Source organism: Hemiscyllium ocellatum, chromosome 18, assembly GCF_020745735.1.
Source record: "Hemiscyllium ocellatum isolate sHemOce1 chromosome 18, sHemOce1.pat.X.cur, whole genome shotgun sequence".
Taxonomy (NCBI): Eukaryota; Metazoa; Chordata; class Chondrichthyes; order Orectolobiformes; family Hemiscylliidae; genus Hemiscyllium; species Hemiscyllium ocellatum.
This window is the reverse complement of record NC_083418.1, coordinates 25,731,619-26,308,334: the sequence shown is the minus strand read 5'-3', so window position 1 is coordinate 26,308,334 and position 576,716 is coordinate 25,731,619. Positions and strand designations below refer to the sequence as shown.

At 41.4% G+C, this 576,716-nt stretch overlaps 5 protein-coding genes and 2 long non-coding RNA genes across 14 annotated transcripts; 3 read left to right on the top strand and 4 right to left on the bottom strand.

Annotated features, from left to right (window-relative positions):
- Positions 1 to 60,666: 60,666 nt before the first annotated feature.
- Positions 60,667 to 72,402, bottom strand: LOC132824161 (uncharacterized). The gene is made up of 3 exons (XR_009645643.1): positions 72,153 to 72,402; positions 68,243 to 68,362; positions 60,667 to 60,918 (listed from the first exon to the last, which is right to left on the bottom strand). It is a non-coding gene; the product is annotated as an uncharacterized LOC132824161 (long non-coding RNA).
- Positions 72,403 to 111,129: 38,727 nt separating this feature from the next.
- mrpl23 (mitochondrial ribosomal protein L23) lies at positions 111,130 to 148,554 on the bottom strand. Its single transcript, XM_060838435.1, has 5 exons — positions 148,458 to 148,554; positions 140,175 to 140,297; positions 139,433 to 139,515; positions 136,229 to 136,302; positions 111,130 to 111,922 (listed from the first exon to the last, which is right to left on the bottom strand). Exons 1-5 carry the CDS (start codon positions 148,472 to 148,474, stop codon positions 111,758 to 111,760), a joined length of 462 nt encoding a protein of 153 aa, XP_060694418.1. The 5' UTR covers positions 148,475 to 148,554; the 3' UTR covers positions 111,130 to 111,757.
- A 12,476-nt stretch (positions 148,555 to 161,030) lies between these two features.
- On the bottom strand, positions 161,031 to 354,234 carry slc25a22a (solute carrier family 25 member 22a). 5 transcript variants are annotated; one of them, XM_060838773.1, is made up of 11 exons: positions 354,170 to 354,234; positions 301,995 to 302,112; positions 280,120 to 280,245; positions 277,616 to 277,671; positions 257,939 to 258,029; positions 247,104 to 247,222; positions 244,812 to 244,998; positions 241,147 to 241,301; positions 237,967 to 238,042; positions 185,009 to 185,106; positions 161,031 to 162,677 (listed from the first exon to the last, which is right to left on the bottom strand). In XM_060838773.1, the coding sequence occupies exons 2-11, from the start codon at positions 302,012 to 302,014 to the stop codon at positions 162,643 to 162,645; spliced, it is 963 nt and encodes a 320-aa protein (XP_060694756.1). In that variant the 5' UTR covers positions 302,015 to 302,112; positions 354,170 to 354,234; the 3' UTR covers positions 161,031 to 162,642. The 5 variants fall into 5 exon arrangements, with proteins under 5 accessions (XP_060694756.1, XP_060694755.1, XP_060694752.1 ...); XM_060838772.1 differs by lacking the exon at positions 161,031 to 162,677 and adding an exon at positions 226,564 to 226,765 and having other exon boundaries at positions 185,063 to 185,106; XM_060838769.1 differs by lacking the exons at positions 161,031 to 162,677; positions 185,009 to 185,106 and adding an exon at positions 224,649 to 226,765.
- LOC132824376 (uncharacterized) lies at positions 353,687 to 358,300 on the top strand. Of its 3 annotated transcripts, none has more exons than XR_009645660.1 (3): positions 353,687 to 353,895; positions 354,500 to 354,619; positions 358,157 to 358,300. It is a non-coding gene; the product is annotated as an uncharacterized LOC132824376 (long non-coding RNA). The 3 variants fall into 3 exon arrangements; XR_009645659.1 differs by having other exon boundaries at positions 353,693 to 353,855; XR_009645658.1 differs by lacking the exon at positions 353,687 to 353,895 and having other exon boundaries at positions 354,339 to 354,619.
- Positions 358,301 to 377,754: 19,454 nt separating this feature from the next.
- On the bottom strand, positions 377,755 to 451,708 carry pidd1 (p53-induced death domain protein 1). 2 transcript variants are annotated; one of them, XM_060838432.1, is made up of 18 exons: positions 451,185 to 451,708; positions 443,384 to 443,444; positions 439,493 to 439,835; positions 432,855 to 433,268; positions 431,616 to 431,819; positions 422,404 to 422,458; positions 422,116 to 422,314; positions 420,300 to 420,410; positions 414,171 to 414,353; positions 413,898 to 414,045; positions 409,248 to 409,383; positions 394,939 to 395,089; positions 391,977 to 392,100; positions 389,703 to 389,821; positions 385,125 to 385,232; positions 384,474 to 384,546; positions 382,488 to 382,614; positions 377,755 to 379,132 (listed from the first exon to the last, which is right to left on the bottom strand). In XM_060838432.1, the coding sequence occupies exons 3-18, from the start codon at positions 439,734 to 439,736 to the stop codon at positions 378,895 to 378,897; spliced, it is 2,634 nt and encodes an 877-aa protein (XP_060694415.1). In that variant the 5' UTR covers positions 439,737 to 439,835; positions 443,384 to 443,444; positions 451,185 to 451,708; the 3' UTR covers positions 377,755 to 378,894. The 2 variants fall into 2 exon arrangements, with proteins under 2 accessions (XP_060694415.1, XP_060694416.1); XM_060838433.1 differs by lacking the exon at positions 432,855 to 433,268.
- Positions 451,709 to 457,300: 5,592 nt separating this feature from the next.
- On the top strand, positions 457,301 to 465,763 carry LOC132824373 (large ribosomal subunit protein P2-like). Its single transcript, XM_060838768.1, has 5 exons — positions 457,301 to 457,410; positions 458,979 to 459,102; positions 459,188 to 459,236; positions 464,211 to 464,297; positions 465,651 to 465,763. Exons 2-5 carry the CDS (start codon positions 458,980 to 458,982, stop codon positions 465,725 to 465,727), a joined length of 336 nt encoding a protein of 111 aa, XP_060694751.1. The 5' UTR covers positions 457,301 to 457,410; position 458,979; the 3' UTR covers positions 465,728 to 465,763.
- A 7,942-nt stretch (positions 465,764 to 473,705) lies between these two features.
- pnpla2 (patatin-like phospholipase domain containing 2) lies at positions 473,706 to 532,860 on the top strand. Its single transcript, XM_060838767.1, has 9 exons — positions 473,706 to 474,003; positions 498,782 to 499,014; positions 499,342 to 499,407; positions 510,671 to 510,880; positions 514,676 to 514,736; positions 519,991 to 520,158; positions 522,987 to 523,119; positions 524,577 to 524,699; positions 525,590 to 532,860. The coding sequence occupies exons 1-9, from the start codon at positions 473,811 to 473,813 to the stop codon at positions 525,846 to 525,848; spliced, it is 1,446 nt and encodes a 481-aa protein (XP_060694750.1). The 5' UTR covers positions 473,706 to 473,810; the 3' UTR covers positions 525,849 to 532,860.
- Positions 532,861 to 576,716: the final 43,856 nt, after the last annotated feature.

Genomic DNA, 576,716 nt, shown 5'->3' with positions numbered 1-576,716 from the left:
TGGAACAATCAGTTGAATAGGAAACCAGTGACAATGCATCATTGCATTCTTCCTATTTCTAATCATTTGATTCTTACTGTTTTAAAGACATTCTGCAACCTAACAGCAATATACAAGCAGTGCCAAAATCCCCTTCCTCTACAGGTACTCCATAACTCACACAACAACGGGAAAAACATTCGGAGCAGTTTCCTATTTTCCTGTGCACTGAATAGAAACTAGACAATAATGATTCATGAGATGAAAGGCAGATTGGGTACCTGGTGGCTCCACTTGCTCCACTGTAGAGATTCTGTGATCCAATTGGTCAGGATCAGGGGTTCTGTATCATTACATTGGAAGCCTGGGTCACGGTCAGTCCTGAGGATCTAGTAAAACCATTCCCAAGGATTTGCGCTGTCAGTTAGGGAGCTGCACGCAGTGGTCCAGTTACCCATCAGTCAGGGTTGTGTCTCCAAGACAGTCAAGGAAGTGGGCCACAATCAGCCCTGGAGATCTGCTCAAGTGGGGAGAGCAGGGGCCTGTGCATGCTGTGGTAGGATAGTTAGGGAAGTCAATTGTAGAGACTGGATGCAGCATGTTGGGGTGCAGAGACAGGCAATAATTGTGAAAAGTAAAACTCATCATATAATGATGGGAGACATTGCTATAGAACAGCACAATGGTTGGCATAGCTAAGTTGTAGATTTAGGTTAGGGCTTGTGGGGTAAATTTGTGCGATAAAGATGAAAATGAAAGACTTCGATGGGAACATATGGAAGTTCAGGAATATTGGAATTTAAAGAGAGGGCATGGGAGACAGGAAAATGGAGGATGGGCTTTTAGTGGGGGTGGGGTGGGCCTAGGTTACTAGATGAGCCTGTGACTCAGTGTGCCAAAGTCAACCTGGCTTTCATTCCAACCTCATGTGAAATATTAATATGCAATGGAAATGGAAAATGAATGTGATGACATCCAGAGTGGGCAGAGTAAATGTTTTTTTTCTTTCAGAACACATTGGCTCTTACTTATGAGTGACATGAGGCCCTTCCAGGGGCAATTACATTAATCAGGCAATTTTGCAAACAGACTGAAGACATGTAATCATAGCCTCCTGCATGAGAAATGCATGCAGTATCCAACTGTGTGGGATGCAAATCCTAGTCACAAAAATCTTGACCATGATAATTAATCATTACAGGTTGATCATCATCAATTTTGTGAAGTCATCACATGTGACGTTAAAAGTCTCCACTGCAGACCAAAATTCATAAAGACTATCCTAAATCCTGCAGGAACATAGGAACAAGGGTAGGCCACTCACCAAATGAGCCTGCATGCCACTCAATACAATCAAGACTGGCTCCCCATGGTAGGCTCGTTCAGAAGGTCAGGAGGAATGGGATATAGGGGAACTTAGCTGTCTGGATACAGAATTGGCTGGTCAACAGAAGACAGCGAGTGGTAGTGTAAGGAAAATATTCTGCCTGGAAGTCAGTGGTGAGTGGTGTTCCACAGGGCTCTGTTCTTGGGCCTCTACTCTTTGTAATTTTTATTAATGATTTGGATGAGGAGATTGAAGGATGGGTTAGCAAGTTTGCAGATGACACAAAGATTGGAGGTGTCGTTGACAGTACAGAGGACTGTTGTAGGCTGCAGAGTGACGTTGACAGGATGCAGAGATGGGCTAAGAGGTGGCAGATGGAGTTCAACCTGGATAAATGCAAGGTGATGCATTTTGGAAGGTCGAACTTGAAAGTTGAGTATAGGATTAAAGACAGGATTCTTGACAGTGTGGAGGAACAGCGTGATCTTGGTGTGCAGGTACATAGATCTCTTAAAATTGCCACCCAGGCGGACAGGGTTGTTAAGAAAGCGTATGGTGTTTTGGCTTTCATTAACAGGGGGATTGAGTTTAAGAGCCGTGAGATCTTGTTGCAGCTCTATAAAACTTTGGTTAGACTGCACTTGGAATACTGCGTCCAGTTCTGGTCGCCCTGTTATAGGAAAGATGTGGATGCTTTTGAGAGGTTTCAGAGGAGGTTTACCAGGATGCTGCCTGGAATGGAGGGCTGATCTTACGAAGAGAGGTTAACTGAGCTTGGACTTTTTGCATTGGAAAAAAGAAGGTAGAGAGGGGACCTAATTGAGGTGTACAAGATAATGAGAAGCATAGATGGAGTTGATAGCCAAAAACTTTTTCCCAGGGCAGAAATTGTGGGGTCATAATTTTAAGCTGGTTGGCGGAAAGTATAGAGGGGATGTCAGAGGCGGGTTCTTTATGCAGAGAGTGTGAGAGCATGGAATGTGTTGCCAGCAGCAGTTGTGGAAGGCAGGTCACTGGGGATATTTAAGAGACTGCTGGACATGCATATGGTCACAGAAATTTGAGAGTTCGTACATTAGGTTTACCTCACATGAGGATCAATGGTCAGTACAACATCGTGGGCTGAAGGGCCTGTTCTGTGCTGTACTGTTCTATGTTCTAAGACTGATCGAACACTTCAATGGCTTTTATGCATCCCATCCAAATCCTATATGCCAGGTTTGTTCTTGTCTGTATACCAGATTTGACTGATGGCAAATTAACACTCATCTCCCTCCTGCTTTCTTTTCTTTCCAAATCAGATTTGACAATGAGGACATATCTTCCACTCTGTCAAAAAATCTAACCTTGTTGGGTTGACTGATTGTCCAAATATTAAACTGTATATATAAGGTCTACCAAGAGATAAACTTGACAGTTTTGTTTGATTAGATTAGATTCCCTACAGTGTGGAAATAGGCCCTTTGGCCCAACCAGTCCATAACGACTCTCTGAAGAGTAACCCACCCAGACCCATTTCCCTCTGACTAATGCCCCTAACACTATGGGCAATTTAGCATGGCCAATTCACCAGACCTGCATATCTTTGGACTGTGGGAGGAAACCCACACAGACGCGAGGAGAATGTGCAAACTCCACACAGATTCTAGCCCAAGGCGAGAATGGGTGTAGATAGCCTTATTAGTAGATAGATTTTCTATTTTGTGGACAAGTCCGCCATTCTGAATAAGTAGAATCATATGTCGAGCAAGACAAGCTGATGGTTGAGGAGAGAAAATGTGAAGAAAATATGTATTTTTTTTTAGTTGCAATAATATTTTTGCACACAGTCTTAAAACAAATAAAGTAATTAGCCTCAGGGCTGTTATAAAGCCTTTACAACTAATGAATACCTTTGAAATATAGTCACTGCTTGAATGCAGGAAATGCAGTCGTCAAAGGTTCCCTCAACAGCAATGCGATAATGACCAGGTAATCTGATTCTTGATAATGTTGATGGAGAAACAGTAGTGGCAGGACTTCTTAAAAATGATTCATTTGAGGGATGAGGATGTTGCTGGCTGGCCAGCATTTATTGTCTATCCCTTTTTGCCCTTGAGAACATGGTGGTGAGCTGCCTTCTTGAACTGCTGAAGTCCACCTGCTGCCGATTGATTCACAATGTACTGACAGAGGGAGTTCCAGGGTCTGGACCCAGTGATAGTGAAGGAAAACTGATATCTTTCCAAGTCAGGGTGGCGAGTGGCTTGGAGGGGAACTTGAAGGTGGTGGTGTTCCCATATATCTCCTGCCCTTCTCCTTCCAGGTGGAAGTACTTGTGGGTTTGAAAGATGCTGTCTGAGGATCTTTGGTGAATTTCTGCAGTGCATCTTGTAGATAGTACACACTGCTATTACTGGTGGAGGGAGCGGATGCTTGTGAATGTGATGCCAATCAAGTAGGCAGTTTTGTCCTGCATGGTGTCAAGCTTTTTGAATGGTGTTGGAGCTGCACCCATCCAGGCAAGTGGAGAGTATTCCATCACACTCCTGACTTGTGCCTTGTAGATGGTGGTCAGGATTTGAGGAGTCATGAGGTACATACCCAGCCTCTGACCTGCTCTTGTAGCCACTGTATTTATACAGTGAGTCCAGTTGAGTTTCTGGTCAATGATAGCCCCCAGCATGTTGATGGTAGGAGATTTAGTGATGGTAACACCATTAAATGCCAAGGGGTGGTGGTTAGATTGTTTCTAATTTGCGATGGTCATAGCCTAATATGTGAGAAAAGTTCCCTGTTAGAAACATAGAACTATACAAACATTACAGAACAGAAAAAGGCCATTCAGTCCATGCCTGTGTCCATTGAATAAACTTGCTGCCAATTCTAACCAGCACCTGATCTGTCACCTTCAGGTGTTAATCTAGCTTCAGTTGAGGGTCTTGCCCTCAACCACTGAAGTGGGCCATGAACCTCACACCCACTTCCCCCAGGATGGTAAGACTTTTTGTCATATCCCTTCCAATCCTTCTATCGATCATCTTCAAACTATTCTTCTTTAAAATTGTGTCGGGGGATCTTTTATTTCCACCTGATAGAGTAAATAGGGCCTCAGCTCAATGTCCTATCCAGAAGGCAGGTCTCTCCCATTTGTAGAATCTTGTGTTTGCAGTCTAATGGCTGTGCACACTTCATTCACGTGAGCAAGCTGCTATATTGTTCAGGTACAGCTATAATCCCGATAGCTATCCAATGGCAGAAAAATTACCCACCTATGTCCTGTCCACAAAAAAGCCAATATGGCCAATTATCTAATTTCATCAGATAATTCAAAAACAGCAGAAAAAAGAATGTAAGGTGGCACTGGCTCAACAATAACCAGCTCACTATTGCTCAGTTTAGGTTCCATGACCTCATTATACCCTTGATCCAAACATGAATGAAAGGATTTAACTCCAGACACGAAATGTGTGATAGTCCTTGACATTAAGACAACATTCGACTAAATTTCGTATCAAGGAGCCTGAGCAAAGTTGAAATCAATGGAAATCATGGGAAAAATTCAATTCATTGGAATTATACCAAGCATGAAGGAAAGTGATTTTGTTTGCTTGATTTTGGAGGCCAATTTTCTCTGATCCAGGGCATCACTATAAGTGTGCCTCAGAATCCTGCCATTAACTAAAACATTGCTTCAGGAATGACTTGTCCTCCATCAAAAGGTCAAAAGTGGGAATTCTCACTGTCAATTGCAGCATCATTTTCATTTCCTCGGAAACTGATTTTGAGCTGATTATTGGTATGTAACAGCAAGCTCACAAGTTGCACAGATCATTTCCAAGAAGAGAGAATCAACCTATCTCCCACTGATGGTCAGTGGTGTTACCATTCCCCACCATCCATATCCTAGAAGTTACATATGCCCATTCTAACCAGCACCTGATCTGTCACCTTCAGGTGTTAATCTAGCTTCAGTTGAGGGTTTTGCCCTCAACCACTGAAGTGGGCAATGAACCTCACACCCACTTCCCAGGGAACTTACTTGAAAGAAATACATAAATCAAGAGCAGGTCAGAAGCTAGGGATTCTGCAGGAAGTGATCATCTCCTGATTCTCCAATACAGTCCACAATGTACAAATTGTGATGGAATTCTCTTCACTTACACATAGCTCCAGCAATATTCAAGCAGTGCAATGCCATCCTAATCAAAGCAATCCATTTGTTTGGCACTCCTTTCATTCCTTTAAACATTTATTCTTTCCACTGCTAACACTGGTAATGGCAGCAGTGCATGCCATTCTGACATTTCTCTGTAGCATCTCGCAAAGACACATTCAATATCACCTTCCAAAGTCACATCCTCTACCATGAAGAAAGATAAGGAACTCAAATATATGGGGCCAACAGGACTTCTAAGTTGTCCTCTAAGTCACAGTGAAATAACTTCAGATAGGGTCACCAAGTCACCCTTCATTTACACTTCTAAAGTCCTTTACACTTATCCAGATGCCTCAGAGCCAGCTCTGCATTAGCCAAAGTCCGGCATGCATATGCTATTAGGCATTCCTGTCCATTGGGCCACCTATGAGCTAATCCCATCCAATGCCGTATGGAGAGGCATCGCATGCCAATACTAAATCTCACTTGGGATCATAATGTGCCAACACCTTAGAGGATGATAGCTGTTTCTTCCATTCCCTGAAAACTATGTCTTGGCTGTGCAACCATTTCCAAGGCTGACTCTTCGATAAGAGTTGATCTTGCCAGGATGGAGGCCACGTTATGTATGGACTGTCCATAATAAGTCACCAGCCCAAGGAATGATCTAAGCTCCAGGATAGATGTGGGATCTAGATATTTTTGATCACCCTCACTTTATTTTCCAATGGGTGCAACCTGGTCTCGTCAACTCTGTAGTCCAAGTAGGTCACTTGGGGTGCCTAGAACACACATTTTTCTCTTCTAAGGTGTACATCCACCTGGGAGAAATGTTTAAGCACGATGCCCAAGTTCTCTAAGTGCTCTTTATTCATCTTCCCTGTTATTAGAATGTCATCTAGATACATGGTGATCTGACATAGACCTTGTAAAATGTTCTCCATTGTTAATTGAGAAATTGCTTGGACTAATGATGCACCAAATGGCAGCCTCGTATATATGTACAAACCCTTATGGGTATTCAATGTAGCCTACTTCTGGGAATCCTCATCTAACCGCAATTGCAAGTACACATGGCTCAAGTCCAGCTTGATGAAGGTCAGCTGCCCTACCAGCTCTGTATATAACCCCTTCTTGCGAGGGATCGAATATTTATTCTGCTGTGAAAAGCAGTTCACATTTTGTTTAAAATCCCACAAAGATGAACAGATCCTTTGGGTTTCACAATTGGTACGTCTGGTGCTGGCCATACTGCAAACTGGACTGGTTTGATGATCTTTTCACTTTCCAGCCTCTTGTTTTCTGCCTCTACTTTTGCCCATTAGGCAAATAGTGCTGGGCATGTCCTGCAGAATCGTGGAATTGCTTCCTGATCAACAGTGACTTTGGATCCTTTGACAGTCCTTAGACTTTCCTGAAAAACTTTGGGTTATTTAATTAGGAATTCATTCAGGCAGCCAATTTCTACTCGAAAATTGTTGAGCCAATCAAGGTGAATTTTTCTGAACCAATTTCATCCCAAAGCCCAACCCTTTTAACTGAACTAAACCAGCTGCTTCTCATACGAGACTGAAACCAAAGCTGTACTTGTAATCTGTAAAGGTTCCCCAGTACAGGGTCTCAGTCTAACCGAGGTTACACACAAACTCAAGGGTTGGCATCCAGAACAAATTTTAGTAAAGACTGACTGTGCAATCACTGAAATGGCCACGCCAGTATCGACCTCCATTAGAATTGGTTGGCCATTTAACCAGGCGTTTGTTTGGATTGGTTCTTATTTGGATGTTGCTAAGCAATTTAACTGTTCCAAACCAGATGTGGGTGGACTTTCCAGGGTGTGCATTCTCTGGAGAGTGGCCTGAGAGTTCTCTTTTTCAATTTCAGTCTGGTGGGCACTGTTGCTGTCTTGAGTCTGCGTAATGGCCGGAACTACAATGGCTTGCTGACTCAGATCCTGAAGAAAATTTTAACTGTTAGGCCGAGGCTTGGCTTTGATTTGGGATTTTGCTGTGGGCTGACCTAGAGTCTTTCTGTTCAGGATATGTCTAGAATGCGCAGAGTCTCTGGCACTCCTGTATATATATCTGTCTGGCTGACCTCATTAGAATCACTACACACACCAACTTGGTTTGAAATTATATAGGTAAAAACAATGACTGCAGATGCTGGAAACCAGGTTCTGGATTAGTGGTGCTGGAAGAGCACAGCAGTTCAGGCAGCATCCAAGGAGCAGTAAAATCAACGTTTCGGGCAAAAGCCCTTCATCAGGAATACAGAGACCCTGAAGGGTGGAGAGATAAGTGAGAGGAGGGTGGGGGTGGGGAGAAAGTAGCATAGAGTACAATAGGTGAATGGGGGAGGGGTGAAGGTGATAGGTCGGGGGGGGGAAGGTGGAGTGGATAGTTGGAAAAGAGGATAGGCTGATATGACAAGTCATGGGGACAGGGCTGAGCAGGGGTGAGGTGGGGAAAGGGGAAATGAGGAAACTGTTGAAGTCCACATTGATGCCCTGGGGTTGAAGTGTTCCGAAGGAGAAGATGAGGCATTCTTCCTCCAGGCATCAGATGGTGAGGCTTATATAGCCATTTCTTAACTGTTGCTGGGTCAAAATTCAAGAATTCCCATCCTAACAGCTCTTTGGGAGTACTTTCACCACAAAGACTACAGCTGTTCAAGAAAACAGCTCACTACCACCTTCTCTGTGGCAATTAGAGATAAAGACACTCACAACCAACTAATGAAAAAACACTTGAGATGGAACCAGAGTGTGGTGCATGCAATGCTTTGCAGAAACATAAACTCTCTTCTATGGATATTTGACCTGCATGTCTGGTGTATGGACCTAGGGACATAGAATAGGACTTTTTCAGATCCCTGCTAATGCAAGCAGAATGGTGGGCAAGTGAACCTGACTGGGTGAGATTGTCAGCATCGAGAAACACTTCAGCAATTATGTACTTCCTCATTAAGGTGTATCGTGTATGTTGCTAACTGCTGGCAATAAGCCCATCTGCAGTGTATTTACATCTCATTACTGTGACAACTGGCTGGAATTAACTGTACATTGCCAATTAACATCTATCTAATCATAACATTCAATGCAAAACACAGACACATACCTGATGAGTTGCACCTCTTTGTTCAACTTGAAATAAAGTTCCAGGAACTCCCTACTTTCTCCTTGGCCAGATATAGCTTTAAATATTACTTACAATTACCTGTACTGTCACTCCTCCAAGTACGATTGGACATAAACCCATTGTCTCCCTACCTGGGCCATTTGAAGCCCAGGTAATACAGGGCAAAAAGATGATGGATCATGAGGATGCTTGAGTATCCATTGCAAACAGAGGGCTGTTTGTGGTGGAGTTGCATTGAATAACGAAAACATAAAATAGGGAATGGCATGGTGAGAGTGGCATGGATCAGCAGAAGTAATGGCAGCGAGAAAGAATAAGCCAACTGAGTGTGTGGTCCAGACAATCCGGGAATTAAGCTCCAGTCAGTCCCAAGAGTTAAGCTTCAAAGCATCCGTGGAGATGTGATGCAGTCAGTTGAGAGTTCCAGTGTGTCCGGGGATTTTTCAGTGGTCAGTTCAAGGTGGTGAAGATAGTATCTTGTTCGCCAACCATTCTGACTTCAACACATGTCTGAGATTTTATCAAGCGGCTGGTGAAGCAGAGGAGATGAACACAGGGATAGAAGGCAGTTATATGTTGCGGTTGGGTATTTAGTGGGTTAGGGAATGGGATGTTTACATTGTTGTGAGGTGCTTGGTGAGAGGTCAAGGATGTCAGGGGGCTGATGACTTTGACCAGGGAAAGATAAGATCAGCAGGAAGAATGGGACCTCAATGTTGAGGGTCTCCAGGGGAAGGTTGGGATCCAAATGGCCACAATGATTACTGGCAGAGTAAGGAGGCAAGAGTTGAGTGTCTCAAGACCAATAAAAATAACAACAATGGGGGTGTGGGGGGGAGGGGCGGGGGTGGCAATGGTGGAGCATGGGGCTTGGTATTTGAACTGCCTCAAAGCAAGCTCAATGCCACCATTTGATGAGGATGCAAGGACCAGGAGGGTTTCCATTAGTCAGGACGCTCTCCTTCCAGCTGTACACTAATTTGTCCTTCAATGAGAGAAAGGGAAGGTATGATGGGAATATTTGCATGACTACTTGATGAGCATGCAGGGCATGATGGACAGTGCGCCCTGCCCAGAAAGTGAGTAGAAAGCACAGTGCCTGGGAAGTCATAGACTGAGTGATCATCCTATGAATGTGAGGTTGCAGTAAAAGGCATCACTCTTGCAGAGTAGAGGCAATCATTCATCCACAACTTGAACTCAATCCTACTGTGTTGATGCCAATTGGAGGCCCTGACCTCCAACATGAACTGACCCAAGGCTACATAGATCTGATGAATGGCTTCTTTCACCCATTAGAGGGGAAAAGAACTTCCTTTTTGGCCCAGATGTGTGGAGAGGAGCATTCAGTAAGACATCATTAAAGATGAAGTGTTACAACATGGGACAAACACTCAAGCTTAATTTAAAACAACAACACAAAAGATTTATCCTCTGCAGTAATCTGTGAATATTTGAGAGGCCAAGAACTATTTAAAGTAAAAATAAATGACTTTATTTCTTAAAGTAGAACAGAGAATAATTAATGAATAACTCTTTACATCTCCTTCCTCTGAATTTTATTTTACCTTCCACTTCTATAATACTAGTCTGATAAAACCCCTGATTAAGATTTACAAAATAAAACTTCTTATCTTAAAACAAGGTAGCTTTCAGTTTTCTCTGTATTCCTGTCTTATTTTCTTCATCTTGGGGATTCTGCTTTACAGATTATTGATTGATAAAGGTACCTTTAAGAGACCTATTTATCTGGGCAGTGTGCAAATATCATTGGCCTGGCAGTTTTCCTCCCAAGTGTTCACTTTTCCCCAGTTCTATACCCCCAAAGCATCAGATTGTGTCAATAGCTTTAAGATTGTCAACATACTAAATCTAAATTGGGTTGGAGTTTGGTGTTTGTTTTGGGATAGATTTAAACAGATTGGCCTCATTCAAATCTGTCTTTTTTGTCTCTAGGCAACTAGCTACCCTAGATAGCCCAGTAGCTGAACCACATGTTTACATTGTATTTTATTGAGAATAGTTGGTGCTGTCACTGCTAACTTTTAACTCTCTTAAAGGTACAGTACACCCACATCTTCATAACAGGAGCTACCGTAATACATTTGGCAGACACCTTCAGGGTGGATGCAGCATCTATTCCTGATTTCCTGACTTGCAATGAGTGAAGGGGTGCCATGGTGACCTTCACATATGATGCCAGGATATTCAGATCCAGAGGATGCCAGAGGGAGCAGAAACATCTGTTTACCATTTCATGGGATTCTGCTGGTTAGGTTGTTATGGAAGCTGCGTTCATACAAAATAGTTGAAAGGTACATGACAACTCCAGTGCACCTACTATGGGCTGAATATTCTCAGAATGGCTTCTAATGCAATTATATAATTTTTCAAATAAGATCAAATAGTACTCAGTTCTCCAGATGTGGTCTAACCAAGGCCCTATAGAGCGGTGCTAAAACTTCACTATCTTTATCTTCCATTTCCACTAGAAATTTAGTTAAATGTGAAGTGCTGCATTTTGGGAAAGCAAACCTTATCAGACTTATACACTTAATGGCAAGGTCCTGGGGAGGGTTGCTGAACAAAGGGACCTGGAGTGCTGGTTCATAGCTCCTTGAAAGTGGAGTCGCAGTTAGATAGGATAGTGAAGAAGGCGTTTGGTATGCTTTCCTTTATTGGTCAGAGTATTGAGTACAGGAGTTGGGAGGTCATGTTGCGGCTGTACAGGACATTGGTTAGCCACTGTTGGAATATTGTGTGCAATTCTGGTCTCCTTCCTATCAGAAAGATGTTGTGAAACTTGAAAGGGTTCAGAAAAGATTTACAAGGATGTTACCAGGGTTGGAGGATTTGAGCTCTCAGGAGAAGTTGAATAGGCTAGGGCTATTTTCACTGGAGAGTCGGAGGCTGAGGGGTGACCGTATAGAGGTTTATAAAATTATGAGGGGCATGGATAGGATAAATAGACAAAGCCTTTTCCCTGGGATTGGAGAGTCCAGAACCAGAGGGCATTGATTTAGGGTGAGAGGGGACATATATAAAAGAGATCTAAGGGGCAACTTTTTCATGCAGAGGGTGATACATGCATGGAATGAGCTGCCAGAGGACGTGGTGGAGGCTGGTACATTTGCAACATTTAAAAGACATTTGGATGGGTATATGAATAGGAAGGGTTTGGAGGGATACGGGCTGGGTGCTGACAGGTAGGTCTAGATTGGGTTGTGATATCTGGGCGGCATAGACAAGTTGGACCAAAGGGACTGTTTCCATGCTGTAAATCACTATGACTCTGAATAAATGCCAATATTCCATTGGATTTTATCTACATATAAATTATTCTGTTTGGCATTATATCACAAAATAACTAGACATTGACTAAAATCCCTTTTTTAAGGGTTGAAAATGATGGCTGAAGGAAAGTGAACTGGATGATTTGTCAGAATGTAAAGTGAAGCAAATGCACCTTTGTGTCATAGCAGAGTCTCTTGGGTTAGGGAGAGATTTTGGCGCATGCTTAGGTATGTGTATGTGGAGAATGAGTTCAATGCAGCAACAACAACGATAAAATGAACTTGCTTTCAAACAATCCCCAAATGGAAACACCAACATCATGCAGCAATACAAATGGCAAACTTGTTATCTAGAGTCCTGAACTGGGGAACCTCAGAAAATGTAAATAATCACCAGAAAATGTATTAACAAATAAAAAAAGAGCTCTCAGAGTAGCATCTTTCATCACTTTATTGTAGTGAACATAATGAAATAGAGAAGATTTGTAGCTCTGGTTGATGATAAATCTATAAATTAGCTCGCTGAGCTTGAAGGTTTGTTTTCAGGTGTTTCGTCACCATATTAGGTAACATCATCAGTGAGAGTCTCTGATGAGGCGCTGGTGGTATGTACCACCTCTCTATTTATAGGCCTTGGTTTCTTAAGGTGGGTGATGTCATTTTGGTTCTTTTCATCAAGGGGAGGTAGATAGGTTCTAAATCGTTGTGTTGATTGATGTAGTTCTGGTTAGAATGCCATTCCTCTAATAATTCTCCTGCATGTCTTCATTTTACCTGTCCTAGGCTGTCTGTGTTGTCCCAGTCAAAATGGAGTCCTTCTTTGTCTGTATGTAAAGAAACTAGCGCTAGGGTCGTGTCTTTTGGTGGCCAGTTGGTGTTCATGTATCCTGGTGGCAAGTTTCCTACTAGTTTTTCCGAAATGGTATTTTTTACAGTTTTTGCATGGTATCTTGTAAATGATGTTAGTCTTGCTTGTAGTATCTAATGGATCCTTTTGGTTCATGAGGGCTACAATGATGCCAAGGGGTCAGAGTAGTCTGGAAATTATTGCTGATATATCTTTGATGTAAGGTAGCGTGGCTATAGTTTTTGCTTGCGTTGTGTCTGCTTGTTTGGGTTTGTTTCTAAGGAATCAGCAGATGTGTATATTGGATCTCTCTACCTGGTATACCAACATACAGACGAGCCAAAGAACTCCACCAAAACTAAAACACTTAATTGAAGCTTCACATCACTCAATTCACTCCAGCCAAGAATTCTTCAACATCATTAAAGACACCAAGATAGAAGAGGACAAAATAATGGCTTCCTTTGACGTTACAGCTCTTTTCACATCAATTAACATTGATCTGGCCAAAGAAACTCTGGCATCACTACTAGGAAAACCAAGATCACAAACACCAGACAACACCAACTTCATCAGCAAAGACAACATCCTCAAACTAGTAGACCTGTGCCTCACCATGCACTTGACATTCAATAACAAAACATACTAACAAGTCAACGGAACACCTATGGGATCACCAATATCAGAGCTCATAGTGGAAGGAGTGATGCATGTACTTGAACAAGCTGCCCTCCCATGTATCCAACCCAAACTTTGGGTCCGTTACGTAGATGACACCTTTGTCATCACAAGAAAACTTGCCACAAGGTTTTATGAACACCAACTGACCACCAAAAGACATGACCCACTATCACTAGCTTCTAAACATACAGATAAAGAAGGTCACCACTTTGACTGGGACAACACACATCCTAAGACAGGCAAAACAAAGACACACACGAGAATTCTTAGAGACATGGCATTCTAACCAGAACTCAATCAGTAAACACATCGATTTAGACCCTACGCACTTCCCCTTGAAATAAACGGAAATGACATCACCCAACTTAAGAAACCAAGACCTGTAAATAGAGAGGCTGTACTGACCACCAGCGCTTCACCAGAGACTCTCACTGGTGATGTTACAGAGGATAGTGATGAAACATCTGTAAACAAACCTTCAAGCTCAGTGAGCAAACTTACAGACTTATAATGAAATAGGAGACAGTGAGGACTGCAGATGCTGGAGATCAGAGTTGAGAGTGCATTGCTGGAAAAGCACAGCAGGTCAAACAGCATCCGAGGAGCAGGAATATTGACATTTCAGGCCGGAGCCCTTTATCAGGAATAATGAAATAGACTCACTTGATCAATCAGATGGATCAGATGAACATCTATGACTCAACCACAATGATGAGATGAGGCCCCGTTTGATCCCTGATCCAGGTACAGCCAGCTAATCTCTGCTGGGACAATATTAGCATTGCTTTCAGCTGCCCTGGGATACAGAGGGGAAATTCAGCTAGTGCTCCAATCACAGTCAAAGTTATTTTTGTTTCAAAAAAAAGTAATTTCCCCAATTTTTCTTTTTTTCATCTCCGAAGGTGCTGGCACATGTTCCATAAACTTTGGCAGTTGTTCTTCAGATGTACAGCTTATACACATACACATCAGTACATCCATCACACACGACCAGATTTCAAGCTACTGTTCTTATATCTGATATCCACACAATGCATATTGCAGCACAGGACTACTAATAGCTTTGAGAAACAAGGACCTTGCCTGATATTTTTCCATCCCTAACCCAGAGATGTTAAAACCCATTTTGGCACTCCTCCTGCTGCCCTCTTAAACCAGCAAAGCATCACTTCCTCTCTGCGGCTTAATAACTTTCCCAGGCTGTATGTAAAAATGCTCAAAAGATAATGCTAAACAGTTAAAAAATATTGAAAGGCGGTACCAGTTTTTTGAAGGAAGAAAATTGCTGTTCTGAAAGTGAGTTAAAAGAACCTTGTCCCAAAAAATAAAGAAAGTTAGTTTATGGTGCATTCAATTATTGATGCACAAAGTGAAATTTTGTGTAATACTTGCTTGAATTCTTCTATCACTTCATCCCAGACATTCATTTTGTTTTGACTCCAGAATCTCAGGACCTTAAAAAAGAGGGTGGGGCAGTGACAAGAGAGGGAACACATGAATTATTCATACATTTAACAATTAAATTATTCATAGTCTTAAGGCAAAGTACACACGCATTTGCCTGACACGAGGTTCAGTCATGTCAGATTATTTTTTTACTTCCTCCATGAAGTAGACTGGAGTTGTCAGGAATTGGTGGCCTGTCACACACTGTCTAGGCCTGATAAAGGCTTGTGTTTCTACAGAATTGAGCAGGAATGAATCCCACATTTTCTCTCATTAAGTCAAACCAGCTATTTCAGACATAATGGCAACAAGTACCAAGGTGGGGGGGGGGGGGGGGGGGGGTTATTTTAAGGTGCTTCCTCCCCCTGAAACAGGAAGATGAGGGTTTGCTAAGCAGATAAACTGATAAATATGTGAAGCTGAAGTCCAATCTGCAGAGGCTGATTTCAAGTTTGGAAAATTCTAAATAACCTGAAGAGCTGGGTAAATAAATCACATAATTATGGAATCATTGCAGTGCAAAGGGAAGCTAGTCAGCCATTATCTCAGCATCAGCTCTCCAAAAATGTATAATGTACCAATCTACTCCACTGCCATCACTACATAAACCTGCATATTCTTCCTTTTCAGCCAGTAGTGTTATTCACTTCTGAACGCCCTTGAATGGACTTAATTCCACCACACTCTCAAACAATGCATTCCAGACCATAAGCATTATCACCAATAAGAGACATTCTAACCACCACTCCTTGACATTCAACAGTATAACCATCGCTGAATCCCCCACTGTCAACATCCTTGGGGTTACCATTGACCAGAAACTCAATTGGACTCACTACATAAACATAGTGGCTACAAGGGCAAGTCAGAGACTCGGGATACTGCGGCGAGTAACTCACCTCCTGACACCACAACATTTATCCACCATCTACAAGCAGAAGTCAGGAGTGTGATGGAATACTCTCCCCTTGCCTGGATGGGTGCAGCTCCAACAACACTCAAAAAGTTTGACACCATCTAGGACAAAGCAACCCGCTTGATTGGCAACACATTTACAAACATTTGATGCCTTCACCACCGGGGCTCAGTAGCAGGAATGTGTACTATCTACAAGATGCACTACAGAGGTTCACCAAAAATCCTTAGACAGCACCTTCCAAACTCATGACCACTTCCATCTAGATGGATAAGACCAGCAGGTACTCGGGAACACCACCACCTGCAAATTCCCCTCGAAGCCACTCACCATCCTGACTTGGAAATATACCCCTGTTCCTTCACAGTCGTTGGGTCAAAATCCTGAAATTCCCTCCCTACTGGCATTTGTGGGTCAACCCACAGTGATTCATGAAGGCAGCTCACCACCACCTTCTCAAGGGCAAATAGGGAATGGGCTATCAATGCTGGCCAGTCAGCAACGCCCAAGTACCACAAATGCATGTAGAAACTTTTCTGCTCATGACACTTCTGATCCTTTCGGCAGTGACTTTAAAACCGTGCCCTGTCATTTTCAACCCTTTCAAGTGTGAACAGTTTCTCCCTAAACACTCTGTCCAGACATCACATGATTTTGAATCCCTCTATCAAATCTCTTCTGCACCAAGGGAAACAGTGCCAACATCTCCAATTCTTCACCGAGTTCATCATCTCTCAAACCATTTTTGTGAATCTTTTCTGCACTCGCTCTCCAAGGCCTTCTCATTTTTCCTATATTACATTGCCTTACCACCCTTCTTAAAGAATAGCACCACGTTAGCCAACCTCCAGTCTTCTGGCACCTCACCTGTGACTATTGATGATACAAATATTTCAGCAAGGGGCCCAGCAATCATTTCCCTAGCTTCCCACAGAGTTCTAGGGTGCAGCTGATCAGGTCCTGGGGATTTATCCACCTTTATGCGTTTCAAGACATCCAGCACTTCCTCCTCCGTAATCTGGACATTTTGCAAGATGTCACCATCTATTTCGCTATTTTCTATATCTTCTAGATCTTGTTCCACAGTAAATACTGATGCAAAATACTAGTTTAGTATGTCCCCCATTTTCTACACCTCCACACAAATGCCACCTTGCTGATCTTTGAGGGGCCCTATTCTCTCCCTAGTTACCCTTTTGTCCTTAATGTTTTTGTAAAACCCCTTTGGATTCTCCTTAATTCAATTTGCCAAAGCTATTTCATGTCCCCGTTTTGCCCTCCTGATTTCCCTCTTAAGTATACTCCTACTGCCTTTATACTCTTCTAAGGATTCACTCGATCTATCCTGTCTGTACCTGACATATCTTCCTTCTTTTTCTTAACCAAACCCTCAATTTCTTTAGACATCCAGCATTCCCTATACCTACCAGCCTTCCCTTTCATCCTGACAGGAATATACTTTCTCTGGATTCTTGTTATCTCATTTCTGAAGGCTTCACATTTTCTAGTCGTCCCTTTACCTGTGAACATCTGCCTCCAATCAGTTTTTGAAAGTTCTTGCCGAATACTGTCAAAATTGGCCTTTCTCCAATTTAGAACTTCAACGTTTAGATCTGGTCTATCCTTTTCCATCACTATTTTAAATCTAATGGAATTATGGTTGCTGGCCCCAAACCTGCCCTGCCAGTTGTGAATGCATGGAATGCATTGCCAGCTGTGGTGGTGGAAGCAGAGTCATTAGGGACATTTAAGCAACTGTTGGACATGCACATGGATAGCAGTGAGTTGAGGGGTGCTTTGGTTAAGTTATTTTATTTTACATGTGAAGTCTGTCTGTGTCCTAATGCAATGTCAGACTGACAAATCTTCTGTATAGATTTACAGAGTTTAACATGGATTCATGCAGTTTTTGAGCAAAATAAAATAAAATTTATGATCTTAACCTCCGCAACCACCTGATGAAGGAGCAGTGCTCTGAAAGCTAGTGCTTCCAAATAAATCTGTTGAACTATCACCTGGTGGTGCGTGATTTTTAACTTTGTCCACCCCAGTCCAACACCAGTACCTTCACGAACAATGGAATCAATTGAAGTTGAAATGCTATATGGCCATTTTGTTCCTAAACTTTCCTGATGAAGGGCATTTGGCCAAAACATCTATTCTCCTGCTCCTCAGATGCTGCCTGACCTGCAGTGCTTTTCCAGCACTACACTCTCGACTCTGACCTCACTTTCTCCACATATCCTGCTAGTCAAAGTAGCAGATAGGATCCTTTTTTATCTAACTGAAAGCTGTTGAAATATTATTTTCATTTAAAATGGAATCTTGGCATTTAAATCACTTCAGATTATTATACTAGAGATCTCAATCAGTGTTTTCTTCAGTTTTGAATGCATAAGAGCATATTGTCCAGTGGAAAAATGACTTACAGACGTCAAAACTGATGCAGAGCTAATCAATGTAATGATGACCTTACTTTTGCAGGACTGAGCTGTCTACTCAATCAATTCAGTAAAAAGGAGACACCAGACTTACTGTAGAAAATCTGACCATTGAATCTGAAAGAACAGCCATGTTTTTTTTGAATTTCAAAGTCTGTCATTGAAAAAAATTCCAGGAGCAGATATCCATTTTTTTGTTCCTCATTTGAAACTAAGGTACACATCCTCTGAAAAACCATGAACCATAGCTCCAAACTAAACAGACCCAACTCCATAGCAATTGTGGAGAGATTAAACTGTCCACAACTGCAATGGAGCCTCAGAACAGGATTGTTAAGTGTGAGCCACTACCTGAATTCTTATCATGGGCTATAAAAATCTCATTGGACATGAATATGTGCAAGAATCCTGGAATCAAGTTCTCCTGATTATTTTTTGATCCACTCTGCCTCCGAGCAGATATGGATGAAGGCAGCATGAAAATCTAGACTTATGATTATGACTCGTTACTTACTAAGTCAGTGATACTTGTACATACTTTCTTGTGTTTGGATTATGGTTCTAAAAAACATTTATATGAGTTAGTCAATCAAACTGAATGCTCTCTGGTTTGCTTCAAGCAAGACCATTACAAAACATGCAATCTTTCACTTTTTAATTTTTTTAAAATGAATGTGGGCCATATTACCCATCTCTTGAACTGGTGGTGGTAAGCATCTTTGAGAACCATCTGCTGTGTAAGTCCATGATAATGTTGTTAAAGAGGGGATTCCAAGATTTTGACAAAGCAACAGTGAATGAATGGCAATTAAGTTCTAAATCAGAATGCTATCTGACCTAAATTTAAACCTGGAGGTGAATTATTTCCCATGTGACTCCTGACTGTGATATTCTGGGTGGTATAGGTCAAGGATAGAAGGATCCTTGGTGAGTTGTTCCAATGCATCTTGCAGCTGGGACAGAGGGGGTGAATCTATAAGCTGTTGGACGACATGTCAAGCATGTGGGCTATTTGATTTTGGGTGGTGGCGAGCTTCTTGAGTCTCATTACAGTTGCATTTACCCAGGAGAGTGAAGCGTGTTGCATTACACTGCTGTTATGTATTTTTGCTGAAATGACTGAAGCATTTTCAACACCACTCAAGAAATTCAACGCCAAGCAACATAAAACAGTCCGATTGATCAGTATGAGGACAGTATGAAGGTGGTCGTTTTCTTGAAGTAATGTTTGTAAATGGAATAGCACAGGACCTTCAAACTATGATCAGAAATACTGCCTGTCTCTCTGGTTGGATACATAAAGTTGTCTTGAAAGGTCTTGAAGCAAAACAATTTGTTGCCCTGGTGTTCTGTGCAGTGCTCCCTCTACTTCCAAAAACAGATGAACTTCTAAGATATTGCTTTCTGATATCTAAATATGGAGAAAGCAATTGTGTACTTTCTCACATCCTAACAGTTGAGTACTTTCTTATGCACTATAAGGATGTGATTGCATTAGAGATGGTGCAAGTTAGATTAGCCAGGATATTACCTGAGATAGAGAATAAAGTCAGGCTGGATAAGCTTGGATTGCTTTCTTTGGAGCAGAAAATGATCTGATAGAGGTTTAAGAGATTATGAGGGGCATGGACAGAGTGGATAGAGAGCAGCTGTTCCCCTTAGTCGAAGGGTCAATAACAAGGGAGCATAATTTTAATATGAAAGGCGGGAGATACAAAAGGAATTTGAGGAAAATGGTTTCACCCAGAGAGTGCTAGAGATCTACAATGCACTGACTGGGAGGATAGTTGAGGCAGAAGACCTCACAACCTTTAAAAGGTACTTGGATGAGCACTTGAAGTGTCTTAAAATTCAAGGCTATAGGCCTAATTTAGGAAGGTGGGACTTGTGTAGGTAGCAGCATATTTTTGATAGTGCAGACTTGATGGGCTGAAGGGCCTCTTTTGTATTATTCTACCAACACTCAATTAACCAACATTATGTTGACATGACATGTTTGAGCTGTGAAATGTGCTGTGTAAATGCAAGACTTATCAATCCAAAACACAGGGGAACCGAAAAAAGTAATGGGAAAATTGTGATGTAACACTCAGAGGTACAATTTTGTTAACAAGCTTTAGTCTGTCAACAATTCAAACATCTGAAATCATCTCAAGCCAACTGTAATTTTTAATGCAAACCTGCGTTGTTACAGTGTTGAGATTCAACCCCTTACACCATCTATATGCTTGGAAAGGTCTATAAGATGTGCTGTGCACTAAATTCATCTCAGATGTGGGAACTCAATTAATAATGGGACCAAAAACCAAAAGTTTCTTTTTTTTTAAGTATAACACATTATTAAGTAAAATTGTAACTCCCTGTGCAATTAAATCAGCCAGCTTAAACTGTGTGTCATGTTCAGCATGAAGATGAACTCACTGAACTTGTCAAATTCCCACATATTTACACAGAAACTCAGAGTTCTTTCTTGCAGAGGGCTCTTGAATTTCTCACAATTTACCCAAGAACAGAACTTTCAAAGCCACATTAGTACATTAAAAAGAAACCAAATACTACAGACACCAGTCTGATGTTTCCTGCATTAAACCTGAACCATGAATACTGTTCGCTTCAATCTTGGATGGGACTTTTGCTTTTTCCACTCTTTAGACCACACCTGGAAGGTAGAAAGTTCAAATACCCCACAAATGAAGTAACTTTTTACAATTGGGTTGAGAAGGTCTTTATTTTGAAGATAATATACAATACCATGGGTTTAAAATCCCCCTACATTCGAGGTATTAGGAAACTTGTAGCTTCTGAATACGTGTCAATTTTTAAAAGTACGCCACATCTCAGGTCTGTAGATGGGCTAATTGTATTACCATTGTATAAGAGAAAGTGTGCAATACTGAAAAGTCGCTCCCAAAGGAAACATACATAAATGCTTAAGACAGTTTTCTATAGACAGCTACTCCATCAAGACAAGGGAGCTTAACTACTTGAAAGTTATGTTCAATCTTTATAAATCACTGGCTAGGCCTCATTTGAAATATTGTCATTTATACTGGGCACCACACTTTGTCATTCAAAACTTTGAAGTCAATACTGAGGCGATTTATCAGAATGATACCAAGGGGGATAGGGTTCAATTGTTTTGGAAAAATAGAGAAATTGATCAAAATTATGAAAGTTTTAAGTGAGCAAATAAGGATAAATGTTTGCACTGGCCCAGATTTCAGATAATTGGCAAAACATCCAGATGGGAGATGAGGGAAAACTTTATTGCACAACTACAGTCTGGAATCCACTTCCTGAAAAGGTGTTGGAAGCACATTCGACAATATCTTCAAAAAGGAAATTTGGATGTATACCCAGGGCCATAGGAAAAGTGCAGTGAAGTGGGAATGATCGGATAATGTTTTCAAACAGCCAGCAGTCTCACAATAGACTGATTGGCTTCTTTCTATGCTTCAAAATTCTCTGATTCTATGAATGGTCACAAATAGTATTTAGAGGTAAGCTAATGCTACTTCTGCAAGAGAATTGTAAATGCCAAGTTCTCTAAATAATTAGAACTATTAATCTTGATTAGCTGTCTACTTGCATATGGGTTTGAAGCTGCAAAGAACTCTAAATTGAACAAGTGGATTGCATGGAGAGTTGTAACCACAATTTTGAACAAATCATTAAATTACCAGTCTTAAAACTGAGGTGAGAATCTATAAGTCCTTTACCTGCGCCTCGAATCTTTCAGATACTTTTGTGATCTTGTTTATAGGCTTCCCCCGTGAAGTCTCCCTACATTCAACTCTCACTAATACAGACTTTTAAAAATTCATCTGCAGAGTGTGGGCATCAGGAGCTGGGCCAGCATTTATCACTTGTCCCTAGTTGCCCTTGAGAAGGTGGTGCTGAGCTGCCTTCTTGAACTGCTGCAGTCCACTATAAGCCTCCTGAAGAGAAAGCTCATCTACCCCAGAGCTGATCAGTCAGAATCCTACCGTCATTGTTCCAAAATGAAAAAAAGAACACTTATTTTTAACATAGTTAGTGCTGTGAAAGCAAGCCTTCTTTTCCTATTGGAGCATTCCTCAGATTTATCAGGAAGCTGCCAGCACTGCCTATGTCAGTTAACTAAGTGATACCATGTCCAGCATTTGGAATAGTGTCATTCTTTGTCAGTCAATGGAGGTCCTGTTCCATCATCTGATAGTAAAACAAGGTTCTTGTGATTCCAGAGTCTGGGTTGTGCTCTGTCAGTAAGTTCCTCAGGAAAACACTGTGTAATATAGCTTTACTTGGCCATGAAAATAGATTCTGAGAAATCCCCCCACACTGCGTGATTTTCGGAATTCCACTTGAGATTTGCCAGATTTGATTAAGTGTGAAAGCCCCCTTTTTGTTTATTTTTTAATCAGGCTTTTCTTTTAGCTTGGAATCAAAAGGACAGGGAGGCTTATAAATTAACTGCGTGTCCCACGTGCCTGCAAAGCTACAAAGGCCAGAGGCAAATGGGGAAATCTGTGGGTCATCTTTCTCACGCAAGAGCTTTTGTGCGCAGATGTATGGTACGAATATTACAAGAATTACCACAGCTCTGGAAAGGTTTTAAAAGTGCTGGTGAAGCACCAAATCTTCCACAGCACATACATTCTGTGAATTAGTCCATGTGGCTTCTCTATTATTTCTATCTTTTCAGAAATATAATGACTCTTTTTGATCGTGAATGGTTTGTGTTATTTTCTGCTATTCTTGCAGAGTTCCAGTCTTGCAGTCCCTGTGGAATTTCCTGCCCAGTGAAACAGTTAAGGCTACCCCGTGGAATGATTCTAAGGCAAAGATAAATAGATCTTTGAACACTAAAGGAATTAAGGGTGATGAGGAGCAGGCGGGTAGGCGGAACTGAATCCACAAAAAGATCAGCCATGATCTTATTGTGGAGGAGCCAGTATTAGACTGGGGTGGACAAAGTTAAAAACCGCACAGCACAAGGTTATAGTCCAACAGGTTTATTTGGAAGCGCTAGCGTTCGGAACACTACTCCTTCATCAGGTAATTGTGGAGCAGGATCATAAGACACAGAATTTACAACCACCTGATGAAGGAGCAGTGCCCCGAAAGCTAGTGCTTCCAAATAAACCTGTTGGACTATAATCTGGTGTTGAGTGATTTTTAACCATGGTCTTATTGAATGGCTCAAGAGGTCACATGGCCTATTGCTGCCCCTAGTTCTAATGTTCATACTCAACTTTCAGCACATATCGCCCTAGCAACAATTTCACTTTGAGGTCTGACTCCCCGCATTGCTTTTTGCAAGCCCTCATGTTTCTGAGCATGTGGAGTCAACAGTTAGCTGCAGTGTTCCCTGTAAGCTGCGTGGATGTGTATCTGCACCACAGGCAATAAATTATGAATAGACAAAAAGGCCCTGGACAGGAAACTATGCCTATAAGATCTGTCCATGTATAACCACGTAGTAATCTTCAAGGGATCGTGCAGTGCAAACAAAAGGGCCACACACATCAAAGAGGAACTACAGAGAACATTGCTGACCTGTGTGAGAGGATTTTTGTAATGGCGATGAGAAAACATGGAAGTGGAATCATAGTAGGCACAATAGGACACAGGGAGGTTGAAATGTGACTTTGACAGAGACCCAAAAACATGGTGACAACACCCAAATATTAATGGGTAAAGAAAACGAGCTTCAGGCAACATATTCACTGTTGACCAGGTCACACCTAAATCCACTTTCACTCCACAGCATCTTTCAATGAACCTTCAACAGAACCTTCCCAAGACACTGAAAGAGCAGTGGCAAGAAAGTTAGGACGTTCATGTGAAATCGACAGTGATGGGCTTCACAACATTGAGGACAAGGAAGTGCCATTTTCCAACCAAGTGTTGAGCAGCAGACATTATTCTCTCTAAGGAGTGGCTAGAGGCTTTTCTCATGCAATCACATGCAGTTGACATCTTCATAATTGCACTGTTTCACCCCATTGATACACAGTTTCCCATTTTCCCACCTGCTGGATAGAAACTAGATAACTTGGATGTCAGATAAGGAACCTAGCAACTCTAGCTCACCGTTTGCTCCTTGGTCTCTCTATCTTGGTTATCAACATCGCGGAGTATACTTTACAGGCAGAAACTGCAAACATCCCCATCCACCAGGACTTTCAATTCCCTTAGCAAAGCAGGCTGCCAATTTCCCTTTGCTCCACCTGCCTAGCAAAAGAAAACAAACCATGTCGGGCAGCTATGGACCACCAACGCCTGATCAGGTGCACAGCTGTCATTTAAAAATGCACTGGCGTCATCAGTATATCCAACAGTGGCAAATGGGAAGATACTTCAAGTGGAGTGCTACGAGGAAATGGTACATAGGTAATGATGCAAGTTTGGGAAGTTAGCGGGAAAAAATTCACTCAGCCTTGAAGACAGAAACTCTTCATGTAACCCATCATATATGACTCTTAGTCAGTTTCTGGTAAGATTCAGCTCTTTATGTGATGGTATCAATCTGGTGAATTGAGTTGGAAAGTGTGCCACTGGAAAAGCACAGCGGGTCAGGCAGCATCCGAGAAGCAGAAGAGTCGACGTTTCGGGCATAAGCCCTTCATATTGAGTTGCCACCTAATAAATGCCCAGACAAATTGCTGTTCCATTGACTTCAATGACAAAGGAAACTGGGCAAACTGTATAATGCATGGTTACTTCTTTACCCCCATTTTAGCCCATTAACTAAAGTTAAGCTAACCTTGTCTTGACTTGCAAACATATATCAAGTGAAGTGGTCTAGGTCAGCAGCGAAAAACAGATTTTTCAACTGATCAGCGTGAATTTTTCACTGCACCTATTCTACCATCCACTGAAATTCATAGACAAAAACAGAAATTGCTGGAGAAACTCAGCAGCTTTGGCTGTGTCCCTGGAGAAACAGAGTCAACATTTTGGGTCCAGTGACTGACCCTTCATCAGAACTAGATTCTATTTTTCTTTTTCTTTCAGATTTTCAGCATTGACAGTTCTTGGTTTTATTTTATCTTTAGGATTTTGTTTTCTAGTCACTTTTACTCGGTTTGAAATTAAAAATCTTGGCAATATCTTTCAACTCAATAAGCAAATACAAACTGGCAGAGCATATAGCAGCTGCTGTTAGGCACACAACAAACTTATTATATACCACTCATGGAGATTAGTTTCTCTCCCTATTTTCACCAACACCAGACTGAATTCTGCCTTGATCAGTCTTCTTTAGAATAAGTTGTGCATTCTCTTATTCTCTCAAAGTCATGCATTTTTCAAATGTCAATTTGCCTCAACTGAGAGCAACATTAAGTCAAAAGGTTGCAGACCCTCAAGACTCGAACATGTAGCCCAAACAAACACTTCAGTGGATTACTGAAGGAGTGCTGCAAGATGGTTCGGGATGTTGTCCTTCCAATGAACAAATGAGTTGAAAAAAAAGAGGGGCAATTGTTTTTACAGAGTGTGGTTCTTGTGTGGACTTCCAGAGGAAGTGGTGGATGCGGGTACAGCTACAAAGATATTTGGGTAAATTGATGAATAAGAAATGCTTGGAGGGATATAGTCCAAGCACAGTTGGACTCATGGCACTAGTTTAGTTTGGGATTATAGTCCACAGGGACTGGTTGAATTGTTTCCATACTGTATGACGCTATGACTCTATAATTGACCTCAATGATATTTATGGGATAACACTGGGTATAAAATGTTTGAACACATTAAAACCAATATTTAATGCTTTCTGACATTGTGCTAGACCTCATGAGATTTTCCAAAATCTTTTTCACTGTGTAAGCACGATACTGCAGCCAATTTGATCCCTGTCAAGGAGTAGAATGGTGAAGTCAATTTGAGAAAGCGGTCTGGAATTATATAGAGGAAGGTTAATATTAATCTATGGTGAGAATGGGAAATGAGCAATATCAAATAATTGACACTCTGATTCTGCACCACTCAAAGCTTTTCTGTTCCTTTCCACTATATTCAATAAACTTACAATAGGTATATACCAGGCAGCCAAACAGATACCGCCCATTTTAAACTATCGAGAGATGTTCAAACTCACGAGTGCATTAGAGCAGTTGGTGTTGGAAAAGCAGAAAAAATAAAACTGAAGGTCAAACATGGAGATTTGGGCTTCAGAAGACATAAATTTAAATAGGGCTAGCCCCAAAAATGGATGCAGGTATCACCATGTACGATATACCCCCCCAAGCTACAGAAAAAGGTAGATGTGTGCCCCTAAATGCTTGGTAAACTGTGTTGCCTGGCTGTAATACTAAGAAGTATGAGGGAATCCAGCAGCAGTTCAGCAGAGAGCTTGGAGCCAACACTCCCAAAATGAAACAGGGTATCATATCCAGCACAATCCTGTACAGAGCAACTGGGCTGCAACATCTAAGGCCTGATACCGACGCTTGAACACTACCAGAAGCCATCACCACTCCAAGTGCAGCAATGGAAAATCCTGCTGCTGCCCCTCAGCGCTGGATTATCAAGCCAGAGAGCTTGCCAAGGTGTCATTGCAGCACTCCAGAAGTTTGATCTTCAACAGAGTTCTGGAATTGTTGAGACACCACTGCAGGGAGAGGCTTCTTGGGACACAAACTGACGAATATCTCTCCAGATGACAGCATTCACAGCCTCATCTCCACTTTGCAGCTAGGGCTGTTGCCTGCCAGCTGGGCCCAGGCTGTTGCCATCTATGCTGAGACGATGCTGTCTGAAGCCAAGCTTTCTAAGTCCAGAGCTGCTGGAGGTCCCTCTTCGAGACTATTTGCACTTTCCATGATTGAAGGTCAAAAGCCAAACCAGCTGCATTAGGATAGTGGCTCTCAACACTTCTGTCTGCAGACCACTTAGATGGGGCAAAATCACCCAACCAATCTTATCCCACCCAATTCCACTTTCCACCATAAAACAAAACCATCAGTTTAGTGCTATTTTAACACTGGAGCAGTCAGCTGTTACTGCCATCCTACTTCACAACACAAAATAAAAATACTTTCTCCCAGATACCAAACTGGTCAAATTGTGAGTTTGCTCACTGAGCTGATAGGTTTCATCTCAGATGTTTAGTCACCATGCTCGGTGACATCACCAGTGAGCCTCCAGTGAAGTGCTGGTGTTCTGTCCCATTTGCTATTTCTGTGTCTTGGTCTGTTACGGTGGGTGATATCATTTCTGGTTCTTTTTCTCAGGGGTTGGTAAATGGAGTCCAAATCGATGTGTTTATTAATGAAGTTCTGGTTTGAATACCAGGCCTCTAGGAATTCCCATGCATGTCTCTGTTCAGACTGCCGTATGTGCTGTCTCAGTTGAAGTGATGTCCTTTGTCTGTGTATAAGGATACTGGTGATAGTGGGTCATGTCTTTTGATGGCTAGTTGGTGCTCATGTATCCTGGTGGCTAGTTTCTTGCAAGTTTGTCCGATGTAGTGTTTGCTGCAGTCCTTGCAGAATATTTTGTAAATGAGATTCATTTTGCTGGTTGTTGGTATAGGGTCCTTTAGGTTAAACAGTAACTGTTTCATTGTGTTGGTAGGTGAGTGGGCTACCATGAGACTTCAACAGAAGCTCACTGATGATGTTGCCTAGCATGATGATGAAACATCTGAGAACAAACCTATCAGCTCAGCAAACAAACTCACAACCTGAACTTAAACCTGAGCTACAAATCTCAAAAACCCCAAACCAAACTAATCAATTAAATCTCTATCAGGTTTTAAATTCAATAAAAGGTCTATCAATCAGATTTCTTAATATGCACAACTATTGGTTTATCATCAAAACAAAATATATTCTGTGAAGATGTAACAATTGTTTAATAATACATAATTCATATATATGTATTTATATATGTACATATACAAGGGGAAAGGACGATCCAGTGGTATTATCACTGGACTGTTAACCAGATAATGTTTTGGGGACCCAGGTTCAAATCCTGCCACTATTGAATTGAATTTAATAAATATCTGGAATTAAGAGTCGAATGATGACCATGAATCCATTGTTGGCTATTGGAAAACCCATCTGGTTCATTAATATCTTCTTTAGGGAAGGAAGCAGCTGTCCTTACCTGATTTAGCTTCCATGTGACTCCAGACCCACAGTAAGCTGGTTGACTCTTAACTGCCCTCAGGGCAATTAGGGATGGGTAATAAATGCTGCTGGTCCAGCGATGCTCTCTTCTTGTGAATGAATAAAGAAGAAAAATATAATATAACAATACAGAAGAACCTCGGTAAACCGAAGGACACAGGCGGGGAGTATTTCATTCAGTTAATCAAATTCTGGATAATTGAACGCTGGATAACATTGTTTAGCCAAGTATCAGGACCTTGCGATCTTGCTGGATAATCAGATATTTGGAAAATCGAATGCCAGATAATCAAGGTTCCCCTGAAGTCAGTAGTATAAGATCAAAGATATAGAGGTTAGATGGATTGGCTTTTCTGAAGTTATCCATAGTGTTCAGGGATGTGTAGGCATAGGCTAGTTGGATTTGCCATGTTAAACGTGGGCTTACACGGTATGGTAGGGGTCTGGATGGGATGCTGTTTCGAGGGTCAGTGCAGACTCAGTGGGCCACATGGCCTCCTTCTGTACTGTAGGGGTTCTATGATTCTATGATATGTATAAAAGCTTACCCTCTAAATACCTCTAAAAACACAGGCAAACACACAATAATTCAGGAAAAGAGAAAAAAATGGATTCCTCTGCAGAGGTACAATGGATGCTGGATCTCTGCAAGACTGGCTTCACAAAAAAGAACAGTTTGCTCAATGAAGGCAAAAGAATGGAGCTCTGAATGTCCCAAGGTCTGCTGTTGTAATGTTCGGGCTCAAGTCACAAATCAACACATTGTTGTCCCTGGATTCTTTCAGATGCCATTAGGTCAGGAAATGCAACATTGAGAAGTCTTTGCAAACATTCTTTCAGAGGAAGGTAGAGTTTTCACCCTGAACTCAAAAACAGGGTTTTCTTCTTCGAAATGGCAACCCATCCACTCAGAGTTCTTGATCCCAACTGAAGACTAACATAGAAAAATGCAGGAACATGGAAAATAGGAGCAGGGTGAGCTACTCGGTCCTTTGAGCCTGCCCTACCATTCAATATGATTGTGACTAATGATCCAACTCAGTCTCCTATTCTTGCTTTCCCTCCATTCCCTTCAATTTGTTGTATGTAATCACCACAAGTACCTTTAATTCAGTTATTTATTAAGAAATCTCACTGACAATGAGTTAAATGTTATTGCATGGAGCAACCAAAAAAGACCTCTCAAGTTAGCCAGTTAATCCTCACAACCCAACTTGGTTATTACCTGATTAATGATGGAATCTAGCTGGGATTCCACCAACACCAGCTGTCTCTGGAAGTGTCTAGGGTTCGATCCTTATGTAAAGTTGTCCTCTAGAGTTCTGTTAAAGGTGGAGCTCTGGTCTTTGATTCTTATACAATTTTCTCTCCTTCAAGTTTGTGGTGTGACATAATTGATGATTCAATCAATTCTTTTATCGCCAACCCAAATTACCTTCCTGGAGACCTCAAGACTTATCAGAAGTAGCTCATCTGTTCCTTGTTATATTTGGGGTTAGCTGTCTGCTTAACATACAGATTTTCCTGCAATTAACTCCTTTCCTTCAGAACATTCCTTCTGCAGACAAAGTCAATTGCCCACTTGTCATGAGACCATAACTTATAAAGCAGTTGTTATCTCCTCTCTGCCTCTGCCTCTCTTTCTGTCTCTCTCTCTCACCCCACCCTCCATCCCCCCACCCCCACCAAGGAAACAGCTTGTTTATGTTCCTTCAGTTTCTTTTCAGGGATGGCTCATTCACATGTTGTTTTTAATCCCTTTTATAAGAGTGTCACCTTTTTATCTCCAGAACCAGTTTATCCCAGAAAGCTTTCGCTGCTGCTTTTCACGTGTAACAGTTTATCTTTCGATGATTCCCTCAATCCCTGAACAATTATTAAAGTTCTGAAGTGTTTCATATCACAGATTCCTTTAACCCCAAGAAATACTCCTTGAAAACATTCAATGTTTTGATCTCAACCACTTTCTGTGGCAGATAATTACAAACAGTCACACTCTTTGCGTGAAGAAATTTCTCACCATCTCAATCCAAAATGGCTTACCCATATCTTTAGATTGTGACTATTGGTTCTGGACATACCAGAACATCCTTCCTGCAATCATCCTGTCCAATCCTGTTAGACCATTGTAAGTTACACGAAGATCCCCCTTCAACCTTCTAAATTCCAATGCATATAATTCTATCTGATCCAATCTCTCTTCATATGTCAGTCTTGTCATCACAGGAAGCAGTCTGGCAAACCTTCATTGAACTCTCTGCTTAGACAGAATTATCTTTCCTCAGATAAGGAAACTAAACTGCACAGAGTACTGCAGGTGTGATGAAATGACAGCACAGAGGCTGGTATCCTGTCACCAAGTCACCCTTTACTTACACACGGATAGTCCTTGACACTGATCCAGTTCTCCCAGACCCAACTCTCAGAGTGAACAGGACGTGTGACAGTCCTGCTTATCTTTTTTTTCTAGAAAGGAAACACTAAAGTGGCCAGTGACAAGCAGTGCCCTTCACAAAGGGCAACGCTGTGTGATCAAAACAATCCTGTTTATATCTGTCAGCCAGGGCTCTCTGATTGGACCAGATGAACAGCCCCAATTAGGGAACAGCCCCAACTCAGATTCTATGACATCCACCCGGCTGACCTCGGCACGATACTCTTGCTCCCCATAATAAAAAGCCGTTCTCTATTGTGATCTGGTCTCTCTGGGTACAAACAGGTTTCAATTCAGGGTGTGATGGTCCTTTGGTTTCCCCATCACCACCAGTTGCTTCAGTTTTGCCAGGACCGCAGCTTTCTGCATCCAAAGTCTGTCAGCTGTGACTGGAAAATTTAAAACCGTTACCAACTCTTCCAGTGGCAGGACCACCAGTGGTGCATCTGCCAGTGGGAGGCAGCTCAATGCATCTGCATTTGCTACTTGGCCTCCTAGACGGTGTTCCAACACTTACGCACTTAATATTAGAGCCCAGCACTGAATTCAGCCTGAAGCTATGGGCAACACTGCCCTGTCCTCTTTAAGTCGATCTAGCAGTTTTGTGGTCCATTATATTACAAATTTACATCTATAAAGGTATCGGTGGAACTTTATGAGTCCAGATATATCCTTCTTTCTCTGACTGGATGTATTTATGCTCTGCATTAGCCAAAGTCCTACATGCATACGTTATTGGACATTCCATTGGGTCACCTATCAGCTAATACGATCCTGATGCACCTGAGCAGCATTGCATGTCAGCACCAGATCTCGCTTGGGATCAGAGTGTGCTAACATCTCAGAGGATGATAACTGCTTCTTCACTTTTCTGAAAGCTATGACTCGGCTATGCAACTGTTTCCGAGGCTGGCCCTTTGTTAAGAATTCATGTAAAGGTGTCAGGATGGAGGCCAGATTATGAACGAACTTTCTGTAATAATTCATCAGCCCAAGAAAAGACCTGAGCTCCAGTGCAGACATGGGAGCTGCAGCAGCTTTGATCGATTCCACTGAATTATACGTCTTTGCTGGTGATCAACAGTGTCAAACGGTGTGAGTAAAGTGTCAACAGCCTAATAGCAAGTGAAGAGATGACCTTTGATCTGATTAATTAAGGCTGAGATAATTATACAAAATAAAAAATAAATAATAAACCATTGACCACCTGAAGCTAACCATTCATTCAATCAATATATCAAAACTCTGGCTTAAATGTAATGAACAATGAAACGTCAATGAAAAATGAAGAAAGATGTGTTCGATGGTGTAATATCATTTTTAAAATGCAGGCTTCCTTTATTCGTATTTCTTGCTCCTTGGAGATCATTTTAACCATGTTGTAAATCAAGAGATCTTGAATGAGATGAATGTTATACACTCCAAGCAATTCTCCTTTTGATGCAAGGGAATATCAGGCATGGTGTACAATGGACAGTCAGTTTCAAATAATGCATTTTATGCCATCACTTATTGTTAAAATTACCGACTTTGGTTGGGATTTCTAACTAAATGGAAAACAGGAAATGTCGGCATTCTTTTAGCAGACACTCTGCTCTTCCCTGACAAATGAGTTAATAACAAGCTGCCTGATAGCTTAAATAACCTCCATGACTATCTCACAGGTCCCATTAAGAATCAATCTTGTGATTTAGGAGCCAAGTCTCATGTATGTTAGTCATGGGAAGAATAACCGTCTCTTTTTCCCAAAAGCATTGGTGAGCCAGCCCAGTTTCTGGAAACCACTCTACCTTTGCAATTCTTATTTCCCCTTCATGCTAGAGGAATTTCACAACTTTGTACAATAGGCTTTTAGTTCACAAACTTTCAGGTAAAGAAAAAACCTACAAGGGTTGGCATTTCAACAGGACCATTGACAACCTCAAGACAGTGCAAAACATAGCCAAGGAGATAGTTTGTAGTGTAACAACTAGGGTAATGTACTCAACAGCCAATTTACACACAGTAAGGTCCCACAAATATCAATGAGCTAATGACCAAATAATCTGGTGGTTGAGAGGTGATCTTGATGAGGACAACAGCAAGAACGTTTTGCACTTCATAAAGTAGTGCCATGGCATCTCTTCCATTCATTTCAAAGAATAGACAGTCTCATTAGAGAGAAGAAATAATAAGAACAAAACTAGATGGGGCCATTGCAACCAATTAAAAATGCTTCAATTTTTATGTCAAATTTTCACTTCTTATGTGTTAGTAGTTAAACTTCTCAGTGATAAAGCTAATGCTTAAGCTAGAGGAGCAGGAGAGGTCAGCAAGAATGAAAGCCCAAGGGAGGGAGTGGCAGTGGATCTTGTGTTCAAGGGATACAGATAGAGAAGCAATAGATGTCAAAGAATGGTTTAAAATGGGAAGATAAGTGGGCTCAATGGGTTGAATGATCTGTTTTCACATTGTAGGGATTATATGATTCCATTACAAAGTAGAAATCACACAACACCAGGTTATAGTCCAACAGGTTTAATTGGAAGCACACTAGCTTTCGGAGCGACGCTCCTTCATCAGGTGATAGTGATAGTGAAGGAGCGTCGCTCCGAAAGCTAGTGAGCTTCCAATTAAACCTGTTGGACTATAATCTGGTGTTGTGTGATTTTTAACTTTGTACACCCCAGTCCAACACTGGCATCTTAGATTAGATTACTTACAGTGTGGAAACAGGCCCTTCGGCCCAACAAGTCCACACCGACCCGCCGAAGCGCAACCCACCCATACCCCTACATATACCCCTTACCTAACATTACGGGCAATTTAGCATGGCCAATTCACCTGACCCGCACATCTTTGGACTGTGGGAGGAAACCGGAGCACCCGGAGGAAACCCACGCAGACACGGGGAGAACGTGCAAACTCCACACAGTCAGTCGCCTGAGGCAGGAATCAAACCCAGGTCCCTGGCGCTGTGAGGCAGCAGTGCTAACCACTGTGCCACCGTGCACCCGTGCCAAATAGAGATGCATAACAGGGAAAAAAAAAGTCATACTGATAAAATATGGAAAAACATCTACCGTTATTTCCAATCTTGTAATGATTAAGCACAATTGTATCCAAGGCACAGCAATGTGTGGCTGCAGACACCGGTCTCTGACCGATATTCGATCTCCCCATCCCATGAATCTCTACAGAACCATCAGATCCATACACTCCCTAATGTCTACCTGTCTCCCAAATGATTTGTCTGCTCCTCTACTGCCCCAGTGGATTTCCCCCACTGTAAATCCTCGGTTTCAGATTGATTTATCAATATTTGATGAATTGCTTGATGGGGACCAGCACAGGAGAGAAGCAGCTAAGTTGTAATCACTTGCAGGAAGAGGTTGAGCACTTGTTGCAGCCACAGAACATGGATAATTTGTTTGTGGGGATAGAATCTTATTAGAAACCACAGATTTTCTCAGAGAAAACTTTTATATTTCAATTCTTAAAATAACTCTACTTTAAGCATCTATTTATACTTGGTCACTATCTCATTGCTACTTTTGTATTATGTATTTGCAAATTTTGTCAGATATATTTCTTCCATTGCAACTGAGACTGTACTTCAGTTTGCATGCAATTCATTAGCTACGAAATGTTTGGGTCATCCTGAGGTTATGAAAGATGCTATATAAATACATCTTTTCCTTTCTACAAAGTTTTGAAACATTCACTTATTACTAAAAAGGCACTGAAAAACCATGGTTGCCTGTATCCATTTGATGAATGGAGGGCCAATTACGATGACCAAGAATTTGATAGGATTCCTAAAGACGATAGAAAACGTATATCTTGAGGCTTTATAGAAAATCAAAATGAGCAAGATGCCACATCTTGTTGAAAATAAGGTGCCATAGAAGAATTTACAGAGTGGGAGGAAGCCATTTGATTCATTAAATTCATGTTGTCTTCCCAGGGAGAATTCTAGTCAGTCTAGACCATTGGCTGGTTTTAACCCTTAATTCTGAAAGGTTATTTGTATCCATCCAGTTTCCTTTTAAAATCATTAATTGTGCAACAACATTTTTAATAGAATCTCTACAGTGTGGAAGCAGGCCATTCAGCCAGTCAAGTCCACACAAGCCCTCTGTAGAGCATCCCAGAAACTCTGCATTTCTCATACCTAATCCACCTAGCCTGCACATCCCTGAATAATGTGGGCAATTTAGCAAAGCCAATCCACCTAACCTGCACATCTTTGGGCTATGGGAGGAAACCAGAGCACACACATGCAGACACAGACACACAAGTGCTAACTCCACACAGACAGTCTCTTGAGGGTGATTTCCTGATCAAGGGCTTTTGCCCGAAACATTGATTTTCCTGCTCCTCGGATGCTGACTGACCTGTTGAGCTTTTCCAGCACCACTCTAATCTAGACTCCTGAGGGTGAATCCAACCAGGGTCCCTGGCGCTGTGAGGCAGCAGTGCCAACCACTGAGCCACCGTGCCACTTTAAGATTTCTTTTTGCTCAAATCTGCAACACAGCATTGTTTCTGAAGGTTTGGAGAAGCAAGCCCAACAGAGGAAATATTTTTGGAATGGAAATGGAAATGGAAATTTTCAGACATGCTGGCGGACATCGCAAATTTGAAAGTGGCAGCAGATTTTAAATTTTAAAAGGGAGATTGTACACATTTAGCTTATGCAACGTACAGAGAGATGCTTCTCAAAGCTCCAGCCTTATTTATCCTCTGATGTTAAAAGGCTCATCATGCATGCTGTGCGTGAAGTAACTGTTCTGTCTCCTGTAAGAGTGATTAAGGCATATTTTTGATAGCCTGAGGTGGTACACAACAAGTTGTAATATAAGATAGAAAGTGCAGAGCCAGCATGCAAAAGATGGTGGTGAGGGTTGAGGTGGAAAACTTTCTATCTGGTTCATCATCTTTAGCTGCATATGGATGTCTTGGTCTCGGCATAATCATCAGCTTGTATTTATACAGTAACAAACAGTAACAGTAAAGGCACAACTCAAGAGCAGTGTGGCAGAAAATTTAATAGACGATTTGTACAACACACAAAGAGGTGTAGGGCAAATGAATAAAAGTTAGGATGAAAAGTCATTGGACTCAAAATGTTGACTTTGCTTTCTTCCCACAGATGCTACCAGATGCGCTGAATTTTGCCAGTAATTTCTGTTTTTGAAAAAATTCCATCAAAGAGGTAGGTTTTTTTAAAGGAGTACCTTAAAGGAAAAAATGGATATAGAAAGGCAATGACATTTCCAGGGTAAGTTCCAGAGTTAGTCCTAGGCACAGCCACGCGTGGTCACTGATTAAAATCAGGAATGCTCAACAGGAGAGAATTGGTGGTGAACACATATCTCAGAGGGCTGGGGCTGGAGAAGACTATACAGATTGGAAGCAGTGAGACAATAGAAGAATTCAAAAATGAGGATGAGAATTTTAAAATTGAGTTATTGCTTAACTGAGAGCAAACATTGGTCAGTGAGAATAGGTGTGAAAAGGATGTGTTACAAAGTAGGACACAGCAGCAGTGATTTCAATTATCTCAAGTGTATACAGGGCAGAATATAGGGCTGGCCAGGAGTGTGTCAAAACAGGCAATCCAGTGGTATCAAAGATATAGATAGTTTCAGGACCAGTTAATTTAAAGAGAGAGTAAAGTGGGTGGGAGAATGCCGCAGGAGTAGAAACAAACATCTTAGTGATGACATGATTATGCAATTGGAAGAAAATCTTTAGGTTAAACATCACAACAAGGTTTGTGGATAATCTGTCACCGCCTCTGAGGGACAGAGTCAATCCGAACAAACAGGCTTTGAGACAGGGACAGTATTTCATTGCCGGTCACATTAATGTTCTAGTTTTATAGATTATATGTTATGCCATAAAGAGATACAGAGAGGCATGGGCACGTTTACAATGGAAATTTATATGGATGTTGATTTTGTTTTCAAGCTCATACTACAGCACCACCTGCCCAAAATGCCAATTTTCATGCCTGTCTTCAAATCTTTAGACTCCATTGTGTCATCCGGCCTCATTAACCAATGCTAGCCTACATACCCACTTGCACACTGCACTGTTCCAATCAGTCCTCCCATACATTGCCCTTCCCTCTGCTCCATGAGCGGTATCAGAATGGCTCCGCCATCTGTACATCTGAAATTACCTTGCTGTACTCCTCTCCTTCACCACACTAAAAACCTATCTTCATCTAGTATCCCTTCACTTACTTGAAGACACGTCAACTCGGATGCAGGAACTACCCTGAACCAGCCAGCAACCTGAGTGTTAAAGGGAGAGACCAGATATATATAAAGGTATTCATATAAATGAATATTTTTTTCCACTCGAGCCAATTAAATGATGTAATGGAAGACTGCATTACTTTGCTGGATTTCAAACAGCAATTATTCTAAAAGATGTCAAAGATTTCTGGGAAAATCTAAATGCATTTGTTTGTGATATAACTCGTTGAAGGGGAAAATTTCTGCTTCAATTTCCCTTGATTTACCTGTAGATGTTTTGCCACAGTCAAGGATTACATTCATTGAAATGTCTACACGTTAAACCTTTTTTATTTTCCTAGGGCCATGAAAGACCCTCCTCTTGCCAAAGTACGCATGTGGAAACGTTTATGCTTTCCCAGCTCTACGTTTAGGAAATTCATATTTTGACATTAATGTTTGGGGTTTCAGAACACATTTCACTGAGATAGCACAGTTGAAGCTTAGTTCTTTAGCATGACTGATTGCAGACAATGCATTTGGTATTGCTCAGTTTATTTGCCTGCCTAAATGATTCAATGAGTCCACTCTGAATACCTTTGTTATAGGGTTTGCTTGCCTCCATGTGCACTGATTTCCATTGTGGCTTTGGGCATTTTCCAGAAAGTTTCTAAATTGTTCCTGTGTTGCTGTTTTACCTTCTTAAGCTAGATTTTACCGTAAGGAAACTCCCCTGTGCCCCATAGGAATAATGAAGGGCGCAGTTGTGTCAGTATATGGGCATGTCAGGATCATAATAACCTTTAGGCCAAAGCAATTTGCTGAAGAGAGAAAATAGAGTTTTCTATTAACTCAGTGTTTGTAGATGTTTCCACACAATTTCCATCTGATTTCTATGACTTTTTTTTCAATTCTGGAAATGTTACAACTGGGTTCTTGCCTAGAGACTGAGACTGCCTTATGTGTTAGCAAAAGAAAATGAAGCAAGCTTTTCTGAGGATATTCTGCATATTCTTGACAGTGGTGGCTATATTGTTGTACTCTTTAGATGCGGCCTGAAAGCTCTCATATGGCCATCTGTTTATGATTGTCTCTATATTGGCTACCTAATAACTTAAACATGCAAATATAAATTGGTGCTCAAATTTATTTTGAAGTTCATTCAAATATAAACATTTCACATTTCACATTAACAAAGGAGAATTCTTTAAATTGTTGTCCAAATATTTAGCTATAGTAGTTTCCCAAAGCAGAATCCATTTTCAGCCATCTGACAAGCTAATTAAAATGCTGACTATTAGCACATTAGTTTGGTTTCAAGATGGAATAGACTAAGGCCCTGATTTACAAATATCAGTCCCAACAAAGATAGTGACAGACTATATCAGCAAAACAAATGTTAAATTAGACTGCAAACACGTGCATTGTCTAGCATTTTCTAATGTTCTCAGGATATTCCAAAGTACTTCTGATACACTTTAACCTCACTTCAAAGGTATTTCGAAAAGTGGCACGGGACCATTCCCTGAACAGGCAACGTGAAACAAAGCATCACTCCCGTAATACTACACTATTATGAGGGAGAGATTGTTTCCCTATTATGGGTCAGAGAGCATAATCTCAGAGTAAGGGGTTACCCAGTTAGGACAGAAATGAGGAAGACTTTCTTCTTTCAGAGAGTTGTGAATCTGTGGAATTATTTATTGCAGATGGCTGTCGAGGCTGGGTAATTAAGTACATTCAATGCTCGGGTAGACAGATTTTTACACAGCAAGGCAATCAAAGGTGGTGGGAGGGAAGTAGAATTAAAGCCAAAATATCACAGAATGGTCGAGCAGACTCAATGGGATGAATGGCCTACTACCTACGACCTTATGGTATCAGTCCGTGTAAAAACCCTAAGGCCTGGGGTGAAACTTGAAGCCTATTCCTATACCAAATAACTACCATAAATAAAAAGGAAACTACTTGTTAAGGAAGGTTGAAGCTTTGGATAATGAATAAATTAGAGAATTTAATCAAATAAACAAAATACGGCAAAGCAGTAAAACAAACAAAAATGGTGAGATAGAAAAAAAGCCTCATATGCCTTCATGACTGTTTTACCACCCTTCCTTCTCTTACTATCTTCCATGTGGTAAAAGACTTATTACCATTGGTTGTGTTAAGAGACTGACACTTGAAAAACTTTAAAATCAGGTTTGCTTCCAGATAAGACAGCAGGGTAAGTAGTTTTTCAGTCTCACAGCTGCAACGTCTTGAAGTCACCTTGCATTTTATCATAGGAGTAAGTCACAATATAAGACTACCATTTAAATAAAAGAGAGATAAAACCATAAGAATCATTGATCTGTGATACAATATCTTTAGTTTCAATACTGTGGGCTGCGAGATTGTATTAGAGCTGAGGGTCTAAGGCTAGCACTGGACGATGTAAATGGAAATAAATTCTACAAGTAAGCACTAACAACTCCTGTATAATAATCATCTAAGGATATAAATCTACCAAATATCAATATGAGGGATCAGCATTGAAAAACGAGGGTTGCAAATTTCACCAGACATGTTCCTAGGGTGGCCGGACTGTCCTATGAAACGAGACTGGGCAAACTCGAACCAAATTCTCGAGTTTCAAAGAATGAGAGGTGATCTTATTGAAATTCACACATTACTTAAATGGATAGACAGATGGAATGCTTGCAAGTTAATTGCCTTGGTGGGTGAGTCTTGAATCAGGAGGCACGATTTAAAAGTTAAGGGGAATGGCACTTCAGACTGAGAGGAGGAGAAATTATTTTATTTAGAAGATTGTGAAACTTTGAAATTTTCTTCCAAATGGGGCTGTGAAAGCTCAGTCTTTGAGTATATTTAAGGTAAAGATAGGTTTCTGATTACCAGTAGTATACAGGGTAAAGGGTATGAGGTGGGCAAAAGGCATTGAAATAATATAATCCCTATTAAAGATATAAAAGACAGATAGAGGCAGATAGATTCTTCAGATAAGTGGAAATGTGGAGAAATCCATAATCTTGTTGAGTGGTGGAACAGTTTTGAGTGGTTTAAAGACCTCCTCCTGCTCCTAATTCAAACGCTCAAAATATCCTATTAAAACTATTGACTCCCCTCTGAAACAGCAGTCAGTCTGCTAACTTTTACATGTTCTGGTCCACCTCCCCGTCATCACCATTTTATTGTGTTCCACAAAGGAAATCACTTTTCCTCCAGTGCTCAGTTCTGTTAAAATACTACATGTGAAATTTGAAACAACATTTTCTATTTTCAGATGCTCACTGTGAGCCTGCTGTGCATTATCGGTATTCTCAGTACTGAGCTAATTTTACTATTAGCATCTGCAACGTAAATCCACAATAATCCTCTCATCCCGCTCATTCTAAACCAGTAAGTTTTCAATTACCAGCCTGCCTTAAGTATGAAATCACGCAACAAAAATATATTTACTTCCATTCAGAAGTATCCTGTAGGCCCAGTATTCATTCTCCTCGGTGCCAGTTAATAACTTAAATAAACAATTCATGACAAGGAGTTCCTTGCAAACTCTCATTTAGTTGGCTGCATGATTTTTCTTGTGTGTGTAGAACTGCTCCTTTCTGGTATGAAATTATGACCAGTAATACCCTGTTGTTTGAGCACTTCCTGTGCATTTTGATGTCTAAAACAGGAGGGATTTTGAAAGGGTGAATGAGTGTAACACTTCACAGAACATCAGAGAAGGCTGGACCATCCACAATCAACGAAGGGGATGTGCACACTTCAAGCTAAGTGTGCCAGACATATTGTTGAGAGCATTAGCTTGTGGGCAGAGAATGGCCACAAGGCTAATTTAGTTCCATCAGTGAATATTCGCATTTTAGTGATGAGTCGACTAATGGGCCCTTGTCTTGGTATTAAACATGACCGGGAAAATGAAACAAGGTTGTTCAGGACAGGATACCAGAGGAAGGAAGGAATAGGGAATGACGAATGAGCAGCAGAGAAAAAGCTTGTGATTTCAAATAAGTCTGTTGGACTATATCCTGGTGCTGTGTGACTGCTGATCTAGCCCACCCTACTCTGACACTGGCACTTCCACATCATGGCCATCCAAGATGGTCAGAGAAAAGTTTCCCTCACCTGAAACACAGCAAGCAATGGTCTGCATTTCAGTAAGGACAGCCTCACTGGAATTTGCCATTTGCTGGAGCCCAAACCCAACCTCAAAGCAAGGAAAGGATAGCACAACCAATGGCTGTAAACAGTATTGCCCCTAGTAGGCTGGGGCTGAAAATACTGCAAGTATTTCCCAGTTTACAGTTCACTGTGGGTGGTTACTCTAATGAATAAGGAATACTTGCATTCCACTCTTATTTGCAAGACAATAGCAGGTGGAATGAAACACTCTTCATCAATGAAGCCTACATTTATATAAGATATCTGGTCAGCATGGATGAGTTGGACTGAAGGATCTGTTTCTGTGCTGTACATCACTTTGATTCTCTAGCTGCTCTCTCCTGTATTTCGAAAGTCTGACATTCTCAAGAATTCCAACAAAAAATGTGAACATGAAATATGAATGTGGGACTTGAGCCAGAATACTTGTGAATGTGGCCTTAAAAATGTGTTGCTGGAAAAGCGCAGCAGGTTAGGCAGCATCAAAGGAACAGGAGAATCGACGTTTCGGGCATGAGTCCTTCTTCAGGCTTATGCCCGAAACGTCAATTCTCCTGTTCCTTTGATGCTGCCTAACCTGCTGCGCTTTTCCAGCAACACATTTTTAAGCTCTGATCTCCAGCACCTGCAGTCCTCACTTTCTCCTACTTGTGAATGTGGGGCAAGAGAGCTAACTCTGAGCCACATTTGTTATGATCAGGCCCAGAGTAGCTCTTATTGGCTTGGTAAAATAGGCAAGTGTAAAATCAAGCTGGGAAGGAAAGTTATAAAATACATGCCTTAAGTAAAAAGTGGCAATACTGGAGGAAGCAAAAGAATTGGCAAGATGGTAAGTCATAGAAGAGGTAGTGTGGAAGATAGCCTGTGGATGATGTGTCTTTGTCTTGATCACCAGTAACCAGCACAGATCCTCAGATTTGTCTTTCTTCCTCATGAGAAGTATAGGGGAGCAGGTGTATTCAAACACAATGATTCTTGGATGACACTTTGCTCCAAAGATTCTGCATGTAGTCCTAAGCTTCCTCCTAGAGGTGGAGCTGGATCTGGCTGAAAGAAATCTCTACCAGAATATCATCCTTAGCCACAATCTTGTGGCTAACCAGGTCACAGTACCCAAAGTAGAACAATCTGCTTCCTCTGGGTATCTTCCAAATCACCAATGTCCATCTTTGAAGTGAGGTAAGCAACATCGCCTCCAGTCAGCCCACTGTTCGTGGCAGTGGCAGGTTTAAGGAGACTTATCGGCATTCTTGGTTGGAAGTAAACATTTTTGACACTGTAAGTGGCAATATGCGCGGGCAGTCTGCCCTTTCTCCGACAGTGACGAAGCAGCTCCCAGAGTTACACTAACTGGGAACTCTGCTCCATGTAAAATGCGAAGTTTGACCAGGGTGTGAAGTCTGCTTAGTTGGAGAGCGCTGTCATTAAATTTTGAGAGCAGTGATGGTGTGGGCATGTGAATGGACAGATAAACTGCTGTTCAAAAATTTCTACAGTCTGTACAGCTCGATACACTGTCAGCGCACAGAGCAAGATCAAAGACTCCTTTACCTTATGCTGACCTCATAATGTGCTGCTAATAACAGTCAACAGACATGTTTTCCAAAGGGGCCCCAATAGCTGTTAATACATTTGACCCCAGCACCACAGATATTCTCAACTTTCTTCCTTCTACTGCGGTTTTGATTGGGTTACAAACCACTAGTTACCCAAAGCGATGATTGAGGACAGATAGAGAGAGGTTGATGTAGTCATGACAGGGAAGAAGAGACCTGAGTGAGGGCAGAGACATCAATCAGCTCACACCCCCTCAGCAGGACGATGAAGAAAACTGATGTGTAATAGTTAGCACTCTCCACTCTTATGTCCATTCAGCACTACCGCCTCACCGAATTTCATGCCCACTGTTGAGCAACTTCCAGAACTGATAGCAGAAGCAGTAATGCAACGCTTAGAATGGACAGCCCTTGTCACCATCCAAGGGCGAGACAGTGGCTCAGTGGTTAGCACTGCTGCCTCACATCACCCGGATCCCAGGCTCGAATCCAGCCTCAGGTGACTGTCTGTGTGGAGTTTGCACATTCTCCCCATGTCTGCGTGGTTTTCCTCCGGGTGCTCCGGTTTCCTCCCAGAATCCAAAAAAATGCAGTTCAGGTGAATTGTCCATGATAAATTGCCCATAGTGTTAGGTGCATTAGTCAGAGGGAAATGGGTCTTGGTCTGGGTGGGTTACTCTTCGGAGGGTCAGTGTAGACTGGTTGGACCGAAGGGCCTGTTTCCACACTGTAGGGAATCTAAAACCCAAACTCAGGATCCGGTATGTAGATGACCTGAGTCATCATTAAACATACACAACTTCACCACCACCACATCAATGTCATCCTCACCAGAATAAAGTTCACTAAAGAGGAGGAAACCAGCAGCAAACTCCCATTCCTGGACGTATTAGTGGAATGCATCACCTACCAGGGAACTCCAGACCAGTGTCTATACAGGAATTACGCACATACTGACCAGATACTGGACCATAACAGCAACCACTCCAGCACCCACAAACAAAGCAGCATTAGGACATTATTTAAATGGGCAAGGATACATTGCAGCAACCCAGAACTCCAGAAGGCAGAACAGGCACACCCAATCAAAGGATGTAAACGAAACGGGTACCCCAAAAGCACTATCCTCTGGTACTTACGGGACAAACCCAAAGAAGAAAACACTACATGACCAGACATGATAGCAACCATACCATACGTCAAACACATGTCAGAGACAACCAACCAACTACTCAGACCCACAAACCAGTAAACACCCTCCACCAGCTCCTCATAAAGGTTAAAGACCCGGCACGCACATCCAATAGGATGAATGTTATCTCCAAGATACCCTGCAAAAACTATGACAAACATAACATTGGGCAGACAGGAACAAAACTGACCATCTGTTTGCACGAACATCAGCTCGCCACTGCCAAACATGACCAAAACACTTTCATTTCCAACCACACAGACAACGAAGGACACAAATTCAATTGGAATGATGTATCCAACCTAGCACAGGCAACACAGAGACATGCCAGAGAATTCCTTGAAGCCTGGCACTCCAAACGGAACCCGATCAATAGACACATTGAACTGAACCACATATACCAACCACTCAGATACAAAACCGAAAGTACCAACAAACAGAGACATAAATACCAGGCGGGACTGACCACCAACACCTTATCAAAGACACACTGATGATGTCACCTAGCAAGGCGACGAAATGTTTGCAGAAAAACACACTGGCTCGGTGAACAAATCCACAGCTTCAACACTTTATAAGGCCAGACCTTATCCTGAAAGAACCTTGCAACCCTCTCTCTCCCTCGCCTGGCTATCAGTGGGAGTTTATCTGGCTTAATGCCTGGTGAAAAGGAAAGGCCACGGCACAGGATGGGTTTCTGCGCATTATTGAGGTGGTGGTTGCCGTCATTGAGGGCAATCTTGTTTGATGTTTCTGTCCCAACTCCCCACCTCTTCTCAGCATCCCTTAACCAGGTTCCATTGCGAGGCTCATTGTGAATATAGAACAGCAAAGACTGGATCTGAAATTGTTGTGCAGCAACTATTGCACTTGCCTCTTCAGCCTGAGATCTATATTCCCGCCTATTCTGACTGCCCACTCTCTAATAGCGGCCTCTTTCCTGGTCATGGGAATCCTATCTTTCCCCCTCAACTGGAATGATGAGATTTCTCGTTTCAAAGAAAGATAATTGAGGTTGTCACTATTAAGCCTCTTCAATTCTGTCTGGACACTTCCATTCGGTACTGCATCTGCTCAGTGGTCCATCAGTATCTGTCATTGGTTAATTAGAAAGATTCAGGAGGGTGATGCCACCAAGCTCCAGGGATACTGGAACCAGAAATATAATATGAAACTTGAAAACATGGGCAGTCAAAAGATCATGAAGTAGGGATTCCTTATTCCACTGGCATCAGATCATTGCAAACATGAAGGGAAACTAAGGAGACATGAGGAATTGTTTAAGATATTTAGATGGAATGAGCCAGTCTATTACATTGACCTAAGGAATTCCTTGGTTTGTCTGCTCTCCCTTCCTATTAGCTGACCTTCCATCAAAGATACTCAGTATTTCCCAGGGAGGGACCAGTCAACTACATAGTTGGTTCCACCCACACCATCATTACCTGCTAGTGGGGTTCCAGGACTACTTGGCTAATTTGCTCAGTGACCTCCATCGTCATTGCCACATGCTGCTGGAGATCCTGTTATACCTGGATAATGCTTTGGGAACACAAAGAGACAAACACCACGGTTGGGCATTTTCAAGTACTGCACAGAATCTGCCACTGTAGCTGTCTAACACAATAATACCTTTACACTTCTTTTTCTCTGGTTGTAAGTTTGCTTGCTGAGCTAGTAGGCTTGTCCCCAGACGTTTTGTCACCATGCTAGGTAACATAATCAGTGAGCCTCTGATGAAGCGCTGGTGTTCTGTCCCCTTGCTATTTATCTATCTTTGTCTGTTGTGGTAGGTGATATCACTTCAGGAGTTCTTTTTCTGAGAGGTTGGTAAATGGAGTCCACATCGAAATGTTTGTTAATGGAGTTCCAATTTGAATGTTAGGCCTCTAGGAATTCCTGTGCATGTCTGTGTTTAGTCTGACCCAGGATGGATGTATTGTCCCAGTCAAACTGGCTTCCCTCTTCATCTGTGTATATGGATACTAACGATAGTTGATTATATCTCTTGGTAGCTAGTTGGTGCTGTTTTTCTCTAGCTAACTCTAAGTCATGACGCCATAGAAGTGGAATGGGAAAGCAGCAAGTAAGCTTACATGCCTGCCTAAACCTGGCTGTTAATTGCCCTTTCTCCCTCACTTGTTAGCTCAGAGATACCCACTCCGAAGATGTAGATCATTCTGATAAGGGTTCTTCACTGGTTGAGACACAGAACATGAGGAGATGAGAGGAGTTTGGAGATCTAACCATGGAAAGTGTGAATTTCAGAGAGGCAAGCCTCTGGGCCCTACAGTCTGCAGACTCTGATTTTTGAGGTCCTGAAGTAAATAGAAGGATGCCAATTGAATATCATGTTTACTGGGAGTCACTGAGAAACATCCCAAGGAATCATGTTAGCAGAGTCCTGTTACCCTCAGTATCATTATCTCCAAATGATTTGACACAATTCAGCACCATTTGGTGGAAGTAGTGGCATAATGAAGAACTGACTGCAAGGCATCCAGAACTGTGTGGATGTTTCAACTCTGATCCACAGGCCCTGTGGGACAATGATACCAAAATTCCATGAGATTAACGACACAATGGCTCCGCAGAATCTAACAGATACCAATGTGTCTGTCCTCCCACTGATCAGTGAATATTCAGATCCAAAACCTGAACAAAACTGAAATCAATATTCACAAAGCAACTTTCTCTCCTGATGACAGTTCAAGTTCTTTTACCATCAGAGCCTTCAGCTATGTGTCCATGTTAGTGTAAAGGAATAGGGTGCCTATCAACCTGAAATAGCACAGGAACTGGCTGATGTATCGTCCCAAAACGCAGAAGGCATGAGAAGAAAAACAATTCCCAAGAAATTCAAACTACCACAATGCATGTCTGACCTTCAGCTATCCCCTCAGTACAGCCCCAGGGTCGTTGTCAGAGCAATCCAAGAGAAACCAGAGGAGAGAAAACAAATACATACTGTGAATACATCCATATTAGTCTAATTTGATTAGACTCCGGTGCTTAACACGATGTTTTATAGTCTTTTCAATGCTAGTTCTGAACATATTCTCCTTAAGCAAGTCTCTTTAAGACATGAACGTGCCAGCAGCATGATTGATTCTGCTGAAAGAGTGGTTCCTAGTTACTTAACAATTACAAAACACCAGGTTAAGGTTCAACAGGTTTATTTGGAAGCACTAGTTTTCAGAAGGAGCTCCGAAAGCTAGTGCTTCCAAATAAACCTGTTGGACTATAACTTGGCTTTGTGTGATTTTTAACTTTGTCAACCCCTGTTCAACATTGGCTCCTCCAAATCATTTCTAGTTAGTAGTCACCTCTTTCCAGTTTATCTTGTATGCACTTGCCTTCTGCTCCTGTTACTCCTACACCTTCATTCTAACATGGGAACGGTTGCACTGAATCACTTGACTGAAAGATTGCAAGCAAAGCATTTTGCTTTTGTCTGCAACTGAACTTGTATTTGGTAACGCAGCTCAGAAAAGAATTTTCAATTGGCGTCATCACGAACAGTTCATCTGCTTACTTCCTCAGTGCAGTGGATAGGATCTTTACAAATGCAAATTGGCAAATGTGCTATCCTATATTACAAGAGTAACTCCAATTCATCAATATTTAATTGATTATGATTATAAGAAACAGTAAACAGACGCAAAGCAAGTCGAAAGAGCTGCAACAGGGAAGTACAAGAAAAAGATGTGAGGAATACCAATTGTTATGTACATTTCAATTCATTTGTTTGCAGAAGATTCTCACTTTCTTTTATTTGTTCAAGGGATTGTGAGTGTCGCTGGCTAGACCAGCGTTTATTGTCCAGTCCTTATTGCCCTTAAGATGGTGGTGAGGGAGCTATCTTCTTGAAACATTGCATTTCAGGTGGGTAAGTACCCATCAGTGCTGTTAGGGTGGGACTTGCGGAATATTGACCCAGAGAAAAAGAATGGCCAAGAGCAATGTCACTGACAGACACAGGAGTTATCAACATTGAAAATGAATAAATGGCAAAGTTGCTAAGTATTTGTTTAGTCTTTTTCAAAATAAAGAAAGAAAATAAAATAGTAGAGATATGAGGAATACTAAAATAAATCAAGGGCAAGACCTGACTAGACTTAACATTGACTAGCTTCTATTTTTGGTTTACCAGAGTGGATGAGAATTTTATAGATGCTTTAGCCGTGATCTCGATTCAGAAATTGTCGAGTTGAATTGGAAAACTGCCAATGCCAATCAACTATTTCAGTACAAGGAAATTATAGGCTAATTGGTCTCACATCTGTCATGGAGTATTTATACAGTTTGTTATTGGGAATGGAGTGAATGCTGGAAAAGTGCAGCAGGTCAGGCAGCATCCAAGGAACAGGAGATTCGACGTTTCGGGCATAAGCCCTTATTCCTGAAGAATGGCTTATGCCCGAAAGGTCGAATCTCCTGTTCCTTGGATGCTGCCTGACCTGCTGCGCTTTTCCAGCAACACATTTTCAGCTCTCATCTCCAGCATCTGCAGACCTCACTTTCTCCTCGAATGGAGTGAATGCCCTGTTACAGTCCACGTTGCAGGTTCCATTTCAGACATGCATACAATTTTGAAGCAATGAATTACTTTTTGAAGCATTGCTATTTGGCATATATTGTATCCCCAATATGTATTGATTCCAGAAGGAAAAGATTACTTGAAAGGCTTGACAATATACTGGTGGTATTGTTCGAAGAATGAACGCTGGCCAAGGCATCAGGAGAACTTCTGATTCACTTTCAAACAATATTATAGACCATTTTGTTCATTTTTTACTCATCAAAAGTCAGGTTAAAGATTTCACTTGAAAGATAGTGCCTCCAAAGAAATGCAGTATTCCCTTAGCGCTGCTCTGAAATGTCAATCCGCAATGCTCCATAGGATGTTTTGTCTCATATACCTTTCTCCTCAGACATGACTGTTTATCTTTGACCCTGCTACAGCTTCCCAAGCTGTCCAAAGCACAATGGAATTATTGCCAAACATTTTCAGCAACTGTGGATGCACAGATCCTAAAATGAGTCACCTTCACCTGCCTACATTATTCAAAATCCCATACCACTTTGCAACTGGCCATAAGAGGCTAAAACAATTATTAATTCTTTTAAAGTCTGCAAAACGTTCCACCAAGACAGAAGGTGTGAGAATGCAGCTTGACGTGATGATTGGCCATCACCTAAAAATTTTCCCTCATGCTTTTGGGAATACCCCAAAGCTTCACTTGTTTCCACATGATGCAAACACAGAAAACAGAAAGTCACAGCGTAGTGAATCACTGGTACATTTGTGCAGTGCTTGAAAGTGAAGCTGAGACCAAGCCGTGTCTGCCTGTTTAGTTGCATCTACAAGGCCTCATGGTGTTATTCACAGTAATTTTATTAAAGTATATCACTTAAAGAAAGTTGCTCAGGTTAGTGAAAGTATTATCTCATGGGGAATCAGTATTAGTACTACTGTCCTAACACCATAAGATACAGGAACAAGAATAGGCTTGCTCTGTTATTCAACCATGCTTAGTTCACCAGTTCTCTCGTCTACGTTCCTCCCCTTTTCCCTGCAACTCTTGATTCCCTGAGTGGCACAGTGGCTAGTGGTTAGCACAGCTACCTCAGAGCACCAGGGGCCCGGGTCTGATTCCACGCTCGGGGGACTGTATGGAGTTCACACATTCACAGGATGAGGGCATCGCTGTCTAGGCGATTGAACGCGGCACGGTAGCTCAGTGGTTAGCACTGCTGCCTCACAGTGCCAGAGACTCGGGTTCGATTCTAGACTTGGGCAACTGTCTTTGTGGAGTTTGCACATTCTCCGGGTGCTCTAGTTTCCTCCAACAATCCAAAGATGTGCAGGCCAGGTGAATTGGCCATGATAAATTGCCCATAGTGTTAGGTGCATTAGTCAGGGCTAAATATAGGGTTGGGGAATGGGTCTGGGTGGGTTACTCTTCAGAGGGTGGTTGTGGACTTGTTAGGCTGAAGGGCCTGTTTCCATACTGTAGGGAATCTAATCTAAGTGTGAGCTAACCTACATCCTTACGATCAACTTGAGCTGCAAATCTTCTCAAAAATTGCCCAGCGGGCAGTTGAGAGTCAACCACATGGCTCTGGATCTGGAGTCACATGTAGGCCAGACCACACAAGGATGGCAGTTTCCTTGCTTAAAGGATGTTAGTGAACCAGGTGGGTTTTTACAACAATCAACAATGGATTTGTGGTCATCATTAGACTCTTAATTCCAGATTTTTAAAATTGAATTCAAATCCCATCATCTGCCATGGTGGGATTTGAACCTGTGTCCCCAGAACATGATCTGGGTCTCTGAATTAACAGTCCAGCAATAATACCACTACGCCATTGCCTCCCCAGAATACTCTGCCCTGTGTGGTGGTGAGCTTCTTGTTGGCGCTGACCTCAGCCAGGAAAATGGAGAGTATTCCATCAACCTCCTGGCTTGTGCCTGACAGATGGTGAACCGGTATCAGGAACTGAGTTAGTCACTGCAAATCGCCAAGTCTCTGACTTACTCTTGTAGCTACAGTATTTGCGTGATTGGTCCAATTCAGTCTAATGGTCAATAGTATGCTCTTTCTCAAAAGGCAGTTGAAGTAGAGTCTTTGATTTCTTGTCAGGCAGAAATAGTTAGATTCTTTATAAGCAAAGAAGGTGAATGGTTATTGCGGGTAAATGAGGATATGGAGTAATTAGATCCGACAGAGCAAATAGTCTCCTCCCTATCTTAATTCCTAATGTTTGCATGATTCGCTTGATGCTGCTAACTACTCTGAATTGAGGGACAGATAAAAAAAAGAACATAATTACAATAACTGTGAAAACTAATCCACCCGGGTGTTTGCTAGAAGCAACTGAATTGAGCCTTCTTGGTCCACAGTGACAAGAGATTGACCAGGCAAGCCTGAAGAGTTATTTAGGAAGCCCTGTGAATTTCTGCTGACATTTGAACAGATCCTGAATTAGCACTGGGTCAGCAATTGTTTACAATGGAACACAGCTATTTAATTTGTGTATATTTATTTCTGAACTGGCATTCAATCTTTCCTTGGAATAACAACACAGAACTGTAAAAGTCTCTTTACTCCCATCTGACACATAGATGTACATTTTGCCAAACATTATAAATCCTTAAAAAGAACACTGAGCACTTTCAAACTGCTGACTAAAAACTAGCCCATAGGAAAAAAAAAGCAAGTGGGGCAGTAATGTGATACAGCAATAGTGCCACTGAGAGGGAGTTTTATATTTAACAGCAATACAATGGCTAGGTGCTGTTAGCTCAGTTAATTGTGGAAACCATGGCTTACCATTCACTTCCTCGTCAAGTGCCGATTATGTCTGCCATAAATTTTTAAATACATTGAACATGCTTCTGATGTCAGCTCATTTTATTGCACGCCTTCAGCTTCCTAGCTGTCAGCCAAATGTCTTGCAATTAGGCTTTCCACACTAATACTATACAGCAGGGCTCTGTATTAGATTTATTTGTCAGACGTGTTGAATGTTTGAAACACTTTAAATGAATGCATCATTGCCTCCATTCAATAATGCACAGTTCTACGGGAAAAAAAAATCATGTATTTGACCTTTGAAGAGCCTAATTAAAAGACAAAATATCAACCAACTGAAAGTACCAACCAACAGTTGAAAAATTTGTAACAGGGCAGGGTTATGTAGTTATTTTGCAAGATAACTACAGTTCAGGCCCACAAATTCCCCAAGTTCTCACTTCATGTAACCACTGCGATGTTGATGTGTCATAAATAGATCACTGGATTTAAGGGTTAAATAGATCAAACCATGAATAGAACTTAATTGTGCAGCTCTAGCCAGCTGACCTGGAAGAGGGTGACCTTTGACCTTTGATGCACAGGACAATTGCTCAGTAACCAGCAGAGGTTCATGGAATCTGTTCAATCATGTGGGGAGGATAGGAGCTGGGCGATGGGTGAATGGTAGCCAGCTATGTCTGTGATACTCAAATATCTATTGTCATGCTGTGTGATTATACTATATGTTTTGTGAAGAAGGCTAATCTGTCTTTTCAAAATGGACACCAAATCTTACAAGATGAACTCCAGAAGTCACATGACTTCTTTTATCAATTCACTGCAGCCAAAAGCAGACTGATTTGAGTCAATCACAACAGGTCGTTAAATATTTCAAGGGATTCCAGAACTATCTAGTGAATCATGAAAATGTAGGAAGACTCAGAAGATTCTCTAATGTCAAACAGGAGACTGGAAGGAAACCACAGGATATTCAAGCATAACTGACTTTGCTTGATAGCACAACAAATCATCAGAATTAACATCAGCAAGCTTATTGTTTGATTGTGATTAATACCTGGCTAAAGAGCCATCATGCTTGCAGAGATCTCAGAAGTCTGTGTGAACACAGTTCTTGCCACATAGCCCTAGCTGTGAACAGTACGGGAGATATGGGGGTGTTCCCTCTGATGCTGGGAGTTGCAGAATAAATGAGGCACTCTGACAGAATCTCTGTCCTGCAGAAAAGGATGCAAGGCAGCTTTTAAATTTCAGCTAGCAGAACAAGTAAAGAGAAGAGACCTTTACTCACTCCTTGAAGCTGCTCTAACATACTGAGTCCACCTCCAAAGCAACTGAATTCTGACTTCAAAGTTTCAATGGCTTTACTCCAGAAAGAGAATTTTCAAATAAGTAACAAACCTGCAGTGAAGTTAATGATTAACATTACATACATCTTCATAAGTAACTTTTATCCTTTTTTTCATTTGAATCTGTTATCTGTGTTTTCGTTAATAATTATAACTTTTTGCTTGGATAACTTACTGCAACAATGGCATCAAAAACTAATCTTTTATTTTGATTAAAGCACTAAGCTGTGCCGCGTGGTACTTTCCAATTAAAACGTTTGGAAACTAAAGTAGGGCTCGAAGTAAGCTATATAGATTCATGGTCCACCCCACAGGCATGCCTCGTGGAGTTGTGACACCCTTCCACCGCTTCTCTGACAATGGTATAGTGAGAAAAAGTCCACCCCAGGTCGAGAAGGGCACCTCTGAGATTATATCTGAACACTTCAAATTCAAAACTAATCTCCTGCACCCTCAGAACCATTGTGAGCATTTTCTGAAACAAAACCCAGTGTATTAAAGATGAGAAATATCGTAGACAAGACACAGCTATGGTACTGCTCTGTAAATCCATACAGTCAAAAAGGTTGACAGCGCTGAAAAGGATCCTTTGGCCCATTGAGTCTGTGTCAGTCAAAAACAGCCATTAACTATTTTAATCCCATTGGTCCAGAGTCTTATATGCCTTGAGGAGAAAGTGAGGTCTGCAGATGCTGGAGATCAGAGCTGAAAATGTGTTGCTGGAAAAGCGCAGCAGGTCAGGCAGCATCCAAGGAACAGGAGAATCGAAGAAGAAGGGCTTATGCCTGAAACGTTGATTCTCCTGTTCCTTGGATGCTGCCAGACCTGCTGCGCTTTTCCAGCAACACATTTTCAGCTCTTATATGCCTTGGCATAGCGAATGCACATCTAAGTACTTCTTAAATGTTCTGGGTCCCTACCACCCTAATAGACAGTGATGTCCAGATTCCCACACCCTTCTGGGTGAAAACATTTTTCCACACATTCCCTCCAAACTTCTGCCCCTCACTTTAAATCTATGCCCTTTGGCCATTGATCCTTCCATCAAAAGAAAACGTTTCTTCCTATCTAACCTATCTATCCCTGCCGCCATTCTATGCACCTGAATCATGTTTGCCTGCACTCTGCTTTGCTCCAAGGAAAACATCTTCAGTCTACCCAAATTTCTTCATAACCAAAACTCTCCAGTCCAGGCAACCTCTTGGTAAATCCCCTCTCCAGTGCTATCACATCCCTCCTATAATGTGGAGTTCAGAACTGCACCACTACTCTAGTTGTGGCCTATCCAACTTTATATACAGTTCCAGTACAACCTCCGTGTTCTTAAACTTCTGCCTCAGCTAATAAAGGCAAGCATCCCTCATTCCTTCTCACCACTTTATCCCCCTGTCCCATTACCTTAAGGGAACAGTATACATGCATATCAAGCTCCCTCTGATCCAACATGCTTCCCAGAGTCCCACCATTTATCATCTATTTCCTTGCCTTTTTTATCAAGCTCAACTGCATCACCATACACCATACACTTATCCAAATTGAATTCTATTTGCTGTAGTGCTAGAAAAGCATAGCCAGTGAGGCAGCATCCAAGGACCAGGAGAATCAACATTTCAAGCAAAAGTCTTCATTCTGATGAAGAGCTTATGCTCAAAACATGGACTCTCCTGATACTCAGATGCTGCTTGACCAGCTGTGCTTTTTAAGCACCACACTTTTTAACTCTGATCTCCAGAATCTGCAGTCCTCATTTTCTCCTACCTGAATTCTATTTGCTGCTGATCAGAGCATCTGACCGGCCCTGAAATGAATAACATTTTAATTAATCCATCCACACATTGTTGATTGGAATCATTCACCAACCTGGTGCAATTAAGTGAATCCATGTTTACTGTACTCATTATCAAATTAAAATTTCTCATGAGCAACTCCATACCCTTAGGTTTGTCAATTTTCCCATCAGAACTTTTCATGTCAGTGTCCCTTCAAAAGCTTCTTACTTCCATTTTGAAGAATTTACCACATAATGATATTTTGAATAACATTCTGAATCCCCTGTGAACAATTCCTTTGGCATTCCTGTTGCCTAACAGATCTGTCGACAAGGTCTCCAGCTTCATTTCTTTTATAGTTTCAAGGACATGATCCAAAAGCATGTCCCCTTCTGAGAATCCAACAGCAGTTTAGACCAGGAACCTGTCTTTATGCAGCATTTTAGCCCGGCCCAACAATTTGAAAGTAAACGCTGATCCAGGAACTTGCAAGTAACATTTCTGTCATGTTGTACAGAATCATTTGCTCTAAATTGACTATAGTCTAATTATATGCAGGTCATAAATTATGTTTCTTATCAATTTTGTCCACAAATATCAGTCAGCTATGAAAACCTTTATCAGTATCCAACCAACGGGCCTCTAGCTCTGAAAATACATTGCATCCAAGCTTACTTGTGTTAAGAAGTGGCAGTACCAAGATAAAGTTGGAGTGAGGCTTTTTGGGAGAAGTCACAAGACCTCCTACTGTCAACACCCCCTCCCCAGCTTTCAACCACTGATCTTGTTACAAAACATACTCTTATTTTTATTCTTTTAGATAATTCTCACTCTTTTAATATATTTGTGAGACACCGCTGCCAGTGCACAAGGGGAGATGGCTCAACCTTAAGATAATTGACAGCGTTTTAAATAGTCACTTGATAGTACAGAATTTTGCTGAAAAGAGACATGTTGCTGAAGTTTTCCACCTCGTTTTCATTAGGACAAATGTAAGAATGCCAAGTTTCAAGTGATTACAATTTATACTACAGGAGAAAAGGTTGCTGAATGGTTGACAAGTCAACTCTGATCGGCCAGTGTATTGCCATAGAGAATCAATGGGGACCTATAGGCTCCGTAATGCTGCTGGGTAATTCAAAAGATGCATAAAGCTTGAGCATGCTCCTTTTATTTGCAGTCAATGGATTCTTTGTTGACGATATCCTGTACTTTTCATTGTGATGATTTGAAATTTGGCATTCTTGCAACTTGTCCTGATAAGTGTAAGGCAAAAGTATCAGCAACTTGCCCCATTTATTAGCAACCTTCAGCATTCAAAACAAAGCCGCATACAACATTCCAAAAATACATGTCACCTCAGTAGTGACAGATTCTTAAAAAAAAATCCAGGATCCAAACCTGGATCTGCACCTTCATCAAAAACTAATCAGTTCCTCCATGAGTCATTTCCTATCTTTGTACCAAGTTTTGTTGAAATCCATCTATTAGTTCTTGAGATAAATTGTTAGCAAGAAGGCCGATCTTTTCAACTTCACCACCCACTTGAATGTTGGTGATTACTGGGTTAAGTTCACCACCAGTTGTCTCTTCCTAATCAGATTGGATTGGATCAGGTTGCATTTGGATTTCCGGAACATACTAAAGACATGCTATATCAAAGTTTATAGTTCTCCGAGACTATGGTGGCTTTCAAATTATTTAGTCAAGTAATCTTCAAGTAGAGACCTTCTGTGGTAAATATTCAAATAAATTTGTCAAATATGACTTCCCTTTTCTTAAACCCTTGCAGACTTCATCTGATATCTTTCTTCCTGTTTCCCAGGTGACTTTCTTGTAACTTAATTGGAATGTCAAGACACGAAAGAAACAAAAATATCTTAAATTGCCCGAATTGAGGAGGGTATTGTCAGACGGGGCTGAGCATTCACAAGCCTGAATATCTCATCTGTCTTTTTTATATGAACATACATGTTGATACTCCGCTAGACAGCAATGACGCTCCTCACTAATTCACAAACACCACTTCCACAATTTGTTTAGAATAATCTGCTTTGGACCTTGATGCGTTCACATCAAAAAATATGGCATCACTGCACACTATTTCACCAACAAGAGATTATTCAGAGGTCAGAGGGATGTCCTATTGGGGATCATTTGGAAATGCCCATCCCCATTGGAAATGGAGTGAAATGGGAGGGGCCTCAGCAGGTTGGAGTCATCCTCCTGCTATTTTATCAACTCCCAGTTGCATCCTGTGAAGCTGATCCCTCACAGGAGACCGTACCTTTAACAGTGGACAGCAAAAGATAGTGGGAAAGATTATTTACAAAATCTGTTCCATTCTCAAACAACATGACAAAGTGAAATTAGTCTTTAAGCAGCAGCAGAAAATTGGCAATTGTAATTTGGCAGACCGTCTGGCCACCTGCCTGATTTCCTCTTCACAATTTCACCCCAAGGCATTTTAAATACAATGGCATCCTCTTGCACCAACTGGCCTCAGGCTATTTTGGAAGGTGTTCAAATTGCTGGTTTACACTACCCTCAGAATCAGGAGGTTACTGATCCAGCTAATGATGCCCTTCATCAATGAGAATATGAGTGTCTGGGGTTCTGGGTGTTTGATCTTTATTGGTGGTACACTGACAGAAGCTGCTGTGGAATTTCTTTATCTGTGTAGCCATCACAGTTGGCTACAATGTCACATGGAAAACTGCAATTAGCTGTCATGGAATGATTTTTTAAAATTTAAGTCTCACTGGGTTCCTTGGTCTCTCAGAACACTGTAATTAACCACTCAGTAACATCATGCAATTGCAATGTGTGTCAGAGTGAACTTCTATTACAGAAAGAATGATTTGGAAAATGGTTTCCAAGGACAACCTTTACTGCTTTAAAAGAACAACAGAATTGCCTGCTCAGGCTCCATCACTTTACTGAATATTTCAAGCTTCTGGGCTGACTTACACTTGGTTTTATGTGACGTTTAAGAATCTAGGTTGCCAATTCTCCAGGATGGCTTAGAGTTGCCAGGAATCAAAGAATAATCTCCTGGACTCCACCATGAGCAACTACAATAATATTGACATACAGTATTGTGTACTCTTTATTTCCTTCTGGTTATAATAATCCTGGAGATAGGTGAAAAGGTGTTTGGCAATTTGAAGGCATAGGTCATGTGGTGAAACCACAACTTTGGAGCTTTTAAGAGGTGACTTAATTTAGCAAAATATCCTTGATTGGACAAAGATTCCACAAGACTGGAAGGTAGCAAATATAACCAAACCATTCAAGAAGAGATACAGACAAAAAAAAACAGGAAGCTATGGATCATTTTCAATGAAGCCTACCAGAGGGAAGGTGCTAGAATTGATCATTGAAAAGTTTATAGCTGCAATGTAGAAAAACTCAAAAAAATCAGGAAGAGGCCGCAGAGTTTTGTGAAAGGAAAGTCATTTTTAACTAATTTATTAGACTTTGTTGAAGGAGTGGCATGCTGCTGATAAAAGGGAGCCTGTAGATGAACTGTATTTGGATTTCCACATGACACTAAAGATGTGCTATATCAAAGATATAGATGTGCTGTATCAAAGTTTAAAGCAGAAAATAAAAGCTCAGAGTAGGGCATAAAACGTTTGCATGGATAGAAGATTGGTGGGGTGGCAGAAAGTGTGCGTAAATGAAGCTTTAGCTACTTAGGATATGACAAGTGGCGTCCTGCAGGGGTCAGTGCTAGGGCTTCAACTTTTTACATCAAATGACTTAAATGAAGGGAATCAAGGCATGATAATTAAGCTTGCATGGCACAAAATTCATTGGTAGGTATGTTATGAAAATGACATAAGAAGTTCACAGAAGGAGATACGGAGGTGGAGTGGGTGAGCAAAGGTCTAGCAGATTTTGTGTGGGAAAATATGAAGTTGTTTATTTTGGCAGGAAAAGTAAAAACAACCACATTACTTAAAAATGGAGAACGACTACAGAATTCCAAAGTGCAAAAGATCTAGTATGTAAGTATAGCATTAGAAGGCTAATGAATGCTCTCCTTTATTACGAGAAGAATTGAACATAAAAGTAAGGATGTTATACTTCAGTTGAATATTATGTGCAATTTTGGTTTCCTTATTTAAGGAAGAATATTAATGTATTCAAAGGCAGTCTACAGAAGGTTTACTAAATTTATCTGTAAGTAATAATAATCATAATCCTATGAGTAGATTGCATTCTGGGGATACCTTTGATGGGGGTGGACGGTGGATTTTAGAAGAGTGAGGTCTGACTTGATTGAAGTCTATAAGGACCCAAAAATGTCTTGGCAAGGTGGATGTGGGAAAGATGTGCCTCTAATGGGCGAGTCCAGCATCAGAGGATACTACTTTGAACTATCTTTTAGGATATAGATGACAAGAAATTCTCTCTTGGAGAAGGTGGTGCAACTTTGGAATCTCTGCCTCAGAAGTGGGGTCATTGAGTTTTTTAAAGGCAGAGGTAGATAGATTTTTGTTAGACAAGGGAATCAAAGGTTATCAGAACAGATGGGAATGTGGAATTCGGAACACAAACATATAAGCCGTGATCTTATTAAATAGCAGAGCAGACACAACCCTCTGAGAGAAGAATTGTTTCTTCATTTCAGCCCTAAATGGTTGACCCTTTATCCTGTGATGGACGGTCTGTTCTGAATTCCCCAGCCAGAAGATGCAACCGCTGTGTCTACCACTTCAGAATTTTAAACACATTTGTTCTGTATTTCTGCAGGTCCATTGGATCAGAATCACAAAGCAGTGAGCCCAGGATGAAGCAAATCATCTTCACAATGGAAGCCAACTCTTCCCTGATCTCCATCTCTTCCTTTTCTATACCCACATGGTACAGCTGTCATGGTCTCCTGCCTTCTCACCCAGTGTGTTTAATTCATGTTTGCCACAAAAGAAACTCAGTAAATACTATGCTGAGAATTGCTACACCTTGGGTTTTTGAATGTAATGAGGATACTGAAACTAGTACCATGTTAGCCATGTTGCTACTGTGTAGATGGCACAGGGTATATTTCATGCCACTGCTTTGCAATCACTTTGGCATAGATCAGTTGTCATGATTATAATCCAACACCATGTTGCCTCTCATCCAGTTTTCACTTCACGCTTTGTCATCCACCAATGATCTCCATTGTTAACTTATTGAGGACAATCGAGAGTTTTGATTTATTGAATCTCATGGTTAGTCTTAAACTTATACATTTCCGAGAGAAAAAAGATACATGGTTTGTAGAACAATTCTCTGCTGTGCAGTTTATCCACAAGCTGCATCAAGGATACACTGCAAACTAACTGACCGTAATTGCTCAATCAATGGTGAATAATGTTTTAGAAACCATAATCATAGAAACAACTAACAGTTGATGAGGTTTGTGTTGGTTATGGGAAATAGATCTATAAAAGGGAGATCATATTCGATTAATCTAATTGATTTGTTTGAAGAAGTAATGGAGAGTGTTTACAAAAGGAATGTAGCAGATATTACTTACTGACTCATTCTTGCAATTCTATGTCCTTTTCACTTCATCCAGGCCCGCCGCATTTTTATCTCATGGACACTCAGTCTGAGCAAACTGTGCTGATGGATGTATATTTTTCTTAGCTCCTTATGGCCCTTCCTTTAGTTGGCCTCATCCCTTCCAGTTTGAACTGCACATATTTTGTCTCCCACAAATGTGCAATGGCGAGAAGAAACAAGGGTTTTCACCTGAAATTGTAAGGCACTGTGGAACTGAGATAGCCCATAAAACTTGTCCACAAATGGGACCTGATTGGTCTTAAGTATTGCAAAACAAGAACAGAACTGGTTTACATCTGAATATGAACATCACCCTGATGAAGCCATCTGTAACTATTGCAGATGATCATGGATCTGCTTAGTGTTTCCAGCTTTTCTATTTCTTACTTTGATACTGCCGTTTCAACATGTTATATAATTGATTCTCGTCAAATATATTCAAGTCATTGTTTAGTTACATCAATCCCTTTAACCACCAAGTCTAATGTTAACATTTTTCTAATTTCTCTTTGAAAGCCAGTTCATTTTTTCCTTTCCCTTCCTCTTATTCAGACAGGACTCATTATGAGACACTGTGAATTAGATACCTTCAATCTGTTACTGTGTTGGATTATTTACATTTGACAAACCAAATGTTCTGGTAAATTGCTTGGTGTTTGTTAGTGCCTGTCTTTGGAATGTTCACTGTGCAGTGTGATGTGCGTGAAAACTGCGGATGTGGCTACAGGAAAACATAATCCAAACAATAAACACGCGGAAGCAGAGATTTTAAAAGAATTGTAATAAAACTCCTGTTCACATACAGAACCTGGTGACAGTCAGGTCTGGACCTTCTGCGAGGTACAAAACACACAATATATGGCAATAAGGTTGGAGAATAATTTAAAGCTGCCTTTTTTCAGCATCTTTTTTTTCTTCACTGTGCGATCCACCAATGCCAGGGAATCAATGCATTTCCGGGATTGAGACCAGTTGGTTACGATGGTTACAGATTTGTCCGCAGGCAGACTTGACCTGCAGGAAAGAATAATCATTTATTGCCTCTGGACAGAAAGCCAACAGATATCCCACCAGGTCACAGAAATCATGTCTATGTTTGATATGGCGGAGAGTACTCATAGGAAGTGGTGAGCCATGCAAAATGAAAATGAAACAAAGCATGACAGTATTTGGGCGGCACGGCGGCACAGTGGTTAGCACTGCTGCCTCACAGCACCAGAGACCTGGGTTCAATTCCCACCTCAGGCAACTGTCTGTGTGGAGTTTGCACATTCTCCCTGTGTCTGCGTGGGCTTCCTCCATGTGCTCTGGTTTCCTCTGACAGTCCAAAGATGTGCAGGTTAGGTGAATTGGCCACGCTAAATTGCCCGTAGTGTTAAGTGAAGGGGTAAATGTAGGAGCATGGGTCTAGGTGGATTGCTCTTCGGAGGGTCAGTGTGGACTTGTTGGGCCGAAGGGCCTGTTTCCATGCTGTAAGTAATCTAATCTATTACAGCAGTTTGTTTCCACATGCAAATTCGGCACACAAATGAACAAACATATTTGTTACCATCTGAGGGAAAAGACTTTAATTCTGTGGAACATGTAAAAGGGAAAATTCACAATCTTGTATTCCAAATCATACCTACTGTGTATGACTCGAAGAGGTTATACCGCACCCTCATACTCCAGGGTGCAGGCTCAGTTTGTCAATCAGCTCATGGACAAATGTTACAGATAACAAGGCCTCAGCAAGGTCATTGAAACTTATGCCATCATCATCAGATATCCTCCAAAAATATGCCCAAATCGCAGATACCCACTGATTTGCAACATTACATTTAGCTCAAGAAAGCGTAACTCTAGCTCAAACATGAATAACTTCACAAAGTTATTAAGGTCGAAGAAGACTTCATCAATTTGACTTCGAGAGGAATGTGTGGAAGGTGAAGGAATAAGGTAGTTGTCATGAAAGGGCCAACTCTGAACTCCCATGTGGTTGTCACTAGGGGGAGGTGGTCAGTTTAGTTGCAGTTGTTCCACTCTATTAGTTTTACCTCCACTGTTAACAACCATGTGATTTAGATTTTTAGCATCTCTTAGAAGATACATTGGTGGGCGGCACGGTGGCACAGCGGTTAGCACTGCTGCCTCACAGCGCCTGAGACCCGGGTTCAATTCCCGACTCAGGCGACTGACTGTGTGGAGTTTGCACGTTCTCCCCGTGTCTGCGTGGGTTTCCTCCGTGTGCTCCGGTTTCCTCCCACAGTCACAAAGATGTGCGGGTCAGGTGAATTGGCCATACTAAATTGCCGTAGTGTTAGGTAAGGCGTAAATGTAGGGGTATGGGTGGGGTGCGCTTCGGCGGGTCGGTGTGGACTTGTTGGGCCAAAGGGCCTGTTTCCACACTGTAAGTAATCTAATCTAACGTGCCATCTTACTACTATGGAACATACTTGCCTGTTGCTCAAGACATGACTCTTCTGCCAAGAGTTCCATATGGTCATCCATTTGTAAATCCCTAAACCAATAAAAACAAGAGAGATTGGTGGCAATATGCAGCCGAAGAAAAGACCCTAGCAAAACCATCTCTTGTAACAGGGAAGTACCTCTCGACACCAACCAACTGATGATGTTCAATGTCCTCTACCCACTTCCATAACCCAGACCTGATCATGACATAGTCTGCACAGCCAACCCACTTTCATCTACCTATGGGCCCCATTATCAGGTATGCTTTCTCCTGAGCGTACTATCACCCATCCCTTTGTCTTCTCAACCGTGTGAACTCTACTTCCAGCTATCCACTCACTCCTTCCCCTGCACCCCGCACCCACCTTTAGCATAAATAAACTTTTCCCTGCTCCTGTCAGTTCTGAAGAGGAGTTACTGGGCTCAAAATGTTAACTCTGCTTTTTCTCTCCACAGATGCTGAAATGTAATATATTCGAGAGGAGAATGTTTGAACGATTCATTCATATACGATTCTGCACATATTGCACAACTCCCTCCCTCTGACATTCACGTCCTGCTGAACATCCCTAAGCCACCATCACCTTTTCAGCGAGACCATCAGAGTGAAAGCAGACAAAATGGTAAAGTGATAAACACTTCGATAAGGGAATACAGATGAGGAAACCACAATTTAAAGATTGAGATTGTGCTCCGATCAAATGAATCGATTGAGATTACAAGCTCATGACATCTCTATCAAGACCAAAGTCAATGAGCAATTGCTCAGTACTGATGGTTAATTGTTGCATGACAACTTAGAACATAGAAAAGTACAGCACAGAACAGGCCCTTTGGCCCACGATGTTGTGCCAAGACTTAATCCTAATGAAAAATATAGTAACTTAACCTATGCACCCCTCAACTCATTGCTATCCATGTGCATGTCCAGCAGTTGCTTAAATGTCCCTAATGACTCTGCTTCCATCACCACAGCTGGCAACGCATTCCATGCATTCACAACTCTCTGTGTAAATAGCTTACCTCTGACGTCTCCTTTATACCTTCCTCCTGATATCTTCAAAGTGGAACATAAGATGCTTGATCACAAGTAGAACAGAATATTTTGAGGTTAGCAATTTTGAACATTCATTTCTTCTTACAATGTATGACCGCAATGTTGGTCATCCCCCTCATTGAGGTGATCAAGAAGAACTACAATTTCAATTTTGCAGATCTCAGTGCCATCATCAACAATTTCAAGCCTCAACAGATTATTGCTGTACTTAAGAGCAAACAGACTTTGCACCTTAAGAAATGACTGGGTATATGTATGTTTGTTGCTTATGATGAATTAACTTCAAATGAAGTTCTTTAGTTTTAGAGAGAATAATGTTGTGTTCGATGATTGAAATACTGGGTGTGTGTCGCCCTGTGCTGTCTCTCCAAACTGGAAACAAACATCAAGCATGAGAAAGCAGGCATTTTAAAAGCCGTATATAAAGTTCCTGTTCACACACAAAATCTGGTGAGAGCCATTTCTGCATATCTCCAAGGTACAAAACACATACCAATATTCTGTCTTCATGCATGATTAAAGGACCCTGTTGACATAAAATCTTAAAGCCCAGAGAGATCATTTGGCCTACTGTACCATTGAGCTATCCAATTGGTTATACAACCGTTCTCTTTCCCCATTGTCTGAATTTTTTTTCCCCTTTTTCAAGCATGTATCGTATTTCTTTTCCAAAGTTTCTTTTATGTTTGGGTTGTACTATGCTAGCCAGGTCAGTGTCTACTGCTTATCTCCATACAGTCTCCAATGCAAGAACTGGGTATTTAACATTTTTAGAGGACATATGCATTAAGTGTAAACACATTTAACTGCACATAAATTATATTTCCTCCACAGACCTCACCAGCGGCTTTCAAACAAAATAGCAAAGAATCAACAATATAAAATGTTAAGATCCAAGATTTTTTTTCACAATTCCCATTGTAACTTAAGTGTGCTCCTGAAATAATTTATCTCTATCAATCTGTTCCTTTCTAGTAAGAATAATCCAACTTTTCTAATCCTGCCTTCATAACATATGCGGAATAATGTCTAGTCTGTAATTAATCATGAGCTTTGTTGATAAATATCATTCATAAACCATGACAGCCAATTCAGGCAGCTTATGAATTGTCAGCATGAATGCAAGATCAAATCAAAGCCTCATTATTCCCTTCACCATTTATTTCTGTTGACTACTTTAACAGTACTCCTGCTTCCCAGACAGGCTTAAGGGCCATGGTCTACTTACTTTAGAAGCAGTATAGAATTAGAGACCACTGGATAAAAGTCTACAAAGTAATTAAAGAGCTGGATAGTATGCCCATTAATAAAATATTCTATTTAACTGATTAGGGAGGAGCAGTGACAGGTATTAGATTTATAATAGTAGAAATAGGCAATACTCAAAGCCTCTGGAGTGCACTGCCAACTGGTGCAAGAGATGTTGATTCTCTGCTTTTGTTTAAGAGGGAGCTTGATTGGGCAAAGATCGTATCATATAGAAGATGTGTATCTACAGATATTACATGGTCTACGGAATTTCCTAGCCTGATTTGATCACCTCAGAGAGTTGCAGAAGAATTAACCAGGATATTTTAACTTCTGTTGACCATGAGGTTGCATGCAGGTTTTGCCTTGCCTTGGTGATTACACTGGCTCCAGGAATGGGAGTGAGGAGGTAGATTGTTCCACAACATGGTTCTGCTCACTAGATTTAGAAGATGTGTACCATAATCCTAACAGCATGTAGTGTGTCAATTGCTTGCTGGTGTATTCTGGGCGATTTGTCTCACATTAAGGTGCTAATAGTCTTTTGTCAAAAACTGAAAAGCAGCACTTTTAGACAGAGCCATAATCTAATGAGAGTGGAAAATACACTCCCCTTAAAGGCAGCATAATTATACAGTCTCTACCTTGTAAAGATTTCTTAGGAATAGTTAAAATCTACAATCTAATAATCACAAAAAGCCAGATAAATGTGCTTAAGTTGCATAAAATTAGTCAACCTCTAGAATAATACCTGAACAAAGGAATCATAGAAACCCTTTAGAATCATAGAATCACTGTGGAAACAGGCCATTTGTCCCAACATGTCCACACCAACCCTCTAAAGAGTAACCCATCCAGACCCATTCCCCCACCCAATACTCTACATTTAGAAATCATAGAATTCCTTCAGTGTAGAAACAGGTCTTTTGGCCCAACAGCTCCATATCACAGTCACAAAGATGTGCGGGTCAGGTGAATTGGCCATGCTAAATTGCCCGTAGTGTTAGGTAAGGGGTAAATGTAGGGGTATGGGTGGGTTGCGCTTCGGCGGGTCGGTGTGGACTTGTTGGGCCGAAGGGCCTGTTTCCACACTGTAAGTCTAAAATATCAACCCTCTGAAAAGTAACCTACTCAGACCCATTGCCCTACCCTATTACTCTAGATTTACCCCTTACTAACGCATCTACCCTACTAATCCCTGAACACTATGGGCAATTTAGCATCACCAATTCACCTGACCCGCACATCTTTGGATTGTGGGAGGAAACCGGAGCACCTGGAAGAAACCCACACAGACACGAGGAGAATGTGCAAACTCCACACAGACAGTCGCCTGAGGCCGGAATCAAACCCAGATCCCTGGCGCTGGGAGACAGCAGTGCTAACCATTAAGCCACCAAGCCGCCCTAAAAGAACCAGCTCTTTCCCCTAAGATAAAACCAGTTGCCACAATATGTAAAGTAAAATAGCATGGATGCTGAAAAACTGAAGGAAAATGCTGGAGAAACTCATCACATATGGAAGAGAGAAACAGAGTTAACACATCAAGTTCAAGATGACCATTCTTCAGAACTAGTTACATACAAACATACAAAATAGGAAAGCGCAAAAGTAGGCCATTTGGCCCCTCGAGCTTGTTCCAATATTCAACAAGGTCATGGCTGATTCGTTTGTGTTTCAAAGTCCACATTCCCACCTATCCCCAATAATCTTGAATACCTTGTCTAACTAGAATCTATCTCCCTATGCCATAAAAGTAGTCAGTTATGTGAGGATGGAAAAACACAGCAAATCAGACAGCATCCAAGAAGCATGCAACTCTACGTTTCGGGCTGAAACCCTTTGCAACAACTGTCCTATCGAAAGGTTTTGGCCAGAAACGTTGACTTTCCTGCTCCACAGATGCTGTTTGGCTTGCAATGTTTTTATAGCTTCACATCTAGTGACTCTGGCTTCCAGCATCGCAGTCCTTACTGACTTGATTGCACATTCTTTGTTGCCCTGTGAGGGTAGCATTGGGCCTTCTGCTCGAGCAGCTGAATCAGATTGTTGAAGCAGAAACATGTGTTGCTGGGAAAGCGCAGCAGGTCAGGCAGCATCCAAGGAGCAGGAAAACCAATGTTTTGGACATAAGCCCTTCTTCAGGAATGAAGAAGGTGTGCCAAGCAGGCTAAGATAAAAGGTAGGGAGAGACTTGGGGAAGGGGCATTGGGAATGCGATAGTTGGAAGGAGGTTAAGGTGAGGGTGATAGGCCGGAGAGGGGGTCGGGTAGAAGATTGCAGGTCAAGAAGGCAGTGCTGAGTCCAAGGGTTGGGACTGAGATAAGGTGGGGGGAGGGGAAATGAGGAAGCTGGAGAAATCTGCATTCATCCCTTGTGGTTGGAGGGTTCCTAAGCAGAAGATGAGGTACTCTTCCTCCAGGTGTCATATTTCCATGGTCTGGCAATGGAGGAGGCCAAGGACCTGCATGTCCTTGGCAGAGTGGGAGGGGCGGTTGGGTTGGTTGGTGCGGGTGTCCCAGAGGTGTTCTCTGAAACGTTCCGCAAGTGGGTGGCCTGTCTCCCCAATGTAGAGGAGGCCACATCGGGTGCAGCAGATGCAATAAATGATGTGTGTGAATTTGTGATGGATATGGAAGGATCCCTTGGGGCCGTGGAGGGAAGTGAGGGGGAATGTGTGGGCACAAGTTTTGCATTTCTTGAGGTTGCAGGGGGAGGTGCCGGGAGTGGAGGTTGGGTTGGTGGGGGTGTGTGGACCTGACGAGGGAGTCGCGGAGGGAATGGTCTTTCCGGAATGCTGATAGGGGAGGGGAGGAAAATATATCCTTGGTGATGGGATCTGTTTGGAGGTGGCAGAAATGATGAAAGATGATACGATGTATCTGGAGGTTGGTGGAGTGATAGGTGAGGACCAGTGGGGTTCTGTCCTGGTGGTGATTGGAGGGGCGGGGTTCAAGGGCGGAGGAGAAGGAAGTGGAGGAGATGCGGTGGAGAGCATCGTCAACCATGTCTGAGGGGAAATTGCGGTCTTTGAAGAAGGAGACCATCTGGGTTGTTCGGTATTGGAAATGGTCCTCCTGGGAGCAGATGCGGCGGAGGCGAAGGAATTGGGAATATGGAATGGCGTTTTTACAGGGGGAAGGGTGGGAGGAGGTGTAATCTAGACAGCTGTGGGAGTCGGTCGGTTTATAGTGAATGTCCGTGTTGAGTCAGTCGCCCGAGATAGAAATGGAGAGGTCTAGGAAGGGGAGGGAGGAGTCTGAGATGGTCCAGGTAAATATGAGGTCGGGGTGGAAGGTGTTAGTAAAATGGATGAACTGTTCAACTTCCTCATGGGAGCACAAGGTAGCACTGACACAGTCATCGATGTAGCGGAGGAAAAGGTGGGGAGTGGTACCAGTGTGGCTGCTGAAGATGGACTGTTCCACATATCCGATGAAGAGGCAGGCATAGCTGGGGCCCATGCGGGTGCCCATGGCTACTCCTTTGGTTTGGACTGAAGCAGCCTGCTTGGTCACTTAACAGGCAGTTAAAAGTCAGACATGTCACCACATAGAGACCAGACTGAGTAACCATGCTCACCATCACTTTCCTGAGGGCAGTTAGGATGGGATATAAATGCTGATCTTGCCACCCATGCTCTACATCATGCTTTGTCCTTGGAATGTCAGGTGGAATACCATTAGTGTTCTTTTGTTTAAACTGAAATAAAAGTTTAGAGCAAAATTTGAATTCTGTTTCTCAAAATTATTACTATTTCAATTTTCTTAAAGCAGAGCTATTCATTGTGGGCAGAAGGAAGTAAACCTTCACCTACTTTCTTGGAATTGTAGTACATTGATGGCACTGTTTTCTGCTTCGGCGAGTCTGTCTAATTGAGGACTCTGACCCATTTTGTTTTGGAACGGGGTGCACAATGCACAATATCCTATCATAAAGTTCTTTGATACCAAGTCCATCTAAGATCAACTGACAGAGCACTGACCATGATGTAACCAAGCTCTTGGGAAATGGATGAATTATCACTTTCAATGCCAGTCAATCTTTGTTCAATTCCTTCTCAAACTGGGTTCCATTTACACAATTAAATGAAAAATTGTGTGGATTTGTAAATTGAACGGTTGATTACTGTTTGGGGTAAAAATGAAAATGAACTCCAGAGCCTTCACCTTTTCACTATTACCGCTACTATAAACTGGTCTAATCCCATCCTTGTCCATCTGTGTTGAGGACAAAAACAAACACAGGACAGATGCCTGCCAATCAAAATGGAAATTTTAATCAAAGCCAATGCACAAGTTTTCAAATGAGCTGTATTGGACTTCTTTGAAAAAATTATTATTCCATAAATATTTGTGGTACCTTTAAAAATGTAACCGCATGTAAAAAAAATCTTAAACACTAACAGATACATTCTTTATACTGCTCTGGGACAGAAGTCAACATCATGTGTTTGCAGAAACACAATTATGTGTTGGACTTGTTTCTAAGTAAAGCCTTGGAAAACTACAGTACAAGGCATTCATGAAGAATGTTTAGTAGTTTTAATGTGGGAAAGCCCTCTTGCGTTAATTTCAAGGATCACGGTTCATTTTACTAACTGGAAAATCCGTGACATCACGTATAGTAACATTTTCAGTTGAAAAGTAATAGTATTTCTTCTGTAGCCTGCAAATTAACTCAGTGTTTCCTGGCACAATCGGTGTAGTGTTTCTTAAGAATCAATGAGTTACTCGAGCTGACTGCTATTTGCGCCCCAGAAAGCCAATAGGTCTTTCACCAGCTGGATGAATTAAAGAAAACAATTATGTAACTGCATTCGGCAAAGGAAATAAAACAAAGCATAGTGGCCTGCTTTCAGCTCCTTATGGTGTGATGAGAAAAGTAGGTTACCAAGAGTGCTCTCCAGTAAGACTCACTCTTCCAGAAACCAGCATTCCAAAACAGCAAAACATAATCCTCACAGCTGCGTGCATGGGTATGAAGTGAAAAACATGTTAGCAGGGAACAGGGAATTCCATTTGGATATTCATACAGTGTGGAAGCAGGCCATTCAGCCCATCAAGTCCACACGACACTCCAAACAGCATCCCACCAGACTCACCCCACCCCTGGAACCCTGCATTTCCCATGGCTAATCCACCTAACCTACACATCCCTGAGCACAATGGGCAATTTAGCATGGCCAATCCACCTAACCTGCACATCTGACCTCCCCCAGTCTGTGTAGGTTTCCTTCGGGTGCTCCGGTTTCCTCCCAGAGTCAACCCATCGGTGCAATTGAAGCTGGGTCCCTGGTACTGCGAGGCGGCATTGCTAACCACTGAACCACTGTGCTGACCAGGATCTACTTTACATAGGGAAAGTGATGGAGGAAAGTAAAGCACTACAGCCTTGAGGCTGAAACTTTGAACATTTAGTAGACATTTATGAAATGGAGTAAGTTCGCTGCTCAAAACTGGCTGCCAAAACTTAAACTGTGTAGCATCCACTAAATGATTTCCTGGTTCCCATATAACATATCCACAGACAGATTTTCCTTAAGAAACTGAAAATATAGTCTTTTGGTCGTACTAAACTTGAGTATGGCTGGAAAATAAGAGAGATTTTATCAAAGCTTTTCACTTTGTACGCATTAGGACAATTCATAAGAATTCAAGTCAACAAAAATCCAATTGCTGGGTCATTTTGAGGGCAATTCTCTGACCAGAGTCAAATTGCTTGGTTTAAAATTTAAACAAAACCTGGAGCAAATTGTCAATCTTCATTAACTATTACAGTGTCCATGGCAACAGCTTTTACCAGAATCCATTTGCCAACCAATCAGCATTCTCCTCTTAGGCGGTTTAAATGTTGGTTTTCTCCTTGATTTGGTTTCCGTGCAAATTGTCCGAATGATTCCAACTTGACATGCTTCAACAAAATTTGTGTTTTCACAGAAATATGTTGAATGTATGTATAAACAGAAACTCTTACTGAATTGGATAATGTTTAGGATTAAATAGAAAGGATTATTAGGTTAAAAGTTCCAAACTTTTATGTCTATAAGAATACAGAGCAGTTCTCGAGTATCAAGGGAATGAAGTGCATAGTATCACGTGATGTGGTATGGTACATTGTGTGCCTGGATGTTTGGTATTACAACTTACTGTGGTCTACCGTGTTGTGTGTTACAGCATTATAGTGTTTGCTGTGGCATAGTGTGATGTATTGTGACATTGTCATGTTTGTTGAAATAAGTCTTGCACAGTAAATTGTGTTGCATTGCATCGTATTTTTCTGCCAAACATTCAGAGGTGCACTGATGAAAGTATTGTGCTTTATGTGATGGTACTGAAATTACTTAGGGGCAGCACCATGCTCTAAGCATAACTCTAGATGGAGCCCAAAGGAGCAATGGAAATGGCTATTTCTGCAGTTTCTTGGGGCAGTGTTGTCTTCTTGCTGGCATTTCACTGGGACATGAATGGCTCAGAAAACCTGACCTTGTTCTTAAATTTGCTAAGGTCCCTTCATAAGACAAATATGGCACACCAAGCCCCAAAAGTCAGGTGCATGTTATTTGACTTTGGAAAAATATTTACCAATTGCTCCAATAGGCCTCTCCAACCTGCTCGCAACTTGGTGCAACTAATTGGCCACTGAACTCCTTTCTGGCTCAACTCCAGTATTAATACTTGACAATTGCATCATATAAGCGGTGGAGACATGGGACAAGGTCACGGCCTGGAAATCATCCATTCAGTGGGTTCCTGGCCTGATTGAAAATAAAGCCTCTCGATCTAGTGGAAACATTTCACTTCTCCCAATTAATGAACCTGCTGGTCCTCCTCACATGAATAAATGAACTAAATGAGAATACATGTTAAGAATTGACCATAAGAAGAATTAAAGTGACTGAAGGTCATGCACTGACCACAGCCCTCGCATGCAGGCAGACAGTAAAAGAAAATAAACATACCAACTTCGCTGCACGCATTCCTTGGTAAAACAGCTCCAAAGATTTCAGTTGCAAAAGCACAGAGGGCTCTCTAAGCAAACCTGAGACATATTCTGTCCAAGTTCTCCTCCACGATACCACTATCACTCTCCTTCAACTCTCTAATCACTCAATTGACATTACTAGAAGCTGCTGTTGCAGATTCACAAACTTCTTCGCCAGCCTACTAACACGAACATTTCTCACCAGGTTCAAGCAAGAGACTGATGTGGTCTAAGCAGATAAGTCCCAAGAGTAATATACAGAAATCACTGAAACCTGTTCACGAACATGATGGTGAATCATCTACAGATCCAATATATCCAAATTAGAGACCTTAATCACAAATAGCGGTTGTTTAAAATTGTTCTTCCAATTTCTAACCAATGCATATTTGGCTGGGATTGGTTCAGTTGTCTATACACTTTAAGCATCTCAAGGTGGTGAGGAATACTTAATATTCTTTTCTATCAAGACCACCAAGAAAAATACATAAAAAGCGTTGGATCTTACCATGAACAAATTAGATGCCAGGTTTGCTAGCAGTTTGGAACACCCTTAGGTGCAACGTAAATGCAAGTCTTTTTCTTTCATTCAGAGTCAAGATTTGGTCTCAGTAGGAAAAAGCATGATCAATTGTTAAAATGCACGCACGTCTTCCTTTGCAGAAACCAACAGGCAGCATTGAGAAGTTTCCCATTGCATCATAGTAGAGAATTGAGGACTGGCCTTAATCACCAATGTGAAGTCTTATCAAGTAACTGTTTACTGGAAATGTTGCACAATACTAGACGGAGGTGATCTCAGCCATATTACTTCATAGCCCCTGCACAATAACCAATAGTACAACAGATTACTTCACGGTTTGGAATTGAATGTAGCGTTACATTTAAAACCATTTGGCTCATATGCATTAGACATCAGGACATTAGAATGTAGTCTCAAGGCCAACAAACACAGATCATGAACTTTGTCCACAGGAATAGCACATCTTAAAAAGGAACAAGTTGGCCAGTTCAGCAGATTTACACATTATTCTTTTCTAAACTCAGTTTACCACCAGTTCTTGGAATTACTTCTACCACAGAACCTGAATTAAAGTCACTGTTTTCAACAGTGAGCACAGTTCATCTTAATGACATACCTAAGTCATGATCTTCAAAATGTTTGCATAAAAAGTGAAGACAACACCTTTCCATATAAAGCGTATTTCTTGTAAAATATCAGGGCAGAAATATCAAAGGTAATTATTTGTTTCATGAATAAACCTATCCATTTATTGTTTTGGCATTACAAACATTTGTACTCAAAGCATATTCCTCACTCATCCAAATCAATGTGAAGAAAGGAAAATAGTTACATGGTGTTTGGCAAACTCAACATTTTCATTATAAAGCTCTCCTAAATGAACTTTTCACTTACAAAATCCATTAACATAACACAGAAGGTGGGGGGTGGGGGTGAGTTTCTTAAAGATGTGAAAACAAATGAATTTGCTGTGCCAAGGAAGGGTAGCTATGGTACAAAGCAAATGGGTTGCAGGACAGGGATTCTGAAAGTTGCATTTCTTTTTGGCCTTTGTGAAGTTCCATGGCCATGGGTTAACAGGTTGATCCACTGTGATCTGTTTAGCAATTGAAAGACAGAGGGTCATTTTAAACAAACATCAGTTGAGAAAGCCATGCTGATTGTGTGAAATGCCAGCTTTACCCAATCCAATTTCACTTTATTAATTTTAATAGAGTAAATTTGTTTGAGTTGTACAAACAGTGTCAAATTTAATTTCCCCAGTTTCTTCATAAACATGTTAGATTGTCATTGTTCCCGTAGTCCCATGCTTACTTCAAATTTCTATGTACTCACCACAAACTTTCACACCTCATTATTTATGATTAAATGAAGAACATGATTCAAAATGTTTGGCAAATTAATGAAAAATTCCATAAACATAAATACAGTTGGAAACGTGCCTAGTAATGCAATTGCTTTAGTAAATACTCATTTGTGAAGTGAAAGCCAGTGAATTACTCATTTTATAAAGCTAAAGTCCTACAACAAGCTCACTTGTTTCAGTTTTTTGCAGTTTTTGATACATCAGTGTCTGTATTGTTCCTTCTCCCACAAGAATTCATCTCAAATCTCCAACTGAATCAGTATCTTGACTTGTGTTTCTTTTGAAGTCCAACGCTTACACTCCTCAACTAAAGAAAAAGTCTTTCCTAACCACAGAATTTATCAAAAGGCATTATAATCAATAAAGTCCTTTTGAAGTATAGTGCTGATGATGCAAAAATGAACAGCAGTCAATTTGCACAAAGCATGGTCCCATCAGCATTAATGTGGTAACTGGCTAAAACATCCCTAACTGTTCTACAGACTAGTGTCATAGAATCTTTCATATCAGTCTAGTCCTAACTCATTGGCTGTAGAAGTATAGGTTCAGACAGAGATACAAGTGGCAACTCTGGTTTGTTTTTCTTTGTTCTTAACCCATGGCCACTGAGATCAAACATTATGTTCTTGAAGTCAACTCATGAAAGTCAGCTAGTTCAACTGAAAGCAGGGTTTTATCTGGGGCTTTTCTTGATAATGCCCAACTCAGCACCATGATATACACATGTTGAATATTTGGGAAGACCATTTGCTTGAATCCATTTTCTATATAGAGAATAACATCTCATTGTAACAAACCTCTCAATTGTCCAACCAGGGAACTAAACACACTGAGTTAGTATCCCTCAGTCCTAAAGCATCTTTGTTACGTTGTATTGAAAGGGAAATGGAGTGATCCCGACACCAACGGATGCTTTAATTCATGAAAAGCTTAGACTGAAGATTATAGTTTATCAGACAGCACAGACACTGTGCTTTAAGCAATCCAAACAATGTAGTTCCGTTATAACGTAAATAACAAAACACACACAGTTTAATTGCTTGATATACCTCTTGCCCTGTTATAACAGTTTGGCAACACTTCCAGTTTTCCAATCAGTTCAACTAGTGAGAGTAACCACATCCAATGTGCCAATGAAGAGTGAACCAGGAAATAAAAAGGAAGAAAACCACAACCAACCTGTTGCAAATGTAGTGAACAATGATGAGAAGGGTCACTGGACCTGAAACATTAACTCTGCTTTCTCTTAGCTGCCAGAGCTGCTAAGTTTTTCCAGCAACTTCTGTTTGTTTTACTGATTTCGAACATCCACAGTTTTTTAGGTGTTTTTCTGCAAACTGAAATGTTGGGATTTATACCAAAATGATATTATTTTGATCTTTATTTAAATACATCAGACTTTTGGGGCATCTGACTAATTTTGCCCTTATGATTTAAGTAGACATTCTCTCATCAGTAACAGAAAGTTTGGTCATTGTGATTAAAGATCACTGGCCTGAAAAGTTAACTTTGTTCCTCTCTACACAGATGCTGCCTGACCTGCTGAGTATTTTCAGTTTATATTATGGTCCCAGCAGTATTATGAATCACTTCCTTTCCTTTTTCTATTAGACAGCACATCAGGTTAGCTCAATGTTATGTATCAGCGGGGAAGCAGTACAGTTAAGATAACTAAGGAGCAAGTAATTCTGAATCAGTGTTTAGTTTGTTCAGGCACAATGAACTCTTCAGCACAACAATCTCCACAGTTTTCTTTCATACTGCTAGCAAAGAGTAATTAAAACAGAAACAACTTGCATTTAAATAATGCCTTGCATGATTCAGGATGTTCCTAAACATTTCACAGTCAACAAGCTGTGGTCAGTGTTGCAATGTATGGTTAAGATAATGGCCAAATAATTATCTTCTGTGCTGTTACTTGAGGGATATTGGCCAAGACACTAAAATAACTTTCCTGCACATCTTTAATTAGAGCTGTGTGATCTTTTATATTCACCTGGGAGACAGAGAGAGGACAGAAACATGGTTTTACATCTTATCTGAAAGATGGTACATCCAGCAGTGTAACACTTCCTTAGTGCTCAGGCCTCTGGAATGTGACTTAGGTTCACAATCTTTTAACTCAAACAGGACACCTACAGTCAATTAAAAAACAGATCCAGCCGTAGAAAGAACTTTGAAGTTTCTCTCCAATTAGACCATCTGTAGAATATGTCAATTTTCATCCAAAGCATATACAGAACCTTTGTCTAAGTTCAGAATCAAGGTACATTCTGGGAGACAGTTTGAAACAGATATAGCTGTCATATGCAGCTGTATAGTGCTAGTCTATAGAATGCCTGTTCACATGGAAATTAAAGATGGCTAACGTTTAATTCATTAAAACAGAGTTTCAGCTGAAACATCATAGATATGTGTTAGACAGAGTTAAAAGAGAAGCAAAACAAGGTTACAGAAGAGAATTCAATAAGTGAACATGTATTTGTCAATCTATAGCTCCGGGTAAGAATAAACCAGTGAATGCCATTCATTCTCTTTTTTAAAAAATAGCATATAAATTGTACACATTGGAAGGTAGTGAATACTTACAAGAGGAAGGGAATGTGGAAGGATGGTTGGATAGATTGAGTAAAGCACTTAAAAAGAATCAAATAGTTAAGGACTTCAGCTTCATTAATCATATTCAATTCTTTCTCTGATCGCAGCGGTTAACCAAAGCAAGCTTATAACATAACTATGTGCAGTACATAACCACCTCATTTACAATGCTGTAAGTCAGTTTAAAATACAGGACATTGCCTGTTCATATGGAGGCTCCTTCACCTTATTAACGGCCACTATAATTTAATGCCATATCCTCTGATCCCCTACAGTCATTTCAATTCTATGTCAGATCCGTGGAGATATTCATCTAATGTCAACACAAATAGTCAGACATTTCTCGGTTTCAGACAGTGAAGTAAAACTTCTATTAATTTCAACTAATCTTTAAACTGGTACTCCTTTCCTAACAGCTCAATGGGTGCCCAAAACCACATGGGCTCCAATAGCTCAATATCACTGTCTACAGGGCAATCCTTGATGGGCAATAAATATCCAAATCATCTGATGAAAGGACCTTTTTTTTCAAAATCCAGTCCAAGGCACATTTTACTAGCTCAGCAATCTCCCAAAATTCTAAATTTCTTTCCCCAGAAAGAACTTCAATTTTGAAATCACAGGAAACAAGAATTAAAATCGGTCAGTGGTTCAAGGCACGTTTTAGAGTTAAATACTCCAAAACTGGAAACAATGTTTCAAACAATTGAGTTAATTGGCTTATAGGTGTTACATAAATGCAACATTTTCTTTGCAAATTACTTCTGACTTCTTTGAAGCCTGTAACTGTTTTAATAGATTGTAACACACATCAGTTCATGTCAAGTAAGGAATTAGTCAATTACCTCAAAGAAGGAATATAAAAAGAACTAAGGCAAAGCTAGTTGCAATGATATTGAATTATTAAACAATTTGGATTAACAGACTTTGACTTTAAAGGAACGGATTTTATCCGATAAGGTGTTACAGATGGAGTGGTTGGAGGAAGATGACAGGACGAAAAAGAGAAATGGTTCTGTATCCGACTGGAACCCAGTACAGCCTCAGGTAAAACAGACCACTATTATATAAAATATTTTAAAGTGCAGAAATTTCTAACCAATGGTATAAGGAAAGATGTTGACAGTGGAGCACTGCTGGACAGGAGGTTTATGATTGGAAAATGTGAGACTAACTGCAGACAGGATGAAGATTTATTGTTCAGATGGATCTGGAAATGTCACCAGCATAAGTGGCATTCTAAATCAAATGGATTTATTGCTTGTCACCACCTTCTTATGGATTATTAGTGATACTGGCCTGGGCAGTGACGGCCTTTCCCTTGAACAGAAAGAAACCTTCCAGGCGGTGCTTGTGAAAGATGGTTACTCAAGGGAATTCCTCAATTACATAGCCTGTCATACAATATTCACTTCAGTCATACGCAAAGCTGCTTGCGTTGAAAGTTATTTTCCAAGGATGCATTAACTTTGGATTCATCAAAAGTAGAAGCATCATCAAATGCTAAGTTTTAGAAACTTGTATGACATATTTTGCTGAGCAAGGGTTAAAAGGGGAGACAAACAAAGACAACAAAAAGCATTGTACCTCACATTAGACTAAATGATATCATTATAGAGGTAGAAGCCACATTGTTCCGTGAGGAAGGCACAGGTATGAAGAATTAGGTTTAAAACAGCAAATATTGCTTTTATTAGAGGTTGAATTGAACATAAAATCAGTTTGCATGATGTTTTGTATGATGTAGCCTGTTCTACCAGTTTTAATCAGTTTACCTGAAGCATGTTAAATTTTGATTTGAGAGAGTTATTGCACCAGGAACAAGAAGCTCCTTTGGATTTAATATAACCAGCAGCAATCTGACGTTAAATATGCACTGTACACCTCTTCACACCATTTACTTATGTTATAATTTTTCCTTACCAATTAAAAGCATGGATTCTTTTTAAGAAATCTCTAATATTTGGTTCCAGATATTTTAATCAACTCATTCAAATATGTTGTGACGTATCTCTATAGCAGATGGGACTTGAAACCAGGCCTCCTGGCCCAAAGACAGGGATACTATCACTGTACCATAAAAGCCCTCATACTCTGTTCCACCACTTTCATTATTACATTCAGGGTTGGAGGGCTTGAGCTATAGGGAGAGGCTGAATATGCTGGAGCTGTTTTCCCTGGAGCATCAGAGACTAAGCAGTGACCTTATAGAGATTCATAAAATCATGAGGGGCATTGATAGGGTAAATAGCCAAGGTCTTTTCCCCAGAGTAGGGGAGTCAAAAAGTAGTGGGCATAAGTTTAAGGTGAGGGGGAAAGTGCATGTATGAAACAAGCTACCAGAAGTGGGGAGGCTGGTACAATAACAACATTTAAAAGACATCTGGATGGGTATATGAATAGGAAGATTTTAGAGGGATATGGGCCAAATGCTGGTAAATGGGACTAGATTAATTTAGAATATCTGGTCAGCATGGATGAGTTGGACCAAAGGGTCTATTTCTATACTGTACATCTCTATGACTCAATGAGAGGAGGCCTACTGAGGAGGGCTCATGCCTGAAACATCGACTCTCCTGCTTCTTGGATGCTGCCTGACCTGCTGCGCTTTTCCAGCAAGACATTTTTAAGCTCTGATCTCCAGCATCTGCAGTCCTCACTTTCTCCTACTGGGGACTCAGTTTGACATTTTATTGAAAGATGGCACCTCTGACAACGCAGCACTTGCTCATCACTACACCGTGTTTGGAGGAATGCATCTGTACATGTTACAGATCTGACTTTCCATCAAGTTAAGCATCATTAAGTTGCTTTCTCTTTAAATTGGACAGCCATTAAAAATGACACCATATTTCATGTAGCGTAAGCGTGGAGCTGAAATTATGGTTTTTCACAGCTTCACAAGACCGAGTTACTGTAAGAAACACAAGGAAGAATTAGAATTGCAATCTGAAACTTTGAAGTACTGAGTGAGTCAGAACGGCTGTGACTTTTGCAGTCCCTGATGCTGTGGAAATGAAAAGCAATATGAGACAGAATTGGAATTGCTTCCAGTCTCAAGGGTAAAATTATATTTCAGCTACAGAATTAAACAAACAAAAATATGAAGTTTGTTCATAGTGCTGGAAGCTACATTGCAATTGGATTGTGCTAAGGATAAAAAAAGAACAGACTGGATAAATTTCCAAGGCCTTAAAGATACATTTTTAACACTCCATTAACATTACATATTAATGATATATGTTCTACATCAGAGCTCAAGGGGAGGAGACTACTGATCAGTTTCTGGCAACGCATGTCTGCTAGGAGAGAAGAAACCTACTCTCAGGAAATCTGTCAGATGTGTAGAACCTCAGAAGTTATCAATCTTCAGCTAGAGTATATTTATGAGAGATTAGACAAGGATTTGTATTATGCTGAGATGCAGTCCAGACCAAAAAAAAATAACCAGGAAAGGGAAGAAATGTTTGCAGAGGACCAACAGAAAGATCAAGGCCAGAGTACAAGATGTAAATATCGTTGACAACACCACATAAAAGAGAACAATGCATGTTTAGCATAGGGAAAGCAGTGCTCAAATTGTCAAAAGCTGAATCATTTTACACACCAGTGCTTAGCTAGGGAGGAGAAGCAAAACAAGCCCATATGGATGCTTTAAAACAGTAGGGAGAGAAGCTGAAGAGATGTCAGACAACATGCTGGCATTGTCAGATGAGAAATGATTTGTGACTGTGAGAATGGCAACTGCAGGAAGGCAGTGAATCTGAAGTGTCAGAGCATCATGCAACAACACGAGCTTCACAGATCTGTGCAAAGCAGCTCAAATTGATAACCCAAAAATTAAGCACTTGATGGTTGAGAATATATGATGGAATGAAGCCTATCCCAAGAGGACAAATGAAACTGGGAGTCCAGTGCAATGGGAAGAATGAAAATGTGCAGTTCCAGACAGAGCAGACATTAAGCAAAACCAAGTCATCACAAAGCTTGGATTGGTTACTCCACAAAGGCCAGAAGAGACGTTCATAGACCATGACCCATTGAAGACTAAGCAGATCCTCAAACATTATCAAAGATGTTTTTACATGTCTTGAAGGCCTTCCTAGTAAGTGATATCTCAAAATGGATGAGTGTGAGAGACCAACTCAGCATTTGCTGAAGAGAGTTCCAGCAGTCCTTAAGGCCACTCTAAGAGGGAAAAAAGGGAGCTATAAGAGAGCAACAACAAAACGATAACTCCCGTAGACTAGATTAGCAGCATGGTAGCAGGAAGAAATTCTGAAAAGCTCAGGGTATGCATACATTAAAAAGGATTACAAAAAAAGCTTTGAAGAAATCTTCCTATCCTATAGAACATAACAGTGCAGTACGTGCCCTTCAGCCCTCGATGTTGCACCGACCTGTGAAACCAATCTGAAGCCCATCTAACCTACACTATTCCATTTTCATCCATATGTTTATCCAATGACCATTTAAATGCCCTTAATTTGACGAGTCAACTACGCAGGCAAAAATTAGGACTGCAGATGCTAGGGATTAGAGTCACAAAGCACAGCAAGTCAGGCACCATCTGAGAAGCAGTATTGATGCTTTGGGCAAAAGCCCATCAGGCAGGGTGTTCCATGCCCCTACTAATCTGAGTCAAGAAATTACCTTTGACATCTCTCCAATATCTATCACCTCTCAATTTAAAGCTATATCCCCTCATACTAGCCATCACCATCCGAGGAAAAAGGCTCTTACTGTCCACCCTATCTAAAACATCTTACATGTCTCAATTAAGTCACCTCTCAACCTTCTTCTCTCTAACAAAATGGCCTCAAGTCCTTCAGCTTTTCCTCATAAAACCCTCCCTCCATGCCTTATCCTCGTAAATCTCCTCTGCACTCTTTGCAAAGTGACCAGAACTGTATGCATTACTCCAAATGCAGCCGCAGAGTTTTGTACAGTTGCAACTTGATCTCGTGGCTCTGAAACTCAATCCCTCTACCAATAAAAGCTAACACACCATACGCCTTCTTCACAATCCTATCAACCTGGGTGGCAAACTTTCAGGGATCTATGTACATGGACACAGAAATCTCTCTGCTAATTTACACTACCAAGAATCTTACCATTAGCCTAGTACTCTGCATTCCTGTTACTCGTTCCAAAGTGAATCACCTCACACTTTTCCACATTATACTCCATTTGCCACCTCTTAGCCCAGCTCTGTGGCTTTTCTATGTCCCTCTGTAACTTGCAATATCCTTTGACACAATCCACAACTCCAGCAAATTTACTCATCCACCCTTCTACGCCCTAATCTAGGTCGTTTATAAAAATGACAAATGACAGTGGACCCAAAACAAATCCTTGCAGTACACCACTAGTAACTGAACTCCAAGATGAACATTTCCCATCAGCCACCCTCTGTCTTCTTTCAGCTAGCTAATTTCTGATCCAAACTGCTAAATCACCCTCAATCCCATGCCTCCATATTTTCTGCAATAGCCTACCGTAGGAAACTTATCAAACACCTTACTGAAATCCATGTACACCACAACAACCGCTTTACCCTCATCCACCTGTTTGGTCACCTTCTCAAAGAACTCAATAAAGTTTCTGAGACACGACCTATCCTTACTATCCCCCTAATCACATTATTACCTTTTAGATGATTATAAATCCTATCTCTTTTAACCTTTTCCAACACTTTACCCGCAACCGAAGTAAGGCTCACTGGTATATAATTACCAGAGTTGTCTCTACTCCCCTTCTTGAACAAAGGGACAACATTTGCTATCCTCCTGTCCTTTGGCACTATTCCTGTAGACAATGATGACATAAAGATCAAAAAGGCTTTGATGGTAACTATTGAAGAAATTTTACCACAACTTGTCGAGGAAAAAGGTCTTTACTACCCTCAATGGAACGGGTTGTTATTGGGGAGTGATGAAAGCAGCAGTTTTTTTTTAAAAAAACTCTATTCTGATTGCTATTCAGGAGATCCAAGTGCTTGTGCATGCTATTTGACATTTCCATTGCTCTGGAACAATATCAGCAATGCATGCGAAAGTCAATGACTATTGGAGTGGAAACTATTTGTGGATGATCCACTCACTTATGGATGAGAAATACAGCAAGATAGAAAAGGGAGCGCGAGGCAAGCAGGGAAAGTACAGGACAACCCCAATAAATTCAGGACAACTGGTCATCATTCTATGTTTTTATTTACATTATTTCTTCGGCAAAGCTCCACTGTCTTGCAAAACCGGTGAACATTGTTTAGTTCAGCCTCAGAAAATTTCCAGAGGGACAAAGTAATTTGTTAATGACCCACTGTTTATGGTAGGAACAGAAGACGCAGCCTGATCCACAATAGGCACCATTTGGGAAGACAATGAATGCTTATGTGGGAGTGCAACAGGATTTGTTGAAGCAAGAAAGAAACAGTTTTATAAAGGTGGATCTTGCTGTCTGCTGCAGACAGCACACAATGAGTTAATTTCCAACTGAAAATGCGCTTGTTCTCTGTAAATGAGATTTAGTTTGGTCGACACTCTTCCATCCCTCCTTCTTAATACCCGAGCAATATAAATGCGAATTGTGGCTATGATTTAAATCATGCCTTCTCACAAAACAACAACTGCACATAATATTAATGGGGTGTGATTGAACAGGTTTGTGTCCTGATTACAGAACCCTTACACAGCTCTTTAGTGTTGTATCACAAACTGATCTAGATACAATCACTGTGAAAGCATCACATTGTTCTCCACATTTCAAAATTAATGGCTGAGAAAACCACAGCAGAGTCATTTGAGGACATGAATTGCATCTGGTGTGATCAGTTGGGTCAAGTCAATGAGACATGTTTGTGTTGCAGTCTGGAAACAGTCCTAAATATTAACACAACAGCACATCAAAGGTATGGATAGGACATTAATGACAATTTGTCAACGGAGGATGCACAGTCTCAGATGAGTGCCTTGTGAGAAACAGCTTGATGTAAGATTCCTGATTTTATTTCCCGGTATGGGAAAAAATGACGAAAGTGTTGTTGTAAATAATCAGTTGTACAGTTAATCATTTCTGGATGGGACTGGGGTGGGTGTGAGAACTGCAGATGTATGATTAATTAAGGCTATACAGTGACTACCCGGCTTTACCAATGGTGATACCATATTTACACAAATTAACTGACTCGGACGCACCAACAACAAAGCCATTGAATGTTATTTGTCCGGTGAGTCGTGCATCCTTACAGCAATGGGCTATTTTAGTTTTATCGCATCAGAGGATAGCAGAGAAATCTACCACATTTAATTAATGTCCAATAGGTAGAAGTTACTCATAGAAGAGCTTTTTAAAAAGAAACACAGTCTATGCTTGTTCTGAAGGCATAAAGCACAACACTTGAGACTCAAGATGATTCAGCCCTTTTGGAATCTTGGTGAAGGATAGTCATTAGTTGGCATTAAGTCACATAACTCCTAAACCTGCTGGGAGTTTTAAATACAGGATGGACCTGTCGGTCTAACCTTGCACATTCAGACTTGATATGTCTCCTGAGGAAAGACTCACAGGATCTTTCATTGGAGTAATTTACCATCACTCTATTTTTCTTCTTTACATTATTTTCCTGGCAAAGGGTAAAGCTCTACTGTCTTGCAAAATTGGTGAAAACTGACCTTTTAAGAAAAAAAAACTCTGCAAACGCTGGAAATTTAGAACAAAAACAGAAAATTCTGGAATTGCGGAGCCAGGCTTTCAACATGTGAAAGGGAAAGACAAGTTATTATACTGGGACCCTCAAGCCCATCTAAAAAGGTTCACCTATTCCCGCTTTTCAAGTGCTGAAAAATAAATTGGCTTTTGTGAGGAAGAATAATTTTCAATTGAGCACTGGGATGTAAAACTAATGCAGTTATGTTGAGAGCCCAGAATAGAAAGCATCTGATTTCAAATCGGTTGAAATGACAATCAGACAGTTCCTGTAAGTAAGGTGCAGCCAGCATTACATTGCAGAAGCTAGTTGAACATTGCCTCCTTTTCAGTGTTAGCTTAGCGTTTCGAGTTTCGTTGATTTAGAAGTCAGAAATGTGGGGTAGAATTTAATGCTACTTAGGAGCAAGCTAGGATTGAGTTTCAATTGGGCAAGATTGCGTGGAATACAGATCCAGTAGTCTACCTGACTAAGACCCAATTAAGACAAAAGCTAGAGACGATCAGGACCAGCTTTCCTGTCTCTAGGCTTACGAAGATTCTTAAGTAGCCAACTAATGGCCACCCCTCATCCCATCACTGCTAACCTTCATCTGCAGTCATTCAATTCACCTGTACAGTCTGTTCTGGACAGCAAGGGCATGGAATTTATTCACCACAATTTCGAGGCACATGACCCACAATTTGCACTGCGTCCCTGCCCATTCAGACCTCGATGGGTAAGGCACAAACTTAGTCTACTCAACGTGATTGCATGATTTCAGCATCATTGTCTGCAGGCCAAGCATTTCTCTCCTCCTCTCAACAATGCCAGTGAGCTCTGCAAACAACAGGAGACCCAAGCAGCCTTGCAACAAACGAGGTACGTCGTCTGCTTTCTCATAGAATCATATTGCCTTTTGACGGCAAGGTGGAGAAAAAATGATTGCTGCAATGGAAACTGCAGCAGCCTAAGGACCAGGGAACATGGAAGAATGCAAACTTACAGACGGGGTGCTGGAATAATTCACAGCGGAGGCGAGATGGAACCAGAGACATCATGGTTCTGCATGGGGCTAGGAGACTTTGATAGACAGCCCTGAATGGAAAGTGGGGAGTGTGGCCAGCAACATGGACTCCCTGAGCTTGGTACCAGTGTCGTAAGTGGTCTCACGATCACTCAGAGGTCGTCAAGTTCAGAAAATGCAACTTCACTTGTCCACTGTGGTGCTGGCCGCTACAATACTCAATGCATAACATCCCCATCCCCAATGCCCACCCGCCATCACCACTCACCCAGCAGCTCTTGACACTCAGGCCCACAAGCTAAATAATCCACCTCATCGTCATGTCAATGAGAGCTGCCAGCCTAACAACCACCCCTTACAACTTCCACATCCAGCCAGCAATTTGGCTATAGAGTAAAAAATGAGGTCTGCAGATGCTGGAGATCACAGCTGCAAATGTATTGCTGGTCAAAGCACAGCAGGCCAGGCAGCATCCCAGGAATAGAGAATTCTTGGCTAGTACATCAACTAAACATAATCGTCCATAATTACGTGCATTGTGCCCTCCCTCTTGCAGGACTAAGTGACGCAATGGAAGGGAGCGTAGCAGGACTATGGTGAAACAGAATGCCTGTATCTCATGACCCTACTGGAGGTGGATTACTACATAGCAGCACTGGAAATGAGAAGAATCCGTGAGATGTTGTGCTACTGAAAACACTGAAGTTGATCATACATTCTTGTTAATAAGCCCTCCTCATTGTTCAGCTCCTGGCAATGATAGGGGGTGATGAAGGGTATTTTCCTGAAATACCAATTTTCCTGCTCCTCGGATGCTGCCTGACCTGCTGAACTTTTCCAGCACCACATTTTTGACCCGACGCTGCAGATGGTGTTCTGCTTCCGTGTGTACATCATCCTTCTTTCCGGAGCACAGCCTACCCTTCTGATGTTTTTCCAACACAAAACTTCACTCTGCATATCTGCAGCAGCACAAAAGATGAAGCAAGCTTCCAAAAAAGAACTACCAGCAGACACCTTGGAGATTAACATAAAATTAGGATCAGCACCCAATGAGCCAGCCATTACAAACAGGCTGCAAGCAAGCCAGGGTTAGCTTAGCAGATGGTTTGAGGCCTCAGACAAGAATTGCTGTACGAGGCACTGAGAAGCACCAAGATGATGGCATACAAGATAAAGCTAATGAGCATGTGCTTTGGGACAATTTGTGCAACAACTGGCCCACCTGACAGTCTTCTGTCATTGCCCTGGAGCAGGAAGAAATCCACTCCAACTTGCCAGAGGGTGCTATGCAGAGCTGACCCACTCCATAGTCTCTGCTCCACCTGCCTGCCATACTGCAGAACCAATGGTACTCACATTGATGTCCCACAACTGCCTTTCTGAGGATAGGTTATCCACTCCCTGTGTAGGAGTGGCAATACTCCAAAAAAAAATGCAAACAACTCCAGCACTTTTAGAAATGAAAAATTCCAAAAAGGTTACTTGCCTGCAACCAGAATATCTGGCCCTAACACTACTGTAAGGGCTTTTTTGGTGCTTCATGCTTCCTTTCAAACCGAATAATCCAGCATAGGCACTGAAAGCTCCTATATTGTTCTATGTTGGTATCCTGATGTCCCATCAGCTGGTCAGGCTGAGACACACCAGACTAGCGCCATTTCCACATGCTCAGACATATTCAGGGTTAGCCTGCAGTGGGTGAGATCCCTTTCAGTCATGGCTGACCATGGATTACATCCTCTTCGTTCCAGCTTTCTGCTTCCCTGAAACAACGTCGCTTGTGACTAAAGAGACCAATGCTGGAGTGACAGTCTCAGTTGCAGAGGTCACATCTGTATGTGGTTGTTGATCTGCTAGAACTGCTGCACTCCTTCCTTTGTGCCCGTTTGTCTGTTGCAGCACTCATCAGCTTCTTTTCCCCGATTTGAGGCGTAGGTTCAGGGTGACTCTCCAGCTCGTGTGGTCAGCTACAAGCCTTTCCCAGGACTCTGTAACGATATGTCCCTTCATGTCCCTCATGCAGACGTCCTTGTAGCACAGCTGGGGATGCCCAGTAGGTCTCCATGGAGGATACCCTTTGGGATGTGGCCGTCCTCCTTCGGTGATTGTGGCCCAGTCAGTGCAGTCTCTGCTGCCTGAGCAGAGTGTACATGCTGGGAAGGCCAGTGCAAGATTGTCCAATGCAGCGGTCCTCAGTCCAGCCTGCACAGTATCACTAAAAGGCAGTGCTAGCTGAAAGAATTTGGGGGTGAGAGTTGGCAGGGTCTCCATTTGGCCTCATGAGTAAATTTAGTAAATCGAACAAAAATGGACGGCTGTCAAGAGTAAATTATGTTATCCATAAATTGAGTTTCTTGATATGTTTTCTAAAACAAAATCACAGCGGAAACCAGACTGCCACACCCTCAGATCTAATCAACTATCACGGTCAGTTTCCATAAATGGTGCCAATTTACAGGCCTTTGAGCAGCTTTATAAAATTAAGAGATTTTTAAAAAAAATAGATTCCAAAACACATATTGGCATGCTTTCAAAGTGATTAGTTTTATTTTCAATTTACCAAATTAGCAACTTATACACCAATATAACTTGCATATGGTTCTGCATAGCTTTTAAAGTAACTTTGCGTTCGAAATTGAGTTATTCACAGATAATTCCCTCAAATTTCCCTTCACTGTGCATGGTCCCTTTAAGGTTGCCATACATTGGACATCTTAAAAGGACTATCTCTTGTTCAATGTGGCTAATTCTGGACTATTGCACAGCTGTGTACCCATTCAACTTAAAAGGAAAGGTCTTTGACGCTCTACTTAAAAGTTCTAATTATTTCTGATACTTGCTTTCAGTCATATTAATAAAACTGCACGAGGCGACTGCTGTTCCATATACATGAAGGAATATTACTTAAAGCATAATGTATTTTGGCAAATAATGCATTTTAAAATGCTGCCAAGTTGTACTGGTTCATCGGCGATTACACATTGAATGCCATTGGAAACATGAGCAACAAAGCCATTCCTTGAAATAGGCATAACTCATACCCCGATCGCTCATTGTGCCCAAAGTGGAAACACTTGACCAGTGCGTTTCCCTAGTAATAAATACAATCTAAAAAAATAAACTGATCATTGTGGGTTGACTATTCCAGTGTTTATTCCAAATGACTCAAAAGGGCAGGGCAGCATATAACAGGCTGTCCCACAGATCATACCCTTCACTCCACCCATAATGGAATGCCTGCTCTCAAGCAACAAAACCATAGGATGACACTGGGCAGAGGCTATCTGCTCACCCACAGGAAGGAGGGAGGGTTGCAGTGGGTAAAGGGGGAAATTAAAAAGCAATGACACTTTTGGTTTCTTTTGTATTTTTTTAGTGCAGCTGATTTCAAAAGGGACACACAAATTTGGGAGCACATTACTGACTCACAGTTACAACAATGATTGTGTGATAGACATGTGGAAATAGCAGAAAAGATGGAGAGAATATAAATTACAATTAAGAGGCATCTCCCCCATCAAAATAAAGGATTCTTTTTCAAGCTAAACATGCTGCAAATTACTACAGGCCATCCCCAGGTTGCGAACAGGTTCCATTCCTGAATTGATTTTAACACAAGTTGGAACACAATGCAGGCCAATATTAAGCAGCCGTACATAAATTGGAGATGTTCGTGTCTCGGATATTTAAAATTACAACCCTGTATGCGATCGCACTTTTAAGTATGAGCGTTCCCAGGGGACCCCCTGTTCTTGCATATCAAGCAGCCTCAGCAACAAGGTATAGATAGAGCTAAGTGATTCCATAACCAACGGATGAGATCTAAGCCCTGCAGTCCTGCCACATCAAGTCATAAATAGTGGTGGACAATTAATCAACTCACCGGAGGAGTAGGTTCCTGAGCTCAGTACGTCAGTGCAAAAAGCAAAGCTGAAGTATTTATATCCATCTTCAGAATTGCTGAGTGGATGATCCATCTCTGCCTCCTCTGGAGGTCCCCAGCATCACAGATACCAGTCTTCAGTCAGTTTAATTCACTCCACATGATGTCAAGAAACAATTGGAGGCATTGGATACAGCAAGGGTCACTTAGTCACTTAAAATAAATCCAGCAATAGTACAGAAGACTTGTTCCAAAACTAGCCACACTTTCCTGTACTTTGCAATAGTAGCATCTACCAGGCAGTGTGTAAAATTGCCCAAGTATGCCTTGTCCACAAGGAGCAAGACAATTCCAACCAGGTCAGTTACTGCCCAATCATTCTACTCTCAATCATCAGTGTTGTAAGGGAAGGTACTGTCAACAGTACTATCAAATGGCACTTCCTCAACAATGACCTACTCAATGAGGTTCAGTTTAGGCCATGCCTAGCTCATTCACAGCTCCTAAACTTATTACAGCTTTGGTCAAAAAAAAAAGACAAGAGTTGAACACAAGAGCAAAAGTGAGAATGACTGCCCTTGACATCAAGACAGCATTTGACCCAGTTTGGCATCAAGACTGAGGTCATCAGGAATCTGGGGATTAGTCTTCAGTAGTTAAAGTTATACCGAGATCAAAGTTTTTAAAGAGGTCAGTGACCTCAGCTCCAGGTCATCTCCGCAGGAGTATCTCAGGGGAGCTTGAGTGACCAGCACCAACTCCTGCAGAGATGTCCTGGAGCTGAGGTCATTGACCTCCAAAAACTACCACCATCTTCCTTTGATCTCGTGTTCATATAAATTATGCCCCCCAAATTTGGTTTCTACTATTTTCTGTTCCTCCAGACATACCTACATCATACCCACTTATGACATTCTAACGTAACCAGTACATTTCACAATGGCCATAAGTCAAAGGATGTCAAGTTCGTTGTCTCAGTGTCTGCCTCTGCTTTTGCTGTGTCAGCATCACAGACTAATATCTGTATTCCACCAACATGTATATAGGTAGTCCTAGCTATCCATCAGGATGTTAGTTGGAGCATAAAAATGTTTAAGTGGAAATAATCTAAAGATGGACCTTGAAGATTTGAAGTGCTGGAGGTCTCTGTCTTTTGGCGCTTCTTTAATTGTGGGATTGTCATTGGGAAGAAAGATTGTTAATACACTGCAAGAAATTAATTGCCTTTGTGGTTTTTGTGGATGGCTCTCTCCCATTTTGTATAGTCAGAGACACCAGGTTTTGTTGCCAGACTATGTGTCTAATATCCACACCTGATGAGCCATCCTTTCCTCAAGATAAACATTGTCAAAGGTCAAAAGCATTGTTTCAGTTCAACAAACCTCATCTTTGCCAAATATTTTACCCCAATCCAGATCTCAGGATCAACTTGGCTGTTGGCAACATTGGTGGAACCCCTTGTCTGAGAATTGAATTTCCCACCCTATTCTCCTTTCACCACAAAAATAATCTATCCCCACCCCTATAAAAAGGTTCATTCCTGTCCCTGCCTCACTTATTTGATCTGTAACTGTCAGCCATGTTTTTATTAACTCCACGTGAGGTGAGAGTGGCTGCCCTTGATACTAATACCATATTTGACTGAGTCGAACATCTAGGAGCTCCAACAAAGCTAAGTCAATGGGAATCAGGGGAAAAAAACTCTTGGCTGATTGGAATCAAACCTGGATTAAAGGAAGATAATCATAGTTTTGTGAGGTTAATCATCTCAGCTCTAGAACATTTCTGCAGGAATAAGTCAGGGTAGCACCCTAGGCCTAACCATCTTCAAGTGCTTCATCAATGGCTTTCGCTCCATTATAAGGTCAGATGTGAGGATCTTTGCCGATGATTGTATAACTATCAGCACTGTGAATGACTCCTCAGATACTGAATCAATCTATGTTCAAATGCAGCAAGACCTGGATAATATCAAAGTTTGGGCTGACAAGTGGCAAGTAAAATTTCTGCAACACAAATGCCAGGCGATAACCATCTCCCACTAGAGAGAATCTAACCATCATCTCTTGATATTCAATTATGTCAATCCCCTGCTATCAATGCCCTGGGGGTTACCATTGGGATGCAAAGAAGACAAATCACAAGAAATAGGGGCAGGAATAGGCCATTTGGACCCTCAAGCCTATCCTGCCATTCAACATGATGATGTAGACAGACAGGAGGCTGGAAGAACACAGCAAGCCAGGCAGCATCAGGAGGTGGAGAAGTCAATGTTTTGGCTCCTGATGCTACCTGGCTTGCTGTGTTCTTCAAGCCACCTGCCTGTCTATTTTGGATTCCAGCTGCAGGTGTTTTGTCTCTATTAAACAAGATGATGGCTGATTTGCCCCAGCTCTCAAGTCCCCTTTCTTGGCAGTTCCTCTAAACCCTTAATTTATCAATATTTCAAAATTTATCAACCTCCACTTTTAAGTAGTGCAATCTAACATCTATGACTCCCTAGAGCATAAGGTTTCACTACTCTTAGAGAAGAAATCTCTTTATACCTCGGTTTTACTCTGTATCCTTTATTCTGTAACACATCCCTAGTTTGATGGTTGGGTCCAATGCTGAGATAGGGTGGTTGGGACACAGAGAGTTTCAGTCAGGTTGAGTCTGGCAGTGTGTGAAGGGGGTCGAATCCCAAGGGTCAAGACCTGTTGGGTAGAAGGAGTCTGGGGGAAGCATAGTGGTATAATAAAATATATTTACGTACTCTGGCTACATTAGCAGGTCAGAGGCAAGGAATACTGCAGGGAGTAACTCACCACCTGGCGCCCCAAAGCCTATCCACCATCCACAAGGCACAAGTTAGGAGTGTGAAGGAATTCTCCTCACTTGCCTGGATGAATGCAGCTCCAATAACACTCAAAAAGCTCAACAACATCCAAGACAAAACAGCCCACTGAATTGGCATCACATCCACCAGCTTCCAGGCCCTTTGCTGTTGATTCACAGTAGCAGCAGTGTGTACTATCTACAAGATGCACAGAAGAAACTCAACCAAGGCTCTTTAGACAGGATCTTTGAAACTCACAATCATTTCTATCCAAAAGGACAAGGGGAACAGATATTTGGGAACACCGCTATCTACAACTTCTCCTCCAAATTACTCACCAACCCGACTTGGAAATGTATCATTGTTCCTTCACTGTCGCTGTGGCAAAATCCTGTCACTCCCTCTCTAACGGCATTATGGACATATCTTCAAAACATGGACTGCAGCAGTTCAAGGCAGCAGCTCACCATCAGCTTTTCACGGGTGGTGGTCTGAAGACATCACCTGCCCACGGCAACTGGGGATGAACAATAAAAGCTGGCCCAGCCAACAATGCCCATATCTCATAAGTGAACTCAAAAAAAGGACAACTCCAAAGCTCTCCAAGTCCTACTCACCAAATACCCTGATCACTAACACTTCAAAATCCAAATGCATATCTACAGGTTTATAGCCAGCTATTGCCTCTCTCTCTAACCTGCTTCAGTCCTCCAAGAATTGTACATCCCTCCTACTCTGGTCTTTTGCACATACCTTCAGCCAACTAAATTGTAAACAGTGGAATATAAACATAGGTCGTCAGTGCTGTGAAGAGCCAGAACAGGAGATATGCAGATTTCTTGGAGGGTTGCAGGGCTGTTGTCCGTTGCTGCTCAGATGTATTGCTTTAGTGCAGAGCTTTCTATCTCTGACGCGAACAAGGAAAATAAATTAGACTTTCACGAGATTGCCAAGATGTCTGAAGAAGCACACAGCAGGTGAACCCAACTAGCTGCCGAGCTGCATAGCTTAGCTGGGAACACACGCAAAAAAAATCAAAGAATGCACTGTCTGAAAGATACATATGTTTAACAAATCCTGTGGCGTAAGGTTTATAGTGCGTGGAGATGCTGTACGGTTCGTTTCATATGCTCCTCTGGTCTTTTGGGCCTCAGTGACGTCTGCTCTTCTTTTAGCTGCTTCCAAAATGTTATAGTAATTAAAAAATGGCCCCAGGAGTGTGGTGTCACACTGATCCAATGCCTGCAAATTGAAGTTTTTCCCTTCAACTGTAAAGCACCTATTGATTTTGAAAGAGGATAAACACTAGTGGACAAATTCTTCAGAATAGCCAAACACTAATAAACTTCCAAACAATATTATTAATAAAAACACAAGCAATGCATCTGTTCTTTCCAACCAGTATCAATTAGCTTTTGCCATATTGCATTAAAAACTCATGTTTTCTAAGTATTTAAAAGCGGCATTGTGATTACCTTTAACTTATTGGCAAAGCTAATAAACTAGCTTACAAACATATAGCATCATTTGTTTCTGAACTTGATCACACAAGCACAATGAAAATTAGACTGTTATGCTGAAATTAGAATGATTTTTTTTTAAAGAGAAAGATAAACACCAAAAGAAATGTTTTCTTGTTCCATGGTTTTCAGAATTTTCTGGCTGCACTTATACCGTGAATGAATTCTTTTGCTTTTCGCGTGGTTTTCCAGTTTGTTGAGGTAAATAACCTTGCGGTATGAGAATAGGACAGAAGCCATTTCCACTTGATTTCTGCTACAATATGGTTCCCTCCTTCCCCTGAAAAAGTTCTATTGAACCTTACATTACTTCATGTGCATATTTTGGAGACGTGGATCTGACACATTGATGACAGAGCAATAATAAGTCTTTGATGGAGTGTTTACTTTTGAAATGTAACTTTCCCCAAACTCTTTAAGAAGAAAGAACATCAGGGCAGTGAATGGCTTCTGGAAGACAAAGCTTATCCACATGAGAGGTAATAACCTCCATTAAACAAACAGCAGCAGACAAATTAAACACAAGATTGATCGGTAGAGTCTTAGTGCATTCTTTACATTGTCACATGGACAATAAAAAGTATTGTGTTTGAGCATTTAGCCTGCCCAACGGCCAATGTCATATCTAACTAACTACGAGTACAGTAAGGTTATATCATTGATATTAGGTGAAATTTAAATAAAATTTAAATAAAGCTTGGGACAATTGGCATTAATGAAGGATATAGGTATCATTCATCTAAAAAAGGGGAAATAAATGAAACTGAACCCAGGACTGTCTAGGTATGGCATAGCTTTGCATTTCATCAGATGATGCCTTTACCGATTGACCATCTGATTTCCTCTGCAAAACATCAAATATTCGCAGCTAATGCATTTGTCAATTTCAAGATTGGATGTGATAGCATAACCTAGGAAGAAGAGAAGGTAATTCAGTCCCTTCAGCCTGTTCAGTCACTCAATAGAACCAGCACTGATTTTCATCTTAACGAAATTCACTGTTTTGTTTCCATAACTAGTCCTACCCTTGTTTAGCAAATGTCTATGGATCCTGGCTTTGACATGACCAACTAACCTGGAGTCAACACCGTTTTGAGAGCAAGAGTTCCAACTTTCTATTTGCCCTTGGGTGAAGACGTCTTCCTGACATCATCCCCAAATAGCCAATTTTAAAGTGATGCCTTCTTGTTCTCAAATTACATACCACAAAAAAAATTATCAACTTTAATCATCTTAAAAAAATCAATTAGATCATCCTGTAAGCTCATACATTTTTGGGTTACAAGCCTAGTCTATGTAATGCATCCATAGTAGCCCATGACACATGCCCATTCAAGCTTACAGCTGGCTACAGTCTCCATCCCAATAGTTGCTAGTTATGTTTAGCACTAAAATAAATAATGGAGTGGAGCATGGAAAATAATCTAAGTGATGTCAAATAACAAGCATTGAAGGATGAATGAGTTGTCTACTGTAGCACACAAGTAGGTCCATAGTGTATGATATAATGTTTTCCTATTAGATAGATATTCAAAGGAAAATGCAATTAAGCAATGGTTTCAAGCAGATATTTTGGTACATATCACATAGCACCCAATTTTACTGAATCACCTCACTTGATCTTTCATCATGCACAAGTTAGAAAATACACTTCCTCAAAGTATCAAATTGTTTTCCTGTCAAGCCTTCCTTTCATGCTTAAACACTTTTACATTATAGTTTTCATAGCTGTAAATCAATCCCAAAGTACAGCTGCCTCAAGCTCATTTCTCCTACTGCCAAATGGCTCCCCCTGCTGCCCCATTCCTTCCCACCTTTGCTTTCCAAACTGGTCTGTCTTATTCAATGCAGTGATGGGGTCTTATCCTCTCAATTTTTACATAGTTTTGACTTGCTTTCTGTGCTTTCACAGTTATGGCGAATGTGCAGGGAACAAACACAAGCTTGCTGCAAATGGCACTACACTAAATGTAATACAGCTGTAGCTAAATACTCTTTTTTGTATTAGATTAGACTAGATTCCCTACAATGTGGAACCAGGCCCTTCGGCCCAACAAGTCCACACCAATCCTCCGCAGAGTAACCCACCTAGACCCATTCTCCCTACCCTATTATTCTATGTTTACCACTGACTAATGCACCTAACCTATGCATCCCTGAATACGATGGGCAATTTAGCATGGTCAATTCACCTGACTTACACATCTTTGGACTGTGGGAGGAAACCAGAGCACCCGGAGGAAATCCACGCAGACACGGGGAGAATGTGCAAACTCCACAAAGACAATCACCCAAGGCTGGAATCAAACCCAGGTCCCTGGCCTGTGAAGCAGCAGTGCTAACCACTGAGTCACCGTGCTGCCCCATTGTTGATAAAAATAGTATGGAATATAATAGATATCCTGGGTCAAGTATTAACGTCGGCATTTTCCATTGCAGCAATGCCATATGTTAATCATAAACGTGAAGTAATTTTGTGTGTATTTGCTTGCTCATAGCATCATGGATAACTATATCACAGAAAAAGGCTCTTCACTCCATTGAATTTACATTGGTCAAAAACAGCCACTTAAATATTCTAACCCCATTTTCTAGCACTTGGTCCACAGCCGAACACATCTTCTAATATTAATACAAAGAATCCAAACACATGGGCTATCCTGTTGGCCCCGTTATGGTTAATGCCAAACAGAAGTTGTGTTGCACCTTTAACATAATAAAACTTCCCAAGGCATCTTATAAACAACATCAAACAAAATTTGACATGAGTCCCGCGTGAGGAGACTCTAGGCCAGATCAGCAGAAGATTTACGAAATAGGTAAATTCTAAAAAAGTGCAAAGAGAAGTAGCCATTAAACTCAAGGATTTTTCTCTCTGAGCAACCCTGCCAGTACAATGCTATTCATTCTCAAATTCATCCAATCTAAACTTTTGCCAAATCTCAAGGCCTTCAACCCAGTTTTACAGCCAGTGTAACAATGGCAAATCCAATGATGGAGTGACCAGGAAGGTTGATCAGGGCAGGGTGATACATGCAGTCTATATGAATTTCAGGTAAGCCTTTGATAACGTTCCACCTACTTTGGAAGGTTAGACCGCAAGGAATGCAGGGGGAGCTGGCAAATTGGATACACAACTGGCTTAATGGTAGGAAGCAGAGGGTTATAGTGAAAGGACATGGATGGAGGCCTATGGCTTGTGGAGTGCCTCAGGTGTCGGTACTGTTTGTTATCTATATCAATGATTTGGATGAGAATAAGGCATGATTAGCAAGTTTGCAGATGACACTAAAATAGGCACTATCATGGACAGCAAGGAAGTTATCAAACATTGCAGCAGGACCTTGATCAGCTGAGGAAGTGGGCCAAGAAATGGCAAATGGAGTTTAGTGGAGTGTGAGGTCTTGCATTTTAGAAAGTCAAATCAAGATAGGAGTTTCATGGTGAATGGTCAGGCCTTAAGGAGTGTAGTGGAACAGAGACACCTTGGAGTTCAAGTGCACGGTTCTCTGAAAGTGGAGCGACAGTCAGGCAGGGCAATAAAGAAGGCTTTTGGCACACTGGCCTACATCAGTCAGGGCATTGAGTATAGAAGTTGGAAAGTAATGTTGCAGTTGTTCAGGACATTGGTGAGACCGCACTTGGAGTATTGTGTTCAGTTTTAGTCACCATGGTTATAGGAAGGATGTTATTAAACTGGAAAGGATGTTGGCAGGACTCAACAGTCTGAGTTATAGGTTGAGTTTGGACCAGCTAGGAACTTTTACTTTCGACTGTAGGAGACTGGGGGAGAGTGGGGAATCTGATAGAAGTGTATAAGATCATGAGAGGCATGGATAGGATGAATGCACTCAGTCTTTTTTCTAGGGTTGGGGAATCACAGACTAGAGAGCATCAATTTAAGGTTAGAGGGGAAAGAGAAAAAGGGAACTTGAGGGGCAACTTTTCTTTTTACACAGAGGATGATATGCATATGGAGTGAGCTGCCAGCAGAAACTGTTGAAGCAGGTACATTAACAACGTTTAAAAAGCATTGGACAAATAAGTGGATAGGAAAGGTGTAGAAGGATATCGGCCAAGCGCAGGAAAATGGGGTGAGAGTAGGTGGATATTTTTGTCAGCATGGACTAGTTTGGGTCAAAGGGCCTGTCTCCATGCTGTATGACTCTAATTTAGAATGTTTCCAAACATAAGGAATCGCACCCAAGCTCAAAGCCTCTGGGTTCCCACTGCAATAATGCTGTATTGAGCACTCCCGTTCTAATTTTATGAAATCAAAGGTTGTCACTTTCACCCAGAGTTGTTAAACGCTGTGACTTTGAAAACCATTCTCATCCTGTAATATGTCCTTAAAAAGTGTAAAAAAAATGAGAACATATAATAATGTATACTGCATATTTACAATTTTTATGAAAAAAAATCAGCATTTTGAAATTCAATTCATTAGTTAAAACAGACAAAAAGTAATAATGCAGATTGTATCGGTGTACTTATTTACCATGGCACATCATCTGTTACTATAAAACAATAGCTCCTCACACACTTTAAACAGCATGTACAGAAACTGCACTGTAAAATCCAGTGCTGTACTCCTCAACTGTAGTCTGAAACTATCAAAAGCATCGCAATCTGGAACATTCTGTTCAAAACTCAGCAACAAGAGAGCATTTATTTTGAATAACGATTTCCTAGCTTTAAATGGATAGACACAGGTTAGCACCCATCAATTAGTACCCATTATCCTTCACCCGTCAGTGAAGGTGTGATTCATAGGGAAAATATACAAAAGCTAATCGCAAGGCCTCCCTTGGTTGTGAACAGTTTAGATACAGGAACTCCTTAATCTCCGTGGGATGGTGCACGATATGGAGCACGGTCAACCCTTCATCTGAAGTGGCAGCTTCGCAATAAACTGCAGAAAAAAACATTACCAATAAAAGTGTTTTCCCTGATGTCAAGTTTCCCCCACTAAACAGTTATAACTTTGACTGTGTTAACCAATCAAAAAAAGGTCAGCATTCATTTAATTATCTAATGACATCATTTACAGATCATTAGTCAATTTGCTTTTCGCAGTGATCACAAACACATGCCAGGTTCTCTGATCATTACTTGTAAAGTCAAGCTGTTCCCAAAGCTCCAGGGGTTATCATCGGAGACTGTCTGGTGTCAAACTACATGTCAAAATCCACAGTCTGCTCAGCCCTATAACATAATCCATATGGTCAACTTTGGTAACTGCTGAGGTGGTCGGAACATAGAGCACTGATAAGAGGGAATCCTTTGTAATGAGAGAAGACGGTCACCATGATCTATGAGAGCTTGTGTTTGTGTATTCCTATGGCAACGCATCATACAAATCACTTCACAATTAGCCCTCAATCCTTCATCCCTAATTTTGGGCGTATGGGAATTCTAACAGTCATAGATGATACAGCCAACAATCATGTCAACCATGTTAAAAAAAATTTGGAATCTTTGATAAGCCATTGGAAGATTGCATGAGTCATTAACTATACTCAGAGTACTATGTAGTCAAAATATTTCTTTCTCCAAAAAAAAAATGAGGCTGGCTCTGGCATGTCATGTTTAAATGCTTTTCAAATTTTTCAGATGTGGTTCTTTAAATTTCATGTTGAAAAAAGTAATTTCAGAAGTCAGTTTAAAAAGGCACTAGAAATTAATCTTTGCTGTAAAAACTCTCACGGTGCAATCTTGAATAAATCTTCTACATATGATATCTAATTACACATTGCATGCCACAGACAAATTCAGCCCTTGACTTAATAGTGATTTCTAAGACTTAGATGAATATTTGCACTGTGCCATCAACAACACAACAACTTTTATTTATTGAACGTCTGGAAGGATTTCAAGTCAAGGAGAAGAACTTTAAAATTGAGGCAATGCTGAACTGGGAACTGAACAATCACAGGGGTAATACATGAACAGTTCTTGACCCAGTGTTAAGTATAGGGCAGCAAAGATTTGGATGGCCTAAACTTACAAAGACTAGAATGTAGACCAGACGTACATTGGAATAGTAAAAGTTAGAGGGAAGCAAAGACATTGATGAGGGTTTTAGCAACAGATAAGGTGAGGCAAATGTGGAGAGACAGAATATAACCTGGAAAACTGATTTTGGTGGAGTCTGGTCTGCCATACTCATGGTATCAGTTGAAGAATAATTGCAAATCTTTGAAACTACATTTAAATGTTATACATAGGCAAGAGCAATACACCGTGTCACCTGTATTGTCCACAGATATTTTACAGGAAAAAAACAGCAAGCAGAAATGGATGCAGCATAAGAAACCATGTTGGAGGAAAAGAGAGACAAAGAGAGATGGGTGGAGGGGGGAGAGAAAGAGACAGAGAGAGAGGGAGAGACTGAGAACACGTACTTACTCAGCACCTGTGCAACTGCATGTTTAAGTGTTTTTGACTTCAACACTTCAAATGCTTTTCAGCCCATGAAGCCCTTTTCAGAAGTGTCGGCACTATTGTAATGTAGGAAATGCAGCAGTCCATCACAGCAAACCCCTGAATCAGCAACACTATAATGACCAGATAATCAGTTTTATTGATGACAGTTGCGGAATAAGTATTGTAAAGAATTTTGCTTTCCTTGAAAACAGTCCCATGAGATCTTATACCTGAAGAAGTGAATGGTATCTTGTTTCAACATAAGCACTTTCACCTCTGAATTAGAATTCTGGAGACATAGGCCCACAAAAATCTAGAAACTAAAGAAACACTGCATGAGAAGAGGTGCAGACGTCACATAAGATGTTAAACTAATATCCAGTTTGACTTCTTAGGACATAAAATGTCATGTGTCACTATTTTGAAAATAATCAGAGGAGTTCTGCCTGGTATCTCGGTCAATGATTATCCTACAATTATCAACAAAAATAGATAATCTGGTCAGTATCACATTGCGGTTTCTGAGATCTTGCTGTACACAAATTGCCGGCCACATTTCCTAGAGAAGTACATTGGCCACACTTCAAAAATACTGCATTAGAATTAAAGTACGTTCAAACACCTTTTTGTTATTGTTCTGCCACACCTGACAGTGCAGCAGTCAATCCAGTCAGAAAATGAGAGTCCAGATTGCAATTAAATAATCCCACAGAATCACGAGACAACAATCTGAACAGACAATATCAAGCCACTTTGTTGGACCAAAGCAACTTTATGAAGAAACAAAGTCAGCGCTTGTTTTAATTATAGCGAAATGGGATAAATGAGCCCTAATATTTCTCATTTCTTATTGAGGTGGGGAAAGAGAAATCAATTTAACCACCTATGAAATAAATCAATGACAAATTTTATGGAGAGGTAACGACTGCCAAACAAAAGCAGCAAAAGATTCACTAGTATCATAAAAAACCTTGACAGAATTTCACAAAGGAGTTACAATGGAGCAATTTGGATCGACGGAGGGAGAAAGAGAGGAAGGAGGGGATGGGGAAGCCCTCAATCTATAAAAATTATACTTCATTTTGTACTGAAATTCAAGTACAGATTTTAAATGCCTTGATGTATAACAAACATTCACAAATGAAGCACTATCCCAGACTGATTTTGGGAGTGTGTGCATTTGTTGAGGTTGTATGCTTTACATTGCAACTTGGCAAAATTCACCTTTCTCCATGTGAAATATGTATCCTCAGACACTGAAGGGTCCAATTCTTTTTCCACCATTCTGCGCTAAGAACTAGGTTGCAGTAGCAGATACCGCCACCCACGTAATACTGATCTTTAATTCTTGGCATTGACTATATTGCTCGTGTTTTGGCCTGGATACCTGTTCAACAGGTTCCCTTGTGTCCAAAAAGCCATCCATGTTACTTTTGGATGTTGAAGTGAAGATCTGAGGAAGTCCTAGGGTAGCACAGTCACAGCTGCTGCCAAGAAAGTGAGTATCACATCGACAAAACTCCTGTTGTTGTCGCAAACCAGTTAATTTTTCAAGCAAGTCCGTGGTGATTTTCAATTTCACTAACTGGTGGCTGGATTGCTTGATGGCCATTTGGATGCAACTTACACTTGATGAATGCAGTGATGGTAGTGGAACCAAATATCCTCTGACCCTGAAAGATCATGTCTGCCGTAAATGAATGCGCTCTCTAGCTTTACCAAAGTGGGTATCAATGACCTGTGTGATTCAGTGGTGTGCAGTGTTTTTGAGATGCCAAGTTCCAGTGCAAGCCTTTGAAAACAGCAAGGGACAAAGAGATTCAAGGTCAAAGGAGTGATTGTCACTTATGGGGTATGGTGACTAATACGATGAGGTGAGGGGTTTTTGGCAGAGAGGATATGACACCTTGTGACCATTTACCCAAAAAAATGTCTCAATCTGCTAAGGCTCTTGTTCTTGGTCATCTCCGGATGACACTATCTTCAGTAATCAATGTGGTATTCAGGGTTTAGCCTCTGTTGTCTCTTGCACTTCTTTTCTTTCCTCTCCTCTGCCCTCCTGATATCCAGGTTCTGCCTTACCTGCTAATGGCATTGTCCCTCACCATCATGATTCTCATGTGGTGTTGTGACCTGACTGACAGGCTGAGGCCTTCCATCTTACAGATGGTCACCCAAATAGCTTTGGAAGTCTTTATCCTGCCCAATTGGTCTCATGACGCCAAGGGGTGCCAACCCCATTCTAGGTCTGTTCACTGAATGCCCACTCTTCCTGCCAGCTGGGCATTACTAAAGATATACCTTATCAATAGTTGAGCCACTTCTGGTCTTGTCACCCTCTTATAGGACTTGTTGATAGCCATGACTGGTTCCCCACAACATATCCCAAGTCCCTCAGCTGTTGTCACACCACCAGCTTCAAAACCTATCCAAACACACTCCCAAATTTGACATCCCATCTCCCCCATTCCACTTTTTCGATACACTCAATGAACTTTTTGAAAGTCATCATTGACCTGACTTGAGAGTGCAAAATTCCTACTCCAAAATCCTCCCACACAGCTCTTCATTGCCAGCATGTTTACTGATACATTCAATTGTTCCCAGCTCCAGCAGTTTCAAGGTCACCAGTCACCACTCCCATCTTTGGGAATGATGGTGGTGGTGGCGGCAAATGGGCAAAAGTTAAGTTGTCGAGTCAGACTTTCATCGATAGAGGTCCTGACATTCCACAAAAGTCTCTCTTTGTGAAATTAGGTATAAATGAAAATATGACTCATTTCTGTTCCCTAGAACAAAGTATAGGTAAAACTGGAAACCTGCCTTAGCAATGAAATACTCATCTTCAGCCTCTCAAGTCATCCCTAATTTGCAACAGCACAGCAAACTTGCAGCCCAATTTCCAACTTTGCACTGTCTGACACCAGTCAGACAGCAGTCATCCCTATATTAGGGTAAGCAGTTGCTCACAACCAAGCAAAGAACAAATTTCTCAATAGTATCTATTATGCATTGAAACGGTTTATACCAACACCAATAACTTTTAGTATCATACCGTACCACGATTTATCATAACTGACCCACTTCTTTTAATAATATATTTTTAAAGAAAAAATAGATTTTTAAATATTACAAATACAAAACAATGCAATCCAAAACAGTACAAAAATAGTACAAAACTAAACCCAAATAATAAAAAAATTCTCCAAACCACCCTCCTATACAAACGTATAAACATATATAAAGTATAAATTTTTTTAAAAACCCTAAACTAGCTATTTAACTAAATAAATACTAACAACAAACAAATAAATAGTAATAACTCAGCCCAGCCAAACAAAACATTCATACATTCACAGTTCCTCCTCCCTGGAATTGGACTTATGAAACACAATTGTTACAGCTATATAAAAGCCCTTGTTAGTGTTGCACATAAATCTTTCAAAACAGGTTGTCATGCCTTGTAAAAATTCTCAGTTTTGTGGTGTACCATATTTGTGAGAAAATCCAGGGGAATATGCTCCATAACAATCTTCCGCCAACCCGACAGGCCTGAGTGTTTTTCGATATCCAACCTAGCAAGATATTCTTCCTTGCACAGAATGTAAGAATATTGAAAAGATTTTTCTTTTGCGCATCTGCAGGAAATACAATGGGTCGGCCCAAAAGGAGAGAAATAGGGTCCTTCCCCACCCCTACACCTAAAATCCTCTCCATTGCACCCACCACAGCGCTCCGATATGTTTGAAGCCTGTCACAAGACCAAAGACAATGGGTAAGAGTGCCCCTGCAGACCTTGCACTTGGGACATGCTGAAGATACCCCTGGTTTAAATTTTGACAAATGGTCAGGGGCTAAGTGGACCCTGTGGAGAATCTTCAACTGTAAAGCATGGGCCCTTTTGCAAATGGATATTTTCCTTGCGTTCTCCCAAATATCCTCCCATGCCTCTGAAGAAACTTCAACACCCAGCTCTCTTTCCCACATTCCGTGGAGTTGATCAGACTCATCTGAGGTGGCATCCCCCAATTGGTGATATAAAGTACTGATAGAGAGTGTACTCTTAGCCCTTAGTACCCCTCTATCTATGTCAGATTTGTATGGATCAGTCAAAAGTGTGGTCTTTTTTTTAATAAAATCCCTAAGTTGAAAAAAACGAAAGAGGTCTCTATTAGGTAACTCGTACTTCTGAACTAACTGATCGAAGGACATCATTACGTCTCCCTCAAATAAATCACCCATGCAAGATATACCCTTAGCTGCCCAACGTTTAAATCCTGAATCTATCATAGCTGGTTGAAAACCTGGCATATCCACTAAAGGTGTAAACAAAGATGTTTTGCCAATATTGCCTTCCCTCTACTGAACTGCCCTCCATGCTTTAACAGTATTGATGACTATTGGGTTATGGCAATATTCCCTAACTGTCCTCACCTTGTCCAAAAACAGCAAACTGGTAAGGGGGCACCTTGCCTGGGAGACTTCAATATCTAGCCATACTGAAAGACGGTCCCCACAAACCCAATCACTCACGTAGCTCAAAAGCGAGCTTAATTGGTCATTTTCAATGTCCGGAAGGTCTACTCCCCCCAATCTGAGAGGGGGGGGATATTTGGCTAATTTAATTCGGGGCCGTGTATGGTACCACAGATAAAGCAGCTGAACCAACCGTTCAGTCTCCTGAGTGTTTGTTTATTGAAAATCAGGGGAGCATCCGTATAGGGTAAAGCAAACAAGGGATAACATTCATCTTAATTAGTTCTATCCGACCCAATCACGAGACTGGAAGTGCCTCCCACCTTTGGAGATCTTGTTTAATTTTTTTCATATAATTGAGTAAAATTGGCTTTGGAGTAATGAATATGCCCAAATACACAAAACCCCCAAGTGACCACCTAAATGGGAATCTATAGTCACTCAAGAGCCAACTCTTTCATAAGACCACCCCTAGGCATAGCCTCTGATTTAACAAAATTAATCTTATACCCTGAAAAAGCGCCAAACGCGTGAATGCATTGCAAGGCACTGAGATTGCTGGATTTGTCAAGAGAATTAGAACATCGTCTGCATACAGCGAGATCTTCTGTAATTTTGACCCCACTTCTGGAACTGGTATTAGATTAGATTAGACTTACAGTTTGGAAACAGGCCCTTCGACCCAACAAGTCCACACCGACCCACCGAAGTGAAACCCACCCATACCCCTACATTTACCCCTTACCTAACACTATGGGCAATTTAGCATGGCCAATTCACCTGACCCGCACATCTTTGGACTGTGGGAGGAAACCGGAGCACCCGGAGGAAACCCACGCAGACACGGGGAGAACGTGCAAACTCCACACAGTCAGTTGCCTGAGTCGGGAATTGAACCTGGGTCTCAGGCGCTGTGAGGCAGCAGTGCTAACCACCGTGCCGCCCATATATATTGAGATACCCACGAATGGCCTCTGCCAACGTTTCAATCACCAACGTAAAAAGTAATGGTGAAAGGGGACAGCCCTGCCGGCTGCCCCTAGAAATATTAAAATTGCTAGACCGTACCCCGCGAGAGGTACACTATAAAGAACCTTTACCCATCTTATGAAAACTTTGCCCAGACCAAACCGGTTGAGAGTATAGAAAAGGTACGGCCACACAACTCAGTCAAATGCTTTCTCTGCATCTAAAGAAATCACCAATCCCTGTATTGACTGTTGTTGGTATGCTTGAATTACGTTAAGCAGCCTCTTAATGTTATTGGAGGACCTGTGACCCTTTATGAAGCCTGTCTGATCCTCTTTAATAATAGAGGGTAACACAGTCTCCAGCCTTAACGCAAGAGCCTTAGAAAGAATCTTAAAGTCCACATTTAAGAGCGAGATGGGCCTGTATGAAGCAGTCTTCCGGATCCTTCCCTTTTTTAAGGATAAGTGAAAGATTGGCCTCTCTCAGAGATGGTGGGAGACAATCATGACTGTATCAATCATTAAACATATTCAGCATCAGGCCTGACAGTATACTTATAAATTCCTTATAGAATTCACTGGGAAGTCCGTCAAGACCGGGTGCCTTTCCATTCTGAAACTGCCTCACAGCTTCCTGCACTTCTGGCTCTAATGATGGGGCATTGAGAAAGAACGAAAGGACTGTTGTTCGGGAGTCACACCCAGGAGCTTCAGATCTCTAAAAAAGGATTCCATTTTTAGCCTGCCCCTCCTCACAATTCTCAGACTGATATAACTTAGAGTAGAATCTCTGGAACGCCACATTAATCTTTTTAGAATCATACGGTAGGTTCCCTGACCCTTCCCTAATCGCTGTAATGGTTTGTGGGCCACTTCTCTTTCTGGCAAGGTAAGCTAAGCATTTGCCTGGCTTGTCACCATGCTCATATAACCTTTGATTTGCAAAAGCCAGCTCCTTCTTTGCTATCTGCGTGAGCACAGAATTTAGTGTAGACCGCAGTGCCGTAATCCTCTGTAGTTTGACCGAGGGTCTGTCAAAATATGCCTTCTCGGCTGCCTTCAACCGTGCTTCAAAGAGACGTTGCTGCTCACCCTTCTGCCGCTTCCTACTGGTGGAATATGAAATAACTAACCCCCTGGCATAAGCTTTGGCAGTTTCTCAGAGAACAGAATACAAGGTTAATGGTAGAGTTCTTAGTCAGGTGGAGGAACAGAGGGATCTTGGGGTCTATGTACATAGATCTTTGAAAGTTGCCACTCAGGTGGATAGAGCTTGTAAGAAGGCCTATTAGCGTTCATTAGCAGAGGGATTGAATTCAAGAGTCGTGAAGTGATGTTGCAGCTGTACAGGACTTTGGTTAGGCCACATTTGGAGTACTGTGTGCAGTTCTGGTCGCCTCACTTTAGGAAAGATGTGGAAGCTTTGGAGAGGGTGCAGAGAAGATTTACCAGGATGTTGCCTGGAATGGAGAATAGGTCGTACGAGGACAGGTTTAGAGTTCTCGGCCTTTTCTCGTTGGAACGGCGAAGGATGAGGGGTGACTTGATAGAGGTTTATAAGATGATCAGAGGAATAGATAGAGTAGACAGTCAGAAACTTTTTCCCCGGGTACAACAGAGTATTACAAGGGGACATAAATTTAAGGTGAAGGGTGGAAGGTATAGGGGAGATGTCAGGGGTGGGTTCTTTACCCAGAGAGTGGTGGGGGCATGGAATGCGCTGCCCGTGGCAGTGGTAGAGTCAGAATCATTGACGACCTTTAAGCGGCAATTGGATAGGTACATGGATGGGTGCTTAATCTAGGATAGATGTTCGGCACAACATAGTGGGCCGAAGGGCCTGTTCTGTGCTGTATTGTTCTATGTTCTATGTCTATGTTCTAGATGAGCTATCAACCGAACCTATGTTGATGTGTAGGAATGCCCGAAATTCCCTAGAGAAATACTCCACAAACTTACTGTCCATGAAAGTAAAGGGGTCCATTCGCCAGTACTTTGAATCCACTGTAACATCCTTAATCTTAACCATAAGGTACACTGGAGCATGATCAGAGATGGCAATATTACCAATCGTACAGGATGCCACCAGATCCAGGGTTACCACAGGGGTCAGAAAAAAAATCAATCCTTGTGTGACATCTATGCGGATTGGAGATAGAATTGAAATTCCTACCTGTAGGGTGCAGACACCGCCAGACGTCCACCAACTCTAATTCCCCGCATAAACCCAATAACTATTTAGTTTGTGCAGAGGGTATCGAGGGACCTTTAGGCAACCTGTCTACTGTGGGTTCCATGAGGCAGTTAAAATCTCCCCCTATAATGATGTGCCGAGACTTGAGACTTATCAGTTTAGAAAAAGCATCTACCAAGAATTTAAGAGGATGAGCTGGGGAACAATAAACATTTAAAATACCATATTCTTCCCCATTTATCAAGGCTTTAAGAATAACAAACCTCCCGTATGTGTCTTTAACACATTCCAACAATTTAATGAGAGATTTTTCCTAACCAATATAGCCACTCCCCTACTTCTGATATTAAATGATAAAAAATAAACTCAGTCAAAGCCATTCTGCTGTAATTTCAGATGCTCCTTGTTATCCAAATGTGTCTCCTGTAACAAAGCAATATCCACCTTCTCCTTTCTAAGACTCAAGAGTACCTTCTTCCTCTAAATTGGTGAGTGACTTCCCTTGATATTCCAGGTACACCATTTAATCAAATCATTAGCCATAACCTTCTGCAATTACATTTAAATTCCAGTGAGAAGGAACCCGAACCACAAATTGCTGAGCCTTAGTGTTGCATGGTCCACCAAATATAAAAACTACATAAACTAAAACCACTACATTCAACAAACATACAAAATTATTAAAAATAAAAAAGCAACAAAAAACAGGAAACAAACCAACATATAAACCGCCAATAACACTGAGTAGGGGAACTCACCCCCTCCCCGGAGGGGGCAACTACCTGTCCCGAACTGCCCATAAATAGGCATCTAACCATCTCAACCACCTTCCCTTCTCCCAGCTAGAGCCACATCGCAAGCACAAACTAAACACCCCCATAGAATTTCTTTTATAAAAAGGGGAATACCCCACACATCCTTTAGTATATCCTAACTTAGAAATTTATAATGCACATCTTGACCACCTCCAGACATAGATTGAACCAAATTATTATCAATAGAGGAAAAAAAAGGGGAAAAACAAAGATCCAAACGGATTTCCTCCATTTCTTTTACAGAATGATAAAAGCATACCCAAGCAACAATATTTATACGTACTACAATTGTTTAAATTAGGTTAGTTTGTCCACAAAGTCTCTTGCCTTCTCCGATGTGTCAAAGAGATGCATGGATCCATCTAAGGTGATCTGAAGCACTGCCGGATATCTCCGGGAGTACTGAATCCCAAGCTCCTTCAACCTTCTCTTGACACCATCATACGATTTTCGTTTCTGGATCACCATCACTGAAAAGTCCTGAAAAACCATAATCTTAGACCTCTCGTAAATTAGGGCCTTTGGATCCTTCCCCTGGAGTCTGGAAGCCTCCATGACTCTCTCCTTATCCCGGTAATGATGGAACCACACCAGGAAAGGACGAGGGTGTTGACCCAGACCCAACCTCCCTACTGCAACCCGGTGAGCCCTCTCTATCTTCAATCCTCTCAGGCCAGTCTCCAAGTCAAGGAATTTCAGAAGCCAATCTTCAACAAATTCTGCAGGCCGCTCACCTTCCTTACCCTCAGGCAGACCAATGATCCAAATGTTTTTTCTCCTGCCCGTTTTCAAGATCATTCATTTGGTCACGCAAATTAAGAATCTGCGTCTTCAGGGCTTGGATCTCATCCTTGAATGAACTGGCATCAGCTTCCACCACTGTGACCCTGTGCTCCACCTCATCCGTCCTCTTCTCCAGGTCTCCCAGCTGCTGCTCATGCTTCTGCAGCATGAGAGAGATTGCAGCCAGCTTCTCTTCAATCCGTTTCCCAAGCATCTCGCGAGATTTCGAGAGCTGGTTCACCAGGTACTGGAGAGTAATCAGCTCAGAGGCTGCTGCAGGCTGAGCTGCAGGCTCGGCCTCGGATGCTCCTCCTCCCTTTTTAGGCATTTCTGGACAGCTGAAAATACAGGGAAGTCAATTTTTAAATGTTTCTTGGGGCTCCACCACAATCTTTCCAATGCCCCAAGAAATCCTGATGACCTGGGTTGGGTGGGTTAAAGGACCGTCCTGCTCCTGCTGCGATGCGAAGCTCTGCAGTGTGATCTTCTCAGATCGCCACCATCTTAGATCCCCCCATCAACTGACCCACTTTGATAGCTACCTAATACCATCACTGATACGTACTCAGTTTGGATGAAACTGACCATGGCCAACAGGTCCCAGAGTAACAGGGGCCAACGAATTGTACACCTTCTAGGCACACAGTCATCCTCTTTGGCAAGTGTTTAGATTAGATTAGATTACTTACAGTTTGGAAACAGGCCCTTCGGCCCAAAATGTCCACACCAACCCGCCAAAGCGCAACCCACCCTTACCCCTTACCTAATACTACGGGCAATTTAGCATAACCAATTCACCTGACCCGCACATCTTTGGACTATGGGAGGAAATCAGAGCACAGACACAGGGAGAATGTGCAAACTCCACATAGTCAGTCGCCTGAGGTGGGAACTGAACCCGGGTTTCTGCGCTGTGAGGCAGCAGTGTTAACCACTGTGCCAGCATGCCACCCACCGTGTTGTAATAAGGCTGATGCATTCATAACAATCTCCAGCCAGAAATATGAAGTGGATACTAACTTTCAGCTGGCTTGATTAATTCCAAGTCATATCAAGACATGGTTTGGAGGCAATGGGCCCTGACAACATTCCAGCAATAGGTACTGAAGCCTTGTGCTCCAGAACTTGCCACTCCCCTAGTCAAGCAGTTTCAGTACAGCTACAACACTGACATCAACCCGACAATGTAGAAAATTGCCCAGATTTGTCCTTGGACACAAAAAGTAAGACAAATCCAACTTTGCCAATTACCGCCCCATCAGTCTATTCTCAAACATCAATAACATGTTGGAAGGGGGTCATTAACAGCGCTACCAAGCAGCATGTGCTTAGCAACAACACACTCACTGAAGCTCAGTTTGGGTTTCGCCAGGGCCACTCAACTCTTGCCCTCATTACAACCTCGGTTCATAGCATAGAAAAAAAAGAGCCAAACTCTGGAGATGAGATGAGATGATGGTCAAATGCAGCCTTGGTGTCAAGGACTAAGTGTGGATTCTAACAGTCAACTGATGAATTGTTTGCAACTCCTATCTCCTATTCCCCAGTTCACAGAATTCATAGAATCCATACAGTGAAGAAGCAGGACATTCCACCCATTGAGTCCACACAAACCCTCCGAAGAACTCCCCACCACACCCCCCACCCCACCTCTGCATCTGTCTCCCTGTAACCCTGCATTTCCCATGGCTAATCCACCTAGGCTGCACATAGCTGGACACTACGGGCTATTTAGCATGGTCAATCCACCTAACCTGTACATCTTTGGACTGTGGAAATAAACCGGAACACCCAAAAGAAACCCATGTAGGGACACTGTGCAAACTCCATGCAGATACTCGTTCACGGATGGAATCAAACCTGGATATCTGGCGCTGTGAGGCAGCAGTGCTAACCATTAAGCCACCATGCCAACCCTCAGTTTTGTTTCTCAAGCTCATGATGGAGTGCATAACGAGCTGTGAATGTAATAGATAGGAGAAGTAGGATCAAAAATAAAATAAAATTCTGTGGATATTGAAATTCTGACAAACAGAAAATAGAACATCTTGCAATATTTATCTACTGATATATGTTTTCAAAAATCAAGAGACAGCTTTAGGACATCAGATTTTCTTTAAATACCAAGATTTGCCTGCAATTTCACAAGGCTGTATTCTTCACCAAACCATGATAAGATTCTAAATACTTGGTACTCAGGTCAGCCCAAGATTTTGGATAACCTGCCCTTATCCACCTTGAATAACAAAATGCCTGAAAACACATAGTACCATTGAGCAACTGGAATACATCAAATGTGTCTTAACACCATTTGTGCTGGGATGCCATGAAATATTACAGTATTTTATAGTTTCTGGATGTGCTATAAAATGATTGCAAAATTTATTCAAGATCATTTCACAATATATTAGACTGTTGCTTTATTAAGAATGCACCATTACAATTTACAAATTTGATTGTGTGTCAAAAATAGTATACACAGTAATCCAATAAATTCTTCAGAAGGCATGATATGTTAACAATGACATCTGGCCTTCGCATAAATTCATTTTGTTCCACCAGCGTCGAATTTAACCTTTTGTCAAATTAGTTGACGTTACTGGGAGTGCCCTCACGTGTTTACATATACATTCTCATTTGCGCAGCTCCCAAAGGATTCACAGTTCTGGATCCTGACAAACAACGCTCAGGAGTTTGCGCCAAATACTGGCAACCAGATTTCCAATCATCAAACATCAAAGCTCAATCAAAGTCAAACTTACAACAGAGCACCTCATGATGGATTACAAGAATCTAGTCAAATCACTTGTTCAGAGCAGCTGTTGCTCAGCAAACATTACACAAGATGAGTGTATGTCCACAGGATGCACCCCTCACAATGAACAATATGAGGCATCTGAAACCTGCCGAGTTGACACTTTCAAAACAAAACACTCAGTTCATGCTTGGTCAGCAAGCTATCTGGAAAATAATATTTTCTTTTATAAAAAAAAGCTTGAACAACTTTTGAAAAGTTGTTTCTCTTAAAGTCCAAACCATTCAGTGACGCCTCCTCGCCGCGGGTCTGCTTTCTGCTTCTGCTTCTCATCTTCCAGAAACTTATTTTGGATATCTTCCATAGAGCCTGGTTCAGGAGTTTGATCTTTTTGAGGAAAAATGTCTGGAAATTTGAAAGTCTGACCTTGGGCCTAAATGAAATAAGAAGGAACATTTTTATACATTAAAAATGTTTGAAGGTTGACTGAAGGTAATCATCCAATATATGTAATTTTTAGACTGCTTACACTTTATCGAAGCACAGCAAATTTGATAATACCATATCATTAACAGAGGGTTTATATTAGGTGCTGCAATGCTGCTGAGTTTCGTAAGTCACAACTGCAGCTGCAATTTCTAACAGGGCAAGTTCTCTGTCTCAACGATGCAATCGCCAAGAAGTATTAAGGACCAATATATTCAATCTATTCTTTCAAAAGGGCTACATGAGGGCAAACAGAAGTAGTTTAAATTTCTGCTTGCTTTTTATCAACCAGTTACAGTGCAGAGATTCAGAGAAGAGGGCAACAAGGTACAACAGAACAACAAAACAAACCATGACAGGTAATAGCTAAGGAACAAATCTCTATCTATCAAATTCAACTACACAATAACATGGAAATGTACCAAACTATGACACATGTCAATTGGTATCCAAGCTCATCTCTATCAAGTGACTGGAATATTCTTCATTTCCAAAAGTCTGGCTTTGTACCAAAGCGACTTGATTTTTTTTGTTTGAATGGTATTTGTCAAGTTTACAGTAGTCACTTACAGCTTTAGAAAAAAAGTTAACTAATGCTATTGTGAACCCAAAAGTTGCAAAACTGGCAAACCACCTATAGATAACTCACAATGTAAACTAGCATCTGTTGGATGCATAGCCAAGTACTACAACATTTCGATACATTCTTTACAATTGCATTTCTATTCATTAGTAACTGATGGCATATTTCTAACCAAATTGGTTTGAGGATATTTGCATCAATTGATAAATTATAAAGAAAAAAATACTTCAGTAAAGCAAATAAAGAAATTTCCCATCAACTTTCATGGTCAGAGTTTCACTCTTCCGAAATATTTATAGTAAAAAATGAGGTCTGCAGATGCTGGAGATCACAGCTGCAAATGTGTTGCTGGTCAAAGCACAGCAGGCCAGGCAGCATCTCAGGAATAGAGAATTCGACGTTTCGAGCATAAGCCCTTCATCAGGAATAAGAGCGAGAGAGCCAAGCAGGCTAAGATAAAAGGTAGGGAGGAGGGACTAGGGGGAGGGGCGATGGAGGTGGGATAGGTGGAAGGAGGTCAAGGTGAGGGTGATAGGCCGGAGTGGGGTGGGGGCGGAGAGGTCAGGAGGAGGATTGCAGGTTAGGAGGGCGGTGCTGAGTTGAGGGAACCGACTGAGACAAGGTGGGGGGAGGGGAAATGAGGAAACTGGAGAAATCTGAATTCATACCTTGTGGTTGGAGGGTTCCCAGGCGGAAGATGAGGCGCTCCTCCTCCAGCCGTCGTGTAGTTGTGTTCTGCCGGTGGAGGAGTCCAAGGACCTGCATGTCCTCGGTGGAGTGGGAGGGGGAGTTAAAGTGTTGAGCCACGGGGTGATTGGGTTGGTTGGTTCGGGCGGCCCGGAGGTGTTCTCTGAAGCGTTCCGCAAGTAAGCGGCCTGTCTCACCAATATAGAGGAGGCCACATCGGGTGCAGCGGATGCAATAGATGATGTGTGGAGGTACAGGTGAACTTGTGGCGGATATGGAAGGATCCCTTGGGGCCTTGGAGGGAAGTGAGTGTGGAGGTGTGGGCGCAAGTTTTACACTTCCTGCGGTTGCAGGGGAAGGTGCCGGGGGTGGAGGTTGGGTTGGTGGGGGGTGTGGATCTGACGAGGGAGTCACGAAGGGAGTGGTCCTTGCGGAACGCTGATAGGGGAGGGGAGGGAAATATATCCTTGGTGGTGGGGTCCGTTTGGAGGTGGCGGAAATGGCGGCGGATGATACGTTGTATGCGGAGGTTGGTGGGGTGGTAGGTGAGAACCAGTGGGGTTCTGTCTTGGTGGCAGTTGGAGGAGCGGGGCTCAAGGGCGGAGGAGCGGGAAGTGGAGGAGATGCGGTGGAGGGCATCGTCGATCACGTCTGGGGGGAATCTGCGGTCCTTGAAGAAGGAGGCCATCTGGGCTGTGCGGTGTTGGAATTGATCCTCCTGGGAGCAGATGCGGCGGAGACGAAGGAATTGGGAATATGGGATGGCGTTTTTACAGGGGGCAGGGTGGGAGGAGGTGTAGTCCAGGTAGCTGTGGGAGTCAGTCGGTTTATAATAGATGTCTGTGTTGAGTCGGTCGCCCGAGATAGAAATGGAAAGGTCTAGGAAGGGGAGGGAGGAGTCTGAGACAGTCCAGGTGAATTTCAGGTCGGGATGGAAGGTGTTAGTAAAGTTGATGAACTGTTCAACCTCCTCGTGGGAGCACGAGGCAGCGCCGATACAGTCATCGATGTAGCGGAGGAAAAGGTGGGGGGTGGTGCCAGTGTAGTTGCGGATAATTGCGAAATATTTATATACCAACAATAGTTTAAACTGAAACAGTGTATATATTGAAACAGGATTAACTGCATCATAAAATGCATTTGTTCTATTTATGCACTAATCTGCTCATTACATTGCTATTTTATTATTGCTATTTCATTATTATTGCTGTATTGTACAACAATCTGACATGCTACTCTTCTGAAATGGTTTTCATTGCCCCAAGTTCACTGTGTTTTCAGTCTAGCAACTAATTGGGAATTCTTATGGATGTATTATGTACACTTTGTTTTTTCAAGGCCTGTGTGTTACAACATTGTGTTTCAGTAAGGCAACTCTTGATGACATCGGATTCTGCAGGTATAACACTCTTGTGGCTGAGTGGTAGTGTCTCCCACCTCTGAGCCACAAGGTCCAGTTTCAAGTCCCACCAGGTCAGCAAAGCTGTGGCTAAATTTACCAACTGCAGACAGCTTCTTATTAACAGAAATCAATTATATTACTTGTACAATAAATTACAAATCAACAGCTAAAAAACAGGATGAGTCTAATTAGATTTTTTTTTAAAGTGGCATGGATATTATACAATGAGTCCAGCTACAACACTGGCTCTGCCCAAGTGTGTCCTATTCTGCACAAAAAGCAAGACCCATCCAACCCAGTCAATTATTCCCCTATCAATGTACTCTCAACATCAGTAAACTAATGGAAGGTGTTCTCAACAATGATATCAAGCAACACTTGCAAAGAGATAGCCTGCTCAATGTTGTTCAGTTTGGATTATGCCAACGCCACTCACTTCCAGCCCTCATTACAGTTTTGATCAAAACATGGACAAAAGAACTGAACTCCAGAGGTACAGTGACAATGACCATCTTTGACATCATTGCAGCGTTTAACTGAGTAAGCTATCAAGGAGACCTAGTAATTGTTTAAGCAAACTGTTTGAATATATTACTTCACGAGTCTTGATTAGGTGCGCCTTGAATCTGCACCTTGTGGCTCAGAGGTGCAGGGCACTACCACTGTGCCACAGGACCATTTTTTTCATGGAGTCCAAGCAAATATCAATGTGAATCAAGGGAAAATTCTTCAATGTTTTGGAGTCACAACTAGCACAAAGGGAGGTCTTGTGATTATTGGAGATCAATCATCTCAACTCCAGGATATTACTGCAAAAGTTCCTCAGGATAATGTTTTAGATCCAACCACCTTTAGCTGCTTCATTGACCTTGCCTCCATCATAAGGTCAGAAGTAATAATTTTTTTTTAGATTATATTCACTACAGTGTGGAAACAGGCCCTTCGGCCCAACAAGTCCACATCGACCCTCCGAAGAGCAACCCACCCAAACCCATTCCCCTACATCTACCCCTTCATCTAACACTACGGGCAATTTAACATGGCCAATTCACCTAAACTGCACATGTTTGGACTGTGGGAGGAAACCGGAGAAAACCCACGCAGACACGGGGAAAATGTGCAAACTCCACAAACTGAGGTAGGAATTGAACCCAGGTCTCTGGCGCTGTGAGGCAGCAGTGCTAACCACTGTGCCACCATGTCACCCACCATGTTTGCTGATGATTGCACAATGTTCAGTGTCATTTGTGAAACAGTCCATGTCCAAAAGCAGCAAGACCTGAATACATTCAGATTTGAGCTGATAAGTGATAGGCAGTGACCATCTCCAATAAGAGAGAATTCAACCATACCTTTTCACATTCAATGATACCCTGATACTCCTATTATCAATAGTTTTAAGGTTTCCACTAACCAGAAATTTCTCTTCCATCACTTTACTAACCACAGAGAGTAAGTTGACGGGATAGCATTTAGGCCAGGATGGATTTGTCCTGCATGTGTGTGCAGGACATACCTGGTCAATTTTCCCACACTGCCAAGCAGATGCCCATGTTGGAGCTACAACGGAAAGCTTGGTCAGGGGAATTGGCAAGTTCTGGAGCACAAGTCTTCAATTTTATTGCCAGCATGTTGTCAGGGCCCATATTCTTTGCAATATCCAGTGCCTTTCTTGATATCACATGGAGTAAATTAAATTAGCTGAAGACTGGCTTCTGAGATGCTGGAGGTGTCTGGAGAACCAGGTTAGAAGCTCAAACTTCTGTGGTGAGTAACTCATATCCTGCTTCTCAATGCCTGTACAGTAAGACAGAAGTCACAAGTGTAATGGAATACTCTCCACTGGCCTGGAGGGATGTAGCTTGACTGGCATTCTATCCATTACTTACTCCTTCATCACCAATATTCAGTGGCAGAGTGTGGACCATCTACAAGAAGCATGACAACAACTCACCAAGGCTGCTTTGACAGTACCTTCAAACCTTGCAAACTTGAAGGACAAGAGCAGAAGATACATGGAACACATTCACCTGCAAGATCCCACCCACCCCTCAAACACATTACCATTCCTTCACGATCATCAGTTCAAAAACATTAAAACTGCCTTCCTAATGGCATGGTGGATGCTGCTATATTCCAGGGACTGAAGTGAATTTAAAAAAAACAGCTCACTACCTGCTCTGCAGCGAAATTGGGGATGGGCAATAAATGCTGCCCAGTCAGTGATGCCCACATCCTATGAACAAATGCAACAAATTAATGATGGTATTAACAGCCTCCTTCTGTGCTATACAAGTCCAAAGTTTCTATGTTAAAGTTTTGGGAGATTAAAATTGCTAACTGAAATGTTAAGAATCTGACAACAGATGTATTATACTGGCAAACAAAACTAATTTATTTGGCATTATTGAGAAGTGAAAACTGGCCAGAACTTTGCTGATTCACTGTCACATGTTAATAGGGGGTGAGGGCAGAATCAGGTTTGACACACTATGGCCAAAGAACCTGATAATGCTCACCAACAAAGTGACTCAGACACAAATACAAAGTAGTAGCTAAGAATGTTTAAAACGAAACACATTCATGGTAAAATTTACTGTAAAAAACAAGGACTCAAAGTTACCCGTAATTCTATTCCTTTCACAGGTGACTGACTAAAAGCTGGAAATGGACTTTATTCATTTTCTGTCACAACACTGCACAATAAGTTTAACAATGTGTTTATTCCCTGAAAGTCTGAGTAAAATACCAAAACCGAGGTTTACTTAAGTTTTGAGGATGCCACTACCCATTTCAAAAAGAATTCTATTTAAAGTTTCAGAAACTCCAAAAGTTAAATTAATTATTCAACAGATGTAATTGACCTTTAAGGCAGTTGGAAAGAAAAATAAAATAATTGTCTGGCAAAAAAATAAAAAAGCGTTGAATGTGAATATAGGAGTATGGTTAGTTTGTTTGCAAATGACACCAAAATTGGTGGTGTAGTGGACAGCAAAGAAGGTTAGCTCAGAGTACAACAGGACCTTGATCAAATGGGCTATTGGGCCAATATCGGCAGATGGAGGTGCTGTATTTTGGAAAGACAGATCAGGGCAGGAGGTTTACACTTAATGGTAGGGTTCTGAAGAGTGCTGCCGGTTCGTAGTTCCTTGAAAGTGATAGACAGGATAGTGAAGACGTTGTTTGATTTGCTTGCATTTATTGGTCAGTGCATTGAGAATAAGAGTTGGGAGGTCATGTTGCTGACATTGGTTAGGCCATTTTTGGAATAATGCTTGCAATTCTGGGCTCCCTGATATAGGAAAGATGTTGTGAAACCTGAAAGGGTTTAGAAAAGATTTAAAAGGCTGTTGCCAGAGTTGGAGGGTTTGAGCTATAGGGTGAGGCTGAATAAGTTGGGGCTATAATCCTTAGAGCATCGGAGACTGAAGGGTAATCTTATAGAAGTTTATAAAATCATAAGGGACATGGATAGGATAAACAGGTTCTTTACCTGGAGTGGGGGAGTCCAGAACTAGAGGGCATAAGTTTAAGGTGAGAGGAGAAATATTTGAGGAGGACCTAAGGGACAACTTTTTCACGCAGAGGGTAGTGAGAGTATGGAATGATCTGCCAGAGGAAGTGGCAGAGGTGGGTACAATTACAACATTTAAAAGGCATCAAGATGGGTAAATGAATTGGAAGGGTTTAGAGGGATATGGGCCAAATGCTGGGAAATGTCACTAGATTAATTTAGGATATCTGGTCAGCATGGACAAGTTGGACCCAAGTTTCCATGCCGTTCAGCTTTATGACTCTATGAAGGCTTTCAAAAGCCAATACCAGACCATGCATTTCAGATTCTAATAATACAAATTTCAAATGCACTCTCTTGCTCGGAGACTGGCTAAATAATTTACTGCAATTTGTGGACAGAGAGATGTGGAGAGCAAATTGCATTTCTATCCTTTCTTTTAATTCAATCTCTAGTTGCCTTCTTGTGATTGAAGAGAAGAAGTTAAGCCTGAACTATCGCAATAATGCGCACAAGAGAGGAATCAACTGTAGTATTAAGGTTCAAAGATATGGATGGTCATGTTACTGGATGAGTAATCAGTGAATAAGAGTTCAGTTCTCCCCATGGATGTTTGAGAATTGGAATTCTAGAAATTTACAAAAAAAAATTGGTCTCGGTAGAAGCGATCATTAAAATGTTGCTGTAACAAGCCAGGGGAATGGAAAACTGTCATTGTCACTGTTATATGAAGCCAGCCTCAAACCAATTTGGTCAACTTATAGCTACCCTTCAGTTGCTAGCCTTAAACAAATGCAACCCTCGCCTGTAATGCCTTCATACAAAGATGTGCTGTGGAGGTGCTGATGTTGGGCTAGGTCAAAAGTTAAACGACACCAGGCTATAGTCCAACAGGTTTATCTGAAATCACAAGCTTTCAGGGCACTCCTTTGTCAGGCGAAGTCATCTGACGACTTCATGTGATGTAGGAGCAGCACTCTGAAAGCTTGTGATTTCAAATAAACCTGTTGGACTATAAGGTGGTGTCGTGTGACTTCTGACCTACATACGAAGTGCTTAAAAAGCTGCTTTGACAGCTTGACTTAATAGCAGTCTCAAAGACTTTTAAATCAACACAATGAATCAGAAGGCAGAATTCTTCAGGTCAGAAGGGTCACAACTTGAAGTCTAATCACTGATATTTTCCCAATTAATAATATTGCAGATTTAGCACTGATAGTTATGTGATTCGATGTCATACTGTTATTATTCTGGTGACTGCTGTGCCATGTTAATTCTTGTTTGGTTTAATTATTATTTTATTAATCACATCTACGGTAATATTGTAAAATCCTTTCCTATCATCAGTTCCCACTTTCAAATTTTCTCTCATTTTCCTTCATCAACTGACTGAACGTTTCACTCCTAATTTCACTGCCCACAGTCCAGTATCATGTCTGATGTCTGTTTACCAGAATGCAGCATTTGGTATCAGATCACTGGAATCTCTTCAGCGAAAGGAGTGAAAATAAAGTGAAAATTCTCATTTATCCACAGAGCGTTTTAACTACAATTGGCTGTGATCTTCTCTTACATTTGAATTCTAGGGATAAATCAGAACCAAAATTTGACAACAAAATATTGTGAATGTAAATTTGAAACCAATCTTTCCCACACATACTAATGCTTTAGCATAGCCAGCTGTAAGGGGCTCCACTCAGCCTGCATCACATCAGTACCTGTTCGACCTTGTCTGAAAACAGTTTTAAGATTTCACAGAGAAGCATAATAAATGAAGATATTTTAAAACTATCTAAGGCCATAAGATTGGCATCTTTATCATTGCACAAAAAATAGGTGATGGAAATCTGGAACGGACTTTATCACAAAATTCTGCTGAGGCTCGGTCAATCGATAATTCTATTAATCTCCACTCTGAAATTATGTTAGACAATGATATTAAGGAGTTAAGTTACAGACTAAGCACAATCTAATTAAATGGTGAAAGAGCCACAAAAAGCTGAATGGCTTCTCCCTTTTCCTATGCTCCTTAATGTACAATTGACAGCAACAGTACTGTTTCAATTCAAACTCCGGTAAACGTTTACAAGCCAAGTACAAAGGTTAGCTCCCACAGGACAAGCCTACACCACTTAGAGACTGAAGTGAGACTTTCTGTGCAGAAGTTGCCAACAGTGCACTATGAATGAACGTTTTTTTTTGTCTCTGTATTGCATGCTGAATATCCACTATATGCCATCACTACAGAAAAAAGCATGTTCCAGACACGTTAATGGATTAAGTGACCACAGCCTTTATGCAAAAACAAGTAATGAGCACAAACTCCTGAAGTCAGTTCAAATAACTCAGCAGCTTGAATAATTTCTTGAAATGATTAAACAGGCAAATCCAATGGTTGAGTTCTCCACAAATCATTCAAACTAACAAAATGAGAAGCAGCCACCTAATCAATACTGCTTTGTCTTTCATGCAGCTATCAAGAATTACTGACAGAAATACTCAACTCCACAATTGTTCAAGTTAGGTCTGGACAGTAAATAAATGGTGTATAAAATTGATTCTTAAATTCAAAAATATTATGTAACTATAACTTCTTAAATAATTCAGACCACCAAACAGGGGAACTTTACTCAAAGAATGGACAGTAAATTCCAAAATAGACACACAAAGCATGCTGCTGTTTATATGTCATGTTAGACAACTACTGCCTTGTTTATGTCTTGATGAGATGACCAACAAAGCTCAATGATGCATATTAATAATTTCGACCACAACACTTATTCTCCAAGATATAAACATGGTTAAACAATTAACTGTACTTAATTGACCGACATTTTCATTACATAAGCAAAAGATGGGAGGTCACAATGGGTGCTCCCGACATCAAGGCTGCATGTGACGGAGTGTGGCATCAAGAAGCCCTAGCTAAACAAGAGTTAATGGGAATCTGGGAGAAAATGCTCCACTGGTTGGGAGTCATACCTGAGACTTCGAAGATAATTGCAATCTATGGAAGGTTTCAGAACAGTCTGAAAGGTCACTGGACAGTAAATGCTAACTCCGTTTTCTCTCCACAGAAGCAGCCAGACTTGCCGAGTTTCTCCAGCAATTTTTGTTTTTGATTATTGAGTAGAGTTTGTCTTTGTTCCATTACATGAGCTACAAGGACAAGTGACCAAACACTAGGAAAAAATTGAAATATTAAGTAGAGTTTTCAAGAAGGTTAAGATTTATGGAAGCAATTCTACACTTTTGGGCCTAGACAGCTGAAGGTTCAATCACCAAAGGGAGAGTGATGGACATCAGAATGTACAAAAGACCAGAATTGGAGGTACAACAATATCTTGAAGAGTTTCATGACTGTAGATAAGTACAGACATGTAACATCAAGACATTGTCAGATTATAAGCCAAAGTCAATGAGCAGAAGGGTGGTGAGTACCAGGATGTGCTGAGGGTTAAAATGCAGGCAGATAAATTTTGGATTAGTAGAATCTTTTGTGGCTTAAAACATCTCCTAGCACATATACCACAAGTCCAATTTCTAAGATTAAAGGTGGATGGTACTAGTGGGGGAGAGGTGGGTGTAGTTGTAGATGTTCACAGGGAGCAAGAAAACCTTATCTTCAATACAAAATATTTTTAATTCAAAAATCCTTTCATTTCATTACAGCATCCTTCCAAAACCAAACTTTCTCTTTCATACAATGACAAACTGACATCCTCTGAACAATATATCCAATCTGGAGATAGTTAGGCTTGACCAAAATGATTTTAAGCCTGAAGACTCACTGTGGAAATTTGGCTCTGCAGACAGAGTTCCTATCTTGCACCTAGAAGGTATTTTAATTGTCAATGGAATATAATAGATGCTGTTCGACAGCCTTAGGCACAAGACTAATGCCTACAGATCGATCGTGCAACAAGATCAATGGCTGTCTGCTACATTTCCGAAAGCACTTAAGACAGATATACAATCAAACTAAAATTACATTTTTGCCAGCAGCATCCTTGAAACAAGATCTATAATTACAAATAGGAAAGTTTACAGGTTTACAAGAGAAAGTGATGTCATCTCAAGGAAACCTCAAGTCCAGAATGACTGTTATCCTGCCCAGGCCTGTCATAACAAAAGGATCAATGATAATAAAATTAGGAACACGAGGGGCTGCTCAAGGAGGTAGAAGAGGAGAAATATGTTGATTTTAAGCTTATTACAGTCGACAATGTGCAACACCCTAAGCCTATGATTAGCAAACCAGTTTAGCTGCCTAATTCCCACAGTGCAGATTCTTCAGTATTTCTGGATAATACATTGGCTTAATAGGTAAATTTTAAAAGGCCAAACCTCAAAATCAACTCCCAGTCTGTACTAGGTTAGTTCACAGAGGGCAGTACAACAACCCTCAGAGTTTGGAAGAGGTGGAAAGAAACTCACAATTTTTGTTTTTGAGAACTATCTTGAAATGAATTCTAAAAAGTGGACTTCTGTGGATGCTGTGCAAAGACAGGATTGCACTCAACTGTGATACCATTAATAATCAAATCAATTATCAACTTCCAAGTTACAAATTAATAATAGCCACTTAAAGTGTACATTTTGGAGGGCTGCAAGGGTTTGTGAAAATAGACATGGTAAGATTCAGCACAAAATAGGGGGATACAAAAAACAAATGTGTGTGTGTCAGGGCAGAAAATCTGCAGGGATCATCTACATTTCATTTTAACTTGGCACTTATTTTCATCAATTAATAATATCAATTATCCTACATCCTACCCATTTAGGAGTCTGCACAGGAAACAATACATAATTCCAAACATCGCTCTTTTTTAGTCACACATTACTGGTGTCAATAGTGCACAGCAGTGTTTAACATTACTAATGTCTGCTAATGTATTTTAAAAAAACATGTTTTCCATCACATGGCAATCTGGGCATTGGATAAAATTACCTTGTTTGTGCACTGCTTTGAATGCATAATGGCTCAGTTCAAGAGGACCAAGAGGAAAAAAGACTCATACAGCAAGATGTTCTAAGCTTTACCAATAAAGCAGCCATTCAGATGGAAATTAATACAAGAATGGGACTCAGCAAAATAAACCACAAAGACACAGTCCACAAATAATAGTCACGAAAGGTCAGCTGTGGCTCAACGGATAACACTTTTGCCTAAATCAGTGCCTGCGGATTTAATTGCTACTCCAGAAAATAGAGTACAAAATCTGAGCTGACAGGGTTCTGGGTCAGAGATGCCACATTTCAGGTAAGATATTAAGCTGAGGCTTGATTACCTTGTCTGATGGATGTGGATACCTCAGCACTGTATCAAAGAGAAGCAAGACAGTCTCCTCAAGGTGTTCTGGCCAATATTTATCCCCTCAGCAAACATCAATAAAATAGATGAACTGGTCATTACCAATTGTAACCAACCAGCCTGCTCCTGTGTAACTGAGAAGTACTCAACATTAGATGCAGCTCTGTAATTGGCCAATATTTGTTAGATCATTCTAAATTTGCAAGGAATTACACTGTCACCTAACTTAGGATGGTCAGTCAGGCTCACAGTATCTACTGGAAGCAAGATATGTTAATACACAGGTCCCAGTTCTTTACAGGCAATGCACATGTCTTGACTCAACAAAATAGATGACAGCCATTTACTGGTTCATTTCTCAGGGTAATGTTTTACCAAAGTCAGCCTGCCTGGGTTAAAATGTAGAGCTGAAAATGTGTTGCTGGAAAAGCACAGCAGGTCAGGCAGCATCCAAGGAGCAGGAGAATTGACGTTTCGGGCATGAGCCCTTCTTCAGGAATCATGAAGAAGGGCTCATGCCCAAAACGTCGATTCTCCTGCTCCTTGGATGCTGCCTGACCTGGTGCGCTTTTCCAGCAACACATTTTCAGCTCTGATCTTCAGCATCTGCAGTCCTCACTTTCTCCTGGCTTAAAATTTAAGCAAAGTCCAAGACTGACCTGTTAAACATCACTAAATGTTACATGCTCCACAGCAATGCCTCTAATATCGATAAAACAATCAGCACTCTTTTCTCATTCAGGATAAAGGTTGGCTTTCCCTATGAAGTTGTACTATTGTGGAAATGTCCAGATGTGCACAAAACAGAGAGTTTTGACAAAATGCTTTGACAAACAGGCAGAAAACTAGCCACCAGGCGATATGAACATCAACTAGCCACAAATTGACATGACCCTCTCTCACTAGTATCCTTACATACAGATGAGGAAGGACATCATTTTGACTGGGATAACACATCACTTTGACTGGGATAACACAAGCCATACAGAGAGACACATGAGAATTCTTAGAAGCATGGCATTCCAACTGGAACTCTATCAACAAACACATCGAGTTAGACTCCATCTACCATCCCCTGAGAAAAAAAACAGGAAATGACATCACAGGAAATGACATCACCAACCCAAAGAAAGCAGGAATCATCAGGACTTCGCCCGGAGGCCCAGTGAAGATGCTACCTAGTAGGGTGACGAAAGGTCTGGAAATGAACCTTCCAGCTCAGTGAGCAAACCTACATCAAGAATTTCAACCTGAGCTACAAATCTTCTCAAAACTCACTCCTTGCCTCAGCAATACTTATGTCATTGCAGATTTCGGTCTTACATGCAAATGGACTAATGTATTTCCTCCTACAAATGGCTACATAACTTAACTATATCATTATGATATTTTGTGACTACTCTTTAAAAGCATTTAATTGGTTACTCAAGACAGGATGTGAAAGCACCAAATAAAAGCAGGCTTTAGTGAAAGGATCAGAAATAAATATGGACTTAGATTTTTTTAAGATGACAGTTAATACCACAGAAGCAATCAAAAAGAAGGGAAAAGGATACAAGCGCACAATTGGAAGAAGGGGAAACTACAGAAGAACAGGGTGGTTGAGTGAAAGGCTAATGTCGAGAGAAAAAATTGAAGTAAGATGCTAGACTGTGGAATGAATGTCAGAAATATGAAAGCAAGAAAAACTTACTCAAAAACAGGAAAACGGCTTACACAATGAGGGGAATAAATAGAAAATAGGAATAGGAATTTTCTTTTACTAAGATTCAAGACTAGTTTTAGTTTAATGTTTTGACACTGTATACTATCAGGATTTTAGTGTTTGCTGCTCCTTTCCTCACTAATATCAACACTTCAATAAACAGGAGCCAAAAGTGGGTTTGACCATTGTAACTGGCAGGGTTTAAAGGCTAATAAAATAACCCCAGAAGTATAATAAATCATTGCATAAACACTTTTGCTTTCCAGTCACACATGTAGCTGAGCATGGCAAAGCGTGCTATGGGCTGCAATGCAGTTTTCCAAACATCATATACTCCCACAGGAACAAGTGTCACTATAAACATGCCACACACTCTTGCACACATTTATGTATTCTATACACTTATGCAGCTGAAAATGATTTTCCAATTACATTTCAAGGACATAAAGCAAAAATAAAAACCAGGAAATAAGACACTAGCATTTACTGAAAACATCCTGTTACTGTAAACAACTGCTTTCATGAAAGCACCTGCTGGTGAGATTTGTCAGTTGACAGCTTCTACTATAATTTTAAACCTATTCATGTTTCAGACAGATTTAAAAAGTTGCTCTCTTTGCCAAAGACATTTTATCAAAACAAAAAGATTTCTTTTAAAAAGACAGATCAATACTCTTGCAAAGACATTACTAAATAAGTGAATCGTCACAAGCGCTGAAGTCTCTTACATTTTGGCTGTTTAGTTTCTACCTTAATATTTACAGAAAGACTCAAACTTGAATATTAAGATCTTTCACCATCCAAACATTTAACAGACTTAGTATGCAACATCTGTGGTGGTGGTCCTTAATCTAGCCATCAGAAAATTACTTTTCTTTCCATTTTTACAGCTAAGCAGGAATGCAGAAGACAAAACACCCTTATTTAATTTTATGTGATTTAAAATTCATAAAGCATAATCAAATACGCATGCTGATTAAGAATGTATAAGACGACTTTAGTTTGAGGAAGGGAGTACTCCAGACACAGAACTGCTTTAAAAATTGTAAAATGCAGAGAAATCTGCATTTCAACACAAAATGACATCGCTCTTAAGGGAAATAAAGAACTACAGAAAAGTAACAGCTGTGATATCCATAAGTCAGTTCACTGGTCATTTATGAGTAAAGTTATACTTCAGATCAAAACTTACATCTCTGCTTCACAGCACATGGTCTTTACCCGCTACGTCAACACAAAGCCAGTGAAAAATTTGATAAAAATGTATCTTAAAAGGGTAAGTCTGATGGTGTACAATGCCCCTTGGTGCTTTGGTTCCATCTCAACTGAAGACAATGCAATTGCTAACTGCATTACTCCAGTGGAATTTTAGAATGATTATACAATGATTATGCTTTTTAAAAGAACTTTCAAAAGGAAAATAATTCAAGTGATTAGACTGTAATGAGTCAGTCAACCCAGTGGGGCAACGGCTTGGAGAATGCAACAGAAAAAATTTGTGGAGATGGCACATGCTTTGTGTCCATTCACATAACTTTGTTTTCATTATTTGCTTCCTTATAACAGAATAGAACTGAGATTTACATCGTATTTGTCACGCATTTGAAGGCGAACCTTTGTTTCATATTGTTCAGTAGAGTTCAGAGAAAGTTTTAAGCATTTAATGAATCAGTCACCTTTTTCACATGGGAACAGACAGACAATCACCTTCCAGACAAAGTATAAAAACAACTGAAAGTGGATGGAATGTGTATTTTTTTTACCCTAAACAAATCAACTAAAGGATGGCCCATTAATAAAGCATTACATCTTTAGATTTCAAAGGAGAGTAGTCTTGAAGGAACACAAAAACAAGTTACTGAAATGGTATCTTGAGAAAGGAGAGATGGGCAAGACAGTTCTCTACTGTTTTCTACCAATATGGATAGACAGACCCTGCTCTTTAACACATCAACCAATGAAACTCGACTGTATCCTAATGCTCTCATTCAGTTAAGACCTACCACAAAGCCTCTTCAGTCATACTTACATTCCTTACAGAGGTCAAAGTAACCGTTCTGTACTTACGAAGACAACCACACAAAATCAGTGAGGAAAAAGCTCCTGAGCACATCCCCCAACAGCACTCATCAAAAATGAATGTTACATTCCATAACCACAGGATTGATCATCATTTACACTCAGCAACTGACAATTCATACAGTGCCACTCTAAATGGAGCACCCACATTTTCTGAGGCTGAGCTCTGTATATATCTGATTCGCAGTCTCAGCGCTGAAGGTGGATATCTATTATTTCACCAGAAATGGATTTTGAAAGTATAAGACAATTTAAAGGTAGGATTACACATTACAGAATAAACATCCAAGATAGTGTACTTCCATCCAGTCTATCGAGAGAAACAACCTGCTTTATGAAAAGCAGGAAGTGCAATTTGTTCAAGACAACACTGCCATCTAGAGGCTAAAAGCTTTTGGTTACAGTTACCAATGCATTTGATTGTAAAACAGTCATACAGCACAGAAACAAACCCTTCGGTTCAACTCACCTGCAACGGTCAGACATCCCAATCTGATCTAGACCCATTTGCCAGCATTTGGCTCATACGTCTCAAAACCCCTCCTATTCAAGTACCCATTCAGATGCCTTTTAAATGCAATATTTGTAACCACCTCCACCACTTCGTCTGGCAGTTCATTCCATACACGCATCACCCTCTATGTGAAAAAGTTACCCCTCAGGTCCATTTTAAATCTTTCCCCCCTCACCTTAACCTATGCCCTCTAGTTTTGGACTTGCCCCATCTAGGAAAAAGACCTTGGCTATTCACCTATCCATACCCCTCATGATTTCAAACACCTCCATAAGGTCACCCCCCAGCCTCTGACACTCCAGGGTAAGAGCGCTTCAGTCTATTCAGCCTCTCCTTATAACTCAAACCTTCCAGTCCTGGAAACATCTTTGTAAATCTTTTCTGCACTCTCTCAAGTTTAGCAACTTCCTTCACCTAGATCTCCAATGTACACTGAAAGTAGGCATTGTCTCGTCTTTTTGATAAATAAATCGAAATTGTATTTCATTTTCAGATCAATCTATAAAAAGAAACCTTCCACATGAAAAGCTTAAGATGACATGCATGCTAGTGTGTAAAACATCAACACCTCAAACAATACACTCACAATCCAGACAACCTTAATCTAAATATCTTAATCTTAATCCTGAGATCCTGGCATTTTGCGATGTGAATGTAGTTGAAGTGTACCATCAGATTTGCAAAGAGATGACAGCAAGATTACAGTATGGAGGTAGAATGCTGGAAAGCTAACCTCCTGTACAGCTGTCTTAGACTCAGCCTATATCTGGGATCAGGAAACATGAGGATATGAGAGATGCAGAACGCATCCTGAAATGATTCAAGACATCTACTGCATTACAAGATCCATCAATTGCTGGTATTTACCCTTGGTGTTCCAATTACATTCATAAGAAAACTAGCCCACATGTCATGGGAAGAATTAAGCAACCAATTGTTGTACAAAGTTTGGGAATTCAAATCCCATTCAGATTAGTCTTCTCTGCTCTAAAGAAAACAAAGGGCTATTGGATCGAGGTACGTACGATTATGAGGGGCATGAACATGGTGGATAGGAAGCAGTTGTCCCACTTAGTTGAAGGGTCAATAATGAGGCAGAGTAATGTTTTGGTGAAAGACAGGAAGGTTGGGGATTTGTGTGATTTTCTTTTCCTTCAGGTAGTGGTGGGAGTCTGGAATGCACTGCATGGGAGGGTAGTAGAGACAAGAAGCCTCACAAACTTTAAAAGTCATGTGAATGAGCACTCCAAATGTCACAACATTCAAGACCAAGTGCTGGAAAGTGAAATTAGTATAAATAGGTGATAGGGTTTCTTTGTTGGTACAGGTATGATAGGCTGAAGGATCTCTTCTGTACTATAAGATTCTATAACTCATGAGAAACAGACCAATGTATAACATGTTAGCACTTCTAATGAAGCAGGGCTTCATGTCGCTACCATGGAGAAGCAACAGCAGTGAATAACATACACCACAATTCCAAATGGAACCCATACAACTATGAAGAGCACAGTTTCTTAATCCTAAGAAATTTAAAGATCATTTTCACTTGGAGAATAATGCAATTCAAAAAGATTTTTAAAGGTTTCTCTGTAATCATTACACACACAGGAAAATAAGTAATATATTTTTAAATGACCTTCAAATACCTCAAACAGAGTGCAACATGAATGCCTTTAAATGAATGCTCCAAATGAATGACCACTAAGAATGTTATATCTTTACACCATTCTTCAGCTGAAGCTCAGTGGCAGAATTCATGACCCTGAGTTAATAGGTTACAGAGTTAAGCCCCAAGTCTTGAGCATACTACATGTCATTCTGCTACAGTACAACAGCTGTGTTCCTCTGCAACCTTGAGCGATAGAAAACCACACTATGGAAAACTGCTATAGAAAAATCACACTGTAGACGATCGCTAATAGAATAGTCACTAAACCTGTTTAGTGGAAAGTTTGCATTATCCAAACATACACAATTCGTCAATCACATTATAGCTAATTCGCTCTGAAGAACCAGGACTTTTTTTAATGCAGTAATTTATGGTTATCTGGAATTTACTGTCTAAAATGACAGTGGAGGCAAATTTAATTTTCAGAGTGATTTGGATAAGTACTTGGAAAAGGACAAAATACAAATTATGGGGGGGTAAAAAAAGACTGCCTAATTGGGCTGTTCCTTCAAAGAGCCAGTATAGACACAATGGTTGAATGGCCTCTGTACAATTCCATTCTATTATTCAATTTATTGCTATTAGTGGGGCTTCGCTGTTAGCTAAAAAGCACTTTTACAACATCCTGAGGTTATAATAATATGAATTTTCATTTACAAACAACCAAGGTTCTCATATGATTCTTTATTGTTTCACGTAAAGACGACATACTATAAACATCAATGGAAGAGTAAAATCTCACTCATTTTAATATAGCTCAACAGAGACTTGGGCAATATTTTGTTCAAACAATTGCACAGCACACAGCAATTGCAATTGCACACAAAAATTATAATATTCAGCTGCCACACAAAATGCTGAAATGCTCTGCTTTAACTGCAATGTTTTTCATAAGACAGTACTTTTTGAACCTAATGGATTTGAATATGCCTTCCAAATCAGAATGACCTAACTTATGAGGAACAAGGTGACATCTCGAAAAAAAAGGTCAACATTTGTGGCTATGACCACATTCTTCTCCACTGGGATACAAGATGCAGTTAACTGCAACATAACACATACATTAAACCAAAATGATATTTAATCGTGAAATTCAATAAACTACAGAGGTCTGGTGACATCCTGAATAGAAATTGCTGGGTTTTTTTCAAAATCTCAAGAAGAAAATTATATTGCTATAGGAAGCCTTTACACACATTCCTGTTTTGAATGCTCAATAGATAACCAGCATAGCATGTCCCACATACTAATTTTCTGGTATATCTATCCATATATTAAAGGGCAGTGAATGCATTAAGAACAGAGCCACTTTAGATCACACAGAGTTAGACACTGGTTGAGAAAAAGCAAGGCTCAGGGTGCTGCCTCTTAAGAGATACCAAGCTCGGAGTCAGGGATTTTTATTGATCCGACAATGATCTGCCACCTTCGTTTGGTATCTTCAGTGTGTTCAAACAATGTGCTGTGTGTTGCCTTAAAATACACAATTGAAAAGGTAAGCAGAATAGTATGAAAGACTTCAAATGTCAGCTTTCGTCATTTAGAAAGATTCTTGACTGTGTGTCAGCTTATGGGTTCAAACCACACTGCAGAGGCTACTCTTGAGGGAATGTGTCACATCGTCAGACCATTCAGTATTCCAATAAGATTTGAACAAAGGCCCCAAACACACCCATTCAGGTAGATAGAAAAGACTCGTGAAACCTCCAAGCAAAGGTCACTGGATAAGTAACGCCAACTCTGATTTCCCTCCACAGATGCTGCTAGACCTGCTCAACTTTTCCAGCAACTTCATGGAGCCTCCCATGGTCTGACCAACATATACAGAGGAATCTCAATTATCCAAACGAAACGGTCGAGAGTATTTCATTCAGTTAATAAAATGCCGATAAATGGTGCGTGGCTAATTATGTTATCCAGCAATGGGACGTTGCGATCTTGTTCAGATAATCCAAAATTCAGTTGATCGAATGCCAGATAATCGAGGTTTCACTGTATACTCAATCAACACCAAAACAAATTAAATGGTCATTTTGCTCACTTCTGTCTGTGGGACCTCACAAAGCACAAAACTGACAATCATATTTTCTTGCATAACAACAGTAACTACTCTATAAGATAATTCAACAGCTGTGATACACTTTGGGATATTCTGAGGGATGAAAGGCACCACATAAAATGTCGTTCACTTTCAAACGCAAATCCTCAGGTAAACTAGGTGTTTGATAACATAACAATGTTACTTAACTTCAAAGCAGCTTGTTGCATACTCAGTAGTTTGCAACATTAGGATAGGCATTATTAGGGATCTTATTGAAATCTAAAATGCAGATTCTTTCGTTTTCACCCCCCCAGTTGTATAATGTCTGACCATGTAATTTTCACAAGCTCTCCCTACCTCAATGTGCCATTCCACAGGCAAAGTTGAAGGCAAATGAGTCTTTGGGTTCAACTAAGACTGAATTCTCTTCCTCAGAAACTATTTAGATATCTATATCAGGAAGTTAGAGGTTGGGAGATATAAGAAACCTTGGGCTTAACACACAATCAGTGAGAAATTACGCTTCACAAGGCTTACTGGCTTCTTAGAAAAAGTCTTTTACCTCTCTTTCTGGTTTTATTGCCTATTAGCGGCCTCTAAATCTGTCCCAATCCCATTATTTAGCAGCTTGTAAACAAGTGAGCAAGCACAACAGTTACTGACCTGACACACTGCTCCGACTAAGCTTATAAGGATTAAAAAAAATTGCTAAAATAAAAATTAATGTTTCCTGTTTACCAAGAACAAGCTGCTCCAGGGAAGCCTTAACCTTCCTCTTCCCCAGCCAGTCATTTAATTCTGAATCATCTGCCAGACATTTTTTACCATTGCCCTGTGTCCAGTAAAACAACTTTCAGCAGTATTCACCACATTCTTTGGACATTTGCTCTCTTATTCAACTGTTGCTCAGATGAAATACAGAATTTGCAAACCACCACCCACGCTCAGCTTTCTTTAGCACTGTTTGTATAGAGAGGACAATGATCTTCAAGGACATGGGAGAAGCATAACCTTTTACCTTCAAATCTTTAATAATACATTTTAAAGACGGTTAGATCTGATGATACAGTAAGCAAAAGTATCAATGTCAAATCCAGCTAAACAGACTCATAGAGAGACAGGAGTGGTTGCAGGTTTTGTTGCAGGAAGTCAGCCACACAAAATAACAGCACAATAGGAGGCCAGTCGTTCATCATGTCTGTTGCAGCTCTTCAACTAAGGTAACAAATTAGTCCCACTTCCCTGTTCCTTTTCCATGGCCCTGCAATTTTTCTTTTCAAGTAGCTATTCACTTCTCTTTAAAATTCAATTGGCTTTCCAGGTTGTGCAGCCCAGATCACAACAATAAGCTGCATTAAAATATTTCCTACACCTCTCAGCTTCACCTGATAAATAGAGTCAAAGTTATACAGCAGTCAGTCTGACACATCCGCACTAACTAGATATCCAAAACTGAACTAGTCCCAGTTGCCAGCATTTGGCCCATTTTCCCCTAACCCATCCTATTCATATACCACCCGCCCTCTCCCACCTCTTTCACCTCTCACCCTAAACCTATGCTATCTAGTTCTGGACTCCCCTACCCTGGGGAAAAGACTTTTGGTACTCACCCTACCAATGCCCCTCATGATTTTAAAAAGCTTCCAGAAGGTAATCCCTCAGTCTCAGGCACTCCAGGGAAAAAAAAACATCAGTCTCTCCCTACATCACAAACCCTCCAACGCCAACAACGTCTTTGTCAATCTTTTCTGAACCCTTTCAAGTTTCACATCTTTCCCATAGCAGGGTGGCCAGAATTGAACGTAGTATTCCAAAAGTGGCCTAACCAGTGTCCTGTACAGCCACAACATGGATCCCAACTCCTATACTCATTAGTCAGTGCAATGAAGGGAAGCATGCCAAACACTTTATCACCCTGTCTACCTGTGTTTTTAAGGGACAATGCATCTGCACTCCGAGATTTTGATGGGCAACAACCCATTAACTATACCTGACTTGCCTTATCAAATTGTAACACCTCACATTTATCGAAAATAAATTCCATCTGCCAGTCCTCGGCACACTGGCCCATGTGAAGGGCTTTTGCCCGTAACGTTGATTTCGCTGCTCGTTGGATGCTGCCTGAACTGCTGTGCTCTTCCAGCACCACTGATCCAGAACCATTTGCTCAAGGTCCTACTATACTCCAAAATAACCTTCTTCACTGTTGACTACACCAGCAACTTTGGTGTCATCTGCAAACTTACAAATCATACCTCCTATCTTCACATCCAAAATCATTTATATAGATGATGAAAAGCAGTTGACTAAGCACCAAGCCTTGCAGCACACTGTCGGTCATAGGCTACCAGTCTGAAAAGTAACCCTCCACCACCACCCCGTCTCCTACCTGAAGCTAGCTCCCTCTGGATTCCATGCGATCGAACCTTGCTAATCAGACTACCACTCAGAAATCTGTCAAACACCTTACTGAAATCCATATGGAGAACATCCAATACTCTGCCTTCAATCTTCCTTGTCACCTCTTCAAACAAGTTAGTGAGAGACTCAATTTTCCACACACAAAGCCATATTGACTATCCCTAACTATTTCCAAATACATGCAAATCCTGCCTCTGACAATCCCTTCCAACAACTTACCCACCACTGATGGCAAGTTCGCTCTAGTTCCCTGGCTTTTTCTTACCACCTTTCTTAATCAGTGGCACATGAGCCAACCTCCAGGCTTTCAGCACCTCACCTGTGGCTATTGATGATACAAATTTCTCGGGAAGGGGCCCGGTAATCACTTTCCTATCTTCTTATAAAGTTCTGGGATAGACCTAATCAGGTCCCAGGGATTTATCCAACTTTATGTGTTTTAAGACTTCCAGAACCTCATCTGTAGTATGAACACTTTCAACATATCACTACTTATTTCTCCAAGTTCTCTATCTTCCGTGTCCTTCTCCACAGTAAATACTGATGTGAAATATTCATTTAGTATCTTACCCATCTCCTCTGGTTCCACAAATAGATCGTCATGTTGATCTTTAAAGGGCCCTATTCTCTTTTTCTCCCTGGTTACTCTTTTTCTCTTAATACATTCCTTTGGATTCTCCTTAACCATATTTGTCAAAGATATTTCCTGTCCTCTTTTTGTCCTCCTTGTTTCCCTCAAATATACTCTGACTGCCCTTCTACTCCTCTGGGGATTCACTCGATCCTGATTTATGCCTTTTTTTAAACCCTTGACCAGAGTCTTAATTTCTTTAGGCATACCAGCCTTGCCCTTGACACTAACAGGAACATACTGTCTCTGAACTCTCATTTTTAAAGGCCTCCCATTTTCTAACCATCCCTTTACCTGTGATTAGCCTTTCCCAAACAACTTTTGAAAGTTCTTGCCTGATCTTACTCTTGACCTTACTCAATTTGGACCTTAAACTTTTAGATCCGGTCTATCCTTTTCCCTCACTATTTTAAAACTAATGAAATTACAATCACTGACCCCAAGGTCCTGAGGTGACACCTCAGTCATCTACCCTGCCTTATTTCCCAAAAGAGGTTCAAGTTTTGCACCTTCTCTGGTAGGTACGTTCACATACTGAATCAGAAAATGTTTTTGTACACACTTAATAACTTCCTCTCCATCCAAGCCATGAACACTACAGCAGTCCAAGTCTATGTTTGGAAAGTTAAAATCCCCTACCATTACAACCCTGACTATGATGCATAGTACAATCCCAACAAAGGCGATTATCCCTTTTATATTTCTCAATTCTACCCATATAACTTCACTGGATATTCTCCTGGGAATATCCTCCCTGAGTACTTCTCTGGATTAAATTTCATCTGCCAAGTGTCCACTCATTAACCAGATCTACTTTGTCAATTACTATCAAACAGTGATGAGTGATGAACAATTAACCAAAATCTTATGAAATTGTTCTTTGGAACATACTGCAAAGGTCAGCGTTTCTGAGATATTACCTGGCACAGCTGCACACCACAATGGCATTCTCTTCCTCAACTGTAGACATCTGAGTCACACTCAATTATCAATGCTAGACTCAAGTCTGCTGATATTATTCCTTGACATTAGTTGTAAATGAATGCTTATACTTTATGCTTGCACTTCCACTCAAAAAAAGCACACTGACGCCTCATCTCCAGCAAGTGTTAGCAAAATCTAAATTCATTAAAAAAGGCAAATATGGAGTTGTACCAGATTCAGTTAAACATTTTAAAATAAAAGTATCCTAAAATGTATTGAATTCCAAGCACTTCCCAGAATTCCTACTGCAAATAATGCTTGCACAGTAGAAGGTATAGCCTCAGATAATAAAACTACAAATGTAGCTGCTTGGATGATGAATAAGATTTCTGAAGAGGACTCAAAACATTAACTGCTTCTCCCTTCACAGATGCAGCCAGACCTGCTGAGCTTCTCCACCATTTTCTGCATTTGCTAAATGGTCAAGAAAATGTTTTACTAAAGTGAAGAACGTTACATATGGCAACAGAATTTTATTTAACAATTTATGCGCATTTTGTAAAGGATTGAATTCCAGGTAATTATTTATTTGCTTCTAAGGAATAATACTTTTTTGGGGGCACCAAGTAACAAAACATTTAATCTCTACATAGCTAACTAAACCATTGGACATTGTAGTTTAGGATAAGAGTTGAAGAAATTCTAATCATGGACAACCTTTGAGAACTGTGGCAAGTCAGAGAGAAAAGAATTGGCCTTTACTTACCAACTGAACATACGCAACTTTATAATCAGGACGCTTCACCCTTTGATTCTTATGGTTTCTCTTCTTGTTAGTACCTAAACAGCAGTTTTGAGCGATCATGAGAATATATTCAGTGGTTGCGGTCCAGTACAGTATATTTGAAGAGAAGTCAATAGTGCTATTCGGATTGCTTCCCAACAGGACATTGACCGAGCACACTGCCTTTGTCCTTGGCTCACAAAATATGTAGGTTTGTGTTCACTATTTCGCCACTTAGCCATCTGTTCTTCCAGACAGGCTTCCCAGGTTTCAATATAAACCTGTCTGGCGTCACCAGATAGTTGAATGCTCATCAAAAGCTATTTGTCCTGTTTCCCTTTTAAACTCAAAGTATCTCTCTCCAATCAACAGACTGCTCGGGCATTCTGACATTCTACCTCAATATGACCAACCTCTAGAATATACCTATCCACTCTTCCTGCCACCCTCCATTCCTCTGCAATACAAAGTAGGAAGGAATCCGATTCAACCCCAAACTCTGATTAGCAAGGTTAGATCTCACGGAATACAGGGAGAACCAGCCATTTGGACACAGAACTGGCTCAAAAGGTAGAAGACAGAGGGTGGTGTTGGAGGGTTGCTTTTCAGACTAGAGGCCTGTGACGAGTGGAGTGCCATAAGGATCGCTGCTGGGTCTACTACTTTTTGTCATTTACATAATTGATTTGGATGTGAGCATAAGAGGCACAGTTAGTAAGTTTGCAGATGACACCAAAATTGGAGGGGTAGGAGACAGTGAAGAAGGTTACCTCAGATTATAACAGGATCTTGACCAGATGGGCCAATGGGCTGAGAAATGGCAAATGGAGTTTAACTCAGATAAATGCGAGGTGCTGCATTTTGGGAAAGCAAATCTTAGCAAGACTTATACACTTAATGGTAAGGTCCTAAGGAGTGTTGCTGAACAAAGAGACCTTGGAATGCAGGTTCATTATTCCTTGAAAGTGGAGTCGCAGGTAGATAGGATAGTGAAGAAGGCGTTTGGTATGCTTTCTTTTATGGGTCATAGTATTGAGTACAGGAGTTGGGAGGTCATGTTGCAGCTGAACAGGACATTGGTTAGGCCACTGTTGGAATAATGCGTGCAATTCTGGTCTCCTTCCTATTGGAAAGATGGTGTGAAACTTGAAAGGGTTCAGAAAAGATTTACAAGGATGTTGCCAGGGTTGGAGGATTTGAGCTATAGGGAGGGGCTGCACAGGCTGGGGCTGTTTTGCCTGGAGCATCGGAGGCTGAGGTGTGACCTTGTAGAGGTTTACAAAATCATGAGGTGCATTGGATAGGATAAATAGACAAAGTTTTTTTTCCCTGGGGTCGGGGAGTCCAGAACTAGAGTGAGAGGGGAAAGATATAAGAGAGACCTATGGGGCAACTTTTTCATGCAGAGGGTGGTACGTGTATGGAATGAGCTGCCAGAGGAAGTGAAGGAGGCTGGTACAACTGCAACATTTAAAAGGCATTTGGATCGGGATATGAATAGGAAGGGTTTGGAGGGATATGGACCGGGTGCTGGCAGGTGGGACTAGATTGGGTTGGGATATCTGGTCGACATGGACAGGTTGGACCGAAGGGTCTGTTTCCATGCTGTACATCAACTGACCATATCAGTAGACAAGCTAAAATTGATTTGTACAGCCCACTTCAGTTAGCAGATTGTTTAAAAAAAAGGATTAGTTCTCAATTCTGATGCCCAAAGTGCTGACACAACATACCTTGAGAAAATGGGAAAGCAGCAACATAAATACAAAATTTGTTGATTGACAAATAGGAAACAAAGAGTAAATTAAATCGAGGTCACAAGTCAGACGACACCAGGTTACAGTTCAACAGATGTGTTTAAAATCACAAGCTTTCAGAATGTTGCCCCTCCAGAGGGACAACACTCCAAAAGCTTGCAATTTCAAATAAACCTGTTGGACTATAACCAGGTGTTATTTGACTTCTGACCTTGCCCTTCCCAATCCAACATCGGCACCTCCACATCACAAATTAAATCAGTACATGTGGGCTGGAGGAGGATTGGCAGTGAAGTTCCCCAGGTCAGCTTTGCACACTTACTTTTTCTGAGATGTATGAATAACCTAGATCTTGGTGTGCTAAGGAATTTAAGACAATTAAAAAGGATTTTAATAAGTTGAAGGACTGGGCAGATAGGGGACAGATGAAATTCAATCAAAGACATTTGAAGTGACACATTTTGGTACAAAGAAACAGCATAAAATAAAGAGTGCTACCCTAAAGGATGCGCAGGACCTGAAAGACCTGGATGCAGCTGTGCACAAGTCTGCACAGGTACAGCAGTTACTGAAGCATAGAGTATTATTGGCTTCATTAATAGGGACATAGAGTACAGAAGCAAGGAGGGTATGCTGAACTTGTCAAATACACTAGTTAGATCTCAAGTGGCATACTATGCACAATTCTGGGTATAACACTTTAGGAAGGACGTGAATATATTTGACAGACTTCAGAAGAGACTTGCCAGAATGATTCCAAGGATGACAAATGAGTTACGAAGACAGATTGGAGAAGCTGAAATTGTTTTCAATGGAGAGGAAAAGGCCGAGAGAAGGTTCCAAAATCATGAAGGGGATTGGATAGAGTTGATAGGGAGAAACCTTCTCTCTTATAAAGAGATTGAGAATGAGAATGCAACATAAATAAGGCAGTTTGCAAAAGAAGCAAATGTGATGTGAGAAAAAAACCTTTTCATGGAGTATTTAGGGTCTGCAAAGGTCTAGCTGGCAGTGTGGTTGGGACAGTTTCAACTGAGGCATTCAAGAAGGAATCAGATAATGATTGAAATAGAAATGACATTCAGGGAGGTGGGAAAATGACAGAAATGGAACTATGTCTGAATGCTCATTCAGAAAGCCAGTGCAGACACGACATGCTGACCGACCTCCTTCTGCATCATAACAGCTTTGCGATTCTGTGCCTCCAACTGAAAAAGCATTTAGTGAGTGAGGATATAGAGTAGATTGGAAAAAGTTGTAATGTTCCAGCTCTACAAAGCACTTTGCTTCAAACATTAGCTCACTCATCTAGAGAGACAAAGCACACGACAATATTAATCACTCATCATGACTTGTGGTCAATGCTAAAGCAAGGTTCACTGTAACAGTCTAGGGACCATACTTTTCACGAGCATTGCCAGTTACTTACAGTATTGAATTCTGGTCCTCACTGCGGCCACTGGGACACTATAGATGCTCTGCAGGTAATTCTTCACATCAAACTTTGTCATCCTGTAAAACACAAGTCAGAGATCGAAGACGTTAAAAAAAGTCAATGTGTGAAAAAAGAAATGAGCAAATGCTATTCCACACCTCAGAATCAGAGGCTAACAATTATTCAACGTCAAAACAGAAGTGCATACCTTTGACTAGCAATAGCAAATTAGTCACAGCAAAGGAGCAGCTCAATAGATTTCTGCGTTATTGCAAATGCTTATACTCTCGATCTTCACACTCCCAATAACTGAAGCTGGTACTTTCCACATTCAGAAATATCTTTACTACCTTAATGGTTCACACAGGACCTCTAGTGACCGAAATCAGAACTGTTTGGCAATAATCTGAGTACATTTTAAACAAAATGTCCGCAAGTGCACACATTTTAATCAAGACAGAGATGCTCTTACACAGTTTGCACGGGATTTTACCAAAGGTCCAGGTGAAATAAATTTTGCAATGCCTCTCAGTAAATCAGAGCAACTGCAATGAACCAGTGTCACATTTTGTAGGCACCACAGCAGAGCTGGTTGAGGTTCAGGAGCAGTTCACCCACTCAATGCAGGAGCTGAGTGTCCTAGAAAACAATACTGAATATTGATGCCTTTAAAACAGGACTGTGCGCACTGACCCACTCCATTTTGCTGAGCACATTTCCAACTGCATCCACTTACTCCATAGGAATCCTGAACTGGACCGTATTCTCTGGCTGCTCGCGCCCAGGCCTTACAAGGGTCATAAAAAAGTTGGTTCGAAATATCCGAAGCTGAGGGTTTCCAAGTTGATATAATGGATAGCTGTGGGAAAATAAATAATGAAATATAATTATACATATAATATTGCAGAAAATCAGAAATTGCAGGAAAACCTCAGCAGGTCTGGCAACATCTGTGGAGAGAGTTAACGTTTCAGGTTTAGTGATCCTTTTTCAGAACAGATGGGAGCTAAGAAAAGGAAATATTTTCATACAGAAGATGGGGTGGGGGGGGGGGGGCGGTGTAAAAGATACATGGAGATAGAGTCTAATAGAGAGAAACCCAGTTGGACAGACAAAAGAATGGTTAAATATCAGTTTGGGGGAATGAATAGCTGTTAATGGGGACAATTAGTGGCTGACAATGGGTTGTGTGTGTTAGCAGCCCACCTGAAGATATGATTTGGTGTGCGAGGATTGTGGAAAAAGCATTTGGAAAGCCCTAAAATTGTTCAACTTGATATTAAGTCCAGAAGGCTGCAGGATTCCCAGGCGGAAAACAAGGTGCTGTACTCTCAGCTTGTGCTAAGCTTCACTGGAGCATGGCAGCAAGCCTGAAACAGAGATGTGGGCCAGGGAACAGGCGTTGAAGTGGCAGGCAACTGGAAGCTCGGGGTCTTTTTAGTTGACAAAACAAAGATATTCTGCAAAGTGGTCACCCAGTCTACACACTTCATTTCCCCAATGTAGAGGAGACCACATTGTTAACAGTGAATACAATATAGGGAGGAATACAATAAAGGGAATACAATGATGAGGAACATGACAGGCATTTGAGAGTAATCAAGGATTCCCTCATAAGAACTAGGTATGATGCTCAACTCATCAACCGCTAGTTCTGACATGCCACAGCAAGAAACCATAATGAGCTCCTCAGGAGACAGATACAGGACAGGGTGCCCTCCGCTGTCCAGTATTTCCCAAGAGGCGATAAACTACGCCATGTTCTTCGCAGCCTGCAATACATTATCAATGAGGATGAGCACCTCACCAAGACCTTCCCCACACCTCCACTTCTCACCTTTAAACAACCACCAAACCTCAAACAGATCATTGTTCACACCTGGCTTTCAGGACAACTCCATACAACCTTGTCACGTTAGACACTGCAAGATGTGTCAGAGTGTCGACACAGATACCACCATTACATGTGGGGACACCTCCCACCATGTATGTGGCAGGTACTCATGTGACTCAGCTAACGTTGTCTATCTTATACGCTGCAGGCAAGGATGCCCTGAGGCATGGTACACTGGCGAGATCAAGCAGAGGCTATGGCAACGGATGAATGGACACCACACAAAAATCGATGTTTTGGACTGGAGCCCTTCATCAGGATTGTATAGTGAGGATGTATAGTCCATATAATTGTGGGAGAGTCAGTTGGTTTGTAGTGAATATTGGTGGCCAGCCTATCCCCAGAAATGAAAACAGAAGTGGAGGAAGGGTAGGAGGGAGTCAGAATGGATGAGGTGAAGGTGAGAATGGAGTGAAAAGTGGAAGCAAAATTGATAAACATTTTCAATTTCAGATGAGGAAGGGAGGTAGCACCAATGATGTGACTGATACACCTTAGAAGGAGGTAGTGTTGGGGGCCGGAATAGGACTGGAACAAGGAATGTTCCATGTAGTGTACAAAGAGACAGACATAACTGGGGGTTTTGGGGGGGCGGGGGGGGGGGTCATCCATTGAAATAAGGTTAGTGACCGTTGTGGACACAATGACCTGACATTTCATGGGAGGGTCATTGCCCAAAGGTGATAGGAGGAGATGTCTTGAGAGCTGGTCCTCAGCCACTGTATGTCAATACGCCAGACAACATCATCACCCTTATTGGCAGGCAGGCATACTTACAAAGTCAGGGTTGGATATGACAGCACAGAGTGGAGTCAATTCAGAAGGAGATAAGTTGGAATGGGTAAGGATGAGGCACAGAAATTGAGGTGACTAATGTCAACCTGTTCATTGAGAACTGTCAGTGTAAGTGCAGTTAAAAGGCAAGAGGCAGGGGTCAAGATGGAGAGAGCATGTTGGATACGGGTGAAGGAGTCTGTGGTAAAAGGAGACGACTCTTGTCTAGAGTAGTGGGTTCAGAGGCAAAGGTGACAGAAGAGGAGTTCAATGTCATGTTGTGCCCAAAATTCATTAGGGATAAAACTGAGACTTTTGCTGAGTACAGAACGTTCAGCATCACAGATCACAAGGTCCAAAGGGATAGTTAATACAAATTGTTGGCACTGAGTAAGTTTTGAAAAACTTGAGTGTATGCATAATCCTTGGTTTTAAAAAAAAACCTCTTCCTGCTGCCACAGTTTCATGGTATTCCTACATTAATATTTAACACGGATATTTCCTATCTAAACTCTGATGGGATGTCAAACTAAGACCCATCAACCCTCTTACCAAGGGAGTTCTGCAGCTGTCCTAGCCAACATTTATTCCACAAATGGCATCATGGAGATAATTGATAATAAATCATTTACAACACAAAGAGGCCAGTTAACCCACCATGCCCATATAGATTAACTGGCCACTTAGCTCATTACTATTATGGGATACACCAAGGAAGCAAAAGAGAGTCTCTATTTACAGGCTTGCTCCTTAAAGTCTGCTGGAATGGTTATTAAACTGAGACAGCAACCCTGTTTCTCTCCACATATGCGGTGACATTTTTCCAGCAATTTTGTTGTGTTTCATATTTCCCACGTCCACAATATTTTGCTTCTGTATTTGTGCTTGCTCATTTTCTTTTTAAATCCAATAGAGTTGTCCTCTACAATGAATCAGTCAAATCACGCTGCCCTTCTCCCTTAGCTAACTTATGACCTCACCCCCAGTTAGGATTCCAGTCCTCCCAAGAGCTGTTCGTTCTAACTCAACCCACCTAATGTTTCCCGTTAAGAGTTACACTTATTCTCCTACTCTTTTTTCCACTCTAACCCCATCACAAACATAACAAGTACTCAACTTCCTTCCCCTGCACGCTGGTTAAGATTTCTCCTCACATGATGCGCTAACCATTCTACATCTCAGCTTTTACCGGTCCCCCTCCTAACTAATTCACCTTTTCTATGCACATCAGTGACTGTTCCACTCTTCCTCAATTTCCCAACCGATTTCATTCCTTTTGGACTTCCTTCCTCCTCCCAGTCCCTTAAATATCCACACCCAGTCAACCACTTTATAAACCAGACTGACCTGTAAACCCAAATGTCCAAAAGTCAATTAAATAAATTGGCACTTCAGGAAAATCCTAAGTATAGATCAGTCTGTTGTCACTACAATAATAAATGATCTAATGGATAAAGATTTGTTTGACTGCCATGCATACTACCAGAAGACTTCTCAAATTCAAGTTACTTATCACTTTTCTTTTTATATTTAATGCAAATCTAAAGATAATCTTGGTAGAACTAAGGAACATTAACTTTACTTGATCCTATTCACAGGTAACCTGCAGGATTTGTTCAGGCAATTTCACAAAGAAATAAGGTGGACGGTTTAAATTAGGATACCGATCTTAAGTTAGAATAGAGATGATAGTCATAACCTACAACAGCACCCATACAGATCTTATAATTACACTTCTAGGGAAAACACAGTATTTTGGATTAACGAAGAGCTATACAAAAACTTCAAGCTGCGTTTTCTTAACTCTAGAAAGTTACTACACTATAGAATTTCTTCATCAGGCGTAAAGTGCTTTCAAATATACCAAGATTGTAAAATTTACTAGATAAATACAATTTTTTTTAACAAGTTAAGTGCAATTCAATCCAACTCATGCTTAATACACTACTGGGGCCTTTCTCAATAGTAAGGAGCTTAACGTCAAATTGTACCTACTACAAAACCATATCGGAATCCAATATTGTTGCACTTCAGTTCAAATCAAGTAGTGCAATGGTGTCTTTTATTAGTGATTCATGTGATGTTGGCATGGTTGGTTTGATAAATATTTACTGTTAATCCCTAATTTCCTAAACTGAGTGACCTAAGGACACTTCAGAGGACAGTTAAGAAACAGCAAAGTTGCTATGGATCTACATATTGGCCACACCAGATAAGAATGACAGATTTCCTTCACTAAAGAACATTAGCGAACAAAATGGATTTTTACAACAATCAACAAATGTTATGTGGTCACGAGTGGATGAACTTTTCATTCCAGATTTTATTGAATTCAAATTTCATCATTGGGCGGCACGGTGGCACAGTGGTTAGCACTGCTGCCTCACAGCGCCTGTAGACCCGGGTTCGATTCCCGGTTCAGGCGACTGACTGTGTGGAGTTTGCACGTTCTCCCCGTGTCTGCGTGGGTTTCCTCCGGGTGCTCCGGTTTCCACCCACAGTCACAAAGATGTGCGGGTCAGGTGAATTGGCCATGCTAAATTGCCCGTAGTGTTAGGTAAGGGGTAAATGTAGCGGTATGGGTGGGTTGCGCTTCGGTGGGTCGGTGTGGATTTGTTGGGCCGAAGGGCCTGTTTCCACACTGTAAGTCTAATCTAATCTAATCATCTAGCAATAGTGAGCTTCAAATGGAAATTCCTAGAACATTAGTTTGGGTTTCTGGATTGCTCATCCAGTGTCATTACCCCTACACCACTGCCTTCGGTCATTCAGCTGCAGGAACCAAAAGCTGCCCCATCCTCCTTTGCAGTTTTACAACATTGAATGGATTTAAGGACTCAAATGAAATTGCTATAATTTATGAACTTCACATCATATTCCTGCTTCACAAAGGTTAGCTTGTGTGTCATACTAACATCCGAAACTTACAGATTTACATCAAGTTCAATTTTTTGATGACCTTGACCAGGAGTTAGAAAACACTTAGGGTAGGCAAAAAGTACATGTGTGACCAAGGTGCAGATCTGTCCAATTCAATGGGAAATTCATGAAGGAATCAACTGCTTCACACAGGCTTTGCAACAAGCCTTTAAACTGGAGATGTTCTGATTTTGCTTAAAGGATGGACTTGTTGCAAGACCACGTCAAACTTCAGTTAGCAAACACTTTCAGAGAAATGGTGGACTCATCATACAGAAAGACAGCTTTCATAAAGAAACTAGGTAACCTTTCAATCGAAACAAAGGACCTAACCATATCTCTTACCAAATCCTGGCGAACGCACACCACACTTCCAACTGCTGTGTTTGCTTGTGAATTTGCTCCCTTGACACTCAAAGCATTGGAGTTCCAACAAGTTAGCACTGCTACCTCACAGCATCAGGGACCCAGGTTCAATTCCAGTCTAAAGTGACTGTCTGTGTGAAATTTGCACATTCTCCCCATATCTGCATGGGTTTTCTCCGGGTGTTCCGGTTTCCTCCCACAATCCGGAGATGTGCAGGTTAGGTAAATTGGCCATGCTAAACTGTCCATAATGGGACCCATGGAGATAGTGAGGAAAAAAATCGATCTGAGATGGATATAGCTGAGAACAGACATGAGTCAAACAGTCAAGGCAGGCAGGGACAAGGTAGGACTAATAAATTAAACTGCATTTATTTCAATGCAAGGGGCCTAACAGGGAAGACAGATGAACTCAGGGCATGGTTAGGAATATGGGACTGGGATATCATAGCAATTACGGACACATGGCTCAGGGACAGGCAGGACTGGCAGCTGAATGTTCCAGGATACAAATGCTACAGGAAGGATAGGAAGGGAAGCAAAAGAGGAGGGGGAGTGGCATTGTTGATAAGGGATAGCATTACAGCTGTGCTAAGGGAGGATATTCCTGGAAATACACCGAGGGAAGTTATTTGGGTGGAACTGAGAAATAAGAAAGGCATGACTACATTATTGGAATTGTATTATAGAACCCCCAATAGTCAGAGGGAAATTGAGAAACAAACTTGTAAGGAGATCTCACCAACGGATTGGGACTGCCATAGTGTTAAAGGTTTAGACGGAGAGAAATTTCTCAAGTATGAACAAGACAATTTTCTGATTCAGTATGTGGATGTACCTACTAGAGAAGGTGCAAAACCTGACCTAGTCTTGGGAAATAAGGCAGGGCAGGTGGCTGAGGTGTCTGGGGGAGCACTATGGGGCCAGCGGACATAATTCTATTTGTTTTAAAATAGTGATGGAAAAGGATAGACCAGATTGAAAAGTTGAAGTTTTAAATTGGAGAAAGGTCAATTTTGACAGAATTAGGCAAGAACTTTCAAAAGCTGATTGGAGGCAGATGTCGCAGATAAAGGGACGGCTGGAAAATGGGAAGCCTTCAGAAATGAGATAGCAAGAATCCAGAGAAAGTATATTCTTGTCAGGGTGAAAGGGAAAGCTGGTAGGTATAGGGAATGCTGGATGACTAAAGAAATTGAGGGTTTGGTTAAGAAAAAGAAGGAAGAGTGTCAGAGGCTGAGGGGTGATCTTATAGAAGTTTACAAAATTATGAGGGGCATGGATAGGATAAATAGGCAAAGTCTTTTCCCTAGTGTTGGGGAGTCCAGAACTAGAGGGCATAGGTTTAGGGTGAGAGGGGAAAGATATAAGAGACCTAAGCGGCAACTTTTTCACGCAGAGGGTGGTACATGTATGGAATGAGCTACCAGAGGATGTGGTGGAGGCTGGTACAATTGCAACATTTAAGGGGCATTTGGATGGGTCTATGAATAGGAAGGGTTTGGAGGGATATGGGCTGGGTGCTGGCAAGTGGGACTAGATTGGGTTGGGATATCTGGTCGGCATGGACTTGTTGGACCGAAGGGTCTGTTTCCATGCTGTACATCTCTATGACTATGTTAGGTGCATTAGTTAGAGGGAAACGGATCTGGATGTGTTACTCTCCGGAGGGTCTGTGTGGACTTGTTGGGCCGAAGAACCTGTTTCCACACTGTAGGTAATCTAATCTACTGTCTCTCTGTAACAACTATTGAGAGAGATGCATTCCTCTTTTCCCATAATCCTGCAGGTTTTTCCTTTTCAAATATGTATCAGATTCTTTTCAAAAAGGTCTATCAAACATGCTTTCAATATCACTTCAATATTTAGAGCATTTTCAAATGCCACCTTAAGAGAGAATTGTGCAGATGGTGTCCAAATATAATGACTGAAGAAGAGCACCGAGTAGGTATACTGGGAAGAAAGTGAAATGCTTGTTTAGACTAGATGGGGTAAGTTCAGTTCACATCTAGTTTAATTCACGGCCGTTGGCAGATATGGAGCTTTTGTTGGCAATATTCCACAATCAGCAATGGCCTCTCGCTACCTGGAAGTCTTTCCTTAAAAAAACACAAAAAAGGCAATTGTTTGCCTGAAGTGGGGGGTGGGATGTGGAACGGGGGATAGAGCGAGCAATTGCCGGGGGGGGGGTGTGTGTGAGATTGGGGGCAGACACAGGTGGTGGTGGAGGCAGATAGGGGTAAGGGTGAAGGAAATAGGGAGGGGAGGAAGAATTGGGAGACAGAGAACGGCGCAGGAGGGGGGGTGGAGATAGAGGAGGGGGTCAGACAGAGGAGGCGAGAGGAGGGGTGCCGGAGTAGAGGAGGTGAAGGGGGAGCGGGAAAGGGGGTCGGGGTGGAGAGGTGGGGCTGGTGGACAGAGAGGATGGGGGTGGGAGAGAGGGAAGGTGTGCAGGACAGAGAGGGTGGGGGGACAGACAGTGGGATGGGAACAGGGTGGGGTTGGGGAAGGACGGAGAGGAGCGGGAGGGGGGACCGAGGGGAGCGCGTGGGAGGGGGCAGCGAGGGGGGCGCGCAGGGGGAGCGAGGCATTTGGGGGTGAGGGGCACGGGGGGGTGAGGGGCACGGGGGGGTGAGGGGCACGGGGGGGTGAGGGGCACGGGGGGGGGGGGAGGGTGGTACACGGGGGAGGGGAGGGTGGTACACGGGGGAGGGGAGGTTGTCAGGCGGGGGGTGGGTGTTACGCGGGGGGGTGGGGGTTACACGGGGAGGTGGAGGGAGGGTGGTTCGGTGGGCGTGGTGGGGGAGGGTGGTACGCGGGGGGGGTGGGGGGAGGGTGGTACGTGGGGGAATGTTGTCTGTGTAACGCGGGCGGGCGGGAAGCTGACAGCTGCTGGCTGTTTACAATTTTCCGATTGAGGAGCTTGGCGCTGGGCCTGAGCTTTCACGCCGAGCCCCGGAGCCGGGTCATCGAGTGGGCCGCGCACCCCTTCACCGACTCCGGCGGCACCGCTGAGTCACGACTGGAGTTGTACAGCCCCATCCCCCTTCTCCCGCTCCCACTCACATCACTTTCCTCGCCATCTCGGTCTCGGTCCGATGCGGCTCCAGGCTGCGCTCACTCTCCTCCTCCTCCTGCTGCTGCTGCTGTTCCCGCCGCTGTCCTCCCGCTACAGCGAAACCTGGCGGCACCAGGCACTACTACACCTCACCTCCCACACACTCTGCTGCTGTCTATTACACAGCCCCTAATGAAAACTTAAACATAACTTATAATAATTGAGATGCATCTGCCAGCAGTGATGATACCGCTCCACCCAATGATCCTTGATGCTGTTTATGGTGCCATGCTCCCTCTGCATGGGCACCCAAAAGTGATTGAAACAATGGCGAAGATTCAACGACTTGGGTACAAAGGGTCACCTATTTGCAATTCTGTATAGTGGCAAAATTTTGGAGATCCACTATGGAAAAGTTTCCTGTACTTTCAAATAGCTATTTTATACTCTCCTGCATTGCGTACTAATTTGTGTATAAATTGACTTGTGAACAGAACTCTAAAATGGAACCTACTGGCAACACAGGGACTGTCTGGATCTGCTGATTGCCACCTTGGGCTAGATCAGAGTGGTGCTGGAGAAGCACAGCAGGTCAGGCAGCATCCGAGGAGCAGGAAAATCGATGCACTTCATCAGGAATAGAGGCAGGGTACCTGCAGAGTGGAGAGATAAATGAGAGGGGGTGGGGATAGGGTGAAAGTAGCATAGAGTAGAATGGGTGAATGGGGGTGGGGATGGAGGTGATAGGTCAGAGAGGAGGGTGGAGTGGATAGCTGGAAAGGAAGATTGGCAGGTAGGATAGGTATTGAGGGCGGTGCTGAGCTGGAAGGCTAGAGCTCAGGTGAGGTGGGGGAAGGGGAAATGAGGAAACTGGTGAAATCCACATTGATGCCATGTGTTCCGAGGCGGAAGATGAGGTGTTCTTCCTCCAGGCATTGGGTGGTGAGGGTGCGGCGGTGAAAAAGACCAAAGACCTGCATATCCTCGGCAGAGTCGGGGGGGGGGGGAGTTGAGATGTTGGGCCACAGGGCGGTGGGGTTTGGTGTGGGTGTCCCAGAGATGTTCCCTAAAGCACTCTGCTAGTAGGCGTCCAGTCTCCCCAGTGCACAGGAGACTGCATCGGGAGCAACGGATACAATAAATGATATTGGTGGATGTGCAGGTGAAACTTTTATGAATGTGGAAGGCTCCTTTGGGGCCTTGGATGGAGGTGAGTGAGGAGATGTGGGTGCAGGTTTTGCAATTTCTTTGGTGGCAGGGGAGAGTGCAAGGAAGGGAGGGTGGGTTTTTGGGGGGGGGGCATGTACCTGACCAGGTAGTCACGGACGGAACAGTCTTTGTGGAAAGTTAAAATGGGTGGGGAGGGAAATATATCCATGGTGGTGGAGTCAGTTTGGAGGTGGCAGAAATGTCGATGGATGATGTGGTTTATGCGAAGGTTGGTAGGTGGAAGGTGAACCCTGCAGGGGGTTCTGACCTTGTTACGGTTGCAGGGGTGGGGTTTGAGGGTGGAGGGGCGGGATGTGGATGAGATGCGTTGCAGGGCATCTTTAACCACGTAGGAAGGGAAATTGTGGTCTCTCAAAAAGGAGGCTATCTGGTGTGTTCTGTGATGGAACTGGTCCTCCTGGAAGCAGATACAGTGGAGGCGGAGGAATTAGAAATACGGAATGGCATTTTTGCAGGAGGTAGGGTGGGAAGAGGTATAATCCAGGTAGCTGTGGGAGTCGGTGGGTTTGTAAAAAATGTCAGTGTCAAGTCGGTCGTCATTAATGGAGATGGAGAGGTCAGGAAGGGGAGGGAGGTGTCAGAGATGGTCCAGGTGAATTTAAGGTCGAGGTGGAATGTGTTGGTGAAGTTGATGAATTGCTCAACCTCCTCACGGGAGCACAAGGTGGCGCCGATGCAGTAATCAATGTAGCAGAGGAAGAGGTGGGGAGTGGTGCCGGTGTAATTACGGAAGATGGATTGTTCTACGTAGCCAACAAAGAGACAGGCATAGCTGGGGCCATACGTGTGCCCATGGCTACCCCTTTGGTCTGGAGGAAGTGGGAGGATTCAAAGGAGAAATTGTTAAGATTGAGGACCAGTTCAGGAAAATGAATGAGAATGTCGGTGGAAGGGTACAGTTGGGGACGTCGGGAGAGGAAGAAATGGAGGGCTTGGAGGCCCTGGTCATGGTGGATGAAGGTGTAGAGGGATTGGATATCCATGGTGAAGATGAGGCATCGGGGGCCGGGGAAACAGAAGTCTTGGAGGAGGTGGAGGGCGTGGGTGGTGTCTCAAATGTATGTGGGGAGTTCCTGGACTAGGGGGGATAGGACAGTGCCAAGGTAGGTGGAGATGCGTTCGGTAGGGCAGGAGCAGGCTGAGACAATGGGTCGGCCAGAGTGGTCAGGCTAGTAGATCTTGGGAAGGAGGTAGAATCGGGTGGTATGGGGTTCCCAGACTATGAAGTTGGAAGCTGTGGGTGGGAGATCTCCTGAGGCAATGAGGTTCTGTATGGTCTGGGAGATGATGGTTTGGTGATGGGGGGGTGGGGTGTCATGGTTGAGGAGGTGGTAGGAGGAGGTGTCTTCGAGTTGGTGTCTGGCTTCAGTGGTGTAGAGGTCAGTGCGCCAAACTACCACTGCACCCCCTTTATCTGCTGATTTGATGGTGAGGTTGGGATTGGAGCAGAGGGAGTGGAGGAGTGCGCATTGTGAGGGTGAGAGGTTGGAGTCGGGGAGGGGGATAGACAGGTTGAGGCAGTTGGAATTGAAGAGATCGAGGGCAGGTAACAGGCCAGTGCGGGGTGTCCAGGTGGATGGAGTGTGTTGGAGACGCGCAAAAGGGTCCTCAGAAGGTGGGCGGGAGTCCTGATTCTAAAAGCATGGAGGCGAAGGCAGTGGAAGAAGTGTTTAATGTCACGGCGTGTATTAAATTCATTGATGTGTGGACGGAGGGGAATAAAGGTGAGGCCTTTGCTGAGGACTGATCATTCATCCTCAGTGAGGGGGAGGACAGGGGGAATAGTGAAAACTCGGCAGGGCGAACACCTCATCTTCCGCCTTGGAACACTTCAACCACATGGCATCAATGTGGATTTCACCATTTTCTTCATTTCCCCTTCCACCACTTCACCCCAGCTCCAGCCTTCCAGCTCAGCACCGCCCTCATGACCTGTCCTACCTGCCAATTTTCCTTTCCACCTATCCATTCCACTCTCCTCTCTGACCTATCACCTCTATCCCCACCCCCATTCACCTATTGTACTTTATGCTACTTTCTCCCCACTCCCAACCCACTCTCATTTATCTCTCCACTCTGCACGCAGCCTGCCTCTATTCCTGATGAAGGACTTTTGCCTGAAACATCGATTTTCCTGCTCCTCGGATGCTGCCTGACCTGCTGTGCTTTTCCAGCACCACTCTTATCTAGACTCTGGTTTTCAGCATCTGCAGTCCTTGTTTTTACCTACCTGATTGCCACCTTGGACAAACCCAGGAACTGGTCCACCAGAAACAAAAACAGAAATTGATGGAGAAGCTCAACAGGTCTGGCAGCATCTGTGGATAGAAATCAGAGTTAACATTTCGGGTCCAATGTCCTTTCCTCTGAACTGGAAGCTCCACCACAACATCCCCCAATCTGTCCATCCACCTCCATACAATGCACGTGCAAACAAAAATTCAGAAACTTCATGTGGCCTGATACCCAGTGGAATTGCTGAAATGTTTGTTACATGGCAATATTTGTGTGCAGCACTCTCCACCCCAGAAGTTGTTATTAAACACATTATAGGAGGGCACCTAGAAATCTTGAAGGAAATCAGGCAGCGTCAACATTGGTTTATGAAAGGGAAATCATACATAATCAATTTACTGGAGTAATATGTGCTGTGAATAAAGCAGCAATGAAAGATGTACTTTACTGAAATTTCCAGAAGGCATTTGATCAGTGGCTAGATAAAAGTTTTGTGGAAAATAAAACATTCATGGTGTAGATGGTAACATAGTGGCACGGATAGAAAATTAGCTAGGAGACAGAGAATTGCAGGAATGGGCCGCCCTAATGCAGTACTATTTAATGCATTACTATTGCTGAATCCACCCTAAACTACATTCTGTGGGTTACCATGAATCTGAAACTGAGTTGGAGAAGCAACATATATATTATAACTACAAAAGCAGATCAGAGACTGGAAAATTGAGGCCATTAATTTACCTTTTGACTCCCGGAGCCTGTTGGTTATTTAAAAGTCAATGGTGTAAGGAAATACTCTCCACTTGCCAGGATGTGTGTAAAATTACACTCAATAATCCCAATACCATTCAGCACAAATTAGCCCACTTGAATGACATCCCATCCACCACCAAAAATAATCACTGACATACAGTTGCAGCAGTGTGTACCAAGATGCGAGATATACTACAGCACCCCATCATAGCCTCCTGCAACAGCACCTTCAAACCCACCTCTATCAAGAAGGACAAAGACTTCAAGCTCCCCTCCAAACCACACATCCTGAGTTGAAACTGTATTGCCACTCCTTTGCTATGTCAAAACCACAGAATTCCCTTCCTACCAGCTTTGTGGATGTACTTACCTGATATACACTGGAATGTTTCAATCACCTTCTCAAGCATCTTTAGGGATGGACAATCACTACTGGCCTAACCAGCAATGTCCACATTCTGTGAAAGCATTTTAAAAAGGTGAAAATAAAGCTAGAAATTGCCAGAGAAACTCAGCAGGTCTGGCAGCATCTGTGGAGAGAAAGCGGTGTTAGTAGTTTTGAGTCCAGTGTCCCTTCTTCAGTTGAAACCAATCACCTGCTCCTGCAGAAACCGGTGCCTCACTTCATGGTCCAAACCCAGAGATGTGCTGCTGCTTGAAATTCTTGTCAGGTGTCCACTTATAGCTGCTACGGTGTTCCTGAGCATTGTGTATCTGCTGTTGGCTGCTTTGCTTATTGCTGAAATCAGAGGCCAAATTGCCTGGTTCATTAGAGCTGCATACTGTCCTGCAAATCTCATTCTGTAGAAGCATGCATCTCCTTAAATCTAACTTCTGTGCACTATAAGGTGAAAATAAAATGTTTTATTCATTCATGGAATGTGGGCATCGCTGTCCTTCCCTCCCATCCCTAAATGACCATTGGACAGTTAAGTATCAACCTCATTGCTGTATATCTGGAGTCACATGTACTTCAGACCAGAGGACAGCAGATTTCCTTCCTAAAAGACATTACTTAACCAAATGGGTTTTTTTTCGACAATCAACAGTGGTCACCATTGGTCTAGCTTTTATATTCCAAATTTTTTTTAAAAATTCAAATTTCACTATCTGTCCTGGTGGGATTCAAAATTACATGGATAAAAAGACTTTCAGTTTCAGTGTAGAATTTCCCCAGAATGAAATTCACATGAGAATTAGGAGCTAATTTCTCTGTTAGTCTGTGAACATGATCATAGCTGGTCTTGAGCTCAATCAACATATACGAAGCTAAAAGCATTCTACAATGCTAACCAAATTAATAATTCTGTCCTCTTGTGCTTTTTCTGGAACATAGGAACAGGAGTATGCCATTCAATAGTGGACCCTGTTCTGCCATTCAATAGTGGACCCTGTTCTGCCATTCAATAGTGGACCCTGTTCTGCCATTCAATAGTGGACCCTGTTCTGCCATTCAATGAGATCATGGCTGACTGTGAAGCACAATTCTATATACCTGCCTTTGGCCCATATCCCTTAATATCTTTGCTTAACAACAATTTAACTATCTCAGCAACTATCATGGTTGCCACAGGTAAATACTCTTCTGGTTGCAAACTGATACCAAACAGAGATCCAGTTGTCAATCACAGAACATGTAATATGTAGTACCTATCTTTAAACTCTATTTTTACACAGTTATCCACAGGTACGTCAAGAAGTGTTGCTTGGATAGTCAGAGCAAAGCCTGTGAAAACCTTTAGGTATGAGGCACAGCCAGTTTTGAAATTTCAAAATTCTTTGCAGCTCACCAATTTGTTGATTTGTAAGACAATTACTTCATCACAAGATTTCAGACCTATTATGTGAAGAACATTCCATCTTTGTCCCTCCTTTAGTGCACATGCCATATTTTCCATGTTAACATCATAACCTGTTCCATCCAAAGCTGCAGCTTCTTGGAAAGTGAACATTCCCAACTGGCCTTTACATGAAATTTTAATCTCACTAAAGTTTGCATGGCAATATTATTTCCCTCTCCTTGGAGGATGCAACATTGCAAGCTCTGCAAATGGGAGTGACTGTACAATTTCAACTACCAGCAATGGCAATTTGTACAAAAGAAGAATTAAGAGATAATTCCCTTCACAGTAAGTAGTAATTGTTTCAATCACCAATTAGGTGCCTGAAACAGGAAACACCAACATGTCTATAAAGGAGAAAATTGTAAATAGTGAACGTCTGGATCTTGATCCATACAGCACTTATATCGCCAACTTGAGTGAATGATCCTTGCAATAGGTAAAGGAAAAATTGCCCAAGGACAACAGTGACTGAAATAGGTCATTTCTGGTGTCCTGGCCAATATAGGGAACAAATCATCATTAATACACTATTTATTACTCCTTATTACATTGTTGATTGAGAAAGTTTACTCTGTACAAATTGGTGTTGCATTTGTTATATTACAACAATGACTACACTCAAAAAAGTACTCATTTACATGTAGACTACTTTGAGATATCTGGTGACTGAAAAAATACTAAATGCAAATCTTTCTTTTTAAGTGTTATTAAGCAGGCTTATGTGAGAGCACAATTTACAGATGTTCTTCCCTACAATGTAACGTGCACAATAATGATCAAACAGGAGATATCCAGCAGAAGAACTTTTGATTTTAGTTGAGGATTAAATACTAGCAAGGACATGAGAGAGAACGACCCTGGCTTTCTTCAACTTGGTTGCTAAGGGATCTTTTATAACTACCTGACAGAGCAGATAGAATGATGGTTTAACATGCCACATTCCCTCAGTACTCTATTGGAGTGTCAACCTATATTACATGCTATACATCACTGCAGTTGGACTGGAACCATATACCCTTTTGGCTCAGGAGCATAAGTACTATCAACTAAACTTAGCTGTAGTCTAGTAGTAGTACGCGTGCTTTTGTGAAGAGACTCAAGAAAGATGTTGATACAGTTCTTAGGACTAAGGGGATCAAAGGATATTGGGGGGAAAATAGGAATAGAATATTGAGTTTGATTATCAACCATGATCATATTGAAGGGGGCGAGGAGGCTTGAGGGGCTAAAAAGCCTATTGCCACTCCTATTTCCTAGTTTCTATGCAACAGCTCCGTTAATTAATGGATCACACATCTTGTAAAAGCACTTAGCTCTCCCAGCAACCAAGTCCATATGTTTGTTCAGTAATTTCCAAATATATTGAAGGAGCCCTACAAAAACATAATTGCTGTTCTGCTGACAAGATTTGCTTGGTGCAAGGAGAGAACAAAAGGAGACAACCTGCAAGGCAGGTGGCCACTCTCTAGTCATCCTTCACCACCACTCCCTGAGTAAGCCTAGTTCTGCGCACATGGGCTTGTCAATGTTTCTTCAGATTCATGGGACCTCACAGGAAGTGAGGAAGAGGATGGTGAATCTGGAATAAATGAGCTGAAATATATTGAGGCAATTGAGGTGTATACACTTGCCATAAATGTACATGCTCTTCCAGCACCACTAATCCAAAATCTGGTTTCCAGCATCTGCAGTCATTGTTTTTACCTACTCTAATGGGAATTCAGCTTTGGTGAACCTCAAATCGCTTGCCCAATGAAAGTGAATATAATGATGTTATTATCTGTATTACCATCAAAGGACTGGAACAATGAATGTTTAAACAGAGCAGGGATTTTGACATGAAGGGAATGGCAAACTATGAGGAACTTATTCAAAATATGTGCACAGTAGTAATGACTGGAAGTGAATCTAGAAGAATTATGTCTTCTTAATTAAAGTTTGCATTATGCCATAGAATCTGCCTGACAATTTCTTGGTTTTACCAGTGCTCTATGTATTTTCATTGTAATACATTTCTGCTTGCAGTAGCAATGCTTAAAGCTGGTATATCTAATACAAACCACTGGCCCCAGCTGACAAGAACACCTTACAGAAGGAAAAACATAATTAAAAAGAAACCCTATTTAGATAGTGTGTTTCACAATTTAATTTGCATCATTTTGAATTACATTCATTGTAGTATAACAGGAAAATAAGCAAATGAGTTGTCCACAACAAAGTCTGACAAACAACAACAAGGTTCTGTGATAGCAGGTTTTAGTGATAACATTTCAATGATAAATACTGGCCAACACAGCTTTCCTGTTCTTCTTCAAAATAAGATAGCAGACTATTTTACATCCGCCTAGGAAGCCATCAATGATTCAGATTTAATGTGAAACCATTGTCAAGTTACAGCACAGAAAGATGTCATTCAACCCATCAAATCTTCACATGTTGAACAATTCGACCATTCATTCTAATCCCACTTTCCAGACTTGATCTACAACCTTGCAGGTTACATTGCTTAAGATGCGGATCAAGGTTTCTTTTCAGATACACCACTGGTGGCATTGCTCCGGAAGAGTCCATAATGGTTTTACATTTTCTGGATACACTTCCAGTCACAGCTGACAGTATCAGACTTTGGACACTGGATGATCAGATCCTGGCAAAACTGAAATAGCTGTTGGTGATGGGGAAACCAACAAGGGTCTTCACAACCAGAATTGAAAGCCTTTTGGACCCAGGGTACGATATTATGTCTGGTGGCCAGGTTTGGATGCAGACATAGCTCTGTTGGTGGAGCAGTGCCCAGAGCGCCAACGAGGACAAATATTACCGCCAGCAGCTACCCCACATTGGTGGGAATGGCTGGGTAAATCCTGGACTCGATCACACATCAGGTATGCAAGTCCTTTCATGGGCTCAACGTTCTTAGTTATCGTGGACACACACTCAAAGTGGCTGGATGTGCATGGAGTTCATTCACCAAACACTGGGCCGACGATAGAAAAACTGCACGCATCGTTTGCAATACATGGACTCCCAGAAGTGTTGGTTACAGATAATGAGCCATCATTTACCAACAGGGAATGGTCTGGCTTAAGGAGGGGTCCAAACTTTGAAAGCAGGCTCAAAGAAACAGTCTACAGCTTCACTAGATACTAAACTGTCCCAGTTCCTGTTTGATTGTGGGATCCTCCCTCCAGCTCCAGAAGACTCTGCACCAGGTTAAGGCTGATCTTCCTGGACCTGGTGGGGGTTGAAGTGACATCACTGAATTGGTCAAAGCATTAAAGGAGAAATGAGGGAAGATTTTTCTCTTGGAGGGTGCTGAGTGTCTATAATTTGATGCCCAGTTTGGTGTTTGAGGGGGAAACAGACAACTCATTTGTGGTGCTCTGGTGTTCCTCAGTGCCTTCACCTAACAAAGGAAAGCATCCCATATGTATTCACTAATCACTTTACCTACCCATGCTGCCACCTGTGGAAATGCACTCCAAGGTCTCTCACTTCCTCTATGTTCCTCAATACCCTCCCATTTATTGTGTATTTCATCACATCTTTTGCCCTCCCACATATAGCTGCCTCTATTTTTGTCTCTGAGCTCAACCCATATTTGATTCATTTGGTGATTTCTTCAGTATATAATCCCTTCTCTGAGCTGAAATTGATTCTTTAACTAATAATGCTCATCTCTTTTTTAATCTCCTCTATATCCTGTTGAAAGACTTTATATTTAGGAATATTTAGCTGCTATTCATGTAATCTTTAAAAGAAATTCCCATTATAGCAATGATATCATGTTGTCATCTGTGTCCTCAGCATCTTGGCTTTACTCAACATACTCCTTGCAATTATATTGAAAATTACCACTTTTTAATAGTGGTAATTTTCTGTACATTTTTAAGCCCTGCTTCCTCTGTCTTTTGTTAAGTTTCTGCTTTCCATTCTCTGTTCTAAAATTACCCTCAGGTTCCCACCCCTAGCCAATCCAGTTTAATCTCTCCCAAACAGCACAAACAATTCACCCTTCTTTATCCCAGTCCTGTTCGGTTGGAGAATGTCCAACTTGGCAGGTCTCAACTTTCGAAGAAGCAGTGCCAGTGCTCCTGAAAACTGATGCCCAACATCCTGCATCAGCTTTTCAGCCACGTGTTCAATCACTCAATTCTCTAATTTCTACGTTCACTTGCACGGGAGTGGGAGTAATTCTGAAATTACTGCTTTTGAGGTCTTGCCTTTCAATCTTTTACCTAGCTCCTGCAATTCTACTATCAAGGACCTCATCTCCATTCTTACTCAAGATACTGGTGCTAGTGCGGATCATGACCCCAGGTTGCCCACCCAGAAGAATGTCCTGCAGCACCTCTGTAACATTCTTTTACCCTGGCACCAATGAGGCAACATATTATTCTAGATTCATGTTGGCAGCCACAGATATGCCTATCTGATCCTTTGATGAGACTGCCCTGTCACAAATGTTGTTCCATGCTTCTCCCTCCCCTGACCAACATCCCCGCTTCCCAGACAAAATCCCTGTGGAATCATCTCCCTCTAAAACTGGAGTATCAGTTGGCATACACAATGGAATGAGAGGAATCTTGCACTGGTTCCCTTAGACTCTCTGGCGATCACCCATCCCTTCATTGCTTCTACCTTGCGGGGTGATCACCAGCTTAAAACTGCTAAAGATCAAACCTACAGCTATATTGCATGCCCTCAGTATTACATTGGAATGGAGAGCAGAGAGGTCCTCATCTTTTCATTAAGTTCGATACAGCAGCTGTGTGTAGTGATTTTACAATTTCCCAGTTACACCTCATGTAGATCCATCTTTCATTTCTTCACTTGACCCATTATCAGCTCCACTTGCCTTGCACCATCACCCCTTTTGTCCTTTGAATTATCCTGCTTTTCACCTGATCACAGACACCCTATTATATTCTTTCCCTCGTCCCACTTCCTTTCCTTGCATCTGGGCTTATGCAGAACAAATTACATTTCTGACTTTTACCAGTGCTGGTGAAAGGTTCTTGACATGAAACAATAACTCTGGAAATGTTGACTCCCCAGATGCTACCTGGCCTGCCGGGTATCTCTTCTGTGTTTGCAGAAGCTGGGTTGTTAGTGGAAGGATGTAGGCCCAACCTTTTACTTGGCTCAGTGTTGAATGTCAGTTGCAGTGCACAATGAAGTATCTTTCCACATTGTCAGGATGAGCACTGCTGTAGTGTCTCTCCCAGTGACTGGCTAAACACAGCACACAAAAGATTGTAACTGGCTATAAAAGGGCACTGGTGATCCCCACAGAAAAAGAATGTCTTCTTCGTCATCTGTGTTGCAGGAAAATAGCATGCCAATTCCTTACCATTTCCAGATGAAATTTGACCATTTTGGATGAGGTAATGGAGACCATGCTCCCTGACAGAGGTTAAGCACCAAGCAGACAGTTGGAATCATAGAATTCCCACAGTGTGGAAACAGGCCATTTAGCCCATCAATTCCACACTGACCCTCTGAACAGCATCCCACCCAGACCCCCACCCCATCTCTGTAACCCTGCATTTCCCTTGGCTAACCCACCTAACCTACACATCCCTGGACTTTATGGGCAATTTAGCATGGCCAATCCACCTAACCTGCACTTCTTTGGACTATGAGAGAAAATCTGCACAGGCATGGGAAGAATGTGAAATCTTCACACAGACAGTGGCCCAAGGCTGGAATCAAACCCAAGTCCCTGGCGCTGTGAGGCAGCAGTGCTAACCACTGAGCCACCGTGCCACCCAATCAATCAATAATACTCATTTAATGTGCATTTTGTATTACTGGATACACGATCCTGTTAGAGGGCAGCAGACTGTAACTTGTTATTCCCATAGTCCAGTTGATATTAGTTAATTTAGAACAGGTCTGGAATCAAGCCTAAAGTGTTCCTGCTCTGCATAGAACTCAATGGGAATAATTTTAATGTAAGCCACTGGGTTCATTGTAGACAAGTGCTCATTTCGTTGGAGATTGAATGGGGCAGAGTGTAAATTGTGCAGCCTATCAGGGTTAGTGAGGTGAACGTTGTCTGCAGTAGCTCAGTCCTAAAGCAGCATATTATCACCAACACAAGTACAGTAGGGTCAAAGATCCCAAAGAAGCAACATATTCTCCAGCAGCAAAAACAGAAATTGCTGGAAAAGCTCAGCTCAAGCTATATTCTGAGGAAGATCACTGGACCTGAAACGTTAACTGTGATTTCTTCACAGATGCTGCCCAACCTGCTGAGCTTCTCCAGCAATTTCTGTTTTTGCTGCTGAAGAGTTACATTGCTACTTTGGGATCACTGACCCCGCTATGCTTCTGATTTACAGCATCGGGCAGTTCTTTCGGTTTTTATTTATTACTCTCCAGTATGTTGTGCATCATCAAACAACACAGTAACTTCTCATAACACGTGTAATGTAACCACTGAAGCGAAGGAACTGAATCTGTAAAAATCTGATAAACTGAGAGATCTTGTAAACCAATACAAAACATCTGACCTTCGGAAATGTTAATTTATTGTCTTACATTCCTTAGAGCAACAGGGTAGCCAGACATCGAATTCTGACTAATAGCAACACGTTTATTATGTACAGCAGAAAGAATATGTAGTCCACATCGAGCACATCTGTTAGCCAACCTTACTGTTCATTCAAAAGCTGATACAACACTTAAAATAACAGGCAGTGTCCAGAGTATGTTGGTATAGGAGAGATGGATACATTAATAGCAGCCTGGGTCACACTGTGCACAGCTACTCTACCTATCAACTTTCAACTATTAATTTGTGTTTTTTTAAAACTTAGCTTTTTTTTATTGCATGTATACGCTTGTTTTAAGTCAAAATAAATGTGACATCATTAGTTGAATTAACTACTCTCATGGGCCCAAGAACAAGTCACACAGAGAATCTACTAGTAAGTTCTAGAAGGAATGGGAGTTCGGAGTGGAACTCAGATTTATTGCTTTCGTCCTATCAGTATTTTTTTTGCCTTCCTCTTTTTTTTTTCTCATAACCTTAGTGCCTCTGATCATTGCTATGATCCAATTAAAGGTGTTTTTATTTTGGTGCAATTGCTGTCAATGATTGTAGCAAGAGAGAGACATGTGGATGTGAGATGGGCCCTGGGGAAAGAAAAATAATTGGTTTACATGCGGCTGAAATACATCTCATTTTATTTGCTACAAGGGAGTGGGCTACTTTTACAAGGCTTCCTACTGAGAATATAAGATATACACTGAATGCTTATAGGGGGAACCTACAGTGTGTGAAAAGTTTTACTGGGGTTAAGCTAGCATGGGAACAAGTGTGGCCCATTTTACATTGCTGTAAGCTCTGTACAAGGTGAGGATGGAAGAATGACTGGGGGAACATCCACCTTACAATATACAGGTTAATTCAAAAGTTTTGCAACATGTATGGACACTGAGTTAAATACCATCACTTCAAACCAAGACTTATAGTAGTAAGCACAGTTGTACAATTACTGATTAAAGGGGCTGGAAGGTATTTCCTTCAATGTACAGGCATGCAGAAAAGAACCAGCATTGATATACAATTTTATACATTTTCTTATTTCTTGTGTAGTATGAAGGCAACGCCTATGAGTACTGCAAGGGCTGTGATGGCAGCCCCTCCCAATATATATGGCTTCATGTTTTCAAAAAAATTGCTGGGGTGCCCTTCAGAAGTATCTTCCTTGTTATCCTGGCCTTCTGGCTGGGTGTCCGCTGTCTTCTTCTGTTCTGAGGTACCAGCGGGTGGTGTTACTGAGCTGTCCCCTGTGGACTTCGGTTCATTGGCTGCAGTCGCCTCAGTGGCTTGTTTCTTTGGAGCGTTGGTAGGCTCAGGCTGTTTGCCAGAAAATTCTTTCTTATCCCCTGTTGCGGTGCTTGTTTTCAATGTGGCAGACTTGGGAGACTCTTTAGCTTCTGCTTTGGATCTGTTTCTCGTTTCCATGACTACCTTCAAGCTTCCTTCCAAACTCTCCCGCTCTGATACTGCTTCTCAGTATTTTCCTGTAAATTTCCTATCGACAAAGGCACACTTTTCAGATGGGATTTCTAAAATGCATTCATTGTAACTGAACAGGTCTCCTTTCCACTTATCTCTTCAATTCTCATATTCCACAGTCCCGACAGAACAGCCTTGAAAGAATAATAGAACCAACAATCAGAACAACAGTGCTTCGGGCAGAGAAGGTCACACAGAAATTTTACAGAGGTGATCAAAATTAGAATAAAGCTTGACTGAATAGCTGGATGTGACAAAAGACCTGTTAACCAAGCCAGGGGAGCTGAGAAGTAATTCTATTGCACTTAAGAGTCACACTGGTCTGAAACGCACTTTCCAAAAGAGAGGTAAAACTAAATTCAGTAGCAGATTTGATAAGGACACTGAACAGATAGCTGAATAGTTAAAAAAAAATTGCAAAGCATTTGGAATTAAACAGGGAAATTGAGCTAATTAAATAGCATTTTGAAAGAACCAGCATTGATATAATGGATTGAAAGTTCTCATTTGTGTGTATATATATTTCCAAAATGTAAAGATTAGTTCTAGATATTTATAAATACTTGCAAAGAGGTTTGACAATAAAATGTATTCCTTTTTATGTCAATGTTTTCATTAAGTTAATTGTGATAGATTTTAAATCCTCCCCAATTCAGTTCAAATTGTGCCAACACTAAAGTGCAGCTCTGCAGGCATCAGTAATCCACTAAAATTTCAGGAAACATCCTTTACATGTGAGCCTAGGCATTAAACAGCAGCTGACAGTTTGACCAAAAGCCACTGACCGATCAATGTGTGACATTGAAGTTATAAGTGTACACTGTCCAATTGGGATTATTGTGTAGAAACCAGCAGCAAAAACTAAAAATAATTTTACTTACAGGAATTTTGGAGGTAGACGTAGTGAGGTTATTCGGGAATTAAACTTGCGGCTCTTCAAATCTGTGGATCACACCACGTGCTACCTCATCTGATAAGCCTCTGGGTGAGTCAACAAAGAGCTCTTTGAAAAGTGAATCATTCCAACCCACGTTTTGTACAAAACTGCTGCTGTACAACATTTAGATGTGACTATTTTGTTTACAAATCAAAACCGTTTAAAAAAATGTGAGATCCTAATTTTCTCTATAAAACTGGATGTCCACTGTGCCATTCAATCATGGCTGATGGGCATTTCAATGCCACTTACTTGCACTCTCCCTGTATCCCTTAATTCCTTGCGAGATTAAGAATTTATCAATCTCTGCCTTGAAGACATTTAACGTCCCGGCCTCCACTGCTCTCCATGGCAATGAATTCCACAGGCCCACCACTCTCTGGCTGGAGAAATGTCTCCTCATTTCTGTTCTAAGTTGACCTCCTCTAATTCTAAGGCTGTGTCCATGGGTCCTAGTCTCCCCACCTGATGGAAACATTTCCCAGCGTCCACCCTTTCTCAGCCATACATTATCTTGTAAGCTTCTATGAGATCTCCCATCAATCTACTAAACTCAAATGAATACAATCCCAGGATCCTCAGCTATTATACATAATTATTAATAACTTGGTCAGAGTTAGGAAATTGTGCCTAGTTTAGGGTTACCTACTTTACATAGGATGTCAGAGCATCCTTCAAGGGTTCTGAAGAGATTCAGTACATTGGTGGCAGGAATGAGAGATTTCAATAATGAAAAAGACAACAGAAAGTTGGATCCTTTTCATTAAAGTGTAGGAAGTTAGAAGGAGATGTTTAAAATTATATTGAGTGATGAGGCTGAGGGGTGACCTTACAGAGGTTTGTAAACTCATGAGGGGCATGGGCAGGGTGAATAACCAAGATCTTTTCCACAGGTCAGGGGAGTCCAAAATTAGAGGGCAGCAGCTTAAGGTGAGAGGACAAGTTTTAAAAGGAACCTAAGGGGAACCTTTCATACAGAGGGTGCTGGGTGTATGGAATGAACTGTCAGAGGAAATGGTGGACACTGGTACAATTATAACATCTGAATGGGCACATGGATAGATAGGCTTTAGAGGGATATGGGCCAAATGCTGGCAACTTGGACTAGATTAATTTAGGATACCTGGTTGGCATGGATGAGTTGAACCAAAGAGTCTGTTTCCATGTTGTACATCTCTATGACTCTATAAGGTTACTCGGACAGTTATATCTGGTAGGCTGTGAGTTGGTAACCAATTAAAGGCCATAACTCTGCAATCAACAGAAGCACAAAGATAGCAGTCCAATGAAATTGTTTTACAAAAATGATATTAGGTTCTGGAAAGTCTATCAAAATCCAGTGATGGAAGCCAAATTCCTAATGGGAAAGAATAGAAATGAAAAATAAAGCATTTGCTTTTATGAGTGTGGGGAAAAAGAGTACTATATTTTCACTAAATGGATGTTTGCATTTGTGGTCAACACCATGGCTAGGTAGAGCAACATGTATAAAACTGAAACGTGATTTAGATTTGATGTAGAAACAAGTAGAATTATTTACACGATAAAAATGAATTCAGTCAACAGGAATGATTGCAAATTTCTAATAGGAATGGTAAAGAAAGAAGTCTACTCAATATTAGTCATGATGGCTGTGTACTAATAACAAGAGCTTGTACCAAGTATTAAAAATGCTAGCATCTTAAATGTAGCCCACCAAATTTCACAAACAATAGCTATACATGCTTGACCTTGAATTCATCTCTTTACAGAATTCATTACCAGGTACAACTACAGTTCTGCATCCAAAATGTCGGTCAAGGTGCTTTTCCAGTTCACATCACTTGCTGTTGGGTACATCTGCAACCGTGCAGATGGACCATGACGCTCATTTTTAATGATGCTGCCCTGTGTCAAAGCTGACAACACACTCTCCGAAAATGTTCCCTTTAGAAAACTAATGCAGGCATAGTTTGTCAAATGACTTCCCTCTGTGATGCAAAATTCTTTGATTCATAAGATAAAATAATTAGAACTTGTGCCAAAATAAATGCATCATCCTCATTAACTAATATTGCAAGTATTAGTGTATTTCATACTGTTTATGTTTAGTAATTGATACAAGAATATGATAAGCTATTTTGCTTTTCTGCATATTTAACAACAATGTTAACAATGCAACTTATTTTTGGATTTAAATTTTATGTTAATGTGGCACACATGGGATAGCAGTTTAAGATCAAATGGGATCTGGGCATTTCCTACAGAGAAGATGGGGAGAAAGGCCACTAGGAGAGTCAGTCTCCTCTGAAAACTGAAGTGGCTTTAATACTGATCTTCAGACTTTGGAGCTTGGCTCTGATCAGTAGTTTAAATATTGTCTTCCTGGTACCTGTGATAATCATAGCATTGTGAAATTACTTTAGCCAATCTCAACACGGTCATTTCCACGTTAACTGGGTGAAAATTGTACCAAGTCAACTAGAGGGTACCCTGCACCTAAACTGCACAGTCATTGGTTCCACAGGTGGATTCATGGGGCTATCTGTTTAGTCCTCCCATAAGATGTATGTCAGGAGTTTACTGAAAATCAGGGCAAGTGTCAGACTTGCACTGCTTAGGATTTTTCAGCAGTCATCCGGAACCAGCAAATCAAAGTAAGTTTATTATTTTTTAAGTTCTTCCAAGACCCACAGGAAGCATATGAGTTCTTCCTTCATCCCCTACCAAGTCCATGGGCATCAGGATTCCCTGTATCATCCACACTCCCACCTTAAATCCATCAACTTTGTGGTTTACTCCAAACTCAATGCCTAGGACTTAACAGAGAGCAATTCTTAGTGAAGCAAACAACTAGAAATTAAATATTCCCATTGGGAGAGTTGCTTTTGTGGATGTGACTAGCACTGGTACCACACCTGAAAATACATATAAGGCTCTAAGCCAAGTCCTATCAATCCTCAGGCCTAGATATTATCAAGACAGAGTTCAGGAAAATGGTATTGGGGTGGAAGTTCAGCCATGGTCCAGTTGGATGGCATAATGATCCACACCTATTTCGTTTGTTCGGGTCTCATTCTACAAGCACCCATTGATTGCTTGAATGAGATTTAACCCCGATAAATCTAAACACTTTTTACACGCCCATTCATCTTTTATCAAAGGCAACTCATCTTTGTCAAAGCCTCTTTTTTTTGCTGTAATAGGTGAGCTTTCCCAATATAAATATTGCGGATGTGCATTCCTAGTTTACCATAGAGCATTGTTGATGCTGATATCAGTTTAGTTGTTCATGTTGTGTTGCATCATCTAGGGTGGAAATGTGATGGCCTTGTGGCATTATTGCTGGACTGTTAATCCAGATGCATAGATAATATTCTCAGGACCTGGGCTCATAATCCTGCCACGGCAGATGGTGGAATTTGAATTCAACGTTTTTAAAAAAAAAATCTGGAATTAAGAATCTCAAGGTTACCATGAATCCATTGCTGATTATTGGGAAAACCTATCTGGTTCACTAATGCCTTTCAGGGAAGGAAACTGTTGTCATTACTGGGTAGACACAGCAATGTGGCTAACTCATAACCATCCTCTGGGCAATTGGGTAATAAATGCTAGCCTGGCCAGTGACACCCACATCCTGTGAATGAACCTAAAAAAAAGCTCTGTCAGAACAGAAAAAGATATATTCTGTGCAAAGCAGATGGGGGGAGGGTGGAATATCTGTTTTCAAGAGTGAATGTTTGACATGTGGCTTTAACTGGTCCTTTTGCTGAATATCCATTATTATCAGGCTTGGGATGTGCCACTTTGCCTTGGAAATGTACCTCCCACTGACTGCAGCAGCAGCTATCGACTCATCAAGTGAAATAAAAGGCTGTTAGCTTTGCTGGTGGGTGTAATTTGAATGATCTACCCAGGTTCCTGCATCCTAACAAGGATTCTAATGAGGCTGAGTCATACCGGACAATTTCTAGCCACACTTCCATCAATTCTGTCCCACAATACAATGCAATCTTCTTTTCCTAGCTGCGTGTGCTTGCTCTTGGTAAAATGGAGCTTTTACGACACAACCCAGTGAAGATGCAAGTGAACCAGGCTTACTGCCAATCATCAGCAATGCCTGCAAATTCTGCAGACCCACTTGGCTCAGGGACCTCATCTGACACATTGGATTGACTCATTTCCAATGTCCCTTCTCATCCTGAAGGTAAATTGGTCATAAACAACACAAACCAACACACATCCCCACAGTCACAGCAATAAATGTGCTTTTGAAATCTTACTAGCTAGGTACTTACAATAGCAATTCCATTTGCATTTCACCCACTATGACTGTTAGAGCTGAGCCTTATTTTGTGTGCTGGTCCCAACTCATGGAGGTGTCTCTGGTAATTTGGCCTTGAATCAATATTCCCCAATTCTTCTTGGAATGGTTCTTTCTACCCACCTTCACCAACAATGGCCTTCAGTACAACACAGACAGGTGGCTTTAGTAGTTGACTCCTTGGAATTGGGACTCTAAAAGTTACTTTGGATATACATGCCACACACGTACCATCACAGTGCTGAAGGGAGAACAATTTGTAGAAACAGAAGTATTCTTATTGAAGTAATAAATTGGTCAAGGATATCAGTCTGCTACAAGTGTTTAATGAGTCAATGCTCATAACACAGGGGACTCAGAGCTAATTAGAAATTGTGGGCTAAAAATGGCTCAGTTCTCATCAACCAGCCTTATTTTGGGAGTTTACTGGTTAGCGGCTGTCCCAGCTCCTCATACAGGCCCACTCTGCTTTAATAAAATAATGGTCAAACTGACAAGGTTAACATCACTCTGCCAGTGAATGCATCAGTTGGAAGGTACAACATAGCACTTTTTGAAACCCTGCTTCCCCTGCAAAATGGATAGGGCCCCAGAAAAAGCACAGTCTTAAAATCTCATTGTCGGTCAATAATCTGCTAATGCATTATGTTTACCTAACTGTCCAAAGGAAAGTGAATTTGACAAACTGTGAATGCTCCAATATGGTCCATTAAGCAATTCTCCCCAGGAGCCACAACCTTCAAATACTGTGAACACATATAAAGTCAGCATCCCTCCTGTGCTCATTGACATTCATTATTCACTGAGTGAAAGGCAAGGATCTCTTGCACTGCCTTTTCTTCCTGTCTCTCATTTCCAGCCCTCCACAAATCTCCATTAAGAGCAAAAGGTTCTGGAGCTGTGCTATTGATCTAGAATCGACTTTCGGAATATGGGCCAGCCATTGAAGGTCAAGTCTACAACAGGAGAACCTGTATCTGCAGCTGATGTTTTCAATAGATAGGCAATTCATTTTTGAAACATATGGGTTTGCCTCTCCATGTGCTAAAAGATGGATAAAAATCATCTTCCTTTACTTCAAATGCAATTATTAGTATTCTCCTACAAATCATTACAATTGTAAAAAATAAATAATTCAAGTCTGCACAGTGGGGGAGAAAATTCACAAGCATACTGTGAAATGAGGCAATTATTTTTAAACATAATTTGCATTAATCGCATTTAAATGTGCATTTTTGTAATGTTTGTAACAAAGGGATATAGCGTTTGGCTGCTTTACTGTTTCAGTAATCTTTCTCTTATTCAAAGCTCAATTCATTAAATAACTTAACCATATTTAGGCTGCTTTGCTGCAGCCTGACCTCTGTTAGCTAAATTATATCCATCCAAATCTGAAGGCAAGACAATGCAGTTTTCCATTATTACCAGGTACTAGCAGATCAAAGTCTTTGGCCGATTCATTATAATTAAGCCATCCTACCTGCTAATTTCTGCTTAGCTTTTCCTTCAGGCTGTCTGAAATCACTACCATTTAGCCTCTTCTGCCGCTGCAACCCTGTGACGTCCACAGTCCTTCCACCTCACTGCAAAAAGCTGGGCCTAATGTCTGAAGATGCTGGATCAATATAACCAGGATAGAAAGGAGGCAGTATATTGGAGAACCAGCTATGAGCTGGAGAATTGGAATCTACCACTTGCATCAGCCTGCGGGTGATATCACAACCAACAAATTTTATAAATAAAACATGCAATTCTGTCATTGTGAATGTGAGGATACACTGAAAAAAGATTGTCAAGAAAATTACTCAATTTGACGACAGTATTTGAATATGGTAATGATCCTTATTCTGACCCACTATTTGCTTATCTTCAAGGTCATTGTATACAGTACCAAGACTGCAGAATTGCAGCTATATCCCAGTTGATTTCTGGGATTGTGGATGAGTCATCCTTCAAGCAGTGAATTGCAGACAGCAGTGCAGCATATTTTAAACAGTAAATTAAACCAGGCACATATAGTTTATCGCACTCATCAGCATTGCGTAAGGCAACAAAAATATTCTACAATGTGCAGTGTTAACAGGATCCTTTTTTAATGAGACTGAAAGGTGTCATTCCAGTGAGGAATGGCTGCACGCTTAAAATTTGCTGCTGACAGTGCATTTTGCTCTATATGGGGGAGACCAAATGTAGATTGGGTGATCACTTTGCAGAGTACTCCATTCAGTTTTCACAGGCATGAGCTTCCAGTCACCCATCACTTCAAATTCTCCATCTCGCCATCAGACTCACCTCGCTGTCCTCAAACTCCTGCAGAATTCCAGCAGAAAGCAAGACAAACTCAAGGAAACAAACCTTCATCTTTATAGTCTTCTGGACCCAACAATGAAAATTGAACAATTTCGGACCATTTTAGTTCTTTAACTTCCACAGGTTTGGTTAAGCCTCAGTGGGGTAGTATGTTGGAAATCATGTCTGCTGTTCTTAGAGTCAACACAGAAATTCGTAGAAGTACTCAAAATCCCCCAATTTCCTGACTTTCAGACTCATGTTAAGGGATGGACCAGATTACTGTACTTAACAAGAATTGCTATTTTTTATAATTATATAGATCCGAGGTACAGGTAAACAATTATGAACCATCATAGACTAGCAGGACGCTTGAAGAACACAGCAGGCCAGGCAGCATCAAGAGGTGGAAAAGTCCGACATTTCAAGTGTACCCCTTCTTCAGGACTAGGGGTGGGTATTGGGGGAGCAGCAGATAAAGGGAGAGGCGGGGCAGGGTGGTGAGGTGGGTATAGGTGAACACAGGTGGAGGGTACGGCCTGGTTGGTTGATGAGAGGAATGAATCCAATTGGTGGCTGTGAGGAAGGGTCAATGAGAGGAATGGAAGGGAGAGGAAGGGACTGGGAAAGGAGTCAGGGGATGGGAAGGGAGATTATTTGAAATTGGAGAACTCAATGTTGAGTCATTCGGCCAACACTCATCTTCCACCTGGGCACCTTACAGCCCGGAGGATTTATTGTAAATTTATTGGTTGGTAATAACGACTAACTTGCCCTTCTATTATAGATTACTTTCAGGTTGAAAGCAAATAGGGGAAAAATTTACAGAAGGAATTTTTTTAAAAATCAAATTAAAAACTAAGTAGCTCAACTAGAGATGCAGGGCCAAGCAAGGTGTTGTATCTGCATGATGTGGGACCTGGTGGTCATCATTGTGGTCAGTAATTGTGGTTCAAGTCTATGGCAAATGCTGGTTGCTTAAGGAATTCCAGCTCAGAGGCGATGAGCTGGATTCTGAAATTCAAACACTGCAATACTTCAGAAAGGGGGAGAGTTACCTGGATGGTGTATTTCAGGAGGCAGTCACACCCTATAGAGTAACTACCATGAATTGGGTCAGTGGTCAGGGCCCAGAGACTGTGACTGTGACGAGGTAATGCTGAAGGTGTCTGAGTCCTTGCGTTTGTCTAAGAGATTTAATGTTCTTGCTCCCAGTGTGAATGGGAGCAGGTGCTATATGGAGTTTGAACAAGCTGACCACAGCACTGTAGTACAGGGAGTTATTCAAGAGGTTGGAGGGGAGAAAAGAGAAACGTAGCTGTATTCCGGAAAATATAATCATGAGAATAGACTCAGTGGCCGGGATCAAGAATCCCAAAGGCTGTATTGCCTGCCTGGTGCCTGGGTTTAGGATATCGCATCTGAGCTGCAGAGGAATTTGGAGTAGGAGGGGACAGATCCAATTGTTATTGTCCACGTAGGTACCAACGATCCAGGTAGAAAGAGGAAAGAGGTTCTGCTGACGGAACGTGAGCAGCTAAATTAAAAAGTGGGACCTAAAAGGTAATAATCTCTGGATTACTACCCAAACTATGCACTAATTGGTACAGGGTCAAAAGATTAAATTGTTAAATGCGTAGCTTAAAGATTGGTGTGGGAGAAATTGGTTCGAATTCATCGGACTTTGGCATCAGAACTGGGGAAGATGGGAGCTGGTCCAGTGGGACAGGCTCCACCTGAGTCATACTGGGACTAGAGTCCTGGTGAAATGCATAACTAGCGCTGTGGATAGGGGCTTTAAACTAAAGTTGGGGGGTGCAGGGTGGGGTGGGCGATGAAGTTCAGTTGCATGGAAAATGATGGAAAAAGGAGAAGAGGGCTCAGTAAAGGTTATTAAAGTTTCCAGAACAATAATAGAACAGAGATTACGGAAAGACTCAGGGATCTAACTTCATGCACAGCACGTAAAGGGACAATTATGAGAACTATGTCTGTCCCACCAGAACAGACCCTTCTCCCCCAGTACTGGTGCCAGTGCCCCATGAACTGAAACCCATTCCACTCACACCAAACTCTGAGTGACACACTTAGCTCCTTGACTTTATTTACCCTATGTCTGTTTACCTGTGGTTCAGGTAGTAATGCAGAGATTATTATTTTTTAGTCTTTTTAATTTAGCTCCTAACTCAATTCAAATTCTTTCAGGAGAACCTTCTTTATCATCCTATCAATATCACTGGTGCAAACTGGTGAATCTCTCCTCCCCCCACCCCCCTTCCAATTTGCTCTCTGGTCCTGAGGAGCTGTTTTTAAATGAGCACTGTGCTGACAACACAGCCTTCAGGACTCCAAACAGAGGACAGCAGCTATCCCATGATTCTACTGTCCCCTACACAATGACAGTCCTACCTCTTTCCCCCATTTCAATGGCTCTCTGACCATAGTGCCATAGTCAATTCATTCTTCATCCCCGCAGTTCCCCACTCTCATCCACACAGCATGCAAGAACCTTGTTCACTGTTGGGCAATTGCAGGGCACAAGACTCCTCAACTGCAACCAAACCTGCCTGTCTGCAGCTTGGATTCCAGCTGCTCAACTCAGATCTGAGCTTCCTTTAGCTGTAAACACATGATGCATTCGCTCTGGATCACGCTCGTGTCCAGCAGCTACCACATGCTGCAGCAGCACCTCATCCTGTTATCAATATCAAATCGGTGTAAGTAATAAATTAATTACCCTCGCTTCCCTGCTTTTTAACCTTTGATGAATTCTTTAAAAATCTTTTTTTTTTAAAATCTCCCTTGTTAGGGAGATTTAAACAATCCTTGGATAAGCACATGGATGATGATGGGATAGTGTAGGGGGGATGGGCTTAGATAGCTCACAGGTCAGCACAACATCAAGGGCCGAAGGGCCTGTTCTGTGCTGTATTGGTGTATGTTCTATGTTCTAAAATCACAGTATCAATCTTATACTTAATCAGCTACATTTTAAGAAGAGAGGTAAGAAAAGAACTGGAAACCTAATGACTTTACTTTTACTTTAAAGACTAGAAATATTTACCATTTCTATTCATCAGTCAGTTTTCTTTCCCCGCACTCACACCGGATTGTCGTTCATGATGTCACTCAACCTCTGGGCTCAGTGGATCTCTGGACTCTTCACTTGCTGTCATAACACTCACTCAGTCTGCATCTATCTGGATTCTCATTTCAAAACTGCCTCCCATTGCCTTTCCTTGTCTTTTTGCATTATGCACCCTCAGCAATAGATGCTAAATACTCATATTACTGCTGTCTTCTTGCACAGACACAAAAGTCAGGCAGCATGGTATGGTTGTCAGTAGTCAAGGAGGATAGCCTTTGCTCAGCACACTAACACAAGGGGTGGTCTTCAATAGCAGACCAGGTTCTGCTCAGGGCAGACAGTCAGCACCATAAGGAGTGAGGAGCTAAATGACAAGCTGTATTTGACATGCCTCGAGAGCTTCACGGGGCTGGTAATTCTCTTGGAATGAGAGCGAGGCTGGTTTAACAGGAGATGATAGTGGATGGCACTGCCCTTGGTGCAGGTTGGGAGGTGCCTCAAGCAGGTCAGTAGGAAGTGCAGAGGCAATACAAAGGTAACGGTGTCAAGGTTTGGGGTGGGTGACAGCAAGTGAGGAAATCAAAAGGACTGCAAGAAAATAATTTCCCACCTTGTGGTCTGGACCTTTGACCTTCAGAATTTTGTTTCCCCTATTTATATTCTTTTCATGCCCACCGTTTATGTGTTACACAATTTGTCTATGTCAATTGTGATTGAGTGCAAGGGGTATAGGGAGGGAATTTGAAGGCATTCAGTTTAAGTTGCATTTGAGTAGATTAGAATTCCCTTCTTCTGTCTGATCTTGTTAAAGTTTAGTGTGTTGCAATAAATAGGTGTTTTCTGCTTATGACAAAACTTGGTGCAAATTGCTTTTGTCCTGAATGACGGTCAGTCAGGCACATTGGTCATCTGAGTGACCTCAACACCAGGATCTCAGCACAACACCCCTGAAAATACTCCATAGTGATTTGAAAGCCTTACCTGAAAATTGGATGCCTGCTCCAAATGGATATGCAGGGTCGAAATGAGGAAGTCTGGCGTCACCTCAATAGGTGTGTGATCACTTTGTGATATCAGGCTAAAGCTTCTACTAAATACAAGAATCAAAAGTGGTGTTCCACAAATTAACTGCGTACCTCAAGTCTCATCAATTTGTTTGATGCCAATAGGTGGTGCTCTATTAGTGGCTGTAATATCAGTTTTAAAATTACTCAGAACTGTGCAGCACTTGGTAAAAGTCTTCATTGCTGTGTGTCTAACAATGGAACATCACCTTCATAAACTTAAGCAATGCTTCCACTGCCTGCACCATTCTGCAAAAACTCTGAACTGGAGATCAGTCTTATGAGGGAATATCTCCTACAGCAGCCATCAGGTTCAAAGCAGAAATACCTGGAACAGGAAGAGAAGGAGGAAGAGGAAGAAGTGGAGCAGGAGGCACTAGAGAGTCAGGAACAGGAAAAGGAATGGAGAGATATAAATGGACACATTTACCTGGACTCTACAGAACCAAAGTCGAAAAGTGGCGCTGGAAAAGCACAGCAGGTCGGGCAGCATCCGAAGAACAGGAGAATCGACGATTCAAGCAAAGCCCTTTATCAGGAATGTGTCTATACAGAATCAAATCAATCATAAGCTGTGACTGTAATCTGAACCACATCCTCCCGTTCACCAACAACCCTTACCTACGTCCCCTCTCAATAACATCTCCTCTTTTGAACAACACACAAATACAAATTATTGGAAAAGCCACAATCTGATCCAATTTTTGCTCACTTTTGAAGAAGGTAGTGGTATGTTTTCCCAAACCTTTGTGAAGTCAAATTTAAAAACAACTCCTAGCAAATTCTTTATGGTTAAAACAAAATAGGGCCTATTTACTGCATTCAAAATCCAGAGGCATGGTTTACATGGTACAAACTCACACACATAAACATACAAAAAAAAGGAAAGAATTTACAGTTACAGAATCAAAGATATATTTGCATTAATGCATGTGATTTAGAGTTCAGTGAACTTTTGCAGTTATTTAGACCCCCCTGTGCAATTTCTATCCTCCTGCTCATGTGTCTATCAACATACACTTTAAATGTTGCTAATGTGCCTGCTTCCACCAGCTCCACTGGCAGTGCATTCCAGGCATCCACCACCCTCTGTGTGAAAATCTTATCCCGCACTTCTCCCCTAAACCTTCTCCCTCTCACCTTGAACCTGTGCCCTGCTATAGTTAACCTGGGAAAACGTCGCTGACTATCCACCCCATCTATGCCTCTCAGAATTTTGTAGACCTCTGTCAGGTCACTCCCTCAGTCTCTGTTTTTTCAGTGAAAATGATCCATGTTTATCCAAACTCTCCTCATAATAAAACCTTCCAGACCAGGCAACATCTTGTTAAACCTTCTCTGCACCATCTCAAAAGCATCCATGTTCTTCTGGAAGTATGGCAAACAAATAGCTCACAATACTCCAAGTGTGGCCTAACTAAACTTTTGCACAGCTGTAACATAACTTGCCAACTTTTATATTCAATGCCCCAGCTAATGAAGGTATGCATGCTGTATGCCTTCTTGACCATCTTGTCCACCTGTGTTGCCACTACCAGGGATCCTTCTTCAAAGACCGCAACTTCCCCTCAGATGTGGTTGATGATGCTCTCCACCGCATTCCCTCCACTTCCCGCTCCTCCGGCCTTGAGCCCCACCCCTCCTCTCCAATCGCCACAAGGACAGAACCCCACTGGTCCTCACCTACCACTCCACCAACCTCCAGATATATCGTATCACCTTTCATCATTTCTGCCACCTCCAAACCAGACCCCACCACCAAGGATATATTTCCCTCCCCTCCCCTATCAGCATTCCGGAAAAACCACTCCCTCCTCAACTCCCTCGTGAGGTCCACACCCCCCACCAACCCAACCTCCACTCCCGGCATCTTCCTGTGTGCCTCATCTTCCGCCTAGGAACCCTCCAACCACAAGGGATGAATGCAGATTTCTCCAGCTTTCTCATTTCCCCTCCCTCCAACTTATCTCAGTCCCAATCCTCGGACTCAGCACCACCTTCTTGACCTGCAATCTTCTTCCTGACCTCTCCGCCCCCACCCCCTGTCCAGCCTATCACCCTCACCTTAATTTTCTTCCACCTATCGCATTCCCAACACCCCTCCCCAAGTCCCTCCTCCCTACCTTTTATCTTAGCCTGCTTGGCACACACCCCTCATTCCAGAAAAAGGGTTTATGCCCAAAACATCGATTCTCCTGCTCCTTGGATGCTGCGCTTTTCCAGCAACACACTTTTCAGCTCTGATTTCCAGCATCTGCAGTCCTCTTTCTCCTACTACCAGGGATCTGTGGACTTGTACTCTCAGATGTCTCTGTACGTCAATGCTGCTAAGGATTCTGCCAATTATTTTATAATTTGCAAATCAATTTGATCTTCCAAAATGCATCACCATGTATTTGTCCAAATGAAAATCCACCTGCCATTTCTCTGCCCAAATCTGCAATCTATGACTATAAGACATAGGAGCAGCAATTAGGCCATTCAGCCCGTATGCTCCACACTTCAACCATGGCTGTTAGATTTTGCAATTTGTTTCTCCCACTTTCTTCATGTAACCCTTGAACCCCTTGACAGTAAAGAACCGATCTATCTAGGTCTTAAATACACCTGGCTTCCACAGCCTGTGGCAATGAATTCCAACGATTCCCCACTCTCTGGCTGAAGAAATTACTCATCTCCGTTCTAAAAGGTCTTCCCTTTACTCTAAGGCTGTGCTTTCGGGTCCTAGTCTCTCCTATCAATGGAAACAACTTCCCAACATCTAGATCATTCAGTATTCTGTAAGTCTCAATTCGATCCCACCTCATCCTTCTAAATTCCATTGAGTATACAGCCAGAGCCCTCAAACATTCCTCATACGTTAAACTTTTCATTCCTCGGATCATCCTCAAGAACCTCCTCCGAGCCTTAGAAATACATCCTTGCTTTTATATTCAAGTCCTCTCAAAGTAAATGACAACATTGCATTTGCCTTCATGACAAATGACTCAACCTGCAGTTTTACTTTGAGGGAATCCTGGGCTAGACCTCCCAAGTCTCTCTGCACTTCAAACTTCTGAATTTTCTTCACACTGAGGAAATAGTCCATGCCTCTATTCAGCCATATTATGATCACTGTCTTCTAAGTGTTCTTTCATCTTAAGCTCTCTTATCATGTCTGTCTCACTGCACAATGCTAACTCAGTATTGCCTGTTCCCTAGTGTCTCCACCACAAGCTGCTCCAAAAAGCCATCTCATAGATATTCCACAAATTCCTTTTCTTGAAATCCACTACCAACCTGATCTTCCCAGTCCAGCTACGCATTGAAATCCCCCACGATCACTGTAACTCTGCCTTTCCTACACATTTTGTTTATCTCCTGGTGTATCTTGCGCCCCAGTTCCTTACTACTGTTTGGAAGCCTGTATTTAACTCCAACTATGGTTTCTTTTTTCACCTTTTGTGGTTCCTCAATTCTACCCACACAGATTCTACACCATCTGACCCTACTTTGTTTTTCACAACTGATTTAATTTCATTTCTTACAAATAAGGCAACCCCACCCACTCTGACCATCTGTCTATCTTTTCTGCAGGATGTAAAATCCTTGAATATTCAGCTCCTAATCCTGATCCCCTTGCAGCCACGTGTCTGTGCTGCCCACCACCTCATACCTGGTAATTTCGATCTGCGCCATAAGTTCATTTACACATTATTCCTTATATTGTGTGCATTCAGATATAACACCTTCAATCCTGTATTAACCATCCCTCTTCACATTGTCATTCGTTTGTCCAGTGTGCTTGAAGTTTGATGGCTAACTCTTTCCATACACTCTGTCCTATTTGTGTTTGCACTGGAGATTTTAATAATCTCTCCTAAGTGGGACACCACTTAGACGAATCACTGAGGCTAGTAAGGGCACAGAATATACTCTGGGTCATAGAGTAATAGAGATGTACAGCATGGAAACAGACACTTTGGTTGAACTCATCCATGCTGACCAGGTCTCCTAACGTAATCTAGTCCCATTTGCCAGCACTCGGTCCATATCCCTTTAAACTCTTCATACTCATGCACCCATCCAGATGCCTTTTAAATGTTGTAATTGTACCAGCCTCCACCACTTCCTCTGGCAGCTCATTCCATACATGTACCACCCTCTGCGTGAAAAAGTTGCCCCTTAGCTCCCTTTTAAATCTTTCCCGTCTCACCCTCAACCTATGCCCTCTAGTTATGGACTCACCCCACTCCAGGGAAAAGATCTTGTCTATTTATTCTATCCATGATCTTCATGATTCTGTAAACCTCTATAAGGTCACCCCTCAGCCTCCGAAACTTCAGGGTAAACAGCCCCAGCCAATTCAGCCTCTCCCTGTAGCTCAAATCCTCCATCCCTGGCAACATCCTTGTAAATCTTTTCTGAACCATTTCAAGTTTCACAAAATCCTTCTGATAGGAGGGAGACCAGAATTGCACACAATATTCCAAATGTGGCCTAACCAATATCCTGTACAGTCTCAAATGATCTCCTGGGTGGTCGCCTTTAATGTCCATCATAACGAGTCACTCGATATCATCACTACTGACCAAGCTGGTCAAGTCCAGAGGACCTCTTTGCCAGCTTGGACCTGGTGAAATAACTGACACAAACAAAAACAAAACCTATTAGACCCTGTTCTCACAGATCTATCTGTTGTAGGTGTATCAGTCCATGACAGCATTGGGAGGAGAAACTACAGCACCGTCCTTGTGGACACAAATTGGTCTTCACATACTAACAACATCCCTCATTGTGTTGTGTGGCACTAACTTTCTGCAGAATTGGACAGATAAAGAAGAGATCTAGCAGCTTAAAACTGGCTATCTTCAAGGCACCACAGTAGAATTGTATTCAACTACAACGTGCAAACTCACGGAGTGGCATTCCCCACCCTAATATTTCCATTATGCAAGGGGATCCCAGCTTTGTCAGAAGATAATACAAGGTTCTTAACGGAGCCTATCCAGAAATGAAACACCAACCTGGTGGGCTACCACAGGACTGCATGCATGCTAAACAGCAGACACAGTATTCAATAATTGAGTAAACAAGCCCATGACTAATGGATAAGATCAAATTTCAGCAGTCCCATTACATCCAGTTATAATGGACATTTGAGAGACTAATGGGAGGATGTAATGCCACAAATGTACCCCGACCATGTTTTTGCATCAACAATCTTTCCTACAGACTTCCACTACATTATTTTAGACAGCCTGGAGTATCTCCTTCCACACCGTCCCTTCAAACCCCTCCCGTGTGGTTACAGAATGTTTCTCATCTTATGGTTCAAGAGGGAGCAGTTTTTCTGGCAGGATGCAAATGTCTATCACTTACCTGGCCCTAACATCCACTGCCACAAGAGAAATTCTAGCAGTGCTGCATCATGGTCCTTAGGTGGCCATTAATTTGCTACTTAAAGTTCTCAATTGGCCTACAATTGAGCAAGATTGTCAACACTTCCCATCACCATGGCAATATCCAATCTGCAACAGGAAAGAGATTTACATGCAGAATCACCAGCCTGTCAGGTTTTACATCCAAATGGCCTCCCAGAGGAAGAAACTCTGGCCTCAGTCTCTGTATCGATCAAGTTTTGTGGTATGCCTCCTATGAGGGTGGCACAGTGGCTCAGTTGTTGGCATTGCTGCCACACAGGAGAAGGGACTCTGGTTCGATTCCTGCCTCAGGTGACTGCCTGTGTGGAGTTTGCACATTCTCCCCATGTCTGTGTGGGTTTCCTCCCACAGTCCAAACACGTGTAGGTTAGGTGAATTGGCCATGCTAAATTGCCCATAGTATTCAGGGATGTGCAGGTTGGCCATGAGAAATACAGGGTTACAAAGATGGGATGCTCTCTGGAGAGTCGGCGTGGACGTTTTGGGCTGAATGGCCTGTTTCCACACCAAAGTTATTCCATAGATTCGGTGTTCAGTTAAGCCTCATTAAACAGATCAAAAATTAAAGAGAGCAAATTCCGAGGTTCAGTTGACTGAGAGTTAGGTTTAATCACCTGCTACATTGGAAAAATCAAAACTCATGTCATCAAACACTCTCACATATACAACAGATAAGAAGTCTACAATAATGGGAATAGGGATATCTGGGACAGGGATATCTGAGCCTTTTCCTGAAGAAGAGCTCGTGCCCGAAATGTCGATTCTCCTGCTCCTTGGATGCTGCCTGACCTGCTGCGCTTTTCCAGCAACACATTTTCAGCAATAGGGATATCTGGGACAGACAGAAGGTAAAGTCATGCACAGTTTACAATTTTTTAGAGGCTTTGATTTGCGAGAGTGAAACAACCCCAACCCAATTAATTAACCGCTGATCTGTTTCCTCGGATTTGGAAAAAGCTGCTGTCATTCTGCGGTTCTCAGTGAAATCTTATTTTTGTTTAAAGTTTTTCATTGAGATTGAGGAGGATTGAGAGAGAAAGAGAGGTCCCAGTATCCTCGTTGTCAATTGTCCATTTCTCGTTTTCTGCTTCGCTGCTCAAAAGTAGCTATTGACAAATGGGACATTTATATATTCCACCTTGTCTTTTGCAAACCAAACACTTTGCAGGAACCTTTTATCTCAGATATATGAAGGTACCATGCACATAAACAAGAGATGCACATTTCTCCATGCCTCATTGAATTTCAGTGCCTCTCACTTAAAAGCAACAATTCCAAGGCAGTCAGTTTCCTATATGTCATATGGGTTGTCAAGTAACGATAGGATCCATTTTAGGTCAGCAGTGTTCATTTTTAATAACCGTGTTTAGCCCATAAAAACCAATGGTATTAAAGTCAAATGATGAATGTTGAATATTAATAGTCTATTTTCATTACGATCTTAACAGTACTTTTTCCCAAGGTTGATTCAACCCCTTCAGTTGCTGCCTTGAAACCTGAGTGCCTGACGTTAACTCCAAATGTGAATTAGTAACACAGTAATTGCATAATTAATGTACAGTAATCGACATCCTGTCTCTCCTGAAAGGGTTGTGTGCAGTGATGTCAAGTTATATATGAAAGCTGAAGGATGGGAGCTAGCTTCCTGAACTGCTGACCTATTTCTTATTTTAAGCCACCCACTCAGACTCAAACGGATGTGCTGTTCCAGGTTAAAATTCAGCCTGGTTTAGTGGCATTTCAACTTCCATTCTGGGCATGGCAAATTGGAAAATCCACCTCAATTGCACACAGGATGAGTGAACCATTTACTCTTGTCCAGTATTACTGTCTAGTAACCTCAATGCTCTGTTAACAAAGGTGTGGTATACAACAGATTAAAGAGTCATAGAATCATAGAGATGTACAGCATGGAAATAGACTCTTCGGTCCAATTCGTCCATGCCGACCAGATATCCCAAACCAATCTAGTCCCCCCTGCCATACCTGGCCCATATCCCCCCAAACTCTTCCTATTCATATACCCATCCAGATGCATTTTAAATGTTGCAATTGTACCAGCCTCCATCACTTCCTCTGGCATTTCATTCCATACACATACCACCCTCTGCGTGAAAAGGTTGCCCCTTAGGTCTCTTTTATATCTCTCCCCTCTCACTCTAAATCTTTGCCCCTATAGTTATGGACTCCCCCTTCTCAGGGAAAAGACTTTGTCTATTTATCCTATCCATGCCCCTCATGATTTTATAAACCTCATGCCTATTCAACCTCTCCCTATAGCTCAAATCCTCCAACACTGGCAACATCCTTGTAAATCCTTTCTGAATTGTTTCTGGTTTCATAACATCTTTCTGATAGGAAGGAGACCAGAACTGCACACAATATTCCAACAGTTGCCTAACCAATGTCCTGTACAGCCGCAATATGACCTCCCAACTCCTGTACTCAACACTCTGACTAATAAATGAAAGCATACCAAACACCTTCTTCACTATCCTACCTACCTGCAATTCCACTTTCAAGGAGCTATGAACCTGCACTCCAAGGTCTCTTTGTTAAGCAACACTCCTCAGGATGATACCATTAAGTGTATAAGTCCTGTTAAGATTTGCTTTCCCAAAATGCAGCACCTCGCATTTATCTAAATTAAACTTGTTGAGAGTCTTTAAAGGAAGGTGTTTATATTCTGATGGATAACATCATGCCTTTTGTTTTCAGAAGAAAATGAGTATGCAATTCTTTATAGTCAAAATTACAATGACAGCAGTGCATTGGATTTTATTTTCATGCCTCAAACCATTAACAATGCAATTTCACTTATTTTTCCTCTTTTTCATGCTCCAATGTTTAAGTGCCAAACCGACAACTTCTGGAACCCTCATATGGGAGAAAGCTTTTACTGCATAAAACAAAAGGAAATATTAAAATATTTGACTCCTAGATGGCATTACATACTTCATCTGTGTAGCACTGTCTGTACCCATTTTCAGAACTGAGGCTCAATGCTGCCACACACTGGACATAACTCTTCCTAATCATCGCTAACTTTAGTTAAATTACTCAGTCGCACACCTGCTGAAAATTGCACTCACCGTCTGCAGCAAGAACCAATTTCTCCTCATAAGACTATCCTGCCATCCCAAGTTTCAGCCAAGTGTATGCACGCAGCTTTCTCTCTATGGCAAGTATCGGACAGCAAAACTTTGCATGCAGTATTTCAGGTGCGATCTCACAAAGGCCCTTAAAACGTTAGTAAAACATTCCCACTTCTGAACTTAAATTCTCTTGTAATGAAGCCAACGTACCATTACCTTTCTAACATACCATTTGCTTTTCTGAAGATAATCGGGTTGGGTGGGTTGTATGGTGGAATGGAGAAATAATGTAAAAGTGGGCAGTAGTAGTGGAGACTCCAGAATCTTTAGAAGAAGGCTACACGAAGAATGATGGAGGTAGGAATATCAAACTTACAAATTCCAGAAACAAGGTGCAATGGATTGTTTTAGACACGAGGGTAGTTAAGGAGGATAACAAATATAGAACTTACAATGAAGACAGGAATGTTCAAAAGAGCATTTCTCATTGTGATTCAGTGACATAGTAAAAATACTGCAAATGAGGGAAAAATTGTATAAAACAATAATTTCTTTGGAGTGTTTTTAAGGAGTGTGAATTATAATGCATTATATGTACTCATAATTGAAATCTAAGGCAGTCTTGAACTTTACAATGAACTAGAGATTGTTGAAATAATAAGTATTTGGCATGAATCAGAAAATCAAGCTGCCTGGAGAGAGTTTTAGCAATAAGTTGGATCATGGAATTAGACATTCCATTTGATATCAGAGAAGGTACTGAGATGCCAAAAGATGATATTTGAAGATGAGCAATCATGAAGCTATCGAAGATAATGATGATGGCTGTTTATGATTAGGTAAGATTACTTAGTGTGGAAACAGGCCCTTCAGCCCAACAAGTCCACACCAACCCTCCGAAGAGCAACTCACCCAGACCCATTCCCCTACTTTTACCCCTTCACCTAACACTATGGGCAATTTAGCATGGCCAATTCACCTAACCTGCACTTTTTTGGACTGTGGGAGGAAACTGGAGCATCCGGAGAAAACCCAGGCAGACACGGGGGAGAATGTGCAAACTCCACACAGACAGTTGCCTGAGGTGGGAATTGAACCTGGGTCTCTGGCGCTGTGAGGCAGCAGTGCTAAAACCACTGTGCCGCCCATATTATAGTTTTACATTATATACAATAAACTGTCATTGAATTTTAAGAAAAGAATATTTTTATTGCTTCAGTGACTTTCATGGGCACTGAACAATTGAGTGATTAGGTTGTGGGAGGAAGGGAGATTCCCTTTGTGGAAGGCAAATATTCTGAAGAAAATATTCTAATCTTAGATTGGAATCTTCAGTAAAGTTGGTGATTTCCATATCTAAAACATAGGAGCACTAAAAAAAACTGCAGCATTTCATTAAGACTTTCCCCATCAACTAGTTAGATGTCGTGCTGTCAATAAATTCAGCCTTGTCAGAACTGTCCACATTTCAAGTACAAATTTATATTGGATAGGTTGGAAGAATGAATGGATAGGATGAGGAAGACAGAGAGAGAACAGAGCACTGTTCAAAATATTATCATATGGTGAGCCATCAACATATAGCATAATATAAAAGGAAGTTAAATTGCCATAAAATTAATTCTGATGCAAGACTGAAGGCTAGAAATCCATTTGAAATTTCCAAGATGCCAAATGTTTTTGAAATATTCAAGGTGATGATAACTGATTATAGAATCCAAAAATATTCAAAAGCAGAGATCCAAACATGAAGGTCATAAGCAAGAATGGAAGAGTTAAACATTGTATTTATGATCATGGATTACGATCGTGGATTTTAGCAGAACCTCAAAGATAATAGACAATTTGACAGTTAATGGTAGCTTCAATAAGTTTAGAAGTGCCAAAGCAAAGGCAATACAGCAACACTTGGCAGAATGCAAGAGACAGGGTGAATATTAGCTAATTTCCAAGGAAAAAAGAAATAGCCTGAAACTTTGAAAAACTGAAGTGATATAATAGGTCCAAAAGCAAAATATTTTATGTGCCACCAGAGTTATATTAATCTTTGAGTTTAGATATGCAATGATGAGGAGCTCATGAGTTCCAGGATTGAAGCACACAAGGAGGTCTATGAGATTCACAGTGTTGAGATGAATTGAACAGTAGTTCTTATAGGGTCAGGATTCGTTGTACAGAAGAGCTCCATGTCATAAAAGAAAGTTTGAAAGAACTTTAATCCTGGGGAATCCGGTCATTCTTTTTCCTGTTCCGCGACATTTACCTGCCAAATAGGGGTCCTCCCAGGAGCTGGATAACAGCAAACGTTGTCTGAAGGTTACCAAACATGATTGCATCCATCCCCAGCCTCTTCGACAAATACTGCGGACAAAACATTTGTGTTAGACTCTTGGACAGTATTGTAAAGTGCTCTAAAGTCTAGAACCACAGAATGTAGTTCTGGAAAACACTTCCATCCTCATATTAGTTAAATGGAAGAATCATTTAGGAAACACTGATTCAGGTGTGCTAATGATTATTGAGCACTGGTCAACTAAAATATTATCAAAGTATCAATAACAAATTAAACATGAACTTACTCTAAACTGGCAGGCAAACTTAGGCTCAGTTCCAAGGAAAATACTAAGCAATTTTGTTATATTGTATAGCAGGAGTCACAGTAACTGGTCAAAAGCAGCAACCAGTTCCAATCAAGTACAACAGAAAACAAATTGGCTACAAAACTGAAAACGGAGTGTAGTGGTTAAAGCTTATTATGAACATTGGCACAAGATAGGAAGCAATGTCTCACAGGGATTGGTGTTGGGTCTGCAGATGTTTACTATTGTGATTTGGACTTGGAATTAGGAGTACAACTTCCAAATTTGCAGATGACATGAAATGTTGAGGGAGACTGTGACAGACTAAAGATGCCATTAACAAAGCTGAAAAATGGATATGTAAATAAAATTCAAATTTCAATACAGACAACCAGAGTGATGTATTTTGTGGAAGTAGAGATTCCGCTTTACTCATGGAAGACAAAGAGTCGAAGAAAGGGCAAAGATCTAAAAAATATCAAAGCTACATTGGTTAGTAAAGCCATTAAAAAATATAAACAAAGCCCTGGGCTTCGTTTCTAAAGAAACTGATTTCAAAAGCACAGACAATTGGTACCAAAAATGATAAAATGTTGGTGAGATAACAGTTGTGTACAATCCCAGTTGCCATACAAAGAACGTAGAAGTATTACAAATGCACAAGACTAGTATAGAAAATCGAGACTAGAAATGAAAGGATGCAATTATGCCAGGAAAAACTGATTGGGCTGGAGCTCATATTTCTTGAAAAAAAAATTCAGAAATGACCTGAGACAGTCATAAAAATGTGAACAATTTAAATAAGTAAATGCAGATAAATATTTATCCTGAAGTGGAATTCCAAAACTAAGGGTTAAAAACGTGAGATATTTGTATATATAATACAGAATTCAGGAGAAACCAGTTCAAGTATTGCAAGTATGGAAGTTATGACCAACTAGAATCATTCAGACGAATTGTTATAAGATTAATTTAAAGAGAATGTAGATGAAAACATGAGGGAGAAAGGAATGGAGAATATATTGATAAATTGATCAAAGTAAGGTGGGCAAAGTAAGTGAGATGCTGCCTAACCTGCTGTGCTTTGACCAGCAACACATTTGCAGCTGTGATCTCCAGCATCTGCAGACCTCATTTTTTACTCAAAGTAAGGTGGGAGCAAACCACCATAGAGCATAAATACAGGCACTGGCCTGTTGGACAGATTGGACTGTTTCTATGATGCAAAATTCAATGGAATCCTGCCCTGATCTCTGTCTCCTCCTCTTTCAATATGTCATGAAACCAACCAGGGAGCAGGCTGTCTTGGATCTGGTAAAGGGTAATAAAGCTGTTTTAACAAATAACTTCAAGTAAAAATCCCCTAGGGTGGAGTGATCAAAACACAATAGAAATCTAACATTCAGTTCGACAGTGAGAAATGTGGTTTTTAAACAATTGCGTTTAATTAATACGAAGGCAATTACAATAAAATCAGGATAGAGTTAGCTAAAGGGAACTGGGTGGATAGATTAGCAGGAATCACAGTAAAAACGTAGTGGCAGACCGTAAACTGACAATTCCACGCAGAACAATTCAGCGCTTTACTTTAAAACTTCTCCAGTCTTAGAAATAAAAAAAAGGGTTTATAGTAAAAATTAGTGGTGATAATGTTTCCATAAGTTGATAAGTTGGAGTACTTGTGAACTATAAGTTACCAAATTGAACTACAGAAGTAAATTAGTATTCACATTTGTATAAAGATATTTTTATTTTTAGTATGCTATTTCAATAAATCTTTATTTTAATTTTTGTATATCGATAAAATGTATCAACTCAAAAACTGGTTTCGTTATTCCTTTTCTGAATTGTCCTTGTGTTTGCTTCCTTGTCATGCGCTGAATTATCCTCGCGCTAAAATGTCATACGATGAATTGTCGGGATGCCGTGGCAGACATATAAGGAAGTAATTCATGACTGAAATAACTCAACAGAACTGAAGTTGTATCCTTAATTTGTAGAGGTTCCCTTGTAAAGCTTTGCAGTCTAGCTGAGGTCTTACATAAACTTAAGGATTGGACATCAGAGCGAATTTTGCTCTAGACTGGTTCCACAATCACTGATATAGCTGAGCTAGTATCAATCTCCAGGTGGCAATTTAACCAGATGTTTATTTTGATTGTTATGAATAAATCTAACTATTCCAAGCCAGATACATGTGTTCTTTCCAGAACGTGCATCTCCTGAATACTAGCCTAAAAATGACCTTATGCAATTCAAGGGACTCTTGCTGTCTTGAGTCTGCATACTGGCAGCAAGTACAACGGCCTGCTAGCTCAGATCTTCCAGAAATTTTTAACCGTTTGTCCATGGCTTGGCTCGTTTTGGGGTTTTCTTGCAGGCTGACCTAGAGTCCATCTGTTCAGGATGTTCCTGATGAGGCTATGCAATTGCCTTCACTCAAGTGGTGTTCCACAAGTTCAGTGAGCCTGGTGAGGATGTCCATTTCTGTTGGGATACCCTATAACTCAGAAGCTCAACTTGCCACATTTTCTAATGACAAAGCCAATTGTAGTGTCTGTTTGAAGTCCAGTTGTCTTCAGCTAGTAGGCACTTTCATATGGTTGCATCATTAATCCCACATACCAAACAGTTTCTCAGCATCTCACTTAGATTTAAACCAAAATCATACACCTCTGCCAGTCATCTGAATCTTGTCAAAAATCATGATACGGATCCCCCGGTTCTTGAACTGCTGAGTAAAATTGTTAGCTTCTCAGAATTTGAGGAGGGTTGGGGTTTTAATACTCCTTAGTGAAATCTGTCAACTCTTGAAAGTTTTTAGTATCAGGTGCCTCAGGGAAAGTTAGGGTCCTAAAGGTTGAAAAAGCTGTGGTTCCACATGCTGTCAAGAGAATTACTCATTTCTTTACGTCGGCCCAAATGTCACTTTCCCAGAAAGAACAACACATTCTTTCCACATAATGGGCAAGTCTTTGATGGCAGGATCAAATGAGTCAAGCTTCCCAAATAGTAGCATTATGCCAGAAATGCTTACCCCAAATCAAAGATGACTGATGCAAGTGAATCTATACAGGAGCGTGTTTTTCTTGTTGCTACTGAAATAACTCCATGATAGCCAGTATCCCATCACCAAGTCACCTTTTTACTTATGTGTATACTCTATTATACTGATCCAGCCAACTCAGAACCAGCTTCTAGAGTGAACAGAACCTCTGATGTTCCTGTTCTATCTGTCAACCACAACTCTCTGACTGGACCAACCCGTCAGCCCCATTTAAAGAACTCATTTTATGAGGTCCACCTTGCTGACCTCATTCCAATCGCTACGATGACTTATCAAAAATATATCCCAGAGTGGAGGAAAGAATCTAAGATAAGGATAGACAATCACATGCCACTCTATCTGTCCAGTGCTATTTTACTAATTCTGTCCTCACCTCATTGTAATTTTCTTAATGTAAGTTAAACACAGTGGCACAACAGGATCTTGATCAGATGGGCTAATGGGCCAAGGACTGGCAGATGGAATTTAATTTAGATAAATGTGAAGTGCTGTATTTTGGAAAGGCAAATCAGGACAGAACTTATACACTTAGTGTTAAGGTCCTGAGGAATGTTGCTGAACAAAGAGACCTTGGAGTGCAGGTTCATAGCTCCTTGAAAGTGGAGTTGCAGGTAAATAGGATAGTGAAGAAGGTGATTGGCATGCTTTCCTTTATTGGTCACAGCACTGAGTATAGGAGTTGGGAGGTCATGTTACAGCTATACAAGACATTGGTTCAGCCACTTTTGGAATACTGCACGCAATTCTGGTCTCCCCTATTTAAGAAGGATGTTGTGAAACTTGTAAGGGTTCAGAAAAGATTTGCAAGGACTTTGTCAGGGTTGGAGGGTTTGAGCTATTGGGAGAGACTAAATAGGCTGAGACTATTTCCCCTGGAGCGTCAGAGGCTGATGGGTGATCTGAGAGAGGTTTATGAAATCATGGATAGGGTGAATACACAAGGTCTTTACCCTAGGGTGGGGGAGTCCAAATCTAGAGGGCATAGGTTTACGGTGAGGGGGGAAAGATATAAAAGGAATCTCAGGAGCAACTTTTTCATGCAGAGGGTGGTGCGTGTATGGAATGAGCTGCCAGAGGAAGTAGTGGAGGCTGGTACAATTACAACATTTAAAAGGCACTTGAATGGATATATGAATAGGAAGGGTTTAGAGGAATATGGGCCAAATGCTAGCATATCAGACCAAATTTATTTACAAGATCTGGTTGACCTGGACGAGTTGGTCCAAAGGGTCTGTTTCTGTACTGTACATCTCTATGACTCCAAGCTTACGATCCAAGGCTAACCAAGAAAATTAAGGAGAGTACTCAGTTGAAAAGCATAAAAGGAGGCAAAGGTCCCAATTTATAACCCAGCAATGAAGGACTAAAAACATAATAAGGACAGAGAAAATGAACAACAAGGACAAACTAATGAGGAATATAAAAACTAAAAAACTGTCAAGCTCTTCTTCAAATACAGGGATATAAAAAGGATGGGAGAAGTCAAATTGAACATAAGCTACTCAGAAATAAATCTTGGAGTTAGTTATGGGTAACAAGGAAATAACAGAGGAGTTTAACAGATATTGTGCATCAGTCTTGATGTTGGAAGATGCTTCGAACATCCTATTAATCCTAAAGAATACGGGGGACAAATTAAGTGCTATCACCATCACTAGAGAAGTAATATTAGGTAAACTAATGGAGCTACAGGCAGACAAGTCCCCTGGCCCTAATGGCCTGCATCCTAAGAGAGGTAACTACAGAGATAGTGGATACATTGGTTGCAATTTTCCAGATATCCTTGGATTCTGGAAAAGTACTGGAGAATTGGAAATTACCAATATCATACCCCTAATCAATGAGAGAGGGAGGCAAAAAAACAATTAATTATATGCCAACGATCCTGACATCCATTGTTGGAATTAATTATTAAGGAGTAATCGCAGAATATTTAGAAAATAAAATCTAATCAAGCAGAGTCAGAATGACTTCATGAAAGTGAAATCATGTTTGACCAATTTACTAAAGTTTTTTGAGGAAGACTCAACCAAAGGGTACAGAGGGGAACCTGTAGATATGTTGTATTTAGATTTCCAGAAGGCTTTCAACAAGAGGTCTCATGAAACGTTATGCCATAAAAGTCCACAGTGTTGTGTCTAAAGAATAGGCTGATGGGTAGGAGACAGACAAGGGGGAAAAGGAGGTTTTTTTTCAGGTTGGAAACCTGTAACCGGTGAGGTTCCATTGCTGGGACTGCGACTGTTTTCAACATATATTATTGGCTTGGAGGGGGGGACGTGAATGAACTGCAGCAAAATCTGCAGATGGCACAAAATGGAAAGGAGGTTGAGAGGGGAACACAAATAGTTTACACAGAGATAACGATGTGTTAAGTAAATGCGCATAAAGTTGGAAAATGGAGTATAATATTGGAAAATGCAAGATTGTTCATTTTGGAAGGGAGAACAAAAGAACAGAGTATTAATTAAATGAAGAAAAGCTGCAGGAAGCTGCAACAGGAAGAGATTTGGAGGTACTGGTGTATGAAACACAAGAAGCTAGCACACAGTTGCAGCAGGCAATCAGGGAGGCTAATGGAATGCTGGCCCTTACTACAAAGGAGTTGGACTATAAGATATCACAAGTGTACAACGTGCTGCTGAGACCACATCTGGAATACCGTGAACAGTTTTGTCCCCTTACGACAAAATATTAGTTTACTGGAGGCAGTTTGGAGAAGGAGGGATTGTCTTATGCGTGAACAATAAACAGGTTATGACTCAACTCATTGTAATTTAGAAAAATGAAAGGTAATCTCAATGACACATACTGGACTATTAAAGAGCTTGACAGGGTAAATGTTGCCCCTTCATGAGAGAGTCTAGAGGCTATGAGGATAAATGTCTTCTTTCAGAGGGTTGAGAATCTTTGGCACTCCATGCCACATAGAGCTGGAGGGCAAAGTCCTTGTGTATATTTAATGCTGTGACAGGTAGATTCTTGATCAATAGGGGAATCTAGGGTTACAGGGAAAGGGCAGGAATGTGGATGTGAGGAATGTTAATTCTGTCATGATCAAATTGAATTGTGGACCAGGCTTGAGAAGCCAAATAACCTTCTCCTGTTCCTCTTTCTTATCTGTTGTATCTGATGCTTGACAGCTAAGATTTTCAAACAACCTTGTGAATGAAAAGGCTTTATGTCCTTGATCCCTATTCTAACATGACAAAGTTGAGGTTATATATCAAAAGAATTATTTTCCTAAAGACGTTGACTTTTTGTTGTGAAAGGCTTTCCTAAGTGCGCATGATGTGGAGGAGCTGGTGTTGGATTGGGGTGAACAAAGTTAAAAATCACAACACCAGGTTATGATCCAACAGGCCCATTTGGAAGCACTAGCTTTTGGAGCACTGCTCCATCAGGAGCTAGTGGAGCAGGACCAGAAGACACAGAATTTATAGCAAACGATTAGTGTCATGCAACTGAAATGAAATATTGAACAAACTGAGACTGTTGTTCTCATCTTTTAGAACGCGGAGCAGGTTTTGGTTCATTAATATCCTAGAACTTCTTTTACCTGATGAGGGAGCAGCGCTGTAAAAGCATGTACCCCCAAACAAACACGTTAGACCACAACCTGGTGCTGTGTGACTCTCAACTTCACAGGTGCGGTGGGTCCTCTTGTACATGTTCTAACTAGCTATTCTGCAGATGCAAGGCAATGCTGACTATATTCCACATTGGGGTAATTACTTACAAGCAGGGGAATATTTGTCAATTTTCACTCCATTCAAGCTTGGAGTTAATGAAGCCAACTTTAGTTTTTCAATTCCGATTTGGCTCACATCATCCAACTGAGCAGGCAAGCATACAAATGTTTTGGATTCTATGGTTCTATATGGTTCCTTTTCCATTGAGTAGCTCAATGCACTTCTGTGAGGACATGACCATTACTTAACCTTTGGGCCTCCAGAGGCTAAAGTGCACCTGCCTTACATTCACACTCCTGTTCTCTTCTGCCGATTTTCACACTGCAAGCTGAAGCTGAAGTCCATGTCACAGAAGAACCCTCCATCAGGAAAATTCTTTTGAGGGAATCACAGCATCCTTTGGATTTCTTATAATTGCTGCTAAGTTGTAAATATTCCTGAAAACATCAAGTTGGCAGCTTAATAATCTTTATCAAATTATGACAGTAATTAGATCAGTATAACACTCGGTCTTGTCAATTTATAGAGGCATAGAGTCATAGAGATGTACAGCACGGAAACAGACGCTTCGGCCCAACCTGTCCATGCCGACTAGATACCCCAACCCAATCTAGTCCCACCTACCAGCACCCGGTCCATATCCCTCCAAACGCTTTCTATTCATATACCCATCCAAATCCCTTTTAAATATTGCAATTATACCAGCCTCCACCACTTCCTCTGGCAGCTCATTCCATACACGTATCACCTTCTGTGTGATAACGCTGCCCCTTAGGTCTCTCACCCTAAATCTATCTGCTCTAGTTCTGGACTCACCAACCCAAGGGAAAAGACTTTGTCTATTTATGCTATCCATGCCCCTCATGATTTTGTAAACCTCTATGAGGTCCCCCCTCAACCTCCTATGCTCCAGGGAAAACAGCCCCAGCCTGTTCAGCCTCTCCCCATAGCTCAAATCCTCCAACCCTGGCAACATCCTTGTAAATCTTTCCTGAATCATTTCAAGTTTCACAACATGTTTCCAATAGGAAGGAGACCGGAATTGCACGCAGTATTCCAAAAGTGGCCTAACCAATGTCCTGTACAGCCGTAACATGACCTCCCAACTCCTTTACCCAATACTCTGACCAATAAAAGAAAGCATATCAAATGCCTTCTTCACTATCCTTTCTACCTGCAACTCAATTTTCAAGGAGCTATGAACCTGCACTCCAAGGTCTCTTTGTTCAGTAACACTCCCTAGGAACTTACCATCAAGTGTATAAGTCCTGCTAAGGTTTGCTCTCCCAAAGTGCAGTACCTCGCATTTATTTGAATTAAACTCCATCTGCCACTTCTCAGCCCATTGGGCCATCTGGTCAAGATCCTGTTGTAATCTGAAGCAAACTTCTTTGCTGTACACTATACCTCCAATTTCGGTGTCATCTGCAAATTTAGTAACTGCACCTCATACGCTCACATCCAAATCATTTGTGTAAATGACAAAAAGTAGAGGGCCCAGCACCGATCCTTGTGGAACTCCATTGGCCACAGGCCTCCAGTCTGAAAAACAACCCTCCACTACCACCCTCTGTCTTCTACCTTTGAGCCAGTTCTGTATCCAAATGGCTAGTTCTCCCTGTATTCCATGAGATCTAATCTTGCTAATCAGTCTCCCATGGGGAACCTTGTCGAACGCCTTACTGAAGCCCATATATTTTACATCTACTGTTCTGCCCTCATCAATCTTCGTTATTACTTCTTAAAAGAACTCAATCAAGTTTGTGAGACATGATTTCCCACGCACAAAGCCATGTTGACTATCCCGAATCAGTCCTTGCCTTTCCAAATACATGTACATCCTGTCCCTCAGGAATCCCTCCAACAACTTGCCCACCACCGAGGTCGGGCTCAGTGGTCTATAGTTCCCTGACTTGTCCTTACCACCCTTCGTAAACAGTGACACCACGTTTGCCAACCTCCAGTCTTCCGGCACCTTACCTGTGACTATTGATGATACAAATATCTCAGCAAGAGGCCCAGCAATCACTTCTCTAGCTTCCCACAGAGTTCTCGGGTACACCTGATCCGGTCATGGGGATTTATCCACCTTTCACCGTTTCAAGACATCCAGCACTTCCTCCTCTGTAATCTGCACATTTTTCAAGATGTCACCAACTATTTCCCTGCAATCTATATCTTCCATATCCTTTTCCACAGTAAATACTGATGCAAAATATTCATTTAGTATCTCCCCATTTTCTGTGGTTCCACACAAAGGCCGACTTGCTGATCTTTGAGGGACCCTGTTCTCCCTAAGGTCCTAGGGAGTGTTGCTGAACAGAGACTTTGCAGTGCAGGTTCATAGCTTCTTGAAAGTGGAGTCACAGGTAGATAGGATAGTGAAGAAGGTGTTTGGTATGCTTTTCTTTATTGGTCAGATATTGAGTACAGGAGTTGGGAGGTCATGTTACGGCTGTACAGGACATTGGTTAGGCCGCTGTTGGAATACTGTGTGCAATTCTGGTCTCCTTCCTATTGAAATAGTGTTGTGAAAGGATTCAGAAAAGATTTACAAGGATGTTGCCAGGGTTGGAGGATCTGAGCTACAGGGTGAGGCTGAACAGGCTGGGGCTGTTTTCCCTGGAGCGTCAGAGACTGAGGGGTGACCTTATAGAGGTTTACAAAATTCTGAGGGGCATGGATAGGATAAATAGACAAAGTCTTTTCCCTGCGGTCGGGGAATCCAGAACTAGAGGGCATAGGTTTAGGGTGAGAGGGGAAAGATATAAAAGAGATCTACGGGCAACTTTTTCACACAGAGGGTGGTACATGTATGAATGAGCTGCCAGAGGATGTGGTGGACGCTGGTACAATTGCAACATTTAAGAGGCATTTGGTTAAGAAGGATTTAGAGGGATATGGACCGGGTGCTGGCAGGTGGGACTAGATTGGGTTGGGATATCTTGTCGGCATGGATGGGTTGGACTAAAGGGTCTGTTTCCATGCTGTACATCTCTATGACTCCATGACTCTAAGTATACTCCTACTGCCTTTATACTCTTCTAAGTATTCACTTGATCTATCCTGTATATACCTTAAACATGCTTCCTTCTTTTTCTTAATCAAACCCTCAATTTCTTTAGTCATCCAACATTCCCTATACCTACCAGCCTCTCCTTTCATTCTAACATGAATATACTTTCTCTGGGCTCTCGTTATCTCATTTCTGAAGGCTTCCCATTTTCCAGCCGTCCCTTTACCTGCGAACATCTGCCTCCAATCAGCTTTTGAAAGTTCTTACCTAGTACCCTCAAAATTGGCCGTTCTCCAATTTAGAACTTCAACTTTTAGATCTGGTCTACCCTCTTACATCATTATTTTAAAACTAATAGAATTATGGTCGCTGGCCCCAAAGTGCTACCCCACTGACACCTCAGTCACCTGCTCTGCTTTATTTCCCAAGAGTAAGTCAAGTTTTGCACCTTCTCTAGTAGGTACATCCACCTACTGAATCAGAAAATGTTCATGCACACACTTAACAAATTCCTCTCCATCTCAACCCTTAACACTATGGCAGTCCCAGTCAATGTTTGGAAAGTTAAAAATCCCCTACCATAACCACCCTATTATTCTTACAGATAGCTGAGATCTCCTTACAAGTTTGTTTCTCAATTTCCCTCTGACTATTAGGGGGTCTATAATATAATCCCAATAGGGTGATCATCCCTTTCTTATTCCTCAACTCTACCCAAATAACTTCCCTGGATGTATTTCCAGGAATATCCTACCTCAGCACAGCTGTAATGCCATCCCTCATCAAAGCCCCTCTCTCCCTCCTCTCTTGCCTTCCATTCTGTCCTTCCTGTAGCATTTGAATCCTGAAACATTAAACTGCCAGTCCTGCCCATCCCTGAGCCATGTTTCTGTAATTGCTATGATATCCCAGTCCCATGTTCCGAACCATACCCTGAATTCATCTGCCTTCCCCGTTACGCCCCTTGCATTGAAATAAATGCAGTTTAATTTATTAGTCCTGCCTTGTCCCTGCCTGCCCTTCTGTTTGACTCGCTTCTGTTCTCAACTCTACCAGTCTCAGATTGATCTCTTTCCTCACTATCTCCCCGGACCCCCACCTTACTAGTTTAAATCCTCCCGAGCAGCTCCAGGAAATCTCCCTGCCAGTATATTAGTCCCCTTCCAATTTAGTTAAATTCATCACCTGCTGAGACTTAAACCAGTCATAGTACAAAACAGGATATGGGGATCAAGGTACACAATTAATCATGTCCTTTCAGTGCAGGCAGCGTGCCAAATTGGTGCTCAAGTGCTGTTTTAAAATGATTGCTGCATCCAGCTATTTCTGCTCGTGCTTTGATTCACCAGCAGGGGGCTCAATATCTCATGAGGCGAATGCCACTTCAGGCAGTCTGCGCAGTGAGGCTGCACATAGTGCTGGCAGTCTCTGTAAAAAGGCAGCCTGGACTGTGATACTTTGATGAATTGCTGCACGTCGGGTCAAGAGCTTCTCACAATGAACTGGAGGCCTTGGTGGAAGTGGTGGAAACAAGGAGGAGACATTAAATGACATTAACATGAAACGTCAACTCTGTTCTCTCTACAAATGCTAACTGAACTGTGGAGTACATGTAGCATTTTCTGTTTACATTTAAAGAGAATTTTTTTAAAATGCAGAAACAATCCAACAACCACATATGAAATAGTGCCAGAAGTAAAGCCATTTTAAAAAATTAGCATATGGGCTTGAGGGTCCACATACCATTGAATTTAAAAATGAGACAGGCTAGTCTTTCTACTAAAAAGAGACAAGTTAACATAGAAACTCATGTTTTTGCATTTTGGTGAGGTGATTGATGCAAGAGTGCTCAATAACTAAAAACTCATCAAAATTTATAGCTATTCTGCCCTTGGGGGTTTTTGTTTGCTGAAAACAGTTATCCAAGCAGGAGACTGGAAGAACACAGCAAGCCAGGCAGCATCAAGGGTTTAATCCCTCTTCGGGTCCTGAGGTACTGTACAGCAGGCTGGAGGCATGGATCAGAGCAGAAATGGCTCGAGGATTGCTAGGAGCAGGTCAGTTTTCAGACTGGGGACTGGGGCAGACAGTCAGTGGCTTGCCAGCCCAGTAAGATTACATGTAGAAGTCCCCTTACACTGATCTACTAAAAGACTGTAATGCTCATCTATTTAACTTTATTCTCAATTTTCTAAACTTATATTATGAACAACTGTAAGTAATGTTTTTTTCTTTCTTTTTCTCTTTATTTCTGTATCTTGAATCTAAGATCTGTACCTAGGTACTGTGTACCTCAGATGGCACCATATGGGGTGACATTGTAAACCTTTGTACATGAGTACATGTGACAATAAAGGATATTCTATTCTCACTCCTTTCAAGCTATGAGTCACACATCAACACCATCATCAAAGTGAAAATATTTGACCTCAATTCTCCTTTAATCCTTTTACCAATTAGTTAATGTCAAGGCCCCCTTGCTATTGACCTCTCCACTTGAGTGTTTCCAATCCATTCTAACTAGGTCCCTTGTAATTTTACACCCCTCAGCCTCATCTGTTCTAAAGGAAAACAAGCCTAGCTTGTATAATCTTTCTTCAAAGTCAATATTTTCTATTCATGGTAATATCCTTGTAAATCACTTCTGTACTATCTTTAGCATTACACCTTTCTTGTATATGATGAAAATAAGCCCCGATAGGCAGTGTTCTAGCTGTGGCCTAACTAGGGTTTTCATTATTTGCTTGCTCTTATTCAATGATTTGAGCAACAAAGGACACTTTCTCATCTACCTTTTTAACAATCTCCTGCACCTTGCCCTGCTGCGTTCAAGGATCTGGGGCACTCCAAGGTCCCACGATTCCTTACATTTTTCAATATCCTACCACTTATTGTGAATTCCTTTGCCTCATTTTTCCATCCTAAATGCAATACTTCCCACTTCATTCTGAATGGAATTCCATTTGCACTTTTTCTGCCCATGTGACCAGCCCTTGCTTCCTCAGTATCAACCACATGCCGATATGTTATGTCATCTGTGAACTTCTTAACCATGCTCCCTGCATTTAAATTTAAATCATTGATATATACAACACAAAATGTAAGCGAGCTAATACTGGGACTTCCACTAGAAAACCTTCCAGTCATAAACTTCCCTTGTCAGCCATTGCTATTTGCTTCCTGCTACTAGGCCGATTTTGGAACTAATTTGGCACTCTCTTTTGGATCTTACAAGCTTTCACTTTTCTGGCCCGTGTGTCATGTGAGGCCTTGCTAACATCTATGTAGGTGGCATCAAACACACCACACTTATCCATTCTTCTTGCTAACTCCTTGAAAAATTCAATAAGTGTAGTCAGAAACAATTACACTGATTATTTTGATTAATTTGTGCCTTTCTCAGTGATGATTTATACTGAATTTTTTTCCTAGTAATTTATTCACTTTGGCTGACTGATCTGTAGCTGTCAGTCTATCGTGTCCCATTTGCTGCTTTTTATTTTTAAGACATTGTGAATATTGGCAGTCCTCAAATCTTCTGGCATCCAGACATTGTCAGTAAGAATTGGAAAATGATGGGCAGAGTCTCTGTTATTTTCTTATGTTTTTCTTGACAACTTGGGATACATTTCATCCTCACAGATCTACTTTCAAAGGTGTTGAATGTCATTTCCTCTCTCGTTATTGTCAATCTTGTTTTTTTGGACTGGAGGCCTGTGACCAGCAGTGTTCCACAGGGATCAGTGCTGGGTCCACTTTGGTTTGTCATTTATATAAGTGATTTGGGTGAGAGTATAGAAGGCGTGGTTATGAAGTTTGCAGATGACACTAAAATTAATGGAACAGTGGACAGTGAAAAAGGTTATCTAACATTCCAAAGAGATCTTGATCAACTGGATTAATGGACAGAATAGTAGCAGATGGAGTTTAACTTAGATAAATGCAAGATATTGCATTTTTGTAAAACAAATGATTATTTTCCATTGTCCTGCATCATGACCTGACTTGCAGTCAAACTGATTTGTGAATGGTCTCAAGAATGCAATCCATTTGCAACCAGAGACTGCCTGTCTCCTAGCTTCCCTTTTCTTACCATCTCCTGTACACTTCCTGATGTCCAGTGGGCTCTGTAGCGATTGGAATGAGGTCAGCCCAGGTGAATCTCATAAAATGTGAGTTTCCTGATTGGGGCTGTTAATCTGATCCATTAGGGAGCCCTGGCAGACAGATATAGACAGGAGTGTTTCACTACACATTCACACACTGACTTAGGTGAAATGAGGAAAATATAATCTCTACTGCTGAGCACAACCACCACCACCACCCCCAAACCCTTTTGGGTGTAATTGTTCTGTGGAGAAATTTTAAAAAATTAATAAGACTCTCAGAGAGTCTCTAAAATAAAAATAAACAAGAGTCTTAGAGAAACTCCTCACTCTAGGTAGAAAAGCAGTGAACAAGCAAAAATAAAAACAGGAGGGTCAGAAGTTCTGCTCACTCAGAGAGCTGGCTCTAGGGGAGCTGGATCAGTGTCAAGGTCTCTCCATACATAAATAAAGGGTGACTTGGTGACGGGATACCAGCCTCTGTGGGATTATTTCAGGCTTTATATTTGACAGTCACACATGTTTAGTTGTGAAAATGTGTTCTGAATTGCACATAAACTTTGACCAGTTAGGCTGTTTGGACCTCTCAACGTCTGTCTCAGCACCTACAGATCTGCCCCATAGTGCTTTGCTTCTATATGATGTTACTTGTAAACAAAGACATTTCAGTCAGCATCCATGGCCCAAGCAGTGGATCCAGGTTAAAACAGAGGAACCTCGATTATCGACATGAGATGGGCGGGCACTATTTCATTCGGATAATTGATTATTCAGTTAATTGATTTCCTCTGGGGATGGGAGCTTTCTGTGAGGTCTGCTCCCCGTTCAGGAGACTTCCCACCCCCCACCCCCAACCCCATCTCGCCCTAAACCCCTGTCTGCCCCCAACCTCTGCCTGCCCCCAACCCCATCCGTCCACATCCTAGCCCCATCCCGCCTTAAGCCTCTGCCCACCCCCAACCCTGCCCCAAAATCCTGTCCACCCCAATACCACCCTCAACCCTGTCCCCATCCCACCCCCACTCCCTGTCCGCCCTCAACTCACCCTCAACCCTGCCTCACAACCCCTGCCCAAACCCCCAACCCTGCCAACCTCCACGCTACCCCCAACTCCTGCCTGCCCTCACCCTGCCCTACCAACCCGAGTCCGCCCCCAACCCAAGACTGCCCCCCCCGCACCCCCATCCGCTTCCCTCCTCCACCCCTGAGGGTGGAGGCGGGTGGAAGCTGGACTAGACACCTTACTGTTGTAAGACTGCTGGTAGCATTGTGGGCTAAGTCTCCAAATACCACACATGCACACTTTTTACTGCAGCTTTTTGACAGGTTCCACCTCTGCCCTGTGCAGGACAATGTCGGAGAGATTATCTCTGGAAGGGGGGTTTTCCCTGTGTAGAACTCCAGGGAAAGTGTGGGGGATATAGAGAGACAGACAGACAGACAGATCATTCAGAAACGGTGCCTGGACTGTACTCGGCAGCATTTCAGTGAGCTGATTTCATTGTTAATCATTGCGTTTCTTGTTTACAAGTACAATCAGGGATGAAACAGCTTTTTGATGTAATGTTTCTATCGGGACCTCGAGATCCCCTTCGGATGATCTGATATTCAGATAATCGAGGTTCCTCTGTACAGATATTTCTAGAAAGGAAGAATTTGTTCTAGTCTCGAGAAGAGCAGTACTCCTTTCGCATGCTTGCATTCATTGCTCAGACCTTTGATTATAGGAGTTTGAACATTCTGTTGAGTTTGTACAAGATATTGGTGAGGTCTCTTCTGGAGTACTTTGTCCAGTTTTGATTGCTCTGTTATAGGAAGGAGAGGGTTCAGAAGAGATTTGCCAGGATGTTGCCGGAAATGGAGGGCTTGAGTTATAAGCAGAGGCTGGATAGGCTGGGACTTTTTCCACTGGAGCGCCGGAATTTGAGAGGTGATCTTATAGAAGTTTATAAAAACATAAGGGCAATAGATAAGGTAAGTAAGCAGGTGTTTTTTTTTCCCTAGGATGGGGGATTCCAAGACTAGGGAGCATATACTTAAGGTGAGAAGAGAAAGATTTTGAAAATCCATGAGGGGCAAATTCTTTTACACAGAGTGGTTCGTTGGTGCAGTGAACTTGCAGAGAAAGTGCTGGATATGGGTACAGTTACGATGTTTAAAAGACATTCAGATAAGTACGTGCATAAGAAATGTTTGGAGGGATATGGGCCAAGCTTGGCAAGTGGGACTAGTTTAGTTTGGGATTATGGTTGTTGTAGGCTGGTTGGACGGAAGGGTCTGTTTCTGTGCTGTATGACTCTCTGACTCTTGTACTGTGGTCACTTTTGGTCTGTGCACATCACAATCCCACAAACAGCACTTCTTACCTTCCTGCTTCCATTTTCCCCTCTCATTCTTTTGCCAGCTTCTGGGTTTCTTCTTTTGTTGCATTCACTCGACAGTAAGAAACAATACAGAATTGGCTGGTGTTATCACCACACAATAATAGAAGATTTCCAATAAAACCCAAACCCAATGAAGGATTATTTTGAGGGATGCCATCATGTGGCACTTGCACCAACAGGTACTCAAATAGTTAAAGATGCAATAACAAGATACATGAGGAATTCACTGGGAGTATAAGAGAGCAGTCGAGGTCTTGCACCAACTTGTTAACATTAGCATTAGTTCTAGGTGTCAGGTAAATGAGATGTCCGTGTTCAGGTATGAGCAGCAGAGTTATAGATGATCCCAGGTTTTCAGAGGGTAGAAAATATTACGTTAGTCAGGAATGGGTTAAAATCGTCACGTTGAGGGGTCACACAGGTATAGAAGAGGATTTCAGCATAAGTGAATTGAGTCAGGGTAGAAAGCAACATAGGTAGAGGATCAAAACCATAGCGTATGACACCCCTAGTTTGAAAACAGAAGCAATGAGGGATAGTTAACTCAAATGGTAGAAGATAGGCAAAGCTCATCTGTAAAAACCACCAAATGAAAAAGAGCATTTATCACTATTTGGGATCTGTGGTCTACAGTCCCTCCAGGACTTTCTCAGCTTTTCCTCCAAATATTTGGAAACAGTATCTTCCCCTGAAGCATGCACTCCCACCCAGAGGAAGCTAAGAAGTACCTGGTTCCTGGCCATTACAGTTCAATTCCCATTTATAGGGATCAATTCTGCAGTGAGCAAAGCCACAATGAACTGGAAATGTGTCAAGCACCAAGAAAACAGCAACCAAGTCAAAGATAGAGACTTCATTTATTTATTTATTGTCACGTGCATTTTGTTACAACATGCAGTGAAAAGTGTGTTACACTGATCCCACACTCTGATGCCATCTTAAAACACAAAAAATAAACCATAACATAGAAGACAAAGGCAGAAGAATAAAGAGGTAATGTTTCACGTTACAATCCTTCTTGTTAAGTGCTCTACTATGGGCCATGGGTCTGGTGGCCAGCCGCGATACCCCCTACGCTGCATCACCACCACCATTGGAACAAGTGTTGCTACTCGTCAGAGCCATCTTGTGTCCACTGACACCCTCACCACTATCATATCAGCTATTCAAGATTTCATAGAATCGCTACAGTGCAGAAGCAGGCCATGTGGCCCATCATTGACCCTCTGAAAAGCATCCTGCCCGACCCTATTCCTGTAACCCTGCATTACCCATGGCTAATACACATCCTACACATCCCGGGACACTATGGGCAATTTAGCATGGCCAATCCACCTGACCTGTACATCTTTGGACTGTGGGAAGAAACCGGAGCACCCGGAGGAAACCCACACAGACACGGGGAGAATGTTCAAACTCCACACAGACAGTCGCCCAAAGCTGGAATTGAACCCAGGTCCCTGGTTATGTGAGCCACTGTGCTGCCCTTTAAGTGAATAGCACTGGAAAAGAACTTACAGGCTTAACACTTACCCTTCAATTCCTAAATCTGTGGATAGATATTCTGAGGTTCACTTGATTTAGCTCAGAAAAGCAATGTTATGGAGTCATTCCTCACTTGGATAGTGTGCTGTTATGCGGAAATGTCTCAAAGTGCAGCAACTATTGAATGTTGACAATACCAGACAAACAAATGAACACTTTCCGCTCTGCTACATCAGTCTTTGCTAAATAATGTATGTATTGTAGAAACATGAGGAAGACAGGGAGAGCAGTATAAAACTTCATATTTAATACAAATATAAAATCAGTACTGTGAGGTGGCACAGCAGGACACCAGCACAGGGTACCCAATAGCTATTAGAGCAATTCCAGCCTCGGGCAACCGTCCGTGTGGAGTTTGCATGTTCTCCCCGTGTCTGCGTGGGTTTCCTCCAGTTTCCTGTTTCCTCCCACAGTCCAAAGATGTGCAGGTCAGGTGAATTGTCCATGCTAAATTGCCCATGTATAGGTTAGGTGCATTAGTCAGAGGGAAATGGGTCTGGGTGGGTTACTCTTCGGAGGGTCGGTGTGGACTTGTTGGGCCGAAGGGCTTGTTTCCACTCTGTACAGAATTTAATTTAAATCTAATCTAAACTGTAGTACAACAGAGGAGGGGAAAAAAAAAGCTTTTGCACTCTTGCCTGCACTGTATTTCTGAAAGTTCACAGCAGGAGTTTGAATCTCCAGACGTATTGAATGACTCACCATCAAAATCATTTCCAAATGTAGTTTAACAGCTAGCTTGACTGTGAATGCCAATATTCATTGATAGCATGACGTTCTGAGAGCAAGAAAGCAAAGGTTCTCTTTGTAGAAAACATGCATTAGGCAACTGTGACCACTGATGGGTTACAAATTGTTCACAACGCCCCACAGGAGAATGCAATAACACTCACTGGAAAGGAAATTTCCAGTGTAATTGTTTCCATAGAATTCTTGGGGGGAATTTAATTTGGAAAATGGAAGGCTTCTCCAGTGGAACAAATTGGGAGGTGCTCACTAGAGGGAGCTAAAGTACACTAAAATACACTGCAGCTGTCCCTGGTCTCTTGTGCTAATGGTACTGTTGGGATTCACCGATGAAATTATTTAGTCACGCGTGTGAAATTTGTCAGGCGAAGTTTTGCTGATTTGGTTTTGGATCACTGGGTGGATATACAGTACTGAGCACTCCAATTTTTGATCAAATCAAACGGCTGATCAACAAAAGCAGAGTAATTTTGCAACAATTAATTTTAATATCCCTGATTGTAGAGAGGGGGGAAATGAATATAAGACAGCTTCTTGCTCCTAACAGGAAATGCATGTGTCCACCAGTCCTTTAGTTCAGTCATGTCAGCTCAAATGAAACCAAATTTAATTCAAGAAAATCTAATATAATGTTCAATTTCATGAATTGAAGTGACATTTTTACTCCTGTCTAGCAACAATGCACACCCGTTTTAGAGCATCAAGCAAAATACTGCAATCTGGAATAAAATCAGCAAATGCAAGAAATACTCGGCACGGTAGCTCAGTGGTTAGTACTGCTGTCTTACGGCACCAGGGACCTAGGTTCGATTCCACCCATGGGCGATTGTCTGTGTGGAGTTTGCACATTTTTCCCGTGTCTGGGTTCTCTGGTTTCCTCCCACAATCCAAAGATATGCAGGTCAGGTGAACTGGCCATGCTAAATTGCCCATAGTGTTCGGGAATGTGTAGATTAGGGGTATTAACCATAGGTAAATATCGGATAATAAAGGAATGGGTCTGGGGCTGGGTGGGTTACTCTTCAGAGGGTTGGTGTGGACTTGTTGGGCTGAAGGTCCTACTTCCACAGTGTAGGGATTCTATGATCACAGATTTGACGGTATTGTGAAGAGATACCGCTAAGCAATGAGAGGGAAATTTCAAACTGAAAGAACCAGGTGGGTTTTCATTGTGCAGGGGCAGGCTGAAATCTGAGAAACTGGTCCAAATACAGCATTTTTCAACGTTAACATGGATCAGAATGTGGGCAGGTAGTCAATCTGATTCAAGAGAGCAGGTGAGAGGGAAGGGGTGGGGGTGGGGGGGGGGAGTTCAGACTATTGAGCTAAGAAATCTTAAACTAGTGTGGGTCATAGTTTCTGAGAATCAGAAATCTCTGCAACTCAATGGATGTGGGAGTTTGGTGGATAAAGGACATTAAGTGCATTCTTACCTACCTCCTGGGCCCAGGTAGATGCATGATACAACCTCACGAGTTTCCACACCACTGCCCCACTGTGTACGAAGGTATTGAGCTTACTATGAGAACTTGCTTTTTCTTCGCCCTCCAAGCCTTCAGTCAATCGCCAGTGCAAAGGTTAACAGCCACACATTGCAATGCTGTCACCTCTGACTCCCACATGGGGTCTCCATTACCCTCCATCTCAGGCCTATAATATATCCATAAAGTGTCATCAAAACCTCCACCTTTCCCATTGAATACCGGCTGATATTCCTCCATCAACTCCATTCTTACACATTTTACAAATGGTTGGAAAATATAAACAAATTAATTGGACTGAATCTTAGGATTTATTTTTGCCTAAGAGTTCATTTCATTGATTTTCTTGGAAGGTTTCTCTCCATGAGACCATCAGGTTTGCTCGCCGCACCTTGTTGACTACCGACTCTGCTCCTATGGCATCTCTTCAACCAATTCTAAACCCATTATAGCACTTGCTGTGCCCAGAGCTACTTGCTACTGTCCGGATATCCCAGGAGTTTATACTATCTTTAAAAGAATGGTTAATGCAGAGCTGCCTTGCACACTTTCTGATATTTGCACTGAATGTGACAGAGAAAATTGCCACACTGTGTTGTGGGCAGGGGCCTAGAGGTCCTGCCCAATGGGATGGTGCAGACTTGAGATATCCTTTTCCCTCAGACCATGTCACTAGGTCAGTACAGTCTCAGCCGACTGCAGGAATGAACATTATACAAGAAAGAAGGGTAATGACCTTCTCCACCTACACCAGCCCAAATGCTGCCATCTTCTCACTGATACCTCACGTTCCTCTCTCTGTTACTGCCCTCACCTCTCACCAAGGTTCATGCTCTACCACTCTCACCATTGCCTGTAACATCGTTCCTCAGCATCCTAACCAATCCCTGACACCATTGAGCCAGCACACCAACTGTGCTATGCTCTCACTCGTCCTGTAACTGCACAAAACATTACAGCTGTGCCACCCACTTTCACTCGCTCTCTCATTCCAGACGGATTGACTCTGACCATCCTGAGGTGACCATGACCAAACCTCAGTATGAGTATTGGATGCTGCCTTTGACCAATCGTGTTGGGACCTGCTGACCAAAGGCCACCTCCTTCGATTTGACTAATTGTTGATGACAAGCTTCCTGACTCAAAGGTAAAGGTCAAAATAAGCAAAAGGATAGCTTGGAGGCGGAGTCAGAAACTGCTGGAAATACTCAGCAGGTCTGGAGAGAAATCACACTTAACCTGGCGGGTCCAGTGACCCTTCTTCAGAACCCTAATAAAAGACATGACCCACTATCACCAGTGTCCTTACATACAGATGAAGGAGGACACCACTTTGACTGGGACAACGCATTCATCCCAATACAAGCCAAACAGAGACATGCACAAGAATTCCTAGACATGTGGCATTCCAACCGGAACTCTGTCAACAAACACATTGCTTTGGACCCCGTCTACCACCCTCTGAGAAAATGAACCAGAAATGACATCATCAACCCAAAGAAACCTAACCACATAAATAGAAAGTGGGTCATACCACCAGTGCTTCAGTGGAGGCACACTGATGATGTTATGTAATATGGTGACGAAACATATGAAAATAAACCTTCCAGCTCAGCGAGCAAACTTATATCCAGAACTCTAATTTCTCTCCACAGATGCTGTCAGACCTGTTGAGCTTCTGTAGCAATTGTTGTTTTTCGGTTTCTAATTTCCAGCAACTGCAGTTCATTTGGTTTATTATTGAGACAGTCTGGAGATGCAGCCTCGTAAGTTGAGTGTAAATTGTCCTTGCTGCAGAGTAATAATGAGAGTTGCCATTGTGCCCCAAGGTGCAGCACTGAAGGGCAGAAACGTACTGGAAGTGGATCAGCTATGTGCTGTTCTTAGAGGCTGACATATATCAGATGCCAATGTCCCTCCACGTGGAACGCACACACAGAACACGGCCAGAAGTGTTCTTTGGAACATGGAGGTCTTTTTGGAACAAACAGTGAGCGGAAGTCAACAAGAACAGAAATTGCCAGGAAACTCAGCAGGTCTGCCAGCATCTGTGGATAGAAAGCCAGATCCGCTGCATTTTCCCAGTAATTTGTTTTTGTTTCTGATCTCCAACAATTCTTTGCTTTTGTTTTGTTTAGTGAGCTAAAGTCACCAAGTCCCCACTTTGAATTCTGTAGCAAGAATCTAATTTGCTCACGGAAGTGGTGCGATCATTCACTGCCTAGACTGAATATACACTACATACCAAGGTAAGACCTGCAGTTAGTAAGTACATTGACAAGCAATGATCCCCGGTATAAGCAGCTCATCTGCGTGTATTGACAATCTTATCCTAATGCCCAGAACATTGCTAAAATGAGCTGCTAGAGGAAGTAGTGGAGATCGGTACAATTGCAGCATTTAAAAGGCATCTGGATGGGTATATGACTAGGAAAGGTTTAGAGGAATATGGGCCAGGTGCTGGCAAATGGGACTAGATTAGGTTAGGATATCTGGTCAGCATGGACGAGTTGGACCATAGGGTCTGTTTCTGTGCTCTACGTATCTATGTCTCTAAAAGATGCAGAGACTTGTTCCTGACATCAAGATAATTCTCGCTGGATGCCTCTCAATATGTTGACACGTTTCTCGCTGTGGTCCACATCATTCAGACCCCGATAAGATTCTGCCCACAATCCGAAAGCTGTCATCACCAGCTGTAATCTCTCCTCTAATTTTTTTTACAGGCTGAGTGGGTCTGAGGTTTGTGTACAATACTGACTTCAGGAACCAGAATTCAATGTTGCGATTGGTGCTCTAACACGGAGTGTATGCAGACATTGAAGCTGGGGTGGGGGGTGTGGATGAAATGCTGCTTAGAGGGAATGTTTATTATCTCTTGCTCATTCAACTTGTTGAAAAATGATGCATTTTACCACTTACCGAGGTTGATATGCAAAATGACACTTCATTGTGGTCAAAACACTTCTGGGGTATTACTTAAATGAAGAACCACAGCAGAAATGTGAGTGCAGAGGGATTTAGTTATTCTAGTTGACGAGTCACAAAACGTTAATATGTAGGTGCAGTGCACAATCAAGAAGTTGTAACAGGATACAATGTTTATTGAATAGAACGAACGAATGCTATGCTTCAGTTACAGAGGGCCCATCTCCAATATAGTGCAGTTTTGGTCTCATCATCCAAGCTGCAAATAGATTAGACACAGTTCAAAGGAGATTTACTAGATTGATACCTGGGGTGAGTGGGTCATTGTATGAAGATAGGACGGGTAGACTGAGCATGTTTCTGCTACAGTTGAGAAAGCTGAAGGGTGACTTGACTAAAGTGCATAAGATCCTGAATGATTTTGAGAAGGTAAATGTAGAATGTATGTTTCGTCTTGCAAGTGATTTCAGAACAAGGGGCACAGATTTAAAATTAGGGGTCACTTTTTTTTCTTTGAAATTTGAGTTCCAAATTTGCACAATGGTGAAGGTAATGTCATGGGCTATTCTAAAAGTGTGCGTGGTGTGATGCAAGGTGTCGGATCCAGCTAGATTTTATCATTTATTTTAGGGTTTGATTGTAAGCCAGTGATATGTCGATTCTTGTCCATGTTTAAAGGACTTGTAAGAACTTGTAAGAATTTCTATAGCCATAGTGATTTCTTTACAAGAACAGTCACAGAATTGGCTCTAACATCGAGAAATTTGCATGAGTGAACAAAGTAAACAGTTGTGCATTTGGTGTGTGTCAGTTTAGCAGGTCAGAGATTTTTTTATTTCTTTGACTAAGGGGAACACCCATTTCTTGGAAAAGTCTTTTGGGTTTCAATTGAATAGTTTTTGGAGACATCTTGTCCAAAGCTGAATTTGTAAAATTGTTGCGCCTGATGAAAGAAAATGGTTTAGAATTGTTAAGGAATAGGTTACCTCAGCATAAACGGTTTAGTCTGAAAGCTGCAGATGAGAAGTGTTTGGTTATAATCATGAAGGAGTTACATGAAGCTGAGAAAATCAGAGGTCACTTTATAAAGGGTCTGAGAAGAGGTGACCAGATTGCCTCCTAGAACTGTGAAAATAGGAAGCCCTCGCTGCTGTTGGCATTGCAAAAGGTGGCTTTCATTATAAAAGTGGGGTTCTGTGATATGTGCTCCAAAATCTGTAATGTCACATGTAAATTTCTTTTTTTACATTCATTTCTTTAAAATACAAAATCTTTCTGTTTTGTTAAAACCAAAAGCTGCAAAACTCATTTCAATTTAGTAATCTAACTCATCCAGTAATAGCATCAGCAGAGATCATATAACAGGAGATAGATTGTTAGGCCAGAGGAGTCAAAGGCTGTTGGAATTAATCAGAATATAGAATTTGAAATAGAAATTGATCAGCCAGAAGCTGAACAGGCTGGGGCTGTTTCCCCTGGAGCATCGGAGGCTGAGGGGTGACCTTACAGGGGTTTAGAAAATCATGAAGGTCATAGATAGAATAAATAGACAAAGTCTTTTCCCTGGGGTGGGGGAGTCCAGAACTAGAGGGCATAGGTTTAGGGTGGGAAGGGAAAGATTTAAAAGGGAGCTAAGGGGCAATCTTTTCATGCAGAGGGTGGTGCATGTGTGGAATGGGCTGCCAGAGGAAGCGGTGGAGGCTGGTATAACTGCAACATTTAAAAGGCATCTGGATGGGTATACGAATAGGAAGGGTTTGAGAGAATTGGGCCAAATGTTGACAAATGGGAGTAGATTAGTTTAAGCTATCTGGTCGGCGTGGCCAAGTTGGACCAAAGGGTTGGTTTATGTGCTGTACACCTCTACAACTATATGTTCCTCTTGAAGGATGGGTTAAGGTTAACTTCAACTTTTATTTCATATATTTATGTTGCTCCAGTCTCAGAAAGATCATACTCATTTTGTCTGGAACGCACTTCCTTTTTCCAAAAGGCTATAAATACTTCAAAAGGTGAGGCACTCAAGGTGGAGATCTAAAAAGTTTTGGTAACGTAAGAAATCGGAGTAGCCCATCTGACCCTTTGAGGCTGCTCCGCCATTCAATAAGATCATGGCTGATCTTTTCATGGCCTCAGCTCCACTTACTCATGCTCTCACCATATCCTTAATTTTTCGAACAGTGAAGGAATTATCTATCTTAATTTTAAAAGCATTTCCTGAGGAAGCCTCAACCACGTCACTGGGCAAGGAATTCCATAGATTCACAATCCTCTGCATGAAGAAGTTCTTTCTCAATCCAGGCCAAACTCAGCTCTCCCTAATTTTGAGGCTATGCGCTCTTATCCCAGCTTCACCTACCAGTGGAAACATCCTCGCTACTTCCATCTTATCTATTCCCTTCATAATTGTATGGGTTTCTGTAAGATCCCCTCATTCTTCTAAATTCCAATGAATACAATCCCAGTCTCTCCACAACTCTAGAATCAAAATAGTGAACCTCCTCTGCACCCCCTCTAGTGCCAGTACATCCTGTCTCAAGGAAGGAAACCAAAACTGAATGCAGTACTCCAGGTGTGGCCTCACCAGCAGTCCATACAGCTGTGACATAACCTTCCTGCTTTTAAACTCAATTCCTTTCGCAATGAAGGACAAAATTCCATTTGACTTCTTAATTACCTGTTGTACCTGAAGACCAACCTTCTGTGATTCGTCCACAAGGTCACCCAGGTCCCTCTGCACAGCAGCATGCTGCAAATTCTTACCATTCAAGTAATTATCCTTTTTACTGTTTTCCTATCAAAATGAATGACTTCACATTTACTAACATCGTACTCCGTCTGCCAGACCTTTGCTCACTCTCAAACTATCTATATCCCTTTGCAAAGTTTCACAGTCCTCTGCACACCTTGCTCTACCACTCATCTTGGTGTGTTATCTGCAAATTTTGACACACTACACATGGTCCCCAAATCATCTATGTAAATTGTGAATAAATACAGTCCCAACACTGATCCCTGAGGCACATCACTAGTCACTGATTCTCAACTAGAATAGCATTCATTTATCCCCACTCTCTGCTTTCTGTTAGTTAATCAATCCTGTATCCATGCTAATACATTGCTCATAATGCCTTCTATCATCATCTCATGCAGCAGCCTTTTGAACAGCACCCTGTCAAACACCTTGGAAATCTAGATACACCACATCTTCTGGGTCCCCATTGTCCACTGTGTTCATAATGTCTTCATAGAATTCCAAAAAGGTTCGTTCAGCATGACCTGCCCTTCATGAATCCATGTGGCGCCTGCCCAACAGTATAATTTCTATCCAGATACCTTGCTATTTCTTCCTTGATAATAGACTCAAGCATTTTCACCATTACATATGTTAAGCTAACTGGTCTATTATTCCCCATCTTTGTCTACCTCTCATTTTAAACAGTGGCGCCACATTTGCTGTTTTCCAGTTCTCTGGGACTGCCCCAGAGTCCAGTGAATTTTGGAAAATTTCCACAAGAGCATTTGCTATTTCTCCCGCCATCTCTTTTAGTACACTGGGTTGCATTCCGTTAGGGTCTGGAGACTTGTCTACCCTTACCTCCATTAGCTTGCCCAACACTACCTCAATGGTTGTTTCCAGGTCCTCACCTGCCTTAGTCTCTTTGTCAATTACTGGCATGTTATTCATGTCCTCCACTGTTAAGACAGACACAAAATACCTACTCAATGCCTCGGCCATTTTCTCATAGCCCATTACTAAATCTCCCTTCTCATCCTCTAAAAGATCAATGTTTTCTTCAGCCACTCTTCTTTTGTTTTATATATTTATAGAAACCTTTGCTATCTGTCTTTATATTCTGAGATAGTTTTCTTCTTGTAATCTATAGCCCTTTTAATGACTTGCTGCAGACGTTTAAAGCTTTCACAATCTTCTAGTTTCCCGCTGATCCTGGCCATTTTGTACGCCTTCTCTTTCAATTTGATAGCCTCCCTTATTTCCTTAGACACCCATGGCAGATTACCCGCTTTTGTAGTCCTTCCTTTTCACTGGTAGATACTTATGCTGAGCACTCCAAAAAATTGCTTTTGGAAGTTCTCCACTGTCCCACCATAAAGTAAGGGGATAAAAAAGTAAGTTGGCTTATGCACAGGTTAACCAAGATCTAATTGAATCATGTAAGTTTCTAAGGTTGTATGGTATAGCTTGTTTCTGCGCTTCTCCTGGTTGCAGTCATCCAGGAAAGACAGAGAAGTTGCAATTTGCTTGAACACAGTGTTATTTTAAAAATCTTTACACACACCATGTTTTGAAAGAATTACTGCATAAGAGATGGCCCTCTTATTCTTTTTGGCAACAATGTTAAAAACTAAGGAACACCGTAATAAATATTCAATTAACATTGCTACAGAATGGCATTTACAATCTTTACACAGGTATTAGTTAAAAAGAATTTCCGTCCCATTCATCATCTGTATACTCCAATTATTCCACTAACAGAGAACTCTCAACCCTATATCTGACCTTCAGAGACTTGGGAATCAAAATCTATTATGACTGTCCCAGTTAGCTTCTTGTTCCCTGTGTTTTTAATGGTTCTACAGAGAAAAAGCATACATTCGAAGCATGTTTAATCACTAAACTGTTGAAATGTATGCAGAATGATTCCTGGCCACAAATACAATATTGATCAAATTTGCATCGCCAATAAAGACATTAATGAGATTCTGAGAAAAATAACAGTTTCCCAACAAGTTTTGCCTTATCAATGGTTCAGTGTCTGGTTGATTTGCATGCACTGTGATGCTTGTCAATGTCAAAAGATCCTTCAAGTCTGTTCCACCATTCTATCGCAAGTTTTGAACCTCAAGTCTTCATGTGCCTTGATTTAGTCTGTATCTGAAGGTACATCTCAGTCTTGAATATTCTCAATGACAATTTCCAGAGAGCTCGGAGGTGGGAATTCCAATGATTTGCAAATCTTTGAGTGAAGAAATTCACTTTTATTTCAGTCCCAAGTTGCATACTCCTTGTCCAATGACCAAGATGCCCAAAATGTTTAGTGTAGGAAAGCAGCCTCCCAGCCCTGTAGGTCATAGAATTCTGACAGTGTGGAAGGCGGTCATTTGGCCCATCGAGTTCACACCACCCCTCCGAAGAGCATCCCACCCAGACTCACACCCTCCCCTATCCCTGTAACCCTGCATTTCCAATGTTTAATCCATCTAACCTGCACATTCGTAGACACCATGGGCAATTTAATATGGCAAATCTATGTAACCTGCACATCTTTGGACTGTGGGAGGAAACTGGAGTACCTGGAGGAAACCCACGCAGACATAGGCAGGATGTGAAAACTCCACACAGCCACAGACAATCTCCCGAGGCTGGAATCGAACCTGGGTCCCTGTTGCTGGGAGGCAGCGGCGCTAACCATTGAGTCACCATGCAGTCCTAACTGTTAAACTCCTTGAATACGTTGCATGTTTCAATGAGATGGCTTCTTATTCTTCCAAGATCAAAAGAATATAAAAATAGAAACTGAAAAATCTCAGCACATCTGTGGAGAGAAAGCAGAGCAAACATTCCAGATCCAGTGACTGTTCTACAGAACTTCAGAGTTCTGATGAATGGTCACTGGACCCAAAATGTTAACTCTGCTTTTTCTCCACGGATGCTGTCAGACCTGGTCCAGCAATTTCTGTTTTTGTTTTGGATTTCCAGCATCTGCATTTCTTTGTTTTGTTTTGGTCAAGAGAATATAATCCCATTGCTCATGATTTAACCTCAGTGCACTGATGAGTCAGTGAAACTTTTGTGAGTTTTCCCTCAGGTATGGTGACCACAACTGAACACAGTACTCCAGGTGTGATTCACTAAAACCTTGCAGAGTTTCAGCTTTTCCTCTAACTATTAAATTCTCACTCCACCTTGATAAATCCCATATTAATTTCTCCAGTTGTGGCCAATCTGTTGCTGAGTTTCTCTACTTTGTTGCCCACTCTTTCACTAAGATCTAGATCCACTGCTGTCCCGATATTTCCTTTCCAAAGTTTTCTTAAAATCCTGACAGCTGTTTTTCCAAGTGTAGCCACCATCCTTACCCATCTTTTACTAAACTCATCTGTCATGCTGGGAATGTTGCATCAAACGCATGGCATCTGTATCAATGGTACTATGGCAGTCTTAAAGTCCATCCCATTAGAACAATGGGTGGATAGGGACTTGGTTAATCTGAATGTAGAATTTCCTTAGAATTGCACAGAATCATCAGTCTAATTTCATGTGCTGGAGATGTGGAATGGGCCTTCATCCATTTGACAGAAATGTGCTGACGTGTTAACCAAGGTGACACAAATTCCATCCTCAAGAATAAGAAATGGGGGAAAGAAGAAAAAAAGAGATAAGGCATAAACTGATCCAAGTCAGTGTTTGGTCTCAATAACCTTTATTATTTGCCACGTGACATAAATTACACAATTCAATGATTTTTTTTTAATACAGATCCATTTACAAATTTAAACAGTACCATTATGCAGCAGCTACTGAATGCCATGTACAGGGCTTCACCTCACATAATAGCAACTCACAATATTGCGCACATCACAGCAGGTTAACTTTGGATCTTAATTAAAACTGCATTTAAACAACCCACTGCTGAAGAAAACATTTCACACTTCCATAGACTTCAGAAAATACCTTTTTTTAAAGCATCCATTTATAAAAAGAATTTGAAGTGGGGGGAGCATGTGCTGCTCAGAACAATAAGCACAAAAATAAGTGAGCTCTAAATTCTTTGAAAATGTTAATTAATGTAAGGGCAGCTCTTATACAACAGCAGCAACTAAAAATGGCAAACCCATGATTTGTAGGTGATTATTATTACCATTATTCTGCAATAGTAGGCAGATACATAAAAATATATTTTAACTATATCCTTGCACAAAATGTTCAGCACGTTTCCATTACTTTTTGGAATAAACAATTATAAATTGCACTCTATTATACATCATTAAGGAGCTAGTGTTTAGTAATGCAAATATCCACAATTAACATTTCTTCAACCATTATCTACTAATTCGATTCTGAAGTAAACCTTCAATCTAAACTGTTAGTGTCAACTTTTTTCAGAACTCATGACAAATACTTCAAGTTACAATGGCTGTAGGATCAGAATTTGATTATACCCCAAGATTGTCTAATGCAGTCTTCTTCCCAACCAGCAATCTAACTGTTTCCTTTGATTGTGTCACTTACTAATTTACCCCCTGCTCTTTGCAGTATCACGAGATCCTCTATTAGACGTCTATTTGCTATCTTAAGAAAAATTTAAAGAAGCCTTGGTTCAGGATTTTGAACTTAGAGACAAGGGATCTTGACATTGGTTGTCAACTTCTGAAAGTATGACATTAGGTTCTGCATTTCACTTAAGTTGTGATCAGCAATAAATATCTGAATTTTACTTTATTCTCCAAAACTTAAACAGATAAAATCAATGTGAAAATGTGGCACATTTCACATTAGTTAATTTAACCCAGAATGAACCTTCAAACTTAGAGGCTGCTTTGTCAATAATTGCCTCACTCGCAAACTGCCCAGTTGTTAAGCCCATGCTGAAATATAATAAAGAATTACCCTCATCACAATAATGGTAAAATGTCAGTCAATCTGCTTCTTGCTCTTCCTTGTTTTAAAAAAATGCCCTTCTAAAAGCGTCTCTAATTTCAGATTAATTATTCTGCTCATCACTTAAAGTAAGTATTTTGCTCATTAACACAATCTCATTATTAACAACTAAGGAGTGCGATGGCAGTAAAAGAAACCATGCATTCTCCTCCCATTGCATTCATGATGTACTGTCCTTATGGCGAATCATTTGAAAACAGTTCAGAAGAAAATTTACCCAAAGTGAGAAAAAGATAGACATGCATTCATATAGCACCTTAGCATGTCATTAAAACATCACCAATGTTTCCTCTAACCATTACGCTTTGCAAAGAAAAGACTTAATATGTTCTCCCCCTGTAAAATCTCACAATGGCAACAAGCCATGGGTTTGCTTCCTTCCAGTGTTAATTGAGGGTGGAATGCACACATCATCTTTAAGTAGTGCCAAGGGGGCCTTTTAAACAGTGAATAGAAACACTGAGTTACACACAGTGCAGGTTGCTGGGATTGATGCCCCAATTAAAGATTGCATCCAAAACAATGTGCAGGTTAATAATCCCACACTGTTACACTGGGGTTTCACGACAGATAACATGCATGCAAACACTCTTCTCACCCAGGTAGTGAGTGTATGATCCATGCTGCAACAGAAAAACAAAATTACATCTGTCAAGAATCACCAAGGAGGACTTCGAACAGGCTAGTGGCTGCTGCATGTAAAACCGAAGTAGTAGTAAGGTCACCATACTTGGCCCAGACCACCCTCCCCAACAAAAACATTAATGCCAACATAAACATCACAAAGCTCACTTTTCAAATGCTGTGAGTTCAGTTCAAGGATATTGCACAAATTACGCAGTGCTGCAGTAAATGAAATTGTCTGATGAAACAAGATCTGACATTAATTGCACTCATTTTTCATGATACAAAATGCACTATTAAAGAAGTCACAGATTATATTATGCACAAGAATTAACCGAATGACTATTTAGTGACAAAAGCACATGGTTGCTTTTCACACAATTGCAGTGAGGAACAAACTCAAGCCAATATCACAAGCATCACCAACAGGTACAAGTCTGAAACATACATTTGTTTCTCAGACATCACAACGTCTAAAATTGATCCTCTTCACCTAAAATTGATCCATTTTCCAACTTGTGCCATTAGATCAGTTTTACAACTTTGCCCTGGCAATAGTCCAATCATCTGCAAGATTCTCTCAGTTCCATTCAAATTTCACATACCCAAGACAACACAGGTACTGTGACTTATGATTATCAGATTTTGCACTGTTAAGTGTGGTTAATATTTGCATCTGTTCACTTCATCCAACTCGAGTTCAGCTCTTCAGTAATCAAAACACTATGAATAATAAATTCTGCTATTACTCAACAAAAACTTCATACAGCAATTTTTGTGTGTGGGGTCAAATTGAGCCAATTCAGTAAAGGAACTAAACTGGCCCATTTTATATCATGCTTGTTCCTCCACATAAATGCAGTAAGCAACAAGGAAACAGGAAACACACTGTAATTATGATAAGAAATCATAAAAACCACAGTTATGAACCCAGACCTAATGCACAGATTATCTGGTTTTTCATAGGTCAAAGGACAAAATGACAATGGACCTAATGAAATACTAATTAATTTAAATTTGAATACTATTCAAAAGGTCTCCATTCTCCTGGATGCAATAAGATGCCGCAGAATTTGGATACAAAAGCTGGAGGGCTAGATATATATGTTATTTGATGCATTTGTAAAATAAATCTGGAATAATCTGTCCACAGGCATAGTGCCAGAAGACTGTTCCCTTGTTCAAGAAGGGGAGTAAAGACAACCCTGGTAATTATAGACCAGTGAGCCTTACTTCAAGTTGTGGGTGAAGTGATGGAAAAAGTTATAAGAGATAGGATTTAGAAGCATCTAGAAAGGAATAAGTTGATTAGGGATAGTCAACACTGTTTCATGAAGGGTAGGTGATATCTCACAAACCTTAATGAGTTATTTGAGAAGGTGACCAAAAAGGTGGATGAGGATAAAGCAGTTGATGTGGTGTATATGGATTTCAGCAAGGTATTTGAGAAGGTTCCCCACGGTAGGTTATTACACAAAATACAGAAGCATGGGATTGAGGGTGATTTAGCCGTTTGGATCAGAAAGTGGCTAGCTGGAAGGAGACAGAAGGTGGTGGTCGATGGGAAATGTTCATCCTGGAGTTCATTTACTGGTGGTGTACTGCAAGGATCTGTTTGGGGTCACTGCTGTTTGTCATTTTTATAAATGACCTGGATGAGGGTGTAGAAGGACGGGTTGCTAAATTTGCAGATGACACTAAGGTCGATGGAGTTGTGGATAGTGCTGAAGGATGTTGCAGGTTACATAGGGACATAGATAAGCTGCAGAACTGGGCTGAGAGGTGGCAAATGGAGTTTAATGTGGAAAAATGTGAGGTGATTCACTTTGGAAGGAGCAACAGGAATAAAGAATACTGGGCTAATGGTAAGCTTCTTGGTGGTGTGGATGAGCAGAGCGAACTCGGTGTCCAGGTACACAGATCCCTGAAAGTTGCCACCCTGGTTGATAGGATTGTGAAGAAGGTGTACGGTGTGTCAGCTTTTATTGGCAGAGGGATTGGGTTTTGGAGCCACGAGGTCATGTTGGAGCTGTACAAAACTCTGGTGCAGCCGCACTTGGAGCGACGTCTCCTGTTCTGGTCATTGCATTACAGGAGGAATGTAGAAGCTTTGGAAAGGGTGCAGAGGAGATTTACTAGGATGTTGCCTGTTATTGAGGGAAAGTCTTATGAGGAAAGGCTGAGGGACTTGAGGCTGTTTTTGTTAGAGAGGAGATGGTTGAGAGGTGACTCTATTGAGACATATATGATAATCAGAGGGTTAGATAGATTGTACAGTGAGAGCGTTTTTCCTCAGATGGCGATGGCTGCATGAAAGAGGGGTGACAGATATAGGACAGATGTCAGAGGTAACTTCTTTACTCCGAGTAGTAGGGGCATGGAACACCCTGCCTGCAACAGTAGTAGACTCGCCAACTTTAAGGTCACTTATATGGTCATTGGATAAACATATGGATGATTCCATTCTGTAGGAAATCATTTTTAAAAAAATGGAATAGTGTAGGATAGATAAGCTTCAGATTGGTTCCGCAGGGTGGTGCAACATCGATCGCTGAAGGGACTGTACTGCATTGTAATGTTCTATCTTCTAAAAGCTAGCATCAGTAACAGTTACCTTGAGACCATGGTATTGTTGTAAAAATAAATTTGCTTCACAAGTATCTTCAAGGGAGGAAATTTGTCAGTTTTATCTAGTCTGGTCTATATGTGATTTTAGACGTATATGTCATTGTTGTTGACTCTGAACTTTTCTCGCCAGCCAATATATTCAGGAAGGCAGCTCTTAAGGGTAAATTAAGGGTGGGAAATAAATTTAGAGGAGTGAGACAGTGGTGCTATAATTCAGAGGTAAAAACAATGTCTGCAGATGCTGGAAACCAGATTCTGGATTAGTGGTGCTGGAAGAGCACAGCAGTTCAGGCAGCATCCAAAGTGCAGCGAAATTGACGTTTCGAGCAAAAGCCCTTCATCAGGAATAATTCAGAGCCCACTCATGACCAACAACCCCTTTCAGTTTTTCTTTTGCTGTATAGAGCTCAGAGAACCATGTTTCAAGGGTTTCAGAAAGCAGAAACTTATGTTCACACCAATTGATGTGCATGGAATGTCCCAGCTGCTGAGTGACCATGCATCTGAGACGGAATTTAGCACATGAACTATTTGTCCAAACCATTAGTTCTCAATGGTCTGGTTATTCCATTTATTATCACATGACAGTTGACTATCAGATAAAATTACATTACAGGAGCCAGAATGTAGATAGCAATGTCAGAAAGACACATGTCACTCCTCGCATGAAACCCTTGGGAGTGCAGGACCAATGAGGTATAGGTCTGATCGCACCACAGCAATCTCAGAATTAAACAAAAACCATGTCAGTTTAAGGCGAGGGATACTACTCAACATTTTGACATGGAGAGTCCCTCAGTTTCTGAATCATTGCTGCTAATAAATGGAGTGATTTGTTCAAGATTCTTGAAGCCTTCATTACTACACTTTAAGGTATTAGTGTAAATTAGGCAAAGAAGTAGATTAATACCTCAAGCGTATACCATCCTCTGATAATCCTCCAAAAAGCATCCCACCCTATCCCTGCAAGCCCACATTTCCCATGGGCAATCCACCCAACCTGTACATCTTCAGGCTGTAGGAGGAAACCGGAGCACCCGGAGGAAACCCGCACAAACACAGGCAGAATGGGCAAATTCCTCATGGTTGCCTGGGGTGGAATCAAACATGGGTCCCTGGTGCTGTGAAGCAGCAGTGCTAACCACTGAGCCATCATGCTTGCTTTGATTAATGGAGAAAAAGAGACCACTAGTGCTATGAACTAATGATGAGCAAAGAGGCAAGCTGCAGACATGCTGGAAAAGTGACACATTCAGGGAATGCTATGCCTTCACACCTGGTGGGAACAGGATGGAAGAACGTTTACAGTAATTAAAAACTTTCACATTTTAAAAAAATTCTTCTGTGGGACCCGGGTGTTGTTCGCAAAGTCTGCTTTTCTCACACATCCCCAAATATATGTTTGAATGGAGTAGCCTCCTAGGCCATTACAGAGTGTAGCTTTGAATCAACCAAACTGTTGTGGGGCCAAAGTCACAAATAAACCAGACTGGAGAAGGACAGTAGGTTTACTTCCCTAAAGAGTACTGGTGAACCAAATTGATATTCTAATGCAACTGATGATAGCTGTTATTGTCACCCATTACTGAGACTAGCTTTAAAATTCCAGCTTGATTCATTGAATTTAAATTCTACGACCTGAATGAGCCCTCACCCCCAACTCTGCTGCTGTTTTCCGCATTTCAGACACACAGCTGGTCAATGGCTAGAAATGAGGCTCAGTGTTCAAGTATTTTGTGTCTCAGAGTCAGGCGTGGAAGTGTATTCTGCACTTTCCTGCAACCCACTGGAAATTAACACAACTTAGACTGTGAAATTGTCATGTAGCGTAGACTAAATGAATGATGGCAGTGAAATGACATTAAGTGGAACGATCTACAATCAGGGCAAACTTTGGGCATTTCAAATACATAATGTAAATACTACAATATAATGGCATTGTGGGGAACAAAAACAAATAAACCTTAGCATTGAAACAGCATTTCTCTTCAGAAAAAAAATGCCTTTTTTTTGTGGATTATACAGTAATTGCCACAGCAATGTTCCAAGTGGCACTGACATGGCTGACAGTTGTCTGGAACAGGAAATTGGTCCCCACTCCCTGTTGATACATACAAGAGCAGCGTTGATGACATTGTCAATGTGCTCACTGACCATGGGCTTACTGCACAGTCACAGGCCAATACCGTTTATGAAATGCTACTGCTCCAGGTCAAGTCTTCCATCCCCAAACTATAGAGGGTCTAAACTGTAGTTGTAGCTTTTCAAGAATTCCCACCATACCCCTACACCCCCTCCACACACAAGGACCCATCAAGCCACACACACACAAAGATGTTCTCTTTCAGTGTTTTTTGAGTGACATAGCCCTGCAACTAATTCTGCAAGTGCATACATGTTGCTGGTGCCCTACCTGGCAGTGCTGTTGGCCTTAACTGCATAGCCTTCGAATAACAAAACAATCAAAACACAACAAGCCATAAATGCAAATCAGGTACCAATATATCAAATAAAGAATTTAGAAGGAATGACTTTACTCAAGAGTGATGAAGATGGAACTCTGTGATATGAAGTGGTTGAAAGACATTGCTGCATCTAGGAGAGGCTTGTTGCATCCAGGAAGTCGAGGGATTGAGGGAGAGTGAGAAGAGGTCAACCGAGACTGAGATGGAGAGCAAACATAGACATTGATTAGTGGAGCCAACTGACTCATTTCTGTGCTGGTGCTCAATCTCATTGATCCTCACAGTACAGAATTGCTGCTCAATATTACATACAATAATAGGGATAAATGGATAAGAACATACCATACCTCTGGGACAATGCCAAGCAAACTCCAATATCAGATTTAGATTCAAGAGCCGCAATGGGCCATTCAGTCCTTCAAGCCTACATCGCCATTCAATAAGATCATGCCTTAACTTACTGCACCATGCGCATGCCCCTCAATTTCTTTTGTGTTCAAAACCTAATCAATGCTGAACTTGAATATAATCAAAGAGTAAGAATCTATGGCAGAAAAGTCCTAAGAATCACAACTCAGTGATAAATAGCTGACCTTTTCAATCTGATGCTGTGACCCCTAACTCCAAATCAGAAGAAACATCTCTCCCAGCACTTATCCTGGCAAGCTCTTGAAGATTTTTTTACAGATTTAATGAGCTCATGTCTTCATCTTCTAAGCACTAAGGAAGTAGGTGTCATCTACTCAATAATGCAAACCGCAAGTTTCATTTCCTTCACTGGTACTGAAAGCAGAGCTTTTGAGGTACAAAGTTGTTGCTATCCGGGAGCTGATGGGTGCTAAACCTTGACTCACTCTACCCAATCAATCTCCAGGTAACAAATGCATCAAAACATCAATAAACTGTTTTTAGTACAGACCCAATCCTGTCCCAACAACCATGACGCTTTCCTTTCAAAATGAAAGAGAAACAGAAAATGCAATAGTCTATCAATAATCAATAGATCCGTGTAAAATAACACTTTAGGAAATACTGTATTTTCCAAATAAATCTATGAATAATTATTAAGCAGCATAGAATATGAGATATAAAATTATATAAAATTAGCAACATTTTACACTTGCGATATTCCAATTTGCATTATTACAGGATTAACTAAAATAATGAGCAGCTAAAGGAGCTGATTCGAAAATATAATCCTACCACAAACGAGAATTGTGGTTTGCTCCCACTTCGATTACACCTTTACAAAACAAGGGCACAGGTATCACCAAATGCAAGAACTAGTTGTTTTTTATGTAACTCACCAGATTTGATGCAAATTGAAGCATCAGCCACAAATTCATCCTGCAGTTCTCAAATAAAGATCAGGATCCTAAGTGAGAGAGCTAAAGCGTGAAGGCTAAGTAATCTTGGTTGAGGTTTGGGTGAGGAAAAAGTTTTACATATACATGATTTATTCAATCTTAGTGTTAGTTATGTGAACCTACTTACAGGTCCAGAAATGCATAGTTTACTCAACAGCCTTCCAAGCAAAACAAAATTAAGGGAGAGACAGAGCTCACGATACAAATTTGCAAACTACCTCGAAACTCAGTGAAGAATTGAGCATGACAGGATCCATGACACATGAATCGGCCTCTCTCCCATGAGTTCTATTGGGCTCAAGCTGGAAATCCTAAAGAACACTTCGATCTCCAGCAGTTATAATTTACTCAATTGATTCCTAGGGCATCCATGAGGTCCAAAATAGCTGAATGCTACCAAACAGGAATTAAGGCAAAGCAAAAGTTCAAGCATTTCATTGTATGACTGGTCTATGAAGTAACTAAGTGATCTATAACAATCCAGAAAACTGCACTGGGTAAATTTTGCCCAATAATCCTTAACACACAGCAAAGTCTTAGTCTGGGAACACCACTGGACCTTTTGGAGTGTATCATTATCATGGAATTTCATTGCGTTGTCTAAAACAGCAAAATGGTGAAGACTTAAATTTGAGTACTTTTTAAAATGAAAGCTTCTTTATTCTTATGCCAAACTTTTATTGAGAATTCTTTCAAGTCTGTAACACATACTTAAATATTGTGTACAGAGGTACCTTGTATGGCGACATTACAAACTTTTCACTGCACTCATTCGAGTGCACGTGACAATAAAGGCTAATTAAATGCATTTTGACAATCAGAATCTGTTTAATTTCCCTCCTTCCAATTCAGATTTTGAACATTCAGGTGTTTCTCATGTTTATTGAAGTGAAACACGTGGGCAAGACATGACCTACTACCATTAAGTATTCCCAGTAATAATCTGTGGAAAGTGCTCTCTACTGGACCAGTATAAAGTTGCCTTACTTCCTGCATCAGACAGCCATTACTGTCTTGGTGAGATTGGCAGTTTAGTGTCAATAAATAGCAATTTTGAGAAACTACTCAAGGCGATTTTGAATTGGGCCCTTAAAATCAGAGATATGTAAACCAGATTTGAACTCTCACTCCATGGTATGAAGCAGCAGTATTCATGTTTGCATTGTCCAGTCCTCCCACAGACATTCCTTTATCTGTGTTGCGCATATGGAAAGACCTTCAGTTCTTAAGTTCAAAAATGCTGGAAATCCTTTGGCGGATTTAATGGCCCTTCTCTCAAGTGTGTTCAATACTTCCAGACAATCAACACTGACCTCAAATCCTTGCACAGCCTATAAGCATATAATTCCACTGGTAATTAAAACAGTCAAAACACAGCACCTCCAAAAAAAAAAGACAGGGACTATAATCCTCGAGCCATGTGAATCCGAGATCAAGTAATACTGACAAATCTATGTATAAGAAGTACTGCACTTTTTTAAAAAAAAACAGAACTTTACCTTCATGATTCTAAAGGGATCGCATCAGGTATGTTAAAGCCATGGCTCTAAAAGGATTTGGTGTTCAGTGGTTCAAAGAAATGGTCTCCTTTACAAAAATATTACTCTGTTCTTTTAAGAAAAAAAAGATTCTCCCATAAATAAACCTATGTGTATTGTACCCGTGTTTCTTCTTTCTATTGACAATAAGCAGCACAAATGACAACGTGTACATCCAAAAGCCACCTCTCTCTTGTTCCACTGTACAGCAGCATAATGTTAAACAGATCAGCCAGCAGAAGGCTCAGCAGTTGAAAGATATCAGATGTCAGAGCAGTAGATTGCCAGGCAGTAATTCAAGCAAACACGGAGTTCAGGTAATATCAAAACCCCAGAAAAATTAGTTTCAGCAGTTTGTTATCTGCTTAACTCCAAGAATCACCGCCTCGGATCAGTCAGGACTTCAAAAATGTAAAAATGGTAGACCTCAGAAACTTTTGCATGATGTTCACCTGAACTGTGACGAGGAGATTTTTCGTTACTAAACAAATAAAGACTGCAATGGAGAAATCATCTTTCACTGTATCACACATGATCGATTGACTGGTGACTGCTGGGCAGACATGGATGTTTTTGGGAGCGGTTTTTATGAGGAGAGTTAGGAATCTGAATGAAGATTAAAGCATACTGTACAATTTAAGAAGTGTTTTTGTCGTCATCTGCTAATTACGTCTAGTGACAATTCGGTTGCCTATAAACCAGAAACTGATATCCTGTGTTTCACCTCTGGATTCTATTAATATTGAATTGATAGTGGCCGCTTGCTCTTATAATACAGGCAAGTTAAAGTAATACCAGATGGGACAGGTACAAACAAGCCACGCATTGCAGTTTCTATGATAGCGGGTTCTTTCTGAGGCTGAAATAAAAGGGGAATGACCGGTCAGCCAAACAGAGTCACCGAAGACGGCCTTTGTGTGCCTGTGATAAAAGGGCACCGGCTCAAATTACACCATTGCACCACAGTGAAAACATCATCAACTCCAGTGCAGCTTCAACACAGGTGGCCTGCACTGCGTTCAATACAACTCAGCAGCCAAGCTCGAAAGCGATCGAGGTAATTTCAAATTAATCAGCATCTATCCTGCCTGCACCTGCCCAAAACGCCTTATTCCCCTCACCCAGCTCATACAAAGCAATGCAGGTTCCCAGCCGCCAGCCACTGGCTACTATTCACTCCACATTTTATTTGGCATAAAAAGGTAGACTTTCTGATGCCCAATTTCATTTCAAGTTTGCTTTGATTCAAATCTGTCGATACCTACACACCTGGTGAGGTGGGGGAGTGAAATTTGCCTTGGGTAGGTAATGCCAGGTAGGGGGTAGTATCACATCAGTCCACTGTGAAATGGCTTGCCCATATCCAGTTGGTGTCATTAGAACAGGATAAAAGTCCATGCAATGCTGCTGATTTAACTACCTCCCCAAGTCAAATTTCATCCCAGAAATGTCAAACGACCAATTAACTGTTATTCTGACAACATATTAAAGGCAGCACCATAAAGGGTAAACTTTACATGGCATTTTTGTTTTGCAAAATCAAGTTACTCCACACCTGCACACAGATCCCAAAAGAAACTAGTGTTAACGAGCCAGTTAACCAATGCTCAGCTGCTGAAACTCCATTCAGGCCCCGCTATTTGTTCCTTCAATACCCTAAATGATTGGATATGAAGGGAGATGATCCCTTTAAAACATTATTGTCATGTCAGTACTGACCAGCTTAAGGGTTATAAACTTACAGTAATCCTTATACTATCTGGTGCTAACTTACCACAAACACTTTCATCCTTGTGTTAACAATTTAAATAAAAACAACAAAAAAAATACTGTTGGTCTTTAGGTATGACTGGGAGAAGCAGAATAAAGTTTGGCTTTTGCAACCAAGGTAGAAATAAGGGCAAAAAGCAGGACGATGGTAGTTTTGAGTTTTAGACTCCAAAAACTGTGCTCTTTGAGTGACATACTCGATCCTGTGAAACCAGGCCAGACGTCTTGCAAAGGTGCTCCATGGGTTAATCTCGTCCACGTGGAAGCATCTCTAACATGGTCTCTGCTATTCCCAGGAAGTAAACAACTTGTGCGATGCCAAAGAGAGGGGCAATAACCAGGGCTCGACAGTATGCCCCCTTCAGGAAAGCTCTTGCTCCTTCATTCCTCCAGATTTTCCTACAATGAGCAAAGACAACAGGAAATCAGAATTGTTCCAAGAATTCAAACACCGATATGAATGCCGGTGAGCACTGCTACACATAGACTAATACGGCCAATATCAAATATTAGCTTGAGGTGGAGTTTCCAAGTCCATGTCCCAACCGAGTTGCTAATTTTAGGCAGGTCTCCACCTGGAATTTCAAAGATTATGGAGGACAGGCAGTGAAGTGAATTCAGGGCACATCTGATTCCCCACGATCCTCCTGACTGGCAAAGCTGGCTTGAAGGACCCCAATGGCCTACTTCTATTCACATTCCCTAGTTCTTATGAAAATTACATGCAGCACAACACATGCACCACCTAGAGTCTGTTTTCACAGTACCAACTGTGTACAAAACTACAAATGTTTGCACTCCCAAGTTCTTCCTTCTTTGTGGACATGCTACAATCTCAGGGGGTCAAGAGATCCGTGAAAATGAGTAATTCATCCACGGAGCCATTCTTCACATGGAGGATCACACCATAATGTTTGTAAATATATAATAAAGGTGTCCACAACCAATTCATCAAGCGATGCACTGAAGCAAAGTTTCATCTGGTCATCTCTTGACATCCAAATGCAAACACTTTCTATTGGTAGTTGTCGGATGATAACCAAAGTAAAATCCTTGCAGCAATTTCCCCTGCCTAATTCAGTTGTCAAAGCCAGCAACTTTGAAAAGAACAATCATCACGAGCATATTCCCTCTCTCATCGAGCCATTTCTACCAAGATAGATTTGGCATCAAAACAAACACTTTCTGAGATATATCAAAAGTTATCTTCATCAGCTAAGTAACAATGTGGTAATGTTACTAGACTGGTACTCCAATAAAGATCTGTTGAGTGCAAATCCCACCACAGCAGCTAGGAAATTTAAATTCAGGTAACTAAATTAACCTGGAAAGAAAGACTGGTCTCAATAAGTCACCATGAAATCATCATATAGTTTACTTTGAACAGTCAAGTCCATTAATATCCTTGAGAAGCAAAATCTGCCATTATGACCCTACGTCTGAACAAAGGCAGCAAGAAGGTTGATTCTTCACCCATCCTCTGAAATGGTGCATCAAAGAACAAGTTTAGCAGGCAAGTAGAAACATTCCTGCCTCCAACACTCACACATTCGTGCCTTGGGAATACTGCAATGATTCTTCCTCCTCATTTGATGAAGTAGCAGTGCTCTGAAAGTTTGTGATTTCAATTAAACCTGTTAGACTAAAATCTGGTGTCCTGTGACTTCTTAAGGGCAATAAGGGTTGGATAACATATACTGGCCTTGCGAGCAGAGCTGTATCCCATAAACAAATGAAATCCACATGGAAGTGGCAAAAGATAGAGGTGTTCAAAATCATGATTGCACTGAATAGAGTATTCAGGGAGAAGTTGTTCCCTAAGTGAAAAAAAAGGGGTAATTGATTGAATGGTGATTGTGATGATGCTGTCACTTTAACAAAGTTATTTTGTCCTAGGGTTTTTTGTTTAAGAGAGGTTGTAAAGGTAGAGGGCCAAGGGGCCTAAATAATAGAGTTTAGCAATGGCAGATGAGTGGCCAGTTCTCCCAGTTCAGTTTTATTCGAGTTTGATTTAGCTGTAGCAGCTGGTGTCCAGGAATGGTTCCAAACTTCAGCAAATGATTCCTGGCTGACTTTCTCACTGAGATTGCTTCAAAAATTTAAGGTTTGCTCCTACCTGCATGAATCTGTGTTTCAATGTACCTTTTTGCCAAGTGGCGTGTTTATGGGATGCAACAGGATGGGAACATCAGGTCGGTTAAGTTTTCCAAAATTTAAGTTATTCTAAATTCCATTTTCTTTTGCTCGTGTTTCAACTGTAAGTGTTTAAATAAATTCTGTTTTGCTTAAAGCCGAGTGGTTTGACCAGCTGCATCACACCTGGAACATCCACCTCACATCTGCCTTTAAAAGATAGTTAGGCCAACTTCGCAAAATATTTTGAGGGGCCCTGGCTTGGTCCATAACACAAATGCAATGGAGAAAAAAACACTTCTTCTCACAGTGAATAGTTAGGGTATGGAATCCGCTGCCTGGAAATGTGGTGGAGGCAGGGTTCAATTGAGGCATTCAAGAGGGTGCTGGATGATTATTTGGTTTAAAACTACTACACAAGAATATCGGAAACAGCAGGAGATTGGCACAGGGTAATAGAACCTGTGCAGGTACAACAGGCTGAATGGCCTTGTTGTGTTGCAACAAGTCTGTAAATTCTGTGGTGTTTTGGACAGCCACATGTGCATCATCAGCTTGGAGTTTCACCAGCAGCTGGTGTCAGTGTGGTGCCTCCACCAGACAGAGTTTTGGTGAACATTGTGTCTTTTAGGCATGGTCCCCCAAAGTTGAAGGTTTGCAGGGAGAAAGGGAATGTGTGCCTGTCACACAGTTAAGCAGGATCAGACTAGCAGTACAGGAGTCCCATTAACGTGTTCCACTCTCACACTAGGAGTCAGACCAAGAGCTGCGTGATTAGGACTACATTCAGTTGATTGTGCATTTATGTGAATACACAACTTGTGGTAAATAGGAATGGCAGGAACAGAGCCACTTGGAAAAAGGTTTTTGTGGTGTTAACATTGATCTGGCTCAAAAAAGCAGAGAAGTGTGCACTCAGTAGTCTTGTGCACAAGATGTTCGGGAAAGATGGAACAGGAAAGAATGAGTTGGATGGCAATAGTGATTGAGAATAACACCACAATGCAGAAGATAGAGGCGTCAAGGATTGAGTCTACTTACTTAGAATGAGGAAATAATAGGGGTACTAATGTGCTAGGTGTATATTACTGGTTACCAGCTAGTGGAAAGTATAAGTGGAAGCATATTGAGAAATCCAAAAACTCCATCAGCTTCCTCACTGACAAAACAGAGTAAGACGAAGCAAAGAAAGGGGGTATGTGACAGACTCCCTTCCTAACAGCTTTGTGGGCATTCCTATATTCCAAGGAGTGCAGCAATTCAAGAAGACAACTCATCTCCAATTTTGAGGATGACAAGGTCTGGATAATGTAAATGGATGCGAGTCATCACTATCCAATTTAAATAAACATATCCTGAGGAAGTGATTATTGTGGGTACAATTACAATATTTAGAAGACATTTGGATGGATATATGAACAGGAAAGATTTGGAGGGTTTTGGGCCAGGACCAAGCAGGTGGAATTAGTTTAGTTTTGGATTGTGTTCAGCATGAACTGGTTGGACCGAAAGGTTTGTTTCTGTGCTGCATGACTCTGTGAAGCAGTAAAGTGAGCATTTTGTATCTGTCTTCAAAGTTTGGGAGAAGATTTGTAGCTCGGGTGCTTGTTGTGATTCTGTTCGCCGAGCTGGCAATTTGTGTTGCAGGTGTTTCATCCCCTGTCTAGGTGACATCCTCAGTGCTTGGGAGCCTCCTGTGAAGCGCTTCTGTGATCTTTCCTCCGGCATTTGTAGTGGTTTGTCTCTGCCGCTTCCGGTTGTCAGTTCCAGCTATCCGCTGCAGTGGTCGGTATATTGGGTCCAGGTCGATGTGCTTATTGATTGAATCTGTGGATAAGTGCCATGCCTCTAGGAATTCCCTGGCTGTCCTCTGTATGGCTTGTCCTATAACAGTCATGTTGTCCCAGTCGAATTCATGTTGCTTGTCATCTGCGTGTGTGGCTACTAAGGATATCTGGTCATGTCGTTTTGTGGCTAGTTGGTGTTCATGGATGCAGATCATTAGCTGTCTTCCTGTTTGTCCTATGTAGTGTTTTGTGTGGTCCTTGCATGGGATTTTGTACACTACGTTGGTTTTGCTCATGCTAGATATCGGGTCCTTCACCCTGGTGAGTTGTTGTCTGAGAGTGGCTGTTGGTTTTTGTGCTGTTATGACTCCTAGTAGTCGCAGTAGTCTGGCTGTCAGTTCGGAAATGTTCCTGATGTATGGTAGTATGGCTAGTCCTTTGGGTTGCGGCATGTCCTCGTTCCGTTGTCTTTCCCTTCGGCATCTGTTGATGAAATTGCGTGGGTATCCGTTTTTGGTGAATACCTTGTATAGGTGGTGTTCTTCCTCTTTTTGCAGTTCTGGTGTGCTGCAGTGATTTGTGGCCCTTTTGAATAGTGTCTTGATGCAACTTTGTTTGTGTGTGTTGGGGTGGTTACTTTCATAGTTCAGGACTTGGTCTGTGTCTGTGGCTTTTCTGTACACCTTCGTGCTGAATTCTACGTTCGGTGTTCTCTGTACCATCACGTCTTCAGAGAACACCAAAAACGGATACCCCCGCAATTTCATCAACAGATGCCGAAGGGAAAGACAACGGAACGAGGACATGCCGCAACCCAAAGGACTAGCCACACTATCATACATCAGGAACATTTCCGAACTGACAGCCAAACTACTGTGACCACTAGGACTCATAACAGCACACAAACCCACAGCCACTCTCAGACAACAACTCACCAGGATGAAGGACCCGATATCTAGCATGAGCAAAACCAACGTAGTGTACAAAATCCCATGCAAGGACTGCACAAAACACTACATAGGACAAACAGGAAGACAACTATTGATCTGCATCCATGAACACCAACTAGCCACGAAACGACATGACCAGATATCCTTAGTAGCCACACACGCAGATGACAAGCAACATGAATTCGACTGGGACAACATGACTGTTATAGGACAAGCCAAACAGAAAACAGCCAGGGAATTCCTAGAGGCATGGCACTCATCCACAGATTCAATCAATAAGCACATCGACCTGGACCCAATATACTGACCACTGCAGCGGACAGCTGGAACTGACAACCGGAAGCAGCAGATTTGTATCTGTCTTTTACAGACAAGATTCTGCCAAAATCATAGTAAAAGAAGATACAGCTAAAACACTGTTTGGGCTAGAATCAATAAAGGTTTTAGAAGAACTGGTATTTTTAAAATCAACCTGACTATTCTGAGGTTATGCCAAACACAAAAGATGGTTGTAATTCTTAGAAGGACAATAATCCCAGCCTCAGATTATCACTGCAAGAGTTCTTCTGGGAAGTTCAGCGGATTCAACCACCAGCAACGTCATGAATGATCTTCCCTCCAATATAGGGTGTGGGATGTTCATTCATGACTGCAGACTGTCCAATTCTAATTGCGACTTGTGAAGTAAAGCAGCTCACACTTGCATGCACCAACAGCTGACCAACATCCAGGCTTGGAACAAGTTGCTTACAGCTCATAGGTATCAGGTTATTACCTCTTGCCACCAGGCTGAGAATCTAACCAACTCTTCTTGTCCATTCAATGGCATAACCACCCATGAACCCCTCATCATGAGCATGCTTGTACAGAAACTTGGCAAACTGCAGCGACAGACTAAGTCGGATGCTGGCATCCTGTGGAATCTCGCCCCTTGTTATTTGGGGTAAGCAGGACTTGAACTTGAGTAGGGACATTATCACTGTATCACAACTGTATTTTCTAATCACCCTTTTCAGAGATTATGCACTTGCAGTGCGGATGGGACTTGAACTCAAGCCAAGAGACCCTCAATATATTGGCATATTCATGGCAACTGTGTGGAAGATGATGCATTGCCTGACTACAACAAATTGCAAAGATACACCAGCAAAGTAGAGTCGCTCAAACTCAGATGATTAACATGCTTATGCCTTCCCACTAACACTCCCAGATTCTCATATAAGTCAGTGCAACAATGCATGTGCACTTACAGGGCTTTTTCAACTAGGTGGCTCTTCAATTCACTTTGATCAAATTCTAAATTAAAAACATTAATAGTAATCATTGAAACCAAAAATGATTCTTGTTGGATCAATCTGCAATAAATATAACATGGTGAATCTATACATTAATAATTACTTGAAGATTTTAGTAAAACTTTCTTATGCTCATGGGCCAAAGGAATTACATCTGATAGAGTAATCAAAGCAATGACATTTGCAAATCCTGATTAGTATCAGCATCAACAGACAATAGTTCCCTGCCAATGCTCCAGAGGTGTATAATAATATCTCTGAACAGACTGATTGGAAAATTTTAAAACAGACCATTTACAGGTTAGACGTCAAAGGAAAGAAAAAACACAAGAACAAGTCACGGTGATTTTTCGCAGGAGGGAACATTGCTCAGTTTTGTGCAATAGCAATTTTGGGTACATAAAAAAAAAGTGAATCGGACCCAAGTGCCCCTCTAGCTCAGTCGGTAGAGCATGAGACTCATTACCTCAGGGTTGTGGGTTCGAAGTTCTACTGTCTGATGCGTTCAAAGCAAATCTTTCCCTTGCTGTTGAGCCCCACCTTCTCTAGAGGTGTGTCATAGGGTCAAAGAGATGTACAGCATGGAAACAGAACCTTCGGTCTGACTTGTCCATGCCAGCCAGATATCCCAACCCAATCTAGTCCCACCTGCCAGTACTTGGCCCATATCCCTCCAAACCCTTCCTATTCATATACCCATCCAGATGTTTTTAAATGTTGCAATTGTACCAGCCTCCACCACTTCCTCTGGCAACTCATTCCATACATGTACCACTCGCTGAGTGAAAAGTTGCCCCTTAGGTCTCCTTTATATCTTGCCCCTCTCACCCTAAACCTATGCACTATAGTTCTGGACCCCCCAACCCCAGGGAAAAGACTTCGTCTATTTATCCTATCCATGCCCCTCATGATTTTACAAACGTCAATAAGATCACCCCTCAGCCTCCAACACTCCAGGGAAACAGCCCCAGCCTATTCAACCACTCCCTATAAATCCTCCAACCCTGGCAACATCCTTGTAAATTTTTACTGAACCCTTTCAAGTTCCACGACATCTTTCCAATAGGAAGGAGACCAGGAAGGAGATGAGAATTGCACACAATACTCCAACACTGGCCTAACCAATGTTCCGTACAGCCGCAAAATGGCCTCCAACTCGTGTACTCAATACTCTGACCAATGAAGGAAAACATACCAAACGCCTTCCTCACTATCCTATCTACCTGCAACTCCACGTTCAAGGAGCTATGAACCTGTACTCCAAGGTCTTTTTATTCAGCAACACTCCCTAAGACCTTACCATTGTGCATAAGTTCTGCTAAGATTTGCTTTCCCAAACTGCAGCACCTCACATTTATCTAAATTAAGCTCAATTTGCCACTTCTCATCCTATTGGTCCATTTGATCAAGATCCCATTGTAATGGGGTAACCTTCTTAGCTGTCCATCACACCTCCAATTTTGGTGTCATCAGCAAATTTACTAACTCATATGCTCACATCCAAATCATTTGTATAAATGATGAAAAGTAATGGACTCAGCACTGATCCTTGTGGCACTCCACTGGTCACAGACCTCCAGTCTGAAAAACAACCCTCCATCACCATCTTCTGTATCCAAATGGCTAGCTCTCCCTGTATTCCACGAGATCTAACCTTGCTCACCAGTCTCCCATGGGGAACCTTGTCAAACGCCTTACTGAAGTCCATATAGATCACATCTACCACTCTGCCTTAATCAATCTTCTTTGTTACTTCTTCAAAAAAAACTCAATCAAGTTTGTGAGACATGATTTCCCATGCTTTAAGTCATGCTGACTATCCCTAATCAGACCTTGCCTTTCCAAATACATGTACATCCTGTCCTTCAGGATTCCCTCCAACAACTTGCCCACCACCAATGTATGGCTCACTGGTCTATAGTTCCCTGGCTTCTCCTTACCACCTTTCTTAAACAGAGGCATCACATTAGCCAACCTCCAGTTTTCTGGCATCTCATCTGTGACTAACAATGATACAAATATCTCAGTAATCACTTTCCCATGCTTCCCACAGAGTTCTAGGGTACACCTGATCAGGTGCTGGGGATTTATCCACCTTTACCCGTTTCAAGACATCCAGCACTTCCTCCTCTGTAATATGGACATTTTTCAAGATGTCACCATCTATTTCTCTTTGGTGGGCAAAGTCTTAGAGAGAATGGTAAGGGATAAGATTTATGAACATCTGGGTAGGAATAACGTGATCAGGGATAGCCAGCATGGTTTTGTGAAGGGCAGGTCGTGCCTCACAAACCTTATTGAGTTCTTTGAGAAGGTGACTAAGGAAGTGGATGAGGGTAAAGCAGTAGATGTTGTGTATATGGATTTTAGTAAGGCGTTCGATAAGGTTCCCCATGGTAGGCTAATGCTAAAACTTCGGAGGTATGGCATTGAGGATACATTAGAGGTTTGGATTAGGAACTGGCTGGCTGGAAGGAGACAGAGGGTAGTAGTTGATGGATTATGTTCATCTTGGAGCGCAGTTACTAGCGGTGTACCACAAGGATCTGTTTTGGGACCATTGCTTTTTGTTATCTTTATAAATGATCTAGAGGAAGGACTTGAAAGCTGGGTAAGCAAGTTTGCGGATGACACAAAAGTCGGTGGAGTTGTGGATAGTGAGGAAGGAAGTGGTAGGTTACAGCGGGATATAGATAAGTTGCAGAGCTGGGCGGAAATGTGGCAAATGGAATTCAATGTAGCTAAGTGCGAAGTCGTTCACTTTGGTAGGAATAACAAGATGATGGATTACTGGGCTAATGGTAGGCTACTTGGTAGTGTGGATGAGCAGAGGGATCTTGGTGTCTATGTACACAGATCTCTGAAAGTTGCCACCCAGGTAAATAGTGCTGTGAGGAAGGCATATGGTGTACTGGGCTTTATTGGCAGAGGAATTGAGTTCCGGAGTCCTGAGGTCATGTTGCAGTTGTATAAGACTCTGGTGAGGCCTCATCTGGAGTATTGTGTGCAGTTTTGGTCGCCATACTATAGGAAGGATGTGGAAGCTTTAGAACGAGTGCAGAGGAGGTTTACCAGGATGTTGCCTGGAATGGTAGGAAGATCTTATGAGGAAAGGCTGAGGCACTTGGGGCTGTTCTCATTGGAGAAGAGAAGGTTTAGGGGAGATCTGATAGAAGTGTATAAGATGATTAGGGGTTTAGATAGGGTAGATACTAAGAACCTTTTACCGCTAATGGAGTCAGGTGTTACTAGGGGACATAGCTTTAAATTAAGGGGTGGTAGGTATAGGACAGATGTTAGGGGTAGATTCTTCACACAGCGGGTTGTGAGTTCATGGAATGCCCTGCCCGTATCAGTGGTGAACTCTCCTTCTTTATGTTCATTTAAGCGGGCATTGGATAGGCATTTGGAAGTTATTGGGCTAGTATAGGTTAGGTAGGACTCGGTCGGCGCAACATCGAGGGCCGAAGGGCCTGTACTGCGCTGTATCCTTCTATGTTCTATGTTCTATGTTCTATTCCATACCTTCCATGTCTTTTTCCACAGTAAACACGAATGCAAAATATTTGTTTAGTATCTGCCCCATCTCAGTGGCTCAACACAAAGGCCGCTTTGCAGATCATTGGGGGGCCCTATTCTCTCCCTAGTTACCCTTTATTCTTAATATATTTGTAAAAACTCTTTGGATTCTCCTTAATTCTATTAGCCAAAGCTATCTCATGTCCCCGTTTTGCTCTCCTAATTTCCCTCTTAAGTATCCTCCTACTGCCTTTATACTCTCAGGATTCACTCGATCTATCCTGTCTGTATCTGACATATGCTTCCTTCTTTTTTTTAAACGAAACTCTCAATTTCTTTAGTCATCCAGCATTGTCTATACCTACCAGCCTTTCCTTTCGCCCTAACAGAAATATACTTTCTCTGGACTCTCGTTATCTCATTTCTGAAGACTTCCCACCTTCCAGCCGTCCCTTTACCTGCGAACATCTGCGCCCAATCGGCTTTCGAAACTTCTTGCCTAATACCATCAAAATTAGCCTCCCCCCAATTTAGAACTTCAACTTTTAGATCTGGTCTATCATTTCCATCACTAATTTAAAACTAATAGAATTATGGTCGCTGGCCCCAAAGTGCTCCCCCACTGACATCTCAGTCACCTGTCCTGCTTTATTTCCCAAGAGTAGGTCAAGTTTTGCACCTTCTCTAATAGATACATCCACCTACTGAATCAGAATCCGAACATCTCTGATCAGAAGCTACGTATAAGGCAGACCCATGAAGTCATGGTAATCTGGTAGTGGAAAATTTGTTCAGTTGTGTGTGATAACACTTCTGAATAGAAAGAAAATTAAAGCATATCCATGTGATGTTTCTTATGGTATATTGTAAAATCACTACCCCGAGCCCAGGGACCTGGGTTCAAATGCCACCTGGTCCAGAGGTGCGTCACAATACATCTGAGCAAGTTGATTAAAGATCTTGCCAAGTCCCCTGCAGCAGACCCAGCTGCCTCAGAGCCATGAGGCCAGGGTTCAAGTCCCACCCATTCTTGAGGTGACATTTTGGAACGGATGGATTAGAGAATTAACTCAAAACATAATAAAAACTAAAAAAAAAAGCAGATCCAGGGATGTATTTGTGGAACTGCCTGTCCCAGGCTGGGGGAGCCTACATTAACTCCACAAGGAGTTGCTCCATTTTGGTGCTCAATAATAAACAAGGCTCTTTTCCAGTCAGGCTTCCTAAGTTATTGCAAACATCTTCAACTTGCGTTAAGCAGGAATATTTTCCCGTTACCTTCCACTTCTAGTTTATTATCACAACTCCCCCCAATTGATTTATCCCAAATGAGACCCATGATGTGATCAGCATAATTTCCTTCTGTTCTTACTTCAGGTTTTGAGAATATGAAGCTTTCAGGTAAAATTACTCCAACTGTCTTCTTGCTGATCTCAGTCCTCCATAAAATATCAAATCATTCAAACCTCTATCACATTCTATTCCACACCGTGATCCTCATTCATCATATCTTTTGTCATTTTGACCTATATCCCAGAAGCATAATTTTAAGTTTGAAATTCCGTTTGAATTCTCCACAAGCTCAATACCTGCCATTGCAGATTTCATATACACACCCTAAAAGCTTTCACCCATGCACCAAGTTTACGACAACACCTTGTGCATGCATCTATCCCTTAGACAACTCCATGTTCCATTACCTTGGCTGCAGTCTCAATTCTTCTAAATCTGTATGGTCCTTTAACATTTTCCTCAGAGCCCACCATTAACCAAGTCCTTCATCATCCTCCTAATATTTCCTTGGCACCAACTTGTTTCTCACACAGAAAACCACCCCATAGCATGTCATACCACGTTAAAGACATAATATAATGCAAATGTTGTTGAATAGGAAGATACAAATCTTTAACTAGTACCTGGTGCAGTCTACTATCCCTGAGTACGAGTCTTCATTAATTCCTCTTTGAAGAGATTGAAGTCTTGTCTTTATTACTGATGAGGAAGAGGAGGTAAATTTGTTTTACTGCATGTAGTAAATGAAAGAATTTCATGTGACAAATTAAGTTTTAATCCTAATTGTCATATTGTCACAGTTCCAGGAATGAAGACTACTTTTAAACAGCACATTACTTAAATTGTCACATCTGAATGCAGACACTGAATAGCAATTATCACACCAGAGTTATAGCATGTACTCTGTCAATAATGATTTGACGTTCCTGAGCAAATAAAGTGAAGGTAAACTTTATTATCATTAGTGCTGATTTTCTCTCATTTAACATTGATACATTACAGTCAACTACTGCCACCCGGGAGGAATCAGCTCACTTGAGCTCAGTTCATGAGTTGAAATGAGACAAACTCTGCAGAAAGACAGAGGGCAGTTTGTCACTGTCTGGTCTGAATGCTGATTCAGCGAAGCCAGCCTTTACCCAGAGCCCATTTTCTCTCTGGCAGCACATTGTGGTAAAGCAACCTTTTCAAACTTTGTGGGGATGGTGGGAGAAGTGGGTGAGTGTTGGAGTTGGAAGCCCTTTTCCATCAGTTAATTGCCAATAGCATGGTGTGCATCCCTGAGGTTGACCTGCTTTTCCTTCCACAGAATTTGTGCTTTGCAGGTTTTCATTGTGTCCCTTCCACTTTACACAACCCAATTTAACTGCACATACTCTTAATCGATCTTTTAAATATTTAGATATTTTCTCTTACTGGACCACATTTTTCTTCTTACTGTGTTATCATGTCTGCAAGTTAAACGTCTCCTGGCAAGTAATAACACCTGAATTGCTCATTCTCTCTAGTCCATTATTTTTCTCTTGCTTACTCCCTTACTGCTGTATTATAGAATCACTTCATATGCAATGCCTTCAGATGCTGATTAAGGGCTACATCTGAAACCACTCGCCAAGAAAAAGGGAAGGTAAAGTAAACATCTATCCTGAATAAGCCACAATTCGCAGTGGCTGCTGTTCTCAGCCCACAGGATTCTAAACTTCTTACTGTTACCCCTCAGAAGCCTGAACCTACTCAGTCGTTAGATCCACTGCTACATCCTTCTATTAGAGACAGTGATTTTCTCTGGCTACTGTACAAGTTAATCAAATGGAGTGAATGATCCAGCCTCTCCCAAATCCTAAATCCCACACAATCCGAATAGATGCAGGGTGGTGGCTTCAGCTCAGATTCTTCTTTTGCCACTGCACAGATGAAAATTCCCTTTTATTGGGTCTGATTTGCTTGAGGAAAATGCCCAGAAGAGAAAAAGGGATAATTTCCTTGTAAAAGAAGGAAAAACTAACAGATCTTCAAAAATATCTCCATCTCACTGAAGCTGAAAGCCCCTCAAATAAATACCAGTACATTGCATGTTCATGCAATTTAAAATAGCACACTTATAGTTTCAACGTAGCAAATAAGTAAATGGAACATGCACTAATTATGCCTGAAGAGACTACAGCAGCTTTAAATGCTATGTGTTTCTCTTTGAAGTAGTGAAAGGTCACATAAATGTTTGGATGGCAGGGGCGCATGATGGCTCAGTGGTTAGCATTGCTGCCTCTCAGCGCAAGGGACCCAGGTTCAATTCCACCCTCGGGCAACCGTGTGGAGTTTGCACATTCTCCCTATATCTGCGTGGGTTTCCTCCAGGTGCAGGTTAGGTGAATTGGTCATGTTAAATTGCTCAAATGTAGAGTAATAGGGGAACGGGTCTGGGTGCGATACTCTTCGGAGGGTCAGTGTGGACTTGCTGGGCCTGTTTCCACACTGTAGGGATTCTATGTTCTATGTTCATGTCAACTGTGTCTTCAACATAAACAAAGACAATTGTGACTGAGTGACAAATGACACTTGACACTCAGTAGCAGCATCAGGCACACTCTGGCAGACTAGACACAGTCCGGAAAGACTCTTAACATCCAAGTCAAATGCACATTCTTGCCTCCGAGACCAGAGCTTCTACTGGCTATAAACAGTAGTGTGAAAGGCATATCAACCAACAATTTCACTGTTACTTTGGTATTCTTATCTGCTGGAGAGTAATGCTGGGAATTATAATAACAGAGACATTAAAGAAAGGTTTTAAAAATGATGCTGACTCACATCTTGCCCAGCCCATAATTTCTTCTTACCTAGTAAACATCTATTGCTTATGGAGCACAGGAATTTGAATTGATAGAATTTCCTATTCTTATGAGTCTGAAGATCATTCCTTTGCCACAGTTTGCTTATCAATCCTGCTTATCTGTTCATTTCTAATAATGACCACAAGAATAACCTTTTACACTTTGGAAATTATTTGCACATTAGAGGCAAATAAATTTACTGAAATTGGACCAAATGATCACAAACTACAGTTTCCTTACCTATTTTACTCTTTTTCTAGGATCTTAAAACAGTGGAAATTATTATGCACAAAGTTTTTTCTATTTTCATCTTGAGTGACAGGACTTCCACATTTAACCTTATTGCCCAGTTATACTTCTCAATTTACGCTGTCTGTTCTTTGATGTTTTTCCAAGGATGGTATCAAAATCACAATTCAATGAAAAAGACATTCTCTGGGGCACATATGTACCTTAGGCAACATGGTATTCCTGCTGGGAAGGCATAGAATAGCAGAGTTGGCCAGGGGTTGGGGTGATAACAATGGGTTTGCACACTGTTCTGCATCACAGATGCAAGGTTAGTCCAACCAGATGAAGCAGAAATTGTTACCATTGTTTTCAGTAGGTTCTAAACATTTAGAAGGTTGAATAGAAATATGGGCACACCAGTCAATACAATTACTGAGTTATTATTTCATAGGGCTAAGATAGAAGGAAAGAGAGATACATACTGAGATACAGAGATTAACATCGATAGATATATTTGAACTTTCAAGCCCCATTTTTTGGGAGGTAAGGGTGTCATCAGATATGATGTTTAAGTGGGTAAATGGTATTGAAGCACAGCTCGACCATGATCTAGCTGAATGATAGAATTGGCTGGAGGGGCTAAATTGCTGTATTCCAGACAGATTAGTGATCAGAATAATGGAGAGCACAAGGACAGGGAGACATGAAAGAAAGCAGGTTTCCCTGCAAATAATGCCTTACCATCACAAGGATTCACTGCCACAGCAGCTGTGCTGCCTGCGATACAACCACTGATGAAGGATACGTAAAACGGAGATCTTTCATCTGGGTTCTTCTGTCCCAGCTTGTTAAGGTTAGCAAACAGTGGGAAGTAGACGATGGAGAAAGGAACATCCCTTTAAATAAAAGAACAGCATTAACCAGATATGCCTACACACTGTAGCACTTCCAACCTTTTATCTCAATTTTTTTTTAAAAAGAGGCGCTTGCTCATTAATTAAGAAATAAACACAATTACGTGACCCATTTAAAACTGGATACAGGAGAGTTTCTGAAGGCATTTTATCCTCAATTTAAGACTTCGCTGATACAACAATTAAAACAATTGCAATGATAGGAGACATCTTAGCATAGTTAATATTTTAAAAGTCTGAAAAGATAGAGAACTATTCAAGTGTGAAGCTGCAAATAACCTTCAACATTTACTGAAGTGCGTTAAAATCAATACAAAAGATGACTGATCATCATTAATATTTATATTGGTTTTCTTAAGCTTCAAAACAAAGCTTTTTATAGAAAGGCGAAAAAAGCCAAAATACAACACCAAACATATAAGGCTATATTTAGGGCAACAACGTTTGAAGGTGGAAACAGAGTTACAGCCAGAGGACGTAGGAAGAAATCGCTATGGAATCATCAATGTGAGGTAGCAAAGGCATGGATGAGGGTTGCAGCAGGCAGTCGGGTTAAGGCAAGATAGAGATGAAAATAGGTGATCTTCATGATTGGCATGGATATGTAGTCAGAAACGCACCCTGGAGTTTAGTTTACACATGACAAAGCTGCAAACAGGCTGGCATGCCCTTAGGCATTGTCAAGAGTGCGGTGCTGGAAAAGCACAGCAGCTCAGGCAGCATCAAAGTTTCTGGCAAAAGCCCTACATCAGGATTCACTTTCTCTATGTCCTTAAACATTGCCTGGGAATGATGGAATTGGATCAGAGAGATAGCAGCAGGCACTAAGGCTATGTTTTATTCTTCTTTATATTTAAGTGACAGAAATCTCTCCTCATCCAAGTCCTGGATTCTGGATAAACAGTTGAATGATTTAGCAATATCGGAACAAGTTGAGAGAGGTGGTAAGAAGTTAGAGCTGGATGGCATCAATATTAATCTGAAAACTGAGGCGGTGCTCTTGGTTAATACCATCAAGGGGCAGCAAAGATCCTTGGGGGATACCAGCATTAACGAGATGGAGATGAAACCACTGCATGTGATGCACTGTCTACAGTTAGATAGCTAAGAATGCGATTCTGTCCAGAACTAGGTGGCACTGTTTCAAAATGAGGCATCACCCTTTCAAAAGAGACATGAGGAGCATTTGTTTTTCTCTCAATGCTTCTGTAACTTTGGAACTCTGCATCAGTAGAGGGTGGAGATGGGGGTCATTGGATACTTTTAACACAATGTTGAATTGCTACTTTTTAGGAGGGGATCCAAGAATTCTGGGGGTAGATGAGGACGTGGAATTTGAAACACACACAGATCAGCATGATCGCACTGAACAGTGGAGGGGTCAAGTGGTCTGTTCTGCTCCCAAATGGTACATTGATATGCTCTTAACAGACCAGATGAGTGCAATACCCACAGTTGAATGAGTGGCTGCTGAAAGAAGTTGTCAAAGTTTGCAGACAAGTCAAAGATGAAGACGACGGATCTTTTAAGTTTGTCACAAGCACATAGAATGTCCTTTGTGAAGTTGATAAGAACCATTGTGTTACGGTGGCAGGGACAGAAACCTGTTGTTTGGAGGGACGCAAAGATGGAATTCCAGGAAAGATGGGTGTGGTTTTGGAGGGTGACATGTTAAATGACTCTGAAGAGGAAAGGGAGGTTAGGGATAGGATAGTATTTACAAATGGAGGGGGTCAAGAGCTGCCTTTTGAGGATCTGATGAAAACATCAGATAAAAGAGAGAGCAATAGCACAAAAAAGAAGAGAATTGCTAAATTCAGCCAATGGGAGAGGTGGGGGAATTGAATAGTGAGTGGTTTTCTGGGAGCAGGGCTGTTGCATCAAGAAATAGAAAAAGTAAATTCTGCGAGGGGATGAGAAAAACTAAAGGAAAATAGAAACTCAGTGATAGATAAAGGAAAAATTTAGGAGAAGCTTGGCTTCTGGGAGGAGGGCAGCAGCTTGGTAAGTGGCTTTCATCCGAGTGAAAAAGCCCATGAGTTCCAAGCTTTTGGAGGCAAGGGGGAGTACACAGTAGGAAAGGGTTTAAGAAGATGATTTGCTACATATAAAAGAAGCCAGATATTTACTTTGTCTTTCAAGATATTCCTAGAAATAGCAAGCAGATGTGAAAAGGACCTGACAGTACTTTCTGGCACAGTCAGTTATGGTGGTTTTCCGTCAATTCCTTTTCAGTCTACATCTGTTCGATTCAGAATAGTGGTTAGAGCCATACAGGGAAAATTCAGTTTGCAGGTCTATAATTATCTCTCTACAGCATATCTTCCTCCTCATCCCTGTGCTGAATAACCTAAACGAGGAATGCTTTCATGGGAGCCTTACATATAACTGATGGAATCTTCCAACACTAGTGAATTTATCCAATAGACAAATAGCTGTTGAATCACTAAAAGGTAAGGAAAAGCCACTCTTGGTCAACATAGTGAAATAACTGCATTTTATTTGCTCACACATTAAATCTCTTCACTACTTCTAGCTTCCATATCCTTCTCCATAGTAAACACTGAAGCAAAATATTCCTTTAGATCTCACCCGAAGGACAAACACTAGAGAGATGCACTGAAATCTTCTGTGTGTAAAGCAACAATGTCATCTTGCTTCATAAATTCCTCATCCCAGCACTGACAGCTCATTGAACAATATGTTTAATACACAAATTACAATCATTTCAAGCTCACTTTATCTGATAAGGCTTCAATACCCAAGGAGAACTTTTTTAAAAATTGAAACGCTGGTGTTTACAGCTCACCTCTTTTATCAACTCTTTATTGAAAGGGTTTACTCATGGTACTAGCATCCAATGGCAGAGATGTACTTGAACTGTTAGTTGATATTCAACATGACTGCATTTATGAATCACTCGGTCATGTATTTTGATGACAGTCTTTGAACTACAGCCATTTCGGGCAGTGTTTTCTGGCTGTGGCTGCCAGCTTTTCATTGGCACAGCCAGGCCTTTGAAATGATTGCCAGCTGACTTACTGACCCACACTGCTGCGTCAAATAAAACATCCTTATCCTTGTGTTTAGAGCTCTTCACTACTTCTGGGAACTTCTCTAGTCCTATAATCTCTCTGTCCACCCTCTTGAATTTCCTGTTCCTTAGACTCTGGCCTCAACCCCCTTTGCTTCATCATTCTTGCCACAGATTCTAGAATCTCCTCCCTGAACCTCTCCACCTTCTCTCCTACATTAAGATTGTTCTCAAAAGTTCACCTCTTGGACTAAACTTTTTGATCACCCCACCCCCTCCCCCCAGTAAGATTTCTTTTCATCCAGCTTTCATTTCTTTGACTCTGCATTTTTGTGTATGCCTTTCAGTCCTCAAAGGCACTACGCAAGTGCAACATTTTTGCGTAACTCGGTTGCCCTGATCAGGTCCGTCATGGGCAAGTAGTTTTGATTAACGCACACTTTGTCATGTGCTGCTACCTTAGCAATGTTGCACCTAAACCTTTGTAAAGGCCAGCAATTCCCTTGCTCCTCAGCAGCTCTTTGGTGATTTGTGTAGCAGTCTGTGGGGATTTGACGGTGGAGGTAGCTTGACTTGCACTGGAGATGGGGCCCTCCACAGCACGACCTGTTGCTGACTGGGCTGTCATAAGCTTCTGTTGGGCTGCTGTATGTAATCAGACAGATAAGATAGGTCAGTTACAGCAAACAGATTAAACAAGCCATATCATGCATCATAGAAGAACACTGGTCAATGGAAAAGGTGTCATTATTTGACTCTAATTTTTATTCCTCCCCCTGTCCTTTCCATAAGGTGAAGACTGACAGGTATACAAACCCAGAGATGCTCAAAATGGCCGACACACTAAATAGGATATTGTGAGGTTTCTATCTTGACAAGTAATATTATTAACATTCTCACTCAAGATTGGTCAGAGCAGATACCCTGATTTCTTGTTCTCTTCTCAGATTAATAATTAAGATTTTGAGCAATTAAATAGTACCTCTGAGCACGCAATAAGGTATTTAACAAAGAACTAGCCAGTGGGCAAACATTAAATATGAGTGCCCTAAAAAAATGTGTTACTCATTTTGATATATTTCATTTTGGCAACAAAGAGGGAGTTAATTCTGCATGTTCAATATTGTATGCAACGATCCATGTTCAAAAGTCAATGACAGTTCTGTTCAATAGTAATTAAATGCACAGCAGGAAGTTACTGGGGAAGTGCAAGGTTTAAGGAATTAGTTACAACTGTGATTATCTTGGCAGTTTTCCATTATAAAACATTTTATTCATATACTGTTGACCATCCATAATAAAAGCTAGAAAAAAAACAGCCCCTTCCCAACATCCTTGGTGGGACATAGAGTAAATATGTCAGACATAATTGTAAACAAATCGTCTCGCCTTCCAGCATCAGTCAATTCTGAGTATTGAGAGCTCAGTCAGGGGCACAGTGGGGCTTGAGCTAAACTCTTCTCAAACAAGATGGTCAAAGTGGCATGGCAGCTCAGTGTTTCGCACTGCTGCCTCACAGTGCCAGAGACCTAGGCTCAATTCCACCCTCGGGCAACTGTCTGTGGAGTTTGCACATTCTCCCCATGTCTGCATGGGTTTTCTCTGGGTGCTCCTCCCACAGTCCAAAGATGTGCAGGTTAAGATGGATTAGTTATGCGAAGTTGTCCACAGTAGGCAAGGTGGATTAGCCATGGGAGATGGTTAAAGGTATAGGGTTGGGGGATGCTGGATTTTTATGGGATGAGCTTTGAAGGTGTGAGGGTGGTCAGTGTGGATCTGATAAGCTGAATGGCCTGATTCTATACTGTGGGGATTCTATGGGAAAAAGAAGGAGAATCGCTTCTGATACCAAAGTATAAAGTCATTCTTGTTGGCAACGTTGCACTTTGCAATTAAATAGTGGAAAAAAAAGAGTGGGTGGAAACAGGCTTACATGGATCCAGGGTTTCAGTTTTGTTGTCAGTTAAAAGGGGAGGTTAAAGTTGCTAGACACAGCACTCTCTGCTGCAGCCACAAGTTTTGAGTTCTTTCTCTGCTGCTAAATTATTTATTTTGTTGTTCCTTTCTCCTGGACTGGGGGAGATAGCATGAGAAAAAAAACAGCTGATTTGCTGAATTTGTCTTTGCCAAGGGTGTGTTTATGAGATGCTGCTATATTGGAACAGTTGATGATTAGTCGTTAAATAATATATATTATTTTAAGTATTTTGGTAGAGTTAAAGTTACGCCAATTCTTTTCTTTTTTGTTTGTATTTTAATGGCGTTGTAAGAATAAAGTGAGATTTGCTGAAAGCCTAGTAGTTTAACCAATCCAATCACAACACCCTAAACTTGCCTTTACATAAGACAAAAGTTACGGTTTAGGCTATCTCCTTGATATATTTTGAAGAGGTTTGGTCTGGTCCATAACAATACCAAAAATTACTTTGAAACTTCATCCAAGATTGGCATCAATGTGTTACTGTTAAAGTAACCAACTCTGGTTATTCTGAAAGATTACTTCACTCTACCTCTTGCCTTAAACTGCTCACTTTGTCAAAATGTCTTTCCATCCACCTTAGATATTTTAAAGGCAATAATTAAGTGTTCACAGGAAAGATAAAACACTCTTCATAGTTTTCACAGCTCATACAATTTTATGTCTCGGTTGTCAATGGCAGAGTCCAGGAAACTATCTTTCATTTCTGGAGACTCCAGGGAGAGTTGGAATCATTGTATCATGCACATTTCCCTGTTCATGTAATAGATACCAAGACGTCCTGCATCCTGCAGCTGGATCTTCAGCATCTCCATAGGGGTAGTTACGATAACTTGACAGGTCCCGGCACCACAACCAGCCAGCATCTCCTTGATCAAGGTCAACTGCTTTCTAGAAAGGGAAGCAAAAACAGCCAACAATGATTCTGCTAATAAGTACTGAAAATTGAGCTGATTGTGCCACATCAATAGCTTTGATGGGTCAAATAAAATCTAGCCATCTGCGAGCTCTGTGAAGTGCATTTTTAAGAAATGGAACTGGATCATTTCCGCAATTCTATTTTGACACTGACAGATAGTGATATCAAGTTCTACTTATCTCACAGATGGTAGCTTCAAGCAGAGGCACAGCAGAGGTTAAAACACCATGCATAAACCTATCCTGAAATACCTCCTTGAAAATATTCAATTTAGTGCCAAACAATACTCCATTTTGCATTGCAAATTTGTGCCATAAGACGCTTGGCACTGTTAAAGCTTATGACCCATTAATCAGAGCTGAAATTAGCACTGGGTTTCAATACTAGCTGGACACTAATCTATTCAGCCAGCAATGTAACTTGAAGGTATTTTGAAGAAGCCAGCATCTCAGTCGCAAAAGTAGTTCCTTTCAGAGTTTATATTTTGCAATACAACTTTGTGTACACAAAACACATTCTTATCACAGTAATATGAGATATGTAACTGTAAGAAGTGACTTGAGATTCGTTGAAGGAGACAAGTGTAATAGAATAGCTACATCCAAAGTCAGTGATCAAAATGCAAGCAGAAATATTACCCCCAACTTAAGGAGCAGCAGAAACAACTGCACATTCCCAGTTGACGTGACTTACTTTTTTTTTTAAAAATGGCGAAACTGCACTAAGTTTTTTCTTTCAGACTAAATGTTAACCTTAAAATGTATCAGAAAAATAACAGCTTGCCAAAGCCAATTAGAGCATCGAGATCTAATTCCAGAGTGCTCGCCGCCTTCTTGTACGAACCACTTCAGAAATGAAAAATCTTATGGCATGCCCTGAGAAAATGTTTCGGTGATGGGTCGCTATTGGGCTGATTTGTCAGGGGAGCTCAATGTGTTTTCAACTAAAACTTTACAATGTGCTTCACTGTATTTGCTCCTCAGTGATATCTCATACAGGGCTCAAAGTTCCTCAGATCCTGGATTGCTTATACCTCGTTCTCCAGCGATACATTTCCCTAATTAAATTGAGGAATTGGATACCCCTCAAACAAAATGCATTGAATATTCATGCAGTACTTCATTCTATGGTCTTCATTGCCTTGTTTATCACATTATACACCTGTTTGTGTGTTTTAACAGACCATTGCACTGGCAGTAACAACACCATGGTATCATGCATGCTTCTTATAAAAGCCTGGTTAAATCTGCAACCAATTTGACTAGAAAAGTCCATAACCCTCTATCTCAAGTCTTCCTTCACTATTATTCAGATACAATCATTTTCCAGAGGGGTCACTTGATAGCAATCAGTGGCAGGAATGTTGGCTTATGTTTGCATATTATATCTAGGCAAATTTGACAAGTATGATCAGAGATTAATTAGTTCAGTAAAGACTGAATCGTGAAGTTGAGACCCCTAGCTTTGTATTAGTTTCACACATGGCACTGAATTGATCACACCTTTATTCAAACTGGGTGCATCCAGTTCAGATGTTTTGGACAGCCACCGAGCAGAAAAAATATCTTCACCTCTACTAAATGATGCTCAGTGGGAAACAGTGGCTTGAGAGGAATGAGGAGAAAGTGCGGACTGCAGATGCTGGAGATTAGAGCTGAAAATGTGTTGCTGGAAAAGCGCAGCAGGTCAGGCAGCATCCAAGGAGCAGGAGAATCGACGTTTCGGATATGAGCCCTTATTCCTGAAGGAGGGCTCATGCCCGAAACGTCAATTCTCCTGCTCCTTGGATGCTGCCTGACCTGCTGCGCTTTTCCAGCAACACATTTTCAGCTTGAGAGGAACGATACAGCTTCTGAAATGTTAGCCGTTCCACTGAATCCACAACTTGCAGTTAGGAGAGGGAGTTATAGCGTCATACAGCATGGAAATGGACCCTTCGGTCCACGCTGACCAGGTTTCCTAAACTGAATGAGGTTCATTTGCTTGCATTTGACCTATTTCTCTCTAATTCTTTCCTATACACGTACCTGCCTAAATGTCTTCTAAATGTTGTAGTTGCACCCACCTCTAACACTTCCTCTGAGAGTTTGTTTTGGGGTGGGGGGTGGGGGGGGGGGGGGGGGGGGGGGGGTGTGAAGAGGAGGAGATTAGGGATTTCCTCAAAGCTGACTGCCTGCACAAATTCATCACTAACCTCTGAATGCTGTGGGAAAACATGCAAAATGTGATCCTCACGGATGGACACACCACAATCCAAATTGGTATGCAAATTACAGTAAGACAAGGCTGTGACATTGTACCAATATTTGTGCCCAGCTTCCTCACTGCAACACTCCCACCCATATCCACACAGCCCCCCTGCTTAAGTGAAGATACTCAACCGGCTTATGTTAAACTATTCAAAATATGAACCAAGATCATGGCAACCTTTGTCATCAAACTGCAGCACTCTGATGACACTTGCGCACGTGTGCACTCTCAGAGGCTAAAATCCTAACCACTGTTGATGTATTCACAAAGATACCCAAGAGAGAACAGGATTGGGCTTAACATCTGAAAGACAAAAGGTCCTCCACAGCAGAAACAGATTTCTACATCACTATGCCATTGATTAGGAAGACCAAATATATGCTTCCACACAAAACAGGAAGACATTCAGCCAGTCAATTAAAGCTGAGCTTACTTTCTCGTGAAACTTAGAATATGACACTATTTGGCAATATCACAAACGAAATTCATTACAGGAATGACTGCCTCTGACAAAAAGAAATTAAATAATATGATAGATGGATTTTATTGAGCTGCTATTATCCACATATTGGCTAGTAAATGTGGGCTAGCTATTCATTCATTTGCGGCACTTACAAGTGACAGATTTCATTGTATTTAGCTGCAAAATACAGACATTCAATGACAGGTAACTCAAAGCATTCAAATTTGGCTGACCCATTTCTGCACTGTACTTGAACATTGCTGAAGTCAACTTTTAACGCCCATACCGCTCATCAGACAGAGATGAACAAAGTTATTTCTGACCCCTTTATCTAACCAATCTACATGTAAATTGGTCGAAGTCATCTGGGGTTTTCTGCATAAAAGCTCGCCATTACACTATTTTTTTCTGACTTAGTGACTTCGTAAATCAAATCTAAAAGAAGACATCCAACGACCTAAACTCTTCTGGTTGTCAATTTGTGTGATTAGTCAGATTTTCCATTTGTAAAGATTATTGCCAGATGGTCATTGCATGGAATACTTCCACTACACAGAAGGTGCAGCACATCTTGAGTGTGATTTGGCAGCTCACTTTACATCCGTCCTCATTGTTTTTAAACTGACCTCAATCCTCATATTCCTACCAACTGCTTGTGTAACTAAGTAAATTTTGCTCAATTTTTTTTATTCACACATCTTCAAGTCACCAACACATATGCATTAAGAGTTGATCATATAATTTTAAATCCCTTTGCTAAAGAGCAATTTGCCTTACATGATTGGTTATGCTATTGTAGCAATTTGTTTTAAAATACAGTCAGATTGACTTTGCTGATCTTGAAGAATTGGCAATAACTTGCTGAGTAATAGCATTACTCTAGTTTGGATCTAAGTTCCAGGTGGAATTTTAAGTATACTCAAGATATCAGAGTGGGGCTGGTGCGAATGTCAGCCAGATCTCTAGCACCTGTTCACCACTCAGTGATTTCTCACTGTAAAATATGCTCAAAGAAACCATGCAAAAAAACTGTTGACTGTATTGAAGTCTAAAGCTAAGCAGCTTAGCAATTTTAACAAGGATGAGGAACAGGAGTAGGTCATTTGATTCCTCAAGCCTGTTTTGCCATTTGAGATGATCACCACGGATGGTCTGACTGACAACTTAAATCACATTCTCACCTCTCCTGACAACCTCTCACCCATTTACTGAATTCTATATGGCAACGCCTTAAGAATACTTAAAGACTCTACTTCCACCATCCTTTTAAGAAGAGTGTTCCAAGTATTTATAAATCTCTGAAACTAAATTTCACCTCATCTGTGTTTTAAAAGGGTGACCCCTGATTTTTAAACAGTTTTCTGCAAAAAGGTATTTCTTAAAGGCTGATCTCCAATTGAAAGATTCTGCCCTTCTGTTCCTGATTCCATCAGACAAAAGAAAATAGCTCCCTTTCACTTATCTAATCAAAATTCTTTTTCATTTTAAATACCATCTAAACTGGAACCCCAGAACTATACCACTTGCCCTCATCTATCACACACAGCCTTCTCAGCAGAGTTCCTTTGAAGTTTGCTACCCAAAACAGAATGTAAAGGGATCAGATCAAGGCTCTGTACAACTGAAGCATCAATCCTTCACCTTTATATGCCAGCTCCCTTGAAAGAGATCAAACGCTCTGATCGCAAATATTGATTTTCTTTGCATCTAACCTGTAACACACCAAAACCAACAAGAAAGAAAAACTGACAAAATTAAAATGAAACAACTGATTGTAGAGTAGTTTACTGTGTGACTTCAATTTTCATTTTTCAATTTTCCTTAGTTTATGCCACAGACAATGAAATACATCCCTTACATAAAAATGAAGAAACCATAAATATATTGGAATTTGATACCTTCCAGAAACTGAGAGATAAAATCAAACTAACTGCATGCAATAATTCTCAATAAGGTCAATTAACATATTTATATTTAATCAAAATTATCCCCAGAGATATCAATGAACGGAAAACATACAGAAATAAATCCGGGCTTTGAAGCAATGTCCCACACACATTAATTTATGCCTAATTTATTTGGGAGATGATTCATCGCTTTGAAGCATTTTAGCAATTAATTCATGCACAATATTAATTGACTATCTTAATATTTTGTACATATAAAAACTATGATGGATTAACAAATTGTCATTAAGAAGTTTAAAAAGTGGCCATTACACATACCTAATCTCCTTCCACCAACTAGGTTTTAAAGGGGAAAGGAAGTTTACAGACACATGAAGCCTTCATGGAAACAATGCCTTACTAAATGGTCTTGTGCCCAGATGGAAAGACACAACTTCAAATATCGATCTGAGCATCATTTAATCCATGTAACCTTTAGTGAAGCCATTGCCCTACTTTTGATTTGTCATGCAGATGAGTATGGTGACATTTTTCTACACTGCATTAGGCCTGTGATGTTAACTCATGTGCTCTGGTACTTTCTCGGTGTTACTTTAACCTCAGTAAAAGGCAGGAAGAAAAAAAAACAGCCTTGAGTGAAAACAAAAAAAATTAAAAGATACAAAATTTAAATAAAATAGAGCAGCATACATAGAAGAGGAATTATTTTTCTCCACATTAAGACACATTTCCTGCAGATTTTGTTAGAAGACGTCAATCTCAAATTCATCCAAACAAATTAATTCAGATTGTATTCCAATACAACACTCCAAGGCTGCTGGACTTCCAAGGACTTTAATCATGCAATAGTAAGCTAATCCACGAGCAAACATTGCAGGTAAACTACAAGCAGGGGCCAGTCCAGTAAGTCTCATGAGAAGCTTAACCCAAAGAATTTGCTTTTAACATGCTGGATTGAAGAGAAAGAGAGAGAAAAGGAGGCTGCTTCACTGTGTTGCTGAGACTCTCCCATCCCACTGGCAGCAGCCTCTCTCATCCATTGAGCTCAGCTGTCAAAGTGATTACTTGCAACAGCATCTGCTCGGTTCTCCACGGGGATCTGAGTCAGCCAGCGCTGCAAATAGCTTTGACTGTTTGCAAGGTTAAAACAAGAATTAATATCAAACAAAGTTTCTTCTAGTGAAAGAATTATGCTTTTCTTTCTTTTTAAAAAGAAAAGCTGAAATTAATAAGATTTCCATTACTCTTCAGAGTTTCCATATTGTTTGGATCAGTAAAACTGCACAGTCCATTCCAAAACATGTTGATATTTTTAAGATTTTGCAAAGATAGTATTCCACCAACCCCAACCTACCATTTCTTTGAGCAGTGATGCAATGGACCTGACTGCCACTTTGTTAGTTTCAACTGAACCAGACGAGGCCACCATTTGAAATGAAAATTTGTGATCTGAATCACAACCATCAGAGAGAGTCAGGCAATTTGGTACTTTACTTTTTCATTCACGTGGTGAAGGCATTTCTGACAAGATCAGCACTTACTGTCCGCCCCAAAACACCAGACAACAGTTCAGAATCAAATACACGGAAATATCACTACCTGCATGTTTCTCTCCAAACAATCCACCATCCTGACTTGATAATACATCGTTGTTCCTTGACTGTTGCAAAATTCTGGAGCTTACTCCCCATCAGTGCTCTGAGGGTACTGACATCAAATGGATTACAGCAGTTCAAAGCTCGCAGGTCACGAGCACTTTCTCAAAGATAACTATGGATGGGCCATAGATGCTGGTCTAGCCAATGACAGCCACATTTCAAAAATGTGTTTGATGGCAAGAGTCAAGTTGTTAACGCACCTTGAGCAGTTTTTTCAACCTGGAATCTGCAGCCACTTTTCTATTTGGAATTGATAGTGTATGCTTGCCAGATACTTGAGAATACTGAGAATGATTTGTACATGCAGACTAGATAAACATGGGATTGCAGCATTTGGTCTGCATGCTCTGCCTGCAACCATTTTCAGACTTTTTTAGGTTTGGTACTACTTGTATGTTTCAGTAAGGTGACCCCTCAATCATCTAAACTCAACACAGATACAGGCAAAACTCATTAAATCTTTCTTCACAAAATGATTCCTGGGATAAAGGAGTCAAGTGAACCTTTTCTGACCTACTTCAAATGCTGTTATATAGTTTCTCAAGGAAAGAGACCAAATTTGACACTGTACTTCGGATGTAGTCTCACCAATGTATTTACAGTTGTAGCAAATCCTTCCTATTATTTTACTCTACTCCCTTGCATTAAACAACCCATTTCATTTGCAACCATATTTCTCATGGTGTTCCTCCGTACCAGTTTTCTGTGCTCATATATATACCTCCATATTAAAGAGCATTCATTTTTCTCCATGTAAATAACAGTACTTTTCTATTCTTCTTTATACTTTCCCAGTTCATACTATATCAGCCAATTCTTTTTTTTTAAACCACTCACTGAATCAACATCCCTTTATAGATTGTCCTCCTCAAAACTTATTTTGTTCACTATCTTTCGTTATCAGCAAATTTAGGGACTTTAAGTCTGGTTCCATCCTTCGAGTCATCAATACTGATTCTAAATAGTGGAGACCTGTCACTCCACTGGTTACATCTTGTCAAACCTGCTATGACCCACTTATTCGTAATCTTTGCCTATTAGCTATTAATCCATCATCCATGATAATGTTAACCCGACATCCTGAGGTCTTACCTTACAGTTACCATGTAGTAATCATTGTTGTGCCACCTTATCAACACTTTATCATGCAGTACAGAAGAGGCCCTTCAGCCCATTGAGTCGCCACCAGTGTTATAAAAGTTCCAGCGCTCTTCCGAGGTTATTTTTTCTTTAATAAGGTTGTAAGGTACTTCATCATAAGGTAGCCTCAAATACTCTTCCTGACAGTATATCTCAGATTCCCACCACTATCTAAATTAAGAAGTTTTCCTCAAATCCAGTCAATATCTTCTGCTTTTAACCTCAATTGTGTCTCCTCGTCATTGATCCTTCAACTAAGTGGAACAGCTGTCTTTGCCCCTCATAATATTAAATACCACGATCAGGTCCCCTCACAGCCTTGTCTGCTCTAAAGAAAACAACCTGAGCTTATCCAGCCTGCCTACATAGCTGAAATGTTCTATCCCAGGGAATATCTTGGTCAACCTCTTCTGTACCTCCTCCACTGATGCCCTACACAGCCTTCCGTTTGTGCAATGACCAGTAATCCAGCTGTGGCTTAACCAAAATCCTATATAGCTCCACCATGATCTCCCTCTTATACCTTTGCCACAAATGCCCCTTATGCCTTCTTAAGATAAAGACAAATGCCCCTCATGTCTTCTTAACTACCCTATTTTAACCTGTCCTATCATCTTCAGGGATCCATGGACAGGCAACCTAAGATCTGTCTTCCTCTGAATTTCCTAGTGTCTTGCTATTTATATAGTATTCCCTTGTTCTGCGCCTTCTTCCAAAGCACATCACCTCACACAATTATCAATATTAAATTCCACCTGCCACTGATCTACTCATTTAATCAATCCATCTTTATCCTATGTAGCCGAAGACCTTTCTTCTCACTGTAACCAGCCAGACAATCTTTGACTTTTATACAAATTTATTTATCACCTCTAATCCCAACCCCACATTTTCTTCTATATCATTTATATGCATCACAAACAATAAGGGATGCAGCACTGACTTCTGTAGTAGAGTATAGGACACCATTCTCTCATCATAAAAACAGCCTTTACCATCATCTTCTGCCTCCTACCACGAAGCCAATTTTGGATCCAACTTGCCAAGTTACATAGAAAAGTACAGCGCAGAACAGGCCCTTAGGCTCACGATGTGGCGCCAAGACTTAATCCTAATATAAAATACAGTAACTTAACCTACGCACCCCTCAACTCACTGCCATCCATGTGCACGTCCAGCAGTCGCTTAAATGTCCTCAATGACTCTTGTTTTATCTGGCATGGCTATTGTGCAACTTTCTTATAATGTGAGATCACACGAGAACGGAACTATTGCATTATAACAGAACCAGCCATATATCGCTTTATTTACTAATTGGCAAACCTTGACTAAATGAAGTGGAATAACTGGCATGAATATGAAGATAGCCACCTGTAATGAAAACAAAAAATGCTCAAAATCTCAGTGGGGCAGTCAGCATCCAAGGAGAGAGAGAGCAGGCTAACGTTTTGACTCTAAATGACTCTTCATCAGTACAGATCCCGGCATCTACAATAGTTTCCTCCTAGCCACCTGGCATAACTGGAATGGAGCATTATTTATTTTTGAACACTAAAACATAACCATTACATGTGGTGTGCATAGGTTAATCCCAGCCCAGGACAGACAGTTCTGCAGACCCACGTTTACTTTATATGTTTGTTTCTCTAATCAATTTGTTATTTCACACCCTGGCCAGGACGTGAACCTGGGCCTCCTGGCTCAAAGGTAGGGACACCGCCACAGCACCAGAAGAGTCCCTGGGTCTGCTTAAGTTCAACCTGTTCAGAGATCTTATGGCACACCTTTGTAGCAGATGGGACGTGAACATAGGCCTCCTGCTGCAGGGATAGGGAGGCTATCACAGTACTACAAGCACCCACTCAGTCTGCTTTTTTGTTTTAAAAAAAAAATCACCTGTTCAGACATGTTATAATACCCCTCTGGAGCAGGTAGTGTCAGCAGAAACTCCCCAGAGCCTGAATGAACCTGTGTGAATGACAGCACTGTGAGATCCACACGTAGTAGCGTCACACTGGTAGAGCATGCAGAAACAGCAATAAGCCGAGATTCTGCACATCCACCAAATGAGGCACTGTGAATCTGCAAGCAAGGTACGAAAGGTCATTAAAGTAGGGCCAGCTGGTCAGCTCCTCCTGGTGGGCAAGGGAAAGGCAGCAGCAGTACTTAGACTGGCTAAATTTGGGGGATGGGGAGCACTGACAGTGCCGAGCACTTCACCTCCAACTTTACTGAAGGGCTGACTCAGGCTGCCCTTCCCACTGGAAGGCAGCTACATCCATCACTCGACAATGACATGACATGGCACAGCCAAGCGGACAATCTGCATGCTCCCTGTGCCTACAAAACACAGCCTAAGTAAAACTCAACATCATAACTAAAACTGGAAAATAATATTCATCATAAGCAATTAAATTTTGAAACCTGAAGGAAGCAGAATTGTTAGGGAAACACATTCTCCAAAGTCTTCTGCTAAAGACCATTATTCCAACATTTCACTGAATAGATGTTCTGTATTTTGACAAGACAATGGAACTCAATTATGTCTAAATCTGACAACGACAAATTTCACAGTGAAGCAGCACTGAAACAAATCATCACAAATATTTCAGTAAATTCTTGGCTACGATGAGAACCTGACTTTTAAAATGATTACTCTCTAAGCAGCTGCAACTATTATTTTTACTCCCATCAACTTGCTGCACAGGAAATATATAAAAAAAATAAAATGCACAATTCAAGGATGGAAAGCAGAGCTGCACTTAAAAGCAGCTCTGATCTTAAATAGTCACAACCCTGACACAGACACTGCATCTGCTGAAATTGCTCCCTACTACGTGGTAGCACAGATGAACACAATACTGGGGGCACTGCATTCATAACATGGAGCATTTGCAGTTATTTATAAATCAGCTTGTTCAGATGTATTACGTCACACCTCTGGAGCAGCTGGGATTTGAGCCCGGACCTTCTGGCTCAAAAGGTAGGGACGCTACCAGTATATGCCGAGATATTTGTACATTTAAAATAGAGAGAAATAACATTCCTAAAACACAGCAGCGCTGTAGCCTGAACTAGCTGTGATCATTTCATAACTCTCATTGTTTTTGGCAGCGGGTAAGAATTTTATTTAGCGATGAACTTGATGCTTAGTTTTGAAAGTGGTCAGTCAGTTGTATCAAGTTTTGACTGCTGTATTAAACTGCATTTTAAGTGGGGACCTCCTTTCTCTCTGCCAGTCCCTTGATTTTGAAAGAAACTTCCACTTACCCATCCTTTGAAAGCATGTGACGGAAGAAATCATTTGCTGCAAGCTTTATGGCTTTTTCTGGTGTAACTAAAGTAAGATTGACAGCAGCTCCTACAGTGATGTAGATGGGACAGAAGAAAAGAAAAATAATCCAGATATTAAAAGCATTTTATTTTCTTTACAAAATTCCAACTTACAATCAAAATATGACAGCAATATGGAGTGTATTATAAACAGAAACTATGTTCAGTTATTTAAATTTCTGTAACTCTATAGTGACAATGCTTAAACATTGCATGAAAGCAGTAATTGAAGGGAGCAGACTGCAGATGACAGAAATAGCACAAGCCCAATGTATAGTTAGTAAGGAAAAGCTTTGAAAGGGGATACAGTTCTTAAATGGACTGCTCAGTGTTACAACATTTCATGGAGAGACATGCACTCTGACTCATTACTTCCTAAATGACACTGTATACTTTCAGCTTCTTTCTGTTCAATGATTAATCCCATGCCAAACAGGACATTATCCGGCCAACACAAGTGAAAGCACCGAATCTAATGCAATTTCACTATTACATGAACACAGTTTTAGACTGCAAGTATAAAATATATACATTTAATTGTTAATAGTTTTAAGTGTTTTATATACATAAACAAAAATAAATAAAAAGGTCAAATGATAGTTTAGCTCCAAAGCAGACAAAGCATTTGAGAGTCGGGACTGTCATCTCTTCAAATTTGCATGCTTGCCTTATTTTCAATTCTTAGTTAGACACACATGAAGACAAAAATGACAAAAGGGAAAAGAATATTGCCCTTCAAGTTCCCTCCTTTTACCAACTGCCAAGTACAACAATGAACACCAGGGAAAGCTGCAGGGATGTGACTTCAATATTGTTTACTTAAACAAGGCAAATTGTTTCAACTCTCCTATGGTTTAATATTATCTGGTTCAGAATATATGAAGATTTCAGTTTAGTCTTTTCCAACTTTTTGTTCAATCCAAGCAGGATCAAGTGCGACACTTAAAGTTACCGAAGTTACCGTCACTCTTTGTTGGAACTGCTGAACTTCGTTATGAGGTTCGTACAGGTGTATAGCCAGAACACAGTTCAAATTGGGCTGACCCTGGTTTCAGACTATAAACATAACTTCATACGTTGTGCAAACAGGTAGAAGTACCGAGGGCTGTTCGCATTGGAAAGAAGAGATGGTTTGGAGGACCAGTCAGTTTAACTTCAGTGGTGGGGAAGCTTTTAGAGATAATTATTCGGGATGGAATTACTGGTTACATGAGAAAGGTAGGTTGATGGGGAAGAGTCAATATGGATTTGTAAAGGGGAAATCACGTTCAAGTAACTTGCTAGACTTTTTGAGGTCATAACTGAAAGACTCAGTAAGGGTAATGCTATTGATGCGATGTATAAGGATTTTCAGAAGGCATTTGACACAGTGCAATACAATAGGCTTGAGGAACGTTCTGGTCATGAAATAAACAGTTAGTAACAACATGCACAAAATTAGTTGAGTGACAGGAAATAGAGTAATGGGCTGGAAGGAGGTTTGAAAGGGAGCTCCCCCCATTGGGTGAGTATCGGGACCCTTGCTTTTTCTGATATATATATTAATGACCTGAATTTTGATGTGCAGGGGATAAACTAAAAGTTTGCAGATACACAAACCTTGGAAGAAATGTAAGCTGTGAAGACGACAGTGCGGAACTTCAAAAAGGACATTAACTGAAAGATGAGTTTTTAATGTAGAGAAATGCAAGGTCATGCATTTTGGTGGAAAAAACATTGAAAGACAATTTAAAACAGGGGATACTATTGTAAAGAGGCATAAGAACAGCGGTGTTCACGTTCATAAGAACAGAGGTGTTCATGTGCACAGATCATTGAAAGTAGCAGGGCTGGTAGGGAGAGCAATAAATAAAACATACAGCATCATTGGTATTATAGTAGAGGCATAAAGTACAACAGCAAGATAGTGATATTGAATTTGCAAAAGAACTTGCCACATCTCAGATGGAGCATTCAGTATACCACATTGCAAGAAGGATGTGAACACACTGCAGAAAGTTTAGAAGTAGTTTACAAGACGAGAAACTTTAATTCTGCGGATAGATTGAAGAATTTGTATTGTTCTCCTTCAAGATAGAGAAGCTAAAAGTAGATGTGATGGAGCTTTTCAAAACTAGAAGCAGTCTGGATCAAGTAGTCATGATTTGGAGATGTCGGTGTTGGACTGAGGTGTAGAAAGTTAAAAATCACACAACACCAGGTTATAGTCCAATAGGTTTAATTGGAAGCACACTAGCTTTCGGAGTGACAATCACCTGATGAAGGAGCGTCGCCCCGAAAGCTAGTGTGCTTCCAATTAAACCTGTTGGACTATAACCTGGTGTTGTGAGATTTTTAACTTGGATCAAGAAGATAAGGATAAATTGTTCCTGCTCATCAACGATAAAATTCAAGCAGACTTAGACTTAAAGTGATATGCAACAGCAAGTGTGAAGTGTGGCAAAACCTTTTCACTCAGCAAGTAGTTAGGATATGGAATGAACTACCTGGAAGTGTGGTGTAGGGGGGTAAAATTGAGGCATTCAGGAGTGTATTGGATGGTTACTTAGGTAAAAGTAATTTGCAAAGGTATGTTGAAACGGTACAATGGGCTGGATGGCCTCCTTTCGTGCCACAATACTTTGGTGATCCTGTAATTTGATAAAAGCATTCAAAATAATGAGGGATCTGGACAGAGTAGAGAGGGAGAAATTGCTCCCATTGGCAAATGGGGTTGAGAATCATAAAACACTAATTTACACTGACTGCCTAAAGAAGCAGTGGCAGATAAGCAGGAAGCTTGGAGAACAGTAGCATCACATGGGAATGCATTTTTTTTAAAAAATAGCACAATGAGCTGTTAGGACCTAGAAACAGTGTGCTCATAACTGTGATGGAGTCAGATTCAATATGGCTTTGGGTGACACCATTAACTGTGTGACTTCCACTTGCTGCCTTCACAAGGCGGAATGCGATTGATCCTGTACAAAGATTGCAAGATAATGAAAAGGCTGGCTGTACCAGAGAGTCCAGGAAAAATAGGATAGGTGGGAAATGGGTCTCAGTGAGTGAGAGAAACTTATCGTAAACTTATGCCTGCTACTCCCTGGTTCAACATACTATTGCTTCAAACACGATATTCACAGAGGTTTAAAAACCAGAATGTTTGTTAACTTCAGATTGCTAAACTAAAAAAAAAGTTCACAGAATCTATCATAGAATCCCTACAGTATGGAAGCAAGCCATTTGGCCCATTGCATCCCCACTGCTCCTCTGAAGAATATCCCACCCGGCTATCCTATCCCTGTAACCCTGCATTTCCCATGGCCAAACTCCGTAATCTGCACACCCTTGGGCGGTGGGAGGAAACCGGAGAACCCGGAGGAAACCCATGCAGACACGGAGAGGATGTGTGTGTGCAGTTTGCAGAGTCACCCAAGGCTGGAAACAAACATGGGTCCCTGGCGCTGTAAGGCAGCTGTGCTAACCATTGCACCACTTGTTGCCCCAGCATTCTGGTGACGCATTTCAAAAACATCAAGGATGGATAGACAAAGCAATCTCCAGTGCACAGCAAGGCACTGTGACTCATTATGAAGAATCCCCCAAAAAAACTGTAATCCTCTTTCAAATTAAGCGCATTAGAATTTTTATTCTTTAAAAAAAAAGCACTCCGGTTTTAAAGCAAAAAATGTATTGGTCTTAAATCTGTTCCATCTTTCACTGTGAAGGCTGTAGTTGGGTAGCAGACATATTTGCAGAATTAAAAATGTAGAGAACATCAGCTCAAATCCCATTCTAACAAAAGTGATTTAAATTTAATTTGAAATAAATCAGCAGATAAATATCTAGACTGATTAAAAATGAACTTGAGGCTATCAGATTGCTGTAATAATCCAAATGGTTCAGTAAACTCCTTCAGGGAAGGAAACTTGCTGTCCCACACAATGGAATTAACACGCAATGTTCCACAGCAGCAGCATTAAATACCACTCAGAATGGCAATGTTTAGAGGATAGAGAAAATATTTTTGAAGTGGAGATCTGAATGGGAACTTTTTAAAAATCATCAGTTCGTAAGGATAGTATGGTCACTGAAGACATTTGAGCTACAAAGCCCGATGGCATGGAGTGCCTCGCGGTGCCTCATCTATATCATGTGAATTTAGGGGTGGTGCTTCCAGGAAATTCTTCATAGCAGATGAAATAATAGGATGAACATTCAGCTGCAAACATGTGTTAATAGCTGGACATGGAACAACATGGTAGAGACTTGGGAATTGAAGAACTAGTGTCTTATACACTCTGTTAGAGAAGGATGTGCATTCTACTGTGGAGAGATGGAATCTTTCAACTTTTCTGACTAGAATTTACTGGTGTGAAATTTGATCAGCTCCTTCATCATTTTAGTTGTACTTATGCAAGTAGCAATTCTCTAATGCATAACACTGTAGTAACTGGATTGGGGAATCCTCCTTTGTTCACAACAAGTAAAAAAAACTGAACCAGCTCTTAGTTTACTGAGTTCTTAGTATCTCTCAGATTACTGTATGCCAAAAGGAAAATAAAAGTATGGACATTACCATGTACCTCAGATGTTAGGAGAGCAGCCTGATCCTAACATTTCCCTGCTTTTGGGCAGGCATGGGACAAGGAAATCACACAGAATGGAAGCTCATGGGAGGAACAGACCACAGTCATCATCAATCATTGGTGGAATTACCAAATCAAGCAAATGATGGAAATCAGATTATTTGTTGGCCACGATGTTGCTGGGTTTTAGCAACATCCGCTAGCCTCTTAGTAATGAATGGCTATTTCAGTACTGTTGACGGGAAGCAAGAACAAAATGTTATTTGGAAGTCAATATTCAACCATGAATTACAAGTGATAGATTTCAAGATTATTTGTTCAAATTTTCTTTGTTCAGTTTGCAGCTAAGTAAATTGTCTAGCTAATTTCCAAGTTATACATTGGGCCAAATAAAAATTGGGGCTTCATTGATGTGGAAATACAGGACCAAAGTTCCATTTTAAATGTCAGCACATTCCTGAACGCAGCAGTAACTCAAGAAAACTCTGTTCCCCTTCTAGGAGGAACATAAATTAAAGTGGTGTGATGAGGCATTGCTGGAGGTCTTTCAGAAGTTAGTGCAACATTTACAGCGATTTTGAAGGTTTGGTAACTAGTTTTCAGACCGACCACATAGCAAACCAGAGAAAAAGTAACCAAAAAAAGAGGTGTGCACTCTAACATTAACAAAATATCTTCAGGTAATGTCCCTCAATCAGCTCCATCACATTGCATGTCATATTTGATCATTTTTAAACCATTCCTCTTTTCCACAAAAGTGACACTTCAGTTTTTAACGACAGTCTTTCTAGATTGAAGAAAAACAATTCCCAATTTAACTAGACTAATTCAAAACATAAAAAAAAAACTCTTGAAAAATTTTTAATCATTTAATCTGCTTGGGTCTGGTTATATAATTCTGGGTTTGTACAAATAAAATTTGCTTTTATGCTTCAACAATTCAGGGATGCTAGACAGCTTGGACCACTTGACATGTCATTTCCAAGTCATGTTCCAAGCCGTTCCCAATAAAGATATATATCACTGCTCCGTTAAAGCAATTAAGTCAATATTATGATCTCCCTCACACCATTGTGGAGAAAAGCTCATCACAAGGATGTGCTGCAGTATGACGAGAAGAAAGCTCACCACCTATGCAAGATAACTTGGAGTGGGTAATAAATGGAACATCACCATCATTGCCCATTATCCAAGAATGATTGATTGCTTTAAAAAAAAAGCATTAAAAAAAAAGTCAATGCTACAGTCCAAAATGTCACGACTCCATGAGATGTACCATTTTATTTTCTAAAAAGCAAACTTCAGACATAGGCTTAAAGAAGCTGGAAACATTTAGACCACCAACTTTGAAAAATGTGAGTTCCATGCAAAACACCCAGTTAGTAAGAAAATGAACCCTGCTCCAAAATGGTCCCTTCACCACACCATACAAAAAGCATTTATTCAATACTGCCATTCTTCCCCCAAGATAGGACATTGCAACAAGGTCTTTCATTATATGCAATTACCATACCATTAAAAGTGGCACTGGTCTTTTGAGTGCCCATATTTTCTTGTCCTCTGAAAGAAAACAAATAAGGTATTTTCACATCTACAATTGACGACTTCCTTTTTAATAACTCTGCATACATTTCCCACCTGCATAATCATATAAAAACTCAAGTACCTTTAACAAGGGATGAAACATAAAACTTAATCAAAAAATGATAATAAGCAATGACTAATTTCAATATAATTTAAAACTGATATAGAAATTCTGCCTATATGAAATGTGGTAAAGGACACCTCTCAATACAATACTGACTGGTACAGACTATGACGGCTCAGGGTTAAACTGTGCTGAAATACCAGAACTCACCTGAAGTCAAGGAGATTAATGTCAGTGTTGAGATTGGAGGCAAATGGGGAGGAGGAATCAAACTTGCAAGTGATCGCTGTTAGAAAGTTACAAGCATACATTCATTGGGCAAAGATATGAATGGGTTGGTGTGTGAAGTGTCCCATGACTGTGGTTAAATCTGTGGGCTAGGCAGCTTACAATATATGTGAAAGGGTGCCTTATTTCTTTGTAACTGAGTCACATACAAAAGTACAGTATAGGACCAGGTCCTTCAGCCCATCATGTCTACGCCTACCATAATGCTATTCTAAACTAACACCATCTGCTTGTACATGGTCTGTATTCCTCTTTTTCCTGCCTGTTTGTGTTTCTAAATGCCTCTGAAGCGCTGCTATCCCCTCTGCTTATACCACCACCCCCTGGCAGAGCATCTCAGGTACCTACCACCCTCTGTAAAAAAAACTTACCTCACAACTCCTTGAAATTTTTCCCCTCTCACATTAAACAAATACCCATCGTATTTGACATTTCCACTGTGTGAAAAAGACTCCAATATCCACTGTCTCCATGTCTCCCAGAATTTTATACAATTCTATCAGGACCCCTCTCAGCTTCCAACACACTAGCAAAAACATTACCTTGAGTCAGTACTCTCAGGAGGGAATACATATACACATTTTTATAAATAATATAATGTTATAGGCTTTTATATTGCACAGTCACACTTCATGTCTAAGAAATTGGTTTCCTCTAGTACTGCAGCATTCAATTTATCCTTGATATTAGGTACAGGCAAAAGGATGATATTTAGTAAAGCAGCCATTTCAATTCTAAATGCTCACCTCTCCTGTTGCTGCAGCCTTCTTTGCTTTAAACTCATCTTACAATGCTGGTGAATAGCTCAATCAACTTTCTATCTATCTATATATCTATCTATCTTCCCTCCATGCTCAATATGCACCTTTTACCCAGTCTTCTTCCACATTTCATTCCCACTTGGTGTAATCTCTATTCAATCTTTCTCAAAAATATCAGGCTAGCATAGTCTAACCTGATCATTACCTATTCTCAACATGTCACATATCTTCTCAATGTCTGCTTGTTCTTCACCTTGGTTACTCACTGAAAATAAAAGGCCCCTTACACAGTGTATTCCTTGTAGTGCTGAAAGGATAGCAGGTACAGAGTAATTTGCAGGTCGAAATTGGAAAACAAAACAGGCAGTCCTGGAATAAAAGGATCTGAATTAATTCATTCATAATTGTCTCCACAGAGATGGGAATGGGGAACATGCGATCTTTATCATGTGACAGTTCTACAAAACATAGTTGACTCTTCAATTCACATTTTCAATAAGTGCAGGATGCTCACACAGTCTTCGAGCCAACTAGCAAACAAAACATGTCATTGGGTTCAACTTGAACTGGAGGCAACAATATCGATAGTCATCAAGCAAACAAACAAAGTTGAACACAAAACTTCAGTATAAAACAAACACACGTCCCCTTGCTGTTTAATGTCCACCGTGATTCTGTCCAGATTGCCAGCTGGAACTGACCAGCCAGAACCAGGAAATTTCCATCCATTTTATAACACGTTAACTAAATGCTTACCAGACTTCTCACAGAATGGGCACAAGCATAACGGCCCAATGAAATTTGATGCAAAAGATTTGCTAATGGCCAATCTATTGAAATTTCTACTTGTTCACCTGGTCCTTCAATGCTCTCATTGACTGGGATGTGACACTTTGTAGTTATATGTCTTATCCCTTTGTTGTGAAATCCATTGCAAGATTTGAAAATCATTTTATGATATTTTAAGAGTATCAAGTGCTACAAATTAGAATGCAAAGCTCATCAGATAGCACCAAGGTGATGTTCACAAACAATTTAGCTGCTTCTTATTTAAGAAAGCCACAGCAAACTATGGGAGTAACGATGGAGAACGGTTTCCTCCATAGCCTTTGGTTCAGCAGGGAGATGGATCCACAAGCCCAACCATGAGTGGAGTAGGTGGTGCCTGAAGTGGGTGGGTGGTATGCTCAGGTTTTCATACATTTCTCCTGCTGTTTCCACTTGTCCTCCATTGCAGGCTGAGGGAGACATCCAAAACAGTCGGCTTGATCTCCAAGTTTGCCAGTCTTGGACTAGTAATTCCCGCACATTGGTGGGGAGGTTGCATCTTTTTGAGGAGTATTCGATAACATACTTGAAGCATGCTCTTGACCCTGCAAATAATAGCTGATCATAAACAAGTTCAAAGTAGACAGCATATGTCAGAAGTCTTGTGCAAGGCATGCAAATGATGTGGTAATCAACACTGATCATAACTATCATAACTAGTGCCTGGATACTGGGCATATTGGTAAGGCCACTTTTAGAATATTGCGTATAATTCTGGTCGGTGAAAACAATGACTGCTGATGCTGGAAACCAGATTCTGGATTAAAGTAGCGCTGGAAAAGCACAGCAGTTCAGGCAGCATCCGAGGAGCAGGAAAATCGACATTTCGGGCAAAAGCCCTTCATCAGGAATAGAGGCAGAGTGCCTGCAGGGTGGACAGATAAATGAGAGGAGGGTGGGGTGGGGAGAAAGTAGCATAGAGTACAAAAGGTGAATGGGGGTGGGGATGAAGGTGATAAGTCAGAGAGGAGGGTGGAGTGGATAGGTGGAAAGGCAAATAGGCCGCAAGGACAAGTCCTGGGGACAGTGCTGAGCTGGAACTGGGGTGAGGTGGGGGAAGGGGAAATGAGGAAACTGTTGAAGTCCACATTGATGCCCTGGTGTTGAAGTGTTCCAAGGTGGAAGATGAAGCGTTCTTCCCCCAGGTGTCAGGTGGTGAGGGAGCAGCAGCGAAGGAGGCTCAGGACATCCATGTCCTCGGCAGAGTGGGAGGGGGAGTTGAAATGTTGGACCACGGGGCGGTGTGGTCGATTGGTTCAGATGTCCCACAGATGTTCCCTAAAGCGCTTTGCTAGGAGGCGTCCAGTCTCCCCAATGTAGAGAAGACCGCATCGGGAGCAATGGATACAATAAATGATATTGGTGAATGTGCAGGTGAAACTTTGATGGATGTGGAAGGCTCCTTTAGGGGCTTGGATGGAGGTGAGGGAGGTGGTGTGGGCACAGGTTTTGCAATTCCTGCAGTGGCAGGGGAAGGTGCCAAGATGGGAGGGTGGGTTGTTGGGAGGTGTGGACCTGACCAGGTAGTCACGGAGAGAATGGTCTTTGCGGAAGGCGGAAAGGGGTGGGGTCCGTTTGGAGGTGGCGGAAATGTTGGATGATTTGGTTTATGCGAAGGTTGGTAGGGTGGAAGGTGAGCACCAGGGGTTTCTGTCCTTGTTACGGTTGGAGGGGAGGGGTCTGAGGGCGGAAGTGCGGGGTGTGGACGAGATGCGTTGAAGGGCATCTTTAACCATGTGAGAAGGGAAATTGCAGTCTCTAGAGGCGGCCATCTGGTGTGTTCTATGGTGGAACTGGTCCTCCTGGGAGCAGATATGGTGGAGGCAGAGGAATTGGGAATATGGGATGGCATTTTTGCAGGAGGTAGGGTGGGAAGAGGTGTAATCCAGGTAGCTGTGGGAGTCGGTGGGTTTGTAAAAAAATGTCTGGTCTCCTTCCTATCAGATCGATGTTGTGACACTTGAAAGGGTTCAGAAAACATTTCCAAGGATGTTGCCAGGTTTGGAGGATTTGAGCTATTGGGAGATGAATGGATAGGATAAATCGACAAAGTCTTTTCCCTGGGGAAGTCCAGAGCGAGAAGGCTTAGATTTCAGGTGAGAAGGGAAAGATATAAAAGGGACCTAAGGGGCAATTTTTTCACAAAGAAAAAAAATGCATGGAATGAGCTGCCAGACCAAGTGATGGAGGCTAGTACAATTGCAATATTTAAAAGGCATATGGATAGATATATGAAGGAGGGGGATTTGGAGGGATATGGCCAGGTGCTGGCAGGTGGGACTAGATTGAGTTGGGATATCTAGGCGAAAGAGAGGACTGCAGCTGCTGGCAATCAGATTAAGATTAGAGTGGTGCTGGAAAAGCACAGCAGATCAGGCAGCATCCGAGGAGCAGGAAAACTGATGTTTGGGCAGAAGCCCTTCATCAGGAATGAGACCTTTTTTTTCCCCACGATATGTATTGAATTCGTTGGTGCGCTGGGATATCTGGTCGGCAGGACCGGGTCTGGTTTTGTGCTGTACATCTCTATGGCTCTATGTTTGTCTGAGAGAGGACACTGATGAGAACAGAAGTCTTGCCAGTGGATTTGCAAAGGAATTGTGTGTGATATTTCTGGAGGTATGAGCAATACACCGCTTGAGAGTCAGACACCTAGAGGAAGGCTGGTAACTCTGCTGCCCTGACGACCATGAGGTTGGTGTTCAAGGTTGGAGATCTTCGGCATCAAACACTTTGTTTCTTAAGAGTTGGCACATCAGAAGCAATGTTCCATTTCATCACCAACGTGGTAGCACACAGTGGGATGTGGTCAAGATAACACACGTCACAGACTAAGTTTCAGCTCAGGAGATCCTCAAAAAATAGTCCTTGCAACAATCACCCACTGGCTCTTGGTCCTTGAGGAATGCCATTCTATTCTCAGATCTTGGTGTGATACATCCTTAGATGCTGGAACTGTAAACAATCTTGACCGGTCGAAAGAATTAATGCGTGTTGTGATTGTGCGTAGGTTGCTGTAATCCTATGTTCAACAGAATGAGCACTTGTTCCTTAGGCCATTGTTGGACCATGGTCTCATTTGCCTCTCAGCCTGCTTTGCTTCCCCAAGATGTCGTTCCCAGTTCAGGTATGTTTTGCACTTGTGATTTAATAGTACCTCAATCTCCAGTTCACTTTCATCAAACCTGTCTTGATGTTTCCAGCCAGATAAATCCTAAATTCTTTCTGGGTGCTGTTTACGATAGATTGAAGGACAAACCAGGCAATGCGGATGTTCTGTGATTTCCAATCATCGAGTGCACTAGGGTAGGGCTGGAGTCGATCAATGTTGAAGTGCCTGCAGCAGCACTTCTGCTGCCACTGCTGCTTGTGGATGGTGACTGAAGCAGAAAGCAGGCCAGAATAGGAAAGGAAAGCTGAAAAGTGTTGCTGGAAAAGCGCAGCAGGTCAGGCAGCATCCAAGGAGCAGGAGAATCGATGTTTCGGGCATGAGCCCTTCTTCATGAATAAGGAAGGACTGCCAAGCAGGCTAATATAAAAGGCAGGGAGGAGGGACTTGGGGGAGGGGCGTTGGGAATGTGATAGATGGAAGGAGGTTAAGGTGAGGGTGATAGGCCAGAGAGGGGGTGGGGCGGAGAGGTCGGGAAGATGATTGCAGGCCAAGAAGGCGGTGCTGAGTCCGAGGGTTGGGACTAAGAGAAGGTGGGGGGAGGGGAAATGATGAAGCTGGAGAAATCTGCATTCATCCCTTGTGGTTGGCGGGTTCCAAGGCAGAAGATGAGGCGCTCTTCCTCAAGACATCGTGTTGTCATGGTCTGGTGATGGAGGAAACCAAGGACCTGCATGGTCTTGGCGGAGTGGGAGGGGGAATTAAAGTGTTCCACCACGGGGCGGTTGGGTTGGTTGGTGAGGGTGTCCCTGAAACGTTCCGCAAATAGGCCCCCTGTCTCCCCAATGTAGAGAAGGCCACATCGGGTGCAGCGGATACAGTAAATAATGTGTGTGGAGATGCAGGTGAATTTGTGACAGATATGGAAGGATCCCTTGGGGCCTTGGGGGGGGGGGGGGCGCAAGTTTTGCATTTCTTGCGGTTTCAGGGGAAGGTGCCAGGAGTGGAGGTTGGGTTGGTGGGGGGAGTGGACTTGACGAGGGAGTCGCGGAGTGAGTGGCCTTTCCGGAACGCTGATAGGGGAAGGGAGGGAAAAATATCCTTGGTGGTGGGGTCTGTCTGGAGGTGGCGGAAATGACGAAGGATGCTACGATGTATCTGGAGGTTGGTGGGGTGGTAGGTGAGGATCAGTGGGGTTCTGTCCTGATGGTGATTGGAGGGGCGGGGTTCAAGGGTGGAGGAGCAGGAAGTGGAGATGATGTGGTGGAGAGCATTGTCAACCACGTCGGAGGGGAAATTGCGGTCTTTGAAGACAACGCTCTCCACTGCAATTTCCCCTCCGACGTGGTTGACGATGCTCTCCATCGCATCTCCACCACTTCCTGCCCTCTTGACCTGCAATCTTCTTCCCGACCTCTCCGCTCCACCCCGTCTCCGGCCTATCACCCTCACCTGAACCTCCTTCCACCTATCGAATTCCCAACGCCCCTCCCCCAAGTCCCTCCTCCCTACCTTTTATCTTAACCTGCTTCGCACTCCTTCCTCATTCCTGAAGGGCTTATGCCCATAACGTCGATTCTCCTGCTCCTTGGATGCTGCCTGACCTGCTGCACTTTTCCAGCAACACATTTTTCAGCTCTAATTTCCAGCATCTGCAGCCCTCACTTTCTCCCAGATTAGGAAATGGTCAGTCCAGCAGTCATCTGCTCGTGACATGGTGCAGATAGTGTGGACATCTTTGCAATCCCTTGCTCAGATAAGGATGAGTCAAGGTGATGGCTTGACCAAGGATGTTGCTACCTATATTGTTGTTCTGCCAAAATAGGGCGTTTTTTTAATGACCAGATCAAATCACATTTTGTCAAAAGAATATCTCTGTCACAATTGCCTTCCCTATGCATTGTTGATCATGCTTTTCCACAGGTTTGTATCCCTCACTCTCTAGTATTAGAGTCACCAAAAACATGCAACTACTGTCTCTTTGGGACACAGGACAATGATTGATCAAGGCTGATGGAGAATTCCTCTTCGGTTGTAGGGTGAGGATGCATGCGCCGACAGCTGTGGTGCACTACTTCTCGGTTAGGATTAGCTGATGGTTCATTTATTTATCCCCTATGTAAAAGGGTACGTCTGCCATCTTGCTCCTTGAGCTGACCTCCTTCTATCCTTCATATCTCATTCAGCAAGCAATGGCAGTATCACAGTGTTGGGGCTCCTGAGTGGCAAGTATTCAGGTCAGTTGCTGTTGTCGTTGTCCAAGAGGGCTCTGGTCTAGGTCCCAAATTTTATTTTGACAGTCTCTATACGTGGTTCTTGCACACTAACTAATACATGGTGCTGGTGGAGCACGTTTTTAATCCAATGACTGGATTGGTCAAACACTGGGATTGGAGCCTGCAAGATTACTGAGGGCTGCTCTTTTTCCCTCCCTGGTGTCCTCGAAGTTTCTCCTACTCTAATATGGGTCCCACACACACTCTCCCCTTCTCCTCCCTAATATGCTTGATGTTTCCCACTCTGATCCAGATCCTGTGCAACTTAACATCCTGGCAGCTGAACAAGATTTGGATGTTTTTAGACCTTTCCGCGAGTCTCAAACACACCTTGTCGATATATCCCTACTTACTGTGTAAGGCTTTCGACTGGTTTTTAAAACCTATCTGCACCTGATGATTGATCAGTTATCTCTGCAGACACTCCAAGACCTCATCATTTACTTTATGAAACACTCCTATTTTCAACTATCCATGAAACCAGACATGGAGCTACTAATATCCTTTTTCCAAGTCATTTGTTGAAAAAGACTAAACCCTGCAAATTTCAACTAGCCACACTCCTCAATCCAGAATACAAACCATTCAGGTAAATGCTCTCTCTGATCATATAATCATAGTTTTGTCCCTCCACCACCAATACATCAGCAGAAAAATGCACCATCACAAGGTGGCAAGCAGCAACTCATTATGGCTCCTTCAACAGCACCTTTCAAACCTACCTAAAAGGACCAAGGCAGCAGATACTTCGTAACACCATTAACTGCAAATTTCCCACCATACATCAAACCATCACGACTTGGGACAATATCGCCTTTTTTTCCGGGATTGTGGTTCAAACTCCATCTAACAGCTGAGTGTGTGTATACATGTGTGTGAATGTGTGAATATATATATATATATGCGTGTATGTGTGTGCACACATGAACTAGCCTATACCCAATGCACCTCAATTGTTCAAGAAAGCAGCACAAATTCCTAAGGCTAATTACAGATGGGAAATCAATGCTGGCCTAGTAAGTCACAAAGATATATTGTGAACAAAATATTTTTTGAAAAACTCAAAACTCCCGCAGCATGGTGACTGTGTTTGTCAGGTTTTTGTATGAGACACATGTGCTATCGCTTATAAAAGGGAATAGGGTTGGCAACGTCTTAAGAGATGAAGAGTGTGGAGCTGGAAAAGCACAGCTGATCAGGCAGCATCCGGGGACCAGGAGAATCGACATTGTAAGCATAAGTTTTTCATCAGGAATCCGCATTCCTGATGAAGAACTGGTGTTCGAAATATCGGCCCTCCTGTTCCTCAGACGCTGCCTGACCGGCTGTGCTTTTCCTGCATCACATCCTTCGACTCTGATCTCCACCATCTGCAGTGCTCACTTTCTCCCATTGTTTTAAGAGACTTCAAACTTAACTGTGCCTACTTCAACCATGTGTTGATACTGGAATGTTCATACACCTGCACTCTCAATGATATGTGTAAGAGCAAACATAAGAAGAACACAAATCTCATTAGTGCCTTATGGTCTGATTTAGTTGCACAATGAAGTCGTAAGATTCCAATCCAAGGTCTCTGTAGCAGCAGTGAGGAAATTCAAGAGAAACACAATCACTCATTTGAAATCATGGTATGAGGGGGAAAAGCTGCAGATTCTAGTGAAGTTGGTTCACATGAAATAATAGACTGCTCCAGTAAAGCATTATTTCTAGCAAGACTGCAGAAAGGTCACTAATGAACTCTTCCAACTTGCCAGTCAAAACTTGCAGGATATTTTACAGACAGACTCAAGTGATTTTTTAGGCAATGTTCAAAGGGTGACTCAACTCTTCAAAGCAGGCACTGAGGCAGCAAATTCCCGATAGGTCTGCTTAAGGATGGAACTGAGGTACAGTTCCAACTACTAAGTTCCTGTTCCTCTGCTACTACCTTATGCATGTACTGTATGTGATGGCTTGGTCTTGGTCTTTTTAACTACTAATAGGCTTGACAAACACACATTGCAAACTGCCTATTAACAGTCTTCATACAGTCACATGACATGTGTGATGGCTTTGGGTTTGTATACATTCCACAAATGAGTGTGTCCAGAAGGGATTAAGCACTAGCCAAAGATTCCAACTTCTCCATTCCACTATGCCATAGGCTCTGATGTTATTCAGCAAAGTCCTTTCAAGGAAGTCAAGAAATTGAAATTGAAATTGAAATGCATCCTTCCAGTACAAAATCTGCACTGTTTTGTCTATGCTTTATCTTGCTATTAGCAAAGAAGCTTTGAAGTGATGCAAATTTTAAGCATATATGTCATGGCACACAGGAATAGATCATAAAGTCCACGTGTAGAACACATATTTGAAAGATTTAACATATATTCTTCAAAGATTTCAATACAAAAACAGTTTCAATGGCAAGTTGCAAATGATGTTTGTGCACTGTTATAGCAAGATCATCAATGGTAAACATTCAAAAGTACAGGTTATTCGAAATTACAGAAAAGGGAAGCTTCAAGACCATGACTGATCTATACACAGGGTGAAGACTCGAAATTTGAGACTGGAAACCAGCTGCTAGTCTGGGTTGGTAAGGAGTGAGGTGATACAGGGACAGAACTAATGTAGACCATGATAATGAGCAGCAGAGATTTGAATGAGTTGTGGCTTATAGAGGGTAGACTTCAGGAACTTTTCAACACCAATACTGGAATAGTATATTGACAAAAGAAATTAATCTGGGTGTCACCAGCAAATGAACTGAGGTAGGGACATAGGAGAGAGCTAAAAGTAAGCAGTGCTTGTGTCAAAGCTTAAGGGGATCAAAAGGTCAGCTTTAACATTTAACTACAAGAGCAGAACTGGGGCTGCAAATTTTGTGGGAAGTAACTCATCTCCTGTCCTCCATCTATAAAGACAAGTCAGAAGTGTACTTGAATACTCTCCACTTTACGGAATGAATGCAGCTCCAACAACAATTTCCAAGACAAAGTCGAGCACTTGACTGGAAGTCTGTCTGCCACCTTAAATAACTACTCCCTCCACCACCAACACACCGCAGCAGCAGTGTGCCCACCTCTCAACCCAGTAACATCGACACTGAGAAGGAGAAGACAGCAAATGCATGGGAATAACACCGTTCTACGTTCACTGCCAAACTGCAAATCATCCTCACTTGGAACTATATCATTGTTCCTTCACTGGCATAGAGTCAAAATCATGGTCCTAACACTGCTATGGGCATATTTACATCCGATGCCCTGCAACAGTTCAAGGAGGCAATTCACCACCACCTTTGCGATGCGATCAGGGATGAACCAGAAATGCCATCCTTACTAGAAAACAGTCCATGGAAGAATGAAAACAAGGAATAAGATGTTTTAACCATTTCAGGACAGCAACCAGAAAGGAAGCCAAAATCAACGCGAAACAGCAAGGTTATGGACATTTGTCAGGGGCTGTGAATCTTTCCCACTTCTAGCTAGTGGAAACATCGGTTTATTACATACTAGATATCAGACAGACAGTCTGATAACAGAGATGCTGCAGAGGTACAGCATTAAACCACAATATACTTGTAGAACCTAGTCCAGTATCACCAGATGATACTGGCAATTGTTAGAGTATGATGACAAGGAATTGGAGGAACCAAGAACAGAACCTGGAAAATTTGAGATGCAAATGGTTGACAGCTGAAAGAAAACTGAATGTTCGAGATGCTTGGGCCATAACTTCATGGGTCTCTGTAGAATGGAGAGCAAGGTTTTATTAAGCTGGGCACCAGAGGGGTGTTGGACCAGGTTATTACTTCACACTTTCAGAGACACCAACGAGTTGACAACACACCAGGTTACAGTCACAGAAAAATCATGAAACTTGTTTTGCATTTTCCATGCTGAAACAATTATGTTTGAGATATTTGATGAGTAGCTTTATTGTAGCAGCTGCCACCTTCATTTTCATTGGATGCAAGTCTTCTGGGGCTTTGCTGACAACATTCATTCCATCAATGTATTCCTGCCGCATGTTTTGGAACACTTTGCTGGGCATGGCACCCTCAGTAACAGCCCTCCATTCAACCAGAATGTGTCCCAGTGAACTCAGGTGTACATGGGAAAACAGGCTCTTGGTTTACTGGAATGCTACAACTTCAATCAAATTCCCTTGGGAGTTAAGCATGATTGACATATGACAGCTGTTTGAACGTTCCATCCTGGAGCCTGCCATGCACTGGCAAGGATACATTATACCAACCCAGTTCATCTATGCTGACAAAAATGTTAGGGCTTAAGCAACTGTACAAGAAAATTCACAAGATATTTTGCATTAGGTCATTCCTTTCCAAAGTATCACCCTGAGGAATTTCTTCAATTTTTACACGAGAGTTCAGACCTACCATCAGATAGAGGCGCAAACCTGCATCTTATTTTAAATTGAGATTTTTCTTGGCTGCCAAGAGAGAGTTTCCTCTCCCTTCCTGATGACATGCTGGGCCTTTCTGCAGGCTAGAAAGGTAGTGGGTACAAACCGCACATATCTTTTTACAGATCAGGGCTGTTATTGAGACGCTTGTAAATAATTTGAATTTCTTCCCTGTGCCATTTTCAAGTGCTGGTCTGCGTTTTGGAAGCCCAATAAAATGCACCTTCTTGGAGATCTCATAACAACTACAGGAAGCCTGCTGAGAAGTCTGGAACATTCTGACAGGCAAATGTTAAATGCTCTATTAGACATCACTATTGGATGCTGTAATGTAGTGCAAAAGTGTTGGTTTCGATCCTGCAAAAGTGCGCTGACAATAGCACTGCACAAATGTTGACATGCACTACGATAGTTTTCTAACAGAGAAAGTGCCAGATGTTCAAAACTGTATAAAATGGACTGACAAACACTCCTGCCAGGTTTTACACACAGATTTAAACATATAGATATCTTTTCCTTTGGAAAGAAGTTGCCTGGCTATTGAACATTTTACAAAATTAAAATAACCACCTGTTCCACTCCATTGAAACTAAAACCTTCTGTTCTTTCAACTTCAGTGAATGCGGAGCAGAAAGCAAATGTTTTGACAGCTCTCCCTTTTTGAGAGTACATGCTCAAGTTCCACAACATAGTTCCACCGATGACATAGCTATTTAAGGGAGTGACTGACATTTTTTTAAAAAATTAACAATATAACCTGGCTTGATTGCTTATTTGAACAACTTAGTCGTAACTTCAGATTTTCTTCCTCCGCTCTGGGACTACACGCGCTTGTCGGATCAACGACAAACATTTGAATGAGAACTTTATTAGATTGTGACAGGCTATTTTTATTCCACCTGCAACCACTGATAGTGCATGACTCCTCAGAATTATATGCAGTGGATATGGTACATGGGTGAATGGGGAGTATGACAGTTTACAGATAACATGAGGAGCAATGGAGTGAGGCTCTTTAGGGGGAGCAAGAATAATGCAGAGACCTTGAATCTAAGAACCAAAGCAGACATTCTAAGCAGCCTACACTCTGCACCAGATTGTAGTTCAAACTCCATACAAAGCCGCAGTTTGCTCAAAATAAACAAAAGCTTGGAAAAAAGTCACTCATGAGTCCAGTGTGTGTTTTGGAAGCTGCAAAAGGGCCTAACAACCCCAGAGGACAATCCAGATTAAATCTCTCAGCGTGACGCTATTTCCATCAGAGTCGAGTGAATTTTTCTTTACACTCCTGTGAAGCACCACGGGGAATTTTCCAAATTAGAGGTACAATATAAAAGGTTAGTTATTGACCTGGTGACACCGGAGAAGCTGTGTGCAAATGCGACTCCCCTAGTATCCTGCAGTGTGCCACTGTTTGCTGTCAAGAATTTCACATGAACAGTGGGCACAGGTGAAATCCCAAGTTGTGTAGATGACTGAGGCTTTGGAATGGATTAGAAACCAACTTTTGCTCTACTCCCTACTGACAGCTTAACTGAGACATATGATTTTCTGAACAGCTACAATGGGGTACGGTTTGACTTTAAACACAGCACAGATATCAGAACTGGCTGCCAAAACACAAAATAATCACTTACTAACTTGGTGAACACAAGTACAGATGCAAATTAAGAACGATCAATACAAAATCAGGATTTTTTTTTTAAAGAAAAAAACCTACCTCTATACATCCCAAAATAGCCATCGGATCGGATTGTCTTAATAAGGCAGTCAGACCTGAAATAAAATGAAGAATTTACAACTTTCTCCTCAGCAATTGCAGAAAAGCAAAAAGGGAAAAGAAATGGCGGCATGATGGCTCAGTGGTTTGCACTGCTGTCTCACAGCACCAGGAACCCAGGTTTGATTCCTGCCTCTGGCGATTGTCTGTGTGGAGTTTGCACATTCTCCCAGTGTTTGTGTGGGTTTCCTTTGGGTGCTGCAGTTTCCTCCCAAAATCCAAAAATGCGCAGGTCAGGTGGATTGGCCATGCAAAAATTATCCAGAGTGTTAGGTGCAATAGTCAGGGGTAAATATAGGGCAGGGGAATGGGTGTGTTACTTTTCGGAGGGTTAGTGTGGACTTGTTGGGGCAAATGGTCTGTTTCCATACTATAGGGAATCCAATCTAAACACATGCTTTTTTCATTTTAAAATATATGGTCTACATTAGTTCACTTGAAAATACATTGTATAGCACCTCCTACAGTAACTCATAATCAACTGCACCAAAAGACACATACTGAAAGATTTCCTCAGAGTGGTATTTGTGATGATGTTGAAAACATACTCTCCATTAATTATTTCACTACAGGTGATGCACAGATAAAATCTTTCTCCAATATGTAAAGTTTAATCATTAACAATGTAACCACCTGGAAAGGAGAGCTCCAAGCGTGTGATTAATCAAGTCTGGTTGAGTGGTCAGTATGTCATTATGACTTCTTCAGCGTTTTATTAATTGATTCTTTCAGTATTTGTTTCAAGCTGGCTTCTCTTTGTCACTCAAATGCGCAAGAGCATCTGGTGCATTGCAATTGTTGGCCAAAGGAAGTATCCCCTTCTCAATTCCCCCCGGACGGGTTCCCACTCCTCACTTCATTTTCTGATCAAGGGGCAGTGCGTTGACCTATTCTGCCTCCAACTTTGCTGACCAAAAAACCTGGACAGTGGCTCTTCTGATTTCTCCCAGGCTCTCTCCACTGGGTGAATTTCTAATTTGAATTAGGCACCGCTAATGAACTGGCACAGCTAAACTGATCAAACGACTGCTTACCATTCTATGATACCATCATCATCATCATCTGCAGATTACTCAGAACCTGTGGTATCCTTTGCTCTGTAAGGCTGCAGCCTGCTTCTGTGCACCTCATACCCAACTCTCATCTTCTGAAGCAACTGTATTGAATACCTTTCTGTTAGGATGACACATTGTTTGTGACATTTTACTACTACAGAAGCAGTCAACAACATTACCAACAGATTGTACTGGTGAGATAAAATGAGTCTCAAAAGTTTTTCAGTTCTATAATCAGCACTGAAGTTTACAATAACTTTTCATTACATCTGTCATTGCCTTTATGACTCCCTCCCTCCCTTGAACTCCACTGTCAAGGACAAATTAATAAATCAAGACTTCTGGCACACAAGCATGTACAGATCACATGCTGTAAACTGACAAATATTTACCAACACCTGCCAATAGTTTTCTCTTGCAACACAGTACTATCAACAACTTTAAGGCTGACACTAAGGAAATAGGAAGCAGAGGAATAAGGAAAAAACATTCAAGAAAAGATGACAAGGACAATTTCCCAGGCTCGCTCCACTTGGCAAGTTTCTAAATTTGGATTAGGCACCTCTACTGAACAAACAAAGTTAAAATGATTAAACCACAGCATACCATCCTACAGCACCAGCATCATTTTCAGATCACTTAGAACTCATGGTATTCTTAGCTTTATAAGACTGCAGCCTCCTCTGCATATGTTCAGTGATTGATCATCACTGTAAAGAAACTGCAAGTGTAAAAGCTATGGTCTATCATGCCAGGTTACATTCTTGGATCTGACTTGAACAATATTACCATCCACTGGGAGAGTAACAATGGTTAATCCCAAGCACTCTGTAGGCAATTTTGACTTTTGGAGACAATGCAAACCGTCCAGTAACACCTCTACAGTAAAAATGCCTTCCAATCGTTATACATAGCCTAGCCAAGCCATTTACAATTCATGGTACAAATTTTTAACAATGGTTGTTTACGATCAAGTTTATAAACTTCACAAACTCCCCAAAACGTGTATCCTAAAGAAAGCCAAGTTAATATTGCACTGCAGAATGAACAGCAAAGATTGTTTGGAGGCAATTATAAGTTAAGCAATTATTGTCAAATAACCAAGCAACATTGGATACAATATATTAAAAATAAAAAGTTTTGAATGAATGGTTTTCTCGCTGCCCTGTATATAACTAAGTAGCGATGTGTTTATAAAAGCAGATACTCAGATGAACCAATTCATTAAAATAAATGCTTATTGTGAACTCAGACATTCCAAACTGATTTTGACTCAAGTGTGCAACATGGATATGAATTAGAGGTTATCAAATGCATACAATTCATCTCTACAGCTAAGATCAAAAGCGAGATTATGTTGAGTGGTGTGCTTGCTTTTGTATTACTCACATGCTAGAGTACATCCGCTGGCCATTTTGCTGGTTTTGAAGCCGTGTTTTTGCCAAGTCTATTGGGAACACACAAGTGACGCCAATTAATCCTGCAATGCCTCCATTGATCAACTTGGCAGGTAAACTGGGAAGAGAGAAAGGACAAACTTTAAGAAATAGCAATAGGGGTAGACTACACAGCCAGCCATGCTAATTCTAATACATTCATGGTTCGGCTAATCTTCGTTTCATCTACTTTCCTGTGCAATTCAATCCCCTTATCCCTTCATTCCCCAAGTGATCAAAAATCTATCTATTCCAATTTTGAATTCCCAGTAACCAGCTTTTTCCTTTTGATACTTAGACTGCACATATTGTTTTTGATCGGGAAACAAAAGCGATATTTCTGTGACATTGTGTAAATTTTAGCCAGGTATTTCACTGCAGTTTCAGAGCAGCATGGACAGTACAGCAAAATGAATGAACTGCGTGGCAGTGATGCAAACCAATCATGTCTTCAGCAAAAACAAATTCACAACTATTCACTCAGGAGGTTCAAATTCTATTTGCACCACTTAATGTAAGCTCAGGAAAAAAGGAAATCACATCCACTTCAGGTTCAAACACCATGCAATGTGTAGAAATCGTATATATCTGTGCACTAGTCCCTCCACCGTTTTACTGAGATATGAAATAAGGCTTTACAATAAGTGGTACCACTTTAAAGTCAGAAAGGGAAAGATCATGCACAAAGATGAAGTACTTAGATGAACACTTGAAATGTCACAGCTTTTAAGGCTATGGACCAAATGTTGGGAAATGAGATTAGGGTGGCTATTACTTGGTATGGACATGGTGGGCCAAAAGACCTCTTTTTGTGTTGTAAGATTTATATTAGGCTTACAAATACATGCATAAAATAACAAGACTATTATTACAGAGCCACAGTCAGTTAATAGAATTAAGATTCACATCTGTTATGATCACACAAAATAGAAAAGTAGACTCAAGGATTGTATGGCCACCTTGGTTCCCTACAAAACTGATAGTCACTTTCAGTAAATAACCCATCCAGAGAAAACAAGAATTTCATGCCAAACTGCAGCAGTGTCTGAAAACTTGTAATTTAACATTTCAAACAAAAATAACTACTAAACGTAGATCACTAACTGTAGTTAACAGCACTGGGAAAGGTTAAGAGATCAGTTTTAAAAAATTAAGTAGTGATCTTTTTTGTTTTAAGTCAGTCATTCAGCACCCTTCCTGCCCCTCAAATATTTTAATTATTAATTATTCTCCTGAGGAAAGGGAGAATATGTTGCCATTTGTGTAATAACAGCACAAGTTTGCTCGGTCTCCCTCAGAAACTTTGCGGTCGAGCTATTTCTGTAGAAGTACATTTTGGATGCATGTAGGGTGTTTTGATGACACTTCGATAACTAAATTCCTTCTCTTGGAAACTGTTAACACAAGAAGATAAATATTTTGCACAAAAATATTACAGTACAGGAGAGTAACAATGAATCCAAGGAGTTGCAGCATGAATTATTCAGAAATTCATAATCTATTAACAGTAAATTCTGTTTGCTGATTTTTTTTTACCTCCGGTGTTGGAAGCACTCAGCAAACTGTGGAAAAGAGGTGGAATATTTCATCTTGCAACATGGCATGCACTGAGGTATGGCATGGTGTGATGCAAAGTGATGCTCCTCATCTTCGCCTTTGGAATGGACACAACTACCTCACTAGTCCCCAACTTCAATTCAATAGAGCAACTTGGGTACTTTTTTTTCAAACCAGTCATCCATACAAATTTGATCAGCAAGGAAAAGCAATTATGAGCTACTCACACCAAGTATGTCCAGATTTAATCCCTGATGTGTACAGTGTTCTCAATTGAGATAGCTGGAGGGATGTTAACTTTGGCTCTAGTGCCCCCTGCCAAGAAGCACCAAAAAGCAAAGATGAGCCAACGTTCAGAGATATCATAACCCTGTATTTATATATTGCCTTTTGAAACCTGGTTTTACAAACGTTAAAGTACTTTTGGCATGGAGTCACAGTTCTAGGAAGTACAGCTGCCGACATGCACAGAGCAACATCTCACAAAGGGCAATGAGAAATAACCAGACAATTTGATTTTTTGAAGGATAAATATTTGCCAGGACACTTGGAAGTAGTTCCACGTTCACTTCAGAAATAGTTCCATCTGAACATTTATCCAAGATAAAAGCTGATGCCTCATTTTCATGTCTCACCCCAAAGATTGCACTCCCAACAGTGTGGTGCTACCTTATGTAGGTTTGCTCGCTAAGCTGGAAGGTTCATTTCCAAACGTTTTGTCACCCTACGAGAAAACATCTTCAGTGGGCCTCCAGGTGAAGCATTGCTGATAGTTCCTGCTTTCTATTTACATGTTTGGGTTTCATTGGGTTGGAGATGTCATTTCCTGTGGTTATGAGATTTCCTGTTTTTTTTTAAAAACGGGGGTGGTAAATGGGGTCGAACTCTGTGTTTGTTGATAGAGTTCTGGTTGGAACACCACACTTGTAGGAATTCTCGTGCAATGGTTTTGCTTGGCTTGTCCTAGGATGGATGTATTGTTCCAGTCAAAGTGGTGCCCTTCCTTATCCGTATGTAAGGATACCAGTGAGAGGGGGTCATGTTGTTTTGTGGCTAGTTGATATTCATGTATCCTGGTGGCTAGTTTGCTGCCTGTTTGTCCAATGTGGTGTTTGCTATAGTTCTTGCACGGTGCTTTGCAAATGACATTAGTTTTGCTTGTTTTCTGTGTAGGATATTTCAAGTTTAGTGTGTAGGTGGGCTACCATGATGCCAAGGGGTCAGAGTAGTTTGGCAGTCATTTCCAAGATGTCTTTGATGTAGAGGAGAGTGGCTCGGGTTTCTGAATGTGTTTTGTTTGCGTGTTTGGGTTTGTTGTTGAGAAATCGGCGGATTGTGTTCATTGGGTACCCATTCTTTTTGAATACAGAGTATAAGTGATTTTCCTCAGCTCTTCATAGTTCCTCTGTACTGCAACACACACTGAATGGCGTGGAACTCTATCAACAAACACATTGAGTTAGACCCCATCTACCACTCCCTTTAAAAAAGTACAGGAAATGACATCACCAACCCAAAGAAACTTAAACATACAAATTGAAAGCAGGAATTTTCAACAATGCTTTGCCCGGAGGCCCACTGAAAATGTTACTAGGTGACGAAACGTCTGGAAATGAACCTTCCAGCTCTTAGAGCAAACCTACATCCAGAATCTTAGCCTGAGTTACAAATCTTAAAACTTGCTGGTACTTCCTCAGTTTGCCACTGATGAATCATCCCATATTTTGTTATCCTCTGCAGCAGGACATGAATCTATAAACTTGCGACTAAGAAGTAGAAGTGCTATCAATCGAAAACTTTCCATCTTCACGTATCCCACCAGGCCATTTTATTAAAAATGTATTTACAGGATGCAGCTGGGCCAGCATTTAAGTCTGGGCCATTAGGGATGGGGGTTGAGTTAAAAATGAACCATATTGCTATTGGTCTGGAGTCACATATCAGCCAAACCAGGTAAGGAACATGGTTTACTTCCCTGAAGGACATCGACACTCGTTGGTCTCCTTCAAAATCTTTACACAACAAATCTAAAACTAAATGCCAGGTACAATATGTGGCATATGTTGGGGAAATTTGGAATCATTAAATATGTACAATATTTTCTCATCACACTAACAATTGGTGGCAGGGCTGTAATATAAACAGTCTAAAGGATGTTAGTGAAGCAAAATTTTATTTTGCCAAATGATAATGGTTGCGTGTCATTATTGGACTCAGAATTCCAGACTTCTACGGAATCCAAATTTCACAACAACAGGCTTCAAACCTAGCTTCTCAGAGAATTACCTGGGTCTCTGTATTAATAGTCTAGCAATAATACCATAATCTCTCCTTCGGAGTACTTTCAGTATTTTCTGCTTTACCTAAAATTTACCTGAATTTTGAATATTAACCGATAATTTTATCAAAGATTTCAAAAGATTCAGGGTGTGAGATAGGTTAAGAGGATTGGGGAACAAGTTATTAAGTATTACAGTTAAAAGTTAGAGCAAGAACTTTCAGTAATGAAATTAGGGAACAATTATTTAAGCAAAAATAGTACAAGCGCCCATTGATTCTAATTTAGTCATTTGTTACAAATAACAGATTTTTGCTAGGTTTTTATAGCCAAAATATTTGAGATATACAACAATGGCAGATTAAGCTGTAGACCGGTCAAACATGATGATACAGCATAGAATCAGTGAACCAGAGAATGTTAGAGTCAATTGCTGTAAAAACACATCCGGTTCACTAATGTCCTCATGGGCAAGATATCTGTCCTCCTTACCCAGACCGGTCCACTTGCAACTCTAGACCCATAGCAATACAATTGACTCTTCACTGCTCTCTAGGTAAGGAGAGGTAGTACTAAATGCTGGCGAAACCAGCCATGTCCTTATTTCATGAAGAAACTTTGAAAAATTTATGATAATCAGATGGTTTGTTAAACCCTGGTGCAAAAGCTGAAAGGTCAACTTTCTAAACACTGCAGGGAAAGTAAAAGTCACACTTTGTTTTGAAAAATAATGGTAATTCTGATAATTAAGGCCATGTGGACACAGTTGTGCACAACCTGGCAATGAACCAAAAAGGTGGCAGAGGCTGGATCACTGCAGCTAATTACACAAGACTTACAAATATGCACCATGTACACAGAAAAAGTTTGAGCCCATAAAAGGCATTCCAACCCCACTGTCTCATAAATCAAAGCATCAAACTCCTAAAAGCCAAGAGGTTAGACATAAAATAATTTATTGCCTCTAAATGAATACAAATTAATATTTGGCTTGTAACTGTTATTTTAGCTTATTTAACCCTTAATGAGATATCTTTAAAGAAGTTATATTACTGCATCTGAAAACACTTCACATGTGGGCGGCACGGTGGCACAGTGGTTAGCAGTGGGCGGCACGGTGGCACAGTGGTTAGCACTGCTGCCTCACAGCGCCTGAGACCCGGGTTCAGTTCCCGACTCAGGCGACTGACTGTGTGGAGTTTGCACGTTCTCCCCGTGTCTGCGTGGGTTTCCTCCGGGTGCTCCGGTTTCCTCCCACAGTCCAAAGATGTGCAGGTCAGGTGAATTGGCCATGCTAAATTGTCCGTAGTGTTAGGTAAGGGGTAAATGTAGGGGTATGGGTGGGTTGCGCTTCGGCGGGTCGGTGTGGACTTGTTGGGCCGAAGGGCCTGTTTCCACACTGTAAGTAATCTAATCAAAAAAAGCTTTAAAAATCCTGTAGTCCCAGCACATGATAAGGAATGATCCACTCGCTCACCAAATTAGAATGAGACACAATGGAAGGAGGTCATTCAACCATTGTGTTCTGCTAGCTCTTTCCTAGAGACACTCAATTAGTCATGCTTCCAGAACACTAGTAGGTTTTTTTGCCTTCAAGTATTCACCCAATTCTCTTTCCAGGATTACAATTACAAATCCTTCCCTCAAACATTCAGAAAATGCAATGCAGATCATAACCATACTGGCAGTTCTCCTAGAACGCCATAGTTGTGTTCCAGCGAAACCTCACTTAATAGAAAATTGCTTAACATAAATAATGGGGCCTATAGGGAAAGTGGGGTGAGCGGCAGACCAGCAAAAACACTCAAAAAAAAATCACCCAAAAGATTCACGCAAAGTATAGCGAAGCCTGAATGAAAGTTTCAATCATTTATTAATGAAACAAAAGTACATTTTCTAAAAAGGAAGAAAGCTGCTCTCTGTACAGTTCCTTTCATGGAAAGGTCTGTGGTTCTGTTGGCAGCTGACATTGGCGCATGTACACAATGGCACAAAGACTGGTGAGACATTACACACGCGTAGAACTAAGTACATGAACCAATCCCCGGTGGAGTCACGCTATTGCGAACAGCGGTAAGAGTTCTCGAAAATACCGTCCCTTAATTCTTCAGTGACATTACAGCCAAATCACATTGCCGAAACGTGCGTAATCCCAGAACTACCTGTCATTATTAAATGAGTGGGAGAAGGTTTGGCTGGAGGACAAACATCAGCATGGATGAATTGGGCTGAATAATCTGAGCAATTGCATGTGGCAAGATTACATGCAAGTGAGAGAGAGTCAGCAGCAATGAGATCACGGTTGAGAGAGAGAACATTTAAGTAACTGTGTAAGCGACGAATCACTGTGGGAGAAAGTAAATCCACAATGGAGTGAAGGAGCGAATAGATGTTTTAATGAGCAAGTGAGAGGATCCGGATGGGATCAGTCAGGCCTGGTGATGCTATCAACCAAGGACAAATACTAATCATTCAACCAACCCCTGCACATTTCAGCAGGCCAATCAAGTGACAGCAACCTTTGAGATTAGACTCTAACTCCAGGAGCAGGGATTTTTTTTTTTGGGAGGGGGTTGTTTGAGAGGGAGAGATGTGCCATGAAGAGCAAGTCAGAAAGTCAAAATCATTAATGGCAAGGTGGCATTAAATATATTGCCTCTTATGTACGTTCTTAGTCTCTTTCAGGGGTCACACCCTCCTCAACTGAGACAAGAGATGCCAGATAATCCCTCCAGCTCACAAGCCATTCTGACCTATAATTCAGTAAAGGGTACTCCATGAGCCAGAGGTTTATTGTTGCGTATCACTATACCAAGTGGAACCTAAAGGAAGACCAACATCTGGGCAGTGGGAAAGCAAAGGATCCAGACGAGATATTTTTTAGTCAACTTGTTGCATGATGTGTTTTGATATACCCTATTCAGCAGGTCAGCCTCCTGGCTCAGATGTTGGGACACTACCACTGTAGTATAAGAGCCCTTAGAACATAACCTGGATCTCTGGATTGTGAGTGCAGTGAAAAGGCCACGACATCATCACCTTCCCTAGCGACAATCTGTACACTAAATGATCTTGACGTTGTCCAAACCAAGTCTCTCCAATCTAGTTCCATTCACTCAGACTACCACAAATTAATTGAAACTTGCTACAGAAGATTAATAGTGGGAGAAAAAAATCAATGCACTGTTTGAAAACAGCAGACTTGAGGTAACTGGTTCAGGCTCGAATTTCTCCAACAAGCAAAAGTATTAGTTCCCTCCCATTAATTTCTCAAAGTGGATTTTCGTGTGTTTTTTTTTCATATTAGCATGGTGAGCTCAGCAGAGGACCACATCACAAAACACTGAAATGTCAAAACAGATTTTCTTTCCACAACCAATAATAAGCTTGTGCCTCCCAGCGCTGAATCATAACTATATCAGTGCTTAAGATAATGAGAAGATAGGGACATTGCAGCAACAGCTGACCCACAGTGCAGAACATAGCCATGACAATGGACAGAGGAGTTTATTTAGAGAAAGAGATTGAGGGAGAATCAGTGGTGAATAAATTCCAACAAAATGAATCACAAGTATAGGAGTAAGCCTCTTTAGTTTGTTGCAAAGTTAAAAATCACAACACCAGGTTATAGTCCAACAGGTTTAATTGGAAGCACTAGCTTTCGGAGCGATGCTCCTTCATCAGATGATTGTCACCTGATGGAGGAGCAATTACCTGATGAAGGAGCATTGTTCCGAAAGCTAGTGTGCTTCCAATAAAACTTGGACTAAAACCTGGTGTTGTGTGATTTTTAACTCTGTATACCCCAGTCCAACACCGGCATCTCCATATCATTAGCTTGTTGCATATTCAATGAGATTGTGACTGATCAATGACCAGAATCCGCCATTGTCCCATTACCCTAAATACCTTGAGCTCACAAAACATCAGTCTCAAGTTTAGACATTGATCATGGATCAATGGTCATTGGCATAAGATTGCTCAAAATATCTCCTCGCCCATACAAGGGGTAATTTTTAAAAATAATTTCACTTCTGAAAGATCTGATTCCAATTTTAAAACAATGCCCCCTTTTATGCCAGAATGCCCAACCAGCAGAAATATCTTTTTCTTTATCTACCCTAATCTGTTCCCCATAAACTTCAATCTGATCATCTCCAAACCTCCCAGAGTGGAGGCAATACAATTGTAGATTGCGCAATTTCTAATTGCACTTTTTAAAAAGCTTTATAAATGGAGATGGAAGCTGAAATCACCGAGAATGAGAAGTCATGAAGTGCTGCATCTGAGAGGCAAGCAGTGAAGCTCTCTCATGGAGAACTTATATTTACGCTACATGGGTGAGCAGTAGAAACCAAGAATTCTTAAATGACAAGTGAGAGGGTGGAACAAGGTGAAGTGCTCATTGGAAGAGAAAAATTGCAGGAAGACCTGCAAAGCCACTGCTAAGCAATGGGTCATCAGACCAGCACAGGATTAATGAGAAAGTGTGGAAATTGATCACGCTGCCAGTAGCCTCAATTACCTTTCATTATTATTCTCAACAGAGATCTGACCACACAGAAAAACAACTGAAAATTGTGCTGTTGCCAAATGAGTTCAAAACTCACTAAACACCAGAAACTCAAAGAAAAGAGTTGGCATAAATAACAGTTCATATCAGATGAGATAGAGGGTGTGGGGGGAAAAATTTACCTTCATGAGTTTTATGAGTGACAGGTTGATAGGAAAACATACAAACTGTTAATCTAGGTGTTCATTTTATCACATCTGATAACAAACACACCTTAATGCTATTCAAGCTGCCACTGAAGTGCTCTAAATGATAGAGGTTTTACCTTAAACTGTAAAATCAAATTAATATCCCTACATTAACCCATTCCTTCCTCAGGCTTCAAAACCATACCCCTCTGTTACTTTCAGGATTTTTCTTTCATTATTGCTTGATTTACATCATAGAAATGTACTACGCTACAAGAAGAAGCAGCTGAGATAAACAGCACGGATGCATTCAACGGGAAGTCGGTAACTACAAGACAGAATAAAAAATAGGTTACATTGATAGGGTTACACAAAGAGGAGCAGGAGGTAGCTCACAGAGCATAAACATCAAATGGTATGACTGACATACTTTGAATTCACATGCTGATAGTGAAGTTGTAGACTCATTCCAATCAATAATGAGAGTTAATCTGCAATAAGCCTAGAACACAGGAAGAAAATGTCAGCGAGGAGATCTTGAGAAAATAAATGTCCAAAGTCACCATTTTCCTTCCAGAATACTACCTTAATCCCAATTATCGTGTCTCAAAACATTCATTGAACTATCTCTCAAAATGGTATTTTCTGACAGAAATATCTAGTTTGCATTCGAATTAATTAGTACTAACCGCTTCCATCATCTCCACAGGGAGTCTGCTTCACAGATTGGTCACGTGCTCACTGAGATCTTCTATCTAACTTATCAACCCTTGTAGTGTCCTGCACTGCGGGCCTTGACCTTTCACCTAGGTTTTGCAACAAAGAAAAGTACATTCTAGCTGACGTCAAGGTCTACCAAAAAGCAGATATCACGATGTTCACCCCTTTAACAGTGAATTTATGAAGAACTCTCAGTTTCACAATCCTATTTGGTTTCAGCAATCACTCATTTTGACCAAACACTCAAAGTTGATCCCACCCAGCTTCAAAGCTAGTAGCCTAAATTCAGCATCAGCCTGGATTTAATGCTGAACTGTCAAAAATGCCATCTCATTGCCAGCACTGCAGTCACAGTAATTTATCAGAAGCATATTTCTGCCAACAATTACCCAGTGGAAACTTAACAACGCAGAGCTTTGTAAGTGAGGAGGATCTGAAAATAGCCACCAGCATCTTAAAGAAATAGGAAAAGGAGGCAGTTATTAGCAGTTAAAGGTACAAGAACAAAGGAGGATGCTGCCCTTCTTAAACAGTGAAAGTATATGTAGATTTATTGGGAATGTAAACATTTTACTTCCTTGTTTAGGACTTTTTTTGTTGCAACTGGATTGATGCTCCAATGAGGAACATCAAATTTCCACTGTACTTTTTGCAGTCTCTGCTAAACTGTTATGCTCCTGTTGCATTTCCTTATACTTTATTCCTAAATTAGCTATATTTTTGAAATACAAAAAAGTGAGAGCATGGGGACAGCAACTTCAATAGGAGGAGGGCTGGCCAGTATGAGGTGGACACTGCTGGAGAGGAAGAAGACCTGGCAGCAGAGAGCTCTTCCAACCTGTGTCGACCTGTCAGAGCCTAAATTCAACATTACAGGAAAACATGTAGGCCATTGGTGGATATTTCGTCTGTGTCTCTGTTGATTGGTCAAGTACTTTAAATCAGGAGACATTATTGCAGCTTGGTGAATTTCCTTCTAAAATATTGAACATCCAAAATTAATTAACTGGAAAGAATAGTGATGGGTTGGACAGGGGTATGTTACAGCTGTTTTTAGCCACACCAAATTTCTTGAAACCCTTTAAAGTTGCAATCAACTCCAGCAACATAGGGGATGGAGCTGCGTTGATGCAGCAGGATGAAGGTGGAATTGAAAGGTCAATTGGTTATTTTTCAAAGAAACTCCATATCCACCAGAAAAAATGCTCCAGCATCAAAAATGAATTAAGTTTGTTACTTTTGTTAAGTTTGTTGCCTTACAACATTTTAATGTTTATGCTATGAACAATGTTTCAGAGATGGCTGTGTACACAGACCACAAATCACTCACCTTTTTGGAAAGGTTTAAATGAGAAAAATGTGAGACTATTTCATTGGAGTCTTACATTACAGACTTTTAATTTGAGAACTGTAGATGTTGTGGGTCATAAAAATGTTATTGCAGATGTGTTATTGCAGGCTTAAAAGAAAATGTTTAGATAAAATAGAACTGGTATGGTCCAATGTTGTATATGTATGCAGAATTGGTATCAAAGGTATAATTTGAGATCAATGACCTATGGAACTGACAACAATGGTGTTGATTTAAAAGAGAAAAAAAAATGAAGCCATCTTTTCATCACGATGGTTAATATTTTCTGAAGGAGGGAGGTGTTACAAAGTTGTGTAGAATACTCAAATTGAAAGGCAGTACGTGGTCCCTCTAAGAGATTGTGCTTTGTCTGTGTGTGGGAGTTTGCAAGCATTGTACAGACAGCCCCAAAATTGAAACTAGGTGTATCGAAGGGCCTTTCAGTTGGCAAGCCCAAACAACATTTTTAGGCAGACAACAGTGCTAATTCAGCCAATTAATTTAAAAGGGCAGTTGGAGACTAAGGACCAATAAAATTCAAAATCAGATGGTTTTGACAACCTGAAACCAATCATACTATAAGAATTTGATGTGTCTCTAAGTATGGTATACACAGAGGGACAATTGGACAGAGAGTGGAGAGCCAACCTTGATCTGAAGGGGTGAAAACAAAGAGCCATCTGAGAAAGAAATGCCAGGCTCTCACAAGAAGTCTCAACAGTCTCTAAAAAACACCATCTATAAAAGTACACGACACATTTAGTGCATATTCTTGACACCAGAAAATGATTGAGAAGGCATTTCGGACAGAAGAATTTGATGGAGAGAGGTGTTCCGAATAGAAGAATTGCAGAGACAACATCCCGAACAGCAGATTCAGCGGAATGGAAGAGGAGCATTCTGGAGGATCCATTCTGTATGAACTTTCAGAGACTATGTTATAAATTATTGTTCTTATTAATGGTATTTATATAAGTGGGATTTGTGTTACTGAAACAGCATACCTATTAGAATTTAGTTCAGTAACGGATTACAGTCATAGCAATGTACAGCATGGAAACAGACCCTTCATTCCAACCCGTCCAGGCCAACCAGATATCCCAACCCAATCCTCCCATCTGCCAGCACCCGGCCCATATCCCCCCAAACCCTTCCTATTCATATACCCATCCTGATGACTTTTAAATGCTGTAATTGTACCAGCCTCGACCACTTCCTCTGGCAGCCCATTCCACAGACAAACCATCCTCTGCGTGAAAAAGTTGCCCCCCAGGTCACTTTTATATCTTTCCCCTCTCACCCCAAATCTAAACCCTCTAGTTCTGGACTCCCCCATCCAGGGAAAAGACTTTTTCTATTTATCCTATCCATATTCCTCATAATTTTGTAAACCTCTATAAGATCACCCCCTCAGCCTCCGTCGCTCCAGGGAAAACAGCCCCAGCCTCTTCAACCTCTCCCTATAACTCAAATCCTCCAACCCTGGCAACATTCTCGTCAATCTTTTCTGAACCCTTTCAAGTTTCACAACATCCTTCTGGTAGGAAGGAGACCAAAACTGTATGCAATATTCCAGACTTGGCTCAAAAACCGCATTAGTTGCCCAAGGAACTTAGCTCAGAGTTTATGATCTACAGGCACTGTGACTGGGGGTTTGTCACACCAGTTAGATTACTACAACATGGGGTCAGAGACAGAAGGGTGTGATTACGAGTGAGGCAAATGGGGACACAGGATTTAGATTTGCAGTAGCCTCAGCCACTGCCCTTGTCCAATGGAGTAAGCGATTCTTCCTCCTCTCTGGAGGAGGGCACACACTGTAGGGAGGATGAACAAGTAGTCACCATAGTCAATGGACAATTATCCAAAGCACCATTCAAATGGTGGGAGAAAAGAGGAATATGAAACAGGAGAAAGCATAAATTAGGGAAACAGTAATTATTCTCTGCAGCAAAACAGAACATTCCAAAGGCTCTGTTGCCGACATGATGCCAAGGTTCATGATAGCTCTTCTGGGCTGGAGAGGCATTTGGAATGGACCTAGATGTGATTATCCATGTAGTAATAACAACATTCATAGAACTGGGAAAAATGTTCTGCTGAATGATTATGAAATGTTGTGGCTAAGTTAAAATACAGAACCTAAAAAGGCAATAATTTCCTGATTACTATCTGAGCCAAGTGCAAATTATATAACTGGTGTTATCGATAAAGTTTTAAACTAATTAGCGATGGGGGATTGTTCAATTGAAGGAAGTTTCTAAAAAAAAACAAAAAGAAATGAGCACGCAAAATTGCAGACAAGTGAACTATCAAAGTGTGACAGGGTAGAAAATAGAAGCAGAAGAACACAGCAAAAATTAGAACACTGGTAAAAAGCCAGAACTCTTAACCTGAAAGTACACAGCTTTTATAACAAGATAGATAAGCTGAAGGCACAAAGGAGCTGGGGTAGCTTTGTTCATGAAGGACAGTATCAGTGTGCTTGTAAGTAATGATGTAGTGATAAATCAGGCAGTGGAGTCAGTTTGAATTGATGTAATGAATGACAAGGGAAAGATTTCACAGTGAGCAGAGTCTATCATAGACAATAGGTGCAGGAATAGGCCATATTGCCCTTCAAGCCTGCACCACCATTCAATATGATCATGGCTGATCATTCCTAATTAGTATCCTCTGCCTGCCTTGTCATCCGCGATGAGTTGCGTCACAAAAGTCAAATATCTATTTGGTAATAAAAGTGGGATGGAAGAAGCGTACTACAGTTGTCACGGATGATCTTAATGTGCTTACTGACTGGCCAAATCAGTCAGGCAAGGAAATGCAGAAGATGAATCTGTAGAGTGCATTAGGGAGTATTTCTTAGAGCAGTACATTGCAAAAACTACCCAGGATAAGGCTACTTTACGTCTAGTGATGTGAAGTGAGAGAGGATTAATAAGAGATCTCATAGTTAAGGATCCTCTAGGGGGTCACAATCACAACATGCTTGACTTGGGACCTTACTCTCTCTCCTTCAAACAGGTGTCCTCAACTTCACTAAGGGCAATGACAGAGGCATGAATAAAGAGCTGTCTAAAGTAGGCTAGGAAAAAGAGACGGTAAGCTGATGAGCAGTGGCAGATGTTGAAACAGACATTTCCAAATGCTCAGCAAAACTTTATTCTGGTCAAAAAGATTGACTTGATGAGAAAGATGATCCACCTGAGGTGAATCAAGGCAGTCAAGGAGAGTATTCAATCAAAGGGGTGACAACAAGTGGGAGGTCAGAGGATTCAGAATTGTTTTTTGGAACTCGAAGTAGATGACATAAAAGCCAATAAAGAGGGAGAAAAATAACTAAAAGTAAATATGAAAACAAACAGCAATACCTTCTGTGGATATGTTCAAAGAGAGTAGCTGAAGCATTTGTGGGATCCTTGAAGGATGCAGGTAGGGAATTAATAACAAGAAACAGGAAAATGGCAGATAATTTGAACCAACATTTTGGATCAGTCTTCATGGTAGAGCACACCATAAACATCCCAAAGATAACAGATAAGCAGAGTGCTCATAGGAGAAAAGATCTTGATACCAACTCTAACACAAGGGACAAAGTAACTGAGAGACTAATGGGAATAAAGGCAGACAAATGTGCATCAAAATGTGTTTTAGCTGAAATACTCATGAACTCATTGAATTTCATATGGATTCCAGCACTTTTGAAAAATGCTAGTGTGACACATCTGTTCAAGAACATGAGGAAACTGAACGATAGGCATTAGTCTAAAGTCTGTGTCATTGGGAAAATGCTAGAATCCACTGTTGAGGAAGGAATAACAGAATATGTGGAAACATTTAATGCAACGAGAGTCAATATGAACTTTGTGAAACAGAATTCATGCCTGATAAATGTGCTAGAGATCGTGGAGGATATATAAAGAAAAGGGGAAGTGGTAAACTTAACTGCATTTGAATTTTCAGAAGGCATTCAATAAGGTGCATAAAAAGGTACAGAATATGCAACGTCCCCACTGATACATGGAATTGTTTGCCACAAACTGCAGAAGAAGCATCTGCAAAGAAACAAGTGCAAAAGAGCCACCTACTTTGAGCTTCACTGAGACTAAGCATAATCAGTGGCAAGACCAGGCACAATCCAAAAGCGTCCCGCTCACCTGCAGGATAGTCTGAAGACTAGAAGATTCAGCTACTGCAAAACCACTGCTCTCACTTCTATTTCCACCTCTCCCATCCCACTCCCCCTCCCACCCCATCCACCCAAAACAAAGAGTGGAAGCAAGTCAGCCTTGATCCTGCTGGTCTTATACACTTAATGGTAAGGTCTTGGGGAGTGTTGCTGAACAAAGAGACCTTGGAGTACAGGTTCATAGCTCCTTGAAAGTAGAGTCACAGTCGACAGGATAGTGAAGACAGCGTATGGTATACTTTTCTTTATTGGTTAGAGCATGGAGTATAGGAGTTGGGAGGTCTTGTTGCAGCTGTACAGGACATTTGTTGGACCACTTTTGGAATATTATATGCAATTCTGGTCTCCATCCAAAAGGAAGGATATTGTGAAACTCAGAAAAAATCTACAAGAATGTTGCCAGGTAGCCCATAAACCTATTACCACACTAATACAACTACAATTTCAAAGACCCTGTACCCACAGCCAGCAGAACAAAGATAATTATACAAAATACCCCACAAGGACTGCAACAAACATTACATTGGATAAACCAGCAGGAAACTAGCCACCAGGATACATGAGTACCAATTAGTCACTAAAAGACATGACCAATTACCATGCACACAGATGAAAAGAGACGCCAGTTGGATTGGGACAATGCATCCAACCTGGACCAAGCCAAACAAAGACATGCATGGGAGTTCAAACCAGAACTCCATTAACACATAGATCTGGACTCCATTTCCCAACCTCTCAGAAACAGAACCGGATATAGTGTCACACTCCACAACAAACCAAGGCACATAAATAGCAAGCGGGGCAGAACACTAATGCTTCACCAGAGGCTCACTGATGATGTTACCTAGCATAGGTGACGAAATGTCTGAAAACAAACCCATCAGCTCAGTGACAAACTGATCCACAACCTGAGCTACAAATCTTCTCCAAAATCTCAAACTGATATAACTGCATTTGATGTAGTTCAAAAGAGATTTGTTTGCCTTATTCCTGGGAAGAAAATGGTTTACTTATCAAGGATGACTAAACCAGTTAGGCCTTTATTCATTAGTGTTTAGAAGAACAAAGGGTGATCGTCTAGAGTGCAAAATTCTGAGGGGACTTCATAGGGCAGACATTGAGTAAATGTTTCCACTAATAGGAGAATGTTGAACTAGGGAGAGTTACAGAATAAGGGAACACTCACTTAAGAGTGAGAAATTATTTTCTTTTTTTTTTAAAAGAGGTGAGTGATTGCCTGGAATTGTTTAGCCCAGAGAGTTGTGGAGCTTAGATCACAAAACATTCAACGAAGTAGTAAATAGATTGATTTTTTTTAAACTATCAGGACACTGAGGGCTATGCAGTGGTGGCAAAAATTGGAGTGGAGGCCTGGGACAGATGAGTCATGATCTTAGGGTAGATGCAGGAAGGCTGTTCCCAACGACCAGGGAGTGCAGAACAAGGGATGACAGTCTGAGGATACAAAGTAAGCCATTTCGGATTAGGGTGAGTGGAAATTTCTTCCAGAGTGTGGCGAGTCTGTGGACTTCCCTATCACACAAAGTGCTGAGGCCAAAACATTAAGATGTTTTCAAGGAGGAGACAGATATAGTTCATAGGTCTAGAGGGATCAAATTGCACATGCCCCGACCAATGAATGCAAGCATGCAATTCAACCCCTTATTCACTTGTTAAGCCACTTTCAAGGAAATGTGCACCTGTATGTGTAGATCCCTCTGTGTATTGGTGCTACTAAAGGTTCTGCCGTTTACTGTATATGTCTCTCCTGCATTAGATCTCTCAAAATGGACCACCTCTCATTTATCCAGATTAAATCCCATCTGCCATTTCCCCACCCAAGTCTCAAGCATATCCATATCAACCTGTATCCTCTGGCAATTCTCCTCATGATCTGCAGTTTCCCAAATCTTTGATCTTTGTCATCCTCTAATTTATTAACGAGGCCACTCCCATTCTCGTCTAAATCATTTATTTACGTATTACAAACAATAGGGGTCTGAGCAGGATTCCTGTTGAACATCACTTGTGACAGATCAGTAATCTGGAAAAACACCTCTACACTGCCACTCTGTCTTCTGTGACCAAGCCAATTCTGTATCCATCTTACCAGCTCACAGCAAATTCTATTTGTCTTCACTTTTTGAATCAGCCTGCCATGAGGGTCTTTGTTAAGGGTTTTGCTAAAGTCCACATAAACAACATCTACCACCCTACCCTCGATCATGTTGGCACACTCAAAAAAAAACTCAATCAAGTTTGAGAGACACATCCTTCACAACACAAAGTCACTAAAAAGCCCATATTTTTCCCAAGTATATCCCATCACTTAAGAATCTGCTCCAATAATTTCCCTCCTACTATCCTAAGGCTCACCAACCTGTCATTACCCAAATTACCTATGATTCCCCTCTTAAACAAATGAACAATGTTGGCTATTCTCTAGTCCCTGGGACCTCTCGTGTGATTAAACAGGATACAAGGCTCCAGACATTTCCTCACCTGCCTCCCTCAACATTCTGGGACTTGTCTACCTTAATACTTTTCAAAACACCACCTCCCTTCCTTTTATTTTCACACCATAGAATTTCAACAGATCCCTCTCTTGACTCATCATCCACCACGTCCTTCACGTTTATGAATACCGATGCAAAGTATTCTTTAAGGACCTTCACCACTTCCTCTGGCTCAAAGCATAACATTTCTCCTTTGTCCTTGAATAGACCTATCCTTCCCCTAGCTACCAGCCTTTATAAAACACCATGGGATTTTTCCTTAATCCTGAAGCCAAAGACATTTCGTGGCTGTTTTAAGCCCACCTAATTCGTTGTTTGTGCAGTAAAGGGTGTCATTTTAAAAGGTTGCGGGAAGGGAAGTGGGGAAGAGGAGGTCAGATGAAGCTCACATTTGAATTTAACCATCACCGGCATCATTGCTGACAGATTAACCAAAACATGTGAAATATTCAATTTCTGAGCAAAGATTTGCTTACTATAAAAATTCACTGCAAGAGAAGTAGTTGACACTTTTCCACAGGTTAGATTCCCTACAAATGGAAGCAGGCCATTTGACCCAACACCGATCCTCCAAAGAATAACCCACCTAGACCCATTCCCTTACCCTATATTTACCTGACTAATGCACCTAACACTGTCAGAAATTTAGCATGGCCTGTTTACCTGACCTGCACATCTTTAGATTGTGGGAAGAAACCGGAGCACTGGAGGAAACCCATGCAGACACGGGGAGAACACCGACAGACAGTTGCCCGAGGTGGGAATCGGACCCGGTTCGTAGTGCTGGGAGGCAGCTGTGCTAACCAGTGCAAGCAACATTTAATATATTAAATGAAAAGCTAGGCAAAATCCTGTCTAGAAGGTAGTCAAGTAGTCCAAGAGGAACACACCAAGTTAATCATGTATAAATTATTTCCTTGGTGATCCTGTGCTGGACCTATTCAAAAACTGAATAAATCAGAAAATTATTAACAGTTATAACTCAAACAATGTCTTCCCAATTGTTTGCTCCTGAGATTATTTAGTAGGGTAGCTTACCATATGTTGTTACATTGGTCAGGAGCAATTGCAATTTACTCTCTATTTCATTATGAGAGACTCTTGTTTAATTTGAAATCTTTTTCATCTCTTCGGGGGAAAATGAATTAATTGATAAAATAGATTATTCAGTGATAAATCAATTCTGATAAGACGACAAGTTAGATTCCTGCGCATGATTTTAATACAGATTAACAGAAATTAAAATTAAGCGATCTTCAATTAATAGAAGCAAGCTGTAAACAATAACATCCAAGATGCTACAGTTAGTGGTGCAGAGCTAGTGTCCCTGCATCTGAGCCAGGAGACCTAGCTTCAAGTCCCACCTACTCCAGAGGTGTGTAAAAACAATTCTAGGCAGGTTGATTAAAATAATATCTACAGTTGGTTATTGCCCTTGGGTTCAGCAGAAGATAAGTAAGTTGATAAGGCAGGAGAACAAGTCAAGTTTCACATGATGCACTGAAACTGTTCAAGGTTTGTGCGAAGATTTGTAGCTCGGGTGCTTGTTGTAGTGGTTCTGTTCGCCGAGCTGGAAGTTTTTGTTGCAAACGTTTCGTCCCCTGGCTAGGAGACATCATCAGTGCTCTGGAGCCTCCTGCGAAGTGCTTCTATGATGTTTCTTCCGGCATTTATAGTGGTCTGTCCTTGCCGCTTCCGGTTGTCAGTTTCAGCTGTCCGCTGTAGTGATTGGTATATTGGGTCCAGGTCGATGTGTCTGTTGATGGAGTTTGTGGATGAATGCCATGCCTCTAGGAATTCCCTGGCTGTTCTCTGTCTGGCTTGCCCTATGATAGTAGTGTTTTCCCAGTCGAATTCATGTTGCTTGTTGTCTGAGTGTGTGGCTACTAGGGATAGCTGGTCGTGTCGTTTTGTGGCTAGTTGGTGTTCATGTATGCGGATTGTTAGCTGTCTTCCTGTTTGTCCTATATAGTGTTTTGTGCAGTCCTTGCATGGTATTTTATAAACTACATTTGCTCATGTTGAGTATTGGCTCCTTTGTTCTAGTAAGTTGTTGTCTGAGCGTGGCTGTTGGTTTGTGTGCCGTTATGAGTCCTAGGGGTCGCAGTAGTCTGGCTGTCAGTTCTGAAACGCTCCTGATGTATGGTAGTGTGGCTAGTCCTTTTGGTTGTGGCATGTCCTCGTTCCGTGGTCTTTCTCTTAGGCATCTGTTGATAAAGTTGCGCAGGTATCCGTTTTTGGCGAATACCTTGTATAGGTGTTCCTCTTCCTCTTTTCGCAGTTCTGGTGTACTGCAGTGTGTTGTAGCTCTTTTGAATAGTGTGAATTTGAATTTTGAACACTATTCAAAAGAGCTACAACACACTGCAGTACACCAGAACTGCGAAAAGAGGAAGAGGAACACCTATACAAGGTATTCGCCAAAAACGGATACCTGCGCAACTTTATCAACAGATGCCTAAGAGAAAGACCACGGAACGAGGACATGCCACAACCAAAAGGACTAGCCACACTACCATACATCAGGAGCGTTTCAGAACTGACAGCCAGACTACTGCGACCCCTAGGACTCATAACGGCACACAAACCAACAGCCACGCTCAGACAACAACTCACTAGAACAAAGGAGCCAATACCCAACATGAGCAAAACTAATGTAGTTTACAAAATACCATGCAAGGACTGCACAAAACACTATATAGGACAAACAGGAAGACAGCTAACAATCCGCATACATGAACACCAACTAGCCACGAAACGACACGACCAGCTATCCCTAGCAGCCACACACTCAGACAACAAGCAACATGAATTCGACTGGGAAAACACTACTATCATAGGGCAAGCCAGACAGAGAACAGCCTGGGAATTCCTAGTGGCATGGCATTCATCCACAAACTCCATCAACAGACACATCAACCTGGACCCAATATGCCCATCACTACAGCAGACAGCTGAAACTGACACCCGGAAGCGGCAAGGACAGACCACTATAAATGCCGGAAGAAACATCATAGAAGCACTTCGCAGGAGGCTCCAGAGCACTGATGATGTCTCCTAGCCAGGAGACGAAACGTTTGCAACAAAAACTTCCAGCTCGGCGAACAGAACCACTGCACTGAAACTGGTTTAAAACCAAAGGTGCTACAGGTCAGGTGAAGGAGTGTGGGAAACCACTTGATAGTGATGGCTTCCACAGTGGAACAGATGATCAACAGTTACTGGATAGGTTTACATGTGAAGAATAGGCAGGATGAATCAATATCACCATACGTATCATAGCAATGTGTGCTAGCACTTTGGAGGAGATAGAAGTGGAAAGACTGAAGGATGAAGTTCTACCTAGAGTTAAAACAAAAAATCCACAGACAGAATCTAAACCTTTACCACTCAGAATGTAATTACTTAATTATTGATTTTAGATGGAATTTATTTCCATTCTAATCTTGAAGAATGTTCAGGATGTATTGTTATTATTTGTAAACCTGCATTCTAAAGTGAACAGAACCATGTATAGCCTCAAGTGTGACTTCCATTTGCATACTGTATATGCATTAAGAAGGGAAAACATAGTCAGTTCACTTCTGAGTGATGACAATGACAATTCGTGTGGAGATTTGTTTACATGCATTTTAAAGTGGAGAATCATGGGTGAATCTGTGCTTTAGGAACAAGATTTGAAGGTCGAACAAGATTTGAAGGTCGAACAAGATTTGAAGGTCGAACAAGATTTGAAGGTCGAACAAGATTTGAAGGTCGAACAAGATTTGAAGGTCGAACAAGATTTGAAGGTCGAACAAGATTTGAAGGTCGAACAAGATTGGGCTGCTGCCTGGCAATAAGGTATCCAATTGCAAAGACAGAATCACCCTGAAAGAGAGGCAGGACATTCAGAGAAAACGGCCTGTAACAGGAGCAACAAAATTTCAGTTTCCTAAACACAGTCAGGGTAAAAGAGGAGAAGTGGTGGCTTTAACAGTAAGAGACAAGATCAAGAGAGACAAAACTTAGAGGAGTGGTGTAAGGAACCCATGTTTAAAAATAAATAGATATGTGAGTTGCATTAGCACTTTAAGGGTCTCAAGAAGAGATAGAAACCAAAAAAAAGTGAAGATAGAAATCTACTGAAAAGAAACCAATTACAGCCCTACCCACTGAGCAAGGAACTTTAAAGTGAAAGCAAGGCGATCATTCACTGCAAGGTTGTTGTTTAGAAGAGAAGGATTGAATACTTATTTCAGATTTTTGTAATAAGATTGTGTCAAATATTTCTTGTACTTTTTGTTGTTGTTTACAATAAACTTTGATTTTTTTTGTGAAAAAGTACATTGGCAGCCTTTTCTGAATGTGTTCAGTGACTCATCATTATCCTAGTAAACAAATTGGAAAAAAATAAAGCTGGTGGCATGTCATGCCAGAGTTCACTGTCGGATCTGACTTGTCCAATATTACCATTAGCTGAGATTATTGTCAAAAATAAATGTTTCAACGGTGAAGATAACATCAATGTAAATACCTGATTTGTTTATCAGCCATTTAATTCAAACCACAAGCCCTCTGTGGGAAGAAAAGATTCTTCAAATCCAGAAAGTAGATTTTCAAATGAAGTTGGGTTATTTTCTTAACTCTGTTACCTGTAAAGAGAATGAAGCCAAATCAGAAAACTTAACATTGAAAATGAAAGAAATCTAAATGCTTACTGAACATTAAATAGATACTGTGCTCAGGCTCTACATTTTTCACATTCATACAATCCTGTCATGTTATATATAGAGGGCTGAGCTAATCTACACATGACCTGTCGTATTCTAATTTTCTAAGAAAGGAATATTTTGCCATTTCATGCAATATGTTTGAGTTATTGTATCAAAAGAGTGAATAAATGAAATTCTGATTCTATAATCAGTACTGTCCATCAGTCCTTGAATCAGTCCACTGTTCAGGGAAGCCTGTAAATGAAATGGTTTCACTCAGATTGAGTGTTTCTTTTATCACATCTTACAGAAGGCTAGTAGCAACATGTGGTAGAAAAGTAAACAGATGGGACTCAGCAGGAAATTCTAGGAGGATGCCATGTTTTGTTCACATTTGACATTGACTGGAATTGTGACGTGAAGCAAGACACTGAGATGGCTAACATTGTGGGGTTTCAGAAATCCCCTTTTCAATTAGTTGTGCTCTGGTGGAATCCTGAAAATATGCAAAATGAGATTTTATTTGTATATAATGCTGATGTGTAGCTGCCTTCCTTTTGAGTAGTGAGCCAAATCCTAAACTCTACCTAAACATTCATCATTGTCACATACCAGTCTTGTTTTCTGAGTGGTCTGTGATCTAAAAATTTGCACAAACTCACATGTAGCCCCTATTCATTAAGTGCTCCAATTTAAAAGCAACCAGCAGCATAGCTATATGTTTTCAACAAGTTAAAATTGGAGCTTACTGCACAACTATTTATAAAAGTTATATTTATAATATGTGACAAAGTAATTAGCTAAATTGCAGGGAGAAGTATTTATAAGCAAAAAGAGAAAAGATGGAGTTGGAAGGTCATGTTGCTGCTGTACAGGACATTGGTTAGGCCACTTTTGGAATATTGTAAGCAATTCTAGTCTCCCTCCTGTAGGAAGGATGTCATGAAACATGAAAGGCTTCAGAAAAGATTTACAAGGATGTTGTCAGGATTAGAGGAGTTGAGCTACAGGGAGAGACTGAACAGGCTGGGGCTGTTTTTCCTGGAACGTGGAGGCTGAGGGTTGACTTTATAGTGGTGTATAAAATCATGAGGGGCATGAATAGGGTAAATAGACAAAATCTTTTCCCTGGAACAGGGGAGTCCAGAATTACAGGGCATAGGGTTTCAGGTGAGAGGGGAACAATTTAAAAGGGGCCTAGTGGAACTTTTTCACACAGTGGTGCATGTATGGAATGAGCTACCAGAGGAAGTGGTGGACATTAGTACAACTACAACATTTGAAAGGCATCTGGATGGGTATCTGAATAAGAAGGGTTTAAGGGATATAGGCCAACTACTGGCAAATGGGACTAGATTAGGCTGGGATATCTGGTTGACAGGGACAAGTTGGACCTAAGGGTCTGTTTCCATGCTGTACATCTCTATGACTCTATGTGTATGAAGAAAATATGAGATCATTCCCGCCGACCAGTGCCTCATTTGCATGATCATCTTTCCAAAGCAAATAGGTTGAAATGTCTAAAATCAGGTTCGGGAGGTGTGATGCTTTCTCTAGTCCAATAGTTGGAGATTACAGAGCAGAACAGGTCATAGAAGTGAGTGTAGTGTCTTCTGTGTCACCTCTACTGTACAGCAGGTTGTGGCTTGTGGTAACCTGATTTGGTGCAGCATCACTCACTACCTTCTTCTGTCTCCCAGTTGAAAAGTCATGGTTGCTTCACAATGACTCTGTTCATTGATCCTCTTCAACATAATCTTGTTGAACTTGCAATATTGCAACTAATCAAAATGGCTGCAAACGTAAATTTTGATAAATTCGTTACTCCACAAAGCAAAGCCAATTTTGCTGGATCTCTTTGTGACATCCCTCCAGTTTTCTGCTCAATATAGAGAGTCAGAGTCCTACAGCATGAAGACACGCCCAAACTGATCAATGCCGACCAAAATGGCTCCCCACGCTAACCCCATTTCCCTGCACTTGGCCCATATCCTTCTATACCTTTCCTATCAACATATTTGTCCAATGTCTTTTTTAAATGTTGTTAATGTACCCACCTCAACCACTTCTGCAAATAGCTCATTCCATGCGTGTACCAACCTATGTAAAACAAATTGCCCAAGTTCCCTTTTATTCTTTCCCCTCTAACCTTAAATTAATAACCTCTAATCCAAGATTCCCCAACCCTAGCAAAATGACTGAGTGAGTTCACCCTATCCATGCCCCTCATGATTGTATACATTTCTATAAAAGATCCCCCCACCCCACCCTCAGTCTTCTATGCTGTATAGAAAAAAGTCCTACTGGTCCAATCTTTCCCTATAACTCAGACTGTTGAATCCTGGCAACATCCTTGTAATTTTTTCTGCAGTCTTTCCAGTTTAATAACATTCTTCCTATAGCAAGATGACCAAAACTGAATACAATACTCCAAGTGCGGCCTCAACAACGTCCTGTACACCTGCAACATAACTTCCCAACTGCTACACTCGGTGCCCTGGCTGATGAAGGCCAAACGCCTTCTTCACTGCACTGTCTACCTGTGACTCCGCTTTCTGAGAACCGTGCACCTGAACTCCAAAGTCCCTTTGTTCCACTGATCTCCTTAAGGCCTTACCATTCACCATGAAACACCTACCTTGATTTGACTTTCCAAAATACAAGACTTCACACTTATCTCTCTCAAATTCCATTTGCCACTTCCCATACGATCAAGTTCCTGCTGCAATTTCTGATAATCTTGCTCACTGTCCATGATACTACTTATTTTAGTAACAGAAGCTTTGGAGTTTTCACATCTTTGGAAAGTTCAATGGACCATTTTACTCCTCAAATTATTAGTTTTTGTGACTGCTTCCCGACATAGCAAAAATCAGATTATCTATGTACTGAGTCCATGAGAAACATCTCTGGCTTGGTGGCCATTTTTCTGAGACTTGTTGTGTCCATTTTAAAAACAGGTAGGTTTTTTTCACAAAATATAAATTAAGCAAACATTTATGTTACATGCCACCAAATACTAGAGTTCTCATTCCAGTACAGCTAAATCATAGCAATTCCTTCCTCTACATTTCTGCTGAACCCCAGAATTGTGATTTCAATTCTGTCAAACTCTAGGACTATGCCTTCTATATTGTTAAGTCACAGGAGAAGGACAGCAATGGGAAGTGCTTAGATCACTTGAGAGACATCTTATAGGGCTCTTGTGGCAAAGTGGTAATGTTCCTACCTCTGAGCTAGGATACCTGGGATCAAGTCCCAACTGCTCCAGAGGTGTGAAATAACATCTCTGAACAGGGTTGATAAGAAAATATATAAATAGAATCTGCTTAGATATTAGGTTAGCAAGTAGGAGGCAGACATTTTTAATATTGCATTCTGTAAATTAACTAACTATTGGAGAAAAGGATTTGTGTCAAGCTTCATACTTTACCATCTCATTTAAGATCCTTTTATTAATGCCTTCACAGCTGCCAAAGCCTCAAAGACATCCAATTTCTGGTAAATGGCAATCTACTTTCATGTGTAGCTAAAATGTCAAGTACCTGCTTTCAATTTTCAATTATTTGTATGCCATTTAACAAAAAAGACTGGGCCAACGATAAAAACAAAATATTCTCTCAGGGCATGTGAGCAAGCAGTGCATAGATTGACAGGTTTTACAGAACATTGACCAGAGGACAGAATTTAATTCCCAAAACATCAATACAGTTCTCTAAGGCAAGTGCAATAGTATTGAAAAAGACCTTATTCAGTCACCATGAACCCACAGGGTCTCCTGGTTCACGCCCAACATTATTAAATTTCATATCGTTCAACGCACTGTAATCATGAGATTTACGTTAAAATACACCGGTGCCACCTATACAGAAAGCACCACAGATTTATTTGGATCCGAACTGATAAAGTGATCATCCATCTGGCAAGTTATCATACACTGCTAACCCATCTGGAAGTAATACTCCAAAGAATGAGTGTTCAAATCCCACTGCGGTCATTGTTTGAAAACAGAATTCAAATTAAATAAGAAATCTGCAAGTAAGCTGGCAATGAAGCTGTCACTTTGTCATTGAAAAATGAGTTCATGCATATCCTTAAGAGCAGTGGTTCTTATAGGGGGGTCCACTGACCTCAGAGCACAGAGGAGCAGGACTGAACAGTACACAGTAGCAGCAACTCAAATAAATATGTTTTCTTGTAAGCATTATTTCAAGTTTTATTTTTAATGTAGCACTTTCATATCAGACATATTATATATCATAAGTTAGATGCCAGAAGCAGTTAGTACTATCTCCTTTGAAAAGGGTCTAACAGCCAAAAGCAGTTTGAGAATCACTGCTTTAGAGAGGTTGTTCTCTTGTTCTGTCAATTTGGTCTACTTGTGATGCCTGGACCATATGTACATGATAGACTCTTAAGTGTTTCGTAAGGTACTCAATTGTATTAAACGGCGACAACTTTACTGCTGACATTGCTCCACGGTTTGAAATCACCTCTACTGCTTCATCAAGGACAGGAAATCAATGCTAGCCTTCTCAGAGAAGCTCATACTCCACAGATTATATACTTTAGGTACAAGCACAGGAGATTTGATACATGTTTCAAAATCATGAGTGGGTTGGAAAGAGTACATCAAGAGGAGCTGTTTCCACTCATTAGAGAAAAAAGGACAGGACGGCATAGATTTAACAGATGCACATATGTAGCAAAGGTGGTCTGAGAAAATATCATGAAAGGTGTTGGAGAATTAACTCCAACCATTTCTATGCATCTACTGTTGGAGTTGGGTAGAAGATGATGATACTGCCAATAGTGTGGGAACAGATCATCAATTTGACCTCCAGGGAATATAACCTCTTACATCAACACAGCATTTCTCTAGATTCTGCTAAGAGCAGACAAGTGGTTTAGCGTAAGGCACGTGCAAGCTTTTCATCTCTCTCTCTCTTTCCCCTCTCTCTCTCGTAACCACAGTGATTTAGGTAAGCAATTGTGGCTGATTGCAGAATCATCCCTCGTGCTCTGCCATAAGGTGCTTCTGCAACACAACTACTGTGTACTGCCAAACTAAAATTCCAGATCAATATTTCAACATGGCCCTGGTTCTTGCCAATTAATCCTGCAGCAAGTACTCACCTTCCAAATCCCAAAAGCCTGTTCACCATCAACAAGGTGAAATTCAGGAGTGCGATGAAATATTCCCCACCTCCCTGGATCAATGCAGCTACAACACTCTAAAACTTGACAGCATCCAGGACAAAGCGGTCTGTTTGATTGGCACTCATGCACAAACATTCACTCTCTCCACCACAATGCTCAGTAGCAGTATGTACCATTTACAACATGTACTGCAAAACATCACCTTGGTACCTACCAAACCAACCAACCACTACCATATACAAAAGGTCAAAGGCTGCAGAAATATGGAAACACTGCCACCTGAAATTCTCCATCAAGCCATTCACATTCCAGGCTTGGATGTTCTTCCACTGTCACAGCATTAAGTGAAAATGAACCTTCCACTCAGCAAGCAAACTTACATCCAGAATTGCATTAAAACCTTGTAATTCACTATCCAACCATATTTTGTTTGTACCTACACCAAATAGACTGCAGCAGTTCAAGGGTGCAGCTCAGCACCTTCACAACTAGGCGTGAATATCAGCCTAGCCTAATGAAGACCTTATGCCCAAAACGTCGATTCTCCTGCTCCTCGGATGCTGCCTGACCTGCTATGCTTTTCCAGCATTGCATTCTTGACTCTAATCTCCAGCATTGCAGTCCTCACTTCCTCCTAGCAATACCCATATGCTCTAAACTATAACACTGTGAAATTAAAAAGGTTGAAATACCAAAACAGACTATCGTCAATGCCACGTGAATTTACTTCAGTCTGGGAAGGGTTCAGGGATGATATCTGGTTAGTATTGATTCATGTGAGGATAGGGGTAACACAACAGTCTCAATGCCCTTGTTGAGAGAGTGGAAGGTAGAATGTAGAAACTGAAAGTAACAGTTAGTTATTATTATGTGAACTTGTCAAAATTAGTCAATCATATCTCTGAGTACAGCTGAGATCATACTTCAAGCTGAGCAACCTTAATAGTTAAGATTAAGGTTTAGGAAGAGCCTGGGGAAAAATAAAACATCTTTACCTTTATCCCAGTGTGCTGCTTTGAAACATTTTCAAACAAAATTTGATAAAAGTCATAGGATGAAATGTTGGCATAGATGCCTGAATGTTTTGTCAAACAGGTAGGTCCAGAATGGTAAAGGGAGAGGATTAGAGAGGTATAGCAAGGGAATTCACATCCTAAGGCCAAAACAATTTAAGCCACAGCTGACAATGGTGGAGTAAGTGAAGTCAGGGATGCACAAGTCACCAACACTGAACGACTACAGATAACTCAAGGGGTTGCACGAAGGGAGAAATCACAGAGACAAACAGGGGGTGAAGTCAGGATAGAATTTCAAAACAAAAATGACTTTTTTAAAAAAAAATCAAGGTAATACTTGTCTGAAACCAACATGCACTGGGATGTTGACAAAAAGTCTTGGTGCGAGATATGCTATGGGCATAGATCTGTGTGTTAAGGAAGGTAAAACGCTGAAAAGGTAAAACTTGGCTTGTGTTGAAATTCAGGTGTCTAAGGTAACAATGGCACAGTTGAATGTTTCAGCTTTGATGGATTTGGTCTTCTCAACATTTAGTTGAAGGAAATTTCTGTTCATTCTGTTGTGGATGTCAGTAAAGCAGTGCAATAAATTAAAGACAGTTGAGGGTTCAAGAGATGTATTGGTTAGGTGGAGCTGGGTGTCAACAGTGTAGATTTGGAAACTGGTACTGTATTTATGGATGATGGTGCTAAATGGCAGCTTGTAGATGAGAAATAAGAGGTGGTCAAGGGAAGATTATTTGGGTCACCAGAGCTAACCAGGCAGGAATAAGACAGGACATCACTGTGGTTGGTATCACTGGCTATGACTGCTTAGAGAAGCATGAAGGAAGGTGAGAAAACCCTACCCAGCTGGGTGAAGTGGAGAGGCATTGAAGATGGACAGTGTGGTCAATCTTGCTTAGGCTACAGACAGGGTGAATAGGGATGGTTGACCATTAACAGACGGGCTACTTTTTTGTGACAAGCCGTTTTGATACCTGGAGCAATTAAGACTTGGAGATGCCAGTGTTGGACTGGAGTGTACAAAGTTAAAAATCACACAACACCAGGTTATAGTCCAACAGGTTTAATTGGAAGCACTAGCTTTCACAGCTAGTCTGCTTCTACTATCACCTGGTGAAGGAGCGATGCTCCGAAAGCTAGTGTGCTTCCAATTAAACCTGTTGGACTATAACCTGGTGTTGTGTGATTTTTAACTTGAAGCAATTAAAACATAGATTTATAGGGTGATAGCTTGAAAAGGCTTAAAAAGGAAAGGGAGGCTGAACACAAGACAATAAATGGGAAGACAGGAACGGTTAAAACATAATTTGAGAAGGAAGAGTTGACGATGACAAATGTGAGGGAGATGTGAGCAGTAACTGACAAGACAATACTGTTACACATGAACAAATTAGCATGAGAAAGGTTTAAACTTTCCCATCAAATTCATCCTCAACAATTTGTTCTTAGGAAGACTTTTGATTCAGTCCAGTGTATGTATTCAACTCTATGCATATTAAGCAGAAAAAAATGTTCCTACATTGTGGAAGTAGTAAGAACTTGGTATACTGCTGCACAATGTGATACCTGACCAAGGTAAATGGCATCTTGGCTCTCAGGCTTGCATCTGTAATGGAAAAATACTGCGAGAGACAAAGACTGAGGTTGTGTAATTTTAGTTTGATGAAATATTGAGAGTGTATCTTCAACTCATTAGTGGAAGTGCATCTTGAGCTAGTTAGTTTCTCTGTCCTCGAGCAACAATAAACAAATGTGATAGCTGCACTGTGCTTATCTTTATCTTGAATTATTGTAAAGTTGTTTGTCTCATTGTATAAATATAGGCTGACTGTTCACCTCGAGAGAAAAGAGTACTGTGAGAAAGGGATGACTATAACAGCATCTCCACGAATTCACTAAAAAAAATCTTGAGACAAGTCTCAGACTAAGTAATTTCCTTGACATACGTGAATACAAAATCTTTACTGGAATACTCACACATGACACAAGTACACTCATTCCTGATCAATGAATTGCCCGAGAATAAAACTATACAGTATTCCAGGGTAGTAAAGTTTGCTGGATTGAGATTTACAACATCCACCAATAGCAGTGACTAATTCATCTTCACCTAGCATGCTGTACAAGACAAGTTAAACAAGCAAAGAGGTTAACTTGAAATTACACATCATTCACTCTTGAATCTGTGAACTGCATTTATGAGCATTTAGTTAATTATATCAATTAGAACCAGGAAGTTTTTTTTTAAGTTTCTAAAAATAACAACGATGCCTACAGTTTGAATGCAGCTCGAAGAGAATGCATGTGACAGTACAGTTTCAAGTTTTATTATTGCAGTTGATCAATGATCACCTTGTAAAGCTTTACTGGGAATGTCTCAGAGGCAATGACACAGAATAATGGAACTTTCCTGGAACCTTTATTTTCCTTCCAGTGATGAAGATGCAATTCTTGTTGGAGAGAATAGATAATAAAGAGGTTAGTTACTGGAGTGAGATCCTTAAAGATGTTTCTTAAAATGCATTCGCATAGTTTCGAATGCACATAAGGATGTAACTTCCAGCATTTCACTGCTCAAATCCCACTTTATTGGACACATGATAGGCTCATAACAGCTTAGAGTAAAAGGATCATCTTACACTGGATACTTTGTGTGAAAAAGCTATTTTTAAGCATTTGCATCACACGATCACTGAGAGAGTACAGTGACGCATATCCAGGTCTCTGCCAATTCTGCTGCTTAACCATCTGCTCACAAATGTGCGCATCCCCCAAGGTAGACTCCATTCAGGTTGCTTTTTACTAGTCGTGAGCAGCTTGGGTTGACTCAGCACATTTACCCCACTGTACATAGCCCTCCCTAAAATAAACAGGCCATCTAAGATTAGAAATTCCTTAGGGACCAGAAACAAAGATTTGCATTCATACACCATCTTTCAAACCTACAAGGATGTCTCACAATACTTTACACCAATTGAAAGAACTTTTGAATTTATTCACTGACATTATGTAGGAATGGTGATTACACTTCACTAGGAGATTCACCTTCGTACTACACTTTGATTCTTGTTCAAGAGATCAACCAGCATCTCCTCCTATTCCATAATACCGCTGCTGTCGAGAAGTTCAGGAAAAGCTGGGCCATTGTTAAAGCAAGTGTTATACTTGCGCAATTATCCCTTTTCAAAGACATTACATTTTGGAATAAATTCCATTTGTAAACAATGCTTGCAACTTCCGAATCGATTCATCCTAAATCAGGCCTTTGCTGAAAGATATGTTCCTAAACCTCCTCACCACACACTGTCCTCAAAGATGCTTCTTAAAATGAAGCTGTCCTAACATCACTTTCTATTTTCAGATTTAAATTTAGATTGCTAACTCTTGCAAACCAGCTAGAACACTTTACTCCTTTCATGCCCCTGTATAATTGCAGGTTGTTGTTTTAAATCCTTCACTACTTAACTTTTCTCAATAAAAAGTGACTCTCAGTTCAATGGGCGAAGCAGACAGTGTAGCCCAGCTGCCATCATCCAGAGCTCAGCACTGATGGCAAACAGTAGTAATTTGAACTATTCAATGCATGGAACAAGTCTTCATGGCACAAACAGTGAAGGAGAAGTAAAAATCTAAAACAAAAAGTACTGGTAGTACACAAATTGCATCTGAAAGAGAAAGAGATATGAATCCTTAATTCTGATTCCCCTTGAACAAGCCATTTTCCTCTTTTAGTTTTGAACTGACATATACTTGAGTTAGATTCTGCATAAAACAATGCTAAATAAGTGGTTCGGTTTCATAACTTTTCTACACTAACCAGCATTTATTTTGTGACTGTAACAACCTATTAAAACAGTAGATATTAACAAGAGAGTGCCAATTCTGTAAGCCTCCTGGTACAGTTAGTATACAGTCTGGGCAAATGGCACGATGTAACCACAGGACTGAGAGGACTATGGCGACAAAGATGAGACATGAAACACTGAAAAACAATAGCTCATGATTTTATATACATGTGAACTTAGGGCATTAACCTGCCAGTTATCACAGAATTGACAACAGTGGAGGTAAATTTAGCAATTTAAGAAAAGTATCTGTTGTCACAATATATGAAAATAAAATTCTAATAAAAACAGTTGAGAGCTTTGAAGTAAAAGTTGCTAATTTTTAAAAATCCACAACAAATGGTCACTGTCCCCTCAGTTTTACATATGCCTTTCAAATTATTGAACTGCAAGAAATATATTAAAACAATGAATATTAACTCATACAATACCATTGTGGTTGTTTTATTTCTTGTATTGTTTTCCAACTCAGATTGTTTATCGCGCTACTGTATTTCTCAGGAACACTGGTTGTAACCTGTCCCAGCAATTTGATAGTACAGTAATAAATTGGTTTTGAAAAAGCCACAGAACATTATTGATATTACCACAGAATATCCTGGCCCTTATAGGCAAACATAGATTTATACTGCACATTTAACAAAGTAAAACGCTCCAAGCTCTTTTATAGCAGCCTGATCAAGTAATATTTGACACTGGACAACAAAAGGACCAAATACTTGTACTTAAGAAGGATATTTCAGAGTTTAGTGCCTTGGCAACTGAGTGAAACACCTCCAGTTTAAAACCAGGGAAATCCTCTCTAAAAGGCCAGAATTGAAAGATATCGGAGAGGATTTTAGGACTGGAGAAAATGTCCAAGATAGAGTGGCTGTGAGTTATTTTCTTGTTTGGAAAATGTTATCCCAGTCACAGTAAATATGTCACAGTGCAGGATTCGGACCACAGGAAATTCCTTCTGCTGGCAAAAATTGCTTCACTACCAGGAATGCAAAATGTTTGGAATGAAGCCAAATTCATAACATATTTCCTCCCCAAGAGCAAAGGCTTCTGAATATTCTAAATCAATTGATCACTCTTTGGAAATCCATTAATTACATAAACCACTGGAGTGGCTAATTCCACATCTCCAGAAATGATTGCGCAAAGGAATGCAAAACTGAAGTGACAACAAGATGCTATTATAATCGTGGTAATTGTAGCAAGATGCAAATACATCAACTTTACTGTAATATATCAAGCACTACTGTCATAAACTTGTTATCCTTTTCTAACGACTCACTGTGCACTAAATAGCAAAAAGAGTGTGGATTGGTGAGGAATAATGTTTTCTTTCAAGTCAATCATGGTATTATATTTATTATCATTTAACAATATTGCAATTTCCGCTTAAAATGCAGGAAACAAATATTACTGACTCGAAGAATGGAGCTCCCAGTGAGAAATTAAAAACTACGCTGACATAAAAACAGATGACCAGATTTTCCGAAGTCAAAAGCAGGGCACATTAAAAAGCTATGAGAATGCAGGGCTTCATGGTAATCGACATGTTAGTTGACCAACGGCAGTGTTTGGAGGAAGGTGTACTTGAAAGTGGGAGGTCTGCTCCAAAAATATGACCAACTAAAATCACACCCCTATTCTGTTGAACATTTACAAGGTAGCATTAGAGATCTTGAGTTGCTGAGCTGTGTAATTACATTTCTGAAGAGGGTTATTAGAAAATATCTTCAATAAGCATCAACAGTAAATAAAATGATCAGCAGCAAAAAAGGTATGGTAACTTTCTCGGAGATATCAAGGGGACAGAGTGATGATGTAGGGTTACAGATCCATTGCATGAAATGCAATGTGATAGGTGTTTAGGCAAAGAATGATGACATTCAGTTCAAATTTTCTCCAAGACACTGTTTATATGTTTGATGAAATAAAAAAAAAGAGAAAACCAAAACATTTGAACTAATTTTTGTATAGAGTTAAACTTCATGAAAAACCAGCACAGTCGCAGCAAAATCATGGCATCCGGTCACCCTATATCAAAAACAAATACGGCAAAGTGGCTTCCTTTTTGCTATAATTTTCCTAGCAATGTAGATGCCAAAATGCAACACTTGAAAGAACAGGAAAAATATTTTTCACACAGGGAAATAACTGCTGTGAGAAACAAAAGACAGATCTATTAGTGGATGTCTAGCAGCCTGTCTTTAGGCCCCATTATTAATTCCTACTGATTGAGGAATTCCTACTGAAAAGGAAATAGGCTCACAAGGGATTAAGTGTTAAGCGCTTGAACATCAAATCTTTGCACAGATGCTCACTCATTCACACTTGTAAACACAGTATTTTAAAAGTAGTCAAGGAAAATGGAGATTAGGAAAAGAAACTGTACAACAAAATTGCTTTTTAGTAATTATTCTGATTGCATACTGGATCAGTTAAAAACAGCATTACAAGTCTAATGTGTTCACGTAAGTACTTTACTGAAATGGGCTTTTTGCTCAATGAGTTGCCTGAAAATTTATTTAGGACCTTTATTGGACAATAAAATATAGTTCCCAGGACAAAGTGCTGAGATTTCCATAAATGGTTGCCTGAAAGCTTTTGTAACTACTAAAACATATAACACAGATTAACATCATCAAACAACAAGAGGAGGAAATTTCTGATCTGAGCACAGCAGGGAAACCACCTGACCCAAGGTACTACATTAATGTCTAAAAACACAAGAAGTGACAGTTGAGTCAGTCAACTGGTTGACATACAAATAGGTAGTGTCTTGAAAATAATGTTTGCATACATACACAGTATGGACAAAACTGAATAGCAGCATGAATACTGCCTGACACTTACTATCACAAGCTAATGGAGTACATCAGTTCAAGTTAATAAGGTTCTATGGGTGATAAGATGGTCATTAAGAGTCCACCTCACTAACACTTCTGTTAGGTTTGTAATATTTCCCTTTAATCTTTAAAAGTACTGATGTAGAAATTGGCTAACTGATCGTCCACACTTCTGGACAAAAGAATAACATGCATGATTTTATAATATAAAGCAAGTAATGCTTCATTTCCTTCATGCCTCAATTAACTTACTCCCAAAGTAATGTACATGGATTAATCATTCTCATAGTTGTTTGTGACATGTTGCTAAGCACCAATTGGTTGCCATGTTTCTGATATTACAAGAACGTAAAATGTATTTAATTGGCTGTAAAACATTTTGGATAAATGCTCAGATATCATTCATAGATGCTTCTTTGTTCATAGATGGTGGATTTGCAAGCAACATTCCCATCTTCCACCATTCAAACACAATGGCTATGAAGAGCAGGTCAGAAGCTAGGAATACTGTGACGAATAACTTACTGCCTGACTCCTCCAAGTCTGTCCACCATCTACAAGGCACAAGTCAGGAGTATTAAAGAATATTTCCCACTTGTCTGGATGAGTGCAGCTCCAACAACAGTCAAGAAGCTTGACACTATTCAGGTCAAAAGTAGCCTGCTTGATTAGCAGAACATCCACAAGCACCAGCGACATGCAGTGGCTGGTGTGCGCACTATCTACAAGATGCACTGCAGAAATTCACCAAAGGCCCTCGGACAGCACCTCTGGAGCCGGAGGACCTTGAACCCCAGTTCTCCTGGTTCAGAGATGGAGACACTGTCACTGCACCACAAGAGCCCGCTATGGCAACAACAAATAACGGGATCATAACTATTAACAGCTGAGCAATTAAATTCGAAAGTTTGAGTCCCAATGTATCTTTTTCCACAGCACATGAATTAGTGCAGAATGTGTCACTTGTACAAGTCTTCCCTTACACTCTTCTCGTTATTTTCCTTCAACAATGCCCACTATATTTTCTATTATTCATAAAATACATTTCTACTTTTTATTTGTCAGTGTCCACTTTTTTCTTTCTTCCTTTATTTTTCAAATTTATTTACTTTTTCTCTTTCTCTCCCAAAGACCGATAGTGACCCTCAACTTCAATGCACAGGAATCAACAACTTTCAGTTATCACATCCAGTTGACTTTATATTGGGGTAGGCATTGTCAGCCAGTTATCTGCCCTCAGGAATGACTGGCTTGCAATCAGCAGTGGCAGCCCTTGCTCAGGTTAAACAAAACACCCGAATTTCAGCTCAGCCCAACAAACAGCACAAAGCAAGAACCAAAGCTGGACTTTCCTGGGCTCAGTATTCCATCATATACTGATTTTCTTCAAATTGTGATAGGAGCATAGAGTTAGCCCCATTGTCTCTTTGGTTTACAAGCAGTCACCTTCAGGGGAAATTTCTTTTCACTCCTTTGAATGCTTCATTCCTTTTATATGTAGGATATCCAAACAATCAATGCCATATAGACTGTAGGGAAATGGATGGTGACATCTTGCAAAATGTCCAGATTACAGAGGAGGAAGTGCTGGATGCATTGAAACGGTTATAAGTGGATAAATCCCCAGGACCTGATTAGGTGTACCCGAGAACTCTGTGGGAAGCTAGACAAATGATTGCTGGGCCTCCTGCTGAGATATTTATATCATAAATAGTCACAGGTGAGGTGCTGGAAGACTGGAGGTTGGCAAACGTGGTGCCACTGTTTAAGAAGGGCAGTAAAGACAAGCCAGGGAACTATAGACCAGTGACCCTGACCTCGGTGGTGGGCAAGTTGTTGGAGGGAATCCTGAGGGACAAGATGTACATGTATTTGGAAAGGCAAGGACTGATTAGGGATAGTCAACATGGCTTTGTGCATGGGAGATCATGTCTCACAAACTTGATTGAGTTTTTTGAAGAAGTAACAAAGAAGATTGATGAGGGCAGAGCAGAAGATGTGATCTATATGGACTTCAGTAAGGCGTTCAACAAGGTTCCCCATGGGAGACTGATTAGCAAGCTTAGATCTCATGGAATACAGGGAGAACTAGCCATTTGGATACAGAACTGGCTCAAAGGTAGAAGACAGAGGGTTGTTTTTCAGACTGGAATCCTGTGACCAGTGGAGTGCCACAAGGATCGGTGCTGGGCCCTCTACTTTTTGACATTTACATAAATGATTTGGATGAGAGCATAAGAGGTACAGTTAGTAAGTTTGCAGATGACACCAAAATTGGGGGTGTAGTAGACAGCGAAGAGGGTTACCTCAGATTACACCAGGATCTGGACCAGATGGGCCAACGGGCTGGGAAGTGGCAGATGGAGTTTAATTCAGATAAATGCGAGGTGTTGCATTTTGGGAAAGCAAATCTTATACACTTAATGGTAAGGTCCTAGGGAGTGTTGCTGAACAAAGAGACCTTGGAGTGCAGGTTCACAGTACCTTGAACGTGGAGTCGCAAGTAGATAGGATAGTGAAGGCTGCATTTGGTATGCTTTCCTTTATTGGTCAGAGTATTGAGTACAGGATTTGGGAGATCATGTTGCGGCTATACAGGACATTGGTTAGGCCACTGTTGAAATAATGCGTGCAATTCTGGTCTCCTTCCTATTGGAAAGATGTTGTGAAACTTGAAAGGGTGTTTTACAAGGATGTTGCCAGGGTTGGAGGATTTGAGCTATAGAGAGAGGCTGAATAGGCTGGGGCTGTTTTCCCTGGAGCATCGTAGGCTGAGGGGTGACCTTATAGAGGTTTATAGAATTATGAGGGGCATAGATAGGATAAATAGACAAAAGTCTTTTTCCTGGGGTCAGCGAGTCCAGAACTAAAGGGCATAGGTTTAGGGTGAGAGGAGAAAGATATAAAAGAGACCTAAGGGGCAACTTTTTCACGTAGAGGGTGGTACGTGTATGGAATGAGTTGCCAGAGGAAGTGGTGGAGGCTGGTACAATTGCAACATTTAAGAGGCATTTGGATGGGTATATGATTAGGAAGGGTTTGGAGGGGTTGGGTTGGGATATCTGGTCGGCATGGACAGGTTGGACCGAAGGGTCTGTTTCCATGCTGTACATTTCTATGACTCTATCTCACCGGTGATTTTAAAATCACTTTCTAAAAACTGCACTCAAATATTTACCTTTGCAACTACTGCCTTCAGACATAATACTTTCAATATTTGATCAATTTACACACCCAAATAAAATCCCTGCTGTTGCTTATCTCACATTATGTCATCACAGCTCCCATACCTACCATTGACATTAACTCTTCATGATTAAAGGCATTCTGCCCAACCGCAGATCTTAGCACGGAGAGTATAGAATGTTTGTCATTAAAGACCATATGAAGACTTTTGTAAAATATTCACACTCGCAGTAAATACATTAGTAACTAAATTGGATAGGTGGCAGTGAACAAAGAGATAGAATTCAGATCTCTGTGTTACAGAATATGACTTCTCATCATACTCCACAATGAAAAGGTAAATTTGATCTCAGGATATATACATTTAAGAGCTCAACATTTCAAGTTCATTGCAAGGATGTCTCAAGACCAAGAGAAAGCTTTAATAATTGAAACATATTACTCCTAAATTTAAGATTTATTTTTAACTTCCTAGATCAGATACTGGGCAATTAAAACCGGGTGGGTACTTACCTATTTTTCTTTTTACACCAATCAGACTAACGGAATTTTACATTACCAATGGGTAAGGACACCAGCCCCAAGCCAACAAAAGCCTCTAATTGAAAAGAAAATCAGAGCCTAATCATCCACATTCATGAGGCCTAAGCAGAGGAGTGGTTGTGATTTTGCAGCATGCAAAACGCTGTCAGGAAAAGTAGATAAGATTAGAGGGCTTTTTTTACCCTTTCCTCCACACAAATAAGAGTGCTGCATTTGGCCAAATGCAGCAATGTCCCTACGAATCCCTTGCTTTGCCCTTCCTCATCCTCCCCAGCCAGAGAATGTCCCTTCTTGTGCTAAGACCAGGCAATGGTCTCCTTCTGCCTGAATTTAATGGCCTGGCAGAATTAATCTAAGTAATAACTTATCTGTCAGAGCCATTGGAAGCACCTCTCCCTGTTCGGTTTTCCTGAAGAGGAGTAATCAAGTCCTTAATGTCAATGCCCAGAACTCCCAACGCAGACACGTTATCCACAGAAATAGAGCGCAGCTCCCCCTGCTCTTTCCTGACAAGGTACTTCAGTCCCAACCACAAATGAGGTTTGATCAACTCTGTTAGCTGGTCATTTCTACGTACTGCATCAGTCAACATTTCTGCTTCTCAGAGTGGGACCACCCCATTTTAAGTTGTTTTCATAGCAATTAAGCCAAACTGAGCTTGTCTAAGCACATTGCTTTCAGATGTTAATGGCTGACAGAAATAGATTCCTCTGTTCATGAATCTGCACTGCAATACCAATCTGAAGATAAGGAATATAACCCTTTATACTACTGAATAGTTTGGTGAAAAAAAATTACTTATGTGACATCATTTTTAGTCAGTATTAACCTGTAGGTAGTTCAATAGTTATTGCTAGTTCTGTACTTAGGGAAGAACTGAGGGGTAGTGGAACTCTTAAAACTCTTGGATAGTTCATCATTTGCTATAATGCAAAGAAAACACCTTATATGTTTGGATTTTGAGCTGTGGACAACAAATTGTTTCTTAATCTTAAAATCTTGTTGATTACGGATTACTTGACTAGATGATCTTGTTCCCCTCTTCTCCCCACCACCCCACACCCCACTAGAAAAGATCCAAATTGTGATGAAGGGAAAAAAATTTGGACCAGTAGGGTGCTGAGATATACCACACTAAACGAGCTCCCATCAACTGAAGCCCTGAGCAGAGCAAATCAGCAGACATTGTTACGGGGAGGCATTCAAATAAAAATGCAAAACAACCAAGAATAGGTTTATCCAATAAACAAAAGCACACAAATTACAAATCAACTAACTGTGATTTTGTGGTTGACATCAAGCAAAGGATCAGTTAGGATTACATCATCACAATTAACAAATCATAATCAGCACAGTCCTCTGTATGAAAAATAATATGGGGAAGAAAGGAGAACAATGATGCTGTTAACATGATTAATCTTTGGGGGCTTATTCCGAAGCAGGAATGATAATAGGAGAAAAAGTAATTTAAACTAGCTTTGTGAAAACAAATTCTAAGGTGCTCGAGGTAGTTCTCCTATAATGCCATAATTGTGCTCCTGTGCGATGCAGTGTTATAGAAAATCATGCAATAGAAATAATGGGGCCGATGGGAAAAGCAGGGTTTGAGTGAACCAGAAATACCAGTAAAAATCAAAACAAAAATACGAGCTAGCCTAAAACAAATGATAGCAGTTTAAGTTTTGATTGTATAGTGCAATTCATCAGAATTTTCAACTGATTACTCTCGATTGGCAGTTATACCTGCTGGCTGCAATACATTCTAGTCAATCTTCTGATCTCATCAAATGGGAACATGGCCCAAGTCAGCTCCCAGAATGAAGTCTGCATTGATTGGTCAAGGGCTGAATCTTAATTTCTTTTGTGAAGTGTCCAGTTTTGTCAAGTTTTTCCGAGGGTGTCACATCGTGTTGCTTGGGGATGTCTACCACTTTATTTTATAAAACCTGCATACATACATCTCTCGCATTCTAGCAACCTTACACCATGTGCCATTTCCAAAACAACTCACCACTTCCTGTATATCCCAGAACTGACCAACTTCCGTGGTTTCCTGACATTGTCTGCTACGTCCAGAGCCAATGGAAAACTGGTGCCTCTCTTTGTGGGCAGGGACGTGGAGATGCTGCTGATAGGGATGGGGTGATGCAGAGGCAGGATGTCCTTTTTTCCCAAGCTAGAGGATGCCATTCCACTGGAACCAAGCCAACCTGGATGCAAATTACCATCCGGGTTAGTGCAGTCTCAACCATTCGATGGAATGCACAGAATGTATGAAGAGCAATGATCTTCTCCACTCTGCCAGTGAAAGTGCTATCATCTTCTTGTTGATACCTCACACTCACTCTTATCTCCGCTATTGTACCCATCATTTCCTACTGCATCTTCCCCACTCGCTCTCATCTTCGCTAATATCTGATCCTGACTAACCCAGAATTTCTTCTGCACAGCCTACTCACCCCCTCAGGACATCTCCACACATGCACCAAAAGTAACAATATGCCACCCATCTTTCTCTCCCCCACCCACTGTGTGCAGAGTTTCCTGACTGACCATGTCAAAGACCCTGTACTGATCCTTTTTTTTGCAGTTGGTTAACATAATGATGAGTTACTAAAACAGACTCACTTGAGACTGCAGATATTCTTTAACATCTAAACAGTTTTAAAACAAAAAGGAGAGATAAAAGCTCTTAATACAAATAAAAAAGCCATGTTTCAAGCTACTCCTCAACACTGTACTTCTACAGTTAGTCAATTCCAGTGAAATTTCACTCTTATCTCAACTTTAAAGTTAACAGATTGCTCCCAGCTTGTCCTCAGGCTATTGAGACATTTTCATGATGCTTTTCCAAGTTCACTAGCACAAACATCTTACAATACCTTTCATGAAGCTCTTCATGAGAAAGTGCATGAGCCAACTGATGATATGATGCCAATGCAGAGTCCAGTCCTCCACACACCTAGTGCCAAGTGTGAGAATCCCATACCAATGAAAGGGAGTTTGTTTTATTAAAACCAGGTCGACAAGTCACAAATCATGTTACACACAATTTGTGTTTAATAAAATGAGCATTATTGGAGAACTACCTGGACATACTTGCTTCCTGTTCCTGTTTAATAAGAGCACTAAATGCACATGAATGTAGTGAGGAAGAAAGAAAATCTTCAAGACTCTCTTACTACCATTCATTAAAGAAAAACATGGATGATATGAAGTGTGATTCTATTAATGAAACTTTGAATGAAGGATATGAAGAAAAAGCAGTGCAATAAATGCTGTTGTCATGAGACAAGACTCATTGGAAGATATCAAGAGAAATACAGTGCAGCCACATCAGTTAAGCTAACCCAAGACACCTCAGTCTGCTGCTTCAGATTACCCTACCACAAAGCTAGTTCTCACAGCAGTATCTATAAACTACCCAAGATACCGAACTTTTCTTGAGTTGCACAAAACATTAAGTAACAATTAAACGTTGAAAGTAGATACACGATTATTAATATTTACAACTTACCTTTAGAGGGCTTTCAGCACAAATATGATAAGAATTGAATGAGGATTGCACCAAGGAGTGACCATTAGCATATTGAGTTTTGAATATTTAATGCTTTTGTCTGCCCATCATTTTGGCAGATTCATTATTCCATGTGCATTAACCTATTTAGCACCACTACCAAACCATTGGGCACTACATAATTGGAATGCATTACGCCTCCCTCCAGTAATATTGTATAATTTCTAGCTAGTGACCATAAAGTCCACTGAAAGAATGTTACCTTTGGTTGATTTCTAAGTTTCCCTCTTCTCTCTACTGGTTTGCTAATACATTAATAAACCATTTCATGGTTTTCACTTACACTCCGATTTGGAACTAAAACACTAAATTAAACTAAAAATCAAGAGACGTAGCTCTATAAGTGGCTACATTGATAAGTTTGCTGACCAGTGCTGATTAATAGATCTCAATGATCAGAATTCATTTACCATTGAAATAACAGAAGGAAGAACAGCATCTTTTGAAGATGCCAACCATGCAAACCAGCAAGCAGGAAATAGTAGCACAAGGTGGCTCATCTCATCTTGGCTTCAAAGGTTGGAGGTGCGCAATTTAGAAAACTTTTTTTTACCTCCTTAACCCAAAATGAGGAATGTGAACGCCTGGTCTATGTTGGCTGCAATGACATTTTGCTCAGTTTGAATATTTTTAAGTGAAGGACACTGGCTCAAAACATAAAACTGCATACAATTTGACTTCAATGAAAAATTGCTATTTGCAGATGTCCTCAGAGAGGTCATATCTATAATCTATTTGTTAATCCTTTTCAGAAAGAAGACACCTGAAGCATCTGGTGACATGCAGATAAAAAAAGAATAGAGGACCAGCCCAAATGTCCATCTCCATCACTTTGTCTCCCAAATTACTGGGCAAAATCAACTCAAATTTTCACTAACATTATAGTACCGCACTTTGATAGTTCATCTAATTGCAAAACAAAAACTCAATTCAAGAAAGAGCACAAGTTACTTGATAAAAGTCACCAGACTCAATCACATTTTAGGATCTCTTTCTTAGCCATCCTAATGACTCTGGGGAAAGTGCATACCTAGCACATTACACAGCAAACAGTGAAGTTCTTGAATTCACTCCAAACCTTGTTTGGACTTCATTGATTGCAGAGCCTTTGCTTTCTGATAACAGCTTACATTTATATAGTACCATTAACATTTTTAACTAAGTGCCTTACAGTAGTAATTAAGCTTTAAACTAGAAATGGGGGCAGAATGATGGAAATAATAATTTAAAGATAAATAAAGGACAAGAGCGAAGGATAGAGTACAAAAGTGATAAAGATAATATGAAATTGCCAGCAATGGAAAGGTTTACACTGACGGTAATAAAATGGCAACTATAAAAGCAAATTGCCTAAACACTACAGAGCACCAGGGAAAAGAAAAGTCAAAAGAGAAAGCAAAGGCAAGATGGTGACGGATATCCAAATAAAAAAGTGTTTGGCACATGAACGCATATAGCACAAAGAAAACGACACAAGCTAAAGGCACAAGTTAAAATCTAAGCAAATCATGTACTGGCTATGTCAGACTGAGTTATCAGGTGAGTACAACTTCGGGCTAATATTTCCATGTAGAAAATCTTTACGAACCACAAGAAAATTGAGAAGGAGTTTTGATGGCAGATACAAATACTGCAGAAAAAGATTTCAGCAAGCAATTAGGGTGTGAGAACTCGGCAGATAAGACAAAGGAGCACTCAAGAATGTTATACTTTGTGGGAGTCTGTTTGATTGCATTGATTTAGTGGATGGGTGGGGAAAGGGGAGTTGTACAAACATGGATATCAAGGAAGCATGTAGCAGAAGCAAAAAGTGATTACAATTTTTAATTTCTCAGTTTCACAATTGGGAGAAGCAGAATAGCTCAAAAGCAGAAGACAATCATATTCCTTTTGTATGTATTATTAATAGATATAGCAAAAGGACAAGGAAATATGAGCTCAGACCTGAGTAATAGACTACAGTAAGGGATCGACTCGCAAATAGTGATCACAGTATGATTATACTTGACACTCAGTTTGAGAAGGATAAAGAAAAGTCACAAACCGAAGTTTGCAAACTAAGTAAAGCAAGTTTCCAAAGGATGATAAATATATTCACCATAGTAAATTGGGCATAATATTAATGGAGAAAGTGAGGACTGCAGATGCTGGAGAGTCGGAGTTGAAGGTGTGGTGCTGGAAAAGCCCGGCAGGTCAGGCAGCATCCGAGGAGCAGGAGAGTTGACATTTTGGGCCTAAGTCCTTCATCAGGAATGCTTGCATGTTAAAAGTCCCATTTAATGTTGTTTATGTGACTGGCTTTATAAATTGTGGGATGTTTTTCAAAACAGCACACTAACTAAACCAAAAAAGACACTGTACAAGCTTTGTAATGTACATATTTAATATTTGATGTTATCAGGAAAAGGTCAAGCAATCAGTCAAGTTGTTAGTGACAAAAACACATTCAGCACAGAAAGAAAACACCAAAGCAAAGGAAGAAGAACACGCTGAAGGAAAACGCAGAATAAAAATAACGATTGTGCTCACAATAGTTGGGGTCAGTTTCAGAAGTTGTGAGAGAGATATTTTTCCATCCAGATGGTGGCCTGGTCAGCTGCTACATTAGGGCAGCCAGGACATATACATCACCATGATGCATGTACTCGGCATTGCTCAATATAAAGAGTAATGGGTCTACTTAAAAGCCCTTTTGCATTTTGATATAACTGTTTAATGACTGAAAATTCTATCTCTGAGAATCTTATCAAATTAAAGTGTTCATTCTAAAAGTATTTTGAATAGACAACCCACAAAACCACTTTGTAATTTCTTATCCAACAGATTTTCAAGATTTCATTTTGAGTAATTTCACAATACATTGAAGATAAAGTTTTTTTTTTAAAAAGAAAATTGCATTTTCAGGTCAGTATTAATCAGGCAAACAGTGGGTAAAATGAAGTTGATTTCAGTAATGACAAAACAATGGGATTCATTGGTGCATCTGGGTGATCAAAGTCCCCATCACCACTGCATCAGAAATCTCACAATCTTGTTGTTCTCAGAGAAGAGGAGTAGGAGATGAAAAGGATTTTTTGTGATGCTTTATGCCTGGATTAGAAATAAAAAAGGCAGTCCAACAGCAAAAAACTGCAATGCTTAAAAAGGCAGGAATGTGCAGAGACCAAGACAGCGGGCCAGACAGCAAGAGACAGCGACCCAGACAGAGGGGCAGACAGCAAGAGACAGCGACCCAGGCAGACAGCAAGAGATCGTGACTAAGACAGAGGGACAGTGAGAGACATTCACCAAGAGGGACAGGCAGACAGCAAGAGATAGCAACAGAGATAGCAAAGAGCTAGAGACATCGACCAAGACACACAGATACTGTAAAAGAAAGAAAAAAAAGTGAGACACTGACCAAGACAACAGCGGAGAGACAGAAATAGAGAGAATCTGAAATTTAAAAAAAAAGAAAATCCTGGAAATACTCAATAAGATGTGCAGCATCTATGAAGAGAGAATCAAAGTTAGCGTTCCAGTCTGGTGAACTTTTTTCAGATCTCACCTTACTCTGACCTGGAACATTCTAGTCATGTGTTGTGTTTCCATCCATTTCTGGTTCTACTCCAGGTAATTTACTTTTGGCAATTTTTGGAGAAATGAAAGAAAACCACTGAAAAAAAATCCAGTCAGAACTCAAGGTCTCAGTACTATATAAGGAGATAGAAGGCTGTTTGAGACTAGTACTACAAAAGTAAGACACCTTGGCCATTGAGGGTGGAAAGGTCTTTTCCTGATAGCATTAATGTTGTTTCAGTTCCAGAGGATTTAGAAACAAACCAGAAATTGATATACAACAGAATTATGTGCTTGAGAAACGTACCTGCTAAAGAGTCAGCAGTTGAGTGTGCCACAGTTTGGGGTCTGCAATCTTCTCCAATCAAACAAACTCCACTCTGCCATTAAACACGGATTTAATGCTGGCCTTGATGAGTTACAGGGAAATACTCTCTTCCTTCTCAACACTAAAAAGGAAGGAAAAATGAAGTATAAAAATCCTGATTGCCGAAAGGGTTTACTGCAGTCAGTCAAGAGGCTGAAAGAACACAGCAAGCCAGTCAGCATCAGGAGGTGGAAAAGTTGCTTTATTTTATAAATGGTAGATTTTGAATTCAGCTAATTCTGTAACTTCTTTGCAGTGGAGGTCTTGGAATTACATAAGGAAATTACTTAGAATCATGAGTAGATCTGGGAGCCATTTACCCACCAAATGGACTACTTCATATTGTACAAGACTCCAATCCCAACCTGCCTTATTGAGGGATGTGGCTTGATCGTTGTTTCTTCTCAGTCTAGCTCTCACCAGTAAAACGGTACAAAGGTTATCAAAAGAAACCTGATCAAGGTTCTCATATCACAAATAAAAAGGCTCTATTTTATTTTAATGGGGGCCTATCGATCACAGGGCATTCAGCATTATCACTGAGTCATTTAAATGTTTGAAAGCACTTCACAAATTCATTTGAGTGTGCAGTGATTATTAGGGGTCAGGAAGAGGAGAGGAATACATTTAATTAAATCCTCATTAGCTCCTTATTATTTCCCACTGAAGTGCCCATTTTCCACTTGCAAAATGCCTAAGCGAAATTAGAAGTTCACCGTGCAGGGAATAGCAAGTACAGTCCCATTTTCCATCACTGACGTATCGGAAAGCATGTTGTAGCATGCCCGAAAACAACCCTTAAGCAAGACACTGACGTGCATCACGATGCTCGTGCAATGTTAGCCAGTATTGTAGCTTCAAAATTATTAAACTGTAATTAAGCTTGCTGCTTTCTCCACTTGGTCAGCCTTGCCTAGTTAATTAATGGGCAATCTGTTGCTAATATTGGAAATGGCTGTCCTCAATGAGATATTCTCATTTTGAAGGGCTACACTACATCAGTTTCCATTGTGCTCATTCATGCATATAACCAAACAGCACTAAGTGATACATTTACTGAAAGATGATGGGTAGAAAATTACAATTGTGGAAAATAAACAAGGTTCCAAACCACAAACACCAGTGACACAAGAATCAAGTTTTTTTTTTAAAACTGCTGCGGTATTGCAGTTTAAGAATTTAATTATCAATAATGTCCTACGGTGCAGTCCCCTTTCCAAAAGTCAGCCCATCTGAAACAACAGGTTTCAATGAAAATTATCCAAGGACAAAAAAATCACGCACAAGAGGACCAAATGGTATTTGGAGCTTGGCACACAGCCAAAGTCATCTTGCATTCATATAAAATATTGTAAAATTTGTTTTATAAATCACACCTGTATTGAATAAATATCTTTTCAATGAATAATCACTTTCAGAATCAAAACACCAAGTATTAATGTTTATATTCCAACCTTGAATTTCAGAACAATATCTGATAATAGGAGTGCAGGAACAGCAAGTGACTCATACAGACTGCGTCATAGAATCCATAGAGTGTGGAAGCAGGCCATTCGGCCCGTCGAGTCCACACCACCCCTCCAAAGAGCATCCCACTAGACCCATCTCCCCTGACCTATAACTCTGCATTTCCCAAGGTCAATCCACCTCGCCTGCACATCTTTAGACACGAGGAGGAAACCAGAGCACCTGGAGGAAACCTACGCAGACACAGGGACAATGCGAAAACTCCACACAGACAATTGCCTGAGAGCGAAACGAACCCGATCCTGGCATGGTGAGGCAGCAGTGCCGACCACTGAGTCACCGTACTGCCCCCAGTCAAAGCTTCATACCCTTCCATCGAAATACTGCATTTGTAGTGATGACCCTAATTCATGAGAGTAATGCATCATGTGGTGTACAAGATAAATTCCAATACTTGAAAGAAATATAACTAGAGACACTGACTAATAGTCATGTACTATAATAATGTCTTGTTTTGAATTTAGATCCATTGCTCCCAAAACACATTGGTTTGGATCAAGATAGCAAAAATAACTTCTGGTGCATGTTTATTACAATTGGAACATCTCCACAAAGTAACTGGGCTGCTGGTGGGATGACTTATACCCTGCTTACACTGGGTGACAATTAGCTGGCACCTGAAATAAAAATGCCTTTGAAATTATTTATGCCATTTACCTTTCTCTTTTGTCCCAAGAGGGTTCTTCAAAAGCACACCATCTGAAATGTTTCCCTTAGAGGACTCCAAAAAGCACCAGCATAAATTCATTTACATTACTAATGGAAGCCTCGATAGTACTATAATCCCAGATTGAATAGATTAAATAAGATCACATGTATTCTCTTAATCTACAGTCTGTGGTATTAAATTCCACATTACACTTTGATCATGTAATCAACATTTGACTCTCAGGCTTTTGAAGTATACAGAAATCAAGCTGTGGTACACAATTTCAATGCTGTAAGAGAAGTCTTCAGATGGCACCTTCTGATGCTGGAATCTCCTATGGCAAGATATGCTGCCACCAATTTTTATTTTGGTACTGGTCTATAGGGTTTATTAGTGTTAAGTATTGAAGGATTAACCACTCATACGACCTTGGCAGAAGAGGCACACATTCGATTAATAAGAAGTTAACTTATTAAATACAAACTAAAATAAGAGTTTGCATTAGCACAAGACTGGTTAACCCAGTCTGGTTCCTGATGAAGGGCTTTTGCTCAAAACATCGATTTTCCTGCTCTTCAGATGCTGCCTGACCAGCAGTGCTTTTCCAGCACAATTCTAATCTCCAGCATCTGCAGTTCTCGCTTTCGCCTAGTTAACCATTAGACTGATAGAAACGGAGTATCTCTTAAGAGTATCTCTAAGTTATGTTACATTTTTGTTAACAATAGAGTTAAGACTAATAGACTGGAATTACATCTGAAATTGACTAGCTCTTCCCACTTACAGTTACATGTATTGCAGTGGGCAGAAGTATTCAAAGACTTCACAGTTACCCTTTAGGCCAAAAGCCTTGTACAATTATTAGCACTTCTTGAAGGAAGGTAAGTTGCACCTTTTATTTGAAATAAATATCAAACTAAATTATTATATGTGGTGTTCAATATGCTCTATACTCAAGTATTGAGAGGTATTTTCAACTGCAAGAATAAAAGTAGGTAGTACAGGACTTAATCCTTAGTCTATTAAGGAGAGGATCCCAGGATTTTAACTCAGCAATGAACGAACATGCTATTGTAACAGCCAGCTACTGGTATGTCAAATATAAATGGATTGTAGCTGTTCACCAGTCCCTTCTCAACTGCAATTAGGAATAGGCAATTACTGCTGCCCTAGCTAATGATGTTCACATCTGATGAAATATTTAAAATTTACAGCTTTCAGTTTCACTTATTTAAAAAAAAATGACCTCAACCAAGTCAAACTAAAAGAATATTGTACTGTATGAATGAGCACAGAGATCTTGAAGTTATAAAATCTATGACTGAAGCAACCAGCAAGCAAGCTCGTCATTTTATCTGATCTTAGCTCAGACACTGTTGTTGGCTACCTTGATTTTGCAGAGAGGGGGGGAAAAAAAAATCAGCCAGCGTTCCAGCTGTGAATCACTGTGTGGGGGAGGGGGAGGAATCTGTTTAAATTGAAACACCATAATCTCCAGCATCAGATAGCCTGCTGACACCCATTATCAGGGTTTACATGTAAAAAGTCGACATTTTAAGTACACAAGAAAGAGCTACAGCTCTGTGTAGATCAATACCATGACAAAATAGGATGATATTTCAATGTATGACTGAGGGAAAGTGGTATCCATCAGCGCAGATGCTAAATAAAGGTCCCAACACATTGCTGTAGTGGATGTAAAAGTTTTTATGCCATCTTTTTGCTGGAGAAAAGCATGGTGTACCAAGCCTCCTGACAAATATTCACCCATTAAGCATCACCAAAAGACAGATTGTACAGTCATTTAGCATAGGTCTGTTTGTGGGACCTTCTTTCTAATATTTACCTCCATTGCTTACATATATGTCCATTATTGTAATATTTCAAAACTTTTTTAATGATGCTGAAGTGCTTTGGACATCTTCACGAGACAGCAGACATTATAGAAAAGCTATTTTCGTTCCTTAGTTAATACATTCAGAACAGGAAAGAGAAATTACAAGTAAATGCGTCTGTTGCAACATGATTGGTAAAGCCAATATGATACATTCCCTTTCTTCCCTTTCTGCTTGGTCTCTCGTGCAGGCTGCTTATTTCCTGCAGTTGAAGGAATCTACTGCTGGTCAGTTTATTCCCAGGTTATTATCTGTTCCTCTCAGCTGTTTGGGCTGTGATCAGCAAGACAGCATATCAGAAGCAATGTTAACCCTTTGATACTGGACAGATTCAGATTTACTTTTCAGAATTCATGACACAAGTATCATATCACAATGTTTCTACAGATGCAGACCAAGAATACCTCAGATGTGCTCCAAAGCACCCCACCCCCCGCTGCTGAATGCCTTATAAGAGCAATGTGCAACTACCAGTATCCAAAAATCCAGGTGATTGTTGGGTTACCCGTGTGCTTCATTTCAGTATCTTTTGCAGTTATGACTAAATTTTCCAAAGAAAAATGCCAACTTTTAAATCTTGCCCTTGATGATACAGGGAGAAAGTGGGGTGCTGGAAAAGCACAGCAGGTCAGGCAGCATCTGAGGAACAGGAGAATCGACGTTTCGGGCATAAGATCTTCATCAGGAATGAAGCTTGAGGGCCGGGGCTGAGAGATAAATGGGAAGGAAGGGTGTAGGGTTGGGGGGAGGTCACTGCGAAAGCGATAGGTGGATGGAGGTGAGGGAGAAGGTGATAGGTCAGAGGGGACAGTGATGAATGGGTCTGGATGGCGATGCAGAGTTGGAGGCTTGGGACTGGAATAATAAGGGGGGGGAAATGTGGAAGCTCCCACAGCTACCTACTCTACACCTCTTCCCACTCTACCTCCCGTAAAAACCCCATCCCTTATTCCCAATTCCTCCGCCTCTGTCACATCTGTTCCCAGGATGACCACCTCAGATAGTCACAGATGGCCTCCTTGCTACATGATTGCAACTTCCCTTCCCATGTGATTGACAATGCCTTCCAGTACATTTCCTCCACTTCATGCACCACTGCCCTTGAACACCATCCCTCTCAACACAACAAGGACAGAACCCCCAGTCCTCAACTTCCACTCCACCAACCTCTGCATACAACGCATCATCCTCCGCCACTTCCAAATGGACCAGATCACCAGAGATATATTTCCCTTCCCACCCCTATCTACATTCTGAAAAATACCATTCCCTCTGTGACTCCCTCGACAGTTCCACATCTCCCACCAGCCCACACCCCACTCCTAGCACCTTTCCCTGCCACTGCAGGAAGTGCAGAGCAAAGTCTGCGCCCTCACCGCTCCCCTCACTTCATCCAAGGCCCCAAAGATCCTTCCACATCCACCAGAGATTCACCTGTATCTCTACTAATGTAATCTACTGCATCCATTGTAACCGGTGTGGTCTACTCTACATCGGGGAAACAGGTCGCCTTCTTGCAGAATGTTTTAGAGAACATCTCCGGGACACCCGCACCCACCAACACCACCACCCTATGACTGAACACTTCAACTCCCTCTCCCACTCAGTCAAGAACATGCAGGTGCTGAGCCTCCTCCACCGCCAAACCATTACCACCTGACACCTGAAGAAGGAACGCCTCATACTCTGCCTTGGGACCCTGCAACCACATGGGATAAATGTGGATTTTAACAGTTTTCCATTTCTCTCCCCCACCTTTCCCCCCCCACCAACATTATCCCAGTCGCAAGCCTTCAACTCAGCATCACCCTCTGCATTCATCCATTATTCTCCCCTCTGACCTATCACCTTCCCCCTCACCTTCATCCACTTATTGCTTTCCAAGCCACCTCTCCCAAACTCCACCCCCCACCCACATTTATCTCTCAGCCCCAACCCATAAGCTTCATTTCCGATGAAGGGGTTATGCCCGAAACGTCGATTCTCCTGCTCTTCGGAAGCTGCCTGACCTGCTATCCTTTTCCAGTACCACACTCTCAACACTTGATGGTACAGGATGACTCATTAATCAATTGAGGGAGGACCTTTAGAAATACCATAACATGTGAGCATAACCTCACAGCATTTCCCACCAGGATAGGCAAGGATAAAGCTTCCTTTTGAGAAAGTAGCTTCATTCTGGTAAAGAGAGGGAAAGCTTGCTTTGGGCGAGTGGTTCAAAGTAACAATGCAATTAAGTGTCACTAACACACTCTTAAGCTGTCCAGATCTTTTTTTTTGTTTTTGGACAAAGTTGCATTATAGAAGTTTTTTTTATAAATAATTTCAACAGTGCTGTATATAAAATAATAAATGACATCAAAATTATTTGTGGGCGGCACGGTGGCGCAGTGGTTAGCACTGCTGTCTCACAGCACCTGAGACCCAGGTTCAATTCCCGACTCAGGCGATTGACTGTGTGGAGTTTGCACGTTCTCCCCGTGTCTGCGTGGGTTTCCTCCGGGTGCTCCAGTTTCCTCCCACAGTCCAAAGATGTGCGGGTCAGGTGAATTGGCCATGCTAAATTGCCCGTAGTGTTAGGTAAGGGGTAAATGTAGGGGTATGGGTGGGTTGCGCTTCAGCGGGTCGGTGTGGACTTGTTGGGCCGAAGGGCCTGTTTCCACACTGTAAATAATCTAATCTAATCTAATCTTAAATATTTTATGCAGCAAGTGGTTTTTTTCCCCCTGAAGCAGCAAAAATTGATCCAGAAAAAAAAAGATTTAATGCATGGCATGATTAAGGTCTGGAAAGCATTGCTTGAGCCTATGTTAAATACAGGTTCAATCAAGGAATTCAAAAGAGAATCAGACAATTCTTCGGGGAAAAAAAAGAACAAAAGTGCAGCGTGAAAGGCAGAAGTGAAATGATAGCCCTAAATTAAATGGTCATTTGGAGAGCCAAGACAGACAACATCCAAATGGTCCCCTTCAATGGCATAATGATTCTATTATTCATGATCAATCTTCTCTTTTCATCTGAAAAACAATAACCCAGAAACTAAAACTTACACAGATTAACAAATCAGGAGCAAATCACACAGGAGATGCCGCTGACGTTTGTACACCACACCACAGATCTCTATATCTAGATGAAGGAACTGAGGGCATTCTGGTTAAGTTTGCAGATTATACAAAGATACGCATGAATTATTAAAGAGTTAAATTGCTCCGCTGACCTGCAAGAAATTGAATGACCCAGAGGTAGGGTGGTGTATCTTTGTCTTATAGGTGGAATGTGGGAGGTTTACATTCCCATCCCTTGCCATTCAGGGATGATTTACATTTTCATCCCCTATTCAGAAATCAATAAAAACTGGACAGTTGACTACTCCTCTATAATTACAAAAAACAATTTGCAATAGATTTGACCATTAAGGGATGATTTGCGTTGCATTGTTTCTGGAGGTGAAGTCGTCACTGCACTGTCTTGAATGGCATGTGACTGGGGGGGGACAAAATGGCTGGGGGTTTTCTTGTGAGCATTACTAGCCATGATGTAAATATTTTGTATAAAGGAAAGACTGTTTCCTTTGTTCGGGAGAACTTTTGCCACAATCCTGTAAGGCTTGCGAGGTGTGTTCAAGGTTCCTCCAGAACGTTTGTGCTGTACCATGCATTTTGGTTGCTTCTTCACAGAAGTTAGAATGCTGCAGTTGCTTCAAGTATGTTAGAACCTCGGGAGAAAAAGAACTCAACAGGTAGCATTGAGGAGGTGGTGAGACTATAGAAGGATTTGGACAGGTCAGGAGAATGGGCAAAGGAGTGGCAGATGGAGTACAATGTGGGAAGATATGAGGTCATGCAATTTGGTAGGAAGGATAGAAGCATGAACTATTTCCTAAATGGGGAGAAATTTCAGAATTCTGAGGTACATAAAGACTTAGGGGTTCTAGTCCAGGATTCTCTCAAGGTAAACTTGTAGGTTGAGTCAGTAGTTAGGAAAGCAAATGCAATGATGGCATTTATTTTGAGAGGGCTTGAATATAAAAGCAGGGATGTACTTCTGAGGCTCTACAAGGCTGTGGTCAAACCACATTCGGAGTTTTGTGTGCAGTTTTGGGCCCCATATCTCAGGAAGATGTACTGGCTCTGGAACATGTTCAAAGGAGGTTGACGAAAATGGTCCCAGGAATGAAAAGCTTAACATATGAGGAACATGAGAACTTTGGTCTAAACTCAAAGGAGTTTAGAAGGATGAGGGGGGGATCTAATTGAAACATACAGAATACTGAATAGCCTGGACAGAGTAGATATTAGGAAGATGTTTCCATTTGTAGGAGAGAATAGAACCCAAGGGCATTGCCTTAGAGCAAATGGAAGTCCTTTTAGAACGGAGATAAGGACAAACTTCTTCAGCCAGAGAGTGGTGAATCTATGGAGGCCATGTCATTGAGTATATTTAAGACAGAGACAGATAGGTTCTTGAGCATCAAGGAGATCAAGGGTTGAGGAGAATGGGGTTAAGAAACTTATCAGCCATAATTGAATGGTGGGGGAGACCCGATTCTACTAATTTCTACTCCTATGTCTTATGGTCTTATCTTGTGATTCTCTCTCATAAAAACAACCTGCAAACAATACACACTGGAAAGAAAGATGAAAACTTCATCAAAAGCAAGTAATCTCATTTCTTCCATTTGAAATAAATATGATCCTGAATTATGATATATTATATGTTGCCTAGAGTCAAGCATAGAGGTGGTTTTCAACTGTAGGAATAAAATTAGGCAGAAAAGACCTAAACCCTTAATCTGCCAAGGTCTGTCCAAAAGTGTATAACACCACAGGCTGCTCACAGTTTCATGTGAAACATGCAATGCTCAGTGGCTGTGCAACTCTTAAGTGACATAGCATTTCAAATTTGCAGATTTGTAAATATTGTTGTGAGATTGGGAGAACGTTAGCAGACTGTGTGGGCACTGTTATAATGTTGACATGTTCTTAGTTGCAGTTATGTGTGGTTGCATTATGGAACAGGGAGGTCTGATTGATGAGACAGGTGGATGCATCTATCGAACAAATTTTGGCAAGAATGAAATCACTGTGCTTATGACTGCACACTTAAGTTCACCTTATCCTCCTTTTGTGATGGCCTATTCCAGAAAGGTGTAGCCTCATCCCAGTCTATTCTGGTCAGCACATCTTAAGCAGGCTGGAATATAGCAGTGCAAATGTTATCACCAAAATCATGAAGTAGGAGGTGGTGAGGAAGGAGCCACCTGAACAAATGTGTTCCCAGGATTTAATGGGTTGTCAGATAAGGAGCAGAAATATCAATGGTGCTTGACAACACAGGATGACTTAACCTCCAAAACAGCAGTTATTAAAAATCTGATTAAATGTACCTCTAATTAGATTGGTTTCACGACTTTAAACTGTATTAGTTTAAAATAAAAAAAAAGTTATGAGATTGAAATTCAGATCATAGAATCAGAGATGCACAGCATGGAAACAGACCCTTTGGTCCAACTCGTCCATGCCGACCAGATATCCTAATCAAATCTAGTCCCATTTGCCAGCACTTGGCTCATATCCCTCAATCTTTCCTCTTCATATACACATCCAGATACCTTTTTAATGTTATAAATGTACCAGCCTCCACCACTTTCTCCTGGCAACCCCTTTCCATGCACACACTACCTTCTGTGTGAAACAGTTGCCCCTTAGGTCCCTTTTGAATTTTTCCCCTCTCCATGCCCCTCATGATTTTATAAATGTCTGTAAGGTCACCTCTTGGCCACTGATGCTCCGGAAAAAAAGCCCCAGCCTAATCAGCCTCTCCCAATAGTTCAAACCCTCTAACCCTGGCAACATCCTTGCAAATCTTTTCTGAACCCTTTCAAGTTTCACAACTTCCTTCCAATAGGAGGGAGACCAGGATTGCATGCAATATTCCAAAACTGGTCTAACCAATGTCCTGTACAGCTGTACATGACCTCCCAACTCCTATACTCAGTGCTCCAACGGATAAAGGAAAGCTTACCAAATGCCTTCTTCACTATCCTATTTACCTGCGACTCCACATTCAAGGAGTTATGAACCTGCAATCCAAGGTCTCTTTGTTCAGTAACACTCACCAGGACCTGACCATTTAGTGCATAGGTCCTGTGCTGATTTGCCTTTCCAAAATGCAGCACCTCACATTTATCTAAATTAAACTCCATTGCCACTCTTCAGCCCATTGGCCCATCTGATCAAGATCCCATTGTAATCAGGAGGTAACCTTCTTCACTACACCTCCAATTTTGGTGTTACCTGCAAACTTACCAACTATGTTCACATCCAAACCATTTACATAAATGATGAAAAGCAGTGGACCCAGCACCGGGCCCTGTGGCACTCCACTGGTCATGGGCTTCCAGTCTGAAAGCCAGCCTCCATCACCCTGTCTTCTACCTTCGAGCCAGTTCCGTATCCAAATGGCAAGTTCTCCCTGTATTCCACGAGATCCAACCTTGCTAACCACCCTCTGATGGAGAACCTTGTCGAACACCTTACTGAAGTCCGCACAGATCACGTCCACTGCTCTGCCCTTAGACGACTGCTCATTGTTTTAAGAGCAAGGATATAATTCAGACAAATGCAAACTGATTTATTGCAAGTCAACTTAAACATTCCAAAATTTAGAATAAGAAAAAGGAAATTAAGTCCAAGAAAATGCAGATATTCAGAAGAATATTTAATCTGACCCAGATTCCAGGATAACAATTCCACTGTAACACAGAACATGGACAAGAGAGGGTAGTGCAGTGTACCTAGCCATGTGGATGCATGCACCATCTAGAAGCCGCACCTTTTGAGGAGAAAAAAAAAGAGAATGGAGAAATGTTATATTAGATGAACACCACTGTAGCTTGATTTCAGTTCTTGTTTTATGTGGGCAACAGCCCCATTTGAAAATCAGAAATCTCTCTGAAGATATGGAAATGCTGCACAGATGTGTATTTCAATAAATGTGAAAAGCTATAAAAAGTTAATTTAAATTTAAAAAACCTCTTGTCAAAGCAGGGGTCTGAATCTATGTTTAGATAACTACTCTAATTGTTTTTAATTATTATTTGACACAACAAAATAGAAAGGAAGCTTCAGAAAGAGTGGTAACTTTGTTTATGTAGAATCTCACTGAAACCAAATTGCATTGCTCATCAAACACTGCCCTAATTATGTTATGTTATTTCCATTTTCTAATTTGATTTGGGATTTTTTTTGGTCTCTCTTTGAAAAGATATTTTGCAGATGACTCACAATAAATAAAGGCAGCTTTCGTGTTTAATTTAAAAAATACCATTCTCATGAATCACAATCCCACCATCCCAACACTCATTTCCATCTCAAACTAATTGCAGCAGAAACTAGCTAATGTAGATCTACCTACATTAGAGTGCTTATTCCAATCAGAAGTTCAATGAGTGAAATTAGATGTCTATTAATCATATGATCACACGTATATCAATATCATATCACAAACAACAAAAGCAGTAACTTGCCAGATATCAAAGCCAAAAGGCTTCATCCAAGCATTGTTGCAGCTTCATCTCCTCAATTAAAGGAGCCTAACTACCAGGATTACTGACTGTTCTCCACATTCATCCTTGCACAGCTGTTCCTATCTTGAACCCTTTGCTGTACAGTGGTCATGAACTTTCTCCTGATGGCTTGTCTATTTCACGCTCAACTCCCCTTTATTTCACAATTTCAGGCTTTATCCCACTCAATTCCAACACACATCCTGGTCAGAGATACGATAACACACCTTTCGAGCAGATGGGACTTGAACCTGGGCCTTCTGCCTCAGAGGTAGGGACACTACCAGTATGCCACAAGAGCTCTCCCAGAACGGTTTTATTTGCCTAACATATACCCACGGCTGTGCAGCACAACCACATGCAACTCCCAACTTCAACTAAACACCATGCTTTAAGTCACCAAGAGAATTAAAATTCTTACTTTGTCTCCCACCCATTATGATAAAACTATTTTGTTTACATTAGTTGTAAAAGCATTTTCCTTCTGATCTCTTCCACAATAAAAAAAACACATGCCCACATACATTATGTACAAAAATCTAGTTAACCTGCTGCAACTTGAGTTCAGTCAAAGGTAGAATGTTAGTTCCTTCTCTTCACTTTCTGCACAATATTTCATTTTAAATTAACACACTCAATAAACGACTAACTTCTCTCAAAATCATACTGTATCAAAACTGATGTAGCAGCACAATGCATTTTAAAATTAGCATCCTTGGTACTTCAGATCTTATCCTTGAAAAGGAACATTCTCACGACACAATGATCTTCGCTCCAGCAAAACGGCCACAAATGGCAACACTCCAGACACTGCTATATGCGTGAAATCAACTTTCCTCTTGCTGATTGACATTGCATGGGATCAATCTATGTCAACTTCACTCAGTTTCCTGATTTACCAGATCAGATCCAACCCTACAACTCAGCAGCAGCCTCCTCAACTGTCCTACCTGCCCACCTGTCCGCTCCACCCTCTACTTAGACCTATCAACACCACCCCATCTTCATCTACCTATCAGATCACCACCTACCTTCTCTCTCCGCTCCCCACTCCCCCCAGCTCCACCCCACTCCCATTTATCTCTCAGCCCACTTTGGCTCCACTCCACCCTCACATTCCTGATGAAGAACTTATGTTCGAAACATCAACTTTCCTGTTCCTTGGATGCTGCCTGACCGCTGTGCTTTTCCAATTTCTGACTCTAATATCCAGCATCTGCAGTCCCCACTTTCTGCTACTATTTAATATAGAATTGATTGTAAAACTTGATAAAAGCAGCACACAAAATGGTTGCATTGATTTGATTCTCAGTTTAGGAGCAACCTCAAGCCTAGATACCTTACCATATGCAAGTAACAAAGAAAGGGCACATCAAAGTGAACATAAATGAGATGGAATGATTTATTTCGCCTCCAGCAGCCCATAGTATATGACCATTGGAAACGTACTTTCCCCAAAGTTGGGTTTCGTGACTGCAACAGGCTACATTGCACGCGATGTCCTAGGCTGATCCCTGCCACATTCCCATTTCCTGCCTGCCTTGAAAATTAAGAGAGAGAGAGAGAGAGAGAGAGAGAGATAAAGAATTTCTTCACAATATTTCCTCACAATTTATGATTTTTTTTTAAAGCTCTCTGAAGAAGCTCACTGACCAATGTCAACGAAGGAACCCGAACAGTGTTAGGCACTCCATTTTTGTGCATAAGGTCTTGACACTTGTTTTAGGTAACCACTTGTTGCAGTTTCTTAATTGGAGGGAACGGTTCTTTCAAGCTCCCAAACGTGTGCAAATTTCCAATTTCCAACCAAGGAAATAGCCTCAAAGATACAGCCAAGATGGTTGTTTATGATTGATAAATCTTAATAACTTGATTCACTGTCAATCTCAACAGGTCAGAAATGATCAATTTTGTCCTCAAGGATAAATTCTCTCTTTCAACATTATTGAAATCTTCAATGTTATATTGGAAGGAGTAATAAGGTGTAATAAAATAAGTGCACCCTTCAGAACAAATGCAAATTATTCTGATAAAGATGTAGATGCTATTTGCAGGTCTGGATGTTTACAATTGAGGCCAATGGGTTTGGGATTCAGCTCTGTGAAAGCAGTTTTGTTTTTAAATAAAAAGGTCAGAAATTAATCTTGAGTAGTGACCTAAAAACATCATTGCAAAAAAAACATGATTCAGTTAAGCGCCTTGCAGGATACCTGTGCTGTTGATTGCTGAAATGTTTGATTGAGGCACTTAAGAGGACAATGCATGACTAAAGATAAATTATGTGCAGGATTATAGGGAAAAGGGCAAGAGATGGGCAAGTTAAAATGCTCAGTCAGTGCAGACCTGATAGGGTGGAAGTCCTGCTTCCACAATGTAGCAGTTATGAGATTCCGTGTTTGAGTCAGTGCAGAAAATCAAAGGACTTGGTCAGAGTTGAAGAATCAAGTTTTCAGTTCTGGTGACATCTTTCAGTCTGGCAAACAGACTTCAATTTGTGAACTCTCCAGGCTGTGGGAGTTTGTATGGAAGATTTCAGGTCATTGGAACTGAAAGGGACGGCACGGTGGCATAGTGGCTGGCATTGCTGCCTCACAGCGCCAGAGACCTGGGTTCAATTCCCGCCTCAGGCGACTGACTGTGTGGAGTTTGCACATTCTCCTCATGTCTGAGTGGGTTTCCTCTGGTTGCTCCGGTTTCCTCCCACAGTCCAAAAATGTGCAGGTTAGGTGAATTGGCCATGCTAAATTGCCCGTAGTGTTAGGTGCGGGGGTAAATGTAGGGGAATGGGTCTGGGTGGGTGCGCTTTGGCAGAAGTGTGGACTTGTTGGGCCAAAGGACCTGTTTCCACACTAAGTAATCTAATCTAATCAAGGGAGTTTAGGTCACCAAAACTGAAAAGGACTTCAACCCTTCAGAATGAAAAAAAAGACATTCAGACCAACAGAATTGGAAATTAGTAGCAGAGTATCTGAGCAGTCCAAAAAGGAGAATGAGAAAGATTTTAAGAAAGCAATTAACAAATAGAGTATTTTTTTAGGATTAAGTGAAGTATAACACTGGAAAACAGATTGAAACTTTGTTTTGCCAGTTATGTCAAACCTTTTCTCAACTAATATGTACCTTTGATTCTCTTCTGAGTAATAAATGTGCATTGTTATATTAAAGAATAGTGGGAGCCTTGTGCAAACATGTTTTGTGACTAACCACTATGACAGTCAATTGCAAAAAAGAAACTTATGATCTATCAAGCCAGATTTCTTTCCAGGACCTGCCATGTCCAGTATTACTATCAGCTGGGATCATAACAATAGCACTAAAGCTATTAAACGCTAATTAATCAATGTAAGATTTTCTTCAAACCATTTTAATATCGCTTGTATTTCTGGTTGTAAGGCATTTTAACATCTGCTGTTTTTCAGTTTCTAAGTAAAATGTAACCAGCTTCATGTCAACTAGCATGTGGAGCTCACTGGGTTGTAGAAACATGAAGAGCTGCAAATGTGTTGCTGGAAAAGCGTAGCAGGTCAGGCAGCATCCAAGGAGCAGGAGAATCAACGTTTCGGGCATGAGCCCTTCTTCAGGCTCATGCCAGAAACGTCAATTCTCCTGTTCCTTGGATGCTGCCTGACCTGCTGCGCTTTTCCAGCAACACATTTTCAGCTCTGATCTCCAGCATCTGCAGACCTCACTTTCTCCTGGTAGAAACATGAAACCTGGCAGTGGAGGCAATGGTCTACAGATTGTTATTACAGAGACTCAGCAAATGTTCTCGGGACTGTGTTCCAATACCGCCATAGCAGATGGAGGAATTTGAATTCAATAAATATCTGGAATTAAGAGTTTAATGATGACCATGAATCCATTGTTGATCATCAAAAAAAACCCATCTGATCCACTAATGCCCTTTAGGGAAAACTATTGCCATCTTTATCTGGTCTGGCCTAGATGTTACTCCAGACCCACAGCAATGTCGTTGAATCTTAACTGCCCTCCAGATACTTAGGGATGGACAATAACTGCTGGCCTCGCCAATGACCCCCCTCATTCCATGAATGAATTCAACGAAAAAGACATCAGGATGCAAGGGGAAGAATCTTGACCAAAGAACTTGAAAAGGGTTCAGAAAACATTTATGAGGATTACAGGATTTTAGATGTAGGGATTTTGCTGGGGGCTGTTTTCCCTGGAGCGTGGGAGGCTGAGGGGTGACCTTATAGAGGTTATAAAATCATGAGGGGCATGGATAGGGTAAATAGACAAAGTCATTTCCCTGGGATGGGGGAGTCCAGAACTAGAGGGCATAGGTTTAGGGGAGAGAGGAAAAATATAAAAGGGACCTAAAAGGTAACTTTTTCAAGAAGAGGGTAGCACGTGTATGGAATGAACTGCCAGGGGAAGTGGTTGAGGCTAGTGCAATTGCAATATTCAAAAGGCATCTTGATGGGTATATGAATAGGAAGGGTTTAAAGGGAAATGGGCCAAGTGCTGGCAATTGGGACTCGATTAGGTTGGGATATCTGGTCGGCATAGACGAGTTGGATCGAAGAGTCTGTTTCCATGCTGTACATCTCTATGATGGTATGATCATTGCTGGGACTCATATAGAACAGATAGCAGAGTAACAAATGTAACCTCTGTACTGAAGAAGGGCGTCTGAGGGAGAAAACAGGAAACAATAAGTCACTTAGCTTGACATCTGTTGTGGGGAAGCTGTCAGAATCTATTGTTAAATAGGTCGCAGTTACAAACTCAGAAAAACTTCGGCAAACGGGAAGAGTCAACCCAGTTTCGTGAAAGAGAAATCATGTTTAATCAATGTATTCGGCTCCTTTGAGGGAGTAATGTGAATCATAGATAAAGAGGATCCAGAAGCACAGAATCAAACCCTTCTGTCCAATTCATCCATGCCAGATATCCCAAGCTAACCTAGTCCCATTTGCCAGAACTTGGCCCATATCCCTCTAAACTCTTCCTACTCATATACCCATTGTCTTTTAGATGTTGCAATTGTACCAGCCTCCACCACTTCCTCTGGCAGCTCATTCCATCTATGCACCATCCTCAGTGAAAAGTTGCCCCTCAGATCCCATATAAATTTTTCCCCCTCTAGTTTTGGACTCCCCCCACCCTGGGGGGACATACTGTACTTGGATTTTCAAAAAGTATCTGATAAGATGTTACCTGAAAGGCAATCACAAATAAAAGGTTCATGGTTAAGGGGATAATATTTTAACATGTATAAAAGGTTGGCTGGCTAATAGAAAACAGATTATAGTCCATTGTTTGATTGAAGAATATGACAAATAAGAATCTCATAAGGGCTCTGATGGGGCCTCAACATTTTATCATTTACATTTACGTCTTAATTCCCTTTATCTAAGGCACAGTAGCTAAATGTACAGATGGCACACAATTAGGTAAGAAAGTATATTATCTAGAAGACATTGGAGGTTTGCAGAAGAACATAAATACTTTGACTAACTAGCAGAAGTTTGGCAGTGGGATTAAAATGCTGGAAAATGTGAAGTTGTTCACTTTGCTGGGGAAAACAGAAGAGCAGAATATTACTTAAAGAGAATGTCTGCAGAAATCAAAGGTGCAGGGGCATTTGGATATTGCACTATATAAATCACAAAATGTTAGCATGGTGGTCCAGCACATTCTCAAAAAGGTTAATGGCAAGCCAACCTTTATGAAGAGGACCTGCCAATACAAAAAGGCTACACATGGATCAGTCACGTACGGATTGATGAGACCACATCTCAAATACAGTGTGCCATTTTGGTCTTCTTATTTAAGAAGGAATGGAAATACTTTGGAGCCAGTTCAGAGGTGGTTTGCCAGATTGATATCTTATGTGAACAGGTTGTCTCATGAGGATAGTTTGGGCACGTTTCACTTGTTTCCATTGGAGTTTAGAAGAGTGAGGGATGACTTGATTAAAATGCATAAGGTCATGAATGGACTTAACAGGCTGAACATGAGAGCTCTTGTGGGCAAATTCAGCATGAATTGATACTGTACTAAAATTAGGGGTCACCCTTAGGACAGAAATTAGAGTACTTTTTCCACTCAGTGAGTGAATCTCGGCCTCAGATGGCAGTGGAAGTGGGGTCATTGGTTATTTTCAAGACAGAGATGGAAGATTTTTGATAAGCAAGGAAAGCAAAGATTATCAGGGAATGTGAAATTCAAAACACAAAATAGATCAGCCATGAACCTAAGTGATGGAGCAGGCTTGAGGATCCAAATGGTTTTGTTCTGCTCCCACTTTTCTATGTTTATAAGCTTAGTTGATTACTAGAAGGTTTCCACATCACTGATATCTAGAGAACAGGACCTGGACCTTTAAAGAAAGCAAGCCTCAGAGTTTTAATCACCTTCATAATTGGCTGGCCTTTGTATTCTCTCAGTTCTCTTCTAGGAGGAACAGTACAATAAAATTGGTAGAAATTGGAGGAAGGAAGGATCTCTAACAACAACGGGAATTTGCTTAAATTGGTTATTCTGCCTTATCGGTTGTGAAGTGCTTTGGGGCATCCTGAGACATATAAAATGGATGTTCTTTCTTTCCTGGAGGATTAAATAAGCCTCACTGCCTCAGCACTTGAAAGTTTCTCTTTGCCAACATCTTCCACCTGTGAAATATAACTACACTTTGTATACTTTGATACCTGGGAGTTACATTGGGGAGAGTGATGTAATTGTGCAATCCTCCACCTCAAGGCTTCACCCTACATTCTCTAAAGACGGTCACTCCCAACTGCCAGCTTTTAATCCACTCTCAGTGCATGAATACAGAATCACATTTCTGCTGTGCAGCACAGACTTGCTTTACGCTCTTCTGCTATGATTGCGACATTGGAAACCTCACTATTTAAGCCCATAGTGAGAAATGTTATCAATACTGCGTTCAACAAATTTATAAGAAAGTGCCTTCCACAATGCAGACTCTGACAAGATCAGTTGTAAATAGAATTATAAAGGGCTGGTGGCAAAATACACTCATGCAGTTAATATACAATTTAATCTCTTGTATTTTTCAGACTGCAACTCTCTGCATTCTTATTTGAAATAATGTGTGCTAATGACATTACTTCCCCGTAATCATGTTTTTTTATCAGGTAATAACTTTGCATTGATTAGAATTGCTAATCTGGTCAGACCGAAGGTCATCACACAGTGATTCTGCAAGCTGTAGGCACTGATGATTTGTCAGCAGATTCCATGGTGTCGAGAAACAAGCACACAATGAAAGATAATCAGCCAACTAGATCGACAATTTCCACTTTGTTGTAAGAAATATTAATCTTTAAATGGTCTATTACTTTTGAAGAGTCCTGGCTGGAGCCAATTTCAGACAAAGCAGCGGGTGAGGTCAGTTTCTCAGTTAAATTAGAGTGTAGTTTGATCATTATCCAGTAATCAAGGGGGATGGTTTAGGGCATGATGAATGCGGAGCAGTGAACACAAAACCAGAGTGATTGTTGAAGCCTCTCTGTTAACAGGGAACCAGCAATATTGTCAAAAAAAGATTTTTGTTCAGGGACAGGGGGAAATGGTGGCACATGGATAATGTTACTTTGATCCAGAGCCCCACACTAATGTTCTGGGGATACAGGTTCAAATCTCACTATGGCAGATGGTGAAATTTGAATTCATTAAAAAAAAGTTCATCTAATGGAAACCATGTAACAAGTGTCGACTGTCATAAAAAAACATCTGATTCATTAATATCCTTCAGGGATATTTAATGCTTACCTGGTCTGGTCTAATTGGGACTCCAGACTCACAGCAATGTGGTTGACTCAACTGCCCTTCAGGAAATTATGGAAGGGCAATAAGTGTTGACCCAGCCAGTGACGCCCAACACTCATGAACAAGTAAAAAAAAATGTTGTGTTGACACACCTCTGGGGCTAGTGGGTCTTAAACCTGGACCTTCCGACCCAGAGACAGGCACACTACCCCTGCACCATAAAAGCCTCTGACCAATAATATGACATTGGCAAAAGCACAACAGGTCAGGTAGCATCTCATGAGCAGGAAAGTCAAAATTTAGGGTTTGTGACCAAAACATCGACTCTCCTGCTCCTCAAATGTTGCCTGACCTGCTGTGCTTTTACCAGCACCATGCTTCTTGACTCTGACTCTCCAGCATCTGCGGTCCTCACTTTCTCCCAACATTATGACATGCGCACACGAAAATTGATTGCTTGGATAAGATACATCACTGGACAATAAGTAACACTGTCAAACTGCACTGTGATTATGAAAGAGTTCATTTGTTCTGCTGACCTGCAAGAAATTGAATGCCCTGGGGGGTAAGGTGGTGTGTTTTTGTCTTATAGGAGGAATGTCGGGGGTTTACTTGGCCATTTCCTTGCCATTCAGGGATCAATAAGAACGTTACAGTTGGAATTTGACTACTCCTCTGTAGGTGGAAAAAAATACAATTCATACCAGATCTCACAATTAAGGGATGATTTGCATTACATTGTTTCTGGAGGTGAGGTGGTCACTTGTAAGCATTGCTAACTGAGGAAACAGTCCTTCCTTTATACATTGTTCAAAGAGACCCCTGGAGACACCTCGCCAGCATGGCGAGGAGTGTTCATAGTTTCTCCAAAGCATGTAATGTACTGTGTTCAATAAAATGTGGTTGCTTGTTCACAGAAGTTGGTGCATTGCATCAAGTGAGTAAGAACCTCAGGAAAAAAAAACATAACAGCACCACAGCAACAGTGTATTCAAGAATGAGGCATAGCTGGGGAAGGAGAAACCTGGAGGTGTAGTTTTATAGTAATAACTATAAAACTAATGTTTGGACTAATCTAATCTGTACTCAATGATAGTAATAAACTTGCTGAGCTATACCTTGATGATTAAAAATATATTTTGAACCCAGGGAGATTACAATGTTTCAAAGTATTCACTGCTGCCTTTTTAGTTATCAGGAACAGTAAAAGGTAGTTATGAACATACCAAAGTGCAAACCCAATGTTGCAATGAAACATTGTTGGAATTTTGTCAGGAATACAACTTTCATTGTTTAAACTGCTCTGTGAGCAGTAACATGCCATGAACTATCAATATAGAATAGATTCAAAACAGATGCAGTAGCTCAAACTTAGGCAATCTGTAACCTTATGGTCTGGCATTTGCCTTGCCATTCCCATCAAACTAGTGGGCCAACCCTGTTCAATAAGATTAGGAGCAGCATTAGACATAGATGCCAACCTGGTGAAGCAACACAGGACTACGTGCTTTTCAAACAATGGAAGTAGCACACAATAGACGGAGATAAGTAACTGGGATGCTGGAAAAGCACAAGAGGTCAGGCAGCATCTGAGGAGCAGGAGAATCGACATTTTGGGCCGGAGCCCTTAATCAGGAACAAGCCTAATTCCTGATGAAGGGCTCTTGCCCTAAATGTCAATTCTCCTGCTCCTCAGATGCTGCCTGACCTGCTGTGCTTTTCCAGCATTCCACTCTCAACTCTGATCTCCAGCCCTCACTTTCTCCGAGAGATAAGTGACTGCACAACCAACAGATCAGATCAAATCTCTGCAATCCTACCACATCCAGTTGTGAAGAGCGGTTTTCAATTAATCAACAAACCAAGGAAAGAGCTTCCACAAATATACCCATCCTCAACAGTGGTTAGGCGGGCAAGTACATCTGTGCAAAAGAGAAAGATCACCGACTAGTGCTTCAGCTATCTCAATCTCTTCCTGTTGCCCCACTATCACAAATACTCGTCCAAGCCAACTCAATTCACTCCACATAGCAAGAAATAGCTGAAGGCATTAGACAACTTTATGAACTCTGACAACATCCCAAATGTAGCACCAAAAACTTATACTCCAGAACCAGCTGCACCACTACCAAGTTGCTCCAGTACAACTACAGCCTGACCTTGTGGAAGATTACCCAACTCCAACTTATAGCTAAAAGGCAAGAAAAATCTCGTTTGGTCAATTACTACCCCATCAGTCTACTCTTGATCATCAGCAAAGTGATGAAAAGTGTCATCAACAAGACCATCCAAATTACTTATACAGCAATAACCTGCTCACCAACGTTAGTTATCTGGCTCCTGACATCATTTCACTACTTATCCAAATGTGAACAAAATAGTCATACTCAAGAGGTGAAAGGAGAATGACTGCATCAACATGTTTTTGCATTTGACCAAGCACAGCAGCAAACAAAACTGAAGTCATTAGGACTGACATTCCTGATGAAGGACTTATGTCCAAAACATCGACTCCCCTGCTCCTTGGACGCTGACTGACTGCTGTGCTTTTCCAGCACCACTCTTTTCAACTCCGAAGTCACTAGGAACCAGGGGAAAATAACATAACTGCATGGAGTCATCCTAACACAAAGGACAAAGGTTGTGGCTGTTGAAGATCAATCATATCAGACCCAGTATACCATTGCCAGAGTTGCTCAGGATTGTGTCCTTGGGTTTAAACATCCACAGCTGTTTCATCATCACCTTCCAACCATCATAAGGTCAAAAGTGGAGATATTTGTTTCCAATTAAATGTTCAGTACCAACTCCCCAGTAGCGAACCAGTACATGTAAAATTTTTAGCAAAATCAGAACATTCAGCTTCGGGCTTACAACTGGCAAGAAATATTGACATCACACAATTTCCAAAAAATTCTATCCTCAACAAAAGAAAATTTTATATCTCTCATTGACATTCAAATACCATTACTATCATTGAATAACATCACCATTAAATAACATCACCACTAACATCCTGTGTGTTATCATTAACCAGAAACTTAACTGGAAAAGCCACCTAAATACTGTGGTGACAACAGGTCAGAGGGTGGGAATTCTGCAGCAATTAACTTGCCCCCTGACTCCTCAGTGTTTGCCTGCCATCTATTAGGCACAAATCAGTAGTGTGACAGATCATCTCCACTTTCCTGAGCAAGTGTAGATCTAACATCACTCAAGAAGCCCAGCATTATCTAAAACAAAGAAGTTTGACTGATCAGCAGCCCATCCATCGCTTTCAAGATTCATTCCCTCCAGCACAAATACACAACGGCAGCAGTGTGTGCAAAACACAATGTGAACTGCAATGACTTACTGAAGTTCTTTTGACAGCATTTTGCAAACCCATGACCTCTACCATCTAGAAAGGCAAAGAAAACAAAAGTATGTGAACACCAACAGAGATTTATCCTCCAAACTGTACACCATCCTAACTTACAACTATATCACTACTCCATCACTGCCACTGGGTTATATTCCTGGGACTACCTTTCTAACAGTACTGTGAATGTCCCAACACCACTGACTACAGCAGTTCAAAAAGTCAGCTCAGCACCATCCCATCAACATCAGCCATGGCTTTGAATAAATCATCCAAAATTAATGGCTTGCTAAAAAAGAACAAAATAGATCTTCAACAGCTCAAGTAAAGTGATAACTGACCATGCCCTAAGGGAAGAATTCCAATATCTGCTAATGCTAACCCTTGGGTCCCATTCCTTAAAGGATGAATATGAAACTTCACGTAAATGTCATATGTTTAATTAATACACATTAATACCTTATGTCAGAATTAGCAGTCTTGTGTGAAAGGGATGTAAGTGATGCATACCATGATAAGTCATTTTACAGGGAAATCTTTTAAACATCTGTCGGTCTATCAACAGATAAACCTTCTCATCTCCTCTGTCACACTCTCTCTTCTCTTTAACAATATATCATCAGTGCAGTTATAAACATTTCCCTTATTTCTATTTTACCCACTCTGTTCTTGCCCTTGTCTACATCCACAATGAATTCAGCACTAAGAGTTTCATGTTTTCATTATAAAGAAACCAATTCCAAAATCTTTTAAGATGTTTAAAAGTAGCTGTCATCTTCAATAGAGAGAAACCTGCAACCAGAGTTGAGACCAATGCAACCACATCCTGATTTACCTTTCCACAGGGATCTCAAAATTATGTTCAGCTTTCCTTAATATTTTTCTTCCCCCAACAGGCGGTGGTTAATTTAAACTTTATATTGATGTCCATATAACCACTTTTTTTTTTCAAATAAACTGGTCTTTCTTCACTCTTTTCCAAATTTTTTTGCTTTAGAGGGATACAGATCATATCCAGGCAGATGAGGTAAGTTTAGAATGGCATCCTGGTTGGCCTGTTCCCATTAGACAATAGGTGCAGAAGTAGGCCATTCTGCCCTTTGAGCCAGCACCACCACTCATCATGATCATGGCTGATCATCCTCAATCAGTATCCTGTTCCTGCCTTATCCCCATAACCCTTGATTCCACTATCCTTAAGAGCTCTATCCAACTCTTTCTTGAAAGTATCTAGACACTTGGCCTCCACAGCCTCCTGTGGAGCATTTCTCACACCCACCACTCTCTGGGTGAAAAAGTTTCTTCTCAACTCTGTTCTAAATGGCCCACCCCTTATTTTTAAATTGTGTCCTCTAGTTCGGGACTCACCCATCAGCAGAGACATGCTTCCTGCCTCCAGAGTGTCCAATCCTTTAATAATCTTATATGTCTCAATCAGATTCCCTCTCAGTCTTCTAAACTCAAGGGTATATACAAGCCCAGTCGCTCCAATCTTTCAAAGTAAGATGGTCCTGCCATTCTGGGAATTGACCTCGTGAACCTACGCTGCACTCCCTCAATAGCCAGAATGTCTTTCCTCAAATTTGGAGACCAGAACTGCACACAATATTCCAGGTGTGGTCTCACCAGGGCCCTGTACAGCTGTTGTGGTTCTGTTCGCCAAGCTGGAAGTTTTTGCTGCAAACGTTTCGTTCCCTGGCTAGGGAACATCATCAGTGCTATTGGAGCCTCCTGTGAAGCGCTGCTTTGATGTTTCTTCCGGTATTTATAGTGGTTTGTTCTTGCCGCTTCCTAAGGAGGCTCCAATAGCACTGATGATGTTCCCTAGCCAGGGAACGAAACGTTTGCAGCAAAAACTTCCAGCTCGGCGAACAGAACCACAACAACGGACACCCGAGCTACAAATCTTCAACCAAACTTTAAACCCTGTACAGCTGCAGAAGGACCTCTTTGCTTCTATACTCAATTCCTCTTGTCATGAAGGCCAGCATGCTATTAGCTTTCTTCACTGTCTGCTGTACCTGCATGCTTGCTTTCATTGACTGATGTACAAGAACACCTAGATCTCATTGTACTGCCCCTTTACCTGACTTGGCTCCATTTACGTAGTAATCTGCCTTCCTGTTCTTGCCACCAAAGTGGATAACCACACATTTATCCACATTGAACTGCATCTGCCATGCATCTGTCCACTCACCTAGCCTGTCCCGGTCACCCTGTAACCACCTAACATCCTCCTCACATTTCACCCTACCACCCAGCTTTGTATCATCAGCAACTTTGCTAATAGTACTTTTAATACCATCTATATCATTAATGTATATTGTAAAAAGCTGCAGTCCCAGCACTGTTCCCTGCGGTACCCCACTGGTCACCGCCTACCATTCTAAAAGGGAGGCGTTTATCACTACTTTGTTTCCTGTCAGCCAACTAATTTTCAACCCAAGTCAGTACTTTGACCCCAATACCATGCACCCTAATTTTGCTCACTAACCTCCTATGGGGGACTTTATCAAAGGCTTTCTGGAAGTCTAGGTACACTACATCCACTGGATCTCCCTTGTCCATCTTCAGAGTTACATCTTCAAAAAAGTCCGGAAGATTAGTCAAGCATGATTCCCCTTCATAAATCCATGCTCTGACCTATCCTGTTCTGCTATCCAGATGTGTTGTAATTTCATCCTTTATAATTGATTCCAGCATCTTTCCCACCACTGAGATCAGACTAACTGATCTATAATTCCCTGCTTTCTCTCTCCCTCCTTTCTTAAAACGTGGGACATCATTAGCCACCCTCCAATTTGCAGGAACTGATCCTGAATCTATAGAACATCAGAAAGTGATCACCAATGCATCCACGATTTCTTAAGCCTTCATCAGGAATCGGGCTTTTGCCTGAAATATCAATTTTCCTGCTCCTCGGATGCTGTCTGACCTGCTGTGCTTTTCCAGCACCACTCTAATCTAAACTCTGGTTTCCAGCATCTGCAATGCTCAGTTTTGCCTGGCCTGTTCCCATGCTGTACTGTTTTATGCAACTTGGTGGGATCCCACACTAGTGGCCTTCACAGAGTAATCTCAGTAAGAAAAGGAAAACGAATACCGAAATTACTGGAAAATCTCTGCAGGTTCAATTCTAAGGGTCACTCGATTAGAAACGTTAATTCAGATTTCTCTTCACAGATGTTGCCAGACCTGCTAAGCTTTTCCAGCAATTTCTGTTTTTATTTGACTTACAGCACCTACAGTTACTTCAGTTTTTATTCAGAAAAACAATTGTTCTGATGTGATCTCTGACTGCCGTCTGCTCTTCAAAAAATTCCAAACTGACAGGGGCCGACCCACCACCCATTTCAATTCCCCCAACCACTCCCATTCCTACATCACCATCCTTGGCCTCCTCCATTGCTGAAACAAACCACAAGACTTACTGGAGAAATAACAGATCTTATCTTCCACCCACAGGCAGGCCACAGGACTCAACATTGAGTTCTCCAATTTCAAATAACATCCCTCCCCCTCCCCATCACTGCTTCTTGCCACCAACTGGATTCAATCCTCCCACTGACCAACGAGGTCGCACCCTCAACATGTCTTCACCTATCCCCACTTCACCATCCTGCCCTGCCTCTCCCTTTATCTGCAGCTCCCCCTATACCCACTCCCTGTCCTGAAGAAGGGTTACACCCGAAACGTCGACTTCTCCACCTCCTGATGCTGTCTGGCTTGCTGTGTTCTTCCAGCCTCCTGCCCATCTACTTAAAAGTCCAAGCTACAGAGAATTTGACAGATGCAAACAATTCTGTATGCAACTAAACCATTTGCAATTGAAATGTGGCATGCTTGTAGGAAAATTCCACTTTTATTAACTGTATCCAAACTAAGGATCACAAAAGTATAAATTCTTCCAGCCCTTTACTTGCATAAGGATTGTTTGCATCGGTCATATTCAAATTTTCTTTAAGTTTTAAACAGTTATAATGGGAGCAATGAATAAAATCATTGCGATTTTAAATACCTCAACGGTCAAGTTCTCATACTGAAAGCTGAAAGAGATTTGGTTTTAACATGATGTAGTAAGGTGGGAGGTAGTTATCAGTTTCCGTCAGTTTGCCACTGTTGACTTTTACTATACCCTTAAGCACGGGCGCAAAGTTTAATGGGTTGAAAGAGTGGGACGAAAATTGCATGTTCATCATTCCGTTTTATTTCATCACCCTTGGAATGCTGCGGCCATAATGTGAAGGTAGGAAAATGTCTGTTGACTTTCAGAGTAAATTCCAAACACGAGCCAAATTCTGGGCACTCACGCAGTTCCCTCCTGGCAATTGTATACCATATATTTTGGACTAAAACAAGATAAGAAAGGGCAAGGCAGCTGAATAAAAGTAAACTAAAAAATCATTTGCAGAAGGAAAGCAAACCACAGCCTTTACAAATACTGTCTGCCAAAATGACTGAAATGAAAAACTACATTCAGGACGCTCTCACTACGGTCTGTTAACAAAATCAGGAGTATTTCTTGCAGTCTTGTCTCCCCTCATTACATTCTAGAGCAGCCATTGTTACTGTCCTCACTCATTCATTACAAACTCGGGCTGTAAGAGGTTACTTGAAGCACTCAAAGCCTGTGAACCACAGCGAGAAATAAATAACAGGGAAATTAAACAGGCTGACACGTTTCCTATTGGATCAAACGCAGGAGATTAGGAGCTGGATCCATTGAGTCTCTGTGCAGCAACACTGTCTCGTAATGAAATAAATCCACCTTTACTCGCCTCGATTAAGAAGATCAGAAGCAGCCACGATGCTGGTAGATTTAAAGGTTAATACATCTCGTTTTAAAATCACACGGAAATAAAACGGTACGCATTTTACAGAACACTGTAACGCGCTGTCTGGGCTACGGTTTACTCTACACAAAACAGCCAGCCTGTTCTGTATATATGCGTGGCTGTGGACTTCCCAAATTTTGTGTGCTACGCGTTGCAAATTAGACTTGATTCATAAAACCGCTAGGTGAGTAGCAACCTAAAGGACAGTGGCGGGGGAGAGGGGCACTCCTTCCTCCGTCACTCCCGTACAGTGCATTGTGCTGCGGTTGCTTGAGCTTTGCATTTCGCCCCAGGCGCTCCTTACCTTAGCCCGCTCTCCGCTGCAAACTCTCCCGCAGAATGAACACCATCTGGAACCCGGGGAGGGCTATGGCTGCTCGCGACGTCCGTGCGCAAGCGGCGAGGTGGGGGGAGCAAAGGGCGGGGGGGGGGGCGTGCTCGTGCGCGCGCCCGCTAGGGGGTGGGGACGGACGGACGCCTGGCCGCGCGCGCGCACATGCCTCTTCTCCCCCACCCCCACGGGGCATGGACGGCGGGGTGAGTGCGAGTGTACGCGCCTGGGCTTTGTTCGATGTGTTGCACTGTTCACCCAGCAACAAGTCACGCATTTGTTGTTATTTCTATCCCTTCGCAGTACAATTTCTATTTTGTTTGTGGCGTGAGGTGGGAATTGCTAAGAAGAGACCAGACAAAAATTGCTTTGATTGATTCGTGCTTTTAAACCGTTATCTTCAGCAGTGCTTGAAAATTCCAGGTAATAATGTATTAGTCTACTCCACGCCTCCTCCAACGTCGTTTATGTAAAAGAGAGTGTGTACATAAAGTAAAAGATGGTGAAAGGTTTGTAATTCCAATCACCGACTCTGGGTCACCGCAACATAAGTACAATTTGAAAAGATAGGCTGGAAGTGATTCAATCTTTTTGTCTATTGCAACATCTGAATGGCAGATTTGGTTCCTTCCACACGAGCTGATCTATTGTTTACCTTATGGGGGAGAACTGGTGAGGAAAATCAATCGTAGATTGTCAAAAATTTCATTCCAAGTGACTTGCTTTTACGGGTACAAGATAGTAAAAGAATGCGAAGCAGTTTCTAACCCAAAAGCAAACACGAAATTTTCTCCTCCCACTAGCTTGCAGCTAGTGAACATTATTAACATGCATAATTATTCTGTTATGCAGGGAAAAATATACCAACAAAGGTAGGGCAAGTGAGTTTTGAACAGATTTGTAGCTCAAGTTGAGGTTCTGGATGTAGGCTTGCTGGCAGAGCTGGAAGGTTCATTTTCAGATGTTACCTAATATGGTGATGAAACGTCTGAAAATGAACCTTCCAGCTCAGTGAGCAAACCTACATCAAAAGGTAGGGCTGTTGTGGCACAGTGGGAGTGTCCCTACCTCTGAGTTAGGAGGCACGGGTTAAAGTCCTGTCAGCTTTAAAGGTGTGTAATGACGTCTCTGAACAGATTCATTAAAAATGGTGAAAGTGAGGACTGCAGATGCTGGAGATTAAAGTTGAAAGTGTGGTGCTGGAAAAGCACAGCAGGTCAGGCAGCACAGAGGAGCAGGAGAATCAACGTTTCGGGCAAAAGCCAATCAACAAAGGTGAGCACAATTCACCTCAGTGAACTTATAATCAAAATTATGAAGTAAACATGGCCAATCACTTTCCTTTCCAAAATGTAATAGTCTGTCATATAGCTAGCTGCTTTCGGTCCTTAAATTATGTTATAAATTGAATACAGGTGCTTCCATTCGAATATTTTAATACTTTTTTTGACAAGTATCTACTATATTTCTTTCATCATTCTTCTCTGTCACCTCATCAAAATTTCAGTTGGAATAGGTACAGACTGTACCTTTTTCATTATTCTGTATTTTTGATAGTGGACTAAAATGACAAAATTACTGTTGTACAAATGAAGGATTGTTGAAAGACTACTGCACTTTTTAAAAAGCATACAATCTGACTCTCATTAGTAAAAAAACAAAAAAAAAACTGTGGATGCTGTAAATCAGAAACAAAAACAAATTGATGGAAAAGCTCCCCAGGTCTGGCAGCATCTGTGGAGAGAAGTCGGAGTTAATGTTTCGGGTCAAGTGACCTTCCTCAGAACGGTTACTCAATTCTGGGGAAGGGTCACTCAACCCAAAACGTTAGCTCTGATTTCTTTCCCTAGATGGTGCTAGATCTGCTGAGCTTCTCCAAGAACTTCTGCTTTTGTTACTCATTGTTGTAAGTATTGCTTACACTGCTATTTGTTCAGTCAGATGAACCGGACCCAAGGGATTTGTAAGACTGGAAATTTGGTTTACAACAAGTTGCTGATTGCCATGTGGACTAGTAATCACTAACACAGGCCTCCTACCTGCCAATAGCTATGCGATTGACTCCCAAGTTGCTCAATCGCTTAGGAGTGTGAATGTTTGGGCAAAAGCTATTGGACCCCTGAAAGGAAAGGAAACTGCTGTTGCTGTATAATAAAAGCATCTCAAGCCTATGGGTAGCCAAATTGTTTTCCCTCGCCAGTTGCTGTAAGCTGTGATGTTTAAAGAATAAATCAGAGTGTAAACCAGCCACCTGTCATTTCCTACAAATAAGTGAATGAATGAAACAAATGTGGCAATGGAATTCAAAGGGAAGAAAAAGTTCAAGAAAAAACAGAAAACGGTAGGGAAAGGGAAATAGAATTTGAAACAAAGAAAATAAAACCAGAATCGGAAATGCAAATAGAAGCAAAATTGAAGAAATATAAATATCAACATAAAAGGATGTAGTTGAAACAAGTGGTGCCAGACATTGATGCAGACCTTGGTGGGGAGGGTATTGGTCAACATTGAATCGGGAAACATTTTAAGTTTACAAAGTTTGAGCAAATGAATGTGGGGGAATTGTTCATATCATTTGAGAAACTGGCTCGACAAATAAATTGGGCAAAAGAGGATTGGACATAGTGCATGCTGAGGAAGTTTATGGGTAAAGCACAGGAAATTTATGCCTCACTGTCATTTGAGGTGTCTCAGGATTATGACATTGTGAAAACAAAACTGCATTGGCTTCAAATAGTTAGTATTATTTCCTGATGCATAGGCCGACATTTTGGAATTTAAGGAGTCAATCTGGGCAAACCTATATTGAATTTCAAAGGGTTACGCAAAGTAATCTTGACAGGTGAATATTAGCATTAGAGGATGAAACCAAGCATTAAACTTGTAGAGAGATTATTTTCTTAGAACAATTGACCAACTCAGTATCTTCCATAATAATCTAAGTTAAGGTCCAAATGTTGCAATAATGGCTGAAGATTATGAGCTCATCCATGAAATTAAATCTTTTTTTCTGTTAATCACATAAATTCAGAAGGGATAGAAAATGGAAGGCAAGTAGCCAAGGTAAAGAATGGATAGCTGGAAATGTCCTAAGATCTGGCCCTGTGATCAGAAGGGCAAATACTGAGGTTGGAGATGAAAATTGAAAGTGAGGTGTTTTTATTGTAATAAGTTGGAGACCTATTCATTCAAACTGATGAGAGTTGCAAGGGCAAATCATAGAACTTACTAGAGCTCATAAGAATGAATTTGAAAAGGAAATACAGTGGTTTGTAGCTTTAACTGCACCTAAGAGACCAAAGATACTTATTGTTGTGAGTACAGAAGACATACATAGTGTAGATGACAAATATGAAGTGTTATCATCTAAAGGGAAGATAGACCCTTTTTCTTAAGTTGTGGAACTCAATATTGAATGCTGGAGGATGTATAGTGTGAAAGTGGAAAATGAGGTGTTGTTCCTCCAGTTTAGAATGAACTCCGTTTTTCTTACATTTTACCGGCCATATCTTGTTTATGTCTTGTTGGCTTTGTTCTCAGCAGAATGGGTCTGTTTTCTCCAAAGTTTGTGCGAAGATTTGTAGCTCGGGTGCTCGTTGTTGTGGTTCTGTTCGCCGAGCTGGAAGTTTTTGTTGCAAACGTTTTGTCGCCTGGCTAGGCGACATCATCAGTGCTTTGGAGCCTTCTGCGAAGCGCTTCTTTGATGTTTCTTCGGTATTTATAGTGGTAGTCTGTTTTCTCCTTTTCACAACTAACATTTACACCTATTTTACATAACTATCTCTCCTTCATCACACTCATCACTGGTCTTTACCTACTGCTCTGTTTACTCTCAAAATATGTATACTTACTCCTCTCCCCCCCTCAGTCTACAGCGTAAAACCACCATTTTCCAACTACTTTCAGTTCTGAAGAGGCAGTTCACTGGACTATAAGTTAACTCTAGTTCTCTCTTCACAGATGCAGTGCTTTTGGGTAAGAGGCCAGTATTCCAGAACCTGAGACCAGTATGCTGAGGATACCTCTTTGAATCACACCATGACAGATCTTGGAAACTGAATTCAACAAAAGTCTGAAATTAAAAGTCTAATGATGACCATGAAACCATTGTTGACTGTTGTTGAAACAAAAAAACCCCACCTGGTTCACTAATATCCTTTAGGGAAAGAAATCTGTCATCCGTCTCTGGTCTGGCCTTCACAACTCCAGACCCATCGAAATGTGGTTGACCCTCAAATGTCTTCTGAAATGACCCTAGGCAAGCCACTCAGATCAAGAAGGAATAAGGATGGGCACTAGATGTTGCACCAGCTAGCAGCACCCACATCTTATGAATCAATTTAAGAACTTATGACCAGACACACTGAGTTTTTCTCATACTTTCAGTCCTTTCTTCAGATTTCTAGCATCTGAAGTATTTTCCTTTTATTTAGAGTCATAGAGATGTACAGCATGGAAACAGACCCTTCGGTCCAACCTGTCCACGCCGACCAGACATCCCAACCCAAACTAGTCCCACCTACCAGCACCCGGCCCATATCCCTCCAAACCCTTCCTATTCATATACCCATCCAAATGCCTCTTAAATGTTGTAATTGAACTAGCCTCCACCACATCCTTTAGCAGCTCATTCCATACACATACCACCCTCTGCGTGAAAAAGTTGTCCCTTAGGTCTCTTTTATATCTTTCCCCTCTGACCCTAAACCTATGCCCTCTAGTTCTGGACTCCCCGACCCCAGGGAAAAGACTTTGCCTATTTATTCTACGCTCTAGGGAAAACAGCCCCAGCCTGTTCAGCCTCTCCCTGTAGCTCAGATCCTCCAACCCTGGCAACATCCTTGTAAATCTTTTCTGAACCCTTTCAAGTTTCACACCATCTTTCCGATAGGAAGGAGACCAGAATTGCACGCAATATTCCAACAGTGGCCTAACCAATGTCCTGTACAGCCGCAAAATGATCTCCCAACTCCTATACTCAATTTTCTGACCAGTAAAGGAAAGCATACCAAATGCCTTCTTCACTATCCTATCTACTTGCGATTCCACTTTCAAGAAGGTATGAATCTGCACTCCAAGGTCTCTTTGTTCAGCAACACTCCCTAGGACCTTACCATTAAGTGTATATGTCCTGTTAAGATTTGCTTTCCCAAAATGCAGCACCTCTCATTTATCTGAATTAAACTCCATCTGCCACTTCTCAGCCCATTGGCCCATCTGGTCAAGATCCTGGTGTAATCTGAGATAACCCTCTTCACTATCCACTACACCTCCAATTTTGCTGTCATCTGCAAACTTACTAACTGTACCTCTTACGCTTGCATCCAAATCATTTATGTAAATGACAAAAAGTAGAGGGCCCAGCACTGATTCTCGGATGGGTGTGTTATCCCAGTCAAGGTGGTGTCCTTCCTCATCTGTATGTAAGGATACTAGTGAGAGTGGATTATGTCTTTTTGTGGCAAGTTGATGTTCATTTATCCTGGTGGCTAGTTTTCTACCTGTTTGTCCAATGTAGTGTTTGTTACAGTTCTTGCAAGGTATTTTGTAAATGACATTAGATTTGCTTGTTGTTTGTATGGGGTCTTTCAAGTTTGTTAGCTGCTATTTTTGTGTATTGGTGGGTTTGTGGGCTACCATGATGCCAAGAGAACTACTCAGACCTCTACTCAATTCCATGGGTTGCACAGTGGATTTGTGAGGTCACCAGAAAGCCTTCATTGCCTAATGATTAAGCTCTGGTTTGTCGTGGCAGGTAAAATGATGACTGGACAATGGAATAGTTCTGAAAACTGTTCAATCCTTGTTGCATAAAGAACGAGAGAGGCCTTTCGTAGATAAGTGTAGGTTGAGAGATGTTGGAAACATCACCCTCTTCAGTTTGAAGGGAGACCAGCATCAACAAATTGATTCTTAGAGTCACCTTTGCAATCACTGACAATACCATTCTCACACTGCACCAAGGTGATAAATATGTTAGTATCAGGAGGTGGATTTCATTGGGAACCTCCTTCATGAAGGAGAGACACTGAACAAGCTGTTTGCTCTAAGGTTCAGGGAGGAGAATTGTTTTGCTGAAAGCCCTGGGTATGTATGGCCTCCTGAGATGCCTTCTCCCCTTCCACCTCCCCACTCCTCAAGCATCTTGTGCTTTACTGGATCTGCTTTGATCCAACTCCCTCACGCTGTAGGGCTAAGGATGGAATCACTGTAGTTAAGTCTGAAAGCAAGTGACCACAGGAGAGCCTTGAAGTCAGAACCAAGACCACATCACCTGCACCCCCCCCCATCACTATAGTCATCAGTATCTTTAAACAGCAGTACAAACCTCCACATGCTTCAGCTAACTCAGCAACAGCCAGGAAACATCAAGCAGTGACTAACTTGAGAGTGGAGGATGGTCCCATTAAATGGCAGTGGTGGGGTATTAAGTTTAAGCGAGGTCATTAGCTGGAGTAGATCAAAATGCATCATGGTGGTCAAATTGATGTTTCACGCTGCCTGATGTCTCAGTCTGCCTATTCTGTATACGACCACTGCATACATTAAATGACTGCACTCATGATCAAACCAATATACCAAAAGCACTAACTTGCATTCCCTGGCCATGAAAGTACTTACACCATAGAATCAAATATGCAGCCTCAATTTTCAAATTCGACCCACACAACACTTGAAATTATGGATGGTTCAGAGTACAAAATGGGGTAACAATCGAAGCATTATGCATTCTTTTTAAAAAAGGGTACCTGTATCACAGCCTAGAAAATGCATTTATGCCAGAGTTGGCCTTTAAAAGTGGAAAGAAGTCAGTTCACTTTCAAGCTGGTGGTAATGGACTAGGCAGCATCCAGGCTCTTGAGTTCACATCTCATCCATTTCCCCTGCTTTCTTATTTTCCTTTCCTTTTCTCTTTTTCCCAGTTTTCTTTTAGTTTTTAGTGTTGCTTACTTACTTTTTGGAGGCAGCGGCAGCAACAGAGCTTAGCAGCAGCTGGGGCCTAGCACAAGCCTGGATGATGGTTAGCGGTAGTCAGCCATGAAGCATGGTAGCAGTGGTGGTCAGCAGTGATGCAGCAGTCAGGTCCGAAGCCTTGCAAGTGGCAGGGAAGCCTGCTGTACCTGGGCAGAGAAGAGCGAGTCCTCTTGGGGAACGCCGGCTTGAAGCATCTGCAGGCCCATGGCTTAAGAGGGGAGGGATGGCCTAGTGGCATTATCGCTGGACTGTTAATCCAGAGACCCAGATAATGCTGTGGGGATCTGGGTTTGAATCCCACCATGGTAGATGGTGGAATTTGAATTCAATACATATCTGGAATTAAGAATCTTGTGATCACAATGAATCAATTGTTAGGGGAAAAACTGATCTGGTTCACTAATGTCCTTTAGGGAAAGAAACTGCCACCTTTACCTGGTCTGGCCTACATGTGATTCCAGACCCACAGCAATGGTTGACCCTTAACTGCCCTCTGGGCAATTAGGGACAGGCAATAAATGCTGGGCTAGCCAACAGTGCCCAAATCCTGTGAATGAAAAAAGAAAGGACTGCAATGTTTTACAATTTACGTATTATTTTATTTTTCTACATTTATGCTAATAAGACTGTAGTGCTTAACTTTGTAACATATATTTTTATTTATTTGTAACTAAAATTCTGAACCTTGGTACTTTGTACCTAAGGTGGTGCCATGTGGCAACAATGTACACTTTTCACTGTACTCTTCTACCCTGTACTTGAGTACAAGTAACAATAAAACCTAAAACTAAATCCATTACAGCTTGAAACAGTCGCATAGCAGTTATGGATGGAATATCACCAACTAATCTGTAATTTAATAGCACATGGTGTACTGTGCCTTTAACCTTTCTGCAGGTTTTACAGCTTGTGTGAGGTCCAGGAGCCCAGCCCTCACTGCTATGTTCTCAGATTACTCAAATAGCGCACACTTTGTTAACGCTTCTTTCTCTTAGAATAGAAAACACAACACTCAGCAGGCGATTCATTATCATGTGCAGTCACGGATGGTTTAAAATAAAATCCGCATACGCTCTCAGAGGGTCCAGTCCACACATCGCAGCCAGAGACAGAAACAATCTCAACCAGCTGCAACACTTTCTGAATGCCTAAAAAGTTTTAATGCTTGGTGTATATAAAATAATGACCTATGTTGAGCAGCAAACTGAATGCCAATTCACCACTTTTAAAGGCTATGCTCGTGGCTCCTACACAATCAAGAAATGTAGCAGATCTTTTGACTGCTCCTTGTAACTTACTATCTCCATATTTTGTACCTTCTCTTACCTCGGGTAATAAGGGTATTAAAATCCTAAACACAAATTCGGAATAAAAACAGAAAACTCTGGAAATGGTTAGATCAATCAGGATCTATAGACGCAAGAACAGTTAACATTTCTGACTGATAAGATTTCATCAGAATTGGCTATTTTCATGGAGTTATATCAAGAACATATCGGATGTGTGCCAGGCCAGCACTTATTGCCGATATAATTGTCCGAGAAAGCGGTGATGAGCTGCATTCTTGTACCTCTGCAGTCTGTTTGCTTCAGGTAGATCCCACTGCTATTCTGAAGGGGGCTCCAGGACTCCAGCTCGAAGTCCAGATGGTGTATGACTGGGAGGGGATAGTTAGGTAATAAAGCTCCCTGCATCCACTGCCCTTTCGTAGTTTGAAAGATACTGTTGAAGGAGCATATGGATAGGTAGCTGCAATTCACCATGTAGGTAGGCATCTGTTGTACAATGTGGTTCAGTGTTGGAGAGAGTGAATGTCGTTAGTGATAGATGGGATGGCAATCAAGTAGGCTGCTTTGCCCTGAATATTGCTGAGCTTCTTAACTTTTCATTTGTGCTGCATTCATCCAGGCACAAAGAAAGGATTCCATCACATTCCGGACTTGTGCTTTGTAGGAGGGGGGCAGGCTTTGGAGATTAAAAAAAATTAAGGTAGTTATTTCAGATTTCCCAGCCTTTGTTACTCTTCAGCAGATAGGAGCAAGAGTATGTTTTTTGCCCCTCAGGTCACAGCTGATCATCTACCAAAATCTGCCTCTCAAGGGAGAGTACTCCAATGATTTAACACCCATTCAGAGATGTTCCTCCTCATCCTCAGTGGCTTGTCATTTATGCTGAGACCAGTTCTAGATCACTCAGCCAGGGGAAACATCCTTTCTACATCACTCTATCTATCCCTTCAAGAACTTGCTATGAGCTTGCTGGCCCCATTTCCTCCATTTCTCTTCACGGGGCACTGCCATCACCCCAAGAATCAGCTTGATGAACCTCCGCTGCTCTCATTCAATGGCAAGTGTATGTTTCCATAGGTAAGGGGACTAGAATTGCACACAGCACTCCACATGTGGCCTCACCAGTATTCTGGCTCATTGAAGGAAGATTTATTTGTTCCTGTACTCAAAATCTTCTTTCAATAAAAGTTAATGTACTATTCATCTTCCAAATTGCATGCTGCATCTATATGGTCACTTGCAATGCCTAAAGAACAAGGTCCCTTTGGACATCAATGTTTTCCAAATCTCTCACCACTTAAAAAATAGCCTGCATCTCTTGTTCTTCCTACCATAATGGATAACTTCATACTTTTCCACATTTTGTTCCATCTGCCATGGTCTGGCAGCTCAAACAGTCTGAATCCCCTTGAAGCTACTTTGTATGTTCCTTGTCACCCATATTCGCACCATGTTTTAGTATCATTTGTAAACTTGGAAATAATTCAATTGCTTCTCATATTCAAATTATTGGTAACAATGGTTAACAGTGGGGGGGGGGGGGGGGGGGGGGGGGTGCAGGAGTTACAGTCAAATTTCTCATCAATAGTAACCCCAGTAATGTTTATAGTGGGGTTGGGTGGGTTGGAAATGGCAGTGCCTTTGAGCATCAGGAGATTCTTTCATGAGGGAGATGGTGTTTACTTGGAACTTGTGTAATGACCATTACTTGCTACTTTATCAGCCCAAGCCTAAATGTTGCCCAAGTCTCACTGCATGTTGGCATGGACCATTTCATCACCTAAGGCCTTGCAAATAATACTGAATACTCTGAAATCATCAGTGGACATTCCCATTCATGACCATATATTAGAAGAAAGGTCAGTAATGAAACATCTTAATATGATGAGGACTAGGAGACTAGCCTTAGAAACTCTTGTGCTGATGTCCTGGAGGTGGACTGATTAGGCTCCTACAACCACAACCATATTCCTTCATGCAAAGTATAACTGTAACAAGTGGAGAAATTCACCCCTGATGTCAAGGACAGTCACTCTCCTCACTCCTCTGGAATTTAGCACTTTTGTTCACGTTTGATTTTAAGCAAGAACTGTGGTTGGAAAAGGGGGCTGGAGGAGGGGAGAAAACAAAGGCAAGATCTCTGTTCGAGTCAAAGACAGGAGTGCGCATGATAAATGAGATGATAGTGTGGGCAAAAGGGAGTTGTAATGGGACAAGCTAATGAAATGAAAAATGAGTTCAGAGGACGCTGATGGCAACTGCAGAATAATTAACAAAACCTGCTGTCAAAAACAATGGGACAAGTGGTTCAGGTCAGAAATTGTTCAGTTCAATACTGAGCAGTAATTGGAGGCTCTTTTCATAATAATCTGGTGTAAAAGGGCTTTCCCAACAGTTGTTATTTGAAGTAAATGCATTGGCCCATCCGCATCTCAATTAAATTATAAATCCAGGGTGTACAGGCTAGAAAGATTGCAAGCTTTTCCAACCTGTAAAGATGTCTGTAATATAGTTTTATTGAGGAAAAGAAGGGGTTTTCATAATTTAGCACCTGTCAAGGTTTTAGGATGTCAGTGAGTACTTTACTACCAAGGAAGTACTTCCGTGAAGTGCAATCATTCTGTAACTTGGAGAAACAAAGCAGCCAGTTTGCACAAAGTTCCAAAGAAGCAATGGGATAAATGACAAATTAAATCTTTGGCAGCATTGGTTAAAGGATGAATGTTGGTCAGGACATTGGAGATCTCCTTTGTTGTACTTTGAAAAGTACCATTGTATTTTTACATCGATTGGATAGAACAGTCGTGCTTTGGTTTAATGGACAGCACCTCTGACGGTGTGCCAGCAACCCACTCTCAACTCTGATCTCCAGCATTTGCAGACTTCACCTTCTCTGACAGTGTCGCATGCCCCTGTTACTGGATGTTAGAAACTAGAGGATTGGAATATAAATGAGAGGAAGCTCAGCTCCAGCAATACAAGCCCTGGTGAGACCACATTTTATCATGTGTCCTCATCCTAGTAGCTTAGAAACAACAAAAATTGTCACAGAAGGAATGCAAGGAAGATTCAGCGTTCAAATGATTAGATTACGCAAAAAGATGCTATTAACTAGACTTATTTTCCTGGAATATAAAATGTTCAAGAATGATCCCCTTGCATTCTTTTGGGAATTGGAAAGGAACTGACTTTGTGTGTGGGAAATCATACCTTACGAATTTGAGTTTTTTGAAGAAGTAACAAAGAAGATTCATGAGGGCAGAGCGGTAGAAGTGATGTGTGTGGACTTCAGAAAGGCATTCGAACAAGGTTCTCCTTGGGAGACTGGTTAGCAAGGTTAGATCTCATGGAATACAGTGAGAACTAGCCATTTGGATACAGTACTGGCTCAAAGGTAGAAGACAAAGGGTGTTGGTGGAGGGTTGCGTTTCAGATTGGAGGCCTGAGACCAGTGGTGAGCCACAAGGACCATTGCTGAGTCCGCTAATTTTCCTCATTTATATTAATGATTTGGATGTGAACACAGGAGGTATAGTTAGTAAGTTTGCAGATGACACCAAATTTGGAGGTGTAGTGGACAGCGAAGAAAGTTACCTCAGATTACAACGGGATCTTGATCAGTTGGGCCAAAGGGCTGAGAAGTAGCTTAATTTAGATAAATGTGAGGTGCTGCATTTTGGAAAAGCAAATCTTATCAGGACATATACATTTAATGGAAAGGTCCTAGTGGGTGTTGCTGAACAGAGACCTTGGAGTACAGGTTCATAGTACCTTGAAAGTAGAGACCCAGGTAGGTAGGATAGTGAAGAGCGCGTTTGGTATGCTTCCTTTATTGGTCTTAGCATTGAGTCTAGGAGTTGCGGCTGTATCGGATATTGATTAGGTTGCTTTTGGAATATTGCGTGCAATTCTGGTCTCCTTCCTATTGGAAGGATGTTGTGAAACTTAAAAGGATTCAGAAAAGATTTACAAGGATGTTGTAAATGTTACAAGGAGAGGCTGAATAGGCTGGGGCTGTTTTCCCTGGAGCGTTGGAGGCTGAGGGGTGACCTTATAGGGGTTTATAAAATCATGAGGAGCATGGATAGGATAAATAGACAAAATCTTTTCTCTGGGGTGGGGGAGTCCAGAACTAGAAGGCATAGGTTTAGGGTGAGAGGGGAAAGAAATAAAAGGGACCTGAGGGGGAAGCAGAGGGTGGTGCGTGTATGGAATGAGTTGCCAGAGGATGTGGTGGAGGCTATTACAATTGCACCATTTGAAAAGCATTTGGATGGGTATATGAATAGGAAGGGTTTAGATGGATATGAGCCAAGTGATGGTAGGTGGGACTAGATTGGGTTGAGATATTTAGTCGGCATGGACGAGTTAGCCCGAAGGGTCTGTTACTGTGCTGTACATCTCTATGACTCATGTAAGGTGATGAGAAGTAAATATTTCCACAGATATGGGGGGATTAGAAGGAGAGGTCTTCTCCTTAAGCCAGAACTTTTGAGGTGAGAGATTAGAAAACACTCCTTTGTTAAAAATAAGTTAGTAGTGTAGAATGGTCTTCCAGAGAAAGCAATGGATGCTAACTCGATTAATTATTTTATGTCTAAGCTTACTCGAGTTTTATTAGCCAAAGGTATTAAGGGAAATGAGACAAACATGCCTCTATGGAGCTTAAAAATGTGTTGCTGGAAAAGCGCAGTAGGTCAGGCAGCATCAAAGGAGATGGAGAATCAACGTTTTGGGCATAAGTCCTTCTTCAGGAATCATGCCCGAAACATCGATTCTCCTTCTCCTTTGATGCTGCCTGACCTGCTGCGCTTTTCCAGCAACACATTTTTAAGCTCTGATCCCCAGCATCTGCAATCCTCACTTTCTCCTCAATGGAGCGATCAATCCACCATGATCTTGTTGAATAATAGACTCATCTGGTTGAATGGCTTACTCCTGCCCTTTATATGTCAATTACCTGAAGACCACCTCAGTGCACACTATCTGTACTTTCAAGGTCCTCAAGATTTCAAGAGCACCTCACCAAGACCTTTCCACACCTCCACGACTTACCTTTAAACAACCACCAAACCTCAAACAGATCATTGTTCGTAACAAACTGCCCGGCTCTCATGACAACCCCATACAACCCTGTCAAGGTGGACGCTGCAAGGCATGTCAGATTGTGGACATAGATATCACTATTATGCGTGGGAACACCTCCCATCTTGTACGTGGCAGGTACTCATGTGACTCAGCTAACGTTGTCTATCTTATATGCTGCAGGCAAGGATGCCCGGAGGCATGGTACATTGGGGAAACTGAACAAAGGCTACGACAATGGATGATGGGCACCACACAACAATCAACAGATAGGAGGGTTCCCTCCCAGTTGGGGAACACTTCAGTGGTCCAGGACATTCAGCCTCGGACCTTCGGGTGACCATCCTCCAAGGTGGACTTCGGGACAGGCAGCAGAGGAAAGTGGCCAAGCAGAGGCTGATAGCTAAGTTCCATATCCATAGGGAGGGTCTCAACCGGGACCTTGTGTTCATGTCACATTACAGGTGATCACCATTGCACTACACACACACACACACACACACACACTCTCACATACACACGGATATAGGTACACACAGACACCCATACACACCCTTATAGACACACACACTCCCACACTCACACATGCACCCCCTCACAGACTTAAGACACTCTGTACTCACTACACACACACACACATTTTCTCACACAACCCCCACCCCAGACAGACAGACAGACAGACACACACACACACACACACAGCCAAAGACCCACATGCACACATATATTTTGTGGGGTGAATTTGTACTTGCAGAGTTACATTGCACTTTGCTCAAAAACTGCATACATTCATGTAGAACTCTGAACTCAAAAACTGCATGAATTTATGTAAAACTCTGTTATCTCACTTTTTAGATTAGAATCAATCTAAACATCAGGTCATAGACAGAGAACACAGGGGGCTCACACCTTCAACATATTGTCTAGTTATCACCATTGTTAACAGCTATCCTGAGAATGCAACTTTAAAAAAAAGGTTTTGTGATTTACACATGAATGAAGTAAAACTGTATTCTAACAGATGAAAGGCTTAACAGACAATCAATTTTTCAATGTATAATTTCAGTTACATCACACTGCAAATTTTTGCTATAAATTCTGTGTTACGATCGAACCCTCCACAATCACCTGATGAAGGAGAGTCGCTCCGAAAGCTAGTGTGCTTCCAATTAAACCTGTTGGACTATAACCTGGTGTTGTGTGATTTTTAACTTCAAGATCTCTGGTATTGATCTATGTGTTGGGTCAGAATGTTCATGATCACAGGACACATTTTGTGCAATTTTAATTATTTTACTGTTAAACAATTTTATAAATAGAATTCACAATTTAAACCATTGGATATGTATCCTTAGCAGATTTTTACAGACAATAAATTAATATAAAACATTTAAAATCAACTCAATGTTTGAGACAGAATTGTATCTCGTCCCAAATGATATGCATCATTTAAATGTGTATTGAATGATTGATCAGTTCAAGTCACAATAATTCTCAATAACCAGTACTATCCACATAAATTTTGTTCCAACTCTCTGCTAAAGACAAGAGATGTTCAAGTAATAGGTGTCTGTGCAAAACAAGATTGATGTTCAGAGGGTACAGGGTTCCAGGGATAAAAAATAAATTTAGGACTGATGTCAGGAAGATCCCTCTCACAGAACTGTTTTGACTTCACATGCTCCATCACTGTTTGCAAGGCATCTCCTGGGAGCACCCCATCCAGGATATTAGATGTTGCTGCATCTACATGAGTAATATTTCAAGGCTGCTCTCATTATATGTTTGGAGACTGACAAGGGTATTTAGTCAGGATAGTGGTGTATCTGAATCTTCCTATCCTCATTAAAATTACATTGTGTGGAAAGGCCCATGGTCAGATTTTCAGGCCAATTGAGGCCTAAGTGGGTGATTAAAGAGCATTTAAAGGACCCATCCTGCCAACTCTGGTATTAAGCCAGTGGCAGGCACACGATGTTACATGCAGCATGCTCAACCAGCATCTTGGTGGGGTCCCTCTTTCAAAGGCGTTCAGTGACTGATTGCGAACAATGAGAATATCTTGATAAACAATGGAAGAGCTAGAGAAAGGAAAAGTCTTTGTGGAAGTCATTTCAGGGGAAATTATGGTATTAGTGTGTTGAAAAATCAAATGCTTCACTATATTTTTAGATTAAGCTATGTAATTGGGAAGCTTAAAACAGTTTAAAATGAACCAGCATTCCTCAACTTCAGTGCAATATAAAAAAAATTCAACAGAGCTTGTCTCAATCCCTTGCATTCGTTTTGCCAGATGTTGTTAAGAAAGGAGTGTAAAGGCCACATGTGGGAGATATTTGTTCAATTAGGAATTTGCGGTCTTAAACCTCGAAGCTGAATTCTACTTACATCCAATATGCTTGGGTTAAAATCATTGCTATTTGTTGATTTGAAGCATTTTGTTAGCTACAAAGAACCTATGCAAGTAATAGACATATATTCCATATTACACACAATGCAGAATCAGGTCATTTGATCCTAACAGTCTCTGCTAGCGTTATGCCTCACTTGAACATCCTCCTGTCTTTTCTCATCTAAATCATTATAACCTTCAATTTCCTCCTCCTGCATATGTTTATCTAGATTCCCCTTGATTACCTCTCAGCTATACTATGTGCTTCAACCATTCCCTGTGTAGTGAGAGCTAAATTCTCATCATCGTTTCAATTAAGATTTTTTTTTCCGAACTCCCTTTTGGATTTTTTTAGAGACACCTCTTACATTCATGGCTTCTAGTTATGCTCTTTCAGAAAAAAACTAAACATTCTCCCCACTCCATCAAAACCTTTCAACAACCTCTGTAAGGTCAGCATTCAGTCTTATTTTTAATAGATAAAATTTGCCAGGGGAGGCATTGGCCTTAGTAATATTATCACTGGAGTATTAATCCAGCAACCCCAGTACTGTTCTGGGAACCTGGATTTGAATCCTGCCACAGCAGATGGTGGAATTTCAATTCAATATGAATCTGCCTAACAATGACCATAAACCCATTGCTGATTGTTGGAAAAACCCACGTTGTTCACTCATGTCCTTACCTGGTCTGACATACATATGACTTCAGACCCACAGCAATGTGGCTGACTCTTAATTGCCCTCTGGGCAATGAGGGACAGGCAATAAATGTAAACCTAGCCAGCGTCACCCTTATCCCATGAATGAATGAGAAAAGAGACCCAGTAAGTCAATGCTTTCCTCATATGGATATTGATCTATTTTCTGGAATCTTCTTGGTCATAAGTAAATGAGTCAAAGAGATTATTAGTAACTTGTGACCAATATGGGACAAATAGAAATCAGTTCCCATTGAAACTGTGTAAAGGCACCTGCCTTAAAAAGTAATGTCCATGGTCACAGTTCATGTGAAAATGAATATGGAGAACAGTGGCATAGCGATTGTATTACAGACTATTAAACCAGATATCCAGGGAATGTAGTTGGCTGTTGTCTGCCCTCTGAAGTGGCCTAGCAAGCCAGTCAGTTGTATCAAAAGAAAACTTCAGCATCAATCAATTGACACCAGATTCAGACATGACAAAAGCACACCTAGCAAAATTTACCTCAATAACACTTTGGAGGCTTCTGCCAAATCAAAGGAGGTATTTCAGATACACGATGAGCAACAACCTCACACAGATACACTTAGCACGTCACATTTACAGGCAATATTCCAGACTTTTCCATCATCATCCCTGGCTATGTTTTATTCCACCAGGAGAACAAGCCCACTGCTGTAATATACAGTAAGGGGAGTTCTCAATGTTGACTTTGGAGTCCAAGAAGTCTTATCATTATGGGCAAGGAAATTTCCAGCTGATTAACCTACTGCCTTCTGTTGTCTAATGGTGAATACTTGTCCATGCTGAAAATTACTTGGAAGAAATATTGACGATAACACGGGCACAGAATATATACCAGGTGGAGGATTTAAATGTGACGTAGTAGCGCCACTACTAAAACAAGCTGGCTAAGTCCTAAAAAACCAAGCTACCAGACTGAGCCTGTGGCAGGTATGAGAGAAAACCGTTATAAGGAAAAAGTTGACTTGATCTCATCCTTACCAATCTGTTATACCTGCACCTATCTATGAAATTGTTCAAAGAAATGACTACTCATAATTCTTGTGGAGACAAAGTGCTACCTTCACACTGAAGGCACAGTCTAGCATGTCGTAAGGCATTACCATTGTATGGAATGGGATAGATTCAGAACAGGTCAACAGCTCAAAACTGGACATCCATGAAGTGGTGTGAATCATCAACAGTAGCAGAATAGTATTAAACCACAATCTGCAACCATATGGTCCAGTATATCCATTAATCAACCATTACCATCAAGCCTGGTTCAATAAGGAAGTCGGGATTCCATGTCAGGAGCAAAATCAGAAGTAACTAATATTAAGGCACTAACCTAATGAAGTTACAACACAGGACCACATGTAAACAATGAAAATAGCACATATTACTCAGAGTAAAGTGGTCCGACAACCAATGGATGAAATCAATGGTCTGCAGTCCTGCCACATCTAATCCTATGTGGTGGTGGACAATTACAGAACTAAGTGGAGAAACAGACATTATAAACAGCCCCATACACAATGATACTGAAGTCCAGAATGAATGCAAAAGACCAAAATATTTGCACTATCTTTAGCCAGAAGAGGTGACATGGATTAATGGTAATGTCATTGGACTCGTCATCGAGAGCATGAGGCCATGAACACAACTCTCACCATGGTAGCTGGTGGGATTTAAATGCAACTATATTAAAAATCTGGAATTATCTCAGTAATGGTAATCATGAACCTATTACCAATAATCATGAAAAGATACTGTGAGTAGCCACAAAGCCTGTTCGCAATGTGGAGTGTCTACAGGGCATGAGTCAGTAGTGTGATTGAAAGCTCTCTACTTGCTTGGATGAGTGCAGCTCGAACATTACTCAGTTGGATGTGTTCCATGAAGAAGCAGTCTGCTTGATTGGCCCTCTTACCATTTCCTTCCTCTACCAAATGTACCCTGTCTACATTGTGTAGTTTCTAGATGATGCACAACAGCAACTTGCCAAGGATTCTTTCACAATACATTCAAAGTTACGACCTTCACCACTGAGAAGTGAAGGGCTGCATGCAAGTGGGAATGCCACCACCAGGTCATGTACTATTTTGACTTTGTATCAATCATTGATCCTTCACTGTGGTTGGGTCAAATTCTTGCCACATCTTTCCTCACATCACAGCGAGTATGCCTTTACTACCTGGCATACAGCTGTTAACACCTTCTCAAGGCAGTTACAAATGGGCAATGAATACTGGCCTTGCCAGAGACATCCACGTCAATGGATTAATAAAAATAGATGCTACCTGGGCAGCTAACAATATGCAACAAAATCAAAATCTCTGGAGTGAAAACAATCTGCCGCAACACTGCATCATTTCAGGCTTTTGTTGGTTCATTATGTTTAATTAGCAATGACTGAACGAATGATGGACATATCCACAATTTGTCAAAAGCCGTTGTCCCACCACATTCAATTTTATTGCTCGTTTCAGGTTCTTATTCAAGTATTTGCAGTTTTCAACATTTTTGAATCTGCTGATCTGTTTTGCTAGCTTACATGAAAGAATAAACAACAAATGGAATATTCTTTTGGAGAAATACCAGAGGTGAACTTTCTCATGATTTTTGGAAATCTTCCTGACAAGTGAATTAAGGTGGACCTACTGGCTTTCCTCATCATCAAACACTAAGCTGAGTGGCAGTGTGTGCTGTGAGGAGCATGCTAATAGGCTGCACGGTGACTTGGACAGGCTGGGCTGAGTGAACACATACTTGGCAAATCCAATTTAATGTGGATAAATGTGAGGTTATCCACTTTGGTGGCAAAACATAAAAGCAAATTATTACCTGAGTGGTGGCAGGTTAGGAAAAGGTGAGATGAAACAAGACCTGGGTGTCATCATGGAACAGTTGCTGAAAGTTGGCATAAAAGGTGCAGCAAGCCAATGGCATGCTGGCCTTCATAGCAAAAGGCTTTGAATATCAGGGTAAGGATGTCTTAGTGCAATTATACAGGGCCTTGGTGAAGCCACACCTTGAGTATGGTGTGCAGTTTTGGTCTCCAAGTCTGAGGAAGGACATTCTTGCTATTAGAGTCTTAAAGACATAGAGATACACAGCACGGAAACAGACCCTTCGGTCCAACTCATTCACACTGACCAGATTTCCCAACCCAATCAAGTCCTATTTACCAGCACTTGGCTCATATCCCTCCAAACCCTTCCTATTCATATAACCATCCAGATACCTTTCAAATGTTGTAATTGTACCAGCCTCCACCGCTTCATCTGGCAGCTCATTCCATACATGTACCACCCTCTGCATGAAAAAGTTGCCTCTTAGGTCTCTTTTATACCTTTCCCTTCTCACCTTAAACCTATGCCCTCTCATTCTGCTTTCCCTGCCCCCCCATCCCAGGGAAAAGACTTTGTCTATTTATCCTATCCATGCCCCTCATGATTTTGTAAACCTCTATAAGGTCACCCCTCCGCTTTTGACATTCCAGGGAAAACAGCCCCAGCATGTTCAGCCTCTCCCTATAGCTCAAATCCTCCGTCCCTGGAAACATCCTTGCAAATTTTTTCACAACATCGTTCCCCATAGGAAGACCAGAATTGCACGCAATATTCCAAAAGTGGCCGAACCAATGTCCTTTACAGCCACAATCCCTGTACTCTGACCAGTTAAGGAAAGCATACCAAATGTGTTCATCACCATCCGATCTACCTGCGACTCCACTTTCAAGGAGCTATGAATCTGCACTCCAAGGTATCTTTGTTCAGTAACATTCCCTAGGACCCTACCATTAAGTCTTTGAGTCCTGATAAGATTTGCTTTCCCAAAATGCAGCATCTCACATTTATCTAAATTAAACTCCATCTGCTACCTCTCAGTCCATTGACCCATCTGATCAAGATCCCATTGTAATCTAAAGTAACCTTCTTCGCTGTCCACGACACCTCCAATTTTGGTGTCATCTGCAAACTTACTAACTATAGCTTCTATGTTCACATCCAAATCATTTATATAAATGAGAAAAAGTAGTGGATCCATCACCGATCCTTGTGGCACTCCATTGGTCACAGGCCACCAGGCTGTGAACCAACCCTCCATCCACCACCCTCTGTCTTCTACCTTCAAGTCAGTCCTGTATCCAAATGGCTAGTTCTCCCTGTATTCCATGAGACCTTATCTTGCTAACCAGTCTCCCATGGAGAACCTTGTCAAACGCATTACTGAAGTCCATGTAGATCACGTCCACACTTTGCCCTCATCAATACTCTTTGTGACTTCTTCAAAAAACTCAATCAAATTCATGAGACATGATTTCCCACGCAAAAAGCCATGTTGACTATCCCTAATCAGCCATTGCCTTTCCAAATACGTGTAAATCCTGTCCCTCAGGATTCCCTCCAACAATTTACCCACCACTGACATCAGGCTCACCAGTCTATAATTCCTTGGCTTGTCCTTACCACTTTTCTTGAATAATGATATCACGTTAGCCAACCTCCAGTCTTCTGGCACCTCACCCTTGACTATCGATGATACAAATATCTCAGCAAGGCGAGCAGAAATCATTTCCCTAGGTTCCCACAGAGTTCTAGGGTACACCTGATCAGGTTCTGGGGATTTATCCACCTTTATGCATTTCAAGACATCCAGCACTTCCTCCTCTGTAATATGGACATTTTAAAAGATGCCACCATCTGTTTCCTCACATTCTATAGCTTCTACTGTCCTTCTCCACGGTAAACACTGATACGAAATACTCATTTAGTATCTCCCCCTTCTCCTGCAGCACCACACAAATGCTGCCTTGCTGATTTTTGAGGGGCCCTATTCTCTCCCTAGTTACCCTTTGGTCCTTAATGTATTTATAAGAACCCTTTGGATTATTCTTAAACCTATCTGTCAAAGCTATCCCATGTCCTCTTTTTGCCCTTCTGTTTCCCTCTTAAGTAGACTCATACTGCCTTAATACTCTTCTAAGGAATCACTCAGTCTCTGTTATCTATACCTGACATATGATTCTCTCTTTTTCTTAACCAAACCTCAATTTCTCCAGTCATCCAGAATTCCCTACACCTACCAGCCTTTCCTTTCACCCAAACAGGAATATACTTTCTCTCGACTTGCGTTATCTCATTTCTGAAGGCTTCCCATTTTCCAGCCATCCCTTTACCTGTGAACATCTGCACCCAATCAGCTTTTGGAAGTTCTTGCCTAATACCGTCAAAATTAGCCTTCCTCCAATTTAGAAATTCAACTTTTAGATCTGCTCCATCCTTTTCCATCACTATTTTAAGTCTAATAAAATTATGGTCGCTGGCCCCAAAGTGCTCTCCCATTGACACCTCAGTCACCAGCCCTGCCTTATTTCCCAAGAGTAGGTCAGGTTTTGCACCTTCTCCAGCAGGTACATCCACATACTGAGTCAGAAAATTTTCTTGTACAGTCTTAACAAGTTGATCTCCATCTAAACCCTTAACACAATGGCAGTCCCAGTCTATGTTTGGAAAGTTAAAATCCCCTACCATAACCACCTTATTATTCTTACAGATAGCTGAGATCTCCTTACAAGTTTGTTTCTCAATGTCCCTCTGACTATTAGGGGGTCTATAATATAATTCCAATAAGGTGACCATCCCTTTCTTATTTCTCAGTTCCATCCAAATAACTTCCCTTGGGAAAGTCCAGCGAAGGTTCACCAGACTGTTTATCGGGATGGCAGGACTGACATATGAACAAAGACTCGATCAACTGGGCTTGTATTCACTGGAATTTAGAAGGATTTAGAGAGGGATCTCAAAGAAACATATCAAATCCTAATGGGACTGGACAGGCTAGATGTGGGAAAAATGTTCCCGATGTTGGGAAAGTCCAGATCTAGGTGTCACAGTCTAAGAATACGGGGCAAGCTATTCAGGACAGAGAATGAGGAAGAATTTCCTCACTCACAGTTGTGAACCTGCGGAATTCTCTCCCACAGGATGCTGTTGGAGCCAGGTCGTTAGATATATTTAAGAGGGAGCTGGACACGGCCCTTGCAGCTAAAGGGATCATGGGGTATGGAGACAAAATGGGAATGGGATACAGAGATTGCAAGATCAGCCATGATGATAGTGAACGGCGGTGCAGGCTCGAAGGGCCGAATGGCCTACTCCTGCGCCTTTTTTTGATGTTTCTATATCTTTTTTTTGTTGTTGCAAAATCTTTAATTGGAAGATTAGTAGATGCTGTAGTAAATACCATAACCATGTCTTGGGATAGATCTTGAGAAGGTAATGGCCTCTGGTGTGTTTCCTAAAAAAGCAGTAAGACACACGTGTTCACTGTCTACAGGATGGCCTCTCAGATCTCTTGCCCATCAGGCCATTAAGATGATAGTAGAGGGCCTTCCTCCTGACTGAGGACATTGGGATATTGTGTTGGAACTGCCTTAATCAGTTTTCTCAGCTTACTTGAGAGGCTGTGATACCAGCTAAGTACTCAGCATTTCCCAAATATGTCACTTACTTTCTGATTTATACTGAGACAACTAAGGGCTGATAGACTATAGGTGGATACATCAGATGACTCAAATGTTCATCACTGACTGTATTTTGCTTATATACACTTTTCTCAAAAGAGGGAGAAGTTATTACGAATTTTCCATATTTGAAAAGTTTAGTGTGTTTTAAAAGAAAAAGAAGCAAACCACACTCATACTCCAGTATTCATCTCTAAATAAATGAATTCCAGATTACCCACGGTTTATGACTCACTGTACAATCCTCTCAGTCTAATATTTTCCAAACTACATTAGCATGAATGTATGTTTGAACAAGGAGACATTTACAAATTATGCTACTAAACTATGTACAATCTTTGCTGATGCTGAAAACATTAAAGATCAGTGAAAAACAAATTGCCATATGTAAATACAGAACACACACACACACACACACACACACACACAGTTAAATGAAGTGAAATATTTTTAAACCGTCTGCATATCATTATGAGCTTAATTATAGCTTATGGAATAGTATGACTTGTGTTTGAATTAACACACTACATACACTTAAGAATGACAAAGTATTGTATATACTAGAATACACAGGCCATGCTATTGAATGCACTTGTAAATTTTAACAAACAAACACTGCCATATCAAATATTTGTTCCTCGTTTAATGGCTTTCTTTTCTCTGAATGCCACTACTAATTGTAGCCTTCATAAAACCCTGCAATTGATCTGTAATAAATTTTAAAAATGCTTCAGGGGTAGCGAAATCTGGCAAATATTTTTTTTAAAATTCCTCAGTTGGCAAATGAATTCAATATGACAAAAAGGGAAAAAAAATGATTACAGTTGGGCAGATGGTACAGAGTTGGAGGTGAATAGGAACTGCCACAGGTACCTTGAAGAATCCTACTGTACAATACCAGGTTATTGGTTTTCTAAATAGTTTATTTTATTTGAGCTTACCAAACAATGGGGACCAAGATGATCAAAGCAAAATAAACTTTAGCACAGAAGTTCGTTAACATGTCTGCTTTGCAAAGAAGCAGAAACTGATTGGTATTGTAGGGCTCCACACGCGTATCCTATTTCTTTTCATTCCTGCTGTGAAAGGTTGCTTTCACCAACTGGGTGATGCATAGAAATTCCAATACATGTTCACCATTGTTCAGGCTTGGTGGTATTAGGAAAATACAGGCCTAAATGGTAAATTACCCAGATTTAAGATGCAAGGGTAGCAAGTAGTTAGGCATCTGAGTTGGAGGAAACACTCACACGGATTTAATTGTCAAATGTCTTGTTCCTATGCTGTACAATTCCTTGATGCAATTTGACTATCTGTGAACTCAAGTAGTAAACAAGTTCACTAAATGCTGTAGATTAAATGCAAGGTATGCTCTCTCTTGGTTACATGCAAGGAACGAAATTGCACATCACAGTGGCTGAAACAAAATTGTAAATTGCACATCACCACAAAATGATTGGTTCTACTAACAAATCCTGCTGGTTTTCACTGTATTCTGCTGCAAAACAACCACCATGAACCTTGACATTTAAATGGAATGAACTCTGCCTCAGTTGATTACAGTGACCATTTCCTGAACAATGTTGCCAAGAGTTCATTGTGCCCCATGGCACTTCTAAACCAGTAAGAACAGAAGTCTAAAATAGGATAAAACCTCCCTTTCCTCAAACACCACAAAAAGTCATATCCATTGCTCCCTACTGAGCAACATTTTTCAGGTTATACCATTGCTATAGCTGAATCTTCATTACTGCTTTCTTGGCTTAGCCCTACTCGACGAATAGAATCATGATACTTTCTCCTGCCGAGTTCAATAATACAATGTATTTCTTCTGCAATATCTTCGCGATCACTCTTCTTCATTGCTTGAATTAATTGACTGATGCAGCCCGGTACACTCTCATTGCATTGGGCCCACGTAAAGAGCATCTCTAAGATTTGCTTGTCCAGATCGTCCCTAGGGAAAATGAAGTAATAGCTTGAGAAGACAAGAACTGGTTTGAACATTTTTTAAAATTGCCTTCATAGATAATGTCCAAGAAGAATGAAGTTCACATAATGTGGAGCTAAATTACCAGCTGCCCACATCCTTCATTCCCCATTTTTCCATGTCAGCCTCTCAATGACGCACAACTTAAAGGTTAGAAAAAGAGTAAATATTCACAAGAGTGCCACTTCTGTCATCCTCCTGGCACAGAGCAGTCTGGGAACTAGGTAACCATAGCACTCAGAAGACAATAGAGGACAAAGAGGAGACAAAGAGGAGACATAAAACCCTCAAAAACACTAGCTCATAATTTTTATTGATGTAAACATAGAGCATTCGCTTGTCAGTTTTAGCAAAATCAGTGAGAGGAGGTAAAAGGGGGTAAATTTAGCAAATAACGGAAAATATCTACTCTTACCCAAAAGATGACATTATTTGCGCAAGTAAAAGTCGACAATTTCAAGAAAGCCACAACATGTGCAAAAGTGAGAGTTTTTTTTCCCCAAAAATTGTACATCAACACAATTTGTATTGTGCTGAAAAAGATTTCCTCACTTCACTAAATGTATGTATTTCCAGAACCGTCCAAAGCTTCAGGGTGTGAGGTTACTTAGACATTAACTAAAACAAAGGCAGTGGTTTCAAGCCCTACTGAATGTTCTATTCACACTAACTAGGTTGACAGTGCTTTGTGTCACTGAGATAAAGCTAACATGTCGGCAATAACAAAAAAGCTATTAACTGGCATTCTAGTTCTCATGCTAATGCAGGTGAATAGTAAAATTCTTAAAGAACTGTTCAAGAGCAGGAAGCTTCCCTGGCTTCCTTAGCCAAAATTCCTCCATTAGTTAACCTGTTAAGAGAAATTAACTGGTCATTTATCGGATTGTTGTTTGCGGTATACTACTATGCCTTTTTTTATAGCCAAACAGAGCAGCAAGTCAGTGGACTTTCAAGTAATCCAATGCAAGTAAAACATTTTAATGCAAATACAATACCTTAATTTAATTTTTTGTACCAGTTGTTAATCACATTTTAGAAATAAATAGCATTTGAAGACAATAAATTGCATCTAATGAATATTTAATGCATTAAAAAAATCCAAAGACAATTGAAGTGCAAAGAGCCAGTTGAATGAGAACAAAGATGTGGTCAGATGTGGGTTTTAAGTGAGGTCTTTTGAGGAGGTGAGAGAAGTAACAGGCTCAGTTGCCAACGATGGGGCAAGTTACAAAGAAGGATGCACAAAGGATTCAAATCAAGACCAATGAAGAGTTCTGGAGTGGGGAGAAGTGGACTGAGACCTTCCTGCTATAGGGTTGTGGGGGGTTGTAGATATAGGGAGGGTTAAATGGATTAAAATGCAAGGAGCTCAGTGTCGATCAGTCAAGAAACAATTAAGATTGTGAGCAGGACTCAGTTACAGATTTGACAAAGGCAGAAATGTTTCCAACAAAGAGAAAATTAAAGACAGTTAAACATGCGAGACTGACTGAGGGGAAGGTGTTGGCCTAAACAAGTCTTTACGTGACTACAGCAGAAATAAAGATTTCAGCAGCTGAAATGGTAGTGACAGACATAGGCAGTATTTGTGATCAGGCGGATACAAGATGTGAAGCTCAGCTCTAGATCAAACAAGATGTCAAGGTTGATGAATGGATTAGTTCAAACGGTGACACTGGCATGGGCCAAAATTGGTGACATGGGCCAGAAATTATGGCTTCAGCTTTTCAAAACTTTAAGCGGATTAGATCACGGCTCATTCATGGGTCAATAACATCAAGACTTTGGAGAGGCTGACAGGTGTGGTGAAGGGTTGGAGTCTGGCATCATCAATATACAAATGGAAACCGAGTCCAAAGATTAAGTAACTGCAGCAAACAGTATTTCACTTGTGAACAGTTAACTGAACACACAGTACGGATTGTGCTGATGTAAATAGCTCAGCAAACACCAGAGGGAGGAAGGGAACTTGATACATTTATAATCAATAATCATATTAACTAAAGCTATTGATGAAATAAACTTTTGTACAACTCTATGCAAGGTATATTTATTGGCTGCTTATTTTTCTAGTAAATCCTCAGACTTCTATACTTTGTACTTCAAACAGAATTTATCAGAATTTTCTTGATGAAAAGTGACTTCAATGACTTACATGACATTGATGATATTTGCTGTCCTACTGGTGTCTAACGAGTTAACTACTAAACAATGGATTCATTAGCTCATCACTCATGCGAAGTGATATTACAAAGTGCATTGTCATAACTGCTACTGGTTAATAGTAAAGCCACCATTGTCATAGGTCTGCTCTCTCATGAGGGAGAGATGTCTGGTGGTGAGTTTAATCTAAGGGTCACCACACCCCATTGAGAAGGCAGAACCTTCATCATAGCCTCAGTTGATGCAAGAATTGAACTGTGCTGTTGATATCAACCTGCATCACAAATCAGTCATCTAGCCAACTGAGCTAAACAACCTCCAAACTGGTTAATGATCAAGCTTGAGAAAATTGAGTTTTCCAACTTGCCCTCCCCAAGTAAATGCTCTACCAATAAGTACCATTAAACAGCCCAGAGTGAGATGATCAAACACTTGACCAACTCGGACATCCTTACTCCAGGTATCTCAGGAAACATATATTTAATTGGCATGGCATAAAGACGTGTGCTAAAGGCAAAGTTTACTAAGTAGCCACCTTACTATGTAGCTGCCAGTCTTGCATTAGCTACAAAACAAATGTCAAAATCACAGGAGGCTACAAACTGTCCACCATTCTGAGTATCAATGGTTCTGCACTGGTGAGTATAACCAGAATTTAGGGAAAACTGATAAAGGTGAAGCAATGCTGGATAAGCCATGTGGTGGCCGTGGACAAACAAGTCCAGCTGCAATGTTAGGTTTTCTCGAAAGCACATCAGAAAATGTTGACATCGAGTACTACTGGTTCAAGGTCAAGCTCAAACACAACATGAACAACTGTGTCATACCACTAAGGTATTGGAAATGTGCTGCACATACCGGGAGAATTGGCCTGGAGCCATTTGAAAATGTCTGGTCGACAGCAAAAGGCAACAGTTGTGCCTCACTACAAAAAATGTCAGGACAGTTAATCTGGAAACTCAATTTGCTGAGTTTTACTGTTAATGATCCGATTGCAGGCTTTTTTTCCATGAATGAATTGCTCAGACTAGCATATGTCTGGAAAGTGTAAAGACAACAAGACACCTATCGTTATTGTACTCTTAAGTTAAATCGACAATCAAGGATAATAAAGAAATGCAAATTATTGACTATTGTCATGAAGAAGCGTTTTCCTCACCTATGATTATATCCTATTCTTTCCAGTTGTGAATAGGATAAGCCGAGATTGATACCAATATTCTGCCATTCCGGCCCAATTCTCCTTGCAATACTCAAAAGATTAGCTTCAGTGAGGTAGCCAGTTTCTGTGCAAAGTAAAGTGAGAGACCATTTAGAGGAACATGTAACTGCATCATGAACCAGGTAGCCTGGGCCTCTGGAATCTATTTCAGTTGGCTCTTCCTAGGTTATAATCATGAACTTAGTTTCAACACATTGTGTAACAAGTGAGGATTCTGATGCAAGGTTATCCTCTGTCAGCAAACAGTAATTGTCAGAAAGATCACGAGATATCTGCCCAAGGGAAGGTTACTGGCCAAAGCTACCACCTTGTCCATGCCAGTAATGAAGCTCAGAAAAGGCTGCAATGTGCTCGCAATCTGAGGTCAACAGCTTTACATTGCAAACAGCACCCACCTGTAGATGCCAAATCCAGATCATGTATTGCTAATGCTTTCAGAATGGTCTGCTTTCTCAAAAAGGTGACAGCTTGTTTGAAAGTGTCTGGCTCAATGTCAACCCATAACTTGTAACTTTCTAGGGGGCACTCGTGGCATACTGAGACTGTCCCATCTCTGGGCCAGGAGGCCTGGGTTCAATCTGCACCTGCTCCAGGAGTGTGTTATAACATCCCTGAACAGGTGGATTAGAAAATATCTATAACATTCTAAAAAAGGCTCTCACTCTGCTTTTTACTGGAGTCAGATCAGGACCCAATTTCAAACGCATTCCTCCATGTTCACATTGAACTGGTGTCTGTTAACATGGAAATGGTACTATTTTGCTCCTCAAATATTCACATAAATGACCCAAATTACAAATGACCCTCAGTGATCTTAAACAAAAACAGAAAATGCTGGACAAACGCAGCAGGTATGACAGCAGGTGTGGTGAGAAAGCAGAGTTAGCGTTTCAAGTCCAGTGACCCTTCTTCAGAAGCTCAATGATCTTCCTTAATTCTCCCACTTGTTCCAGGTGCACTATGTAAGATGACAAAAGCCATCAACTCATCAACAGGCAGCTAAACTGTTAGGTATGTTTTTTGATCATGCAACTTATTACAGACATTGAAGCGACTCTTGGATAAGCACATGGAAGTTAGTGCATTGAAGGGTATGTGGGTTAGTCTGATCTTCGAATAGGATAGAAGGCTGGCACAACATCAAGGACTGAAGGGCCTGTACTGTGCTGTACAGCTCCATATTCTAAATCAGAGAGAACACAAACAGGAATATTTATCAATTTTGGTTTTTAAAAAAATCCACCCCTACTTCTCAATTAGCACAGGAAATCTTTAAGCAGTTGGACCTAAGCAATAAATTGAAAATTTATTTTGGGCTCATATCCTCAGAGGTCCTGCCAGACACTGATGAGATCTAACAAACAATGAATCACAATTGTCAACATTGCTGATCTATCTTTGGCTTTTACCAGGGGAGGAGTGTCAATAATTTATCAAGTGCTACAGTTAAATGGATATTTAAGCACTCCTATATATTTAGACTCCACAATGGTATGCTAGTATAGTTGAAGTCACCACCTATTCAAATCACATGCGATTTCATCATGGTTTAATTCTGATCACCATTCTGTGTTTACCAACTAAATATTTTCAAAATTATACAGAAGGAAAAAAAGACTTAAATGCTCACTAATAACAATGCCTCTTTCTTAAAATCAGATTCTTTCTTTTTTTAATGTTTTAAAAAATGCTGGTGGCAAATTAGCACAAAATCACCATTGAAATGGATCTAATTTTTACCGTCATTATAAAGGTGTCAGAATTGAATGGTATCAGAATTAGAAGAACTTAATTCTCCTGCAAGAAATCTCTCAGGGCCCTTTTTAAGATACAAATGATTGAACCTGAGAATTCATGGTGCTGCCAGACACCAGCTTAGTAAGTACAAAACAACTAAACATTTGTAAAGTGACACAGTCTCACCTTCATCACCGAGATTTAGTGGTGGATACGATGGATCCATTCTTGGTTCATCATGAAATTTTGATTTCTGCTTCTGGAGAAAAAGCATCAGGCTTTTTAAAAGCCACACTTGAAACAGTACAAGTGGAAAGTAAACTGTATGTAAACAATAGCAGTCCAATGTCATTATCAGAAGATTATAGCTTCAAGTGCTACTCTGTAATCTAGGTGGGGCACTTCAGTGCACTAATGAAGAATACAGCATTATCAGAGATGCCATCCTTCAGGGCAAGGGATTAAATCAAATATCTTTTCAGCAGTTACACCACTTCAGATAAACTTTAAAGAATGCATGGCACTCCTTTTAAAAAAAAACAGCACTAGCTCTAGCTCTGGCCTACATTTCCCTCTTAATTAGCCCAGCAAACACCAGAATAACTACTGTCATTCACTGCTCCTATTGGGATCTTGCTGTGTACAAGATGGCTTCTATGTTTGCTCACAGAAGAACAATCACTGCACTGTACTTCCTGAAATGTGATAGTATTAATTAAATGCTAGTTTTTCTCTCTCCCTTTAAAAAAAGTGCATGCACTAATCCTAATGTGGTAGCAATACATTTTATTTTAACTCTCTAAGAAAAGACAACATTAAGAAAATGAAGCAGCTTACAGGCAATTTGATTGGCAAAGTGGCCAGCCACATTGAATCAGGGCCTTTTCGTTTTTTAGCAGCTTCCTCAGGAATGTTTTCTGGCAAGGATCCCCTATAAAAGGAAACCTAGAATAAAGATCAGTAAAACACCATTACATTATGTCATAGTTCACTCTTGTACAGCATCCTATTTTATGGGAACAATGTAGTTGCAGATGGATTGGCTGGAGAGGGGTTAAAATGCATCACAGAGGGTTAGAGCACAGGCTCAAGTGTACACTTCCTCACATGGCAAGTTTCCAATCTGCCACAGCCAACAACAAAGGCGAGATGGTTCTTTACAAGGAAGTTCAGCATTTAGTGCACCTCCCAACAGCACTGCGTGAAGTGAAGGCCGAGAACCAATAACCTTCTCACGCTCTCTGTCAGAGAACCCTACACAAGGGGCTAAGTGAAATATTTCATGACAGGAAACCTTTCTCAGCTTGATTCCTTACTAACAAGTGATTGATGTGAAATCATGTATTCCTCAGGACAATAGGGCCAGGAGAAGACAATGTGGTCCCTTGAGGATTGATCGTGCTTGATCTTATTATGGCCTAATCTCTGTTTCTTTTTTAACTCCCTCGCTTTTCCATTAACCAATGCAAAACAATCAGTCAAGAATATAATCATTTCATTCCAAAATTTAAATGAAACTTAAGTTTAATATTTAGAGTAAAATCATAGAATCCATAGAGTGTGGAAGCAGACCATTCAGCCCATTGAGTCCACACCAACTCTCCAAAGAGCATCTCACCCAGATCCATGCCCTCCCTACCCTAGCCTTGTATATCCCGGGGCACTATGGGGCAACTTAGCATGGCCAATCCATCAATCCTGCACATCTTTGGACTGTGGGAGGAAACCGGAGCACCCAGAGGAAACCCACGCAGAAATGGGAAGAACGTGCGAACACGACACAGACAGTTGCCCGAGAGTGGAATCAAACCTGAGGCCCTGGCACTGTGAGGCTGCAATGCTAACCACCGTGCCTCCCAAATTATTAAATTTCATTCGACAAAGTTTGCCTATTTTGCTTAAACTGTAACCATCCATCCTGAATAAGGAAGTTAGATCACCTTTCTGCAGCATAGGATGTTGTAATTTTCACTCTGCATTGCAGAGAGCTCTGAAAGGTCAAAGGGTAAATTCAGCAATCACATGCTGCTAGCAGAGAGCCACACACACACAGAGTTTTAAACACTGTAACACTGATTGTCTGACCCAACCTCTCAGCAACCTCAGTACAGATCAAATAAAAGTATGCACACAGAACAGTAATTATCCTAAAGGCTACTGAAGGGAAAATGCAGAAGGGTGAACTTACAGATAACCTTCACCACAACACCAAACGCATAAGATACTTAAACTCTCTATTACAGGGATGAACAGATGGCAGGCAATGAATGAAGGTGTTCCTCCTTGCATCCCAGCCAGATATTAATGCAAATTTAAGCAATTCAACCATGTTTCCAATAAAATTTTGTTGTCACTAATATATCAGAGATGGGGATATAGAATGAATTAGTCTGAACTGCAGCTGCTTCAACAGCCAACACCAGAAATCTCTTATTAAACAAAGTTAACCCTAATCTTATGCCTCTGCTTCCTTATTAAGTGACTGATGTGAAATTGCACATGTTGCCAGAATTATACATGTTCTGTCATCAGATAATCCAAACCATTAGAGAAAGTGATCAGTATAATCCTGAGACATTAAAAGAAGTAATTCCACTTCATATTTAAATTTTATACACTGTGGATCCACCTGTCCTCTTGGATTTGAAAAGCAGGATAGTTCTCCCCCATGTCAATATTTGTTCTCACTCAACAAAAATAAAGATCATCTGGTCGTTTATCTCCTTCCTGCCTGTCGGGCCTTACTGTTTGCTTTTTACTATATTGCAACTGTAATTGCATTTCAAAAGGCATCCTGTCAGATTTGGATATTGAGATCGCAAAAGGTGCTACGCAAATACAAGTTTTTTAAAAATTGCTTTTAAATAAATAGCAAAATATTCTTCAAATTAGCAGGAGAAAGATAATTGTGAACTAAGAGAAGGGGATCCTGTTGGAAATGCTCAACAAGTCCTTTGTTTCAGTATTTACAAGAGAAGGTTTCTGGGAAGTGAAAGTCTTAGATCAGAGAAAGATGAGATGAAACATACGACAATGACTAAAACAAAAGCATTCATGAAATATGTTAAGCTAAGACAAAATGTTAAGACCTAATTGATGCATCTCAGGAACCTGATTAGAAATTGGGGGAGAAAATGTAAAGGATTTTGAAATATTTCAGGATTCTACTGAGCATGAATGTGTGCCAGAGAACTTTCAGCATGTCTGGGCTCTCCAGACACAAACACACCCAGGATCACCAGATTTAAAACTCTGAGGCCAGCAGGCACAGTTGTAGGACAAGCTCCTTCCATCCCAGCTGCACCAATATGTAGTGGGTGGCAAAGGAAGAAGAGCTTCTGCAAGTACATAGGTGGGATGGGGACATGTCACTGTAAATACGTTCTCATATTTATAAATATATGTTCACTTCTCATCATCAGCCATGTGAGGCAAATGACTGTTTAGCTGTGATTATAGCATTGAAGGTACCGAGTCTAACCATCCTTAGCATTACACGGTGTTCAAGGGCTCAAGACGTGAACTGAGCAGCTCTTGCATCTGGTATGAGGATTAGAAGAAAATTGCTACTTTAACTACTAAGGTGACTCTTTCCATGAATACATCACAGCCATTACCGGGATTGGTTCTTAATGCTGCAGGATGCGGTCAACATTGCTTGGGACCAGGATCTATATTCCACCCAGTAGGTCGATTCAAGAACAGCACTTTGTGGTCAGAGCTATCCGTCACCTGTACTGTGTGGGTGGCCTGTGGAGGAAAGTGGAGCTGTCTCTCTCAGAGAATAATACATTCACCACGCCACGACAGGTGTGGTGGCAGCCATTTTCATCTAGATTATGCACTTGCTGTTAGGGTGAGGATGGAAAGAGATTGTGGTTGCAAATCACAGGTAAATATCCTAGTGAAGGAGGCTTTTGGCATGCTAGCTTTCATCAGTCAAAGCACTGAATATAGAAGATGGGATGTCTTATTGCTGGGTCTGTTCAAGAGGTTGGTGAGGCCACAATTGGAGTGCTGTGTGCAGTTCTGGTCACCCTAGTATAGAAAGGATATCATTGAATGAGAAATAGTGCAGAAAAGATTTACTAGCATGCTACCTTGACTGGATGGTTTGAGTTATAAAGGAGAGGTTGGACAGGCTGGGACTTTTTCACTGGAGTGTAAGAGATGTAGGGGTGAGCTTATAGAGGTATATAAAATCATGATAGGCATAGATGAGGTGAATAGCTGACAACTTTTCCCCATGGTAGGGAGTCTAAAACTAAAAGGAATAGGGGGAGAGAACAAAAGGGTCCAGCGGGGCAATTTTTTTCAGAGAGGATGGTGAGTTTCTGAAATGGGCTGCCAGAGGTAGTGGTCGAAGCAAGTACAATTTTTATGTAAGAAACATTTAGATAAGCACATGGGTGGGATAGGTATGGAGGGATATGCATCAAATGCAGGTAAATGGGACTAGTTTAAATTGTAAAAATGGGGCAGCATGGGCAAGTTGGACCGAAGGGCCTGTATTGATGTTGTAGATCTCTCTGACTCCATGAGTGAGTCACAGACCAAGCCCTTCAGCCTAAGTACCCTACCCGTCAATCCCATCGCCTTTGACCTTCCCCACGTTCCCCACTCAAGAGGATTATTTCAACGTTCATCTCCTCGCTATACCTGCAGTGTTCCAAGCATATCCCATGATCAAACCAGATATTCCAATTCAGTGTGTCCCCATCGAAGCCAGGAGGGTACCACCCTTCTGCAACAGGCAGCTTTTTCCTTATGATGCTCGACTGTCTCTCCCACTTCACAACTTTTACCCTCTCTACATCCCACCATGGTGCATCCACTCCCCGCAACTGAGTTCCTTGGTTTTCTTCCTGCAGCATTGGCCCTTGATCACCCCGCCTTGACTTTCAATGGATGATCCCCCAGGACTGACTGTGGTCCACTCCTTGACCAATCTGGACGGACCATCCCTAACTGATAATGGTACAGCTCTTTGATTGACACAATACTACTACTTGGAATGGTTGCACTGGACCTACGGAGCTGTCAAAGATTCCATGACACAAATTTTAACAGTTAAGCTCCCCACAGTATTGACATTTATTTCTTGCAATATGTATCTATCAACTAGAGTATCGAAAGAATGCAATATACAGATTTGGTTCAGAATCTGCAGGCATTCAGACCCATTGCTGCTGTCGGCAATGTGAGAATTGTATTGCACATCCTAGCTCTCAAACAGCTCAAACATGATGCATCACTGGAATGAGCACCTCTTATTCAATGGTGGCCCAAAATTAGGAAGCGATCCTGGATTTTGAGTGCAAATATTACCCATCAATAAACCATTGAGGTTTTGACTGTGTTCATCTAGAGTCATAGTAAACGTGATTATTTTTTGAGAAAGGGAACTTCATTTACCTGTCCTTTCACAGCTTTTGTTTTTCTGTCTGCTTCAGTGGAGACATAAACTTCCTTACTGTTCTTTAGGTGTGAGTAAAAGGTGAACCCAATCCTTCCATCTACACAGTCTGGTCGATCTGAAAGAAAAGCAAGCATTTAAATAATCCGCTGCTGTACTGCAGCATGTGTGATTCATATATATTTTACCATCACTTATTTCAGGTTCTTGAATTTTGAACAAGTGGGACATGTGTTTTGTTTGCCTGAAGGGTTTTACTGATTAACTTAGTTCTGGAGATTTCTTTCAGAACGCAGCATAAGGGGGAGAATTTCTGGAGAGTAATGGGGTTTTCTTTTCATTGAGGGAGTTTACAAAAGAACAAAATTAATAGTATGTTGCATTAGGCTTTCATATAGAATAATTATGGAGATTATCTTTGGCCTGGGGAAACACAAGCAGCTTAGAAAAAAGATGTTTCACTTTGGCAGTTTTGTGGAGGTCTTGGCCGAAACTGGGTACGTAAAGCACCTGAGAAAGGGAAGTAATTTTGGACTGTTAAGAAACAGGTTACCTCAGTGTCAGGAGTTTAGTTTAAAAGGTGAAGACCAAAAATGTTTAGTAAAAACCCTGAAGGGCTTAATTGAAGCTGAGAAAGTCTAAGCTCAGTTGAATGAAGTCTCCAGGAAGAGGCCATTAATAGATTAAGCCACATACATATGAATAAAAGCACTATAAAGAAATTATAGGAATCAATAATTATGTTTAGGATTAATGGGATTATATTTATTGTCTATTTCTAAATATTTAAACTTGTGCCATATGAAGAGTTTGATTTGACCTGTTTTATCTTCAATTTTTTTGTGTAATAAACTTGTGTTTTGTCATTAAAATCAGGATCTGAAGCATTACGTATTTGTGTTTCAGTGAAAGACCACCTCTTTAAAATCACAAAAGACTGAAAATATGATCCATCAAGCTAGATTTCAGTCTAGAATCAGACTTGTGTCGTAACAACATCAGCTGGGATCATAACACTACACAAATTAACATTTAAAATATTAATCAGAAATCATTAATTGTGACTCCAATGCATATTTTTCTCTGTTCCTTCCCATAAGCCTGGGTACGGGTCATGGGCATGCTTGATTAGTTTAAAATCCAATTTTATCAATAATTGGCTAATCCTAACATTTTAATCAGTTCAATCAAAATGTACATCACAAAACACCACCAAGTGTTCTATTTGGGAATACTATTCTTCAAAACTGAGGATGCTGCAATATTCATAATGCATGATCCAAAATAACTCAGCACGCCACATCGTCTCATGTCACAACATGGGAAAGAAAACAGTGATCATGAATATTTTAAAACATGCATCACATGATTTGAGTTTGAATCCCAAATCGGAAGTTAAAGCTTTGAACAAACAAACCAGTTTTATATTCCCTTGTTTGTGCGGGAGCACATTTACTCACTTTTTATTGATGTCTCTCTTTTTCATCCCCCCCAGAATTGGTATGTAAACCCCACAACATGAGCAGTAGCAAGACCACTGTGGGACATGGCTCATTGGCTGCATTAACATACAGATATCTAGCATATATGTACACAGGGAGTTACAAACTATAACACAATCTTGGCCATGTTCTGATGATTAAATCACGTGCATCAGTTTTACTTTATCTGCTTTTAATCAGAAGTGTACAACAATATTCTCTAGCCTTGAAATACAAGCATTCCTCTGTTTTTAATCAGCTGTCTATGCAAATTTAAAAAGAATATTCCATTCTTCCTGGAATCATTGTCTCCTGCAACTTAAACGAGAGCAGTGATCAAACAGAGAGTCTCCGCCTCAAAATGATCTTAATTCAACCTCTCTGGCATCGTTCCAAAATGGATGTATCTGATTTGATGAGAGATATCTGGGATATATTAAACTTGGCCTTTCCCGTTTCTCAACATGCGATCTTGAGTTAACAGCTGGACAATCAGCCGGTGGCATAATGTGACAGAAAATCTACTGCTTTTCACTTGCAGTATATTAAATATTTGCAGCTGTCTCTCTGTTTAGAAGATACATGAATCATAGTTAATGGATTTGAGAAATGCAGCTCCTCTGAACTATCAATTTGCATTTGAAAGTACATAATTTCAATGTGGATGCATCTTAAATGAATATTATTATTAGAACAGAACTGCAGTCTCCAAAACAAAATCTTACAGGAACTGGGAACCTCACAAGGCTCAAAAATACTTCAACTGAACACAATTAAATTAGATGACATTACCTGAATCAATTTTAATCCCTTTTTCAAATCCAGCAAAGAATTGTTCCCCTTCAAACATTTCGACAATATCAGATGGCTCAGGACCACGATATCTGGTCTCCAACTTCTTACAAACAGTTTCAACCTGGGCAATAGAAGGTCACATTTAAAAAAAACACACAGGCAAAAAATCACACAAGTATTATCAAATATAGACAAGCCTTTGGAGAAGAGAGCAGTATAATGGTAATATTATTGAAGCAGTAACCCAGAGGCATAGGCTTATGTTCTGAAAACAAGGGTTCACATCTGGTAGCAGCAGATAGAATTTAATTCCATCAGTAAAATCTGGAATTTAAAATTAGTCTCATTGATGGTGAGCAAGAAACTATCATTGATTGTTGTATAAATGATCTAGATTACTGATGTCCTTTACAGAAGAAAATCTGTCATCCAGCCTACTTGTGACTCTGGACACAGTGGAGTGATTGTAACCAGGTCAGCCAGCTGAACTCATACAATATGAGTTCCTGACTGAGGCTGTTAATCCAGTCCAATCAGCCCTGGCTAACAGATAAAAAGGGGGGTGTCAGAGATGCAGACACTGATAGTTGACTCTGAATGAGGCAGTACTAAAGCCAAAGGTTGCTCATTTACATATAAAAGGTGACTTGGCGAAGAGATCCAATCTCTAGTTATTTCACACAGCAATGTTATTGACTCTCAACTGATGTTAGCAATGGCTGAACAAACCATTCAGTTCAAGAAAAATTAGTGACAGGCAACAAATCATGTCCACATTGCCAATGATGTCCACAACATGAAATAGTTTTTAAAATGCTTGCAACGTTCAACTTCTGCCCTTCTCGGGAAGGGTGTTAAAGGTTGTCTTCTCTGGCTTAACAGAAGTTCTCTTGACCAAGTTAAACTCACACAGACTCGAGAGATTCAAGCACAATATGTAAGTCGATCTCCCGGTGCAGGTCTGAAGGAATGCTGTGCTCATGAAGGTGCTATTTTTCTGCAGGTAAGGTTACATGGTACTCTCAACTGAGTCACAATTTCCTGGGTTTAAGTGCTATTCCAGAAACATGCACAGAAAAATAATAGTTAATTCTCCAATGCTGTACTGAGGATGCGCTGCAATGTCAGAAGTCCTGTTTTTGAGATTCAAAGTTAAACTGAAACCCACAATCATTCGCTCAGGTGGATATAAGATTGCGTGGCACAATTTCAAAAGGTGAGTTATTCCTAACATCCTGACCAATTATTTACTCTGCAATCAACATCAAGAACTAGATGATCTAATCATTATTACATTGCTGTTATGGGATGTTCAGTTGAAATGGGCTGCACATTTGATGTATTTTTCAGAGTAGCTATGCTTCAGAAATACTTCATTGGGTGTAAGGCTCTTTGTGTGGCCTGTGATTTTGAAAGATGCTAAAATGTGCAATTTTTCTTTTTGTTTTAGATGAGACATTAAATTGAGGCCTGTCTGATTTATCACAGGGAGTTGTCCTGACCAATATTTATCCTTAAACCCATATTAAAACTGATCAATAGATCATTATCATATTGCACCTTTCAGTAAGTACAACTGGCTGCCTTATTTTCCACATTTCAGCGGTGAATTATCTTTATAAGTAAAAGGTAAAGTGCCATGGTTTTACCAGACCATAGGCCTGCTCTCTCAGAGTGAGAGAACCAGCTCACTGCATGATCTCAGACCTTGGAGACATCTCTTCCTTGTATTGTTGAATTTATAGTGTTGGATCACAGAACATAGTATTGTACATCACAGGAACAGGCCCTTCATCCCAACATGTCTGTGCCAACCTTGACGCCATTCTGAACTAATCTAATTTGCCTACCCTTGATTCATATCCCTCTAATCTCTGCCTGTTCATGTGTCTGTCTAAATGCCTCTTAAACCTTGCTATCATATTTGCTTCGACCACCTCCCCTGGCAGCATGTTCCAGTCACTCACTACCCTCTGTACTTTACTCACACATCTCGTTTGAACTTTCTCCCTCTCACCTTAAACTTTTGCCTAGTATTTGACATTTCTACCCTGGGAAAGAGACTCTGGCTATCCACCCTCTCCATGTCTCTCATAATTTTACATATTTCAATCAGCTCATCATTCCGTCTCTGATTCTCGAGTAAAAACAATCTAAGATTTTGCCAACCTCTCCTTATAGCTAATACACTCCAATCCAGGCAATATCTCTTTTGTACCCTCTCTGTGGCCTCCATATCCTTCCTAGTATGGCGACTAGAACTTCACACAATACTCCAAATGCAGCTTGAGTAAAGTTTTATACAGTTGCAACAAGACTTGCCAACTTTTATACACAGTGCCTGAATGATGAAGTCAAGCATGCTATCTAGGTTCTTGAAGGGCTCATTCTGAACAAAAACAAACCATTCCTGAAGAAGGGCTCATGCCCGAAACGTCGACTCTCCTGCTCCTTGGATGCTGCCGGACCTGCTGCGCTTTCCCAGCAACACATTTTCAGCAGTATCTGGGTTCTTTATTACCTTATCCATTTGTATATCACAATCGACTTGGACCTCAAGATCCCTCGGAATATCAATGCTCCGAGGGGTCCGAACATTTATAGTATACTTTTGGTTGCATTTGACCTCTCAAAATACCTCATGTCACATCACTGTCCAGATTGGAACAAGCTCACAAGACAAAGTGTTGACTAGATAGCTTAATAAAGATGGTTTAACCTGAGAGTCACAACACCTCAGGTGGGAGTAGAGATTAAAAACGAGAGTAACCTGAGACAGTACAGGAATTGAGACGACACTGTTGGTGTTATTCTGCATTGCAAACTAGCTGTCCAGCCAACTGATATAACTGAGCACTTTATAAGTACTTCATCGGCTATAAAGCATTTTGGTAATACTCTGAGGCATTGATAGGTATGATTTAAGTACATATCTTTTCTTTACAGAATGAAGGCCTACCTTGTGCTTGGGAACACATTGCAGGAAAATTTGCTCTGGGTCCTTCTTTCTCTGCAGCACCAAAAAGTTGACCTGCCACCTTCTCAAGCGTTCGTATACTTTTTTAGCGATGCCACCAACATACGTCTTAGTTGTGTACCACAACCAGTACCTGTTTCACACAAAAACAAACCATATTCATCATCAAGGAATTCCCGTCAAACATATAGGTGTGATTCTCAAATTCTGCTGCTGGGTGGCTAAATCAACTCCCTCAAAAAAAAATGGGGAAAACCTGCTTGCAGCAGAACCAGCTCTTGGCCACTGTTATAGTTGCATAGAGCAGAAACATCCAAGAAACAAGCCAGAGGTCAGACTTGACACGTGAATTCCCATCAGGCAACCCTCTAAGCCTCCACATAGCACTTATTTTGTTATTTGCATGCTGCCGTGCATACATTTCTTCCTATTCTGCCTCAAGTTATTTCAACTTCCCAAAAACGGAAGTCTGTGGAAGTCTGCTCTCACTCTCGTTGATTTAGGCAAATGAGGGTACAGCTTTTCTTGAGAAAGCAAACTGACAGGAATCTTTTGGGCTTTGGAAGTTCAAAACATGGCAGTCAGCTGCAGTGGAAACACTAGATTCTTGTGGTTTGAGAAGATCATAGAGGAAAAGAAGATTGTAGAGTTGGTATCCAGTAATGGAATGGAATATTTAAATCACATTGCAAATTTTTGAGCCCCAAACTCCTGGACTTGGGGTTTCAATCAGCTGAGGAAAGAGTGGCAGAGATTTCCAAATGTATTTTGTTTCACAGTGGCTCGGTGGTTAGCACTGCTGCCCCACAGCGCCAGGAACCCTGGTTCAATTCCAGCCTTGGGTGACTGTGTAGAATTTGCACATTCTCCCCAATCTGCGTGACTTTCCTCTAGGTACTCTGGTTTCCTCCCAATCATCAAAGGTGTGCATGTTAGGTGAATTGGCTATGTTAAATTGCCCATAGTGTTCAGAGATATGTAGGTTAGGTGCATTAGTTAGGGGTCAATGCACAGTAGTACGGAAATGGGAATGTGTCTGGGTGGATTATTCTTCAGAGGGATGAACTTGTTGGGCCAAGTGGCCTATTTCCACATTGTAGGGGCTCGATGATGATATTAACTGTTTTCTTTCATTTGTCCAAACGCATTACGGCTGAAGGAGTAGGCAGGCATGTGTTTAGTCCCAATGTTAGACTTCATTTGTGTAGCATGATTCCTGCCATTCTTAGAGTCATTATAAAAGTTAAGGATTTTATCAAAGTATGAAAAACTTTTTACCAGTTTACCAGTCTTTTTTTACACCTAAGCTAACAGAAAACACAGATCAAGTTTCTGTACTTAAAACAATCACAATTTATTACAACCAAACTGGTTATGGATACAAATAAACAACTACTGTCACCATATAATTCTACTCTTCAAAATTGTAACCACTCTTATAAAAGGTCCCCTACACATAGATGGATAAATACTAAGAGATTAAAAAAATTATGGGTGGAGCGAAAAATTGGGAAGGCAGTTCAATGGCCTCTGTCCACATGGTTCGCTAAAATGATCCTTTTGCTTATCTGGACTTACTGTTTGTTAATCTCTCTTCTACAGATATTTTTCGATTTCATACAGGAGGCACAGAGCAACTGGTTCACAGATTGCAAACTCTCTTAGTTGTCAATTGCTTTCCATGACCTATAATTATTTCAGCATGGAAGTTCACTGTTTGATTGACAGCTCAAATATTTTATAAAAGGATGAGAGCACTTTGCTGCGGGATTATGAATATAACTCTGTTTGTCTTTATAAGGGATTAAGTACTTGAGGGGACTTAGAAGTGCTGAAGAGGATTTCATGAATTTTGTACTATAGTAAAACTGGTGATAAATATTTAGACCTTTAATTCCACTTAGACATAGCTCCTGAGGTCTGCCCATGGTGACAGGGAGAGGGGGATGAGTTAACATGAAGTTGTTCATGGGGCTTTATGGGGCCATAGCAAATGGGTTAGCTTGGACTATTGAATGATATGGGGATTGGCTGAATGTTGGAGGGGAGGGGAGGGGGAGGATGCAGTATTAATGTTAAGAGCCAGAAGGTGTAAATTGTAATGAAACAATTGAGAAGAGGACCTGGACAACCAAGGCAGACTTTTTAAAAAAACAATTTTCAGCACTTCTAGCCTGCCCCTCCATCCAGAGTGAAGACCATGCCATTCTGGGGGAGTTTCTCCCATGGCCATTCTGCTGAAGTAGGGAAATTTCCTTCCTCACACCACCACTAAGCAAGCAAATGCCCAGGCTACAACAGCTGTGACTGAGTATTGAGCTTTGATCTACTTAAAAATAAAAAAATACACTTGGAAGACTAGAGATGAAATATGAAGGGAGGCATGGTGGCTCAGTGGTTAGTACTGCTGCCTCACAGTGCCATGCACCCGGGTTGGATTCCGCCCTCAGGCGACTGTCTGTGTGGAGTTTGCACATTCTCCCCATGTTTGCATTGGTTTCCTCTAGGTGATCCAATTTCTTGAGTCTAAGCATGTGCAAGTTGGGTGGATTGGCCATGCTAAATTGCCCATACTGTCCAGGGACGTACAGACTAGGTGGATTAGTCATGGGAAACACAGGGTTACTGGGATAGGGTAGAGGGCTGCGTCCGGGTGGGATGCTCTTCAAAGGTCAGTGTGGACCTGATGGGCCAAATGGCCTCCTTCCACACTGTGGGGATTCTATTACTCTATGAGAGAAGGCCAGTTAAGTCAGAATGTTCCCTTGAATAACTAGTGTCTCACACAAGGCAAAGCTGATTAAATTGTATCCTAATCCAAAAACTCTACAACATGAGTTTATGACGTAGGACTGCTGTGAGCAAAACATAATGATTTACGAACAGAAGTATCAATTCAAACCAGCTGCAAATGACTTGTGTGTCATGTGTTAAACATTAGTGAATCATCCATAGTAGTGTTCTTGCTAAGTCAAAGGGTGTATTATTTTGAGGCCTGAAATGGAACATACAGAACAGTGGGGTAAATGATTGTCTTCACTGTACTTGCTGTAATCTGAGAAAGTTGCCTGTTTCTGTTGAGTCCACTTGCCTCATTCTAAAAGGAATGAATCGAGTACACAATCCATGAAACATCCACTCTGCCAGAATGCTACCCAAATGATCGCAGAGACTAAAAACGTCCACTAAATTTTAAGCGTATATTCCTTTAAAACGATAAAGTCCATAGCTTGGCTGGTGGTAAGAAAGGCCCTCCCTGTCAGATCTTTTTGGTTTGCTGAGAGTTACACTGCGTGCTGCCTTTGAGGCAGCTGTGTAAAGGAGAGACTATCGCTCATCTCTGTCCAGAATGCACCTTTGCATTGGCAAGTTCGGAAAGCGATGTCGTAGTTTTTGTCAAGGTTTATTCTTAGCAGGGAGAGAACACAGGACTCGGTGCTCTAGGGATTCACACCAAAATAAACATCAACTGTTGCTGCAAGATCATCAACTCAGTGAAATGTTCCAGTGCAAAGAATTGACAATGACAGAATGTTGCAATATTGGCACGTTCTAAGATACAAGGAGAAAGCGAGGACTGCAGATGCTGGAGACTCAGAGTTGCTAAAGAGTGGCGCTGGAAAAGCACAACAGGTCAGACAGCATTCGAGGAGCGAGAGAGTAGACACAGGGAGGCCTGTCTGAAACACTGACTCTCTTACTCTCTGGATGTTGCCTGACGTGCTGTGTTTTTCCAGCACCATGCTTTATCAACCACATTCCACAGGACTACATACTGAAGGATGCACAAAAGCATGGGGCAGGTGTCAAGGCTCAATGAGGATAGGTCACTCTCTGAGGCACTCATGCCATTGCATACCAAGGAACTGGAAAAGGTGTAAAAGTTGGACTGTTTGCACACACAATGCCAGGGATGAAATGGAAACGTACCCTGCAAGTATAATCTTTACTGGCATGTGAAGTGAGTTAGCTTATATAATGTTGTCAAAGAAACTGATCTGAGTTGCACATTGTCAAACTATAAAATTCTATCAGGTCACCCCTCAGCCTTCAATGTTCAACTGAAAACATGATGTGGAGGTGCCAGTGTTGGACTAGAGTGGACAAAGTTAAAAGTCACACAACACCAGGTTATGTTCTGTTGGACCTTGTCAACTGAAAACAAACCAGGCTTATCCAATCTCTCCTCAAAGCTAATACTGTCCAAATCAGGCAGGATCCTGGTAAAATGTTTCTGTACCCTCTCCAAATGTACTTCAAGAAATGTTACCAATAAAAATGCTTTTAGAAAAATAACTCCTTTAAGGGTGTCAAGTCTACGTGATGTTAAGTGGGCACTTGGTGAGTCTATTCAAATTGATGTCCCAGTGAAGATGAAGATGACAACCTTATTTCATTAGGTCGGAGTGTGAGGAGTTGTTGCAATATTATGTTGTTGTTGAATGGGCATTCACCTTCTTAAAAAGGCTATGTTTATTACCATCACAACTACAGGGCATGCACTCACAGTCATAAAGCCTGTGATATCACTGCCAGAGAGAGAACTTGCTCACTGCCTGACTACAAACCATGGAGACATCTGTTCATTGTACTGTTGAATTTTAAAGAGTTGGAGTGGCACAATCTCACAATACAAAAGTGCAGACTTGATAGCTAACATAATGTAATTTGTAGCTACCAGATGGTGATGACAGTGGCAACCAAGATGGCAGAGTTTGTGGGGGTGGGGGGTAGCAGCCATCAGTGAAGGGGTAAGCAAGCGGCAAGGGGTGGGGGGTGTGAGCAATAATGAGTTGGACTGTCCAGATGGAATTTGAGCATGACCAGGCAGTGGTGATTGGGGCAGTCAGCGGGATAGTTAATAGCTGGATGGACAGTGAGAAAGAGGCAGTATCAATGGTCATAATGCCTCCATTCCAGTTCCAGTGTGATGTGGGCACACAATGATGACTTCAATCACACCAACTTCTCATTCACCTACATTGACAGGACATACACAGTTGCAAAGCAAAATGTGATACAGGACTCTGTCTTCTATTAGTGTGATATTCAAAATATGATTATCAGGGAGTCCACAGATACATAAGTATTTTGCTGGTGGTGATTCAGTAAATCACTATCAGTTAATAGACATTATATACAGAACCACTCATTTGTAGCAATTGAATATGTTAAGTGGTATTTATTGGTGCACAGTGGTGATGTGGGATTAACAAGTTCAAGCTTGGCTTCTCGAATCTTTGTTTACACCTTTGTATATCCTGTATAGACTGTTGCAGCAGCTTAGAACTTTAGTTAGACCACATTGGAAATATGTGTACAGTTCTGGCAGCCACACTAACAGAAGGATGTGGAGGTTTTGGAGCAGGTACAGAAATGCTTTACCAGGTTGCTGCCCTATTTGGAGGGTGTTAGCTATTAAGAGAAATTGTACAAACTTGGTTGCACATTGAAGGATGAGGGATGACCTGACAGAATTTTACAAAATTATGGGAGGCATGCATAGTCAGAGTCCTTTTCGCAGGTTAGAAATGTCAATTACTATAGAATATAGGCCAGGGGAGGGGAACCTGCGATCTTAAGGCCACATGCAGCCTTCTAGGCCATTGTATGTGGCCTTCTGAATAAATCCAAATTTTGCAGAAAAAATCTTTTATTTTTTATTAATATGTTTTCTTGTCCTTTATTATTTTTATTTTAATCTTAAAATGAATGTATTTAAAATACCAGAGAGTTAACTTTAGAATTAACAATTTTTTCTTTTTTTTTAGTTAGTTAGAACATAGTAGTTAGATTTTTACAAAATAATGTGAATTTTGAAGAATATATAATTGAAGTTTCTTGGATGCGGCCTTGTTAGATTACAACTAACAATGTGGCCTTCCAACATGAAAAGGTTCCCCACCTCTGACGTAGGCTTAAGATAAAAGGTGGTAAGTTTATAGGAGATGTGAGAGGTAAGTTATCTTTTCCCCCACAGACCATGGAAAGTGTTACCCAAACACTGTCAGAAGTGGTGGTAGAGGCAAATGCAACAGAAATGTTTTAGAAACAAACATATGAATATACAGGAAATAAAGGGATAACGGCTTTGTAGAGGCAAAAGGTGTTAGTTCAGAAAGGCATCATGTATCTCTGCAGTCTTGATGTGTTGTATAGTTCTTCATTCTTTGAATCATTTTATTTTCTGTATCATTATTGAGAAAGGACCGTTTTAAAACCAAGGATAACAAAAGAAACTGCTGGACTCTCAAAAACAAATTGACTTGTTCTGGATACCAAAGGTCATCAGCCTGACGAGAACTCCCTGGTTCCTGAGTAACTGAACAGCTTGTAGGTGTGAACAATATCATGAGGAGCCTTCAGCCTGTTGGAGGAGCAGGAGGTGTGTCTTCCTCTGTGCATTAGATTTCTTGAGGCCTCATTCTATAATTTGTTTCTTTCCCCAGCTGTGAGCTGATATTCCTTTCATCAGTAACTAAGAGACTTCGTAGTCTCTTCATAGTTTGCATACCACTCACCTTATGCTAAATAGGAAATAAACTGGAGAAACAAGATTAAAGAACAGAAAGGGGTGGCAAGCTAAAAGAACCATCTCAGTGAACCCTGTGGACTGGTGCTATTGAATTAGGGTTCCCAGTTTTGGCCCCTTAATGTTTTTTTGCTAAGTCTGTAACTGTCCATATGTGCCTGTGTGTAGGAAAAAGATGCTTAAAAGAGATCGAGAGCTTAAATCTAGTAATATCACATGTTCATTGTTCACAGCCATTTACATGTGATTGGAATTTACTTAACAGTACTTTAGTTAAGTAAGGAACCCAGTCAGTGTTTTCTGTTTACTTGATTCCAACAGGAACTTTATGTGCTTTACTGAAATCATTAACTGCTTCTGCAAGCTCTGAAGTAGCAGGGCTTAAGAATCAACATCCTTTCCTCAAGTATCAGGTCACCCCTCATCCTTTGATGTTCAACTGAAAACAAACCAAGTTTGTACAATTTCTCCTAATAGCTAATATCTTCCAAAGCAGGCAGCATCCTGGTCAAGGAGGAGAAAGTGAGGACTGCAGATGCTGGAGATCAGAGTCAAGAGTGTGATGCTCGAGCAGGTCAGGCAGCATCTGAAGAGTGGGAGAATTGACGTTTCAGGCATAAACCCTTCATCAGGAGTGAAGGCTTACGCCAGAAACGTCGATGCTCCTGGTCCTCGGATGCTGCCTGACCTGCTGTGCTTTCCAGTAACGTACTCTCAACAGCATCCTGGTAAATACCACGTAAAATATGATACAACACAAAAGAAAAAAATATTTGTGATGAAATACTCTAGCAATTGTTAATAATAAAGTAAATTGTTTCAAATAAAAAAAATCAAAAGTTGTAAAGCGAAATTATATGGAAATGTAATGCAATTGAAAAATGAGATGTACTTGTAAAATGGAAACATTTTTACAATCGTAGATTAAATACTTTCATTTATGTAACACCTCTTGTACTTTTTGAATGTCGCAAAACATCTTCTAATCAAGTAAGTTTTTTTTAAGTCCAGTCTCTGTCACTTCAGCTCACCAGGCTTCCAATACATGCATATGAAGATCTCACAGATAGTCATTTCTATCAATTAGCTGTTTAAGATATTGAGACAAACATTTGTCAGGATGTTGGGAGGATACAGCTGTTCCTCAAATAATGCTTTATTGTTTCCAACTGAAAAGGCAGATGAGGGCTCAGTACAACAAATTGTCCAAAAAAAAAGCTCCTGTAACATTGTAGCACCCACCTAGCATCATCTTAGATTATATCCTCAAGTCCTTAGATAGGTCTTGAACCCTGCTTTTTCAAACTCTGAAGCTTATGGATAAAAGATTCAGGATTACAAATCAGTTGAAGTGACACATGATAAATTATATCACTGAAATCTAGGCTATATATGTAAATATAGCATGTGTGTGTGTATGTGGTTCCTTTGCCATCATGTTATGTGAAACAAACATATCTGTATGAATCTTGTATACAGATATAACAAAAATATTGGTAGAGTTTTATACATATGGGTATTTGTGTGCAGTAAAACGTGTTTACGCTGGCAAATATTTGATAGGAGAAGTGTTGTAAGGCAGAAAGTTGGGACACTGACTTTGGAAGGTCAATATCCCTCCATTAGCCAACAGCAAGGTCACTTCTGTTAAGCAATTGCCTGTGGTCAACAAAAAGGTAGTCATGGAGAGTATTCAGGTGAATTGGCCATGCTAAATTGCCTGTAGTGTTAGGTAAGGGGCATATGTAGGGGTATGGGTGGATTGCGCTTCGGCGGGTCGGTGTGGACTTGTTGGGCCGAAGGGCCTGTTTCCACACTAAGTAATCTAATCTAAATCTGCTAACAACGTTAAAATGGGAAAGGGCATGATGTGATGAGGACATAAGGAATCTGCAAGAGGATACAAATACATTTTTGCCCATTCACTCTAACTGTCAGATGAAATTTAATATAGGAAAGTGTGAGGTCATGCCCTGTGGTGGTAGACAGAATCAAGGAGGGTGTTATTTAAATACATAGAGAATCGAAAATAGTGCAAAGGAATCTGGATCTTCATGCACATGAAACAAAATGCTGGCATGCAGGTAAACAGTAATTAAGAAGGGAAATGGAATTTTGGCCTTCAGTATTGGAGTTAGAGTTTAAAAATAATGATGACTTGTTACAACTGAACAGGCTGTTGGGTGAAGTCACATCTGAAGTACCGTGTACAATGTTCGTCCCCAGAGTTAAGAAAGGATGTATTGGCATTGGAGACAGTTCAAAGAGAAATTCACTCAGCTAACTTCTAGAATGAAAGTGTTATCAAGAATGACTACATACATAAAGCCTTTATACATTAGAGTTTGGAAGAATGAGGGTAATCGAATTGAAACACACAAGGTTTGTAGTTCAGGTTGAGGTTTAGGGTGTAGGTTTGCTATCCAGACGTTTCATTACCTGGCTAGGTAACATCATCAGTGGCGACCTCCAAATGAAGTGAAGCTGTTGTCTCCTGCTTTCTATTTATATCTTTCATCCAGGAGAAAGATATAAATAGAAAGCAGGAGACAACAGCTTCGCTTCACTTGGAGGTCGCCACTGATGATGTTACCTAGCCAGGTAATGAAATGTCTGGATATCAAACCTACAGCTCAGGTGAGCAAACCTACACCCTAAACCCCTGAAACACACAAGATTCTGAGAGGCTATACACGGTTGAGGTTGAGATGTTCCCACTAGTGGGAAAATCTCAAACTAGGGGGCATAGTCACAGAATAAGGGGACACTCTTTGAAAACATAGTGGTAGTGAATGTCTGGAATTCTCTACTCCAGAGAGAGTGTTATGGATGATAGATTACGAAGCATTTAAAGAGGACGTAGGTAAACTTTTTAAATATTGGGGAATTGATGGCTTTGAAAAGCTGGCTGTAAGACGAATTGAGGCCTACAGCAGAACAGCCATGATACTGATGAAAGGCAGGGCAGGTTTGTGGGGACAAATAGCCTACACTTGCTCCTTATGTTCGCTCGTTTGCTTCTTGTGAAAAATCTTTGGACTTAAATCTGGTCGTTCATTCGCTAATGTAAAAATGATCATACTTCATCTAAAAAAATAGCATGTGAGGTGCTTTTGGAAATAAACAAAGTCTTTTTTCTATTCAATAAGAACATGCAGCAAAATGTGAGCACTGGATTGAATAACAGCACAAAGCAGGAAGTTTTCTGGACTGAAGGAAGGAGAAATTTGGGATTAAGAGGAGTTTGGCACAGAGTGATGATTGCGAAACGACCTGGAAGAATAAACTGAACCTGGTGACGTGGGAGATAATGCGGGAAGAAAGGTATAAGGTTTGGGGTATTAAGCAATACAGGTAGATGTTACTGCGAATGGGTATTCTAAATATTAACTAAATACTGGGTCGAATTTTCTGAGGAATGGAAATCTCATGTATATCGCCCCTCTGATCCCTCTTTTTTTTCACCAAATCAGAGGAGCTCTGCATTTTTTTTTTAAATAGAAGGTTTCAGTCAGGTTTCCCTGGGAAACACAGCCACACTCCCAATCTGACCGCTCTTTCATTGAGAACTGTAGAAGGAAGGCAAACCAGGCTCCTTTTTCACACCATCACATGCTGTGTTCTAATCCTGAAAGGTCCTGACAGCCACTTTGACAAGTGCTGTTGTTTTACATGCCCGAAGTATACAAGGTCAGTGTGATGTTAGGGAAGATAGAGAGCCAGATGGGCGGAAAAGGGGTCAGGATGTGGGGTTGCTATGAGCAGTCACGGCTAAATACATAGAACTGCAGGTCCAATACTCATCTGAAAGCCAGTCAGTGTTCTGCACCTGGGTTGCCGGTGCCCTTTCCACAGAGACAGTCAAGTGTTCACATGTTACAACCATCACTGTCGCAAGAATGTTGTTGGATCCCTCACATTCTATTCCAGCCAACATTGCTTGAACCTGCCTCATGTCCCTATGCCTGGCTCTGTAGGTTGAGCATGTCGCTTATAGCTGAGAACAGGGGCACATGAGGCTGAGCAGGTACTTCATCTCCAGCGGTCCTCTTAGAGTGTCAGAAGCATGGGACACATCTTTCCCTCAGCAGCTGTGGAGGTGCGACATGTGATGTACTCACCAGATTGTGCACTCGAGTTTAATCTAAATAGAGCAAACTTGGAGATGCACCATAAGGGTGCAGGTGAATGTCTTGTGTGAGGGGTCATGGACGACCTCATAAGAGGAAGCAGTGACCTCCTGCAATAATAGAGGGAACTAGCTGAAGAAGATTGATAAAAGCTATTGCAGATCAAGAATGAGTTAACATTAATGGTAATCAAAGAGGATCATAGCTCAATTAGGAGTCAGAGGTGGCGAGATGTCTCCAGTGGGTAAGCAAGAAATACCAGTTATGTAACGGAGTACTCTGATGAAATATGCTGCTGCTGAGGTGGTCTTGGGAGTAAACAATTGTGTAAGAAATTAAATTCGGAGAAGTGCACAAGTTTTCAGCCTTGGTTCATCCAGCAGACACAAAGCCAGTCCCTTTCAGTGATGCTTCACTGTCAATCTTCCAGATTGATATTTTTGTACAGCAGGGTTTATAAGGTTCTTGGTGGGAAAGAATAATAAACGGCGTGGGAAGCCAAGAAAACAAAGTTTCTTAGCCTCTGAGACGGAGACTTTGGTAGGTTTAGAAACTGTAGACAAGGGTGTATTTATTTAAAATTCTAAAGGAAAGCCTTTACAAAGGGCAATCTGAGAAATTTACCCATATTTTATGTGGATGACCATTTTATTTGGGAGAATGTACATGCAGGAAAGGGTGTGGCTCAGAAAATAATATTGAAGGTTGCCTTTGTTAGGAAAAGGAAATGTGAGAAACAAAGGAGATTTCCAAAGTAAAAAAAAAGTGGGTTGACACAAGTCACTAGTCGTCAGATTGTTTCACAAAAAACATGCTTGCTCCAAGAAATTGTTGGAGATGCTCAAAGAGGGACACCTCGTAGTCTGAAGAATAAGGAGTTGAAAAAATAAATTTGTTTGGGTCACTTTGTGATTAAAGACTTTTTTTGTTTCAAAAAGAGGGAGGTAGATTCAGAAGCTTGACTGTATGATGTGGAATATAATTATTCCTGAAAAATCTAAGACTGTGCCTTTCCCCTCCTACACATTCTCAGGGGTTACATTTCTCTCATCTACAGATGTCTCAAATGCCTTAGACTTTGCAAGTTACTTTTGAAGTGTTGTCACTGCCGTTTTGTAGCCATTAACTTAAAACATTAACTTGATAAAACATATAGCATTCATTATCCAGTTAAAAAGCAGCTAAAGCACAAATACCAAGCACATATTTTGCTCTGCAGTCATCACACTTTCCTGGAAATAAGACAAATGGTTTATTTTGCAGCTCCACCCATTGCTATGAATAGCATTTTACTTTGGGAATTTTAGTCAACTCTAGTCAAGACACAGTGGTCTTTGAAGTATTTTACTACAGAACAGCTACTTTAATCATATCCAGAATTGCGATGAATTTTTATGCAATTAGATAACTGCAATCATGGGTCAAACAAATTGGTTCCCTTCCATAACAGAATAGCGTTTTATGTCAAATTTATATTCAGTTTACATTCCTGGGCACTACTTACATTGACAATGCACACACAATGAAACAGAATTATGCCCAAGGCTATTAATCAGAAAATGTTTCTAAAATTGCACTTTTCAAATGACGTTTGGAGCTACAGTATAATAACAGGGACTCCATTAACACAAACAAACAAACAAACAAACAAACAAACAAACAAACAAACAAACAAACAAACAAACAAACAAACAAACAAACAAACAAACAGTCTCCATTATATACTGGAAGATTACTTTGGATGATTTTTCTTTGGTCAGGTGGTAGACAAGGTCTGAGGACCTCTGTTTCAAATCCTGCGACGGTAGATGGTGCAATTTGAATTCAACTAAAAAAAACTGGCATTAAGAGTCTCATGATGACTAAGAATCCATCGTTAATTGTTGGGAAAAATGCATCTGGTTCACTAATGTTCTTTAGAGAAGGAAGCTGCCATCCTTACCTGGTCTGGCCTACATGTGACTCCAAGCCCACAGCAATGCGATTGATTCTTAACTGCCCTAAGTGCACTTAGGGATGGGCAATAAATGCTGGCCAAGCCTGTGATTCCCACATCCCATGAATCAAATCAAGAAAACGACTGACATCCGTGAAAACTTATCCCCAGCTTTAGAGTTTCCAAACCAATGATTGAGAATTCCACTTAAGAAATTTCAATTTGCCCCCTACATGATGAACCCAAATTAGACCCACAATTAATTCCAGCTATGGTCAGAGAATGTTTGGGAAGGTAGTTAACAACCAGGCTGAACCGCTTGTGAGTGTGCACACATTCACATCTGCAATCTACATTCCACTCAACATACAAGCATAATTCATCGGTCAACTTCTCTCTACCCGTCCAATTGGTGCCTTGTGAACCTTTTCTTAAATTACCAGAAGTTAAGTGGCAAAATGTCCATGTCAATGGCAGGTTTACCACTCCAAATCTCAGTTAACAGTTTATTCATCAATAGAATCCTGAAATGTTGCTGTGCTGCCTTACTCATGGATGACCCTCAAAAAGGTTACAACACAGCATTAACACAATTCCAATCTCCCAACATCAACTGAAACCCACGATAACCTGCTGTTTGCCACTCCTTTCCTTATGAGGAAAAGCTAGTCAGACTAGGTCTATCTCCTCCAGGGTTAAGCATCAGAGGTGACATGTATGAAACATGAAGGATTCTGAGGAGACTTGACCAGGTGGATGCGGCAGTGTCTGTGTGGGTTTCCACTGGGTGCTCCGCTTTCCTCCCACAATCCAAAAATGTGCAGGGGAGGTGAATTGGCCATGCTAAAATGCCCGTAGTGTTCAGGGATGTGTAGGTTAGGTGCATTAATCAGGGGTAAATGTAGAGTAATAGGGTAGGGGAATGGGTCTCAATGGGTTACTCTTCGGAGGGTTTCCACACTGTAGGGATTCTATGATTCTATGATGGGGAATCTAGAACTGGGGTTATAGTTTATAAACAATGGTTTGCTCATTTAAGGCAGAAATGAACAAGCAATTTTCTCTCGGAATCATGGAATCCCTACAGTGTGCAAACAAGCCATTCAGCCCATCGAGTCCACATTGACTGTCCGGGGAGCATTCCCCCCAGACTCACCCCATCCCTGTAACGCTGCATTGCCCATGGCTAATCCACTTAGCCTGCACATCCCTGTACACGAGGTTTAGAATGGTCAGTCCACCTAACCTGCACATCATTGGACTGTGGGAGGAAACCGGAGCACCCGGAGGGAATTCCACATAGACAGTTGCCAGAGGCTGGAATCAAACCCGGGTCTCTGGCGCTGTGAGGCAGCAGTGCTAACCACTGGGCCACCGTGCTGCCCTAAGGTTGAATGTCTGTGGAAGTATTTTCTTTTAAAGAAAGTGGATGCCAAATCTATACGTGTTTTTAATGTGGAAAGAGATTCATGATTAGCATGGGGATGAGAGACTACTAGGGACATGCAGAAGTGTACAGTCGAGGTTAAGATCAGATCAGCAACAATCTGCTTGAATGGCAGAGTAGGCTCGAAGGTCTGAGGGGCCTACTCTTGTTTCTTGTTTACACCCTTCAACACCTGGGAAGAAAGAACAGATGAAAAGTGCCAAAGTTGAAAACTGAGAATAACGAGGGAATCTTCACAGATCTTACCATGAGAAATGGTCCACTTCAAAAAGGGCATAAAGGTGAGTGAATTCCAGCACCATCTGATTTGTAATGTCCTTCCAGTCCTGGACTTCTGGATCCCCATGAAGCAAGTGCAATTTGGAACGATCCAAATTTAAACCTGGAACAGAGTTTAATTTTTAAAAAGGCTTTTTTTAAGCTTTTGTTAAAAATAGAAGTACTAATTCTAATAGAACTACCTTTATGGCATCACTGACAGAATTTGTACCAATTCATACATTGTTTTGTGTAGAAGGCCTGTATCCAAATTCCTTTCATAAAGAACATTTACTGTTGCTAGACAGAGAGCAGATCAATAAGGAAGAAGATAGTGTGTTGCATAAGGAAACCCTAAGTACGCGCAAAATTAGCAAAGTTATTTTGTTTGGGGATCCAAGGTTTTTTGGAGTCTATTTCTGTAAATGCCATGCATAACCGTGCATCTTGTCTTTGTAATGGTACGTGACTCAAATTCCATGGAAGAGATGAAACCTCCTGCATCCGATGGAGATACCAACCACAGAAAATCAAATTTAGTATAAGCTGGGATTCAGAAATAGCAAACATCAAGAATAAAGCAAAACAAATTGTTGAATCTGAAGAAAGAGTTTAAACCTGCCTTGCTTAAAATTTAAACAAAGCATGGCAGTTTTAGTTTAACACATTTAATTCCCAAGGCGCATGCACCTCAGCTGTGAGCTGCAGTTAATTTGGTATGGGTAGACCCACATTGCTGCTAGGGAGCAAATGTATTTCTAAGTCAGGGTTATGAGTGGCATGAGGGGGAACATGGAGGTGATGGTGTTCCTTTGTATCTGCTGGCCTGGTCCTCCTGGGTGGATGTGGTCATAGGTTTCAAAGGATCATAGAATCTCTACAGTGTGAAGCAGACCATTAGGCCCATTGACTCCACACCAATCCTTTGAAGAACATTTCACTCAGACCCACCCCTCTACCCTATTCCTGGGTAACCCTGCATTTCCCATGGTTAATCCACCTAACTTGCACATCCCTACACACTATTGGCAATTTAGCATGGCCAATCTACAAGGCCTGCACATCTCTGGACTGGCGTTTGGAAGGTGTTGTCCAAGAGGCCTTGGTGAATTTCTCTAGTGCATCTCATAGATGTTAGACCGTCAGTGGTGGAGAGAGTGAATGTATTGCAGATGGAGTGCCAATTAAGCGTGTTGTTTTGTTGCAGATTGTGTCAAGCTCCTTGAATGTTGTTGGAGCCGCACTCATCCAGGCAATTGGGGAGTATTCCATCACACTGGAACCACACAGTTAACTAACAATCATCACTGACTGGCTCATTCTCTATGGCAACGCCTCTACCAATCAGAATCTATCTTCCAACCAATTGGCACTCTCCTCTCATACAGTTTCACGTTAGTTTTCCCCCTTAAATTAGCAATCCTGCACAGTAATGAGTGCAAGAAGAAAAATATTTGACAGATGTGTCATTTTTCAGCAATGCTTAAGGAAGAGTTCATTCAATTACATTTGAATAAAAGGACAAGTTAAACGTCCTTAAAATTATAATGTAGAGCACTCAAAGTATATAGCCAAACTCTAAAAGGCAGGGTCCTAAATCGATTAACCAAATAGTCACAAAAACCTGTTGAGCTATTGTTCCAGGAGTTTCTCAAAATGAATAGAGACATTCAGAAAAATTACAAGGATGACAGAACAAAGCGAGACATGGAAAAAAAGTACAGCTGTGACTGCAAAACATAATAGTAAGGAAGTCAGAGATTCATTGAAGATGCTCACTGAACCAAAACAAGCTGAACATATTCCAAACATTCACAATGGAAAATATGAGTAACGAGTCCTTCCCAATGTGATAAGTTTCATGACATCAGTATAAGAGAGATTATAAAAATCCCAAAAGGCAAATTAGTTGGAGTTTTTGCCATGGGTGTAGTCATCAACCTAGGCACAAACTATTTTATTTCTGTTGCTAAATGTCAAATCTGCCAGGAAACAGCACAGCCAGGTAGTGATTAGAACATAATTGTAAACAAACGTATACTTTAGAAAGATCCCAGCACATATTCAAGAGTGGGTAACTTGCTACAATGCTACTAATTGGGCCGGGGGGGGGGGGGGGGGGGGGGGGGGGGGGAAAGAGTGGAAAACCAGCAAGATAGAAGAAGCTAGCTTTCAATAAAAACGTTGTACAAAAGATGGTGGAAATTTGATTTGGTCCAAAAGTAGTCCACCCTCAAAATTCCACAATTACTAAATTGCTTGATTTGATCAATTTTGAGACAATTGCTCTAAAAATAAAGCAGCAAGTCCAGGTCATTAGTGTGTGCATCACGAAAGAAGGACAAAAAAAAAGGTTTATGGAGGATTAATGGTCATCATATTTTATGACAGCGGGTACTGGAGAGATTCAAAACCTGTTAGAAGCAACTTGTTTGGCACAGAATTTCAAAACAGGGGCAAAATGTATCAAAAGGAACTGTACATCCATTTGTGAGATGTCAATATTAGATAAACTAGCGGAGTTACTCACCCGACATCGACTTGGCTCATGAGAAACAGTATATCCCACCTAATCGCATACTTCTCTGAACAAATGGCATTCCAAAAGTGCTATGGATGATCTTACAAATACATGTTACCTCTGGTTCTCACAATGTAGACAGCAAAGGCAAGATTAAATTCACTGCCTTGAAATTGTGCATCTTCTTGAATCTGTTACACTACTTCTCTGAACAATGACAGGATCTCAGATGCAATGGGGTTTCCCCGCATTGTAGCTGTTAGTGGGTCAGGAAGGGCGAGAGAGCTTAATCGAGATAATGAGGTGCAAGTGATGTGGGTGAATTCAGGGAAAATTGGAAAACAAGTCATATTTGAATGCATAGATTCTACATGCAATAATCAATTTTGTAGCAAGCAATAGGTTTGATCTAAAGTTAATCACTAAACTCGAATGCAGAGGAACCAAGGTTGAGAACTCAATGTTTCTGAAGGTCAGGCATTCTGATGAGGTAACAAAAACTGTAAAAGTAAGTTAGGATGCCCTGATTAAAAAAAAAAGCAAAGTGCAATTCAGAAAAAGATTTTTGCTCAGTTTGTGCTGACAAGTGAATAGTAACATTCATGTCACACAATGACCATTTCTATTTGGAGAAATCTAACTAATGCCCCTTGACATTGAATGGTATCACCGACACCCTGCTATCAACATGCTCAGGGTTACTATCGATCAGAAAACTTACCTGGACTAGAAATACAAGTACTGTGGCTACAAGAGCAGGTCAGAGGCTAGGAATCTTGCAGTGGATATCTCACCTCCCCACTTCACAAAGCCACCGACCATCTATAAAAGACAAGTCAGGAGTGTGATGGAATACTCACCAATTGCCTGGATGACTGTAGCTCCAATAACACTCGAAGCTTGAACCATCCAGAACTAAGCAGGCCACTTGATTGGCACCACATCCTTAAACATTCACTCCCTCCATCAATGATGCTCAATACACATAGCTACATATATCTACAAGATGCACTGTAGAAATTCAGCAAGGCTCCTTGGACAACACCTTGACTTCTATTATCTAGAGGAATGAGGGCAACAGATACATGGGAACGCTACCACAAGCAAGCTCCCCTTCAAACCACTCACATTCTCGATTGGAAATATATCCCAGTTATTTCGAGGTCACTGGGTCAAAGTGAGAGAACTCCCTCCCTAACAGCAAAATGGATGGACACTAAATGGGCTGCTACAGTTGCGGAAGACAACTAACCACCATCTTCTCAAGGGCAGCAAGGGATGGGAAATAAATGCTGGACAGCCTGCCACACCTATATCCCTGAAGTGAATTTAAAAGCAGGATGACCATCATCAAATCTCCAACCATCCAGTGTTCTCAATGACCAGAAATTTAACTGAACAGCCACATAGCCATATGGCTACAAGAGCAGGCCAGTATGTGGGAGTTATGCAGTAAATAACTTGTCTCCTGCCTTCCAAAGTCTCAGTAGTACAATGGAACACTCCTGACTTTCCTGGATGAGTACAACTGCAACAACACTCAAGAAACTTGATACCATCCAGCTCAAAGAAACCTGCTTAATTGTCACCCTATCTCCAAGTCTCAACATTCACTCCCTCCACTACTGTTGCACAGTAGGTGCCAGGATGTACCAACTATACGATGCACTGAAGCAACTCTCCCAGGTTCCTTCAGCCGTACCTTCCAAAAGTGACTTCTGCCATCTGGAAGGACAAGAGTCAGCAGGAACCCCCACCCCTGCAAGTTCCCCTCAATTTCATGCACCTGACCTGACCTGGAATTACATTGGACATTCCTTCACTGATGCAAAGTCAAAGTTCCAAACAGCACAACCCATACAGCAGCATTCAAAGATGGTGGCTCAATGTGACTTCTTTGAGGGAATTAGGGGCACGCAATCCCCACAGCCTATGAAATGTCAAAGAAAATCACCTTCTCAACTCATCTGCCCCCTCTGAAAGGGCGTTTACACCTCAGTCTTTGCAGTCTTTTAAATTGTTCTGTTCAAAGTTACTTCTGGGCAGAGATGAAACAAGGCTGTTCTCATCACTGAACCTTTTAAAACAGGCTGCCATGTTGTTATTAAAACACTGACCTGTGACCCCACTTGGTAATGGAAGCTGAATCTTGACTGGTTTCAGGAAGTTGTCAGTTGTATTCTGTGACAAACAGAGCAAAGGACTTGCCACTGAATCCTGATCCTGTAGCAGCTCATGCAAGTCCCCTGCAGCAACCGGCAACACCTGCATTTAAATTTTTAAGGCAATTGTAAGAGGGTGCCTGGTCAAGCAAAAGGATACACAGAGACACAACCAAAAGCACAGCAAAGCACTCATTACTGACGTTGAATTTAATTTGATCCACCAACCTGCATCTTCACCTTGCGAGACTCAGTCACTGCCCCAGCTGGAAAGGTCACCTTGATGTTAGGATCCACGGAGGAGAACAGTCTGGTTCCCTCAAGGGGGACGGTACATTTATTCTCCTTCAGTCGCGAAATGACAAGGAACCAAGAGAAATGGAATACGCTGCAGCAGGCCAGGTACTGTGACTGTAAAGGGAAAGAAAGTGACTGCACAGTGTAATGACATAAGCCCAACATCAAGTAAATCTGCCAATACTAAGAAACCTTGGAGTGCAGGTTCATAGTTCCTTGCAAGTGGAGTCTCAGGTAGATAGGATGGTCAAGGCGGCATTTGGTATGCTCTCCTTTATTGGACAGAGCATTGAGTACGGGAGTTGGGATGTCATGTTGCGGCTCTACAGGACATTGGTTAAGTCACTTCTGGAATATTGCGTGCAATCCTGGTCTCTCTCCTCGAGGAAGGATGTTGTGAAACTTGAAAGGGTTCAGAAAAGATTTACAAGCATGTTTCCAGGTTGGAGGATTCGAGCGATAGGGAGAGGCTGAATAGGCTGGGGCTGTTTTCCCTGGAGCGTTGGAGGCTGAGGGGTGAGGTCTATAAAATTATGAGGGCCGTGGATAGGATAAAAAGACAAGGTATTTTTGCTGGGGTGGCAGAGGCGTGGAGAGAGATCCAGAACTAGAGGGCATAGGTTTAGGGTGATAGTGGAAAAATTTAAAAGGAACCGACGGGGCAATTTTTCACGCAGAGGATGGTGCATGTATGAAATGAGCTGCCAGAGGAAGTGGTGGAGGCTGGTACAATTACAACATTTAAAAGACATCTGGATGGGTATATGAATAGGAAGGATTTGGAGGGATATGGGCCAAATGTTGGCAAGTGGGACTAGATTAGGTTAGGATATCTGGTCGGCATGGACGAGTGGGACCGAAGGGTCTGTTTCCATGCTGTACTCTGACTGGATTTTACAGGAACGCAAGTGGTATTCCAACTACCGCCATCACACACACACACAAAAAACAATCAGGGGTGGTGTGAGGTATCAAACCCCTCCGCAATAACTGGGTAAAAGGAGCAGAGGCCTGCCCACTTTTCAGACAATGACAACTGAGAGCTAATTAAAGCAATTGAACTGCCAATGCTCCCTAACTTTTGAGGAAACGCACAGGCCAAACCCGGGTTCGGTTGGTTGGGGTGGGATGGGGGTGGGAGTGTTGATGCAGAATTTCACGGACTGAGGAATTCATCGAGAAGATGCTGCCACTCCGGGGAGACAGTTGCCGGTCTTGGCCTGACTTTCCAAAAAGGTAATGCACAGCGCAGCTGCACCTGAAAGAGGGTCTCGATTCCGGAAGGTCGCAGCCCCAGAGGGTCCTTAAAAGGGAAAAGGATCAAACTCGAAAGAGAGGTGGACTGTGTACCCCGTAGACATTGCACAGTTCAGTGGAGATGCCTCCAATATTATGATGGAGGATGAGGATGAGGATGACTCAAGGAAAACTGAAAGGAGACAGCCGAGCACAGGGATATTTGTACCTGGATGAGCAGCTCACTGGGGCGGGATCCACCATTCACCGTCAGTGGGGATCTGTTTGAGAAGGAGAATTTACCCTGCAGGCCAAATATGCAGGTGGCACCACAACTATCCAGGAGCTGTTGCAGCATCAGTGTGTGCGCTGGCTGTCTCTCTCCATGGAGACAGAAGGGACCCAGCACAAGATGCTGACCAGGTAGGAGGGTGGGGATATGTCTCAACTGTCCTGGTGACCAGCTGTCACTCTCAAGGTGACGTTCATGTCTCACGGTCAGGACTTGCAGCATCTGGCAGGTCCGAGCCCATCGAGGTAACCACGGAGACTCACTTAATGAACGGCACAACAGATAAGAACAACCAGGACGAGACAGCCACAGGGTTTAGAGATGTAGCCTCAGTCCCCCAAAGAGCAGGAAGTCATCATCATCTATGGCCATCAAGGCACTGGTAGATCAGCCAGGAGTATTCATGAACTCAACGAATTTTCACTCCCTGAATACAACTTATATATGACCATGGACAGAGGATCACGCAGGTTTGTGCTCAGCACACTTGAAGTTGCCATGACACCCGCATCCTCAAGCACTTTCAAGCATCTCAGCTACTCACCCTAGCACTGCCAATGGAGAGATGGACACTTAGTGATGGGGCCTATCTACTAAAGAGATGAGTCTTGACATCAGTAAGGAAAAGATGCCAAAGTGTGGATCGAGCCAATGGTGCATTGCAGTACAGAATAGACTGGCTCGAATCTCCCTAATTGTCCTCCAGAATGGGGAAGCCCTGGCAGCAGAAAACCTCATTGTTCAACAGACATCTTTTAGTGAAAGGTCAGGATGCTCCAGACCAGCTCCTTACTTGACCAGAGGTGAAACAGGGATTGGATGCCATGAGGACTTCAGAGTCTATTACTTGAAGACAAGGATGTTGAGCCCCTTCTTTGCCAATGATATTGCACTGGAATTTCCTACACTGCAAAACACCAATATCAGCACTGGATGGTGCCTCTTACCATTCACTCAACCTAGAGGAGGACAAGCCATTTGCTGGCATCATTCCCTGAGGTCACCTTGCTCTCCCACTGCTCCTGGCAGACCATGAAGTGAGACTTGGGAGCTGGGAGAGGGTTGCACATGGAGAATCAACTGTGATTGCCATCTCTATTCCCTGGGTGGTGGCCAAGTGGGCAGCTGACACAGGAGTTGGCAGAGTCCAACCAGAGATTATAGGCACCCCCTCCCTCACACAGCACTGCCCCTCCTCTGAACTGCTGGGCAGCTGAATGCTTGGTGCATTGATGTTAGTCCTTTAAAAATCGAGCACTTGGAAATCCTTCCAGGTCACAGTGTGCCCCCATAATGCTCCGCCACCCTCCATCTGATACTGATACCTAATCACAGAAGGGATAGAGGGTGGAACACAGGAAAAGCTGGGCGTTGCCTGTTGCATACCTGTGACCCTGCTGAAATTCATTACATTCAGCCCATAAAACTTGAGCTAATTCTTCAAGATGCAAGCTCAAAAATCAAAATCAAAAATGAGACACAATCTCTCCTGCACAGCACATGCTGTGTTGCAGACTTGACAATTTGCTGAAGGAGAAATTGAAAGCATATGCGAGAAACCATTGGAATTAAGAACGTGGCTCCAAGGTTTCTTCTTTCTTATAATATTTAATGTTTCTTTCCCACCCCTCTTCACCTCACCCCGAGATGCTATGAGATTAATTAATCAATGGACACAGAGCAGTATGGAAGACACAATGCCATGTCTGTAATGGAGAACAGAATTTCTTCTACATAAAGAAGGCAAACATCCATCATATTTTGGCTCTTGGCACCAGCAAACTCCTGTAACCATGGGAACGCCATCACCATGGCTACCCTTGAAGAATTCTGCAGCAATGTAGTGCAAACAAAATAAAAGAGACTCACTGTAGCATCACGTGACTGACTACCAGAGAAAGACACACAGCCCACATAGGACCAAAACCAGAAGCAAGCAATTGCAGTAAAGTTCTAAAACCAAATAGCTGGTCCTTCAATGTGTTGTTTTAAATGTGGTGACTCAGAGTGATTTTGTCCCAAAAGCATTTGGATTGAATGTCCCAGATGGCAATGCATGAATATTGCTAATAGCATACTAACCCAAAGCTGCATTCACAACTGCAAAGTTTTAACCAGTTCACATACCAAATGATAGTTTTTCACATAAATTGCTGCTCAAGAAGTTGATGATAATGTCTAGATTAGACGAGACTCGATTTCCTAGTGTGAAAACAGGCTCTTCGGCCCACCAAGTCCACCCCAACTCTCCGAAGAGTAACCCACCCAGACCTATTTCCCTCTGACTAATGCACCTGGGCAATTTAGCATGGCCAATTCACCTTACCTGCACATCTTTGTGACTGTGGGAGAAAACCAGAGCACCCGGAAGAAACCCACACAGACACAGGGGAGAAAGTGCAAACTCCGCACAGACAGTTGCCCAAGGTGGGAATTGAACCTGGGACCCTGGTGCTGTGAGGCAGCAGTGCTAACTGCTGAGCCACTGTGCTGCCTGTGAAGTAAACCAGTGCAACTCACTGACAACTCTCGGAATGGTCCATTATAAAATACATCTATGAAACTGACCTGTATTTTCACAGTTCTAATTTCTCACTCAGTTCAGCAGCCCTTAGAAAGCTCGAATTTATCAGTTATCTCCCCATGTCAGTATGGGTTTCCTCTACGTGCTCCAGTTTCCTCCCACAGCCCAAAGATGTGCAGGTTAGGTAAAGTGGCCATGCCAAATTGACCAGTGTTCAGGGATATATAGGCCAGGTGCATTAGTCAGGGGAAAATGTAGAGTAACAGGGTAGGGGAATGGATCTGAGTGGTTTACTCTTCAGAGGGTTGGTGTGGGCATGTTGTGCCAAATGGCCTGTTTCCACACTTCAAGGATTCTATAATGAGTCCATTCTGTGAAAATATACAATTGTAGAATCTCTGCTAATCAGAAAGAGGACATTCGGCCCATTTAGTCCAAATGGACCCTTTGGAGAGCATCCTACCCAGATCCACCCCATCCTCCTCTCCCACCCTTCCCCATCCCCATAACCTACAGTAATAATGCTTAATCCACCTAATCTCTGCATCCAAAGACATTAGAGGATAATCTTAGCATGGTCAATCCTAACCTGCACATCTTTGAACTGTGGAAGGAAACTGGGACACCCAGTCTGGGGCAAACTCCACACAAGACAGTCACCCAAGGCTGGAATCGAACGCGGGTCCCTGCCACTGTGAGGCAGCAGTGCTAACCACGGAGCCACCACGCCACCCAGTCATTACATTCCCTTTACAAATGCATTCATATTGATGTGCAACTCTTGTTTACAGCATGGGCTGGCACAAGCATCTGACAAAAACAGAATACAGCCACCACCCAATCCTTTCGCAGCTAATATTACCACCACCTTTGCCTGGTCTCTCTCTCCATTGGGTGCATGGCTGAGATGTGTGCACAGTTTGTACACAGGCCTGCACTCACCCCAGCATGAGACACAGTCATCCATGTCTCTCTTCAGTAAGATGCGTTTCAGGCATTGGTTCGATTTGGGAAATACTCACAGCTGGTTTGACATTTAAAAGGGTGCATCTACTGTGTCTTCACACAGCTTGAATACTAATAGCTTCCCCAGAGAGGATATTCCACACAGATTAGCCACTCGTTCAATCAAACATTGTGACTGTCCATTTATCTTTAATGAATCTAACTCTGAGCACAGGCAAGCCACCTCCTCTGAAACTACTATTCTGGGTCGAAGATTGTGGTGCTGGAAAAGCACAGCCGGTCAGGCAGTATCCGAGGAGCAGGAGAGTCGATATTTCGAGCATAAGCCCTTCATCAGGAACTCCTGATGAAGCACGTATGTTTGAAACGTTGACTCTCCTGCTCCTTAGATGCTGCCTGACCGGCTGTGCTTTACCAGCACCACAATCTTCGACTCTGATCTCCAGCATCTGCAGTCCTCACTTTCTCTTAACTACTATTCTGGGCAAGGTGAAATGGCTTGACGTGGTCAATATTAAGGATGTGGTCTCTAATTATTGTTTTGACAACATAAATTATGGTAACCAAGGGTAACGAGAGACACCAATAAGCAAATGGATGTTGCCTTTGTAACATTTCAAGTGCATATCACCAGAACAAGCTTCCCACTTTAAGATTAGATTAGATTACTTACAGTGTGGAAACAGGCCCTTTGGCCCAACAAGTCCACACCGACCCGCCAAAGTGCAACCCACCCATACCCCTACATTTACCCTTTTACCTAACACTACAGGCAGTTTAGTATGGCCAATTCATCTGACCAGCACATCTTTGGACTGTGGGAGGAAACCGGAGCACCTGGAGGAAACCCACGCAGACACAGGGAGAATGACTGTGTGGAGTTTGCACAGTCAGTCAGTCACCTGAGTCGGGAATTGAACCCAGGTCTCTGATGCTGTGAGGCAGCAGTGCTAACCACTGTGCCACCGTGCCGCCACATTTTTGAAGACACCTTCAAAAAAAATGTGAGCATTACTGACTGGCCCCACAGTCAGCAACATACCTCAAACACCTTAGTATCCAAGTCACTCCAGCTCTCACTGAACGTTCGGATCACAAGTTCCCTTTGATGGTCAGGCTGAGGAGGAACATACGGCATCCAGATGAGTACTTCCTGTCGATGCACAAGTGGAAATTTGTGTAATCAGCCGAAAACTTGCTTTTCAAAACAATGAATTTTTTTTTTGAAAATAACAATATGCATACCCTCGGATCAGCCTTTCATCATTACAACTTCACGCCTCATTCAGTAGTTGCACAATGCACACCCCTAACCACTCAGGTGTCCACTTCATGCTAACCATCATCAGATCTAAAAAGGCCAAACTTAATCACAACCGGTAAACAATTCACCATCGGCAAATTCCAAACCAAAATTTTCTGCACCGCGTTTCCCATTCTATGGCATTGTGATTTTGTCATAATCATTTCACTTCTTGCATGTAGTTTCTTTTCATTCGGTCACGGGGGTGTCGATGGCTGGGTCAGCATCCATTACCCATTCCTAATCCCCCTGGAGATGGTGAGCTGCCTTCTTGAACTACTGAAGTCCATGGAGTGTAGGGACACCCCAAACTAATTGTGCCATACTAAAACCAGCACTTTAGTGGTACTTGCTGACAAATAAATCTCAAAGCGGTTTGCAAAAGACAGTAGGCACTGCACAGGAAGTCAGAGTTAGGTGACTGAAGGCACTCTGCAGGATATATGGGGTTCAAAGAAGCCTTTGAGCGCTGACAGAGAAAGGGAGCAAGGCTAAGTGGTCTTCAGAGTAACTTGCAGAGATCAGAGGAGCTTTGGTAGAAGAGCAGCAGTGTGGAGGTTTGCTTGGAAAACAAAGTATTAGACAGAGTAAGAGAAGTAGAGAATGTGGGATTGTTGCAAAGACTAGCGAATACTATATAGAGTCGAGCGAGAACACCAATGAAGGAGAAGGTCTGAACAAGGACTTGTTAGTCCAGAAAGGTTAATATCAAGAGTCTAAACTACGAGAAAAGATCGATGATATTTGGGTTTTTTTTAATCCTCAAAAGATAGGCAATCACAAGCAGTCTCACATAAAATAGATGATGTTACGGAAAAAATAAATCTGGAAAGACACCCAATCTCAAACTCACTAACTACAAAAAGGTAGGACAGGAATATGTTCTTAACACAGAATGATCAATAATGTGGATAGCAAGGAAAATTCTGGAATCAGGAAATTCTGGTATTTAGACTCTGTCAGGAAGGATGAGCCAGGGCTGGTGTGGGGCTGGCCAGTCCCCCTCGTCCTCAAACACGCAGTGTGTGGATAATTTAACATTGCTTCAGTGATCTCCGCAACCACACCACTGTTTTTGTCTCAAATTTAGCAGCAGCTAAAGAAAGCTTCAAAATAAGACTCCTGTCCCAATTGAGGCTAGGTAGTAATACTGCAGGAACGAGCTTCGGAAGTAGGACTATTTCGTGAAAAACCATAGAGAAAAGCATCGTAGTCATAGATAGAGAGATGGAGCTTAGAAAGAAGAGGGGAGTGAGCTATTAAAAAAAATCTTTACAACGAGCAATGCCTCAGGAGATCTGCTGATACACTCTTCCACTAACACATGTCCATCACATTTCTCAGATATAGAAAAATCTGAAGAGAAAAATAAAAGGTTACCAACTATTGAAACTGTATTAACAAATATTACTGGTGACAATTAAACTCTAAATCAAGTGCATTTAGCATGAATTGTAGCCTCAAGTAGAAAATCCAACTTTGCATCAGAATCAAGTAAAAGCTGGGGTTTGATGTACCATGAGCAATGCCAAAGTATGGAGATTTCAGCTAGTACCTTTTCAAACTGTATCCCGTGCGGTAGAAGTTCCAGGACCTGGCTCAGTAAAAAGTCATGATGCCTTAGTTTCACCTGCTGTGGGTCAGGGGAGGTTACTCTGCATGTGATCACTGTCAGAGCAAGCGCCTCAGGTGGGAAATGGATTTCGATCCCACAAGGCAACACAACCTTGCAACCTTCCGTGGTTACAATGAAGCTGGAAGAGAGTTTGATAATACACATGTTTAATTCCATTACCACAGGCAACCGAATTGTCAGACTCATTCAAAAAGCAACTCAGGGTACCTGTCTGTATCGGATGAGAGATATCGGACCGGGATATCTTTGGGTTTGGCACAGCCTATATAGAACGAGACAAGAAATCCAATATTAAGTATTGTGGAATACAAATCACCTTTTTATAAGTTTTGTCAAGTGACGTTAAGCAGCTTCTAGCAAATATGGTATATCACATGAGAAATTATATTCCCAATGTCATTGGCATGAACAGCCTTACAATGCTGTGAGCAACAAAAATGAGGGTAATTGCCTTGCCATATTACATCGGTGGAAACACGTTAAGAATATTTCTCAACCCTTCTCTTAACATGGGGGGTCCCTTCTTATTCTATACGTTCATTCTGACTTATGTTACAGAAACATTGGATGAATTCAGGCGACGTTGTAAAGTTTAATCTGATCAAAGTGACAATCACATAAACCTTAGAACTGGGCATCTACTTGCGACCATGGCATACCTCCACACAAATTACTGAGTGTATGTTTCATTAAAAAAAATTAAAATGCTCTATCATTTCCATTCTGCAAAACAGAAATAAGGAATGCAATGAACAATGACAACACTGAATACAGTAATCTTCCAGTGGTAAAATGCACTGGAAATCTTATTAGGTATTTCCCACTTTTTGCTTACTTCCTCTGACTTGACAATCGTGGGGAAATTCAAAAATGTTTCAATAAGGAGTTCTGACTGAGAACATTGCAAGGTGTCAGCGTTTTTTTTCACTCACTGAGCAAGACTCTGTACATCATGTTAGAGCCTCATGTAAACGAGCAAATGGTATATGTCGCCCTCTAGTGACATCTTCAAGCCAGTACAGGAACACCAATAATAGAAGGAAGCCCGGGGCTGGATATAGCAACAACACCATTCCCAACCTGGAAAATTTAACTTTTTAATAGCTGTAAACTATGATACCTATAGTTATTGTGTGGAAGGTACTTCCAGAGGAAGTGGTCGATCCAGGTGCAGTTATAACGTTTAAAAGACATTTGGATAAGTACATGAATAAGAAATGTATGGGCCAAGTGCAAGGTAGGTGGGACTAGTTTAGTTTGGGATTATGGTCAGTGTGGACTGGTTGGGCCGAAGGGTCTGTTTCTGTGCTGATGATGCTGTTAAAAGAATTAACAATCATGCAAGGAGTCTTTCTCAGTTGCCACATCCAACTCCTTCATTCAATTTATTTTTGTACTACACCATGAAAATTACTATAAAGAGCAGGTCATCACCACACAAATTAAATTACAATGCTCCTTCAAGACTGATGTGTCTCAGCCCACGTGAGAGATGTGACGAAATTTGGCACTGCAAGTTTTAAAATAGTGATGGAAAAGGATAGACCAGGTCTAAAAATTGAAGTTCTAAATTGGAGCCAGGCTAAATTTTGACGGTATTAGGCAAGAACTTTCAAAAGCTGTTTGGGGGCAGATTTTCGCAGGTAAAGGGGCGGCTGGAAAATGGGAAGCCTTCAGAAATGAGATAACAAGAATCCAGGAAACTATATTCCTGGTAGGGTGAAAGGAAAGGCTGGTAGGTATAGGGAATGTTGGATGGCTAATGAAATTGAGGGTTTGGTTAAGAAAAAGAAGGAAGCATATGTCAGGTACAGACAGGATAGGAGAAAGGTGAGGACTGCAGATGCTGGAGGCCAGAGTTGAAAAATGTGGTGCTGGAAAAACACAGGAGGGCAGGCAGCATCCGAGAAGCAGGAGAATCGACGTTTCGGGCATAAGCCCTTCTTCAGGAATGAGGCTTGTGTGCCAAGCGGGCCGAGATAAAAGGTGGGTGGGGGGGGGGGGGGGAATTTGGGGAAGGGGAGGGGGGCGCTGGGAATACGATAGGTGGAAGGAGGTGAGGGTGATAGGCTGCAGAGGGGGAGGGGTGGGGGCGGAGAGGTCGGGAAGAAGATTGCAGGTCAAGAGGGCAGTGCTGAATCCAGAGGTTGGGATTGAGATAAGGTGGGAGATGGGGAAATGAGGAAGCTGGAGAAATCTGCATTCGTCCCCTGTGATTGGAGGGTTCCTAGGCAGAAGGGGAGGGGCTCTTCCTCCAGGCATCGTGTGGTCAGGGTCTGGCGATGGAGGCGGCCAAGGACCTGCATGTCCTTGGCAGAGTGGGAGGGGGAATTAAAGTGTTCAGCCACGGGGCGGTTGGGTTGGTTGGTGCGGGTGTCCCAGAGATGTTCCCTGAAACGTTCTGCAAGTAGGCGGCCTGTCTCCCCAATGTAGAAGAGACCACATCGCGTGCAGTGGATACAGTAAATGGTGTGTGTGGAGGTGCAGATGAATTTGCGACAGATATGGAAGGATCCATTGGGGCCTTGGAGGGAGGTGAGAGGGGAGGTGTGGGCGCAAGTTTTGCATTTCTTGCGGATGCAGGGGAAGGTGCCGGGGGTGGACCTGATGAGGGAATCACGGAGGGAGTGGTCTCTCCGGAACGCTGATAGGGAGGGGGAGGGGGCGGGGGGGGAAGAGGGGAAATATATCCCTGGTGGTGGGGTCTATCTGGAGATGGCGGAAATGACAACGGATGATAGGACGTATCTGGAGGTTGTGGGGTGGAAGGTGAGGACCAGTGGGGTTCTGTCCTGGTGGCGATTGGAGGGGCGGGGTTCAAGGGCGGAGGTGCGGGAAGTGGAAGAGATGTGGTGGAGAGCATCGGCGATCACATCTGGGGGGAAATTGCGGTCTTTGAAGAAGGAGGCCATCTGGATTGTTCAGTATCGGAATTGGTCCTCCTGGGAACAGATGCAGCAGAGGTGAAGGAATTGGCAATATGGGATGACGTTTTTACAGGGGGCAGGGTTGGGGAGGTGTAATCTAGGTAGCTGTGGGAGTCGGTCGGTTTGTAGTAAATGTCTGTGTTGAGTCGGTCACCCGAGATAGAAATGGAGAGGTCGGGGAAGGGGAGGGAGGAGTCTGAGACAGTCCAGGTGAATTTGAGGTCGGGGTGGAAGGTGTTGGTAAAGTGGATGAACTGTTCAACCTCCTTGTGGGAGCACGATTCAGCGCCGATACAGTCATCGATGTAGCGGAGGAAAAGGTGGGGTGTGGTGCCAGTGTAGCTGCGGAAGATGGACTGTTCCACATATCCTACGAAGAGGCAGGCATAGCTGGGGCCCATACGGGTGCCCATGGCAACTCCTTTGGTTTGGAGGAAGTGGGAGGATTGGAAAGAGAAGTTGTTAAGAGTGAGGAACAGTTCAGTCAGTCGAAGAGGGTGTCAGTGGAAGGGTACTGGTTGGGACGGCAGGAGAGAAAGAAGTGGAGGGCTTTGAGTCCTTCGTGATGGGGGATGGAAGTATAGGGACTGAATGTTCATGGTGAAGATAAGGCGTTGGGGACCAGGGAAGCGAAAATCATGGAGGTGGTGAAGGGCGTGGGTTGTGTCCCGAACGTAAGTGGGGAGTTCTTAGATTATGGGGGACAGGACAGTGTTGAGGCATGCAGAGATGAGTTCAGTGGGGCAGGAGCAGGCTGAGACAATGGGTCAGCCGGGTTTGTGGATTTTGGCAGGAGGTAGAAACGGGCAGTGCGGGGTTGTGGGACTATGAGGTTGAAGGCAGTGGATGGGAGATCTCCTGAGGTGATGAGGTTATGGATGGTCTGGGAGATGATGTTTTGGTGGTGGGAGGTGGGGTCATGGTCAAGGGGGCAGTAGGAGGAGGTGTCCACGAGTTGGCGTCTAGCTTCGGCGGTGTAAAGATCGGTGCACCAAACTACCACTGCGCCTCCCTTGTCTGCCGATTTGATGGTGAGGTTGGGGTTGGAACGGAGGGAGTGGAGGGCTGCACGTTCTGAGGGTGAGAGGTTGGACTGGGTGAGAGAGTGGATAGGTTGAGGCGGTCAATGTTGCGGCAGCAGTTAGCTATGAAGAGATTGGGGGTGGGTAAGAGGCCAGCACGGGGTGTCCAGGTGGAGGGGGTGCGTTGGAGGCGGGAGAAGGGGTCGTCAGAGGGTGGGAGAGAGTCCTGGTTGAGGGAATATATTTCCCTCCCCACCACTCCCTCTGCAATTCCCTCATCAATTCCACACCCTACTCCCCCACCAACCCAACCTCCACTCCCGGCACCTTCCCCTGCAACCGCAGGAAGTGCAAAACTTGCACCCACACATCCCCCCTCACCTCCCTCCAAGGCCCCAGTGGATCCTTCCATATCCGTCGCAAATTCATCTGCACCTCCACACACATCATTTACTGCATCCGATGTGGTCTCCTCTACATTGGGGAGACAGGCCACCTACTTGCGGAATGTTTCAGAGAACACCTCTGGGACACCTGCACCAATCAACCCAACCGCCCCGTGCTGAACACTTTAACTCCCTCTCCCACTCCGCCAAGGACATGCAGGTCCTTGGCCTCCTCCATCGCCAGACCCTGACCACACGATGCCTGGAGGAAGAGCCCCTCATCTTCTGCCTAGGAACCCTCCAACCACACGGGATGAATGCAGATTTCTCCAGCTTCCTCATTTCCCCTCCCCCCACCTTATCTCAGTCCCAAACCCCGTATTCAGCACCGCCCTCTTGACTTGCAATCTTCTTCCCGACCTCTCCGCCCCACCCCCTCTCCAGCCTATCACCCTCACCTCCTTCCACCTATCGTATTCCCAGCGCCCCTCCCCAAAATTCCCTACCTCCCACCCACCTTTTATCTCAGCCCGTTTGGCACACCAGCCTCATTCCTGAAGAAGGGCTTATGCCCGAAACGTCGATTCTCCTGTTTCTCGGATGCTGCCGGGCCTGCTGTGTTTTTCCAGCACCACAGACAGGATAGATTGAGTGAATCCTTAGAAGAGTATAAAGGCAGTAGGGGTATACTTAAGAGGGAAATCAGGAGGGCACAATGGGGACATGAGATAGCTTTGACAAATAGAGTTAAGGAGAATCCAAAGGGTTTTTACAAATACATTAATGAAAAAAGGGTAACGAGGGAGAGAATAGGGCCAAAGATCAGCAAGGCAGCCTTTGTGTGTAGCCGCAGGAGATGGGGGAGATACTAAACAAGTATTTTGCATCAGTGTTAACTGTGGAAAAGTACATGGAAGCTATAGAATGCAGGGAAATAGATGCTGACATCTTGAAAAATGCCCATCTTACAGAGGAGAAGTGCTGAATGTCTTGAAACGCATAAATGTGGATAAATCCCCAGGACCTGATCACGTGTACCCAAGAACTCTGTGGGAAGCGATTGCTGGGCCTCTTGCTGTGATATTTGTATCATTGATAGTCACAGGTGAAGTGCCGGAAGACTGGAGGTTGACTAACGTGGTGCCACTATTTAAGAAAGATGGTAAAGACAAACCAGGGAACTATAGACCCGTGAGCCTGATGTTGATGGTGGGCAAGTTGTTGGAGGGAATCCTGAGGGGTAGGATGTATATGTATTTGGAAAGTCAAAGACTGATTAGGGATAGTCAACATGGCTTTATGCGTGGGAAATCATGTCTCACAAACTTGATTGAGTTTTTTGAAGAAGTAACAAAGAGGATTGATGCGGGCAGAGCATTGGACGTGATCTATATGGACCTCAGGAAGGCGTTTGACAAGTTTCCCCATGGGAGACTGATTAGCAAGGTTAGATCTCACGGAATACAGGGAGAACTAGCCATTTGGATACAGAACTGGCTCAAAGGTAGAAGACAGAGGGTGGTGGAGGGTTGTTTTTCAGACTGGAGGCCTGCGGAGTGACAAGGATCGGTGCTGAGCCCTCTACTTTTCATCATTTATATAAACGATTTGGATGTGAGCACAAGAGGTATAGTTCGTAAGTTTGCAGATGAAACCAAAATTCGAGGTGTAGTGGACAGCAAAGAAAGTTACCTCAGATTACAGCGGGATCTTGATCAGTTGAGAAGTGTCAGATGGAGTTTAATTCAGCTAAATGTGAGTTGCTGCATTTTGGTAAGCAACCTCAGCAGGACTTATACACTTAATAATAAGGTCCTCAGGAGTGTTGCTGAACAAAGTGGCTAGCGAAGATGACATGGTATGCTTTGCTTTATTGGTCAGAGTATTGAGTACAGGAGTTAAGAGGTCATGTTGCAGCTGTACAGGACATTGGTTAGGCTACTGTTGAAATATTGCGTGCAATTCTGGTCTCCTTCTTATCGGAAGGATGTTCTAAAACTTGAAAGGGTTCAAAAAAGATTTACAAGGAAGTTGCCAGGATTGGAGAATATGAGCCAGACGGAAAGGTTGAAAAGGCTGGAGCTTTTTTCCTTGGAGCATCGGAGGCTGAGGGGTGGCCTTATAGAGGTTTATAAAATCATGAGGGGCATAGATAGGATAAATAGACAAAATCTCTTCCCTGGGGTGGGGGAGTCCAGAACTAGAGGGCATAGGTTTAGGGTCAGAGGGGAAAGATACAAAAGAGACCCAACGGGTAACTTTTTCCATAGAGAGGGTGGTAGTGTATGGAATGAGCTGCCAGAGGAAGTGGTGGAGGCTGGTATGATTGCAACATTTAAAAGGCATTTGGATGTGTATATGAATAGGAAGGGTTTAGAGAGATATGGGCCGGGTGCTGGCAGGTGGGACTAGATCGAGTTGGGATATCTGGTCGGCGTGGACAGGTTGGACCAAAGGGTCTGTTTCCATGCTGTAAACTGTTAAATAGACAAATATACTGGGGAGTGATTTGAATGAAGATATACAGCAACAGAGAGCTGCAAGGGCCATTCTGCAAACTTATTTGGTAATTGATGACTTGGGGTATCATTGGGCCATATTGACACGCAGTCCCACAGCCAGCTCATCATCAGTGCTCAGTAAACTGACATTTGTCAGTATTGCAGTAAGGTGTTGTCAGAAAGTGTAAGTATATCAGTCAAAGACAGGATCTGGACCCACTTTAGTCATATATAATATATTTTATGGTCAGTTGAGAATCACCAACTCACTTTAACGACTTGGCTAAGACACTGGCTCCTCAATGTGAGTTTGTGGCTGAAAGAATTAAAGAGATAAGAGAATGAAAAGATGTTAAGAATGAATCATAAGTCAAAGTGTGGCTCTACACAGGAAGGCTCAACCTACTGCTCTTTACTCAGTTTCAATCCCTTGCACCAGACAGAGGTGTGGATCAAGCAGAATCAGACAGCTCCCTTGGGAGTCTGAGGACATGGGGGGGGGGGGGGGGGGAGTTGAAGAGGCAGAGAGAGTGTCAAGTGTTTATGTTCCACTGGACAACACTAATTCATTTCCTGAAAAGGTCACAAGAAATAGAAACAGGAGTAGGCTGTTCGGCCCTTCGAATTTGTTCTGCCATTCAAGAGGAGCATGGCTGATCCAAGCAAGTTGTCCTCCCCATCGAGGAGTTGGACCCTGGTCTCCCACTCGAAGGGGGAAAAGGGTACTTATCATGACACTAACAAACAGCTAGGGGATGGTTAAATGTGTAATTGACTTCAGTTTGGATATGACAGATGCCAGTTATGATCTCAAATGGAACAAATGAAACTCAGCTCGGTAGAGGGGCAGGTGAGGGGAAAGATGGACAACTCCCCTCACCACCAAGAGGGAGTACAGCAGTCCCCCCCCCTCTCCATACATGTGGGGGACATGTTCCAAGACCGACTACAGAGGCCCAAAACTGCAAATAGGTACGAACCCATTCAGTTAGCTGGGAAACGTACCTTCCCAGCAGCCCCCTGGTGCCTAGTTCTGGAATGTTCCCTCTAATATGTTCGGGCTGCGGTAAACTGAAACCATGGAAACCGGACCCATGGATACAGGTTTCGCCCTGTATTTTTTGCAATTATTTTATGCATTTGAAGCTACTATTAAATGATTTCAGGGTGCAGGGAACATTTAGTAGAATGGCTACAGGGATTGCAATCCTGAGGCCGGATTACAGATGCTCTCCTTGGAAATGGGGAAGGTTGAGCAGAGATTCAATTGAGACTTTCAAAAACAGGAGGGACCTGGACAGAGAGAATGAGAAACTGCTCTCACAGGCTGGTGTTGAAAACCAGGGGACACTGATTTAAGGTCATGGACAAAAGGAACCAACCACGAGAGGAAAACCTTCCTCGCACATTCTCCCCGTGTTGGCACGCGTTTCCTCCGGCTGCTCCAGTTTCTTCCCGCAATCCAAAGATGTGCCGGTTAGGTGAAATGGCCATGCCAAATTGCCCGTAGTGTTCTGGGATTAGGTGTAGGCTAGATTAGATTAGATTCCCTACAGTATGGAAACAGACCCTTCGGCCCAATAAGTCCACACCAACCCTCCGAAAAGCAACCCATCCAGACCCATTTCCCTACCCTATATTTACTGCTGACTGACACACCTAACACTGTAGGCAATCTCTGGATTGTGTGAGGAAACTGGAGAACCCGGAGAAATCCCGTGCAGACAAGGGGAGAACGTGCAAACGCCACACAGACAGTTGCCTGAGGCGGGACTCGAACCCAGGTCCCTGGCACTGTGAGGCAGCAGTGCTAACCACTGAGCCACTGTGTCGGTTAAGTGCATTAGTCAGAGGTAAATGGACAGTAATAGGGTAGGGGAATGGGTCTGGGTGTGATACACTTTGGAGGGTTGGTTTGGACTTGTTGGGCCAAATGATTCATTTCTACACTGCATGGATTCTATGATTTATGCAGCAAGCAATGAATATCTGTTATGTACTAAGAGTGTGTGAAGACCGATTCAATTGTAGCTTTCAAAGAGTAATGGACAATTATCTGAAGAGAAAGGTTTTACAGGGCTATGGAGAAAGGGGAGGGAAATGGGATTAGCAGAGGAGCTCTTCCACAGAAAGAGCCAGCACAGACAAGACTGGCTGAATTGCCTTCTTAGGTTTATAAAGCATTTTATCTCCACGTTGTCAGGTTTGGAAGAAAGGGCCAAATCTGAGGGGTAATCCAAAGTTTCTGTTCCTAATCAGCGCTCAGTGACTTCACTGCTGAAGCTGTCAGTGTATTAGCTTCTTCCTTCCATGGTTAAAGTGATCAATGTTTCAGCTCTGTGATGATGGGCTACTGGGTTGAGTAACCAGATGATCAATGAACATCTGCACAGATAATTTCTTATACAATTTCCCATACAGTGCAACTCAGAGTAGAACTGGCAAAACACAGAACAGCTTTCACTGCTCACAGTATTCAGTGAAGCTAAAAACAAAAGAAGTCTTGCTTAAAAAGTACAAAAACTTTCACCAAGATACAAAACCACAGCTGGTGAAATGAAATACAAACTCTCGATTCATTACCTTTAATATTCGGGGACTCAGCCTCCCCTATTGGATTGCCCTTTAAATTCACATAGGGTAAAGTCTGGATCTCTGCAGGTACAAAGCGCAGGCTGTTGTTTTGCAGGTCAAGTCTAGACAGTTTGGGAAGATGAGCGAGGGAGGTTGGGACGGTTACAAGTTGGTTGCTGTGTAGATACAATTCTTCAAGAGACTTCAGGTTTGCTGTGTGCAGGGCATAAAGCTTTGTGTCATTTATAACTGCTGTTTAAAAAGGTGTTGTCATTCGATCGCAAAGCAGCAGCAGCTAACATTACATCATATTACAATACCAACATACTCAAAGTTAAAACATATGTACAAAGTTTTGAAGCAATGAAAGACTGGTGAAAGTTCGCCAATAGTATGAGATTGTCGTGAGTTTATTACAGGCTAATAAGCATTAATAGAGCTTCACAGTAATGATTTAAGTGCTCTTGATTGTTATTTTATATGTAAACCCTCTGATCAGAACATTAATTTTCCATTTCTATTTTCTCTTGAACCATATTGGGTACAAACATGCTCTAGTATGGACATGATTAAACAGATTAAATATGCTGGGATATTACCATTATCACGTGAAATTAAAAGTATTTGACACTTTATCTTTTCAGATGTTCATAACAATATGAAAGATACAGAGGCTTTGGAGAGGGTGCAAAGAAGGTTTACCAGGATGCTGCCTGGACTGGAGGGTTTGCCTTTTGAAAAAAGGTTGAATAAGCTCAGACCTTTCTCTCTGGAGAGAAGGAGGAAGAGAGGAGACCTGATCGAGGTATACAAGATAATGAGCAGAATAGATAGAGTCAATAGCCAGAGACTTTTCCCCTGGATAGGATTGACTGGTACGAGGAGTCATAGTTTGAAGATATTAGGAGGAAGGTATAAAGGAGATGTCAGAGGTAGGTTCTTTACACAGAGTTGTGAATGCATGGAATGCATTGCCAGCTGTGGTGGTGGAAGCAGAGTCATTGGGAACATTTAAGCAACTGCTGGACACGCACATGGATAGCAGTGAGTTGAGGGGTGAGTAGGTTAAGTTATTATATTTTACATTAGGATTAAACCTCGGCACAACATCGTGGGCTAAAGGGCCTGTTCTCTGCTGTACTTTTCTATGTTCTAATAACCCTCAGTATATCTTCTATAATGAGCAATTTCTAAACTTAAATCATATTGCTATTCCAGTGATTACAACCGTTTCACAACTAAACTCACCAAGTGAAGATGGTATAGTTGTAAGTCTATTGCCCGAAAGGTCTAATTGTGCACAGTTTGGGAGGTTTCCAATCTCATCAGGAAGCTGTTCCAGTTCATTTTCAGATAGATTTGCTCTCTGCAGTGCCACAAGTTCACGGATGCTCCCAGGCAACTCTCTCAGCTGATTTTTCATCAGAGAAAGGAAGGTCAGTTTTGCCAGCTTGCCAATGCTCTCGGGCAGTGTGGCCAGCTTGTTATGGGACAGGAGAAGCACAGTTAGCTCCTTCAACTCAGTCACACATTCAGGAACAGAAGTGAAGCTGTTGAAGCTCAAATCCAAATGGGTCAAGTGCTGGAGATGCCTGAACTCCACAGGCAGAGTTGCCAGCAGACCACGCTGACCCGCTCCGTATTCATCCTTGAGATGGCCACCTAGTGAATGCCAGGCACAATGCAATGTGTCAGATTCAACAAGACACTCTGGGATTTTCAGATAAGACCATAAAACTAGGAGCTGAAGTAGGCCATTCATTCCATCGAATCTCCTCTGCTATTCAACGAGATCATGGCTGATCTGATAATCCCCAACTCCACTTTCCTACTTGTCCACCCTCATAGCCCTCGATTCCCTGACTGAATAAAAAAAAACTATCAGTCTATCTCAGCCATGAATATACATAATGACCCAGCCTCAATAGCCCTCTGTGGTAAAGGTAAAATTCTACACGTTCACTACTCCTAGAGAGGAGAGGAAATTCCTCCTCAGCTCTGTCTTAAATGCAGAACCCTGTATTCTGAGATTATGCCCTTTGGTCTAAGACTTATCCACAAGAGTCATAGAGATGTACAGTACGGAAACAGACCCTTTGGTCCAACTCATCCATGCCAACCAGATATCTTAAACAAATCTCGTCCCATTTGCCAGCAATTGGCCCACATCCATTTTTCAGGAGCAGCGAGGAGGGAGAGAGGAGCAGGGCTGCCAGGAGGTAAGTTTCCCACTTAAAAAGGGACTTGCCTAGGAGGTCAGACTTCCATTTCTCGGGAGCAACGAGGAGAGAGGGAGAGAGGTTGCTGGGAAGGCGAGTCAGTGATTTAAAAACTTACCTCATGAATAGGTGGAGCACACGCTGAGCAGGAAGGGACACGGGACTGCTGAGTAAGTGAAGTAATATATTTGGGTGGTTATGTTACCCAAACACAACTTAGGTAGTGATTCCCACCCTCTCCTCCAAGCAAAAACAAAATAGTTCTGTGCACCAGATTGGTAAGGTAACTAGCTTTTTTTATTCTTTATTTTTCAATAATCTCTTTGGGAATTTAGAATAATGGGAATGGAGATTAGGGCAGTTGCATGTTCCTTCTGCAGAATGTGGGAGGTAGGGGTCTCCAGTCATGGCCCTGCTGACTTCCTCTACAGCAAGTGCACTCAACTCCAGCTCCTCGAATACCGCGTTAGGGAACTGGAGCTGAATGAACTTTGGATCAATCGGGAAGTGGAGGGGGTTATTGAGAGAAGTTACAGGGAGGTAGTCACACCTCAGGTACAAGAAAGAGGCAGATGGGTTACAGTCAGGGGACAGAAAGGGAACCAGCAGGCAGTGCAGGGATCCTCTGTGACCGTTTCCCTCAACAACAAGTATACCGTTTTGGATACAGTTGGGGGGCATGACTGATCAGGGGTGGGCCATGGGCTACAGGTCTCAGGTACAGAGTCTGTCCTTGTTGCTCAGAAGGGAAGCGGGGAGAGGAGCAGAGCTTTAGTCACTGGGGACTCCATAGTTATGGGGACAGATAGAAGGCTCAGTGGGAATGAGAGAAACTCACAGTTGGTGTGTTGCCTCCCAGGTGCCAGGGTTCATGATGTTCCAGTTCGTGTTTTTGGGGATCCTTGAGGGAGAGGGGGCACAGCCCCAAGTCTTGGTCCACATAGGCACCAACGACGCAGGTTAAAAAAAAGACGGGGATTTATGGCAGAAATTCAGGGAACAAGGGTGGAAGCTTGGAGCTAGAACAAACAGAGTTGTTACCTCTGGTTTGTTACCCGTGCCACATGCTGAGGCAAGGAATAGAGAAAGAGGGGAGTTGAACACGTGGCTGCAGGGATGGTGCAGGAGGGAGGGTTTTGGATACCTGGATAATTGGGGCTCTTTCTGGGGTAGGTGGGACCTCTACAAACAGGATGGTCTTCACCTGAACCAGAGGGGTTCTAATATCCTGGAGGAGGGAGTTTGCAGATTCTCTTCGGGAGAGTTTAAATTAATTCAGCAGGGGGATGGGAGCCCAAATTGTAGTTCCAGTGTCCAGGAGGTTGAGAGTAATGAGGTCAGAAATATGGTTTCAAGGCACAAGAGTGCACCGACAAGCAGAAAGGTGGTTTGACATGTGTCTACTTCAACACCAGGAGTATCCAGAATGAGGTGGGTGAACTTGCAGCATGGGTTGGTACCTGGGACTTCGAATGTTGTGGCCATTTTTGGATACATGGATAGAGCAGGGACAGAAATGGTTATTGCAGATTCCAGGATTTAAATGATTCAGTAGGAAAAGAGAAGATGGTAAAAGAGGGGGAGGTCTGCATTGTTAATCAAGGACACATTATGGTAGCAGAAAGGACATTTGAGGACCGGTCAACTGAGGTAGCATGGGCTGAGGTTAGAAACAGGAAAGGAGGGATCACCCTGTTGCGAGTTTTCTATATGCCTCTGACTAGTTCCAGAGATGTTGTGGAAAGGATAGCAAAGAGGATTCTGGAGCGAGAGTAACGGGGTAGTTGTTATGTGGGACTTTAACTTTCCAAATATTGACTGGAAATACTATAGTTCAAGTACTTTAGATGTATCAGTTTTTGTCTAATGTGTGCAGGAGGGTTTCCTGACACAGTATGTAGACAGGCCAACAAGGGGAGAGGCCACATTAGATTTGGTACTGGGTAATGAAACCAGCCAGGTGTTAGATTTAGAGGTAGGTGAGCACTTTGGTGATAGTGACCACAATTCGGCTATGTTTACCTTAGCTATGGAAAAGGATAGGTGTATACCACAGGGCAAGAGTTATAGCCTGGAGAAAGGTAATTATGATGCAATGAGGCAAGAATTAGGATGTTTAGGATGGAGAAGAAAACAGCAGGGAATGGGCACAATTGGAATGTGGAGCTTGTTTAAGGAACAGCTACTGCATGTCCTTGATAAGTATGTATCTGTCAGGCAGGGAGGAAGTGGTCAAATAACGGAGCCATGGTTTACGAAAGAAGTCTTGTCAAGAGGAAGGCGGCGACTTACATTAGGATGAGACGTGAAGGCTGAGTTGGGGTGTTTGAGAGTTACAAGTTAGCCAGGAAAGACCTAAAGAGAGAGCTAAGAACAGCCAGGAGGGGACATGAGAAGTCATTGGTATATAGGATCAAGGAAAACCATAAAGCTTTCTATAGGTATATCAGGAACAAAAGAATGACAAGTGTAAGATTAGGGCCAATCAAGGACAGTAGTGGGAAATTGTGTGCGGAGAAGCACTAAATGAATATTTTTCAGTGTTCACGCTGGAAAAGACATTGTTTTGAGGAGAATACGGAGATACAGGCTACTACACTAGATGGGATTGAGGTTCACAAGGAGATGGTGTTAGCAATTCTGGAAAGTGTGATAATAGATATGACCCCTGGGCCAGATGGGATTTATCCTAGGATTCTCTGGGAAGCTAGGGAGGAGAATGCAGAGCCTTTGGCTTTGATCTTTACATCGTCATTGTCTACAGGAATAGTGCAAGAAGACTGAAGGATAGCAAACGTTGTTCCCTCCTTCGAGAAGGGGAGTAGAGACAACACTGGAAATTATAGACCTGTGAGCCTTACTTCGGTCGTGGGCAAAATGTTGGCAAAGGTATCGAGAGATAGGATTTATAATCATCTGGAGAGGAGTAAGTAAATTAGGGATAGTCAACACAGTTTTGTGAAGGGCAGGTCGTGCCTCTCAAACCTTATTGAGTTCTTTGAGGTGACCAAACAGGTGGATGAGGGTTGATGTGGTGTATATGGATTTCAGCAAGGGGTTTGATAAGGTTCCCCATGGTGGGTTATTGCACAAAATACAGAGGCATGGGATTGAGGGTGATTTAGATCAGAAATTGGTTAGCTGGAAGACGACAGGGTGGTGGGTGATGGGAAATGGGAAATATTCACCCTAGAGTTCAGTTACGAGTGGTGCACCACAAGGATCTGTTTTGGGTCCAATGCTGTTTGGCAGTTTATAAATTACCTGGATGAGGGTGTGGAAGGATGGATTAGAAAATTTGCGGGTGACACTAAGGTCAGTGGAGTTGTGGATATTGCCGAAGAATGTTGCAGGTTACAGAGAGTCAGAGATAGCTACAGAGCTGGGTTGAGAAGTAGCAAATGGAGTTTAATGTGGAAAAGTGTGAGATGATTCACTTTGGAAAGAGCAACAGTAATAAAGAGTACTGGACTAATGGTAAGATTCTTGGCAGTGCAAATGAGCAGAGAGATCTTGGTGTCCATGTACATAGATCCCTGAAAGTTGCCACCCAGGTTGATAGGCTTGTTAAAAAGGCATACTGTGTGCTAGGTTTTATTGGTCGAGGGATTGAGTTTGGGAACCATGAGGTCGTGCTGCAGCTGTACAAAACTTTGGGGCGGCCGCACTTGGGAGTACTGCGTATAGTTCTGGTCACCACATTATAGCAATGATATGGAAGCATTGGAAAGGGTTCAGAGGTGATTTCCTAGGATGTTGCTTGGTATGAAGGGACGGTCTTACAAGGAAAGGCTGAGGCTGTTTTCATTAGAGAGAAGGTTGAGAGGTGACTTAATTGAGACAGATGAGATCATCGAGGGTGAGACAGTGGGTGGACAGTGAGAGCTTTTTCCTCAGATGGTGATGGCTAGCATGAGGAGACATCGCTTTAAATTGAGGAGTGATATCAGAGGTAGCTTCTTTACTCAGAGTAGTAGGGGCTTGGAACGCCCTATCTGCAACAGTTGTAGACTCTCCAACTTTAAGGGCATTTAAATGGTCATTGAATAAACATATGGATGAAAATGGAATAGTGTAGGATAGATTGATTCCACAGGTAGGCACAACATCAATGTTCTATCCCTCTAAACCCTTCCTATTCATATACCCATCCAAATGCCTTTTAAAATGTTGTTATTGTACCAGCCTCCACCACATTCTCTGGCAGCTCATTCCATACATGTACCATCCTCTGCATGAAAAAAGTGCCCTTAGGTCCCTTTTATATCTTTCCCCTCTCACCATAAACCTATGCCCTGGACTCTCCCATCCCAGGGAAAAGACCTTATCTATTTATTCTATCCATGCCCCTCATGATTTTATAAACCTCTATGAGGTCACCCCTCAGCCTCCAACGCTCCAAGGAAAACATCCCCAGCCTGTTCAACCTCTCCCTGTAGCTCCAATCCTGGCAACATGAGCCAAACTTTCTGCGTCTACCCTGTCAAGTCCCATGAGACTCTCTTAGCTTAAAAATAAAGTTGCTTTGTTCTTCTATATTCCAACGGGTACAGGCTCAACCTCACCACATAAGACTGTTTCCCACACCTAGTACCAGTCTAGTGCAGAGAAAGTTCAGTTTCCAGTATATATTTCCTTAGATAGGTGACCCAACACTGTTCACAGTATTGTAGCTGTTGCCTGGGATGAACAAATCCTCCCTAATTTTATACTCCATTCCCTACGAAATAAAAAGGCCAATGTCTTATTTGCATAATAAAAGCGAAAGAACTGCATATGTTGGAAATCAGTAACAAAAACACACCCCACCTGAAACGTTAACTCTGATTTCTTTCTACATATGCTGTCAGACCTGCTGAGCTTTTCCAGCAATTTCTGTATGTGATTCCATTAGCTTTCCCTATTACCCATTGAACTTATAGTTGCTTTGTGAATCCTGGATGAAAACTCCCAAATCCTTCACTTCCTCAGATTTCTACAGTCTTTCTTCATTTAAGTAATATTCAACTCCTCTGTTCTTCCTGCCAAAGTACATAAACTCACATCTCCCCACATTGTTCTAAATCTGAGCATACTGGAATACAATGATAGCTATCCAGAGGACTGTAACAACAAAGCCAGTAGGTTAGTAAACATGTTCTAAGGTGCTTGCTTCTACAATGCTTCACAAAGTTCCCTCCCATCCTTTAAAACTGAAAGATATCAAATCAAATCAAATTCTATCATGCGTGACAGGAAACCATAGGAGTTACATCGTCATATACAAACAGGTCATCAACTCTAAATAATCTCAAGAATATTTCACGATTCAGTTATTCAAATTAATTCTGAAATATTCAATCGCTGTTCAAAATATAAGGCTCAATGTGAGCAATAATACTTTGCAAATTGAAAAGGAAAAACAATTTAAATTCGTAAAAGCTTGGTGCAATTCAGGGTCCCAGATTTCTACATTTCATATGGTACTCAGCTATGAAAAATATCTAACATGCAGCAAATTAGGGTCTAACTTCAGTTTAAAAAAAACATAATTACTTGAAGAAAATCACATAATATGCCACTTCAAAAAAATTAAAAATAATTACTTATTTATAATTAATCAGAAAGGGAAGTGCGAGTGATGGGCATGTATTTGTACAACTATCTCACTGAATCTACTGATATTACCTTTAAGTACAAGTGATTTCAGTCGCCTTAGTTCAGGAATGATGGCAAGTGATGAATCAATTTGCTCTTCATTGCAGTTTAGACGCAGAAACTCGACCTGTTGCACCTCTGCTTTGCGTGTTTTGTACAATACCGAAAATCGGACGGTGCTGTTCGGGAATACATCTAAATTCAATCGGTTATCTGCCAAGTGCACATCTGCATTGCCAATATTGCCGGCTTCCCCAGGCATCGATTCAGCCATCTTTTACCATCGCTCAGCTTTGAGAGATGCATGTTCCAACATGTCGGTTAGACATCAGGTGTTTTTCACAAGATTTCTCCCTTGAGAATGGGCTGCAGCCTAAATAATTGGCAAAACGAGAGAGCTGAAAATTAATACATTTGTGGTACTTCAAGCTAGGGCAAAAAAAATTATATTACGTACGTTCTCTAGTTTGTTCTCCAAATTGAAAGGGCTAATCCACACTGGAGGACGGTCCATAGCTTTCCAGTAACTTGTTCATGGGGAGATGCGGACAGGTTATTCAGTGAGGAAATAATAAAATTCACTTCACTTCGTAGGTACAATTACAGCATTAAAAAGACATTTGGACAGATACTTTGATAGGAAAGGTTAAGCGGGATATGGGCAAGTGGGACTAGTTCAATTTAGGAAACTACATTGGCATGGACTGGTTGGGCCAAAGGGCCTGTTTCTCTGCTGTATGACTCTGTGACTCACCTGATGTATATGAAAAGGCACGGTGTGTGCTGACAAGGAGAAATTTATTTTTATGTTGGATTCGCACAAAGCAGGTTCAAATAAAAAAGGACATGTGAAATGTAGCCATTGCAGCAATTTGGGAAATCTGGCAGCCACATTGCATACAGGCAAGATCTCCAAGCTGCAATTAAATAAACGGCCAGATCATCTGGTTTAGTTATTATCTAAGGGATATGTATTGGACAGGCCACTCAGGAGACTTTTTCATCCTCTCATGGGAGTTGAGCATTGCTAGCTAGGTCAGCATTTAGCACACACCCCTAAATTCCTCTGAAAAGCTGGTGAAAACTGCATTCATGAACCACTGCAGTCCATGTGATGTAGGCACACCCTGTCAAAGGAGTAGTTCTAGAATTTTGTGACAATGACAATGAAGGAACAAGAATATAGCTCCATTTCAGCATGATCTGTGGCTTGGAGGGAAACTTGCAGGTAGCGTGTGGTTAGTATTCTTAGTAACTACGTCCTTGTCTTTCTCGGTGGTAGGAGTTTACTGTTTGGAAGGAGCTGTCACAGGTGTTGACTTGTGCCAATAGGAATAAATAACAAAAAGGGAGGAGTGGCAGATCATTCAGTCTACTGAGCCTGCTCCACCCTGCAATTTGATCATGGCTGATCATCCTCTTCAATGCCTTTTTCCGCTCCACCCAACCCTTTACATTTAGAAATTTTACTTTAAGCATAAATAGCTCAGCTTTCATAGTCCTCTGCAGGACAGATTTTCAAAGATTCACAATCCTCTGGATTTAAAAAAGAATTCTTCTCATTACTGTCCTAAGTGGCATCTCCACTTTAGAAATGGTGTCTCTTGGTTCTCTAGTCCCCAATTAGAGCCAACATCTCACACGCATCTACCCTGTCTAGCCCTTCAAACATTTTGCAGGTTTCAATAGGTCACTTCTGAATCTTTGAAACCAAAAAGAATGCAGGCTCTGTTTCTCCTATCTATTCATAGGACAGTCCTGCTATCACAAGAACAAGTCTGGTGACTGTATGATAAATTCCCTCAACAGCAATCTCCTTTCTAAGGCAAGGGGACCAAATCTGTGCACACCTCTCTATGTGCAATATAACGAAGGCTCCAAACAATTGCAGCAAGACCTTGCTACTCCTGTATCCTCTTGTAATAAAGATCAACACTCCATTAGCCTTCCCAACACCTTGTGGCACCACGTCCTAGCCTTCAGTGATTTATTCCAAAACGTCCAAGTCCATTTGTACATCGACATTTCCCAACCTCTTACCACTGAGGGAATACCCTGCAAATTTGTTCTTCCTACCAAAGTGGATGACTCACGATTTTTTTAACATCATATTCTATCTGGCATCTTCTTGTCTATTAGCGGTTTCTTCAAATTCTCTTGAAGCCACTATGCATCTTCCTGACAGTACATGAACTTTGTGTCTTCTGAAAACCTGGAAATATTATGTTTAGTCCTCACATCCAAATAATTGACACAGATTGTTAACAGCTGGGGTACAAGTGCTGATCCTTGTAGCACCTTACGAACCAACCAAAAGGAAAATGAACCATTTGATTTCTGCCGGTTAACCAATTCTTAATCCATGCCAGAATATAATCCCTCTCCCATGTACTTCACATTTGCTAGCCAATCTCCTGTCAGGACATTTTCAAAACCTTTTTGAAAATCTAACTGTATTTCATCCATCAACTCCTCTTTATAAATTATGTTGGTAGTACCCTTACAAAAATTCCATGAGCTCTACACATAATTTCCCATTCACAAATCCATGTTGACTATACCTAATCTGATCATTATTATCCAACTGTCCTTTTATCCCATCCTTTATAACTGGTTACTAATGTAAGACTACACACAAGTTTATTTAACAAAAGGAGAAAAGTAAAGCTATTTAAATGTATACATAGGTCAATTTAAAAAAAGACATTAATATAAATAGTAAAACACAAATATATCCTTCCTCCAAGCAATAATGTTTTCAGATACTCAATCCCAGAAAAATCTTAAAGCTTTAATTTCTTAACCCACTCTTTCAAGTCTTCGTCAGGGACTGCTGAAACAGTTTTAAAAGGTTCTTCCAGTTCTGATCCCCAAAATCTCTTTTCAATTCTGATCAGTGGAAAACTTCTCTGCAAACTCTTACAGCTGGAAACTTGACAAAACTAAAACACTTCTGCCAGGGTGTGACTGCTGTCTTCAACTAAAACCCGATTCTTCTCCTCGTATGAAACACAAGCCTGATTCCTATGAACTGAACTTGAACTAAACCACCAGTGTCCTCTGATCATTGCCGGTGTGTCTTAAACTCAGCTGTAGAAATCTTTCATCATTTATCACACAGGTATCTGACTAGGCATAGACTAAATCATAGGCTTTTTAAAAATTTCTGTATTTAGTCACTTTTCCAAATGCCAACCTGATGTCTTAGAAATGTATCTGCTTTTGTTCTAAACGCCCAAATCCATAAATGGTAATAACGTTATATGCCTTTATCCCAATCCCATCTTTATTACCCAACACTAGGTTAGCTACCTAACGAAGGAGCAGCACTCCAAAAGCTTGTACTTCCAAATAAACCTGTTGGACTTGTGACCTGGTGTTGTGTGATTTTTAATGTTGTCCACCCCAGTCCAGAACCAGCACCATCAGTTTTATTACCAGCACAACTGCATCCCATTTTTCTGTCTGCCTGTCCTTCTTAAAATCAAAAATTCTTTGATATTCAGGTCCTCAACATGGCCATTCTGCATTATTGTTTACAAAATGGCAATAAGATAACACTAATTTCCTTCTACATGTACCTTGAAACCAACTATTTTTAAAAATCTGTATTCAGGTAAAGTGCTCTTAATGTAGTCCACCTGTATACCATAACACTCACTCAGTACTTCAGACAAGTGGCAATCAATACCGTTGCAGTTCTGTCTCTGGAGAGGGAACGTACCTTGGAAAGTGATGGCATGAACCAAGGCTGACATATAATAGGATGAAAATCCCCTCTGGCATCTGGCTGTAAGAGTATCTTATGCATTGAATTTGGACTTATCATTCCAGCTCCTAGTCAACCTCAACCACCAAATGCAAAAAAAAATTATAATTAATCAAAAATAGCAAGCAACAGCTGTAATAACAGGAACTTACATTTGCATAGATCCATCAAGGGGATCCCAAGATGCTTCACAGGAACATTATCAAACAGAATCTGAAACCAAAGAGCATAAGTAGATGTTAAGATGGATAATCAAACTCATCCTGTCCATGAGATTGTCCTTACATTCACTCAATTATTCCACATTGTCCCACAGACCTGACCATCCTCAATGATCTGAGTTTTTCATGACTTTGAACATCTCTATCCGATCACCCCAATTCTTCACTACTTTAAAGAAAACAACTCCAGAACTTAACACAGTGGTCAGACCTTCCACTAACTTCTAGCATAACTACTTACTTTAAATTTTCACTCCTAAATGATCTGACCATAATTAATTTCTTCACAATTCTCACCACACTACCAGTTAAAAACATAGGTGATGTCAAAATGGGCCTCATCCTCATCCTTCTTGTCTAATTCTGCCAAAGTCCATGTTGCTCAGACCCCTATAACCTCCCACCCTTTGAAATTATACGCTGTATATCCATGTCCAGGTCGTGAATGTACATGAAAAAAAAAATCAGTTATTATAATAGAAATCCTGAGGGGCACCATTGAAAAATCACTCTCCAGTTTGAAAAATAAGCATGTACACTGCTTTCTGTAACTTAAAAGTTTTATAGACATGCTGCCTCAGTCCGTTAATGTCACAGTTTGTAAATTTGTTGACAAGTCTATTATGCAATGCTTTCTGAAATGCTGTGGAAAGTTTATATACAACATTATTATATTCTCCTGATCAACCCTCTCCAATACTGCAATGAATTTTAAGTTAATCCAGTGCATTTTCCATAAAGAATTGAACATAGAAAAATACAGCGCAGTACAGGCCCTTCGGCCCTCGATGTTGCGCCGATCCAAGCCCACCTAACCTACACTAGCCCACTTCCCTCCATATGCCTATCCAATGCCCGTTTAAATGCCCATAAAGAGGGAGAGTCCACCACTGTTACTGGCAGGGCATTCCATGAACTCACGACTCGCTGAGTAAAGAATCTACCCCTAACATCTGTCCTATACCTACCATCCCTTAATTTAAAGCTATGCCCCCTCGTAATATCTGATTCCATACGTGGAAAAAGGTTCTCATGGTCAACCCTATCTAAACACCTAATTGAGGTGAGTTTCAATAACTAACCCTTATTTTCTCAATCAAAACTAATTTCTTCATTAATTGTTTTCTGTTCAAGAAGTTTCCCTTGCAGTTTTATTATGCTGAACAGTTGTTAGTGTGGTTTTGGCAGATCGTCCTCTTGTTTACATTAAAGGCCATACACAAGGGCAAGCTTAGGGTCTTGGGGTGCGGCAGTAGTGTCTCTACGTCTGAGCCCAAAAATCTGAGTTCAATTCCCACCCACCCTGGAGATGGGTCATACACGATGCTGGCAGATGGGACTAGATGGAGTTGGGATATCTGGTCAGCATGGACGAGTTGGACTGAAGGGTCTGTTTCTGTACTGTACATCTCTATGACTCTATGACCTTGATTTAAAACCAATTGTGAGTGAAAGCTTATGTTGCTTTACTGAAGGTCAGTGACCTTTGACAAGAGGTTAAGGAGGCAAAAACACAGCTAAAATATAGGCACTCTGGTACAACCTGCAATTGACTGAGGAGGAGAATGAAGTCCAGTGGTTATGGACTGGAAAAAAAGGCTGGAGACTTCCTCAAACTTAGGTTACAGAATGCTACCATTATGCAGGGCGGGAGGATGGGCAAGCTGTCTGATAGTGCAAAGGTAATGAAGTAAAGGCAATGCTCAAATCTGGAAGTGAATCTGTGAAATGGAAGATATTCTGTTTCACAGCACTGACATCCCTCAATGTGATTAATAAAACAAAAAACTTAAAATACAAATTTGCAATTGCACTATTCAGTTTATCAAACACAAATAAAACACTGCTGGTAAATGATATGTTTTTATGGAACTCGCTGTATCCCTTCACATCTCAGAGACCCTCATCGCTTCACTTCTGTCACATTGATTAGTCAACTTAAAATCTTGCGCTGATTATAACATTCTCTGGCTCAATAACAGTTCAAAGACACTGCCTTCAGTCATCATTCACATGCCATCAGCTTCATTCCCCTTCCCAGCCACTCTCAGGTACAGGTACAGTTACAGCATTAGCCATCTTGGCACATTCAAACCTTTACAACCTGCCTCCTATCCATGACCACGAACAATCACTTGTATCCACCTCTGCAACCTTCCTCACCACTCTACAACAATTTTCATTTCCAGTATATAGTACTATGTGTCAAAATGGCAAAAGCATTTTATGGGGACTTGAAAATAAGCCAAATACAGAGAGATTAGAAGCAAAGTGGAAGCCAGGGATCTGAAACAAAAACAAAGTGCTGCTATAGAAACTCAGTAGATGTGGCAACATCTATGCAGGGAGAATCAACGGTAACATTGGGTTTTCTGAAAAATTATCTTTCAGAACTGAAATGAGTGCCAAAACTAAAACCAGTTTGTCCAAAGATCACCCACATTAATGCTGTTTCTCTCTCCACAGATGGGATCAGACTTGCTTAATTTCTCCAGAACCTCCTGTTTATATTTGAAATTGGTTGCCCTGAGAGATCGATTTTAGGCAGAACTTTAAGGGCAGAAAGTAAGGTCAAAGGGTTTGGGAGAGAATTCAGAGCTTAGGCCCAAGACACCTTTAGATTCATCCAGTAGCACCAGATGGATGAAAATCAGAGTTAAGCAAGAGGTCTGATCTGGAGAAGTACAGAAATCATGCTGGAAAAGATCAAAGACGCTGTTTTCACTGGAGCGTCGGAAGACAGGTGGGGGTGACCTTATAGAAGCTTATAAAATCATTAGGGGCATGGTTAGGGTAAATAGGCAAGGTCTTTTCCCTGGGATGGGGGAGTCCAGAACTACGGGGCCTTGGTTTACGGTGAGGGGGAAAAGATTTAAAAAGGGGCAACTTTTTCATGCAGTGGGTGGTACGTGTATGGAATGAGCTGCCAGAGGAAGTGGTAGAGGCTGGTACAATTGCAACATTTAAAAGGCATCTGCATGGGGACATGAATAGGAAAGGCTGAGGGGGATACGGGCCAAGTGCTCGCAAATGGGACTAAATTAATTTAGGATATCTGATCAGCATGGACGAGTGGGGCTATAGGGTCTGTTTCCGTGGTGTACAACTCGATGACTGTCTAGAAAATGAGGGATCGGGTAACAAAGGGATTTCAAAACAAAATCCTCCCTACTAGCAAAGACAAAATCCTGAAGATACTGGAAACATAAAACATTGGAAATATCAACCAGATCAGGAAGCAACTGTGGAGAAAGAAACAACAGCTGATTGAAATCTGTAATCTTGGTCAGAGCTGGAAAATGAATATGTAATTTCTGTTATTCCACATTTCTTTCATTTCATGTTTTATTGACAATGGCACCCTATCAATTTCCAAGGATGCTCCCGACCATTCTCTTTTCCAAGGATAATAGTAAAAATTATCTTCGGAATTTTGATACGTTTTGCAAGTTTATTTCATTACTCACTTTTTGAACCTCTATCTATTTTGTCCTTTGATGTTCTTTCTTAATAAAAGATAGGTCTAGAAAGACTGTAGATAGCAGCAAAAGAATTATGAGCAGATCCCATTATCTAAAAATAGTTGGAGCCACGGATATAATCTGCTACTGTTGCACTCCATGATCATTGTCTAATCAAAAGATGGGCTACTGTAAGAGCTGTTTTGGGAAAGAAGTATAATCAAGCTAACAGTTGGTGTAAATGGGCTAATGGTGGATATTGGTCAGCACCAAGTCGCAGAAACGGACAAAAGAGTGAGAAGCATTAGTGATGGATGGAAGTAGGGAAAAGGTAAAATTTGGAGGTAAAGTTAATGCAAGTTTTAGTTTTGGGAAAGACCATGAAGCAGAAACAATACAATCTATTGGAAAAAGAGGCAAGAGAGGAGACCCAATGAAGACTAAACAAGAAATGTCCCACATAATTCCACAAAAATAAAAGCTGGCAGTCTGAAGACTCAAGGTCCTGCAATATGGCATCCTTTCAATGGAGAAAGCAAGAGAACGCAAAGCAGATATTTAGTGGAAGAACATTTAATCAAAGACAGGCAGAGACAGGTGGCAGAAGATGGGGTCTGGTCTGTCATATTAATGGTTATAGACCAATGATCAATTGCCTGTCAGGGACTGACTACATCTTCGGTCATATTCCACCTTGGAAGAGGAGGTGATAGGTCCAGACAGAGTGTGGAGCGATTAGATGGGAAAGGTGATGGCACTGCCCTCTTGACTTGTCCGAGTTTGAGACCTTCATCTACCTATCACATTCTCAGCTACCTTCCGCCCAACTTCCCCATCCATCTCTCAGCACCCCCACCACCCCCCAGCCCACAAGCCTCATTTCTGATGAAGAGCTTATGCCCAAATGCCGATTCTCCTACTCCTCAGAAGCTGCCTGACCTGTTGTGCTTTTCCAGCACCACACTCTCGACCCTACATCTGTAGGTCAGTTTATTGAGAATAGTAAAACATATTACAAGTTATGAAACAGACATTACTGTAAACCAACTGATTTTGTAGAACAGAACCACAGCAGACTAACTAGCAGGCAGAGTTGTAACCTAGTATAGACTCTCAAAGACAAAGTGCAGAAACAACATGGTCATTCAAGGAAGTGAAAGGGCTGCATCGCAGAGATTTAAGGTACAGACAAACAGGATATCCCTGGTACAAAAGGGATGAGTAGGGATAGGAAACTGGCATCAGTTAAATGGTGTCAGCCCAACCACAACATTATCACCTAATCTCCAAAATGTGGCAAATACTGTGCACGTACCCTGTCCTAATCACAGTTAAGTTCGACCTAGTTAACCAACAATACTACCCGTTTCATCAACTGAAAAAAAAATTCTCCTCTTGTACTTCTGCATCCGTTTCAGCCTCAAATCATTTCTCGCTAAGATCCAGATTTTGGTCTAACTGTTTTTCATTTCCCCATCAGTGGTAGCAGAACCTTTGGCTATTTCAGACCTACTGTGTGGAACCTAGTTGCTTTAAAAAAAAGATTACTATTCAGTGTTAGCTTGAAGATACATTATCTGAAGTAGAAGGTCTTGGAACAAAGGATGAGGCACGACTTGATACAGTCATAGAATCACAGTGATGTACGGAAATAGACCCTTCGGTCCAACTCGTCCATGCCGACCAGATATCCCAACATAATCTAGTCCCATTTGCCAGCAATTGGACCATATCCTCTAAACCCTTCCTATTCATATACTCATCAAGATGCCTTTTGAATGTTGCAATTGTACCAGCCTCCACCACTTCCTCTGGCAGTTCATTCCATACACGTACCACCCTCTGTGTGAAAAAGTTGCCCCTAGTATATTTTTCCCCACTCACCCTAAGCAATGCCCTCTAGTTCTGAACTCCCCACCCCAGGAAAAAGACTTGGTCTATTTATCCAATTCATGCCCCACATGATTTTATAAACCTCTATAAGGTCACCCCTCAGCATCCGGCACTCCATGGAAAACAGCCCCAGCCTAGTCAGCCTCTCCCTACAGCTCAAATCCTCCAACCCTGGCAACATGCTTGTAAATCTGTCCTGAACCCTTTCAAGTTTCACAACAGTGTACAAAATGATGAGAGGCGACTTGGTAGAGGTGTATAAGATGATGAGACACATAGATAGAGTGAATAGTCAGACACTATTTGCCAGGACAGAAATGGCTATTACAAGGAGGCATATTTTAAGGTGGTTGGAGGAAGGTTTAGGGGAGATGTCAGAGGTGGGTTATTCACAGAGTGGTGGAATGCACTGCCAGCAGTGGTAGAAGAGTCAGATACATTAGGGACATTGAAGCAACCCTTGGATAGGCACATGGAGGGTAGTAAAACCAAGGGTACGATGGCAAGTTTGAACTTAGAGTAGGATAAAAGATCAACACAATATCAAGGGCCGAAGGGCCTGTACTGTTCTTTGTCAAGGGTACATGCCTTACATTAGAACTGTTGTGGTTCTGTTCGCCGAGCTGGGAGTTTTTGTTGCACACGTAGGTGTTCAAAGTTTGTGAGAAGATTTGTAACTCGGGTGCTCGGCGAACAGAACCACAACAACGAGCACCCGAGCTACAAATCTACTTACATTAGAACTTGAGCACATCATCAAGAGCTTGTACATCAGGGCAACGTTGAGGAACTGCTTCAATATCAGGGTAATTTTTCAATGACTTGTAAAAACAAAGCTCCTATTTGCCACTTCAGAAGCCACTTGTATTTATAATGGTGCTGTTTGTGTAATAAAACACACCAAGGCACTTCTCAGGTACTTTATAAACCAAACATTGACCCCAAGCTACACAAGTGATATTAGGGCAGACGGCCTAAAGCTCCTTGACAGAGGTAGGTTTTATGAAACATCTTAAAGGAGAAAGGCAAGGAGCTTTAAAGGAAGAGATTCCAGAGCTTAGGATCTGGCAGCTGAAAACTGGTGGAATAATTAAAATCAGGAGATTCAAGAGGCCAAAACCAGAGTGCAGATATCGTTGAGGCCTGTGGGACTGGAATAAATTTTGGAAATAGGGAGAGGAAAGATCATAAAAGTGAGTCCACAACAAAGTTCAGATACAACTTGCATGATGTGTTGATTAATAGCAGGGATAATGCGTTTATGAGACATGATATATGTTAAGGCATTAGGTTGTTCTCTCATTAGAATCAACTGCAGGCAAGGGGATTGGTCAGCTGGCTGTGATGCAGAATGATGCCAACAGCACATTATCACGGTGGCTGAGATTACCTTCACGGTCCTGCCTTGACAACCACTCCTTGTTTCAAGTGTGGCGACCTTCAGATGAAGTTGCCACCAGTCATTTCTCTCTAATGTGGCCCTTTGGGACTTTGACAACTTTATATTAATACGTATGCAGCATTAATATAGCAGCAGAGTGTTGACTGAACTCAAGCTTGAGTCTAGTCAGGTGTTTATGGTATTAGTCAAAATTTGCAGTTTCTTTAAAAAAAACGTTAAACAAGAGGGATTCAGCAACAGATTAATCGAAGAAAGGACGAAGTTAGGTGATATTACCGAGAAAGAAATAGACAGCACGAATACTGGTCGGAAGGTCAGGTCAGTTTTTAAAGCAGGTAGCAACGCTAGCAAAGATGGAAAGTTCACCAGTAATACCCAAGAACATTAAGGTGCCGAAATCAACAATTAGTGTAAAAATTGGTTACCTTATTGCCTATTTAATTACGTTTTCTACATTAATTACTTTACAATTAATATAGTCAATTTGAAGTGTCCCTACGCACAACAAAAGCGGAAGTTCATTCATTGTCACAAAGAATCTCCTCAACCGAGCTTCGTTTCGCCCTGTAATCTCTTGTGTTTTCCTCGTGCTTTATCATAGAGCTGAAAGAATTGTTTCCATTAAAGGCGCCATATTAATGCAAGTTAACACTAAGCCAGTTTCTTTTAATTCCCTGCCCCCAACGCCACAAAACTTACTTTACTCTAAACAGGGGAGAATAGCCCTAAAAAGAATTCTCAATGTCTTCATTCCGGAAGTCAGTAATACTTCACACTCCACTGAAATAGTTATGCACACTTTAGCACAGATTACTACAATTGCTTTAAAATGCACACTTCAATCGCGAACTCCTTTGAAAACAGACCGAAGCGTTTGGCCTATTTAAAAGTTGCGGATCAAGAAGTGGCGAAGAGGAAAAGAAAGTGGAGATTTTTTCCCCCCATGACTTGTCAGCACAGCAGCTTACAAACTCACATCGAGCGGAAGACTCAGTGGCAACTGGGCGGTTTGTCGAAAGTTTTGTTTTGCCTTCCAAAAATGAAACGGCTCCGGATGGGTTATGGCAGTGTCCGGGTGATTGCGGGATGTGGTTATACTGCTGTCTCACCAAGTTATTGGAAAGCGCCGGCGAACTCATTTCTTCCCGCCTCACGGCAGTGTCCCAACAAATGGAAGTTACTATGTTGCAAAGTTCCGTTGATAGAATGTTGCAACTTTCCGACGTTCCATCGCTAGAATGTTAAGACATTACAAACGTTCCACACCTTTGTTCCCGAGCTCTCTCCACCGGTCAGGGTGGATGAACTGAAGGTTTCACTGACTCCCCAGCATCGACCCTCTCATTATCGGGCTTCCCTGTCTGAGGCAATGGACTCTCTCTACCTTGAACTGCACCTGAGCGCTCTCAGATTGACAGATGGTAAGGCACCAAGCCTTCAGACCAGGATACACAAGTTCTCGCGCCACTGCCTAAGCCAATGGCGCCTGAACAAGCTAGAGTTCTTGCAAATCTGTTTCTTTTATATTTGTGTACGTCGAGCAAAAGACCCAAACCGGATCGTTCTGGAATTGCTATGTAGGTTGCGTGTGCACTTTGGGTTCGGCACTGGCGACAGGGTTAGGGATGACCAGCTGTAAGAGTAGATTAAACGGAATAGCTTGTATTAGCCTGAAGGGACACTATGGGCCGAATGAACTCCATGTTGCAGTATAAGCATTAGCATATGCGTTTCACTGATTAATAAACTTGTAACAAGTTTGCCTTAGCAATATGCTGGCATAATATTCTCAACTGATAAAAGCCATTAGGAATGAGAGTAATTGCAGCCCTGCCTCACGTTCACGCAGCCACCAGCTGTAAATCGTGGATTTGTAGTTACATACGCTGCCATGAAGGCAGTGATAAGGTGTAAACCCACTCTAATTGGGTGACGCCCAGGGCTGTTCCACATTAATTCATCTGTCATTTACTGCAGAATCATCATTGTGGGGAGCAGGCGGTGTTCTTTTAAAAATCACAACACCAGGTTATAGTCCAACAGGTTTATTTGGAGGCACACTAGCTTTCGGAGTGACGCACCAAAAGATAGTGTGCTTCCAATTAAACCTGTTGGACGATAACCTGGTATTGTGTGATTTTTAACTTTGTACACTTCAGTCCAACATCGGCATCTCCAAATCGTTCTTTTAAAAGGCATGTCATAACTGTCCCAGCAGTAGACAGCACTCACTCAAAACACAACATCTTGGGCCATAGCAAATGGAAGATGAGGAATAATTATGTGATGGTGAGCATGAGTCCCAGACCATAGAAGACATTACATCTACCCACTCACTAAGGTGTATTGTAAGAGGACTCCATTTCATCACTCTAGCATCTCTGAAGCTGTAAATTGGACAATCAATCTTTCAAGGCTTTTTTTGTTACACAAAATTACTAGTAATTTGCAGAAATTGAACACATGTATGGTAATTTAGCACTTGGTAATGTATAGCTTCATCAGTGTGATTGGTTGTTGTATCACTACTTTATGGACACACTCCTTGGACTACCTATATAAATCATACTAAACAACTAGAATGTTCAATCTTTGCTTTCTGGGATTTGGTAACATCAGTTACCAATCCCAACATGGGGATTCTGGCAAAGTACTGCGTATCTGGCATTGACAGCATGCATAAAGCTTTCCTGAATTAATCACACAGTTTCTGTGGACAATTGGTGGATGTGAAGGCAGTACTCCATAGCCAGCTGAACACAGGAACCTGCATTGCCAGATATTCCAAATCTGGGTGTAATGACTATCTGAAAGCTAACCTTGGCTTGCAAACTGTATCCCAAGATGTGTATGTGTTTGTTTGGGGGGTGGGGGGGAGGTGAAGGGTGGATGGAGGAGAGAACAAACTTTGTTCAGACCTAAATGGGAGAAAGTGAGGGCTGGAGATCAGAGCTGAAAAATGTGTTGCTGGAAAAACGCAGCAGGTCAGGCAGCATCCAAGGAACAGGAGAATCGACTTTTCGGGACCTCTCCGCCCCCACCCCCTCTCTGGCCTATCACCCTCACCTTGACCTCCTTCCACCTATTGCATTCCCAATGCCCCTCCCCCAAGTCCCTCCTCCCTACCTTTCATCTTAGCCTGCTCGGCACACCCTCCTCATTCCTGAAGAAGGGCTGATGCCTGAAACGTTGATTCTCCCACTCCTTGGATGCTGCCTGACCTGCTGCACTTTTCCAGCAACACATTTCTCAGCTCATATCTAAATGGACAAGTCATTTTGATATTTGAAAATGAAGCCATGTTTTCAAGACCAGCAACCATAGCTCAAAGATGATGTCTCTGCCCTTCTCTCCAGATGTCATATGCAACACTTGCAATTGGTTGTGTAAGTGTGCTGGAGAAACTCAGCAAGTCTGGCAACATCTGAAAGAGAGAGAGAGAAATAGTTAGTTTCAAGTTCAATGAGTCTACCTTGAGACATGTCTTTTTGTGAGATGTTGTCAACCTAGACTGTAAACAAGTCAATTTTTTTAACTTCCTGAACACCCGTCGTCATATTGATCCATCAATTATATATCCTTTCTAACAAGTTTTCTTCCTTTAAAAATAAGGCTAGAACTTACTTGCGTAGGATTAAAAATCACAACACCAGCTTATACTCCAACAGATTTATTTGGAAGTATTAACTTTCGGAGCACTGCTCCTTCATCAGGGAGCTGTGAAGCAGGATCATAAAACACCAAATTCATAATCCTGCTTCACAGCTACCTGCCAAATGAGCAGTGCGCCAAAAGCTAGTACTTCCAAATAAACCATTCGGACTGTAACTTGGTGTTGTGATTTTTAACTTTTGCAAAAGTGAGCACTGCAAATGCTGGAGATCAGAGTCTAGATTAGAGTGGTGCTGGAAAAGCTGGAAAGGCCTACTTCTTTAAACTTCAGTTCAAGTTTACAGAAACTAAAAGGCAAGTGTTCTGCCATTTCACCAGTATAGTTTCAACAGGCAGTTAGCTGCTGCATTAAATACAGTAGTAGTGTGGGATATCAAATGATAGCTTATCACTACCGAGGGCAAATAGTCCATAAACCTACTCAAGTAATGATGAACAGGTGCCAGTGTTGGACTTGGGTGGACAAAGTTTAAAAATCAGAGTCTAGATTAGAGTGGTGCTGGAAAAGCACAGCAGGTCAGGCAGCATCCGAGAAGCAGGAAAATCAACGTTTCAGGCATTCCTGATGAAGGGCTTTTGCCGAAACATTGATTTTCCTGCTCCTTGGATGCTGCCTGACCTGTTGTGTTTTTCCAGCACCACTCTAATCTAGACTCTGATTTTTAAACTTTGTCCACCACCGGCACCTGTTCATCATTACTTGAGTAGGTTTATGGACTATTTGCCCTCTGTAGTGATAAGCTATCATTTGATATCCCACACTACTACCGTATTTAATGCAGCAGCTAACTGCCTGTTGAAACTATACTGGTGAAATGGCAGAACACTTGCCTTTTAGTTTCTGTAAACTTGAATTGAAGTTTAAAGAAGTAGGCCTTTTTCTTTTTAATTTTCATTTTAATTGAGCTCATCATCATAGTGAGCAATATGAAGTTGAATCATCTCATTATATCACTAAACAATAAATTGCTCACAACATTCTTTCTTGTCAATCCAGCTGACTGGCTACAATATTACAAAACAAGCTATTATTTGGTGTTTGTAATTTTGTCGAAAATCTGCAGGAAAATGTTTTTAAAATGCAGATAAAATTTGCTTGATTCTTAAAATTTGTCTAACTTGAAAATGCCATGGATTACCAGTGCCTATTCACCTAGTGTTAAGATACTGTGTCTTTATGTAAATAAACTGCTTAAGTGAACGTGCAGGAGGTCACATGGTACCTAACCTTGTCGGGACCCGAGTAAACCATTTGTCATTGCTTCTGTGGAGCGGCAGATGAATTGTAAAGGCAGACCAACTGTAGTTGATAGCACATGCCGGCTTTGGCCGGAGGGAAGCTAGAGGCATTTATTATCAATTGTACTCTGCAGCACAACGTGTGGAGTCATGGTTAGATTAAGATACCAGGCAAAAATGTGGGTCAGACTTGCTACTGACCATTGAAAACCTATAGTTTCAGGTTTAACAGTTGGACTGGCAGGAGTAGTTCACAATTCTCACATCAGACTCCTGCACAAGGAAATACTCCAGGTGCTATGGACTTGGAGGATGGAGAAGTGAACTGATTTCCCACCTTGTTACTTTGGTGAGTGTAATGTATATGTTTAAACTTAGTGTTTCCTTTTACATCACATTGAACTTCTGAGCACTGAACTCCCAAAGTTGGCAAACGCAAAATTTTGAATATTTCCACAGTAATTCTGAAAACTCTTTTGTTGTTTTTTCCTAAAACAAATGCATTCATGGCATGGTGACAGGATGGTTCTGGCTGTGATTAGCTCCATGCAGAACACCCATGCATGCCAGCACTTGGGGTACTTAGAGTCATAGAGATGTATAGCATGGAAACACGTCCACACTGACCAGATATCCCAACCCAATCTAATCCCACCTGCCAGCACCTGGCCCATTTTCCTTCCAAACCCTTCCTATTCATATACCCCTCTTAAATGTTGCAATTGTACCAGCCTCGACCACTACTTCTGGCAGCTCATTCCATACACGTACCACTCTGTGTGAAAAGGTTGCCCCGTAGGTCTCTTTTATACCTTTCCCCTCTCACCCTAAACCTATGCCCTCTAGTTCTGGACTCCCTGACACCAGGGAAAAGACTTTGCCTATTTACCCTATCCATATCCCTCAATTTTGTAAACCTCTATAAGGTCACCCCTCAGCCTCGACACTCCAGGGAAAACAGCCCCAGCCCCTTAAGCCTTTCGCTATAGCTCAAATCCTCCAACCCTGGCAACATCCTTGTAAACTTAAATTTTGTTACTTTCTGTCACAATGAAAGTTGTAAACTACAATGTCTACTATTGTAATAACAGAAATTTCATTTCACAAATCTAACCATGTCTCAGCAAAACAAGAGTATTGATGAGGTTAGCTGTTTAATTTCAAGGAAGGCATATTGTTCAAGATGTAACCTTTTGTTCAGTAGGTAAAACCTCCATGCAAAGTTGAGGTGTTGGAAGACCGTGTGGCTCTCAATCTTTCTCTTGAGACAATCTTCACAGCAGGTCATAAACAATGAAAGTAAGCTTAAGATAATGGCCAAATTGCATCTTTTACAGATTTCCTTCCAATCCTAAATAGAGTTTTCCTGGTAAAAATACTCACGTTCATGTATTTTTGTGTTAAGTATTGGTGTATGATATCTTTGTTTGCACAGAGCCTCCACATACGATGGGATGTGTGACTGTCAGGGACACCATGGCTATATGATGTGGAGGAGCCAGTGTTGGACTGGGGTAGTCAAAGTTTTTTTTAAAAAATCACAATAGCAGGTTATAGTCCAACAGGTGTATTTGGAACACGAGCTTTCAGAGCGAAGGACCAGTCAAACCGAGTACATTCTTCATCAATGCACGTTTCAGCACTCTACATCGTCATCCCACATGATGACTGTATCGCAACAACTGCCAACCTCTGAGCACCATCCTACAACTTATCCGCTTCATCCTTGAACACGTTTTCACCTTTGACAACCAGTTCTTCATCCAGCCATGCAAAACTAATAGGGATGAAGGAGCAGCGGTCTGAAAGCTAGTGCTTCTAAGTAAACCTACTGGACTATAACCTGTTGTTGTGATTTTTAACCAGGGCTATAAGAATATTACTTGTGGCCGCAGTTTCTGAATTTCCCATTTGCACTGACAGGCAAATCAAAAAGTATCCCTCTGTTGTCAATCATACAGAGAGATACCAAATACATGTTTACAGTATCTTGCTGCAGCCTTTATTGCTACAATAAACGATTCCAAGAGCTCGTTGCTCTGTCTTACCCACTCTGCATCCTGACAAAGCTGACGAGAACTTGTGACCAATGGGATGAAGGGTTATTCAAGCGGCTGTTTCTATTGGCTCGGGCGTGTCCAATGATATTGGGGCGTGCCGGCGCATGTCCTTTATGTCTGAGCGTCAGGACGAGGCTCGTTCTTTTAGCGTCCGACGCCCAGTGTGTGAGGAGAGACCCGAGGCCAGGCCTGCTCCTGCTCCGCTCCCGACTGCCTCAGCCGGCCCGTCAGGTGAGTTCACCGCAATTTCCCCCCGGTCCTTTTCGTCAGTTCAGACCGGTGGCCCCGGCGGTAGCCTCATCCCTCCACTGCCGAGGCCTTGTCGGCGGAGGGCCGCCGCGTACCCGAAGGGAACGGGGATCAGCCGGAAGTGGAGGCCGCGCGGTCTCCACGTGCCCTTGGGCCTGCTCGATTGTGCCGGCGCCGCCGCCGCGTTCCTTTTTGGAATGTAAGCAGCGCCTGCGTTCCATGGCGCGCGGGCCACGGGGTCTGCTCCAGGAGCTGGCCCTGCAAAAGCACCTTTTCGATACTTACCGCCCTTGCGCACGAATCTCTTTCACGTTTTTGTATATGTTCGCTCCAGTGAAGTAAACATCCATTCAGGAGCGCTTAAAAGTATTGCAAAACGTTCTGCAAGTTGCAAAAGCTGCTGTCCAACCCCACAATTTCTTAAGCGCTTCAAGAAATTTGGTTTTGCAAGTGCCTGATTTTTGCAGGGGCTTTCAGGACCTGATGTCAAAGGAGCTGCGGGGTAACCAATAATGAAGCAAGTCACGCAATTTACAACAAAATGCGCACCTTATAAAATCCCTGCTAGAGAACCATTTAACACGTCCGCATGCACGATGTGAAAGTGTTTATTAGGCTTATTATACTTGGTTCCCCCACCTCAATTGTTCCACAATTCTAATCTACCTTGATAAAGAGGTGTTGGACTGCGTTTGATAAAGTTAAAAACCGCATAACACCCGGTTGTGGTCCAGCACGTTTATTTGGCAGTACCAGCCTTTGGAATGCTGCTCCTTCGTCAGTTTTCTCTTACCCACCCCAGCCAAACAAAATTCCTGATTATTGTCTGTTTTGTAGCCATGATTTATTGGATAGATTTCCTAGGTTCGAGCAGTAATTGACCTGCATTCACTTTTTGCTCATAGTGATGGCAGTTTGATAAGCAGCATAACTTCACCTGATGTTCAGAGTAAACAAATACAGACTGAAGGAGGAAACCGTTTGAGCACCCTTCAGTGTTTTGGCATCTAAATGGGAAAATTTCACCCATCTGTCCTACTTTTATGACCTTTCACACTGGTTGAGATGCCAAATTCTTGGCAGCAGTGGTAACCAATGCTGCCAAGTCACTTGCCTAGCCGGTAGAATTCTCTCATGATGCTTTAATGTGGTTTTGGATTTAATGTAATGGACCAGTCAGCTAAAGTGACATTGGGCAAGGATTGTAGAATACAGACTAGCCTGAAAAGAAACATGATGCCTCAGGTTCCACTAGCTGTTTGTGTATTGTGGAGCTTTGTGACAATGCCCGTTTCTGGAAATGTGTATGGGTCCACTGTGGTCTTGTTAATGCTAAAGGCAACTAATTGCCATGGAGTTGTAACGCCATCTGGACCAGGGATTAGAGAAATTGATTAACAAATAGATAAAAAGTTTGTTTTAGAAAGCTACTGTGGAAACTACAATGCTGTAAGAAATCAAGAGTTTGTGCCTTCTGCAGAATAGCAATCAAATGTTTTGCAATTTTTCTATACAAGGATAACTGAAGCTAAATTCTTTCCTTTTTTTAGAATGCGTTACGTCGCAGCTTATCTCCTTGCTGTATTGGGTGGCAATACCTCACCATCTTCAAAGGACATTAAGAAGATTTTAGACAGTGTTGGTATTGAAGCTGATGATGAACGGCTGAATAAGGTATTAGTTTCTCTGGGTTTGAGCATGCTGTGATTGGCTGAATTTTCACTCTTCTGGTGGTGATCATATTATAAATGAATTTCAGGTTATCAGTGAGCTGAAAGGCAAGAACGTGGATGATGTCATCGCTGCTGGTAAGTAACCTTGTTTAACATAATCATACACCGAGGAAACAGATCCTACAGTCCAACCAATCTATGCATAACATAATCCCAAAGTAAACTAGTCCCACCTGCCTACTGCTGGCCCATTTCCCTTCAAACCTTTCCTGTACAAGTACTTATCCAAATGTGTTTTAAATGTGTAGATCTTGCCAAAGTAGATTCATTTATCATTGGTGTGGTGGAGTCTGAGATTTTCAGAATCCCATAGAATCGCTACAGTCGGCCCAACAAGTCCACACCGACCCTCTGAAGTCAAACCCACCCCTACCCTATTACTCTACATTTACCCCTGACTAATGCACATAACCCCCTGCATCTCCGAACACTATAGGCAATTTGGTATGGCCAATTCACCTAACTTGCACATCTTTGGATTGTGGGTGGAAACCAGAGCGCCCAGCGCAAACCCATTCAGACTCTGTGAGAGAATGTGCAAATCCCACACGGATGGTTACCCAGGGCTGAAATCGGACGTGGGTCCCTGGTGCTGTGAGGCAGCAGTACTGACCACTGAGTCACCATGCCACTGTATGTTGCTGAGCAAATGCATATACCGCTAAGATTGCCAAGGTGTAAAACAGAATATAATTAAATCTTTGTGTCACCAGTGAAAGTGTAGATGTAATCTTGACATTAATGAACCAAGGGGTTCATTCTTTCCCTACTGTAAGTCAATTAAGGTTAGAGTAAAATTAACATTTCAGGATGACTCTTATTTGAAGCATTTACTCTGTTCTTTTCTCCACATACTGCTAAACATGTTCAATATGATACTCTTTTTTTTGTTTTTCCTAACTTGCATCCAATTCATTTCTCCAGTCACTTGCTCTGGTTTTCAATCTCCATTGGCTTTCATTTTGGAAACATTCAAAATTAAAATTCTATGCCTCGTTTTCAAGTACCTCTGTGACCTCAGTCACCCCTGACTTCAGGTGATAGTGAGTACTGTAGATGCTAGTCAAGAGTGTGGTGCTGGAAAAGCACAGCAGGTCAGGCAGCATCAGAGGAGCAGGAAAATTCAACATTTTGGGCATAAGAAGGGGTCCTGTGTCTAACTTCAGCCGCCTCTAGCCAAAACATCCTCCAAGATCGTTGTTACTCCAATTCTAGCATCTTCAAGTTTCACCATTCCACCATTGATAACTAAGTTTACAGCTGCCAGGGCCATAAATCTGAAATTTGTTTTTCGACCTCTACCTCTCTGTTCTTTAGGCTGCTTCTTTAAAAGCTACCCTGATATTTTCTTCATGATTGGATATCGAGTTTTGTCTCATAACTTAAACACCATGGAATGCTTTACTGTGTTAAAGCTGCTCCATTAATGCAAACTGTTGCTATTGTTCTCTCGGACTTCACGGTGCCAGGGCTTGGTGGAACTCCTGTTAATTCAGAAGATTGCCAGTTCAGGTTTCATTCCAGGGATTCAGAGGGGAAAAATTTAAAAGGCACCTGAGGGGCAACTGGGTGGTGCATGCATGGAGGGAGCTGCCAGAGGAAATGGAAAGGTGCATACAATTGCAAGATTTATAAGACATATGGATGGGTATATGGATAGGAAAGGTTTAGATGGTTATGGGCCAAACGTGGGCACATGGACAAGTTCAGTTTAAGATGCATGGTCAGCATGGACGAGTTACCTGTTGTATGACTCTAAAAGCTTTAATTCATGAGAATTCTGTGTGCATAAAACACTCAACAATCTGAGTGGGTGTGCAGTGTTTTGTTCGTATTTCTGATCATTTTGTCAGGGTGTGTACAATGGTCAGCATACTTAAAAGCTAGAAATCTGGAAGGAAGCACAAGGTGTGGTTTGTAAGGCTGATTCCATGGCTATGACGAGAATGTGCATTGTGCAAGTTAAAGTGAACGTAGCAAGCTGAGCTGATTTTTGGAGTAGTATTGTCAAATGTTTGTGTTCATTGCTAGGTCAGTTTGTTGTTGGCATATCCAGAGGTGATGAAGAAATGGAAGTCACCAAGGTCTTGGTTAGATTTAGATTTTTATTGTCAATTGGCAAAGAGCTGGATCTCATCACCCAGGAAGAGAGGTTGCAATTGTTACCATAATTGCACCATCTATCTGGTGTGACCTATGGATGTGGGTTTGTCAGAGGAACTGAAATTTGATTCTGCCTGATTGCTGTGACATGATGGACCTTGGTCAGAATATTTTGTATGGGGAGAAAGTTAAAACTCATTTGATGATGCACCTCATAGGTGTTGAATTTTGCAACAAGTCTATGGGATTGAAGATATGCTGGAATTAGGCGTTCAAAGCTAAATGTAGGTTTTAAAGTTTTCAGACTAGAGCAGGTGTTGCTCTTTAGATGTTCAGTTTTTTTTAACAAACAAATGTTTTTATAGTTGAAGGTAGTGTTTGAGATACTTCCGCTTAAACCTCAACTGAGAATTTGAGATAATAGTCAGCCTTGGTTATGTGCTGTTTTCTTGATTCCAGTGCAGATTAAGTCCCAAGCTTTAAGCATACTATCTAAGCTGAAACTTCAGTACTTGTGGATGTTCTGCATCAATCAAAAGGTGTTAAGTAATGCTGCATCAGTCCCCTCAGATGGGCACAGATCCTATAGCAGTAGTCAGAGCTGGAGGGTTCTTTTGACATCCTGAGCCAATGTCACTAGGGCATATTATTTGATCAGGTTTGTATGATTTTTGGACCTGTTTTCCCTTTCTTTCAATCGTGATGTTCTTTGATTAGGTTTCATTAACTGTGGAGTTTTGCTTTTGGGGGATATTTGTTTGTGCATCTGTTGTTTTTGCTGACTCTCCTGTTGTGTGCAACCCTACACCTAACACTCAATTGTTTTTCCCTTGGATATCATTGTAATAAGCACTAGTCATATATAATTGTCTCTTAACTTATTCAATCAGAAAGTGCTTTTCACACCCTCTGACATGGCTAAACTCTTCACACCCAATCCACTGCATCACTGTAATGTAGTATCGTTAGTTTGCATGTAATAAGCTTCTCTCAAATTGAGGATGATCTGGTGATCTGTTTTCTCTGGTATTAGAAAGATGGCTGTTGGTGAAATACTTGGGATTTTTTTCTACCTGAGGGGGAGACTGTAGCCTGGTTTAATCTATCTTTCAAAATGCATCACGTTTGGTGCTGTGTTGACTGTCAAGCGAATAATGTTCACGTCCTGTCTCAGAAGCAAGTATGCTATTACTATACCAAGGCTTAAATGATGTTTAATGTGAGGACAGATGTTATTTTAATCTTTTGGACTCAAGTTTCAGTGTATAGCTAAAGTATGAGACAGGGTATTTGGGATGACATGTGCAAAGGGATTAATGGAAATCTGATGGGATATTCAAATTCTTTACCTGTAAAATAGGTGCTACAAATGGAAGCAATCCATAATGGAGTTCAGTGATGGGTGATGTTTGTTTGATTTAAAACTAAACAGGAACAACCACTTTCCATGAACATTTTAATGTTATGCCAAAAGTAAGAACTCTCCAAATAAGAACAGGAGTCAGCACATCATGCGAGCTATATTATTGAGTATTGTGGCTTCCATTTGCTTTTCCGCTGTCGTGAATATACCCATCCACTGAGCATCCACAGCTGTCTGGAATTGAGGATTCACAACATTTGTGGTCTCTGGGCTGAAAGATTTCTCCTCGTCTCAGTCCTCCGTGGGTAATGCCTTGTCTAATGGCTATGGTTATCTTGAAATATCAGCCAGTAGAAAAAGTCTTCCTTGCCTCTGTGGTGCCAAAGCCTTGTTTCACAGTACAGAGGAACCTCGATTATCTGATTGAGATGGGTGGGAGCAATTTATTTCAGATAATTGATTATTTGTTAATCGATTCAATGCCTCTCCTCTGGGTCTCGGAGTTTTCTGTTAAGTCAACTCCCTGTTCAGGAGAGGAGACTGCAGCACACCGAGTGCGAGACCCTGGCCCCACTGCCCCCAACACCTGTCAGCCCCCCCTCCACATTGGAGCAGCCGGAGTGGGCACCAACTGTAAGACTGTTGCTGCCTTTGTGGGGTAAGTCTCCAATTAGAGCGTGTGCGCGCACACAGGCGCAACATTTTTACTGCAACTTTTTGACAAGTTCCACCTCTGCCCTGTACAGGGCAATGTTGGAGAGATTATCTGGGGAAAGGGGAGGTTTAGGGGTCACCCCTGTGTAGAACTCCATGGAAGGTGGGGGGTGGAATAGTGGGCAGGAGGTCAGCCATTTCCAAGACTGAAATGCTGCTGAGAACAATGAGCCAAGATAGTTTTTAATCACTGTAAGCAAAATACGCAATCTGGGTCAAAACAACTCTTGATGTAATGCTTCTATCGGGACCTCAATCTCCTTTGGATAGTCCGATATTCAGGTAATCTAGGTTCCTCTATATTGTGCTTCCTTTTGTTCTTGTTGACTCTGGGAGTATAGGTCAATTCTATTATTGCTCCCCAACCACATACCTGAAAAGCAGTGGAAGTTGTCACAGCAGAAAATGTGGTGCTGGTTAAAGCGCAGTAGGTCAGGCAACATCCAAGGAACAGGAAATTTGACGTTTCAGGCAAAAGCCCTTCATCATCAGCTTTTGCCCGAAACGTGAATTTCCTGTACCTTGGATGCTGCCTGACCTGCTGCGTTTAACCAGCAACACTTTTCAGCTCTGATCTCCAGCATCTGCAGACCTCACTTTTTACTCAAAGTTGTCACGGCAACAAAACTAAATTTTCTATTCCCGTCTGTCCAGAGAAAGTAGCCGTCGCACAACCCTCCCCACTCCCAAATGATTTTTAAAATAGTTTTTTTTTTCCCCAAATCTCTTTCTCTTGATGCCTCATTCTGTGGTGGGTTGTGGGACAAGCTTATCTTTGCATGCCTGTGGAAATGTGGATTTTGGAATCTGTGGTAGAGATGGGGAAAGTATAATGTAGTGTTACTCTGACTAACGAATTTTCTATCTAGGCAATGCTAAACTTGCAAGTGTCCCAGCTGGTGGGGTCGCCGCTGCTGGTGCTACAGGTGGTGCTGCTCCAGCTGCAGCAGCTGTTGGTAAGTGCTCAATGTCTCATTATTTGGATAGTATTAACTTCTGGTTTAAATTGTGACTTTTGTGTCTGATCCAGTACTAAAGTGCAGCATTTGATACATTTGCTCGCTTCACAAAGCTGAGTATCATAAAGCAGAGGTGTTAAATTGTTCGTTACACCCAGTGTTACAGATAGAAATTGGAGGCACTTCAGAATAATTATTTAAGATCAAGTTGTGAGTTGGCCCACTGAGCTGGAAGATTTGTAACATCATCAGTGAGCCTCTGGTGAAGCACTGGTGTTCTGTTCTGCTTTCTGTTTCTGTGTCTTGGTCTGTTACGGTGGATGATATCATTTCCTGTTCTTTTTCTCAGAGGTTGGTAAATGGGGTCCAAATCACTGTTTGTTGATGGAGTTCCGGTTTGAATGCCGGGTCTCTAGGAATTCCCGCGCATGTCTCTGTTTAGGCTGTTCTAGATGGATGTGTTGTCCCAGTTGAAGTGGTGGTCTTTGTCTATCCTTATGGATACTAGTGGTAGTAGGTCATGTCTCTTGGTGAGTTGGTGTTTGTGTCCTGGCGGCTAGTTTCCTGCCTGTCTCTGATTGTAGTTTGTTGCAGTCCTTGCAGGGTATTTTGTAAATTATGTTCACTTTTCTGGTTGTTGGCACAGGCACCTTTAGGTTCATGAGTAACTGCTTCAGTGTGTTGGTGGGTTTGTGGGCTACCATGATGCCATGGGGTCTGAGTAGCCTGGTAATCATGTAAGATATTTATATGGTGTGGATTGTGTCTCTGAGCATGTTGTCATTTTGTTTGGGTTTGTTGTTCAAGAATCAGTAGATTGTTTATTGGGTACCGGTTCTTGAATATAGTGTATAGGTATTTTCTGCTCGTAGTTCCTGGGTGCTGCAGTGTGTTGTGACCCAATTTAACAACCTTTTGAGAAAAAGAACCAGAAATGATATCACCCACCTTAACAAGCCAAGCCGTGTAAATAGAAAGCAGGACAGAACACCAGCACTTCACCGGAGGCTCACAAATGTTACCTAGCGTGGTGATGAGATGCCTGACAACCAACCTAGCAGCTCAGTGAGCAAACTTACAACCTGAGCCTCAAACTGAGCTGCAAATCATCTTAAACATCACAGCCATTTAAGATATCACCATGACTGTCCTTAGTAACATACCCCTGCAACACATCAGTTGGCCCAGCAAAGGCTCAGCTGACCTGAATAGTTTCAACATATTCAAAAAAATGATTGAACAGAGGCTTGATTTTCTTTTATGGGTTTATGCTGATTTGAATCCTCACTGACTTAAGATCATGTTGAAATGAATGGATTGGTTTTAACTGTCTAATTTTGTTTTAATCAGCTGAAGAAAAGAAAGAAGAGAAGAAAGAAGAATCTGAAGAATCAGATGATGACATGGGCTTTGGTCTCTTTGACTAGATTCTAAACTTTTTAAAATAAACTCTTGTGTCCTAATGGATGGTTGTTGGTATTTAAAATGGGTTGTGTGCAAACCAGCGAGTGAGCAATAAAGCAAAAATTGAATGTTGATTTGTTTTGGGGGAATGTTGGCTGTCCAAAAAAGCTGTTCCCTTTGTCCCCTTTCTTCTCTCCTCTTCCAAGTTAGAGGAAGGATCTTAATGCTTCTAGTTTTAGACAATGCATGTAAAGCATAGCTATATTTTCACCATCATCTTTGACCTTACAATTCTTATACTAACCCATTGAATGTATTGGGATTAATTTCTATTCAGTCAAGCTTGTTGTGGCTGGACAGCACAAAAAGGTACTGTAGTTGGCTTCAGCTTCACTATTCACTCAAGTGGCTGCCACTTAATACTGATATTTGGGAGGGAGAGTGTTGGGATCCATTATTAAGGTTAGGCAGTGTAAGAAACTTTATTGTTAGTAGTGCTCACGTAAGGTAGTATTAACAAGTCTGGAACTTGTTAGCTTCACTAGACAACAGTAAGCCATTATGTTACACTAAGAACAGACTGAAAAGCTGATGGCATAGCCTGAAGAGGCCCCAGGGAGGGTGAGAGATAACAGGACATTAGAGCCGTGTCTAGATACACGTAGCTCAAACTGAGGTAATAGAACGTTATCAGGTGAGACCCAATCACACATGAAAATTCTGAGTTTTACCAAATAAGAATGTAGCACTGGGATGCGAGGGGCTAAAAAGCTAGACAAAACAATAGACAGAAGGTGCTTTCTCCAGTGAGCTGTAAACACCACTGTATTTTGTGTCTCTCTCTCTCTCTCTCTCTCTCCCTCTCTCTCTCCCTCTCTCTCTCCCTCTCTCTCTCCCTCTCTCTCTCCCTCTCTCTCTCCCTCTCTCTCTCCCTCTCTCTCTCCCTCTCTCTCTCCCTCTCTCTCTCCCTCTCACTCTCCCTCTCACTCTCCCTCTCACTCTCCCTCTCACTCTCACTCTCACTCTCACTCTCACTCTCACTCTCCCTCTCACTCTCACTCTCACTCTCACTCTCACTCTCACTCTCACTCTCACTCTCACTCTCACTCTCACTCTCACTCTCACTCTCACTCTCACTCTCACTCTCACTCTCACTCTCACTCTCACTCAGTAAACAGCTTATATTTTGAATCGTCCTAACAGAGAGAACCTGGCTTTGGAGATATTAGTTGAAGTGCAAATTCAAACCCCTCCCACCAGGTTCTCAGTGACCTATTAATCTGAAGTACATATAGGTTACTGCCTTTTAAAGATTTCCCTACCTTCTATATCTGCCTTGACTACCTGATGGAACAAGAAATGTGAATGTTGCTTGGAGTCCTTGATCTTAATGAACAGATGTTGTACATAAGTGCAGTGCTGCTGATAAGAGGTGGCATTGTGAAAATTAATTCAGCTAGCCCAAGCAGTGTTACTTTTTAACAATCTAAGTTTGAAATGGTGCAAAATAAAAGAATTGAATTGGGCTGAAAGAAAGTAGGGATGTACTTTTCACTTTTAAATAGTGATGATGGGCTTGGGTGTATTTATGCATTTGTGATCTTACAAAGTGATGAATCACTGAATAGTGATTTTTATTTTGTACAATGGAACTGTTCTCAAAGAAAAGACTGATAGATGGTGAATTTGTGAGGAGTTCACAAGTGTCTGCCCCAATCCTGCAGGAGGTATAGGATTTAGAGAAGGAAATGGGAGTGCAGAACTTGAGGTTATTAAAATCTCCAGCATACACAAATAGGACATGTATGGAAAAGGCTAACAATCAAAACTTCCAATTACACTCTTAAATAACAAAGAGGAACCATTTGTACCAAACTAAAGGCATTCTATATGAATGCATGCAGTATAAGCGCTAAGGTAAATGAGCTTGTGACACAAATTGAAATTGGCAGTATGATGTGATGGGCATCACACATGTGGCTGCAAGGGGATCAGGATTGGGAGCTGAATATTAAAGGGAAATAAACTTAGTAGAAAGAGGCTGGTGAACAAAGGGAATGGGGTTGCCTTATTAAGAGCTATGGTCAGATGGTGCAGAATTGAGGAATTGTAAAGATTTTTTAAAAAAAACTATACATGGGCATTAAATACAGCTTTACAACCCATAGTCAGGAGCTGGCGTGCAAGATATGCCAGGAGATAGGTAAGGCAAAGTTGCAGTCATCATGGGGGATTTCAATATGCAGGTGGACTGGGAAAATCAGCTGGGCTCTGGGTTGTGAGGAAAGGAATTGGAAAGTCTACAAGATGGCTTCTTGGAGCAGCTTGTGGTGGAGCCCACCATGGAACAAGCAATATTGAAATTAGTGTTGTGGTGTGAGGCTAACCTTATGAGAGCGCTTTAGGGGGCAATGATCATATTGAATTTGTTCTGCAATTTGAGGGAGAGGATAGAATTGGAGGTGAAGATATTTCAGGTGAATAAAGTCAGCTACAGAGGTGGGTAGGGGGGAGGAACTGGGTAGATTTGACTAGGAGAGGAGCCAAGTTGGAAAGGCAGGAGATTTTGGGAATCGCTCCAGAGAGCTTCCTCGTGAGGAAAAAAAACCATGGTATAGGGAGGATGAGTCAACCATGGCTGACTAGGGAAGTCAGGGATTGCATAAAAGCATATAATGTGGTGAAGGGCAGTGGGAAATCAGGGCCGGGAAGCTTGCAAAGACCAAAAGTGGGCAACAAAGGAAGAAGATTTAAATATGAGCATGTAACCAGTGATATAGTGGACAATTTAAGAGTTTTGTTAGACATGAAACGGTCAAAGGAGGATGTTGGGCTGTTGGAAAATGGCACAAGATAGGAGTGAGGAACAAGGAAATGACTGAGGAATTGAATAACTACATCAGTCTTCACTGTGGAAGGCCTGTTGGGGGCAGAGCTGAGTCTGGTGGCTAGCCCCAAGGAGAAGGTGCTAGAAAAACTGAATGGGCTGAAGTTGAATAAATCACCTGAACCAGATGGGCTCCACCTCAGAGTTCTCAGAGATACTGGTGATCTTTTCGGAATTGTTAGAATCAGGGAGGGTCCTCAATGACTGGAAAATCACTAACATGACACCTGTTTAAACGTCGAGATTAGAGTGGTACTGGAAAAGCACAGCAGGTCAGGCAGTATCTGAGGAGCAGAAAAATTGGGCAAAATTTGGGTTCTGGGCAAAAACCCTTATTCGGTTTTTAAAGAGGGATTCCTGATGAAGGCTGGAAAATGTGTTGCTGGAAAAACACAGCAGGTCAGGCAGCATCCAAAGAGCAGGAGAATCGCCGTTTCAGGCATGAGCCCTTCTTCAGGAATGAGGAAAGTGTGTCCAGCAAGCTAAGATAAAAGGGAGGAGGGACTTGGGGGAGGGGTGTTGGAAATGCGACAGATGGAAGGAGGTCAAGGTGAGGGTGATAGGCCAGAGTGGGGGCGGAGAGGTCAGGAAGAAGATTGCAGGTTAGGAAGGCGGCCCTCCCCTCCCCCAAGAGAGACCAGGATGCAAAAGACCCAGCCTTAGAGTAAAGGCTGTTTACCTTTCAGAACAGAGAAGAAGAAACTACTTCAGTCAGTGGTGAATCTATGTAATTCATTGCCACAAAAGGCTGTGGAGACCAGGTCATTGGATATAATAAAGACTGAGTTAGATATGCTCTTGAGTATCAAGTGGATCAAAGGTCACAGGAAAAATGGGGTTGAGAAGCTTATCAGCCATGGTTGAATGACAGAACGGGCTAAATGACCTAATTTCTGCTCCTATGTCTTATGGTGTACATTGTATAGCTATACAGTAGTTGGGTTGTATGCCTGAGTGAGATAGAATTCAGTTGGTCTGGCTGGATACTTCTGTGGAGCAGTAGTGCTAACACCATTGTGTCAGGTCTTCTGAAAGTGACGGTACCTCACTTGTCCTGTACTGTATTACCATCAATTAAGATTCCAGCGTGAAACTGGGCCTGAAATTTGGTTGCTGTGGTTCAGTTGTTAGTTTTACAACTACTCTATGCATTCTTTAACAAATGTGCATTACCTGTGAAAATGCTATAAAACTCTGCATTTGATAGTTTTAAAAAGATCTTCAGCTGCAAAAATAATTCAATCTTTCACAGACACAGTCCAGTCAAATAACAATTGTACATTCTTTAATTTCATATCTAATCAATGAGGTTAAATGTGTTCCCTTTTGGTGACTTTCAGTATTTTCAGCATGTATGCTTTCCTCTGTCTGTACTTGAGACATGTATGCAGTCCAAATTTGTTTCCCTCTAAACCTTTGAAAGCTATGTTTGAGAGTTTGAAGAATGCTTAAAAAAAACAGAAGATTATATTCCAGCCTGAGGACTTCCACAAAAGCCTGCCCTTTTTTTTGGTGGTGTATTCTTCTGACTTCTGAGTGGCCCCGTGTCATCTCTTTTCCTGCAAGTTCAATTTTGAGAATATTTCAATTAACCTTCCAGATGGCTCTTCAAATCATTTATCTTGAATCCATGCTTTGTTTGAAAAGCTGACTTAAGTTCACTGGTCCAAACCACATTCTGATCCTTGTTAAGAAGCCATCCTCTCAAACTAAAATCTCTCTCCGTTCAATTTTTGAATCTAAGTTCCGAAATGGCATTAATGTATTACAAACATACATCACAGTTCATGGAGTCAAGTTTGTGCTTTTAGATTCATGGGAAGAGCTTGCTTTCAATGTGAAAGTTTTTGAGGGTTTGTCCCTCAATGTATATTTTGCAGACTGGTAGGTAATTACTTTGCTCTCTTGATCTCAGTTATATTATTTTTCCCTTATTTTCTGTTGGTCATGTATTTTGGAAGATTTGTCTTGTGTAAATTTGGCATGCTATTTGAATCTTGCAATGCAGTGTTGAAACTTTGGTTTTCTTTGTTGTGTTTATAACCGAATGGAATAGTGTTAAGCCAGAGTTATGGGTCACCTAGCTAAAAAAAAGCTGTGGGAGATGAAAGTCAAGTAGCTTTTGAGTCACTGGCCAGTTTTAATAACATCAAGTATTGTTGATATTGCTTAGGCGCAGGGGAATAACATAGTACCATTCACTCACTCTACCACTGATGGACAAGAGGTCAAGATGCAGAGCAGGTTCCCTAAGATTCCTTCTATAAAACTTTGCAAACCAATTGCCAGTGCCATCCAGAAGAACAAGGGCCTCCAATAAATGGGAATGCTACTACTTGAAAGTTCACTTGCAAGCTATTCCCCATCCTGAAGTAGAAAAATCATGTAATTCCTTCAGTGTTGCTTGAAAAGAACCCTGAAACTCCTAAACAGTAGTGTGTGTGGGTGTGTCTAAAAGTACCTGAATTGCAGTAATTCACCACTGCTTTCGGGGACATTTGGGATGGAGAGGGTCAAGACCATGGAACCATCTGAAATGCCTGATAAATGTTGATACAGTCACTTGAAAAATATTTAGAAGTCCAGCTACCATATTTTCTCAAATATGGGCAAGTACTAAGGCAATTTTTCAAAACGAGTGATATTACACAGTGTTGATTATTTCCCATACCTACCTAATTTGCCGAGATGATAAAATTCTCAGTAGCAAAAACCAACAAGCTCATATTAGTATTTTGATATATTGTAATACAATTGTTAACTTCAAAGCATGCACAAAATGTTAAATTCTGCCTAACCTTGACAGTAAAAACACACTGGGGTATGACATTTAAGATAAGTGTCTTACAGTGTGTCTTGACATTCAGCCAGAGGAAGGTGATAGCATAAAAGCTTCAATAAGAAGAGTTTCGAATGCTCTTTGGGTGGCACGGTGGCTCACAGCACCAGGGACCCAGGTTCAATTCCCACCATGGGCGATTGTGTGGAGTTTGCACATTGTCCCTGTGCCTGCATGGATTTCCTCTGGGTGCACTGGTTTCCTCCCACAATTCAAAAATGTGTAGGTCAGGTGAATTAGCTGTGCTAAATTGCCCATAGTGTTCAGGGATGTTTAGGTTAGGTGCATTAGTCAGGAGTAAATGTAGGGTAGTTGAATGGTCTGGGTGGGTTACTCTTTGGAGGGAGGGTGTGGATTTGTTGGGTTGCAGGGCTTGTTTCTATACTGTAGGGAATCTAATCATCTAATCTAATGAGGAGAAAAACAGAGTGCAGAGAGGGAATGACTGGACTGAATGGAGGAATAGTGAAAGTCCAGGGCAGGAGATGTACAAGGTTCCAGAATTGTCCCATCTAGTATTCTCAAATGGTTGTTGGGTAGTTACAACTCGCAGGTTTGCCAATACTTTATTTGCACACATAGGTGGGAGGGAATTCATAGATTCCTAATTGATTGCACGCAGGGGAGATGCATAGTTTTATATCTTCTAGACTTCTGCACACATGTGGCTTCTGGAAGTTGTTGTCAGTGTGGTGGGAATGGTGGTTGAACACTTAACTTGCTGTCAGTCCAACTGCAATACCTGAGTCATCGCTTACTTTGCAACTGGCATTAACATTGAGCAGCTGGAATGATGTTATGAACTGTGGAACTAACCTTTTGGACGCAACTGTACTTCTCTCAATGTCAGCACCTTCACGGGAGGAAATGTGTGTATGACAGACCAAGGAAGGAATGGCAATTTAAAAATGAACCATGTATTAGATGTTAAGTTTCGCATTAAACGGGTTGGACAAAAGTATGCTATGACCTGCACAGATGAAATCAGGACTTCGCAATAACTTTATTGATTGCTTTGGGAGCTATCTGTACATTAATTTTAAGCTCTTGACCACTTCTGGTTTTAATCTGTTCCTATCTTGGACTCCTGCACCCTAAACTCTGGAATATACCTCCTCCCCACTTTCCCCTTTCAACCTTAAAGTCTACCCATACTTTTGGCCATAGAATAGTCACAGCACACAAGGAGTTCACTTGGCTTGTTAGATCCACACAAGAAAAATCTGCTCGTTCCTTGCCATTTTGTTTTTCTGTTCAGTTGCTTTGTCCAGACACACTTAAAGATGATAAACATCCGACTCCCCCGTTTAGATATTAATTCTGCTTTATAATACCCCTGAATGTGTGAGAGGAGATGGCCTAATGGTATTATTTGACTGTTAATCCAGAAAGGAGAAAGTGAGGACTGCAGATGCTGGAGATCAGAGCTGAAAATGTGTTGCTGGAAAAGCACAGCAAGTCAGGCAGCATCCAAGGAGCAGGTGAATTGACGTTTCGGGCATGAGCCCTTCTTCAGGAATGTGGAAGGTGTGCCAAGCAGGCTAAGATAAAAGGTAGGGAGGAGGGACTTGGGGGAGGAGCATTGGAAATGCGATAGGTGGAAGGAGGTTAAGGTGAGGGTGATATGCCGGAGGGGGTGGTGGGGGCGGAGAGGTCAGGAAGAAGATTGCATGTTAGGAAGGTGGTGCTGAGTTCGAGGGTTGGGACTGAGACAAGGTGGGGGGAGGGGAAATGAGGAAACTGGAGAAATCTGAAAACATATTTTCAGTTGTTAATCCAGAAATGCAAGTAATGTCTTGTGGATGGGCTTAAATCTTGCTGAGGCAGATTGTGGAATTTGAATTCAATAAATATCAGGGATTAAGAGTCTAATAATGACCATTGTGGACTGTCAGAAACACCTATTTGGTTGACTAATGTCCGGGGGAAGGGGGAAGGAAACTGCTGTTCTTAGCTGCTCTGCTTTACATGTGACTCCAGACCCACAGCAATGTGGTTGACGCTGGCCAATTAAGGATGGGCAATAAATGCTGCCCTGGCCAGTGACACCCTTATCCCGTGAATGAATAAAGCAAAATAATATTCTGTAGTACTGCTGCGATGTGACGTATACGATCAGCATGTTACGCTCCAAGCGCTATGTAAATGCAAGTTGTTGTTGACTGAGAGGCGTTGCCGGGGTGCGGGCAGTGATTGGTGGAGAAGCGGCTGTCGGTCCGGGTGTACGGTGGAGCTGATTGGAAGCGGGGAGAGAGACCAGAAGAAAACAGGAAAGACAAGGAAGGAGGGGAGCAGCTGGAAAATGTGAAGCGCAGTGGTTCCCAGTCTCGCTGGGAGGGGGGAGGGAAAAGGTGTACGCTGTTGTTTTATTTTGAGGGAGATGCTGCCTGCGGAAGACTCGGCCTCCTGGAGCATCTCGTTCGCCGGCTGCGGCTTCCTGGGCATTTACCACATCGGGGTGGCCAGCTGCCTGTGTGAACACGCTCCCCAGCTGGTCCACAACGCCAGCAACATCTACGGCGCGTCGGCCGGAGCGCTGACCGCCTGTGCGCTGGTCAGCGGAGCCTGTCTCGGTAAGTCCTCGCTTCCTTCCCACCCCCCAAATCAAACCCAGCAAAAGGAAAATCAGCCCGAAGACACAACGACGCTCTCATCCCCGAGAGCCAGAGCCCCGTAGGGAGGAAGCTGTTCGGTTAAAAAACAAGGACTGCAGACGCTGGAAACCAGATTCTAGGTTAGAGTGGTGCTGGAAAAGCACAGCAACTCCTCGGATTCTGCCTGACCTGCCGAGCTTTTCCAGCACCACTCTAACAAGGAAGCTGTTCGGACCAGGGAGGAAAGCAATGCAACAACAACACCTGCTGAAGGTAGCGCCTTTCATCAAGACGGGTCACTTGCGACGCTCCTTTTGAAGCGGAGGCAGCTGTCATCTCCAGCAAACAATCAGCGCACAGTAAGATCCCACAACCACCGGCTGCAGAAATGGCCGGATGATCCGCTCTGTCCATCTTGCTTTTTTTTTAAAAAAAAGAATTAGAATCCCTATAGTGTAGAAACAGGCCCTTCGGCCCAACAAGTCCACACCGACCCTCCGAAGTGTAACCCACCCAGACCTATTCCCCTGTCAGTCTACAATGCGCCAAGCCCACACATCCCTGAACACTATAGGCGGTTGAGCTTGGCCAGTTCACCTCTAACCTGCACATCTTTGGGCTGTGGGAGAATGTACAAACTCCACACAGTCACCCGAGCCTGGAATCGAACTTCGGTCCCTGGCGCAGTGCTAACCACTGAGCCACCGTGCCGAGGCATTGGGGTAGACAAAATTAAACATTGTGTTGTTGAAGGAGGTGTTTTGGAGAGTTCTTTGACACTGAGATATTTTTCTAACTGCCCTTTGTGTATTGGGACCATTTCGGTCTATTAATGTAAACGTGATTATGATAAGTAATGTTTACCCTTAACAAATTGTTGAAATGTATAGAATGACGGCTGTGAAGTTATAAGGAAACTTTAATGTCTTCGTGACTTCCTTAATCAGGCTGAGGTTTGTCCTTATAGTTTACATAGAAACGGGCCAGTCAGTGACTTGTTGGGGCATTCAGCGAGATCTTGGATCTGTGTGTTGCCTGAGTCCAATTGCCCTGAATTCACATACATCTTGACTGAGTTACAGATTTCTTACACTGTATCAAGTCTAGTTTTGCAGCGTATACATGATTTATGGTCTCATTATATATAGCCAGTGTTATTATTGAGGTAGATCTGCAGAAGTGCAAAATTAAAAGGCTGAAGTCCTGTCACAGTGCAGAGAAATGTTGTTAATCAATTAGCTTAATAGTACAACTAATAGGCAAGATGTAATGACTGGTCAGCTAGTGGGAAACAGATATTCTCAAGTTCTGGATTTGTCGTAGTAGCTGTTGTTTGAGCCAGGAATGATCAACAGTCATTGATAGCATCATGGCTGCAGTGTTTTTTGCATGTTTTGTCTTGTTTAAATGTACATCTCTTTTCATGGTAGTTCATAAATGATTTATTGTGACAGTGTTGATTTATGGTTATTCAAGGGGGTTGGAATAAAAAGGGAAAATAAGTTCTCTAGTTGTGAGTTTGCTCACTGAACTGGTAGGTTTGTTCTCGGGTGTTTTGACACCATGCTAGGTAACATCAGGGAAGCGCTGGTGTTCTGTCCTGCTTTCTATTTCTGAGTCTTGGTCTGTTAAGATGGGTGATATCATTTCCGGATCTTTTTCTAGGAGGTTGGTCAATGGGGTCCAAATCGATGCGTTTATTGATGGAGTTCCGGTTGGGATGCCATACCTCTAGAAATTCCTGTCCTTATCTCTGTTTAACCTGCCCTAGGGTGGATGTGTGTCCCAGTTGAAGTGGTGACCTTCTTTGTCTATGTGTATCCTTACATATACAGAAAGTGGAACAGAACATCAGTGCTTCATCGGAGGCTCACTGATGATGTTACCTAACCTGGTGTCTGAGAACAAACCTAGCAGCTCAGCGAGCAAAGTTACAATCTGAACCTCTACCTGAGTGACAAATCTTCTGAAATCACAACTAGGTTCTCTGATTCCGTTGTTAGTAGCCTTAGGTGGACCAAGGAGGCAGGTCTGCTAGGAGAAAGTGAGGACTGCAGATGCTGGTGATCAGAGCTGAAAATGTGTTATTGGAAAAGCGCAGCAGGTCAGGCAACGTCGATTCTCCTGCTCCTTGGATGCTGCCTGACCTGCTGCGCTTTTCCAGCAACACATTTTCAGCAAGGAGGCAGGTCTCCTTGCAGTATTCAATTTTGGCAAACTACATCAGGAAGGATGTCATGATTTTAGGAATAGAGTGTAAGTGCACAAGCAAAATGGTATGGCATAAAGGTTTAAATTATTAAGAGGTTGCATTAATGTGACTTGAAGACTGAGTGGTGATCTAATCCACCACCTTCTCAAGGGTGATTAGGAATGGGTGATAAATGCTGGTCCAGCCAGTGACATTCATAGGCCATAAATGAATAAAAAATAAGTCTTTACAATGTTAAGGGATTCAAGGGTCATACGGAGGTCATAAGGACTACAGACAGGAATAGGCTATTTGCTCCTAACAATTTTCTCCACTATTCAACTAGACCATATCTTCCACCAGAAATCTAACTTGCTGCACTATTCTAGCCAAAACGTTTTATTATTTTCTGTTTTGATGTTGCTCAACAACTGAACGTTCATAGTGTTCTCAAACTGAGAAGTTCAAAGAAAATGGTATTGGAATTAAGACATTTTCAAAATTGTAATCCTAAATGGTTAACTCCTTTTGTTCTGAGGCTGATTATGGTGAAGAAAATGTAGAGAGTCATCAGGAGACGCAGAGTTCTTCAAGAAGTAGGTCTTTTATTTGCAAACAAAAAACTGTGGCACGGAGAAAGCAGATTCTCAAATGTCCATGTCCGTGGTTCTTTATATTTTTTATATCATGTTTCTGTTAGCTTATCAGCATGTCCAACTATATTAATCAAAGTACTTTACTCTAGCTACACAATAAACCAGTGATGTTAGTTCCCATTATCTCTTCAGTTATACATTCTACTTAATGTTATTTATAATGTCACAGTTAGATATTTATTATCATCTCTGCTACAGTGATTTTCCATTCCAGACTAGATATTTAGCTATTCCATCTATTACAATCGTCTCCTGTTTCAAGCTGAATCTACTAACTATTAATTAGATATTTAATGTCATGTCCCAAATGTTTATGGTCCCAATTTTGTCATAATGACACTTAACAGGGAGACTACCTTTACTAACTGTTATCTCATCTCGCCATAGTGACCTTTCAGCCTTAACCTTACTCTGCTAATTGGTGTTCTTACCCCATCCTGCCTTCCACAGATCACAGGTTGCCAGTGGTTTTCATGTTTTAACCCTTCCCATGCTTTCATGCTCTTTAGTTTCCATATGATCTTGTGTTTGTGACCACAGAAATGCCAAAGAAATCCATTTCCTATGGTAGAATCCTTAACAAGGGGACATAATCTTAAAAATATAAGCTAGACCATTCAGGAGTGTAATCAGGCAGCAATTTACACAAACAATGGAGATTTGCAAAAGGCTGTAGTTGCTGGGTCTTTTTAACAGTTCAAGACAAGTTCAGCGGCTTTTAAGCAAAGTGATTCATATTCCTTATAAAATTAAATGTGTGGGTAAATGATGATAAGGTGTGATATGGTGGACCAGATTACATGGTCTCCTCATTAATACTGGCGAATACGATCACTTTGCATCACAATATCCCCCATTTCTTCTCTATTTATATATTTTAATCAACCTGTTCAGACTTGTTATGAGACATATTTGGGCAGGTGGGATCTGAACCTTCTGGCCAGGAGGTAGTGACATTACCACTCTGCCACATGAGCTCTGCATCTCTCTGTTGAACTGTCAGTTGACTCTTGACACTTTATATTGACCTTGACTGATAACTTAGTCCACAGTTGAATTGTCCTTCATCCTGTTTTGGAAAAATATTACTCAACCTTCTCCTTTTCGACTTTTGTGAATGCTTTCAGTTCTCCACTTGTTCAGTGTTTTTAACAAACCTTTGATCGTTAGGGTACTGTATAATTATAGTGTGGCAGCATGTTCATTACCCATTGTATTGCTAAAGGAAAGCCTATTTATACAGCACCTTCGGTCTGTTTTTAAAATGGTGAAGTGTAATCATTTGCAGGGTACAAAGCCATGGATTCAACAGTGAATGAATGTTTTTGAGGAAATCAGTTTGCTTGGATTCATGGATTTAAATTTGCAGCATGTAGAAATCCTGTTAAGCTGTTTTCCAGACATATAATAAGGAATTTCTTAGTATGGCAACATTTTTAGTCTGGTTCAAAATTAGTGGACCTTTGCTGTGTAGAGGAAATTGAGAGACTGTTAATCTGTTTACAGAACTCTAACAAGGCCATATTATAACTTTTCCCTTATCATAAGTATTCAGTACGATTTAGCTACTCCTACAATTTTTAATAGTCAAAACATTTATATCAGATGGATTTCAGCATATTCAGCTAAATAAAAATGTAGATTAAATAACATTTTGCAACTTGTGCATTGTCAGCTAGTGGCCAGCTGAATCATGAGCTGGCGATTTTTAGGTCTCATGACAAGAAAACACATTTTAAGTAGAACATTTTCATTTCCGCTCCCCAAAAGCTTCTCATTGGGGAAACTAGACCTGTGGGAAATTTCTTGAATGCGCCTCTTGAAATAACTCGGGTATCCCTTCACCAAGTCACCCTTTATTTACATCTGAACAATCCTTGACTTTCGTACTGTCTCTTCAGAATTAGCTGTCAGTGTCAGTATTTCTGACACATCCCTGTTCATCCATCAGCCTGAATTAACCAGGTTAACAGCCCCAATATGAGGGAGCTCCTATTTCATGATGTCCAGCAGGCTGACCTTGTTACAATCACTACACCTTTATCATTTGTCCAAATGATGTGCTTTGAAGTCATTTTTGAAGCTATCGAAACTAATGTAGGTCAGTGAAGGGAATTTACTATAAGGAAAAAGTAGCAGAGGCTGTGCTACTGATATGAAATGGTGGAATAGTGAAACACAGTTGTTTTGCATTTGAAACAGGAGTCCTTGAAAAGGATGCATTTGTTGCGTTAATAATTTTGACTCTGTGTAAGTGAATGGGTTTTGAGTGAGAAATATCTAGCTCCCTGAATATGGTGCTCTCACAATGGTGTTGAGTAGGGATTTTGAGATATTGTTAAAACAACACCGCGTAGTAATTTACTGGATTAGATTGGACATACCCAAGGCATTATTGGGCTGATGCAAAAGGCCCAGTTGTATTGATAATTTTTTTGCATGAAGTGTGTGGCTAGCTCTGACACAGAAGTCTTGAGCATTACAGTCACAATGTCATTGATATTCACAGTCATTCCAGGTGGCGTGACGTGAATAGAATGAATACTGACACTCGTCATGATCAGGACTTCAGACAAATCCCAAACAGGATCAGATAATCCTGTATTATCACTTCTTTAGCTTTACTAGTTTGCTTTCTGATTCAAATGTAGATCTGGGACTAGGTGCTCTTGTCTGAATGCCTTGTAGCTTTACTTTTCTGTTCAAATACAACATTTGCAAGCTTATGGTTTTAGGCGGCACCTATATTTTTCAGTTTTGAATGGCTACCTGTAAAATTTGTTGTGTAGTTTGATCCTTTGATCTCACAGGTATCTGCTAACTACATGATTGTATTCTCACTCTGAAACCAAACATGGGCAGTACTTCTTACAGGCACAAAGGTGTATTTTGAGATTTGTACCACAGTCTAAAATGTGTATTGAAGCGCGGTTTCATTTGATTCAGTCATGATGTTGTTTAGAATGACCCTTATTCGTAAAAAATATAGTTTGCAAGCCTGGACCTCATCATAGAGTCATACAGCACGGAAACACACTCTTCGGTCCAACCTGTGCACGCCGACCAGATATCCAAAACTGATCCAGTCCCATTTGCCAGCATTTGGTTCATATTCCTCTAAACACTTCCTATTCATATACCCATCCAGATTCTTTTTAAATGTTGCAATTGTACTGGCCTCCACCACTTCCTCTGGCAGCTCATTCCATACACTCATCACCCCCTGCATGAAAAGTTTCCAGCACCACACTCTTGACTCTAATCTCCAGCATCTACAGTACTCTCTTTTGCCTGAAAAGGTTACATCTCTGTTCCCTTTTAAATCTTTCCACTGTCACTTTAAACTTATGTCCTATAGTTTTGGACTCCCCTACCCCGGGGAAAAGACCTTAACTATTCACCCTATCCATGCCCCTCATGATTTATAAAGTCATCCCTCAACTTCCAACACTCCTGTATGCAATTGAATTCTGGACTTCTTCTTTCAACCATCTTTCAGCCACAGTTAGTGGTTACGCTTCTGCATGTCAAGGCCTGGATGTGGAATTTTCTCCCTAAACCTCATCTCCTTCACAACTCTCACCATGTCTTCAAGAGGCAGTTTACAACCTACTCTTTGACTCACTTGTCTGAATTTCATTGTGTGATTCAGTCTCAAAATGTGTTTGATAATCACTTTTTTTTGTGGAGCTCCTTTTGGATGTTTTGGAGAATTGAGCTGCAATATAGAAAAGGGTTGTTGTTGAGAGTGTGGTACTGGAAAAGCACAGCAGATCAGGCAGCATCCGAGGAACAGGAGAAACAATGTTTCGGGCATAAGCCCTACATCAGAAATGAGACTTGTGGGGCACAGGGGACGGGGGTGGGGTGGAGCTGAGAGATAAATAGGAGGGGGACTGGCTGGGAAGAAGGTAGATGAAGGCGGTGGAGAAGGTGATAGGTTGGAGAGGAGGGTGGATGGGATAGATGGGGAAGGGGATAGACGGGTCAGGCGGGCATGCCTAGTTGGAGGCATGGTATTGGGGTAATTTGCGGGGAGGGGAAATGAAATCCACATTGATCCTGTGTGATTGCAAGGTTCCAGTTTCCTCATTTCCCCTCCCCCACATTATCCCAGTCCCAAGCCTCCAACTCGGCACCTTTCCCACCTATCTGCTCCGCCCTCCTCTCCCACCCATCATCATCTTCCCCACCGTCATCTATCTATCGCATTCTCAGCTACCTTACCTCTTCCTCCCCCATCCTCTTACCACATCCATCACCCCGCAACCCCCCCCCCCCCTCCCCCCACCCCACCCAATTTATTTCAGGCTCCCAGCCCACAAGCCTGATTCCTGATGAAGGGCTTATACTCAACGTTGATCTTCCTGCTCCACGGATGTTTCCTGAACTACTGTGCTTTTCCAACACCATACCCTCAACTCTGATCTCCAGCATCTGCAATCCTCACTTTCTGCTAGAAATGGATTGTTGTTGAATAACTGCTCTGTAAAAAGGGAAAGGCTCACAGAGCACAGGGCATGCAAAGTGCATTGGGGCATTTTTCAGAGTAAACCTCTGATCAGATTGAGTAAACTTTTTCTCATTCTGATTTTCAAAACAACTGTACCATCCAATTCCAGTTCATTGGTACTTGCGATTATTGAATTCTGGACTTCTTCTTTCAACCATCTTTCAGCCACAGTTAGTGGTTACGCTTCTGCATGTCAAGGCCTGGATGTGGAATTTTCTCCCTAAACCTCATCTCCTGTCCCTCTCCTCCCATTTCACTAAGCATACTGCAATCAATGAAGTTTGCTGCTTTGCGCTCTTTTTGAATGACAGTCAGTTCTGATACAACGCGCGAGTTCCGTTCCTCTGCAATCATGCACTGTAAGAAAATCGCGTATTAGCAGTGCCGTTTAAATAAAGGGGCCGGGATTGCGTTATAGCCAGTACAGGTAAGGAAAGTTTGTGTTCTACAAATAATGGTCTGAATTCTTCAATCGTGTTACAGCCAATTTGGGCTGAGGAAACGTGCGTTACAGCAGAATCGGCTAATATAGTTGCTATTTCTAATGTAGTGGACCATAGTACTATCAGCTTAGGGAAGAGGGATTAAACAGGCACTGAAATGTAATCATTTCATTTGCTCATTTAGTTTTGTAGTGAGGGGATCTCTATGGTTGTACTTGGCTGTTTATCCTATGGGCATCATAATGCATCCATGCAGCATTACAGATGTGACTACAAGTAAACTGCCAACCTGAGTAATGGCATGCCATGAAACTAGCAGGCATCATGCAATCACTTGCTTTCTCTAGGTTTGATTGATTGCTTTCAAAATATTTAATTCCTCCCTCCCTCCCGTTCCCATGTGTTGCATGGCCTGGTTCAGTGTGTGCTGACTTTTAGAAACTAATTGTAGATGCTTTGACATTTTCAGTTTGACTTTGGTGACTCAGCAATTCTGACCTAGCTCTTGCCATTTATTCTGTCAAGTCCATTTTCTATAATCCAAGAGAAAATGCATCAAAGAATTGTTATTCATCTTCAGACAAATGCATTTTGTAGCATAAACATGAGAGGATGGATGTTTTAGGTGATGCTAGATTTCTCAAATCCATGTCAAATCAGCCTTTGTTTTTTGTTTAACAAAACATTTTTAAGTGACCATTGTTCATGCATGTTTCTGGAAAGAACTGGATAAATTGTCTACTGTTCACAGTGCCCTCGTGATTCCGAGCTTCCCAGTAATTTTACAAACCTGGGGAAATATTCAGTCCCTGTACATTGCATCAACCAGTGAATTTTGTACTTTATCCACTAGTCCAACAGACAAACAAAAAAGCAGCAAATTATTTTCTGAAGAGATCCATTTATAGGCCAATGCTAAATGACTTACAGATCTACGTTGTGTTGGTATACATAAAGTCATAGAGATGTACAACATGGAAACAGACCCTTTGGTCCAACTTGTGCATGCCAACCAGACATCCTAACCTAATTTAATCCCATTTGTCAGCATTTGGCCCATTTTCCTCTCAACCTTTCCTATTCATATACACATCCAGATGCCTTTTAAATGTTGTAATTGTACCAGCCTCCACCACTTCCTCTGGCAGCTCATTCCATACACGTACCACCTTTTATTGTGTAAAAATGTTGTCACTTGGGTCCCTTTTTTATATCTTTCCCCTCTAACCTTAAACCTATGTCCTCTAGCTCTGGACTCGTACACCCCAGGGAAACAAGTCTATTTTTCCTATACATGCTGCTCATGATTTTATAAACGTCTGAGGTCACTCCTTAGCCTCTGATGTTCTAGGGAAACTAACCCCAAACGTTTCAGCCTCTCCTATAGCTCTAATCCTCCAACCCTGGCAACATCCTTGTAAATCTTTTCTGAACCCTTTCAAGTTTCACAACATCTTCCCAATAGGAAGGAGACCAGAACTGCATGCAATATTCCAAAAGTGGCCTAACCAATGTCCTGTACAGCCACAACATGACCTCCCACCTCCTATACTCAATAATCTGACCAGTGAAGGAAAACGCTGCCTTCACTATCCTATCTACCTTCGACTACTTTCAATGAACCTGCACTTCAAGGTTTCTTTGTTCAGCAACACTCCCTAGGACCTTACCATTAAATGTATAAATCCTGCTAAGATTTGCTTTCCAAAAATGCAGCACCTCACATTTATCTAAATTAAACTCCATCTGCCACTCCTCAGCCCATTGGCCCATTGGATCAAGACTCTGAGGTAACCCTCTTCGCTGTCCACTACACCTCCAATTTTGGTGTTATCTGCAAACTTACTAACCATGCCTGCTATGTTCACATCCAAATCATTTATGTAAATGATGAAAAGTAGTGGACCTAGCACCAATCCTTGTGGCACACCACAGGTCTCAGGCCTCCAGTCTGAAAAGCAACCCTCCACCAACACCCTTTGTCTTCTACCTTTGAGCCAGTTCTGTATCCAAATGGCAAGTTCTCCCTGTATTCCATGAGATCTAACCTTGCTCACTGGTCTCCCATGGGGAGCCATGTCCGATGCCTTACAGAAGGTCATATAGATCACATCCACTACTCTGCCCTCATCAATCCTCTTTGTTACTTCTTCAAAAAACTCAATCAAGTTTGTGAGACATGATTTTCCAAGCCATGTTGACTATCCATAATTAGCCAACCTCCAGTCTTTCGGAACCTCACCTGTAATTATCAATGACACAAATATCTCTGCAAAGGGCCCAGCAAATACCTCCCTAGCTTCCCAGAGTTCTAGGGTACACCTGATCAGGTCCTGGGGGTTTATCCACTTTTGTGTTTCAAGACATTCAGCACTTTCTCCTCTGTAATATGGGCATTTTTCAAGATATCGCCACCTATTTCCCTACATTCTATAACTTCCATGTCCTTCTCCACAGTAAACACTGATATAAAATGCTCATTTAGTATCTTCCTCATTTACTGCCATTCTATACAAAGGCTACCTTGCTGATCTTTGAGGTCTGAAAATGTGTTGCTGGAAAAGCGCAGCAGGTCAGGCAGCATCCAAGGAATAGGAAATTCGACATTTCGGGCATAAGCCCTTCATCAGGAATGAGGAAAGTGTGTCCAGCAGGCTAAGATAAAAGGTAGGGAGGAGGGACTTGGGGGAGGGGCGATGGAGATGTGATAGGTGGAAGGAGGTCAAGGTGAGGGTGATAGGCCGGAGTGGGGTGGGGGCGGAGAGGTCAGGAAGAAGATTGCAGGTTAGGAAGGCGGTGCGGAGTTTGAGGGTTGGGACAAGGTGGGGGGAGGGGAAATGAGGAAACTGGAGAAATGAGTTCATCCCTTGTGGTTGGAGGGTTCCCAGGCGGAAGATCTTTGAGGGTCCCTATTCTCTCCCTAGTTACCCTTTTGTCCTTAATGCACTTATAAAATCTCTTTGGATTCTCCTTAACGCCATTTGCCAAAACTATCTCATGTTCCCTTATTGCCCTCCTGATTTCTCTCCTACTGCCTTTATACTCTACTAAGGATTCATTTGATCTCTCCTGTCTATACCTGACATATGCTTCTTTTTTCTTAATTGGCACCTCAATTTCTCTAGTCATCCAGCTTCCCCTACACCTACCAGCCTTTCCTTTCATCCTAACAGAAATATACTGTCTCTGGACTCGTGTTTTCTCATTTCTGAAGGCTTCCCATTTTCCAGCCAGCCCTTTACCTGTTAACATCTGCCCCCAATCAGCTTTTGAAAGTTCTTGCCTAATACCGTCAAAATTTGCCTTCATCTAATTTAGAGCTTCAACAATTAGATCTGGTCTATCCTTTTCCATCACTATTTTAAAACTAATAGAATTATGGTCACTGGTCCCAAAATGCTCCCCCATTGACACCTCAGTCACCTGCCCTGCCTTATTTCTCAAGTGTAGGTCAAGGTTTGCACCTTCTCTAGTAGGTACATCCACATACTGAATCAAACTTTTCTTGTACTGTTTTAACAAATTCCTATCCATCTAAACTCTTGACACTATGGAAGTCCCAGTCTACGTTTGGAATGTTAAAAATCCCCTACCATAACCACTCTCTAATATTCTTTCATATAACTGAAATCTCCTTACAAATTTGTTTCTCAATTTCCCACTGACTATTAGGGAGTCTATAATACAATCCCAATAAGGTGATCATCTTTTTCTTATTTCTCAGTTCCACCCAAATAACTTCCCTGGATGTATTCCCAGGAATATCCTCCCTAAGTACAGCAGTCATGCTATCCCTTATCAAATACACCACTCCCCCTCTTCTGTTGCTATCCTTTCTATCCTTTGTATTCGGGAACATTAATCTGTCCATGTCTGCGTTTAAAAATAGAGACCAAGGGGAGTGTATCCGTGCTGGACGACAGTTTCACAGTCGGTTATTATTAGAATCAAGCTAGTTGGAGGCTTGTAAAGATAGTAGCCATTTTGCAGATATAAACCTAGAAGCATAGGTGGCCAAACCAATTGATCTTGGAAGGCCGACTATCATCCTGTTTTCAATAAGTGTATGAATGTAAGTGATTGGAATGAGATCTGATGCACTGTATTGACATTGGATGACACAGCACAGCTAAAGTTCATACCGCAAGTTCATGTTGATGAGATCACATGTATTAATCTGTTGATGGATTAATACCCTGCAATTCCACTGATTGACCCACTGGTTCTGGAATTTGGGCAGTTTGCCACTCAGTGGGTACAACCTAAAGGCAGCAAGGAACATAATGTGCTCCAAAGCATGGCCATGCCCTGTGACCTGTGTCTGTAGTTTTGCAACCTCGGTCAGAAGGGGGTGGATGAGGGAGGGGGAGGAATACATTTTCTTTAAAGAGACGATTGAGCAGATAACGTGCAGTAAACAGCTCAGAATATCTGATTTACTGTTGCGCCTATGCCACTTGTTGAAATGTGTAGTCACTAGATACTATACTGGTTGGTCGAGGGCCAAGGTTTAGTGGAATTTTCGGTACTTCTAAGAATTGCAGTACAAAGAAGTGTGGTACTGAATACTGAAGATGTTGCTAAATATTAAGCGTGGAAAAAACAAGCAGCATTCAGGATAGCATTGCAGAAGGTTTCACCTTTGTGTTGTTTTGTATAAGTTCGTAGATATAGGAGTGTGCTACTAATGAGGAAATCTGCAGCGATTAGATATAACTTTAAATGATCTTTCTGCTCATTCATTCAATACCACCAGTGAGATAGATAAGAGCAAGTGCCTTGTAATTCATGCTCCAAACCAATTGCTTTATGACAACTAGGCTCAAGGGTAGCACACTGTCCTCAACACCATTCTAAGACTAGAATACATAATTTGTTCATTCCAGTGTGATGCTAAGACATTGCTACTGAGCCTTTCAAATAACTTATTCTGTTGCCCCTTGGGGTGGATCTAAAGGATTCCCTAAAGTAAGTTACGGAATTCTTCCTGGTCAACTAACATAACCAAAAGCAAAAGTTCTGGTTAGGTATCTCTTTGCTGTCTTTTAGATTTTGCTCCATGCAAATTGTTGTTACTGATGACCAACTAGCAGTAATTACCCTTCAGAAGTATTTGGCTGTAAAATGCTTTGGGACATCAAAAACATCATGATCGTTTACAGGGAATTAAAATAGATATCTGCCAAGGTTAGTGTAAAGAGGTCTTTGCCCATAAGTAGGAGGAGGCATCATAATCATTCAGCTTTCTTCTAAGAACTTGCTCTTTCTGATGGGAACTCTGAGTTCTACCATCTGGTAACTTCTGAAGAGCACAAGAAGAAACTGCAATACTACTAAGTTCCAGCTTAATCATGTGTCAAAATGGATCAGACTATGAAAAGAGGCCAAGTGTCCCATAGAGCAGCCCATCTGTGAGTGAAAGGAAGAGGACTGTAATTGGTTCTGAGGCAGTAAACCATCATGTGCTTAAAAAAAAATGTAATGCCAACTGATGAATAGACACACAAATATTTAATGCCTTATTTCATACTTGTGGCTACTGGTCTTGTGTTCCTAATAATTAGGTACTGTGTTTGAGGTAAAAACCAAAACAAAACTGTGGATGCTGGAAGTCAGTAACAAACAGAAATTGCTGGAAAAGCTCTGCAGGTCTAGCAGCATCTGTGGAAAGACATCAGAGTTAACATTTTGAATCCAATGACCCTTCCTCAGAATGGAGATTTAAGGAAGAGTCATTGGACCTGAAACATTAACTCTGTACAGATGCTGCCAGATCTTCTGAGTTTTTCCAGCAATTTCTGCTTTTGTTGCTGTGTTTTAAGTTGTTTCTGCATTGACTGAAATTCTGTTTTTCCCCAAAAATGTTTTCCCCCATTTACTGGCTAAAATATAATAAGACACTTATACCCTTTCATGGACTAGATCAAACCTGAAACATTTATTGAGCTCCGAAAAGTTCTGTGTCACTTAGAGATCTTTAACAATGGTTTGTATTTATATCAAAGTGTGATAATTTCCAATAGATATGAGAGTGTGCTGTTGCAAGTGGATACTGTTTAGATTGGGTTAAAGCTAGATTCAGAAACTGAAAGGATTAAAAAGAAATGTGTCAGAGGTCTGATGAAATGAATTTTTTAAATGATTTGAACCAGTAAGGATTTTTTTTAAAGTACTAAGCCACAAAATGTATCTACATATTTATTTGTGTAGCTTACATTTGGCTTCCAGGAGCTACTTTTTTCAATGAAATCCTTTACTGGGTGATGCAGTCACATTGTAGCATTTATTTATTTTGTTTGTGTTGAAGTGTGGGACATTTTGGATTCTCTCAGAAGCAGATTTTTTTTTAAAAAAGTCTTCTATCCTCAAATATCAATTGTCCATTAAATTTGAAACCACACCACACAAGGAAAGCATTGATTTCTACATGTGACAATATTTAAGTTGGCACAAGACAACCGGTGTAAGTTAGCAGCAGAAGTCTCTTTTTATTCAAAATAACTAGATACAGACTTCTACAAAGAGAAAAACCATCTCCCTAAATACGCCATCCATTTGAGTGAAGTCACAGCTAATGCTTTTCAATTGCGTATTCACAACATTGAAATACTTTAACCAGGTAGTTACAACACTTTTTTTTTACTGCATCTCGGGTGTCAGTTTCTGATTTAAATTTAACAATTAGCACAGTGTTGGTTACAGTAGAATTCACTGATGTGATTTGTCATGTATAGTGACTGTTGAATACATGCAGTATTATGGAAGAGATTTCACATTTGTTGGGAAGTAATTCATTAACAACTCAGTGATTTTTCTAGTCCCTTGGTTAGCTGAATGCACATCTATGGCAGCTCTCGGTCTCTTCCTGTCCCCAACCTCTAGCTCCCATCCTGGCAGCAAATATGGGAGAGGAACAACCTGTGATTGGAGAAGCAACTTCTCCTACTTTCCCTCCATTCTATTTGAGGTGAGTGAGTGACTTCTCTCGTATTGACCATACACATCAGAGAATGTTTCTGGAGGGGTCAGATTCACGTGCTGCCCATCAGACACACAGACACATATTTTGGAACATGCTGTAGGTGCAATGCTTTTTGATGAACAGTATTAGCTAAGTTTCCGTGGGACTTTGCAACCACAAAGTTGTACAGTAAAATAACAGTGACACAACTCCAATCGCAGTCAGGAAGTCATTGGTTTAGTTTAATATTGTTGATGAGGTTGTGTTGGTGTGACTTCAGTGTGGTTTTCTGGAATTAGTCTTCAGGTTGCATGCAGCTGTTGAGATGTTAAGTTCTTGTGATTATACTTGTGCCTCAGCAGCAGATACATTGTGACTGTGTGCTCTGCAGCAGATCCATTACCCTGAGAGAGTGACAGAGGTAATGGACTTTTTTTCTGGGGAAAAGAACACTTCAGCTGTTAATTTATTTTAAAGCCAAATGGTGAAATATGAAACCAGCTGTCAATCATTTACTTTACTAGATTTATTGACAGAATGTGACTTTACACGTGTGTCAAAACAAAAACCGCTTTAAATGAAATGTAGTCCACTAAATTGGATTGAATATTATGTGAGTTTCTCTTTGATTAAGTGCCTTGAGTACATGTAATCAGTGCCCTTCACCTTTTTGTATCTTTTAGCCTTAATACATTTATAATACCATTAATAGCAACGTCAAAATTCACACAACACCAGGTTATAGTCCAGCAGGTTGAATTGGAAGCACTAACTAATCGGATCACTGCTCCTTCATCAGGTGGTTGATTTATTCATATTGTCCAGTTTTGAAATTTCATCTTCAAATTTAATCTGAAAGCCAGTGCTTCCAATTAAACCTGGTGGTCTATAACCTGATGTTGTGTGATTTTTCTTTTTTAACTTTGTACACCCCAGTCCAACACTGGCATCTCCAAATTATTAATAACAACCACTTGGGAACTGCTTCTGATGGCTACTTTCCCCTTCCTCACTTCTAACAAGCTTGTTTCTCTCTCAACTTGATTAAAAGCGTTAACGTTTTGAGTTGGATCTAATTTCTCTTGAAGAGACATGTCTGACTCAGAACATCAATTCTGTCGATCTACTGAGTATTTTCAACATTTTCTGTTTTCACTTCATATTTTTAGCATCCACAGGATGTTTCTTTTGCTTTAATCCAGGTTGCTAATCTTCTTACAAATTCTTAATTAATTCTAAAATGCTTTCCTGTAATCCCCTGAAATATCTTTTGTTCATGTACATCACATCCACAGCATTTCTCTTGTATCTGTACCTTCCAAACAACTCCTCTAGATCTATCGAATATTGAGTTTCCATTCGGAGATATGTGGCTGTTTCCAATCATATTGTCCAGTTTGAAATTGAAGAATTTCATCTTCAAGTTTAAGCATCCATAATTTCTCTGACTATTGATGTGGACTAAAACTGAACTTGCTGGAGTGACTCCCTAGCATTTTGAGTCCAGTGACTCTCTTTTTACGAGAGGGTAAAGTACTGGACTCAAAACTTCAACTCTGCTTTCTTCCTACAGATGCTCCCAGATTTGTTGAGTTTCAACAGCAATTTTTGTTTTTGTTTCAGATCTCCAGCATCTGCAATTTTATTATTTTATATTTATGTTGAGTAATTGGCATGTCATTTTGCAAGTTAGCTCTGTCTTTTTGAGAATTTGATATTGTATTGGTCACACTCCAATTTTCCAGCACTTATCAATTTTCAGTAGAATGCTAAAATACAACTATCAACATTACTGAATCCTTCACACATTTTAATTCCGAACGTAACTATTTCAATTCGTAATTAGATTAGCAATACCATATATATATATATTTATTACTTGCATTCATTTCTAAGAATTTGATTCTCTAATCTGCATTCATGTCCCATCCCCGCTTGGGTATTCTTTCTTGGTGAAAGTGGGTACTGCAGATGCTGAAGATGAGAGTCAAGATTAGAGTAGTGCTGGAAAAGCACAGCAGATCAGGCAGCATCCAAGGAACAGGAAAACTGACGTTTCGGGCAAAAGCCCTTCATCAACAGTTTCTGATGAAGGGCTTTTGCCTAGCTCCTCAGATGCTGCCTGATCTGCTGTGCTTTTCCAGCACTACTCTGATCTTGGGTATTCTTTCTCGCCTCCCTAATCCTTTTACTGACTTACCCAACCATGAAATGTAAATGGAAGAGAATCTGTAGTAGAACTGCACAAATGTATCCATTCCTTTTTTTAACCTGTGACCTTTTGTGACTTCTGTGAATTATATCCTATGCGTTTGGAATGTTGGTGCTCTCTGCCTATATCTGGGTGGCACAGTGGCTCAGTGATTAGTACTGCTGCCTCACAGTGCCAAGGACCCAGGTTAGATTCCCGTCTCGGGCGGCTGTCTGTGTGGAGTTTGCACGTTCTCCCCACGTCTGTGTGGGTTTCTTCTGGGTGTTCCAGTTTCCTCCCACAATCCAAAGCTGTGCAGGGCAGGTAAATTGGCCATGTTAAATTAACCATAGTGTTAGATGCATTAGTCAGGTGTAAATATAGGATAGGGGAATGGGTCTGGGTGGATTACTTCAGAGGGCAGTGTGGACCTTTTGGATCAAATGGCCTGATCCACACTGTAGGGAACCTAATCTATATTTTTCTCTTCCACAACATCATTACTGCTCCTCTTCTTTTCTCTTACACTGTCCCTTTTTTAAAAAAAATCTGATTGTTTTGTTTTCGACTCCTGGCCAGTTTGTGGTGACATTTCTATTATGCCATTAAATTTATATCTTCCAGTGACTCAATTGCTTGTACTTTGCCCACACTGCATTGCAATACAGGCTTTAAATCTTTTTTTTTATATAGGATAGTTGCCTTTTTTGTTCAACTCAAATCTTTATTTCTTTATGTCTATCCCCTCTTGTGACTCGTCAACTTTAATTTCCTAATTGACACCCTTATGTTCCTTCAGCCTGGTAATCATCTTGATGAAATTGTTATTCTTCTATTGACCTCAGTTTTTACAATCCTTTACTTGGTATTACAGATTTGTTTGTTTCTGACAAGTTTAAATGGTGAGACACACTCTGATTTATCCATTATGCCCATGGTTGTCTTTTCAGCTGTTGTCTTCAGTGTAACCAGAAGATTTCTCATCAATAGTCCCACATCCAGAGAGAGAGAATAATGTCAGAATGATTCTGCTGCTTTCCTGTTTTATTAACTCCTACATCATTGCCTGTGTTTAGTTGCAGTGTCTATTCCCTTGCAGTCTTTCTGAAATTTCCCTGCTATTGCATCCTGGGGGCAACAGAGCACCTGGATTACTTGACCTAGCTAAGTTAGATAGTACTTTCATTACTAATTACAAAGTCTCCTATTCGTATTGCATTCCTAATTTAATGAGCACTTCTTTACAGCAGCTAACATGTCAAGTTATATATACAGCACACTGCTATATTGGCACAATAATCTGAAATAAAGTGCTATTGAATCTCAGCAGATCATAGCGGCCTAGACTTGTACAGAATGGAAACAGACCCTTTGGTTCAACTTGCCGATGCTGACCAGATATCTTAAATTAATTTATCAAGTCCCATTTGCTGGCACTTGGCCCATATCCCTCTCAACCCTTCTTATTCATATACCCATCCAGATACCTTTTAGATGTTGTAATGGTACCAGCCTCCACCACTTCCTCTGGCAGCTTATTCCATACATGTAGCATCCTCTGTGTGAAAACATTGCCCCTTAGGTCCCTTTTAAATCTTTCCTCTGTCATCCTAAACCTATGCCCTCTAGTTCTGGACTCCCCTACCTCAAGGAAAGGGCCTTGCCTATTTACCCTATCCATACCCCTCGGTGATTTTCTAAGTGTGGAGAGAGAAAGTGGATGTTTTGATTTGTGATGTGACTCTTCAGAACTGACTGGTGCTATTGACAAAGAGGGAGGAAGAGTGAGTGGAACAGCTTGCAATGGTGTCCAGAGCACAGTAAACTGGCTGTCAGACTTTGAGACCAGCATTTTACTCTAAGCTAGGCTTTGTGCACTCAAGTAACCTCAAAAGCCCAGTTATGGAGCAGATACTTTGATCCATTCTTGCATATTGGCTTTGGGAATTTTAACAGCTTTCCTCCTAAACAAACCTGCTCCAAACAGGCACACTAAATGAGAATCTATTCGGCATGGAAGCCCTGAAAGATTCCTCTTAAATTCCATAACATTTGATTGGTAAGCTGTTTATCTGCTTTGAACACATTTCTCTCATCTGCTCTGGCTTTGAAGAGGTGAACTAAGCTATTGTTATGATGGCTGAATTCAAATATGAAAATGCCGTAGGGAGGGAAAAGGAAATTGTGCAATGATTGTTAGCAGCTGAGCGGAAATTGTGGAAACTGAAGCAAATTTTTTGCCATCAGATGTTAAGGAAGTGAGGGCACAATGTATTAATATTTGGATTTGCAGAATTGATCTGCAGATACATTCTATTTTTGCTCAAAAAGCACACGACCTGCAGGCAGTGAATCCATATAACATTTTTATAAATTCCTACTTTGGAAATAGAAACAGTCTGACTTAAGATTGGGATACAGACAGACTCTAACCTCTTTAATGCATTGACTGAACTCAGACGTCACCTTTTTTTATAAAAACTTAAGTTATCTGGAGAACATGACTGAAAAGAAGTTCTGGGATTTACATATTAATGAAATTAAACCTGCAACCATTCTAAAAGATGAAAGACTTAACAGCAATCTAGGTTTGTCCAATATAACATTTTAATTGCATGATACTGTGATCTTTTGCTATAAATTCTGTGTCTTATGATCCTGTCCCACGAGTTCCCCTCTGAAAGCTAATACTTCTAAATCAGCCTGTTGGACTATAACCTGATGTGTGATTTTTAACTTTCTACAGTGGAGACAGACAGTCATAAAATATATGTTCCAAGTCCATACCATTTCCTCTTTCCCCATTATTAAGATGCCAGTCCCATCCTCTGAGGGTCCAACATTTTCTTTAACTATTCTTCCTTTATACTTGCAGTGGCTTTTACTTTCTATTTTTATTTTTTTTTACCAATTTTCTCTCATTTCCCAATCCCTCCCTGTTTGTTTTTCAATTTATCCTTTTCTGCTTTCTGCAATTGTTAAAAATCTTCCGACCTACCACTAATCTTCGTAGCATTATATGCCTTTTCCTTCAATCTTGTATAAAGGTTCTACGAGTCGTCTTCCTTACTGGTGTAACTTTGTTAAGAATTTATGAAATATCTCATTAAATGTCTGCCAGTATTTCTCTACCATCTTCCCTTTGAACTCATTTGCCAAGTACATTTGAGCCAACTCTGTTTTATTAATGTATTTAATTAAGTCTGATACATGAGGACCCACTATTCTCACCGCTAAACTAAATTCTACAATCATTTTTGCCAGTAGGATCCTTTTACACTGAGGTTTTTATTTTATTTCAATCTCCTGCATAACTAGATTCAAAATAACCAGTTACCTTCTTAGAATAATACATTTTATGTCAAAAATATATTTTTAACTCATCCTCTGGGCTACCTTTGGCAATTTGATGTTTCCAGTCAGAGACAAGTTTGAAGTCCGTCATGGTATTGTAGCAGTTTTCTTGTAAGTCCCCTCTATTTCTTAATGTAATATCCTGCCTGTGTAGTTTATGTTTGGGAGCCTATAAATACTCCCACCAGTGACTTCCTTTTGCTATTCCTTATTTCCATCTAAACTGTATCTGCATCTTCAATTTTGTGAAGCAAGATCACTTTTCACAACCACACTGAATCTAATCCTTTATTAACTGAGCTACACCACCTCCTTTTCATTTTCCACCTGTCCTTCTGAAATATCCAATACTGAAGCCCCAATCTTGGTCACCTTGCAACAGTCTCTGTAACGGGTTTCATGTCACATTTTTTTTATTTTCATTTTGCTATCAATTCATCCATCTTGTTCCAAATGCTGAAAGCCTTCAAATGAAAAGACTTTAATCCTTTTTTACTATTTGTTTGCTGCAAAACTGAAAAACAGAGGTTCCCAATGCTGGTGCTTGGGTTGTGATTATTTTATATTGCATTCACTTGTCCTCAATTAATGTAACAGTCTCTGCTGAACGCTAGCAGCTTGCTCCTGTCTATGTTTCAAAACATGTCTGTACAAGTTCTTACAGCCGAGACATTTTAAGCTAGGGTTATGAACTTAGTGATCTTTTGTAATGTAATATAGTAATTGTGTCTAAACTCAGACTGAGCTAGCACTGTTGGGACATGTAGAATTATGTGTGCAATAAATCAAACACAAGCCCCACCCAGGCCTCTCTTGAATCATACAAACTTGAGTTGGTAACCGAAGCAAAGTGCTATAAAACTACTCCATGCAAAATTGAGTGCATCTCCTTGGATTCAGACAAGCAAATTTGTTGCTCCAGAGTATAAAAGGAACACCAGAAAAGGTTTTATTTATCACAAAATGGCTTTTTTACTTAGTTTTAAGCATTGTCGATACCTCCTAAATCAAATGCAAATGCTTTGTTTGGTTTCTATTGATTCAACTGCTGTTTGCAATTGTAAATGGACACTATAATAGAGATTCTGGATTAGTGGTGCTGGAAGAGCACAGCAGTTCAGGCAGCATCCAAGGAGCAATGAAATCGACGTTTCGGGCAAAAGCCCTTCATCAGGAATAAAGGCAGAGAGCCTGAAGCGTGGAGAGATAAGCTAGGGGAGGGTGGGAGTGGGGAGAAAGTAGCATAGAGTACAATAGGTGAGTGGGGGAGGGGATGAAGGTGATAGGTCAGGGAGGAGAGGATGGAGTGGATAGGTGGAAAAGGAGATAGGCAGGTAGGACAAGTCCGGACAAGTCATGGGGACAGTACTGAGCTGGAAGTTTGGAACTAGGGTGAGGTGGGGGAAGGAGAAATGAGGAAACTGCTGAAGTCCACATTGATGCCCTGGGGTTGAAGTGTTCCGAAGCGGAAGATGAGGCGTTCTTCTTCCAGGCGTCTGGTGGTGAGGGAGTGGTGGTGAAGGAGGCCCAGGACCTCCATGTCCTCGGCAGAGTGGGAGGGGAAATTGAAATGTTGGGCCATGGGGCGGTGTGGTTGATTGGTGTGGGTGTCCCAGAGATGTTCTCTAAAGCGCTCTGCAAGGAGGCGCCCAGTCTCCCCAATGTAGAGGAGACCACATCGGGAGCAACGGATAGAATAAATGATATTAGTGGATATGCAGGTAAAACTTTGGATGTGGAAGGCTCCTTTAGGGCCTTGGATAGAAGTGAAGGAGGAGGTGTGGGCGCAGGTTTTACAGTTCCTGCAGTGGCAGGGGAAGGTGCCAGGGTGGGAGGGTGGGTTGTAGAGGGGCGTGGACCTGACCAGGTCGTCACGGAGGGAACGGTCTTTGCGGAATGCGGAAAGGGGTGGGGAGGGAAATATATCCCTGGTGGTGGAGTCTTTTTGGAGGTGGTGGGAATGTCGGTGGCTGACTTGTTGCATACCACATTGATATGCTAACAGGTTGCAGCATTAGTAGATAAAATGCAAGCTTGCACCTTAAGATGGCACATGTAAGCACACAGAGGTAGGGGTTTGTGATCCATGGTTGACTATGTTAGGGATACAGATGGGAATGTAAACTTTGGGTTGACTCAATTCATTTGTACTCCTGCATCTGCCAAAGAGCAAAGCCACCAGACAAAGGAATCCACTTACCCTGAATGATATACAGTACATTTGAAGGAGAAGAAGAAGGGAAAACAAAAAATCGATGAGGGGTGTGAAGATCTATCATTTTATGAGCTTGCTTTTTCTTTTATATCATCTGTTGCATTGAACAATTATTTATGTACCAGAAATAGGTCAATAAAAGGGGCCAATAAGAGTGAGGTGCTTAAAATAATTAATTTGGGGGCAGAAATGAGTTTCAAACTAAAATACATTTCACTAAAGGCAGGGATGAGGAGAAATTTCTTCCACCGGAAGGCTGTGAATGTTAGAATTCTGTACCCAGAGTAGAGTGGAGACTGGATCATTGATTATATTTGAGACGAATTCTTCATCTACAAGACAGTCAATGGTTATGGATGTCAAATGCCCCCACCCCGGTCCTGCTCCTGTTTCTTTTATTCTTGTATCAGCTCAGAGAAAAACTTGGAAGAGTCTTCAAGTCCTAAAAACCCACAAATCCTAAAAACCTGAATATCTACATCTAGCTGTAAAGTTCTTGATAAGGGCAGATACTCAAGTGTTACTGCTGCAGTCCAATCCATTTTTCTTGCTGTTTTCTCTGCAATGTCTATTGCACACGCTCAGACCCTCTGTGTGCTCAAGTGGACAAATATGGCAGTCTTCAACAGAGCAGTAAATAACACTCAGGCTTTAAAATGCACCAGTTATGAATTTCCAGAACTGCTTAGAGCAGTGCCAGCAGTTTGGATGTCTTTAAGCGTAATATCATCCTTCAAGAAAGCCAGGATGGAGAGAGGAAATGAGAGTCACAGACCACATCAACCATCAGAAAATATTGGAATCTATTACTAAGGATTCACTTAGAAATACATAGTGTAATCCATCAAAGTCAGCAAAAGGGCGACTGTGTGGAACAAGGAAATGTCCTGACCTTGCAGTCTCAAACTGCTTATTAAAATTAACCCCAGTGTAAACATTGAACTGTTCGAGGCTGGTGGAAATTCTCACAGTGAACCCAAATGAATCTTCAAAGAAACTGTTGAGGAATCTATTAACTTATTTATACAAAAAAAAAACATGCTTTCAACAAAACATTTTGCTATCAGGCATTTCTAAACCTGAGAAAGGTTAATTAATTTCCACTGTTCATTTGTTTTGAGACTGATGTTGAAGCTGGAATAAATTCAATATTGCCGCTGTTTTGACAAATAATATTGGGTCATTTGTTTTATTCCCTTGTTAAACAGTTGCATTTGTGCAACTGCCATTGTAAACTTTAAGTTGAGTTTAAGTTGTAGTTGTATTTATTGATTTTTTTTTTGTTTCTACTCATAATTTTTCTTAATATTGAGAAACTTTGAACATACATTTAATGTGTATGTGTGCACACCTGATTGAGAAAGTAATCTAGGAAAGACATAATTTATTGGGATAGCATTAAAAGGATATGATTTGGAGATGCCAGTGTTGGACAGGGGTGTACAAAGTTAAAAATCACACAACACCAGGTTATAGTCCAACAGGTTTATTTGGAAACATTAGCTTATGGCACAGACAGGGAACACAGGGGGCTAACACCTTCAACATATTATCTGGCTGACACCAATTGTTACAGTTAATTTGAGAATGTAACTTTTTAAAAAAAGTTTTTGATTTACATATAAAAGAAGTGAAGCTATCATGGTCATTCTAACAGATGAAAGACTCCACAAACAATCAAGGTAGTTTTCAATGTATAATTTCAGTTACATCACACTAAACTTTTGCTATAAATTCTGTGTCTTACAATTGTGTCCTCCACAACCACCTGATGAAGGAGCAGTGCTCCGAAAGCTGTTGTGCTTCCAATTAAACCTGTTCGACTATAACCTGGTGTTGTGTGATTTTTAACTTTTAAAAGGATAGATTGTCTTCTGAAAATGGGCAATTTCTCAAGACTAAAATTCACTGTCTTTGTTCAAAGAGCTATTTGACCATGAATAGTAGCATGGTTGAGCCCAATTCTTTTCTGACTTAAAGTCTGTATAAATGCATTTCCAGCAAGTGACACAAAATACAGACTTGGAGTGGTGTTTGCTGAATTAATTTTGCCTGTGTGTGCTGATGTCACATATGACCACTCACTATCCTGTTGAGATCAGCTAACATCTGGTTTGGGATGGTGTCTTTTAAAAATAGGCAGCAGAGTACACGCTTTTGCCTAATGTGACACAGGAAGAAGCTCGTGTGAAATATGCAGTATGTTTACGCTTTCTAAACATTTAATCGGCAGGAGAATGTGGTGCAAATATCATTGATGTTTCCAAAGAAGCTCGGAAGAGGTTTCTGGGTCCACTCCACCCTTCCTTTAACTTGATAAAGATCATCCGTAGCCGGCTTTACAAAGGACTTCCAGACAACGCACACGAGCTAGCAACAGGTCGACTGGGCATTTCATTGACCCGTGTCTCTGATGGCGAGAATGTTCTGGTGACTGTTTTCAACAATAAGGAGGAGCTCGTCCAGGTGAAGTCAAAATGTAACACTGTTTTTGTTCCAAATGGGTGGGAGAAGATTCTCATCTCTGGGGTTTTTCCTGTTTTTGTACTTCAAATCCTATTCCATGCAACTAACTGAACAAAGACTTTCTCTCATCTGTGTAGCAGAGGCCAAAATCTGCTTTCTTTTTTAAAGAAGAACACTTTTATTTTCTGACCTGAACTTTCTACCAGTCAAAGTACTATCCCACATTCCCCAGTATGACCGTAAATAATGATGTCATGTTATTTTTGTACAGCCATAAAAATTGCATCTCTGGCAGTTCATATAAAAAGCTCCTGATCTGTTTTGCAGGCCTGTATATGCAGCATGTTTATTCCTGTGTACTGTGGACTGATACCACCAACGCTGCAAGGCGTGGTAAGTTGAACTGTGACTATAAAGCATGAAGCTAATGATGTGGAACTTCACCGAGATAATAAGTGGCATTGAATATTAATTTGAGTAGCAAATTGAAATGAATCTGGGCTTAGCTATTTCCTTTTTCCAAACAGTACACGTGTTGAAGTACTACAGATATTCTGTCATAACTTTTCATTTTTTTTGTGTCATTCCTGCATTTTCCTCCTTACATTGAAGTTCCCTCCCTCTCCAATTCTGTCCTGAATTACTGAAAATTCCGTTACCTTCCTTGTGAAGTGTGTTAATGATTTTCTGTCTTTCGATGCTATCTTTCCCAGTCGTCTTTTCTTTCTGAATAAAAGAAAACACAGTGAACCCCATGATCAACTACACCATTCTTACACTTTCTGCACTATTCTAACACTATCCCTGATTTCAGAATCTTCCTCAAAATTACTAAACAGCTTGGTGCCTTTAGAAATCATTCAAACTTTTCTTTTGAGTTAATAGTATATCCTGCATTCAAGTGTAACATAGTGCATGTTAAATGAATTGGAAAGAAATTGGGGCAGCACCACTGCCTCATGGCGCCACGGACCCAAGTTTGATTGCAGCCTTGGGCAACTGTCCATGTGGAGTTTGCACATTCTGCCTATGTCTGCGCGGTTTTCCTCCCACAGCCCAAAGATTGCAGGGTTAGGTGGATTGACCATGCTACGTTGTCCATAATGTCCAGCAATATGCAGATCAGGTGGATTAGCCATGCAAAATAGAGCGTTACATGGATGAGTCTGACTGGGTTGGTCTTCAGAGGGTCAATACGGATCCTTTTGGGCCGAATGGCCTGCTTCCACACTGTCGAATCGTAGAATCTCTACAGTGTGGAAACAGGCCATTAGGCCCAACAAGTCCACACTGACCCTCCAAAGAGTATCCCACCCAGACTCATTCCCTAACCCTATTACTTTTTACACTTCCCCTGACTAATGCAACTAACCTACACATCCCTGAACATTATGGGCAATTTAGTATTGCCAAATCACCTGACCTTACAACTTTTGTACTGTGGGAAGAAACCGGAGCACCTGGAGGAAACCACGCAGACACTAGGAGACAGTCTCCCTGGGCAGGAATCGAACCTGGGTCCCTGGTGCTGTGAGCCACCGTGCTACCCATAGAATCTGTATGGATGCTGTGAAAGTATACTCATTCACATGAATAAAACAAAGAGCTGGAAATTTGAAACTAAGACAGAAATTGTTGTTGAAACTCACCAGGTCTGATGAAGAGTCACCAGACTGGAAACATTAACTCCACTGTTTTCCCACAGATGCTGCCAGACCTGAGTTTCACCAGCAATTTCTGTTTTTGTTCCTCATTCACATGGTTGTTGGAAATGTAACATGTTTGTGGTGCTATTGTGATTGTGATTTATCTTTTGTGCATGGGTTCATAAATGCAGGCTTTCATGAATGATTGGAAATTTGAAATTGATGAATTGCAACTTTTTAGCTCCTGATTTGAACTATAGTGACATATTGATTCATTGTCATGTTACAAGGCAAGTGCTTAACTACAATGTTATACAACAGTGCATAGGTTCAGAGAAAGTTATTTCTCAGTAACTCCTGATTACTATCTGCTGATCTCGTTCCAACTGGATGAAATGTGAAACTGTTTGTCAACACTTCCTCCTTCCCAATTACTGTGTTCATAAACTCCATATTCAAACTCAAAACCCTATGTTAAAATTGAATGGAATGGGTAAAATGCAATTGTTTTTGAAGGTTTATTTAAAACTTTTGAGCATTGAAGGAGTTTAAGTTGAACATGAGTCATTGTGTAAACCATTCTGACTTCACTCCTGCTGTTGGATGTTCGTTGATCCACTTTTGGACAAAACAGCCTTGTGCATTCCATGGTTTGTTTATTGTCTGTCTTTTATTGAGGAGAGATTGACTGACTTATGCCAAACAACAGTCTTGTTAGAGTACAAAGTGCTCTCTGATCTAATGTCCATTTCTACTGCTTGTTCTCCATGTCTCCACTATCCCTCAAGACTGATCCCTCTGGTGGATAATGGAACAGCCCAATATTGCATGTAGCTGAGGAGATGAGTAATTTTATTTTAAATTTTAAAATCTCTTTCACTAGAGCAAGGCTCCCTAAACACTGTTAACTTTCCAGTATCTCACCAAAGTGCCACTCTCCATGAGGATGCACCACAATGAAACTTAGAAAAACATTTGAAGGCACTTCACTGAGATGGAAGAAAGGCAGAATTGAGATTAAATCAGTAGTTGGCAAAATAATAGAAAGCATCCTGAAATAGAGAACAGGGAAATAATTAACACCAATACTGAAGGTCAGACTGTATAGTTATTGAATCTTGCTTGACAAGCCTTTTGAGGATATCATTGAGCTAATTATAGGATTTTTTTTAAAAAAGATTGCAATGTGGAGATTAACACAGCTTGAAAGATATTTTTAAACAGATAGTATTAACTTGGAAAAAGCTTGGTACCATTGGGATCCATCCTGGAGTATTGAAATTCACTTGAATGATTGATAGAAGGGGCAGTGAAAAGGCTTCCACATATTGTCAGTGATACCAAATATGGTGGTGCCATTTTTCTGTGAATTTACCCACTTAAGTGACAACTTTAATTTATTGGCTTTAAAGCATGTTGGGAGGTTGTGAAAGATGCAATAATATCCTCTCTTTATCTGATTGCAGTCAGGTTTTGTATCTTCATTTTCCTGAAATTCATGTAGCTCTCAGCAAAGAGGGCTTAAGTTTATTTATCCCTGTAACTACTACTTTAAATGTTCCTTTTACTCCCAACTGGCCCCTGGCCAAGTAGCTAATCTAGGCATCTGCTGTCAGCGGTCTTTGAACTGGCAACCAGGAAATATGAAAGATGTTATAATCTTCCAAGGGTTGTTTTTAGCTGCCAACTTGTTCTGTTTCTGCTTGATATATCTCTAAGTGAATCAATAGATGATCTTGTGAGAGAATGAGAAGCAAAACTGGAACTGACTGATTTATTCGTGCACCACTTATTCCCCTTGCGAATCCTGTACATCTTAAATAAGTGAGAGCCCTGTTTGAACTGTTTTTGCTGGACATTATTGGAATTAAATAACGAGCAAAAACAAATGGCTGCTTGCCAGTGCAGCTGACTGCTGCTTTAGCTGTGGATAAAGGACTGCATCCAATGACAAACCAAATAACTGCAGTGAACTAAAGCATTCAAAATTCAATGTGATGTGAACTCTGACTGCATTTTTTGCTGTCAAAACTAATGCTTGTTCTAACAAAGTAGCTCATAATGATACCTGAAAATAAATTACCTTTTATTGTGGAAATATTTCACATGTTGTATATACAGTAAATTAAGGGAAAACACTTCTCCACATCAGCCGCATTGTTGTAAATTTAATATTAAATCGGTGTCTTTTATCAATGAGTTCATGCCCAACCCAATTATCCTGCTATAAATTAACTAAAACATGAGGATCATTACTTGTAACTGTGAAGCACATACTTTAAACCTTCTGTCAAGGCATTAACTGATTAAGATTGGCGGGGTTGGGGGGGAAGAAAGACTTGACTTTCTGCAGCATCTTTTGGGGAATTCCCAAAGTACTTTATAATTTTATAATTCGTAATGCATGCGTTCAGTCATTCATGAAATGTGGCAAACACAGCAACCAATTTACATTCAGTAACATTCCACTAAGAAAACTAAGATAATGACTTCATAATTTACATTTTAGTAGAGAGTAAATATTAGCTAAGAAACTAGTTTGATCCATTGCAGTGTTCCCTGAAAGTGTTAACCTAGAACTGAATGCTTAAGTCTCTGGAAGCAACTTGAAACTGCAACCTTCTGAGTAGAGTAGTTAGAAATTAGACTGAGTCATAGCTGCCTGGCTGTGATAGTCCAGATTTAGAGACTTGCTAGGAGATCTGGAGTTATTTGATTTTGTGCAGACTTGTCATAATCGTCATTCAGTTAATCTTAACTCATCCTTCACTTAAAGGGAAAAAAAACATTGGCTCAGGTTTTGGCCTCTGAACATTATCCAGTCACTCTAATAGGAAGCGGACACTTGAAAATGGGACTAATCTCAATTGTAATGCTTGGTCTTCACCCTCAGCATTAGTGAAGCAGTGCAGCAGATATCAAAGGTGCCTGTAGAAGAGAGAAAAGTCACAGGACAGATGAGTAAAATGAATATTTATTCTAAAATATACTTTGATTTATTTCTGATAAAGTTGCACAAGGTTAAAGATGTTAAAACTACAGGGCATAGCATGAAATCAGTTACTTTATATACTGGACACAGGAATAATCAAATTTGATTCAGAACTGAAATTGTCACCTAGTCAGAAAACTGTTATTCAGTTCAAACCTGAAGCATAGATTTAGACTGTTTGAACGAGCTGTGATCGTATACTACAATTATAAAATGTTGACCCTGTTTTACGTTGACCAGTGGTAACTCAGATGGAGTCTCCTTTTACACCTTGCCTCATGGTCAGTTAGTAGGAGGTCTTTCTGCGACCTTGTTTAGTTTAAGTCGCAGGAGAGCAGTGGCCATGAGCAACTCCCTTTGCTCTGCCAAGCCAAATCTATACTCCAATTCCTGGATTAAATAGGACTGGTATTGTAGCACAAATATGGGGATTAATTACAAGGCCACCATTCTGTAATTTGAATTGCAAGAGTGTTTAAACACTGTTGGTAGATAGTTTACCTGAACTCATTTGTGCTTTGTATTGTGCATTGTTTTAACAACTTTCAAATATTCTTTAAAACTCTTGATGGTGAGATGTACTAGACTGAATAGCTATATTTTGTATTGCAATAAACACACACATTAGTACTTATTCTATAAAGGTAAGTGTAAAATTACCATAATCCTACTGGACCATAGGGCCATTTGCTCATTCAGGGGAGAGACAGAGATGACTGGTAATTGTTTAACCTGAGGGTCACAAAGCTTCAGGCAAGGGGAGAGATTGAGGGGAGTCCTTCATAGCAACCTCAATGTGGGAATTGAGCCCATGCTGTTGTCATCACTCTGCATTGCAAACCAGCCATCCAGCCAAATGAGCTAACTGACCCTGCTGCACATAGACGTGTAATGTCTATGCAAGGTAAGGTTTTGCAGTCATAGAGTCATAGAGACGTACAGCATAGAAACAGACCCTTCAGTCCAACCCATCCATGCTGACCAGATATCTCAACCCAATCTAGTCCCACCTGCTCAGCACCTTGCCCATATCCCTCCAAACCCTTCCTAATCATATACTCATCCAAATGTCTCTCAAATGTTGCAATTGTACCAGCCTCCACCACTTCCTCTGGCAGTTCATTCCATACACCTACCACCCTCTGCATGAAAAAGTTGCCCCTTAGGTGTCTTTTATATCTCTCCCCTCTCACCCTAAACCTATGCCCTCTAGTTCTGGACTCCCCCACCCCAGGGAAAAGACTTTGTCTATTTACCCTATCCATGCCCCTCATAATTTTGTAAACTGCTATAAGGTCACCCCTCAGCCTCTGACACTCCAGGGAAAACAGCCCCAGCCTGTTAAGCCCCTCCGTATATCTCACATCCTTCAACCCTGGCAATATCCTTGTAAATCTTTTTTGAACCCTTTCAAGTTTCACAACATCTTTCCGATAGGAAGGAGACCAGAATTGCATGCAATATTCCAACAGTGGCCTAACCCATGTCCTGTACAGTGCAACATGACCTCCAACTCCTGTACTCAATACTCTGACCAATAAAGGAAAGCATACCAAATGCCATCTTCACTATCCTATCTACCTGTGACTCCACTTTCAAGGAGCTATGAACCTGCACTCCTAGGTCTCTTTATTCAGCAACACTCCCTAGGACCTTACCATTAAGTGTATAAGTCCTGCTAAGATTTGCTTTCCCAAAGTGCAGCGCCTCTCATTTATCTAAATTAAACTTCGTCTGACACTTCTCAGCCCATTGGTCCAGATCCTATTGTAATCTGAGGAAAAAAGGGAGAAAGTGAGGACTGCAGATGCTGGAGATCAGCTGAAAAATGTGTTGCTGGAAAAGTGCAGCAGGTCAGACAGCATCCAAGGTGCAGAAGAATCGACGTTTCAGGCATAAGCCCTTCCTCCGTAATCTGAGGTAACCCTCTTCGTTGTCCACTACTCCTCCAATTTTGGTGTCATCTGCAAACTTACTAACTGTACCTCTTATGGTCACATCCAAATCATTTATGTAAATAACAAAAAGTAGAGGACCCAGCACTGATCCTTGTGACACTCCACTGGTCGAAGGCCTCCAGTCTGAAAAACAACCTTCCACCACTACCCTCTGTCTTCTACCTTTGAGCCAGTTCTGTATCCAAATGGCTAGTTCTCCCTGTATTCCATGAGATCTAACCTTGCTAATTAATCTCCCATGGGGAACCTTGTCGAATGCCTTAATGAAGTCCACATCAATCACAATTACTGCTCTGCCTTCATCAATCTTCTTTGTTACTTCTTCAAAGAACTCAGTCAAGTTTGTGGAGACATGATTTCCCATTCACAAAGCCATGTTGACTATCCCTGATCAGTCCTTGCCTATCCAAATACATGTACATCCTGTCCCTCAGGATTCCCTCCAACAACTTGCCCACCACCGACGTCAGGCTCACTGGTCTATAGTTCCCTGGTTTGTCTTTACCACCATTCTTTAAACAGTGGCACCACGTTTGCCAACCTCCAGTCTTCCGGCACCTTACCTTTGACTATCGATGATACAGATATCTCAGCAAGAGGCCCAGCAATCATTTCTCTAGCTTCCCACAGAGTTCTCAGGTACACCTGATCAGGTGCTGGGGATTTATCCACCTTTACCCATTTCAAGACATCCAGCACTTCCTCCTCTGTAATCTGGGCGTTTTGCAAAATGTCATCATCTATTTCCCTACAGTCTATATCTTCTATATCCTTTTCCACAGTAAATACGGATGCAAAATATTCATTTTTGTATCTCCCCCATTTTCTGTGGCTCCACACAAAGGCAGCCTTGCTGATCTTTGAGCGGCCCTATTCTCTCCCTAGTTACCCTTTTGTCCTTAATATATTTGTAAAAACTTTTGGATTCTGCTTAATTCTATTTGCCATCATTGGATAAGGTGTTCTAACTCCAAGCAAGTTAAAATCTTGATTATTTCCTCCTTCAATTTTATGTAGGAGATTACAAGTAAGTCAGATCAGTGGCTGTCACCTGAATGGTGCTGTTTTGTACTGAATATGAAGTGCAAGTCTATAACTGGTGTCTCATTAATGCATAAACAATATATTAGATATGCTCATTAAGTCAGTGCATTCCCATTGAGTAAAGTGTTACTGTAGGAGATACTTGGCCATGTATGTCATACAGACATGGGAATTTCTTAGACTTTCCTGAGGCAGTGCATTTTAATCTTCTAAATGTGTCCTTAATAATTGGGTCATAATTTTAAATTGATGCTAATAGCTAACATGCACTGCATACAAAGGTTATGTGTTATTATCTCATTGGTAATATTTTTCAATAAAGCCAGAGTTTCATTCCATTTGAGCTTGTTTGATAGCAGCAGACATAACTGACAATACTCAATATAAATCGAACACTTTGACACCATTTCGTGTCCATTATGGCTCTTCCTACCTTCCCCGACAGCTCCTTTTTGCTTTCTTGCCTTTTTTGCCTGTGTCACTTTTTTTCTCTCTGGCCTTTTGCATTGTAATCTCCTCATGCTACACTTCTAGCTCTTTTGTGTCACAATTTCCCAGCCCTTTCTATTTCTGTTTGGCTAAAAGTTCAGCTTGCTCTGTGAGGATTAAGCAAATTCTGGTGAATCAGCTAAAAGGAAAACACTGATGCTGGAAATGTAAAATAAACACGTGTCGGAGAAACTCAGCAGGTCATTCAACGTCCACAGGGAGAAAAAAAAACACAAAGTTCATGTTTCAAGTCCAGGAGACTCTTCTACGGAACTTTAATTCATGCTTTCCCAAAAATGGTTCCACCATCTCATAGTAGTCAGAAAGGTTTTCCATTCTCAGCATATACTTATTGCTGGCAAACTTGGAAAAACCATCATGGTTGTTTATAATGACTTCAAATGCATTTTTTCAATACTTTATTTCAGAGCTAGTTAAGAACAAGACACTTTTTGACAAAAATATATTTATTCATAAAAATCTTTACATATGCATTGTCACAAATGCAGTTCAGCTCTGTACAGAGGCGTAGCAAAGAAACAAACGAACATTGGAGTTTGGCTTTATCCAAGCAAACACGTCCCTTATTTGCATGAGACTATCTTTACATGTAGTTGAGACACCACAGGGTCTGATAACCTAACACACCCCCATTTAACTTCAGTGGGAAGGTCTCCGATCGAGAACAAGACACGTTTTGTTTTTATTTCACTAGCATCACAAATGGACCAAACTGGGTAAAGACTGTTCATTTGCCCACATGGCGACTATCAGTATACTGTTCTGGTTCTCGCTACAATCCAACAGGTTTGTATTCAAGAACAAACTCTGAAATCAGTTTCTCCTCTGACTGAATTGAAGGTTCTGGATTATTAGTCCAAGCGTCTGTGATTACTACTCCAGAAGCAAAAGGCACTATCTATGATTTTCATTATCTTTGTCCTCCCCTGTCAATCAAGATTTCACAGAGCATTTTATTTTCTGTTCACCAAACGTGAATTTTGGGAAGTTCATTATCACATGATGAAGGTGCCGGTGTTGGATAGGGGTGGACAAAGTTTTAAAAACTCACATAACACCAGGTTATAGTCCAACAGGTTTATTTGTAAGTACTAGTTTTCAGCATGCTGTTCCTTCATTAGGTAGCTGTGGATCAGGATCATAGATTTAGGATCCTGCTCCACAGCTACCTGATGAAGGAGCAGCGCTCCGAAAGCTAGTGCTTCCAACTAAACCTGTTGGACTATTACCTGGTATTGAGATTTTTTTTAACTTTATCACCTGGAAAGAGGATGGTGAAATGACTGATGGGCTTTGGTAATCACCATTTCTACCCTTTAGCAGGAAAGTAAATGTTAGTTATTCAGTGATACTGCTCAAGCTTCTTCATCAGATTTCCACTGACAGCCACGTGGACAATGCCTCAAACCTTTATTCAGATATTACTGCTCAGAGTTTTCCAAACCTCAGGACAATGGTTCCAGCAGATCTCTTTTGAGCACATGGTTTGGGTCATCTCAATTTGGAACTTGTCTCTGTAGAACCTTTCTGTGAGGGATTCCTGATACTTGGAGTGAAGCTATCTACACTATAGGATGTTTGCACTGTGTATTAATTTAACTTTGAGCCTGGTTGTCGCTGCTTGGTGCGGTTCAAATGAAGTATGCCATACAAAAAATACTCTTGTTGTAGTCTGACTTTGCACCATCCTTGTAGTCCATATGATAGAACAATTATGGAAGTAACTGGAAACTTCATTCCTCACTAGATTTCCAAGTATTCATTCAAAATGAAGTGGCGAGTTTAGAGAGTTCATTGTTTGGAATGATAGTTGTAACTTAAATCATTAACCAGGGACCTTGGTGTTACAAAGTTGAAATACAGGACATAGCGGTCATCCCTGAGTCATACTTTGGAGTGTTACACTGGTTCACGGAATAGTATCATTCAGAAAAAGATCAATACCAGGTAAACATCCGGCAGTTCTTTCTCTGTTACTGTGTTTGTTTGTGTTTTTGGGTTGCAAGTATGATTTTGATCACTTAACTCGAGTTGCTCAGGATTTGTTTTGTGCACTGGGTTTGTAAATATGGAGTTGATGTTTTAGGAGCTCGAGGTTAAAGTGACACCATGCTAAAATAACAGCACTTTATTACGTACACAAAAGGGTTCATGATAACACTGTGTCGTCAGTCTACTTAGTTGCTACGTACATACCTCGCAATTTCAGTGAATAGCGGAGCCTCATTACTTTGAGGATTGTTGTTATATGTAAACATTGTTGTTACACTCGTGCACCTCTCTGCCTTTTGAGCATGAAATGTCTCCAAGCTTTCTCGGTACAGAGCTCTTTTACCTCCTGAGCTCATTTACAAAACCACCTCCTGCAGCAAAGCAGCACTTCAAAAAGCTGCACTGGCCATTGCCATTCTGACGTGTTTTTGGTTTCACTCCCTCCTAACTGGAAGGAAGTAATGTATTGGTTGAAGTAATGGACCCAGCAACATCTTGCAAGGGTGGCCAGTCTTTGTGACGTGAGATGAGCCAGATATTCGCAAGATATTTGGGGCGGCACGGTGGCTCAGTGGTTAGCACTGCTGCTTCAGTGCCAGGGACCCGGGTTTGATTCCCACCTCGGGTGACTGTCTGTATGGAGTTTACACATTCTCCCTGTGTCTGTGGGTTTCCTTCAGGCGCTCCGGTTTCCTCCCACAATTCCACAATGTGCAGGTTAGGTGAATTGGACATGCTAAATTGCCCGCATTGTTAGGTGCATTAGTCAGGAGTAAATATAGGGTAGGGGAATGAGTCTGGGTGGATTACTCTGCAAAGGGTCAGTGTGGACTTGTTGGGCCGAAGGGCCTGTTTCCATACTGTAGGGAATCTAATGCAAGGTATTCCAATAAGGGGAAAGCTAATTGAGCCTGTGCTATTCACCTCTGAAATTGAAGCCATACATTACCCAGTGGTGTGAAGTCGGAGCCCTGACCAGGTTTTGTTCCCTCTTCCCACTGGGAAACATGCAGCTTACCTCTAAACTTAATCATAGAACTAATTGGCAGTTTAGAAGTGTCTACTTTTTTTTTTGTTGTTAATGTCACTGACCAGGTAAAGCTGCACCCAGGTAAGTATATGAAAATATTAGAAATAGGAGCCATAAAACAGTCCCTTCATAAAACATGCCAGCCAATAATTCATGATAGATTTGTCACTTCAGTTCATGTGTATGAATCTTAACAAAAAAAAGTTACCATTCCTGAAACCAATATTAACAAATTGGTGACCAGAGAGATAAATGTTTAAGTGGTGCAGTCTCCAATTCCTGATATAGTTATGGGTGAACACAATCTGTCTCCTAAAGCTTTATGTGGGATTGGACTCGATTGGAGGAAGAGATGTACTGCATTGTATCAAGATATTATGACCCTTCATTCTATTAAAGGCTGTACGAAAAGGCCTTACAGTCATTGTTTGTGGTTTTTGTGTTAACTGTTTTCCTAACTTGCACTTCTTATTATTCTTTTCAGCGATATGTAGATGGAGGAATTACAGATAACTTACCTCAATATGAACTCAAAAACACAATTACAGTCTCCCCCTTTGCTGGAGAAAGTGACATCTGTCCTCATGATGGCTCCAACAATATGCATGAATTGAGAATAACCAATACCAGCATCCAGTTCAACTTGCAGAACCTGTACCGCCTTTCCAAGGCATTATTTCCTCCAGAAGCAGAGGTAAGAACAAATAAATAAATAGACGAGGATGTTCATTGTGTTTTTTTATTGTTTTGAACCTACAAATGTTATTGCATGCAAATGAGCAAATTCTTATGAATAAGCTTCACTTAACCCAACCTCTCTGAATGAGGACACATTCTACAAGACATGAACAGTCTAGGGCGTAAGCTTGAACTTTTTTGTTCCAATAGAAATGAAATGTCTGCACTGTTGCTAAGATCGGTAGGGTCTCTGATGGCCTGGATGGTAGCGCAGAGGTGATGTCGCTGGTCAAGTGGTCCACAGGCTCAGTCTGATGTTTGAAGTATGTAAGTTCACATCTGACCACTGCACCTGGTGATATCTAACTTCAGTGGATCAGTCGGAAATATGAAGCTAGTCTCTGTAATGGTGGCTATGGAATGATTACTGAATTGGTTCACTAATATCCTTTTGAGGGAAGGAATTCTGCCATCCTTGCAACACCTGTGTTACTACCCTGCTCCCTCAATTCAAGGGGCAATTAGATGTGGGCACCAATTGCTGGTTTTGTAAGGAAAGCTAAGATCCAAGGAATGGATTAAAATTAAAATACAACATCAGTTTGCCGACAGGACCTGTTTCCCTGGCTGAATTGAGGCCGGTTATTAGAGATAGTAATTTTATTCCAACGGGGCCTTGTGCATGTTCAGTTAATTCTCAGGTAATGTACTTAAGTATTGAGTGGGTATACATGACCAAAAACATGATAGGTTCCTTACAAATGGCTTCCCTGTTCCAGATAAGTAGCAATGTGGTTCTGCTGAGTGTTTACTTCATACAAACCTCTTTAAGGAAAAAGAATGTACCATTATGTAGAACAAAACGTCCACAAAATGCACAAAGTGGTAAATAAAAATAACAGTGCACCATTTGGAAAGTATTTGGATAAATTCAAATGTTGCAGGAGCAGAAAAAGAAATGGGGATGTTGAAATACGAGACTTGAGAATGTACTCAGCATTTCAACGCAGCCAGGGCACACTTGGACTTGAAGTCTTACAGCATCCAGTTTCTTACTGTTAGGTGAGTGAATCGAATTGGCTGTGATGGTGGGGAAACTCATTGGGAGGCAGGAATGGATCACCCACTTGATGGGTTTAGAAAGGTCTGTCCTGTCTTTTAGAAACAAACACTGGATTCCCCCTTCGTGGGAGTATTTACAGAATCTCCTTGTATTAGCTATATAATTTACCTCTGCTATTCACGATTGAATGTGACAGGAATACAGAGCTTATCTGATCCGTTGGTTGTGGGATTGCCTCACACTATATAAAACAAGCTGCTTTCAACATTTAGAATGCATGCTCTTTATTATGGCTTCATCAGGCTGGAACCTTACCTTTGGGTATGTTTGGTTCTGATCTTGACATGCTCTCCGACGTAGAAATAAGGGTTGTTCCCCTGGCTTGATGATAATGGTAATGTGAGGGTTATGCCAAACCATAACATTGTCAACTGTATTTGAATATGACTTTGCTGCTCAGGATGAACAACATCCAATGATGCCCAACTTTGAGCGGTGAGATCGGTTCTGAAGCTCTCCATATGTTGCACTTGAAAAGGTCACACAGCGTCATGGAGCGTGGCCTTAGTATGCAAATAGGACATTATTTCCATAAGACTTTGCAGAGATGACCCCAACCAAAAGTTCATGACCAGATGCATGTACTGCAGGGACATTACAGGGAATGATACCAGGTTGGATTATCATGTGAGCCAACTCCTGCAGACCTAGTGTTTCCTTCAGGATTTGGTGAGCATTGGCAGAATACGGTCACACTTGATGGTGGGTATTGAAAACTCCAAGCTGAAAATGTGTTGCTGGAAAAGCGCAGCAGGTCAGGCAGCATCCAAGGAACAGGAAATTCGACATTTCGGGCATAAGCCCTTCCTGATGAAGGGCTTATGCCCGAAACGTCGAATTTCCTGTTCCTTGGATGCTGCCTGACCTGCTGTGCTTTTCCAGCAACACATTTTCAGCTCTGATACTCCATCTGCAGACCTCACTTTCTCATTGAAAACTCCAACTCAAACTACAATCTATACCTTTGTCCTTTTTGTTTCTTCTAAGTGATGTTCAACTTGGAGGAGCACTAATATAGCAGCTGAGTGAGGTCAGTTGGTGGTAATCAGCAAGATTTCCTTTTGACCTGAGGCTATAAGCCTTTGTGAGGTCCATTGTTGAGTTCTCCCAGGGCTATACCTTCCTTGCTGGATACCAGTGACACCACATCTGATGGCTCTGTCCTCCCTTTGAGACAGGCTGGGCACATGCATCATGGGGGTGTTGGCTGAGAGGTATGATCCTGCGAATCTGACTGTCAAACTGTGTTGCTGGACAGTCCTCCTAGTCTTGGCGCAGATTTCCAGGTAGGAGAGGAGGAGGACTTTGTGGGGTTGACTGAACAGTTAGTGCTTTTGTAGCATCCAATATCAAGGGACGTTCAAGAACTAACTACTTTGGCATGGGGTGGAGTCGTATACAGTTCATACCAGGTAAGGGCAGCAGATTTCCGTGCCTAAGGATCACCAGTGAACTGGAAGAGTTTTTACGACAATTTGATTACACCAGCCTTTCAATTCTAGATGGATTTAATTAACTGTTTGAGGTCAACCTAGCTCCCATGGTGGGATTTAAACTCCCATTACTAAAACTAGTTAGTCCAGGCCTCAGGATTATAAATCCAGTAACGTATCTGCCAGTGCTTTGAATTCTCGGAGCGTTAGATACTTGGAGTATTGAGCTCTGATTAAAAAGCATGTGATAAACTACTTGGAATGTTTGAAAACTGTTGACATTTTAGAACCCTGCACATTTGGTAGCATGGGAATCATTGGAAGGAAGTTATTTTTCAATTCCTTCAGGGGATACAGGCTGCGCTGGCTTGACCATAATCTATTTCTCATCCCTGACTGCTCTTAAGGTGGTGCTACGCTCCCCCCTCTAATTGCTTCTGTCCACTTGGTGTAGTTACACCCACAATGCATGGGGAGTCATCTGGCTCAATTAAACTAAACCTTATCATCATCTCAAAACCTCAAGGGTTGAAGAGTGCATGAAACATGTTTTAGTCCATATGTATGTTGATGTTAGAGTTGTCATCCTCACTCTGGAAAGAATCTCTATCTCCTTTTATTTTTTTCAGAACCATCACTTGCCAATATAGCAAACAGGTAGTGCATTGTACCCAAATTCAGGGACCTTCACTTGCAAAATCCACTGCGGAATCTCCGTTATCTTGAGCAAGTGAACATCTAAGATTTGTTTTGCATGAACTAGATGGATTGTCTCCTGATCACACCCCAAGGTATAAATTTGTAAAGGAGCAAGAGTATTGGGGTATATGGTTGGGATAAGCTATCCATTGAAACCGATAATGTTGCACAGTTCCTACTTTTATCCTTAAGAATTGCTACAGTCAGGCTGGTTTCACTTCTACAAGTGGGTTTTTGATGTCTGGATACAAATTAACCAGAGGTCTGACTACTCTTCAGCAAATTTGAAGAGGCTGATACAACACTGAGATATAAAAGTACGTTGGGAACTCTGATTAAGGTGGACAAACATTCATTCGCAAATGTACTTTACTTGAAGTATACGTACTGTCATGCTATAAAAACGTGTATAATTAAATTTCACTGAACATTCCACAATGGACATATTTAGTACAGTACTCAGGAGTAAGTGAATACTTCGGTGTAAAATTAGCAATTGATTTGTCCAAATGAAATACAGATCCATTCACTTGATATGATTGATTCCATTTGGTAGGTGATGCGGAATATGTGCAAACAGGGATACAGTGATGCACTGGACTTCCTCAAGAAGAATGGTGAGTGTGTTTACCTATATCATCCAGTTTTTAAAGGACACTTTTTTTTCTCTAAGTCTGTGACAATGATGGTCTATGAAATTGTATCTAATTAACCAAGCCTGTCACAATCGTTGAATGTCCTGGTGAGTTAAAGAAGATTCATTGTGATTCATTAATGGCTCAGTGGTTAGCACTGCTGTCTCACAGTGCCAGGGACACCGGTTCGATTCCAGCCTCTGGCAACTGTCTGTGAAGTTTGCACATTCTCCCAGTGTCTGCATGGGTTTCCTCTGGTATCCTCCCACAGTCCAAAATATGCAGTTCAGTTGAATTGGCTATGTTAAATTGCCCATAGTGTTTCAGGACATGTAGGTGAGGTGCATTAGTCTGGAGTAAATATGAAATAATAGGGTAGGGGAATGGACTGGGTGGGACATACTTCGGAATGTCAGTGTGGACTTGTTGGGCCAGAGGGCTTGTTTCCACACTGTAGGGATGCTATGGAGTCATAATATGTTTTCAAGCCAGGATGGTGTGTGGCTTAGAGGGGAAACTGCAAATGGTGGCATCCCTGTGCATCTGCTGCCTTTATCCTTCTAGATGGGAGAGGTTAGTGGTTTAGGAGGTGCTGTTGACAGAGCCTGGGAGGGTTGCTACAATGCATCTTGTAGATGAAACATATTGCAGCCACCCAGTACATCAGTAGTGAGGGGAATGAATATTCAAGTTAGACAATGAGTGACAAGCAAACTGGTTCCTCTTATCCTGGTTGAATGTGTGTATTGTTGGACGACATCTATCCAGGCAAAAAGAAGATAATGCCATGGAATGTCACAGAGAGATGATTAGCTTCTATCTTGTTGGAGAGATCATATTATGGTTGTCACATATTTCACTATTACCCCCATTGCAACTTAGGATTCTGGCATTAAGAAGGAAACATTATACTCTTGTTGCAAACTTTCAAAGTGCTTGAATGGAAGTTTCATTTTAACCACTGTTACTGGATAAAATGGCATTTATGTATCAGGAAATAAATATCACACTGACTTAGCTTTGATTGTCAACAGTATTATTGTAAAAATAACCTGACGTTAATTGTAGTCTTATTAGGTTCACACTGGGTGACTTGGCTTCAGATTATAAACAAGGCAGATAGAAAAGAAGGCACCCCTGCAGGGGGGAGGGCAATATGATTTCACATTTAAAGCTGCCTCCAATTTATGGCATTGATGTTATTCATGAATAGTCTTGATAACTCTCATACCTGCCAACTAAGGATCATAATGTGGACTTTTGGGAAGTGAAAAATTGTGCTTATCAGAATAATGAGGCTTTTTCAACTTATTTTCATTTTATTTTATATATGTACCGTACTGTTTCCAGATTGATTGATTGATTGATTTTATGCCACCTTGTGGTGATGCTAAGCAACAACACTTCAAAGCCATACTAGTAAAAATCACACAACACCAGGTTACAGTCCAACAGGCTTATGTGGAAGTATTTCTAAATGCTGTATTTTTCTGCTGTTTTCTGTTTCAATGGGACTTTTTAAAAATAAATTTTAGCAAAGCAATTTACTACTATGCTGTGCACTGCAGCTGTGTTTACAAGTCAAAGCTATAAAAACCAAATGCTGAAAATATTCAGCAGAATCTGTATAGAGAGGGGGCTTCGATTTTGACTCAAAAATATCTCTCACTCTCTCACTCTCACTCTCTCTCCTCCCCCCTCCCCTCCCCCATGGATGCTGCCAACTAAAAAACTGCATTCCAAAGAGAGGAAGTGAACATAGCACAAAATATCTGTACAGACACAGTTAACCAGGAAGCAGAATACCTTAACTGAATGTGACATCACTTCCATTCCTGCAGCAAATGGCATTGTATTTGTTGAAGAACAGAATTCGGGCTGAATGTAATTGTGGCTTCCATGAATTCAGTTAGTAAGGCACAGTCTGGGACTGGAAACCTGAGATTATTTGGTCCATGTGATTTAATCTTACATTGAGTAATAGTTACACGCGTTGAATGTTTGCGGAGCTCTGTATGTTTCAGTTTGTTTATGATTCACGTTGCCAATATCTCTGCAACTTCTATCAAAGTCAGTTTAATTTTAAAACAATCCTGCTTATTTTACCAGATGTGTTGGGTCGATGAAATTACAATTGTTGGGATGGTCTATTTATTTTTTCCCTTTCCCTTCACCTTAACATTTATATTGTTCCAATCTTGCTCAGGTTGTGGTTGGGTTTTTTTTTGAGAATGCAGAAATGTGTTTAGAAACAATAGTTCCCAATTCTACTTCCCTAAAACTTGAAGGGGAAATCTGCCCACAGTGAATGGTAAAACACTTTTTTTTTCACCCTTGCAAGTGAGTGGACAGAAAATCAAAGTCTGGTGGACACTTTGCCAACCTCCACCCTCCGAAGCTAGGTTCACTTAGCAAATCTTTACTTAGTATGAAGCAAAGTTTGAATGAATAAATGTAATCTTTCACATGATCTCCCTAAAGAATGTGCAACACGTAACTCCATACTCAGCCTGTTTACTGCAGATTCATTTTACAGTGATCTCCCTTCAAGAAAGACTATGTCATCCAGTTATACTAAAGACCAGATGAAATGGCTTCTAATATTGTGCTCTTGTAGTTTGTGGCATCGTCTGAAGCTGCCTATAGCCCTGTCTTTAGCACTGCAGGTGCTGCTGTCAGAGCTCTGAGGCAAGACAATACATGACATGGATGCTTCAGCTCTAACTCTTGAAGTCCAGCTCACTTGTATTACTTCCTTTAGAGTTTACAATTTGTGCTCACTCCAAATACTTTCTTTCCTGTCTAACAAAATCACTCCAGCCCCTCCACACGAAAGCCCTTGCACTTTTTCTGTGACTTCAAATACAAAAGTCACAGAGTTGTGGTCTGCCCAGGCAAACAAAAAATCTTTCATTATTACCAAATATAAGAACTCTTCTGTAGTGAACAGGACACAGTAAATGGATCGTTAGCCATGCCATTCAAATTTTATATTGGACTCCCCTCCCAAACAAACTATTCCCAGAAGCACAAGGTATTTAATAAGTTTGAATATCGCAGACTCTAGACAGTTCACCAAGGGCTAGATCTGGGTGGGATGCTCTTCAGAGGGTCAGTGTTGACTCAGTGGGCCAAATAGAATCTCTGCAGTGCAGATAGAGGCCATGGTTAAACACCCAAGCCAGTCAGAAAGTGAACCTTTTGAAAATATCTTCCAGAGCGTAGAATAAATATTTAAGGTGAGGCTGGGTGGGTTGGGACCTTTTTTTTCCCCCTTAAGCATTGGAGGGTGAGGGGTGACCTTGCAGGTATAAAAAATCATGAAGGGCATCAATAAGGTGAATAGCCAAGTTTTTTTCCAAGGGTAGGCGAGTCCAGAACTAGAGGCCATTAGTTTAAAGTGAGAGGGGAAAGACTTAAAGGGACCTAAAGAGCAACTTTTTCTCGGAGGGTACTGCGTTATAGAATGAGCTGCTAAAGGAAATGATGGACGGGGGTACAATTACAATATTTAAAAGGAATCTAGATGGGCACACGAATAGATTTTTTTTAGACTCCCTTCAGTGTGAAAATAGGCCTTTCAGCCCAACAAGTCCACACTAACTCTCTGGAGTGACCCACCCAGATGCATTTCCCTCTGACTAATGCACCATAACACTATGGCAGTTTAGCATGGCCAATTCACCTGACCTGCACATCTTTGAAATGTGGGGAGAAACCAGACCACCCAGAGGAAACCCATACAGACACAGGGAGAATGTGCAAACTCTACACAGACAGTCGCCCAAGGCTGGAATCGAACCCGGGTCCCTTGCACTGTGAGGCAGCAGTGCCAACCACTGTGCCGCCCAATAGAAAAGGTTTAGATGGATATGGACCAAATGCTGGCAAATGGGACTAGATAAATTTAGAATATCTGGTCGGCATGGACGAGCTGGACTGAAGGATCTATTTTCTGCGTGCAACTCTATGACTCTAAATACAGGAGCTTGGAAGGTCTTCCTGCAATTGTACAGGGCCTTGGCGTGACCACATCTGGAGTATTGTGTATAGTTTTAGTCTGCTTATTGGAGGAATGCAATGAAGATTTGCCAGACTGATTCCTGGAATGGCAGGACTGACGTATGAGGAGGTATTCGATAGATTAGCCCCATATTCAATAGAGTTCAGAAGAATAAATAGGGATCTCATAAAATTCTAACCGGGTGAGACAGGGTAAATGCAGGAAAGATATTCCCAATGCCTGGGGAATCAGAACCAGGAGATCACAGTCTAACCATACAGGGTAGGCTATTTAGGACTGAGATAAGACATTTCCTCCCCTTGATGGAATCATTAGAATCTCTACATTGCGGAAGTAGGCCACTGAAGTGGGCCCATCAAGTCCATACCTGACACTGAAGGGCATCCTACCCAGATCCATCCCCCTCCACCCTATCCCTGTAACCCTGCATTTCCCATGGCTAATCCACTTAGCCTGTGTATCCCAGAACATTGTGGATAATTTAGCATGGCCAACTTATCTAAGCTGGGACTGTGGGAGGAAACTCACGCAAATACAGGGAAAACATATAAACTCTCCACAGATAGTCACACGAGGCTGGAATTGAACCCAGGTCCCTAGTGTTGTGAGGCAGCAGTGCTAACCACAATGCCATCTTGATAGTGGTGCATCTGTGGAATTCTCTACCATAGAAAGGTTGAGGCTAAAACATTGTTTTCAGGAAAGAGATAGATATAGTTCTTGGGGCTAAAGGGATTATAGGGTATGAGGACAAAGCAGGAACAGGGTATCGAATTGGATAATCAGCCATGTTCAGATTGAATGGCATAGCAGGCTTGAAGGGCCGAATGGCTTACTTGCTCCTATTTTCACATTTCTACCCCTTCTTCAAATATTCCTCATCCCTGATACTTTATAAATGCAAATGGTCATTCATGTTCTCTTGCCAAAGCCACAGAGTGGGTGAGTCATCTGTATCTCAATGAGGAGTTTAGTCGGTTTAAATGACGAACCACACCCAGGCATTTGTGCATGACTTTAGTTAATTGAAAGGCAGGATTTGCTTACTGGAGTCGCCTTGTGTACTGGATATTTGGTTGTTTCTGTTGTGAGCTCAAATTGCCATGGAAATGTTTTAGCACGGGTCAGTAAAATCGTTTTTCTTTTCAACCCAAAGAGCAGCTTATGGAAGGAATTGTGACTAACCACACTTCTTCCATTCCAACCCTGCAGCTCTGCTGAACCAGCAGCGACCTTTGCATAGTCCTTCTCACTCAGCTTCCGTCTCGCACGACGCAACTGATGACGTTGAAGAGGGGCCAGTGGAGGATCACGTTCTGATCACATTCAGTAAGAATGATGACAAGATTCTCGAACATCTGTCACCGCGACTACACAAAGGTAAGTGAAGTTGCTCAAGATCGAGAGAAATGGTGAGAAAGGCCATTGCTTCTGGTCCAAAGCATGACTCACTGTTTCCTGTCAGGTGACCAGCTGATAGCTCAAGGGGTAAATGTCTTGTCCAGTGGACCATTCAGTGGCTGTTAGATTTCACTGCCAAGATTAGCCTGTCTTTCTCCATAAAATAGAATCCCTACAGTGTGGAAACAGGCCCTTCGGCCTAGCAAGCCCACACCAATCCTCCAAAGAGTAACCCACTCAGACCCATTTCCCTACCTCTATTACTCTACATTTACCCTGACCAGTGTACCTAACCTACACATCCCTCAACACTATGGGCAGTTTAGCATGGTCAATTCACCTAAGCTGTGCACCGTTGAGCACCCGGAGGAAACGCATGCAGACGCTGGGAAAGAACGTGCAAACTCTACACAGACACTCACCAGAGGTGGGAATCGAACCCAGGTCTCTGGCACTGAGGGGCAGCAGTGCTAACCACTGAGCTGCCGTGTCACCCCAGTATCCACGTGTACTTGTCTGGCAGGTGGGGGACTGACCGTGGTCACATCATCCAAGGGCTGTGAAGCAATCTTCTGACTTGCACTGCAGCCCTGGCTGAGATCAGTTAGCTTGCCAGACTGCGGCTTAAACATTTTTTTGTGTTTTTTTTCTGTTTGTTTCCGTCCAGCTGCTTTGCTTGGCTGTGCTGTTGGTGATGTGGCAAAGTTGACTGTTGTCAGACTATGTGGAACTTGATCCCATGTCTGCAGATGATATTTCCGAGGAGTGGCCGGTAGCTCAGAGCTGAGGTTGCATGTTGAGATCAGCGGAGTCTCAAAAGAGGCCATTGCTAGAGATGCACTGCAGCAATTGTTAGATAAAAGTGTGACCAAATAAAGATGAACTCATTGGGTTGGGCTGCAGCAGAGGTTTGTAGTGCAAGGTTTTATATACTACTGTGATTGTAGTATGGAGAATAGGGCACCCACCCTTACACAGGATGTGTTTAATCGTGATGGCCTTCTCAGTGCTGCCACAGTGATCGAAATCTAAATGAGGATAAATCAAGAACTTGGCAGTGAAATGATATGGAGGTGCCGGGGTTGGGCTGGGTTGGACAAAGTTTAAAAATGACAACACCAGGTTATAGCCCAACTGTGTTTTTTTTTGGAAGCACTAGCTTTTGGAGCGCTGCACCTTCATCAGATAACTCATCTCCCTGATGAAGAAATTACCTGATGAAGAAGCAGCACTCCGAAAGCTAGTGCTGCCAAAAACAAAACCTGTCTGACTACAACCTGAGTGTTGTGAGAGTTTTAACAAGAAAGCTAGTGATGTCAAGAGTGATGGGGTTAATATTGGATTGTTGGAGGAGGACTGCGAGTTGATGTAATTGTTCTATAAAGCCCATGCAAAACAGCTTGCTTTGATTCCCTTATTTACATTTTAAAAGTCTAACTTAAACCACTTGCAGGGTGGGTAATTGAATTATCTGTGTAATGAGATTATCTATTCTAATTGTTTAATACACCACCAAACAATTTTCCGCTCACTGGGCTTCAGGAAGGTCAATACAGGATCACAAAACAAGTTGGACTTTATTTTTTACAAACATAAATGAGTTTTAAACCTTCGTAGCTCATACTTTGTCAATGCTGGTGACTATCAAAATAGGTCTAATTTTGTAAACTTGCCAGTTTTTCACAAAACAAAACATCTCTCTTTCTCAGATAGTACATTCTGTCCCCTCCTGTTGGATTGCTGAAATTTAAATATGCAGGATAGACCAGGTTATTTATTTCCTTGAGAGTTTATCTTCCTCATGTACCAACCTTGGTCAGGTGAAGGTTATTTACAGAGAATCAGAAGGTGTGTACACATAGCCAGCAATTCCCATTTTATTCTTGCCAGCTCATGATTTCAGTCTTTCAAAGAAAATGCAGCCATTCAATAATTTTTCCACCCACTTTGTGGCACTTTACTTCTTTGCAACCTCACCCATAACTTGTGTTTCGAATATTATTGACACCATTACATTGGTTCCACATAACGGACCATTTTTTCCAAATTAGAAACATAATGTGGAAGTAGGTCATTCGGCCTATTGAGTCCACACTGACCCTTCAAAGAGCATCCTGCCCAGACCCCCCCGCAAACCCTATCACCCCCCATACCTAATCCATCTAACCCTGGACACAGTGCATGGCCAATTCACCCTAACCTGCATGCCTTTGAAATGTGTGAGGAAACCAGAGCTAACCCACACAGATACCGGGAGAATGTGACAACACCACTAAGACAGACAGTTGCCAGAGGCTGGAATTGAACCTTGGCTCCTGGTGCTGTGAGGTATTAGTGCTAACCACTGAACCACCGGGTCACCCTACTGTTTGCACCAGTGTTGGCACAGATCTTTCCTGCTGTTCCCCAAAGATAAGCCTCAAATTCCCAGCTTTAGTAGTTGGGAGTTTTGCAGTTCTCTGTACCAGTCAGTTGTCCTGTGACTGATCGGTGTAAATTTGTTCCAAGAATAGGACCAGAATTGTACTTTTTGAGTTCACTGGAAACTGGACAGAAAATGGTTGGATTCCACTCGATCCTAAAGTCTTTAAACACTCCAGTATTCGGAGACAGATCTGAACCCAGCCACATATGTAACAGTAAACTAGCCCAGCCTTCTGTGCCATGCAGTTTCTTAAGGTCCTTTGCTTTTACCCTTTCACCCCATTCTTCCCTTGCAAAACAAAATCTATGTACATGTGTCTGTTAACTTGTTCTAATTGGAAGTTGTTTGACTTTTTGTCCAATTGTCTTTTTTTAAAACTCAGCATTAATTGAAGCCTGTGCTGAAAAGAGAGGTTTCCGTGCAGTCTTCTCGAACATGTTGCCAGTTCGTCTAGCCTCGACCCTTATGCTTCCTTATACTTTGCCCTTGCAATCTGCGGTTTCATTCACCATAAAGTAAGTTTGCAACTTTTATTGTTCCTTGCCATCATTAGGGATCAATTATCTTCCTCTCTCCTTTATTGGAAAATCATATCTGATCAGGAGAAGTTGATCTGTCAGGTGTGGATATTTTCAACATCCCTTCAAGGTGCAGCACATTAGAATAACTGGTGTCTAAGCCGTGGAAATGGAAAAATTAATGGAGCTAATTCTCTGATCCTTTGCTCCTGGTGGGGAACCACATTCACAGGAGCACTGCTTAGACAGTCAGAATACAACAGCATCATCTTTTCTTTGGCTCAACTTCCTTTTCAATACCATATTCTCCAATGGAGCATTGAATTGTGGACTTAACCTTAGTAAGTTTTGGTTTGCCTTGGCATTCTGGCAAAGTACCATTTAAAATATTGGCAACTGTAGCCAACTTGCGAGGAGGAGAGATGGAGACAAGCAAACATAGATTTAGAATTCATAAATATTTATTTATCTGGCACTGTGCTGTGTAATCAGACTGTTTCGTAGTACTTTCCACATCCGGCAGAGATTTTCCTGCACATTCAAACACCTCATCTACCGTGTCAGTTGCTCTCGATGTGGTCTCCTCTACATTAGGGAGACAGGACACCAACTTGCGGAACATTTCAGGGAACATCTCTGGGACGCATGCACCAAACAGTCCCACCGCGCCGTGGCCGCACACTTTCGACTCCTTCCCATTGCGTCAAAGACATGCAAGTCCTGGGCTGCCTCCATTGCCAAATTCTAGCCACCCAACCCCCTGAACCTGTGACCTCTTAGAATCATAATGAGATCATGCAACATTGCCTTATGATGATAAAGGCATTGCTTGTCACTGGCCACACTGGTGTTTCCTTTATTCCTGGTGGTGGAAATTGAATAAAGATCTGTACACCTGTTGTCTTGCACGCTTGTGCGCACACACAACATGGAAGTGCTAGGGAATATATAAGTATTACCGCAGTTAGGCGGTAGTGTGAGGGTCGAAACAAAAGAAAAAAATTTGGAAAAAAAATACAACCATAACATGCATTTATGGCTCATCTTCAATGTAGTAAAATATTCCAAACAAATAACATTAGTTCTAGGCAGCTCAACTACGTTTATAAATTAGTTTGTCTTCACAGTTTCCTTTTTTGAACAAATGCTGATTTAGATCATAAACTCTATCTTGTGCTGCAGTATTCTGTTGCCTGTTCCAAGAAGAGAGAACTCATTTGTCACGGCATTGGCTTAAATTAAAAAGTACTTGACCAGAACTGGAGTGCCTAGTGGTGTTTGCATTTCTGGAATGTGTTCTCTGCAAAGTTATCACTTAGCCTGAGATCAGGGAATGTTATATCCTATTTTATAGTTTAGAATTTATTATCTACACTACCCTTATGGCTTTTATTCTGAAGCAATGCATACAGGCATTTAATTATTCTTGTCTCTTTATTTGTTGTGCTTCACAGAATGTTGGAATGGTTGCCTGATCTGCCCGAAGATGTTGACTGGATGAAAGAACAGGTTGCCAATATTTTATGGTACTTTGCCACGAATGCCAAGGCAAAACTGGGACATCAACTGTCAACAAGGTATGGACAGTAGATCAGAGAATAACTGCGCCAAGATTGACTGCAGTGTTGAATGTTTAAAGTGCTCCACATAAATATACACACACTTTTGCCATCCAGGCAACTTTTCAGATCTTTGACTTCTGTGTTTGTAAGTGGGATTTGGACATAGAATCATTCTAACCCCGGTATCACTTGCTTTGCTAATGAATCAGGATTTACTTTTGTTTTTGTTCAGTTTTGCCTCTTTGGGTGAGCTTATGCCAAATGTAGTGATATAACCACTATTCTGGCTGAGACCAACTGAACTGAATAACAAACATTAATTTTAATTCTAACTATGAATTAATCTTTAATCATACCTGGCTTTCCACTGTTTGTTTCCATTCAATTTTGTCCTGTGTCCACCACCACCTAATGCTATAGGTGTGATTGTGTATGTGTGGTGGGGGGGCACGAGTGGCTTCAGTCAAGTTGATCTAAGTTTAATGCTTGCTCAGTTCCAACTTCCTGTGGCATTTTGACCGCCAAAATCGTCATTGGGGATTCCGTCACCATTCCATGGTGATTCCCTTTGTTGGCAACCTCGCACAGATTCTCCTTTTGTATTCTTAGCAACCCCTGAGATGACACATAGAATCTCTCGATAATGCTTGCCTCCTCCAGGCTGACGTCACCTAACTCATTGCCGGAAATTGAGCTTGGAACCTCTTTTCTTCTGTATTGAATAGGAACATTTGAAGCGGGTAGTACACTAATTCACTGAGAGGTATGGGGGAGTCTGGGCCCATTCTTTTGTAGTGGAGCTTCCCATGCATGGTGTTTTTTAAAAAGGACGAGGGATAGAAAAAATTGGCTCAATTTCTATATTCCTGCCAGTTTAATGACGACGCAAACAATTGCTGTTCTAGGCTGCAATATAGTTCAAAGCTGCAGAGGACCCAAAGCCTTTTCATACCACCGAGACCATCTCCCTACATGTCTGTGAAGAAGTGGATTCGGAGTAATACTTCTGTCATGGATCTGATTTCCAAATGTGAAGCATACCAGCGTCACCTGTGGTCCAGCGTGCCCTTGATCAACTGGGAAGTGCAGGACTCTGTCTTTCAGGACGATCTCAAATCTGGCTTAGAGATGAAAGTCTCGGTCCACCACGGGGACCAGATCTGACCATAAGGAGGAACCTTCTTCCACACACGGCAATTCTTCCTCAGTGTCATATTAACTGCAGATATTTTTATTATGCACCAGTATGCCACGTGGAAATGAACTGTCTGAAAACTTGTGGAAGTTTGCATTCCACACAAGCCATGCATATTGACAAACTTCTTCCTGTTGAACAAACGATTTTCTACTAACCACTTTGCTATTGTTTGTGACCACTAAGTTTGGGGTACACCTATTTTATAACTTCATTATCACCATACCTTTTATGGTAATTACTATTTTTAAAGATAATTCTATTAATTTAAAGATGAATTGAAATTTTATAATCATTTATAAAAATATCAAAACTATTCAGAAATAATTTATATTATTAATATAAATTAAGCTTTCTTCAAAAAGCGTTATAAAGCTAAATTTAGCTTTTGAGATAGGGGATTGGATTTCTCAATGGAATCATGAAATTTGTGGAGAAATCGGAAGTGCAAAACTGAGAATGACCAAAGATAAATTTAATATCAGAAGTAACTTTAGTCTAACAGGGATCATATTTGGAGAAACAAAATTCTAGTTTCTTGCGAAGTGGTGAACTGAAAATTGCATACATAAGTATCCATACCTCGTCTCTTTATGTTTTGGATCAATGCAATATTCTTATGCCAAATCAATGCAATTGTGAACTACTTGTTAAGTGTTTGATTCATTTTAGTTGGAACTTTTTGAAAAAGTGGAATGTTTGAAATGCGACTTCAAAACTTTTAGTTTAAAATTCTTAGATTTTTAAACCTGAGTGGATTTATTGTTAAGTCTTGTTCTATTTCAAAGTAACAATAGCTGTCGATATATTTATAGTTTCTTTCCGTAATTTTTGTGACATACTTTGACTACATTCATATCTTAGCCTATACATTTCATTGTTTTGTTTCTATTCCACTGTTTTTGTGTTTTGCGACTCCATCAATATGGGTATAGTTTGCGTACATCTGTCAGCTGAACAAGATATAAGCTTTCAGCTTCTGTATTACTTACCTCTACCTGTACACTGTTCTAAGACACAAGCCTTCCCACTGTGTTCCCAGTTCCAGACATTCAAGATCATCAATAGATAACATGGCCTCATTTGATTAATGAATGGTTTGGAGGGCTGATAAACATCTGGGTGGAATTCACCTTGGGTAATAGTGTAAAGAGGACTTGAAGTGAGTGCTACTGAATATCTGGTGGTATACCACTGCCTAAGCTAAATTTGTAGCTTGTTATACAATGTCCTGAGACTCCAATCTAAATTATCATTATACAGCCATAAATAAATGTTAGTTTTGGATTGGCTACATTTTCCTAAAAAGTATCTTCCACTAACTCTTCTATGCAGTTGACTGGAATAGTCACAGTGGTTATGTGCTAAAGTAGTATACGGAATCCTCCGAACCTAGACTTCCAGTAACCTTTGTGCATGCACTTTTTTTTTATTTGTATATAAGGCACTATGTACTTTACAGATCCCTTTCGCTACTTTACAGTATAGAGAAAATACCATAACTAACATGGTTTCACCTAGTACAACAACTTTAAAATTTGTTTAATTTATTAAAATTTATACTTTATTAAACTCATAGAACTGAACAAAAAATGAATGCACAGTTGATATTTTATGGAGCCTTTTCCAATTGTTTCCCCTCTGTTTTAAGCATTAGCCAATCTTTATGTTACAAGTGATCTTTTGCAGAGTCCTTTTGCACTGCAGATGTGAAAGAGTGGCTTACTGTAGTTCTCTGCTGCTAATCTTCACATTCTCCCCAATTGGGGCCTCTTAATTAGACTTTGCAGCTTCTTCATGTCTAATGCAAACAAAGCACATGTTTAATATCTTCCGTTTCCAGAAACCATTCGCTAGCTTGTCACCAGAGGCTAGAGCTTGAGGGGCCATCCCACTCCACATCAAGCATGGCTGATTAGGACGTGCTCCTGTTCTAATTACTTACCGTAGGCATATTGGAAGGATTTGCAGCTTGACAATCGCTTGTCAAAAACACACTTAAGAACACCCTTTCTGTGACTATCAAGTCCTGGAGTAGGATTCAAATCCAAAGCATATGGCTTAGAGGCAGGGATGTTACCCACTGCACCACAAGGCATCCCCAAGGTCGCAATAATTTAACTATAATTTGCCGCTACTGGACGTGAGGAATGTAATCAAATGAACATGCACAGTGACACTGATCCTCACGAGCAGCGCTAAATGGATTTAGCTAATCAACCACCCATTTTACTGCACATCCTTTCGCACTACAGCCTATTCAACATAAACCCATTTCATGCCACTAGTTCAGATCAATTCTGCCCCACTCCCCATACCTCTGTACTAATCACTAGACTTTATAACTGCCCAGCACTAGATAACATTTAAATGAAAATTTATTTATATATATTACCATGTATATAGTATGTTTAAGACTATACTGCCCTGTATGAATTATCTGCATTATAAAATTATGGATTACAAACATATTACCATGTATGATTTATCTCCACAAAGAATTTTAAAAGATGTAAAATTTTGAGAATGTTTGTATAAACCGTACATAGGCTATAACCTAAAAGATGTGTAACCTACAAATATGATCAATTTTAAATAGTTGAAAGGAGAATAGACTTGCTGTTTAATCAAATTGTACTTATTAAATTTAGACAATATTTTCTTAAACTCCGAGGTGAGCATTTGAAGTTACAGTTGTGGATTGTAACTGATTGATTGAGTTACAGGTGTGATTGGGGATGGATTGTAATTTAAGGAGGATCACACTTGATATGTTGAAGTGAAACAGGTTCCTCCCTAGAGGGCACTGATCTTTGTTGGGAAATGGTTGTGTGAACTGTCTGGTACCTCTTTGATATATAATAAGTATCCAAGTGTAAACCAAAACAATGTGCTCCTCACCGATGAACATCGTAGCCACAAATGCTTTTCATAGCCTATTCACTGGATTACAATCAGACATTGAAAACCAGGGTATCAAGACCACCCCATGTGTTCTAACTAGCTTCAGCTAACTTGGTACATGTGCCCAAACTTGGGAAATCTGGCCCATATAGCTCTAATTTCTTTAGGAGTTTTGTATATACTGGAAGGCAGGGCAAGCAATCTAATGATTTTACAATTCAAATGATTTTACAACTGAATTACAAAATTTTAACCCATCACATGAACTATAGAATGAGCAGTACAGTACAAGTCTAGTGAAAGAGCCTACGCAGGATGATTTACTGATGGTCCACTGCTGATCTTAATTTACTGCAAATGCAAAATTAATACTGAAAATAGAGATGGTGATGATTTTTAAGATATCTCCATGGTTGCATTAATTTGTAATCTTTTCTGAAGAGATATTCTCTTTATTTCCCCAATACCAATTAAGCTAAATTCTGTAAGGTTTTTAAACAGATGCCTCGAATTGCCTCTATTGCAATAATTAATGATTCATATTCAATAGCATGATAACTTGACTTGATTTTTATAATCCATAGACACTGAAAACCACTGTACTATAATGAGCTTTTTCATTAAAATTAGAGACAAGACTTGTATGTTCTGCAAAGATTACTGGAATGCAGTTAACCATGTTGTACCATTTTGTAAATAATGTCTTTGGATGATATTTGATCATTAAACAAGTTCAGTTGCTTAAATATTTTCTTCCATCTATGCATTCCTTTTTAAAATTTATACCACTTTCAACACGTGGAGAATGTGCAATTTGGCGCGATCATGACTTCCTGAGCAATATGTCCCTCATATTCTCACTGTCTCATTCTGCAGACTCCAATGAATTTGTTGGCTTTATGTTAGGTAATGGTTAGTTTTAATTTAATTTATAGGGGCAGCACTTTGGCTTAGTGATGAGCACTGCTGCCTCACAGCACCAGGTTCCTGGATTCAATTCCATGCTTTGGCACTTGTCTGTGTGGAGTTTGCACATTCTCCGTGTGACTGTGTTTGTTTCCTCCTACAGTCCAGTTATGTGCAGGTTAGGTGGATTGGCCATGGGAAATGTAGGGTTACAGGGATGGGTTGGGTCGAGTCTGAGTGGGATGATCTTTTGGAGGGTCATTGTGGACTTGATTGGCTGAATGACCTGCTTCCACACTGTGTAGTGATTCTATGATTAAATCCAATAGAGATGTTGTAAGTGGAGGGATATTGATCAGATAAACTAAGAAATACTATTGTGTAAATACTGAATACCTGCCAGAAGTAATAACTGAGATCCATTGAATTTTCATTTTGTTGAAGTTAATGGAATAAAGGTTGGCAGGTTCAATAAACAGCTGGTTACCAATTCTGTTAGATCACTCTCTCCAGGCAGTAGACTACTTAGTACTTCAGAATTTGAATTGGCTGCTATCTGGAGAAACATTTTGTTTGGACATTTCCTGAATTGATACATTAATATCTTTGTAATTCAGCGAGACAAAATCATAACTCCCACCTATGACAAAACAAAAGTTGAATCATCCATATGCAGCATATCATCCCCTCTGGGCCAAATAAAATTGACTAAAGCAATAATGCAATTCAAATTGAAGCAGGACCTTGGGTTCTGGGTGGAGCTTGAGTTGCACGTTGATCTGACAGAGTTAGGACAACAACAGCTTACATTAAATAACATCTTTTTAAAGCCTCATGGTGTTTCAGAGGAACAATTATTTGTCACTGTCTCTGAAATGGAGACATTAAGACTTGATCAGAAGCTTGGTTACAGAGAGTTTTAAAGCAGCATCTTAAAGGAGGATGGAAATGTTTGAGGAGAGAATTCTGGAGCTTGAGGGTTTGGGTGTCAACAGTGAAATGATAAAAATTCTGAATACTTGAAATTAGAAGTGAAAAAGTGCAAAGGTTTTGCAGAGTTGTCGAGCTGGAGGAGGCTACAGACAGATGAATGCTTGAAGTCATGGAATATATTTGAAAATAGGATTGAGGCTTTATTTTTTGATGGATTTATGGATTTGGAGGAAACGAATGACCATGCAAGTCGGTGAGCGCAGGATGGATGGTTTGATGGAACTTGGTGTGAGTTAATACACAAGTGGCTGAATTTTGGATGAACTAAAATAGGACGCCAACCAACACCGCACTGGAATAGTCAAGCTAAATGAACACGTATTTCAGAGTTTCTACAGCAGAACAGCTGAGACCATTCTGGAAGTAAAAGTATGAAATCTCGATTAGATTATTTACAGTGTGGAAACAGGCCCTTCGGCCCAACAAGTCCACACCGAAGCGCAACCCACCCATACCCCTACGTTAACTCTTATCTAACACTAGAGCAATTTAGCATGGCCAATTCACCTAACCTGCACATCTTTGGACTGTGGGAGGAAACTGGAGTACCCGGAGGAAACCCACACAGACACTGGGAGAATGTGCAAACTCCACACAGTCAGTCGCCTGAGTCGGGAATTGAACACTGGTCTCCGGCGCTCTGAGGCAGCAGTGCTAACCACTGTGCCACTGTGCCGCCCGTGATGAAGAGGAGGATATGGAAATTTCCCCTCTGGACCAAATAGAATGGCAAGTGTGAACAAGGTTCATCCTTAGACTTGTAGCTAGAGAAAGGGATGGAATTGATGAGTGAGTGAGTTTGAGACAAAGGTTTTAGTCTTTCCATTATCAAAGTGAAGGACATTTTAAAACTTTGATCATACTGCACAATTACTTTAGCTGTGAGGTTTCTTGGGATCTCCTTAACAGAAAGGTTGGATTTAAGTTAATTGGTTACTTATTAATGAATGCACAGGAGATATTAAACTACCTAAGGTTGGATTTTACACCTCTGCTTGCAAGTTTGATGATGGAGGTCATAAAACAAAACAATAGGCCTTCCTACTGCCAGGCAGTCTGCCTATCCAAAATCTTCAGTCGGTCTGCCTTTGGGCTATTTGAAACCTTTTAAGTGACCAGCTGACAATTGCCCTCGGATTGACCTGTAGCTTCCAATGTGGAACTTCCTTTTGAGGAGGGTTGCCTTTAAAACAAATGGCACTGTTCCATGGTGTTAAATTGCTGTAGTGCAGGTGTGAGCATCATGAGTGGAAACTCCACCCACCAATCCCTAGTTTTTTAGTCTGAGGGTTGGCTTTGATAGCACCGCCGCATAAAATCCACCAATGCTGTCAAATAATTAATAAAAAAAAACTTTGATCCAGACGTTACAAACCAAGAAACTTTAATTGGAATTGCATTTAAATTCTCATATTATGTTGTGCCCTGCACATCAATGGAAAGGCATATTTTATTGTGTTTTTTGAGCAGAAGTCCTTCATACCAGTTTGAAGGTCACTTTGCTGTTTCTCTTCACAAATTTTCTTTTGTAAGTAATTGACTGTTGTTCTTTTACAATCAATCAATAATCACACAATGCTACTGCACAGGACTTTGTACATGTTGGGACTTGATAGCGATTGTAAAGGCTTTCCTGTAGAAAACTCATCTGAAATCCGTCAACTATCCTTATTTATATACCTTGCAAAGGTTTCTCCTCTCTCTGGAGAGACATTGATTCTTGCTTCGTAAATCTCTGGTACATTTCAAAAATGCCCACTCTCAAGCACACCACACGAATGTGTGATATTCCTGCAATTGTGTTTGGTCCTTGCATGTTCAAACATGAATCCTTTTCCCTTTCTCCTTTCACAGTAACGATTGGAAGTAGGAATTCTGACAGATTTACCATCTAATTGTCCTCTAAATATTGCACTAATTCCACCATTCTCCCCCTGCACCACTAAATCATCTTCACATGATGGGATCATGACTGAGTGCTAAACCAACAACAGTGTAGGAATCAACATTCCAGATTTCTGACCGGTATAATATTGCTGCCAAACTGTATGTTCTGCAAAGCCAATTGCAATCAGGGAAGCATAGTTTTACATAATTTGTATGTTGATTTAGATCTGACCCAATGTGTATTCTTAACTTGCTGTATTGTAATATCTAGCCTCGTGGGTTAATGAATATTAATAAAGCTGTTGTAAGTAACTGGTGTCTGTGAGCTTGTGATTTATGAAGTTCATGGATTACAGGTATCGTGGCTGAGCAGTCTAAGGCACTGGGTTATGGCTCCAAACTCTTCAGAGGTGTGGGTGCGAATCCAACCATTGCCAAGTTACTTTTTACCGTGGCACAGTGATCAGCACTGTTGCCTCACAGGGCCACGGACACGGGTTTCAATTCCCCCACCCTCGAGCGACTGTCTGTGTGGAATTTGCTCATTCTCCCCATTTCTGCACGGATTTCTTCCGGGTACTCCTGTTTCCTCCAACAGTCCCAAAATTTGCAGGCTAGGTAGACTGGCCATGCTAAATTGCCCATAGTGCCCAGGGTTATGCAGGCTAGGTGGATTAGCCATGGGAAATGCAGGGATGGGATGAGTCTGGGTGGGATGCTCTCCATTTGGGTCTCCTCCAACCAATGGGCCAAATGGCCTCTTTCTGCACTGCAGAGATTCCATATTTTTACATGTCAATTGTGGCCCACTTGGGTAGCACACTTACTGCTGCGTCAGACAGTTGTGGGTTCAAACCTCACTTGAGGCCCTGAGTAAAAAACTGTGAGCTGTTGTTCTACCACATGATCAAGGGAGTGCTGGATTGTAGGGGTAGTCACCTTTCAAATGTCAAACTGAAGGCTCTCTGGGACGTAAATGGTCTGGGACTATATGGGAGACCAGCAGAACTTCTATCCTGGATAACATTTTTACTTTATCTGCCATCACAAAAATAAAGCTTGTGTGATTATTATCACATTTCTGTTTGTGGGAGCTTTCTGGCTCTGCTTTTCTGTCAAAATTGACGATATTTCAAAAGTCTTTCATTTGATGGAAATCACTTTGGGACATTGTGAAGTGTGCAATAGGAATTGACAAAGTTAATCAAAGGAACTTGTTATTGATTCATCAGAATCACATCGTGAACGATATCTGGTTTTGAATTTGTTTTAATAGCCTGGAGACATGTAAATGTGATTGTTTAGTTCTTCAAATGTGCTTCATTCAACTTGTAGCTATTCTTTTCCAAAGTATAAAAAAGGCTGCATAAGGAGAAACCATAAAGTGTATTGGCCAGATCCAAAGATCGCAAAGAGTGGAGTCTACAGGCAACAGCCAACAGAGAGGACATTCTGTAACACAGGACCAAGATGGCTGCTGGAGCAATTACCAATGGTGTGATGCACATGTGGTTGAAGTCAGTGGAATAGAGTTCAGTTGAGTGCTATAGGATTGGAGGAGGTTAAAGCTTAGGGCAGGGAGTGTTGATAAGAGTTTTGAAGGGGCAAATGATAATTTGAAACTTAAGAAGCTGAGCAGGTGTAATGGATAAGCAGGACAGAATAGGAGAAAGGACAAGTGAATGTGAGTTCTAGTTGACTAAGTTTCACAAGAAGCTGGTGAAGATGGAGTTAGAATAATCTAGCTTAGAAGGGACATAAAAACATAAGAAATTTGAGTTGCCGCCCTTCTCTGCTGATCAGATCATGGCTGACCTTCAACTTTGACACCATTTTCTTGCACTTTCCCCAATGATGTTTTGTGGGTGACCATGGCTTGTGTGAGGATTTCAAATGCAGATGGGGTGACCTAAGGGGTGAATATCAGTAATATGGAAGTACAGGCAGGTGGACATCATGGAGGACATGATATATGGTCAGCAGCTGCTAGGGGTCATGGACAGATTTCAGACTGACTGATTTAGCCTGAGGGAATGGCTTCAATGATGGATGAAGTTGGTAAGTGTTTGTGGCAGCGTTTTTTGTCATCGTAATGTTTAAGTAAAAAGAAACTGTGACTGTTCCAGGATTGAATATTGGATAGACAGAGCTCAGTATGATAAACATACAATTGAATACTGACGATCACGTACCTTCCACTGACAGTCAGGGGCAGAATGTAGGTGAGGTGGAGTAATGTTGAATGAGCTAACTAGACATAACAGATGCTGTTGCCAGAGATTCTGGATACAATCGATTAGGTAAAAGTGAAACCAAGTGCAGGAAAACTATTTGAACTGAACAATAGAGGAGCAGTATTGGAAGAAGCTGATGTGATTGACTTGCATCAAACTTTGAGAAAACACAGAATAGCAGAAAAATTACAGCACAGATTGCACATTCAGCCTCTTAGATTGACACTGGCTTTCCAAATAAGGTTTCACCCTGTAACACTGGACATTCTGAGTTTTCAAAGTAGAATCCAAACTCTTGAATACTTCAATTGAACTCGCATCCATCAGACTCAACACATTTGAAATCTTAAACACTCATTGTACAAAAGGTTTCTTTTGTGTCCAATTTTTCTGCCAGTTACTATAACTGTCACCTCTTGCTCTCAATTATATAATCAATGGAAATAGTCTCTGCTTATCTACTCTGTCCAGACTCCTCATGACCTTGGCTGTTCTACCAAACGTCTTCTCAATATTTTCCTCTCCGAGGAGAATAGCCTTGCCTTTTCCAATCTATGTAACTGAACGTCCTCAAATCTGAAACCAATTTCATGAATCGTGTTTGGAGTTTTCTAACACCTTTACATCTTACCTAAAGTGTGGCATCCAGAAATAGGCACAATACTTCATTTGATAAAAGTTTCACATCACCTCCTTGCTGTGTGCACCCCTCCCCCATTAATAAAGTTTAGGACACTGTATGCTTTATTAATTGCTCCCTCAACTTGGCTGGTCACTTTCACAAACTTATCCATGTATACATTGAGATTCCTCTGCTCCTGCATCCAATTCAGAACTGTGCCCTTCATTTTGATAGAAAGAGACAACATAAAATAAATCACTTCACACTTTCCTGCATTGAATTTCAGCTGTTACCTGTTTGCCATTCCACCCACTTGTTTATGTACATTGGAAAATCTACAGCCTTCCTCACAGTTCATAATGCTTCCCAGTTTAGTGATTTAAGAAATGTAAAACCAGCCATTAAGAAACAGATCTGATGCAAGTGTAACCTGTCACCAATAAATCTCCGTATTCTGAGTGGGATGTGTAAATGCCGTATAGTATATTCAAAAACTTAACAACTTTACAATCATGAGCTATAAATCTTTTAATTCTTGTGTAGTTTACAGGCACTATACTAGTTAATGATTTATAGTAACTGGTTCAGATGGAAAAAAGGTCCTGTGGATAGGTTCTGGGGAGTCAGGAGGTGGATTACTCACCGCAGTATTTTTAACCTATGACCTGATCTTGTAACCACAGTATTTATCTGACTGGTCCAGTTTTAGATCAATAGTAATTTCCAGAATGTTGATGTCATCATATATCTGGGCACGTGAGGTCATGCATTTTGGTATAAAAAACATGGAGTGACAATAAAGGCTCATTGGTACAACACTGAGGGGAGTTCAGGAGCACAGAGACCTCAGGGGTCACATGCATGATTCTCTGAAAGTGGCCAAACAAGCTGAAACAGTTATTAAGCAGGCTTAAAGGACCCTTGGGTTTATAAACAGAGGCATACAGTATAAAAGCAAAGAAATGATGCAATATCTCTGCAAATCACTGGTCAGACTACATTGGGAATATTGTGTTCAATTCTGGGCATCTTATTTAAGGAAAGGTGTTAAAGCCCTGGAGATAGTAAATCTTCTTTGCACTAGAACTATGCCAGGAATGTGGATTTTAGATACAAGGAAAGGTTAGAGAAATTGTGCTAATTCTCCTTGGAGCAGAGATGATTAAAACATAATCTTATGAGGAACTATTTTGACAGGATAAAGAGCAGGATTCTGTTTCCTTTAATTGGTATGTTAGTAACTTGGGGTCACAATGTTTAGATAGCCAACAAGAAAGTGAGGAGAGAGATGACAAGAAACTTCTTTACCTAGAGGTATCACAATTAGGAATGCACTGCCTGGGAGAGTGATGGAGATGGATTCTGGAGGAGGTTTCAAAAGAAAATGGGATATATATTTGAAAGAGATGTATTAAAGGGTTATGAAGATAGGCTGGAAAATGGGATTAGGGTTTTCAAACATTGGTACAGACACATTGGATTGAGTGGCCTCCTTCTGTACTATAAAATTCTATGACTAAGTGATAATTCATTTTTGGCTTCTACTGACTAGTAATTAAATTTCCCATTGTAAAGGTGTTTCATTATTAGCCTGCTATGTCCAACTCAGCATCTTTATAAAGAGGATAAGATCCAAATGATTTCCAAGCAATAAACATGGAGATTAAAAGGCATGAGCTACTACGCATCCATTTATTATATACAAATTATTAAGTATAACTTTATAGGAGATGCATGGCTACATGTGAAAAATAGGTTTGAAACATGTTTGCATTATAAGTGGTGGGAGATTACCTGAATCACAGAATTTTTTTTTAAACTATGAAAATATACCTTTCTTTAAAAAAAACTGATTTTAGAATAGCTATGTTTTTAACATTTTTTATACAGTTACTTTGATAGCATCTTTATAAAGTCAATGCTAAATGACAACAAAATTCTCATCAGTAGTGGAGATCAATGCTGAATGATAGATAAAGGCAAAGATATATATTATTTTGGTGTCTGTCTAGAAGATTTTGAAGTAGGCAGTAGAGGGCAATCCTGGGTTGCAGAATACTTGCAAAATGTGGACACCATGTCTATGAAAATGTATCTACAAATTCATAGTGTTGGTGCTGTGATTAGGGTGGAATTTGGACTGAAGGAAGTCAAATATTTAATAGAGGGAGAAGTGGGCCCAAAATTGGTAGGTATTCAAATACCTTTACCGGAACTAGGAGGTTAACATTGTAAATGGCTGGAATGAAGAAAACAAATGAAGTAATCTTTCAGTCTGAGTAGAAAGTTGAAGGCAATTTTAAAAGAGAGACTAAAGATAATGCCTGAGCAATGAGAAACATTTACCCAACTTGAAATATAGTGATCCAAAAAGTAATTAGTAGACAAGGAGCTGCCCTTGCCAATGTTCTCTCTCCCATGTTCCGTGCAGCAGAGAAAGTAAGAACCCAAAGCAATTTCCATTTCTCTAATCTCACTCCCTATGCCGGCACTCAGTTGACTTTGCTCTGATGTGGAATTGAACCTGGAACTTTTTCTGTGGTTCGGGTATTCACTAAGTCAGAGTGTGGAGCTGGAAAAAGCACAGCTGTTCAGGCAGCATCAAGGTGCAGGAAGGATGTAGGGCTTGTGCTTGAAACGTCGATTCTTCTGCACCTCGGATGCTGCCTGACTGACTGAGCTTTTCCAGCTCCACACACTTTGACTCTGATCTCCAGCATCTGCAGTCCTCACCTTCTCCGCAGGTATGCACTAACCCAACATTCTGTGGTAATGAAAACTGTTTCCCTGCTTAGAAAGGTAAGGGATGAAAATCTCCCCCATTAAGTGGCATTTTTTTGTCTATCGGTCCCCTCACTTCAGACTATCCTCTCAGATAGTTCTGCAGCATTGAGGATCATTTACTTCCACTCCAATGGAGATAGTTAATAAGGTCAATATGCTGAGTGTAATGAGGTCAGCCAGGTGGACCTCATTGAAAGTGAGAGAGAGAGGGAGAGAGGGAAGGTAAGACAGGAAAGATAAGAGAGTTAGGCAGCTGGTGCAGGAGTCTTTTGTGGGTATACCCACTTCAAACGGTATGCTGCTTTGGGAAATGTAGGGTGATGGATTTTCAGGGGAATGTCGCATGAACAGCCAAGTTTCTGGTATTGAGACTGGCTCGAATGCAACAAGGGGCACATCGGGTTCCAAGAGATCAATTGTGTTAGAGGATTCTGTAGTCAGCGGTACAGACAAACGTTTCTGTGGCCAGCAGCAAAAAATAAGAATGGCGTATTGCTTCCTTGGTGCCAGGATCAAGGATGTCTCAGAGAGGGTGCAGAATGTTCTCCCGAGGGAGAGGGACCAGCAAGAGGTCATTGTCCATATTGGAACCAACGATATAGGAAGGGAAAAGGTTGAGATTCCAAAGGGAGATTACAGAGAGTTACGCAGAAATTTAAAAAGGAGGTCCCCGAGAGTAGTAATATCTGGATTACTCCCAGTGCTATGAGCTAGTGAGGGCAGGAATAGGAATAGCAGATGAATGCATGGCTGAGGAGCTGGTGTATGGGAGAAGGATTCACATTTTTGGATCATTGGAATCTCTTTTTGGGTTAGAAAGATGGATTGCACCTGAATTGAAAGGAGACTAATATGTTGGCAGGGAATTTTGCTAGAGCTGCTCGGGAGGATTTAAACTAGTAAGGTAGTGGAGTGGGATCCAGGGAGATAGTGAGGAAAGAGATCGATCTGAGACTGGTACAGTTGAGAAAAGAAGTGAGTCAAACAGTCAGGGCAGGCAGGGACAAGGTAGGACTAATAAATTAAACTGAATTTATTTCAATGCAAGGGGGCTAACGGGGAAGGCAGATGAACTCAGGGCATGGTTAGGAACATGGGACTGGGATATCATAGCAATTACAGAAACATGGCTCAGGAGTGGGCAGGAATGGCAGCTTAATGTTCCAGGATGCAAATGCTACAGGAAGGATAGAAAGTGAGGCAAGAGAGAGGGGGAGTGGCGTTTTTGATAAGGGATAGCATTACAGCTGTGCTGAGGGAGGATATTCCCAGAAATACACCCAAGGAAGTTATTTGGGTGGAACTGAGAAATAAGAAAGGGATGATCACCTTATTGGGATTGTATTATAGACCCCCCAATAGTCAGAGGGAAATTGAGAAACAAACTTGTAAGGCGATCTTAACTATCTGTAAGAATAATAAGGTAGTTTTGGTAGGGGATTTTAATTTTCCAAACTTAGACTGGGACTGGCATAATTTTAAGAGTTTAGATGGTGAGGAATTTAAGTGTGTACAAGACAATTATTTGATTCAGTATGTGGATGTGTCGACTAGACAAGGTGCAAAACTTGACCTACTCTTGGGAAATAAGGCAAGGCAGGTGACTGAGGTGTTAGCGGAGGAGCACTTTGGGGCCAGCAACCATAGGTCTATTAGACTTAAAATAATGATGGAAAATGATAGACCAGATCTAAAAGTTGAAGTTCTAAATTGGAGAAAGACAAGATCAGGCAGCATCCAAGGAGCAGGAGAGTCGACGTTTCGGGCATGAGCCCTTCTTCAGGCTCATGCCCGAAACGTCGACTCTCCTGCTCTTTGGATGCTGCCTGACCTGCTGCGCTTTGGGCGGCACGGTGACACAGTGGTTAGCACTGCTGCCTCACAGCGCCTGTAGACCCGGGTTCAATTCCCGACTCAGGCGACTGACTGTGTGGAGTTTGCACGTTCTCCCCGTGTCTGCGTGGGTTTCCTCCGGGTGCTCCAGTTTCCTCCCACAGTCACAAAGATGTGCGGGTCAGGTGAATTGGCCAAGCTAAATTGCCCGTAGTGTTAGGTAAGGGGTAAATGTAGGGGTATGGGTGGGTTGCGCTTCGGCGGGTCGGTGTGGACTTGTTGGGCTGAAGGGCCTGTTTCCACACTGTAAGTCTAATCTAATCTAAAAAATTCTCTGTGTGAATAAGTTGCCCCTTAGGTCTCTTTTATATCGTTCCCTTCACACCCAATGTCCTGTACAGCCGCAACATGACCTCCCAACTCCTGTACTCAATACTCTGACCAATAAAGGAAAGCATACCAAATGCCTTCTTCACTATCCTATCTACCTGCGACTCCACTTTCAAGGAGCTATGAACCTGTACTCCAAGGTCACTTGTTCAGCAACAATCCCTAGGACCTTACCATTAAGTGTATAAGTCCTGCTAAGATTTGCTTTCCCAAAGTGCAGCACCTCGCATTTATCTGACTTAAACTCCATCTGCCACCTCTCAGCCCATTGGCCCGTCTGGTCCAGATCCTGTTGTAATCTGAGGTAACCCTCTTCGCTGTCCACGACATCTCCAATTTTGGTGTCATCTGCGAAACATAAATAATTTGGATGTGAGCATAAGAGGTTCAGTTAGTAAGTTTGCAGATGACATCAAAATTGGAGGTGTAGTGGACAGCGAAGAGGGTTACCTCAGATTACAACAGGATTGTGACCAGATGGACCAATGGGCTGAGAAGTGGCAGATGGAGTTTAATTCAGATAATTGTGAGGTGCTGCATTTTGGGAAAGCAAATCTTAGCAGGACTTATACCCTTAATGGTAAGGTCCTAGGGAGTGTTGCTGAACAAAGAGACCTAGGAGTGCAGGTTCATAGCTCCTTGAAAGTGGGGTCGCAGATAGATAGGATAGTGAAGAAGGCATTTGGTATGCTTTCTTTTATGGTCAGAGTATTGAGTAAAGGAGCTGGGAGGTCATGTTGCGGCTGTACAGGACATTGGTTAGGCCACTGTTGGAATATTGTGTGCAATTCTGGTCTCCTTCCTATTGAAAAAATGGTGTGAAACTTGAAAGGGTTCAGAAAAGATTTACAAGGATGTTGCCAGGGTTGGAGGATTTGAGCTACAGGGAGAGGCTGAACAGGCTGGGGCTGCTTTCCCTGGAGTGTCAGAGGCTGAGTGGTGACCTTATAGAGCTTTACAAAATTATGAGGGGAATGGATAGGATAAATAGGCAAAGTCTTTTCCCTGGGATCAGGGAGTCCAGAACTAGAGGGCATAGGTATAGGGTGAGAGGGGAACGATATAGAGGGGAAAGATATAGAAGAGATGTACGGGGCAACTTTTTCACACAGAGGGTGGTATGTGTATGGAATGAGCTGCCAGAGGAAGTGGTGGAGGCTGGTACAATTGCAACATTTAAAAGGCATTTGGATGGGTATAAAAATAGGATGGGTTTGGAGGGATATGGGCCGGGTGCTGGCAGGTGGGACTAGATTGGATTGGGATATCTGGTCAGCATGGACCGAAGGTCTGTTTTCCATGCTGGACATCTCTCTGACTCTATACCAGGAAATTGTCGTCTTGTTACAAGAGAAAGCTGAGGTGTATCCTTATTGATTTCAGAACCACACCACCATTGGAGTTCCCTACAACTAACTTCCTATGAGAACACTGCCATAAGAAGGACCACAGTAGTTCAAGGCAAAAGCTTACCACTACTACTTTAGGCAGAATGGAGATTTGCTACCAAAAACTCTGACTGTATTACTCACCTCCTGAGAATCTAATCTTTGCTGTGCTTAAGAATTATATTATTGAATAGCAATGATGTTCAGGAGGAAGGACTGTGGACAACTTCAGAGGTGAGTCTGATGTTGAGTACAAGGTAGATACAAAAGCAGTGTTCAGACATGTCAGAGTGGAAACAAGTAACCAGATTATCACCAAGAGCTAGTGGGAGAATACTACGGTCAAGCATGGTAAATGGCAGAGAGGTACGGTCAGTGATCTGAAGACTGGTTTGGATGGACTAGTTGTCAATAGTTGGCCTAGATCTCCTTCTGTCTAGGGTCAAATGTGAAGGATTTAGCTCAGAACAAAGTGCGAGTTGTAACCTTTCAAAGCTCAACCCAAACATGGGACTGAAGAGAAGATGTATGCAGATAGATAAATGAATAGCTTTTGCTACAGGAGCTGCATAGCAGAAGCAGTAATGCAAAGGTTAGAAAAAACAGTTTTAACGCAATTACAACCCAAACTCTGGGTCAGATACGTGGACGACACCTTTGTAATCATTAAAACACAGAAATAGAGAACACACACTGGATCATCAACACCACACTCACAGGAATCCGATTCACGAGAGAGGAAGAAAAGGACATCCAGCTCCCATTCCTGGATGTGATGGTACAAAGAACACCGAATGGAGAATTCACCACGAAGGTATACAGAAAAGCCACACACACAGACCAAGTCCTGAACTATGAAAGCAACCATCCCAACATACACAAACGAAGTTGATCAGGACATTATTCAAAAGGGCCACAACACACTGCAGCACACCTGAACTACAAAAAGAGGAAGAAGAACACCTATACAAGGTATTCAACAAAAACGGATACCCGCGCAATTTCATCAACAGATGCCTTAGGGAAAAACAACGAAATGAGGACATGCCACAACCCAAAGGACTGGCCACGCTACCATACATCAGGAGCATTTCTGAACTGACAGCCAGACTGCTACAACCACTAGGACTCATAACAGCACACAAACCAACAGCCACTCTCAGACAACAACTCACCAGGACAAAGGACCCGATACCCAGCGGGAGCAAACCAATGTACTGTACAAAATCCCATGCAAGGACTGCACAAAACACTACATAGGACAAACAGGAAGACAGCTAACAACCCGCATCCATGAACACCAACTAACCATGAAACGACACGACCAGCTATCCCTAGTAGCCATACACTCAGACAACAAACAACACGAATTCGATTGGGACAACACCACTATTATACGGCAGGCCAAACAGAGAACAGCCAGGGAATTCCTAGAGGCATAGCACTCATCCACAAATTCTATCAACAGACACATCGAACTAGACCCTATAAACCGACCACTGTAGCGGACAGCAACTGACAACCGGAAGCGGCAGATTCAAACCAGTATAAATGCCGGAGGAATCAGCACAGAAGCGCTTCACAGGAGGCTCCCAAGCACTGAAGATGTCACCTAGAAAGGAGACGAAACATTTGCAACAAAAACTCCCAGCTCGGCGAACAGAACCACAACAACGAGCACCTGAGCTACAAATCTTCTCACAAACTTTGAGCTGCATTTAATGAGATACCAGCAGCTATGGGCCAATTTGAAAGGGGTTTTAATTGGTACAAACTGTGGAACAGTCACAGTTAAGCAGGTAATGTGAAGCTCATTTTTGTATGATGGTAAGATTTTCTTAAGCCTCCCCCCCATCCCACAATTTTGAAGATGCAAAGCCTTTACTTTCCTTCCCTCCTTTCTGTTTACTGTCAACTGCTCCCCAATCCCTAAGCTGGGAAAGTATTATGGGATACAACTCCTTGGCCACAACTACCACTCGCAGCTCACTATTAACATTAATTGTGTAATAAGTGTGGGCTGTGAACACCATCCAAGACACTAACGTTTGGCATTGCTATCGCACGATAAAGCCAGCCATGTGTTTTCCATGTCAGATCAATGGATCAGAATTAGGACCTCGCTGGTTTTGCTGGTCTCCTATTTTTTTAAAAATGTCCACATGAAATCTAGAACTACTACAGTCAAAACTCATTAAATTGTGCAGGGGTAATATATACAGCAGGAAATGAACAATGTGCCAAACATGTTACTGTAGTCACACTGGTGCTATAACACCAATGGGAAGAGCATACTGGAAGTTAACCCCATGATTCAATGGGCTGTCACATGTACAGATCAGGGTGGTAGATTTGCTGTCTTTGACCTCTATTAAAGAAATGCATGCCAGGCTTCATCAAGAAACAAGGAAACAAAAGTTATGAACAAACCTATTCTTTAACAAATGGAGAAAGAGAATGTAATTGCAAATTCACAAACTTAAATTTATTCCTCCTTCAATCCAACACACATGCAGATGCATTTTCAAATAGGACAGATAATTCTTCAGAAACCAAAGGTAGGAAGCATTGGAAAAAAGTAACAAAAGCTGTGGTTCAAGTGTCCAGATCACAAGAGTGCAATGAATTCAATTTCTCTCCGTTTTTCTGCTTGCTGCTGATGACATTACATCACTGTTGACCCCAAATAGTTCTCAATTTGACAGGTGGTCAGTTGGACTGAGGGTTTATTTGAGTTAGAGATTTCTATTTTCAAAAGCTTTAAGTGCTTTTACTCTTCCAATGGGGTGGGGGGCGGTGCGGGGGGAGGCGAGCAGACAGAGACTGGCAGAGTGAGATATCTATATTGGTTTGCAAGTTTCTCTTACTTCTGAGTGCAACTGCCTCTTCCCTCTCAGTTCTGTGACAAAAAAACAACTTAGCTCTAAAAGCTGTTGATAGGCAGCTTTTAACCAAAAGATACCTGGTGCCTGTTTGGTCCCTGAAAACATCAAATCAAGCTACTCGAAAAGTTATATTGTGTAATTAATAAGTGAAGACTACACAGTTCTAGATTTGATCTTTGTGAAAAAAGACGCATCATTTTCTCCAACATAGCAGTGCCTAGGGTTCTATTTTTCCCAGTTTGCTTTTTAAGGAAGATCTATGTTGTCCTTACACATGGGAATTTGTGCAACTATGTTGAGCAACTGCTTCGCTATCATAGTCACCGAGTCATCGAGATGTACAGCATGGAAACAGACCCTTCGGTCCAATCTGTCCAAGCCAACCAGATACCCCGACCCAATCTAGTCCCACCTGCCAGCACCCGGCCCATATCCCTCCAAACCCTTCCTATTCATATACCCATCCAAATGCCTCTTAAATGTTGCAATTGTACCAGCCTCCACTGTCATTGAACAGTAATTCTTAAAGGACCAAATATTTGCAACACATGACAAGGCATTACTGAACTGAACATTTTGTCAAATGTATTACTCACTAAACTTGGACGGATTTGCTGTTAAGTGAATGGCTCAGGTTTGGTGTGGTCCATAGTAATGAAAAGGGAAATTAATGATTGTAAATGTAAAATAGACAGAGAGGGCTTTTGGGGATAAAGTGAGAGAACACTTTTTTGGAATGGGAGTAACGTTATTCACTTACCATGACAGAATAAAATAATCCTTATGGATTCAGAGTTGTACAGCATGGAAACAGACTTTTTGGACATAATCCTTGTTGGACATAATCGCAAACTAAACAAATCCCACTTTCTTACCTGGCCCATATCCCTATTATTACATATCAGAACACAAGGAGGGAAACAAAGAAAAATAATTGTTTGTCTATCCAGACTGAAGTCTGCATTGATCATAGGAGAAAGTGATGCTGGAGATCAGAGCTGAAAATGTGTTGCTGGAAAAGCGCAGCAGGTCAGGCAGCATCCAAGGAACAGGAGAGTCGATGTTTCGGGCATGAGCCCTTCTAGAGTCGACGTTTCGGGCATGAGCCCTTTCTGAAGAAGGGCTCATGGCCGAAACGTCGACTCTCCTGCTCCTTGGATGCTGCCTGACCTGCTGCGCTTTTCCAGCAACACATTTTCAGCTCTGCATTGATCATGTCAACTTCTAACTTTATAATATGGACTTTGGTTAGGCTACACTTAAAGTACTGTGTTCATTTCTGGTCACCACATTACAGGAAGGATGTGGAGGCTTTGGTGAGGGTACAGAAGAGGTTTGCCAGGGTACTGCCTGGATTAGAGGGTATGAGCTATAGGAAGAGGCTAGAAAAACTCAGATTGTTTTCTCTGGGGCAGCAGAGGCTAAGGGACGGGGAAGTCGATAGAAGTCTACAAAATTGAGAAGCATAGATAGGGTTGACAGGCAGAATATTTTCCCCAGAGTTATAACATCTGATACTAGATGGCATGCATTTAAGGTGGGGAAGTTCAAAGGAGATGTGAGGGCAAGTTTTTTTTAAAACAAAGTTGTAGGTGTCTGGAACCCACTGCCAGGGCTGGGGGTGGAGGCAGAAACGATATGGGTGTTTTAGATAAGCATATAACTGGACATAGAGAGTGGTGGGTATGTGGAATGCACTGCCAGTAGTGGTAGTAGAGTTAGATACATTCTAGACATTTAAGCGATTCTTGGACAGGAGCATGGAAGGTTGTGTAGATTAGTACTGAAGGGCCTGAACTGTTCTGTGTTCATATAAATATGCAAGGGAGGGAGAGATATGGACCAAGGGCAGTCAACAGGAATTAGTTCAACTTGGCCTCACCTTCAGCACAATACTGTTGGTTGAAGGGCCCTTTCCCGTGCTGTACAGTTCTTTGTTCTATCAACTTTCAGGGTGTCACTCCATGGTCCATACCCTGTGTTCACAAAAAGTCCACTATGAGAGCTCCTGGACAAGCAGACATGATTGAAAGAGGCTATTCAGCCCATTTTACCTATCCGTTTTTTGAACGTGTTATTCCAAATAGTTCCATTTTTCCCTGTGTTTCCCCCTTTGACACAATTTCCTTTTAATGACTGAAACGGCGACCTCCAACTTTACAAGAATACAGATCATAGCTGCTCACTGAATAAACGCATTTTCCTCCTCAACTACAACTCGCACGGTCAGTCGGGATTGTATCCCATAAATAAATATCCCTACATTAGCAAAGCAGTTTAAATGCTATTCAATGCAAATTTACTATGTAAATGACATGAGGGGGAAGTGGCGAGCCGAGGGGAGGGACATGCATGTTAAAAATCGAGTTGTGGACCTTCAAATGGGTTCAAGTGAAAGTGTTTTTTTTTAAAACACACACACACACACACATACATACAAATGCTTTTCTTTAATTACCAGGTTTGCACGGTCCACTTCCGGAAATTGGCAGCAATAACCTGTTTGGCAAATTGAGAGAGGCTCCAGTTTTTCAATGTAGTTTGGACTGGAAATATTAAACAAGTCTACACTGACTACTGACTCTGACCAGTAACAGGTAAGACTCCCCACTGGGTAAAGTAAAGTCTCTCGGTTGTTTCGTACCAGTTGGTCGGCTGTTAACCAGCTCGCAATAACTAGCATAACTGCTATTAACAGGCTGCACGTTTGAGATCGCTGTTAACCTGTTCCCAACTGCTCCTCCTGGCCGGGCCAGTGAAAAAGCAATTCTCCTTTCTAATAATCCTGTTTCTTTCAGCGTTTCTCTCCCTCGCTGATTATGACACTTGAAGTGTGGAGTTATTTCATTGAGTCACGGGACAGTCAGGTTACTTGCTGCTTAACATCGAAAACTCAAGTTTCCAGGGAATCTCCCTTTGGAATGTGATCCTGGGTTGGGGGTAAATTAAAATGTAAATGTTGATCTCTTAATCCCCCGCTTTTTATTGGTTGTCTGCAACATAGTAAAAACTGATCAAAAAACGGTTTAGGTTTTGTCACCGTTTGCGATATTTTTTTCTCTTTTTGCCAATTTTTGGCTTGGAAACGGACTGAGGAGGATCCCGGTATCCCTGTCAAAGGTAAAGGTCGCATTAGTCCTGATTATGGAGTATGTTTTGCCACTTGTTGGCAACTGTTTGGCACATCATTAAGAAGGAGTAAAGATTAAACTCCAAAAGATAATTGTATTTAGGTCGAAATCAAGTCTATACTTTTACGTGAGACCTTTATTTCAGTTAGTCACACTTCATAAAATTCTTGACCATTGATTACAAATCTCCATGTTTACGCAATCAATTCAGAACCAATGAACACTGTAATGAATATATTCTTTCACCTATTCCCTCATGTGGCCTCTAGCATTCCTTTTGACCGTGTTAGATTACAGTAAAACCAATTAATTAATCTCCTTTTGATAAAGTGTCAGTTTGCTTGTGAGAGAATGTTTAGAAAGTTATTTGGCTGTAAATTAAGCTTTATTTTATTGGTTTTATCCAGTCACTCTGGCCCCCTACGTTGAATCGCCCTTTTTTTATGGTCATCGTTAATCATATGTACAGAAAAAATCTCTTTGTCCATCAAGTCTGCTCCAGTTTATCTATTCTAACCCCCATTTTCCACCATTGAGCCCATAGTCCTATATGCCTTAATATAGCCTCTGCACTTTTAAATATTTCTTAAATGATACGACAGTTTCTGCCTGTACCACCCTTTTAATGGCAGTGAGATTCAGATTCCCATAACCCTCCTGAATGAAAAACATTTTTCCCCACATCATCTCTAAACTTTCTGCCTCTTATATTAAATCTATGTACTCTGATCATTCATCCATCCAAATGTTTTCCTGGCTATCCTATTTATCTATGACCTTCATAGTTTTATGCACTTTAATCGTGTCCCCACTCAGTCTTCTCTGTTCCAAAGAAAACAACTGTCCAACATCCTGGTAAATTCTCCTGCAGTGCAATCACATTCTTCCTATAACATAGATTCCAGAACTGTGCAACATTATAATTAGTGTGGAATGTTGAATGGCTGTGACAGCTTGCATTTACGTAATGCTTTTAACATCGTAAGATGATTGTGTGCTCTGGAGGGAAATGCAAAGTGGGTGGGGAAATGCATAAAGTCAAAAATGCCCATAAGACATTGCAACAGAAGTAGGCCATTTGACCCATTGTGTCTGCTCTGCCATGCAATGAGATCATGGATAATCTGATAATCCTTAACTCCATGTTTTTGCATTTTTTGCACACTCAATCCTTGATTCCCTTACTGATCAACAATCTCTCAGTTTCAGCCTTGAATATAATTAATGGCTTAATCCTACAGCCCGGTATGGTACAGATGTCTACAAATTGAATAACAACCTTCTGAGAGAAGAAATTCCTCCTCCTAACTGGGGGATCCTTATTCTGAGATTTCGGTGCATAGGTCCTAGATGATCCTCCAAGGGGAAATAACCTCTCTACTTTGGCCGTTTTAAGTCCTCATGAATCTTGTGTTTCAATATGTTTGCCTCTCGTTGTTCTAAATTCCAATGGGTATATTGCATCCACTGCTCCTGACGTAGTCTCCTCTACATCAGAGAGACCAAATGCAAACTTGGGGAGCGGTTCAGGGAACATTTATGAGCCGCACACTCCAATCAACCCCACCTTCTAGTTGCCAGCCATTTCAAACCCCCTCTCTCCAACAACATGTCCATCCTGGGCTTCCAATACTGTTAAAATAATTCCCTCTCCACCCTGCCCTCTTGACCTGACCTATCCATCTTCCTGCTCACCTATCAGCTCCATTCTTCCCACTCACCAATCACAGCCACCTCCTACCTGCATTCACCTATTTGTTGTCCACCCCCCATTTATTTTGAAGCTTTCTTCCCCAGCCTTGACGAAAGATTCTGACCTGAAACATTGACTTTCCTGCTCCTTTGATGCTACTTGACTTGCTGTGCTTTTTACAGCTCCACACTTTCTCAACTCACTGAGTATAAACCCAATCTACTTATTCTCTCCTTTTTTTTAAACAAAAAATCCTCCATACCCAGGATGAATCTAGTGAACCTACTCTGGACTGCCTGTGATGCCAATATGTCTTCCTTCAGTATGGGTATTAACATTTTGCAACATTCCAAGTGTGATCTAATTAGTGCTGAAAATGTGTTGCTGGAAAAACGCAGCAGGTCAGGCAGCATCCAAGGAACAGGAGATTTGAAATTTCGGGCATAAGCTCTTCTTCAGGAATGAGGAGAGTGTGCCAGGCAGGCTAAGATAAAAGGTAGGGAGGAGGGACTTGGAGGAGGAGTGTTGGAGATGCGATAGGTGGAAGGAGGTCAAGGTGAGGGTGATAGGCCGGAGTGGGGTGGGGGCGGAGAGGTCAGGAAGAAGATTGCAGGTTAGGAAGGCGGTGCTGAGTTCGAGGGATTTGACTGAGACAAGGTGGGGGGGAGGGGCAACACATTTTCAGCTCTGATCTCCAGCATCTGCAGACCTCACTTTCTCCTCGTGATCTAATTAGTACCTTGTATGGCTTTAGAAAGACTTCCTTTTTATTTAAAACTCCAGTTCCTTTTTACTAAAGACTAATAATTCCATTAGCCTTCCCTATTATCTGTTGAACTCATTTGCTAGCCTTTTGTACCCAATTCCCTCAGTAATGCAGTGCTTTGCAGTTTCTCCATTTAAACAATATTCTGATCATCTATTCCTCCACCAAAGTACACTTTCCTACATGTTCCATCTGCCAACTTGCTTGGCTTGTCTGTATCCCTCCTATTTTTGAGTCATCTGTAGACTTTGCTATAGTACATTCGCCTCCCACATCCAAGATATTAAGATGTATTTTGCAAACAAATACAGCTCCAGCACTGATCCCATTGGCACTCCAGCAGTCAAGCAGTCACAGGTTGCCATCCTGACATTCCTTTCCTCTCCGCACCCCCCCCCCCCCCTCAATCTCAACTCTGTCTTCTCTTAGGCAATCCTCTCTGAGCTCATTACTCAACACTGAACTGTTATCTTCTTTAATTATTTTTGCAAACATCTTTTTGGAGATCCAAATATAATAAATCCATTGCTTCACCTTTATGTATCCTGTGACCTCCTTTATACAGTTCGGTATATAAAGCTGTGCTGACTCTCATTCATATTACAGTTGGAACTTTTAAATGCTCTGCTATTACATCATTTATAGTTGAGATAAAATGACTGGCCTATAATTGTTTTCTATCCCCTCAGTACTTTTTTGAATCAAGGTATTTGTTACATTGGCACCCTTAAGCATTTTTCTGGAATTTAAAGATTCTTGAAAATTTCTACCAGGGCATCCATTACATCTCTGGCTACTTCTTTTTAATATCTTTTTAATATCTCCAATGGACTTATCTGTCTTTAGCTCCATTAGATGTCCTAGTACTTTCTTAATCTGTGATAGTGATTGTATCTCTATACTCTTCCCCGTTTTGCCTCTTGAATATTTAGTAACTTTGAAATGCTATTAGTGTCTTCTACTGTGAAGACTGATGCAAAGTATTTATTCAATTTCTCTGCCATTTGCTCATTGTTACTTCTCCAGTCTGTTCACTTTATGGTTACTTAGGCCTCTCGTTTCCATTTTGTGTTCAAAGAATCTCTTGCTGTTCATGTTGATATTACTTGCAAATTTAGTCTCAATTTGGTTTTTTTTGGTCATCCTTTGTTGGTTTTTATAAACTTTCCTATCCCGCTGACTTACCATTTAATCATTGTCATACTAATGTTTATTTTCTTTCAATTTGATGTTATCCTTAAGTTTCCTGGTTAATCATAGTTGGCTATACCCTTCTGAATCATTTGTTCTCACTGGAGTTTGTCGTTATTATGAGTCATGAAGTATTTTCTTAAATGCCTGACATTGTTCCTTTGCAACATTTGTTGCTAAACTCCTTTGGTCCACACCAACTAGCTCTGCCATCATTCCTTTGCAATTAGCCTTACTTTCAATTGTACTAGACTTCAAGTAACCTGGGTTACGAACAAACTTGAGTCTAAATTCCATCCTATTACAGTCACTGTTTCTAAGATTTTTTTTTAACTCTGACATAATATATTAAAACCACCCTCATTGATCTGCAATGAGGCAGCTGTGTTGGTGCAGTGGTAATGTCCTTACCTCTGAGCTAAAGGTCCTTCTTCTTTTGTCTTTCCTACCTGCTCCAGAAGTAACTAATATATCTTAACAGTTTGATTTAGAAAATATCTACACTATCACCAGATCCAAAACAGCTTGATCCCTGGCTGGATCCACAACATAGAATAATAGAAAAATGGAAGCAGGCCATTTGGCTCACTGAGTCCACACCAACCGCCACCCCACCGAAGAACGTCCCACACAGACCCACTCCTACCCTATCCCTGTAACTCTGCACTTCCTCTGACTAATCCACCTATCCTACACATCCCTAGGCAACTTGGCATGGCCAATTCACCTAATTAGCACATCATTGGACTGTGGAAGGAGACCAGACCACCCAGAGGAACATCCCTACTGATGTAGGGAGAATGTGCAAACTCCACAAAGACAGTCGCCCAAGGTTCCTGGTGCTGTGAGGCAGCAATGCTAACCACTGAGCCACCATGTCGCCCAACAACACTGTTGTTATAAGAAACTGTCAGGAATACTCTAAATTATTTCTCAAGGTTATCTCTGCCAATTTAAATTTCCCAATCTACATGAAGATTCATGACTAATATACTGCCATCATTATCTCCTGATTAATTCTCTGCCCTATCATAGAGCTACTGATAAGAGGCCTATGGACTACATTTACCAGTCTTTTTTTTTCTCATCCCTTGTTATTCCACTCATTTTAATTGTATATCTTCCAACACAAGATCTTTTCTTGCTATCATACTTATTCCAAGCTGTACTTGCAAAACTATTTTGAGAAAGTGAGGTCTGCAGATGCTGGAGATCAGAGTAAAGTGTGTGTTGCTGGAAAAGTACAGCAGGTCAGGCAGCATCTGACAACCAGCAGAATCAATGTTTCGAACCAGAGCCCTTTATTAGGAATGAGGCTGGGAGCCTCCGGGTTGGAGAGACTAACCTTCCTTTCCTGATGTCCTTTTGAAAAGTGATATACCATTGAATATTTTAGATTCCGTCTTTGATCTCTGTAATATCGATAAGATTAACCTTTATTTGTACTATTAATTCACTTGTGTTCCAAATAGTACATACATTCAATGGTGACCACAAAGCTCTTGTTAATTGTTGCAAAACAGAGTTTACTAATGTCATTTTTGGTAGGAAATCTGTTATCCTTGCCTGGTCTGATCAATGTGCAATTGAGACTCATAGCAACGTGAATACCTGATGGCTTCGTAAGCCATTTTAGTCAGTGAGGGGTGAGCATCAAATACTGACCGTGCCTGTGATGTGCACATTCCATGAAAAAAATCAAGGATATTGTCACCTCAATTGAAAAGCTTCTAACTTTTACATAAAACAAAAACCATACTCTTGTATAGTATGTGAAATAGGAACAGGCATGATGGCCTCTGAGGCCTTTGGCTGCCAAGGGAACAAGTGCAGTACTTGGTGAAAAGTTACTACTTCTATGTTTGTCTACTCACTACCGACATAATGATACAAGTTCCTAAGTCATTCTGTTTCTTGACAGCGTTGTCTTCTGAGATTTGATACTTTTTTCATAGAAACGTAGCATTCCTACAGTGCAGAAAGAGGCCATTCAGTCAGTCGTTTGCACTGACTCACCATAAAGCATCTCTAGCAGAACCAGCCATCCACCCTATCCCTGTAATCCCGCATTCATCATGGTTAATCCACCTAACCTGCACATCTTTGGACTATGGGAAGAAACCAGAGTACCTGGAGGAAACCCGTGCAGACACTGGGAGAACATGCGAACTCCACACAGGCAGTCAGCCAAAAGCTAGAATCAAACTTTGATCTGTGGCACTGCGAGAGACAAAAAGACTGCAGACACTGGAATCCAAAGTAGGCCAGGCAGGAGACTGGATGCACATAGCAAGTCAGGCATCATCAGGAGGTAGAAAAGTCGCTGTTTCGGATGTAACCCTTCAGGACTTGGAGTGGGTATGGGTGGAGCTGCAGATAAAGGGGGTGGTGGGGAAAGAGTGGTGAAGTGGGGATAGCTGAAGACTGGCAGAGGGTATGACCTGATTGGTCAATGGGAGGAATGAATCTGGTTGATGGAAGGGAGGAGTGGAAAGGAGGGGGAGGGGATGGGAGGGAGTTGGTGGATGAGAATGGAGGTTACTTGAAATTGGAGTGCTCAGAGTCCTCTGGCCTTTAGGCTGCCCAGGCAAAAGGTGAGGTATTCCTCCAATTTACGGTTTGGTCCGTTGTGGCAACGGAGGATGCCAAGGATGGTCATGTTGGAAAGGGAGTGCCTGTACACCACCCCCCTTACCTCCATCCAAGGCTCTAAATCCTTCTAGATGAGAGAGAGGTTCACCTGGCTCTTTCAAACCAAAGTTTATTGCATCAAGTGTTCCTGGTATGGTCTTCTCAAAATCGGGGAGACCAAATGTAAACTTAGGGAACGACTCACCGAGAATCTCAGATGGGTCCACAGGGGCTGACCTGACCTCCCAGTCACCGCCCACTTCAATTCCCCTTAACAATCCCTTTTTTTAAAAAAACAAATGCGCAATAAGTAGGAATGTATCTTGAATGCTGTAGTGATGGTTCACATTTGGAGCAGAAACAGTTGATGATATTTAGTATCCCTATTTCTACATTTTGGGGGTGGGGTGAGGGGCAGAGGCAATATGAATGAGTTCTAGCTATGATATTGTATGGACTTTAGATCAGCTAATGTCTTTGTAATCCCTGTTTGAAAGCCTGCCCAATGAACTCCCCAAAAGCTCAGTGTGTTATCTACATTTTGAATTATGATGCTGTGTGAACAGCCAGAAATGTCCCAGATTTATTGGTTAATTCCAAATATATGCTGGGGGTTCAAGATGACTTTGCAATAGAGTGAGAGTGCAATGCTACAACCTCTGATTTCATTTTTTCCTATGAACGTAGGCTGCAGATTCTTATAAACCTGTTATACAATATTGCTTGTATTGAAATTTTACTGTAACAACTTGTATTTACCTAGAGGCATTTTAATTCATAACATTTCCCAAGCTGATGTGTAGGGGTACATTAAAACTAAATATCACACCAAACCCACATAAATTATTGAAGTAAATGACAAAGAACTGGTTGATCGTTTTAGGAAATGTTTTTGGAAATTAGGAAATGAAGGAAGAGAAGCAAATGTATTTGAGGTCCCATAGTTTTTAATTTGCTAAAACTCTCTTGATTTAGAGAGGGTCCCACCACAGGGCGGCACAGTGTTTAGCACCGCTGCCTTACAGTAACAGAGACCCAGGTTTGATTCTGGCCTTGGACGACTGCCTGTGTGGAGTTCGCACATTCTCCCTGTGTCTGCGTGGGTTTCCTCCCACAATCCAAAGATGTGCAGGTTAGTTGAATTGGCCATGCTAAATTACCCATAGCGTTAGGTGCATTAGTCAGCAGGAAAGTCGGTCTGGGTGGGTCCCTCTTTGGAGGGTTGGTGTGGATTTGTTTCCACACTGTAGGGAATCTTTAAAAAAAAATGGAAGATTAGCAATGTAACTCCTTTGTTCAAGTAAGTATTATTGTGGGATAATGTGACAATGTCCATTTTGGCATGAAGAATTTTAAAAACAAAAAATGCATTTGGAATAAATAGTGATCGATTGCTGAACTCTGATATGTAGGAGGATATGGGTATGCGAGTACAGGTAAATAATCCTTTATCAAAAGTTCTGAAATCCGAATTTTTTTTTGTGTGTGTGGGGAATCATTTTGGCATGCAGGCAGATGACCCAACTCCCACACATAGGGTGGCACGGTGGCACAGTGGTTAGCACTGCTGCCTCACAGCGCCAGGGACCTGGGTTCAATTCCCGCCTCCGGCGACTGACTGTGTGGAGTTTGCACGTTCTCCCCGTGTCTTCGTGGGTTTCCTCCGGGTGCTCCGGTTTCCTCCCACAGTCCAAAGATGTGCGGGTCAGGTGAATTGGCCATGCTAAATTGCCCGTAGTGTTAGGTAAGGGGTATGGGTGAATTGCGCTTCGGCGGGTCGGTGTGGACTTGTTGGGCTGAAGGGCCTGTTTCCACACTGTAAGTAATCTAATCACACAGCTCAACCATGGCAGGTGTCAGTCGTGTCTCAGCGCTTGTACTATTCACACGTGCATCTGTTGTTAGGTAATGTTTTAAAAATTTCACTGTGGAAATGTTGTTTATTTCGAATTCTGAAAAACAGCTAGCCCCAAGGATTTCAGATAAAGGATTGTGGACCTATAATATGAATTGCACAAGTTGTATATAAGGGTACAGCAAATATTCAAAGGTTATAAAATGTTTTTATTCATTGAATAAAAGACTATGAAGGCTATGCTTTAGCTGCAGAAGATATGAAGACCACATCTAGATTAATGAGTCCAATATTGGTCAACATTTTGAGGAAGAATGTAAATGTGCTGGAGTCAACTTGAAAAGTGTTCATTAAACTTACTGCTGAAATGGCCAAGTTGATTTAGGAGGAATGGTTGACCAGGCCAGCCTTGTACTTCTGGAGCTTAGAGTAAGAGCTGACTTGATTTGAAAGATCCTGAAGGGACTTGACAGGATAGATGTGGAAAAGATGTTTTCCCCCAGTGGAATTCTTGAACAAGGTGTTTCTGTTCTAAAAACCAGGGCATGCCCATTTAAGACAGAGGAATTGTTTTTCCCCTTAAGTCATGAGTCTCTCCATTGAAAAGGTTGTAGAAGGCAAGCCTTTGAATATTTCTATGGCTGAGGTGAATAAATTCTTGATTTTAAGAAGAGGATGATAAGTAATCTCGGGTAAGCAGGAATGCGGAGCAATTGGAACAGCCATGTTTTTCTTTGAAAGGCAGAGCAGACTCAATGGGGCAAATATCCTACTCCTCCTGATTTATGTTTGTGTGGACTCTGTCAGTAAGAGGGTTTAGTTTTGTTCAGTTGGCATGGCTGACCAATATGCATCAGATTGGTACCACAGCAGATGATTTGATTCCTGTTTAGATGGGTCACCACCTTGCGGTCCCCATTTAGACATTGCAGTCTGAGCCAGCCCTGTCTTTGGGCAGAGAACTGTAGAGGATAATGACCTTCACATACTGCTGAGATAGTTGGTACAATAGTTTGTACTGCCTTTTCTGGTAGTTTATTAAGGAATGACTTTCATCGAAACCAAATGGATTGTCTTTTACAAATCTATTCGAGGTAAATAGGTGTTGCATTTACTCACAACAGGTGCAGCAGAGGAATGTGGTCACCTGATCTTCACCAGTCTGTTGTAAAAAGCCACAGTGGCATTTCCTGCTTGTTACTACACTCTGATGTCAAAGCAAACAGATTTCCTTAAGCTGGAAAGGAATCACAAGGGGAGTGATTGTCTTGTTGCTAGGTAGCAAAGACGGATTGGAGCATAAAAGAATCATGAGTAAATGTTGGGTATGATAGACTTGACCTTTTTTTTTAATATAAAATACTGCTGGAGACAAATTCAATTTTCTGTCTCTATCTTTTTCTGTGCTTTAAAATGCTTTAAACTTTGTTCCCTTTTTTTTAAAACAGCAACTTTTATAAACTCCATTGTTTTAAAGATTCTTGAAATGTAATGTTCACAACTATCCAAAGATCTTTGGCCATGCATATACAGAGGGTCAAAAGTGGGAGGGATGGGAGCGGGAGGATGTTGGGTGAGGTGCAGAGAGTAAAAGCCTCCTGTGCCAGTCTTAGACAGGTTCACGAGATGGTCCCCTGACTTGGCAAGAGTCCCATTCAACCCTGGCCTTGACACCATTCCCTGACTACTTCAATATTGATTTGTAGCTTTGTATCCGTACTGCAGGCCATCATTTTTAATCTATCAAACTGCAATTATACAATCTCCTCCTTGGTGAAAGTGAGGACTGGAGATCGGAGTCGAGGGTGTGGTGCTGGAAAAGCACAGTAGGTCAGGCAGCATCTGAGGAGCAGGAGAATTGATGTTTTGGGCATTCCTGATGAAGGGCTTAATGCCCGAAATGTTCGGGTAAAAAGTGAGGTCTGCAGATGCTGGAGATCACAGCTGAAAATGTGTTGCTGGTTAAAGCACAGCAGGTTAGGCAGCATCCAAGGAACAGGAAATGTCAATTCTCCTGCTCCATGGATGCCGCCTGGCCTGCTGTGCTTTTCTAGCACCACATTCTCAACTATAATCTCCTTGGTGCCTTAATATTGCGACCCCGCCCACCACCCACCCATCATGCAGACATGTCTATTTTGCAACCAATTCCAGTCGGTTAAATTATCCTGTACATTATCTTCAGATTATTGTTGGTCATCACTCCACATATGTAGTGCCAAGAGACGTTGACTGGTTGGAGACTAAACTTGTGATGCAGAAAGAAACACCATTCCTGGCAGTGGGAAATAGCCTCATTTAAAAATTGTAAGGCTAAGTTTCAAGCCCCTAGAATACTGTCAGCGGCCTTGCATGAGCAATACGATTGATTGGCTAATAATTCTTAAATGACTACAGAGTTGGCTCATTCATTAAAGTTGTCATTTTCCATTGCATTAGATTCTCATGCAGCGAGCTATATAAATTGCATTAATGGAATTCCTACTGGGGGAGAAAAGTAATAAACATCACCACGGTAAATGTAAATTACCTTTAACAATTCATCAAGCCATTAAAATTAGTTTGGACATTTATTTGGGCTAATACAAATTTTGAAATGTTTGGTGAATGTACTCCTTTTACAAGAAGATCAGTTAACAATGTGGCCTTGTTTTGGATATATTCCATACTGCCATGAATTGTACTTTGAGAGTACACTTTTTTATAATGGTGCTCCTTGCTTGTCCACAGTGCAATCCTGATCAAAGAGGATTTTCCTGATTTCCTCAATATTGGGTAAAATAGGGCCTTCTGTCTGGCTTGGAGGGATATTCCTGGTAATTTTCATTTTGTCATCTCCCACCTTCATTGGGTCCATTGAACAGTTTTCGTTTTACCCTCTGCATTACTTTTATAATCAGGAAACAAGTGAGTGAGAATGAAAATAACAGGGATAAAAACAGCTCCTCTGGAATTGTCTTAATTTCTATAGACTCCTAATGACCCTGGATCATTTAATACGTGCAATGCTCTGCTTTTGTCCCTGCATGGGCTACTTACTTGTAGACATGTTAGTTCAAAGGAGAAAACAGCACAATCCTTGAGGATTAGTCGTTCTCTCTTTTTTATCTCCATAGAACTAGGGGCATAGCCTCAAAATAAGGAGAAGCAGTTTTAAGATTGAGTTGAGGAGGAACTTATTCACCCAAAGAGTTGTGAATCTGTAGAAATCCTGCCCAGTGAAGCAGTGAGGCTACCTCGTTGAATGTTTTAAGACCAAGACAATTTTTTTTGAAAGAATGAAAGGTTATAGTGAGTGAGTGGGTAAGTGGAGCTGAATCCACAAACAAGATTAGCCATGATCTTATTGAATGGTGGAGCACGCTTGAGGAGCCAAATGGCCTATTCCTGCTCTTCTTTCTTATGTTCTTATTCTGGATCTATTAAAGTGATCACATTCTGTCTAACTCTTCACCGGCTCTCTTTCACCTTTTACTGTTTTATTTCATCAGCGTTGTTGTCTAGATCCAGGGAACTGTAAAGTCCTGCTCTCCCACCACCCTCTTTTTGTGCATGAGAAGACAAATTATCTGTCAAGGGGGAATCCATTGTATGCACATCCAGTTTTATTCTGGTTTAGAGATCAAAGCCATAATATTGTGACAAGGCCACTTTTTATGTTTTTAAATTTTTAATGACTGGCTAGCTAATTGTTTTCTGAATTGGATTTTAGCCTGCAGTTATTTTTAGGGTTATTAACTCTTGCATGAGAAGCAATGACTCATGAGAAATGCAGTTCTACCAGAGTTCTGTCTATTGACTGTTTGGGAGGTGCCTGAGTTTATTGTTCGTTTATAGTTCTTCCCCAAAGAAAAATATTTGTCTGTGACATCTGGCCCTCAGCTTCGCCAGTACTCCTTGATCTGAAGACTTTCTAAACGAGGTACATAATCCTTCCTGAAATTGCTTATCTCATGAGCTGAAGATACCCAGATCAAAGGTTCAAACATATAAAATTGCCAAAATGCCCCAAGCAGTGCTGGAATCATGCTGGATGTTAGAATGATGTTGTCCTTTTGTGTTCTTAAAAATAGTTGGAGTGGAATCAGTTTGTGTTTTTCTTTTCATATTTCCACATTTTACAGAGGATACTATGTGATATGAAGTAGAACGCTGTCAGGGCAGCAAAACAAATTATGGCTATCAGAATTCGCCCTCATAAATAGGCTACTAAGCTGCTTTTTAACCATGAGTTGTGGTTAGCACAACAGTCATGGGATGGTATTGAGAGGATGGAAGCAAAAGGACTTTTTAAAAAAAACTCTTTTGATCCGAAACTGAGAATATTAGGATCACCCTTCCTTTTAGCATGGCATTACTTGAAATCTAGCAGGCAATCTCCTCCTTTCTCTTTTGCTGCTTTTTTCCTCTATAAAACGAGAATGTCCTGGTTATTAGTTACTGCTGCCACTATTAGGTCGAATTTGAACCTTTTTCTCCCCTAAGTCTTGCTAAAGCAGAAGGAAGGAATCAGGAGAGTAGGGCTGGTTCTCGGTACTGGAATTAACATACATTGCAGTTTCACTGCTTTCCAGTAAGACCTTTGCAATCTGCCGTGTGTGTGTGTGTTTACCTTGATTAAGAAGGTATTTGCTGTTCAAATTTCTATAGCTGCTGTTACTAATTAAAAGAGATCTATGCATTGGTGCCAGCATTGACTCATGCAGTTACAAAGTCGATGGTCATTCTGTCATGTGGTTACCTGTGGGTTTTTCCATACTGCCAACACTGCTGTGGATTGCGGGATAATGTGCTGCTGCCCCTGGGGCTCACTGCTCTAATTGTTTCAATGAGGGTGAAGGCATTCTGCTGGCTCTCTTTGACCATTGCTCCTGTGGGTAATGCCACACCCCATGCCAGTGTCCCGGTGGTTTAGAATTAACTCCCAAGCTTGCCAGATGGTACAAAACTCTCATTGAAATGAAAGGGGATGCAGGTGACTCTACTACTTAGTGGTGTCATCCCAAAAAAGCTGTTCCAACTACAACTTACAGTTGTATAGCACCCTTGTTTTTAATATAGCCAAACATTCCAAGGCATTTTACATTTGGTTATAGTATGAGCCTGAGAAGAAAGTTGGACAGGTGTTCAAAAGTTTGGTTGAATCCGATTTTAAGGGGTGTAGGAAATGCCAGAGTTTCTAGTTCAAACATTTGAAGGTGTCACATCCTGAGTTGGAACAAATGGAAACAAAAGCTGCACTGGGGGCCAGAATTGAAGAATGCATCATTTAGTTGGTTGTAGTTCAGGAGGGGATTACAAAGATTGGGTTGGCCAATGAGGAATTTTAAAAATGAGGATGGGAAGGTCAAAATGAGGCATTTGGGTAGCAGCAGTCAATGAAAGTCAGCAGGTATAAAATTGATGGGCGAATGAATACTTTGTTCAACCATGGAGGAGGGTGGTGTGGTTAATCATGTTAAAGGTTGTAGGAAGATCAAGAAGGATGAGGATGGATGGTTCACTCTGATCTCAGCCATACTCAATGGACAGAAATCTGATTGGACCGGTTCAAAAATATGGGCAAGTTATGCAAAGCAGTGGGATATATTAGCATATTCCTTTCATGAGGCCATCAAATAGGTGGTAGTTAAGATGAGGATCAATGATGTGTTTTTGGGGAGCAGACATTAATGGCAAATTTGATAGAGCAATTTTGTAGGGCTTGGTCAGTTCTGTATTATTACCAGCATGAAATCTTCTCATTTCGGGCCACAAGGGGCTGGGAAATCCACAGCTGATGAATGACCATGATATCTAGTCTGTCAGCTGTCTGGCTTCAGAACAAATTAATTGAAACCTGGAAGGTTTCCAATGAACTGTGAATCATTAGATGTCTCAAAGCAGATTGGCTCCGACTCTGTATTATGAGGCTGACCATAGCTCATATAGGATTTTATCAATTCAGCTTTGATCAGAGAGACGCTGTGTGTACGTGTTACTTTGCAAGGTTGAATAGATGTCAGTTCTGGAGAATGGAGTATTTGTGCACATAGGCAGCTGGTTGTAACATTGTTTCCCTGGGGAGAGGTGTGGCACTCACAAATGTGTACAGTTCCACTCTGTTTCAACAGCTACTCTACTTAAACAAAGTCTTTGAGTGCAATTTTACCTCCTTTGCCTGTCATGCAATTGGGATCCGGTGCAATGAACGCATTATATCCCACCTCGTCTTTGGTATAAATTGGGTAAAAGGGCTTTTACTAACTATTTTATTGCACTTCAGCCCCCTACACTCGGCCCCGTGGTACTCAAAAGGGCAGACAGATTGGCCAACTTCCTTGTGATTAAACCTCACTGGTGTAGCCTGCTGGAAATCAATCCCCTATGTTCCCAGAGTTGTGACAAGTTTTAAATATTTAAAACCATGCAGAATTCCACGGCTCACCTGACGTTTAGACCCAGGTCAACAATGTACAGACCAGGTTACTGTGATTAATTAAATTTGCGTTATTACATAGATTTTATCGATAGATAAACTATTCTGAACCATTGTATTACAACTCAACTTGTTAATATTCACATACGCCCACAAATCAAAATGAATGTTATGGACAGAGGGAAGGTCTAGAAAGGTAGTTCAGTGATCCCTGTTCCCAGGGTACACTGGGATGGCCTTTCTGGCATGTCACTGTTGCTCAATGATTATTGTCCTCCAACTGTTTTTACTTGCCAGAGGTACAATGTGCCTGGGTTACACATGTAACCTCTCTCTGGCTTGCCAGTTAAAAGCCAAACCTTACATTTAACCGCTGCTGGAAAAATAAGCTGGTTTACTTCAGCCTTAAGTTGATATCTACTTCTGAGAGAAGGGACAGCTCCTGCCCTTGCACCCATGCCCAGATGCCCTTGGAAAGCTTGCTCATGTTGTCTGCGGGTACCCTTCAAGTCTGTCCCCACTTTACAAATTAAATAAGTGTAATTTTATATGTTTCCTTTTGGAATTTTGTTGTAGTACCCCTAGAGGGGCTGTCTTCCGTAATTTTTAAAATCGCATAACACCAGGTTATATTCCAACAGGTTTACTTGGAAGCATTGGCTTTTGGAGCACTGTTCCTTCGTGTGAAGCTATAAACTTTTTGCTCTAAGTTCTGTGTCTTATAATCCTGTTTCACAGCTTCACACTGGCATCTTCACATCATGCCCTAAATTTTGATGGAATGTTGTTTATTTAAAGTAGTAGATTAAAATTGGATGGGTGTTCTTTTATATAGCCATTCTGCCAAGTTCACCTTTGCTGAGAGGTTGTCACTTTTTTTTTATTGGTTTGTGCTGATTTTAAGAGTAACTTTGTCCTGTGGGTTTGTTTCTGCTAGGAACTGAGCTAGCATTGCTCAAATGTGGTGGACCTGATCTATATGGACTTCTGTAAGACATTCGACAATATTCCCAAAGGAAGACTGGTTAGCAAAGTTAGAACTCATGGAATACAGGGAGAACTAGCCATTTGAATACAGAACTGGCTCAGCTAGCCACAAGGATTGGTGCTGGGTCCACTACTTTTCGCCATTCATGCAAATGATTTGGATGTGAACGTAGGAAGTATAGTTACTAAGATTGGAGGTGTAGTGGACAGTGAAGAAAGTTACCTCAGAGTACAATGGGGTCTTGATCAGATGGGCCAAATTCTAGGGAATTGTGAAAATCTAAGTGATTGCATCCATGATCTCAACAAAGATAGCTATAGAAGTGCTACATTATAAGCTATCTGATCTGAGCTTTACATATCTTAGTCCCATTCATTTCCCCAGAATTCTATTTCTAACATTGTTTCCTTGAAGGTTCTTATCCTCACTAGATTCTTGATCCTTCATTATTTCTGGTATTTTCTAGCATCCTAATTATGCACCTCTCTGTCAGCATTATAACAGGAATTGCATCAACTGCTGGTGTCACCTTGGTTGAAGTGCATCCCAGAATTTAACTTCATGAACTACTGCAGTTTCTTGTCTTGCGAAGGTTGCTTTCAATTGTTTAGGGAAAAAAAACCTGACGATGACTAGTCCTGTATGCAGATGACTTGGAGGTCATTTCTTCAGGCTCATGCCCGAAACGTCGACTCTCCTGCTCCTTGGATGCTGCCTGATCTGTGCTTTTCCAGCAACACATTTTCAGCTCTGATCTCCAGCATCTGCAGTCCTCACTTTCTCCACTTTTGGAATATGGTGTGCAATTCTAGTCTCCTTCCTATAGGAAAGATGTTGTGGAAAAACACAAAAGATTCACAAGGATTTTGTCAGGGTTGGAGCTTTTGAGCTAATTGGGAGAGGCTGAATAGGTTGGGCCTGTTTCCTGTGGAGCATCAGAGGCTGAGGGGTGACCTTATAGAAGTTTATAAAATCATGAGGGGCATGAATAGGATAAATAGTCTTTTCCCTGGGCTAGGGGAGTCCAGAGCTAGAGGACATAGGTCCCTTTTACATCTTTCCCCTCAACATAAACCTAATGGGCCACTTTTTCTTGCAGAGGGAGGTGCGTATATGGAATGAGCTGTCAGAGGAAGTGGTGGAGGCTGGTACAATTGCAGCATTTATAAGGCATCCCGGATGGGTTTATGAATGCCTAGGGATATGGACCAAGTGCTGGCAAATGGGACTAAATTAGGTGAGGATATCAGGTCAGCATGGACGAATTGGACCGAAGGGTTTGTTTCCGTGCTGTACATCTCTATGACTCTATTTGTCAAATACACTCTATACCATGAAGACAGATACAAGATATTGTTTAATATCTTTGCCGTTTCCTTTATTCTCCTGTCTGCAAGGAGCCCTTGGTTCCTTTCATTGGTTTTGCCTTTATCAATAACTGAAGTATATTGTAGCAACCATGTTTCACTTACCTGCTCAATAAAACAGTTTAACCAACACAAATTTTGGACAATGATTTATGAAGATGTTATTGAGCAATAGGACGTGATACTCCACTCCACTTGCAGGAACATGTCATGGATTCTCTACTTTACGTCAGAGTCTCCTTTTTATTTACCAAGGTACAGGACAGATAGGTACCACTCTAGTGGCACAACACATCAGGGTGGCTTGTAAGTTTACCTTTTGCCTTCTAGTAAAGTTTTTTTTTCTGGAGACATTTTTGGTAGCCTTGGAGAAGAAGTGATGGTGAACTGGTCAGCAGATGCTTCAGATAACAGTTGTTTCCACTTGAACAGGTCAAAAGGATCTCCTCGGTTAATTGTTAAAATTGAAAATGTTCAAACTTGGCACAGAAGCAATGACCAACAGAACCTGCTTAACGGGAGCAATAGCAAACAGAATTTGATACCCTAGCCAGCTGTGATATTGGGCAAGGTGATGAAAAGCACTGTAGAAAGGAGGTCTTCAGGAATATCTTAATGGCAGTTAGGGAGGGAATTCCAAAATGAAGGCCTTGGTAGCTGAAAACATGTCCACTGATGGTCGAGTTAGGTACTCCAAAAATAGACAATTATGGAGAACGTGAGTAGCATGGTTGAGGAGATTATTGCAGGGGTGGGGCCATATAAAGAGGATATGAATGTAAGAATGAGAATAAATGTGGGCAGGGGTGGCTGATGAATAGGATTTGGTGCAAGTTGGAATATAGTTAATAGAATTTTTGGATCGACACAATATAGGAGGTTGTCCAGGAATATGTGGAATAGTCTATTCTCGAGTGCCCAAGGGTTGGGTGTGGGCTGCATCTGGAGATGAGTGAAGGCATGGAATTCAGTAAGATGAAGGAGGTGGTTTTAGGCATAGTTAGAATTGTCAGTTGTAGAAACTGATTGAGAATTCATGTTTTGACTCAGATGATCTTCGAGTGAATGACTTCCTTCCTTTCAGGACTTACGGGTGACTGAAAAGTCTAATATTAGGTCCGCGCACCTTGCCCCCAAATGTTTGAAGTGCTCAATGGGTGGGTTTTCACATGCTTCTTCCACTGTTTGCATATGGTCGCCACTTGCCCCTACTGGACGTTCTCTGGTTGGCAGCTTTTTTGTCTTTTTCCGGTTTGGCTGATTAAAAAAAATGAGACCAAGTTTGCAAATAGGAAATTCCACCTCACCATGCCAAGAAGAGAGATGAAGTTGGTGGTTCAGATACCGATTGGGAACTGAAGACCAAGGCTTTGGTCGTTTTAAAATAAATCGAGAAAATTTCTGCTTGAGGGCTGGATATTTGTGCTGGTAAAGCACAATAGGTCAGGCTTTTGCCTAAAATGTTGATTCTCCTGCTCTTCAGATGCTGTCTGACCTGCTGTGTTTTTGCAGCACCACACTCTCTATTCTGATCTCCAGTATCTGCAGTCCTCACTTTTGCAGCTATCAAAAGAGAGCTGTCTCTTGTCAACATACAGATAGGAACTGTTATAAGGTGAAGTAAATGAGGAGCAGCTTGTAGATAACACCAAGGGTTAGATCCTTGAGGTATGGGAGTAATGCTGAGTGAGGGGTAAGAGAAGCCATTGCACTGATACTGGGTAATTATGAATGGAACCAGATTTATGACAGCCTATCAGATGGATGACCGTGAAGAAATGACACTGGCGAATGGTGTGGCTGAAGCTTGCCAAACGTTACAGATAAGGTTTGATCGCTTACTTTTAATCACGGTCTTACCATCATAGAAATTGTGCCTGGGAGAGCTGGATCAGTACTGTCAAAGATATTTGATTTGAGGAAAGCAAATGTGGAGTTCTAACAAAAATGGGCACTGAATTGGGAGGTGAAAATGTGTTGCTGGAAAAGCGCAGCAGGTCAGGCGGCTGAAGAGCTTCAGGGCAGAGGAGATGGCTTGGGGTGTGCAGTGAGAGAGGGACTCACTGAAATCCTTGTAGAGGGAGGAAGAGAGCTTCTTCAAGGAAGGCATCCTTGCAAGAGGATTCACAGTAGGTTAAAATCTTTAAGGAGAAAGTGAGGACTGCAGATGCTGGAGATCAGAGCTGAAAATGTGTTGCTGGAAAAACTGTCTCCTTGAAGATTCTTGAAAAGTCCTCACTTTCTCCTTGAAGATTTTAACCTACTGTGAATCCTCTTGCAAGGATACCTTCCTCTGAAGAAGCTCTCTTCCTCCCTCTACAAGGATTTCAGTGAGTCCTTCTCTCACTGCACACCCCAAGTCATCTCCTCTGCCCAGAAGCTCTTCAGCCTTTTCCAGCAACTGAATTGGGAGGCACTAGCATGCGTTCAGGAAGCTGAGTGTTCCCCAGATGGATGTAATGATCTGGAGAGATTGTGGGGCCATGATTGGGTGATGGTGAGAGGTGAAAGGGTAGGACGGCAGTTGCAACCTGATACTGTTCTTTGCGAGGAACAGAATGTCCCATTTTAATTTTATTCCATTTCTGTTTCATGCACATACATCCTTACCACAGCAAAAACATTAGTTGAGTATCTTTTGAATCTTTATCATTACACTGCCCAATATGGTAAATATCTTGTAATAAGTGGTTATTGCACCATGCTGTTGTTAGAATTGCTTTGCTAAGCTATCCAAGGTTACGAGCAAGGTTAAGGCAATCAGAACAGGACTGCTTATAATGCTGTTTACTCCATTCAAGAGTTTCCAGGAGGTATATATAGTCATTTCAAAATCACTCCAACTTCTTCAGTCATATAATATTTACGCTTTGTTTGCCTGTGCTGCCAATTTCCAATTGGATCTCAAAGTGGCAAGGTAACGGTTACTTGGATATTTATGTACATTTGTGTCTGTTGCTCCAGCCTTTGACTACAGCATCAAACTTGCAGTTCATATCAAGAGCTCAAATTTTATTCCAGTGCTGCATTCTTGTAATGAATCAGATTTTAAGCACTGTATTAGGATAAAGTGTAAATCTCTTGATGTCGTCAGACACATAATCAACATTTGAAGTTATTGACTGCTGATTTGGAGGCCATCAAGGAGGGGAGATTTTATGTGGGGCTTGCTTTTGACGTACCATTCCGAATGGAGAATATCTGTTATGCCTGTTTATAATGTTGCATTGTCAGAAATTCTGCAGAAACCCTCCTCTTTCCAAGCTACTTTAGGTCAGCAGTTTTTCAAGCACCAAACCTAATATAACGGGTGGTTTGGATTCAATAAAATGCATAAGACTTAGTCATAGAGCTGGACAGCATGGAAACAGAACCTTCAGTCCAATTCGTCCATGCCGATCAGATATTCTAAATAAATCTAGTCCCATTGCCAACATCTGGCCCATGTACCTCGAAACCCTTCCTATTCATATACTCCTCCAGATGCTTTTTAAATGTTGTAATTGTACCAGCCTGCACCACTTCATCTGGCATCTCATTCCACACACGTACCACCCTCTGCATGAAAATGTTGTCCCTTAGGTCTCTTCTATATTTTTCCTCTCTCACCTTAAACATATGCCATTTAGTTTTGGATTCCTCTACCCTTGTCTAGGCACACTACCCATGCCCTTCATGATTCTATAAATCTCTATTGGGTCACCCCTCAGCCTCTGACGCCCTCAGGAAAACAGCCCCAGCCTACTCAGCCTCTCCCTGTAACTCAAAGCCTCCAACCCTGGCAACATCCTTGTAAATCTTTTCTGAACTCTTTCACATTTCATAACATCCTTCTTTTAGGAGGGAGACCAGAATTGAATACAGTATTCCAAAAGTGGCCCAACCAATGTCCTGTACAGCTGCTACATGACCTCCTAACTCTGATGCTCAGTGCTCTAACCAGTAAAGGAAAGCATACTAAACACGCTCTTCACTATCCTATCTACCCGTGACTCCAATTTCAAGGAAACACTCCCCCAGACATTGCCATGAAGTGTAGAAGTCCTGCCTTGATTTTGTCTTTCCAAAATACAGCATCTTGCATTTATCTAAATTTAAACTCTATCTGCCACTCATTGGCCCATCCGATCAAGACCTTGTTATACTCTGAGGTAATCTTCTTGGCTGTCCAATCCACCTCCAATTTTGCTGTCATCTGCAAACCTACTAACTTTACCTCCTATGTTCACACCCATACCATTTCTATAAATGACAAGCAGTGGACCCAGCACTGATCCTTGTGACGGACCACTGATCCTTCAGACAGATCACAGGCCTTCTGTCTGAAAAGCAACCCTCCACCATTACCCTCTGTCTTCTACCTTTGAGCAGTTCTGTATCCAAATAGCGAGTTTTCCCTATATTTCATGTGATCAAACCTTGCTAACCAGTCTACCATGCGGAACCTTGTTGAACATCTTACTGAAGTCCATTTAGATCATATCCACCACTCTGCCCTCATCAATCCTGTTTGTTACTTCTTCAAAAAAAACTCCATTAAGTTAGCTTTGCACTCCATCTTAGACATCATGAGACTGTTGAATGGCATTTTCTTTTGAAGTCTTAGAACAGCATTGCAGAGAAATTTCTTCTCCAATGCTCCCTGCAGAATAATTGTAACAGAAATCTAATTGTCATTATAATATAAATTGCCTCAAAATGAATGCTGTCTTTCTTCGCTCTGTTTCTTTTTAGATAAATTATGTATACGAATATCAATACATTTTAAACTGCACATGTAAACCAGATATATTGCAATATTGCATATTTCTGAGTAACGCATAGGAAGACTTGTTAGCTGAAGTAACCACGTGTCCTACCAAACCCCTTTTCAGTGCCTGGCTTATTGATTTGATTCTATTATAAAGCCTGGTATTGATCTAATTTACAGTCATACACAAATGAGCAATATAATCAGAGTCTCCAGAATATTGTTGAAAGCCAGTAGAATGTATTCCAGAATCGCAGAGAGCTGGATGTTTTAACAGAGAAATGTAACAAAGGGACCTGTAAGCACCATGAGAAGCACTTCTGCTATTGTGTTGGAGCTGCCAATTCATTTTGTTTTTCTCCTTCATCAGTTTAGTGCAAATTAGCTCTTACTCATTTTTTGGGATGTGGATTTTAAATGATGTTGGGTAAGGAGCCTGACAGCATCTTGCATTCTTCTGGGTTTCATCCTGACTGGTTTGAAAGTGAGTTGAAAATGTGTTGCTGGTTAAAGCACAGCAGGTCAGGCAGCATCCAAGGAATAGGAAATTCGACGTTTCGGGCATAAGCCCTGGTTTGAAAGTGAGCCAACTACCTTTTTTTTATTTTTTGCAGAAGTCAGGTTAGTAAAATTCCAAGAGCTTAGTTACACTTTTTTTTTAAAACCAGGAGTGTTGACTTTAACAGTTCATGAACCTATATCCTAATGTGGGTTGAATCTGCCAGTGTTGTGGAGCTGAGTGCACAGGAGCAGCTATGTGCGATTTGAAGCATCTTGCTTCCATCCTCGACAGTAGATGTTACTCGGACCTTCTCTGATATCAGTACCACTAGTTGTCAAGGGCATGACCGGGTAGAGCCCAGCACAAAAGTTGTCTGTTAGGCCACAGACCATCTGGGCAATCCAGCCATTCCACTGAAATGATTATAGATGTGCCTGAAGAAATGCAAAACTAGATAGACTAGATTACTTAGTGTGGAAACAGGCCCTTCGGCCCAACAAGTCCGCGCTGACCCGCCGAAGCGCAACCCATCCAGACTCATTCCCCTACATTTACCCCATTCACCTAACACTACGGGCAATTTTAGCACGGCCAATTCACCTAACCTGCACATTTTTTGGACTATGGGAGGAAACTGGAGCACCCGGAGGAAACCCATGCAGGCACGGGGAGAATGTGCAAACTCCACACAGTCAGTCACCTGAGATGGGAATTGAACCCGGGTCTATGGTGCTGTGAGGCAACAGTGCTAACCACTGTGCCACCATGTCATAGTTGGGCATAAAGCAGGCCCACCATATTCCCAGCTCAAGGAATTGGGCATGATACCTCTACCACACTTCCACTGCTCTTGCTTTCCACCTACTGCATAGTTATGCCTTTTTGGATGTGTTATAACCAAGTGAGCAGGGGTAATTCATTTCTGTTCTCATGCAGCCTTTTTTGTACTTTGGCTACAAGCTGAATGAAGTAAATTTGAAGAAATAAACAATGGTATTTATGTGTCTCCAGGCTAAATGAAAACAAATTCAAAACCAGATATTGTTCACTGTGATTCTGATGAATCAATAACAATTTCCTTTGATTAACTTCACAATAAAAGATTTCCATTCCTAGTGCACACTTCACAACTTCACAATATCCCAAAGTGATTTCCAGCAAATGAAATACTTTTGAAGTATAGCAGAAGAATAATTATCTGTCTCGGAGGATGAGTATAAAATGGGTATAAAAGGAGAGCAAGCCTTCTCATTCTGCTGAATCCATCAATCTTCTGTCAGCACTGCTTGAAAGGAGTTGACTGAAATAAAGTTCACTTTTGTGTTCTTGGATCTGACTTCAACATTTTTTTTCCCCCAAGGTTGGTAATCTGCAGATAAGATTTATTGTCACAAAATGTAAAGCCATCAGAATGGTGTAAGTCAAGCTTGAACTTTGGATCTAAGTGACTCTGTTTTCAGACATTTTTAAAATATTAATTTCAGTTCAGACTAGCTCTTGATGATTTAGTTTGTGAAGAACTGCACAATCTAGACAAGTGATCACTATGGCCATCTTAACTCACGATTTTTTTTTGAAAAAAGAAAAACATCTTTTAATCCAGGTATTACAGTTGAATGATGGAAGTTGCAAACTGATCATCCGTTTTCACTACTATCATAATGGACCATTTGTTGGGTCAATATCCTGGACCTTCAGCACATGACTGTACAGTTCAAGAAGGCAGTTCATCGCCACCACCTCAAAGGAAACCAGGGCTGGACAATAAATGCTGACCCAGCCATTAATGCTCACATTCCTTGAATTAATTTGGGGAAAAAAATACAATGTTCTATGCTACTTGTTACAAGATCTGAGTGAAGAACATTGGATTGCCCTGGAGCACAATACCAATCCACCAAGTTTCAGGACAGGCAGCTTGAGGATGCAAATGGTGTGTATTCTGTATTCCTTATTCACTCTGAGCTCTACTGGAATTTTTTCCACTGCTCTGTGTACTGTGTCTAAGTAGGAGACCCATGATGTGAATCTGTTTGCTCTCCATCCCTAAGTGTCCACTCTTTATTTTGTCTTAATAAAGTGTAGGGATTCTTCTTGGAATTTACGTACTGTGGTGAAGGTGAGAGTGGGCTGCTTTCTTGAACTGCTGTAGTCACTGGGTCTGGGTACACTTGAAATTTCTCACTTATATTTTAAAAGAATGACAAGATGCCTTTGGCTTAACAGGGTAGAATGGGAGGAGTTGTTTCTTAATGTGGAAGAGTGAGCTTTGAGAAGATTTGTAGCTCAGGTTGAGGTTTTGGATGTAAGTTTGCTCGCTGAGCTATAAGGTTCATTTCCAGACACTGTAACCTTACTAGGTAACATCTTCAGTGTGCCTCAGGTGAAGCAATGCTTGAAAATTCCTGCTTTCTATTTATATGTTGGGTTTCTTTGAGTTGACACTTACAAAATACCATGCAAGGACTGTAACAGGCAGAAAACTAGCCACCAGGATACTTGTATACTAGCTAGCCACAAAAAGAATGACCCTCTCTCACTAGTATCCTCCCATACGGATGAGGGAGGATACCACTTCGACTGGGACAACCCATCCATCCTTGGACAAGTCAAACCAAGACAGGCATGAGAATTCCGAGAAGCATGGCATTCCAACTGTAACTCTATCAACAAACACATCATGTTAGACCCCATCTACCACCCACTGAGAAAAAGAACAGGAAGTGACCTCACCACAGGAAATGACATCACCAACCCAAAGAAACTCAAACAAATTAATAGAAAGCAGGGATTTTCTGCATTGCTGCGCCTGAAGCCCACTGAAGATGTTATCTAGTAGGGTAACAAAATTTCTGGAAATGAACCTTGCAGCTCAGCGAGCAAACCTACGCCCAACATCCTTAATATGGGAGAAGCTAGAACCAGAGGAAATAAATTTAGTCACCAATTCCAGCATTTGGAGAAGTTGCTTCTTGACGGTGCTCAATCCACAGAATTCTTTATCACCAGAGGACTGTCAAGGTTGGTTCATTAAGCATATTCAACCTTGGTATAGTCAGAATCTCAATCAATGACGGGATCAAACATTAAGAGGATAAGGCCGGAAAGTGGACTTGAAGATTCTCGTTATCGAGCATGATTTCATTGAATAGTGCAGGGAACTGGAATAGTCTACATTTGCACCTACATCTTATGATGTGATGCCACAAGGAAATGACAAAGCAACTGAGCAGACACTTTAGTTCTGTTCTTATGGAAGTAGGCCTAAATAACTTTACAAAAATGCTAGGGATTCCAGGGTCTGTTGAGGAGAAAGAATTGAAGGAAATGAGTATTAATTTAACAAAAAATACTAGAGAAAATAATCGGACTGAAAGCTGATAAATCTTAGAGCCGAATCACCTCCATCCCAGGGCATTAAACAGAGCAAGTGAATGAGCTGGTAGTCATCCTCCAAACTTCTGTAGACCATCTCTGACATTTGGAGGGTAATAGTAACCAGATCCATTTTGTTTCTAAAATGGACAAACCAGGCAATTATAGACCAGTGAGCCGAACATCAGTAGTGAGGGAAATTTTAGTCTATTATGAAGGATCAGCCAATAGGACATTTTAGAACTATGGAATTACACAAAGTCAATATGCATTTATTTGTCTTTGAAAAATCTACTAGAATTGTAACTAGATAAGGGAGAACTAATGTACATAATATGTTTAGATTTTCAGAGTTTTCATGATATTCTCCCTCAGCACCACTGTAATGCTATTCTTGGAAATACATCCAGGGAAGTTACTTGGGTGGAACTGAGAAATAAGAAAGGGATGACCACCTAATTGGGATTGTATTATAGATCCCCTAATAGTCAGAGGGACATTGAGAAACAAACTTGTAAGGAGATCTCAGCTATCTGTAAGAATAATAAGGTAGTTTTGGTAGGGGATTTTAACTTTCCAAACATAGACTGGGACTGCCATAGTGTTAAGGGTTTAGATGGAGAGGAATTTAAGTGTGTACAAGACAATGTTCAGATTCAGTATGTGAATGTACCTACTAGAGAAGGTGTGAAACTTGACCTACTCTTGGGAAATAAGGCAGGGCAGGTGACTGAGGTGTCAGTGGGGGAGCATTTTGGGGCCAGCGACCATAATTCTATTAAATTTAAAATAGTGATGGAAAAGGATAGACCAGATCTAAAACTTGATGTTCTAAATTGAGAAAAGCCAATTTTGACGGTATTAGGGAAGAACTTCCAAATGCTGATTGGGGGCAGATGTTCGCAGGTAAAGGGACGGCTGGAAAATGGGAAGCCTTCAGAAATGAGATAACGCGAGTCCAGAGAAAGTATATTCCTGTTCGGGTGAAAGGAAAGGCTGGTAGGTATAGGGAATACTGGATGCCTAAAGAAATTGAGCGATTGGTGAAGAAAAAGGAAGGCAGCATATGTAAGGTATAGACAGGATAGATCGAGTGAATGCTTAAGAGTATAAAGGAAGTAGGAGTATAGTGAAGAGGGAAATCAGGAGGTCAAAAAGAGGACATGAAATAGCTTTGGCAAATAGAATTAAGGAGAATCCAAAGGGGTTTTAACGAATATATTAAGGACAAAGGATAACAAGGGAGAGAATCGGGCCCCTTGAAGATCAGCAAGGTGACCTTTACTGTGGAGCCGCAGGTGATGTTGCAGATACTGAAATGAGTGTTTTGCATCAGTATTTACTGTGAAAAAGGATATGGAAGATATAGACTGTAGGGAAATAGGTGGTGACATCTTGCAAAATGTCCATCTTACAGAGGAAGAAGTGCTGGATGTCTTGAAATGGTTAAAGGTGGATAAATCCCCAGGACCTGATCAGGTATACCCAAGAACCCTGGGAAGCTAGAGAAGTGATTGCTGGGCCTCTTGCTGAGATATTTGTATCATCAATAGTCACAGATGAGGTGCTGGAAGACTAGAGGTTGGCTAACGTGGTGCCACTGTTTAAGGGCGGTAAGGACAAGCCAGGGAACAATAAACAGTAAGCCTGACATCGGTGTGCAAGTTGTTGGTGGGAATCCTGAGGGACAGGATGTACATGTATTTGGAAAAGCAAGGACTGATTAGGGATAGTCAACATGGCTTTGTGCGTGGGAAATCATGTCTCAAACGTGATTGAGTTTTTTGAAGAAGTAACAAAGAGGATTGATGAGGGCAGAGTGGTAGATGTGATCTATATGGACTTCAGTAAGGCGTTCAACAAGCTTCCCCATGGAAGACTGATTAGCAAGGTTAGATCTCACGGAATACAGGGAGAATTAGCGATTTGGATACAGGACTGGCCCAAAGGTAGAAGACGGAGGGTGGTGGTGGAGGGTTTTTCAGACTGGAGGTCTGTGACCAGTGGAGTGCCACAAGGACTGGTGCTGGGTTCTCTACTTTTTGTCATTTTGGATGCTAGCATAAGAGGTACAGTTAGTGCAATTGCAGATGATACCAAAATTGCAAGTGTAGTGGACAGCGAAGAAGATTACCTCAGATTATAACAGGATCTTGACCAGATGGGCCAATGGCTGAGAAGTGGCAGATGGCATTTAATTCAGATAAATGCAAGGTGCTGCATTTTGGGAAAGCCAATCTTAGCAGGACTTATACTCTTAATGGTAAGGTCCTAGGGAATGTTGCTGAACAAAGAGACCTCGGAGTGCAGGTTCATAGCTCCTTGAACGTGGAGTCGCAAATAGATAGGATAGTGAAGAAGGCATATGGTATGCTTTTCTTTTATTGGTCAGAGTATTGAGTATAGGAGTTGAGAGGTCATGTTGAGGCTGTACAGGACATTGGTTAGGCCACTGTTGGAATATTGCGTGCAATTCTGGTCTCCTTCTTATTGGAAAGATGTTGTGAAACTTGAAAGGATTCAGAAATGATTTTCAAGAATATTGCCAGGGCTGAAGGATTTGAGCTGTAGGGAGAGGCTGAACAGGCTGGGGCTGTTTTTCCCTGGAGCGTCGGAGGCTGAGAGGTGACCTTAGAGATTTACAAAATTGAGGGGCATGGATAGGATAAATAGACAAAATCTTTTCCCTGGATTCGGGGAGTCCAGAACTAGAGGGCATAGGTTTAGGGTGAGAGGGGAAAGATATAAAAGAGACCTAAGGGGCAACTTTTTCATGCAGAAGGTGGTACGTGTATGGAAAGAGCTGCCAGACGAAGTGGTGGAGGCTGGTACAATTGCAACGTTTAAGAGGCATTTGGATGGGTTTGAGTATGAAAGGTTTGGAGGGATATGGGCTGGGTGCTGACACGTGGGACTAAATTGGGTTGGGATATGTGGTCAGCATGTATGGGTTGGACCGAAGGGTCTGTGTCCATGCTGTACGTCTCTGACTCTCTATCCCACATAAAGAGGTTAGTGTTAACATTAAGTACCGTAAGATTGGAAGTAATATACTGGCATGGAATGAGAATTGTTTAATAGGGCATGAGATTGGTGCCTTGTGGGGTACCACAGAGGTCAGTGTTTGGGTCCTAGCTATTCACAATGTGTATCAACGGTTTGGATATGGAATTTGAATATAATATTGACCACTTTGACATAAAGATAGGTGATCATGTGAGTAGCCAGAAGAATGTAAAAGCCTTCGAGGCAATTTTAGACAAGTTGAATTAGTGGACAAATACATGACAGATGTGTTGTAAGGTGGATATGTCTAACTCTGTGCACTTCAGTAGGGAAAAAAA

Coding starts and splice junctions, on each gene's coding strand:
- mrpl23 (XM_060838435.1), bottom strand. Junction 139,516..140,174: donor CAGTTCAGGATTCCTATGGA/GTAAGTGGATGC, acceptor TGTGTTTTACAG/GATGACAAAGTTTGATGTGA. Junction 136,303..139,432: donor GAGGACCAGAATTCAATACT/GTAAGTAACTGG, acceptor ACTGCTGTTTAG/GTACTAACAAGAAGAGAAAC.
- slc25a22a (XM_060838772.1), bottom strand. CDS start 302,014: ATGGCTGATAAACAAATCAG. Junction 258,030..277,615: donor CTATTTTGGGATGTATAGAG/GTAGGTTTTTTT, acceptor ACATCACTGTAG/GAGCTGCTGTCAATCTTACT. Junction 244,999..247,103: donor GCAGGATGCAGGACGTCTTG/GTATCTATTACA, acceptor GATTACATACAG/CAGCCCAACAGAAGCTTATG.
- pidd1 (XM_060838432.1), bottom strand. CDS start 439,736: ATGGCTGAATCGATGCCTGGGGAAGCCGGCAATATTGGCAATGCAGAT. Junction 422,315..422,403: donor CTCTCATCCGATACAGACAG/GTACCCTGAGTT, acceptor ACTCTCTTCCAG/CTTCATTGTAACCACGGAAG. Junction 379,133..382,487: donor AGAATAGGATATAATCATAG/GTGAGGAAAACG, acceptor CATTTTCCCTAG/GGACGATCTGGACAAGCAAA.
- LOC132824373 (XM_060838768.1), top strand. CDS start 458,980: ATGCGTTACGTCGCAGCTTATCTCCTTGCTGTATTGGGTGGCAATACC. Junction 459,237..464,210: donor GGATGATGTCATCGCTGCTG/GTAAGTAACCTT, acceptor TTTTCTATCTAG/GCAATGCTAAACTTGCAAGT. Junction 464,298..465,650: donor TCCAGCTGCAGCAGCTGTTG/GTAAGTGCTCAA, acceptor TGTTTTAATCAG/CTGAAGAAAAGAAAGAAGAG.
- pnpla2 (XM_060838767.1), top strand. CDS start 473,811: ATGCTGCCTGCGGAAGACTCGGCCTCCTGGAGCATCTCGTTCGCCGGC. Junction 474,004..498,781: donor GGTCAGCGGAGCCTGTCTCG/GTAAGTCCTCGC, acceptor TTTAATCGGCAG/GAGAATGTGGTGCAAATATC. Junction 499,408..510,670: donor CACCAACGCTGCAAGGCGTG/GTAAGTTGAACT, acceptor TATTCTTTTCAG/CGATATGTAGATGGAGGAAT.